The sequence below is a fragment of the Agelaius phoeniceus genome, chromosome 2, assembly GCF_051311805.1.
Source record: "Agelaius phoeniceus isolate bAgePho1 chromosome 2, bAgePho1.hap1, whole genome shotgun sequence".
In the NCBI taxonomy this organism is placed as follows: domain Eukaryota; kingdom Metazoa; phylum Chordata; class Aves; order Passeriformes; family Icteridae; genus Agelaius; species Agelaius phoeniceus.
The window spans coordinates 61,542,833-61,971,575 of NC_135266.1; the positions used below are offsets into that span (position 1 = coordinate 61,542,833).

The window sequence follows — 428,743 nt, forward strand, 5'->3', positions numbered from 1 at the left end:
CTGTTTGGTGCCTGACTGTCCTCATGAGCTGTGGTTCTCCTTTCTTGTTTCAAAGGATTTCTAACCCTCAGGGACCACCTCTGACCACTTCATTCCTCGAGAAATGGATGCAAGGCACGCTTAATGTCAATGACATCTTAATCATCTGGTCTTTGAAAAGTGAAAAGGCCAAGACAAATACTTCTGTTAGCAAAAGAATCATAGTATTTGGTAAACATGGACTGCATGCATCTAGTTGAGATGCCTCTATGCTGAACTGTGCAGTTCACAAAATGTAAATGGGGTGCTTATCAGATGGATTATTTTCTGAAAGCACAGGCAAAATTACAGTAATTACTTTTCTTCCTGCTACATTATCTGTATTCCCAAGAAACTTTGTAACTTCATGCAGAAAATAAATAAATATTTACTTAAAAGATCAGAATAGCTGAGTAAAGGTTCCCTTCACTTCTCACAAAATCAGCATTTTTCTTGAACAAAAGCTGTTCTTGGCAGCCTGAGATTTTCATGGGGGCAGGTACTGTCAATGAAAATTTTTTCCGAGGAGATCACTAGATATTAATCTAGATTTTCAAGAAGCTACAATTTCCTTAAATTCACACCTCTTTGACATGCCCAGCTTTTTAGATATAACCACCAAGATTATTGCCTGAGAATAATCAATATTAAGGACTCACCTTTTAAATGTGAGATAAAGATTAATCTATTTTGTCACTCCACTTAGACTCCCTTAAGCCCATTCATAAACATGCATTTGATTATATTTTGGGATTTTCAATGAATAAATCTAAAGGACTAGTTAAAAAAAATTATCTGCCATGGCTTGTTCAGCCCATCAAACTGTGTAGATTATTGTATAATTCTAACTCCAACTGGTTCTACAGCATCATAGGGCTCTGAAGACAAGTAATAAGCAAGCTTTATAACACTCCCCCATCCATCCCAAATGTAAACATTTTAACCTGATTTATTTGGTTTTTTATTCTAACAAATGAAAAGCAAAAATTTTCTCAACCACTTGTATCCTTTGTTGCTCTAGAGTGACAGTGCCCATAGTCTTTCATGGTTTTGTCCTCAAAATGTCCTCATGAGGTAGAAAGTGCTATTTTGTAATAACTGAGAAACTAAGTGCAGAAAAGTTAGATGACTTTTCCCATGGCCATCTGGGAAAGTCAAAAGGGGTCAAGAGCTCAAACTATGAATTCAGCTGGGACCTTCTCACTTCCTTTCAAGCCTGCATGTAAGAAAAATGCTTCACAGCCACTCTCCCATCCCTGACCTGGGAATAATGCAGTGTCCTATCACTGCACTACACTATCTGGATCTAAGACAGTCTGTCTGACTGTACTCTGAAACAGCCTCCGAATGTTCTGCCTGCTCATCACAGTCTTCTCCATGAGCTGTGAGGATGGGAACAAGCAGCTGGGTGGTGCTGCACACTTGAGCAAAAGACCAGGACATCAATCCCTTCAGTGATAGCACCAGGGCCTGAGAGCTAACTTCAGTTCCTAGGACACTGTTTCAGCCTCTGAACTAACCTTCTTCCTATAAAATACAGTTAATATTTAGGTGCTTTGTAGCTGGGCAGAGACCTTGTAACGTGAGCAACATCATGCCAAGAACACCCATTTGACTCTGATTAAGAAATCAACACAAAGATTCAACCTCATCCAGCTCAGCCCTTGCTCTAAGCACATGGAGATGGCAAGAGAGACATTGCTATTCTGTAACACATAAGTGCAAATAGTTGGGAAATAGCTCAAAAGATATCAAGTAATTAATTGAGCATCATGACTGCACCACTGCATAAACTCCTTGAAAGAGCAGCAAAGGGTGAAAATTGCTGATGGCAATTTCCACAGTAGAGTAATTTAGCTCAGAGGCAAAGAGAGTGGTGAAGGAGAGAGAGAATATATATGTCAGCGTGGGAGAGGGTGGATTGGTACAAGAAGGAGTGCATTAGAGTATGTGTGAGAGTGGAGGAGTGAGTTTCTCAAAATTAGGGCAAATTCTGCATTCATAGTTGGCCTTGCAGAGAAGCTGCCTGTGTGCATGTGTATACATATATATACAGGTTTGAGCTTGGCCATCTTGGGGTCATTACTGTTTTTTATGACATTTTTCTAGAATATATTTCCAGTTCTTGCAAGTGTAGGAAAAAAAAACAACCTTGAGGGTGGAATTGAAAGTCAGCTGAAAATGCAAAACTTAGAAGATGTACTGGTGATTTGGAAAATACATAAAAGCAGCAAGACTTTCTTTTTTCAGAAAGTGGAAAGATGGAGAAGGGGAGATGGCAAGGGAGGACTGTTGTTGTAATTGCCTCTTGGAAAGATGCTGGCAGTGTTTATCAAAAGAGGAAATGTAGGGTGGGTGGGCATTCCACCTCCATCTCTGGGCAAAGGAGAACATGTAGAAGGTTCTGTGCCACTGACAATAAGGAGTAGGAGTTTAATTGCAGAGATTCATCCTTCCTCTTCCACCATACCAGTGCCATCATGTAGGCAGAAAGAAGATGCTGTTTTCTGTTACCCAGAGTGATTGGATGCAGAGAGGAGAACACCTAGAAATCAAAGGTTAAACCAGTGAGAAATTCTTTTCAACAGCAACTCCATAAAAAATGTCTCTTTATTGAGATGGGCAGTGAAGTATGTCCAAATTCTCTACGCACACTGCATCTTTCCAAAATATATGCCAGGAAAACAGAGTCAGATGTTTAGGCTCTGGTTCCTACTCATTGCTGGTTTCCCTGGTAATCCACTCTAGCACTATTCCAGCTTTGAGACTCCTAAGCACAAATTTTTGGGCTCATTTCCAGTCACTTATCTTTCCAGTGGGAACAGTCTATTTCTTACTTCACCCACTTAGGCACAGCAATTTATACTTCTGATTCATGCTGTGGCGGACTGAGGGGAAGATTTTATAGTGGTAATACCAATTGTCCCCTATCCCACAGTAACTTTAAAGTACTTAGCAAAACCTCAGGAGGTGTAGAAATGCATGACAGGAAAATAAAGTGTTCATGTAAGTAACAGAATTGTCCCTTACATAGCCCTTAAACCCCAAAATCATGTTCACACAGCCAAAGTTTCTTCTAATTAAGAAAACACCTCACAGGGCAAGGATTTCACCTTGAAAAAATATTTCAGAGATATTCTCAGTGGTCATTGATCATAATAAGTAATTGATCTCTTGGTCAGAATCGAAAAGATTTTGCTCTGACCACATTACCTAAGGATGAATCTAAGTGTACATTCAGTTGTCTGTATTTCCTTTTCCCTTGCAGTGATTCAGTGCAGCACTGGCTGAGGATAAACAACATTCATTAGAACAGTTTAGATGGATTAGCTACATTCTTCACACTTTCCACACTTAAAAACTTCTAGCATCGGTAGCTCCTACGGCCAGTTCTAGGATCACACAAAGGATTAAGAAAGCCCATTATTCCTTGATTTTGTCCTTTAGTGTTACATCTATAATGGAAATTGATTACAATCCTGAGATTTGGGCTGTCTGCATGCTGACCTTACAGGGCACAGCCAAATTATTGGAGATGAATGTTTCTCTCAAGATGTTGTTTTCTATTATGTTCTTCTTTAGGAGTGGAAACCACCTGGGATTGACTGTTCAAATTGAACTTGATTTCTAGAAGATTTTCAGCTTTACTGAGTGCATGTGGCAATAATTACTTGCAAAATAAGGGCTGAGTGGATTGTGTTTTACCAAATGATTTAGGTATTTGTGATTGATTTCCACCTGTTTAAGTTTTGATTGCAAAATCACTCTACGGAGGAAAAATATAGGTAAGTGTCAATATTGCATAACTGAAGTAAACATCTCTTGGTCTCCCAAAAGCTGCTTAACTGGTTTCCACTGTTTAAATGTACTCTTGACTGTGGACTATGACAAACTCTTCATATGAATTTTTAAATTGGTTCAAAACGTTAGGCCACAATCTCTTTGGAATAATTTAAGGAATAATTTAATGGTAATGAAGTTAAAGATAGCACTCAAAATAACCCCTTTAAGATGCCAAATCATTAATAAACACTTGCATAAATTCTGCTTCCAAATAAAACCTTTTAAGAGATTCTGAAAAGTTTTGCATGCTAGAATCCAAATACATTCATGCACAGCTCAGAGTGAGACTGTATAAAATAAAATAGTGATGGAAAAGTCAGCAAGACCCATAGGCCAAAAGCTACAAGTCCCTCAGAGCAAGTTTTTGGCTGTGGATGGAATTAGTTTTTTTGAGTAGACTGGAAAGTTAAGTGGAAATTTTAGGTTTCAGTGTTCACCTTGGCTCTGGCAGGCAGATATGGTCCAAGTTAGCCTAAGCTATATCCCACACAGATGAACTTTTAGGTGTCTGTGTGTCTGCAACCATACATGCAGTCAGTGGGGTTTGGGGAGCCCCCCCCGCTGGCTGGATATAAAAGTACCTCCCTCTAAAACAAGCATCTGTAGAAGCATCAAGCATCTGGGAAGCTGACTAGCACCACAAACTCTTTCAGCCTAACCTAGTGGCTTGCTTTTCTACTGCTTGTAAAGGGAACATAAGCACTCTGCTCACACATCAACTTTTGGGAGCACAAACTAGGACCTCGTCCTTTGCAGAACCTACATGTCTCTGAGCTAGGTAGGCAAAGGCTTCTGTTGTGTCTCTATGACTCCCTCCCTGTGGACATAGATGTGTTTGGACATCACCTGAAAGACATTGCAGTGTGAGAAAAACTGGAGGCTGTGCCATGCAGTTCCCATGGCCTGGCTGCTTCTGCACTAGGGAGCACTGGACACTGAGGTTCAGGTCCCAAGATTCCTTTCCAAGAAGAAGGGAACATGCAGATCTGCAAGCCTCCAGCCTTTGTCTCAAGGCTCTCTGGTGTTTCTGTTGCATTTTGGTTTATGCAGGACAAGCTGCTTGGTGCATGTTGGACCAATGGGCATTTCATGGAGTAGCTCCAATTGAGTCCTTCAGGAGAGAGCTAAGGACTTTGGAGAGCACCATGTCATGAACACAGTTCTGAGCTTCTCTGTGGCCCTGGAAGGGCTTCATTAATTTCTTCCATAGGTCTCTCAGCTCACTCTCAATTTCCATTGCTTAACTGAAAAATTGGCTTCTCTATTGATGGCAGTGGAGACTTCAGCTTCTCTGGAGTCTAAGGTCTGAGTCTCATATATGGATGAACTGAATCCTTACAGAGCTGTTTGTTTTACAATTGGATCTATATTGGTACTTTAAAAAGGAAATATTCCAAACATCTTGTACAGGATCATTAAACAACTATTTTAGAAATTATTTTCTTTTAAGATGCATTTATGATATGGATAGATAGATAGATAGATAGATAGATAGATAGATAGATAGATAGATAGATAGATACTTTTTTTTTCTCCTAAATGTCTGGGATTAGAAGCAGTATGAGAAGTTATGTAATGTTTAAAATACCATCACATTCTCCTAGCTGGTGATAAATATGGATTTTGATGTTAGGGATATGCTCCTCTATTAATCTGATCAGCATTTTTCTTTTTTTAAAGTTTGTCCCTTTGGAAACATTCCTGTAACCCCTTGGACATAATTTTTTTGTTTTCCTCAGAGATCCTGAGATGATATTGAGTTACTTGGGAAATTGGATTTGTCAGCTTTATTTCTGGTGGCTGTCTACATTAATTTTATAATTAAAACCCAAAGATGTGTGTCTAATATGTATAAATCTACAAAAAGCAGAAGGAGGAAGAAGTGTGCTAAAGACCATAAAAAAGAAATAGTTTGACACATGTCAGTGCTACGTTTCAGTGCAAGAAAGGAAATATTTTTTGGCAGAGAACTCAGAGAACATGTAGGCAAACCAAGCAAAAAACTCGTGAATCTGAAAATTAGTCTGTGAAGTGTTTGTAGTCACAGTCAGTTTTTGCTAAAACATTCAAATACAAATTATTGGATTGCAGATTTGGTATGCACTACAAGTTTTGCTCATTTATACACAGATCATATATGTTCACAGATCATTTTGTATATAAGGCTGGGATATGGAAGGAGAAAAAAGTTGATTCAGGGAGCTCCTCTCCTACCCACATCCTCTCAGCTTCATTTTCCCCTGATTCTAATCATTCAAGAAACCTTAAGCAAGGAGAAATACACATTTCCCCATCGTCTCCTCTGTTCTATGAAGCTGTTCTAATGTTTGGCATTATTATTCACCACACACATTATAGTAAGCTATTTACTTTGTCTGCAGCACCACGACCTTTGTGTGACTTGCCTCCTTTGTAGATGATGTGAATAAGTCACTGCCTATGTGTGCCAGCAGTGGCAGTGGTCTCTGCTGACTGGTATCTTCAAGAAGTGGTGCTGCCTTTGAGGGTAGCAACACCAAGGAGGTGCTCTGCAGGTTTAGGAGCACCCCAGGAAACAGCAATCACAGTTCCTACCACTGAAAACCCTCCTCAAGTGACAACATTTTCCAGGTGTTTCCTTGTTGCACTGAAATCAGAAGGCTGGTGGGAGGCTAGCCTTTCCAGTGAGGTCCAGCATTTCCAGTGAACCACAGCTGAAGATGGCTCCATAAACTCAGCACCCCCTTAACGAGGTGGCGGTGCAGGATTGTGGATGAGCGCTAAATCTGTCTGCTTGAGAGCTAAACTGGGATGAGATGAAGTCACTGCCAACAAACATTCTCCAGCTTTCTGTGCTGTGAATAAAGTCATCACTGGCTGGATGTTGTAACCCTTGGTTTTCCAGCAGCTACCTACCTGCAGCGAGGACCAAGTGCACTTTCCCCATGCTTCTTCCTCCTCAGCTGACTGCAGTCTCACATCTCTTGTCATGATGCCTGAAAAACAGTGTCCCTGGTGATTGCTGGAAGCTGGTTCTTGTTTGCCAGCATAACTGGGCTGAGAAAGCAAGGTCCAGTCCTGTTTACATGGGACTTGCTGGCTGAAGGCTGGATTCTGCCCCTACCTGCCAGATGTCAGATGGAGGCTTTGTAGCTGCTTTTCCAGTCATATGGCACAAGCCTTGAGTCACAGTTGCTCTCCTGAATTTAGATACTGTGGGAGTAGTGTCAGTTCCTGAAGCTAGGTACTGGTAATCCATGGTCTCAATTAGACACTACAGTTTGGACTTCTTGTTTCTCATACTTGAATGAAAATTTAAGTGGTAGCTTTTGGTCCATCAGGATAAAATTACTCTGAGTAGGCAGCCTTTCATCTTTCAAGGATAGTTAATATTATACATTTATATAAATCTTTATGGGTTCTCAATTGCAATTGCTCATTCCTTTCTTTTTTGTAAACTGGACAGATTGTCATTTACATGTAGATTTTCCCCTACATATGAGATTATTGTTAGATGTATTTTATTTTGTGGCTTGGTAGACATTTTTCCTTTGTAATTCACCCATATATGTATGATTTGCACTAAAATAAAAAGAAATTACATAATGAGCAAACTGAAAGACCTGATGCACTGAAGAAACAAGAAGCCATCGTCCACTCAAATGGTCTGGAGACCTCGCACACACATACACAAACTCATATCAATTTGCAGACAGAAAGAGAAGGGATAAAGGCTGGATTAAGAAGACTAAGAAAGATCTCCTTAGAATCCCAAGAATGTCCTGCCCACGCATGTGCTTCAAGACCTGTGTTTCTTCTGTTTCCTTATGTTACTCAGAATGTGAGTGACTCTCAGGGTTTGCATTCAGAGGACCATGGCTCTCAATCAATTCTACACAAAGGGCTGGGGACTGTCTGAAACCCCAGAGTTAAGAGTGTAGGTGTGCACCTACAGCTGCAGGAAGGGGATCAGTCGAGTAGGTGTCCTTGGAACATATTGGATGGATGCAACCTTGCATGAAGTGATGGCAACTGGGACAGTGGGACATTTTGCCTATCCAATAGTTCAGCAGATAAAGTACTCAGCTGGACAAGGAAAAATTAGGCTCTGCACTCTGGACCATAGTATGAAGTGGTGAGTGCCTCCAGGGACAGGATATTCTGCAAAGTTAGTTGAGTGGCTATCCCTCACATCTTTGGCTCCAAGTCCACATGACAGTAAAAATCCTGGTATTGATGGCTTTTAAAAGCAAATTCTTGGTAGAAAACAAGCATTGTGTGGTTGGGTTTTGGAGTGTTGATGAGTAGCTTTAGTATTCAGCTTGGTCACAAGATTCCCTTTCTCTCTGTTTGCTTGGTGACACCTCTCAGACACCCACTAGTTCAAAAAAAAAAAGTGAGGACTTGGGTCTTAGCCCAAGTCAGTATGTTGCCATGTAATATAACTGTGATTTGAGAGAACTTTTTAGCAGTGAGTTATGCTCTATGTCGTGGCACAAAATAGTGATTTTTCAACACCTCTTCTGGGAGAAGAGCTTGGTATTCCTGCATGGCTTTAAACTTGTGCACCTCCTGCCTAGCTGCAAAACCGAGACTTCGTGTATCCAGAGCTATTTTCTTTGTTACTTAGCTCTTGATGTAAGCTGTTACACTGCATTCTTATGGGATTTTGTGTTGCTTTTTTGCCAGCCTAAACATTCTGATTCAGTTTGTTTCACAATGCATCAAATAAAGAGGGCTAATGAAAACCTTACTTTAGATTAGTTACACAGAAGAACAGTAGCATTGATTGTGGGTTTGCCTGCAAGGGCCTTTCTATAACCTTCCCAAAGCCTTGAATTCCTCACATGACTTGATCTCCGGAACACCTTTTGCTTTCTTCTGAACATGGTTGCATGCGTGGTTTGGGGAACATGAGACATGTGTGGGCCAAATGGGTCTGGGAGATGAAACCTTATTCTGGTTATTTTTGGAAATGTTTTTGCTGCTCCTTTGGAAATTGTAAATAAAGTAATTTCAAGGCTTGTAGCAAATTTAGGAAGAATTTGTCCAAGTTCTTGCTCCAATTTGGATCCACCCACTATTGCTGCAGGTCATCCATAGTTTCCTGTTGATGGTACAGCTTGTTAACTGCCTGAAAAAAAGTCTTGAACTACCTCTAAATTAACTACCTCTAAATTAACTTTTTTAGAAGAAGACAGCCCAGATTGCATCATATTGCTCAACCTGGAAGCAGCAAGTGGAGTGGATTGGGCAGAGGCTGTACAGTCACAGCTGTGATTTCTCCTGTGGCCAAATTAGCCTGCTCACTGCCTGTGGGGATGTGTACTGTGACAGTCACATCTCCAGCTGCCCATTGATTAGGCTTCTTTTTCCAGATCCATCCAGATCACCCTCTGCTGTCTTTCTCAATGTGGCATATGACAGAAATCTCAGCATTCTTGAAAGAAACACAAAAATGTAAGGTCTCAATCCTAAACATATACAGATTTCCTGATTGCATGACCAATGTATGTCACTGAACTTCTGACCATCTGTCCAGGATTTATTTGTGTAAATAAAAAGCTCTGCACTGCAGAAAAGCAACAGTTCTGTGTGACTGCCCAGTTCCATTTCACTTGGACACAGACTTTCACACTTTTCTTTGCACATTTGAACTGCAGAGACCACTGAAATAAAACAAAGGCTGCCAATCCTGCATTGTTCCTGCTCCTGACTGTAAACCTCTGAAATAGGTGGGATTTCAGCCTCCACACTGAAATCTCTTAAAAGGGGAAGACTAATAAAGTACTCACAAAGGATAATACTCTTTTTTTCTTTACTTCTCCATTTCCCTGTACTAACCTTTTTTTAAGAGCATCTCATGGCTATAAACTGGGAGGGGTTTTCTTTAGACTTGAAAATCCCATCTCAAAACATTCTGTGTAAATATAACATGAGCTCTTCTCTGTCTTTTCTAATAGGATGAATCTCTTTGCCAGCTAGCTATGTACTTCAAAATCTTCTTGCTCTTGTGAAGATTGAGGAAGAAGAACGGAGTCACCAGGATATATTTGCACTTCAAGAAAGCCTGACTTCCCTTCCTCTATCATTGGATAATTTCCTTAAAACAGTTTATCCATTTTACAGGTCAGAGATTCAAATCCAGCCCTGAAACTAAAGTTTTAACTAGCAGAAGTTCTGTGGACTCAAATCAGAGTCAAATGTGCATTCTGCAGATGTCCCCTTCCTGTGCAGTTGGGACAGATGAAGTAAGGACTTCATAGGGATGGAAATAGCAGGTGATTTCTGTAGACCTCTGCTGGGACCATAATAGATGCCTTCCCTGTGCTGCCCTGTGGATAAATAAAACACCTGTTTCCAGAGCTGTCAGTCAAGAACTTCTCAGGGTAGGAAATGTGTTTTAGAAAACTTGGGCTGTTGAGACACCATCTGGCTTCTTTCTCTGTCAGTGTGCTTTACTGCACAAAACCAGCTTCAGTACCACCCTGCAAAGCAGCTCCTGCCTTGCAATTCTTAGACAAATCAGCCTTGAACAGGTGGCATGATGCTTACCTATGGCTGTTCCTCCTCTCAAGAAAAAAGTGTATTTTCCACCCTGATGAGACTTTAGCTTTTTTTTGTCTCCATCTAACTAAGGTAACAAATTCAACCAAGGTGACAGCCAGTCAGAGTGAAGGGGTGGAAATGACACCCTGGAATGATTTCTGATTACCTGGCAAATACTTGCTTTCCATGAGTAACATATATTCTCACTAACCTTCAAGGACAAGGAAAATGTTTTTGGTAACATCACCATCAACCAGTGAACTGGTAGAGCTAGAGATGCAGATTTTTCTAGCAGGGAGGGGCTCCTCTGCAATTGGAAGTTAGTATTATCTGAGCTTATTTTTGGGATATAGCCAACTGCAGAGTAATTTTGGACGGTTCCTCTTTACAGAGTCTCAGTCACAACACCTGAGGCAGCTGACTCCACAGGCAGAACCAGCTGAGGAAATGCACAAACTCTCATAAATTCAATACCCCCATAGTTTACAATGATTTTTACTATGAAATTTTAGCTCTTCTTCTTCCTTGTTCCCCCTCTTCATTTATAACAGGCTTCTGGGATGCCCTGGGATTTGCGTGGGTTTTTTTGATGGAACGCCAGGTTCTAACAAAATCCCTCCAGTCTCTATTTTTAATCCTATTTTATGGTCTTCTGTTACTTCACTCACATTTCCTCTCACAGGCGTACCATGTCTTCCCCCTGTGAAATGCAAGTCAGCTTTTAACGTCAGCAATCAGATCTGCAGAGTGTACAAGTTTTCCAGCCTCCTCCCCAGACACAACCAGGCTAATCAGCTGGATTCAGGAAGGAGCAGTGATAAAAACCAGAAATGCACCAGAGGGTTAATTTTTAAATACAACAACTCTAATATGGGAACTGTTTTTTTTCTGCGGAAAGTTAAAAAAGAGAAAAAGTGAGGGAAAGCTTACCTAGTTAAGTGTATATTATATCATACTGAGCTACTTTCAGAGCAACTTCTTGAGATTTTTCTGGCCTTAAGTCCTGGAGCAGCCCTTTAAATTCATAGCCTATATTCTTCCAAATTAACTGGTCTTTGCAGGCAAGCCCTCAGCTACCTTATTCTAAAATTCTAAGATAGACAAACCACTATCAACGCCAATGCCCAAGGGCCTAACTCAGTCAGCTTTTCACATTAAGGCATTATGCCTTGTCTGCATCAGACTTTTAAAATGTATCAGCTAATATGTGCTAATGACACACATTTAAACCCTAGTCTAGACAAAGCCTGTGTGATTGCCCTCTGAATGCTTGATGTGATCCGAACACCCTGACAGCAAATCTGATTACTCCATTTTAATCATGAAAGGCTACAAACATCTGAGAGTTACCCAAACCTACCCCATAGGGAAGAACAGGGCTGTGCATGGGATCTAAGCCTCAAAATATCCTCTTGGGGTGAGACCTTTGGCCTTGCACAAGCAAGCCTGTCAGTGGGGATAAAAAAGCCGGGCTTTAGCAGACAGAAACGTATCTATGCAGACGAATCTATTACACCGGGATGAAGAAAGCGACTGAACAGCAATTCACTTGTGTTACTGCTTTGACATTGGTGATCAGCTCACAGTCTGACAGGAATAGGAGGCAAAGAGTTGAATTTGAGCAGAGATGTGGCTGTGTGTCTGTATGCTATAAATGGATCAGTTTAATTCAAGTAACAGTTTTTCTCCACACATTTTAAAGCAAGTTTTGAAATATTGGAAAGGGTATTAAAAAAGAGGATGCAATGATTCGAGGAAGAGAAGATAAATGCTTTATTGCAAAACACTTAAAAACTCAATCTGTTTAGCTTATGAGAAAGAATACTGAGAAGTAAATAGACTACAATATATAAATATCTTCACGGAGAGAAAATATGCAGTACTAAAGGAGTATTTAATCCTGCAGAGAAAAGCAAACCTGGCTAGAGGAAGCCAGAAAAAATGAAGTTAGGAAGTTAGGATCCAATTTTGACAGCACTAATCTCTTCTAAGAAACTATCAAGTAAAAAATATCGTTTTAATCAGTTGATAACCTTGATTATGGCTGGATGCTTTTATGGCAGGTGTATTTTAATCCACCTTATGCTATTGGGATCACTACAGTGACTCCAATAGAATTAACAGTGACATGGCTAAGGCATGAGCAGTCCAAGGCAATGGTTTTTTAGGCTTCAGTGTTATGTGTATAAAAGTACATAAATTGGCAAGAAGTACTTACCAAACAGAAGTCTGAGCAAATGGTTGTGGTATGTCTGTTTTATGATTGCAGGAATGCTGTCTGCTAGGTTTAAAGGAATATAAACCTTTTTCCTCTTGCTGCCCTGCAAATATCCCCGTTGAAAGGGCATCTGACATTGGAGTGAGCTTATTAAATCTGAAAGGCACAGTGTTACCCAGTGTGAGGCAGAACACTTAATCAAAGGTACTCCTGAGCATATCTATTTGATTTTGCTTACAAATTCAATGTAATGGGTTTTTAAAGTCAGAGTATCTGTACCTTGTAAGCATAATTTACTGATCTGGCTGGTTTTTCAAGTTGACTTACTTGGTATTGAAACATTCAGTTTTAACTCAGTAAATATATAGTCAGTTTTTGCTGTCCAAGCAGTCACACACAGAACCAGAAAGAATTTGATGCTGTTTCTACTTTCTTTTTGAGGGAGAAGTTAGAGCAAAAGAGCTGCAGAACTTGGCAGGATAACCAGAGTGACAAGTCAAGGGACAACTTGTTCCTTTTCCTTTTCACAAGAAAGAAAAAAAATTATCATAAAAGCCTCACACTTTATGCTGAACACTGAGATGCATTTAAGTGGAAAAAATGGACATCAGTTCTACATCAGACCTGGATAATTACTGGTGCTAGAGGGACCAAAAGACTATCCAAATCCAACTCTCTTCTTTCCCTCCTCTCACAAAATCTCCTTCCCCAAATCAACTCGTATAATCCCAGAACATTTTTGTCATACTAACACTGACTGTCAAAGCCATTCTGATTTTAAATAAAACAATGCTTGCAAGAGCGGAATTTTTACTTAAACAAACCACCCAGAATGCTCTTACAACCAATTTTCTAGCTTTAGATTCCATAGCATTTGCTGCACATCATGTGTAGCTAAATGTAGCATAGCTTGATGCAGGATTTTCTCTAAATCTCAGTATAGCTGTTCCTTAAGTGAATGTGATGCTCTGGTAGTCCTGAACATGCAAGTTTTGCCCTAAACACACACACTTCAATAAACAATTGACTCCACTATGTATGAGGAGGCATTAAGAATTTCCTTTTCAGTGATGGGGATAATGCAGTCTTCATCAAACATGATCAAACATAAAACATCTCTTGTCGCAGAAAATGCAGCTTAACAGAGAGGTTACACTTGTCTTCCTTGAATGTGCAGGGTTAAATGCACATTTGTCCAGGAGGTTTTGCACAGTGTATCTCTTAATCCTTCTAGTGGGAACCAGATACAGTGCAGTAAAAGGCTGGCCCCTCTAAGCTGATGAAAGTCACCCCTTGCACACATGAGTCCAAGACAGTTCAAAGCTGAAGGTGGTCTGAAAAGCTCTCCTGGGAGAACAGGAGTTCAGGCCAACCTAACTTACAACTCAGTGCAAAATGCCCTCAGCATGTTTGGGCAGTTGGCAATCAAATCTTCTCCTGCTCCACCAGTCCCTATTTGAGAAGAGGGGGCACTGCTATAACTCTCTTCCACAACTTGCAGTTGCATGCCAGGCTGTTGCTCAGTCTCATCTCTTGAGCTCATGGTTAGCCTGATGTCATACCTCTTCGGCCCTTTTTTTTTTCCCCACTACTGTTGTGAAGATCCTGCTAACTGCAACTGGCTTTGAGTCTTTGCTAAATGGCCATTGTCCTTCAACCTGACTCAGCTGCAGAAACTTGCTTTAGGTCTTGTGGGGACCTATAAGGAGCATCTTAGTCAATTGCCTGACCACATCAGGGCTGACAAAAAGTTAAATCATGCCATTAAAGGCATTGTGCAAATGTCCTCAAACACTGAGAGCCTTGGGGCATTGATCACCTCTCTGGCCAAACACATTCCAGCGTTTGGCCACTATCTCAGTAAAGAAATGCTCCCTAATGTCCAATCTAGGTGGCTTTCCTGTATATAAAAAAATCCTATATCAAATCCTGTATCAAAAGTGGCTTTCTCATTATTAATCTCATTGTATTAACTGCAGACCTCCCAGCTGGATATCCCAAGAGCCATCATAGGGACATTTCAGCACCTAAATGATGGAGCTCAACATTTTAATCCAATTTGCCCCAAAGTACACAAAGTCAAAGCTAGTTCTTGAGCCTGACCTCATACCCATTGAGGATCTCCCTGGATTTCAGGTTCTCAACTGATACATTACAATATTACAGGATGCCTACCTGCTACTGATACTCAAAGTTTAGATCTTTGGCAATATCTAAAAGCCAGTTAAGGAGGTTCCCTTTTAGCTGATACTATACAAGGATGAAAAATGTACCAGTCTAAAGCTCTGATGGTCTAGACAGACAAGAAAACCTCATGAAGAATAGGAAGAAGAAAAATATATGCAAAACAAATATAGTGATTAGGTCACAAGGTTCTGTAAAAAAAAGTTTTCTGACTGTCTGGATTTGAAGTTGTCTTGTGAGAGAGACAATGATCTAAAGGGAAAAAAAGGACGAAGGACAAGGAAAGGAAGGACAGAATATAATAAAAAAGTATGACATGGAGTATGCTGAGGTGAAAGTTTTCTCACCCAGCCTAAGTGGCATCCATACACATTTATGTTACAGTACCTAAATACAAACTGTCAGACTTAACACATTTATGTCAGAATTATTCATGAAACAGAATGATCTCAAGAGAGGAAAGAGTTATTACTTGGATTAAACTAGTTAATTTTCATTAACATAACTGACATATAATTACTAGTTTCACCTGAGTAGCTTATCACAGGCTCTATAGCAACCATAATTGAGATGTACTTGATTTTTTAAATTTTGTGTGTACTGCCTGAAAGCATAATTTTTTTCCCATAATAGACCTGCTAAGCCTCTTTCTTTTCCCATTTTGTACACAATTAGAATTTCATTTAATATTTCTATATTCCAGGTAGATGCCAGAAGAGAAATAGATCTTAAAGTACCAATCACCAAAAGCCATGTTGGAGAGTTCCTTCACTACTAAATGCATTTGACACTAATTGCTGTTTATTGAAGGACCTGAGTGAAACCTCACTCTGACGTGTATCTGGAGACTCCCTGCATCTGTTCCAGTTTTCTCTGTTTCCCACTGTTGGTGCCCCACTTCACAGGACCAGCTCTCTCGTGTCTGGCTCCTCTGCCTGCACAGGGGTGTGGCCAAGAGGGAGCTGCTGTTTCTTACCCACAGCAGCTCTTATCCAACACAACAATGAAAACGGGAAATTTGAACGTGTTCATTTTTCACCCATCTGCTTGTTCAAAAATAAAATCAAAGGTCCATGCTGCTACTTCTTCTACCAATATTTTAATCTTAGCTAATATTGCAAGCTCTTTTTTTATTTATAATTCAATTAACAAAGTTATCTGCAATTAATAGTTCAGGTAGGGGAAAGATGTTCCAGGAATCTCTTGCTGGATCAATTAAAATTCAATAACATCAGAAGAAATACTTATGCAAACAATATGGTAGAAGTCATATTTATTGATAAAAATTAATATATCTGCTATAAAATTTGTAACAGTAATGCAACTGAATATTTATTTTGATGCATAAACCTGAATGTTACATACCAAATACAATACAGTAACACTGGTTTCTTCCTTATTTACATGTTTATGAAAATTGATATGCAATCCATGTTAAAAGAACTTGTAATGGAGAATAGTTACATTAGAAAAATAATATTCTTGATAAAGCATTCTTGAGGACTCCAATCACATTTTCAGGCCTCTTTCAATAAGGCAAAAATCCCTGGTACAGCATATAACTTAATTTACAAAATACAATAACCTCAGACACATCTTCAAGTTTTCTTTTGGTATGCTTTTCCTCACTGTAAAATTACTCAATTCTCTTACTAAACAGAAAGAACTTTCTATAACAAAACTTGATGAGTTCTATTACATATCACATATAGATCGCTGTAGCTTAGCGACCATAACCGGGCAATCTTTCTCCTTAACTGTTTGCTCAATGAGCTTTTCTTAAATGTAGGACATGTAGTATTTTGAAATCATTATGACTGTGGTATCTTTCTTCAGTTTTCATAGGAAACAATCTGTCACATTTTGAAACTTTTTTTGAAATTTTATTTTATTTTAGGAACTGGTGCACAACTACATTTCCACTCACAAGAGAACGTCACAAATGTAACTAAAATTAGGCTTGGATAACTTTGAAAACATACTACTATGTGCCCAAACCCAAATTTCTTACTTTAATACTTTATAACCCTGCCATGCTCTAGGAATTCTTCTTCTGCATAGCTTCATTGCTAGTCACAGTCAGACAGTTTTAATTCCTTCAAAGGCACAAAACTTCCACCTCTTTTCCAGTGTTGCTCCTACACCAGTGAATTCTTGTTTAAACATGCGTGGCAGTCTCATCAAAAGCATTTCTATCTCATTTGCAGAGATCTAAGAAAGAAACAAAAGTAAAATTGAAGTGAGAAAGCTGTCCTGTAGCTTGTAAAGAGGAAACATTAAGAACAGATGTAATAGGGGTGTGGGGGGAGACAAATAGGCCATATGAAAACAGCCAACCATTTTTTTAACCTTAGCCTGATATGACTTTCCAGACTCCAAAGCAAGTGCAGATTCCTTGAAGGAATGATTTTGCTCTTGTAGATGCCTGTAAAGTATCCCCCTGTAAAGCAATGGCAAGCACCATGCTGGGGTTGTGGCCACAGTGTGGTATGAAGTCCATCTAAAAACTACAGTCACAGGTGCTCTTGTGAGGATGAGGAAGCAGATGGGACCTTATTCTTCTTCTCAGCCTACGTGGTTCTGAATGCTTCTCCCAGTTCCCTCAGCTTTTCTCTTTCAAAAAGATTTTGATCAGCTCCCTGTTGTTGCTGAAGGCTGACTATCCATGGAGCCACCTTCCCTCGGTCTTACCCAGTTCAGCAGCCCCCGGTAACTAAGCAGTAAAGCTCCCAGTTCTGCATTGCTCAGGATGTTTTTATAATTTTGAAACCTTAATGACTGCTCACCTTCCTAATAGGCAAGATGCTCTCATTACAGAAAACACTTTCACAAAGGCAACCTTTCTGGTATAATCAGTAGGGAAGGCAAGAAATGAATAATCATGGAATATGAGCCATTTTATCTTCTAAAGTGGTGATCATGAAAGGAACAGCAAAGAAATCTATGGGTGCTGCCTGTCATCCACAGGTATCTCCATGGTTTGAAAGGCTTATCTGGAAATAATGATATTTCTGCTTATTCATAGTAGTAGAAACCTTCCATGGAGAAACCTTTCCTTTTTAAAACGGTATATAAACATAAAATGTGCTAATTATACTTCACTGCACCCAAGGGGGGTAAGAAAATATCTATTGCCTCTTATTTTTCTGTAGAGGTTAGTGCAGCAGAAAGATTAAATGATTTGTTAAAGGTGGCACCAAAACTCAGTGTTGGAAGCAGTCAAAAGCCTCAGCGTGATCCAATCCATCTTTTAAGTACTCACATGGCAGTAGTGGGTGTTGGGTTACTTTTGTGCAATGTATACTGAGCCCTCAGCCCACACGGGTATGCTGACCTTATCATTCCTGTTCAGGCGAGGAATGACAGGCTAACCATGGAAAGTAATTGAAATTCATCTCTGAGATTGCATCTCTGGATCGCGCTATTAAAAAGTAATTTGTTTCTACAAGCAGTTGCTTCCAAAATAAACCAACGAGGTCAAATTTTGCAGCTTGTGTTTATTATGCAGTAGGTAGGTCCAGAGGTAGCTGCAGAGATGGCAGACAATGCTCCTTCCTTGAGGGCTCTGTTTGCAAGCCAAGAGCTTGACCCTGGCAGCCTCACAGGAGCCCACATGTTACTCACATGAGTAAAAACTCAAGGGCAGAGCCCACAGCCATGCACAAGAAGGGACCACAGCAGTGCAGGGTGAGAATGCTGAAGAGCTCACTAGGGAGAAGCAACGAGCAGCAGGGCTGGAGACCAGAGAGTCCATATTTTGGAATGATTGCTGTCATCACTCAAGAGATACAGAGCTGGAGAGGTCATCCAGGGAAAAAAGCAGTTGAAACTTAGACAAATGCCCTGTTAAGGAGGGACTTGAAAGATAACTGAGGAGATTGGGCAGACTGGGTGATGCAGGACAAGACTAAGCAAAGTGGACGTGTGGCAGGGACACAGAGAAGCAGAAGAATGGGTGGAGGTGTGAAGCTCTGGATTAATCAGGTCTTGATAAAACCAGATATTTAAAAAAAAATTGAAATTCACCAGTTTCTCACCTCTTTCTCCCATCCCCATCCCCTACTCCCTTTTCATTCTGGGTGGCAGTGGGCTGTAAAGTACTAGCAAACCTGAGTTGCCATGGCCTGAAGGCAGTGCCTATAAAATTCATCATCCTTCCTCACTCATCAATGCAGCCTGTTGTAATTCCAGTGTGCTTCTAGTTCAGGATCTCCTCTGCTTTTAGCTCTACACTTTTTCATAGAAACAGAGGAAGGATCCAGGATCATCCAGAAGCATGAAGCAGCTCACCAAAGCAGTGAGAAGCCGATCTCAGCTATGGGCTGAAGGGGCTGCTCAGGAACAAAACATTACCAGGATCAAAGGAGATGTGTTGCAAGATCTGGGAAAGCACCATCACTCAAGTATTGCCAGACATGGGACAGAGCTATGGCTGGCACAGAGTGACCCCTGCATCTGCTAAGCTGCTGCTTAGCACTTGGAGTACCATTCACCTCATCATTTCACACTTGAGCTTCTCACCTTCTGACTTGCTTAATATTCAGTGCAGAGAAATAGGCCTATTTGGGGGCTTGATTTCATCTCATTCTACAGCAGATATTAAAAAGTAAGTCAAGAATCTTATCCTACAGGTATTTATTGACTGCAGACTGTATGAACTGATGCATTAAACACTTTGCACAGTTTCATGTTGGCCTCGCTTTTGTCTTGGCCACAGCTTCACTGAAATTCATGCACCCAATTCCTTTATGTGGTTGTGTCTGCTCCCAAATGGAAACATAAGACATGAAACATGGTCCATTGCTGTGATCATAAAGGTTCAGTGTGACATACAACTTACAGCTTTTCAAAGAACAAAGGGCCATCTCCAAAAACTGCACAGTTTGATGGCCATGGCCACACCTGCCTCTTGTTCTGCTTTTTTTCTCCCCAGCTATATTTCAGAATCATGTGTCATAAAATCAACTGCTAGTCTTTTCTATTTAGAGCTCTGCTCTTCAGTGCCACAAAGGATAGCTAAGCAGTTTGAGGCAAAGACCTCAACACAAGCACGTGCACTGTAATTTGCAAATGAATAAAGACTGCAAACCCCCAAGCCCCATATCCCATTATCTTTCTAATGGAAATGCATGAAGAGTTTAACCTGCAGTAAAGAATAATACAATATTTCTAAAGAGAAAATAGATTTTGATTAATTTTTTTTTACCCTAGAGTCCAACTGCTGCATATAAGACCAAAGATACTCTATATTGGCTCCAAAAGGGTGGACATGAAGAAATGTGGATATGATACCTGTATTAAAAACAAACAGACACAAAGTGTTAAAATTACTTCAGACATTGTATCATTAAAATAGGCAAAATAATTCTGAAGAGTCTGTTCTGAGGTTTTTCAGTATTAATTATGACTCTTATTTTCCTTGCACAACCCAATAAACATAACAAAACAGCACATTTTTAATACAGTCATAGTAATGTGCTAAGTACAATAGCTCATCTTCAGGAATGACAGCAGTTAGCAAGTAAGTGACCAAGATAATATACTGATGAATAAAGGAATTTCTAAACAAAGCCTTGCTGGGAGCATTTCAACTACTAATTTTATGCTTGATTTACCAATACAAAATTGTGGATATCGTAATGGTAAAATTATTGTTTTTTTCCCCTTCACTGGATTCTCTGTTGTGAAAACGTTTCATACAATTGTGTCAGAACCCTCACTCCCTCAAATTTTTCTAGTAATTATGCAGATGCTGGTTATGAAAAGTATTTAATCCGTATTACCCCTAAATGCTGCTGAAGAAAACACAAATGCTTTATGACACGTTTGCTTATTTACTTTTTTTTAAGAGAGAGCATGTTCTGTCTATCTTCATTGTTGTTTCAGGATGATTATAAAAGGTATGGGAATTAAAAAGGGCTTAGAAGGAGTCAGGATCTAAGTCTAGAGGTCTTTTTTGCAGTGAAAATCAAGTGACAGTATTAATAATGATGACCAGAGAAAACAAGATTTGGGGCATCAGTATTGCTATTAAAAGCACTACCCAATTTCTCTTCTTCTAAGCAAACAGTGAAAATACAAAATGGCATGTGTGTTATTTGCTGTTTGGGGAGAGCTGAACTGTAAGAATCAGAACAAATATTTTCAACTCTCTTTGGATGGGCTTCTTAGCTGAACCACCCTAGGGGAAGTTTCTTATACTTAAATCACAAACACCAGGATTAAAAATGCTTACAAATGACAAAAATGGGTCACTGTATCTTGTGTACTGCAGGCCATACTGCTTTCTCGATGCTGAATGAATTAGGATAATCTTGGATTTCGTTTTTCCCTAAGTGCTGGCCGTGGTTGAAACTGATAAGCAATATTTAACGCATTTTAGACTGGCTTTGCAAACCACACCTTTTTTCCTCCTCCACTTTTCAAACAGCATTTACAAACTTCTGGTCCTGCATATGAAGTGGCATATAATAAATTTTTTACTATGGCAAGTCCTAGCAGCAGTGACCTTCTTTGTGCTGTGGGTGACTAGAGGTAACCACACAAGAGCTCTAGAAGCAGAAGTCAAGACCATCACACTTGGATGAGATGACTGGAAATCCAATTTGTACTCAAATCACATTTTACCAGTGTCATTGCATCTGTTATATGGCTCCTGAGGCTTTTGAATTCAGGACATTCAAAACCAGCTCTTTCATATAATGTAAATAATAAGTAATTTGTCAATATTTTGTAATTATTGACTGGAGTTCCATGATAATTTTTTTTCTTTTATGCTCTTTTCCTCAAAGACAACACTGCATTTTTTAAAATACAGAAAAACTTAGTGAATGGATGGAGGCAAGGCCCATTATTCCCTTGCCATATCTGATCATGCCTCAGAGGAAGAGATAACATGAAATCCATCTTGAGGAATCTTTAATCCTCGGACTGTAACAGTGAGTCAGTTGTGGGGTATTATGACCAGTAATATCTTAACTGAGGTTATTCTGTTTATCTGAGTGTGCCACTGAACAGCAGATGTTCAGGACCCACTTTGGGACACTGCCGCCATTCGTTACAGTCAGATATTGAGTGACCTAGAAAAAAAGTTTGTTATTCCGTTCTTTAAATCCCATTCTTGCTGTCTTTCTCACAGACCGAACTTCGAAAAGATCAAGTACTGCCCCTGCAATTAAAAGTTCTGGATCTAATTATAAAAAGCAGAATTCAATCAAGTCATACATTTCTGTATATTCCACTGTTTGCATCTCACTAATCACAGGGAGTTTGTGTACTAAGCACTTTAAACATTCAGATACATTCTTCACTTTTAAATGACCTCTTTGGTCTGAACTGAACTTGTGAACTGCTGAATCTGTGCCTCAGCAATAGGCCAGCAATCTTCCTGGTGCCTAGGTGATGAAAATGAGTTGCATTTAAACAAACTAAGGCAGTCTTGGAACTACTTTATCAGGATACCACTGATTTGTGAAAAGACCAAACCAAAGAAATTAAACCTGTTCTTTCAGCTCAACATTTCTGTTGCTCTGCCACAGGGTATGCTTTGGAACTGTGGGCCTTCATGCTCCCTGAAAACCTACCCCACTGAAACCAAATGCAAAATATATGTGGGTCTAAACATGGGGCATGTTCCCTCCAAGGGTGGCATGGGTACAGCCAGTTCTGTGTGGCTAAATGCCAGTTAGCTGGCCCACTGCCTATAAGCTTTAGGCACTATTTAAGAGTTTATTTTAAAATTTTTATTCTAGGTAAAGGGTATGACAGTCCTTGTGGTATTCTTTATAAATATTCATATTGCTAATTCCCTCACCTAATGTCAAAGGCATAAATCTGGCTTGCTTAATACATGTAGTAGATATATTTTTTGCTTGGTAGTTTACTAATATTATTTCCATCCCCGTCTCCTTCACCACTTTTTCTAATAAACATATAACAAGCTATACAACTCTGGCCTGCTAAATCTTGATGTAAATAAAGTCATCATACATTCATGCTGCAAGTCTAAATGCAGTATGAATATATGATGACTTTAGATTCTGCAATTTTCTTCATACCTGAAATCCTTTCATTAAACTGCAGAAATTTTCAGAATGGCAAAGTTCAGTTGTATTTTAGGATTTTTTTCTTACTAAAAGCCATTTTGAACTCAGAAAAAAAAAAAAATATCTATCATTTTTTCTTTTTTACTTAGAACAAAGATGTGTGTAAACATATATGCAAAACAGAAACCTGTTAGAAGGCATTTTGTTCTCAAAAATCTTCTTTGGGGTTATCTTACCTATTAATAGTGCCTCTTTCTCTGATTTTAGACCTGGGCTTCGTTTCTCTGAGTTTTTTTCTCTGTCCTGGTTGACCAATGCTACTGTCAATACATTGATTTCCTATAAAGTTTAAAAAACAAACAGATGGTCATGTAGATTTCATTTATCTCAATTAAACTTGTCTGCTTCCTTTTAACTATATAAAAAAATCATTACTTTAATTCACATCTAAAGACAAGACAATTATAAATAATTGATTTGTTTGAAGAATATTAAGACATATTTTGAACAACCTTTATGCCAAGTGCTGCCAAGAAGAGAAATTTTGCTTGAGGAGTAAGTAATCACTTTGTTGCTAGTGGTTCTTCATTATAACAGCTGGAGAGATTGTGCCATAAAGTGTGGGAATGGTCAGAAAATTCACATTTTGTAGCTATTAAATCTGTAAACCAAGACTGCCTCCAGGGAACATGGATGGAGACATTCAGCTACAGCCATAAGAGTAAATTCAGCAGTTACTAACAACATTTCTAGCTACTAGAGCACAACCCTCTGCCCTGTTACACTCTTCAACCAGTGCCTGGCATCTGGCATGGCACTGGCCCATCCCAAAGAGCTCTCAGGCATGTTTTGGGGGTCAGCACCCCCATTTCAGGAAGACCGCTCCTAACAGGTGGTTTGCATAAAGCCATCTTATTTTAAGGACTGAAAGAGCACCAACCTGAAGGGCAAAAAATTCAAGGCTCCCACTTGGAGCTCTTTTTTTTCTGGAATCAGGTGTCTTGAACCACCTAAATTTCATCTGAGAGATCCCATAGCAGATGCTCCATCAGAAGTAGCCAGGCAGTTGTGTGACTGGGCATAGATGAAGGAAATAAATTATTTCCAAGGCATGCAAGTGACCTCAGAGTGTATTGCATGATATTCAAGCATATCCATGGGCTGTTTCCATGGAGCAGCCAATGTGCAATGACTCGTTCCTCGGTGAGGCCGTGATTCACCCTGCTGCATCTGCTCTGGGAAATGCTCAGCAGGTCCATGCAAAACCTTGGAGGCAGAGAGCATGGTGCTGGAGACACGGTGCTGTGAGGTGGGACTGTGAAGGAATGATGCTCTTGTTCTATTTGAGGGAGTCAAGGTAAGCTGCTGAAGGTTGTGTGGGACTGGGCAGCCTTAAATGCAAGCAAATATGTACTATTTGGTATGATGATGTGGCTCATTTAGGACATACCCATGGTGTGATGCCTTGCTCCAAAACTTTTGGCGAGGATTTTTGGCAATAGAAGAGGGACACCGGGCTTGGATTGCTCGGAGGCATTTTTGAAGGTGTGAATAATCCATGCTAAAAAAAGGCATAAACTCCGAAGTATGTCAAATGTGCCTCTTTATGGATGACTAAAGGCTTCACAGTCTGTGAAATTGGTAAAAAGAGCCACACACTTCCCCATTTTTAATTGAAAAAGAAAAAGAAACTACAAACAGCATAAGCCAAAACCCCTTGGTGACATGGTCTGTGCTCTTCATAGGCCTGCTCCAAGGGGAAGCTGCCTGGTGGCTCACATGAATCGTGGCTACCAGTGCTCCTTCGTGTCACAAAGAAGAACAAGCAGCCATGTGTCAGCCAAGGAACTCTGTGTGCACATAAGTGATGTACATGCACATGTGCATCCCCAGCCCCAGAAACAAGGGGCTCTGACAGGCCCTGGCCTGCACCAAAGGAAGCGTGAGGTCCATTGGGTGATCCGGGCTTTGTCGCAGTTGTAATGGGCAGCTGAGGTGTTTCTCCTGGCCTCAGATCAATGTGGAGTTGTGCACATGTCAGCCTTTGCTGGCTTTTTAGTTAGTAGAGATCAAATAACTTTTTAGTTGCATGTTTTAGTTTTGGGAGTCTGCAGTTCAAGAGTTGGCAGTGATCCCCTCTGAAAACAAGGGTGCTCCTCGGGTGCTCTGGCAGCTTCATCACCTTGGCATTAACACTCCTGTAGTGTTGTAATGCACAAGGCACATTATAGCAGCAGCAGCATGCTTTAAATTGTCCAGCACTGTTGATTCCCCTCCTGACAGAGCCAAAGGCTAATGCAAATTCTGATCTCCTGCTGGCCATGACATCCAAAAGCAGTGAAGGGAAACCCCGTCAAGAAACTGAAACAAAAGGTGTTTACACGACTTTCTCCAAGAGGGCAGTAATGACAAGGGGGTTACAGATCAGAACAGAGCTGAATGACAGATTTTGTGATACTGGAGCAGAAAAGCAGAGCAGCAGATGCCACCAGAGCTTGTATAGGTTAAGATGCAACTTTGACTTCATCAGAGATGGAAAAGCAATCTAAAAATAGCAATTCCTGAGGGGGGAAGGTGGGAGCAGAGAGATGTGTATTTGATATAACAGGCCCCAAACACAGCACACTCGCAGTTTCAGGTGGGATTAGAAGTTTTGTCAAGCAGTGATGCAGAGAAAGAAACTATAATCCCATTGGGAACAAGGAACAGATGGATTCTCATTTAATGCCTAGATTTGAGCCTGTGCAGAACGTTTTGTATGATTTATAGGACAGTGTAAATGGATGGTAAAGGAAGTCACATCAAGTGTTCCTTAGCTGTATGCTGGAACAGAGGATAAAAGAGTAAAATTTTTTTTATGGGGAAGCCTGAGGAAATGAGTGGCAAAGATAGATACCCAGCAAACCACTGGCTTTAGAAGAAAGTTGCAGGTTCTTGGAGGCTTTAAAATGAGAGGTTTCTGCCATTCAATGCTACCTGCCTCACAGAAGATAATAAATTAGATCACTCTGATGTATTCAGCTGCCAAAAGAAGTTTGCACAGGCCATGAGAAAATACAGGGTGTGCATAGTCACATAAAGTAAATCAGAATTCAGTAGCAATGCTGCTAGGAATTAATAGTGGTTTAAGAGAAATGGCATAATTGGGTCTAAAAAATGGGTGTGAAATTCACCCAGAAACTGAGCTAATTATAGTCTAAGTGAAAACCTTAAGAATCTGACAGCATACTGCAGATACAAATCTGGTACCTATGAAACCTTTACAATAAATCTTCATGAAGTTAATTTACACTTTTTTAGAGGCACTACTTATGTCAACCCACAGAAACAAGACTTTTAAGAGTACAAAGGTGAATGAGGCAATAAATAATTGGGAAAAAACAGTCAGGTCACCTCTGTGACGTGAGAAAAAGCTACTGATCACCGGATGCCTGAGGAAAATGATTTAATATGTACTGCATTACAGCATTTCCTTTCTTTCCTGGAGACCATTCTTTATTTGGCAAATTATATTTTCTGAGGCCCTAAGCAGTCTCCTTCAGCAGGTTTCATTATAAAAGGAATATTTTGCTACCATCTGTCAGTTACTGCATTAAAGGACAAGAACACAGCTGAGCATGTGCAAACTGGTACTTATTAGAAATGAAATGACCTTGCAAGAACTAAACACTGTGTGTGAAAAGCTTAATCCAGGTTAAATCACACCTGGAGATCATTAGGGACCTGGTCCTATTTATTATTCACAAATTGTGTCAGGCATTGGAAAACAAGGGGGACCAGTTTGACGACAACAGCTCCAGAGCTGCTCAGTATGAATGCAACCATCCTGTGTGATGCTCTCACCATTGCCTGCTTGGAGCTTTTTCTTGCAAATGACACTTTAATCCATCAGCAGATGATGAAAAGACATGAATTTGCCTCATGGGATTGAAATCCCTATGGTTCTGTAGAACATCCCTTGGGACCAACATTTTCATTCAGGGCTCCCTGCATTTGAACCAGGGAGGGAGAAACAGACAGAAAGTCTTTCTGGAAAACTTTCAGGAGAACTTGCTGGAAGAAATGACAATTTTATCTAATGGACTATTAATGCCCACAAGCAGATCTCTGACACCACCATTGACACAGCTGATAGCTGTGGAGAGTCATCCATGGCAGTTTTGCACTGCCTAGCTGTAAGGTGGGAGAGAAGTTTGCTTTTCATCATTCACTCAAGTATCTTGGCTTCTTTTGGAAGAGGCACAGGTAAATATATTGCTCCAAAAGTTGCCTGGTCTCACTGTCCAGAGAGAAGCTGTGTCTAACATTGGACACACAGCAAATGAGAGAGTGACTCTTAAGAGAAGTGCACTTGCCAAAGACACAGAGCTCCTGAAGAGTAGAAGAGAGGTGGTAAAATTCTACACAAGATAGAGATCCTATAAGAAAAAAAGGCTAGGTCTGCACTCCAGGGCTCTAGCAGATCAGGAAACTCCAGATATTTAGGCTAGATGACTTGGGTCTTTTTCTCCTTTATTGGTTTCTTTTTTTCCCCTACGGAAAAGTAAGATATTAAATAAAAAGTTCTCAATCTAGATAGCATTAATCCTCTTCAGGTCAGTCTTAAACTAGTGCAAAAAAGGCAGACAATATAAAATATTTGTTCTTGCCTGAAAATGCATGCTAGCCAGCATCCCTAAAAATGGGGGGACTGAGGACTTGATATTCCCCCTAACCACTGAGCAAGAGTTGAGCAGGGCTTGCACAGTAGCTGCCCCACCTGGAAACCCCTCTGGCCAGAGTGCACTTCTATACCATCTGTTGTCCAGGACTCTGCTTTGAAAGGCAGAATATAGGATTTAATGAACGTGACACTGAAGATACCTGACATGTGCCCAGGATGTGAAGACATTCAAAGAGATGAAATATTCCCTCCACTCTCTGGGTAATCCAAGTATTTGATAATTATCTTTGAATCTAGGGGGAATGATGACTGCTTGCATACTGTCTTCAAAGACCTCATTTTCTTTGTTGTAGTTTATAGAATTTTGAAGAATTGTGTGGTGAGGGATTAAAAATAATATTGTGTCTTCTGAAAGACCCAGTAAAAATCCCATAAACCTACCAGCCTCTGGAAAAGTTTGCATTTTTATTATATGTACAAAGCCAATTGTCTGTGGCATTAAAACAGTGGCAGAAAAAGGAAAGACTTGATGTTTGTCACAGCAGGCAAAACAGAGCAACTGCTGAATGTTGTTAGATGTAAGGGATACACAACTCTTTCTCATCAGCCAGGGGATTTATGACAGAAAATGAGTAGGAGGAGAAAAAAACCTATATATCTGAAACATAAGCAAAAATCTTGCAGACTATTAACATCAGGCCAGAGTGATGCTGTAAGCTTGGAAATAAAAGGTAATTTTAAAATCCTGAGAGAAGAAAGAGCCACGCACACAGGATTCCAAATCCACAGCCTATAAGGTATTGAAAGGCTTTTATTTTATTTATATGAATTAATATGTGAGCCTGCTCTGAGCACATTGAACTGGGCTTGGACTTCAGGTGAATTTGCCCAAACTACTTATTGAGGACGAGGCAGGTTTGACTGCAAACTTGGGTAAAAACTGGTCTGCAGCATGAAAAATTGTATATATTTAATTTATTTGCATTTATCTGTGAACCTCCTGTAGTCTGGTATAGACGGGTTTGCTTTGCTAGTCTTTCTGTAAATGTACTTCAGAACTACATCTGAAAATTTAATCTTGCAGTTTTAACCTGAGTGGAGCATAATTCAATAACCAATCAAGTGAATGGAAGCCTTGCAATACTTTCAATGCACATCAAGTCAGGCATCTTAAATTTATGGGGACATGCAAGGTTGAGGTACAGGACAACTTCTGACAGCTTGGCATGGTTGTCAGTTGAGAATGGGCTACTGTCCTTGTCTATGTTCTTATCCACGGTGAATTCAAAATTATTCAATCCAAGTTGAACTAAGCTACGGTGAAAGAGCTTATTCAAATTTAACTTAAATCAAATTTCCTTGCAAATGTGGCAATGTATGAGTACACTCACAGGCAGTGATTGTGACTCAGATGATAACAGCATCACAAAATCAGGCAGATGACCTTGGGAGATCTCTAGTCCAACCTTCTGCCCCGAGCAGGATCAGCTGCAGTGTCAGGGCATATGGATGTGCAACAGAAAGGCAGCAATCCAATGGCTCAGCAGTTTCTCTGCAGCATCCCAGGCCTGCACCCTTATCAACAGAGGGTGCCTCTGTCCCCTGTAGAAGGGATTTTCCAACCATAATCACTTGCTCCATCCTTGTGATACTTGTGATTCAAGTCTTGTTTCCACAAGCACAAAGGAGTGCAGAGGCACCACTACAGATGGGGAAAATGTGATAACCTAATCAGAGAAAGCAGAGTCCCCTGACCCAGCTCCTCCCAGGGGTGTCACAGGAAAGGATCAGCCCCAGGGGCCGAACATGACATCAGTCCACCTCTCTGAAACATCCTACAGACTGAAGGAGCATTGCCTGGAGGAATTTGGGACTTGTTATGGGATGTAGGAGCAGAGGATTATGGGGTTGTACAAAACCTAGCTGAGGTCCTCAGCAGGGGAAGAAGTAGCAGGAAAAGAAGAGATCATGGCAGTTTGGGAGGGGATAAAAGGGAGTGGTTGCATGTAACCAGGTTGCTGGTCAGTACACTTGTCTGGCCATGTCAGGCCCTGATCAGTGTATAAAACCCACTAAACTAATTTCTCTTTTCCTGGGTGAGGGACTCTGTTATGTGTGCATGGGGGCCCATGAGGGCATCTGAGCAGAGCAGCTGGAGTGGGATCAGCAATCAGAGAGCCACTGCAGCCTGGAGTGCTGCAGTTAGAGAGACCTGGCTGTCCAAGCCACCAACTGGGGACACCATGGAGTCTGGGGAATGGCTGAACGACTACTTTGTGTGTGTGTGTGTGTGTGTGTGTGGAGGAGCCAGTTATGGGACAGCCTGGGAGTCAAAGTCCAGTTTCTGGAGGGATTCACATTGTGTATATATGTAAGCCTGCAGATGTATTTCCCACTGACGGACCTTTACCTGTTTGTGTACCTCAGCGCTGCTCATGTTTATGAATGCTGAGTTTGTGCTGATCTGTGGGGCTGGCCACATGTATATAGATGGACCCATGTGGTGCATGTGTTGTAGATGTGTGTTCTTCCACAAGCCTGTGAGGAATATGTGCTCTGTGTAGCTGCAGGTTCATTCCATGGAGCTATGACCACCTTGCCTCTGTCAGGCTCCAAGGATTCAGCATCTCCCAAAACCAGTAATGCTTCGTTTGGGCCAAATGTCTTTAATTCTTTCTTTAATGGAACTTTTTCCCCTTCATCAGCTGCACATTGTGTTGTGTGATGTGATGTGTGAAAATTTGGTGAGTGTCTGAACTCTGAAAGTAACTTAAAACTGTCCTAACTTTAAAAAATATCGTGTTTTACATAGCTCTTCTCTCAGTCTGTCCTCTTCAGTGACTGTTTCTGACTCTCTGCTGACTACTCCTCTAAAAATACTCTGACTAGAAAATTGCTCGCAATTTTGATTAATTTCATTCTTTTGTTGCTTCAAATGAATTATCTTGTGCTGGTGAATTAACTACTTCCTAGAAAGCTCATGTTTTACATGGTCCTGGCTCCTCACAGCCTAAGAATTGATTTTAGAAAAGTGCCCAGCACTAGGTTAAATGGCCTTGTGACACACTCTGTACATGCAGAGAGGTTTCTTGGCCTTTTCTATTTGCACTGGGATAATTCAGTTTAAAAAAACTCAGTAAAAATTTGCAGTGGTCCATCACATATGAAAAGAATACTATCTGCCCAAAACCAGAGCTCTCACAAGTACCTAATGCCACTGTTAGAGTTAGCACCAGGTCAAAAATTCATTAAAAAACCCCTTTGCTTTTCAGTGTTTTTTTCCAGGGTCTTACAAGATCCTTCTCCTTCTACTACCTACCAAGTGGTGCAGAAGGACATATTTACCATATGCTGCACTGCTGGTGAATATGACTAGTCTATTAGAAATTATAGACATCAGGTTTCATCATTTCATTCAAATCAAGCCTGAACTTGGTACCTTGTTTTGTTCTATGCAAGAAGCCAGCATTGGTTTTGTCAGAAACACCACATTGCAATTACTTTTAAAGGACACTCATATAGAAATTTGCTTTTCAAATACACTAATATAGTATTTACTGCTAATGTAAATTTAAGAGTGCACTGGTATTAACAAATAAACAGTTGAAAACTTGAAAAGTTATCTGGCATTAAAATTATAGGAACAGCAATGTAGACAAATTAGACCTGTGAATGTAAGACCTTGTGAATGAAAAACTTCAAATGGATGGATCTAAGGTTTGTTTATCTGATTTATCCCACATAATAGAAGCATTTTCAGGAGTGAAGATTAATTGTATTATGGTGCTCTTGACATCCTATTTTTCTGATCCATTTGCCAGAGAGATGCTTTCAGCTTTTTCATTATAAAGCTTTTACTGTCGTAACTTTCACCTGCTGAGTTTTAGGCAACTAGCAATAATCTGAAAATGCTTTTCTCATTGAAATTATCTCTTTATATTTTTTCATTGTATTTGAGCACATTTATTTTGCGGGAATGTACATATGCAAAATATGGATGACTAATAGGAAAGTTACTTCACGCTCATTTTCAAAAGTATGATCAGGTTGCTTCATTTTCTAAAGCTGGATTTATGTGTAGGTTCCTGATGACTTAACACAGATGTTTTATGTGATGTGAAGGTGGTTGTTTTGCAAGATAAAAGGTAATTGTCATTTTGCACACTTTGTTTTAGGGAATTGCAGCAAACCAATGGCTGGCTGAATGAAAGCATCAGTTGCTCACCAGCTCTGCTGAAGTCAATGAGGAAGACGTACTTCATGTTTACTTGAGATTGAGAATTGGTGAAAACCCTTTGAAATGGTCTTTAGCACAAATATTGCTCTTGAAATCTCCTCTAGAATTATGCAATTTCAAAAGGAAAGTTTAAGAGAGAGAGAGAGAAAAAAAACGCAGTTTGTTTTCTTTTGAGACTTGTAGAAGTTTTGAAAATGACTTTGTTGAAATAAAAACAAGTAATAGTCAGGGAAAACCAATCTTAAATGTCTTATGAGGGTGAATGATTTTCTTCGTGGTTTTGTATTTGAAAGGTATTAACTTTAGGAATCTCCACATCTGAAAATGGAAAAAGTACCTAAGCACTTTGGAGTTCTTATTCCTTTGGAGAGGATCTTGATCAGGATGACAAACTCTTTCTGAGGTTCCTTAGAGTGACTTGGGAATATTGTTTGATGAGAAGTTCAACATGACCCAGCAATGTGAGCCTGCAGCCCAGAAAACCAATTGTATCCTGGGCTGCATCAAAAGAAGGGTGAGGGAGGGGATTCTGCCCCTCTGCTCTGCTCTGGTGAGACCCCACCTGCAGTGCTGCATCAGCTCTGGGGCTCCTAATGTAGGAAGGACAGGGACCTGTTGGAGCAATGTCAGAGGAGGGTTATGAAGATGATAAAAGGGCTGGAGCAACTCTCCTGTGAGGACAGGACAGTTGGGGTCGTTTAGCCTGGAGAAGAGAAGGTTCTAAGGAGAGACCTTAGAGTATCTTCAGAGAGATCTTAGAGTATCTTCACACACCTAAAGAGGGCTGCAAGGGAGCTGGAGAGGGGCTTTTTACAAGGCTATGTTGGAACAGGACAAGTAGAAATGGCTTTACACTGACAGGGCAGGTTTAGATCAGATTCAAGGAGGAAATTCTTTACTGTGAGGGTGGTGAGACACTGGCATAGGTTGCCCAGAGAAGTTGTGGATGCCTCATTCCTGGAAGTGTTTCAGGCCAGGCTGGATGGGGATTTGAGCAATCTAGTCTAGTGAAAGCTGTCTCTGCCCATGGCAGGGGATTGGAACTAGATGATCCTTAAAGCCCTTTCAAAACCATTCCATGAAGAGTGGCTCTTGGGAATATTGAAGTTCCTTTCTCACTCCTGTCACTTTTTTCCCTGTCTATTCCTTGAAAGCCAGTTGGAAGGGGTGTGAGTGTGGTGCACACCCCCCAGGACTGCAGTAGCAGGTTTGTGGCTGCAGCAGAGGTGGCCCATCATCCTTCAGGTGGTTGCGGGGGAGGCTGAGTGCTCTGACAAGCCAATCTGCCTTGCACACTGTGTGGGTTAAGCCCACAGCTGCATATGTATAAGGCTGAATGTTATTCCTCACTAGAAATGACAGGATGACTCCTGTATACGTGTGCAGTATAAATACTTGGGAAAAATGCTTTGGGATGAAAGGCTCCATATAATGATCAGATATTATTAAAATGTCAGGTAGCTCTGGGCACTGAAGATCTGTCTCCCTGTGGAGCTCATATGAAATTTAAAGTAAAAAAAGCTTTTGTGATTTGCTGAGTGGGTGGCTGAATGGGTTTTATCATTGTGTCTCAGAGTTCTCTTTCTCCTCCCTCAGATGATCAGAATTCACTGCAATCAAAAGCCAAGTCACTCTGACACTCTTAATTAGGGACAAGAGAAGTGGTGTGATTTCTTGCTGCACATTATCAAAGGGGTTATTGCTAGACCCCAGCTCCACTTCAGGCAGCACATTCTGTGTCAGAATATACCTTGGTCTGCTCCCTGTTTGCTCCCTGTAGGGTTCAATCATGGCTGGAATCTCAGAGACTCTGATTTAGCCAGCACAGACATCTGTACCATGCTAATGAAACTCTTGCTGTCCTCTGAAATGGCAAACCAGGGCTGAGGTGGCAAAGGGGGGAACTCGGGGAGATTTGATCTACCAGTGTAAAAGAACTTCTGAAGGCTGAGTGGGCTCTTTGATAACATCCTAAACAGCCTGTTAAACTCCTGCTACTTTTCAGGCCTCATGGTATTGAATTCAGGAGGTGGTCATTCCTCATGCCTGTCGCAGTAAGTAGGAAAGCTGCTGAGCTGTGAACGGTCAGAGCTGCTTGAATCTATCATGCTCCATGTGCCTTAAATTGAAGGAAATGAGAAGAAATGAGTGATGGAAGGGCTACAAATAAATATCTGGAATGGAAAATGTGGAGAGTAGAAAGAGGGACAGCCATTCCTCAACCCCTGGTACTGGCCCCACCAGGAGAGAAGAACCTGAATACAGACAGTAAATGTGTCTCTCTAAAGCCCCCCTGACAGCTCCAATCCAATCAGGGTAAGGCTCCTTGCACCTTCTCCTAATGACACAGCACACCCATGATGAGAAACCAAACCCTACTCCTCTCTTCTCAAGGAGCTGTCCTCATCCCTGCACTCACCATTATTCCTGCCTGCTCTCTTTACACACTTGCAGGAGGGAGAAGTTACAACAAAAGGGGCTGGAGGGTGTCCATAGTTCATGCTCTTTTCTTCTGAGGTGTGGCAGAGAGACAAACCCCAAGTTCTGGCAATATTCTCTGCAGGTAATGTCAGCCTTGAGCTCATGGGTATGGAGAGGCCACCAGGACCCTTTCTTTATCCTCTAAAGCACCCAGGTGTCATCACCTCATTTTCTGCAGTGCCCAATCACATCCATGTGCTCTGGAAATGCCTGCTGCAAGGCCAGAGGACCTCATTGTGGGGAGCCCAAAGAAGGTACTCAGCGACTAACATCAGTTTGCTGAGGCAAAGGTTCACAGCTTACAAACCTGGGAAGCTCAGACAGGAGAGAAACAGACAATTCCTGACATATGCAAGGCCTGCACTGGGGTTTTCTGGCCTGTAACTTAAGACTCAAATTGCTCTTATGTAAGCCATATTGAGCACATTTTTTATAGCAAGCCTGTGCTGTTCTGGGAGGAGCAAGCCTTCTGAAGAGTGGGATAACCAGGAAATGACTATAGCACGCACAAGGAAGTGAAGCAGAAGAATCAGCAATCACTTGGGATCTTCATCACTAAAGATGACCAACTTCTGTCCCACACTCCCAAACTACTGGGATGATTTTGCACTCTTCTAGCTCCTACTCCTCTCCCTGTGTTCAAGGTCCTTTCCATCTGACCTGGCTCAATTTGATGCTGCCACACTAAGTGGAGCTGCCACACAAATGGTATGTGTGTACTAACACATACATTTATATAAAAGATCCACAGCAGGTACCTTTGGATGCCTAAATTAAAGCTCTGCATAGGGAAGTACAGGAAGTTAACTCTGATGAGTTGATGGAATTACAGACTTTTCCAAAAGTTGAACAGGGTTAGCTTTTTAAATCTTTGCCTGACTTGTGGCAAAAGTAAGCCTCACTTAAGAACCATCTTTTCTTTGATGAAGATCATCAGTGATTAACCTACTCTATGAAAAGAGAAATCTAGGGCGTACTTAGGAATATGATCACCGTCAGTGTAGCATAAAGTGAGCAATACAGTGATATATCCCTCCTCCTCAGAGTCAGGGATCATCTGGAAACTGCTTCAAAAGCAAATACAAAAGACAAAACTTAAAGGAAGAATCAACATTAAATGTGAGATGCTTGGTTCAACTCAAGAAATGCTCTGACAACAGCTTCAAGCATTCAAATGGGAAAATGCATCTCTACTTAATATTATTGATTTTTTGTCTGGAGAAAAACCCACAGAACATTGTGTCCAAGCTGTGGGAGATGCTAACTGAAGGCAGACAGGTGAATGAGGTCAAAGTCGGTACTTTGTTCGAACAACAAAACTCAAACAGAACAAAAAGCTGGTCAAAAAACCCCTTGTGGTGAAGTCAGTTTCACTCTCTGAAATATTTTAATTTTATTACATCTTCATGGTAATGAGGTAACCCTTAAAGTCTTTTGGCAAAATTCTAACTTTTTAGCCTAATGGGAATTTCTTTAGTGACTTCAACAATGTCAGGAACTTTGCCATGAAATTGCAATCAGAATTCAAAATGCCTCTGCGATCATTAACCATGTCATGCTTTGGTCTAAATATGGCAAACTGATAATATTGATTACAATTTTACAGCACTTTTACAAAGGGTAGAAGTTATTCACAGCTGCCATCTAAGGAAGGCAGATAGCTGACAAAGGAGAGCAACAAACTTCTGGAAGATCACCGAATAACTCTAAAATGAGACTTGTATAAAAAAAAAAAAATCTTCCTTTCTCCATTTAAAGTAGAGGGATACCATGGATGTTAACCTTCTGACCTCCAAACCAGGAATGTATTCACTGTATTTGCATGCAGTGCCATATCTTTACTGAATTCAGCAATGAGCAAAAGATCTTTGATCAGAACACAAAATTAATTTATGTACTAGAGGCTTCACAGAAAGCCACTGAACTTTTGGGAAGAATAGGAGAATAAATTGTCTTTGTAGACTTAGTCATGAAACATGTGATTAGCATTTTCAGTTTGCAAAATAATCTCTACTCAAGCACAGCTCCCAAGCAAGACTATTTTTTTCATGTTGGGAATATTCAGGTCCCAAGAGTCTGGGAACATCCTTGAAGAGGATTATATCTGAAATTATGATTGTCCATTGGTCATTATTTTCACTTCAGTTAAGACAGAGATGTGAATGAAATACCATTATATGCAGCAATGAAGAGGAAATGAAAAGGGGGTCAGATTAGAAGCAAGGCCTGATCTCTTCCAAAGCACAGGACTGATGCAAGTGAGCACTCAATGACAGCACTTCTGGCAGTGCTGGCTGTTGAAGTCTCTGTTAACACCCAGCCAGAATCTTGAGCTTTGTGTACTGCCTAAGCCTGACATTTGGCCTTTCCTGACACAGAGCATAGCTGGGAAATGTCAACAGCCAGAACAAATATTACTGCATGTACCTGGCAAATCACTCATGAAACACCCTTATGACTCTGTAGAGAACCTTGTAAGATGGTTTTGCTTTCTGGAAATAACAGATGTACTGGCAATACACTAAAATTTTGGTCTACCCTACCCCCTCAGACTTTTGTGTGAACTGACATGCAGGGAATGTGACATTGCAATTGCTCCAGCCTCTTAGTCAACTTAGTTAATTTTTCTGTGAAAACAAGAGAAAAAAAGTGAAGGTCAGTTTGTAGGTTGGGCTCCTACAAATTACTTCAGGAAGGAAGTTTTTTCTTTTTCCAAAGGTGTCCAGATCCTTGTCTCCCTTTCAGGATGGTCTCACATAATAAGTATGTAGAAGACCAGGACAGGTCTAAGTATATATATATATATTTTCATCTGTATCTGCTTTTGCTAAGAAGAATATTTCCATGTTTTATTTTAAATAACATCATTTTCTAATGTAAAAGATTATGCAGACTAGTGCAATAAGGAGAAATCCTGAGTGAAGAAAGTAATCTTTAAGGTTACAGTACGGGCTTTCTTGATGTGTATGCACTGTGCCTAAAGTTTCTTCTCTCCTTTCTAGGAGCCTGATTTTCTGCAAAGTAATCTAAATACGCCACAGTCTGAAGATAAGATTGTGTGTTCAGTGTACAGGAATATGTTGCCATTTTTCCTTACCAACACCTCCCACTATTACTCGGCATGTAGAGGTATTTAATTTGTTGAATTCAACCTGTCATCTGTAACAAATATGTCCTAATCCAATTATATGCATCACAGTTCACTAAGAACCACGTAGGAGCCACCAAGCCTTCTTCTCTTTGATCATCCCTGATTTGCACAGTGGCCAGGGGCAAAACCCATGGAGTCTGCTGAGAATATATGTGGAGACAACCTGCAAGGCACAACACCTGAGTGCTACATATTTGATATAAATGACAGTTGTTTAAAAGGCACTTCAGCTTCCATTTTACAAAGTTCATTATCATAGCACATGTTTTAACATCAGTTCTTTCCCTCTATTTCTCTCTTTTCATTTATACTGTTGTGTTTTTTCTGATTTCACGGTGGTATTATTGTTGAATACATGGCTGCAACTGTGACTCGATAATTGTAACTATCTGGTTTCCCTCTTTGCCATTAATCTAGGTATTGACTTCTTTTCTTAAGAGTCATATATTGCTATGAGATCAGCAGGGGAAAAGCTCATGGAAAAGGGGCAGAAAATACAGTTTCTATCCTATGGAAAATTCAGGCATTTGAGAGCTTGTACAATTACAAACTGGATTAAAATATTACATTTTGAAAAATTTACTATTGACCAAAGATTCTGAAATATTTTGTTTTAGATATCTGGGAATTGTGCACCAAAACACTCTCTTTACACAACTGAAATGTTTCCTTTTAATGCTATTTAAACCTCTATATTATATAAATATAAAACTTTCAAGCACTTGTGTTTATGCAGTTACATATGAGCCAAAATAGTACAGCTTGAAGCTTTCAGGTAATTTCCCTTTAAAACATTTCAATACCGCAAAACATTGTTTCATCTACATTTTTGGTGAGGAAGCAAGTTCTTTTAGAGAGTTTATAAGACTTACATGTAGCTATTCCTTCAGGATTTCCTTTGGGAAACCTGCAATCAGCTATTTATTGTACAACGACCATTTTTTAGCTAGCATATGTGAGTATATCAAGATCATAATTGGATTAATGTATTTTTGGTTTGCAAACAGAATCTTTCAAAGGGGCAATGGGATGCTGTGCAGACAGACTGCAGCTGCAGATTTGTTGGAGCTATCAGACAATATTGAATGTCTCCTGTCCAAATGCTGAGAGCTACGAGGCTCTATCGACTTCACTGCGGAAACGGATCACAATGAATGAGATTTAGGAAAGGATTTAAAAAAAGAGGACAACATTTCCTTATCAAAAAAGCAGTTCACAAAACTTGAGCCTTCCATTCAGGTTTAAAATAAAACTGTTTTCCTGACTGAGCCATTAGACAACACATGGACTAAAGTAGATGTTAAAATATGTTAGTGTTTAAACTGTTGCTAGTTCACTTGGCCAGGAGGAAGATATCATATATAATTGGTTGTAATATTCATATGTTTATGACAAAGACAGCACAGTTTGGATGACAAACATAGCAGGAAACTTTTCCTTTTTTTTTCCTCTTCCTCCCCTTATGGAAATTGCTGTTTTGATGGCAATCATTAAGGAAATAATAGAAGCAATTTTTTTTTGGCAGCAGGTTTTTAAAAACACAACCTTAAGAGTCCTTTAATGTTATTGGACTAAATAATGATTCAGTGAATTAATTTAGTCCTCTTGCAAAAATTAACTGTTTCAAAATTATACACATATACAAACCACCTCACTCAGAACTGAAATACAGCCAGGCTTGCCCAGCTGCAAGGTGGCAGCCACAGAGACAAATGGTGTAACTTTGTAGCTTGACTAATCCTGGACAGGACACTAAGGAAAAGCATTTCTTTTGCAGTCGTTTCCATGGTATCTTTAACACCCACATTCAGCAAGTAGGACACTGGTTGTTAAAGTCTCATCCAAATAAATCCTACAAAGTAAATTGCATGGAACCCAATTTATCTACCTTGAATGAAGTTTGCTGGGATTTGAACCTGTGGCTTCAAGAAAAAAAAAAACCCAGACACTTCAAACTTGATGTGCAAATCATTCAGCCATTCTATCAGCTTTAAGACATACACAGTAAATTTGAGACCATATACATACATGTACTAAATCTACACACAAACAGATGTACCTACATTTGCTTGAGATTCATCATGCCCATTGATTTCTGCTAATTCCTTGGCACTTTTTAACTGCAAAGAGTGAAAAAAAAAACAAAACAGAACAAAACAAGCACATTATTTCAGTATTTCACACAGTTATCTTTGATTTATTTGAAGGAGTGTTTTATAAAGCTTCCAATGAGAAAAACAGATGGAGCATATAATTCTAATGAGTTTTTGCTCAAACCATTTTGAAACCAACATACTTAAGGCTTGATAGGTTGGCAAAAAAAGAAAAATAATAGAACTGGGTCATTATTTTTTAAATAATAAGATTAGAAAGTAGTTTCAAGGCATAAAAGGTACACAGATTTCTCTCTCAAGAATAATAAACAATTTAATTTCCCACTGTTGTTGCTATTAATTTAAACTTTACAATATCTGCAAGTTGCCACTAGCTAAATAGTGTTTTGCCAATGATTACTTTTGCATGATATATTTTGAGGTAAGATGCTAAAGTGCTACTATACATTGTCTTCCTGACAACGTACCTAAGTAACTGACATGGCTCCTGGGTATGATGGAAAAGGAGGGGAAGTGAAGAACAGCTCTTTTATATAACCAGTGGCAGGAAGAACCGAGGGGACACTGCAAATATATGACCTGAACAAAAACTTTTTTTTCCCCTCCTGAATTAGCTTTTAGGGGAAAATCCAGGATTACATTGGGAATTGTAAAGATCACTCTCAGGAGATTTAAGGAAAGTCCTAGCTCACATCTTGAGCCACAGTGAAATATGCTGTCATTCATCCTGTGATTGAGCAAACAGAGCAAAGGGGAGACACCACAGCTCTCCTGAGCCTGTAAGCCACAGAGGTTTGTACACTTAAATGAAACTCATAGAATCATTTGCTCTTTAGGTTAAGCTCTGAAAAGACATGCTTTTATTGTAATTTAATTCATAATAGATATCGTGTGGAGGAGGGGGATGGAGGGAGAGGAGATGGATGGGGAACAATAAACACAACTTTCCTCTGAATTCCTTCTTTTTTGCCAAAGAAACTGGGTTTGATGTAACTGTTGATTCTACAGCTCTGGCTCTGATTTGCAACAGTTCTAAAATCCTAATGAAACAGAACACTAATATGTATTGATTAGTGTCTGACTCAGAAGTGTTGGTGGACTACAATCCTAGGGGTTTGGTTACCTCCACCATATTTTTGCTATGCGGCAAAAACAGCTGAACTGAGTGTGATTCAGCTCCCAGCTGTTCAGTTTCCAGTCTGACACTTAGGGTAAGCAGGCCATGGTCTGTTTGTACCTTATGCAGGGCTGTGAACTACACCAGTTCAGGAACTGCTGCTCAAGCCACTAAACCAGTCCTCATGGAGAAGGAAGAGGGCAACACTTCCTGATAAAGTAGTACAAAGGATATCTGGGGACTGCAAAATCATCAGGTCTCCTGGTTCAATTCACTGAAGCTCATCTTTCAAAAGCCTCAAGAAGTCTGAAATTTATACTGACAGCAGGGTGGTGCATTTCCAATGAATGCTACATGTTTTCCCTACTCTGAAAAAATAACCACCCTGTGAAATCACTCCACTGTGAGGATAGCTGGTAGGAATGAGCTGAGATGGCTGCTTCCAGACAAGCACCAGAATGAAGTATTTATGGACCGCAGTTTAACCGGAAGAGCTGTTTCCTGATTATGCCAATTCTTCATTATAGAAATTCACACATTATAAGCAGTCCTGTTGGGTTCAGCTGAGTTACTCATCTGAACATGAGGTCAGGAGAGCATGCTTAGTTTTGTAAAACTGTTCTGCATGCTGATGAAAGTGTCCTGAGTGCTCAAGGAATGCAGTTCAGTCCTTACACTTTGCCTTTCCCTGTCTAGGTTTATAAAATGCCATCACCCCTTGGTGACTGTGGCTACCTGGCAAAGTGCTCTTCTGGTGATATGCCACATCCCCATCAGCCACACGTGGGTTTGATGGGAGACTGGGCTCAGCCTGCAGCCCACTTTTTTCATGCAGGCTTTTGCCCTGCCAAGGCTTCCCTCCATTATCACCCTGGCACTAATTCTTCAGTTGATATAATGCAGAGAGGATGCCTGAGCCTCTCCATCTCTTTTATTGCACACTTCTATATGCTCTGAAAAGGATGCCAGAGCTTAGGCAAGAAGCTGCTTGCATCCCTGCCAAAACTAGGACCTCTGCAGTGGAGATAATGGTGGAAAACTTAAGGGTAGAAAGTGTGCAGCTGCATTCCCATCGGTTAAAGGGGTGAAGTCCCTTTTTGTACAATATATTTTTTTCTAAATTATTATTTAAATTATATTCTTCTCTCACATGTTAAATAGAGAAATGCTGGAATAGGAAGCTTAGAAAAATGTACAATATTGGAAAAACAGGACTTGCCTTGCCCCCTACACTGACTCCAGGGTAAATCAGGGGCAAGTGTGATGTTAGCAGTGGACAGTGTGCTGAGGAAACACACAGAGCTAGTGCCAGCAACAATCAGGAGCCTGCCTGGAAGGAGAAGGGGTGAGGAATCAGAAGTCTCTGATAATCTAATGCTGTGGTGGGGTAGACCTGATTCAAACCAGAGGGCATGAATCCCTCAGACAACCAGAGCTGAAGGGCACATGCCAGATGTGATTCAGAAGCCTTCTGACTACAGCAATGCAATATGGTGCACCAGCAAGTGGGACTTCTCCCAGCAGGACATCCCAGCCTGGATGTGGCTGGGAGCACGGAGCAGCCATGCTTGGATGGAGCTGCACCCCCCCTGTACATATGCCCTGAGTGAGGCAGGGCAGGATCCCTGTGCCAACTTGGGATGAAAAGGCAATTTTTAGCAAACTTATCACAAAACCAAGCCATAAAGTCAAGGCAGGAGTTCTGTGCTATTTATTTTTGAAAGAAATGCTCTATTTACTTGGCTTGGCTGCATGATTTTCAATACCCATTGTGGATAAAACACACAGATAAGCTTGGTGCTTGTAAAGGAAAGCTGTGAGTCTTGGCAAGTGGGGGTCATTACTGCAAAGGCTTCTGCTGTTCTGGAAACTTTTGGAACTCGTTCAGGGTTCTTGGAGGAGCACACTGGCTGCCTAGCACTCTTCAGGAATTCTGGCTACTTACAGTCTTGGCCTCAGGCACGTTTCAGAGCTAATTCTCAAGAGAAATGCAGATCTAGCCTGCCTTTCTTCCAGCTACTGTTTCGCCTGTCTGCCTAGCATGAGTGCACATTTGATTCGCAATTAGCAGCAGTCTGCAGAGATTCAGCAGTCTGCCCTGGTGGTCCCTACTGGGCCTCACATTGCAAGATCTTCCTATATGTTTTTGCAGCATATAATTGCTACAAAGACATAAAATAACTTCGTGCAATTTTTGTTTTTCTTTTTTTTTTTTTTTTAAAGCACTTTAAAATGCTATACCTTGAAAGTCATGTGAAAATGGAAATGAGATCCAATTAACTCAAGAGACCTGGTGGAATCTGTGTTTATAAAGATTCTGTCATTACCAAATCCATTCTTCCTCATGGCATTTTCTGTATTACAGTCTTGCCTCACCTTTCATTTAGGTTATCTCTGTGGCCATAACTACAAAGAACATAAAAGCTTCCAAAATCTAAATTATTACTTTGTAGAATACATTTGTCATCAGATATGTTCAAAAATAAATGTTAAATGTGGAACAATGTCCTAGCTTTCATAATGAACATTAAAAAATCAGAAATAAACATAATTTACTTTTCCTAATGTGTACATCAAATGTATACATCAGTCTGCAGACATATTCCGACATACATGAAAAATCTTGAACATTAGAATCGTCAGCATTTTGAATCTCTGCCACTTAAGCAATTCAGATTCCCCCAGACCTTAAACTGCAAATACTTAACCAAGCCATCAAATATTTTAGCTGAAAGTTTATATAGAAAGGGTTAAAAAAAGGTCTGAAAACAGAGACTGTGCCTCTGCTGCACAGGTGGGGATTTTCAATTTCAGTGTGTCCAAGCCACATGTTTTCTACAGAAAACACATAATTGTGCACACTGTGCTTGCACAAAAGGACTGTTTCTTCTCTAGATTTACAGGTTTAGGGCCAGCCTTGCTTTTTGCTGTGTAGCTATCCATCTTACCATCCTTATAAAACAATACTGTCAAATATACTTCTCTGCATCATAGTACACCTTAGTATCAAAGAAGGTGGGATAATCAGATTTACAGAGTTTTGATTCTCACTGGTTAAATAAGTGCATTGATAACTACTTTTTTAAGGCCATTATGATAATGCTACTGTAAGTTTTTTATATACTCATACTTGTATGAACTACACAGGAGATGCCAAAATGTTTTTTTCAATACTATTCTTGAAAGGAAGAGCTGTTTTGGCTCAGCTATATTTAACTCCCCCAACTTTTTTTTAAATTCAGAGCAAAACCACTTATCACTGATATCTATGTAGAATACATAAGAGGAAATACTACTCAAGACATGAAATCCAGTATTGGATAGTATTAAGTAAGGGTCCATTTTCACTCTATTATCTGAAAATCTGTTAGCCTAATCAGAGCAGACAGACAGGACATATAAGGTTAGGTCTTGCTCACAACATATTCTGTGGTCAGACTCCTACAGATTTTGGAGATGAAGCCATGAGACTTTCAGAGCTAATGATTTTGCCTTCCTTCCCCTTAGCATGCCTAAGCCAGCACCTTTCTCCTGCCAAAATCACTCACCTGTTCCTGCAGGACTTTAAGCATTGCTTGTGTATGCGTTTGCTCTTCCTTTGCTTGCTCCAGTTCAGACTTTTTGTTATTTAATTCTTCCTGTATGCTCAGCAATTGCTGCACAAACAAAAGAAGTTTCTGGTTAGCCTCGTCTGGATCCAAAGCAGTTTAAAATCCCCAGTTTGACAAATCCTCATTTCAAACAATGTTTTGCAGTCTGCTCCTACATTTATTATTGTTGCATAATCTGCTGTGTCTAAATGGACCAGAGGTAAATTGTTTTCATCTGCATCTCCTTCTGCGGCAGTGCACCACGAGTAATGCATCTGTTAATGTGCATTAAGCTATTTGTTACATTAAAGCAGAAACTCCTGGTACAGTATGTCACCCACAGAGTGACTGTCACATTCGTCTGAACCAAAATCTTATTTGTAGAAGTATATGTGCTGGTCTTAATAAGACTGGGGTAAACACTATGGTACATAAATAATTTAAAAGCACAGCCCTTTAATATAATTAGTCATTGGCCCACAGCCATTTTCATTCTATGCAAAGCAATATTCTGGAAAGCTTTCAGACTGACTTGCCAAGAAGACAAAAGCTTTCCCTTTTCTTATTTTTTTTTTTTGTCTTGTGCTACAATATTTATTAGATCAGGAAGACTGATGCCCTATAATCAATATATCAGCCAGGGAGACTGCTGATCTACTGTCAAAACAAAAAGCTATGACCAAAATCTGTTTTTATGAAGAGAATTCTGAGATGAAGGAGCACATTTGAAAGCCCACGTGCCCTTGTCTCGGCTAGCTTTAGATTCTGCATAGATTTATTGTGACTGTCAGGAACAGGTCAGTAGATTTAATTCTGAAATACTTATATGTTTTTGCATTGATTTTTGAAGAATGCTAGACAATGATGAAGAGCAAGAGCAGACAAACAGGTTAAGAAAAGAGTTTATGTGTTTTCTCTCAGTGAATAAGAAAGGAAACTATGATTTTCTGGGGCAACATATTGCTTGTTAGCACACTCCATTTAAAGGAGTAATTGAACTACTAATTGCTTTACTAACATGCATTACTGATTTAACCATGTACCTACATCTAAAGCTTAGTTTATGGTTGTGCTTAGGGCTGGTGGCTGACTCAAACTGATGATGCAGGTGTTCAGCCTCCTGGTAAGTTACAGACAGCAAACCTAGAAAAAAAGTCTTGGCCTTGTTCCACTGCACTGGAAGTCCCAGGCATCAAAGGACATGGTGTCAGCATTGTTTTCAGAGTGACTTGGAAACAGATGACATTTCAGGGACTGGTGGAGTTATTGGTAGTGTGTTTCTGTTGTAAGTGAACATCAGTATGATGGATTAATTCAGCCACTGAAGTAAAAATACACGTGGGTATATGTCTGATTATATCTCGCACACTCTACAGTCCAGCGGAGTTGGTTAGCTTTTTGATGGATCATGCCGCCTGGACTGCTCCCTGGGAGCCTTCAAGAGACATTCTGGTATGTGTTTTCACTCTATCACAGCACAAGACCATTTTGAATCTCAAGATATTTCCATGAAATAAATAGGTCTCTTCCACTGAGGCTCATACCCAATCAGCTTTTGTGTGGGAAACTCTGCTTTGGCATTTCTCCAACAGGGATGTGTTCACCTTGCCTGTTGGGTACTACTTCCCACATTTCCAGAAGATAAACTGGATTTGTGTGCACTGCCATAGGTCACATGCTGATATCCATGCAGAAGGGACCATCTAGTCACCCCATGTAAACTCATAACATACCTGTAAGGGTCACCTAGGATAGCTCTAGCTGACACCTGCAATTTAGAGAGAATGGACTCTAGTCCTCAGGAGAGAAGCAGAGAACAAGAGACCAGAAAGATGCCATGAGCCCTCTCAATGGGCACTAGCTGAAGCACTGTGATAAGCAGACTGTCACCTACCTAATAGCAGCTGGTGAGATTTCCTCTCCTTTGCAGCTGCAACCTGTTTGACCTCACACACCTGAACATATCATGAGAAAGGAATCTTTGCCCTTATTTCAGAATCTTCTCTGAGCAGTTATGTCTCACCAGTGTGGCCAGACTCCATCTTGGTTGAGAGAATTTTACTCCAGCTTCTAGGAAAAGCCCTACAGGCCATCCTTTTGAACAACATAAAATCACATCTGGAAGATCCCAAGTGAGTTTTCATTTCATCCTGCTCCTGAATAATCTTTCACTAGTGAACAACTGTTACAAAGAGGAAACCAAGATTGACTCTTGGGTTGAACTCGTTTACACAACTGAACTTAAACCTCCTTTTCTCTCCCACCTACCCCCTCTCCATGCTTCTTCCATGGACACATTTCACTTATTGCGGATCAGGTCACAAACTTCCACTGTTTTGTTTTCCCATCTCCCACTGTCATCTCCCACTGTGATTTAGTCTATTAAATATCTCTTCTTTTGACCCTGACTTTTCCTGTTTTGTGTTTAAGGCAATTTTTCCAAAACTGTCTGAGCATGGGAGGAATTGGTGTGGAAGACACTGAGGGCATGAGAGAGAGAGAGGGAGATGTGATGTTCTGCATCTTTGTACTTGGCTCTGGACCAGTGAGGAACAGGAATCCCAGGAAAATATCCAACATTCTCAGTTTCCCTGGGGTAAAAGAGCATGCATTCTATTTGGAGTATGAACTACAAAGCGCTTGATATGAGATAAAACCTTCTAGCAATCTTAGTGGTTAAAATGTCAACTATTGAAGGTTTACTGTGTGTGCATAGGCTCCAAAGACAGTAATTGTGTTCTATTTTCACAGGGGTGGAAAGCAGAGTGACTAGGATATCCTATTCCCATTCATACATAAGGTTTTTCATTCACAGGACTGGGACCTTCCCATTCAACCTCCAGAGATGTCAAAATTTTTTAAAATTTGGAGCCATCCCTTGGGGGTTTAACTTTCTTTTTCTCTCCCTCATATTTATCTCTAAAAGCTGCAGAATCTGCTAATTTTGCATAGGTCGGGTTTGCATATTTCTTTTTCCTGAGTGGTTGATGCTGCAACCAAGAAGTTGTAACAAGGAGTTATACCTGCCAAACAGCATATTTTTCTCCTTTAGTCTCATTTTGGAAAATAAAGAAATAAATGTGACTGAAAAAAATATCAGCCTAAGACAGATGAACAGCTGGAAAAATTTCACCACAAACACGTGATGTTTGGCAAAGTTAGAAGCAAATGGGGAAAGGATCTTACACTGGCAAAAATGAGACAAGTTTCATAACAGGGACTGCTGACACGCCTGCTTATAAACTGACAGGTTTTCCATAAAGATTATAATGAATGATGCCAACATGTAGGTATTAATTATTCAGAATTACTTTGTTTTTCATACATAAATCTACTTATTAAAAATTGATCCTATAGATATTTCTTTTGCCCTTCAAATTTCTTGCAACTATATACCACAATCAATCAAAATAAAAAAATATCCTTGGTTTCAATAATTATGCTATCTGATACTGTTCCACCTTCTTTGCCATCTCACACAGCCTTTCTGCTAGAGTTTCCCTGTGTAGGAAACCCACCTACTACACTGATGGTCACCACAGTTATACAAGTGTCTGTTCTTTCAATCTTGTCTCACATCTCTGGCCATTCCCTTTAAGCCCTGATGCTCCTAGCTTTGTGACACAGCATTCAGACAGAGGTTACCCAGTTTTATCAGGCAAAGAACTGATTTCATGGCTATACAGCCAGGAAATAACTGGCTCATATTTCTGTTCTATTCCATGTCCCCAGTGTGCAATTCTTTGGGTCTGCATGTTATGGACGTGTCTTTTCCCTGAACCAAAATGCAAGTGTCAGGAAGCAGAAAAGCACATCACAGAGCTCATCAGAGCTCTGATGATCCTGAAGAGAGACACCTGCAGAGCTCCACCAGTAGCAGCCTGGAAGCTCAGCTGGTCTACGTGCAACCAAAAGCGTTTGTCTCCATGGCTGCCAGCTTGACCCAAGGAGATGGAGCTGTGTAGTGCAGTAGGACCAGATCAGACTGGCAGACATCACTAATATCCTCTTACTGGTATTTCCAGAGAGGAGATGGGAAAGCCAGAAAGAATTAACATCCTGGTTGCCTGTCCAGAGATCAATCAATGCATTTTAGACCCCCTCAAAAAACACAAGACATTGCTTCCAGTGGCAATTCTGGAACTGGTCTGCATAGAAATGGTAGATATCACTATTCTTTCTTTAGTGAGGACCAAATCCTCCCTGTACATAATAAGCAGGTAGCTAATTTCAAGATGTGAGGTGAAAGAGGGTGTGTGTTTTATTTTGATTTTTTACCCCACATTCCCATTCCAATGCTGAATCTCTGCCAGAGACAGTTCAGTACCACCCATATTGCATAGATCTCAAAAGCACAGACAGAAAATTACCATCTTAAACCAATCTTCACAGCTTCTGAAACATTAAATATAGATAACATTATTGAAGCCAGCTGAATTACTCAGGCTGTGTACAATGCAGTGCCAGTGTGGCCAAGAATGCTAACAACTGAGCAGCACACACTGCCTCGGAATATATGAGGAGTCCTAAAGGGAAAGTAATAGCTTGCTGCTGTGCATCACTGTGCAGCCATGAAATACTCCTTCTCTTTCCTCTCCTTCTCCTTGCCCACAGTTCTTCATTGCTCCCCAAAAGGCAGTGTGGATTTGAATATAAGATATGGACATACCTAGAAGTGTGGCTGCATCCCAAGCCTAGTTGGACAGACAAGGATCCCATAAGGAAAGCATGATTTCCAGCATGAAGCCAACAACTTTTCATGCAAAGAAAAAGGAGGCAGATCAGAAGCGACCGCAGGGCCTGAGGCTGTACTTAGGATGCTGTAAGGCTGACAGAATAATGAAAAAGGAAAACCAGCATTTGACACAAGTTTAGCAGTTATACTGCTGAATGGTCCTGGCCCTGATATTTTGTTTATGATCTTCTCTACAGCTGCTTGAAATGAAGTATGAAAAGGTTACAAAGATCTTAAAGAAAGGGCAGTAAGGAGGAGCAGACAAAAGAACACCTTTGGGGTGGGAGCGCTGATGTCGATCACAGGTTGTGCAGGCAGTTTCAGCAAACCCAGCCTGTTCAGCCACAGGAAGGAGGCAGACTCTCCCATTTATGGAGTAGATGCAGAATATCCAGAAATCATCTCTGTTAAAGGTCTCTGAAATCAGTGTATCAAACAGGGATGCTCTTACTTACACAGCTTAACTGAGCCAACTCAGTTGAATGGTCATCTTCAACACCCAGTGAACTCATGCAAACTGGATTCTCCTGCTCATATAATGTGTAGGAGAAACATACACACATTACTCTCCATTTATTATCTATAGCAAATATATCCCGATATAATAAAAATAGATTCATTAAGTGCCTAAAAAGAAGGTGGAACTTATGTGTCTCAAATAGGCAGGCTGTATCCCAATCAATGCTACTTTTTTTCAGTCCAAAAGAAACCAAAGCATAGATGTAAAACAGTAACCCTTGAAGCAGAACTCACTTGTGCAAAATACTTGCCCCAAAACTACACAAGAATCAAAGATCTGAAAAGTATGAAACCACAACCATTCAAATGACTGCAGAGTTCACCTAAAAATTAAAGCACTCACTTATGATAGCAATTTCTGATGTTTTATTATATTTTTCCTTTTTCCCCAAGTAAAACCTTGTTCCATCTTTTCTAAGTTCATCTTATATAAAGAAAAAGAAGTTAAGAGTTTGCCAAATGGAAAATGAGAAAAATCGCAAGGAAATAAATGTTTTGATATTCTTAGAAGCTGTTAACAAATACAGAGGGGAAGGATGGTAAATGTTTCCTTTCAGAATCTTCCTAAGGTAGGAGGAAAAGAAAAAAATGAATTAAAATGAAATCAACCATTTGCAAAATAAAAATACAAATCCCTCTTCTAGTACTCCCATGGCCTGTCTGGAAGAGTGTCTTTCTCTTTTTGCAAGACAGACAAGATTTCATATCACAAATGGCCAGCACATGGCAGGCTTGAATAATGAGAAAGTGACTTCCCAGCTGAGCAAATATGCATTAGTAACAAGACGCTGATGAGGCCTGACAAATCACCAAGGAAACAGGAGAATGTGAAAGACAAGTCAAAGAAGCTTTAGAAATGAGCCCTCAAGGAAGTTAGCCATGTTGCAGCAAGGCATTATTAAAATAAAGAGTATGGCTGTGGGTTTGGGCTTTTTAAGGGATTATAAAGAACCACAGTGTAATAGTGCAATGTTTCCCATCCCTGCCAGCTCTCAGGGACTGGCTGTGTCCCTGGCTGTACGGATGGCATTATTTGGATGGAAAATAGGGTTTCCTCTTTCAGTGATGAAAGAGGGCTAGTAAAGAGGTGCACGTAGATGAATAGCCCAGCTCCTGCTTGATGGGCATTCACCTGCACAGTGAGTTTCCCTGGCTCTCTGGCCAGAGGCAAAGACCATGCTGAACATGTTTGCTCTGCAGGTTAACCGCCTCAGAGAGGGCCGAGGAGCTGGACACACACCTGATGGGGAAATGCGTGTGGTGGCACCAAAGAACAAATCAGTCCAGCTGCTTCCTTAGGGAGGTGATACCATGCTTCCTTTCCCCTGCCATTAGACCGACTCCAGAGGTCCTGCTGCAGCTCTACAGTGCTCAGAGTAGTTGCAGGCATGTATTCTAAGAAATAATGCAAAAGACAGATGGACACAGACACACTGAAACTAACTAGAGGGAGGTTACGGAGGTGGTGGTTTTCTTGAGTAAGGGTTGAGAACAAATAGACAGCAAGAAACTTTTTTTTTTTTTTATTACACAGAAGGAAAATATTCCATGTGAGGGTAGCCAACCACTTGAGCAAGGCCTCAGAGAAGCTGTGAAGTCTCCATCCTTGGGGGTACTGAGACCATAGCTGGACAAGGTCCTGAACAAAACAGATGACTCCAGAAATGCCCCTGTTTTGAGGAAAGGTGTACCTGACCTTCAGATGTACCTTCTGACTTCAGTTTTTATAGGATTCTAGAGAAGAACTGATAGATATCAGAGAAGTAGCTCTCAATTTCTTTTTTTTTTTTTTTTGTGAGGCTTCGCAATTCAGCCACACCAGCTACAAGAGGCATGTTAAGGGCTGGGCAGCAGAGGAAAGGAGAACATGAGTGATGTAATGAACAGTTTAAGAGACAGTCTACAGCTTTCCTCTGCCAAGTAATTTTCAAGTATACCTCTTACTCATCAAGAAAGACAAGTTGTCTTCAGTCAGCTATAGACTTTTGCAGCAAATGAAGAAAAGACCAAGTCCTTAGGGACGTTACAGAATGAATCCTTCATCTCAGAATTTAAATATACTAATAAGAACTTAGCTCTATAGCATCAGGGATCCCTCTCTGGGATCTGGGTTTCACAGCAAATTACACAAGGTCCTTTATTTTGGTGGTGGCCTGTGAAGGGGAAAAGCCTGACAAAAGCTCAGTGTACCTCATCTATAAAGCTCCCTTCTTTCTTTGCTAAATGAGGTGATTGAGATATCACATAGCCCTGACTTTACTGACAGCAGGTGAATAGATCCTGATCAAAGAAAGAGGGCTGATCCCAATGAGTATCATGTTCCCACTGCCCCTGTATCTGTCCTACAAGGCAATAAGTTGGCACCTTGCATGATGCACAGTCAAGAAAGAGGTGATCATCTAGTCACAACAACAGCATCTTCTGCAGCCTTTCACCTGTACTATCCACTGTGGGTAGCTCCTCACCAGTTAATGGCACTTGAGCAGTGGGATCCCATCTCTTCTTCCATGGGACTGAAAATGAGCATGATACAGCATGCCTTTTCTCAACAAATCAAAACAGATCTTTTAAATTTTGATTTCCCATTCAAGAAAAAATATTTTATTTATTTTGATGGGGAATAAAAATTTAATTAGAAGAACAATATTATGGAAGAGAATCAATTTACCCAGTGTAATTTCCACTGAAACACAATTCCTAGTAATGGAAACAGAGTTCTTAGCACTGATAGCATCAAACACAATTGGAAATTCTAATCAGCAAGCCAATGCTAGTATTTAGGATCTTTTAAAAAATTCATGTAAGATCACTGGACTGTAAAACTTAAAAGATTTGTCCTTTACCACCACTAGACTACACATGCATGTTAATGAACATATTATTTGATTTATTTCATATTGTAAATAAAATGTGTGCACTGAATTATTTCTCTATGAAGGGTTTTTTCTTGCTGCCAATCTCAGTCTAGCTTTACCAGCACTATCAGGAAAAAAGATGCTACTCTTCTCCATCTTACAACCAGAACAGCTGTCAGGAATATGGTGCCTAAAGTATCTGTGGGACCTTATTTACACTCCCCTAATATTATTGAAGTGGTGGTTGCAGAAGTGGGAAATCAAACACTACTTTCAATAAAGAAAGGCTGTTAAACAGAGAAGAGAAGCCATTTGGCTTGTCTGAGATCTGGTAAATAAATAGCACTTAATTGCCAGCTGCTCCTTTCTTTTTTTTTTAATATAATCAAAAGAGTAAGTGTTTTCTGGAAGTTTAAACATGGATTGGACTGTACAGAGCCCTGAAAAGCCCAAGTGAGCTAAGACAACACTTACAGGAACATTTCTCTCTCTCCTGGGAGATCATATATTTCTTTACCAGTTTTCAAATATCAGCCACTGGGTGAGAGAAGGAACAGGCATGGAAGTGAACATCTGGATGTTGGGTCCAGCCCCTCACACTTAACTTGTATCCATTCCCTATAAGGTTATCAGTACTGTCATTACTGCTCCAGTACCACTCTTATAGAAAAAAAAAAAAAGGAAAAAAGATCTAACTGGAATTCATACTGCAATTAAAACCATTTCCAACATAATTATTCTGGTCTGTTTACTTACCAGGTAAAAGTGCAAATAAAAGGGATTTTTTTATCTCTTATATTTATTCTTCTTTAATCCAGCTTTGGAGAAGAATCAGTTTATAGTTGTGCATAAGTACATTGGTTGGGTTGTATGCTGAATACATGTTTGGTGAGCAAGAGTAGATGGAATAAAAAAGGCTACAAATCTCCTCTGCACTTAGGCTATATTAATAAATATAGCCATAACATGCTCCATCTATTCAACAATGATCCTAATTTCAGCACTAAACTGCTACTAGAACCTGTATATTTAAAGGTATATCATTGTTATAGTGGCCATGGCACTTACACAGCACCAGATTCAGCAATTTTCAGCCACCAGCATCTGTGTCTGTGGCTTCTGACATTTCAGAATGTTTGTATGTGAGAGAAAGGAATGGCTGTGACAGTTAACAACACATGTGAAGGATCTGAGACCTGCAGACCTCAATGCCAGCTGAGCCCTATTGGATCTTAATAGGTGGTAGATGGCTTAAAAGATCGATGAGGAAAAAAAGCCTCATGATGCCCTGCCCTCCTGTCTGTTACAACCTCCTGCACAGAAATGTTCTTTTTGTACCTGCTCCCACTGAAAGAGTGTGGACCATGGCACTATTCAGTTTGACTACTTGTATGAGAAAAAGCTATGAAAAAAAGGGAAGACCTGAGAAGTGCCATCCTTGCTTGTAGAAAAAACTGCTAGCTCCATCTGAAAATGGATTGGCTCTACTCTAATGGCTGGGGATGGTAGAAATCCAATTAATTTCAAAGGCAGCATAGTGAGGCCAACACTAATTACCTTTGGATTTTCTACTCAGAAGAGTTACTATATTTTACAGGTACATGGTCTTGCTGAAAAAGCTGATAGATGCCTCTTGGGACACTTCAATTTGATAAAAGGGTTGTAATCTGTCTCCCAGTGATGATACTGTGGAAAATGTGCGCTCCCCACAGTCTGCACCACCCTGACCGCCCTCCTTTGAGGGAGCAACGAGTGTAAAGAGGGAGCTGCAAGGCACTCCAACAGCAATTCCTACCCTCCCAACCACAAAAGTGAGGCATAACACAGACAAAACAGTCCTACCCTGCATGAAAACTGAAAGCCTGAAATGAAGGATAGAGCTGGATATTAGGAAAAATTTCTCCACCAAAAGGGTTGTCAAGCTTTGGAACAGGCTGTCCAGGGAAGTGGTGGAGTTACCATCCCTGGAGGTATTTAAAAGGTATGTAGATGCTGTGCTTAGGGACATGGCTTAGTTGTGGACTGGGAAATACTGGGTTAATTGTTGGATTTGCTGATCTTAAAAGTCCTTTATCACCTAAATGATTCTGTGATTTTATGATTGCTAGTCATCTGGTATTTATCAGAGCTCTTTAAAGAGGTGTATCAGTCTCAGATGCATGTGCTATCTATTTTACATGTTAAATGATTAGTAAACTGCAAAAGAAACTCCTTTTTCTTTTGCAGTTTGGGAAATGTAGGAAATGTCAGGAGCAATGTGGCTTTTGCAGAAAGACCTTGAGCTGCATATTGAACAGCAAGGACAGGGAGGTACTGAACAGGTGATGATTGACTGTGCACTCTCTGCTGCAGCACCAAATGGGGAAGGGTCTCTGATGTATACAAAGCAAAATGCACAGGCAGTGGTTCTGGCAGCTCCTGACTTCTGAGTGCTCAGGTTCACAATCTGCATTGCAATTCACATTAAATTGGTATTGTCCAGGGAGAAAAAGAAGAAAAGACAAAAGTGGACTCTTATCACACTGCATCAGAGTGACACCCATGTGGGTCATCAGCAGGGCCAGAATATGTTCAGTCTCCTGCTGAGACATGCTGAGCTGAGTTGGTGGCACTCCCAGCAGTGTATCAGCCCTTCTGTCAGCCCTACACCCACCACACACGACTGTTCCCTTTGTTCTGGCTTTCCAGCTTGAGCACTAATTTTGAGAGAGGCACTGTGGCGCATCCCCTGCTGCTGCAATAACCCCGTGGCTGGGCTTTAATGCACCCCTGCCAGCAAAGGGGAGCCTGTGCTGTCACTCTGTGTTAACGGTATGATCCCAAGCCCAGCCAGTGATTCAGGCCCCTCAGGGGATGGGGGCAATGAGGTGCCTCTTAATCGGCACATCTCAGCATGTGCAATAGCAGAATTGTAGGCACTAGTATACATTTCCTGGACATAACATTTATGGAGCACAGTTTAAATGGGGATTTGTGGATGACACCCTTGCCTGCAGGAGCTAAATTCAGCCCATCGTGCTCGGGGAGTTATGAGAGGAAAGAACATTATCCTACATTTACATGATGCGGTGAAGCACCATGCAAAATTACCAGCCCATTGGCAAATGTACCAGTTCAGGAATCAGCACAGCTGTACAAGCATGGCCCCACACCTTGGCCAGTTAAGCCTGACAAAAAAAGGTAGAGCTAACTTGTTAAATTAGAGTCATGCTAAAGGGCATGTGCTTTGTAGACTCAGGATTAACCTGAGGCTTAAAACATTTCACTGAAGTGGTTCATGAGCCACAATCCTGGATGACCAGTAACAATCTAAAATTTACTCGAACACATCCTAATGAGTGTCATCTCCTTTGTGGAAAACTGACATTTTTTCAAAGGCTTGCTAAGACTATCAGTTTCAGACAGATTGTATAAAGGATCTGGGAACCACATCATTAATTCAATAGAGACTCACTGTTAAATTCTGAGCCTTGGTTTCAAAGCAAGGTGGCAAATAAAGGTGGCAAGTACATTTCTTCAAGAATTATATTTGATGGACAATGTACAATGAAAGTATATTTTTCATGCTTTGTTCTTGGAATGGCTGAAAGATTATGTTGAGGATATTTTTCAAAAGAATTCTGCTTGCTATTCCACATGCAATATGCTAAACTAAATAGTTAAAATTTGGAGAAATTATATACCCACTGAAAATTGAGGCTTATGATTTCAACCATTAAGCAACACTACTAGGTGATATTTTCTGCATTACCTATAGTCATGAATCTGATGAAACATTTCAGACAGAGAGGCAAGATTAAAAAAATTCTTACAGCTGTGCTGTGAAGTGTTGCAAAAATAGTTACAACTAAAACATCCTTTCTTGTGATCACAGACTTTTTTTAGAGCATACCAAACACTGCTGGAAAAAGAACCATTCAAAAAGTGATCGTCTTGGTATGTGTGTTCTCATATAGAAATAAATTGAAGGCAATACCACCTATGCAGCAGTGACAAGTTAATTCAATTTCCATCTCAAAATCAGGTAAAGTGTATCTCATTTGTTACCATGGATACAAGACATTATTTCCATTTGTTTGAGATCTCACAGTGGGTATGAAATTAAACTGTGACACAGTTTTATGGAGGAAGTTGACTAAAACCCCCTAAGTTCAATGTCATTAGTCCAAAGGATTTTCTTTTTTTAGACACAGCAAATAAGGAGGTTGCTACTGCTGCCCATAAGGTACACTTCACAAGCAAACATCTGTGTGATTTTCCTGATGTTACTTTAGATCAGTGGGAGTGATGGAAGAGAAAAATAAACATTCATTTAATCTGTCCTGCAAACACAGGGAAGAATCCTGAAAAACATCCAGATGGTAGAAGTACATTAAAAATACATCGGTGGTGTGTTATTTGCTATTGTTTGGCACCAAATATGTTTACAAAAAATGTCTTGATTCTGAAAATGCATCTAATTTTTCTCAGATAAATCTGCTTTTCAGGCTGCAGTTCAAATCACTTGTTCTCTAGTTTTCAGAGTTAGAAGAAGTGTATGAAAAAATAGAGGAGAATGAGGAGAAAAGAAGAAGGAGAAATATGTTTTTCAATGCTGACATATATGAAGGGATCAGGAATTCAGTGGCATTCAGTTTACCTTGTCTGAAATTAATTTTAATATATACAAAAGGATAAAAGGGAATACAGGTCTTCTTGTTAAATTATTTATACTCAAGTCCTGGATATATATTTAATATTTCATAGTGAGACTGATTTCCATAGATGCTGAGCACCTGCTACACTGGTGGATTTCAGCTAAGGTTGTCATCTCTCAACACTGACAAAACCAAGCTGAGATAAAACTGAGTCTACCTAAATCAAAGGTTTATTTCTACATATTCATGCATTAACTGCATGAAAATCACAAAGGTTATGAGATGTCATGAGTGTGGCTAATTACTGAAATCCAAAACCATCATCCAGCTGCTTAACTGACTGATAATTTCCCACCAAATATTCTGAACTTCACCTCCCGTGCTTCTGTGTTGCTGCTCTCCTCAGCATATTGTCAGACTGGATTATCTGCAGTGTCTTCTCCAGCTCCTTGGGCCATCTCTAATTATATCCCATTGGGAGCAAGTAGGTCTGACCCTGAGATTGCAAACTAGAAAAATTGAGAACCTCACAGCAAAACTGTCACGAACACAGGAACTCTCAGAGGAGCAGAGACTGCAGTGTCCATGGCCAGCTGAACAGAGAGATATGTCAGTAACTCTGCGTTATTGATTTGCATTATTAGCATTTGCTTGAAGTTCAATAAAAATCTATTTATATTCTACAGACTTGATTATACTTCATCCAGACCCCAGACAGAAAATTATAATAATGTCAAATGGGTGCTAGGGCTCCAGAATTTTTATTTAGTAGTATTTTATGCCTATTTTTCATTAATTTTAATGGAGAATTAGCACCAGGATTAAATACAGCACAATCTTTACATATGGTGTTAAATTTATTAAAACCAGTGATATTTAAGTATCCATTTATATAAGGATAAGATCATGAACAGACCTCAAGCTTATCTAAAGTATACAGAAACCTTAAGTATTTCTGAGTAATGACTTAATTCTGAAGTCTGGGAAAGATTTCATTCCTGAATTATCAATTACTTATTTTCAACTTTTAAAGTATTTTGGTCAGAATTACTCCACCATACAATAAATCACCCTGATTTTGTAAAAATTTGCAGGCTTAAAGGGGCTTGTGTTGAAATCAATATGTGTGTGTAGGGTTGCCTTGTGCTCTGTTATTGGGTTTTAGCAGGGATTGGCAGACTTGCTGGATTCGATGGGCACCAGGACAGCCTTGCAATTCCTAACCCAACAAGGCAGCTCATTTGTATATTAATATCTCCTGGGTTTTGCCATACAAAAGCAGCTTAGTACAGTCTGGAAGTGGGTACAACTTGTCCCCTTCTGGAATCTAATAACCAGGGGTGCCAGAGGAGCGTGAGCGGTGCTACAGATGAGGGAAGCAAACTTAACCTCTGCAGTGCCAGGCTGAGAAGCTCCACTCCAGCTGGGAGCACAGCCCAGCGCTGTGCTGAGCCACTGCCCTTGTGGTCTGTCACCTACCAGCTGAACACAAGTGCCTGGGCAGGGAAGATGCTGCACACAGGCACTCTGGGTGAGGGCTGCTCATGTGTCAGTGGACACGTCACACAACGCAGTGGGAGCAGTCTGGATGTGCTTGCCAAGACTCACCCAGCACAGTGTCAGCAGCACACTAACAAATAAAGGATAATAATTATGATAAACTGACACCCTTTGCCCCTGCAGGGAGATTGTGCAGTTTCTCGTTGACTGGTGTCAGAGAAAAAGCTTTTTTGCTGCACTAAACCACTTAAAAACTGTCTGAATGAAAAGGTTGCATCCATGGGTCAGCATAAATGATAACACCTCAGGAAATAGCACTGATGTTGCTAGCAATTTGCAAGTTAAGGAGAGTAGTCTGGACACGCTGATGTCTCAGTCATTCTCAAACAATAGCAGAAAAAAAGATGCAGATGAGTGCAAATGAAAACACCACAGAGCATTGATTATGATGCATTAGACAATTTTAAAAACATTTCTGTGCAATACCAGGGCCAGATGGAATAAGTGAGAAGAGAAACAGAGCAATTTGCTCATAACTAGCAAATGCATAAAGAATTTTCTTGAATGATCAATGGATTTGCAGTTTATGAATTCCTAAAATGACTATGCCTAAATATATTCCCAAACTCTCCTCCCTTTCCCCCCATCTAAGTCCCTGTGATTTTCTGAAAAGAAATCAGGACCTTAATGAATAGTCTTGAGTACAGCAGAGCCCCATGGTATGACTATTCTAAAATGGAAGACCTTTTCTTTTCTTCCTTAGCAATACCTGCTGCATGCCTTGCATTGTCTGCTGTAGGAACTGCAGCTGCTGGTCCTTCGTTAGGCTTTCCTCTGTTCGAAAGAGCTGTCCTTTCTCCTGCTTCAGGAGCTCCACTTCATTCCTGTAAGCATCCAGCTGCCATCGGAGACTATCATTCTCCTCCTTTAGCGCATATGCTTGGGCGGCTAGGGCTAAGAGAAAATGAAAATGTGAAAAAAAAAAAATCAGTGAAATGGGTTATTTCTTTTCAAATAACACAGAGGACATTGTCTGGAGAGATGACACTACAGCTGAATGCCAGTGAGACATTTCGGAGCTGAGACAAGACCCAGCAGAGCTGAAAATGATTAGGTTCTGGCAAGGATTGTTGCTGGAAGGTTATTTCCTGGGATGGAAGAAGCCATAAAGTGACCCTGGATAATTCAAATGCTACTTGCAATCTGGCTGCTAAATTTAGGCTTATATTTTAGGAAGAAACTGGCATGCAGTCCAAGGGCAAGGCACTCACCAACTTTACAACGTTTTCCCAGTGATGTTATAGGGATACAGCCATTTAGTATTTATACTTGCACAATGGCCAGATGTTCCAATCAGGTCTGTGCTAAGGAATTTTCCCAATGCAGAGTTGCTGGATTTAGTCCCATGAGAGAGGAAACACAGACATTTTTCTCCAGCCTTGCTATGAACTACTTCCCAGCAACAGTTATGAGGAACCATTTAGACAGAAAAATGATGTAATAGAAAAAAATTATATAAAATGCAAATGCTGAAAAAAGTGTTGGCACTACAAGAACATTACTACATTAAAGGCATTGAAAGACACTTAAGTCATTTCCTTAGGAAGCTCCATTTGGGCCCTTTTCAATTTAGAATGGCATTTTTATTATCATAACTGATAGCAGGTGTTTGTGAAGAAATCGATTAGTATGCAGGGATGGAAATTACATTTGCCAAATGACTTGCACAGTTTGCAATATAAGCTAAAATTTGTGTAGCAAAAGGCAGAAGGCTATAAAGCATGTAGTAGGAACATTATTTAAACAAATTATCTGAACATAAATACATATAGGGAAAGGTGGCATTCATTAATTAGGGATGTGGCTATCATCCTATAGAAGAACCCACTCCTGGTAGTATTTATATTTGGCAGGAGCAGTGGTCATTTGGCATAGCAAACTGCCATACCATGCTATTTCCTTTCTTGGAACCTGGTGACACAAACACATTACAGAGCAGCTGTAATTAAAAAACAACAATCTACTATGGCTGGTTCTATGAACATTTGGTAACTGAACCACATAACTGATTTACATTCCTGATTAAATGATTTCAGGCTTCGTATCACAGAATTTTTTTGCCCACCTACAAAAGTAGTATGGTTAAAATCCAAATGATATGAAATTGCATATTAACTCCATTTAATACTAGGCACCTCTTGACTAGACCTTCTGTAGATAAAGAGTCCCCTTTTCCCCATGATAACATGATTCAGCACATTTGTGAAATTATACCAGCAATTAGGTAGAATGTCACAATATTTCATTAGCAATAAAAATGTTTTATCTTCAGTAGGACAAATCTACCTTAATTTCAGATAATTTTTGCTAATTTTAAAGTAGTGCAAATGCATTATTCAAAATAAAGTACAGTCAGCTACTATTCAAATGCAGACACGGATTGGTTACTGTGCTTAATTTGGATATTTTACAGAATCTCTGCAAGATTTAGCAGGAGTTACAGTATTGTTACATCAAATTAAATTGTTCTGAAAAGCCTGCAATCATCCTCCCATGACAAAATTTACCCTCAAGAAATTGCACTGATGAGTCCAATGGGCAAATAAGAGGATGAAGTACTTTTTTCAGTTTTTATTTTTGTAAAAGCCAACAAGCTATAATAAAAGAAAGGATTAAAAAATAAACATGAGGCCAAGCAAACAGAAACATCAGTCCAAAAAAATATCAAGTCAAAATTAAATAATTTGTGTTAGAATGAACATCTAAAGATGATTTAGTACAACTTGTGCAATGGTCTCACCATCCTGATCCTAAAATATTTCTTCCTTGCATCCAATCTAAACCTACCCTTTTTCATTTTATAACTGTTTCCCCTTGCCTTGTCACTGCAGCCCCTGGTGAAAAGTCTCTCTGTCATTTGTACTCTCTTACTTCTACCAATTAGACTCTCACAAAATTTATGCCATTTGTTTGGTTTTTTTTTTAATGTAACACTAAATTCCAGCAAGAAACTGCCTACCCTTCAGCTCCCTGAGAACAGGAACAGAGACCATCAGAGATGTACTCAAGTTTCCCCAGCGACTCGGGAGCAGCAGTTCACCTGCTGCTCATCATCTATTCCGGCTCTCAAAAAACTTCTGAGAGCTGCTGCACAAGTGGGGGCGTGAGGCCTGTGTATTCCCCCACTGAAATGTGGGCTCTGACCCAGATCGAGCTGAGGCTTAGCTGGAAAGGCTGCTTGACTGTTTTCTGTGCCTCACTACAGCCTAATTGGAGAACTTCCTCTCCTTTCTGTACTCCTAGGTGAGTTCAGGCTATTAAGTGGGGCTACAGACAGCAAGAGATGTCTGCTACAGGGTCAGCAAAATAGGAGAAATGAAAAGGGCCACAACTTCTCACAAAAGCAAGTAACCTTTATGTGATGAACCTATTAGAGTTTAAAAAATAACTAATCCCAATGAAACAAGTCACAAAACATAGGAGCAATGAAGGTAACTGTTTATTTATCCTGTAGGAATGCAATTCAGGTTTTTACTGTTAAAAAAAAAAAAAGATGCACCTTTGAATGCTATTATGTCCTTAAAAAATTATATGTAACATGTAATATTAAAACCTGTATAACAATAATTACATTGCAGTGCTACCAAGAAGTTCCATTTGAGGTTGGCCCTGCTGTTTTCTGCACACCAGAAGACAAAGGCTGTGCCTGGAAGATGTTGCAATCTATTTTAAGACAAAATGAAAACATCCCAAACCACCTAAAATGAGACAATAAGAATACAGAGAGATACATTTCTGATAGGCAGGATTCCCTCAGGTGTATAGAGCCTTATCAACCTTATTATACACTTGGGTGATCATCCTAACCACTCATAGGAGAGCAAATAGCAACAGGGTCCAAGGCAGAAATATGTTCTTAAATAAGGAAGATGCAACACATATACTAACAGTGTAACAGTATTAAATGTACACAAGCTTTTAAATGAATTAATTATAGATAAGAGTCCACAAATGATATGACATTAACTAATTTTTATATACTTTGCTATTTAATTTAAAGCTGCAAATAGTTGGTTCCTAACATTTATGAACAGAATGGTTAACAGAAAAGGAGAATAAGACAAAAGGAAGACATCTGACAGACCTCAGGGTGTCCAGCTCATTCAACACTGTGTAACTGTTTTAAACAAAATCAGACACATTCTTTCTGTTGACCTAACATAACTATAATTTTAAGATATTTATGTTTTAGTGCACCAAGATTAAAATAACTCTGAATTCATCTCAATGTCTCTTTTTATTCCAAGCAAAACATCTATTCTATTCTAAAAACATTCCTATAATTTCTTTAAAATTACATTTCATTTATAACCATTATATATATCATGATATGTGATTTATTATATATTTAATATATTATTATATAAATTATATACATTAATATATTAATATAATATTAATATAATATTAATATAATATTAATATATTAAAATTAATATTAGTATGATATTAATATTAATGTTACATTAATATATTATATGTTATTATATATATATCTATATAGGATATAGAAAGAGGCACTTGATTGAATATTAAATCAAAAATAGAGGAAAATTTTGGGGGAAAGAGAATCTGCATTTTAAAAAGTAATTTTTTTCAAATTTTGCATAAATTTTTGCTAAGAGTTCATTGCAAAGCTGATGAATGTAGTTTTAGTTGAAAAAAATTTTGTTCTTCTCATCTCAAGCAATTTTACATTTGGTAGTTCAGATACTCATCTACAAAATCCCTCTGTGAGGCACACTAAAAAAAAAATCTTTGGATAAAAGACAGTGAATGCTGAAAACATTTACAGAAGAACTATATACAAGGAATCTATATCAAAAGAAAACTGACAACAATCCCAAATAGCTGCCTGTGCTGCAAGTAGAAGAAAATATTCCTACCTAAACAAACACAGCTGGAAAACAGCTCAATATTCTCTTTACAGCATTTTCACTGAGGGATGCAAAATGATACCTGCCAGCCTCAGAGAAGCAGCTGAAGGAAGATTAGACATATATACGTGGGGGAAACCTTTGCACTGATATTTCAAAGACTTCCAAGAGGTTAGTGTGATTTCTTTGTGCTAGGCAGAAGTGCTGTATTCAATTTGGCACAGCCTTAGCGGCAAAATAGACTCCATTTAGTGGATCCAGACTAGATCCAAATCAAAAAGGCACCCTCTTAATACAAGAAATGACTGGCTGATTAGAAATCCACTGAAATCTAAGGACATATTCACTGATGGATGTCTCAGAAGAAGCAAGCAATTTATTTTTCTAGGGTGTCTACCTTGGATAGTTAGGAAAGGGTCTTCTTTCTGGCCTGCACTGATCTTTTCACTTTCAGCTGGTACTCGAGACCGCATTTAACTTAACACATATCAAAGTCCATAGGAGCCAAAGCTGAGGAAGTCCTCACAGGTGATACAGGGTAATTGTAGTCTTTTATGACCCACATCATGTCATAGTGGCCAGGAAATAAAGCTAACACCCCACATCTCCAAATGCATTTATTTATTAAGGACATTAGGGAGAATTCATAATTTTCTATCATTTCTACTAGTGCACACCTGCATTGTGGATTTCTCATTAGATGATGCCCTAGTAACATTTCAATTAATGCTAATGACAGTCTACTAATTTGCATACTGAGGACATACTGAGTTGAAAAGCATAAGCAGTAGGTTATCTCAAGAGCCTGAAGAAATCTGAAGGCAGTATCTCAAAAACAAATTACAAACACTAAAAATAATAACAGAAAACTTGCCTGTAAATTTAAAGATTTTCTATATGTCCTAGCAGAACTTCTACAGTTTATATTTCCAATAGATTCTTCTATATTTGTTCAGAAATAGATCATAAATCTCACAACTTCTGTGATGTTTTCCAGACTTTGAGCTAACCAGCAGAATTTTTCAGTGTTTTTAAACTGTAGCTGATGTATTGATATAGAGAGGCAGATGAAAACAGAGAAAGAACCTACTCCCAAACCTTCCTGCCTTTTGAGTTCTACTAAAACCATTATCCTGATTTCCTGACTTGAAAATGAGGGTTTAAATGATATAATGTTCCTTTTGATAACAGCAAAAAGAGAAGCATCAAAACATGTCAAAATAATGGATATTAAGGTTATTTGTTTCATGACTCCCATTGCAGAGCATTTGCAATGTCAAAAAAGCCATCTTGCAAGACACAGAAACTTCTTCAAAGAGTTTTCAGGTTGAGGGACTGAACAAATGTGACTGGAGAAAAATAAGGACACAAAGTTCACAACTATAAATACAAACAATAGAAGTTATCCCTGGCCTTTAGCTAGCCTGCTTGTTTTTCAAATAGGTGAACTGTGAAGCAGTACAAGCAGGGGAAAATCAGCAAGGAAAAATGTTTCTGGAGGATCTGGAAGGACATGAACTGTGTTTTGATGCTGTTGAAAACAGGGTAAGTTATACAGTAATGGCATTTTTCATTAGTAAGGAAGATAGTCTTTGAAGAAGTACAGTTTGGATGGTCATAGGAGATGCAGTGGGTGGCAGCCCTGCTCATGGCAGGGAAATTGTAACTAGAGGATCATTAAGGTCCTTTCCAGTCTAAACCATTCTGTAATTCTATTATAACTAGATAGGACCAGTGGACCCTCATTCATTTTTACCCTCTAAGGCTGTGCTTGGCGCTCCAGATCACTGCAAATTTAATTTTGTGCTAGAGTCTGAGGGTCCCATTATGATCACTCAGTGGCAGGGTGTGTGTGTCAGTCAGTAGTCCCACACTTTGGGATGTGTGGGAAGGTCAGGTTCGGAGGAGCTGAGCTGAGCAAGGTGGTGGGAAGGAAGGCACAGCCCTCACTACAGATGGCAAGCTGCACGACCTCTGAGGTGAAGGGACACGCAGAGCAGCTTGACAGGTGATAACCAACATCTCCAGCACCAAGCTGATCCTTCTCTCTGTATTCTACAAGAAGCTTTCTGAAAGAAGAAGACTTGACAAGTATACTTTTGTCGCTTTGAGGCATCTTCTTGAGTCCATTTCACAACATCAGGATCCTGAGTCATCCAATGTCTAAAGAAGTTTTGGTCCATAGTCTTGAGCTCCCAGAGAACACTTGCTTTTCTTTATGGACACTTACCAAATACCTCATCACCAGCGTAGTGATGCCTTAAGTTTTAGCTTTGATATTTTTCATATTCTGTACTGCATTAGCACATAACTCTGAACTTCATGTGAAGTGCTAGCAAGTTCTCTTCACAGTTTAGTTAGACAAAACAATCCTTATCCAGCCTGAGAACCAGGACACTGTTGGAGCTTCAGGCCCAAAAAGTGTAAACAACAGAGAACTGAGGAGAGCAATCTGGGAGGATGGGACTTCACAACCTGAAGCTGTAATTGGACGATTAAACCCAATATGTAAATGGACCAAAACTTATAAAAGTGTGAAAACTCATGACCCAGAGTCCATCTTGGGTGGAGCCTTGCCCAGGCTCTTGCACTGCCCAAGGTGTATTCCTTTGAGGGCCTTTTAATAAATACCTACTTTAACACTGTCTAGCCTCTCTTCTAGGTAGCCTCTCAAGGCATCATAGTGCTCAGATGTCAATGACAAGTGCATTGAAATATATCTGATATAAGCAGTTAAAAGCAGCCTTCTTCCTATAATGCATTCTTTAAAAAATACCTGTTCCATAGTTCTCCCTCATTCCTGCAAAAATACACTATGCCACTTGAGTTTTTTTTAAAAACACACTTTGCTTACAGCTTGAAAATAGCCAGCAAAGTATCATGAATAAACTCTAGAAACAAAATTTGCATGGCATAAAAATACATAACTTGGAGCAATTGCAAGCTAACCTAGCTATGAACAGTTTTTTCTTTCCCCCTTTAGACATAATGCAATCAAACAATGAAGAAATTTCCACATTATTTTCAAGTGCTAAGCACACTTCATTTGAATGCCTCGGTATCTGCAAATTTAAACTCTGAGGGCACTAATTATCCTATATGAGAAGGGTTTATTGTCATTAATGTTAGTTAGGCCCTGCACACCGGGAGGGCGATGTACTCTTTTGTGAAACCTGTTTAATTCAGGTGCAGTTGCTTCAAAGTCCTTTCCTTACAATGCAGCCTATGTTCAATTCAGAGAAGCTCATACACCAGTTACATTCATGATGATACCAGATGTTCAAATTGAATAATCATGAGAATTATTTTCAGGCTTCCTATTCACATAAAACTTGGTGGCAAACAATTGGTAAATGGAAGGATGCAGGAAAAAAAGGAAAGGAAAGGAAAGGAGAGGAGAGGAGAGGAGAGGAGAGGAGAGGAGAGGAGAGGAGAGGAGAGGAGAGGAGAGGAGAGGAGAGGAGAGGAGAGAGAGGAGAGGAGAGGAGAGGAGAGGAGAGGAGAGGAGAGGAGAGGAGAGGAGAGGAAAGGAAAGGAAAGGAAAGGAAAGGAAAGGAAAGGAAAGGAAAGGAAAGGAAAGGAAAGGAAAGGAAAGGAAAGGAAAGGAAAGGAAAGGAAAGGAAAGGAAAGGAAGGAAAGGAAAGGAAAGGAAAGGAAAGGAAAGGAAAGGAAAGGAAAGGAAAGGAAAGGAAAGGAAAGGAAAGGAAAGGAAAGGAAAGGAAAGGAAAGGAAAGGAAAGAAGGAAGGAAGGAAGGAAGGAAGGAAGGAAGGAAGGAAGGAAGGAAGGAAGGAAGGAAGGAAGGAAGGAAGGAAGGAAAAGAAAGAAAGAAAGAAAGAAAGAAAGAAAGAAAGAAAGAAGAAAGAAAGAAAGAAAGAAAGAAAGAAAGAAAGAAAGAAAGAAAGAAAGAAAGAAAGAAAGAAAGAAGAAAGAAAGAAAGAAAGAAAGAAAGAAAGAAAGAAAGAAAGAAAGAAAGAAAGAAAGAAAGAAAGAAAGAAAGAAAGAAGAAGAAAGAGAAAAGGGAAAAAAACAGAAATTAAATGAAGGGAGCCTCTAAGAAAGCTGGAGTATGACTATTTACAAGGGCATGTAGCGAGGGGATAAGGAGGAATAGCTTCAAACTGAGGGCAGGTCTAGATTAGATATTAGGAAGAAATTCCTTGCTGCAAGGATATTGAGGCACTGGCACAGGTTGCCCTGAGAAGCTGTGGATGCCCCATCCCTTGGCAGTGTGTAAGGCCATGTTGGAACCAGATGATATTTAAGGCCCCATCCAACACAAGCCAAGCTATGATTCTATGAGTCCAATAATTGCAATTTTATTGATCCCATTCAGGACAGACTTCGACACATTTGAGAAACCAAAATGTTTCTCTGAAGAGAGATTTTTCTCAGTTTACAAAATTTCTCCCTGCTTAGCAGACATCAGCAATATCACTGCTCTTTCCTAGTTTTACTACACCTGTGGCTCACCAGTAATTTATGAAGGCTTGTTATTTCTTGTGTAATGAAGCACATCTCTTTGCAAATACCACAGAAAGTGCAGGGAAAGGGAGGACCTATTATTGCCCAGCTGGGACTAGTAACAAAAAGTCATAGCCAAATGCTGGCTCTACAGAGGACTAAGAATGCCCCAGAGAGCAGTGCTGCCAACTTCTGTGGCATTATGATGACCCCCATGATATCTTACATTTTATTTAAAGGCCTAGAGAGATCATTAACTAAAAACCACTGGTTTAAGTATCTTGAAGTTCCAAACTTTCTAGACGATGGATCAGTATTAGCTCTTCCTTTTTAATCATGATCTAACAAACTGCGTTTTAATTAAAAACACTTACAGGACTACTTAATCTAGCTGTTTTAGCCAGTCCAAGGAATAAAGATGTATACTACTTGCTACAGTCTTACTAGTGATCATTGACTCCAGTGAGCAGTTTGGGATCTGGACCTCATGGCTGCAGAAAACCCACTTGAACAGTGATCCAACTTTCTCCAAACAGCTGCAAGGATGCAAGAAAAATTTCCCACTTTTAGCCAATCTTCCTACCCCTCTCTTTGTACCCTCCTCTCTTTTACCTTTGCACTTGTTCTGTTCAGTTCATCTCCAGCTCTAAATGCGTGAGTCCATCTATTTGCTCATTTGTAATTCCCACTTGCCTGACATGACCAGATGTTTCTCTCTTCCCTCACTCATACTTATTTTGCAGCACATTCTCTAGTCCCCTGTTACCCAGATCTGTCCCAGGTAAATTGCAGCATTAAGCATTTTGGACTTTTCCTACTAAGATGTCACATCACATTACTGAAATGAATATTTGGAATTTGGAAGAGATCACGTTGTTACAAATAATATCAAAGCCTGACACATTTTAGGTTTATTTTACTTGACAGCATCTCTTTGGAGAACAGGAACCTTACATAACTTCTAAATGATATTTTGACAGTTGCTAGTTAATCTGGCCCATGGAGACCTGTTTCTGCAGGTCACCTCTTTAAAGCAAAGGGCCCTTTCTTCCTCTACATTTTGGGTTGCATTTCTTCTACCACCAGCCATGATATGCACCAATACCGGCTGACTTGGCATATGCATAAGGGGAGACAGGAAAGAGAAGATGTGGCTCTGCACAGACATCTCTGGTGGATGGACTTCGATTCAGCTGGTTAGGAAGAAAGCCATCATAGTAAAATGCAGTATAAACTTTGATCAAAAATAGTAGCAATTCTCAGATATTTTGAAAATTCACAAAAAGCCACTTAACATCTTATTAGTGTATCTGGTTTGTGATGAGGTGAATTTTCTGATACTTTGTGTTTACCAGTAAGTGCTGCCTCAGTTAAATACAATCAATCAAACAATTCATCTCTTTTAATGTTTCTACTGTTTTTTTTGTAATTGAGAAAAAGGACTGTTACTTTTACAAATACTGTTCTTTAAAGATGCTAGCAAAGAAGTGGCTTCTTCCTCTAATCAATATTTAAAAAATTATTGTATTCATGTAATACTAAAAATGAGCAGAGGAAATTGTAGTCTCAAGGGTGAAGGAATGAAGAAAATAAGAAAAGTGCTGGTTTCTGGGGAGATACCACCTGGCATTGATGACTGACTCCACACACCAGTAATGGAAAATGCTGCTTGTACTACTGGTGCTTTGCAGCTGAGGGTACAGACATGAACTCTGCATAGCAAAGAGATGCTGATGAAGCTGAGTGTTTCACATATGCTACATAATCTTATATTTGTTGCACAAAGGTATTGTATGCATGCATGTACATGTGATACATAAATCACTTAGGATATTCAAGGATTATTGTATTCAGGTAAACCTCCATGTAGGTCGGTCACTGATGGTTGCTCCTTAGAAGTCAAAGTGCCTTTTATATTTTGACTCAGATTTAAACAATCAACACTGGCATTTACAGACATCATTGCTGTTTGCATTTGAACTAGGAATTGCATTCAGGCTCAACACCACTGTGAGAACTTGAAAAAAATCTGTAGGATTTATGAAGAAAATGCCATTGTTACTTTGAAACAAACTTGACAGTGTGCATGTGAATCGCTTAATTTGTCATATTCATTAGTGAAGAAAGGGCTGATATGAGGGGTTTAAATTACTATGGTGATTTGAATTGGTATGATTTATAACAGGCAAATTTTGTTCATAAATGTAAAGTGCTTTCTATAAATGTGAGGATAAACCACTTTTGAACAAAATTCCATTGCACCTTCAATTGCTGGAGAGCATTTATCCAGCTATCTCTCTAACCTTGTGGTGGATTAGCGGGCTGAGTTAATTTTTCTTTTAAAATCATGCATAATACTGAAATACTTGCTCAGTTACTTTTGCCTTAGATAAAAATGGATTTTAAATGGGAGTACATTTTTACCCCTTTATGCCTTAGAAGGCATAAGCAAATGATGACATGAAGCTGGTAATTTTTGACCATCACATTCAGACACAATTTCTTGAGCAATTTATCTCTTATGTGAATGGAAGGGTGTTCAGAAGAGCTGGATCTGAAAACCCAAACCTCCTTTTCTCCCCTCTTTCGGCTTCCAGAATATTCAGTGTACGTAAATAGATGCCTCTGTGCGTTTCCACAATTTAACATGTTTAGCAGGTATTTTCTCAGCTTCTAAAAAATAAAATGTTGCAAACTTGCAGATAACAGGGTTCTACAGAGCTTAGTTAGGTACTTCCAGGTCTTTCAGAAATAGACATTTTATTGAAATTTGCAGAGAGTGTGTAGCTTTGAAGAGATAAGTGTGAAACAGTCCTTGTACCAGATTTTCTGAGTAAGCCATGACTTAGGACATTTTATCTGCAGGTGTTGAGCAGAACGTGAGTGCAAAACCTCCAACCAGCAGGGAGTAGTTTGTAGGATCAAGGTTTTACAGCACAGACATCTCAAAATCTTTCAACAAAACATTATGAGACAGATGACTATCTCAGAACAACATAGAGAGAGTTATTGCTTTTTATAATGTTCTTCCTTGACTGTTAAAAATGCTCACTAGTCTCCAGACAAATTTAAGAGGCAGGAAGATGCAGGAAGATAGCCTGCATCTGACACATGACAAAGAAGCAATGAAGGAAGTGGTGTTAGGAACTAGCAACCACCCAAGTACCTCCAGAGAGGTACCTAGTTGACATCTGTGGTGGGCACTTGGCTGTTGCAAAAGCAGCCCAGCAATCACTTGATCCAAGTGCTGTAAAGATATGCTTGCACAGTTCTTGCACCTGATAAAACTTGCAATGCATCAAATATTTGGAGGGCTGGATAAATAAACAAAAGGTGCAAATTATTTTGCCCACTGAAAGGCAAACAAACAACAAAAAACCCAATAAAAATCCTAATTTAAAAACAAAACAATACCAAAAATGATGACCAACAAAACAAACCACCTTTCTGCATGCTAGTGTTCAAGGAGTCACACACTGGAACCATGAGAGAACTGGATAAAATGGTGCAGTATCTAGTTCTTCAGTCTTTCATTTCACATCCTTGAGGACAGTTCTCTTCTCTTCTCTTCTCTTCTCTTCTCTTCTCTTCTCTTCTCTTCTCTTCTCTTCTCTTCTCTTCTCTTCTCTTCTCTTCTCTTCTCTCTTCTCTTCTCTTCTCTTCTCTTCTCTTCTCTTCTCTTCTCTTCTCTTCTCTTCTCTTCTCTTCTCTTCTCTTCTCTTCTCTTCTCTTCTCTATGAATCTGAACCCAAATAAGACTAAAAGAAGATCACTCACCTCCAAGCAGCTTTGAATCCACATGGCTTTCAAATTTATGAATCAAATCCCACAATATACATGTCATGAAAATGCTATACTATGGATATTAGTCATTAGTAAGAAGCTTATTTTCTTGAGATGGCCTTTATCCAAAACAAGAGCAGGATGTTGTGAAACTCCTCTGAATCTAAGATTCATTCACCAAAGTAAAACAGCATCACTAACTAGAAGTATTTTGGGGATTTCTGTAGCTCCAAAGCTTCAAGCAGGAACTCTGCTGGGTGTGTTTTTATCTCCTGGCATGAAACCACATCACAGACTGGCAGTCAGTCGGCTGGACATGTGAGAAAGTAGAAGATTCATGCTTTGAAAAGGAAGCTTTTAATGCTTTAGAAGCTTCAGCCACCCTTGCCTGTCTCATGACATAAAAACAATCCCTGAATCTGCAATTATGAGCTTAGAAACTGACATTAGAAAAGACTCTGCTTTCTGATCATTATCTCCTCTGACATGCTGGCAATGGCTGATGATTCTTGGAAATAAGGGCAGGTAAGAAGGCACCTAAATCTCCACCTCAAGCAATATCTTTAGTTTCTCTAATGTGCCAGGGTGAAAAGGGCTTCTAAAAACAAGAAGGCATGAAGGGCAGTGTGATTAGGAAAATGTAACCCCTAGATCTCAGTTTAAACACTAATAGAAATGATCTTTCATTGGAGGTCAGAAATATCATTTAAGCTAAAGCCACTCTTGAAGGAATTTGTTCTTTGTGCTCTGTTCAGAATCAACCACCTTCACTGTTATAAATAGGGCTCACTCTATTGAAAGCTAAATATGAAAGAAAAAGCACAGAAGTTTTATATTGGAGAGGGCACTGTAAGGAAGGTCACTTTATAGAAAGCATGAAATGTTATTTGGAGAAGAATGCTAATACAAGCTATATCAGATTGTGAGGAAGCTGAAAACAGCATATGTTCTAATATTGTCTTTTATTGATTTTGCTGCCAACATCCCACTTCAACAATGTTACAGCCGCACTTCAGGACTCTTAATGGACGGGGATGAAGAAAATCAATATACAGAGCTTGCTTCTGCTCCCATTGAATTCAATGAGAGTTTCATTATTAACTGCAATAAGCAGAGGACAGAGTTCAGACTGTTTCATCACTTTGTGTTTGTTTATTCTTTCCCTTTTTATTTAACCTCCTAAGGGGCAATGTGTATTTTTATCCTATGTTTTAGAAAAGTCCCATTTAAATAGGGCAATCCCCTATCAAACTGTAAGTTTACATATTAGAAATGATGCCCTGTTTTATGAAACCTAATGAAAAATTATAGCCTGTATCCTGAACTGAGAAAGTTATAATAAAAGATATAGGATTTGAAATAAATTCTAATAACAAAATCATTTTTTTCTTAAAAATATTTTCATTCCAATATGAAGCTAATAAAAGCAGTTTAGTTTTCACTGACTTGTAAAATATTACTTTCAATGTACATTGTTTTCTCAATTACAAATAGATGGGATGCACCTGAGCATCTTTTCGCTATTATTTTAATGCTATTTACACAAAATGAAATATGCTAAAATTATCTCCAAGAATTATAAGCATCATCTTCATTCCAACAACATGCTGTTAATTTTGTTCTAGCATGAATGCAAAACATATTTTAACATGCTGTCAAAAGGAGACACTAAGAATGTCAATAAAATAGCACTAAAATAAATGTAAATTTAGACTGCTGTCACAAGTGGCTGCTTGGTTTTGTGAAGATGTTAGGTTGCTATAGCGTTTTCCATAGCAACTTTGCATCTTATTACATAAATAATCCCTCAGTGTCCTTAAAGCTTACTAAAAACAGGATTAAATCTATTCTCATATGTAATGATCCTGCATAAAACCTTATCAGTATGAAATACCCAGAAAACTTGATAAATTGTAATCTAGATAATAGTATTTCTGGCAGTGGAAAAGCATCAAAGCACAACAGACTTGTTTTGTAGGAAACAGGACATTCTCCTACACCCCATATTAGGAAAATGCCTTTCAAAATTTGGAAGTTAGATTAACCCCTTAACTGCTGCATCCACAGGACCAGCAGAGACCTCCATCCCGCAGCCTGTGTGTTGTACATGACCTAGGGGCATTGGCCCAGTACCTGGGACAGGACAAGGCTGTCTTTATTCCCCAGGGAACTACATTCAGCCCTGATTCATCAAGACTTTTCTGCTAAATTCAGCTGCACAAGAAGCATTATTAGAGGCAAATGGACTTAAAATCAGGGGCATAAAATTAGGCCCCTGCCTACATGCGTCCTGAACTTCAGCCTATTTTTGTAAAAGCTGTGGGAAATATGGAATGCATTTTATGGCGCAAAATTGGAGCCTGCCTGATGATAACAGCTCTGAACTGGCATGCTGTGAAAGACACTAGAGCAGACTTTTCCCAGCACAGAGGAAGTAATCATCTTATGCTGCTTTCTAGTGATCACCCCTGATGGTTCCAGGGAGCAAAGCTGATTGTCTGCTGTGCCCAGAGCATTTCCATTCCAAGGGAAGTTACTCTGCTCACAGAGCCCAAAAGGGTTGTTCAGCTGTCTTCTGTGGTCAGAGAGGGGACTGTGCCACTACAGTGACAATTCAGAGCCCCCTATTTTAAATATGTTCTTTTCTTTGAGAATGCTTCTAAAACCAGGTTGGTGGCATCTGTTTACAGGGTTTATTTGTTTATCACTGCAGGGCTGCTTATGACACCAGCTGCTTATGGCTTTGAAATGGTACCACTTAATTTAAGGAATAAAAAGTAATGCTAGCCCATTAATTTGTAAAGTAAATACATTTTATTATTTTACAATATGTTTATCGATAAGTGTTTTAAAGGACAGTTGGAAAATAATGGATTTGTTAAATACCAATAAAATCTGATGCCGAAAGGCTATGGGATGGAGAGTAATGACAGAAAAATAAATCAGACTTTTGTTTGAAACAAAATCTCCCATATACCCAAAAGGTTAGTCTTACAAGAAAGGCAGGGAAAATTATCTGATCTTTGAGATCAGGAGGAAGAAGACCTGACATGAGATCTGCTGTGACACTTGTTTAGTTGGAAACAAAGGAAAACCAAAGCTCAGTTCCACACAGCTGGGGCTTGGTGATTTCTAGTCAAAGTTTTAACAATATAAAGCTTTCCTACCAGTTTAATCCACCTATAAACCACAGTTCCTGTTCCATATGTGTATCACTGCATTCATAAAAGCCTTAGAGAAAGCAAAAAGAGGATTGAATTGCAGAGAAAAGATGAATAAGCATGACACAGATCACTTTGGTGTTGTTTCAGGCTTTTCTTGAAGACTTGCCAGGCTTGCAACTTCAAGACAGACTTGTAAACAATACCCCAAAGCCTGTTTTATGCTGTGTGGACCAGGATGGGATTTTCAAATACCAAATACAAGGACTTATACTCTTCTGTGAGATGGACTGCCCACTATTCAGCCTGTCTCTTACAGCAAGTGACATAGCTGATGCTGAAAACAGGACAGATCAGTTCAGGACAGCATTAAAGATCCAACTTCAGTGTTTAAGTCTGGCACCTACTTTAGGTATGTTTGAAAATGCTGCAAAGGAGGATGTCCTCCCTAACTTGCAAAGCAGCACCAATCTTACAAGTTCAAACTGGGCTTGCATTACACAACTTGCAATTTGTTATTTGCACACAGCCTCTGAGATGTTATTAAGCTACTTCATCAGAGGTTGTACAATGGTGGTGAAATCCTCCAGGGGTCCAGTGTGTAGTCTATTGCAATTCTGTTGAGCTGGAGGGAGGCCTATACCAAGAAACTTATTATCTGTGTGGACAGGTAGTGTCAGAATGAAGGGAAGAACCATTGTCTCCATTTGATACTATGAGAGAACTGAGAACTGAGATAATACAAATTCATTGATTAGTCCAGGCAGGGGATATGTAGCAGAGCTGGGATTTGGCATAGAGCTCCGAGATCCCAGTCAAACCCCTTAATCACACAGCTATCTTTCCTGCACCCCTCTCCAAGCCCAATGCATTTCACTCCTTTCTGCAGCACCAGCTCCAGTCTCTAGCTGAAGTTGGAGTTGCTAGAATTAATGGCATGTTGCTGTGTACTGCAAAAGCAAAAGATTAATCCACCTCCCCTTACAGTAAAATAACAGGTGTCTTGCAGGCATAAACCAAACTTCAGTTCTTCTTTACAAAACACATCTTTACTAATTCTTAAAATCACTTTTGAGGCTTTTACATGTGGTTCCTTACTCCCTGTGCCAGCAGGTGGGAGAGGAAGCATCCATAAATCCTGATCATTCTGAAGATTTTTGTATATCCTCTAGACTCCAGCGTTGAATCTCTTTTTTCTCCCTTGAGCTAATGCTCCAGAAGCTGCGTCTTGACTTTCAAATATATTAACTGAGTTGCCAATCATCATTAAATTTTTTTTCTTAGCAATCTTCCAGCTTTACTGCAGCAATCCTCTTGTCTCTTTCAAACTCCAAAATCCACATTGCAGAAAAATCACTGTTTAGGTGCTGAATTTTGTGGAGGGGGAAAAAAATGCCAGTCCCATGACTGAAGATTCACTCAGTCTCAGGCCAGCCTTTTCCCAGCTTTCCCTGGAATGCAAATGACTTTTAGTCTGTGAAACGGTGAGGAGAATTTCCTATACATTAGGCACTTGTGACAGTTGAACCAACTTACTGGATACCCTAGGGGGTTCTTCAGGCTATCCTTGCAGAAGTTTGAGATGATCTCTAACTAAAAAACAAGTAGTGAAGCTTTCTTTTTCCTTGAAGATTCAGCTTGCAGAATAGAGTAGGGCACTGACTAGGCCTGGGGAGAATGACCTGTAAAACACCTGGATTAGCAGGTCTATGTGCAGGAGGCAGTGGCCCAGGCCTGCAATGTTGACTATGGGGTGGAAGACAGGTTCAGGAGATCGGAGATGCCAGTTCTCATTCCAGTTCTGCCACTGAGTCACTGATATCAATAAATCAAGTTCATGAATAGCTAGCAGGAGCACAATTTGCAGATGAAAGAAGAGGATTTGAGTCTAGAATGGAGTGACACGCTTTGCAACAAGTCCATGTAGAGCTCTTCTGAATGTTGCAAGACCAATTTTCTCAAACAAAGGCTGGTTTCTAACACTCACCATGATTTGATCTCTTGCATGACTTAATATGTGGCATGCCTCGAAGAAAAATGCAAACTATTCTTAGTAACAGCTTATTCATCCCCAGATGTTATTGTGCTCTAGGGTGTCAGCTACCTGTAACATTCCTCCCTGTCGTGTTTGCAGCTGGGATAGAGTCAATTTCCTTCCTAGCAGCTGGCACAGTGCTGTGTTTTGGATTTAGTATGAGAAGATTGATGTTAACACACTGATATTTTAGTTGCTGCTAAATAGTGCTTTCTCTAAACCATGGGGACTTGTCAGTTCCCCATGCCCTGCTAGTGAGGAGGTGTGCAAGAAGCTGGAGGGAGCATGGCTGGGACAGGTGACCCAAATTAGCCAGAGGGGTATTCCATATCACAGAGCTGTGAGTATGCTCAGTATATAAACTGGGCCAGGAGGAGTAAATTAATGCTGGAGACAAGGTAGGCATCACTCAGAGGGTGGTGAGCAATTGTGCATCACTTCTTTCTCTCGCATTTTATTTCCATCTCTCTCTCTCCTTTTCATCATCATTTCTACTACTACTACTATTATTATTACCATTATCATCATCATTATATTTTGTTCAATTATTATTATTATTATTATTATTATTATTATTATCCCACAATTTAATACTTTTTTTTTCTGATTCTCCTCCCCATTGCACTGGGCTGGGGGAGTGAGCAAGCAGCTGAGTCATACTTAGTTGCCAGCTAGGTCAAACCACAACACTCTGAAACCCCAAGTCCAGCAACTCTGGACAAGGATTCGAGCACAGAAGTACTTCTTCACAGTCTCAGGGCTTAGATGTGTGGCAGTATGTTTTCAAATGCTGGGGCTGGAATCCATCCTCTTTTTCTCAGGGTGATTAATAGGTTTATCTTCAGATATCCTAGAGGAAAGTTTTCATTCTAACTACCTAGCTGTGAGAAGATGTGATGCACTCAGTGTGTTTTCTTCTAGGAAAGAAGAAATTATGCTGGGAGATTCCTGAAACTGTGCCTTACTGAGACAGAATGAGGTCTTAGAACCCATTCTAAATTGTTGAATTAATTAAGCCTTTTTGTACTAGCAGTGACTTAACCAGGTGGGCCACTGAAAAAAAGACCTGACACGGGTGTTGAAGCCTGAGGGAATCTCTGCCACTTATTACAGCTTTGGGGCTGTAACTTCCCAGCAGTCTTGCTCATGCTGTCGAAAAGGGCAGGCTGAAAAATAATGTCCTCAAGAAAATTGTTGGAGTGGCAGAACACGCATTGCAGAGCTCTGGAACCATACAAATCAATTAATCATGTCTCATTGCTTCAGCTACTTTTGGGTTTAGACTTTTAAAACTTTATGTGTGCATGCTGTCCTTGAATTGAAGAGGCACAAGAGCTTCATGTTATTCAAGTCTTGCTCTTCCCAAGAAAGTTCTTAGGATTTTTTTTTTTTTTAAAAGGGGTTAAAAATGAAGAAAGTGACAATGTTTTCTTACTGTGCAAGATGGTTTCTTTGTGACAAAAGACTCTTTAAAGACATTCTTCATACAACAGAAGATACTGTGAATACAAATAGCCACTCCAGTGAGATAAAGTGGTGGTTCTGGAATGATGTACTTAGAGAGGAAAAAAAAAAAGAGAAGGCAGCTAACACAAATAGTAATTTTAAAAAACATCAGAAGAAGGAAAGAAGAATCACATTTCTGTACAAAAGAATAATAAAAGTACTAAATATAAAAGTACATAATATAAAAGTACTTTTCCAGTTTATTTTTGTTTACCAATGTTTTGTACACGATAACTCTTTTGGTTTAATTCCAAGTTCCCTCTATTGCCATTGACAAAAGAACCAAATGCACTTGCTTTAACCAGAGTGTAGTGTTGAAAGAACATTAATTTGAGAACTGGATGACTATGTATGCAGCAGGATGGATCAACTCCACTGAGTTTAAGAGGATGATGAATGGTGCAACAAACAATGATGGACATGTACTCAAGTGGATTCATATTCCTAAATTTTGATTTAGAATGCAGCACATTACTGAGTTTGCTCAAGTGCCCACATTGTAACAATACAAATAACTTGAAATTGTTTGTGATAGGAATACTGTAGAAATCTCAGATAGTACAACTTTTGACAGTAATGTCTTTTTTCATGCATGAAAATCAAACATGCTTTCCTATCTGTGGTGTTATAAAATGAATGACCAGCTCTGCCCTAAGCATGCATATGTTAAACCTGCTGAATTGGTAAGTATTGCAGTTCAAAACATTCCTGCATCTCTTCTGGCATGCAGGCTATATGTATTTTTGGCTCTACCTTCCTGTTGTTAGTTCTAATGACTTTTCTCCATGAGAGTGGACACAGTCGATGTAAAATGATTAGACAGTCATAAAAATTGCTGATTTCTAGCAATTCCTGGTCTGCAATGACCCACTCTCCCAGCTTCAAATGCTCTGCTAATGGCATCTAGAAAATAAAAATCAAAAAAATAAGCCTAGCAGAGATTAAGGCTGCCCTTTATGGGTTTTATTGTTGTGTTTTTCTTCCAGGAAAAATATTAAATCTCCTCTCAAGAGAGATGTCACAGTAAAAATTTCTTTGCTAGAATGACATTCCTTCCTTTGGTCTTTACTTCTGAGGCCCTTCAACCTCACACAGTATCTTGTCACAGAAGGAGCCAAGGAGTTCTTCTTTCTGTAAGTTTGAATTCACACCTTTTGACTGGCATACAAAGACTTGAAATCATTGAGTGGATGAAATTCTTTCCTTTCTTACTATGGTGCCTGCATGAAAAGGACTAGATCAGCATTACCCTAGTGGAGACTCTCAGTTTATTTCCATATTATTCCTTCCTTTATTTTTCTGAAACTTCACTCTTGCCTGGCAGTTTCTAGTCATGCTTTGGCTTCAGCTCCTGAAAATTTCATTCTTTATATGAGTGTCTAAACAAGCAAACCCTTGTTAGCAATTCAAAAATCATTAGCCAATGCCAAGAAATAGAGGAATGCATACATCCAGATCATGTTACCAGTTAGTAACTCTGGCAGCTTCTGAGCCACCTCTTGGTGTCCATCCTGGATAGCAGAGTATTTGTAGAAGGCTGAAAAAGCTGTTTTTCTTATTCACATTACATGCACCCTTGTTCTTGGACTCAGGATAGCCATCTAATGAGTGTCTAACTCATGCAGGATGCAGTTCCACACTGCGAAATAGGTACCCCTAAAAGGGCAGTATGCAACCAAAAAAGCCCCACAGTTGAAATGCTGTTTCTTATAGACATTAGAGATTATGTCTATAAGGTAAGAAAGGAAGAAAGGTACAGCTTAGAGAATACTGACCAAAGCATAACTTGAACTGGTCTCATATAATAAAACATTGTTTCTACCATGGAATGAAATGCTGAAGAGAATGCAGTAAGGAAACATAATGCAAAGCTGAAGAGAATGCAGTAAGGAAACATAATGCTTCCAGCCAAGGGCAGAACTGGAGAATTTTCATCATTATAAACATAGCAGGTGACAGACATCTCCTTGAGACAGCTTGCATCATTCAAATAACTAATTTATGAGGGTTTAAAATAAGATGCTGTCTTATATAATCAGTTATTAAAATGTCACTTCTCATATGTAAGTTTTTGTTTGCTTTTACTAAAACAACACTTGCATATATTTACCTGAATCATCTACTCTCAGCTTTTTAGTGGGATTGTCACCACTGTCATCATCGGACATTTCCATCTCCTCTTCCCGGCGGATTCCCATGAGCTGTTCACTGTGAGCATTTCGGAGCTCCTAAAAGCCAAAATTACCTTTTGTCAGTATTAACTTTCATAAAGTTATTATGCATTATTTAGTACCTGTTTTAAATACTGATCTGATTTTAATTATACATAGTTTATCATTGTAATCATATTTATTTGTGTATGAATATTTATAAAAACAGAAGCACAGGGAATTATTCCTGTGAAAGAACTGAGTTTATCAAAGGTAACAGGGAAAACAAGACAAAGAATGACTTTCCCTGTTTAGTGATCTTTAGGCCTGCTAAACATAGGAAGAATGTTTTAACAGCAGGGTTAATACTTAAAACTGGTGTATAAAGCAGACTGATAAAGAGCCTGTCAGCTTGCTTAAGGGCTAGTTAATTCTTGCTTCCCTCTGCCACTTGGGGTATGATTCATTTGGCCAAATGTAGGTGTCTCCAACACACAAAGTTGTATTAGCTAAAAGGCACCCTTAAAGTGCCTCGTTCTCTCTGCTGGTTGCAAAGGGAGCAGAGCACAGACAGTGCAGATGAAGAGCTGTGTATTTATTTGTCAAAGGAATCTCACCCTCTGTCCCTATGCCCAGATTGCCTTGGATTTAAAAGACCCAGTCCCACAATGCTGGCCTGCAAATCCTTGCATCTTGATCCAAAAGCAGTGGCAGCAGGGACAGCTCGGTCTCTGGGTGACCGCTGCAAGGGCAGGCAGGCAGCCCCTGCACATGTCACCAGGAAGAGGATCAGCAGGCACGCGGGCTTTGCAGCAGTCTAGACGGTCTTTGTTCTGGGCAGAAAAGCTGGCGCGGGCGTAGCGGCTGCCTTTTTAATGGCAGCACTGGGAAGATTGAGAGGACTCTATTTTGTCCTAATAATCCTGTCAGGTGTAACATGGGGATGCTGCACTGTGATTAGTGTAGGCTTTGTCCACCCGCAGACAGCTAATTTTTCTGCCAACAAAGAGCTTAATTCCCAAAGAGGTGGTTTGAAATCTTTGAAACAAGGGAGAGTCGTGTGGAAGGAGGAGACAGCATTGAGGAGTCCGACAACAGCTCTGTGCAATTAACAATAATCTGTCAGAGAGGGGCTGCGTGAAAAAAAGGGAAGGCGTTTCTCTTCAGCTGTACTCTTGGTTTATCAGCAGATCTCAAATATTCTGAAAAATGTATCTGTGCTCATTAATCCCAGCAAAGGCAAGGAACCTAATTAGTGGGTGTTTTACAGGGGAATAATTTCAAATTTAAAAAAAAAAATATTAAAATGCTAAATTGTCAAACCAGAAGCATCTCTGGAAGAACCTGGCAAGCCATTTCTGAATTCCTTAGTGGAAAAGGCCCCCTGCAAATTTTCCTGGGGAAGGATACTGCATATATGAGCAGACATCCTCTTACATTTACTCCCTCATTAGTGGACAAATGTTCTTGATGTATCAGTGTCTACATTATCAGCAGAGTCAATGATTTTCTATGGAGAAGGTCTATGTGTATGAGTCTTTTCTTTGCCTTAGGTTTCTAGCGAAGCTTTTCTAAATTCAGGAAAAAACTGGAAGGTGATCAAGTAATTAAGCAAATCAGCAGATAATATCATGGTTAGAAGATACAATTTAAATAAAATATACTATTTGGTTTATTTACATCACATTTCATATCTGAAAAACAGGCATTTCCAAAATACATGGATTTAGCTAGATGCTTTACTTCATTTTGAATTGTTTTAAGCTGTTGTCCTCTTAAAATCAAAAGGCAGTAATTTTTGAAAAAAAATGAGTAGAGAACTAACATTTCTGGAAAGTCCAACTCTTACACATTTCAGTTTATTAAGTATTTAGAAACCAGCAAATGAATGACACACCACATCCCTTTACAGAAAGTTAGTTTAAGAAGGGATGATCTTAATATAATTAAAATAATATACTAGCAAATAATATTTTTATATTTCTCTAAAATATAAGACAAAGATCAATCCCCAACTTCCCAACTTTCGATTGAACAAAGACATTATCCACTATGTATATGAAATATTTGTGAACAAAATGCAAAATACAGTTCATACTAATAAATTATGCTAACATTTTATTTTAAGTGTCCCATTATTGAAGTAGTTTTGTATTCACCATAATAGCACTGATAATAAAGTATTCATTTGGTATTCACGTAGATGTTACATTTAGTGCCATTGGTATTCAACTGTAATTTAGCATTAGTTAATGGACACTTAAAATGTTATCCAAATGATTTATATCACAGTACTTCAGTGTTTCTCATACTAAGTGTACAACACTTATTTTACAAGTGTACTACAAAATAATTAAATAAGTGCACCTTACCTTCTAAAGTTTTTATTCTGAGACAGAGAAAAATCATTTAGAGGACTGTGATAGTAACAATCAACGTACTGTACCACATGGCAGTAAACCAAGTGTATGTAAATTGCTCATATTAAAATTAAAAAAAAAAAGGAAGAGGAAAGAAAGAAAGAAAACAAAGACAGCGGTACTTACTTTTTAAAATACAGGCTCATAGCGTATATACTGAATTAAAATCGAAAGCTGGATGACCAAAACACAGGATGAGGTCTAGCACTTCCTTTGCTGCCACTCACAGCAAGGGGAGTTAGAATCCCATTTCCTCTGCTCATGCTTATGACAGTCACACATGCATGGTCCCACACTGCTAACTCTGTGTGGTTGTATGATTACATTTATACTGGTTTCTTTGCAAGCATAATACTTAGAATCAACACAAGAGATGTATCTACTTTTTCTAAGATAAACATAGAACAAATGGGAAGGAATAGGTCACAGTTAGGGACTTAATATTCTTAAGTAATTATTTAGGAAAGAAATTTTTTATTTTATTTTCACTCAAAGTCATCTTATAATGACCATAAGATGGCACAGTGAAAAAAAAAAATCTTTGCCACAGAATTCTTCTTTTAAAAACAGATCACGTTGACTCCTAAATTCCTTATTTGAAAATATTGTTCCTAATTTCACTATGTCAGTTCATTATTTTAGATAGTAAACATAATCTTCTAACGATTTCCCAAATTTTGCATGAAAAATAAAAACACATTGCTCCCTGTCTTCATGTTATTTAATGGCTATTACCATAATGAGAGCAATGGGAGCAATTCATACTGTAGATGAGACTGCAAACGGCCAGTTGATTAACAGCTAAAATGGTAGCTGTAAATATTGCCAAATACACTATGTCCAGCTACAATCACACTCGTTCTGTGTCAATCCAGCTGTGAGATGATGGATAGAAAGTAAAAATAAAATCACCAACCTCAGAATGCTTTCGCCAAATGTCTATGTTCTTTCGCTGGGCTTTCGAGAAATGGTCCCAAGCTTTTTGTCTGGTAGAAGCGTTGAAAACGGCGACAATCTGCTCAACTTTGGTGAACAAGGAAGTCAAACAAGACAAGCAATTTATGTTGTGATCACTATAGAGAAGCAAAGCAAAGACACTAGGAGTCTATGGATGATGTCATTACTGAAACAACATCATCAATATCCATCCAATGACGTGTCTTTCGTACTTACATTGTATCAATGTTGGAGATGTCTCCCTTCAAGTCTGTCTCCATAACTTTAGTCTACACAACTCTTAACTATGCACCAAGAACCAGGCATGCAGCTGCTTCCCCGTGATGTCTGCTACCACTCCCTGTGCTGGCACACACATGGTGAGTGGCAATTGGTGTATGACCACAGAAATGACCCTCGAGACATCCACCTGACACATGTTTTCCTGTGGCAGCGGCGTACAGATGAGCGGGCTGCACGGACAGAAGCGTGGAGGGCAGGAAGGCTCTGCTTTGAAGGGTGACTATCTGACTGATAGTGGGAACTTGCCAGCAGGTGGGAAGGGCTGAACCTCCCACCTGGAGGAGGCTAAACCTTCTACCTGCAGGTACATCAACATACACTCTGTGGCTGCAGCTGCTGCTTCTCCTCCACTCAGTATCAAAGGGGTCACCTGTGGTAAATCAGAGCCGTCTCCATGGCCTATGTATGGTTACTTACATGAACAGACACTTTTTTTCTTTCATACAAGGTGAAGAACAGATGTGAAATGGGCTTCCCTCTTTCAAATCAAATGAATTTGTTCTGAAGCCAAATGTCAATATTTCAATCAGTTTTCTAGGATAATTAAGATCCTCCAGTTTTAAGCTATTTGTTCATCTCAGTTGAGAAAGCTTTTCTCTCAACACGCCTTTCTTTTCACTTCAGTTGCAAGTAAAATTGTCCTTCCACAACAGTGACCTGCCTAGAAATGATTTGGCCAAGATGTAAGTCGCCTTGATCCCAGCACAATTAACTGAAGAAAACACTAATAAATCCAGATTTTTTACAAACAACCTTGGCTGTAATAATGAATGAGCAGCTGTGCCAACCTAAGAAGTCAAACTGAAAAATGCTTCAACTCTTTGACAAGGTTCTTTGCTATCTATCTTTTTAGATTCCTGGGTGGAAACAATGTCCTTCCTTTATCAAGTTGCAGCTTGCAGCAGTTCTTACTCCTCTCACTGAAAAGTGGTGGCAGGAGTGTTATAGCACTCCTCTGTTATATAGCTATAACACCCTCTGCCCTGGTCCCTTATCTTGCTGATCTGGAGCTTCTCTCATTCTTCCCTTAAGTCAGAGATGTAGAGAATCTTACTATACATAGCAACCTATCCTTCCTAAAAGGGTGAGCTCACCTACTGAAGCAGTATCTTTCACCTCTAGGACAAAAAGTTAATCTCTCTCATTTGAGCGCATTTCTTCTATTCTCTGGTTTTTTACCACTTTTGAAGGCTGCCTTCAGATTCCAGAAAATTACAACATTTTGAATAGAGTTTTTCTTTCAGGGATGATTAATTACCTTCTAAAGTCATAGAAAATAATTGTAGTTCATTTTCTTTTAAAATGAATACATATAGGTAGTTTACAATAAAGAAAGTCTTTCAAACCTACTGTGATGATCTTATCCATTTGTAATCCATTCAACTTTTAAAGGTAGGTGTGATAATTTCAGCCCATTAGAACTTGCTTAGACTAAAGAGTCTAAGCATCAAGGAAGTAATGCTGTGTATATTTTTTCAATTAATTTGAAAAGAATGAAAATGGTAAAGCACTCGATTATTATGTGTATAGAAATTGAGGCTAGAATTTAATTACTGTCATTCTGTTGATGACCCAGGTGCTCAGAAAATTTTGCTTAATTAACAATCTGTTTTCAGTTTGCAAGTGGTAATTCAAGTAGAAAAGATTCACAAAGATATGAGGAAGAGCTGGTTTGCCATTTTCCACTAATAAGTATTAATAAGATCATCTGAATTTTGAAAAACATTTGAACTTTAAAGTGTTTAATTTCCATTATGTGAACAGGTGCTAAGATTTATCAAAAGTCATTATCTGATCATTTCAGAAACTTTTCTCAATGGAAAGACAAGCTAGGAAGATACCATAGCTTCTTCTTGTATAACTGCAGTAGACAAAGTGAATACTAAAAGGATCTTCTTCACTTACCTAACTTTTTGGAATTAAAAAAGTGACAAGAGGTAGGATAGTATCAGTACAACATGCTAAAAATCAAACCATTTAAAGAAACTTTATGAAACAGGTAGGAAGGGATAATAAAAAGGAAGATGCAGAGGACAGTACTAAATGAGTATGTATCAAGGACCAACATACCAGTGCTCTGTTCAAACAAAGTGTCAATGTATGTACAGCAATTTCAATATTCACAGCAATCTAGGCTATGAAGCTTTGCAAATTCCACCATAAAAGGTCTCCAAGAATTACATTAGAGCTAAACAGCAGCCAAGGTCATGGTACAGGGAAGTGCCTCCACATCTTTTTGTACTGCACCAAAATCCTGCATTCCTGTGCCATGAGATGGCAATTCAATGTAAACCTGCACTGCCACATTTTTTCTTGTTGCACCAAAACTCATTTGTTTTCCCATAGGTACTCTGGAAGCCTAAAGCTGGCATAATGCTTGTGCTCTGTGAAATTTGGAAGACAAGACATGATGTACCCACTCCTGATCAGGATCAAATTTGTATGGGTAAGTGATCCAGCAGCACACAGCCCATAGGGATGGTAGATTCACCCCTAAGGAGAAGTCATGAAAGGTTTATATTAGCTGAGAAGCTCCCCAGCTAACTCATTTTTTGTCTATGTCTGAATAAAACTTGGCCAAAGAGAGGTCCCAGATTTTGGGCTGACATCTTCATAATCTGAGTCTCACTACTGACCATGGTTTTCAGATTATTTCTGATCTCCAGGAAGAAATTTCCAAAACTATATAACAGGTCATATCTATCTCCCCAAGGCACCTTGAACTCCAGAATGCACTGTAGTGTCAACTGTGACTGGTAAGTAGAATTATTAAGTAACATGAAATATTCATTGTCAAACATCTGTTAGTGAGTTCTATGCTATATCAAATTTTCATTGACCATATGCAAAGCTATTTCCTTACTAAATTAGGATTTAAAAAACCACATTGTTCTGGAAGGGTCCATAACATGTCATGTTTTTCCCATCAATATGGCTTACAGGATGTAAGTAATTGCATCTTTCCTAATGACTTATTCTGTGGCTGCTAATTTACATGGTATGTTTCTGACAAAGGATTATTATCTAATTGTTTTTCTGCTGTGTTCTAAGTAGCTAGAAAGACCCAAATAACTAAGCCTAGAGTGATATGCTAGTGCAATACCCTTTATCAGAGGTGCCAGCTCATAGTAAGTATATGAATAGGAAGTTTAAGGCTCAGTTTCTGCTGCCACAAACTATGCTACCTGGAAAAAGTATTTCTATCAAGTATAAATGTAAAAGCAACCAGAAAAACTAGGAAAAACAGCAAAAATCCCTTAAACAATGCCTGCAGAAGTTGCATAGAAGATTGTATGAAATGGAAAACTAGAATATCTCCTGGGCAAGAAAATATTTGATACAGGATATTTGAAAATTGTACTACCAAAGAAAAGCAGAAATAAATGAGAACCAAAGTGTAGCCTCATCTGCAGATTAAGAGGTAGAGAAAATATTTTTACCCTGCATTACATTTATCAAGCAGTCAATTTTAAATACATGATTGAGTGTCGGCTGAAATTTATCTCTGGGTTCAGGAGTTAAGAAGTACTCAATTTTTCCTTTACTTATTCCATTATAAGCTGCCATGCATATTATTTTATACTATATATTATGATATACATAATTTATAATAGAAAAAGAAGCAAAATAGAAACAAAAAAATGTGTTAGAATAAAAACAAAAGTCTTGGATGGCAGATAAAATAATTGGATTTCATGTAGAATTTTACTCCAAATTCCACCAATTAAGGACGCAGGATGAAAAGGGCTTTGCACTAAATTACTGCAAGTGTCAGAGTAGAATATATGGCAATTTAGCACAGAAAAATTCTGTAAGAGTGTGACAGTTGACATGAAGGGTAAAAGAAAAATTCAACCCATAAAATTACAGTGTAAAGGAAACTGTTACAGTAAATGTATAACACGCTTTTCAAATATAGAGTCGCAGCACAGGGAGGATATAGAGTTGGCGTGGTTTGGGTCAGAAGCCCTGTTGCTGAATTCTGACTAAGCTGCAGTCTGCCAATCGATTTGGCTCCAAGCCCAGCAAACCAAGGAATTACAGTAGTCAAGGCTAGATGCTGTAGTGAATGAATTAGAGTCCCCAGGTCAGTTTTGGATAGGGAAGAGAATATTTTTGGCAACAGTCCTGAAAGGCATTTGGTAATGAGCTGAACATAACTTAGCATTAAGTCCAAGGATAAAACTGTGCATAGGTAAATGACATGTGACATGGGTAAGAGAAATGGTAGACAGATTGCAGAGTAATGAAACATGTATTATTTTAATTAATTTGAGCCACTCATTCTTTTGGTTATGGTACTGCTTACTTTCAAAAAAGAATTTGCCTTTCTCACTTTTAGAGTTGGAAACCTGCAGCCTCTCCCTTTTACTCAATTCACATGCCACAGACGGAGAAACAGATGTGATTGCCTTTGACTAGCAGAGGAAAACATAAGAGTTGGAAATATCACCCTGGGGAAGACTGCAGATAATGGAAGGGATGGGTCCTAAAGTAAAGCATACCATAGCTGGATACAGAAGCAAAGGCCATTATAGACTTGTATAAAGAAGATGCAGGTTTTGACAGCTGTGCAAAATACCTCATCTGCCACTCCACTTTGATTTTCGATTTGTTGGGGTTTTGTGTTTGGCTGTGCTTTTTAAAAAACTTTTTAAAATTCACAATTATCTGCAACCCCATCAGAGAAATTTGGTCTGCGTGCTGCCCAGATGCCTGTAGATTTCATAAGACATAGTGTTAAGACATAGCATGATCAAGGAGAAAACCATAGGACTTCACTGTTACATCCCCAAATTCCACCTTTTTGGACAGACCGAGAGAATCTGCAGCGATTTATCTCCCAAATCATTTTGCTGTGTGGGCAGTCAGCTTGCAAGGATGCCATTCCTCAACCTGCCCTTCTACCAATAACTACATCTGTCCTGGCAATCAAAACCAACCAGGGACCATTCTTGCTCTCTGAAACCAATGGGCACAGCATGCTGAGTGTCCCTGCAGCAACAGTGCTTCTCTCTTCCCAAAAAGATGCTTTTCTGGGAAACTACTTGGCCTGCATCAAACTCTGAACTGTATTACATTTTGTGGGAAAATACTAGCTGACCCAGAGCAACAACTTTCTAACAGCTGAACAGTATGGGCCAGCCTGCCCTAGCTCAGCTTAATTTAATCCTGCAGACAGAGTCGGGGGGGTCATCCTTTAGTAGCAGTCTCACCTCTTCTGCTCTCACCCTGGTACAGAGGTCTCAGCAGTGCAGACAGCAATTACAAGACTTACCAGAGGAAGAAGGATGTTTTCCTCCTACCCTGTCTCACCTACCTGAATACTAGAAAGAATGTCTTCTCTCTAAATTACTTCTACCTTTCCCTTTGACTAGCCCTACAGCATTTGAGACCAGAAGGGTGTATGTCTTGGTTTATGCTTAACCCTCTTCCTGTTCCATCTGACTCAGACTGCCTTGTGTGGGTTATTAAGAAGCTTAGTGAATGTCACTAATCTATATCTAGGTGATGCAGAAAGAAATACTTCTTTCTAATACAATCCACATAGACAAATTAAAAAAAAAAAAAATTATACCACAGCACTTACTATAACCCCTGGTCTTGTAAGAATATCAAACCCCTGTGTCAGCAGCCACTGGTTTCCTTTCTCCTTCTTTTAGCTATGGAACTCAGTGGGGAACAGTGAAAGAGGAAGCAGTATGGGGATACTAAAAGTGCCCAGTTTACAGGATTCATACTGAAACCTGTGCAGTAACTTGTCTGAGGTACGTATATCAAGAATTGATAGTTCTAGAAGTACAATGCTCCTTGTTAAACTTTGAAATAAAGAAAAAAGTACAATTTAATTAGAGAGCCCAGTTTGCCCTGCAAGGTATTGCTAGAAAATCTGTCTACAATTTAAGCTTTGAGAATCTTTTAGATTATGAAACTGTGGTTTAATTTACAACAGAGAAACTGACAGCTTGGTGTAACTGTAAGAGCTGGCACTGTGCCATGTGATAAATCACTCGGACTCAACAAGACCACTTCACCTTCATGTCATTTCTCAACAAACAGGTGCCTGACATTAGACCAGCACAACACAGGAGGGCAAGTAAAAATGTGCAGTACCTGCTCTTTCAATGCCACAATCTTACATTACGGAATGGACTTTATGGACCTTGTGTTGACAACCAGAAAAAAACCTAGAAAAACCTCATCTGCCCCCCCACCAATTCAAAGGAAGGTGAAGTGAATGCTGCTTTCTTTGTCAGCTTGACAAGATTATAAACTATTCCCAAAGAATTGCAGTTAATTAACTATTCCTTCTTTTATTTGTTAGGCACAGCTTTCTTTTCAGTTCTCAGATTTAAAAATAGCAAAAGTGGGAACGACCATTTTTCGTAAATCTGTCCGAAAAGAGAATTCCCAGGGAACTCTGCAATGTAGGAACATCATAAATGACATTAAGCCATCACAGGTCCCATTAAGTGAAGTAATAATTATGCAGGAATCTTGCAGATTAAAATATTCCTAGGAGATCAGGAGGGCTATATTTTTGGGGGGCATAATATGGTTCCTTTTGCTTAAGAAAAAGGATAAAGATGTGGATGAGGAGGTTTCAACAGCCATAGACTCTACTGGCAATCAAAACAAAGAAATTGTCTCACATACCTCAGGTGTGAAATTTACTCCTCCATCTGTTGCATACCTTATGTTCTCTTGACTGCCATGACTCCTTCCTTCTGTATTTTTGTTCCTTCTGTGTGTGTCCATCTTTTTCTCCCACATAGTCTATCCCTTTCCAAAACTCTTTTCTTGCCCCATAACATCTGTCATCATCACAAACTACACCATTTATGACAAATTCAGTGATTTGATATGAAGCATGACTAGCGCACACTGAAGGGAGCAAGTATTTCAATCACTCCTAGTTGCATAGGATTATTCATATTTATAAGGTTTATTCAATCATTTGTAAGCAGTCTGAACAGCTTTAGATGTGCAGACCACATGGTATGCACAGCCAACTCATCCTTTTGGGTGAAACCACCTTTCCTGCCTTGCCTAATGACTCTTCCCTCATCCTTTATTTCCATAGAACATTTACAGCTCAGTTCTGTGGTGCATCAGGCCCTTACCCTGTCTCTACTCAGCAAGGCAAGTCAAAACCAAGCACAGATTTCCATGTGATTAAAGCACATGCTTCTTTGCCTTGAACCTTGTGTCATCATCTAGGAGAAATGCAGATTGCAGGCAAGTGGCATGAGTTGTCAAAATAGACTGAATTCTCTTGGAAGGCAGTGCTTTTATTTTTCTGCAAAATACCATGCATATTTAATGGACTACATTAAAAAAAAACAAAACCACACACCCTCTTAAAAAATAACAGAAGAGCTTCGGTTGAAATTCTGTCCATGCTTAAATCAATACCAAGATTTGTATTGACTTTAGGTGGAGTGAAAGCTACAGACAATGGAAGGAATGCAGACATTCAAAGAAAATGAAGCACAGAAGAATAAGCTATGGGAAATACTACAGATTACAACCACAAAGGGTTATACTGCCAAAAGAAAGAGAGCAACTACAAGAATGCAAGGTAAAATAAAAATGGAGTCTTTCATCTCTATTCTCTGCCACTGCCACAGCATCCTGTATAGAAGTGCTTTTAGGGAACATGTGTATATGAGATAGAAAATCTCATAAATAGAAGGACAACTGAAAAAAGAATAAAGAGATCCAGCTGAGCTTTACTGGACAAATTATCAGTATAGAAACAAGCCAAGAGCACACTAACTAAATGAGCTAACAAAAGGAACTGGATGGATTGCAGAGGTTATTTTGTACTTTTTATTTTTTCTTTTTTAGAAATGCATCAAGGTAGAAAGAAAGAGTGGCAACTAATGACATGGATGATTAATGTTTGTATTATAATGGCATTCTATGACACCAACTGAGAACTGGGCTGCACTGTAAAAACACATTATATGACTCGATCTCTTTCACAAAGAGCTTAATGATGACCTAAAAATTGCACATAAAGTAAGCTTATATTTTTGAATTAGTCAGTGGCAAATGAAAGAAAGACTGTAAGACTGGACAATTAAAGAGCAGGAAAATCCTTTTAAAAGTTGTTATTAATGTGGAGCAATTGAAAGACTGCTCTGGAAAGCATGATTGTATATTAAAAGTCTGACTGCTAAGCATTTAATCAGCATGCTTTTAATGTCTGTAATGAAACTGGCTTCATTTCTGGTGCTATAAGAATACTAAAAGTGGAAGGATTTGGGGGAGAAAGTACTGAAGTATGGAATTTAAAGGGAAGCAGATGAGACAGTGATTTTAGCATTCATCATTATATCAATGTAAATTCTATCTTTTATAAAGCAAGAGAGCAACTTCTGAAGTGAACCTGTATAGAGAAAAACAAAACTGATGCCAATAGTTTTTAAGAGAGCTCAGAAAGTATTTTTGATATTTTTCTTACTTTTTTAACATTAAAAAAAATGCAGATTCTATCTCTGAAGGCATTGATAATGTTAAAACAGATTAAATCAAATCCAGGGAGATCAGAGAATGAAAATGAAGAAACATGAAAGGAGGAGAATTTTATTCAGTCTATTGAGAATGCTTTTCCCTTCAGAATTTTTTAATTATTTTTTTGTTTGTTTGTTTTTTGGATTGAGGTGTAATTCATGTCAGATACCTACCAGTTATTTGATAAAAATATTTGATGTAATCTAATATACCACTGGAGTCCTTTAGTAGAAAGGAAAGGAAAACTCAAGGTGACAATTGTTAGAGTACAAAAAAGGGGTACATGACACACAGCCTTCTCCCCAAACCTTCGATTCTTCATAAATGGAGAGGCCTACTAAACCAGATCAAAATTGAATCTAGCTTCACTTCCTGTTTCACAAGTAAGGGCTTAAGATACTTAGCAACAGGCAAAGCAGGTAAACTGCATAATCTCATAGTCCACAGAATCAAGTTTGGCTTGGAATGGATCTTAAAGATCATCTGTTTCCAACCCCCCTGCCATGGGCAGGGACACCTTCCACGAGACCAGGTTGCTCAAAGCTTCATCCAGCCTGGCTTGAACACTGCCAGGGATGGGGCATCCACAGCTTCTCTGGGCAACCTGTGCCAGTGTCTCACCACTCTCACACTACGTTTCTTCCTAATACCTAATCTAAACTGGTCCCCTTTCAGTTCAAAGCCATTCCCCCTTGTTCATGTTCATGCTGGACATCAGGAAGAATTTTTTCACTGAAAGAGTGGTTAACCATTGGAACAGGCTGCCCAGGGTGAAGGTACCATCCCTGGAAGTGTTTAAGAAATGACTGGACATGGCACTTGGTGCTATGGTTTAGTTGGCATGGTGGTGTTTATTCAAAGGCTGGACTCAAATGATCTTGGAGGTCTTTTCCAACCTTACTGATTCTATGATTCCATGTGAAGTAATCTAGCCAGGGGGCCCCATGATAAAAACCACCCTCCTCTCGCTGTTCTCCCACAGGCACAAGAGACTGATTCATAGACTCTGATGGGGACCTGGTTTCAGAGTCCACTAAGTCCATTAGTTCTTCTGTAAAATGGGCCAAAATGACCAAATGTTGGCGTGTCATAATCTGATCAGTAACCAGCCATGGGGCACTTCATTACACCATGTGTATAACCTATGATCTTGTATACTGGGACACTTCTGCCACCTTCTGTGTCTTACTCTTTAGATACCAAATTAATTTTTGAATATGGAAATATTATTCACCTGTAGGTAACTTTTTCAGTGTTGTTAAGGGAGACTGCATTAAACAGTCTGAAAACTCAGTAAGAGGTAGGCAAAGTTTACAGTGCATGGAGAAGAGAGTCAGAAGAGGAAATTGTGGCTTTGGTGCAGTCTAAAAAAACACCAACAGCCCAACAGGGATATCTCTAGGGCCTCCATTTTCCTTAAACATGGGGATCAACATCTCTAAACCTTACGCTGAACAGATGGTTTGGGAGGAAATGAAACAGAGATGAATGGAAAATCAAGGGGCAGTGTCACATGTATCTAAGCTGTGGAAGTAAACAGATGTCAAACCACAAAGACAGACCTATCCTAAATCCTTGAAAACAATCCATACTTTAAGCACAAATTCAAATCTTAAAAAAACCAAGTAATTTAATAAGAAGAAATAAGTGGACATTTTTCTCTCTTTATCCCTTAAATAACTGAAGAAGCACCATAACAAGGCTAAGAGTCCCTGTAGCACTTAAATCAGGTGCTATAAATTAGTGGTGTGACAACAGTAATACACTTTATTTCACAGATTATCCTGGCACAAGTACCTTGATGAGGTAATTAATTCACGTGCTGAGCAATTGACCCAAATTTTTAGGGGTAATCTGCTCAGTAATCACCTAAATACCTCCAGGCACAAATTTGTAGCAGGGATTTCAATGCCTGTACTTCTTTATTAGTTAGGCCATAAGATGAAATGTTCTGGTCACAGTAATCCTCATTAATAAGAAAGTATTTTCTACTGAGACTCACGAAGACTGTGTGCGTGTATGTGTGTGAATGTGTGTGTTCCAGGTGAGTGCACTTGAAGCCAATTTTATTTCTTTTTCACTCTCCATAACATTCATTTGCTGGCACTTTTATCTAACTCCAAGTTCTTCCCTTATGCTCCACCCATCTGTATCAATGCTGTACACAGTTAGTGGGATTAATCTCCTCTGAAGAAGGCATGTGAAAAGTGGGACATCTGGTTCAGAGAAAGGCCCCCTGTGAATCCTCTATGGGCAGCAGAGAAAAAATGGCATATCCAAGGGATGATTCATCTCATTGGAAGAGCACCATGAGGTCAGTTTGATGACTCATTCCGTGGAGATTCTTATTTTTCTCTTCTGACTGCAAAGAAAGCCCAGAATGGTCAGCTCCAAGATTGACATCTGACCTAGTTCATGAGAGAGGACTGCCACATGATATTTTTAAAATATTGTAATATTTATGTCAAATGGCCACACAGCTGCAGCATTACACTAGACTTTTGGATCCTTACTACAGAAAAGCAGAAGTGGGTTTCTGTCAGTCTGCAGAATTTAACAGGCCACACACACCTATTTTGGACATCTCGTATTTTCAAATTCTTCTTCATAAAGCAACTGAGATATTGTAGCCAATTATGCAGGACTGTGGAACAGCAATGGAAAAAGATGCATGAAAAACATTCCTCAAATCAGTTCAAATACAGATCAATTCAAATTTCCTTGAAAAAGGGAAGCTCATTTCAGAATCTCCATGCTTAGCAATCTTAGGCATATACATGTGTAAAGGAAAAACATTATCCATCTGTTCACAGCAAGTTTGCAAGGAATTTTAATAAGACATTAATGCTAATAATGGTTAATGTTCATGATGTTTATAAAATAAACAATGGGGAACATATGGAAAGCTTGTAAAACTTGTTCTTATAAAATCCACAGTGTAACAACTTTCCCTGAGGATGCTTTTTGCTGACCTTGTCCTCCTAGGCCAGATCTGTCAGAAACTTTCTTCTTCCAGACTCTGCTGTTACTGTGGCACTAGGAAACTCACATTTTGAAGCCAAAGCTATTTCTGTTTTTGTAGGTTCAGCATTCAGCACATTACAGAAGCAAAACAGACAGCCAAAACTGCATATTTCCACCTGAAACTACAGGGATCTCTACTTCCAAGTGACAGATGTTCTCCAACAGTTGGTGACAAATGGGCTAATTTAGACTGATTTAACTAAAGTTCAGCCTGCTGACAATGGGGGACTTTTTTTAATGCAGCTGAAGAAGGCATTTCTGAATGCTAGAGCTGGCTGTCGCACACAAAACTAGAGAGGCCCTGGTGTGAACTGAACAGCACGCCATGCGTGGTGCCTGCATCTCTGTGCCTCACACTGCCTTTTAGATGCTGAGACAGAAGACAACAATGCCTAGCAAATTACCAAGGGAATTATCTGGTCTTTTAAATTTACTCTCTGAACATATGTCCCCAGAAATCAAATGTCTTTGGCCCAGAATCTTTGTTTCTAAGTTCTGGCATCTAAACTCTTACATTAGGATATATGCCCTGTGGTGAATTTGTCTTCTGAGATGATGAGCTCTCCATCACTTATGCAGGAAGCTTTAGTGGCTGCTCTGCTAAGCCAGACAAGTCCATCCAAGCTTATGCCTTCAACCCTAACTTTTAAAGGATGCCCACTGAGGGACCAGAAATAAATTGCACAAAAACTTTTAGGCCTTTTTTTTTTTTAAAATGTAAAGATTAGGGGTATGATTCAGAAATTACAATGTAACGACTTCACTGTCCTCCATCTGGTAAATTATCTTGGGTTTTGTTCTTAGCTGGCACATGAGGGCTGGCTCCAGGCTTTACCTTTCTGAGTATCATAATGCCTCTTCCTTGAGGAGCCACAAGTAGACACGTTAAAAACCACCAACAATTAAATCAGTTTTCTTTCTCCTTTTTTCCTTGCCTTTCGTTTTGTTTTTTTTTTCTCATATTCTCCTCTCCTCTCCTCTCCTCTCCTCTCCTCTCCTCTCCTCTCCTCTCCTCTCCTCTCCTCTCCTCTCCTCTCCTCCCTTTGAAGAAAACTTCTAGGCAAGTATCCTGATCATTGTTTTATGAAGGAACCTCATTAGGGTAAGTTCATTGATTGTATTTCTGTACTAAGGAAATAGCTGCCAGCACTAGATATTTAAGACAGTTTATCTGCACAATTAATACTGGCAGATCAGTCCTGATGCCAGGAGCAGTACAGCATATTTTCTACTGTGGAGGTGGCCTTTATCTGTCAATATATCCCTGTAAGTTACTGGATTCTACTGCCTTTTACCTAAACACAGGCTAAAAATATTACCTAATTGTGCTCTATTCTGCAATTGACCTAGTTAACTAGCTGCCACACACAGGCTACATATCCCTTCTCTCAAAAAAACCATGACCTTTTCTCAGAGCAGTGAGGCTTCTGTCTTGTCCATTCTTGAGGTGTTATGTCTACACAAGAGTAGACATTGTGAATAGAGCACGTCTTCATCTATTAATAAAAAAAAAACTACTGAAACTTTGCTCACCTTGAATAATAAGTTCTTAGGAATGGTCCTTGATCCTCCAAACTGCCATAGAGTATGGAATAGGATGTGAAGTAGAGCATGACTGCATTGCAACTACTTACCCCCAAACAAACAAGCAAAATGATAAAACCACTACCACCACCACCACCATCACTACAACAACACTGACAAAAAGGGAGTTACTTACATTGAGTGAGGATCCCTGTTAAGGCATTTTTGAAACTCTCCTTGGCTTGCTCCATTTCTTGCTCGTGAGCTGCCTTCTCGTTCATGAGCCGGCGGACGTGGCTGTTGGCCGACTGCACCATGGAGTAGAACTGGTTGGCAGAGCGACGATTCACCTCGCCTCGCTCAATCCAGGTGAGCAGCACCGTGATGGCCTCGGAAAACTTGCTATCATCTAGAACAATCAAAGCACAGGTTTCAAATTGCAGGCATAAATATCCTGCTGAGAACACATTTTCTGCTCCATGTCACATTAAAATCACCATAAATCCTGCTTGCAGTATATCATTTTGGGCAACTTTTGTGTCCTTCGTTCCATCAGATGAAAGAAGCCAATACAGCCATGTGAAACTACATAAATCTTCAAGACTTGTCTTCTTCTCATTTTAATAGCTTTCTCACAACAAAAAGCAGCCTCCCCCCTTCCCTGTGGCCTGAGTCTTCACTTTTGCAATGTGTCCCTTAAGCCATTCAGCGATATGGAATGACCTTACAGCAGGAGTGAGGAGACCTCTGTGGTACTGGACTCACGGAGGAAATGAAATGTGTCTGTGTTAATCTGCCCAGCCAAAAGCTCAGTCTTGGAGCTTGGGCTCAGCCATACTTCTGTCAACAGATTTCACTAACATCATGTTGTTAATTAAGGAACAATGCTGAGTCTGAACAATTCCTCCTCAAAACACTGATTAATTATAAGGAACTGCTTTGAACAGACAATGTGCCTGCATTTGTTTTGTATTATTTGTTTTGTACTATTTTATGCTTCACATTATATATTTTTTAAAGGATTTTGAATGAATCCAGGAAAACACCTAGATTACATCTTCATGTTTGCCATTCAGGTAATGAAAGTTGTTTTTCTCTGCAGAAAGATTGCCAAAACTGAAGGCTAAATTTTGCACACTCCCTCCCCAGGTAATCTTCTTTCCTCTGACAGTGCTCTCAGCTTCCTCAAAAGACTCTAAGCACAGCATCCATTACACTTCAGGCTTCATCAGGATTAAGAGGAAACATTTCTTTTTAAGTCCCATTTAGACTGAACTGCAAGAAAATATTATTACAACAGTGTCTTCCTGTGGAACCATTTTTGTGCAATTTGATAGCATTTTTTCACCAGGATTTTATTCTATAAAACTTCAATTTCCCAACAACTCATTTTAAACATCTCATCTAATGCTTTTTGGTTATATTTCTGTATATATATTTTAGATGGTATGCACACCTTTCCGTAGGAGAAGGTATATGGTCATGGCAGGAAGATATGGTGTAGTCATAACCAACAGACACTTAAAACAAAAACTGGAAAATACTAAACCCAGCCAACTGTGTTACAGGATACAGAAACATGTGACACAGTTTGTAAGACTTTGCTTTCCATGTACAAAGAATAATGAAATACTAGTTGTTAAGTGATGATTCTGGCTTTTATTCTGAATCAATAATCACTTCCTTAAAAGGCAAGTAGCCTAAAATTACAGAGAGAACTAGTGACATGCTCTGTGCCCACAGCCTCTGAAGAAGAGATTTTTACATTGCCTGATATTTAACATCTTATTAACTGAAACATGCTTTCAGCTACAGCAATAAGATTTTTTCTCCACAGCTGAATAGTCATGTTCACCCAAGATCCCTCAAGAAAAAAGCGCAAAATAACACGTAACACATTCCCTGTGTACAATGGTGTATCTGCTGTAAAGCATGAATATGTGATTCATTAGCACCATTCATTAATTTCGCTGGGCAGGAAGATTCAGATGGGCATTCCTTCATTTCATATTGTTCCCTTGGATTATACTCCACTTCTGAGCTTTGCTGGGTACATATGCAGCAGGAATGCATTAAGTGGCTCAGATGAGCAAGGTTGGCTGAATATAGACCCCAAGAAATGCCAAATGCAAACAAGACTCATGCAAAGCCTCTTCACTGCAAGGAAACATGAGGATAAGGTTCTCCAAAGGACTTGGGCAAAATCTTCAGCCTGCTGAGTTGCTTGGGAACTGGATGTCAAAGACACAATACAGCCAAGAACTCATCCCTGAAACACAATGTTTATTATAATTACACCAGTAAAGAAGAATAACCTGTAATGGTTTCTGGCAATGTTAGCATGTTTCCATGCATGAGGAAAATCAGCAGCACAGAAATATCCTCCCTTTTCCCTGTTTTAGTCTCTTCCCAGTACTCATTTATGTGTTGTTTTGCTGTAGAGCCTCTATGAAAAAAAACACCCTCCCCTCATTTTGTTTTTATCAGGCACAGTGGGTGTCTGTAAGGGATGTTCGTAAACATATCATCCTTCTGCCACATAGATTCTACCCATTTAAAAGGACATGCTGAAAACCTGTTTTCATCATACTGTACTTCCAGGGAGCTGCAGAGGTCTGTGGGATTGTTATAGTTAATTCACAGCTCTGCTCACAGAGCAGGAAAAAATCCTTTCATTGGTAAACATCAGCATCTTCATTGATTACATAATTAGAAGTTACATTCAAAAATGCTAGAGGGTAATATATGCACAACAGGAGCACATTAGTTAATAAAATCTTTTCTCTACTGTTTTAAAATTTATGTCACCTTAATTTCTAACTTTTATATTCCTGAGCTCACTCACTGACTGGTATAAGGTAACTCACCATGAATCCATTTTTTCTTCCAGAATACTTTCTTGGCAATGAGAGATTGCCTTAGAAAATCAGATTTTTATATGAGATTGTTCATTTCTTTTTTAGTTAGGAGATAAATAGTAGAAGAAATGCAGCAATGGAATCCAATTTAAACAGAGTGTGAACTGCCTTATGATTGCAGCCGTTTATTTAAAAAAATAAAACAAAACACCTAATTCTGTTCAAAATTATTCCCTCATGGTAGGATGCACATAATTATACACTGTTTAAAAACACACTCTTCAAATAAATTCCTTTATATAAGACATGTTCCCATATGTAATTGTTCTTTTAAAATAAGCATGTGGCAAATTATTTCTTACTCTTAGAGCTTTCTCCTCCTCCAAGTCACAGCATATTCTAAGCAAATAAGGTCGGTTTTATCAGTCCTGTTTTTGCTGTCTGTTTAATGGTGAGGTGAACTGTGCCCCAGAAGTGCCTGCTGCCCTCAAGCAGCTGCAAAGGGAGGCTGGGCTGGCCTGCTCCTGTGTCGACATCCCTGCAACAGGCAAATGTTTGGTTGGAGTAATCCCAACATTCCACAAGGGCTGCTGCAAGCACCTGCATCCCTGCATGTCCCTGTAAAGGGCAGCTCTAACACAAGCTCTGACAACCTCGTGTCATTTGAAGATTATTACCCATCCATCCAGGATGGCTTCTGAGTCTCTGTCGATAGAGATTTCCAGGTGCTGCCAGACTCAATCACAGGGCACTAGAGATAAGGTATTTCAAATTCCTCTTATATCAACTACAGATATTTGACATTTAAATCCAAGCTCACAACTTAGATGAAATGAAATAAAAAGAAAAGAAAATGCATCCCTAGAGCTGCCCAGAAAATTGTTAACAGGAATATTTCTATGAAAAAAGCGAATAATTGTTGTCAAATGTTTTGCATTTTTATGCTTGTAATTTGACCACCTCTAAGCAACCCCAAGTGGAATAAACATTTAATTGAAAAAGCTGTGACAACAACTTTTACAGAATGGTATCCTGGGAAAAGGTGTTGGAAACAAGAGGTTTTACTTTCAGCTTATGGAGTTTCCCTGGTGTAACACAGGGTAGAATTCAACTCAGAGTAACCTCAAACGTGACTATTTATCTCTCTGTATTAAGCACCTCCATTGGGTGCTTTCACAACTTGGTTGATGGTGTCTAAGGTTTTAGCCATTAGAAAGGATATAGACTAATCCATCACTCTGAAGCCAGGCATTCAAACACTCTTATTTCTATAATTTTTACATGTATAGATATATTGCAAATATAGCTAATTTGGTATTTCTGTGTTTCAAGAGTGACATTGCGTGCTGGACTTCTAGCTACGACAAGATCAAACATTGGGCTACTGATTTAGCTCTTTTATTATCTTTTCAACCCTGGTCTTTCTCAGATGTTTGAAAAGTATCTGAGATATTTCACACAACACTTTGAGCCTCTCTAAATAACAACAAACCTTCTACACTGTCCTATGGGCTATGGTGTTGTCCAGAGTCACCATACACTGTCTCTTGTCCCAAATCTTGCTCCCATAAAGCAACCTCCCAGGCTTGCAAGGACATGCTGAAAAGACAGAGTTGGTCTTTACTCCAATGACTACACCTAGAAAGCTCCTGTGCTGTTTGCCTATGTTTTGGGAAGCATTAATGATCTCATTGTTCTTGGCCCCTCTGTAAGACGGGAAGGGGCAGGTACACCTTTATGGCAAGTTCTGCCCTGACCAGCAGAAACCCAATTAACAAGCACCCCCTGAAGGTGTTCTTGTGAGTACTGAGCATGACTGTGCTGCAGGGCAGGCAGAGAAAGGACAAGAGTGGTGGGAAATGCCTGTCCTTTTTTGCCTCTGATTAACAGCCTGTCCTCTGTCAGCTGTAGCAGTGCCAGGGGAAGACGTGTTCCCTACCTCATCCCCACGCTTAGCACTGCCCCTTTGCTCATGGTTACACTGCCCTCAGTCTGCCTGGAGCTGCTCAGCTGCTCAGATTCCAGTTCCAGCTTGTCAGACTGGGCCCAGTTCAAACAGGAAGGTGGCACAGTTCAGTTCAGGATGGAAACTTCTTCATTACATAGAGCCGCAGCCAGGGGAGGATGTATGGCCACGGTTAGTCTTAATCTGACTTCTGACTTGATAATTTATCAAACTAAAACTATGATTTCTAAATTGCAAAGACTGAATTCAACACAAAAAAGAATAAACATTAGGAGGTGACTGCTGTGGGTGAACCAGGCCAGAGAAAAGGTTCACTAACCTCTCTCATCAGCAGGCTCAGCCCAGCTCCCCTGTGCATCAGGAACAATTTTCTTCCCAGCACACACCACTTCTGGTGCCAAAATGACAACCTATTTTTCTCTTGGCTTAAGAGCTTCTTCTGAACAGAGTGCCTGCCAGTGACCTAGAAACACAACTCTTCAGTCTACTACCCTCACCTTCTTTTTTTCCTGCTCAAATCCCTTATATAATTGTGCCATGCATCACACACATCAGTCTAGTACTTTTGGGATTAATAACATTTTTAACCCAGTGGCATTGCATAACAAGTAAGAATCAAGACATACAAATTCTTACTGCCAAAGGGTTTTTTTAAGAATGATTAATATCCACCTTACTATTTCTTAAATAGCCTTAACTGCATACTATAACCAAGAAACTTTTCTAGTTATATAACAAATCTCTAACTGACACGAGATTTGATAAAAATACACTTATATGTTCACTAAAGGATATATTAAAAAGTAGTCTCTCCCCCCTATGTAATCAAACTCTTTCTTTCTTTCAAATTAAATCACACAAGATTCTTCCTGGGGTGGGTGTTTCATGTCAGACACAGAAATCCATTATCTTCTCCTGCTGATGCCATTATTTCCAATGAAAAGTAATTATGAGGGTATTGAGTTTCCTCCCTATTTCTCAAAATCACACCAAAAACTTTCAGATCAGCGAGCTGCCACTTCCCAGCTCTTAGTAATTAACTTGAGTCATTTTGCAGTGTGGTACATTTAATCCCGTGGGTTTCTATTAAAACCTCAAAATCTGAATTGATACAATACAGATGAGGTGAGGGAGGACGTTTTTAGTAATGCACTAAGCAGTGAGTGTACCTCCTGAATTCTTTGGGAGGGATGTGCCCAGGGAATTGGGTTACCAGGCTGCTGATAGCTGAACCCACCTTATGCTCTTGTGCCAGCAGACAAAAGTGCCCTCGCACCGTGCCTGCTCACAGCCCCTGTGCGAGGCTCCCGGAGCCAGATGTATTGTGCCACAGCAGATGTCAGCAGCATATGGAAGAAGGAAGGAGAAAATGATAATCTAAAACCAGGAAGGGTGAGGGAACAGATTTGATGCTAAAGCGTAGAAACATGTCTGTTTCAGGGCTCTGTCCTGATATACCACTAATAAAAAAAAAAATGTGCTAAAAGAAAGCCCAGAGTCTCAGTATTTAAACCTGGCATTCACTGGATTTGTTCATAGGATCTCACTTTGCCTCCCATCTGACGTAGTTCTGCACTGAATTTGAGCCTTTCTGGATGAGACTTGCCTCTCTGCATAACTGCACTGTCTCTCTAGTGCTCCATCAGTCTGGCTCCCAAGTGCAGGGTGATATTGAAAGCAGTGTATTTTTCTTCTCAGTGAAATATCCTGTCTCCCAAGCAATTAAATGTTGTTTATATTTCAAACCATGTGCAAGACTTGAGATTGTCAGGCTTGATGTTACCTGAGTCTTGTGCATGGCACATCCCTCATTCTACTGTAACTGCCATCTATTTATTTAAATTTCCAATCTGTGCTCTCTTCAGGGGATAATACAGTGCCTGGCAAAGAAGCAGCTTCTCAATTTTTAAATTATATTTCTTAAAATGAAAAACTGTATGAATAACTTCCCTGTGCTCATAAAGAAACACTACATTAAAAAGGGAGGTAAATTCCAGGGTATTGTATTTAACTCTCAGATATTTATGTCTCCTTTGCTCAAAATATTTTAAAAACCAGATATTCAGATATAAAGAGATGCCTTTGTTAAGTGATAGAACTATTTAGCTACCCACAGCAAATCAGACATATGTAGCATTTTAAAGGATCTTATTTGCAAGAAGTGATTTCTGAAGATGATACCATTAGGTACAGATATGCTTGAATTAAGAAAACCATAATGTTTGAAATCCTGCTTTGAAACGCAAATGTCATAAGCACAGATTAAAATGTTTTGTTCCAATGCACCTGACAGAGCAGCATTCCACTTAAAAGGTTCAGCCTATCTACAGTTGTGTCTTGTTCTGGGCACCACATGACTTAACTGTTTATAACACACTCAGGAAAACAGATGTCAGAGCATGCAAATTTGAACCTAAATATCTACCGACACATTCCACGGTGCAGTAATAACACATCTGATTTAACACTGAGGAATTAAAATCTCAAAGACACACACAAATGCTGCAATGAACCAGAAGAAGTGAAAGTCACTTTTTTCTAGTGTAATTGCTGAAGACACAATATTCTGCTGGTTTTGTCAAAACAAGAACTCAAGGTCTATTTTCAAAGGCTGTTGAAGGAGGTAAATAACATTTACACTTCATTGTAAATGACCTTGGATTCCCAGAGTTCACATCTGTGAATTTATGGAGGTATTTTCTGTGAATTTATGGAGGATCTCATGTTCTTCATGTTACTCATCTTGTTGGAATGCTGGAGCTCATTTCATTTTGAAAATTAAGGCTCAGGCTAATGACATGAATGGTGCAGGAAAAAAATGTTCATACTGCCAACAAGGAGAGAGTTAAGAAGGACTTCATTTGCAGGAGTAATGAAGATCCTAATAAATAAAAAAAAAGGAAAAAAGCAAAAGGGAAAGGGAGATACACATAAACAAACACTGTTTGCTACACACTGAATTGTGAAGTGATGAAAAATTGCACTGGTCCATAGTTTCTTTAATTCCTGCAAAAATTAAGTGTTCAAACCAAGTTCTTTGCAGATATGAAGGGATTCAGGGTAGTCCACAGGGAATGGAGAGTAAATTATAAATCCTCATGTATATGAGGCCTCAGATGCAGTGGATTCCCAGCCCCAGTCACCAGGCACTGGAGAACTGGTTCCTTTGTTCTGTGAAACTCCACACCAGTAGAGACTGCCTGGCTGAAAATTTACAATGAAATTCTGTTCCCAACTGGCAGAAAAGTTCCTCTGTACTCTCTCACCCACAGTCACTGCTGTACCAGGTAACTTCAGCACACCAGAGGAATGGGAATATGCTCACAACACTGGGGCAAGAGTTTCCAGCCAAGTCTGTTACACAAAACAATGATTTCTTAGTCTTATGCTGCAGTTTGTAGAAAGTGAAAAAAAATATTGTCACCTCTGTTACAGACTCAGTAAATATCTAGACCACATTAGGTGAGTGGCTGATAAGCCTACTTCATCTCTACTCCCCATAAGATTTCCTTGCTGTCAGGAATTTCCAAGGTTATTTTGACAACAAAAATTGCTTGGATTCAGACCAAGCTATCTACATCTGTTTTGCAAAGCAGTATCTTGGGTTGAGATACGTTTAGTTATTTTGGCTTGCTTTTTAGCTGGTGTTGCTCTGTGAACTTCTGGAGGCACTGCAGGAGCTGAAACCTGCATGTTGGGCACCTGCAGCTCTGTCTCATGAGCTGGCAACAGAGCTCAGGAGTCTTTTGAAGTGGGCACCACAGCAAGGTCATGACCTTCCTTAAGAAAACAACTGCAGAGCATCTGCTGAAGAAACAATCTCTCAAGTTAAATCCCGACAATTGCAGACATATTGTGATCCTTCTTTACTTTAGGATGAATTCTCCAGGCTTTTGCAGCAGCACAAATGTGCTGATAATACAGAGACCTGAGATTTTAACTCCAAGTTTTACATATCTCTGTGAGTGTGTGTGTATATGTGTATGTCTATGTGTGTATGTGTACATATATATACATTTTGCTACTTTCACCTGAAGTCCACATTTAAATTGTGAATGTGTGATGATGGCTGGACTCAATCTTAGAGGTCTTTTCCAACCTTAATGATTATATGAGTCTATTACATGAAGTGGCCCTTGCTAGAGAATTTTCTTTTATGTTGCTTTACTTCTTTTTTTAGGATGTCACAAAAAGCTCATGTGGTGATTCCATGTTGCCCAAGGGAGCCTATAAAATTCAATGCCACTATTTTACAGATACTGGCTGTGATGCCATAGGAAAGGTAAAGCAGACCAGTGTAACTACTCAAGCCCATTCTGCTTTCTTTACTATCTAGAACAGGGCACAGCTCATGCCCATTTACAAGAGAGGGATCTTTTCTGCATTCTCCACCCTTACCTATAAGTACAGATCCAGGGCTGGTGTCTTTAATCTCACAACAATCACAGCAAGGCAACTGTTAATTAGCAGAACTTTTAAAATTGCAATATATTATTTTGTTGGATTTTAGTGATTTTCAACCAATAAAAAAATAAACTTACCTTAGTTTTTTTAATTTAAGTGACGTACATTGCTGAAAGTTTATTTCTGGAGAAACAGTTATGCACATAGTATTGGTATATATTGTGCTAAAAAATTTTCATATTAAACTTGAGCATATATGTCAAGTTCTGGTTAAATTTCCCTTAGGAGAACCAAAGAGTAGATTTGCTAGGAGTAGATTTTAATTAAGTATGGAAACTTCCCATAATGAAAAGAAAAATCCTTCTAAATATAGTCATCTTAAACATCTTGCAAAAACCCACATTCAGTTGCCCCAAGCAATGACTAACCATATGGAAGAAATTGTCCAGACGTCTTGCATTTTCTGGTTTAGTTCAGGAAACCTGTAGGCCTTACTACATAAAGAAAACTTTCCTACAAAAGATTAACTCCTAAAATATTCAACTAAAACCAGATGGATCTAAAACTGGACTGGAAGCTAGGTATGAATTAAAATTTCTTGTATTAGGGCCTCTTTTCTCCTGGTCTATAAACCCATCTGGGTCATTTCACCAATCTACCAGATAGATTGATGAATTATTTTATGGAGAAGTGCATCTGGTGGGGATGAGAATCAGCCAAACTAGTAACTGACTGAGGTAGTAGCAACAACTAACAGCAACCAATGCAGTACTCAGAGAGACAGCAGGGTGCATCTCTGCTCCACGCTCCAAGGATGAAACACTTTGCACTGTCCTTCTTCGGCTCCCCAAACATTCTTCATAGTTAGAACAGAGACCAGTGTGATGACAGCTAGATAGCCTAAGCCTAATCTCATTAATTCTGAAATAGTGGCAAGAATCACAGCTTCTTGTGACCTGGCACACAGTTAAGCAATGTGCTTGGCCATCATGGGGGAAAGAATGCCAAACACAGCTGCTAAACACTTGATGAAAATAAATACAACTCTAAGCAGCGTGAAGAGTTGTTTGCTAGATATTTCTTTTAAATTTTGTTACCATGAATAACTTTATTTCTTTGCTTCTTACTGTTTATGTTAGCTATTAAAATAAAATGAATCCTTGAAGTGCACCCTTGAAAAATATTAACTCAGTAAATGTACCTAGAAAAAAACAAACAAGGAAGCAAACACATACCAAAACATGACACTATCCTGCACAAGTAATTCTAACCCTAAAGAGGGAGTGAAAGAAGGGATGGTGTGTGTCAGAGATAAGTTATGTCAGCTCATGAGAGCAATTTGAATTCCAGGGACAGTCAAGTGCATGTGATGGAGTAACCTATATGTCGAGGATTAAAGTAATTTTAAGAATAAGGCCTTTCATGTGAAGAAGGATGCTTGCAACAGGTTGTCTTACTGTGAGAGTATTTCCAAGATATATGATGGCAGCAACTTAACAGAAAAAAACCCCCATCTGTAGCATTCTGAAGGCTGTGTTTTAGCTGTTAAAGCACAGGTAGATAGACAGATGTCATGCATTTCCAGCAGGTGAGTGAGTGCCATTGCCACTGGCATAGAAATGGCAAAGACAGCCATTTCGGTGGGGAAAGCTAACAGGGCAAGTAATGAAACACATCAGAGTGAAACTGGCTTCACTGCTCTGGCCTCTGCATGGCTCCTGCTTTTAAGTAATAATAAACTGAGAAGTAGCAAATGCTGCTTACCTTTCAATTTTTCAGCCAGCAAAGCAGCTTCGTGTTCAGAATAATGCATTATTGCCGGAGGTGAAGGAGGGCGCAGTCTGTCTTCTTCCATTTTACGTCTGTGGCGTTCTTCTCTGGCCAGCATTCTTTGTTTGCATTCCCATTCATAAAAGTCATCTCTTGCCTGAGCAAAATCAACATGAAGGCGACCTGAATCCTTTTTGTCTGTGCTAGATCCTAATCTCATGCGGTAACCTGAAATCAACAAGTAGAACTAACTGTTGCAGGATTTATTTGCTCAAATTGCTCTTCATTTTTTCCCTCTTTTCAAGTGCAGCCAGGTAAAAATATAAATTAACAGATTCACACATATCTATGCAATATCTATCAATCACCATGTTTTCACAAGAAGATAAAAATCCATCCACTCATTTTTCTTCACCATTTCCTGCACCACCAATCACCATAGTAGATGAACTGAAAAGTCAACCCTAAGGTATGGAACCTACATTTCTGTTTAGAAATCTCTCAAAATATGTCATTTTTCCACATGATGCTTCCAACTTTTAAAAGCAGAGAAGTCAGATAAACAAAAACCAATTTTTTTAAAATAGATCTGGTTTTGTCTGAATGGGGAGTCCTTCTTCCACTGATCCCGCTGAGATCATGTTCAGTCTAGTGTTTTTCTCCACCCTGCCAAAGGAATTGGAAGTATGGGGAAAGGCTGAATTTTCTAAAATCCATGACTACAGGTCAATGTGGAAATTGTGCTACATAAACTCCTGTGCCACAAAGAAGATGGTTCCATAACTACAGTGAAGCTAGATCTCAAATTTTGAGACTTTTCAATTGCAACCATTATTTTCAAATTCCCCAGTGAAAATAATCTAGCAGCAAATATAAAACACCTACAAATTAATTGAGTTCATCATTCCTTAAAGTAATTTCTAAAGTAGGGACAGATTCATTAGGCATTTGCAAGACTCCTTTCAGGACAAATAATGAAACCTGTTGTGCCTTATCTTTAGGGATACTCTGCATATTCGTAATTTGGTCCATGTATCATATTCTAAAGGTAGCACACTGCAAAACTTTCAGTTAAGCGCTACACAGCAGTACTAAAGAGTCATGGTCTGAACTAAAACTGTTGACTACAGTCAGAGGTCCAAAAAAAATCATGCCAAAGCTATAAAAGGAGCTTTTTGTGGCTGTATTTGGGCACCTGTCTTTTTTCCAAGTTTTATTTCTAAGGCACAAATATGTACAGAGAGCAGTTTGTCTAACTTTTGAAATGCCATCTCTGAGAACGTGTGAGAAAATACTATGTAGAAGGCTTCAAACAGAGCCTTCAAATGTGGGTAAAATTAATCAGTCTACACAAGATAGCTCTAATTTCTCCATGCCAACATGCAACAGCCCAGCAGAGATTTCTCAAATGACAGGATATTGCAGAGATGAATTCTGTGCTGAGTTGGCACACAGGAAGCTCTTCAGAAATGCACACTACTGCAACCACTGCATAATAACTCCAGGGAGAGGAAGCTTCTATTCAAAATGTCAGTAAAAATGGTGTTTGCTGCTTTTGATCTGCAATCCGAGAGAACATACTTTCCAGTCTTGTGGTTTGCCTGTGGTTTTAAGAGCTTTAGCACCTCACCACCACAATTAAAACTCAGTTCTGAGCTTCCTCTAGGAACAGCAAAGCTAAGAATTGTGTAGTAGATTAAGCACATCCTTGAAGAAATGTATATCTAGGCATACTTTGTTTTACTACTGGAAAAACATCCTGCTGTATGAATACAAGGGATTGTCTGTACTACAGCACACGTGAGACAATACCTTCAAAGACATTAAATATCCATATATGTAGTGATCCTTCAAATAAAAAATAATCCGGGAGCCTTTTGATTTGACGTTTTCCTTTCAAACACCTATGGAGTTCAGCTAAGGAGTCTGCAGGTCAGGAAAAGATATGACTTTCATTGTCCAGCAAGGAGTGAAAACCCAGATGAAAAACTTGAGCTAAGTGTTTCAGAGGTCCTTCAAAACCAGAAGGCATAAAAAACTGCCTTACCAAGGAATGGTTTTGGTAGTTTCCTGCCAGTGGAACCTATCAAATCTGATCTCCAAGATTCAGGAGCTTGGGGCGAAGTAAAACTGGATCTTGTAGGAGTGGCAAAGGAGGGGACAGTTTATTATTTTAAATTCCTCTTGGCTTTGCTTTCTCTAACTTAGAGAAGAAAACACCACTCTTTTACCCCAAAAGCTTTTTGTGGCCATATACGTAGCTCTAGTCCCAAGGCGTGGAAGGGAAGAGCTACAGATACAACCTATTCAGTGTGAAATAACAGAAGAAGAGCATGGGTGACCTTTCAGAACTGGGCTCTGAACTAATGAGGGTGTAATTATATGGTTTTATCCACAGAGGTGTAGGCACAAAGGAGTCAGCCAAAAGGGGTCACTGGTGCAGCTACCGTGATAACTGTGACAAATGTTAGCCCCCTGCTCCCCGCCAGTTTGGCGTGCCAGCTGCATTCCTCACACACTGCTTGCTCTGTGCCAGAACAGCATTATCAGCAATGCAAAGGACACTGCCAAGGTGCCAGGTCTTGTGAACCTAAAATTAGATCTCCCAGCTGGGCTGCACTTTCCAGGAAGACTCAATCTCTCTTCCTCTCCCCCAGCTGTCTTTTGCCTCCATTGGTGGGAGCACAATAGTTATGGGCAGAGACAGAAACACAGCACGGCAGGAGGCAAAACCCTTGTGGACTTCAAGGCCCCTCACATAAGCTGAATAAAGAGCTAATGAAAAGGACTGTGCATCTATAGGTTTTGTGTGCAGTGGCAAAGCTGAGTTGCATTAAAGTGGCCCTCACTTTTGAAGTAAATGGGAAAAAAAACCTGAACAGCGTACATTGCAGTAGCACTGGACAAATGGTTCCCTTTGGGAAACCATATTAACAGATTTTGGAAATTTACCATGAATCACGCTAAAAAAATGTGACTGCTCATTTAACTCTAAAGACTGAAGGTGGCCAGCCAGCCAAGTGATTTCCACCAGCACAGAAACATAGAATAACCTAGCTAAGAAGGGACCTTAGATATCACCTAGTCCAGAGCAGGGTTAGCTTCAAAGTCAGATCAGAATGGTCACAGTTTGGCATCTTTCCCTTAACAAGAACAACAAATGCCTTAAGGATGGTTTCTTGCACCTTCATATACTGGGACACTATAGGACCAATGACTTGGCCAGTGAAGAACAGACTCCTTGATGGTTTGATAACCAGGAAGACTCTGCATGCACAACTGGTAGGCTCTATTTTGTACATGAGATCCTCAGGCACCCATCTGTGCTGGAAATTTTGAGCCTCAAGGCAGCTGGGAGGCTTGGTTTTTTCAATATCATGTCTCCCTATTGATGTTTGAGGGTGTTTGAATGTATAAGAGAAACACCTGGCACTGCCTCTCCTTCATGCATGGGCAATGAATTTTTTTCCCATTTCATTGCTCAGGGCTGCAGCTAGCATTAACTTTGTGCCTGGCTTGTCATTTTTAATTTCAAGTTTGCACACAGTGGAAGACGAAAAGGTTTTGGGAACTTGCCAAGATCCTCACTTTAAAGGAGCAGAAACAGGAAAAGTTAATGAAAGTGCTAAATAAAAATCAAACAGTATTTTCATATCACAGGTCTAGTGCAAACTCCATGGCTTGACTTACCTTTGAGTGTTGCTATACTGGACACCAGCCAATAGCTGAGGGCTAACTGGGGATCTAGATCAGAGTGTTAATGGTGATCAGAGAGAACTTAAAATGAAACAAGTAAATGGTACTGAAAGGAAACCCACGGGGGGAAATATCAGCACAAAAAAAATGCACACATGGGCTTTTGGGGTATAAACAGGTCTGTCTCCAGACACCTGTTTGTCCCATATATTCAACTCTGGGACCATCAATATTTGCAGGAGTTACCAAGTTTTCAGCCAAAAGAGTAAAGTACATACAGTTTTGAGAAAGAGCTTTCTCATGGACTGGTATGATGATTTTGGAAAGTCTTTTCCTTGGGGGATCAAAATACATCTTTAAAGGTTAAATGAAACCTAGACTTCCTCAAGTCGACATTCTTATCATAGTCTTCTACCCATCTTCCAGTCTCCCTTTTCATACACGTTTACTTGGGTGTACAAAGGGGAAAAAAAAAAACCCCAGTGATTAAACTGCTTGATGGATTTTGTAATCACTTGCTCTATTCTGATGATAAGCATGGGATAAATGCAAAACTTGATGAGATTAGATGGGGTAGATAGATAAAACTGATTAGGTAGACAAAATTGTCATTATACCAGAAATATCAAAGGCATGACTTTCCCCTAATATAACACACATATTATATTTGTACATCTCTTTTGTCTCTTACAGGGAAAATAAAATGCCTCAAAAATATGCTTTGTTCCCACTATTTCAGAATATATTAAGTTTGAGAATGGAATAAACACTGGCAAACCCCCCACCCTGGATTTCAGTACAAGAAAAACATGCCCCTGCCTAGTGCCACCCTTCCCTGTGAGTGGTGGGGGACAGTCAGTGCTTCATGTGTCATCTGCACAGTTCAGCAGCCTTGGTAAAAAGAAGTGGAACTCGCCTACAGAGTGCTCCTGCATTTCTTTCTCATCCCTGTCAGTTGCACTGGTTCTTTCCCTTGTCTGGCTGGAGACAATAGCTACAACACTTTGGAAGAATGAAGAGCTGTGGAGGAAAAAATGGATGGGAAGGGAGGCTGTGGAGCAGACGTAAGAGGAAGCACAGGCAGCAGCGTGACTGTGACACAAGGAAACAGAAGAAGGAATGATGCACCAGGAACTTGGAATGAAATTTGCAAAAAATTCAGAATGAGGAAGCATGAGGAAAGGAATCTTTCACCTCCATTTCTACTAATGTCCTGTCTTCTGAGTGAGCACTCTGGTGCTGCTGAGAAGCATGAAACTGAGCTAGAGGAACAGTGGTTCTGGCCCAAGGTGGCAGCCCGTATATTTCTGAGCTTTTATTTGCTCTCTTTTTTGCCACTATTTTCTTTATCACAATACAGTAATACCAGTTCCAACCGAATCTGGTGTGCCCCTCTTCTGTTCTGTTACTAGGGTCCCCTAAACAGAAGCTGGAAGCTGGTAAATGTGCTACTGCTTGTGATGCCTCTAACCTACTGCAATGATCTAGAGCATTTTGGAAGTAACACAAATAAACAAATAAATGAGAAGCATGGAAATCAGGAAGAGAGGATGGGTGAGGAGGGGCTGAAAGAACTGAAGTGAAAATTAAATTAAAAAAAAAAAAGAAAGGAAGAAAAATCTGGAGTGGAATAAAGATCTGGCATAAGCCTGAAAATATAGCAACATTTCAAAGAAATCTTTACATAGACCCCATAACATTCATGATTTTCTGTAGTTCTTCAAACAGCTAATTAAAGCAAGCAGCCAAGTTAGGAAAATAAACCTCAAACAACCTAAAAACCCTGAGGAAAACCTTTGAGAAACAAAGGAGTTTTTCCTGATGAAATATTTCAAAAGTTGAGACCTTTCCTTTTTCCTTTCCTTTCCTTTCCTTTCCTTTCCTTTCCTTTCCTTTCCTTTCCTTTCCTTTCCTTTCCTTTCCTTTCCTTTCCTTTCCTTTCCTTTCCTTTCCTTTCCTTTCCTTTCCTTTCCTTATTTCCTTTCTCTCTCCTTCTTTCTCTATTTCTCTTTCTCTCTTTCTTTCTCTTTCTTTCTATATAGTTGATGGTGATTTGAGAGACAGCTTGTTTCCAGCTGGGGGAGCTTTCCATGGACACCTACAGGATATTGAGGTTCTGTCCTTATTGCTAAACAGAAGATGGTCAGGGTGGGAGCTCAGAGAAGAGTCCTGGGTTGTTAACTCTCTCTCAGGCTCAAAAGGATGGTCCCAGTGGGTGCTTTGAGGTCACCTAACACAGAGTTTGTGTAAGTAAGCCAGTCTTTGTCAGCTTGTCTTGGCCAAGGAGCACTGCCTGGACGTTGTTTATTCAAGAATACATTGTATATGGGTTGAAAGTGTTACACTAAAATTGTCAGTGAAAACAGTGCTTTTGAGTCTCTCCAGGACCCAAAAATATGGATGAAACAGCCTGTGGAGTGCAGACAAATACATACAGTGCATGTGAGCCAACTTAGTAAGGTGAAAAAGGACTTGTTCAGCAAGTCAATCCTCAAATGATAGAAATTAACCTTAAGAGGACACTGACAGTCACAGAAGCCAAAAAAGCAGACTTGTTTTTCATCTTTTTTTTCTTAATTTTTTCCCCAGTAAATTAGAGATTGGGGGAGGAGGGGATTGTTTCCTTGTTTTTTTGTTCTGTTTTGGGTTTTCTTTTTGTCTGTTCCTTTGTTGGAAAATGAAGAGATTCTGAAATTTTACAAACTGTAATTTCTGCAGCACTCATTGTCATGGGAGGCAACAGACGTAGCCTACAGATGGGGCTCAGAATCTAACCCATGCAGTAGCTGAATACATACATGCATAAAGACAGACTTTATTCAGGCTGCACCACAAATCTATAAAAATATGCCAGTGAAATTGCCAGCCTATCAGAAAAATTGGCACTGGAAAACAGCAGAGTTCCTGGCCTGGTGCCCTCCTCTTTCCACAACCTGTGAGCAAAACTATATAAACCTGTGTAAATGGAAAATAAGATTGTTCTGTAGTGAATTTCAGGATCTGTTGCATTGTTGTGGGATGGCTGGAAATTGCTCCCAGGTAAGTAACATAAAACACCACGCATGAGTCTTGGCAGACAGGGAGAAGTAACAGAATTGCCCCTTGCCACTTCATGCTACAGCCACTGAGTTCAGGAAAGATTTGCCGAGATAAAAGCTAAGAAAACAAGCAAGCATTAGCATCACAAAATACAAATGAGAAGCAAGGAAAATCCATTAAAGAATGTGAAGTACCAGAAAGGTAAATGGCTTTATCAACCATGAACTCCTCTGCAAAACGGATGTGACAAAAATTCTTCTTGCTTTTCCGAATTGCTGTTATATCTCCACACTGCTCAAAGACTTCCTGAATAATTTCCTCCGTTGCGTTTTCTGGTAATCCTCCAACAAACACTGTTTTACACCCAGGAGGTCTCTCTCTTGTTGAAGGTGGTGGAAGATCTAAGTCAAAACAGAAATCACATTGGAATACAAAATTCGCCTTTTGATCCATTGGCTCTACTCATCCCTTTAATCAGTTCTGGGCAGCAACAGTTACCTGACATAGAGGCAGAAGAAAGGGATAAGCAAAATAATTGAATAGTGCAGAGATTATCCAAAACTGATTACTTGAATCTAAACCTTTTCAAGCTTCAGGTGTTACTTCAAACATTTATTCTTGCCACTGCAGGTTGTTCACCAGGACAGACAGTGCGGCCTAAAATGGTCTTTCTCTTCCCTGTACAGCCACACAAAATCCATAAAAATATTCAGTTTCAAAGCAGAGGAGCTTCTGCACCTGATTGGACCCTGAGCACAGATCTCAGGCTCTAGTGCAGTGCATTCAAAGCCTGAACTGCCCCATCTCTGGCTCATACCCATCACTCGCCATGCTCACCATGTGTGTGGGCTGTGAGCAAGCCCATGCTGTGTACACCCTGTGCACTTGGACTGGACACCTTTCCCTGGTATTAGCATAATTTCATTTCTGTCTCAGTGTACAGGAGCACAGCAAACAGAAAAAAAAAAGTGGGAAACACAACAAAGTGACAGCATGATGAAAACACTCTGCCGGTTATCTGTTTTGTCTTGTTGCCAGATAATGGAGCAGACAGCAGCACAGGGGAAGGATAACCTCATTGTTTACAAGTGCTCGTGAGGTGGAGTAGCTAAAAATGCTACCTTCATGTACATAGAGAGAGAATTTATAAACACCTATATCGGAAAAACGATTAAATTTTTGAAAGCCATATAAAAAATAAAAGCTATTATAACACTTCACCTTGTTAGTAGACAGTGAAAGTAATTCTCTAAGAATGAATATCACTAATATTACTTATTTTTTGGCCCTTTCACACAGTAAAGGAGGTTGCAACCTTAAAGTGTATATATATATATATATATACATACATACATACATACATACTCACATACATAACCAGTTTGATTAAACTGTGATCTGGATGCACTGCAAATCCAGAGCACCTGAATATTTGCTCAATGTTTTCATTTCACAGTGATATTGAAAGTCACTGGTATCATGGGTCTGAAACTCATGGGGTCAACACTCAAAATCAGAGTTTGTGCCTGGTATCTGAGTGGGAAGAGTTTTCCATTTGCACAGTCACATCAGGAACAGGAAGGAACCTGGTCCCTGCTTTCTAAAAGAAAAAGGAACTCATCTGCCATGTTGAACCTTTTGAAAAATGGCAGGAGAGAAGCTGTAGCCCCCTTTCTCTCCATGTCCCTCAAAAAGGGACTGTAGAGAGGCAGTTTGGGGTGCAAGGTACTGCACCCCTACAGTCCCAGTTCAGGGACATGAGCCTCGACTGGTCCCATCTAACTACAGGCACCTGAATGGGAGCACAGAGATGAACAGCACCATGTTTTGAACAGCACCATGTTTTGTGACATCCTGATCTACAGGAAAGACAGGTATATACTATGAGAAGTGTAGATCTTCAGGCTGTTACTTTTCTTTAAGTTTTTTTCTTTTTTGTACAAGCTTCACAGTTTTTTATGTGACCTTACAGAGGTGAATAAGGATACACTTATACCATACCATGCTTTACACACAGAATAGACTTAGGAGGAAAGACCACACATGCCTGTAATTATAAAGCATAACTGTTATTAGATAAAAAATATTCATGCAATGTATTTAGGAAAATAACATTCTTTCTTCAGATGACTTACTTGGGTTTGGAGGAAAGAGTGTGCAGCTTTTGCAGTGAATTATTTCTTTGACTACAGGCACATCTGTTGGTGGTGGTGGTGGCACTAACCCCATGCCTGGTATCATTGGGTTAATTGGAGTGATTCCAGTCATCATGCTAAGGCTTGGATCAAAGCCTGGTACACAGATTGAATCTGTAAGCATAGAACATAAAATTCTGGCTTATAAATCTTGAAACTACCTGTTAAAATTTTCTTGTATGGCGAGTTTCCCTTTAAGTCCATTGTCCTTGTTTGTTTCACAAGCATCACTGTGAAAATTAGGACAAGGGGAAAAGGAAAAATAGAAAAATGGAAAAGGCAGAGAAATAGGGAGAAGAGAGGGAGAAGGAGAGAGAAAGGGAAAGGAAGAGGGGGAGGGGGATGAGGAGGAGGGAGCTGCATTCTCAGCGAAAAAAAATAAACTACGCATAAAGAAGGGAACGTTACATAATCTAAAATATTAACATGACTGAGTAAAATGTAGCACACTAATGTGTAAAACCATGCACCATGAATATCTGTTATTATCTGGAATGCAATTTTCTTTTCATAATGCTACTGTGGTGTTTACATTGCTTTCTGCCCAAAGCATAAAAAGAATATAATTTAACATTGATATGTCCTCTCCATCTAATTGTCAGACAGATTTATCACAACATAGCCTTCTCACATAAGTGACCTTGATTTACAAACAATACAGAGAAAGATCCATTTCTGGCTGCTTTATAGATGTCTAGTTAGCCAAGACTTCTAACCATTTTACCCTGGAATATAAATTTACAGCTGCAGAGAATGGAGTCTTTTTGAACCTTGGAATTAATTCCTTCTTGTCCTGTTATTTAATCGGATTAGTAGATTCACCTCAACACATGTACTATTAACATATACCACTACAGCCTTATAAAGTAAGATGAATATTTGGCAAGCATTTCTCTTTCTCCTTCCTGCTCTCCTTGCCAAGACTTCCATACGTATTACTTAAAGCTGAAAGATTTACCAGGGAGCACCAGTGCTTTAACACCAAGAATTGTAATAAGCAGATGTTTCAGAGGAATTGAGAGCCAACTTCTGAAATTCACTTTCGCTAAAAACAAGGCTTTGGGTTTCTTGAGGCAAAATGAATAAAATATTTTGAGAGACCGATCTCTTTGTTGGCATAACACTGCTGCTATTTGGCATCATCAATTATTTAAAAGAAGAGAGTTACTTTGGTGTTCTACAGATTTTCTGCTGAGTTTTCTGGCTAGCAACTGGAAAGTACTTAATGATACGTGTAAACATGGGGATTGGTAGCTCAGGAGCTTGTTTATTTTGAAGAAGCAAAGAGGGAAGAGGGAAACAACTCCTTCTCAAGTATTTTATACATACATATACACATATATGTATATAGGTGTATGTATATGAGATTTGAGTTAATTTTAAGAAGGCAGCATGATTAATGAAATGTGACCAGAGAGACACCAGTTTCTTCATCCTAAATCTGCATCTGGGAAGCTATGTGGCCCTGGGTCAGGCCTCTGACCTTTCTGTATCTTCAGTTCTGCATCTATAAAACAGGCACAGCAATACTCACTTATTGGTGAGTATTAGCTCACATTTTTATAGCACTTTGCAGGTGTAAAATGCTCTGTGGGGGCTGAAAATTAGCATTATTGTTCCTGTGAAACATCCATAATCATATTCTCCAGGAAGGACAACTGAGGACTGAGAACTACTCTAAAGGAGCTCATATCTGTCTCAGCCGCACGCTCCCTGTTCTTCACGCACTGACTGCGAGCCTTCACCACCTTCAGGCAGTCGTGTACAACAAGCATAGCAAGTGCACAGTAAGCAAGGATTTGCTTTAGGCTTAGTAAAGACTAGTATTAATGAAAAGTCATGATATTACATTACTTTTTTTAATAAGTGGGTTTTGAAAAAGGATTTGCTCTGGGTGTGATGCTTTTTTTTTTTTTCCAGTATCAATGTATATGCATTGCTTTTCAGATTTAGCTTTGAAACTTGGAGCCTGTCATTTATTCTGCAAGATGCACTGGTGGCCATATATTAAATATTCATGGTGAATGCTGGGAAATGAAGCTAGAGGTAAAGGCTAACACATAATTCAAAGAAGTCCTTAGGCTCTGCTGATAATCTTAATCTCAGTTTCACAAGTCAGGCTTCTGACAGTCACAGAAGACGACCCTGTGCAGCACTCTCTGGCTGTGGGTGGACCTCCATCTTTGTTACTCCCTGCTAAAACATCCCACAGAGCTCAGTGGCATGCAAAGCAGGTCACCATGCTAGCACACAACACACTGTGCCATACCAGTCCTCCCCTGGCATCAGGAGATGACAAATGAGGCATTTTGTCCATCCCTCTGGACAAGTGTAGGGTCTGCTACAGTCCCAGCCAGGTATGAAATTTCATATTGAATCCAATATCCACAGTAGAGCTGCAGCATTCTGAAGCACAGGCACAAGATGATGGACAGAAGGCCAAGTTCTCCCTGTCCCATAAGTACCTTTCAGGCCCCATGTCACAGCCAAGGAAAAAGGTCATCATCTGTCAAGTGCTACCACAAGGTGTATTTAGCTTTTGCTGTTCTGTCCTTAAGACAACCACCAGATACATTTCAGCTTTTCTCCTGGGCTAGTGACATGAAATAACAGCAAACTCTGCCCAAACCACAGGCACGTGTTCTCACCCAGAGCAAAGACGGCAGGTTTCAATAAGGTACAGTTCTCTGAATTTTCCTTTGGCAGTGCTGCAGACACAGAGAAAAACAAATCTAAGGGAGATGGCCACAGGGAAACTCATGTCCACAAACACTGCAAATCTGGGCATGGGGAGGAGAGTTTTTAGGCTGCATGTTAATCAGAACAGGTTTGTGAATTAAGCAGAAGAAAATTATTTGCCACTCATTCCTGGCACATCCAAGTAGATGTGACTTTGTAAGTAACTTTGCCTGTGTTAAATAAGTGCATGGCTTTGTCATCAGTTTCTTTTACAACTAGAATCAATCGACAGGAGCATGAGCAAAGTGCTGGGGTCCAACACTCATGGAATGTCCTTCTAGGAGTGCCGGGACTCTGTGCCTTCAGAAGGTGATAGTGCTGAGGTATACTGAAGAGGACTCAGTCAATAATTCTTGAAATCTAATTCCACATCTTGCAGGCACTAATCCAAGCCCTGCTAAGGTCAATAGCAAGACTACTGAAGGCACGAACAGATATTAACCCTGACCAGGTTTAAATTCTCTGTCCTCTTGAATCAGTTGCTTCATTTTCCCAGTGTGTTAAACTGAGAATGAAATGCTTTCATCCATAGCATGAGCACTGAGAGGATGCACGGGCATCAACTCTCAAACATCCTGGAAAAGAAAATCATTCTCTGAAAACTAAAAACTATTATTATGCATAGCAGCGATGGAAAATCCAGATGGATTTCTAAAGAGTGAAGCTCTTGTTTGGAAACCAGAAGAGACTGGTGATGCTTGCATCTCCAGAGAAGCTGATGCATGCCACCTGGATATTGCTGACAAACCATGACAAGACACTATAGATGGAGTGTCCAGAGGAAATACTGGTCTGGACTCTGAGGTGCAGAGAAAAAAGAATGATAAAGTCACCGGAAAAGAAAGTCAATAAATTTGCCACATCTGTGATAGGATCTAGAAGAATCCCAAGTTTAACTATATTAATGCTATTGAGTGGTGCAATAATAGAAGTTGGATATATAGCTCTTGTCTACAAACAAGGGATGATCATCCATCAGCACCACCACTGCAGTCTGCTCCACGTTCTGGCAAAATGCCTATCTGGAGCAGGGCCAGGACACCAAACTTAGCACTGGAGGCAACTCCTGTTGAACTAACTGGTGAGATTGTTGGTCTTCAGCATGAAAGAAAATTATAACAGTTATGCAAGGATTTCAAAAAATAGGAATCAGTCCTGCCCACATATGATTTTTTTAACAGATCCCCTTAAAGATATGATTATTAAAATACTGTAGACTTTAATATGTTACATCAAACAAAAAGATATATTACATTTATAAGCAGTGCACCTGAAGAGTTAAAAAAGCAATATTTTATGTTTTCAGTAATCATGGCATTCTTTTTAAAGGGATCTATTTATATTTATGCAATTAGATAAGGGTTTATAAATTATAAAACCAATCCAGAAGAAGAGACAAAATTTTCATTTAAAAATGTTAATAAGGAATTAATAAATGAAATCATTAAAATGGAAAGTAAACAGAGATCATAAAGAACTTTAGGAATGGAATAGCACATGTTGATCAAGTTAGAGTACTTGTGCATACTGTGCAAAAGGCTTGAACATTCACGCATTTGCATAGGAAAATAAAAGTATTTAACATCAATATTTTGAAGAGAAAATATTTTGAAATGGAGAGGCCTAAATTAGGCAAAACAAGTTAATTCCTGTTTCATCTAATAAGAAATTGGCATGGTGGAGAACAATAAAAACCTCTGGAAAGCAAATATTTGGAATTGGCAGTCAGAGAGACAATAAGAAAAACCTTGAACATGTGGAGTAGTTTTTAAAGCTTCTTTTTCTTTCAAGGGGAATAAAAGAACAAAACATTTCACTGGAAATCTCTGAGTCTGAAAAAAACCAGAAGAACAATAAAATTCCTTTGATGAAAACTACATTCTAACACAGCAAGTAGTGTAAAACAATTGCTTTTATTAGGGTCCATTTTGGAACAACTTTGTTTTCCATAAAAATAGCCACACAGTCTTGTAGAGCCATCCTTCTTTCCTTCTTTGGCAGCAGTTGCTGTCTGAATCACTTTATATTTTTGCCCCATTATTGCTGTGCTCAGGTAACGAGGATCTTTATTCCTGCCAGCTCTGCTTTTGGGTATTGCACTCCATTGCCAGTACTAAGTTACCACCACACTTCCACCAGCCCTTGCCACAAGGTATTAATCTGCTCAAAATTAATTTTTAAGTGTAAAATCCCCTTTAAGATTCATAGTATTAGCCCTTGGGTGTGTCTTTTTATTTTTTTTTCTTTTTTTTTTTTTTTTTTTTTTTTTTTGCCTGCAACTGCCAGTTGTTTCTGTGGAGTTTCATGACAGCTGCCAAGTTGTATTTCTGTTGGATGCATAAGAACATCCACAAAACAGGGGAAGGAAACATGGAAGGTTTCCACCATGGACATCATCAGCCATGTGGCTCAGACCTCCTGGTCAAACACACAGAGAAATGGTGAGCAAGAAAACAATGATCTGAGCACAAAGCAACTAACAAAAATAGTAAATGCTGAAATGGTTCCCATGGCCTGGGAGTGATAATTTTACACCTACAAAAATAGTCTGTTTTCTGCTAGGGAATGCCAACATGAACAGAAAGCACCAGGACAGTCCTGGAAGCAGCTGTCAGTAAATGTATTAAGATGCTTCTTAAAGTTTGTTTTCTGTGGAGGAAAAAAAAAGATCTGGAGACCAGATATTTGATTGTGCACTTCAGAAATATCATTGCTGAGTATTTTGAGACTGAATATTGAGTTGATTTCTAAAAGTTGAAATTAAAATTTTCCTGAAAAAGAGCACATCTAACAGAGAATCTGCCTCCCTAATAACAAATACAGATATACATATATACATACATATATGTGTACATACACATATATACTGTCACTAGAAAATAAATTGTTCCCATTTTTTATTTGAAATAAAGAAAGTGCCTTTTTAGAGTAAGGAAGAGTTACTCTAAAAAATTGCATTTTATCTAAAATTCTCCCTCAAAACTCAGCAGTCTGCCAGTGCCTTTATTATCATCACAATCTAATATTTTCCCTAGGAGCAATTAAGAATGAATATTCAGCTGCCAGCCAGAGATCAAGGCTGGATCACTGTTTTCCCTGGTCATTCAATTCCTAACATCTTCTGGGTTTCACAAAGCTTTTGGTGGATGTGACTTGTTGGTCAATATTTAGGGCTTCTCTCATCAGCATCTTTGAACACATTTCCTTGACCAGTTTAGAGATCATTAAATGTCTAGACTTGCCTGTCTCTAAAACAGATGCTGGATTGTCTGGTAAACTTCTAAGCACATAGCAATAAACAAAAGTGGGGTAAAAAACATCTGACAGCTCCTCCATTTGACCAGCTTAGCCACTATCATCCTGTCTCACAGCAAGGACCATCTGACTGTGGCCAGTAGCAGAAGCCTGAGGCACCAGAATAAGAAACAAGCTGGTAAAGAGCAAAATATTCTTAGCTTATGTACACTGAGTGCTTACATATTTCCAGTGAAGAGGTCATAACTGAACTATGCTTTCTAGCAGGCATCTATTCCACATAACATGATTTATACCTTTTTACTAAATCCTGCTATGTACCTACTTATATTTTGAATCCATTGGAACCTCTTTGTATCTGTGGCTTTCACAGTGTGCTAGTGAGTAGCAACTGAGTTGGGAATTGTGCTTCCTTTTCTTTGCTAAAGCAAGGTATTTGGCAGTTCCAGGTGCACCTTCTAGATCTTCCATCCTGAGAAATCATGAATCCCTTATTCACCTTATCCACAAGATTCCAGTTTTCATTTCTGCTTTTATAGTTTGCCATGTGTTTGGCAAAGTGACCTTTGTCTCTGTGGAACGACTACAAAGGAATATGGATATGGAACCTCTGATTTTGGCCCCTTTTAAAACCATCAGCAGGTAAGTGGAAGGGCAGAGATGTCTTTGTAGGCACTCCTCTAGTCCTGGGTTGTTGAAGAACTGAGTGCTGAAGACGTGGGCAGATGTCCCTACAGAGATGCTGCAGGAACACAGCCAAGGAAGGACCATGTGAGCACAGGACTCCTGCAGGAACAGGAGAAAGGGGGCAGGGTCAGTGTTTGAGTTTGTGTGTGTGTGTGCAGATGTGAAGGTGTGTGTTTGGAGGAGTGGGAAGGAGTGAGCTGAGAAGGGCCAGGAAATCAGCTTCTTGACCTCTGGCTTCCTCAGCTGGCCAGGGAATCCCTGTTAACACCACTCAGCAAGAGCTACATTCTATGAAATAGAGCCTGGTCTGTAGCAAATGCAAGTCTCTAAGGGAGTTTTGACAAAACAGAGGGTGAGGGGGAATCCAGATGAATGTTTCTCATTAATAATCAATGAAGTTATAATTTATGTGAACTCTACAGTGTCTGCCAGACCCACTTCATAAACAAAGCCCTTGTAGCATCATCAAAACACTTGCCACTTGAAAATTGCATCTATGAGACATATATCACTGACAAAGCTTTAGGGCTGTATTATTGTACTTGCTTTTTTGAAGAAGGCACAGTGTCTGCACAGAAGAATAGTTTATAGCAGACGATCCCAAAACTTTAGATGCCGTTCTTCAGAGCCAGTTATGCTGTAGCTGAAAACACTAAAAGCAAATCTGTACTCCTCTTGATCCCTGCCCACAAAAATCACTTGACAAACACTGTATTTAGAGCAATATACATGACAAAGACTAAATTAAAAAAAAACACCTTCTCTTTTTACAAGCAAATCATGGGGTGAATCCTGGTTCATCCTTTATTGCTGCAGCGCTTGGCACAACAGGACCTCAATCTTGTTTAGAGCTTCTAATGCAATGCAAATAATAGGAGAGAATAACAAATAATAATAATAATACGACAAAGCATTACTACAATGGATGCCACTCTCCCCCAGAGATGCAATTTCAACCCTGTTGTTTTAAGAAATCTACAACATTATTGTTATTTCTAATACTGTTTCTGCTTATGGATAGCCACTAGTGCTATTTTTACCTCAGAGGGGTTTCAGGCACTACCTGTCCATGGTGAATCTATTTAATTTCATCTTAGAATATGTCTGCAAAAAAATACCTGACAGACAAGCCCTAGAGTGATCTGGAAAATTCAGGGCTTAATGTTGAGGGAATCTGATGATGGCTTGTCAGTTTTTAATGCCTGACAGCTGCATGTATAAGAAGCTAAGCCAGAAAAAAAGTGACTAATCTTAGTCTCCATCCACAATCAGCTTCTCTTCCATGTGGAAAACCCTATTGCTATTGCAGCAGAAACATGTGGGGATGAAAATTGAAATGGTAGAAAACAGAAAAATAGCAAAGAAGGGAAAATGTGAAGAGAAAAATCAAAATAAATGTAGGGAAAGAGATGAAGGAGAGGGAAAGAGGAAAAGACAGCAATATTGTCTGGACTGTCTGTGTCTATACTTTATCCACAGGCTCTTTTGACCTGTTTCAGGATTTTGAAGGATTCATGAGTTTATAGCCCCTTGCAACATCCAGAGTAGTGACCTTCCCAAAGTCTCTGCTGCTTCAGAACCTTTCCACAGAATAGGAACGATGGGCTCCTTCCACCTTTTCACCAATAAATCACTTCCTTGCAGAGGGTCAGTCACAAGTCCATTGTGAGGAAAATAACAAAAATGCAAATTGTGCACAGTGCCACCTGGTCCCCAGTTAATGGCTCCTGAGCTGCAAAAATATGGGGCTGGCCAATGTGCAAGATGCAATGTAATACATTGCCTATATGCTATAAAATGTGCACAGCTGCTATTTCCTGACTTTCAAAAGTCTTTGTGTGCTCACTATTTGCTGCTTAGGACAATCCTCCCCTGTTCTGAGATTTTTCCCTCTATTTCTTCAATTTTGTGCTCATTGCAATGGGCTATTTAGTAAGGTTAGCTTCAGCCAAACTAAGTAGCCTCTCCAAGCTCCAGTGGAAGCTGTTCAGTCTGTTTGCCAATTGAACCTCTTCCTAAAATAAAATGTCGCCATGTTCCTTGAAAGCAAGATCACCTTTCACTTCAAAGTCCTAGAAGATGAGAAAAGAAATAAATAAAACATGATTACACAGCCTAGGAACTGTTAATGGATTTTTTTTCTTGCTTGATGTCTAGGAAAGTGCTGTATTCCAGAAATTTGAGAGGCATTTGTACAGGCACAAAAAGAAAAAAAAAAGTTTATTAGAAGATACAAGCTCATAAGATGTAAATGAATACTGAAAAGAAATTGGAGAAATAGGAAAAATTTCAATTCCCAGGCTATGCTAATACTGAAATATGATCCTTATAATAAATGAAACATAAAAAGCTTTCAGCGTGTAAAAGATGGTAAAATACCATCTTCTGGTTATTAATCTGACCTCAGAGAAAATGGGTGAAAAAAGAAAAAGAAATTCAGACATTCCATTGGACATTTTCCAAATGAAAACAAAAGGGGACTCATTTTTCTCATGAATCATGAAAGAAGTTCTGGCTATTAAGCTGGAGTTACTGTGTGGATTCTCGAATCTGTGGAATGCATACAAACACTCTCCTTGCCTTTCCAGGGTCACAGGAGTAACAACAGCCTTGCCAAAACTGGAAAGAAGCTGTACAACCCAGAAAGGTGTATCAGCTGCACAGTCAGGTTCTCACAGAAACACAACAAAAAACTGTGCTCTGACTGACTGAAGGGTCCTTCCAGCCCCCTAGCTCAGACACCTGCCTCCAGCAGCAAATCCCTGATTTTGTTCAGTACCAGAACAGAACGATTCTCAAGTGACACTTCCATATAATTTTCTTCCAACCTCCAACTCTAACTCTGCTGCTCAGGGGCTTCCTAAAGCAGAGGAATTTTTGTGCCTCCTCCAGGTTTATTTTTTGGATGAAAATATCAATGAGCTTTATTGCACAGGATGCATTTCTTTTGGTGCCATTACAAGAGAGGACAGAAAGTTGTCCTGTGTAATCAGCTGGAAAATCTTGACTATGATATTTCAAACTTTTAACCAAGTTATTCTACATGCATGCTTCTCTTTTAAAAGTCTGAGCAAATAGCCAAAAGAGAGATTTAAGCTATAATTTTAAATTATTATTCCTGGTACTATTTTCTTAGTTTCTTTTATGCTAAATCATTTAAATAACAGTGTCAAAACTCTTAAATCTACAGTATCTTTAACCCCCTGAGTACCAGAAGAAGGTTAAGTATACTAGATATAGCAAATGTTTGCTGTCTGTATATGAAACTAGTAAGGAATCTCGATATTTTGTATTATCCTCCGCTAGAACTGTTTGACCTCCATACAGTTTATGGCAGTAATTTGTGGGACAATATTTGAATGCTCTGTGCATGAGCAGAATACATGTTGGATTTAAATTTGATTAACTAACTGTTGAGTAAGTAATAGAGTGGTACTTGGTGAATTAATAAACTGTTTATTGGTTAAGAATTAACCAAGAATCCTATCTTGAGAATACTATGCTACATAAAACATGATCTGAAAAGAATCCAGAGTTGAGAGCAGCAAGTAATGCTCCTGAGTGTCTGTAGAAATAGCTATCTTAATTAAACTCCAATGCACTATGACAAAGCTATTTTGGCTGGATTTTGGCTATAAAAGCCATCTAGCACCTCAGCAACCTGAACACACTGCTACGTGCTTAGGTCTCACTGCAAACACAGAGTGTCGGTGACTACACCTCTTCAGGAACATGAGAAACCATTTATCTTTACATAAGCAGGTGCCTTACTTTACATTCCTTTACCCCCCATAAAAGGTACTGTAGGTGAGGGCTGGCTCGGGCCAGGGGCAGCACAGCTCCATCCAGACCAGAAGGATTTGGGAATTCACAGGGACCACGGCCAGGTATGGCCTCAGCACTGGGGAGCCATGTGGGGAGGAAGAGAGTGATCTGTGGTGACAAGGGAGCTGACAAGGTGCACATAGACAGAGATGGCAGAGGATGCAAAATCAGACCCAAGACCAAGCACTTTGTGTTGAGGATGGGATGAAAGCTGTACAAACCGAGAGAATGGAGAGTACTGTCCAAAGTACTTCCATATCCAAAAGAGGAAGAAGGGCAAAAAGACTATGGAACTTATTCACAATTCTCATTCAACCTCATTTCTCCAGATCTGCATAATCCACAACATTGAATGCTTTGCAATACCCTCAGTTTTTAGCTAGAGACCTGCCAGAAGGGAAGGTAATAAAGTTTGCTAGACAAAAACAGAGTATGTTGCTTATCAAACAGGAGAGGGTTTTTTTATCTTTTTCATTGTTAAACCTGTGATAATACCCATGTTCTCAAACATAAATAAATAAGTGAAAAATATTAAATAAATAAATACTATAAACTTCCACAGGTTATCATTGCTTGTAAGCTCATGAACGCAGTACTGGGCTTGAGCTGAAAATATTTAGAATTATAGTTTCTGAAACATCTCTTAGTTAGTGAAGGCTTCCTTTGGCCACCTCCCACTTCTCAAATTTCAGAGTGTTTGAAAATTTTCTGATGCATTCATTGCAATTCAGGACTATGTTTCAAATTCCCTTTCCATCTGTGAATACAATGATTCAATGTTTGTTTGTAGATCTTGATGATCTAAGCACAAGAGCCCTCTCAGCTCTCTGAAGGGCCTGTTTTAGGCAGCCAGACTCAATGGCCAAATGGCCAGCAATGGTGGGAACTGGAGTACTCTCCATGGCTGGAAGAGAAATCCCAAATGGGACGCCCCTAACTTCCTAATAAAGCAGTTCCTCTTCATGCTATTTGAGCACAGTAATTATCCCATTGACCAGTTTAAAAGAGGCTTGACATTAAACCAGTGTCAGGAGAATGTGCATCATGCTAAGGTAGATAAGGGTAGTCCATATGTCTGGAAGCTGTTACCTCAGCCTTTTAGCAGACTTAGACAGAAATTTCTGTGTGTTTTGACATCTGGGTCACAACCATAAAGTTTTCCAGCACAAGTACAATAATTACAACATTATGAATACATTTTTCAGTTCATCTCCATTCCTTCTGTATATCCCTCAGAGCAGAAAACCCTTCTTTCCACCATCTGGGCATTTCTCTAGTACAAGGAAGGTCAGCAGCAGCTAGAGATGCCAGAATGGCCAGCTGCTCTGCAGCCTCCCTCCCTGGGGCCTCCGTACCGGAGCCATTATCAATGGAACGGTGCGGACTAATAAACCTTAATTTTGGCAAATAGCCCAGGGGCAGCCAGCTGGAATGGATGAAATCACCCTGAGGTTCTTTGAAGATACTCTGGGACCTGTGCAGGGCAGTGCACAGAACTGGGTTAATGCTTCTGGCCCCCAGTGACTCCTTCCATCTCTCCTGTCTCTCACAGCAAGGGGAAATGGATGCTTCAACTAATAATAAACTGGAGCTGAGCATGTGGAGAACACCAGGCCAAATATAAAACAGCTGGGGCTCTCTGGCCAGCCATTAGCTTAGCTCAAACACAGCATTGCCTGGAGTCTTCTGGAAAACAGGTAAAAATAAGATAAGTAAATAAGAAACTTCCAAATCAAGCAGAAAAAAAAACCAACCAAAAAATCATCTTGAAACATTTGTACAAAGCTCTTATGTCTTGTCAAGGCACTTATTATGACATAGCTTTTATTTCCTAACAGACACAAACCTCTCAGCATGTTCTTCACCAAAAAAAAAAGGGACTAAAAATATGAGAAATGATTATAGGAGGAAGAAGGAATCTCCCCAAGAGAACCTGCATCTCTGTACCTACAAAATAGCTTAACATACAGGCATTGCTCTTGTCTGGTTTTGTGGGTAAAAAAAAAGGGGTGATATTTCACTTTAGGAAGTAGCAGTCTTGGCAACATTTTTACAATGTCATATTTCATTACTTAGTTTAACAGGAAAAAATCTTGTCTGAAAAGAAATCAGGAACTTTTAAAAATGAATAGCATACTAGAGGAAGCAGACTGAGACAGTGAGCACAGAATTAGCCAAACTTTTATTCAATTAAGGAAAAATCCAGGTTTTGTATCTCCTGTGCATAACACATTTCAATTTAGATTATGTCAGTGGTTGTGTGCAAAACTTGCGATTTAAAATTCTTGCTGCTAGAAAATTTCATCTGTAATTTCTGGCAGCCTGCGCTGAAGGTTCAGCTGCTAATATTGCAGAGCAGTGAACTAAGTGTGTAGCAATTTCACACTCACACACAATCAACCCCACCATTCAGAAATGAAATTGCCCTTCTTGGTATTTACAATTTACCATCAGAACACTGTACATGTGACAGTCTTTAACACTACTGTCAAGCAAGGTTTGCAAACACCAAGAACAGAAGACGTGTTCATTATTTCAAGAAGTATCTATTTTTTTTTTACAAATTTAAATAAAGCAAATTTATGTCAGACAGACTTTCCTTCAAATTATAATTATTCTGTAACCCATTTTTTAGTGAAAATGCATTTCTTTGTAACAATTGTGAGCTGGAATGTTACCTACATTAAGATGCTTCTTTTGCCCCACCCCATACATTTCCACAGCCAGGGTTCTGTCAATAGCTTTATTGAAATTATTTTTTTTCAGAGGTTTGTAATTCAACTGTAAAAGTAAGTTCCAAGATGAAAATTGGCAGTGTTGGTTGTCAGTTCAAGGATATATGATAGTATTGCTCTTAATATATACCTAGCATATTTTTTCAAATATGAAAAAGAAACACCAACCTAAACCTCCTTCACTGGCTTTGTTAAGCCTTGTTTTACAAGGTGTACAACTATAATCTCTGGTAGTGAATTAATATAAAAATAACATAAAGACACTTGCAGCATGCAAATGTGTTGGAGATAAAGGTGTAGTTATATTTGAAATTCTGTGTACAAAAAATGCAGCATAATTGAGCAATGCTCAATAAATAGTGGGTAATTATTTAAGACTGAAAAAAAATCTTTGCCAGAGTCTTTCCCAAGAGGCTGTCAAGGAAACTGTGCAGGCATAAAGTGAGAGACAAGGTCTTGTCATGTTGATACAGGTCAGAAGCTGGCCAAAGAGATGGAAATTCAAGAAGAGGAACTAACAAACACTTTCCACCTGAGTGGTGTGATTTCAAGTAATGTTAATAATTGTATTGAAAAGAGAGGGATTCATGTTACAGCAAAACATCCAACAGACATAGAGCTAAAATTGCCTGAAAAAATATGTATTTATATATATAAGGGATTTTAGAGGAACCAAAGACAAGGCAGAGCACAAGGATGCCAGTGCTACCAAATCCCAAATGAGTCTCTTTGCAGAGGACAGGCTGAATGGCTCATGCAGTAAAGACCTGGCAGTGTGGCACTGGGCATTGAAGGGGTCAGGGAAGCCAATTAAAGATGAGCCTGCATAAGGGGTAAGAAAAAAAGGTATGGGAAAATTACTGCAAGCCTCTTATAAAACCCAGACTGTCACCTGACATGCCATGCTCTGTATTACTCACTCCATCCTCTCCAAGGAACATAAAAGCACAGCAAAAACAGGACAATGAGTATCATCAGGAACATTATAAAGTAGCTTAGAGAAACCACAGCTGAAAAAGCCTTGGATTGCTCACTGGGGAGAAGGGGCAGCTGTGTAGGAGCATTACAAAGCTCATGAATTTTATAGAGGGGGAGGTGGACAGGTACTGTGGACTCTGTTACATGATTCAAAACTGAGAAGCATTTAGTGACATAAATGAAGAGATTATAAATGAAGAACAGGTAGGTGGAAACTTCCTAATTGCAAAAAGAATTATTCCCATGAAACTCCATGTTACATAAAACTTAACTGAATGAAGATCTTATCAGAGATAAAAAAGAAAGAAAGAAAGAAAGAAAGAAAGAAAGAAAGAAAGAAAGAAAGAAAGAAAGAAAGAAAGAAAGAAAGAAAGAAAGAAAGAAAGAAAGAAAGAAAGAAAGAAAGAAAGAAAGAAAAAGAAATGGAGACAAAAACCACACAGAGAAATACATCACACACCTTAGACAACAGAAGTGTTCAAAGTGATGGAACAGGAGGCAGGGTCATCTATTATTAAAATTGTCTGACACTTCCTATTACAACACCCTGTTGTCAGTTGCTTTTAGCTTTGCCAATCATTAACAGTTTGGACTGAAATTTTTACACATCGAATATCTGCCTGAGGTTGAAATACTCTGGAAAATTTTAGTCTGAACAATTCAATTGCTGCACAAATGGAGCCAGAGAAAAGTCCTTGGTTTTTTTATTTCATTATTGAAAAAAAACCTGATGTGCCTCAGCAGCTGTAGCCCCACCAGACTTCTGAGGGAGGATGTAATATTTCAGAATTGAAAAGCCTTTGCTTTGGAGCAGTAACATTTGCCATTCTCTTTAAACTCTACCTGAAATTCAGGCAAATTATGCCTTTGAATAAAATTATATTCGCTCATACTTTGAAAACTTTGTCTATTTTTGGCCTTAATAGCTGAAATCACAAAGGATTACATCTTCCATGAATGTCCTGGATTATGTTTGTGCCTCTGCTCAACAAGCAAGGAAAGCGTTAAAGCAGAAAGGTCTCAGCTATTGTTAACACTTGAAATGATTTGTTTCAGCTTTTTATAACTTGAAACCTAAAGTTGCCTTCTACTTTCTTTGCCTTCGGTCTGTGAGGTTTCCAGCTTAGCTGGTGAGGACAAATCTAACCTTGTGACACTTGCTAAGATCATAGCAGTTAAATCAGAAGATTGTCTGAGCAGCCTAAAAGCCTGTCAGGTCTGGAGCAGCTAATTGGGTCTTGCCTCGTACGTTCTGCCTGTGATTTTTCCAGCAACAGAACACAGAAAACAACAATGCCAGCAAGCAGAATTTCCCCCAAGTCTTGCTATTCTTGTCTCTCTATTCATTTATGGGAAAAAACATCTTTCATGCCAATTCTAGGAGAGGTTTGCAAAGTTCAGAAAGTTTGGCTTTGTTCACTTGCTGACCCTTTCATTTGAAACATCTCCACTCTGCAGGAGCTTTGAAAAGAAACCAGCTTTTCAGACTACAGCGGATACATCATGACCAGGATGCATCCTAGTCCACTCTGAACCAGCTCTCAGCTCCCCACCTAACCCCAGTTTTACTAGGGAGGCAGAAAACAGCTTTTTAAGCAGTAAGTGAGGGCCAGCAGAGAGCAGCATTTTGCATCTGCTCCAGGATGAAAAAGAGAAAGTGTCAGAGCTGATGATATCACCCACCCCTCCCTTGCCCTCCTCTCCATCAGAAGAGTCTCAGCTCTCCCTGTTGTTCTAAAATGGGCCCAGCAAAGGGCACGTAGGGAGATAGTGGTGAGGGAGGAGAGAAGGGACAGTGACTGGCCACACCATCAGCTTGGTTGGCATGGGTTGGATGGCTTAAAATCTGTAGGCAGCCCATGTGGTTTGGCTGGTTGAGCCAGTAGATTTTCATGGGTATTTTCACACCAGCTGAACTGATTAGCTCTGTGGGTTATGTTCTTGGCTGTACTACAGCTGCATTTGGGGGAGCCTAGAGAAGAGGATTTTAGCACTTGGGACTGCCAGTGACTGCTTTGTCCTTTGCCTTGTGCTGAAGTGGCTGCAGGACAGTTTTGTGGGGCTGTGGTACTTCACAAAGACTGCTCCTGGGTCATGGCCCCGTGCTCTGCTCTGCGTAATGCCAGCTCTTAACCACCTTTGCCACACCAGTGAATTTTTGGCCTTTGACATTTTAGGCAGCTTTATAGCTTATTTGTACTGCTGAAATGGGACAGAAGGACAAGGTTAAGAAAGGTCCTTTCTAAGCCTAGCATAAGGACTTTTAACTCAGCCAGTAAATTTGCTGTTCAGAGAGGTTTCCAACTGGCTCCTTTGGTCTCTGGGTTCCAGCACTGAGAGGATTTATGTTTCACACCATGTACTGTAGTTCCAGATATTTAAATCAAGAACATACTTGTCTGAGCTTCACAGGAAAGTATACTACTTCAGATAGAATTATGGCCAACATCTTTATGTTTTGTTGTCACTTAAACATTAAACAGCTCCATGCTGCCTTGTATAATTCTCAAAACAGTCAGGTTTCTCAGATTAAATGCCAGTCTCACATTATGAAACAAGTTGTGTTCCTGAGAACTAAATCACAAAATAACTATGGTACTAGGCCAGGAATTCATGTGTAATAATTTTGCCTCCACTTTTTCCAACATATCCAGATTACAGGTCTTATGTTATCGTGAACAGTCATGGTCACGGTACCCCTCCAAACATGAGCTGACGTCATTCCAAATCCATTGTCTCATCATATTTGATGGATGAGACATAGCCCATCCATCAAAAAAACTCCCAATGTGGCAGAAGTAATGGAAAACCCTTCCCACTTTATCTGCCACTTTATAAATCGGACTGCACTTGACTGATTCTTTTTCCCTAGGGCTTGTTAAATTTCAACAGAATTCTCTGTCATGTTGTGAACTGCATGTGAAAAAGCAAAGTGACCAAACTGATACTCAGCAAAGCTAAAATGCATAGTAACACTGATTCTGCAGGTCAGCAAACCACAACTTATTAGAATGATTTTCTAAGAAAAAAAAAGGCAGGGAGGGAATAAAAAAGCCTCTTCAAGATAAAAAGAAACTCATAGATCTCAGAAAAGAAAAGGGGGGGGGGGGGTGAAAAAGAGATGGCTAATACAAGTAAAGATAAAAAGGTAAACCACCCATCAACTTCTTATTTGACATTCTCCTTTGATGGCAGCCTACTGCAAAACAGTATACTCTAAAATAAATATTTTGGACTGCACTTTGCATCCAGCTCCACCAGTGTGACTGCTACTACAAGGACTGTGCCAGGGTCCCAGGTGGCAAGCATGAAAACAGAAACTCATTATGGAATAAGAAACGTAAGAACTCTTCGGTGCGAGCACATTCCCTGCAGAGTGCTATGAAGTAAAAAGAACATTTAAATAATACTGGCCCTTGATCCCCTCAAAAGCTGAAAGCACATTTATTCAGCTTGAATTCCAAAATCCCAGCCACGGTTTATAAAATGTGCTTGATCCTTGTGTAAGACCCTTTGGCATTTTCTTTCTGAGAAAAGACCTCCAGATGTCATTTTTACAGTTCATCTTAAGTAAATGTATGTGTTTAGCTAAACAGGCTTGAATGCAAGAGGCACCTAAGAGAACAATGATGAAATGCTTGACTTGATTTATGGACCAACTGTCAAATTCTCATTTAGAACATCTGGCTGGTAAGGAGATTTGAAAACTTTTTCTGTCAGTGAATATCAGCACAGTAGGCTCTTCCACCTTACAGACAGCTCTAAATTGTAAATGTAATTAGTGGAGAAGTGGCATCAGAGTGTATGTCTAAAGTCACATTCAGCTTATCCATGCTCACAAAACATTCATTCTACAACACTGCCAACATGTAATGTGCAATCATTTGCAACTTTTTAATTAACAAAATATACAAATATCAGCTTAAAAACCAGAAAGTTGCTACCTACATGCTGTGCAGGCAAGTGCAGGTCTGTCTCTCATGACAGCCCATCAAAGTAAGCTCATGGGCCTCCAAGACAACTTCTCAGGAGCCACTGTGGCCTGGATTTGGTAGCCCAGCTTTCTCCCACATGCCTGTATCCATTCCCTCTAGCTTTGTCATACAGGTCCAGCAGAGAGAGGAACCTCTCCCACCCTCTGCCCACCTCCGTCTGTTTCTCAGCCCAGTTTCTGCAGTTTTCCATGAACACAACAGCTTGCAAGGGCATAAATGCCACAGAAACATTCCTAATTCAAAGGCTGATATAATCTAAACTCAACAAAGCAAGGCTGATCCCAGGAAAATTGATTTTTTCTCTCTGTCTTCCCCTGTTCTGCAACAACATGACAACTCAGAGATGACACAATCCAGGAACCCTTTCTGTAATTCAATTCTAGTTCTGAAGCAAAAATCTACTTTCATCTTGGGTCTAATCTAATATCAGGGAATGATGAGGTTTTTTGTGAGGGATTTCTTTGTTCCCTGAGAAAAAAGCAGCAGCTTTATTGTAGAAATCACTTTCAGATAAATGAAGATAACACCAATCTGCCCCCTCTCTATAGATTCAGAAAGATTCATATCATCCACACCAAAACATCTAACCACAGCATCTCAGACAGGAGCCTTTAATCTCCTCATATGGAAAAGCTGGAAGATTTTGCAGAGTGATTTGTCCCACCTGCAGCAATTTCTGTATCCCCTGAAGGAGATTTTTATCTCTTTTCAAAAGCTGTGGCAGGAATCTACTGCCATCATGGGCCTTTCACTTGTCATTCCTTTTGTGCACCCAGTAACAGGAGGCAGAACCATGTACTATGAAGAAGCAACCTTATTAAACACCACCTTATTAAACACCAACAACAAAAAGGAATTAAATCTCAAATTCTGACTTGGTGGGAAAATTATGGGGAACTAGAGAAGCAACTTAGAACAGTCTCATTTTGGTTAAGCCCCATTAGAAAAGATGTTGTTATATTCTCGAGTGGTTCTGCATACCGGCAACAGCCAAGACATTTACTGACAAGGATGAGATTTTCAGACATGTTTAAAACATTGAAGAGCTTCACCACATGAAAATTTCACAAAAGCCATTGACTAGAAAACTGTTGCAAAAGGGACAAGATGAAAAATGTGTCAGACTGAAATGGAACAGCAGTCCATTTTGAATGAGGCAAAAGGGATTTAGAAGATACAGAGCATGGGAAGAGAAGCTGGGGCTTTCTTTTTAGACACTGTGTTTATAAATGATAAGAAAAATAAGAATGGAAGTAGCATATTTGTTTCAATTTCCAAAAGTATTTGACAAGTTTCCATAGGAGAGATTAATGGCTAAGAGGCATAGGGCAAGAATAGAGAAATAAATAAATAAAGAAATAAAGAAGTCTTCTGTGTATAAAATGTAGCTCAAATTGTTGCTTTGCCCTTAGAAGATGACTATGCCTTTTACACAAGGGATCTTTTCCTTACAGCCATAAATTGACCATTATCCTGTGGGTGTGGATTTGGAGGGCTACTTCAAAGATAATGTCACCCATTTGTAATAATATTGCTGTAGCTGTAATGGTCTGAAAGCAAAAGCAGGAGAAGGCTTATGGGTCAGTATAGTCAGGAAAAAAAAAGATAAGTCCATGTTCAGGTCTGGGAAGCAGCGAACTCCCAAGAGAAGTACAAATAGGGAGCACTAAGAGAAGTACAAATACGTAGACAAAAAACCTGGTTGGCACCTGTAAATAAAGGGAATATTAAAAGCAAAGTGACTCTGTGATTATTCTGTAAAGGAATAGATAGCTAAGCCTATGTCAGATAAAAAGATTAATAAAAGGGGGAAAATTATAGTGTACTGCAAAAAACTACTCCTTCCTTTGATTTTCACCTTTTTACTGTCTGCTATAATTAAAGTTTCAGTCTCCAGGTTGCCTCAGACAAAGAGAGGGCTGGTGCATATTTTTCTAGCTACATGAGTTGGTCCAAGAAGCAATATGAGCTTTACACACAAATCTTGGTTTGTACAAAAGGCAGGCAGAGGTAGTGCCTGCTCCTAGAAAAGCACACCACTTGCTTCCTTGCTCTGTGAGCAAATCTGTGTCAGAGGAGTCTGCTGAGACCCTGCCTCTCCTCCTCATCTTTGCACTCACAAAGGTTGGTTTGTTATTAGCACAGTCTCTGAGGTCAAAGCAGCACATGTTGTGAGTGGACCTAGGCTTTAAATGAAGGGGTTAATCATATGTGATGAAAAGAACTTTTTTTTTTGCTTTTTTCACAGGTTTTCTAATCAAAAAGACAGATGAAGCCTGGTCTTTTATGGTCAGATTCATTTTCCTTTATTTTACTAACACAAGAGAGAAAAAAATTACAACCTCTTATTCCTGCTGGCTCTGCAAACCTCTACAAATGGAATAGGGAAAGTGGCTCCTATTCTGGTCTATATTATTGATGGAGAGGCTCTCTCCACCTCACCTGGGATCAGTCTCTCCTCTATGTTCATCTCTGAAACTCCAGGGGGGACTATCAAGGCTCCAACAACAATATTTGCCCGACAACATCTTACTACTGTCTTTTACTGATGCCAGAGCAAAAAACAGTTTTGTTACCCTTTAAATGTCAAAATGAGTTTGCAGATCACAAAGAACTTACAGACCTGTAAATTCTGTTTTTATGCAGCCATCCAGTATTGTGTACTTTATTGATATTTTCAGTCTATAACAGAACCATAAAAGAAAACTATGACAGATTGTCATCTTTCGATTATAAAAACATGGTGAAGAACAAAAAAATCTGCTAGATGACATCTTTAGTTCATGCTTACTATATACATATGTGGATGAGGCATTAAACAGAGTATCTCAAGGTTATAGATGAAACAAATCTTGGAAGAACAACAAATAATAGGTCATGTAATCCAGTCTAGCGAGATGCAGCTCTCACGCAACACGGCCCACAGAGGCCAGATGCTATTCTGCATTGGAAAATGTGAGATAATTGAATGAAAATAAGGCAAACAACCTAGGAAATATCTAAACCCTCAAACTGTCTTTGAATTCTAACAAGAAAACTCTGAAAAAATGCCACTAGATTCATAACCCGATGCCACTTAGCATTCAGAAGGGAGAATGACAGTACCCAGGAAGAGTGGCTAGAACATGCAGATGTGTGATAATGTTTGTTACATGATCCTTAGAACAAGGGAATCCCTCTATTACACTTGAGGAAGCTGAGACCTTCATGGCCATTAGTAAGCATCTGTAGCATTCCAGAGATTGCATTCAAATCTATGACACTGCTTTGTTGACGGAAAACAAAGACTGGGGGGATGAGAAAGCAGGTAGATAGGAACACAACTGTCTGCTAAAAGAGCTGTGGTAAAAAAGCCCTCCATGGAGAACTCAGGGCCTCAAATCCCTGTATGAATAGTTGGAAGGATCCTTAGCTCTCATGTCCCTGATGAGCTCAGTTGCAGAAGTAAAACACTGGAAGAGAGCCAGTCCCTCAGGGACACCAAATGATGTGTATGAGTCATTAGCTATCATCTGTTTCCTTAGCATCGCACCTTTACATTTTGAAGGCATGCACATGTGTAGGGACACACGCCACCCCATCAGGTGGTACTGAAGTTATAGGGAAATACGTGCTGGGATCCTTGATGGAGACGTATGTTTGCTTTGAAGGCCCTCTACTATTAACTTCTATTAATATATAATAGCCCCCTTACCTTCAAGCTTTGTAATGATGGTTACATGCAAGCCTGCTTCTGCAGAATCAGATGGTTTGGGTTGTTTTATCTTCGTTCCAGTTTAAATTCCACTCAAACACCACCACCAAACCCCCGCACCAAAAAAAAAAAAACCAAAAAAACAAACCAAACCAAAAAACAAACAACAAAAAAACCTAAAAAAAACAAACCAAAAAAAATCACCTCCAAAACAAAAAGAAAAGCCCCTTGCCTAAAAAAAAAACCCAACAGAAACGTGGTCAGTTTTCTCTTTTTGAAGGGAAACCATAGGACACATGTTCCAAACCACATTTAGATTTAATGTTCAGAATTAATACCCTGAATTGCAGCCAGAAATGATCTTAGTCTTGAGGTTGAAAGTCTTTAGTCTTGGGAGTCAACAAATCAGTCATGACAAGCCTGAGCCAACTATGGTTTATTATAAAATCAAGCTTGATTATCTACTTGAGGTAATTAGACAGAGCAGAACAAAAGGACACAAAGTTAAAAGGCAACATATGTAGGAAAAACTGGAAGAGAAATCTTGCTTTACAGAGGGTGGTGAATAGCGAGAAAAAACTCGTACTTGATTTTCTTTTTGTATACCAAATTTTGGCTAATAACATAAAGGGACCCACAATATTTATAATAAGCAGTTCACTAAATTCAGCTACTCAGCTTCTCAGCTGCAGATTCCTCCCAATCCCTGCTACATGCATACAGCCCTGAAATCCAGGTGCAGCTTCTGAGCTCTCTCTGTCCACAACCTACAGCCTTTGCCTAAGACCTAGGAGGTTACAGAAGTATTAAAACACAATGAAGAAAGAAAAGGATGCTGTGACATTTATTACATTAAAGACAGCAGCACTGTGTTTGGGTTTATACACATTTAGTGTGAATTAACAGACAACAAAATCTAGTCACTTTTTCTTGTCCTCTTGTTTTGGTGAATTTATTGCTATTTTAATGAATACTTAATTTATAGTACTGCCTATTATAGCAGATAAAGTTTAAGATAATCTGTGATCTCGCAAAAATGCTTCAATTAAGCATCCTTAATTAAAGTTCCAAAATTGTTACCAAAAGGGGACAGAAAAAAGGTTTCAGTGACTATTCTTGGAAAGGTCTAAGTCATGCAAGTCCAAGTATAGATGAAGATCTGAAACAGGAGATTTCCAACAGAGGGGATAAATACATTTGACAGCTGCAGCCCAAAATAAGGTAAAATTTTAACACTGCAGTCACTTACAATATTCCACACTTATTGCTAGGGAAATGAACCACTTGAAATACAATTGTGTCAGAAAGAAGAAAAAGTGTTGGACAAGCATACAAGTTGCCCCCTCCCTTCAGTGCAGTTTGGACAACTCTTTTCTGCAACACAGCTTGTGTTTCTAGATCTTTACAAAAAAGGTGACATTAAGCACATCTGCACCTTTTCCCCACAGTGCTGTCTTCTCTAAATGCTGCCAAAGCTCTCTCCCTTCCCTTTTCCAAATCCTTCTCTAAATATCACAGCAGCATAGTCAAAGAGGAAGAGAAGGTAGGAATTGTCTGCCTGTTTCTAATGTGCACAATAGTTTTCCTGTCCTTCAGTGTCTGACTTAGAATATCAGATAAAAAAAGTTAAAACTGCTTTTTCACTTAGCACCATATTACTGCTGTGCCAAGATACCTATAAAAATCTACATAACAGAAAGAAAACTCCATAATCACTGCTGCTTTTCATGCCAATCAGTATTATCCCATTGTTTCCATGCAATCCCTTACCTACCTGGTTTATCTAAGTGAAAGAAAATAGACCATGTGCAATTTGGGCCAGGATTGACTCTTAAGGATTCAGGCATTGTTTCACTTACTAGAGCTTTGTATCTCTAAGCCTTTCCTGAATGGAAATAACAAACAATTACTAAATACTGTAGGCATTGTGGTCAGGAGGAGGAGATTACCTATAAAGGAAAAGCTGCTAGAGCCAAGAAAATAATTTTTTAGGAAAAGAGTAATTGGAATAAGAAATGTGCAAAACCAGGAGAGACAGATAAAGCCTTTCTTGTTCGTGAATAGAGCTATTAAATTTCTGAAGCTACACTAACAGAATAACTTTTATATTTGGGCAGAATACAATCTAAATCTATACTACAGCATGTTAGAGCATATTGTATGTATTAAGCTTAATTATCTTTCACCTCCAAGTCCACTAACAGAACTACTCCAGTGGCCAGCTGCTTCCCATTACAGAGACATTACTCAGAGCTGCTGTCACAATCATTATTTGTCACCACCAGAGCACGGGAAGGTGTGGCAAATCCATTGTTTATCTGACCGAAGACAACATTAATGAAGTATTCTGTTACAAACTCCATCACATGCCTAGGGATTAGGCTAACTGAAACCCAACTTTCTTCTTCAGTGCAGACCATCAAAAGACATTTTTCCACACTGATCGGTTCTGCTCATATTTCACAGAGAGACTCCTGCCTTGAACTGAATGTGCATCTTCATGCTCTTTGTGAGACCCAGTTCTCATGCTATAAGCAAAGGGCATTTCAGGCACAGGTGGCAGAAAGGAAACTCTGCTTATGTTCTTCTCCTCAAGCTAAAACATCGAAATTAAGCTTCTCATGCTTCCTCTCTGGGGGCCAAGCTCTAAGCATCAATCTAACCTGTGCAGGCAAAGAGAGAGCCTGACTAGGGAAGAACAAAGGATTTTATAGCCTTGATTTGGGGTGGCTGTCTTGGGATCCGTTCATATTCAAGTCTACCCCTCCCAAGAAGTTTTGCTCTGGGACTGCCCCAGGCGGTGCCATCTGCACCCTCCTGAGAGCACTCTGCACGGACTGAGCTAACAGTCCTCTTGGGACTGCTGTGCCCATCCCCTGTGGACCATCTGCAGAACCTGTAAACAGCTTTGGCCTAGGGGCTTCAGGTAGCATCGCCTTCCCTTTGCCACCTAGACACCACAACTCTGCTCATCAGCTCACCTTCGAGCAGCCTGCCATTAATGAGCCTTTTTCACCCCTGAATTTATGGAACCTGCTATTCATACCTTGCCTTTGATTAGTTAAAATGATCAGTCTGCTTTTCCTATTGATTTCTATCCACAATAACTCCATTTTTCATCAGCAAACTGTATGCCACCCAGGTTACACTGGGCTCCTCGTGTTGGCCAAGGAACCTGGGATCCTTGGAAGGAAAAGTGCTGCAGACAAAGCAATACTCCAACAGAAGTAAACAGTCAGTAGCAAATGATTCCCAACAGCCTCTTGGCTTACTTTATGCAGAGGGACGCTCATAGTTACTCATGGGCTTTCTGCTCTAGAATAAACAAACACATGGAATATAATAGGAATGGAGGCTTTCCAAAGCAAGATAAAAGATGGGGAAACTTCAAAAATAAAATATTTCCTCATGTTACTTTACTGTAACATCAAATAAGAACATGCCAAACAGATTGTTAGTGTATAATTACGAACAGCCAGGAATTTACCCTAAAACAAAATGCCAAAACATCCAAACAATATGGCTTGCATCATAAATTTACTCCAGTATTTTGAGACCATCAAGAAGAGTATGCCAAATAGTAATCAGTCTGTTTTCCTAAACTGTTAACTGGCTTGGATAGAAGCATAACAGCAGAAAGGGAGATACTACACCCCTAAATAAACCTCCACTCCGCATTCAACACAAGCTTTGCACTTAGCACTTCCCTCTATGCAGCCCTGCTCACCTCTGGATCTTGTTTATTTGGGACATTCAGCCCTTCCTACCATGTTAAAAAGTACTGTTTCTCTTCAAGCACTGAGCAGATTTTAATCATTATCTTCATCCCTGGCCTCAATTAAGGTCTAATATCGAGGAGGTACTTGAATGACCTAAGAGGCACACTTAACCCTGATAGCGTGTCAAAAGGCACTCAAGAGTTTCTGCCACATTTCCTCTGGCTGTCAAATCTTTCTCTCCTCTTTCTGTTGTAAACTCACTGTGTTTGTTCCTAGCACTTTAACGTCCCCTGGAGTGAAGTCTCCTTGAGTAACACTCACATGATAGAAAGTGTGATTAACTCTGCAGGCGCTTTTCAGGTCAATGAAAAAACCTACTTGTTACACTAGTATATAATACTTTAGAGATGTTCCCAGTGGCTCCACACACTGGGATTCCCAGAGTACCTATTCTCTCTCACCCTTGCTGTTCTCCTGTGTCTTGGCAATAAAAATACCTAGTTTTATCTGGGTATAAGTGCAACACTAATCCTTAAGAGTATGTTTCATACAAGTGTAATTATTCTGATGGGTCATTCAGATAATTTGAATGATAGATCTTTTCCTCTTGACTAAAATGTTTCTATAGGGAAGATGATAAGATAGAAAAGAACCAAAATAAAATTAAAAATTCTTTTTTCTCAGAGCATACCTTACTACATTTCTTTTGCATCATAGGCCAACTTCTTAACAAAACATGACACATAAAATGGGTTGGGAAGCCATAAGAGATGAAAAGATGCATTCTGAAGATACCTTGTAACCTTGAGAGGGTCGTAAAACCTACGGAAAGGTGTGGATTTTATTAAGACTTTTGATATCTTTTTTTACAGCCAGATGTCAAGCCAGTGCAGCATTCAGAACAAGGCTAAGGACACTGAATCCTACTGTGCCATGGGGCTGCTGAACTCTTCAGCTCTTGTGGTCCGCAGCTTTCCCAGGCAGGGGAACCTGAGCTTGAGGAGTGCCCCAAACAGCTGCCTGTGCACACTAAAGCTTACATCTGGAGAGTGCTAAAATTCAGTGACAAATTATAGATCCTCAAGCATTTTTTCCCTCGGAAAAGTGACTATCTTCAGCTCATTATACAAGTGAGTCACTTCAAAATTTTTGTGGATAGACTATAATGAAGTAGCAGGAGTTAAGTGTTAATTACAGAAAAGGAAGCTGTGTTTTGTTAGGCATTCTCTTGGATGCTTTGAGTTATGGACTCATCAGCACATTGGATTAGTGGCTAAGCAATGGAGTGTATAAAAAGGAAGCTTTAATAGGTAACAGGGTAGCAGGGGTAGAGCAAAATGAGACTGCCAGATGGCTACCAGTGGCTCTAAGGCTTCAGTAATGGAGAGGCCACAAAAGAAGAGGTATACACATGAGAGTTGCGAAAATCCTCCAGCCAGATGACTTCCTAAAACCTTCAGCACTGTACAGTCTTTCTTTGGGGAGCTGCTGAATATAATCAAATATATCTTGATTTTGTACTTGATTTGATTTTTCTTCGTTAATGTTACAAAAATGGTACACAACAAGAACAGTAAGAATATGTTTACAATTTAGTCAGCATATGATGACCTGCAGTGAACAATAATTAATAAAACATGCCTGGAATCTGAATATAGTGATTGCCTGTAGTTACAGTCTTCATTCTGAAGAAAAAGTCTGAATATTATGACTCCACTTTTAGGCCTCAAGCTAATAAAATTCTGGGAAGGACATTTAACCCCGTGTCTTAAGATTTAGGAGTCTCTAGATCAAAATTCCACAAATATTTCTGTTATCACAATATACGTTTGGGGTTGCAGTTTCAGGATTGTAACTACTTACTGCAACAGGTATTGCTTCCAAAAAATGAGGTTTTTCTGAGTTATGACTTGTTTTGGATAGATAACTTCTAGTTTGGGGAACCTCATTCTATTTATTAATGATCAAGAGGAGAGCACATCGGAGAGAGCAGCACTTCAGCACTGTGGATTTGCCTTGTGGATCTCTCCCTATGAAGTATCTGGTACCCAACACTGTCAAAAGTACAATCCTGAGCGAGGTGACCTGATTGGAACTGACAGCTCCTATGTTTCACTGAAATCAGGTCAAAAGACAAGTGTGTGGGGAAAGCAGAGATAAATGGAAAAACAGAAAGGTTGATGTAAGTGCCTAATATTTCACAACCTCTAGTGTCTAAAAAATATATGCCTGAAGCCACAAAAATGGTGTTCTTTTCTATATCTTCTGGTAAGCAAGATGTTAGGCTTCAAAGGTTCCCAGTCTCTGATTTCACTAGGATTTTGTACAAGTGGTCAAAGACTATCTTCAGGAAAAAAAAAAAAAATACAAAAACTGGGTGTCACTGAAAATCTTATTTTGTATCTTGGGTATACTGAGGTTGAGATGTATTGGCCAGACTCCTATGGAACAACGTGCCTTAATAATTATTCTGTAAATAAGCAGAAGGCATCAGTTTTCAGACATACCCTTGACTTCCAGGCAGACCTGTAACTTTCATCTTGGATGTCTGCCCTTGTGGTTTGTTATTTTACTCTGTAAGAGCACAAATATGCGTCACAGGGCATGAGCTTAACATAAAGGCTAAATGAATTACCACTTGTGTACCACTCTTCAGGTTCATTTGTACTGGGGAACTTTGTGACATACACTATTTTTGACTCACAAATGTTTAGGTCATCTGGAGGAAAGTGCCTCAAAATTGCTTCCTGTTTCTCAGAGCACTGGTTAATTAGTGAAAGGAGAACTGAACTGAACCAGAGAAGTAAATAATTTTCTCAGCAGGATATCTTCCCTTAAGAAACAGGTGGCCTGATGGCATTTGCTGAAATAAATGAAAGTTCAAGAACCTTAACTCTAGGGATGTCAAAATTTGCCTTTAAAAAGTACCAGTGCAAAAGCAAAATAAAACATTCTCAGTTGGCTTAGGTCATTGAGTATTTCTTCTAGTCCTAAAATCTAAGAAAACAGCAGACTTGAATGCACTTGAAAGATGTGCTTGAATCAGAGTTGCTGAGTGCAAAAAGAGGATTTAGTTCTCAAAAAGATGAACTACAAACTAACCTTCCCCTCTCACCTGACCATTTTTCTCAGAGTCTCAAAGCATAGAAAACAGCAATTTTAAGGCCTGGACAATTCAAAAGCAGTTTAACAGATTTCCTTCAACTTTACCAGATCTTTTTTTCCTCTGGGCTAAAAGCAACCATGAGAAAATTCAGCCTAAAAGGTATGTTTTTTTAAGAAAATATAACCTGCTGAAAGGGGAAATTTAGACTGAAAATACTTTTCACACATAACTATTCCACATTAATCTTTAACACTTTAACTAATGTTTTATTAAACTACAATTTATTGTATGAATTATGTATATATAATTTATAAATGCATATAGTAGTGTATATGCAATGCAGCAGCCAAATACATGGAAAAAGTAAGCTTTCTGAATAAGTGTAAGCAAAATGTATGTCGACACACAAGAGATATTATTTAACTATTAACAAGAACCCATCTTTATAAATTAAAGGTTCTGACATTTGCCCAGATCAAAAATCCAATTTTACAGCACTGGCAGATAAGGAATTAAACAGAGCACAGATATCACCTAAACTGGTATTAAAAGGTTAGCAGTGCTTAAAATTGATTAGTTACTAAGATCAGAGAGCTGTCATTCCAGGCTGAGAGAAGAATATTGGCCAGATGTTGCAGAAGCTTTAGTTGTCATTTTAGCAAACTCTTGAGCTAGACAAGAGTTTCACAGATTGCAAACTGGGGAGCATAACTATTACAAGGCAGGCATCCCAGTGGGTTACACAGCAGTGAAGCTAAGAAATGCTTGGGAGAAAAAAAGCCTTGAGAAACCTCTAAAAAGACTTAGTAGCTCATATGGACTCTATACAGATGAGAACAAAAATGCCCTGCACAGCAATCAGGAACTGGTCAGTTTGGGGAAGGAAAGTCCATGAATGCATAAGTCCTTTGAGCACTGATAGACCAGAGGACTAAGACATGTGTCAGGATACAGGTGAATACCATACACCACATTTCAGACTATGGCAGGTTATGCAAAGATCACATTCTCTCCAAGATTAATCCAAACTACTCACTGCTTTCGTAGTTAGGAACAAGGCTAGGAAGAAAAAAAAAACAAAAAACCCCAACCAAACAAAAAAAATTTAAACATGGACAAACAGTTAGCACCAGGACATGGTTGTGTCATTTTCATCACAGAGAAATGTAACAGATGACAGTAGCAAAAGCAGTATGTGACTGCTGACAAAGCTGACTTCTTTACTAGGCTTAATAGCAAAAAAAAGAAAAAGCTGGAAATAGCTAGGGAGTAGTTAGATATTTGGTTGAATATAATGATGCAAATCCTCACTGAACACAGATACAGTTAATATATTAGAGCAAATAAATCTGTAAGTAATTCCATGGCAAACTGAAGTTTTGCTATTATGGATTTGCCATAAAGAAAATGTGTCAAAAACTTATGAATCTTAAGGAAATACAATGAAGTGTCAAAGCACCTATTTACCTTGAAAATACAAAGGAGTCTAAAACAAAGAAAAACAAAAGGAAAGAAAAGAAAAGAAGTTATTTGGCATCTGTAGAGAAATCAGGCAGCACTTCAGTAATTAATATTTATTACTTATGGCACCTTTCGTACATTGAAAATGCTGAACAAACATGAACTGAGTTGTACAACATTTTTACAATACGTGATACACATAATTATGGAAATTACAGCAGGGGGCTGTCAATGGTAAAAGGTACTGGAGATCCTCCCTTGTGGGGAGAAGCACTGCACCTGAGATGAGGCTGCCATGTAGGGATTGCACAGCACATCTGAGGACAAAATTTACAATGAAACTGAAGAGACAGAAGAGAGCAAGATAAAAAGGCAGGGCAAATTTCCACAGCATATGCAACTCAGATGATTATAAATGAAAGCAGCAGAAGCTAATTTTGACATGTGACTATTTTCAGGTTGGAGGTAACCGCATTCAAGTTGAGCTCAACATCTGTAGGCAAATCCCCTGGAAAACGGAAAAAAGTTGTTTTCCCAGCAACACATAGAATCATTGAATATTTTGAGTTGGAAGAGACTTACAATGATCATGTCCAGCTCCTAATTCCACATGGTACAAATTATAGCATGTACCCAAGAGTGTTGTTGAAACACTTGAACAGGCTGTGACCACATCTCGAGTAGCTTGTTCCAGTGCTTGACCACCCTCACAGAGAAGAACTTCTTCCTAATAACAAATCTGAGCATCCTCTGATGCAGCTTTATGTCATTCCCTCACATCCTATCACTGGACACCAGAGAGAAGAGATCAGCATCACCCTCTGCACTCAACTTCATTTAGGATGTTGTAGAAAGCAACTCCTCAGCCTCCTCTTCTCTAAGCTGAGCAAACCTAGTATCCACAGCTAGGATACTCACTAGCCTTGCCCTCTAGTCCCTTTCATCATCTTTGTTGCCTTCTCTTGAGCACACTCATCACTCTCATACTTTCATATTTACCCACACACAGCTTTCATGGTGAGGCTGCACCAAAGCTGAGAAAAGTGAAATAAATGCTTCTTTTGAGTGGTTAGTTACATTAGGCCTAATGCAACCCAGGTTTGCCCTTTTGGCTACCAGGACACATTATTCACTGATTCTGAGCTTACCATCAACAAAACACAGCAGATTCTTTCTGCAGGGCTGCATTCCAGCCTCTTCTCTCCCAGTCCACTCATACATCCAGGATTACATAGTACCAGGTGCAGAATGTGGCATTTGTCCTGATTAAACATCACACAGTTGGTGATTGGCCAGCCCTGTAATCTATCCAGACTCCCTGTTAGGCCAATCTACCCACTAGAGAATCAAGAACTTCTCTTTAATTTCATATCATCAGTAAACTTAGTGTGGACTCAGCTTCTGCATCCAGGACATTGACAGAAACATTGAAGAGAATTGGATCCCAAGGAGTGGATGGCTTTGCTTGTTTCTTTTAATCAGGAGCATGGGGTTAAAGCTAGAGATCACCAGTCAGTTCACAGCCTCCACCAGCTCAGCTCTCTGCTTGAGACTGATTCGTTATAAATCAGCTTTCTTGCAGCTTAGTGTACCAGCCTGTAAAACAGGTAACTCAGAGCCAGACCGTCAGCTGTGAACTGGCACAGCTCCACTCACTTCCCAGTGTCAGGAGGGGGCATATTTGGCCAAAATTAATCATCAGGCATCCCTGGTGAGGCAAGCAGAGTGATTTACATCATGACCTGGCTCACTGCATCCACGTCTACATGGAAAGGAGCAGACGTGACAGGATGCTGATCTGATACAGATATTACACAGCTCATCTGATACAGATATTACACAGCTCTTCTTAAGCTGAAGTGGCAGAACAGCTTCCAGAGGGAGTCTGTCATATGCCTAGCATGTGGCTTGTGTCTACAGGGCACCCACCCATATATAAATAATTCTTCTCTACATCACAGGAGCAAAGAAGCTTTAATGTTTCCAACTAATTTGGCCTCTATTGTTGACAACAAAGTCTGCTATGTCCAGTTTTATCTGTAAAATATTGCTGGTTTCAAAATAAAGTTTTTGTGGGTGTTACAATAAGTGATCCCTTGCAACACACCCACTCCCAAACTGTGACTGGGAAGTAAATGACAAAGTCTAACACGAACAATCTCTTGACATTCAATTTTATGGAACCAGTCAGAAAGTAAATAAGCACACACCTGACAGGAAAGCTTCACTTCACTAATATCAACTGAGCATATGAACTGGACAGGCTTCATGATTTTCTGCCCAGTTAACACAACTCCAAAATCTCCAGTCAAGAGTTTTCAGCCCAGGGTATTCCTTGGCAGAACCTCAAGACATCCTGCTTGAACAGAGAAACAAAAACAAATGTTCCTCTTACATGACTTGCCTCCTAATCTTGACCTAGCATAAAGATTGATGGTTTAGAAGTTCGATTTCCCGAGAGTTTTAGTTTTTCACAAGGTTAAAATATAATATGGATTACATACCTACTACAGGAAGAGAGTAATACACAGTATGCAATATTAATCATAGGCGATGTTTTCAGAACATAAAAATACCATATCCTCAGAAAACATTCCATATGTTTTTCAAAGGACAGGAAGAATTCATGACTGGTGCAAGCGATGCTTTTAAAAAAAGAAAAACCTTACCTGTCACAAGCTGTTGTCCTGCTAGTCCTACTGGAACCATCCCCAAATTATTCATAGCTGTAGCCCAAGCTGTGGGATCAGTGACTGACATGTTAAGCTGTGTGGTATCTATAGCTATACTTCCCAAACCATCAGCTGCTGCAAGAAAGTAAACATGCTGTAAGTAGAAAAGCCAATACACCACAATTTTTAACCAAATCTTTCAGTGAGAATGAGGTATCACAAACACTCTTTATTTTGTTTGTTTTGTTTCTTAATTATGATTCACCTTTAGATCATTGATAATAGTTCTTGGTATGGTATAATAGAGTATAAAGACACTGGAAACATTCAACAGATGTAAATGGTACAAGGGAAAGAGAAAACTATTTCAGCATGAGGATAATCAAGAAGTAGAAGAGGCTGTGCAGTCACCATCCCTAGCACCTTTCAAGACTCAACTTCATAAAGCCCTGAACAGCTGGTCTGACCCTGTCTCTGGCCCTGCTTTAAACAGAGGGCTGGTTCAGAGACCTTCTGAGGCCTCTTCCAACCTGAATAAATTGCCCTGCAACACTCTGATAAAAATTAATGATACATAAACAGTTGTGAAACTTGCCTGAAACCTGTGAGAACCAAACACACCCCAAGGAAAGAACTGCTTTCCATAAGGTGCAATTTTTTATTTTGTAAAGATTTAAGAATACATTATTCCCTAAATAAAAAGAGATCAAACAAATTCCATTCATTATAGCAAATACCAAGGTTTTGGTTCTAAAACCAAAAGAGAAATATCATTAGTATGGTCAAAATAGACTGAGTCCACCCATGGATCTTCCTTCGATGGGTGGGGTAGTTAAGGGATGGCACCTTAACTGAAAACTGAATATACCTGATACCGAAACACCAGACACAAGATATGATCACACATTTTTGCTTCTCCCCTCCCCAGTCACACCTAAAACCAGGTCTTTCCAGTTATTTTCTTACAGCCTTTGAAGACCTGAGATATTTACCGGCAGCCATTGCTTTTCCCTGGATCCTTTTTCTTCTGTTCGACTTCTTCAGTTAGGAATAATTAGCTACTGTATTAGCAGCATCTTGAGATGGGACATCACCAAGCACAGGGCCCTCACACAGCTCATTAGGCTCTGAAAGAGAAAAGATAGAAATAACTCCAAGTGCCAGAGTCAGAGCACAACAACAGACCGACCCCTCTGGCAGGCACTCGAAGCTCCTGCCCACTCCCTCCGGATCACCAGCCCCAGCCTCTTTGCACACATTTCACAGCCTCCACAGAGGCATTCCAGCAAACGCTCCTCCTCGCCTGCTGAACAAACAGTACCACGCATGAACCTGTCAGGCCACTGAAAAGCCTTTCACAAATTAGGTCTTATCAGTAGCTACACAGCCTCCTCGGCGTGAAGGCATCAGCTGAAAGAACATATTAAGGGATGAATATGATTTTATTTTTTTTAACTGTTAACAATTAACTGGTGTTGCAAGTTTCAAGGAAATAGTTGTCTGTTCTGAGATGGAAAGAGGAAAGAAAATACTATGCAATGACTTACAGAATGGAGCCTGCAGAGATGTGGCAAAGAAAACTTAACAAAGCTGAGGAAGATGCCTACCCCTTAACTAACACTGCACCCTTGGCTCACAGAGGTTACTCAACTCAAAGCAAAAGTGCAGTATCTGTTTCTAGCTAAAACACATTGCTCTCATCAGGTATCTGCCAGGCCATGAATTTTACATCAGGGCAACTTCTTGCTGTTGCTGTCACCACATTACCGCATCGCTCATCAGAAAGGAGGCTGAACAGGTGACAGGTAAGAGGTGTGAGCAAAGCCTGTGAGCTCCCAGCACTTCCAGCAGGTGTAGAAAATACTGGGCTGAGGATAATCACGTACACAAGCCCAAGCTACTCTTTGTGCAGCAGGTACATGGGACTGTGGGTTAAGGAGGACCACATTCATTTCTTTGGCTGTCCAGTAGCCTAAGGGGTCTGATCCAGGGTGTTGGGTACCAGATGCCAGCAACTGACTAGAAGCTTACAAATGTTCAGGGAGGTTATTAGCACTGTGCAGGTGAATGTTGGTGACTTGTTCATCCCTAGAATAGCTGTGCTGACTTTAAGACTTGAAAGACCATAATTAGGAGGTTTCCAACATGTAGACCCTAAGGACTTGTCTTTAGAAAAGACAAATTAACATAATTACACTATATATTAGCTTAGTACCTCCCACACTTTTCTTTTTTTTCATTTCATGTGCATAAAGTATGAGGCAGAAAGTTTTATGTTTTAGTCCCATGACACTGTACATATCATTTCATAGGAACATGACAAAATCAATGGCTGTAAAAGTGAAGAGCCAGGCTCAGGCTATGGTCTACATTTTTTGTATATTGTAATTTACAAATAACCAGTACACTAGACTAAAAAGCATTTTGTTCAAATCTACAGTGTGTCTACTTAAAAGTCAATATTTATCAACACTTAATATTTGAATTTGCAATTCCAATTCTTATTTGATCTCCACTATTCATTATACATAACATAAGACATTTTTATCATAAAATTAGCTTTTAAATAACATCTATAAACAGCAAACAAACACTGAATGGAAGTCCTCTGCAGGGAATGTGACTAACATAAGACAAGGCAGCCAAGATTTATGACAAGTTTTTAAAAAGAGGGTGTCTCCTGTTCAGCTCTTTCAGCTTGTACTTAGCCCTTTCCACTGAGGCTATAAACTTCTGACCACAAACATCTGTTTTGAGGTTAGAGCTGGCCGAATTATTCCCTGTCAGTAAGTAATTTCTTACTCAGTACAGCCCTCCTTGCTCTTTATGAATCACTGCCAAATCAATCCCAATTTACACATATATGCTGAATAACCCAGATGAGAGTGGTTCACCTCTTCCCCTGACCAGCAGCCTTGTTGCCTTGATGAAGAAAGGAGCATTTAAAAACCAACAGTGATGAAATGCCTCTTCATACCTTGCTGTGTGCTACTTGCTTGTCCCCATAAGCATCACCATGGCTAATGGGGAGGAAGGAGGTACTGCCCCATGGTTTTGGGGCAAAGGTATCTCAGATAGGCATGGATTTCTGGGATAAGAGGAAGAAAATGAAAATGACTCTCTCTGCCATCCCCCTTGCCCACGTTTTACTGTTTGGTGAAGTACGTACCAGGCGACAGCTCTGCTGCTGAATGCTACACACTCTTCTGCCCCAGCCCACATCCCAGTTCTGTCAGAAATGCAGGATCTGACCTCAGTCTACTGGGAATGACTTTTTGGTGTTTTTCTTCTAACATGTTCACATATTTCAAATTTTGGTATACTTTCATGAATTATCTACAAGTATTTGTTAAAGTCCTTGCAAAAGCCTATGAATGAAAGCATATTCAGTAGGTTGAACTGATGAAACTCACGGTGTACTGTACCACCAGGTCTGCCCAATATGCCAAGGAAGTCTTTGCTCAAAACAGCCTCTCATAGCCCACCCTGGCTCTGGGCAGCTTTGCCTTCTCTCTGACCACCAGGTCTACTGTTTCATCAAAAGTAACTGGATACAGAGCAGGGTGAACCAGAGGAAAAGCCATAAAAGAGAACGTGAGGAGCCTAAAGTGGAACTAGTTCTATCTAACCAAGAACAGCTGCAGGCTATTTTGTCAGTGGAAGAGAGCTGAATAACAAGCATAAACGAACCTATGAACACTGAATAATTTGCAGTAAGCTGTAGGCAGAACTAATGCTCCATCCTGAAGGACACAGACTGTAGAAACTAGGTCTTTTAAAAAGAAAAATACTAATTGTGAACATCCCTTCTAGTGACAACTTAGTGGTTCCATTAAGACAGAGCAATGTAATATGGCTAAAATAGTCCCACAGGCATTACATACCTGATTTAGACTCAAACATTAGCTTTTGTTTAAAAACTTCTGAAAATTTGTACAGAGAAGGTTTCATTAATGCTTAAAAATAAAATCACCTTTGGGCAAATTTCAGCATTTCTTTCTGCAGCTCAGACCTGTACTATTATACCCTTCATGACACTGGAAATAAAACAAGCAAGGAAAACAATCAAACCCATCTAAGTCATTTAAAAAAAGCAAGATGCTAAGTTTGATGAGAAATACGTCTACTAACAAAGATTCTTGCTTTCTTAATAATAAATTGAATCACTGTTACTGGTTAAACAGGCAAGAAAGTGTAAGCTTATGCAGCGATCTTGTGTAACCTGAGCAGACATTAACCAACACCATTTCACTGACACCACACCTTTAGAGAGCATTCCTGATTTATAATTCACTAATATTCCTCCAGGCATTAATGACCTGAAGATATATGTAAAAGAAATCTGTTTTTATAAACACTTGTGCATGGGGGTAGCTCTACTCCAGGGGAGTAACTTCAGAAGCAAATAAAGCCATAATCCTGATTTACAGGAGAAAATGTATAAAATATTCTGGGCCCTGCTATTCCTTGATGTTTGGGAGAGGCAAGGACATTAATAAAAACTTTCTGATTTGAGAACATCTGATTAACAAAATTTTGATGCCAAACATTTTTTAAAGCGATTTAATATTATACTTTTTTGGTAGTCTCTCTTTTTGCAGACATGATGCAAGTACCAGTCCTTAGACAGTGAATTGCAAGAAACATTTAGACTTCCCTCAGACAGGTTGTCAGGAAGATAAAGCACCCTCAAGTCCATACCAATGAGCACTTCTCACTCATAGCAGATTGTACTTAGTGCACATATTTTATACCAGGCAATTAAATGCAGTTACCCAAATGAATACAGAAGTCGGTTATATATTGTGCATCAATTATCACAGGCAATGAATGCCATGAGACAAAGAAATTAACACAACATAAAACTAATTCAATAACAGCAGATTGTGAAGTTAAAATCCTACCCTTTAGATATCCATAACACCACAATGAGTTACAGCACAGAGTGAAGCTGATTAAATGCACCACTGTAACGAGGCTCTGTGGAGTGCCCGGGTCAGCAGCCAGCCCTGGGATGCAAGGAGGAGGTTCTCTGCCCAGCTCTGACACTGACCTGCTGAGTGACCTTCAGTCATTTCAGCTCTTTGTCTAATTTTTGTGACCACTAAATCCTTCAAGGAAAAAATGTGATGTCATCAACCTTTTGAAACCTGGGAGTACAAGTCACAAAGTCATTAAATGCTATTGGTGCTGATTCTTGAGGAAACACAGATGGAAAGGAGCAATGTGGAATCTTGTGAACTGTTACATCCAGGAGAGTTTTCCAGTTCTTAAAAGAATGGCAATTTCAAAGTGTTTGTTACTATTCACTCTGATTCATAGGACAGTGGTCATTAGGTTGGTCACACTCCACCTGACCTGCCAAAGTACAGGTCATTTATCAGGCTACCTCCAGCTGTCTTCTAAAATACATCAAGTGTTTTGTACTGATTCTTCCCAGTGTTTTGTTTCTCCAGCTGCATACAGGACTCCCAGTAAAGAAGGGAAAATAGAAAGAAAAGCTAGACAAGATATGCTGTAAGTCACTGTTCATATCTTTCTGACCATCTTATGATGATGAAGAAAGATGGGACTAGCAACAATGAAAATGATATTTTTGTGCCATAGCCATCCTCCTGGGCTACATGAAAAAAAAAAAAAGCATCTCCAATGTGATTTCTAAGATGGCTTTTAAAAATATTTTTGATATTATTGCATATGCAGTGTTACAAGAAGAGGCATTATTTTGCATGGTTAATGGTATGTTAACACCTAGAAAATGTCACCTAAATTCAGAAATTCAAAACGAATTGAAGGAAAACACATTTCTTGCAACAATTCGCAAAAATGCATTTACTACAGCAAGTAAAAAGTTACACCAGGTACCAAAACTTTTTTGGAGCAAAATCTTTTTTTCTGGGAGGGAATCCTAACTTATACATCCACTGTATGCTTAATCTCCCAGCAGCTCTACTGCAAAGACCAGCTGGTTTCCAGCATCTCCAGAGTCACCCTGTTTACATGGATTTTTCTGCCACATCTCCCTCTTGCAGGAGGCCTTTGAAAGCAAAGATTAATTCCGCAGGAACCAGCACTTTCCTTAAGAAAACAGCTTCATTAGGCACAAGCTAGGGAAGATAAGCTCCCTCAGAGCCTAAATAAGAGCTCTGGTTTTGTCTTCACTCACAGAAATTTTTTGTCTCATGAATGATTTAAAACACCTTTGTTCATTCTGTATTATGCCACTAAAAACCTACATTGTCATCTTATAAACTCATAAAATATGTGCTGGTGCATTAAGACCTTTCACTTTTAACTACGTAGAACACATATGTAGGTTTTCCCATGATTGCAAGGGATTCTTTCCACCAATTTTCACTGAAAAAACAGTTAATGAGTAAATCATGTCCATACTGATAGGACTAAGACAACTTAGAGAAAAATCACAATATATTTACAGTTTCCCTCTATATTCAACAAAGGCAATTTTATAAAACATATTTTCTGGAAGAGCTGCTCATTTGAGATGCTGCATTACTTAAATCCATTGTCCCAGCACGCCTTGAAGATAACACACGGTACACACAAAGGCCAGACTTCCCTTGGAAAGCAGAACACTGCAAGATTTCAACAGAGAAAGAAAAATAAAACAGAGGTCTCCAAGATAAACAGGTATTCTCTGGTGATGCTCCTTGAAAGGTCACTTGGTAATATTTCATGGTAAATCCCAGACTTCACTGGCATCTCAGAGCAAAGCCTTAACAGGTTACAAATGTGCTTTTTGTTTTGCATGTATTTTAGCAGCTGCAGTCTGATTATGCTGAAGTCTATAAATAACAGAATCTGGAGGCACATTAAGCAAAGCACTATAGAAGTCCAGCTTACTTACTGAAAAAGCATATGCAGTTCCAAAATCATCTGGAACAGGGAAAAAAAAGCCATATTGCTGGCTAGCAATGCAGCACAGCCTTGATAAAAACAGGTCTGATTATTCCTTGAACACAAAACACTGTTGTGAATTGATGATTGCATCTCTGTTTTTCATCCTGCCAAGATGGCTTGCAAATGTGACTCACTTGCTTCCCATTTAAAAGAACAGTGACTTACTGACTAAATTAGGACAATCCTTTCTTTAAATGCTACATTTTGACTTCATTTTTATTTAACAACAACAAAATATTCTGAAATGTTTAATTATTTACAGCAGTATTTTAATAGCAAGCCTTTTATCACACTACTTGCTACTAAAGGCCAGTGATTATTTTAGAAACATGACATCCCACACCACTGCATGTCAGACAAAAGGGGGAGCATTCGAAGAAGATTTTGAACAAAGACACTTCAGCAACATCATTGAAAGGCTGAATACTGAAATGAGAGGTGCTGGAATGCCTTCTTCATGCCATAAAGTACTTGGGGGAGTCAAATGGGCTAAACATGCTATTTCTTATCTTTTTGGGCTTGAGAGAATACCTATATAAATGCACCACACCTATCAAATATCTTTTACTCACTGTACCACACACAATGTTCTTGCTTTATGTTTACTAAACCTACATCAAGCTGAAATACAAAGGGTTGTTTGGTTGAGTGTTTTTAAAGAAAAACTAAGACAAAAGGGAGAAAAAAGAGACCAAAGCAAGCCAGGACACACTTCCAGAAGAAGTATTTTAGTTTCCTGGCTAACCTAAAGTGAAATCATTCCCATGTCACCTCCTGAAAAAATGAACAGCTTGACAGGTAAGCCCTGTCTGTGGCAGAGCCCCAGGGACTGTATCATACACACCATCAGAGGCAGGGGTGCCTTGCTATTGAATTTCCAAATGAACACAGACTGCTGTCTCCTAGTCCCAGAAGACCAGGATACAGCTGAATTTCACATGGTAACATTATGTATGGAAAGTCTATTTTAAGTAACTTTTTAGAAGTTTCTGAAATGCATTCATTATAATTTTTCTTCTCCTTCAAAGTCTGTATAATTGAACTCCTGGAGTTAAGGCAGCCTGTCTTTTCAGGCAGACATTCATCAGGGGAAAAAACCCCAAACCTGTCAGTCAAGCTATTTTCATATTTTCAAAATACACTTTTATCATTGGGTCAAATTATGGCAAGAGGTGACATCTAAATGTCCTTGGTTAAGTGTAAGGATGATCTGCAGAGCACTTTTTGCAGAATATTAAAGCAATCTAAAGTCATATTGATCAAAACTTTATGCAATACCATCAAGTATTCTCTCAGTGATGGCTGTTCAGTGAAAATCTGGAAAAGAGATTTAGGCTTGTTTTGTTTGTTTTAATTCAAGGTTTCTGTTGATAAATTTTGCTTTAGAGAAAAACCCACTATCTCTTCTATCAGCTTACATCTGTCCTCACTCTGAAAGCTGCCATCTCCGTTTAGCACATCACACTCAGGATATTTTCTCCAGCTACAAGCTCTAAATTGCCAGTGTGCTCCCTGGGCTCATTTATCTTGCAATTTTTCCATCCCTTTTAGTATACCTCCTGTTCTCCATTTACCTCATAACACTTTTTCTGGCTTTTCTTTGCATTATTTTGTTTCCATCCATTGACTCCACACTCCCCCTACAATGCAGGCACATCTCTTGCCTTAATCTGCCATGGGCCATTCTCTCACCCAAATATCTCTTCACAGCCAAGATGTTACACTGTGCTGCTCTATTAGGGAAGGCAGGGATTCACCTCACCTAAATTCTGCCAATGCAGACACCTATGCTTGAGCTTTCTCGCTGTTGTTATTGCCAATGGGGAGAATCAGATACTTCTGCCAGCCTGTTTCAGACACCTACCTTGCCAGGCAGTGAAGCTCACCTTGGAGGTACACATCTCACTCCCCTGGCTGCAAGTCTAAGCTGCAGTTTTGGATATGAATATCTGTTTTGTCAGGCACCCATGGGATGAGATGAGCTGGGCTGAGCAAACTGTGCCTTGGGAGCTCAGTTGTCACTCTGCTACCTGCATGCCATATGAATCCCAGCAAGACACTCAGTCCTGAGGGACTTGGCTCCCACTCCTGTCCTTTGCCTGATAACTCTGGCACAGTGAGCTGCAGGAGAACAGAAAGCACGACTCAGTTTGCAACAGCTCATGTGAATGTCCCCAGATATAGATACATACAAATTAGAGACAGAGAGATGGTTGTCTTTCTGATTATTTTTCTGCCCATCCCCAGTGAATATGCCAACATATAACTATTAGTGTTTGACAGCAGGAGCTGCCCACTCTAACACATTTCCAACAACTGTGATGCCCTATATCTGCCTTTTCTCTGGAGAGAAAATTCATCCTGGACCTTTTCTTCCTACTTCCAAATGATGAATCCCATCTCCTCAGCCCCATTTCTTTACCAGACACTTAACTTTCTTGCTCCTTGTAAATCTCATTTTAAAGATCAGTGTAAATCACACATACCTCTTGGCTATCACAGTCCCCTGTTTCTGCCCACCAGCCTTGCCAAGGCTGCTCCTGGCTTTCTTTATCATTCTTGCCATATTTGGGGACAGCATCTGCTTTTGAACCAGAAGTGAGGACGGCTACAGGGAGTTTCCCTCTGCCCTTTCTGATTTACAAGGTAGTTTGCCATAGATAAATGAGAGAAATCATGAATATTTTCCACCTCCCACAGGACAAAGCAGAGCTTCCGGGGTCTTTGTGCTACTGCATACCCATTAGCTTTCCTCAGAGGCTGAATTAAGTTGCTAAGCAGAGCCAGGAATTTTGCCTGTTTTCTAAACAGTTGTTTATGGGATCACTAGCAAGTTACATAAATTTAGGATTATCACATACTCTGTGGGCACTGAGGGAGAAGCAATTCCACAGTTAACATGAGGTCAGATCAGGAAAACAGCAGCTACTATGTGTGCTCAACTATGATCAGGCAACAAAAATTATTTCAATGCTTCTGCCTTGTAACTAGCTGTCAGAGGGTCAGGATGGAGAAGGCTAAAGCTGCATATCAGGGTGAACCTAATGATGCTAAAAGCCCTTTTTTTCTTCAGGTGGTCCTGCTATACCTTTACCTAGTCAACAGTCCTTCTACTCCCCTTTCCCTGAAATATCTTCTTGTATGAGAATTTCTTTTCTTCAATTTCAGTTACAATTCTTCAGGGCAGGAAATCATGTGGTTTTTCCCTCAGGCAAGGTTAAAAACTACTGGAAATGTGGCATTCCTTGTGCTGTAATTGAACTGATGCTGGCTTTAGCCAGGTGCCTTCCAGGCAGGGATATCAGTAAGGCAGCACTGCTCTAAGACACAGGGACAAGGCCACCCCCTTGGCAGGCTTCTGCATAGCCCCTTGAGCAGCTAGGCTTTCATCTCATTTGAGGTTTTTAAGGTGCCACTGTCTTGTAAAACTAGGAATAATGATCTAGGAATAAAGATGATCATAGCATCCTTCTCTCTCCTCATGCACCCTTCCACCTCTTTCATGTAGTTAGTAATCCTGTCATCCACCATTTTTCAAAGTGTTGTACATTTGTTTGTCTTTTTTTATTTGAATTATAAGCTCTTCAGAGCAGAGCATTTGCCTTTATCTGTGTTGGTAAAGTACAATGTCAATTTACTGCACTATATAAATACTTTCTAATAAAAAGGGCAATAACAAGAATAATATATTTACCATATAATACAGTATTTCTAGCCTTCAAGATACAATCAGAAACAACCCAAAGTCAACAACAAGACCAAAAGATTTGCGGACCCTTTAACCATGAAGCAGAAGCCATGAAGCCACTTTGTGAAACCTTGGTAAATTAGTTACTTATATTCATAAATAGCAGTAAAGGTCCTTGCAAATTGACCCTCTGGAAAATATAAAGCAGAACATAACCAGTGTAAACCAGTAGAGCACTGCTCCACATGTGTATTATAAGGGTCACAAATGGCCTCCCAGTTACTTTTTAAACAAATGCAATGTTAATACTTTCACTGCAACATTATGAATAAAGCATTTGGCCTGTAGCTATGAATATGGTATCTCATGGCTTTTGACTTGTTGGTTTATATCGTCATCCAGAAAATTTATGTACCATGCTCTCTTGGAGTCAATCTTGACTCACCCCTTGAATGTGCAGAGGACATGGCCCATGTAGAGAGCTCTGGGGTGTAGCAGTTTCCATCAGCTTCCCCAGTGTAGCTGGATGGCCACCACTCACTAGCCTCCCTACAGCAGCACAGAGCTCTTCTGGCACACAAGGAGGAGAACAGAATGCCAGGGTCAGTGTCCAGGCCTCTTTGACACCATCTCTGCCCGTGCTGTTAATGGTTTCTTTGTTCTTTAAAGCTCTGAGGTATCAAATTAATCAAAATAACAGCGATGATGCAAGAGATTAAACTGACAGGAGTATGAACTGCCCTTGTTTATCCAGGTGATACTACAGGAAGTGCAAAGCAGATACTTGTAGAGGACAAAGCCCTGTCCTTGGAATTTATGGTCTGAATGGAAAATGCTTTGTGAGACCGCTATATTTCCGTCTAAAATATATGGTTTAATTTAGGAGTGCCTAAGTGACCTTAGCAGCTTCTGATATATAAGTGGTCAGGTTAAATGACCTCTATGTACTTTCTTGCCTGAAGCTCAGAGCAATGGCAAGTGAAGCACTTTGAATGGATCCCATTTGTTATTCTTTTCATTGTCTACTAATATTTCTTTTGGTGGGAAAGACTTAATAGAGCCCTTCTGCTTCCAAATGTCCTCCAACTTATCCAAACTGAAATTCAGCCAAAACAAATACAGGTCTTCAGTTCTCTAGAAATGAAAAAGAAACTTGACAGGGATCCAGGAGATTCCTGTTCCGCATATAGCTCTGTAACACACCTTTGGCAAGTAATTTAAACCATCTATACCTTGATCCCCCACCCATGAAATGGTCTGATTATACTTTCTTTATCCCAGACTTTATTAATCTTGCCTAGTCAAGCTGTTCTCTGATAATGGGGTATGTCCAGCATCACAGGACCATGACCCAGGCCTGCAGAAAACACAAGATTGCATCAGGTTGAGGAATATTCTTCCCCCATAAATTCAATACTAAAGCAGAGTGGAATAAACAAAACAAACAAAACAAACTCAATTATCACATTTTCCTATGGAATTACTGTTTATCTGAACATGGAGAAAATAGCAAGTTTCCTTTAAAAGCACTTGCAATGAAATTCACACTCTGTCAGGTGTAAATTACTGAGCCTGTATCTCATCTTGTTCTATCTACAGCTCCTTTCATAGTCATGCAAAGCACCAGTGTACAAAAATATTTCCTGCATGTGATCAAGCAAGTGTGGGCATGTAAGATGCAGGCAAAATATGAGACTTTAAAAAAAATATTTACTGGTATGTTAAAAGAAAACTAAAAGTTTGTAATCATGCCATTTCTCAATCAGATAAGGTGAATTACAATTGTCCTTGAGAACACAATTCAAGTAAATCTAAGAAATATTTTCTTCAAGAAGTTGCAGAGAACTGAGGTAGCTAAAAATAAATGACAGAAAGAAATAACAATCCCAGGAACATGATTATATTGTGCAATCATAAATACAGTAGATCACTTAAATTAAGGCCGGATCATAATAGAGTTGCTCAGTGGAATAGTGTGGAAAACAGGCTTTTCATCTTTTTTTCCCCCAGTGTTTTATGCAAGATCTGATTGCATATGCTCTATGACATTTAATAGATTACTTCAGACAAATATCTTCACACCATAGTAAACTCTGCAGAAACCTGGTTTGTGGTTCTGTACTCATCTCTGAAATAATGAACTGAGTCCCATGGATTGGAGATACTGCAAAGGGCATCACTGGCACACAATGAAGCATCACTGAGTTTGGGAGGAGTCACCAGATGGAGTTGTAGTACACTGTCATGTTATTTCAGGGTCCATATTTCAGGGTACAAACAAGATTTCAGCCTGGGTAGAAATTCAATGTTGTTAATCTTCTTTAGGACAAATGTGGCTAGGGGCAAGGAAGTGGTGTATTTAGTTTAATTACACGGCCAGAAATGCCTGAGCTAGGAAATTCTCTCTTTAAAGATGGCAATTTCCTTTCATTCAGGAATAGTTTAAGCATCTTAATTGTTAAGCTATCTACACAAATACTATACCTCAGCTTTACTACTGATTAGGTTTCCAAATGCTTATCAGTTGGTGAAGACTGGGTATCTGTCACAGTGCAGAAAAAGAAGCAATAATTTTCTGAATGATAAAACCTTTTTGGGGCACTAAAATGAAAAATCTGCTCCTTCAAATAGGGCCTGAACAAAACAGTTTTGTATGACTTCTCAGTGAATGAAAAGAAATGCCATACCTGCTATGAACGGCTACAGAACTTCTGAAGATTCTGCAGACAGGCCACCCGACTTTCCTGTCATGTCTGGCACAGGTTTTTACACTTTACAGGATAACACAATCAAGCTTTGACCCTTAGCTTCCTCATAATCAACATTTCTGCTAGTAAATTCAGTTTAATTGGAATTCATTCATGTTTCTAAGGGGAGTTTAATGATGGAAAGATTCATGCCTCATCTCATCTCAGTGGTACTAAGATTCACGTATGCAGATCCATCACTGAGAATGGCCTGGCCTCTGTTAGCATTAATTGGAGCATATTAAGAGACTTAGCAGGAAAAAAAAATCCAAATATGAAATGTCAAGAGACAGATCCATCTAGTTTCATATCCTGTAGTTATAATATACCTTAATTACTGTTAATTAGGAGATATTGTTCCTGGTGGAAGATCATCTGACATAGTTTCTGTTGGTGATTAAACATAGAACAGAATTCAATACATTTGTTGAATGTGGGATCTGTTTATTGTGACTGTATAATTCTATCTAGAGTATCATTCCTGCTACAAAGCAAAACAAAAGAAAGTCGCAGGTCAAAACCATTTCCCTTGACTCATGATGCTTTAATATTCCCTGCTGCCTTCTTAAATTTTCTGCTGCTAGCCCCTTAGGACTCTAGCACATGTTGCAGTTCCCACTAAGGAGGGATATGAGGCTTCTCACTGGGCTTCAGCTGAGCTACATCAGAGCCTAAATGAACAGCAGATATAGGAAAAGGCTGAAGGAAGACAAGTGCTACAGGAATTGACTTCTGTGGAAGAACAGTGAAGTTGGACAGAGAATCAATGAAGGCTTCAGTATCATTTGTGAAAGAGTAATCTTTGATTTATTGGAGGAGTGCTATTATGTGGAATCCTTCCCTCATACAGTGTAAAATACAAAAAATGAGAAACTCAGGCTGAAGGCATGAGCTCAGCTTCTGCTGGTGTCAATACAGTTTGCTCACACTCATTGATCTATGGCTATATATGACCCTGAAATACGTTTTGCTGGGCTGCCTGAGATCTTTGCTCATGCCCAGAATAGAAATGACGGGATTTGTTTTATCACTGAAAAGTAAGCAGTGCATATCTTCTGCCTGAAAAGTAACCAAATTAACATTTGCGAAGTAATCTTTTCCTTTCTCAGTTACCAAAAAAAACCAAAAAAAGAAAAAGAAACCCACCAGCATAATTGGCTAGACTACTTGTACTAGGAAAAGTCTTGGTTTTCACAAACTGTGCACACTGGTTTCCTAAATACTTGTTTACTCTGAACTGCAACAATTGTGATAAATCATTTTCTATTTACTCTTCAGTGCTGCTATATGCTTTGGGCAAAGATTTTTTCTGTTCATTATTTATTTATTTCTAATAGCAAAATCACTATTTTAACACATTTTTCCATTCCCAGTGATAGATTTTATCTTTGATATGTGATCCAGTTATTTAACTACCTCTCCCTACATCTCCCATGAATTGTTTACACAGCAACTTGGCAGCATAATTTGCATATCACAAGAAAGATCCCATTACATGTTCCCAGAGGTGCGGTTTCATGAGCTTTATCACTTTCTTGCACCTATGCACATCTCAGAAGCTGAGTGTCTGGTTAATCCAGAAAGGCATTTCTTGGCTGCCAATAGTAATTAAACATTAATAGTGCAGTTACAACATTTCCAGCCACTCAGAACCTATCTTCCCATTGTCTTAGACAAATATAACACCCAAAAAGATATTTATCTTTTTATACAAATTTTTCTGCCACAGGAAAATCACAGACCTTTGTCTTTAATGCATTCTGTCCAGCTGTTGCAGACTTGAACTAAAATAATTAAACAAGGAACAAATGCAGAAAGGAAAAAAGTTGGAAAAAAAGAAAGTATGCTTAGAAGCAGAGGAACTGAACATACCATGGAAGAGCCAGAGAAGATGTGGAGCTGGACATGGTATTTGCTCTCCAGACTCTTATTTGGTGACTGAATGGGACAATGGCCCTAACTGCAGGCTTCATGGTGATGAAATGCCCATGTTTGGGTGTATTCCAGATTATTCTTCACCATTGTATGAAACATTAAAAAATGACAGCAGCGTGACTTTCACTGAGAGAAGCACTTACTCCAAGAGCACTCTAGCAACATCAAAGCATACAATCACTAGGGATCAGGGCACAGGAATTAAAGGGAAGGCAGAACCACGAGTCAAACACCAACAAATTTACTTCCATAAAGCACTGCTGCCTCCAGATCTTTTCCCAATAAACAGACAAACAGTACTGTGCCTTCAAACAAAGTTTTCCAATGCACATTTGGGGGAAACAAACATTGCAGGTACCAAATTTTGTTAACTTTGATTTTCTCTCTGCAAATCCATCTTGCAGTAAAAGACTACTCATATGAAGTTTCAGAAATGCAAATTCTGTGTGAATTTGAAATCTGAGCTCTAGAGTAGAATTATTAATAAAAATAAGGCAATTTTGAGAAGGTGCCTCACGCAAACTTAGTAGCACCCCTCCAGCTCCATTCAGTGCAATACCCAACCCAGCATCCTTCTCCCTAGCAATAGAAAAAACCCACAAACTCCTCAACACCAGAGAAGGCTTGAAGAGAGAGAAAGGGTTGATTCACTGACAAAACTAATGGGCTATTGAGTCAGTAGCCTTTGAGTCACAAAGTCAACCTCAGCGAACATTGATTGAAACTGGTCATATCTCACAACCCAAGATTGCATTATATAGTGCAATAGCCAGCAGTCACAGTGACAGAGCAACAGGGAGATGAAGCACAGCTCTCTTCTCAAGTCCAAGTATAGCCTGGTGGGCAGGAAGGAAAATCAGAGCTGTTCCTGCCTGTTTAAAAGAGAGCATTTAGTTTTCGAGCCTGTCAGCATGATTCTTTTTGAATGCATTATGTTCACTGACATGCCACCCTGACATTTTGTTTAGTAGTACAAAAAAACCCGAAACCTACAACAAGAGGTAAGGTTATAAAATCAAATATGATGTTTTCTGCATGTTAAAAGAAGCATTGCTTCCACAGAGACCTGGTAGCTCAAGCAGCTGCAGCGCATTGCCAGTACATGAAAACCAAAAAATGGAACTGACCTGGGTTTCACGGTTCAAGCGTGCTGTGGCAGGGATCCCGGCACGACTTCCAAATTCAAAGCTTGAATAAACACAGTTGTAGTTTCTTGAAGTGGATGCTTTTAATGAAGTCTGAAAAGGGTGAGAGAAAGGGCATATATTCCTGGAACCTATGTCTCTTAGGTAGAAATTCTGCCTGGAGAAGCCCAGCTCGTGACTGTTTGCTATTAAGACCGTTCAGGAGAGAGGGAGCGTCTTTGAGTTCACATACTTAATGCTCAGTGGTGTGTCTGCGGAGTGGCAGGAAATAAACAACACTGAGGAGGGGTTAACCAGAGACCTGCTGGCTAAAATCTATATGCCTGGAAACAGAAGGGAGAGGGCTGCAAGGTCAGATACAGTTCAATTGTTTCTAACAGGGGGATCTGCCACAGAGCTACCAGGCACAGACACAGACACCTATCAAAGGCTGTACCCATTTTCCATCTCCCCTAAAGCCAAAATAGCAGTTGTGCATGATGTCATGTCAGTTTTTCCAAACCGATCTAGAACGTCCTAATTCCCAAATACAGCATCACTAGGAACCTATACAGTAAATAGAAGAAGGACAGAGAAGATCAAATAAGCCACCTATGCATGGTTCTCCATCACATCTGAAACTCCTAAATCATACCCTGAGATATGTTCTCTAACTTATATCTTAAGACAGCTGTGTGCCTTACGAAATAATGTCCCCATTCTGCCATAACTGCATCAAGGGAACATCCACACAGATGGTCAGATGCAAGGAAAAGTGTCTCTGAGCCTGACAGGAGATGGTAGAGGGAAAGTCCCTTTCCTTGGAGCCTATCTACCAAAATTTCACCACTGCACCAAGTCAAAATTGACTCAGCAGGCAGGCAAGGGAAGTGCTTTGTGAAGCCACCAGCCTTGTTTGCAGACAGAGGTATGGGGGTGGGCACAGGGCACAGCATGCCCTGTGTCAGAGAGTCCAGATGTGAGGATGGCCTGAGAGCAAGAGGGACAGCAGCTGCCCACTACATGTGAAATGTGCAGAGGAAGAATGAGCTAAGCTATGCTTCCCAAGAGGTCCTTCTGCTGCAACATGCAAAGGATGCAGCAGACATGCTCCAGAAGATCCGTCACAAGCACCAACATTGGCAGAAATCAGATATGGTTGCAGACATTTCTCTTTGGCTTTTTGCCAGCAGCTTTTCTTAGAGAAGGAAATCTTTCTTAGAGAAAGACCTGGGATACTGCCTCCCCTTCCCCCCAGAAAAACCCAAATTCAAACCCAACTCTATTAACTGAATTGGTGAACAATGGTATTGAGGAAACACTCAGTAGCAATGGAGAAATATACTGTAAAACATAAAGTAGTACTGTGATTGCATGCATTTTTTGCATACAGAGTATTTATAGATGCTAACCTGGGCAATTTCATATCTCTAGATATTTACTCTGTGCTTGTCAAATGAAATGACATTTTTCATCCCATTTTGACTGGAAGAGAGAATTTGTTTGGATTATAAATTGTTTAGAATTACTTGTTAATGCTGTCGGCTTTTCTGTATCTGCTTGTAGGAGGGACAGGAGGGAGAAAACAAATAATACATTACACATAAAAACACACTGGAGAAAAATAGAAAGCAAGCTCTGTTTTCAACACATTTAAACTGTTCAAATGAGAAGAATCAGTTGCTGTGGAAGCAGATCTGCAGCTGAATAAAACCTTTCACCTGTCCAACATATGAAATATTTATTATCTGAGGGTGACTAGAGATTAAATAAGGCAGACATACAATGCAGAAAGCAGACCCTGGTTCATCACCTGGCACATCACCTCCATGATTTTTACAGGTCCTGTGGCAGCCAGATTAGATTTTGCCATAAATAAAGGGAAGTGGGCTCAATTACAGTATTGGGTGTCAGGAGAAATAAAACTAGAGGAAAGCAACTTCTCAACTTTAATTTAACCAGGGTGGTGAAGCAAAATGATGATCCTCTGCTGTGTTTAGTAAGGCTGGAAAATGTTATCATTTCCAATTAGAGAGAAGAGCCCACTCTCTTTTTAGATAATTACTTTACCAATAAATTATTCTTGGCCACTGGTTTTCCCATAAAAAATGCCTAGTCTTTTTGCCTTGTAGAAGTTTTTGGGTTGTTTTCCCTTCTTTTTTATTTCCTTACTTTGTGTGGGTTGGACTTAATTTATTATGGGGCTGAAACTTGGCAGAGATCCAGACACAACAATATGAAAAATGCTCATACTAAAATTCAGTGATGGAATTCCTTGTTCATTTTATCTTATAGCCTCCCTGATAATTCAGTCCTGCAAAATTGAGCACAATTGATGCAAAAGTGGGTATGTAATCCAGGCAATTTTATTTTTCATAAAAATACTTTAGACATTTCTTTTGCTGTAGACACCTGACTATGAACAAAAGCCAAAGCCATTATTTAAGAAAGTGATAATTTTGCATAGCTGCTTTCAGCAGTGAATCACACTTGGAAATAACATTTTTGCTCTTTATCACATTCATTTCCCGGAAAATCTCGATTTCCAAGGCCTTTGGCATCCTTACTATAGCTAAACAGCTTTAATGTCTGCATTCTAAGATGCTGAAATTGTCCAATTAAGCTGAGGGTTAAAAATAAAGCAAAATTCCATTGTTATTAAATCATAAATGATACAATGATAAAGTATATTTCTGCTAATTCTGATGTCTGTGTATGAAGTGACTGAAAAGTTTTAGTGAGTTAACACAAAACACCAAAGTATGATCACTTCTTTCCATTCATGCCTACTGCATTTGGCAATTGCATGAAGACTTTAGCAGTAAATATTGATCAGACAACATGATTTCAAGTCAGATTTACAGGCTCTTGGGTGCTGCACAGGACTGATCCTGCCCCAACAATTTAGATGGAAGTGAGGTAAGATGGGGAGGGGAGAAAGACCAGCAGGAGACAAGATGCCACACAGTATCCAAGCCACTGAACAAACTGTGCCATCACAAAACCAATGCACACACTGCAGAAACTTGGGGATTGCTGGCTTCACAGTGGCAGATGATATTTATCTCTAGCCTCTTCCACAACACAATAGACCTTAAAATATTAATCAGTCCTCTCTTCCAGTTATGCTCTTCTGGCACTAGTCCTGTGCTTTAATAGAGTGCACCTCTAATACTGAAGGGCAGGAGCGCTTTCCATACCTAGCACATAATACTCAGTTATACACTCTGGCTTTTTCTAGTCTCAGCCTCCATTTTCATTGCTTCTGTGCAAATAACTTTCTCCACATCTGTTACAGTCCCTTTGCCCTCTCACAGAGTGCTGTGCTTATGCTTTCCCAAGTTTGCCAGAAAGAGATTGCTAGGTTCCAAGTGCCCCAAAAAGCACAGAACGTGCCTTCTTTCCTGCCTTTCCATCTGCCTGGAATACCCTCCCTTCTTTCCCACTGTGGTACATCAAGTACCTTCCCTTTCTTTGAGAAAACTGAGAATCCATCTGTTCGCCAAGTTGCTCCATCTGCAACAACGGCAAGTCCAGTGATGTGCTGCCAATATTCCAACAAAGGGCTCCTCTAAACCCGTTCCCCTGAGTCAGTAACACAGCCCACGTACCCAGGGTGGAGATGCTCGCAGACAGGAGGTGTGTGCAACTGGCAGGCTTTTTTCATTTGGTTTTCCCATTTCCACAAAATGCTTTCCCATATCCAAGGAAAGAGGCAGCACCATTTGGCAAATACATTTCTCTTAGGTGCCTCCTATGAGAACTGTTAATATTTGGGTCCTGGGAATTAAAATATAACAAACAAAAGAACCCACTTTGTTGAGACAAGACAGTTGCAGTGTGTGCACCTGGACAAAAGACAAGGGACGACAGTGGTAGGGAGGGATCTAAATCCCTTTAAGGGACTCCTCAGGACCATATCTGTGTCAAGCAAATTAGTGAAAGGGCCCCGGTTACAAAAAAGGAAATCATGCCAAGTTTTCCTTTTAGCGTGAGCTAGTGAAGGCTTGAGCTCTGCAAACGTGACTGGTCAGTCTGAGGACAAGGGTGAGGGAAGAGGGGTGAACAGTGAAGGCAGACAGTTCTTCAGAAAGGAACTGTACACCACTTTTGCTTTTCATTCTTCTGTATAAGGTGTGAATACATATCATACAGTTTGTAAATACATATATATGCATGTGTGTATAAACACACATGAATTAGACAGTTGCTTTTACAAACTTTGGCTGCTGCTTTTGCTTCAAAAGCTGCTCTATCTCAGGCATTTTAGAAGTCCAGACTTGATAGTTTTCCATATGTGGTTATACAGAAGTTGATACAGGCAGGCTAGGATGCTCTGAATGCGTGTACTTTGGATTGACCACTTTTCCTGTTGCTGTTTATTAGCTGCACAGTCTTAGATTTATGACAAGTTTCAGAGACATATAAATGTCCAACCGTTAAATTAAATTGAACTCCCAAATTTTTCAAAGGTGATAGTATAATATATTATTCGCCTTTTTTTTTTTTTAAATCAGCAGTTTTTTTAGGATTGTCTTCATAAAAAATAGGAGAACGCTCTGCAGAGAAATAGGAGAACAACTCTGTTCTGTTGGAACACGTGATCACACCACTTCAAATCTCTTACCTTGATTGCTTTTTAAATAAGGAAAATTAAACCAAACAAAAAAAATCCCAAAACCCAAACCAATCAATCAAACAAAACACAATAAAACAAGCAAAAATTGGACTCAATAACTCAGTGTTGAGTTCAACAGATGACTTTTGTTGGGTTTGAAGAATAAAGAATGCAAGATTAGCAGGAGTGGTTGCCATCATATAGCTTAGTTTGATAGCATTAAAATATAATACATGGGCAAATTATAACACTACATAATCTCTATTTATATGCCAGGAAACAATTTTAAAAGTATGTTCTGCTTTTGTCTACTTTGGCTGCAACATAAATGGCAAAGTATCAAGCCTTTTACCTAGAAATGCAGGCAATGCCAGTGTGTCTGTCCTGTAATGAGTTATTCCAGAAAGAAATCCTGATCCTTCTCTAGCAGAGCACATCAGCACATTTTGGAGATCACCCATCTGTAGCAAAACACTGTGGAACAAGTTTATGTTTAAAGCATTTGCTGAGCAGGCAGAGATGAGGCAGGAGCCCGGTGAGACTGTGGAACTGTGACCTGTTTCAGGCTCCCCAAGATGCACTGCCACGCTCAGAGCTGCCCTGCACAGCCACCCCGCTGGCTCCAGCATCACCATGGGTCCTCCACACAAGAGGTCTGAAGATCACACCATACAAAAATAACAAAAGCCAAGTACAGCACAAATCAAAGGATCACTGAGAACTTTCCTTTCAAGCCAGGAAAGACAAAAACTTCCTAAGCAGAGGTGTGGTCTGAGAGGGATGGAAGACTGCTGACCCAGGGCACAGACATGCAGAGCCCCAGAAATCCCACCAGCTAAACTAGTAAGGCATGGGTGGAATATAAGGATCATTCTCTCCTTTTTTCAGACAACATGAATAAAATGAGGTGCAGAGAAAAACCCCAAAAGTTAAAATCTTCTAAAAATCTTCTAAGGCAAAGCTATGACAAGAATTTGAAATTAATCCAGGTCTGCTCAGTTCTACTCTGATTGTCCAACCCTCCTGGCTTTTCAAGAAGCATTCAAATCATAAGTAAAGCGATTTATATTTCCATCATGTTATCAAGGCAAGGAAGTAAAAATGTTTTGCAAAGAATTGTCCAAGTTACTGTCACAACTGAGAGGAGCTGAACCACTTAAAGTGGGGCAGAGAGTTTGACACTCATAGGAGCATTTTGCTCTTCCAAACAGGTGTGTGTTAATTGCCTTCTCATTTTTCTCTATTTTCTTCAAATCTCTCATAATCCCAGTAATGTGTCCAGCTCACTTTCACTTAGATTTGATCTTGGCAAAGCATCTTATCAGTCTGCTCTCTAATCCATGCTCCCACAGCAACTGCACGGAAAGTCAGTTCATTTTCCCAGAGTGAGTTCTTTATAATCTATACAGCTCTCATCTGTTTTAATCATGTGAAAAGGAATAAGACATCCCATACAAAAAGCTCACTTTTCCTTTTGGAAAAAAAAAATTCTTTCCTTCACTAGTATATGAGTGAGCAGGAACACAAAGCCACCAGCCCTAACTTGAAACCAGAGGGGGTATGTTAGGCCATAAGGGGTCCAGTCTGTTTGTGAGTGGGATGGTTTATAACATACCATGACTTTGAAACATTCTGTATTTTCAAGCTTGTAAAGTGATACCCATCATACAAGCCAAGCTGGGAACTACATGAGAGAAACTAGCTGGGCTGTGTTTCCTCTAGCATTCATACTTAATTCTCCTCTTCTACCTGTTTGCTACCACTTTTTGGCCTCAGGGCACCCTGTGTCCCTCCTGTGGACCCTTCTCTCCACAGATGCCACAGCCCTCTGCAGGAATGGAACTTGATGATCTAGTCATGAGATTCTACTGGGCTACCACTGTATCATCGTCCTTTGCAAATGCTGCTTGCAAAGAGGAGGGAAGATGACATTGAGATGCATGAGTGGAACAATCTTGTACTAAAATTCTGTGGTGATCATGTTAGTCTGATCCTTTAAGCTGACCACAAACTTCCAAACTAAGAATGCAAGTGGTGCTGATAGGAGCAAGTCAGTGACACAAGAAATACCCCAGTGCGAGCTCTGACAACCAAAGAATGTCAAACTTCTCTCTTGCCTTCCTCTCTCTGAGAAAAGATCCATTTCTTAAAGGACAGACTTGTTTTCCAAAAGCACACATTAGCACTGAGGCTGGACAACACTGAATGCCATAAAAAAGCATTGGCTGTAGCACAGTTTCATCTCCAATACACACCTGAAAGACCCATCCTCCTCATTTTTTTTCTACAGCCATTGAACATCCCAACAATCCAATGCAGTATCTTTCAGTCAAGCCTATATAAACTGTCTCCTAACAAATATGGGCATGTGTGTGCACACATGCACGTACTAACAGACCAACCAACCAACCAGAAAGCCAACACTGTGTATTTATACTTAGCCTCCAACTTGCTCAGTATCCTATTTTAAATTATCTCTCCTCAAATATTTTCTTCACATTCCCTCAAACTTTTTTACTGCTTCAACTCTGTGTACAGCTGCTTCTTCATGAGGCAATTTTGTTGCTCAGTTAACTATCACATTAATCAGGTGAATGTGTCTCCCTAGTATATCTAACAATTGCTCATTAAATCAGGTCTCCAGTACTGCTGAAAAATAATTAAAAACCTGTTTCCAATAAACAAGCTATAAAGGCATTAAGGACAAAATAGTGTGTAGGAAATGTATTAGAAACACAGGGAAAGAAAGTTCTGACCAGGCACAGGCTGGGCAGATTTAGCTGAATAATGCTGTAATTGCTCATAGTGTCAGGCTAATAGTAAAAAGAAAGTTATAAATATTCACTTCAAAATAACAATGAATGTACTGTGGCTGAATACAAGATCCTTTTATGTTTGCTTCCTACAAAGAGCCATGCAAATTCAAAGCTTGTATGCTCCACTGTTTGTTTCCAGAATAGGGGGTATGATTGATATGGGATTTACACAGCTTGACAAAGCAAGGGAGGCCAGGCTCCCCAAATCTTTTGGATCGAGCACACAAAGTTAATTAAACAAACTGTAAAGGAGCTGCACCAGTTCCCTGCAACTTCTTCATCTAGCACCATGCACGAGGATACCTAATTACAGTTTGTCAGCAACTGAGGTGATGAGAGAAACCTGCCATCAGGCAACTCAAACAGATGTAAACTAGAGGTAATAATACTTCCATTGAAAGAACAACAGACTAAATTTGTCAGGTAAGTGATTCGCTTTGCTTTAATTGCTACACACAAGTGAAATGACACGGTAAGATCTCAGTGACCAGATAAAATATGTCATTTTCTCCCCACCCAGTGAACCATGCAATGCTGAACAGATGAGTCACCATTCCCTGCCTGCATTAAAGAAGAACAATTGGAAAAGATTTAAAATTTAGTTTTTAAATTGAGCCATTTTAAATCAGCTTCAAGTCAATCACACCCTCTCTAAGTCAGTCACTGATGGTAGAGGCAGCTTAGCAAAAATGAGCATTTATACTTCGCAATTCTTCTATATGAGTTTAGTTAGGATTGTGGTGGTTAATCTACTGTTCCACTTAATTAAATACTGTTAAAATTGTACTTTAAGCCTTGTCTCATGTCTTGCTAGCACAATTACAATCTAGAAGTCTCCATTTTACATCAATCACTAATTTGCTCTCCGGCACTGCAATTTCTTGTTACAAAGCACTCATCTCTAACAAGTCAAGGTGTGCTGAGTGCTCCTAACACCATAGCAGCCACTTGCCATGATGAAACTGTGGCCCCAGAATAAGAATCTGTAGCTGTCTTCCTCCTGAAAGGCAGTTCTGGACCCCAGAAGGAACTCCATGGCATGTGACAGAAGTCATGTAAGTACACTACACACATATAGTTTTGGAAGGTTACTCCTGAACCATGGGTGTGCTAAGGAGGTCTGTGCTGAGAACACACTGCCAGCTTGCACTGCAGCTGAAGAACCAGCAGTAGAATGAATTTAACTCCATAGAAAAGCAAAGACCAGATAATAGAGAGATGATTATCAAATCTACAGAATTAGTAGATTTTACAAAAGCAGATAGAAAACCTCACATTCACTATAGCTGAACTTCCCCCATCCTCTAGAAAGCAGATGCTTCTTGTAAAATAGCAGCAAGAAAAGGGAAAGGAGGACATCCTGACAAGCAAACCAGGGATAGAAGTGAGATATTTATCTTGATTTTGTATCTGAGTTCTTTTCACACATTTCTGCAAGGTTTAGCTCTGCATTGCAAGCTTACATGACACTTACTCGACAGTAATTTCCCAGCCTCACTGTGCATTAAATTAGATGGTGTTTTCCTAACTATTGTTTTATGTTTCCACTTCACGTGTAAAGATGCTCTCTGCTTGCCTCTTTGGGAGGCATACACATTTATACAAGTATTATTTAAACTCACACAGAACGTATGCTTGTCTGTAACCAAAAGCTTGCATGAGTGCATCTCTTCTGAAGTTTGCTGCTCATTAATATGGGGCCAAAAAAAAGCCTTTCAAAGGGAATCTAAATCCACTGCTTTTGGAAATCAATTATGTCTTAATGAATGTGTCAGTCATCATCTATCCTAATGGCAACATTTTGAGAATATTGTAATTCTCTGCAATGGTTTCTTGGAGATTAAAGCATATAGATACTTAGGGTATTAGATATTTCTAAGCAAAAAAATTAACTGTGCCTATTTTTTGCTCAACAAGTAGGTAATGGAAAAACTATTGAAAATGAAATACAATTTAAAGCAGTCTTTGCCCGAGAGTAACCTGTGTAAAACATCAATGCTTTTGTCATGAAAATGCTTCAGGAAACTTTCATGGAAGAAGACAAATTGTTTTGGTCTCTCAAAAATTACAATCTTGGCTGCTTACCATTAAACTATACAATACATTCTGGTTTGTGAAGCCAAAGCTTTATTCCTCAAAAGCTTTATTCAGTAGCCAAGAAAGCCAAAGTTCAGAAAGTAAGAGTGAAACTTCACTGATTTGGTCACAACTCTTTCATTGTCTTTTATAAGCTTACAATGATCTGTATATTGTACTGATAAACAGCCCTTGCTGGCTAAGTAAATAATACTGATGAAATCCATCTGGTCTTTACTGTACATGTTTCTTACAAGAACATCAGTTTTCACAGGATTTCATTCCTTTTTCCCAGGAAGGCAGAACTGCGCAAGATCTGTCCCAAATGAAAGGGAATAAACTGCTAGTTGTAAAGCCAGATGTTTCAACAATAACCATAAGATGATGTGGTAGGCAGAAAAACCCCATATATGATATTTGTGGTAAACTACTCTGATTCTGCACTAGTTTCTACTCTGTTTTTCAGAGAAGGACAAAAACATTTATTGAGATATAAACAGCTTTAGGAAAAAATGTAAACTTCCTTTGCAGTTTAGAGTTTTGCACCCTCATTCACTTCCCAGGTTGTTTCATACCTAGAAGCAGCGCTACTGTAGTGTCTGTCATGATTGCAACCCAGTTGGATCTAACAAATCAGGGACGTTTCATCTTTTTCTTATTTTCCTTCATGAGACAGGTATGTCCTGTTTCCAGACTTTTATTACAGAACAGATATATTGAAGTCCATTGAGCTGTTTTTGGCTGGAATAGAGTTAATTTCTATTTTTCTTCACAGTAGCAGGTATGGGGCTGTGTTGTGAATTTGTGAGAAAACAGTGTTGATAACACAGGGATGTGCTGGTTACAGCTGAGCAAGGCTGACACTGAGTCAGGGCCTTTTCTGCCTCTCACCCCAACAGAGAGTGACTGGGAGTGTGCAAGGAGCTGGGAGGGGACACAGCTGGGACAGCTGACCCCAACTGACCAAAGAGATATCCCATAATATACGGTGTCATGATCAGCATATAAAGCTGGGGGAAGGAGAAGGAAGCAGGGAATGTTAGGGGTGATGGTGTTTGTCTTCCCAAGTCACCATTACATGTGATGGAGCCCTGCTTGGGGATGGCTGAGCACCTGCCTGCCCATGGGAAGTGGTGAATGGATTCCCTGTTCAGGTTTGCTTGTGTGCTCAGCTTATGCTTTACCTAATAGGTAAAACTGCCATTATCCCAGTGCAGGATTTTCTCACTTTAACCCATCTTATTCTCTCCCTCATCCCACAGGGAGAAGGAGTGAGAGAATGTGTGGGGCCTACCTGCCAGATGAATTAAAACAGAGCATCCATATAAGATCTAGCTTTCATATTCTATATGTACATATTGCATAAACATTCCTTCGCTGTAATGTACTATGAAATATATTGTGTGCTAAATAAGAGATCATTCTTCCATGCTATAAGAAATTCTGACATACAAAATTTGTTTTACCATCCTAAATCAAGCCAAATTTATTGACCAGAGCATCAGCTCAGAGTACATTTCATGTTGCAGCTTTTTAAAAAGTTCATAAATTCTACTTAAAAATGGAAAAAAGAAATTTCTAGGAGAAATGTGTAACTTAATTTGCAAAGGCAGGCTTTGCTCATTTCATTGAAAAATTCCTTAAAACATAAGTGCATTTCAAACAGAAACAGTTCTAATTCTCAGTTTTTGACAAGAGTTTTTATACTAACTTCACGAGGAAAATCTTTTGGGGCAAAAGTATTGCAAAAGCATACTGTGCAAAAGACATGAATCCTGTAAGATGTAGATTATTAAAACAGCAAGAAGAAATTATTACATTTATATGGAAAAGCAGACCTATGAGTGGTAATGATTACATTTATTAGACTTGATCTTATTTTCAGTATAAAAGCAGGCATGTTTTAATATTCCAAACAACCACAGAATACTTTCATTTGTTTTGTTCATTAAAAAGAAAAGAGAGGAAAACACTGCAAATAAATCTCATTCATGGATACAGATATTTCACCTCATAAAATCAGTGAGCTCTCAGCACATGTTTTCTATTGGGTATTATAAACCATATGTATAAAATGCATGGTTCCAGAGAGAAGTATATGGTTTTGCAGTTCACTGAATCATTTCTTTAGCAACCTTTCCATTTCTCATCTGTGTAAGTAAATGAGAGCAAACCCAGTATGTTCTGAAAACAGACAGAATATTTCTCCTTTATTTAAGAGTTAGATGAAAACAGCAAACTACATAAAAATAACAGAATTCATAGAAGCACAAAACAACATTGGCTGGGGGGTATCTTTGGCAGTCACTTGGTAAAATTCCCTGTTCTAGGTGTGACCAAGTCAGATCTGGTTGCTCAAGACTGTCAGGTTTGAATATCTCCAAATGCAACCTGCTCTAATGCTTGATTACATTACTGTGATTTATTTTTTTGGTTGGGTTTTTCTCCCCCTAATATCCAAGTAGGATATTAGGATATTCCCTCTCCTATCACTTTCCCCTTGCAAGAAACATCTGGTAGGAGGCTTCCTCATACCCCCATTAGACAGCTGAGGACAACATTTAGATCCTGAAGATAACATTTACATCTTTCCTGAAAACTCTTTTTTGTCAAAAACCTTTTGTGGCAAAGCTATTGCAAAGGCATGCTGTGCCAAAGACATAGCTCCACAAATCTGCAGAAGATAACAGCTGAAGATAACAAACAACACCCAACAGACTCTGTTGTCTCAGTGCCATTGTGAATATCACACGCTCCATCACCACTCATGAAATCTCTGAAGCATTTGTTACAAAGACAGAACACACAGGTAATGTCCAAGCAGTGGCCAAGCCTACTGACAGATTGTCATCTACTTCAAAGGGCTTTTGATCAAGTCCTTCTTTTACATGTGTACTTGAACGAGCAGTAAGAAAGGCAGCAGGAGGGGAAAGATTAGGTATATCACAGAGCTGTTTAGTTCAGGTATCTCTGCTTTCAGTTTAAAGATTTTTTCATAATTGGAATTTAAGCATTTCAGTCCTTATGATGTCAGACATTATACAGTGATATCTTCAGAAATAAGTATCTAAATGTCCTGGTACATAATTTGGTTTAAGATGAAATGGTACATTACATCTATCTGTTCTACAGCGGGAGTGGAAATCTTTAGATTTAATTTGCTCTTACCTGGTTACTGCACCCAGTGACCAAAGTACAGTGTGTACAAATAGCTGGTAAGTGGGAGAGAGCACATTGTCACATTGCTGGCAAAGCACTGATCATTGAATTCTTATTAAAGTTCTAATGTTTAGATACATCTTAACTTTCAGCTTTCAGCAGTGGAATTCACCTATATCTCTGTGTACCTTTATTCGCTGACATTTTGTGATTTCCCTTGAGACTCTAAGGAAAAAGAAGCTGTTTATACACACATCAGATCCAGAAATTGATTCACTTACCAAACAGAAACATGAACTAATAGGATGGTGAGATTGTGAATCACATATTCTGGGACTTTAAGACAAGCTGATAGTCATAAAATGAAGTTCCCTGGAGACACTGAAACCCAGCAGAGCATATTAGAGTATATTTTCTGAATAATGTTGTTATTTCTTGTCCAATGAAATACATATTTTGAGTCAAAGTTAGAATAATACAATTATTTCTGTCATCATCACATACTGATTTGACTGCATTTTAGAAAGTCAGCTACCAAATAGAGAATTTGCAAGTATTCCTTCAAAAACAACACAAAGCCTCCCACCACTAAGCCAACTCCAATCCTCCCTGTTCCCATTCCTCTCAAGCAAGACGTGCATTCACTAGCTATTAGATATGAAGTGGCTGTAAGTCACTAGTATTTCACTTTTTCAAGGATCTTATTTTTTCCCCTGTGTTTTTGAGGGCAGTCAGCCAGCTGTATGTGACAGACATCTGCAAGAAATGCAAACCCATACAAAATTTCAGCTTTCAGACAACTCAAGCTAAATTACAAACTTGAAGTTTCAATATAAGGAGCAAAGACTCAGCACAAATAAAGGCAATACTCTGTCCTAGAGAGCATATTATACACAACTAAAACAAGCTGCTGTTCTTGAAAGAGGAAGTTCTCATCTGCTGATTTCTCTATTTCTTTTACTAATTATTCCTTGAGTTTGTTGCACCTTCTGCAATACTGTGATACTTTGACTAGTAATAGCATTTTAAAATCTCCTGAAAAAAGGAAGAGGTTCTTCTTTTATTTTGATACATTTAGATACAATGAAGAATAAAAAGTGGATTTATTGAATTTTAGGAAACAGAGGGTCTGGCAGTTCAGACATGGAGATGACGACAGAAAAGGTGCTTTGTACTCTATAGTACTCTCTCTGGACCATGTGGATGAGAAGATCTCATAAATAGCCAGATCAAAAGGGAGATAACACCTTGAAAGTAAGATAGAAAAGTCTTCATTTGATTTCTCAGGAGGAGAGCTTCCAGTCTAAGAGGATGTTTACAGAAGGTTGAGAGATGTGATTATAGTACTGGCATCTTTAGTTGGCTTGAAATGACAGACATATTCTTAGCCCTCTAAAAGCTCTTAAGACCTTTCTTAGTTAAGGCCCATGAGTCTGAAATTATTTTGAAATGAGTGGCTTTATGGCACAGCTGACCTGGGAACTTGCGTGTAGCAGACTCTCTGTTCTTTGTGTAGACAGAAATTAAAAGCTGACACACCAGGAGCATACCAAGGCACGTCAGGGAAGGGATTACACTCAGGAAGATTGCTTAGCAGAGACAAAATGCAAACCAGAAACATGGCACTGGGTGGTGCAAGACAAAATAAGCAAGAAGAAAAAAAAAATTGTGAGTTAAAAGTGCAGAGATAAAGCAGATGCTTCACAAACAAATGAGGTTACTGATGCTGGAGGTATGGAGGGAGGTTTTCATGTCTTGTGGGAGTTCGGCTGAAAGATGGAGTGGGAGGAGGAGGAACCCCAAGTGAGATGTGAGAATGATGAGAGAAGAAGGACACAAGCACAAAGCAAAGGGGGAAGAAAAGGTCAATAAGACTGAAGTAAAATTAAAGTGAGGTGCTCCTGAATACTCTTATAGTTATTACATAAATTACATACTTTATCCACCACTTAGCTGTTTAAAAAAGAATTGTATTATTGAAATCAATATAAAACTGTCAAGGTGCTCCACACAAACACAAGTTTGGGTAATGTACGTGCCCTGCAACATTTACCATCAATCTGAACTCGGTAAAACTCAACCATTCTGTCATAAATAACTGCCCAAAACCTCTGCCAGGTCGACACTATTTCCAAATTTCAGCTATATTTACACACCCACAGTTAGCAGCTGACAAGTCATATATGAGGGAAATTGCCTCCCTCTAAAAAAGAGCTGCTGTCAGAGCTGCTCTGTTCCACATGGAAATAATTCAAAGGAGTTGTCATGAAAGAGCAGCTATACCCAGAATAGTTACCACAACAGACATTTTTACTCAACACCTATTGCAGTATTTTTGAATTACTTTTGCTCAACTGCTGAGTTAAGTACCAAGGATAAGTTTCCTTTTTCATTTTTTTTTAAACTCCTCATAACTTCATGAAGCTACCAGAAAGAATAGAAAAAACAAAGGAAAAACAAAACCATTGGGTAAAGGGTCAAGGCAGTGTTTTTAAGGTAAAACTTCAAGCACAGGTGGGTAGACATTGCCCAGAGATGGGCCCTACGTAATGTATTAGTTCTTGATAAGCACTGTCAATGCTTGGAAAGGTAGGGATGGGATAACCAGTCTCACTCTATGTCTTGGCACTGCAAATCTGGTGGAGAAGAGGAGGAAACTCCCTGCATTTCAGAAGCCATCACTTTCACACCTAATTCTGGCAACAGCTGCACCACCTCCTCTGGGAGGACTTTCTGTATTATCTTTTTCTCAATCTTTTTTTCCTTTTCCTCCTTCAGAGCACTAAGAAGGTGAGGAAGCATCATTGGAGATGAGTGGGGAGGGCAGACCGGCTTTTATGAGCTGGAGTGACAATACGATGCTGGATGGTGACAAGGCCGCAGGTTCCAGGAAATATGAGCTCAGAGACTCATATCCCATAGAAAGGACGATGCAGAGGGAGAGGGATTTTCTAGGGAGAAAAGACCACTCACTAGAATGCTTGGGTTGGAGGTTACCTTAAAGAACATCTAGTTACAACCCTGCTGCCATGGGCAGCGACACCTTTCCCTAGACCAGGTTACTCAAAGCCCCATCCAACCTGGCCTTGAACACTTCCCGGGATGGGACATCCACAGCCCCTCTGGGTAACCCGTTCCAGTGCCTGCTACTGCCTCCTGCACCTTCCCCTGAGCCCCACTGTGTCTGCAGAGCTCCTCATTCATTTTCCCAGCTGTTCTTAGAGAATTGATGGGGCAAGTTAACTTTCTCCACACATAGCTGACCTCTCGTCTGTCTAGGACATCTCCAGTAGCTCAGCCACTATCTCAAAGCCCCTTCCCTTATTCTCTTCATCCTAAATTCACCCTGTTACTGCAGAGCCTCAGGCTCTGTCTACAGAGGCAGAAAACCTTGCACTGGTCCCTCATAGAGTTGAACATCTGAATGGCACATGAGTCCTTCTTGTGACATGTGTCACCTCTTCAGCTGGGCAAAGAAGGCAACATGCCCTTACATCCAGTTTTCAAAGCCCTTGCAGTGACATGCCACTGGGCATGGGGGTTACAAAAATATAGTTGTGCCGCCCAAAATGGCACTTTACGCTTTCATTTTTTCAGTGTAAATCCTAAATGGAAATTTCCATAATTTTGCTTTGAAAGTAATTTAAGTAACTGCTTCATTCCCTAATCTAAGAGAAGGGAATAGCATAAATGTCACAGTAATTTCAGTTACTTACAAAAACATTCATAGATTTTAGTATCACCGCCTATATGTGAGCAGTATTGCCCTAAGTAAGTGAATCCATAAAGAACAGGTTTTATTGTAAGGTAATATTAACCTTGGTGAAATACTCAGTACTCCTGAAATCTCTGGTTTGGTCGACATAGATACTTTTTCCAGATAAACCTAAGGTAAAAGATGATATGCAGCATTGAAAAACACTTGTGAATTTAGGATAGCTAGTGAATTTTGGATCCACTGAAAACATTACAATGAAATGAAATGTAATACTTCCTTATGTGCCAAATATTCTGTCTGGTTTTGTTTGGTTTACATAACAACCCAAAATTCAGGTACCCATTCTTTTTGAAGCAGCAACTCACAATTTCAGATAGTAAGCATGAATAACTGATTTTATGCCTATATATATATACACATACACATGCCAGCCTTCGGACTGTGCTGTGCCACAAGTTATCACAGCTGTAAAACAGGCTGGATAAACTTGAAAAGAAAATACAGACAGAAATCTTTTGCTGAACAGCATGCCCAGTAATGATCTCAGCTCTTAACCTGATGACAAAATTCCCAGGATCTGCAAAATTCCCACCCTGCTCTATCAAAGTATGTTTCCTTTTTCCTCTTACAATTTTTTAGACTTGGGTCCATCATTTAATGGGTTTGAGGGCTCGCAGTTCATCATCTTATTATACAGTCAGTCAGGATGGGAGAAAAGATGGAAGAAAAACTTAGTTAATTTATCCTAGGCTGGCAGCCCTCCTTCTGCAAAGCATCCAGTGCCTGCCTTGGCTCACTCTCACAGGTTTCCTAAGCCATGATAGAATGATATGGACATAATCCCTGGCATTTTGTCACTGCTGTCCAAAATGTTCTCAGCAGCAACAGTGAGTATTGTCCAACATAATCAGACATTGAGTAATGTGTAGCTAAAATAAGACAGAGGGACCAAACAATAATAGCCAAGACTCCCCTCCACAAATGGATCCAGTCCACGAACCAAACCAGATGTACAAAATGCTCTCACAACCAGCACCATGCATTAAATCCACACTCTCCTACCCAAGGGCTCTGTTGTGTGTTTGGCAGCCTCTCTCCAAATGTTCAGCTCCCTTGTTCATTTTCTCCTTTAAATGACTGATAATAATGAGAAGCAAATGTACCCACGATGTGGGGGACAGGAGGAGCTTCCAGAGGAAGAGCATATCTTTTTTTTTTAGATCTATTTGATGCTCTATTTGATTTCTCTGGCTATCTTGTTCTGATCACACTTTACTCTTGGCAAAGAAGTAAGCCAAGTAACACTCTTCATAGGCTGCAATTAAAAGAACAGGCCAGAAAGCATGGCTAGCACCTGGATAAAAAAACATTACTTATTTAGATGTGCATGCCAGTATGGGTCCATCTGATTCTGAAACAGAGTCTGAGCACATATTCCAGGAATGTTCGAGATGGGAAGCACTCAGTACTTTTACAGAAGGGTGATGTGTGCAAGTGCCTTGTATGTCAATATGGAAGGCTACACCAAAGTCTTTGTCAAGCTTTGAACACAGATCAGTTCCACAGCAAGAAAGTTTAGATCCAGGTATTTTGGAGGGTAATACATAAATGCTGTGCATTACCCTACAAGACACCAACCACTGAAAATCATAGCACAGTTTTATCCAAGACAGTTCTCCTCATTGTAAAGTCAATATGGTGACAAAACCTGAGGTAAAGCCTCAAATACACTTGTTTGCACATGGAAAATAGGAATAAACTATACACCCAAGCTCATTCCTGCCCACTAGCAGGTATGAGCTGAGAGACAAGATGAGCCCTGAGATAGGAGATGTTTGCATCGCTCAGGCCACTGCTTCATCTTCTCTAGCATCATTTCCCTGGATTTTTTTTCAGAGACCAAGCACAGGCATGAAGCTACTGACCTAGTCCTATCAAGGCTGACCATTCTTTACAGAGCAGCATAGAAAAGAAAATAATACAAGAAGTCAACAAGCATCTGCTTTTTAAACCTTTATCACACCTTTAGGGGACCTTCCTCATCCCCCGAGCCCTGTTACTTTTGTAACAGGGACTGCTGCACCTACTGAAGTTGTACAGCTGCACTAAAAAGAACCTCTGGTTTCTGTGAATTTGAGAACAGCAAGCAAGGAAATAGCTACATGTGGTTACCATTTTGTATCTTTATCTTTTTTTTTTTTGCCTTTATTATCTGCACAACATCTTTGTTGGAACTTCTTAATATTCATTTTAAGTCTAGCAAGTATGATAAAGTAGCTGAGATAAGTTGCCTCACTCACTTAGACATTACGTCAGCATACCCTCTCCAGAAAAGATAAAATATTTATGATGATTAATACAAAAGACATTAAAGACAGAGCATTTCAAGAACATCAGAACAGATTAAAATTTAAAACAATAACATACCTAATAGCTTTCTCTACTTTGGGATCTGAAGGGCTGTACTGAGGGTCTTTTGCCACTTCAGAAATAACACTAAAAGACATTATTATACAATTTGTATTTAGGCCTGGTGAGAAAGTCAAGTGAAAAGCATGCTAAATTCAGATTATAGTCTTTTTTAAACTCACCATGGGCAGGGAAAGTAGATGCCGTGTTTAATATCAGCAAGCACCACCTGTGTGGTTATTTCATTGATGTAATAAGAAGCAATAACCCTTTGGGAATGATCAGCAGCCATTCTAGTCCTGCTTGACCAATGCCAGCTGAATATGGTGTAGATCAGCTGCAGTGTGGGATGGAGCTGTGAGATGCCTTGCTGGGACCCTCTTCCCCCACAGCTCAGCAGCTGTTTGTGCTCAGGTCTGTTCCTCTCTCCCTGCCTACAGTCTGCTGTAGCTGTGCTGTGTAGCTGGCCCCGTGCCCTCCTGGTCCCAGCCCCGGCCAGGAATGCCACTGCTCCTGCTCCTGCACTGCCACCCTCATCGCTTCCCTGCCCCTTAGAAGCAGCCCTGACACAGGGACGTGTGGAGGCATCCTCTATTTCCCATACTATCCCATAAATTCTTAGAAAGGTGCTCTACTCTTTTTTAATAGAATCATAGAATCATTCGGGTAGAAAAAGACCTTCAAGATCATTGAGTTCCACCAGTAAACTCTAACCCAGCACTGCCACCTTGATAAAGGCCAGAGCTTTATCAGCCTGACATTGCCTGTAAGACTGGCACTTCTTGTAAGTCGAATTGTTCAGCCTGGAGGAGACTGTGGGGGAGACTTCGTTGTGGTCTTCAACTTTCTGGTGAGGAGAAGAGCAGGGGCAGGCACTGATCTCTTTTCTCTCATTACCAGTGACAGGACCTGAGGGGATGGCCTGAAGCTGTGTCATGGGAGGTTCAGGCTGGATACCAGGAAAAGGTTCCTCACCCACAGGGTGCTTGGGCTCTGGAACAGCTCCCCAGGGAAGTGGTCACAGCACCAAGCCTGACAGAGTTCAAGGAGCATTTGGACAATGCTCTCAGGCACCTGGTGTGACTCTTGGGGTGTGCTGCATGGGGCCAGGAGTTGGACTCAATGAACCTTGGGGGTCCCTTCCAAATCAGAAGATTCTATGGTTCTATGAAAAACACCGGATCTCTTGAATTAAGTGCTTGTACACACTGACCACAATCCAGTGACATCTTTGATTTCCCCAGGCTGGCTGAGGTATAAAGACAGGCTGCAGCTGTGCCCTTCACGATGGAGAAGTGTTTGCTGGACACAAACAAACTGAATGCTCCCACAGCCCATCCTGGTGCGGTGGAGGGAGGCATTCAGAGGCTGAAATGCTTTTGCAAGTAAGGCTGTGCAAGAAAAGCAGGGTGATATCTGCTCCAGACCACAAATACACTGAGGAAAATGCTGATGAGAGATTCCTCAAGCATCTGTTTACACTGTGTAGGAGAGAAATCTGAGTTACCACAGAGGACTTAGTAGCACATGCTGGAGGCTTTGCGCTGCCTTGAAATAAATAAAAAGATTTGTTAAGAATTCTACATAAGGATGTTTTCTGAACTCAGTAAGCATTTAGCTTGCAGAAATTTTATATTATACCTAATCCTGAATGATAACATAAAATTTACCACAGAACTATAAATTAGCAGTTGCTTCCTTATGAATGCCACCTTTTGCTCATTATGTTACTTAATCACAAACAGGATAACATGAAAACAAATATACCTGATGTGTTAAAAGGATTCATTTTGCAATCCTGAGAACAATTATGAGCAAATTCAGCTGGGAGAAAGAGTTTATTTGGGAAAAAGATGAAAGCTGGGACCTGTTTAAGAACATTTTATCAGACACTAAAAAAAAGTCATTAACAAAGAAAAAAAAAGGAATACTTGCCTGAATCATCACAATGGCCTAGTGAAGTAAAAATAGATATAAAAAATAATCCACATCCAGGAACATAGGGAAATAGATTGCAATTAATATCCATTAGGTAATTAACAAAAAAATGAAAGAAGGACAGAAAATCAATGTTACATAGACTAAAGGACATCATCAACTTTCTAAGTATGACAAACAAAAGAGGAATGTCAGCAATGACATTCGTGCTTTTCTGGACAGAAGTTATAGTAATGCCAATAAAGATGCGGGAAAGTTAAACACACTCAATAAATAGATCACTTCTGATTTTGCTGGTGAGAAGAAGCTTCTCTTAAGTTTACTTTTCCACACTAAGCATGCCCCTCTGCCAAATGCACTTTTTTATTCTAGTTTCATGCTGGTTCATTTGGACTTTCAAGTGTTTTGATGGTCAGTGTTTCTTTTTTTAATTGTCTTCTACAGAGCTTTCTCAGGTTGAGCTTTTCTTCTCTGTGTCACCATTTGGTAAGTGAACCTGAAACGCCTCTACAAAGAAGTAAAGTCCGTGACATTCTCAGAAGATGCCTGCAATCCCTCCATCACTGTCCTCCACCCACCCCTGGCATGACACATAGGTGCAGTTTACTTAGCTACTTTGATATTTTAATTCACACTCAGCTATGATAAATACTTTCTTTGCTTGTAAAGTAGTTTGGAAGCATATCAAACAGCAGCTGTATCAGCACTTTTTATAAAAAGCTAAATTAGGAGGTTTTGAACCACCAGCATTGATTTTTAATTAATCTTAGACAAATACAGAAATTCCAGAGCAGTGGAAGAATGCTAAAACTGTGTCAGTTTTGTAAAAGATAAATAGGATGACCAAGGTCTAAACAGACCTATAAGCCCTTCATCAATTCCAGAACAAAAACCCCAGACTGTTTGCTATCAGATTTCATGCCATAAAGCTATTGTTAATCTTGTCCAAACAAGCTTCACTGATGACAGGGGTTTCCTGAACAAGACCACAAAAAACCCCTAATGGGCTTGGTTAAAGCAAAAAGCATCCTGGAACTTGAACCAATTTGGAAAAAAAAGGAGAAAACAGTCATCAAAAATTAAATTTCAAAAAAAATTGAAAACCCATCTAGTATTAATCTTTACCAGTTGTCTTGTATGTCCCCCCAACTTTACAGGGCTGTTTTCATTTAGACTTAAGTAGACAAAAATAGTAAAGAAGTTAAGCCAAATAATTACATAGCAAAAAGAAAAGTCCCATTTGATGTATTAGGGTATCTTCTAGAACACTATATTTTTATTTTTAAAATATATCTGAATCCTTTATACATCTTTGTGTTGCCTTTTTCCCAGATCAAGAAGTAAAATTTAAAAACACAAGGAAAAAAGCATGCTCTTTATTCAACATTAAGTCTTCATGGAGTCCAGAGCCTTTAAGCAAAGGTGCAGAAAATAACACTGATGTTTCCTTGTGGATTGCTTTTATATATTTTTGTACATAGTTCATATTCATCTAATGAGCTAAAGAAGTATCAGTGCAATGAAGACAGAAATGGTGAGCTTTAAAAAAGTTTTTGAGGTTTCAAATGTTTTGAGGTCTATAATGTCATATTTCTTTGGTGATTTTTTTAAGAAAAGGTGAGACAATCACTGTTGCAAGAAAGGAAACTTCCTAAGAACAAATATTTATAGGGTGTCACTGACAGTGAAAATAAGCTTTTGCAAGATATATGTAGGTTAAGATAGACCATAACACAATTTGCTATGGTATGAATCAACTTTTGGCTTCCTTTGTTTTAGTACCTTGAAAAATATTTTCTTTCCCAGAAGAAATAATCTGGCTTCTATATATCAGTCATTCAAAAAGGGGACTCTCGACACGTCCAAGGGCTGTGTTTAGGAAGCATTATTTGCCCATAAGAGTCACAGATCGCTAAGCAGATTTACAGGCTTGCAGAGAAGTTATCCTTGCTAATCTTTGCTTAAGAGTAAGTTGAGTCTGATACGACAGCTAAGCAGCTTTCAGTATTGTATCGAGTTCCGCTTCGCTGCTCATAGTGTCTTTCTTTCCTGCTAAATGATCAATCTCAATTTAGGCATTGGGGGGAAAGGAAAGATGAAAGAGGATGGAGAGAAGAGAGCCCTAGTCTTCACTTGGCCCTCTGTAAAGCACAACAGTTCCTGATCCACTGATGGTTTCTGTGTTGAACTAGGCCACAGAGAATTCCAAAAGCCTTGCATGAGGAGTGTTTGAACAGAGAGGGATTAACTATGTACATCACAGACACTTGCAGGTAATAATGCAATACATTTACAATTAATACATTCAAAGCATCTAAGAGACTGCCTCATGACTGTGAAAGTCACTAAAAAGTTAGATTATTTATAACCAAATATTTTATCTTCTTTCTTTAATTATTCTTCAGAACTTCTCTCTTACATATAGGGAATATGAATCATCAAATTCTACTTTTCTATCCCTAAGTATGCATAATTTGTAGAAAGAGAAAAAATGTTTCAGCACTGACTGATCTACAAATTGAATTACCGTGATCCTCTTTGTCAGGTGAAGAAGCTCAGTCTGCTACTCTTAGCAAGAAACTAAAAAAAAAAAAAGTTCATTTATAATTTTTAAAACAATCCTGCTCCTTGTAAAAGAAATTCGGTAAAGTAAATGATCTCTCTACCCATAACTGCCCAGGAAAGAAGTAGAGAATATAAGAAGAAGCCTTCACACCTGGGGCAAACCTGAGTGCTCTCAGGACAGTGAAGCTGTGACTCCCAAAGCTGAAAGTCCTCCCCAGTAACGCCTCGTCTCCAGGCCTGAGAACTAGGACCAGTAAGAGTGCAACTGGCACTTTTGCAGTCTGTGCTAGCATGCAGAGCTAGATTTAAATTACATACAGCACTGCTTTTTCAGATCTCTGGGTATCACACTCAGCCCTGGATTACACCTGGAAGAATATACAAAGCATGGGAAGCCAGTGTACCACATACCCTCCACATGATACTATGCAAACATTTCACCTTGCCAGCAGTCTCCAACAGTATCAGTGCTGTCTCTGTCTGATGCTAAAACAGACATGTCTGTCCCTCCAACACTCACTGATTGACTACTCTGAGCAAACAAGGAGAAGAGCTTTAGCAATACCATTGCAAACCTTGAAACCACCACATCAGAAATGTTTGTAGAAATACCATCCTTTCTGTGATTATATAACACTGGAAATTTACTCTGCACAGCACAGCCATCAAACATTCTAGCTGCACGTGTTCCTGCATCCCCACTGTCACAGTGGGCCTGCCAAAGTCCTGTCCTGCCAGCTAGGGTTTGACATGCTGTGAAAAGAGACCTTGAAATCAGAGCTGCTGTGCAGCTCGACTTGCTGATAACTGATCTATATGAGATAGCATGACAAAATGTGAACAATGATGCTTGACATCCCACATGCTATCACATGCCAGAAATGTTTGGAGGGTGGAACAGAATGACATAAAAAGAAATTATGTGCAGCATACTTTTCTTTCCATGCTAGTTAAGTGACATTGTTTTGGCAGTTCAGTCTGATGCTGTAAGTACAGCATCCTATATATTTTCTATTTAGAAGAGATACACTAATCTGACAGGGGAAAGATTTGACTTCCTTTTATTCCAATTGAAATTGCATATATTTAAATGCAAAGTACACATAATTTAGGCAACTGCTTGTAAATAATCTCATAGACTAAACCCCAGGCCATCACACTTGTTTCTGTAAACAAGGTAGAAGACTTCATTCTTTCCACCTGAATTTTCTCAGCTGATTGAAAGTAAACACATATTAAAGCAAGACTATATATAATTATGTTTTGTCATTAAAGGAACACAGAGCTTTTTCCAAATCAGCAATTGAGAGCATTTTGTAGTCTTTCAGAGAGACAAGTGGCTAAAGCACAGACATTGAAAAGTTTCATCTGCCAGGGATCAATTGCTCTGGGATATAGCTTGTGCACAGAAAAAGCTTTGCTTCCCTCTCCATTAGGGGTCTGTCTACTCTAAAAATTAGACCACAGAAAAGAGTAGAGGGGAAACAAGAAACAGTCTGCCTTCTCCCTAGAGAAAAAATGTTTAGATTTTAGGTTTCCTTGGCAGAACTTTTCCCCCCTTACATTTACCAGGTTTTAATTGTTTGGGGTTTGTTTTGGTTACTTCTTTCTTCGCCCCCCCCCCCCCCACCAATTCTTTTCCAGTTCTACCCTCAGTCTGAGAAAAATCTAAAATTCCACCCAAATGGCTACTTTCCTATTTAAACATACTAATGCCTTACTAATGTCCTTCTCACAAGCTTTTGTTTAACATGTTCCTTCTCTGTTTTCCTGAGGTGTCCTTGTTCCTCTTTGCACCTGGTAGGAAACAAACGCTTCAAGATGCAGAACATCCTGAGGGGTCCTCCTCAGCTGACACTGTCATTATACAGCTGGTGTGCCATCCCTGGCTGGGCTGTCATTTTATTTATTTTGCTTTTTCTCAGCAGAAACAACAGCCATTGATGCCCTTGCCATGCACCTGCCTTTTTACCTGTCCAATCTTACATCCAAACACGCCGCTAACAACACTGCAATGGATGGGCTGTGTACACTCTAACTCAGGAAGTGATTTGGTAAAATTAACATTTAGAAGCAGGCACCAGTAGTTATTTCACACATTATTAACTTATATTACAATTCAAATAAGCTTACAGCTGGCAAAAAAAGTCTCTTCTGTAAAGTGATCTCAAACATAATAGGCTTAATCAGAGATAAATTAAATTAGTCAGTCATGCATACTACAGCATATTAGCACTGAGTAGTTATTAAATACATTTTCTGTTATCAGTTGTGCAGGCAGTATTGTAGCAAACAAAGTGCATGGGAAAACAGTAAATAAACTTTATGTTTGGGAGGCTACATGTTTGACATTTCCTAGGTTTTATCAAATGTTACATGATCTTTACCACTATAACTGCCACCAGGTTAAGTCCCCATAAATGATTCAACTTCACTCCCAGGCAATTAGCCAAAAGCAGAGCAGACAGAACTAATGAATACCTAGACAGCAGATGTTCAGCGTGGTTTTGTGTTTTGGAGGGGATTTCTTCCATGGCAGTTTTTGGAAAGAAAAAAGCATGGATGGATGAGTCATAGCTGGTACACAATTGATAAAGAGGAGACAGGCAACATTTCTATTTGTTATAAAATTAATCTTTGTGTTTAGGGCTTTTCAAAATTTATTTTCTCCTTTGGTTTCACAACTACAGTTTGAAAAGATCTTGTAATTGTGTGCAAATATTGGAAGGCATTGCTGCTGCCTGCTATCATAACTTCCTTTTCTACTGCTGTTATAGCAGCCAGCAGCATCACCTCCATCTCCAGCTGAAAATTTGTGTGAAAAAGAATACAACACAGAATCGCTCACTTGCGCTTTACACGAAGAATCATTACTTTTGTGATAGGATCCTAAATCCATATTTTTGTTCTATCATCCATCTTTCAGAAGCCCATCAGTACAGTACTTGGAAATATCATAACTTGCTGAGCCTGACCACAAGACTTGGGAGCACATCTGACATTCTCTCACACTCTGCACATTTAAAACTCAATGTAAGGTGACAAGAACATTAAGCTGCCCACAGACCAAAATGTGAAACTAATCAGTATCTGTTCTGAGCCACAGGTACAATAATTGGAAAATTAAAGTGCCTGTGAACTTCTAGGGCTGGCTGCATCAAAAAAGCAACACCTTGAAATGATTAATGAAGACAAATGTATGCAACTATTTCTATTGACAACAACTTCAGACAATTGCAGACTAAAATAAATAACACTGTAGTTCTCATTTATTTTCTCTAAAGCTTGCTGCTTCCAAGAATCACTTGCTAGGAAATGTGTAGGAACTCACTGGTTAAGAAGTGTTTTAAGTGGGAGCTCCTTTAACTCAGATTTTGAAAACACAGCTTCTTTGCTGTGATTCCTGTAACTATTGTCTGTGACAATTCTGGTACAGAGGACATTCAGTCACAACAGAGGCATTCAACATCATACACCCTTCACCTGGAAATGTTAATATGACCTGTAAAAGTAAAATGCCTCTACTAATATGTGATGGCAGTGCTCAACAGACCTCTTAAGAAAATCATTCATGGCAGTGCTGTTTCAAAATGTCCCTTTCTGTCTTACTGCTCCCATCACATCCATCAGTGGCATGGACAGTCCACTGGATGAACAGGATGTCCTGAAGTGCACCATCATGGATGAGGCTATTGCCATGGCTCTGAACTGCACAAAGCAGGGGCTCCTTTTCTTAGGTGTGAAAAAGGGAAGTGAGGCTAAAAAACTTTTTTTGAAAAGTAAATGGTGTATATATACACACACATTTATACACACATATCTATATAAAAATTAACGTGATTTTGTTCAGTTTCCTCCTCCCCTTTAAAATCCCAACAGTAAAAAAATAAAAATTCCTTCTGTTCTCTGAGACACTGGAGTTGAGTCCCAAGCAGAAAAAATGAAACAGTCTCTATTTTTAAATGGAACTTACTGAATCTTATTAAGAGAATCCTGACTCCCAGGATTTTGATAGAATTCGCAAAGTCAAAGCATGTCACATGATTGAAGTCACACTCGTAGGAAAAGTTAGCACTACAGGCAATGAGTATCAATTAAGTTTTGAAGAAGAAAGGCTTCACCACTCTGAAGGCAATCTAAAATACAAATGACCAGCCCTGCATTCAGAGTATGTTATGACTATTCAATTATACATATATTCAGAAGCTTGGAAATGCAACCAACTGTTGTGTCTTTATCGGGCATGAACATGTGTAGTTGTGATGCCCATGGAGCTGTAGGCATTTCTGATTTCTTCCCTCACACACTTTCCCCCCCACCATTTCTGAGCAAGACAGTGCTCAGTCTGTTTCAGACAAGTCTTCTTCAGGCCAGGCTTTTAAGAAAAGCTGTAAGAATGGTCTGCATTTCCATTAGAATAGTGATTTGGATGAAAACATACTTGTGATGATGCAGCTGTCCAAAGGCAGGATGTTCTCACACATTATGACATTTTCTGTCCTTTTCAGTTACCCATGATGAAAAAATATAAAGTATTATTAAATATTTATAGATGTGTTTAAAGTACAGTTGGGAAAAAGAGACTGTGACAAAGAAAAGTCTCTGTGTAGATACAGGTCTATATTCTAAATCTAGCCAGTAAAGGCAGCAGAGACAGGAAGGTTTCAACAGCTAAAATATAAGAAATCTGATTTGGTTCTGTAGCTCTTCCAAGAATTTACTGCATGACCTTGGACAATCCCTGACATAAAACAGACAAACCTCTTTGTGATTTTAGATACCATTAGATATGAGGAGAAACCTTGAGCCTCTGTAAGAAACTTTGCACAGGATTTCCAAGGATGCTGAGAAGAAAATTGATGAGTGGGTGGTGGGCTGATAATTGGCCAGATGGCTGGACTTAGAGGGCTGTGATCAGTGGCACAAAGTCCAGCTGGGACAGGTTCCTTGTGATGATTGATACTAGGGTGAGTACTGCTCAGAATCTTCATGAATGACCTGGATGGTGGGGCAGGGTGCATCCTCAGCACATCTGCAGAAGATACGAAAGTGAGAGGAATGACTGGTACACCAAAAGGTTGGTCTACCATGCAGAGGCCTTGGACAGGCTGGAAAAATGGGCTGACAGGAACTTCATGCAGTTCAATTAAAGAAGATGTCAAGTCCTGCCCCTGGGAAAGAATAACCCCAAGTATCAGTGCATGCTGAGCCATAATGTCTGGAAAGCAGCTTTACAGAAAAGGACATGGGGAACCTGTAGGACAGGTAATGTCTCTTTGCAACAAAGGCCAACAGTCTCCTGGACTGCATGAGGCAGAAGATCACCAACAGGTCAAAGGAGGTCATTCTTTCTCTCTGTTAGCATCGGTGAGGCACAAATGAAGAGCTGGGCCTTGTGTTGGCATCTCCAAGACAAGACAAGACATGGACACAATGGAATGGGTCCAGCAAAAGGCCAAAAAGGTGCAGAAGGGTCTGGATTATCTTTGAAATAGGAAGGGGTTGAGAGAGTTGGGACTATTCAGCCTGGAAAGGAGGCCTAGGGAATCTTACCCATATGTATAAATATCTGATGGGGTGGGAAACAAAGAAGATTGAACCTGATTCTTCCCAGTGGCACCCAGTGAGAGGACAAGACAAAAAAGACAAATTGAAACACAAAAATCTCTGTAAACATAAGAATTTTTAAATTTCTTTTTTTACTTTAAGCATAGTCAAGTACTGAGGCAGGCCCAGAGAGGTTGTGGCATCTCCACCCTTGCATATCTTTGACATTCAAGAGGCCATGGTCCTGCACAACATGCTGTAGCTGACCTTATTCTGAGCAAAGGGTTGGACTAGATGACTTCTAGAGATGCCTGCCAGCCCTACACTTTCTGTGATTCTGGAAGGATCTGCAGACAGAAACCATTTATTGAAATGAGGTCAAGTATTGAAAGTGGAAGTACTAAACCTTTGAATCATGGAGTCCAACTGTTAACCCAGCACTAAAGCCACAACTAAACTATGTCACTAAACACTACATCCACATGTCTTTTGAACACCTCCAGGGCAGGTGACCCAAACACCAGCCTGATCCAACACTTGACAATCCCTTCTGTGAAGAAATTTTCCTAATATCCAATCTAAACCTCCCCTACTGCTGGTTACTTGGGAGAACAGACTGACTCCCCCTGGCTACCTCCTTTAAGGCAGTTGCAGAGAGCCCCTGAGCCTCCTCTTCTCCAGGCTGAACAATCCAACTCCCTCAGCCATTCCTCATTACATCCTTCGTCAGCATCAGATCCTTCGTCAGCATCACTGCCTCATCCAACTAACTGAATCTCTTTGTCACAGCAGGAGATCAAGTTGGTCAAGCAGGACCTGCCTTGCTTAAAACCATGCTGACTGGGCCTGATTCCGGAGTTAACTTGTACCTGCAGATATTTACACAACATTTCATATATATATATATATATATATATATATATATATATATATATAAAATCAGATTGAGTCATTCAGAGAAAGAAGGAGAAAACTATGTGATGGAAGAAGGGTAAAACACAAAAATGAGGATGTAGTGAAGGTAGGTGTGAAGGGAACAACATGAAATGAGTATACTCAAAAGTAAATTGTGCAACCTGACAGCTCTCTCACTTAAAGAAAAACATAAAATAAGGAAAGACTGGACAGCTTTTATCACACTCTTTTCTGGAGCATTCACATGCCAAAGAGTGAGCTATTCTGAGGTGCAATTTCATAAGTTCTGCCAAATGTACCAGTTTCCCAAAATTATAATGTACAAAGTTTAAACTACAAGTTGATCCTTTTCAAAGCTCTGTAAAAAAGGGCATTTTCACAAGGACACAGTCACAACCTCCCAGCCATCAATGTTGTGGTTTCCATTAAGTAAAATATGAATAAAAATCTAATGACAGAAAAGGAAAATTTTGTTTCTCAAAATGCATTCTGAAGCTCACATCCCATCATCACTACAGCTCTAATGCCCCAGTCAGAGCTGAATAACAAGTAATAGATTAAAAAGCTCTGAATATGCACCTGATAGTCTCCTCTTCCATTACTCTGCTGCACTCTCTGCTCTTTTCCCATCGTTAGTATTGGATAAGACTTACAGGAAGAGATTCTTCTCTGACACAGCTATTGAAAACCCGATAGTCTGATTTCCATTATTCTGTTTGATTTCTGTCACCTCTCTGAATCCATTCTCACAGAAACATAGATTTCTTAACATCCATTACACAAATGCAACTTCATCATTATTCACAAGCATAATACCAGCTTCATTTTGCACCTGTTTCTTGTCTCCTAGCTAAAACCTCTTTTAAAGAATATCTTCACTCCTCACTCCTGAAAATTTTCTTTACCCTAGAGCAGCATTTCTTCTTATTAGCTATGATATACTTTTCAAAATCACCCAAAATACTCCTCAAAACCTCCACATTTCCTGTTTTATGTCTGACATGCTTCTGCTTTCAGATTAGAAAATTATAGACTACCCCAGGTTTCAGATAAGAAGCATTCAGTGAAGTACTGTATGACCACTGCAGAATAAAAAAATCAGCTTTTTAAACAGAGCCAGGACAGTTCACCAAAAGTATAATAAACATAGGTCCTCTTGCATAAGCAGTAAGTAAACTGCCTTATGCATACAGGTTTTATTGTCTGCTTCCAATGAATTTATCTCATTTTCACTATCAATAAAAAATATGGATTTGGGGAAGCATAAAATGAGTTTAAGGATGAATTTTTAAAACTCTCATAAAATGATGGATCTACTAAGTAAATACATTGATTTGGAATGCAATGAAATACCAAACATTACTTGTTTTCTGTGAAGAAGGAGATGGGCAGAGGCAAAGTCAGGATTCCCCCTAAAAGCCCTGTTTTTCAGTGGTTTCACAATTTGGCCTGCAGACTCTCACTGCAGACTACATTTGGCAAAGAACACTTCAGCCTGGGAGTATTTTCTTGCCACAAATAATTTTCAAAACAAATTAAATCTGGGTCGTTTTTATATAGTTAGCAGTGCAAAGGACATTTTCTGTGCTTGTTAGTGGTCTTCCAAAAAAAGGGCTTTGATTTTTAAAAATTTGAAACTTGGCAAATGATAAATCCATAGAACTGTGCAGTCAAATCACTTGGGATATTCTGAAGGCAAACTCAGTTAAAAATAAACAAAGGGTTTGACTAATTAAATAAAATTAAATAAATAATAATAAATAAACCTAAGGGTTTGACTTGTTATTTTTGAACAGAATATTTACAGTTATTTTTATATGTGAGACTTTCCAAAGCTATTCCTGTTCTCCGAAAGAGATGTAAAGAATGTTTTAGCACACTTTAGCATATAGCCCTTTAGCAATGCATAGGTTATAAAGGTGTATTGGAGAGATGACACCAGAGAAAAATAGCCCTCATCGTCTCAGCCTATTGCTTTGCTAATCTGCATCGACAAACTGGTTTCAACATTTTTCATTTTTAATCCTAAGAAAGGGACACTTTAATGTCTGTGTTTAGCTCACCCCCACTGTCCACCAGTGACTTCATGTGAATTGTTTTATGTTAAATGCAGAAAAAATGGTGACAGAATTAATTCCCAGCTCTGACTAATCAGACTGGGGTTTGAAAAGGAGATGCACATTCCTCTACCTACATCTTTACTAGTATCAAAAGACTGGCAAAAAATGTTAGGCCACTGTTTATAGTTCTGTTACCCTACTGATTTCAAAACCTGTAGTCTCTTCCACAGCTGCACAGACTTTATGTCTTCAGCACCTTTGCATAGGTGACAATCACTTACATGTAAAGAATGACTTTGCTGCTATGGCAGTAAAAAGGAAAGAAAACCCAGTTCCCTCTCCTGTTGCTGCACTCTCCTATGAACTTAGGAAGAAGAAAAAGCCTGAACTAACTGTAGACACTGAAGAAGAGTGGATGTAACTGTAAAGAGACAGGGAAAGGGCCTCTCAAAACATATGCCATTTCACTGTTTGGCATGTGAAAACAAAGAGATATCCGTAGCTGCAGCTCTTGCATACAAAAGGTTGGCCAATTCCATATATATTAGTGCTGTTAACTGTCCCTTCTTCCTCCCTGCCTCCATGGCAGAGGTAGCAGAAGAGGACATGCCTATATTCCATTTACTCAATACCCATCCTACCCATAATATCACATAACCAGTTTGGTTCAATCTGAAATGCCAACCTCTGTGTTGGGGCTTGGCAGGTGTAAACAGATGATCCCTCTTCTGCTGCTCCTCACTTCTCAGGCAGCAACCTCAGACAATTACTCTTGAATTACCAAGCAATAATTCAATATTTTTGCAAATACCAGAGCACAGCCTGTCTGCAAGGCTGGAACTCTGGACCCTTTTGTAAGGCTGATTTTTAACAAAGTGTAAAAACCCTGCTGTGACACAGAGAGCCTGCAGCTATGGAAAGAGTATCCATGTGCACCTGGGTTTGCATTTAGGTAGATGGATGGGCATGCACAAGGCTGGTTGTCATCAAGAGGAAAATCTGACACCAGAGTGGGCTCTAGCAGCTTGGAGAACCCACAACCACCACCAGACACCTGCAGTCCTTTAGATCAATCTGACTGTACAGTGCAAGTGTTGGAAAGGTGGATGGATAGATGGGAGTTTTGTGAGTTTCTTGAACAGCTCTTGGGTTCTGGGACAGCCTTAATGGATAGAAGGACAGATGCACATGTGTTTATGTGCCCTAGTGGATTCTCCGGTGGCTGGCAGTGGAATACCTAGTTGGTGCTTTTAAGGGTAAGAACTGTTTCTCAGTACAGAAGGAAAATACTCTGAGAAGTATTTTGGAAGAGCTGGCAGCCATGCACTTTGAAAGAGTCAAGCTTCCAAAAGGATGTCTGTGACTTTTCAGTGTCACATGAAGGATTAATCTCTTTGGGGAGGTTGGACTGGATTAGGTGGTTTGTTCAGAGTTGGCAAGAGTGTTTTTGCAAACGGTGCCAAGGCTGGAATAAACTGCAGCACAGCTATACTGAAATGAACTAAAATGTCCAGATATTCAGGAACCCCAACAGCATTCTGAGATTTTTTACTTCAGTACCAATTTTCCCAAGGTTTAGGAGAAACAGCTTTAAGAACAGATCTTTCTTAATATTCTGTATAAAATAACAGCATTTAAACGTTATATTTTATAGCTAGGCTGTATTGAGTTTTATTTAATACTTGTAACAGAAGGGGCTCATCTGGGAATGTGTTCTTTTGTTATGAGAAACGGTACAAACACAGGAGAAATCACGTGAAATGCATGGAATTACAGAGGTGACGTCTGAACAATCAAACAAGGGCTCTTCACAGCCTTCAGAGACTATAATTTTTTATATAGTTACTCTGTTTTTAAGAAAAATAATTCACACAAACTGTCCTGGCTCTGTTTAAAAAGATGATTTAAAGTGCTTCATCATTAATGTGTGATTTGGTGCAGGATATTTACAGATGCATTAATTGGTGGGAATAATTGATCTAAGTTTATAGAATAATAAGTTAGTAGCACAATCTTCAAAGAGGTGCCCATAACCTGCAAATCTCATAAACTTCAGAGCTGATATGTGGAAGTTAAACACCTGCAGAAGGCAGGAAATAGTGCTTTGGGCAGTTAGTTTTGGTGTTCATATATTCATATGAACTGTAAAATGAGAACAGACAACTAAAAATATCTTAATAAGGCACAGTGCCAAAAACAATGGACAGAAACATTTTTCTGGTGAGATTACTCTGCAGTAATTTAAAAGGAATAGCTTAAAAAGTAGAAAGAAGCTAATGACTGCAGGCAAGTTACGTTGCAAATGTGCTTTTCCTTAGCAAGCTGTCACTGTGTACAGAGGTGAAATATAAACCTGCGAGTAAAGAAAATACATGCCTATATTTTAAAATATTATGTTTATATTTTATTATGTCCTATTTTTCAAATGCTGTTAAAATTATCAAGCATAAAACTAATATTTATTCCTCTATTATAAGCACCAAGCTACACTGCAAACTCAGGACTTACAGCTATACAAACACATCTTATTTATGTACACAAGGAGAAATATGTCTTGTTGGGAATTCAGTCCAAGTGTGTGGTCATCAAGCTTTAAATCAGAGACTAACATGAAAATGCAAGTAAAACATTTACTCTTCTATTATTACTATTATTATTTCTTAAATTGTTTTTCAGTAGCATTTTTTTTCACTTTCAATATTCTGCTGCTTGTAGAGGTGCAGTGGTTTGTGCTCAATTATTTTTTAAAGTAAATAAATAAAAAGAAAACTCAGTCTTGAAGTGGTGATTTGTTAGGGAAAGACAGAATATACCCAAGAGAACCAGACTGCAGAATATTTGCCTTCTTTATAATGAAGCTCCAGATCCTAGGCATTTGCAATTACAGCCCCTTCCACAGCAGGAACTGCTGTTGTTATTGATACCTTTTATAGTCCATGTCATGTAGAGAGGCTCCCAGAAGGTTTGGTATTTTAAGAGCAAAGCAGGCTGGATTGAAAGTAGAAGCAGGTTGAAAAGCCTGACATTTCTCCTAGTCTCCCCTTAGAAACAGCTTCCAGTACATTGAGATATGAAGAATACAGGAAAGTAAGGTATGAAACTGACCTGGTTTAAACTGATAAAAACAAATAAAACTGATAAAAACCAAAGACATGAATTCTATTCTTTCCCCTTGAATATCAATGGAAGAAACCTATACATAAAATAGTCACCTTAAGCAACATGCCTATTTTTGACTGAATAATCCTGTAGATCTGTAGTTGTAGTTTAGAGCTTCACCAGCCACAAAGGCTGAAGGTTTCTGTTTGAGATGTCTGCCTCAGGCTCTCCTCCCTCACCTATCCCTCTCCCATCACCCTGCTCCCAGAAGATCAAAAATTAAAATCAAGTTGTTCTAGTTCATCTAAACAACTGGGTTGTTTCTAAGAACATGGCTGACACAGATATTCTTTCTGTGTATTTTTTTTAACATTCTACAGTCCCCAGGAAAATACACATATTGAGCAGGGTCAAGCAAGGCTGAATTTGTGAGTGCTAATTCAACCAGGTCTGCATAGACCTGTGATCTGCAAAATGGTTATTGCCTGTCCTCAGCAGAGAATTCACACATTCCCATACATCCAACTTCTGGTAGCACCAAATTCTCTGTAGATGATGCCTGCACTTGAGTGTAGCTCAGCCCATGAAGCTCCTGGCTCCCAAGCTGTACCTTCACACATTAAACTGACCTTATTCCAGGACCACTCGTGTTGATCCTGGGCTCTATCTGTAAGACTACAAAGGATCTTCTTTGTGCCCACTCTTTACCCTGAAGTAAAGTCCTATTCCCATAGGAGAAGAGAAAGCTCCAGAGAGGATTCATGTGCCCTACCTTTTGCCTCCTAGAAAGGAAGACATTAGGATCTGGAATAGACTGTTTAGAGTCAATGGAAAAAAGAAGTTTTTCATGGGGGTAACTGATCTTAGACACTATATTTTAGCTATATCTGCTGTTACCTGTGTATTTGATGATAGTATGAGCTGTGCCTGGAAAGGTTTATTTCTCTGCAGAGGATACAGAGGAAGCTCTGAGAGGCTGGTTCAAATGTCAATATCTATGTTTCAGTTGACTCAAAAAGGATAAACTAAACTCACCCATTCTGATTCTGTGCAAAGAAGTAAACAGTGGACAGAAAAGATATCAAGGTGAATAAAAGATGTAGGAAGAGACAGAAAGAAAAAAGAGAAAAGAAAAATAGGGACAGAATGTGGGGAGAAAACATATGAGTGGCAAAATAACCATCAGCTTGGAAGGTATAAAAGTCAAACTAGTCTGTAAGTAATAGTTACACGTCTCTCTTCAGAAGGTGGAATGGATCCCAGAGAGCTTCATTTCTCACATTCCTTGGTTTTAACAAAACACCTCTGAAATTCACAAGGAAAATTACTGTCTTAGCCCTCCTTTAATTTCTGGTGTCCACAGAGGGCGGACAGCTTATTATTATCGTCAGTTGTTCAACTAACTCAGATGGGAGAGGTATGAACTATGAATCCAGACATCTTAACCTGCAGTTAGCCTCTGAGTGATAGCATGTAAGATACCATTTCTAGTTTCTTAGTTTTAAAAGAAGAGACACTATTGGACTCTAAAGTCAAACTCCCGGGAGGCAAGCCTTATCCCAATTTAGGCATTTTTTATTATATCCGCTTTAAACAGGATACAGATTAGGCACGGGACTCTACATTAATGTTTGCCTCATTCAGCAGTTCAGTATTGGTTATTTTTATTGACTAGGTTTAGGGTGAAAAGTGAAGATGACTTTATTTCTTTGCAGGACTCACAGCTACTTAGTTGCAGAAGGCTGAAGATATTTCGGGAGTAGAAGGTGGAATTAGAGAAAAAAGGCCATATGTAGAGGCAGTGGGATTTCAGTGGTGAGAGCTAATTTCTTCATTTGCCAGTTATAAATTATTTTGGGAGTATTGGATGAGCTATGCTAATCAGACAACTTCATTTTGGGTCGGAGGTGACATGGCAGGAGCACAGCTATAGATTGAAATAATTATCCATTGTGTCTGGAACATATAAAATGCTATGAAATATCCTGAAAAATCAATATCCCAGCCTGGACACTAAAAAATAGGTCAATGTATTTGATAAAGCTCAACTGGGACAAATATCTCTTGGGAAATTCAGCTTTCCCATTAACCTCAGGGATGCTTAATTTCCAGAAGATTGAAACTGGTTTAGCCTGTTAACCATGCCTCTACTTCCCAAAAAGCATAGGAAATCTTGCCTTTGTTCCATTCTTTTTCTTCTGTGTCTGATCTGACAGTGATTTTTTTAAAGCAGGACCTTTCTATCTCAACAGCAGTTAACATGTCTCCGATTGCTTAATATATTTTGCTAATCAATATCTGTGAGACATTATGAGTGTGGTTCATCTTGCTGAACACTGGACATTTGCAAAGCAGGTATTTAAAATTTGAGGCTGTTTTTACAGGCACAAGAGAGAAATGGGTGAGTTTTGGCAGCTGGTTCCTCTGACCTATTTTAGACATGCCTGTTTCTCTTGTCTAGCTATACCACCTTCAGGCAAGCACCACTGCTGTACACATCTGCATTGGAGAGGTTCAAATGTCAGCAAAACAAAATCCACCTGCCACTTAACCTTTCAAACAGAGAGTCCAAAATAACTAAAATTAAGTGGGGTTACATAAAAGAAAATTTCTCTCAAAATTTTTAACATTTTCATACACCTTAGAGCTTTCTGTTCCTTTTTCCATGTTGTCCTTATCTTGGACAGATTTAGGATATTGAACATGCACAGATAAGCCTCCATGACTACCTACTTTGACAGATACACAGATAAGAATGTACTGTTAAAGTGATTTAGCAAGGTTGAGGTATTTAGGAACAGCTTTAAAGGTGCTTCAAAAGTGGTTTAGTACTACAAAAGCATCATTAAAGCATTTATAGTTTTTTCTGCTTCTTAAGGGGGCCTGGGGTGAAAAAGAAAGAAAGGAAACAAGAAAGAAAGGTGATCCAAGTATAAAACCATTAACTCAATGCCAAAAAGAGCAAAAAAAGCATAGGAGTATCCCTAGGATGCTGTTTTGATTTGGCAGTACCCCAATTTCTCTAAACTTCCAAGGACATAAAAATGCTGAATGTTCTCAATCTTTCACTTTACCTTCTGAATGAAGAAGGTCTCTTATTTCTTTTTTCAGTCACTGTTATCTGCTGAGAGAGCTACAGGTGGGACACTTAGAGACAGACTTATGCAGGAGCTTTTCACCCAGCACCTACTTTTGCATTGTACTTTTTATTGAGTTAGCTTTGCACTGTACAAGGGTCTCAGCTTGAAATGCTAAGAGGAGACATTCCTTTGTTTCTGCTGAACAGCACCCTTGTGGCTTCTCTTGCTGCAAGACCTCTGCAAAAAGCTGCCATAATGGGATAGCTGGAAAATTGGGTACAGTTTACACACAACATCAGTATGTTTAGAGAGTGCTGGTCTGACTGATGGAAATTTTATTTCAGATATTCATTGTATGTTTTTAGCTCTATAGCAGAAGTCTTTGCTCAGATAAGGGAAAGAACTCTAGCAAACTGGAAATACTTTAAATTTTCTGATAGAATATCTTTAATTTTAGTTCACAGCGAATCTTCTGCTTAGCTGAAGATGAATCAGGTACTAAACACAGCTACCTACACAGCTCCTGCTTGTGAACACCAGGGGTCTTTACTTCCTAAAGACACTTCCATCACATTGTAGAAAATGTTTTTTTTTTCCAGTTTAATAGTATCTTTTTAATTCTCACAGAAGTACCCAACTTGTATTTGCTTAGAAACTGCTCTTCCATTTATGATAATTGAAGCAGTAACTGCAGATATCTGATACTCTGTTACAAGTTTATAAATTTTTGTTACAAATTTGCAGAAGTCAAATTCTAATCTAACCACTGTCAAATTCCCAACTACAAAAGATTCACTAAGATGGTGTAAAATCTTTTGAGTTAAAGCTGAAATACACTCAAAATTTTAAAAAATGCTAGTCCCCGCAGTGAAAAATAAATTCGAGTACCATAAGGCTTCATTGTGCTAATTTCTGGCTATGCAAACATGATCCACCGACATAAAAGGTACTCACAGGAGAAAAGGATCTTGTGTCACTGAACTATAGTCACTATATGTGGGATGTACGGTCAAGATTTTTGTATTTTCTCTGACACTAGCCTAACTAACCACATGCTGATGGAAGAGGCAACATTTATTTTTACAGGCTACCAGGAGTCATATAGTGATGCATGTACAGAAATACACTTAGAATTTTTTTTCACCATGAAAGTAGGGCAAAATTCTATTTTTGTTTTGATGATAGAATGGAGTTAATTTTTTTTTATAACATTGCAGAAAAAAGGTACAGACACAGTCCATAAAAGTTTTATGAGTACTCTTATTTACACTGTGCTTAAAAAGAAACATCTGTGACTGCTTTATAGTTTCTTTGTTTGCAGACAAAATTTATCTGGTTTACAAGTTCCTTTTGAAAAGCAGCTGAAACAGAAAATTCATCACAGCATTGTGTTCCACATTTGGCCTTTTGCTAATACACACCTTGTCAGGCTACAACAACTGAGGAGGATCACAGTTCTTCAAAAGCATTAGGGAAAAGCATGGAGGCAAGATGTAACATGTAAGAAAATTGATTTCCTTAACACAGCTGACAGTAAAATAGTTACTTGTTCAGTGGCTGCAGTTCCTTAAGAAATATTGTGTGACTAACTCCTCAGTTACTGTGCCAGAGTCTCAGGACAAGCACTGCCCACTGCAGTGAAGTCCTTCATGCTTTTGTGTTTCTGAACTGGCAGTGCACAAAGCTGGATTAACCACACCATCCACACAAAATCCAAGCATCATCCAGCTCCAGCTCGGTGCAGAAATGAACCAAGAGGCCACAGAGGATGCATGTGGCCAGCACAGGTGAAAGAAGTTCACCTGCTCTGCAAACAAGGCAAACTTCTGCATGTCTGTGCAGGTGCAGCCATGCACATACACATACGTACCCATACATTAGAGCTTGCAGCTTCCCAGCAGAAAATCCCTGCTAGAAATGCTATTTAAATTGTGTCAGTGCTGCAGCTGGGCCCCACTTCACCTCTCTCTCTGCTACAGTAACATACTAACAGGTAAATGGAACAGTTCCACTACAATGGATTTGTTACCACCTGGCACATTTCTGAGAGAAACTACTCAAGCAGGCTGAAACCTTATCAAACTTCCTCCTTGATTCTGGGATTGTACCAGCCAGTTTACAGCATTTTCTGAATTATGAAAAAGGCGCTTCATGTTACGTTCCTCACTTGCCAAATTTACCCATTTTTTAAGAGAAGTTGGGGACATGTTGCAAAATTTCAAGGTGCCAGGAAAGCTTATGAACAAGAAGCACCACATAATGACAGATGTATTTTCAAGAAAGATTTGACATTCAGAGTAAAAGGGCAACACAGGTTGGGGAAGACATAAATGTAAGATGGCAGAGCTCATCTTTGTATTTAGATGAGCAGTCAAATGTAAGCCATGGGGGATGGATGACATTAGGTCTGCTGCCCTGTAAAAGCGATAGTGAGATTTTTTTATAGTTCTGGTGTATAATGTTTCTGCAAGAGAGCAAGTATATATACAGCCCCAAAAATCTGAAGGCTACTCTGAGAGGAGTGATGTGTTTCAGTCACTCACTTGCATATCACTGAACAATCTGGAAGGCCAAAAATTGACAGCTGTGCAATTCTTCAGGGGTTTGAGAGGAGCAAAGCCGACAGGATCTGTGCATTGCAATGGATGTTGCTCGAGCCTGGGGCTGTGCTGCCGTGTTCCAGGATGCCCACAGGGATGTTCCAGTTACAAAGTGACCTAAGCAGCAAGGGACATGAACTTTTCTCTCAGTACTCAGCCAGTTTTTCAATGGATTTTGACAGGGAGTCCCAATTAATAAAATCATATTTCACCATTAAGCATGGTTCAATATCTTTATTTGAAGATTGCAGTGCAATTGGTTTTTTCCTGCCAACTGGCTTCAGTTCAGAATTCTCTTTACTTTTTCTATTGATCTTTCCTCCTGTTGAAGAAGCCTTTATTCATCCCCATTAATGCAAACTGGGTTAAAAACTTTTCAGGCTTCTGGTATTAGTGGTAGCATGTACCATGTTTTGATTAGGACAATATCCCTGGGCAATTCAGGAATTTGTGCACCTGCATCTTGAAAATGGAATAGTCTACCCTTGCCTGCCTCTAGAAATCTTCAGTTTCCTGGGATGTATGTGACTCAGTCTAGCCTTACCAGGAGAGTTTTGGAACAAGATGGGTTCTGCTTGGCCTCCAGGTCTCTGTTATGGAGTGAAAAAGCATGACACATATCCGAGTTCCTCAGTTCTCCACTTCTTGTCCAGGAAATGTGGAAATCCTGCTGCAGATAACAGCACCATAGCACCAACTCCTGACAATTTATGTTCTCAGTTGGACTAAGGATCACTACTCCTAATGCTGCTCAAAATCCATGTCTCATGGGTGAAATATTTCCAGTTCGCAAAATTGGCATTTTCTAGGTTGGTTGAAAAACTTCTGGAAGTTCAAACAGTAAACAACAACTATGTGAGTCCAGTTTGCCCACTGGTGTCCTTCCCAGCCTCATCCTTCACCCTGCCTTGTTTGTGCAATGGCCACAGCATTGTCACACAACACAGGGCATGATTTGGGGTTTGTAAGCAAAACATTCAGAACCACTCTACTGACAGGTGAAAAGGAATAAAGAGCTCATGTTTAGAGATGCTGACTCTGCTGTGCTAATACAAGTAAAATATAAGGGGGGAAAAGCCCTTTATTTTTATTGTTAGCATTTGAAGATAGCATTCTGAATACACTCTGGGATTATATCTCCTGAGTCAAATAGCACTGTATTTACCAACACTTTTCAGAGAAGAATGGTCTTTTAAGTGATGCTTAGCAACAGCATTCACCATTCTATTCTATTAGTTTTAACACTTCCATGTTTGTTTTTCATTTTGAGTAAAAAATACACAAGAAAAATTTCATTCATGCTCTAAACACCAGTATGTTCAGATGGATGGCACTAAGCATAGGAAGCCCTTCTGTAACTGACATTGCACTCAAAATCTGTCTGGACCAAAACTCCAAGCCTCCCAAACCCACAACTGATGTCAGTCACCTTTATATGGATGTGATTTTCAGTCCTCTATTAGCTTACACTGTCCAGAAAGTGTCAGACTGAAGGATGGGCAATCACCTTGCAAAGACCAGGATGAACCACAGCCTATGAGTAGTTATACATCTGTGTATCCCACAGAAGCAGACAGAGCTATGCTGATCAAAGTCTCATAGGAAGGATTAGGTGCGCACCAGACTTCAGAAACAGAATGAGGAACATGAAGTTTAATCTTGCAAAAAAGAGAGAGGGTGTGTCTGAAGGAGCATGGCCAGGAGGTTATTCTGTACCATTTCACATCACACTGGGTGGGAGTGAGGGATTCTCTGGCTTCCCAGAAGAGAAGCAGGGGTTTTGGGGAGGAAACGTAGCAGGAGGAAGAAGCCACTTGCCTTTGTTCACTGTCACCCAGGGTCTGCAGGAGCATTTGCATTGTAAATCATTCCTTCTTTTGCACACTTTTTTAATTAATATAGCTGCTATTACTGTTCATTTTCTTATCTTGCTGCTGTTTCCAGTAAACTGTTCTTATCTCAAGCCATGAACTTCACTTTCATACCTCCAGTTCTCAACTGTGGATCTGAACAGTAAAACCAAAATTCCTCCTCCCTTGCAGTTTCAAGTATTTTCATTTCTATTCCTTACTATATAACTGGACTTGTGTTACTACATATCACATTCATTTGGATTGCCATGTAAGTTTGCTGAGCGTTTTAACACAATTCTCTACCAGATAAATAAAAAATTTTAAAAAATCAACTACTTTGATCAGGACTAGACCATGAAATCAGAGTTCACACATAATACTTAACCTAAATAAAGAATTCATGGGAAACAGAATCTTGCTATCATAATATTTATTGGAAAGGTATACAGAAAGAAAAAATCCATACATGCTTCTCAGGAAAGCATAATTTCCCAATGGATACTGCTCTATTTGACTTGAATCTAAACTAACACTCTGGATTCTAATAGCACTTGGCAAGCTGCAGACACATCATTTTTTAACTTAGGCTCACATTTGAATTACCTAGACTTAGATTTCCAATGTGACCTTTTCAGGGCTTTGTTTAGGAACAAAAAGAGTTCTCACTGGAGAGAGAAGAGACTTTTCAGAGAACAAGATGTATCGTTGAAGGTAGAGGCTAAAATAGGAGCTGCTGCTAGTCTAGATTTAAACAAAACAATGACTATGTACATAAGATTTGTTACTTTCAGATGACAAAAGGGAATATAATTTTTTTTTTTACATTTAAACCAAAATTTGTGATCTTTTCTACTACACTTTCAAGTATGTATTTATTCACCCTCTGGCTGAAGCTTATAAAATGCAGGAACATGGAGGTTTTTCTGCCTGAAATAATGGACACACTGAAGATGTACATGACAAACAGAATAATTTTGTGTCCTCAGCTCTACAAGGAGTTCTGTACCAAAGAACATAAACAATGAAAGCCAATGCATTTTTCACTTCTCAAGACAGACCCTGCCCTCTTTAATGACCATCTAAAATTCCAGCATATTAGGACCATATTAGATTTTTATTTTTCTTTTCCCTCGGGTCTGCTGATAGGAGAAGTACACAAAATCTGACTTGCAAAGTACAACTATCCTGTTCTGCTGTGTAATCACATTCATACTGGAGCTATAGACTGGTTTTGTTCCTCTTTTCCTTAATCCTTCCTAGCTGCATGGCCTAGCTTTTAAACTGCCTTTTCATGGCTGAGTTTAGAAATATACAACAGGAAATCTCAACTGCATATTTACACAGAAAAAAGTGGAAAGGATGGAGGAGCCAAAAAGTGTTTTGAGTCTTTTTGTGGCATGCTCAAAGACACAAGTGGAGAAGAAAGCCAAAATAGATATGCTTTCTAATTGCTAAATATTTACTTAATGCAATCATCATTTATTGAGGAAGAACAAGAGTCCAAATATTTATGAAAGATGATAGCATTAGTTACTATAGATGGGGTTTAACACTAATTCGGGGGAAGAAGACTGCTATGACAGATAAAGATTAGTTTACATTATTCAAACTGATTATGCCCTTAATTTTCCCCAAAAACACATCTCAAAATCCACCACAGAATTAAATGGCTCTTCCTCTGAGCTAGCCCCTTCCGTGTAGTCCTTCTGCCTGTTTCATTTATGGATGCAATGCCTGAGTGCATGGTCCAACATTCAAAATGTGTCATTCTGATGCAAATGACAAAAGATAGGGTAACACAATCTTTCCTCTTCTCTACCATTAGAGACATGTCAAAAGCACAGAGAGAAGTTTTATCCCTACAACCACCTGTAAGCCTGAAAACCACTCTGCACCGACGTGGAGCAAGGAGGAACAGTAATGGGGGAAGATACCTGCCCTCTCTGTGCACCTGATGGGCTCCAGTCAGAAAGCCATGCAGGCAATTAAACCATCATCCTCTGAAAGGGGCTGAATGATCCCTAGGGCTTTGGAATTAGGTTTCTTCAATTTATGAACATCTTGACTGAGAAGGGAAAATTGGTATTGTCATCTTATAGCAAAAGTTCCATACCTTCTTGGTGATTTCTCATGGGCACCTCCTTGCAGCACAACCAACAAACTCCAGCTCCCTTCTCAATGAGCTCACCCACTCTTTTATAGCACTCATCCTGATTGGACACAGCTGTGGCCTGTTAAGGGCAGGCCTGCTCCTAATCTTTGGTAATTGGTACAGCTGCAACTCCTTAGGGGTGAGATTACCTTCTGCACTATCTTTATTTTCTTACATTCTATCCCCCCACAAATTGGAGTAGGTGGGCTACTCACAACATAAGGATATAATTCATACATACAACACAGAAAAGCTTTGGACAATGAAGGAAAGCTATCAGCATCTGCTCAGAGTAGCTGCAGGAATTAGTGAACATGACAACTACTGGATGCCTAGAAAACATCAATTTTAACCATCTAATGGATCTCATTTATATGAAGTGTATTCAAAACATCACTTAAGGTTATTACTACATCTCTGAAATCATTTCATTCAACTGAATAACTGAAACACTTTATGTACCTTTTATTAATGCATAAACATGATTAACTTGCACTTTATCCATCTGAAATATTAAAATGTTAAAAGAAGTAGAAAACCAGAAAATTACTGGACATTTCCTGGTTGTTGCTGAGTGAGACAGGCAGGTAGAATGAACCATAACCAACCTGTGACCCTTCCCTTCAATACTAATGCCACTTATAAAATCCCATGTCAATCAGGAGCCCCCATCAAAACAGCATAATCACTTGTCATCAGTCCCTTAGAGCAACATAACAATCTGAAAATTGAATAGAAAATAAGTGTTTTGTTGAAGATTGTCTCAACAAAATGACTGCCTTTATATTCAGCTTATACAACTAATGCTGCATCTGCTTTTGGTTGACTACAGTTGGATTAAATTTAGATCTAACATGAGGTACATACTGCTATACAGTCACCTCCAGCTGAGATTCCATGCAGTGTTGTTAGAAATACATTATTTTTTTCAAAGATGCAGTGTGAAAGCAATTTTTTAATGCTCTAATACAACCAAAATGTCTCTTTCCTTTCCCAATAATATTTTCCAACACTGAGGCAACATGAATTACATAAAACCTCTCTGGGCCAGAAAAGAGTGCTTGAAGAATAAGCAGTACAAACTCAAGAATTCTGTTTCAGATCATTAAAAGAAACAAAAAGATGTTTTTTTTCTGAATAGCTTAACTAGGTAAAGAAAGACAAATGACATGGCAGGAGAGAGGGAAAAATTTTGAAGTAAAAGAGATTATTTCAAATAATCTGAAGACAAATAGAATAGATTAAATTGAAGTTTATACTAGTATTAATGGGGCCATGATAAGGCTTTAAGTAGGTCTGCGCTGTCCCATCTGGAGGGCCTGTGTTTACACTGTTTCCACTTCTGTAGGCTTTTAACTAGCTCCTTGTTTGATTGCATCTAATTGCTTTATGATTTATTGCTTTTATTTACTGTTGCTTCAGTTCTTGCATGGTTTTCATTACATGATATACTCATCCCTATAAGAAAACTGTTCATCAGCAGATCACGTGGATTTGTTAGTAGGCTATGTAAGTTCTTTTCTCACAAAATAAATACATGTAAATTATGCATGCTGCTTTGTTGCTGTAGAACTGTCCGGACTGGACACACTCAGATCCTCCCAAGTTGCTAAGAAAGAGCACACCCTGTGGTGAACTGAGAGGGGAGCTCAGCAGACACAGACTCAGTTTCCTCGGTCTCACTGAGCTAGGGGCACCCCTCATGCAGGCAGGGTGTAGCAGATGAGTTCTCCCATCGATACCCCTGGTAGTGGCAGATGTGGCAGTCACTAGACGGCGTCAGAAAATCAGTGCAGTCCTGTCTCAACTACTCTATTAATACCTACAAGAAGAATAGCAGGTGACTAACCCTGTTTGTACAGCAAGAGACGTGAGAGGAGCATTTCTCCTGCTGGCTGACAGCATGGCTGAGATCCCCTTGCAGCACACATCCTCTGAATTCTGTCCAAGCATTGCACCATCATCTTTGCAGCACAGACTTTGCTTTAAAAGTCATCTTCTGGCACTCAATTTGCAGAATAGCTGGCTGTTTGGCACCCTCTACACCAGATGTTATCTTGTAAACTCAATGAACAGATGCCTGTTCCATTCTCACAATAAAAGAATAATCAGAGTTACCACTTAATTCTGTGATTCGAAGTTAACGATATTTAAGATTTATAAATATGCAACAGAAGCATGTTAATTCTGTAATAGTACTGAAAAAAAAGGCACGTAGCTCAGGAATGAAACAAATATTTCATAAATATGCCTAACAATAAGGATTTAATTTATTAGCAGTTTTGGCAGAACAACTGCAAAGAAGATTGCAGTTTTGAAGCACGTTTGTCATTTGACAAAGGGGAGGCTGTTACTCAATATAATAACAATACTAGGTTTATTTTCTTTTAACTATTCAAAAAATACCTGCCTGAAAAATTCTCCAGATCAGACTGTTTGCTTCTAATCTTAAGGTGGATTTTACACCATACTTAAGAGACCAGACACCCATTATATTTATCAGGCCAGTTATGGCTTCACAGTAATCAGAGGTTTCATGGAAGAAGTTCTCAGAGCCCTGTTTCATAGACGGATGACTAGGGCACTTCATATGCCTTTTTTGACTCCTTCACCATGGCTACTTCAATCCCAAGTGTGACAGATGGAAAAAACTAGACATCAAAACAGCAGAAGGTTAAATTAATCATAAATCATTGCACTCCATCAATTTTTGCATTTATCCTATTCTGTGCATCTAAAGTTGAATGAAATGCTTGGAAGTTTTTGGTTGAGCAAACTGAAGTAATGCAAACAATTTCCTAAATAAAATATAAGCATTGTCAAGAGGTCATAAATAGAAGTCCAGCAAGATGAGTTTCCATCTCAAAAGGAGCAGAAAATTGGTTCCTTCAGACCCACAATCAAATGCACCAATAAGTGAACTTTTGCCTATTGAAACAGAAAAACAGAGCACTGCAAAATGTGATAATCCTGCAAGTTAAAAAGGTTTTGTATCATAACCACGGCTGTGACCACAAGGTTAGCGACATAATTTATATAAACCACACCAGCTTGTTCATCATCCCTCAACAACATATTCATTCAAGACCAGTCCCTGTTTTTGTTTCCCATGAAATCAAATGCTGAAGATCGGTTATCAAGCATGCCAATTTTAAAGAATTTACCATTCCCTCAAACTTGTATTTCCCTCCCTTACTTTTGGCAGCTTCTCTTCCATTGAAAATAATAAAATAAAGGAGACAGTGAAATATTCACCCTGAGTATTAAAGCTCAGAGAACAACTACTGGAAAGAGCCAAGTCTTTTAAAATTTTTTTTAACTAGTTCGTAAGAAAAACTCAAAAATATCAGGTGCGGTAGTAGAAAAGAGCTGGTAAGAAAAGGTACATATAAGAAGATCTAGAGGAAAAAATGTATCCCTGCTCAATGATATTGGTCTAACATCTTAAACCAAAACTGCATAATACCTGCCATTTTTTAACATCCATGTTGTTGACACTAATTTGCTCAGGAAGGAAAAGATAAGGGCCAGTGGTGAAGTACTGCAGTAAGGCTTGAAGCCATGTTAAAAATAGGAAGAACCAAGGATCAACAGGAGCAGATGTGTACAGTGAAATAGTTGCTGATGAAGACCACACGTGATCCAAACTTCCTAATTTTTTTCATTCTTCTTCTTTTTTTAATTTAATTTGGACTCATTCCAGCCTATTTCCATCGGTCCAATGTCTGAGAATAGGACACCCAAGCTGAACTTGAGGAGCTTATCTTTTGGTTTAATTACATGTGAAAGGAATCAAATTCATCTGGATGTACAAATACACAGTAAGTAGAGATTTGCTCCAAGAGCACCCTCTTGCTCCTACACCACCAATACCGGTGCATTCTTTGTAGCTCAGAACCCAAGCAATTAAATAGCAGGTAAAATTGAAAGCATGTAATTTGAGAGTCCTGGACATGTGGAAAAAGCCAACAACCATGACTTTGTACCCAGGGTGATAAAGTCTGCGGTAGGCTATTATCAGGCACAAATGAGATTTCAGACACAATCTGAAACAGTCAACAGTCAGCCCTTCAAACAGCTCAGCTCAGTGCTCATGAAAGTAAATGTGCTGGGTTTTGCTGAGATAGAGTTAATTTTCTTCACTGTAGCTGGTAAGGGGCTGTGTTTTGGATTTCTGACCAAAACAGTGTTGGTAACACAGGGATGTGTTTGTTCCAGCTGAGCAGGGCTGACACTCAGTCAGGGCCTTTTCTGCCTCCCACCCCATCCCAGAGAGAGGGCTGGGGGTGCACAAGGAGCTGGGACAGGACACAGCCTGCACAGCTGATCCCGGCTGACCAAAGGGATACTCCAGACCATATGGCATCACGCTAGCATGTAAAGCTGGGGGAAGAAGGAGGAAGGAGGAGGGCCTTCAGAGGTATGGTCTTTGTTTTCCCAGATCACTTTATGTATGATTGAGCCCTGCTTTCCTGGAGATGACTGAACACCTGCCTGCCTGCCCATGGGAAGTGGTGAAGAAGTCCTTGTTCTGCTTTGCTTTTGTGTGTGGCTTTAGCTTTACCTGTTGAAGTCAACCCATGAGGTTTCTCACTTTACTGTTTCGATTCTCTTTCCCATCTCACCAGGGGAAAGTGAATGAGCAGCTGTGTGGTGCTGTCTGGTGTTAAACCACAACAATAAATCAAATTACTAGGAAAGACAGGGAAAAAGAAATAGAAATATCATTCTCTCATTGCAAAAGTTACATCCTTATCTCATGGTTCCTCTACCCAAAAAAGACATGGAAAAAATTAATAGACCAATAGGAAGGTGGTAAGTACACTCAATGGCATGGAGGAATTTCCAGGAGAAAATAACTACACAGAGTTAATTATTTTCAGCCTGGGAAAGCAATGACTAAGTATGTCACATAGGGATGTGACAGACATTTACAAAATCATCAGATGAATGAAGAGGATGGAAAGGAATCTGTTCATCCTATCTGAAGATACAGAGAAGAACCGGGGCATATCACATGAAAGTATCATGCTATAGAACCAAAAAGGTGTGGTTCTTCATACAGCACATCATTAAACTGTGTGTAAGTCCTTGCCATGGAAAGCTGTAACTGCTAACGTTCACATGCTCTGAAAAGTTAACTGGACCAATTCATAGGAATCACAGGTGACAGCCCTGTCAAGGGCTATTCCCTCTGGCTCAGGTAGTCTTTGAGCAATGAAGTGAAGCAGCACAAAGTACTTCTTGGAAATGGCTATACCTGCCTGTCCTCTTGTACTCTTTACTAGGCTTTAATTTCAGATCTGAACACCGAGTATTGAGTCAGACCAACTTTTGGTCTGACCCAGTGTGGCTGTTCCTGCATTAGCCTTTCAGTCACTAGTCAATGGAATAATCTAATAAATCAAAAATCAGAAGTTGATTTTGAACAGGGAAGAAAATAAGCTGACTCAACAAATTTGATTTATTTTTATTTATGCTGGAACATGATATTGGAGACTTAGATTTATAACCCAAATTTGTGCTGGGAAAAGAGTTTACACATCACAGTCTTACATCAAGATGATGGAAAACTGTAAATGTAACAGAAAGGCTAAAGTTGACTTGCAGCATTTGGAATTATTATTTCTCAATGTATTTATTCCTGACCAATAAAATTTCCTAGCAAATGATCATGTTTTTAGCATGCTAAGACCAATTTCATTAAAATTTCTAATGCATGATGGAATAAGAAATATGTCTGCAAACCATGCCAGTTATTAATGACAAACTAAATTATGGTAGGCTGAACACTCTCAGCAGGCTGGAGGATTTGATTGTAGTGTTTTGAGTCTGTCTTACAGAATTGCACATTTTGCGGTTTGGACAATATTTATTATACCTAAGAGAGCACAACTTTTATTAAAACAAACATTTAATAGTATTTACTCCATCTTCCTTCCTTCCTTCCTTCCTTCCTTCCTTCCTTCCTTCCTTCCTTCCTTCCTTCCTTCCTTCCTTCCTTCCTTCCTTGTCTCTTTGGGATGTTTCCCTTTTCCTTTCTCCTGTCAAAGGTGTATTTGCAAAGAGGTTGCAAAAGTGTTGTTTTTTCCCCACCTCTTAACCCACATGGTAATTACCCTAATCTGAAATTATCCAGTTTTGCAATGTGGTCATTTACAGTTTAAAAAAAATATGAAAAATGGATGAGTTATTATAAAAAAATTTGGTCCCTACATTTCACGAACTCTTACTTTTTCCTATTTATAATAGAGCCCAAAGTGCTGAATACGTTGGCAGAGTGTCACTAATGCTAGTAAATGTTGCTCACAGCTGTTTTTTTACATACAGGATACAGCTGAAATAATATTCTGTATATGCCACCACTGGGCTTCCCTGGTTTTGAGGGGAAATCAGCTGTGTCCTGATTAACTGTGGCCCTGATTACTTTATTCAACAAGCCCCAGACACAAACCAGCAACACACAACTTAAAACTGACAACTGTATCTTGATGAAAGTTGTTATTTCATGTAAATTGTGACCTCCTGGGAATTTTTTCCCCACCTTCTTTCACCATTACCACTAACTAAAACTCTAGTTTCATAGAGCTGATATGAACAAGCAGTTAATAAGGTAGATGTCTATGGCTTCAGCCACTCCATGGAAACTAAGATATCATTTTGAAAGTGATGACATAATTCACAAGGAAATGGTGATTAATCCATCACACAAACTAGGACACTTCAGACCATGAGTAAAAATGCACATTATTCATTTGATCCAATTATTGTTCCAGGTATCATTCTACTGCAGCGACTTCAATTTTTTTTTTTTTTTTTCAATCTTGAATTTAATCTTTATGGGAAGAAAAAAAAGAGGAAAATATGGAGGAAAAAAAAAACAAATCAGAGGCACAGATAGACTTTGTGTTTGGATTACTACTGGACTATGAAATGCTGCTGTGGCAGAGGTTTCTGGCCCCAAAGATGTCTTGTGCCACAGTGAAGTCCCTTCCTTACTCCCTGAGGGATTCCTTGGGCAGAGCCTCTGCAGGGGAGGGCACTTGCTTTGCTCATTGTAGCCTGCATATGAAAATTACTATTATTTCATCCTCAGCATCCCTCCTACAAATGACTCAGTGGAAAGAAATGGTTTGGGTGCAAACAATCCTTACAGTGACGCTGTACCAGTGACCTAGCTCCTTTTCACCTCAAGAGCTGAGGTCTGTGGATGCAAGGATCTCTCTTCTCACTGGCCAAGAAGCAGCCAGCCATTCCTAACCCTGAGGGCATGGAAGCTTCAAATGGTGGTAAATTAAGCAGAGGTTAGTTTGGGAGCTGTAATCAAATGCAAGCAGGTGGCAATTGGGTTTGGATATCTGGTCTGAGAAAGCCTCAGGAACGTGCAGCGCTATACATACAGCACATGTATAGATGGAAATAAAATGACAGCTGCAGGTTAAGCACTTAGAGATTTGTTTCAACCCTCACATTATAGGGTGGGTGTTACTCTTCATCACCATGAACTCTACAGTGAGACAGACTTACGTCCTACACTTTGGTACATCCCAACAAACTCCAGCAAAATGGAAATACGAGATTACTCAGGCTCCCTTTGTCATCTGGGTCCTCTACCAGGGTTAAACTTTTCTATGAGACATTAAAAAGAGGCTCCTGAAAAAAGTAAACTAGAGGTCTGAAATGATCACTGTACCACCTTGGAACAATAAATCCTGTACTTACTTCAAGGCTGGAAATGGTATCTCAGACACAATCAAGAGTAAAGTATTAAAACTGAAAGAACTCTTCACACACAGACATTGCCCAAGCTTTTACTAAGCATCTAGACGCAGAGGGTTCATTGTTAGCACATACGCATTCTTAAACACACTAGCTTCTTAAATTTCACAAAAAATGGATTTGGAGTTTTGTTCACATCAAAAGAATTATAACAAAGAAACAGGAGACCGAATTTATGATTAAGAGAAGCAGACACATTCATTTTCTTTCCCAAATCAAAGCGCCATAGGAAAACCAGACTACGGCTGCTGAAGGCATTCAGCAGTGATGAAGAGTTTAGATTAGCATGCAAACAATAAAATGTTTGACTACATAAAAGATAACCTGAGTACCAGGACTATATTTTATGCAAAAACTAGTTATAAAACTGCTGCATAAATGATCCCCATAGGGGTAATTTAGGGAAAAATAATCTGAGATATTTACGTACCTGACAAACACTCCAGACTCTGGGAAATTTTTCTGCTGTTTATATGCCAATCGTCTAAGCCTACAATGCTTGGCCATGATATCGAAAGTCAGGCTGCCCATAAGTGCCAGCCTTGATGCTGGGAGCAGCCTGGCTATGTGAGAAGGGCTAATCAGCCCAGGTGGAATATCACGCTAAAGCAGCCTTCCAGCGCCGCGGCTGGTGTGTTCACACAGCTCAGGTGCTACTGCAGCCTGCCACAGAGACACATCCTAGGGTGACAAAGCTAAGCTGGGCTCCAGACCACCTGCTTTAACACTTCATCTGAGCAATGGTCCCTAAGCCCATTGCAAAATGGTTGGAGCCCATCCCAAAGGATGCATCCACCTCACCTTTGCTTTTTGTGCCCTTCACCTCTCTAAAAGTTATTGCTCCCACCTTATCAACCTCCCCATTTTTGCACATCTCCCCAGTGAAATATCATGTCCTACCTTGTTCCTGCATCCTTGGTCCAGAGCTCCTGCCAGCACAGTGGAATACACAGAAGAGCTGGAAGCTGCTTCTTCGCACTAGAAGCATCACGCGTACCAGAGCATTGTACATTGATCCTGTGCCTATTTATTCCATTTCCTTACCTTGCAGCGCTGGCAATACAATTCTCTTGCATTTTGGGCAGCAGCTCTAACACTGAATAATGAGCAAAAGAGACACATTGTAAGAGCTTATGAGCCACATGCATTTTGCAAGTTGGAGTTTGGCCATCGTCATCATAAAATGAAAATAGACCAGGTGTAGAAAATGTCTGCAAAAATCATTTTGGAGAGAGTTTTTTTTCTTCAAGGGAGATTAGAGGAGCTTAGATTGTTTAGTCTAGCAAAATGAAGTAAAACAGCTAAGGGGAAAGGTAAGGGAGGATGTGTTTGCTCTCTATTAAATATTGATTAATACCCTATTAATTATTAATAAAGAACTATTCAAGATAAAAGGTAATGGTGTCACAAAACAAATGGATAAAGGTTGTTCATGAATATATTTAGGCTAGGAATGCAAATAAATTTGGTTTGGAATCAGCCTTCCAATGGGAAAAGTAGAAGGAAAAGACCTCAAACACTTCTAAGATGACGCGTCTGTCAAGAGACTCTATGTTCCTGAACTCCATGTGCCAAGAGAGGGTTCAAGCCCTCTAGGCCAAATGTATTCTTTCATCTCACTTCTGAAAGAAGATGCTAAAACCTAGTTTCCAATGTCCTTTCCTAAATCTTAGGCAAAGAGAAAGTTAGTACTTTCTAGGTACAGGGAAAACCCCCATATCAGAGGGTTTTGATAAGTGCTATTTGTATTTTACCTGATGAAATCCACTGTGAGGGGGAATGAAACCACTATTTGGCATTCCACAGCCACCACCCTGGCCTGTCTATAAACTAGAACACTCAGAAGTTCATCTTCAGTATCATAACTACACAGTTCTCCTAAGACCCACCTCAAACTCAAACACATGGATCCATCACCAGAAGCATAAAAAGAGATGTGATTACAGCAGCAGTGGGGGATGCTCCAAATGAAGATTTCAAGGGAAAATGGTTTAAGTCTCAACTGTAGTACTACACTGACAAGCTTGCCTATTGAAAGATACAGGCCAGTGTTCTCTCATAAACAACTGATCTCTTTAATACAGAGCTGGCATTGGATATTTACACAAAACACATCCATTACAAAAAGTTATTTCCTGAGATGAGTCATCCAGCAAGGAGTAAAGCTTTGCTGCGAATGGTGGGTCAAAGGCACTGGGGAATATCATCACATCAAAATATAAGCTTTTACTTCAGTGCTTTGTTGGCACAGCATTTAAATTCTATGTGAAAAGCAAAAGAGAGAGTAGAAAAGTCAAAGACATTTGAAATAGAAGGGGAACTACACCAGAAGGATCAAAAAAAAAGAGATCAATAAGAAAAGTCAAGTTTGCACCAATAATTTTAAAAAAGAATGTTAAGAAAATAAATGCGGGTACAGACACATGGGAAATGGACTGTGGTAGTTTAAGAAATGTAAGGGAACTTTAAAGACTGAATCTTGGACTTAATCCCATTTAGAAAAAATATTTCTGTCTAATACCCATTTCATAAACCTCTTAGAAGTTTTAGTACAGTTCCTAGTGAGAAAAGGATCCACAGAATGAGCCAATATGTGGCATTTATGTAACAGCATTTTCAAAAGGCTCCTGTAGTCAGAGAGAGCCTTGCAGTCATGGCTGCTCCATGCCCAGCAAGGGGTTCTTTCAAAGCAGGGTTGAGGTGAACCATTTCACAGTCAAGAATAATTTGTTCACATCCTCCTGCCCCTTCTGTTGCATTTGCTTTCTGCTCCAGCAAGTGACTACAGGTCATACATAAAACTTAAATGTAATAAAACAAATCCCAGGTTACCCACATAAATCCCTTGGTCTTCCACTGCTATGATTTAAATTCCAGGACTTACTAAGTCTTAAACCCCACCTTCAAGGCACTCAAGTAGACAAAATAATTTCCACCTTTTTCCTCCCCACTAAAATAGGTTACTCCATATTTTCTTTGTTCTATAGGCATGAAAAATAGTTACAGAGAGTCACCAGCCAGGATTAGCATGATATTAGTCATGTCTGTGGAAGTAGAAGTGTCAGTCTCTCCATCTCCTGGCACTGTGCCTGGTGACCAGCAACAGCTGTGACTGGAAGTTTTACGGGGTAACCAATGAACACAAGTAGGTAAGAAAAAAAATGTGGGAAAAAAAAAAACCAAACCAGGAAACCCAAACCCCACAATGCTAGAAAATGCACCAGCTACTCAATTTTCACAATTTTCAGGTGGTTTTGTTTGTTTGTATGTTTACATTTATTATGTGTATAGGTCCTATAGGAGTATTACCTACAATAAATAAGGAAAAATGAACCTCTGCTTCTAAACCAGCATTTATGTACTGGGATTTCTGAAAAAAAAAAAAAATATGACAGGCATACAAAATGAATACAGAAAATTGCTAAACTCTGCTTACAAACCTGTTCCCTCAGAAACCACAGATGTGTATTGAGATGGGCAGATTCAGCAGGCAGGATAGGAATCCAGACTGTCTAGTGAAGTGTGTTAGAATTAATGCTTTAACCCTATCAATACTTGCCTCTCTTGAAGTCTGATTTCTACTTGCACAGAACAGGAGGTTTTTTACCCTCTAAAGAAAAGTGATGTGGTGACAGCCACTACCAGGGAGTGGGCAACTGGTGCTGGAACCATCGACTGGTTTTTTTTTGTTCATTTTAACTATCAGCTTTCAAATGCCTGATGGTGATTTACTGTCAAGGTACTCAGAAATTAATAAAATGATCATGTCCTACCCTCACTAACATAGTTGCCATAACTGGGAATGAACTGAGAAATTAAAGAGAAAAGAAGAAAAGAAAGATAAAGGGAGCAGACCCTGATTTTCTGAGGAGTTGTGCACTTTGCAATGCTGTGTGTGGCAGACCAGGAGCAGAGGCAGCGCAGCAGATCATCATCTACCCAAAACTGAAAAGGACAATTTAGTTACCTGCCAGATATTTCTGACAGCTTACAGAAGGAACATTCCTCTCTGTTATTGACAAACAGTAAGATAAGCTGCAATACTGTATCCAGAAGCGTTTCCGGTCAGGAATGCATGTAATTGCAAACCAGCTACTGTCTGTTTTTAAATTACTAAAATACCAAAGTAATCTCAGAACTCTTCTAGAAAATGGGATTTATAATGAAAAATATTTGCTGAAAAAGCAAAAGTGAGAGTACAGTTTGCCTTCCCATTTGTCTTTTATGGTGCTTGACAAATTGACACACAATTGTTAATTATGGGCACTGAGTGCCACATGATTATGAATAAAATATTCCAGCTGATCAGAGCTTAAGTCTAATAGCATTTCCAGGAAATTAAGTAGCATTCTTACAGATACTGAAGCCTACGAATTTCAAATCATGACATAATTAAATTTCTCAAGTAGATATTCAAAATGTTCTTAATTTTTAGTTAGGGTTTAACCATATCGCAACCTGAGCGTGCTCTCTGGAGAAATGTTTTGAATGCAGGCTTTAACAGCCACCATGTGACACAAATCTGCAGATTGCTGAAAATTATGCAGAAGAATGTAATCTTGGACATTTTTGTGTGCAGGGTGTTTTCTGCATTTTTCTTTGAAGTGGAGAAAAGAGAAATGTCACTTTTCCTTTAGAGGTGTCAAAAAAATGTGAAAATACCTAACAGACTTGGGATGAGACTACTGCAAAACACAGTAGCCAGAAGTGGAGAGGATGATAACATATTGACAATGTTTTCTCCTCACTAAAACCTGTGAGAATGTGTCCTCGACCTTCTCTTCCTCACCAGAGCTGGAATGGACTTGTGTCTTTTCCCTGGACAGGTCCAGTCCCTGTGCAGGCACCATCTGCTCTCAGGCAGGATCAGGATGGAGAGGGTCACCTACAGGCCTAGAGCCTAGTGAGGAGAGAGCTCACTGGCACCACATTTTCCATCTCCACCTCCTCTGCAGTCTGCTCTATGTGTAAGGGGTAGCACAGATTTCCAAAAGAGATCATATCCATTATATACACAAGATACATTCATTTTTTTTCACAGGAAAGGAACAAGCTTCAGAAGACAAACACTGTGGCATCATTGGGGGACTGTAATAGGCAAAGTATGTCAAAAAGGAAAACTGAACACCAAGATATATATATAAAAAATATATTGTAACCTTAAAGAAAAAGTGTCTTCTGAAGTGAAAATCCAAACTTAAACCAAAAAAAAGAATAGTGTAATGTTGTCAGAGATTTATTCCCTATGCATAACATCTTGCTTGTGTCAAGTAATAGGAATATACAGTGTTTTCATGTGTTAATTGTAAACTAAATATTTTATGAATCTATGTAATTTTCTTATCTCTGGAAGGTCCCAGTTGTTCCTTCAGCTTTGGAATGCCAGTCCAAACATATCAGTTCAAAGGGTGAGCCAGATCTTACAGTACAGACAAAACAGCATCATGAAACGTCTATGGCTTGGAAAGTCACTTGGAATTTGCAATTTTTTTAGTTCCTTTCTCAAGAACAGGGATAATCATGCCTGCCAGTGCAGAAGGGGGTTGCACACATTTGTCAGTGACCACTGGACCCTCTAGGTCTAAGAAGTACAAGCAAGGATCACCATTCCTTCAGCAAAGTGCATGCTGGCTTCCTTGCCTGGTGTTGCTCAGCTCTAAGTGATTCTGCTAGCAAAACATTTTTGAAGAGAACAAACACAGAGAAGTTGCTCAGAATAATCAAGAGTCTTCTATTCAGCACAGTAGATGTTGCTAGTTCAGGCTGAAGATACAATTCAAAAGTGTTAAGATAAACTCCTGAACAGAGACAAATATTTCAATATTCAACCGAAGACAATGCTCCTTGTGGGTCCTGAACTCACTTTGCCTTGAGACAGCTGCACAGGATCTTCATCAGGGTCCCCTTACACTGAGAGCTGCCAATACAACTGATCACCTATGGCCTCAATAGCTTGATCTCACTGAAGCACAAATATTGTCAGCACACACCAAAAGGTGCCAGGAGGTGGTGAGACTGTTAGAATGACTAGAAATCCTTCAAAATAAACCAGAGAGGCACAAAGTTACCTCTACTCTATACTTTTCTCCTTCCATGAAGGCTTCATCTCCATCAAAATATTGATAAAGCAATTCACTACTCAGCATCATGTTCTCAGGTGCTTGGCACCTCCAAACGCAGGTTTTCAAAAAGATTGGTTCCTCTCATTGCATTTTCCACATTAAAGTGGCATCTTCTAACATAGCAGAGCACCCCACAGTTCCCTCACCACTCTTTATAGAGAGGATTTCTGGGTAGCTGAACCTTCTCTTTCATATCCTGCAGAAACCCCCAGGGGTGCAGTCAGGGCTTGGGCTAGAATCTGAAACTTTCTGGATGATGACTCTTGCTGTGACCCCTGGGCATATTTGAAAACAGGGGAATGGTCAGGTGTCTCCTCATCAAAGACAATGAAACCATTGTCATCTACTCCAGTGGAGGTAAGATATGAAGGGCAAATGATTCTAACAGCTATCTGCAACGAGTTTTGATATAGAGTGCAAAGCACTGGATATATTATAATCTATGCTGCTTAGTTTCTGTAACATCCTACTAACAGAGCTTGAGGAAATAGTTAATCTTTAGGAGGAGAACATCAGAAGGAGAATATCCAAAAGAGATACAATATAGGGGGAGAAGGAGGAAGAAGCCTGTCAGGGGAGCTTCGCATAAAAAGGGGAGAAGGATGAAGGAAAGAAGGCAAATGAATAAAAAGTGGGTGAAAACATATTACTGAAGATCAGAACATGTGGTTTGGTCAATAGTTCAGAAAAATTATACAATGTAAATATTTTGGGGTGATTTTTTCCCCTGCTGTTTGAGAACCTGAATTACTGAAATAAAAAGTCTTGTAAAAACACTTGTTCACCCTGCAGCCAGCTTAGCTCATCCAGGGTGACAAAGGCAAGCGTTAGTGGCCAGTTTGCAAAATACAGTGTCAACTTGTGAGCACGGGTTCAGAGGGTACCAGGCTCAAGAATGACATGGAAACTGCATGAACAGCTGTCCAATGGGCAACTCCACTCTGTCCTGTGTGAAGAATTTAATTCTTGTACATTTAATCCATTAAATTAACTTTTTTGGAGTCAGATTTTCTAATCTTCAGATACTTTTTAAATGCATCTACTCAGCTAAAGGAATTCTTAGCATGAAATACAAACATTTATAAACAGAAGTCATGCTGTCTCCCTGCTGTAGTTCGTTTTTCACTGTAATTTTTACAAACTGTGAGATACATTTTATCTATTTGTAGCAAACTCAGAGAATTTTTTTTTCTGTAGCCAGTTCAACATAACTCCATTTTCTCTCATCCTACAGGGCTGGATTAAAACAAAATCCATCACTCCTCCACACCTGCTGTAAGAGTAAAGAAAAAATTTTTCAAAAATCCATAAATCCTCAGCCAATTTCCAAGGAGAGAGTTCTGTGGTTCTTGTTCAATATGACTGATCTCTTGATTTGGAGTTTTCAGACCCCTTCTTCCTGCAGCTATTAGCCTGAGCTCCTCAGTGCTAGCCTGCACAGCAGACCCTCAGGGTCTGAAGCCAAGGAGAAGCCTCCCTTTTAGCTAAGCCCTCCTGGTTCATCATGTAGACATGGGAGAAATAATTGTTCTGTGTGCAGAGGAAATTCAGCAAATTGAAAGTGAAATAGTTGAAGCGCAGGGTAAAAAAAAACCAAAAAACCAACCCAAAACCCTTACAGATGAGAATTTAAGTTTTCTCTCCAACCTACTGAGTAAAATATCTCTTAATAAGTTCATTTTTACATTTTAGGCTGTTTCCCCTCAGGTTAACTATGTCCTGCCCATGTGAGACATTGCCTTTATGCCTCGTGTATCTGTTTCCTCCTGCTGCAGCCCAGGCTGCCTCCAAGGAACATCCATCACCACGGGATCCACGCACTTTTTGGTCTATCAGAGGAAACAGCATTTATGAAAGACACTGTGGCTTTCTACCATGAAAATGTCTACAGCACTACATACAGCAGAATTATGACTTCTATAAAGAAGGGAAAAAAAATAACCCAGACAGGATATGAGGAACATCTGTTTATATGAACACCCTTAGGATCAGCAGGCTGAGCATGAGAACCGTCAATATATAGCAGACAAAAAGCACTCAGAGCGCACACGAAGAAATAAGACTTGAAAGGTAACACTTTAAAATAAATTGTTTCTTCTCAGATCTGAATTAAGCCCAGATGATCACTTTAGGTTAATACAGCAACATCATGGAAAAGTGATTTATCCTTTAATTGCCATAATATTATCATTTACAAAAAGCACATATGATTGGCAAATCCGATTTTGTGTACATCCTGAACAAGTCAATTAGCACCGACACTATCTCTGCAATCACTCTCTACCCAATTGCTTCCCATCACTTTTTTCCATAGAAATCGTCTCTACTCATAGTTCTTAATGAAGCAGGTAACTAGTTTTGCATTTCAGTAATTCAGTTCCTTCAGCTAGAAAAGTTTACACATTTCAGTTCACCCAATCTTCTGCTGATTTACTTCCATGCATATCAAAATATAAATTTTGCTAAACCATATTTATTGCTACCAGAATAGGCACTTAATATGCACACCACATTTAGACATGAATGAAAGTTATAACACTGCTTACAGACAGTACCTATAAAGTCCTCTTGTTTTTAACTTTAAAACTCCTGTAAAGCTGTGATCAGATCTGCTAAGTAATATGGCTAAATCCCTAACAGAAAGAGTCAAAATAACTAACTTTCTTCATACATTTGCCTCAAGTGGGGAAATAAACTCATTTTGACTATTTTCTTTTATTTTGCTGATTTCTTTCCAGTCTGCTTCCTGTTCCCCAAATCTTTGAAAAATAATCCTGTGCCCAGAATTCTAAAATGATTCAGCAGAAATCTTATAGAAAATACATTTTGATTTTTGCACATAAATTTATCCCAGAGGTCAACAACTCCTATTCAGCTAGGAGACTGAAACCAGTATCACATATCCAATTAAAAGTGCAAAACCAATATGTTTGAATATCTAGTTATATAAGCGATTAAAGTCCATGAGAAATTCAGCAGTCACATTTGTTTATTTATGTTTCCATGTGTCAAACTCTGAAAACCAAACAGCACTGCTGAAATTATGTTCTGTTCACAGATAAATGACAAAGAAGAAATGAGGCCAACCTAATAAATTATTTGTCCACTGCATACAATTGACCCTCTTCTGCCATGTCCTCAAGCAAATATCCCATTGCTTTCAATCCACAGAACAGCTGTTGCACTGCCTCCTGGCTGTGTGCAGGAAGTTTGTTTAAATAAGGGGCAAGAATTAAGGATGAAATTCAAAACAAGTGGAAAAAAAAAGTTACTATCCTACTCTTTAAAGAATTCTGAACTCATTTTAATAAACTAAAATACATCACTTTTTCTTTGCATGGTGAATCTTCAATTTATGAAGTGCCCCATTTAGCATTATTATGAAAATAGACTTCATGGCTTTTAATTGGTTTCCTTATCAGTTCCAGAAAAACAGTTTTTAATAAACTAGGAGTGGACTAACTCATTCTGCTAATTTCAAATCCATGCTCTGCAGAGTAGAACTCAGATATAATGTGGCTTCTTTCAGCTTAGGCAGAAATGAGGGATAGAGAAGAGAGGGACAAAAAAATAAAAAGATTCTAAAAGAAAAGGATTCTTACCAAAAATACAAACTCCTGCAAAGTGGATAAAACTGTACCGCCTTCTTCACCCAGAAAAATGTCTCTCAGAGACATTTGGAATTGTGGCTGGATTCCTAGGGGATGCAAGACCACAGGCAGAACTGGGGATTTGTGGGCAGCTCCTCAGCTCTGGTGAGGTGTGTTTGGGGAAGCATAGCTTGAGTGTGGACTGAAAGGGACCAGCAGAGACAGGAAAGATGTTTGGGTCAGCCTAGGGCCTGCTATCACGTGCCTTGCACCAGCAAGGCAATGCCTCTGCCCTGGAATGGGCTGGAGAGGGAAATGCAACTGTTCATGCAGACTGGAACAACCTCGGGCAGGGATGGTGGTTTGCTCCTTGCGTTTCACATTTACTTTGTTTCCTGCCCAGGCTGCTGTGTCAGTAAGGAGGAAAATGCAGCTCTTTGCTGTTTTTCCTCCCCAGACACAAGTAATTTTTGGAGAACAGGACCTCTGTACTCACTATACTGGATCATGTGTCTTCAATTACACACCTGCTCTCAGCATTTTGGGGAGAACCACTGACTAAAACCATAAGAATTCCAGGCTTTGCTGAGTCTTACCTTGTGTAATTCAAGCCTGTCAGCAGGATCTGTGTCTGTGCTCACATTCAGTCCCTATGCAATCAGCTGCATAATGGCCAAGCCCGGCTCTGAATGTCTCAGTGAATGATGTATTTATTATCTGTGCCCAAGCTCACAGGGCTTTGTCTGGGAGAGGAGATGGCAGCAGGGAGCAGAGATTGCTGAGTGTGATTTTTAAAAGCTCCTATCACAACTGTAGCAGAGTGGCATGGTCCTGGCTCCAAGCATGCAGTGACCACCCTGGATAGGTCTGGCATGACAGAGCTGCAATTCTGCAAACCTGAGCCTTTATCATGTACCCCCTGTGCTGCCCTGGCATGACAACAAATGGCTTTTTCTGATGCAATTATCCATCTCCTTTTTATTAATTAAAAAAAAATTCATCAAAATGTAACAGACTTCCAAATACACAGGAAAGGTCCCACTCTGTCAGCCTTTGCACCTCAGGGTTTTAATGTGCCTCCCTGGTACTATATGGATGTTATTAACACAGTTTGGGGCCCTTGTTAACTTAGTTATAGTTTTACACATTAATTTCAATTCTGTTTTTAAAGTATGGAATAGAGGTTCCAGCCTATCCTTGCCGAGGTGCTAAACCAGTTTAGGACCTGATCACTTGGCAAAACTGTGATGCTGCTATCTATTGCACCAGACAAAAGCCCATGGTTATTAGTAATAGTGAGTTTCTGGGCTGCATACTCCTCAACAAAATGGGCTGGCTCATGAGCAAGGACTCAAAAGATAAGGACTTTTTGCAAGCTGGCAGTCTCCTGGGTTTTGCAGGTGTTTTTGTTTTTGGTTTTTTGGGTTTTTTTGGTTTGGATTAAGTCATGCTTGGCTTTTGAAGTTTATATATGTTCCCTTTAGCTTGGAAAATGACCCTCAGCTAAGGACTCCCGCCACCTTTATTCAGAGTGCCTGCACTGGGTTCACTTTTTGGAGAGAGTTAGATTCCTCTGAAAAGTCACCTTTATTGTCCTTATGGCGGATCCCAAAAGAGATGTAGACAGAAGGAAAAGAGATGTGAAAAACTGTTTCTTCTCAGAAGATACCTACATCAGATTCCTACCCCATTTCTCTAGACTAACTAACAGCTACAGGGTAATGCAACAGGGATACCCTTAGGAGAGACAGCCCCACCAGAAGCAGGGAGGAGATTCCCACAGCAGTGGTGTCTGAGCTACAGCTGGATGGACACACCATGCCAAGTCCTGCTGGGACTCCAGCTAGCAAAGAACAGGTGATGTACTGGTGTAATTTAAAAGATACTTTTGGGCTCCGTTCCAGCAGACACAAATTAATTCCCTCAGAGCAACTCAAAACCGAGACAGTATATCAGTTCCCAAACAGAACTAAGAGCTTTACCCACTTTTTCCACTTTTTCACGTTAACAGAATATCAAACCCTATCAAAATATCAAAAGCAGTACAACAAACACACACTTTACCAAAAGCAGCATAGCAAATAAATGACATCATCCAGTCATCAAAATGGGTGCATGTGTAAGCCAACCATATACACTTGTTTTTGCTAGCTTGCTAAGTGAAATGGTGTAGGCCAAGTTCTAGCAGAATGAATTCCTCCTTTACATGTAAAGCTGTCAGAGTTTAAGGAAAATAATCCCACATGATGACATCTGACTCTTCTATATGAAATAATACATTACAAAGAATTCATCAAACTTCATCCTGGATTTGGTTTAGGTTTCATTTTCCTTATTTTATTTTCTTTTTCTTTAAGACTTAGAACAAAGCCAAATGCTGCTGAGTCTTAGGCTTAAAAAATGAAAATGTCAGGGTTGAGAGTGAAGCCCACATCTCTTGCAAAGTTGCAGAACTGTAGGGCAGAAAAGAAATGTAAAGAAGCGATGTAGAAACAGTATATTGAAATAGAAACACCAAACATCTCCCTAAAACACTACACCACCAAAACAGTTGGTGTCTCTTTGTTTATAAAGCAGAAAGCCCTGCCTTGGCTACATGTGAATTTCATTACAATCCATTTATGTTATCAGCTGAAATTGCATCAGCCCTGCAGAATGCATAGCTCAGGGATTAGGAATGGGTTTAATTGTGTTTCTTATAGGACAGATACTCCGGCAAGAATTAATGAGAAAATTTGTTTGGTGTCCTCTATCTAGTATTCACTGACATGTATCATAGAAACAGGTCATGAACAACCAGGAGATCTGGTTATCACTGCATGTGAGAAGGAATTTCCCTGAACAAGATTTTCACATGTTGCTGAGCAATAATGGAAAATGTGCACTGCATCAGCCACACTGAACTAAAGCATGCAAATGACAAACTATGCATTACTGGGATTTCTGTGCTTCAATAAAAAGCTCCCTGTCATGATCATGAAAAGATGGTTCATCCAAGGCACAGGCCTTAAAATCAGATGACATTCGTAATCCCACCCACCACTGCAAACATCCTTTCCCCTAAGTCACCAACAAATGTTACTAGTGTCACAGCAGATTAAATTGAGCTTAAATGTCACAGGCTACATTTCTCATGCTGCTGTATCCCTCTGCTCCAACTGATTTTTTTTTCCACTTGCTCGTTCTATGAGATATTAGAGCACAAGCTTTATTGCAGCTCCCTAGAAACTGCAGTTAGAGTACCAAGGTTAATTCAAAGTTTTCAGACTTCTTTGAAAAACAATGCATGGCAGATGTCACAGAGAATTTCTAAACTTTGATTTTCCCTATGAGTAATCCACTGTCTTACTCATATGTCTCAAGTTTCTACCTTAGTAAGAATCCTCAAGTTTAGCAGGTGCGTCACATATGTGCAGAACATAAAATATTCCTATGCCACTGTAAACAGAAACAAGTATTAACCTTGAGGATCTTTTGTTGTTCCCTAGGAGAGGCAGCATTTGCTTTTTAGAGGACGATCATGTTTTCAGCTGGCATGGTGGGTAAAGCTCAGCCCTGTGCATCTTGAAGCCAAATGACTTCAAGTCATTTGCAGAGCTCCCGCTCCGATGCAGGCAGGCTTGTGCCTCCCCCAAAGCACCGTGCTGCTCACATGAAAATGCCCCAAATGGGCCTTGGGAAAGGCCATGCGACAGATTTTAATGAGATAAGTGACTTGGAAAGAAGACTTGGAGCTAAATTACGGCTACTGGGAAATAGTGGCTATGTTATATTGTGCTTCCTCCTCCCTCCCACCTCCCAGACTAACATCCTGCAGGACTGAGATCAGTTTTTCCACCTTAGGCAATGTTTTTGGTTGATATTTTTTGTTTGCCTTGGGGAGATGAGGTTGTCTGGGCTTTGCTTTTTAACTTCCTGCATACAGTTATTCAACTGGCCAAATTCTGTCTTCCTCCAGGGCTTGAAAACATTCTGGAAGAAGTTTTTACTAGTGTCATGCAAGTGACTTCAGTATCATGAGGAAGAAAGGGGATGTGCAGGAAACAATGAAATCTGAGAAGCCACCAAACCCAAGGAATTGGAAACTTCAAGTACTCAAGGGGTCAAAGAGCTCAGACGGGAAAAAAAAAAAAAAAAAAAAAGGGACAATTTCTCAGTGCTTAGAAGCTTACACCTGCAACAGGGGTGGAGCAAGGGAGCAAAAGAGTACAGAAATTCAGTGGCAGCCACAACTGAACTCAGCCCATTTGAGTACTGCCAGGCCACACCAAAGCCCATGTCACCAAATCTTCCTTTGCTGCTTCTGGCTGCTGAGCTGTCTGAAGGGAGAGCTCTTCAGGCTGATTCCCACCAGGACAGTACTGCAGTCGGAGCCCTGCCTGCTGTGTGGAGGCACCAAAGCTTTTAAAGATTCCTTCCAATTAACATATCTCAGAGGCACCCCTCACTTCCAGTCCTGCTGTTAAATTCTTATCTAGGCACTCATCACCTCATGTCTCAATTACTCCAACATCCTTTTTGTGGACACTGACAAACTCATTCATGCCCTGATGGTGTATTGATCCACAATGCTGCTGCAAAGATCATTCCCCAGCCTGGATTTCTTTTCACTCATCTTGCTGGCTCCTTTTCCTTTTCATATCAAACAATCAACTGGCCTTCACTTTCAAGGACTCTTCCACTGTATTGCTCATTCTATTCAGCTTCCAAAGGTCAACTCTCACACCTGAACAGTCCACAGTTCCTGCTTCTACTCATCACCTGCCAACTTTGTAGTCTCTTGAGACTCTGTCACATTTGTGAGAAAGATTCTCTAAAACACTGCTTTGTTGTAGCCTTTCAACCTGTCCCTAGGAATACCTTCTGACCAAAAAAAAATTTTGCCAACAGATATCCTTGAGCTGGGCTCTAGCGGCTGTCTGTGATGTCCTTTTGTTAAGGCTAATTTTACAAGACAGGACATGTGCAACATCAGAAACTTAGAGAAACACCCCATGAAGTCTCTTCCCAAAGTAACCAGGAACAGACTGAGATATGCTGACCCATAACTTTTAATCCAAAAATGGAGCTGTTTCAGATGGTTGCTAACTTTTCTTTGTCTGTTTTTGCAGCATCTACGAGCTTCTTTTCCTCATCCATGGCTGACATCCCACAGTAATGCAGCAAACAACCTCCAACAGGTCTCTGAAGGGTTGTTACATAAGAAGCTAATACAGGAACTAATCAGCCATGAATGAATGAAGGATAATGTCATAGATGAAAAATGGGCAGGATACAGGAAAAAGGGAATAATGTTTAATTGATAGTTTCCATCTTGGAAAAAAACGAAACCAGTTCCTTTGAGATTTCCTCTTGTCTTATTTATTTCATAAATATATGACAGAAAAGAAAAGGATGTGTGTGGGGAGGACTGCAAGACAGTGAAAGCTGCAGATAACTTTTATTTATCAGCTGAGAGTTTTGAGAACAAATTTAGAGAGACCTAAATTAAGGCAGCATACTAAAAACTGAATTTCAAGCAACAATTACTGGAGGACACAGTCTGTGCCAACACACATTATGTGGTCATGCATTAAGTGGGTCAGCTTTCAGACCAAGGAAAGTGGTTGTTCCCCTCTATTCAGCCCTCATGAGGCCACATCTGGGATGATGTGTCCAGCTTTGAGGCTCAAAGGGCAGAAAAGGTACTGGCAGTGAGTACAGTAGAAATCACCTATGACAGCAGGAGGTGGAGCACTTGGCACATAAGGAGAGGCTAAAGGAGCTGGGTTAGAGCAAGGATGGAGCCACAATTTCTTGGGAGTCCACAGTGAAAAGACAAAAGCAAGCAATCACAAGCTGTATTGAGGGAAATTACAGCTGGACACACGGAAAATTTTCTCTCTAATGAGAGTGATGCAGCACTGGAATAAGGGCCTAGAAGGGCTGTGGAATCATCACTCTTGGAGAGTTTCAGAATTCAATGGGACATTGAAACTAATTTTGAGGCTGTCTCTGCTTTACTGCAGCATTGGACAAGACCCTCAAGATGTACTTTCTCTCCACACCAGGCCAGATACATAAATGTAAACCCCCATCATACAGAATTAAGATGAAAAGATTAAAAAATGCTTTAGATAGGTAAGTCTGAAGCATTCAACTGTTTTGTCTTTTGTGTATCTGACCATGTCCAGTTCTGGGCTCCCCAGAGACATGCTCTTGCTGGGGTGTTTCCAGAAAAAGGCCAGAAAGATGATGAAGGGAATGGAGCACCTAGCTTGTGAGGAGAGCTGGAACTCTTCCGTCTAGAGAAGGGCAGGCTCAAGGGGATCTTATTATCCATGTGTATAAATATCTGAGGCAGGTAAAGCAAACAGTGCCAGACTCTTCTTAGTGGCACCCAGAAATAAGGTAAGAAGCAAAGGGCATAGACTGAAACACAGGAAATTCTGCCTGGAGAAAAAACCCCAAAAACCAAAAAACACCGCCTTTTTGCTATATGGCTGATTGAACACTGGTGTTAGGTAGCTCAGAGATGTCACAGAGTCTTAATCCTTGGAGATATTCAAAATCTGGCTGGACACAGCCCTGTTAGAGGAGAGGGGCTCTAACAGGGACTACATGATCTCAGAGGTGCTTCCAGCCCACCAGATTCTGTAATTTTGTGACTGTATATATTACATAATGAGACTGTGAAGAACATATTGATATTGACAAGATAATTTGAAACAGAATATAAAAAACGTTTGCAATGAAACCTAATGGGAAATTTCTTAATTCCTTTCTGACTTCCTTCACCCTTTCTCTCAGCTAGTTTTACAGCCAGTTTAGAACTCAAGGACACCCAAATTATGTGTCAGTTCCTGTGTTCCAACAAGACTCCCTTCCTTTTCCCCTCTCCAGATAGTTGTGTGAAGCTCAGCCTGGGCAGACAGACATCTGCGATTCAGAAAAATTTCCCACCAGCAGGATTCCCAAAGATGTGGACAACATAATAACAGAGAACCTTTCATGGCTCATTCCCAGTCACGCAGCTTTCTGCTTCCTCCTTTTCCGTCACAGCAACCACTCACATGGAAAAACAGCATTCAAAGAATATAAGTTCAAATAAATATACAGTTGCAGATTCAAGGTCAGAACAGTGTTCTCTGCCACCTCTCCATCCTCTCCTACAAAGTTCTTCATTCGCCAGGAAAAAAACATGGCAAGATTGAACATGTCTGAGCTAGTAGATTATGATAGGAAATGCTGTCTTATCTTCTGCTTTCAGCAACACACATTACAAATTGTCTGGCAGCTATTCACCCATTCACTCTCTCTGTAAATAGCTATTCAGTGAAACTTGATGAAGCTGTACAAGTCACAAAAGTCTTTTCTGCACACAACAGCCCGGTTGGAAAATCAGAGAGTCTCAAGGGCAAATTGCACGCGGGCAAGGAGAGGCTGGTGGGCCCTCTGAAAGATCTGTTGAGTTTTGGCCAAGTAAAATTCACTTGCTTGCTCGGTGCACGTGTTTTCATTATTACTGTGTTGCCTCGGGTGACTGGTGAAGGTGCACTGCTGACACAGAAACCAGCTCTGCATCTCCTGCACTGCTGTGCGGCAGAGCAGGTCAGGACCGCGCCGAGGGAGGGATGTGCAGCTCCTCTCGTAAAACCCTGGCTCTGATCCAGTCCTGCAAAAGCTCCTTGACCATCGCTGGGAATGCTGACACCCCCGAGACTGACAGAAAAAACTCTGCATTTCTCTGGCTTTCATACAGAGGAGTAATTTGTCCCAAAGCCCAGAATGTGGAACAATCTCTGGTGTATTTGGTTCGATTAGAGAATGTGTTAATTATGGTAATAATGCAACTAATATGGCTTAGAGAAGCAAGTCTCAAATAGTGCTTATGATTTCCTGCTTTTCCTTTGCATGCTGCCCAAACAGAGGGTTGATTAGAAATCAGCATAAATGTAGGTATTTAGGTATTTAATTTTTGTTAAGTGACCATTTACATTTCACGTCTCTGCATTTTTTTCTCTTTTGTGTAGATAAGCTTTTTGTACATGGAAAAGTGGATAAGATAATCTGACACCTGCAATTTTCTGCATTTACTGAAGCTTTTCAGGCTGCACCATAGTTACACATATTTTCTAATTAGTAAATCAAAATGTGAGAAAAGACCATTTATAATAGGGTGGAAAAAACCTGGATGCCTAAAATTATCTGTCACTTTTTAAAATAATAGAGTTGTTCCCTCTTTCTTAAATCACTGTTCTGCTGACCCAAAAGTGACATCTACTGTCTTTTCTGCCTGTGAATCTCACCTTCAAGAAACAATTTTTTTGTCAAGTTTTTTCTCACTTTTCCACTCTCATCTGCTTTTCTATGTAGCCAGAGGAAGAGGTGGAAAACAGTTATTATACTTACAGCAGGGAGAAAGAAATTGTGTGTGTATTCACTGCCAGCAAACACAAAGCCCCATTGTAGACAGAACAGGACCATGAAAAGATCTCATCCCAGAAAATGAGGCATTGTCATCATGAACCCTTGCATTTCCCTGTGAGGCTGGGACTTGGAAAACATGCAATTGACTCTATGTTTCCTGGTGGTTGAAAGGGAACAAAAAGTTGACAAAAAACCTACAGGAATTTAGAATAATGTCGAGGCAGTGCAAGGGTGCAAAAAGATGGTAACAATGTGAAAAAGAGCAATCCAGACTCTCAGGAAAGGATAACTCCCCCAGCAGAACACGATATTTCTTAAGCACCAATATCCATTGGCTTCCTCCTTTTGAGCCTATAAATCTTGCCAACCATCCTGACCCACTGAGACCTTTGATGGAAATACAGTAATTTAATTCCAATGTAATCCATTCTTTAATGATAGAGCATGCAGACAAAGCTTACATGGGCTTGCCTGCACATGTAATTAGTAGATCAGAGGAATAAAACAATTAATTTCTCTCTGACCAGTTCAAGGAGATAAATGTTTATTTAATCCAAATTAAAATGTTTCTTATTTAGTACTTCTTCTAGCCCAAACGCTGGTATATGATTAGAGCTGAGCAAAAAGCAATATTCATGTCCCACAAAAGCTAATTAGAAGAAAACCAAAGGAATCTGCACTGGGGTGAAGTTACTGATTTCAACTGTTCAAGATTTTTGCAAAGAACCTTTTGCTGAAGCCTGCAGCCTGCCAGCTGCCATAGCACACCTCAGGTGAGTGGTGTGCACTCCAGTACAAACAAGCCACAGTTCCCAGGACAAACACTCATGGGTTGCAATCAGAAATTCCGCCCTGGATTAAATAGATCTTTCCACAATGGAAAGCAGCTGGTGTGTTTTCCCACCTCTTTTTCCTTTCCTCTGAGGAAAACATCTGTTTCTAATGAATGGAGAGGTGTATGAAGCTCCCAGCTGGCTAAGAGGACTGGGCAGCTGCCATTATGTCAGGCAGTGCGAGATTGTTCCCCTCACTGGGCAGTGCTGGATGGGAATGCAGAAGCAGACAGAGTCCTTCTGGAACATCACAGATACATGTCAAAACTGATGGCAGTGAGGATTTTCTTGGAAGAGAAACTTGTTCCTTGCAATGAGCAGCTCTAAAAGTCATCTCTAAATGCTAAGAGATAAAACTGTGCTGTTGGGAGTTACAGTCTCTTCACCTTGCATGAATACTAAATTTGTTCTTCTTCCAGGAAAAAGAAAAGAGAAGAAAAAAATACCTCACCATATCAGCAATTAAAGCATTGTGTTAGGAATCTGTGCTATATATTCCAGGAATTTTAGAACTGGTGTGAATGGCAGTCAAGGAACAAGAGAGAGATAATGCCTGTAAAGGCAGAACATTGTTTAAAAAAATAAATTAATACATAGCATATCTGAATGCAAAAAGCTTAGCCAATGCTTCACATGGAAACCCCCAGTTGAAGGTGAAATGCAAAGAAATGTCTTTTAGTCATTTTGGGCAGCCGTTGACAGGTAAGATTTCCTGTAAAATGGATGACAACATTGACCTTTAAAAAATTATCACCAGATAGCAGAACAAAGCTTTCCTCTGTTTATCCTTGGGGGACTGGGAGCTGCACACAGACAGGATGCCAAAACAAGACAAAAAATGCTTGGTATTTTTCAGTGTGCTGGAGAGCTACATGCACCATGAGACAATCAAATTTGAAATAAAGCTTTAGGAACACAGAAATAACATGCTCATGAAATGTCCTGATTTTTACAAGCAGCAGCACTCTGGGCAGAACCCTGCCTACAGAAAGGGCTCCATTAATTCCTGTTAATGGGGTTGCCTCTCTCCAAAGGTGATTTTCAGGCAGACTGAAAAATTAAAAAGGATATTTGTCCCCTAACACCAGGAACCTTTGCTGACTGCACACAAAGAAACCAGGAGAGCAGTGTCCTAAAATTATACCCTGTGGCAACCTCTCTTAACAATAGGCAGGCAGGCATATGGATTTCAGGAGAATTGTTTTAATTACCCATACAGACTCTGTGGATGAATTAACAATTTCCTGTTACGCTCTCTGTAGCTCCAGCAATCCTCATGGCCTTTAGAACTCAGACTCTGAAGCAACATCAGCCAAGCACCCCCTACCAGCAGGGAATGGTGAAGTCCTATCTCAGATGGGGAGGGCACAAATGACTTCTGACACCTGGCTACCTGACTACTGAAAGGAAAGCAATTCTTAAAAGCATTCTCATTTAACTATCTTGCCCCTTTTCTTTATAAAGTACATAGAGTGGACTTCTAAAGAGTAAGAACTCCCTTTCCTTTTTTATTCTGCTTGATGAGAGGCTTGTCTAAACTTGCTCTTTACAGAAGCATGGCAGAAACTAGTTGCTGTGTGCACTGCTACCAGTGACCCCTTGTGGAAGCAGATTATCTTCTCCTGGTTCATAAATCTACCTGTCACCCTACCTGGAGAGCAGACAACTCAACAGTATGGATTACCAAAACCACTGGCTGTAGAAATAAAGCTACAGCAAGATAGATTAAAAAATAAAACGAAGATTCCCCTTGGGATGTGAAAATTCCTTAACCTCAGCCTCAGAAAAAAAATACAACCTTGAAATGGAGAACTGTGATCTGTAGAACCAGATGCTTGGAAGAGAAACATAGAAAAATGGCAAAAAAAAAACTTCAGCAACGATGCTTGATCCAATCTGGTTCAGAGCACAGGTTTACTTTATGGCTCATATTTATCACAGCCAACAAAGATGAAACTGTTTATTCCAAAGTTGCATCTATATTTCAAATTACAAATCCCTATGGTTAGGGGACTTAAAATTCCACCATAAAATCTTGGTCAATGTGATCACAGGCCAAGGACACTTTTCTTCCTTTAATATAATAATGAAATATTTTGCTTATGACAATGGTAACTTATAAGTGGATTTAAATAAGAACCTCAGAAAGAAGAAATAAAAAAACAACTCAACAAACCACTCAGGAGTGATTTCCAATGTCATCTACATATTCTAAGCAGCTTACCCAAATGTTTGTTAGAAAAAAAAAAAACCTTGATCCATGATATGGTGCAGTGACAGGCAACAAAGATTATTTATATCAGGTTAGAAGCTTTTTTAATTTAGCACTTCTTTTTCTTTGGTTCCTACACAGTGAGTTTTCCACATTAGAATTCATAGCACATAACTCTGTGCTTCCCTAACAGAGAAATTCATCTGATCCTGTTCAGGTAGCAGGACGATGACCAATTAAAAAGCCAACTCTTCTGGAAGAACAAGAAATTTATGAAGACAAAGACTGGTCCAGGTATGTGGTCTGAGCATGTCTAGTTGTCCCTGCCTGCCCACCTAAAGCAGTCAAGCAGAGAAGCTCAGCTCCTACCCTTCTTTTCAAATCACAGGGACGAATCCAGTCTCCCTCCATTCTCAACTTGACATTTCCCCAGCAGTTCATGTCCAAAGGTACATAAAAATGAAATTTTAGAGTATTAATTAGCCAAGAATGGCTAAATATATAGCTCACAGACTCTTTATGCTATGTCAGCACAAATCCACTGCCTTCTATAGGCTCGTTAGCTCACCTGAGTCAGCATTACAGTCTGTATCATTACAGACAATCGCAAATTTCCTGACCTTTTCAGTTGTGTGATAATGTTGATATAAACTTAAAGGAACTGTCATTTCTATTTCTTAAACCCTTTTTCTCCTTGGAATGCAGGATCCCTGAATCACAGGGAAGAGAAAGTGTATTTCTCAGTTGCCTGAGAGAAAATGACACCTGAGTCCAGCCTGATATACACAGGAACATCTTCTGTTATATCCAAAGGGAAGTACAATCCTCAGAAGGCTGATATATTTCAAGTTTAGCTTAATAAAACTAAAACATTGGTTTTTTTCTATACTCTTCCTTTTAAACTTTCAATAAAAGTTTCAAAATAAGTTTCTCTTTTAAATATATATTGGTACAGTTTAGACTGTTTTCAACATCCTCCAGTGCCATTGCAAGGAGCTCCCAAACACCAATAAATTAATGCCTGGGTTAAGTCTGTTTTGTGGACAGTAATTTTTTGGCTTTGTTTTATAGAACTGGAGTAGACCAAAATTAAACCCCCTACAAGAGACCACATGTCAAAACACTGAACTGAAAAATGCAACCAAATGCTGCTGAGCTCCACTAACTCCTGCTTACATGTTACCATAATCTCTGCAAAAACCCTAAGCACAAATACTCCTGAGTGACAGTATTTAATGACTGGTGATCATGCAGAGAGCTGGGACATAAATAAACCTCATTAGGGAAAGTTACAGTGAGAATCAGATGTGCATTGGCTGCTGTGTTACCAGCCCAAAGTATGTTCCTTTCCCCAGTAAAGAAAAGCCAAAGCATTTCTCTGTTTCACTGAGGAAGCAGCTATCCACACTGCTTTCAGGGCGGTGATGCTGTGCACAGATCATTTTGTGTCTGTAGACATTTGCCTGTAGAAATTTCTTTGCTGAATTCTCCATAATGATACTTATTTGCCACTATAACAATATAAGTGCCACCTTCCAGGTAGTTTCCTTTTAAAAAATAAAGTTAATTGAAAAGCCTCACTTAGCATAATTTCATCACCTTTGTTTAATCTCATTTTTAAGTGGCTGACCTTAAATTCAGATCAACCCCAAAACAAAAGGCCTCTGGCAGAGATGTTTGTAATGTGTTTCACACAAAAGAAGGAACATATAAGCCAACATATAAGCCAACAACAGCAAAACAGAGCTCAACAGGATGCCTTCGTTTTGAAAATTTCATCTCTAATGTGCACTGATGCACTTTTATCTCATTTTTTTAAGGGAACCAATCTTAAAATCTTTCCTCTTACACACAGCCTGACAAGTTAATTGGAAAACCCTCTGAATATAAAGATGCCTTATGAGCAGGAGTTTGGAAGATAGGATGTTTATATATTATGAGCTCAAACTATAAGCACAGCAGTGTTTGTCACTCATCTGACTTATCTAAACTCCTACACCTACACTACCCAAACAGGACAACCTGGTACATGATGGGAGGGACACCCACACAGCAGCACATTTCACACTCAGAATTTCTCCCTGAGGGGCCACTCCTGGACAGATTTATTGGCACCCAGCAGTACTTAGCACCAGCATGAGCAGGGAATCTTGTGTGTCGAGGAGCACCACCATGTGAGCACAGCTATGGGAAAGCAGCTCCACAAGGCAATGCTGAGCACCCTAACTGAGATCTACACTATCAGGGATTAAGGTCAGTAAGCAATGTAATAAAGTCAGTGCTGCCAGCCCCATAGGCCAAATGTCCTGTCTAAAAGCCTTCATGGCTGCCTGAGCCCATTTAAAAAAAAAGAAGTAAGCAAAGAAAAACAACTATTTTTTCTCTTACAAGGGAAACAAAGTAATCTTTCCATGTCAATTCTGAATGGCAGAGAATAAACTCATTTTACCCGAATGTGGGCAGCACTTCCAGACTTCCCTACGGTTCTCTCCCCATTACTTACAGCATATAAAAAGGGCAATTTAACTGAAGGAGTTTATATTTGGGGCTTTTTTCAGCACTGTTTCCAGAAACTAGCAGATGTCGGTTAATGATCTTTAGACATTAGATCATAAACCACACTCATTTCAAACACTGCAATCCGAGTGATTATTTGTATATCATTAAGCAACATTCTCAGAACAAGCTCAGTATATTTCCTTATTCTTGAATTTAAACATTCCTTATTGTTATATTTAAATACAAAAACATTGGATAACATTTTATTTCATATTTTTTAATTGACAGACTATGGGCAAGGTTCTTTTCTTCCTTTCATTCCCTCTTCTCAGCAAAGCAATATATAAGCACAGTGTCATTATAAAGTGCAACATTTCTTCAGCTTCACAACACACTGACGCAAAGCAGATGACATTTGTCCACACTGAAGCTCTGGATGAGCATTAGAACTGAATCTTATGAGTTTCCTTCTTCACAGAGTTAGAAAGCCACTGGTCCTCACAAGGGGAGCACTTATTTTGAACTCCAGAAACAGATTGTTTATTTGAAAGCGAAGATAGATGGGAGTGAGTCAGACAAGCATGAGTATATCTGGGTGTGCATATATTTAGTAAGTAAAAAAACTGTATTTTCAAACATACAGAATCTGCATAGCTATATAAATATAAATAAAGATATATGTATGGAGACAGCAAGTCTTACATGCATCTATGCATGCGTATCTACCTGTATATGCCCAGCTACACATAGATATTTATAACAGCATACATACATAACATCTATTAAACAGTATAATATATATCAAGAAATACACATGTACAAAGTAATATTCTCTTTCATGACATGAGCTCAGATTTCAGTTTTATCTAACTATCTACTGGAGATATTAGCTAGGCCTCTGATTCACTAGAACCACGCTTTAAAAAATTAATTACATAATATATGCTGAAAAATGCCTAGATACATGACAGATAAATTAGTTTCATTTGAACACATGTAGTGTATGAAAGAAATTAATTTAATAAACATTGTGGCTCTCATCCTGCAAAAGCATATATAAGTCCCAGTGAGTTCAGTTGTAATAACTAAAATTATTCATGGGAAAAAGAGTTTGCAGATCAAGGCTATATATGCGATTTGGTTGTTCCATTATGTTAATTTTTGGATCTACTATTTCACCATAAAATCTGACAAGGCAGAGTCATTTATGAGACATAAATATAGAGAATTGAATTATAGGGAGTCCTCTACATACATAACAAGATCAATTATTAATTAACATTCAGAGATGAAGATATGTTGCTGTAGAGAAATTACTTAAGGGCATCTATTGACAATGCTGGTCTTGGGCTGGGATCCTTTCCATTCCCTTCATATGGGCCACAGTGATTTGAACACAGCACCTGGATACAATCTATCCCCTCACACTTACTGCAAAGGGGATCTCCCTTCCCCTTGTCCAGCATTTTACTGCGGCTGGAACAAGGCCCAGCCACAGATCACATTATCCTGCTTAAAGGGAGATAAAATCTCACCCCCGGACTGCTGCTGTAACTCAGGTGCAGAACCACCTTTCTGCTGATCAGATCCTGTGCTGGTGCAGTCAGCAGAGCTCTGCTGATGGATAATGGAGCTGTACAGATCTACACCTGTAAAAGACCCACCTCCTACATTCAAATTAGATCCAGACCAGCAGCAACCTGCCTGGACCTGCAGGATAGACCTCAGCTGATTTAGATAATCTAAAAAATTTGGATTGAGTTTGAGTATGCTATCCAGACTTTCTCAGCAATATATTCCTTCCTTTGGGGACTCACAGGGGTAACTCATCCCACATACCACGGCAGGATGGGTTCATCTCAGTGATCTGTGGACACCTCCCTCTGAGCTAGTCACTCACAGCTCCCGTCACCGTTACCAGAGAGAAACACTTCCAGGGTGTGATGAATCTGATTTATTTTGCCTGTCTATTTAAAGCTGAGATGATTCTTGTCCTAGAAATGCCTGTTTGTCTCCACTGGCTATGCAGGGTGACTAGCTCTCATGTAGGTGACAAAAGTCCTCTCACCTATGTGACAGCTTCACTAGCAACAGTGCTCACACTTAGCAAAATAAAACACAAAAATGTTAACTCAAAACAAACCTGGAACAGACTAACACATGCATATTTCAAGATACAGATCTTAACACAAGGCAAAAATACTCTTCTACTCTGTGCTTTCCAACCAGAGTTTCAGGAGTATGCAATTGCACAGGAGCAAGTGACATTTATGAACAGCAGCAAAATTTGTTTTGTGTTCTGTTTTCAGCAGTCTTCACTGGAGGAAATTTTTTAAAGGACTACAAAAAAAGATTTTTCGTAGTGTTCCCCCCACAGGCAAAGTCTTCCTGATCCTGAAATAGCCAGAAATTAGCTCTAACTGTGAAGCATAAAAATTAACATATCTCTATCAATATGTTTTCACTATTATAAGTTTGCAACACAAGTCTACAGATGACCCAACAGGGCAAAATGGGATAAAACAGAATGTCCCAATAAGATTAAATATAGGAAACTGTTTTTCGTAATGCTGTATCCACAACCTTAAGCAGCCTAATGGAGACACTAATCCACAGCTGATCAGGTCACCTCCACCTCCATTTGGCTTCATTTTGCTGAACCCTTAAAAGCCTTGTCCCATATTTTCCATGGAGCTGTTCCCTATTCCCTTTCAGCATTTGTAGTTACTACAGAAATAATGCATTTTCCTAGGTGGTCAAAAGGACCTACAAAAGGAATCAGCTCCAGATGGATTACAAAATTGATGCCTTCCCCTCCACCTTGCAGGCATTAACCTTAGAAAGCTTTCTCAAGAAAGAGGAGGTTAGAATAGATGACAGAGAATATAGTGAAAATACCAATGTAATGTAAGCATAAATGCCATTAATAAATCACAGGCCCAGCACATAATTCCACATAGCAATTCCCAGAAAGATCATCCTAATCGATAATAAATATATAACTCCTCTGAATTTGCTAATTCCTTTTTGAGCAGCATGAACCCACTCCCTAATTTCAAAGTGCTGTCCTCTAACTCTTTGTGCTATGTAAAGTACACATTTAGACATGCTGAATTCTCTAATTAGTCTATAAATACTTGACTTTTACCCACTGCTTTGATAATTGCTGGGGAAAGGCCAAAGCATTTATGGTCAATCAGATGAAGAGGAAAGGAATATGGCCCTTTCAGCAAGTAAAATGTAAGGCATTCTGTGGCAAAGCAGAAGCTATTAGCAGGATCAATATTTCTTCTAGTACCTTAATAAATCATTATATCAAAGAACAGTTGCAGGATGAAGAAAACCTCATTCTACCAACAAGGATGCTTCCAAATCAACAAATAAAACATCATTTAAATTACAAAGACCTAATTGGTGTACAAAGGCAAACGGCAAGCATAGAATACAGCCTCTGATGCTAGGCATGTAAACATTTTAAATCATTAGTGAAGGAAGAAAAGCAGAAAGACAAAGAAACAGCTATGCTAAGAGCTCTCCACGCATAATTTGCAAATTGGTAAATATTCATGAATCCACCACACCGTAGCTGACTGATGGCACCATGTTTGGAGTAGATATCATAGGTGGCAGAAACAGAAGAGTGCCTGGAAAACAGGATGGCTTTTGATATCTTTATTATTGACTGAAAAAGAATCCCCTTGTGGTTATTTGCATTGAGGCTTTTTCCTCTTCCCCTCCTTAGCTAGCAGAGAATCAGCTAAGATTTGTAAACACTAGAATAAGAGAAGGGAAGAAATATTCTAATGGCTACTTTCAAGTAAGGGAACATCGCCTCTCATCAGACATTGCTTACAGCCATCATCACATGTACCCACAAAGCCCTCTTAGCCACGTGACACAAATTAGAGTTTTGTCCAAGAAAACCACAATCATGTCCTGCACAGCAGGTAACCCTCCTACACTCTAACATATATATGTGTATATATATGCATACAAATATATGGCTGTGAGAAGAAGACAAGGCTCACAGTGTTGCAAACCTACCTGTTTCTATGGAGCACACTTCTACACTGCTTGTGAGCAGCCACCAGCACCTTTTTTTGGAAATGCTTACTCACTGCACTTCTGTTTTATAGTGTAACCTTTTGATCTTACAGAGAAATTATGTAACCTAGTGGGGAAAGAGCCCCTAGAATAACAACCCCATGGGTTCCACCAGGAGAAAAATGTAATATACTGCTGTAAGCAGCATTTGGGTTTATTCTTTTGTTTCAGTAATCTGGTTTTAGCTCTTTATTGAAGGAATATTACAGAAAAGCAAATGCTTCTCAGTTGTTCAATCACTACTTTTGATTCCTGTCACAGCTTTAGAAGCTTGTTCCTAATTTATTTGGAGGCAAAATTGTTGCCTTTGTGTAAAAGAATCATCTGCTGAAGGAATTTCATTGTGGAATTCAAAGTGGGTACTCTGTGGTTCTCCAGTTCATATTTCATAAGCTTCTAATTCCATAGATGTGATACTTTAGAAGGTCAATTGTCATGTGTCTGGAAAGCTGACAAGAAAGTAAACAATGCCAAAGAGGAAGGGAGAAGGAGCATCCTGTTGCTACATGATATCTCCTCATGCCACTTCAAACAGCAGACACCTTACCCATCTCTCAAAATTCTCTGGAAAAGCAGAGTTTTGGCCGTATAGCAATAGACCTTACAAGGTTCTAGCCATCTGCATTTCCACCATATGACCAGCTCTTTCAGTTAAATAAATACAAAAATGGACAGTGCCTAAACTTCTTGTGCTCTGAACTCTCTATAGAGATGTATTTATTTTCTCAAACTGTTATTTATTTCGGAAAGAAAAATGGATCAGTCTCTCCGTAAGTTATGCCTTGAATCAGTTTGTTGGTTGATCCTCCTGTTGTATAAAACATATCAATCCTGCTTTACAGAGCATAATATGCAAACTTTAGTAGTAAGGAAACTGCTCTAGCTCATATACTTAACTGCCTACAGGCATCCCAAGAGTTCTTCCTCTCTTCATGAGGAGATCACGTATTCCTCAGCTCATCTCATACCTACTAACACACATCAACATAATTTCTCTGGTAGCATCCCAGGACTATTCAAAAAGCAATTGGAAATACCCTTTTTGCCAGCATTCCAATGTATTACTTTTTGGTTGGCATCAGCTTTGTGGACTGTAAACCTCTCGATGCATGGACTACTCCTATTTGTTTATGTCCTTAGTGGCCTAAAAACATTATCAGCTTTATTCCTCAAATTATCAGCAGCTGAGGGGATTGTTGTGAGCATGACCCAAACTTCAGTGATCATGTCCAACAGGATCACGGGGGGAAGGCTAATGAAGTCCATGTGCCCTTTCAATTCTATTATCATGAAAGTCTTTCTTTTTCCAGTACAGTAAAAAGACAGACTAGCTCTTGAAATAAATAACCAAGAGTGATTTGGATGGTAGTACATGGATGCAGCAAAAATTCAGGATTTTCTTATTCTAGTCAGCCTGAACAATTAATTAACAGCTTCCTTCTTTGTCATTAATTTTGTTGCCATAGTAGCCTCTGTAAGTGGTTTCCAACAAACAAGGAAGATTTATCTGTCACACTCTAAATCGATCAGAAAATGAATGATTTCACATTCATTTTTGTTTGATAATGATGGGTAAAGCACAGTGAATCATTACGTGTTTTCTGAAAAGTGTAACGTGTCTGTTATCTTAAAAAGCAATCCTAAAGAACAGGCCCAGAGATTAAAACTGAAGTGCCAGTTCTATGCAAACAAAATATTGTCTTCATTAAGAAATGACAACAATTTATAAATAATAAATAGAAAAAGAATGTTTCTAGATTTTTTTCAACTCCAATTAAACATATTTTGCTTAGATATAAACACTTCCATGCACTATTTTTTGCTCCAAATTCACAGCTGGTGAGAAATCATGGAGAAAAACACTGTAGAGAATTTCCTAAAAAACTGAGTTAAAATTAATGAGTTTAAACAAAGGAATTTTCTTCTACTTTAGGTTGCTTGGATTGTAAAAAGAACAGCAATCCACAAGGGAAAAAGCAGGGTGGGTAGGTACATGTCTGCAAACTAAATTCAGACTAAGTTCTGGCCATCATCAGGTGCCAGGGGTTTGGACATGTTTAGAGAACTGCAGGCTGCAACCTGCAAATTGGATCAATATGTTTCTTGCCTGATAAATTCCAGGAGGGAGATAACAGGTGCATTATTGGAAAAGATTGTTGTTGCCTTTCTTCTAGAGGACAAGGTGACAGATTCTCTTAAAGCAGTAATGGCTCTTTGCTTCTTCAACAAACAATGCTTTGGAAAGGATTGTCGTTTCAAATCTTGTCCTATCTATAACCTGTCTCAGCTGGAGTGGGGACCAGAGAAGAGTTGGCAACATAATCAAATTACTCAGATTTCCTTGATTAAGAAGCTAGTAATAATCCCAAGGGCAAAATGCTCCAGTCACATCAGTCAACTCTTTCCATTAAGGAAAACAAAACAAACATGAAGGCAATGGGACTTATGTTCCTCATTATACTTGTCATTTTCCACAGCCAAGCCAAAGTGGCCTTGAATTTTTTGTCATACTATTGATACCCAAAGTAATTGACTCAGCTACAGACCATAACACAGTTAAATCTTATTGAGATCAAATGTTTTTGTTCTTTATCTCACTGTTCTTTAGCTCTTGGAAGAGCTAAAGAGAAAAATTTTGGTCATCTCCCATACTGAACCAGGAATATGAACAACAAAGTACCAGAGAGATCATGCAGTCATAAAAAGCAGAGATGTCACAAATACAGAAGAACATCAAGACATCAAGCACATGCAAAATTTTCAATTTTCTAGTATAACATTTCCACCAGTTTACAAATTCACTTTTTATTGTTCAATTTCTCTCCTGGGACTGGCTCCTATAAGCCACCACACTGTGGAGACAAAACAAGAAATAAGGGGACTAAGCCACATGGTATTGCCTCTGGTATCAGCTCTGCATTGAAGGATATAAGGCTCTCGATGTTGGTGAGAAGCACAGGCCCTTGTTTCTGACCCATTCTCCCCTCCACCTCATCCCCCCAACTGCCTCAGTTCAATCATTTGCCTGGCTATACCCAAAACCATACCAGGGTCATTAAAAAAAATTATTTAAAAAATGGTTCTTTTAACATGAATCATTTCTCAGTTCCCACTTACAAAGAATCTGCTGAGCCCTTAAGCTCTGCCAAAGGGAGGGCAGCCTCTGGTGATGAGTGTGGAAATGAGAGCTGGAAGGCAGTATGCTCCCAGATCAGATCTGTGTAATACAGTATCGAAATAATATAAAAATGCAGCCTAAGCGCAAAGAGCAAGTCTGATTCTCGCTCACTGCGGTTATTTTTAACCGAACCTCTGCCTGTCCATCTATTACACCTTTTCTGGCAGAACAGGGGCAGTAGCAAATCTGAACCCACTTTTGAGCCAGTATAAAAGTTGGAGAGAAGTCAGAAGAGGTAATTTCATTACTGGAAGTTTAATGAAAACCAGCAGCCGGATGGTGAAGGTGCACACAAATTGCTGCCTAGGGAGAGGGAGGCAGGCAGAGCAGCCAAGGTGAGCTGTGCCTGGGAGCAGCTGATGGGATGGGCAGGTGTGGGCAGCCCTGCCAGCTGGCACCAATGCACCTTCACAGCACGGGCTGCCCCTCGCCCATGGGGACCTGAGGAATAGCTGGTAAACTGAGGTAGGACTTTTAAGGGACAGGGGATATCAATCCATTGAAGGAGGCTTCTTCTCTGCTCACAGAGTACTCTGTTTCCAGGGCTCTGTGGTGCTCTAAATGTTGTGCAAAGTCTACCATAGCATGGTGCAGGTGATGACACCAGCCCGATGAGTGTTTGTTCTGTTCTGGGTTGGAGACAACTGGAAACCACATAACCTCACCAGCAGTGCTGAGGCCAAGCTGACTGCGACGAGTCTGAGCTAATGAACACTGCCAATCATGGCAATTTATGAGCTTGCACTCAGCATCTTGCTAACTGTGCTACACAGCTTCTGGTTGGCTTGGAAAATGGACAGAGGGAACTCCTCCACTGTGTAGAGGTAAGCCCTTAGCCATAGGCCTATGGGCTCTCACTGAGCACCTGAATCCTGGTAGACTGAAATATAAACCAAAGATTTCACTTTGGGGGAAATTCTGCGGAGTGGAGTACAAGTGGAGAACTAAGAAGTGAGGAAAAGCCTCCGAATGAGCCAGAAGCTGCTAAGTTAAAACCCTCTACTTTGATTTAGGCCCCACTGCCCTAAGCACATCATGCGTTCAGTGGTGAGACTATCAGCAGTCAAGTGAATCTTCAGAATATGCAGTGAAACACCTCCAAAGAAACAACATGCTGTCATAAAGGACATCCATGTTGACTTGTGGAGATTATTTACTACTTGAAGACCTTAAAATACTATATTGCATTTGGCTATCAAACATTGACTTTTTTTCTGAAAGCCCATCCTGTGGCACTGCAAGTTGCCTGCTGACTGCATGGCTCTTGACAAACCTCCTGGATAGAAATCCCAACTCACTTCAACCTACACACAGAGCTATGGAGGTGGAAAAATCAAAGATGCATTAATGGTGGAAGGCTTGCAGGAGTGACCATCACAAAATCTGGAGGCAAAGGCCTCTAGCATTAAAGAGGAATGTTCCTGGAAGGATTATAGAAAGATCAGAGGTTCAAAATGCTTCATGCCCCAGAACAAGAGAACAACCAGATCTCTCTGTATATTTACACTTCATTGGGAACAGATAGGGCATTTGATTGATCTCACTCATGTGTGACAGACACAGGAGCCTGACAGGAGCTGGTCTGCAGAACTTTGGCCAGGATTTCAGAAATATTGCTAGAAATATTGCTGAATAGCTCACACAACTCTCCAAAAAAAATCCCAAAAAACAAAACAAAACAAAACAAAAAAAACCCCAAAACAAACAAACAAAAAACCACCAAAAAAGCCCACAAAAAGAAAGGAATACTGGGCAACGGCATAAGAACTATGTCCTTAACCTGTTACTCTGTAACCATCTCTTCTCTTCTCTCCTTGTTTCCTTGTCACCTCAAAAGAGTAAAAAAGCTGGGTGAAGAGAGCAACACTCAGGATTTTTTCATGGACTGATAGGAACACAGAACATCATTATTAACTAAAGTGAATTAGTGGCCCTAAAACATTAAAGAATGGCATTATGAAGCAATTAGGTCTCCTTTAAGCAAAACACATGATATCAGTCAATTTTACAAACAGGGTGCCATATTTTAATCAGCCCTCTCCTAGATTTAATACTTGACCTTTGCATTCAACATCCTTGGTCCCTCTGAAATATTTTCTTTTATTCTCTTTAGTGCTGGTTCTTGTTTCAATCAGATCAGGTCAGGTTTTCTCTGAGACTGTAAGAATAGGGACATCTGAGTGCAACCTGTCAATACTGCCATAACTACCTTCAACTGCTCTTGTAATTCTAGTGTCTCTGTGAAGTCCCATATTATGAAAATTGTCTTTCAATGCCCTTCATCTAGTCTGTGTAACATTTTGTGTAATTTTGTTGGGGGCTGTAAAGGTAGCAAAGCTTCCTAAGAAAACCACTAAGTGCAATAGTAAGAAACCACTATTAGCAAGAGGGAGAAGAGAGTTGGTTTGCCACACAGCAGGAGGAAAAGCTATTTGCAGGATCAGAGAGCCACAAAAGTGAACACTGAAGACAAAAGGAATGGAAATTCAGTTCATAATAGGAAAAAATTAGATTGGAAAGAACTGAGAGAAGCTAAATTTTTTCAAATTGTCTAGGCCTTACAAATTTCACCCTAGAATACATATATCACTGACTGAGAAAATCTTAAAGCTGCTGGCAATTAACTTTGGGAGGTGAGGTCAGAAACAGTTAACTGAGCAAACACTCAGTGGGAAATAACCAAATAGGTTTCTCCTGCTATGCAAGACCTGAGGTTAGCCAGTAGATCACAAGCTTCAATAGTCACTGTCACATATGTATGAATACCATATTAGAAACATAAAGGAGCATGTTATCTACAAGACACAAGAGGGAATTTTCCTTTATTACTTTGTTTTGGAAAGAGTTCATAACCATAACCTTAGGTGAAGTGTTGGATGCCACATTTTAAGGAGGATGTAACCAACTGACAGTGATTACTCTTAAAAACATGACAAAAAATTGAAGGAATAGTTTGTTGATTAATGCAAAGAAGGCAAAACATGACAAAACACACTGAAAATTTCAAATACGGTTGCAAGAACAAAAGGAATAACCTATTCCTCTTCACTGCAGGTAGGAGAGAAGTAACTCCCAAGTTAAGAAAAGAAAAAAAAGCATTTTTCTAGTTGTAAGGAAAGTTAGGCATTGGAATGAATTGCTCAGAGAATCTCCATCAGTGGAGGCCCTCAGAAATGGGTCAGCCACAGTTCTAATGGGAAGTGTCAGTACAAGTGATACAGCTGCAGGACCCTCAAGCTACTTCCTAATTTTCTAGGATAGTTCTAGGAAAATAACCTGCAGCTACTTAGATGAAGAACATTTCTTTTGTTTGTTCTAGGATATTTTGAGCAATAGTATGTATTACCTTTTCCTTGGTAAATTTTTAATAGTGTTCTGAAGGCCCAGAGTTAAAGAGTAGCTTGACCCAAGATATTCTTTCATCTTTCTACTTTCGTTTCTGCTGTTTGAGCAAAGTTGGTCAAGATTCCTCAGATTCTCATAACACTTCTTGAACTCACTATTCAGTGGCCTGCTGGGGTTTTTTTCTGAACGTGGAATCAATGATATTAAGTAGGAACACATTCTTTCCTGAATGGTTGCCTACAGCAATTTTTAGGAAATTTCTTCCATATAATCAATTAAGGTTGACATCGTTTCTTTTAAGTTTTGCTTTTTGATTCTCATTAATTTTTTAACTTGTGGCATCTAGTAGTCACTTCCTCTGTATTTTCCCTTTTCTGAAGGGATTACTGAGCCTAGAATTGAGTCATTCTGGAGCAGAATACCTTGGGATTCTCAATCCCAGAAGTGCTGTATGTGCTACACTTCAGCCTAGAAAGAAGGCTGGAACTTTACCAAAATCAAGACTTTGCCTTAGTATTCCTTATGATACTGATTTGACTCTGCTCAGCTTTGAGTTCTGAAGATGAACAAAGCTTGGTCCTAAATTAAGCTGGTGTTGAAGAGTTTTTACAAGGTTGACAAAAAGGAACTGAAATAATGCTGATAACATTGTGCATATATTAATTGCAGGACCAAACGCACCATCATTCAGAAATTATGTGGCGTGTAGGATTAGGGTAGTGACCATCCCCCTGCACTCAGCACAGTTGAGGCCACACCTCAAGGGCTGTGTTCAGTTCTGGACCCATCAAGAGCTGGTGCACATCCAGAGAAGAGCAAGGAAGATGGTGAAGGTTCTAGAGCCCAAGTCTTAAGAGGAGTGGCTGAGGGAGCTGGGGTTGTTTAACCTGGAGGAGGCTCAGGGAGATCTTATTGCTCTCTCCAGCTGCCTGAAAGGAGGTTGCTCTGAGGTGGGGTCAACCTCTTCTCCCAAATAACAAGTGACAGGACAAGAGGAAATGGCCTCAGGTTGCAACCGGGGAGGTTTAGCTTCTATATTAGAGGAAATTCCTTCATTAGAAGAGTTGTCAAATATTGGAATATGTTCCCCAGGGAAAACGGTGGAGTTACCATCCCTGGAGTACTTAAAAGATGCGTAGATGTGGCACTTAGGGACATGATTTAGTGGTGGACTCAGAAGTGCTGGGGTAAGGTTGGAGATGATCTTAAAGGTCTTTTTCAAACTAAATGATTCTATGATTTGCTCTCATGTAAACTAATTTTAAAAATCCTTTAATGTTTACTATTTGAACAAGTAGCCTTTTTTCATACTTTAGCTGAAAAGCAGGAAAAATTTTCATTTTGGTTGGTGCTTGGCCATATGAAAAATCCTTTTTTTAAGTACTGTTTTTTAAGTACTATCTCTTCAAATTTCACTGCTGTTTCTGGAGACTTGAACAGTGGTGACAGCATATTTCTCCTCTCAGCTGGAGAAGATGTTTTAACTGCCTTTCAGAAGTGAAATCAATTCATGTCTTTCTGTATATGGCAACAGACTCTCACTGGAGCTGTAGCCTATGACTTTTATCTTATTGTGACACCTGCTTCGGTCAAGGGGATTACTCCTCCTGGAAGGTGTCAATACTGATGGTGTTCAGTTGAACAGCTGTCCTCCCTCTTCTATTATTATTACTATTCATGACGTGTGATTGATTCTTCTCAGGGCCTTAGGGATAAAAAACGTAGCAGTTCTTTGCTGCCTTTCTTTTAGAGGGACCTAATGGACAATTATTGTTTCTGCAATGCTCTACGGCCACCATTTCACCTCATCTATTGTTCAGCTATCTATGTGCAGGCAGAATGTGGGCAATGAAAAGGTGCAAGATGTGCCATTATCCATATGCTGAGAGCCATCAGTTGCTCACTTAGTGCTTCTCCAACAGTGCCATCCATTACCCAGTATCACACTGAGAGAGCTTAACTGATGGAAGAGAGAGAAGGCACTAGCAGTGACTCCACTCACACACAGCTGAGGCATAATATGGATTGGGGTCATTTTGACTGAGTGTGTAGCTCCATAATATTTATTGAACTTTTAAATTCTGGGCTTATTTTACATAATTTGTATTATCTGGAAGTCATATTGACTAGATTCAGCTTCTTAATGCTGGCACTTGTATCAAGAATTTAGCAACACATGGAAGGTGAAGATAGGAAAAAGTATTTTAAATGGGACCTGTAAGATCTGCAATTGCTTATTCCAAAAAAATAGATTAACAACTTAAATCAGCTACAATGCCAAGTAATTTTCCCTTCTAATATTTGAAAGATTACCATAAAGAAAGTTACGTTCGACTGTTCTCTAGCTTCACTATAAATAAGACACCAAAATACTCCCTATGGAGCAAATAGAGCATAATGTGGATTTTAGAAATTCCCAAGTCTTGTGTAGGTCTGGAAAAGACGACATGGGGTGGCACTGAAAAATTCCTCACTGGAAGATTGGATAAACATCTATCTGTGATTATCTAGACAATTCTTGCTGGTAGTGAAAGCAAATGAGCCAAATTATCTTTGGTGTCCCTAAGGTGTTCTTGACTATTGACACTGAAGGTATCCCTTCTTTTTATGTTTTGCCTCAGGAATTAAGAACAGCAAAGATTATCACCCAAGTGCCACATTGAAGCAGAAGATGATGGCACCAAAGTGAGGCAAGTAAAGAGCCTTACTCCTAATCTGAGCCTTTGAAAACTTTGCTTAGTTTGCAGGAGTCTCTCAACTGGTTTCCCATTCTTCTGGGTAGCAGCTATAATTAAACAACAGGGAAATATTTAAGGATGTTTCTGGACTGTTCCAGAGTCCAGGTAAGAGGAGGAGGTACTTGCAACCATTCCTAGAAATACCTTGAAAAGAACTCAAAACATAAAATCCAGCAGAAGGTCAATCTGCTGTCTGGGTTGGCTGCTGGTTTGTTTTCCTTGCATACATATGAATTTCAATCTCTTGCAGTTCCTCTGGCCACAGCTCTTACTCAGGAGAGCACACTGCCATTCTAGATTTTCTCATAAGAACTTGTTCTGTGGCTTGCTGTGGGCAACAAAAAATCAGAGCTGGATGGTAAAAGACACTCTGAGCCACCATTCAAAAATGAAAGTAAAAAATGCATATAAAATCACTGAATTGTTGAGGTTGGAAAAGGCCTCCAAGACCATCAAGTCCAACTGTTAGCCCAGCATGGCCACATTCCCCACCGTGTCCTGAGTGCCACATGCCCATGTTTTTTGGACACTTCCAGGAATGCTGACTCCTCCATGTCCCTGGACAGCCTGTTTCAGTGCTGTTTTAATCCTTTCCGTGAAGAAATTTTTCTTAATATCCAATCTAAACCTTCCCTGGTGCAACTTGAGGCTGTTTCCTCTTACCTCACTGCTTGTTATGTGGGAGAAGAGACAAACTCCCACCTCACCACACCCTCCTTACAGGCAGTCATAGAGTGATAAGGTATTCCCCAAGCCTCTTTTTTTCAGACAAACACCCCCAGCTCCCCCAGGTACTCCTTACAAGATTTGCTCAAGTCCTTGCACCAGCTCATTGTGTTTGTAATTAGTTTGCACATAAGACTCATTATTTGGACACAATAGTCTACAAAATCACAGTCTTGTTTGGATTTCTGTTCTAATAAAATACAATTCTGCCTCCATGACAGCTTTCACTTCCCCCACCTTCCCATTTTATCTTCCTTCAAGCATCTAACTTACAGATTTTCTCCAACTACCAAACTATTTTGTTTCCATCTTTTCAATAATTCAAATATACCCATCAAATGCACACATGGCATATTTCCAGGCGGTAACATCTCCTTTCCTTCCTGTCTCTTTGTAGCCAGGTAATTTACATATAAGATGCACAAAGACAACCGTGCTCCTTCACAGTCCTGGTTTGTGCACCAGCTCCCTCTGCTTTCTCATTGCAACCCTCCACTGGAGCGTCTGGTGGGACAGCTGAGCCCTGAGCAAAGCCTGGTGGCACAGAGAGTTTGGCCTTTCTGGCAAAGCCTGGTGGCACAAAGAATCTGGCCTTTCTGGCCTTTCTGCATTTTTATCCAGTGCAGCAGCAGGTCCATGCACAGCACCGGTATGGAGATCAAAGGTACAGTTGCCATGATTACAGCTGCAGTAGAAAAGTGTCCTCCCTAGACTATTCCTCTCCCTTCTCCCTTTCCCTCCCGTGTTTTTTGACAAATTTGTGTTTTGCCAGTCGTGAATTCTTCACTTGAGAAGCAGCAAGACAACGGAGCAGTGCTCCCCCCAGGAAACTCCCCCAGGAGCCAGCCCATGCTGACTGTGTGCCCAGGAAGTTGTAACAGGAGGACAGGGCAGAGGAGGCCAGCCCCAGGAGTCAGAGCCTCCTCATCCCATGTGGTGGCTGGCCATGAACTGTTTTCACAACCTTTGTTTTTCTCTGCTCCCTGTAAAACCAAACCATACTTGTTTCACCACAGGAGTGTCAAGGGCAAAAGTCTGAGGACACCCAAGAGGTATTTAGTGACCCCGACAGAAAACCTTAGAAACTTGAGCAATACATTAATAAATCTCCAACAAAGCAAGAACAAGTAATAAAGATCTCAGGAAAAAAGAGGCCTCTCTGGCAAATGAGTTGAGGGATCATATGCAGGAAATAAACAAGAGATTAAGAAAACAAGAGGAGGAGATACTTACAAATGACAAAAAAACCCCTTGAAATTTGCAGTGAAAGACATGGGATAAATGGAAATAGCTGACTGAGGTTAAACTAATTATTTAGCTAGATCACTGTCCTGTTTCCATTCAACATCATTACCAGACAATGCAAAGAAGTGGTACAAGAGATACCCACACAGTTGGAGAAGAAACTTCACCCAGACCCCAGGTTGAGGATCAGTGAGTTCAGCCTTCTGCCACTGCTGTGTAACCACTGTAACTTCTTTATAAAGGTAAAATATGAAAAATGTATCTGTGATGGCATTCTCATTAATGTAAATATCTATTTCTGGCAATACCTTTTGATAACACCTTGGGGCAATACTTTCCAAGGGGAAATTACACTTTCTATGTCCTTTTCAGTAGAACTGTCTTGCCTTTTAATTTAATTGGTTTCCCTTTGCTTCTGCTTTTTAATGAGGGTACAGCATATCCTTACCCAACTACTTTATGCCTCTTAATATACATACATCTAACATGTACATATATCAAATGAATATCATATTTATCCTCTTTTTAAATGGCACAATACTAATTTGTATGTAGATCACAAATTTCCAAGAACTAGACTGCTGAACAAGGAAAATTTAAAATGTGTTTTAGACAAATGACTTGCCTAAAATTCTCCACATGGCAGCTGTTGATTGCATTTGTATCACATTATTAAGACACAGGCCCAACCTCACTTTGCTTTGGCAATTTTAGCAGTAACTTTTGGAAGCCTTAGGTGAGGCGTGATTCAAACAACATTCATAGACAGGTCTGGAAAGGAAGATTTTATAAAGCTGCTGTTGCCACTAGTAAAGTTCTAGCAAATGCCAACTGCAACTAGATTTCTCCCTCTACCCAAATGTCTTCCAGAGTTTTGCACTTCTTTCTCCCCACCCCCTGTCTAAGAAAACCACAAATTTTGCCTGAAGGGGTATCATCATTAAAGAAAGAAGCAGTGCAGTCAAAGCCTTAAGATGACACAGATCATTCAACAGTTGTTCAATTACAGTGAAAGGCTGCTTATTTTTGAACACAGAGCTTTCACTCAACACAGGCCCAAGGCAGCATTATCAGATTTGTATCTGCAGTATCTCAACCAGTCTGATGTAGGGCTTTCGCTCATTACAGAAGCTGTGCCCTTGTGTGAGGTTTACATCTAGGTTCAAAGAGTTTCTAAAGTGTCTTGGAGCTGTGTCGGCTTTAAAAGGTATTATCATAATAATTTCCAAGAATTAATTAAAAGTTGTTTTGGATACCTCTCATCTCCTAAATCCATCTGACTTTGTTTAAGGTTTACAGGCTGCTTTCCCTGCAGAATTCCTACAGGCTAATAAAACAGTATGTGACTACAGAATCAACAGGGAAAACAGTAACACCTAAAGCATGCCAAGGTAATCCAAGCAAATGAAATATAGTATATTCAAAAATGAACATTTTTGAAAACTATTATTTAGGGCATACAATTCCTACAGACCCCAAGTGTGACCAATAGCAGGGTATGACCACCCAGATGGAAAAGTTGATTCCCATAGGTTTTTCTTGGCAGATTTCTATTAAAATGCTGTTCAGTACTAGCTGTGAAAGCAGTAAGAAATAAAATTTTTCTATGTTATATAGCTGCATAGAAAAACATATTGAAATGCAGGGGAGTGTTTTCTACCCTCTAAATCAGAGTGATTGCTGGCCACACTATCATTTCAGCTGACAAGGACATAGCATTAGCTACAGGCTTCTCACCACTTCTTGCCATGCTGACACTACAGGAGTCAGGCCATTATTATTATGCTCTTTTTACAGTCTCTTAAATATTAACTTTTTTTTTTTCATTTTTGTAAACTTTCCATGAACCTGAGCTCCTCCTGACCCAAAAGCCTCAGTAATTCTGTTGATCGTCTGCTAAGTGTGCTTCTGAAAATATCCACAGCTGTAACTGTGGTCAGCTGCTAACATATGAGCAACCTGGGTGGAAGCAATCGATTGCAAGGCCTTTTAGGGTAATGCAGCTCCAAAACATACTGAAAGGCAGAGCAGTGAGAAGAAAATGACATACAGGCCCAATTCCTTTCTGCAGTTCAACTCTATAAACTGCAATCATTCACTTCGAAGGAAAGACGAATGGGTTACTCCACATCTGTACAACAGTAACAGAATAGTTATGTCCTAAGCATCTGGTGAGAAACAAAATGAATTTTTCACAACATTTTCTCTAGCATAAAGCTAGATTTGGCTACAGGCATTCACGATAAAAAAGATAACAAGTCAGCACAGGGGTCTACATGCTGAAATACTGTCCTGGTTCCAGCCAGGGCAAGGTTAGTTTTTGCAGTAGCCAGGATGGGGTATGGCTAGGACCCAGAGGTTATCCTGTACCACCTCAGGTCATCTTCCAAGGACAGGGGGGAGGGCTTGCTTCTGGACTGGGCTAGCATGGCAGAGGGAGTGGCTGTGTATTGTCAGAGGTTTCCATGGGTCAGCAAGAAGATTTATTTCTCTACACACTCCGTCATTAGTATTGTTGCTGTTACTGCTCATTTTCTTACCTCACTGCTGTTTCTAGTAAATTGTTCTTATCTCAGTTTGTGATCTTTATCTTTTGTGACTCCCATTCTCCTCACCATTCCATCATGGAGGAGAGGAAGGGGGAGGGAAGGAGGGAATGAGGCAGGGAGAGAGGAGGGGGGTGAGCAACATATAGCTTGGAGTGGTTCCAGTGGGAACACTAAATTGGAGAATACCATTCCTAAACCATGACAAATAGTCAGAACACAATACATTTTACAGACCTGTACACAGGAAGGTAACTTCTCAGTGGCCCCATCACAGTATTTCCAAACTTCCAAATTTCAAACTCTACAAATTCTCATGGCCAATCCTGCAAAAAGTGGAAAATAAAGTTAAAACTAGGAAGTTCTGAAAGTTCTGAAAGGAAAAGCAAATAAAATCAGCTCTCTCCTTGGATATACAATGCTAAAAGTCAGAGTAGAATTGGTTTAGAGGATATTAAACATTTTACACTACAGGAGCAGCTAGATCATAACAATTACACAAATATAGCAAAGTCCAAGTTAAATAAAATGCAAAGTGGTAAGTTGCTGTTAAAGATATATTTCAGGGTAAAAATTCAATGCATATATGGAACTGGATTAGAAGAAAAGAGAGAATACTGCACCAATTTATATTCCCTTTGAACTGTCTGTAATACAGACCATAAAGTGCATTTTCAAACATATAGCACATCACAGAACTAGACACTTATTTCTAGCCATGGCACTTCTAGGCTTTTGGGAAAGGAGAGCAGAAATAGTGTAGTGGAACTGTGCTGTGTGACAAAGCATCTACTGGTGGGTTCTGCCCAACATCAATAAACAATTGTTTTTCCTTTAAATGAAGGAAAGAATTTCAGCAGTAAACAAATGCTTCACATCTTGCATGAATACTTCAACAGAATCAAAGCAAACCTGTCTTTTCATACCTCCTGGAAGTGCTATTCTAAGTCAAAATACAAGTCATAGCCTGAGATCAATTTTCAATCACAACAAAAATGGCTCCGTGATAATAAGGGATGGTGACACACAAGGCACTAAAACTTCCTGTGATACTCCCCCCTGGAATCCACGCTCATTATTGTAAGGATAATTATCTGGGTATCCCCGAGACCAATTTTGCACTTTTTGTATAAATATGACCTCTTGCATAAGACATGAAATTTAAAATCATCTCCTTCACGGATATCATTGAGTCATTCCATTACCTCTGGGACAGATATGAATTATGCATTCTTCGATTCTCTTTAAAATTTAGATGCACAAGGGGGCACGGAATAATCTAAGTGGTACTAAAAATATAAAGCATTCAAGAAAGAAACAAGAACTTGTATGCTACTAAGTGCTGCAGTGCTCCAAAGGCTCCCTGCCTGGTCAAGAAAAGCACATAAAGCACTGAAAGGTAACAGAAGGCCTCCATGCTAATGGCTGCTAGTGACAAGGGCTCACTGAATGTCACTGCTTCACATACTGTGAACTGTTCCTTTCTCTTATCTGTGTGACCTCTCTTTTGAAATGACTGATGAAACTCGCCTGAATTAGCATCTTTGCTTCTGGGCATTTGCCACCTAAAAGGCATTTAGTAAAATCTCTACTAAATACTAAAATAAAGCATGGAGGAAAAAAGATCATAATCTTAACAAAAAAATAATCACTATGTCTGTTAAAGAATACTCAGTGTGTAAAGCAAAAGGCTTCTCTGAAGCCTCCTTGTTAGGTTATTTTTCTACCTTGACACCCTTTAGGAGTACTGGCTTGTCACAATACATGCATTCACATTGCATACTTGGCTAACATTTCATAATTGGTGTGAATAAAAAGAAATAGCTGTTACTGCAAGAATAAAAAAAAGAAATGCCTCTGTTCGGATGCCCTGCTGCTATGATGACCTATTTCACACTAGCATCTGCTCTCTTCTCATGAACCACTCCAGATGTAAGCTGGCAAAACGGCGCTGCAAGTATGTTACCCAGATGTCCACCGAGTGCTGCAGATGTTTTCTTCTGTGCTTCACATTTAATGTGTGCCTGATTAATTTTTTCATTATTATCTCAACTACTTGGCCCACAGATTTTCCTACAAAATTTGCAGAATCCAGGATCTAATTTGCAACCATGAGGAGCAGTTCCCTTTGTGTAAACAGGTTCATTAATGTCTGGAATAACCAGTCAACAGAATCTCGGTCTGAATTGCCAAAAGAAATGCAAACTTCAGTAATCTATTATGTCTTGATAATATCTGCCTGAGGATTTAACACAATGTTCATTTCAATTCAAAATTACAGATGTTTGCAATATTCAGATGCATCAGTCTGACCAAAAATATTATGCCCGTTCTCTGCCTCAAGCCCTTGACCTGAATGAGGTTAGTGACAGGGATATGAATGACTTGAGTGGAAAATGAAACACAAAAGTAGTTTTATCGTGAAGAACAATATTTCTTCTGTCACTAAACCATTTTTTCCCCCTCAAAATTACAGAGTAGACTGCAAATCTTCAAGGCTAGCAGTCACGACGACAGTCTAAGTGCCATTTAAAAGAATAATAATTTATGAGGCGCCTTGGTAGAATAGCAAAGGTCACGGAGTAAACTCCCCAGGGAGGACAGGATGACAAAGGTTGCAAAGATGACTAAAGACTCGCCTACAGAAAGGAATTTTCTTGAAAGGAAGATGTTTTCTTGCAACAACTTCATCCCACCTAACACAGTTCCTCATCCAAATGAGCAGCTCACCTTTAAGTTAGCTAAAAGGCATTGCTTGCAAAATGTGCTTCTGAAATTTGTAGATTAGCAGCTTGGCCTTGTACCCACTGAAGTCCCACTGAAGTGCTGGTAGAGGGAGGACACTGTAGGTCTGTCCCACAGGGCACAAGGGGGTTGCCTTGGTGTGATCTAACACGGGACATCAAGCTTGAAAAAACCTCAGGAGTCTTTGCAAGGCAGTCCCCACATAAATCCTACTTTTGTGGCAACCAAAGTACCATCTGCAGACCTCCAACAGGCCACCACAGACTGGCACAATATCTCTCAGAAGCAGTGTGAGGAGTTGGTAGGTAAGGAGCCTAAGACACACAGTTGACACACTGCTCCTGGACAGTTGTAAATATGCATACGAGCCATCACTCTACAAAGCAGTTTGGGCAGCTTTTCCTTGCCACAGCTATAGCATTCCCCTTCTTCAGATGCTGCAAGTACAGAAAAAAAGGCAAGCATGAAGAAAAGCAGGAACAACTTTTTTTGGCACAGCTCCACTTTCTGCCAAAACATCTCCGGGCTCATAAAATACACATGAACTGGTGGAAGAAGCTGATGCTGCAAACCTGGGAGTAACCAGCGGTGTCTACAAAACATCAGAGTGATAAAAAATAGCTTAACCTGAAGCCAGCATGCAACAAAAGACAGCTCATCTCTTCAGTAATGTGTGGCCATAAACATTTCGAAAACTGACAGTTTCCAACTGCTCACAATCAGCTGTGGGAAGTTTCTGCAGCTGAATCAATGGCTGGCACTTGTGGAGGGTCTGGCACAGCTCTGAAGGGTACAGATGTAACAGGTGCTGGTAAAGAAGAGGTTATTAACTGCTTTGAGTATAAGGGATTATATTTAATTTCTGTAGGACAACTGTGGGAGCCAATCTTGCTGCTATCTGACCTCCATGCCAGGCCTCCCAGTCCATAAAGCGGTACCTGAGAAGCAAATAATCATTGAGTCAGATTATCTAAGGAGTGCTTGAGGATGCTTACCCATTTTCTATGCTAAAATCAGGCAATTATCTAAAGGGGGCGAATGCTACAGACATTCAGAGTATCTTCAATCCCTTGCTCCAGCAGTCCCTGGTCCATCACAACAGCTCATGAAGCCTTTGGCTAGCTGTTCAGATCACAGAACATTTTTACAGACCCATAACTGCATGCTGATGACAGCAGAGTGTGCCTCTGGGAGAGGGAAGGGCAGAAGGCAAGTGGAAGGTGGGATGCAGCTGAGCAAGACTTCAATTGAAACATCACCTTTTATCCTGCACATCACCTGCAGGAAGGAGGGAATGTCACAGCCACGTTGCAAACACATCAAATAGCTCAGGCAATTCCCACTCCTGAGTGACAAAGCATCCACTGGGCATGCTGCCAGGCAGCCCTCCTGAACCTGCCCAAGGAAGGGAACCAGCATTTCCACCCCAAGATTTGCCTCACGCTTAGAGCCACTTACTCCAGCGCAGAAGCTTGCCCTCAGTGCCAAGCCTTGGTGGGCTTTGTGTGAGGGGTTTTATACTCTCCTGTGTAGGTTTTGTATGCCTTGTCTTCCTTTATTAATTTTAAACAGAATGGAGGGATGTAGATTCACCATTGGGGATATGTCAGTGTTTGCTCAACATGCTCTATATACCTTTATTAATTTTGTATTGAATGGTGGATGTGATTTCACTCCGGGGGGAAATCAGGGATAGCAAAAGGTCTTTCCCACAGCAGGGCAGCAGTGGGGAAGGGGAGGTAATTTCTCTGTGGGTTTATTTTGAGTGATTTATGTGCTTCCATGGGTTTCTAAAGCTGAAGAATTCTGAGCTTTCATGAAAAGGCAGTTTCAGTGCCATGACCCACTGGTCTAAAGATGTTTATTAACTTAATCTAGCATTTGTTATTCAAGTCTTACTGCTTAGAGTACATTTTAAAAGCGTCAGATGATGCCTTCTTAAAGTGCAAGAACAGTATGTAAAGAGGGAAATTTAAAAGATTTCAAAATTGAGACCTATTTCCAAATAAGACTTATTCTTTAATGGTACAAATGCATAAACAGCATATAACTGCAAAAGGGTTGGTATTTGATACAGGTTTATAAGGTTTAACTCTTGGCCATAAAGTTTAATTCTTGGCTCACTGCAAAAATTGCCTGTATCTGTGAGAACAGCTTGGCAGGCTGTCATTTCCAACAGTGCAATTCCCAGCCCCCAAACAAGCCAACACTTGGCTTCGAGCATGCAGGGATACTCAGTGCCCTGGACTGATGGAAATGTTGTGAAGCTGCTTACTTGTAGACAGCTCTTTGCTATCAACTTCCAATTCACACAGTATGATTACACTCTAGCATATCCCTTTGTTTAGACTCTTTCTCCCAGGATATCTTAATTCACCAGTGTCACGACAATGAAGGGAATGTTCCCTTTTATGTCTGTCCTACTTCCTTTTCAAGAAAAAGTTTTCAGAGGGGGAAAAAAAAAAAACCAACAACCCCTCATGCCTCCCTCAGTTTCCAGAGGTCCCTAGCTTGCATCTTCTCCACACTCAGCTTTGCCAAATGCAATAAAATAATGAACAGTGTCCTGAAGGATCTGGTCATTTCATATATTACAGTCAAAAAGCACAGAAGCAACAGGTGCTGTTTATTATTCAGTTCTTTAGTGCAACAAATTTCACCCTCACTTCATCATGTATTTTCTCACCCACATTTCTGCAATGCAGGTACAGAGGCTGCTCCACTTTTCGAACCCTCTGAGCATGACAGGTGTCTCTTCCTCTGCTGACTATCTGAGCACAAAGTCTGACCTCGTCTCCAGCTCCACCAGCACCCAAAGAGTGAAACCCAGCCTCATGTTTACTGCACAGGGCAATTCAGATGGTGATTCCTCTGTACTGTTGAGGCCACTGTGACTCCTCAGTCCAGGGACCTGTTGTGGGAAGGTGGCCATGGGGTGAAGCTATCAATGAACAGCAATTTGGGGAACGTTTGGTGTGTAAGGAAGATGAATATTCTCATGGAAGGTCTAATGTATCTGTTTGCCCTTCCCCAAGCAGCTGTGACATGGAGAAAAGCTGACCAGACAGTAAAAGACCTGTTTCACTGATCAGAAGATGCCACAGCAAAATTTACACTTCTAAAGACTTACTAGGATTTATGCTCCTGAACAATGCCTTACTGAGACTGCTTCTCTAACAAACTTCAAATGGTGAACTGAATTAATTATTTGCTTGAGCAAAACATACTACATGCTTGAAAACTGAATTAAAGACTAGCTGGCTCTCCCTGCACATGTACAAGTGATTCTTTTCCTAAACTGGTGCAGGTGGCACATGAACTCCTTGTGTGACTGACGGCAAGGGCAAAAAGTTTCTGCACTGAGAAGCACAGTTCCCATTTTGAGCACCAGAAAGAGCCGAACTGCTTCATTTGAAAAATGAGCGATGGAAACAGGAGAGAAAGGGAATAGGGGAGTGCAGCTGGCTGTCATGGACTCTCTAGGTCAGCACTTTTATACCTGCTGAACACAGCTGGATTTTGAACACGTGGGAGGGAAAGAGGAAAGGCAGGATTTGAAAACTGGCTCACATCCATCCAAGATGATACCATGCAACACAGAGAAAAAGTAATAAATACCAGGTACATGTCACAGCACACAATGCTAACAGCCTTTAATAATGGCTAACGCAATGATACTCACCAGCCTCCTTGCTGTGCTGCCAGCAGCCTGGGTGTTACCCTGTTACTGAAGGCAGGCAGGCAGAGAGGTAGGGAGCAAAGGAAGACAGGCAGCCCTGCCTAACTGTGAGCCTCTTGTTCAGGATCCTGCTTACTGACCTCATGTAGGAGTACAGGAGTCAGCCAGTGTTCCACATCATTTGCCTATTAGCTGTGTCCTTACCCTGGTTTCAGCTAGGGCAGGGTTAATTTTCTTCCTAGTAGCTGGTACAGTGCTGTGTTTTGGATGTGGTATGAGAATAAGGTTGATAACACACTGATGTTGTAATTGCTGCTAAGTAGTGCTTACACTGAGTCAAGGACTGCTCACATTCCCATGCTCTGCCAATCAAGGAGTTGAGAGGGAGTATGGCCAGGACAGATGATCCCAGCTGATCAGTGGGATGTTTCATACCATAGAAGATCATACTCAGAAATGGGCAGGGCATTTGCTCATTTGGTGGTGAGCAACTGTGTTGTGCACCACTTTTTTTCTTGGGGTTTATTTCTCTCCTTTTTTCATTACTCAATAACTACTGTTATCATCATTAGCAGCATTATTATTGTTATTGTTAATATTAAATTTTATCTTACTTCATTTATTAAACTGCTCTTATCTCAACTCACAACTTTTACTTTTTTTCCCAATTCTCCTCCGCACAGGGAGGGGTGTTGGGGGATGGGGTGAGTGGGTGGCTGTATGGTATTTAGTTGCTGGCTGGGATCAAACCACAGCAGTTCTGGACAAGCTGCAGGTCAGCAGTGATATTCTGTGCCCAGTTCCTCTCCAAGTCCTCCAAAAATAGAAGAGGAAATGATGTCTTAAGTTTTAACTGTCATATTTTTCAGATTTTGTACTGCATTTGTATATAATTCTGAACTTCATATAAAGTGTTAGCAAGTTCTCTTCGCAGTTTACTTAGACAAAATAATCCTTTTCTAGCCCGGGAACCAAGGACACCACTGCAGCTTCAGGCCCAAGAAGTGTAAACAACTGCAAATTGAGGAGAGAAATCTGGGAGGATGGGACTTCAAGGCATCAGAACTGGCTAGAGTTACTGTCTTTGTCCTTCACTTTCCTGCAGCTGTCTTGCTCTCCTCTCTTTCAGTGGAACTGTTTGTAAAACTTTGGATGAAAATTGCATTCAGTCATTGCCTCTCTTCACCCTGGAGAAGGCTCAGGGGACCTCACCACAGTATTCCAGTACTTAAAGGGCAGCTACAAAGAGAATGGAGGCTTTCTCCTTACAAAGAGACATAGGGAAAAGACAAAGGGCAAGGGATGAAAGTTGTACTAAGAGAGGTTTCAGCTCAATACAAAAAATAAATTTTTACTCTGGGAATGATCAACCACTGGAACAACCTCCCAAGGCATGTGGTAGAATTTCTGTCTCTGGAGGTTTTCCAGATGCAATTGGACAGGGTGCTAGATAATCTCATCTAGGCTTGTTTTCCCACAAAATGTTGGACAGATGATCTTTCAAGGTCTCTTCCAATCTGAGCTGTTCTATGATTCTGTAACTAGCTATCCCCCAAATCCTATTTCTCTGGAGACTGATTCCCAGAGCTTCCCATCCAGACCTTCAAAGCTGCCCATATCATCTGCTCTTTCTCCCTGAGGTTAAGATTGTCACAGTATAATTTATACTGGAAGGGACCACTGAGGGTCCTCTTGTGTTTAAAGGAGATTGTTCAGAGTCTTCTCCAGTCAAATTTTTTACAACTTTGAGGTTGGAGATTTCACAGCCTCTCTGGACAATTTGTGTCAGTCTTTGATCACACACATGATGATTTTTTTCCTCCAAATATATACGGTCAGGATTTCAAATGCTCCAAATTGTGTCAGCTCTTTTCTTATCATCATGCACCTTTGAAAAGAGTCTGACTTATGCATCCCCTCCCATTAGGTAGTCTTAGACACCAATAAGATTCCCCAATGACCTTTCCTTGATCTGAGCAGTCCCAGATCTCTCCACTCCTCATATATCCTCTGCTCCAGCTCACTGTACATCTTGGTGGTCCTCCAGGGGCCTTGCTTCAGTCTACCTATCCCTTTCTTCTACTGGGGAGCCCAAAATCAGATACAGTACTTCAGGTGTGCTCTCACATGTGCTGAATGAAGGACAATTACGACTTCCAACCAAGCTAGGTCCAGCTAAAAGTATCCAGGGGTCAACAGAGCACAGAGCTAAAACAAAACACCCTACAAATATGTGCCCAAATGTGAGCAAAATACACAGAGTTTTACTATGATTGGAGTAGCACTGAAAGAGAGATTAAAGTCAGCCCCCCAAGCCCAGAGCAGTAGCAGGCTCACAGGTAAGGCAGCCCAGCCAGTTGGGAGAGACTGGACAGACATGAGGGGAGAAAGGTAGGGAACACCATAATATTTCAGAGCACATAACCACTTAAAGCAGCTACAACTGAGCTTAAATTACTGCAGATCTTAACAGGAATAAAAGCAGCAGTAATTTCTCCATTATAATATAATGGAGAACTGTATCATGCAAACACATATTTTCTTATTATCAGTGTAAAATGATTAGACACTGTACAGCACCATCATGAAAAGATGATAAAATGGGCCAAAAGTGGTATTAACCAATTGACCATGGAGGCATCTGCAACACAGAATATACACACGAAGATTTCAATCCATACAATCTTTGTGAAGAGATTACATATCTGCATCTGCTATACAAACCAATGATATCCTGAAAAATTAAAAAAAAAAAAAAAAAAAGAAAAATAATTGCTTGGCAAAGCTGAATCTCCAATACACAATACCAAAACTTCCATATACCTTGAAATGAGACCAATAATAACAAGAGGGAAAAAATTCCTAAGAGATACCAGAAAGAAAGCATACACACAGTGGGGGAGGAAAAATAGTGATGTGTCTACCACCTTTGTGAGTAACTCCCTCAGGAAAGAGTCATTTTAGCATTAGGACCATGAGACATGGTAGCAGTCGTAAGTATAGAGAAAACAACAGCCTGGAGGAGAATGCTTTCATCAGGCCTGCAAATGTTGTCTGTACTAAGGAAAAAGGAACTTTGCATTGCCATGGGGGATTTTTTTGGCGGCAACAGCAGCACGAATTGAGTCCCTATGAAGAGCTGATCATAAGGAACAATCAAAAGCAAAGCTCGGGTTTCTTCTTACTTTGTTACTGGAGGGAAAGAAAAGGAATGAAGGAGGCTCTTACGCCAGGAATAGTCCTCAAAGCACTGGAGCAAAGTTCTGGTCAGTTCAATGATTTGGAAATCTGCTCATGAAAGTCTGGTTAACATTTAAGGAATTACTCAGATGAGTAACTGCCTGTCATGGACACTTTTCTGCCAACACAGATTTCCTATGTGGACAAGACTTTCCCCAAATCCCTTCCAGTGATCAGAAGCATTGTCCACTTCTTCTATATTCCTGGAAGGAAGGCATTAAAAATGTCAAAAGTTACTGAGTTTAACAAACTTACTCTTCTGCCTTTCTTTTTTTCCTTTTTTTTTTTTTTTAACTTTGCCCTCTGTCAATAGAGGAATATTCTGATTTCTTTTGTTACTGGCTTGTTACAGAGAGTTACTTGCAATAAAGTCTTATCCTTGACCCAGCAAAATTTATGTAGGTTTATGCAAAGCAGAAAATGGGCTTTTGGACTGAACTGCCTCCTCTAAAACCAGAGTCCATGACTCTAGACAAAAAATACTTCTAGCAAGGGTAGAAGCACTTGCTATGTCTGTATTTATTTTAAGTAATATGATGATAATAGGGCCACACAGTGATTTTTTGTGGCTGGGAGAGGTTAGCAGCACAACTGAGGTTGAAAACTGCTGTCTTAAACTACTCAGAGCAAAGCCACAATATGGAAATACATGCTTTTTTGGACTACAGACTAAGAGGAATAAGTAGTGCTGGTGGGGGTTCCACAAGCCTATTTCTGGCTAGAAAAACTGCTCTGATGGAGATTTGCTGGAGCTCCTTGCTGGCCTCCACCTTCACTCACAGTCCTGTGTCACATAATTAAGCCTGGAGGGGATATAGTGTGTCTCATCATGCCCACATGAACATACAAAAAGGGTCTGCTTGAGCAGAGTGGAGGATTTCTGGATTTCTATCAGCAGGAATCAGTGAGTACACCTGAGGGACTCCGTGGCACCACATCATTGCAGTAACGAGCAGGCAGATGCCCTTGACAGAGGGAAAGGTCATTATTTTTCTGCATAGTTTTCCTACCCACATCACCAGCCAGCTCACTTCCAGTTTGGCAAGCTGCTCTTTAAGCAGAAATCAGCCTGACAGAGACTTTAAGAAATGAAAGTATAATTAGGATCTGTTATATTTGGGATGTGTCTTTGCCATGTTACCACTGACTTTGGAGCCTGCAATTACTGGCAGAAAGCTTTTAGCAAAGAAAGAGTTGAATGAAATAAAAATAAACAACTCCTCCAAAAAACAGCAATCATGTATCAGGGTGTGTCATCCAAGGGAGAATCTTAATGGCATCCTTTCACATCCCTATAGCCCTGCACATAGAAAGATTCTGCTGAACTAGCCTGTGTCCACTAAACACCAAAGAGCAGAATAATTCTGCATTGGAATAAATTCTTCAAGCACTTCTTCTTGAATTAGTACTGCATAGTGTCTGCACTCCAAGCACTACAGCCACATAAAGTAATGTTGTGTGGAACAAAACAGGTTCCTCCTATGCCTGCAAGAGACTTGTATGTGCATTTGCAACATGCCCATTGCTTAAGTATCTGTGTCATGAGCTGATAAAGGAAATACCAATAGAATAATGGAAAAGCTGTATGCACTGAAAACTAAGTACAAACAGAGGTCACCTCTGGAAAAGAAGGAGTTAGGGCCTCCAGTAGACTAATCCTAAAAGCCATGCTCTCAAAAGGACAGCAGCTCTTTGAGCACATGAACTTCTGGGTTTGCAAGTACACATGCATATTAAAAAATCATAAAAGCAAGACATCAGTGAGGGATGAAATCTCTCATAAAGCATTTCCAAGACCTGGGACAGTCTGCATGTATGGCAGTATACAATTTGTATTTTGCACCCTATAAGCACAAGTGTTCTCTGAAATACAAGTTTCTACTTTTGTAAATGCTCTTCAGTGAGACTGAAATATTCCAATTCAGATTTTTAAGCTTTCAAACACAGAAACTGTTAAAAAATTAGAAAGGGATTTTAGTGGGGTGAAACAGGGTCACAAAGGAAGCCTGAGCCCATTCTGACAACTGGTTCACAAAAGAAAACCCTTACACATAATTTGACTACAAGTTTGCAAAGACAATTCTCCAGATTTCTGCAAGGTCATTTCAGGTAAAGGTTTGAAAAGCACACTGTTTCTTTAGACATCCTGGTATATATCCAGCAGGAATTAGAACAGCAAGAAAATCTGTTTTGTTCTGTCTGCCTGGAATCTGTCACCTTTTAAATCAACTTCTTAAAAACACTAGTCTCCATCTGCCAACAGCTCCACAGTGTGTGTGTGTGTATATATGTGTGTACACATATATATATATATATATATATAGTGCTTTAAGTGCAGAAGAGGATATCGAGTCCCTCAGAAATCCCATGCTGTTATGTTTAGGGCATATTTTGATGATATTTCCTACAAGTTTCCCAGTGATGGCTGTGTCAGCAAGCTCTGGCACAGAATAGCAGCCAGCTGGGTGTGGACTAGACAGCATGTGGACAGGAGTCAGGCTGAGGACAGCACTGGAGCCAGAACGGTTGTATCTGTACTGGAAATAAGGCTCTCATTTCTAAAGCATTTGCAGGATACACCCCCTCTAGGAAAAAAAAAAAAAAAAAAAAAGAAACCAAAAAAGAAACACTTGATTTTAAATTACAGTCTTTAAATGTACATTACTTAGAATTACATTTTAAGAGGATTTATGACTAAGATGGGGGAAAAAAAAGGCTTCTATATTATTAGCTGCAATTTTGAGAAGGATATCACAGAAATTATGTTTAAAGGTCTAGTCCTGGCAGTTCACATACAGGTAAATTGTTCTGTACAGCTCAGTAGCTCCCACTTGCTAGACAGAGAAAGGTGTGCAGGTTTGAACTGGTTGCATTATTGTTGGCATAAATTTACTCATATTACTCAGAGAGCTGGAAATGTCCTGCTTCAAAAAAAATCCCGAGAACAAGTTAATATATATTTGCATGGCAGCTTGGAAAATCTTATGAAAAACTGTTTTTAAAAACCTTTTTTTCACTGAACAGCTCAGAGAAGTATGTCCCTGACAAAGGCCCGTAAGGGGCAAAAACACTGGTTATTTGTTCTCTTTTGCTCTTTACAAATGAGGCAAACTACAGTTAATATATTATGCATGTCTTTCAGCATATTTTTATTTAGCCTGCTGTGCCTTGGGAACTTTCACTTTGTTTTGTTTTGCCTTGGGAACTTTGATTTGATTTTGTTTTTCTGGTTAATAATAAAAGTGAAGTATTAGGGCAGGACATCAGCCAATCTAGAGCACGTGAGATTTGTTTATGTTTCAATGAAACAGCCTCCCAATGCCTCTTTTCCAGTCCCTTATCTTATCAGTCACCAAACCACTCTCCACAAGCTGGCTTGTCAGAGGAACATGGGCCAGTTGCTGTTAGTAATTTCATTTCCCGTTAACAGGTTCTGTTGTTTCACCTGCAAGAATAAGACAGACTTTTCCAGTAATACACTGTAGGGTCTCAGTCCTGCACAGTTTGGGTATAGACTCCAATCTGTGCCTTATACTATTTTAATTCCCATTAAGATTGTGATTAAAATGGATAAGCAAAAGATATTCGTCAGTGGCAAGGAGTTTACTCCTACTGCAGAACCGAAAGAGGGAAAGTGAACAGCAAAGCCTGTGGGAGAAAGAAGGGGGAGAGAGGACAATTGCCAGATTAGACAGTCACTACATTCACAACTCAGTAGTATTTTTTAATTTTATTTGGGTATTGGGGGGTGGGGGGCGGGGTGTCTCTTTTAGCTTTTTAGCTTTTACCAGCATACAGGAAAGCTGAGAAGCAATGGATTAAGGAAAGCAGGACCAAACAGATGGGAATGAAGGTTGAAGGGTTTTGATGGGGCTGAAAATCATGTTCTGAGTAAATAACCAACAGAGTGAGGCAAAGAATGGAAAAAGAAAAGTTAGAAATTATCTGCAAGGGCAGGGTACAGAAATGAATGGCTGCACAGCAGCACTGAGGGATAGGCAGGCTCTCCCCCAGCAGCATTTGTCTCTATCCTGCTCTACCCCATCAGCTGGAGGGCAGCATCTATACACCACTACTACAATAAACTGGTATTTTTGGGTAGCTAATTTTCCCCTTCCTTTGCTTCCAAAAGGATATCCTCATTCAGTCCCTAACTTTTGCAAAACCCTTTTCCAGCCTGGGGCAAAGATAGAAGCATGCTTACATGGACAGACTCCTGGAGGGTCACTATTTATTTTCTGAAGGAAACACAGGAATTGTCAGTCTGTTTGTCTATGTCTAGACAGCAACATACAAATGTGCTGCCCTCCTCCTAAAAAAGCTGCAAGACAATTTGGACTGAACCAGCTCAGTTTCTTGCCTTTTCAGGGGCTTCAAGCATGTTGGTCCCATGCAGCAGAACAAGTTATTCTGAAACTCTCAGTGGAGAAACTGTCCCAGTCCTTCAAAGGTAGTGGAAGATGGTTTCAGGATGTCATCCTCCTCTGTCCTCTTGTTTGAGGACCAAATCAGTGGAATTCCTCTACTGTGAACAGCATCCAGGGGGGAAATAATCTGTTTGCAACAGGAAATTTGAAGTTTCTCATCTATGTGACCCACTTACAACCATGTTTTCCTTCTTCCTAGCACTGATTCTCCTTTTCTAGTGGTGATTTTGATTTTTTTCATGTGGGTTTTTAATTTATATATATATATATTTATTTACTTATTTACCCTGGACCTGGTGGGACAGTGAAAATGTGCAAATTAAGGTCTGAAGAGAAGCTCCTCAGATGCAATTTGAAAGCACTGCCTGTCTGTCCAGGTGAAGGAGAAGGGAATTGTCCCACAATTAAACTGTCTAGTTCTGCCAGGTCCCCTCTGTCCCCCCCTCCCTGCACTCTCCTGAGCTGTACTTGGTTGTGCAGTTCTACTCTTACCATGAGGCAGCCCCCAGACACAGGTAAAATATCTGGGAATCACACTGGATAGGCTTGAAACAAGCAAGAACTTTCCTGGCTCACAACCTGGAAATAAGCTGAAAAGGACTGGGAAGATGGTTCCATAACCCTCAGTGGCAATTCCCACTGGCATCTTGGTATCCTTCCTTTGATAAAACTTCCCAGGGTACTTCATATGGCTCCTGTAAGATCCACAGGAAATTTAAAAGACATTTGCTAAAGATGGACTGAAATACAAGCTGCTGAAGTGCCTTTTTGGTGATGTTACTTGTTCTTGGGTCTGAGAGCTCTTGTCAGCAAGGACTGTAAATGCTGACAGCTGAGATCAGACTGGCAAAGCCAGGCCTGAAAGACAGCTGGCACAATTGCTCAGGTTAACCCCTGGCTGCCCACATGATGCATATCTTCAAGCGAAGATTGAAACTGTAAAGCACAGAGCAGCCAGAAAAAGGAGGAATAAGAAAAAAAAAAAAAAAAAAGAGTCTCTGAGAGAAAAAGGCACCATTTGGTTGGCCCTGAAAAAGTTTCTTTTGGCTGCTTTGGCCCTAAAACCTTGCTGGTGACATAAGCATATTGAGACCAGAAGGTATAAGCTGTCTGACCAACAGCCCTGAAGATGACAGCACTGAAGCCAGTATCAGGGCTCAGCTCAGCATTATCTCTGAAAACTACTGTTTTATCTCTGAAAACTACTGCTTCTGCAGTCACTGCTGCACCAAAGCATGGGACAATCCTGCTAAGAGCTAAGTCACCAAAACCTGATTTTTTGCTTTGTGGTGTTGGCTGCAAAATTAAAAATCTCAAGATGTTTTTCTGCCACTTCTCCTTCATTAAAGACAGATTTTTTAACAAAGAAAAGAATGGTGTAATCAGTATTAGATTACTCATCTGGCCAAAAACCTATGTCCACATTCACATAGGAGAAAGAGTTACTCTTTTGCCTCAGCTTTACCTGTAACTTATAAGAAGTTCTTCAAGGAAACAACCACCCCTTTTCCCTTTTCTCTGCCTAAACCTAGTGTGTGGCATCTGAAAAGATTCCCTCTCCCCTTTGATGCTAGTTGGAATTCCTTCTCATCAGTCCTTCTGTACAGGCTTTTGGAAGCGTTAACTCCACCACACCCACAGGAAGCTTGCCCCAGCTAAGGAGGCACCAGATACATCAACCACCTCAGTGTTTGTCACACAGCCCCAGCATAAGCCCTCCTAACTCCAAATGAGCTGCCACCATCACAGGGTGCAGTGGCTTAACTTGGGCCCTGAAAGTTGCCTATTTGCATCAGTGTACCACTGCACCTGATAGCATTAGATCTGTCTCCTAATAACAAGCTTAATGAAGCTAGAAATGGCAGCCATGGAGTGTCACACCCTGACAAAGAGACACTATTTCACACTGGAAAACAATCAGTGCAGTTGTGACTCCTCTTTACTCTGCTGCTATGCTTGGGATGCAGAAGCCCCAAGGTGAGGCCAGAATTAACTGCTCTGGTTCTGCCATTCTTCCAGTTCCTCCCTTAACACTCAACAAGTAGTTGATTTCCTTAGCAGAATGAAGCCAAATCCAGCCTTCCCCGGCTGAAAAGGAGAACAGAAAATCTTGCTAGAAAGTGATATTCCATAAAACACTTCCATCAGCTTTAACTTCATGCACTCAATACTCCTCATCATCCTCTTTTCAAGCAATTAACAGAGCCATCACAGACTTATGCTAATAAAGCTAATGTAATATCCTCTTCCTCCCTATTTTCCTTTCTCCCTGGGGTTCATATATTAAAAAAGCGATTCTCTAAATGATGTTTAGAAAAGCTTCCAACTATTTATTCGCTTTCCTTTATCACTGTGCTGAGGTTGCACCCAGCTGATACAGAGGTTTGGTTTTTCCAGCTGGGAATCAGACTGAGGCACAGCAGTAGAAGCAGCAGTCAGATCCCACCGGCAAGAGACAAATTTTCAAAGCTGTTGTGAGTATGAACTCATTTAAAAATCATTTAAAAGCCATTTAAATTAATTATCAAAAAAAAAAAAAAAGAGAAAAAAAAGGAAGAAAGCTTACCTTACCAACAGCTTTAGGGCCTGTACTACATCTCATCTCTCAGGCTGGATCCCAGATGGTCAGAACACCAAATTGCTATTTGAGTTTTAATTATTCTTGTTATTATATTCAAGGTATGTCTGGAGACAAATTACGAAGCCTCTTATGAGTGGTCAGAAATAGGCACACATAAAGAGTATCAAAAGGCCCTGTCACACCTTGCCCTATGGCAAGGCTCGGGTCACCAAACGGTCCCATGCAGATCTGCCATGACTAGAAAAGCCACAGGCAAACACAGCATTTGGAAAGTCTTTGCCCATCTAACATTCCTGCACCATGTTCCCTATTGGAGATGCTTCTGGGATTTGGGTTTGCTTGCAACACTTTTCCAACACTAGCAGAGGTTCCCAAGGTGGCCACCTATGGCCTTGGGTAAAGATTGCTACAGAGCTGATTTGATTTGCTGACTGGAGTCCTGGTACCATTCCACTTCACCCATACTGCATGAGTTAAGTGCAGAATGATAGCATATGGGAAGAAATGCTGGTTTCCTGGCATTCCTCCATTCCCTGACCTTCATCTCACACTCAAACCCACACCATCGTTGATACCACTCATGCACCAGGCTGGGTGTCCTAACCAGCTTCAGGATGCAAGAAGGTCAGAAAAGAAAAGTCACCCCTGAGGAGAGAAACAGCAGCTTGAACTCAGGTCTGAGGCAGAGGCAAGCAAATGGGCAGACAGGCATCCACCTCAAAATCTTGTTTGGCTGGTACATTGGAGGTATTCCAGTTGCCTTTGCCATATTATTAATTCATGCCTTCTTCACACATCATTGCCTGACTTGGAGTTGCACAAAACCTAAACATATATTAAAAACACTATCATTGCATAAACAGCTCATTAAAATGGATTTTAAATGGAGACTGCAAAACTAAAATAAACAAATCTAAACCAAGGGTAGAATGCCCTTAAAATTAGAGATTTATGCTTGACTGGAGAAAACAAATGAGAGACAGTTCTCTTATTTCATCCCTACAGATATGCCTACCCAGCTGTATATCCTGTAACAAGTAAAAAGGCAGATCCAATGTGATTCCTCTGTGGGCAAACACTAATCTCCTTGCTTTCACAGACAATGGAAAATAAACTTGAGTATATGCTAGTTTGGTTAGATTATTCCAAACAGACTCTATTTTCCGTAATTCCTCAAAATAGATGCCTTTAAAGATATGTTTATGTGCTCAGCAGTTGTCCTGCACTTCATCCACCCATTATCTGAGCTGCAAAGTGTGAGACAGAGGCTGCTCCACTTCATAAAAAAGACTGGGCTGATGATTTGCTGCAAGACTGTGCCTGTGCTAAGAAACTCTGCCTTGAGGGAGCCAATTTTTCTAACTCAGTGAGCATATTTCAAGGAACAGTTTGGGTGTGAAGGGACCTTACAGTTCCAACCTCCCTGATGTGTGCAGAGACACCTTCCACTGGACCAGGCTGCTCAAAGCCCCATCCAACATGGCCTGGAACATTTCCAGGAATGGGGCTTCCACAACTTCCCTGGGCAACCTGTTTCATTGTCTCAGCACCCTCGCAATAAAGAATTTCATCCTAGTATTTAGTCTAAACCTGCCCTCTGTCAGTTCAAGGTCATTACTCCTTGTCCAGTTCACATGCCCTAGGACCCCTTTAGTTGCTTGGAAGGAGCTGAGGGGTCTCTCCAGAACCTTCTCTTCCCCAGACTGAAACCCCAACTCTCTCTGCCTGCCTTCACCAGAGAGGTGCTCCAGTCCTCTGATCATCTTTGTGGCCCTCTTCTGGAACCACTCCAACAGGTCCATTTCCTTCTTATGCTGGGAGCCCCAGAAGTGGATACAGTGTGCAAAATTACCAAAAATCCTCTGAGACTGGGTTTTAAAGCAACTGAAGTAACCTGGATTTTACAGCAGTATTCACTTCAAAATTCATAGAGGCAGAAGCATTTTGAAGTGTTCAGGATATCACAATAATAAAAGAGATTGGCCTTATCCTCTGCCCACTAGGACTGCAAACACAGGATTTGACTTTCTGACAGTATTTTAAAAAAACATTTATAACTAGACTTACAGATCACAATTAACAGATAAGCAACCTAGCCAAAATAAAGATAGATCATTTAATGCAGCAAATTCAATATCACATTTAATGCTCTGGAAATCTTCCCTTCTATCTGGCTGCCAGGGTCAACATCTGCCTATTAATCTTTTTAGAACAATAAACATATCAGTTTGAGGCATCATATTATATGATTATGGGACTGGCTATCAGAAGGTATGTGGCAACAATAAAAACTCAAGAGTACTTACTGCTTAATATGCTTGAAATCCAGCACTTTGCAGCTTAATGCACTACTACTGGGAACACTAGTTACAACATCTAATTTCCAAGGGACATGAAATGTTCAAACCCAAGCAGGAAACAAAATTAACTAGTCCAAACCACAAGATTTTGAACAGTAGTTTAAAATAACAGGTTTTTCTATTATAAACAGTAATATTTAATATACAATATCCATGATTCTGAAACAAATTCCTGCATTTTGCCTTCTGTTTTCTTCCTCATTAGCCCACTTTCACAACAGCCCTTTCTATGGTGTTTTAATAAATAAACAATTTTCAGACAACTTAATAGTGTCACAATAAGAGCTAAATTTCCCAGCATCTATAATAAGAGAAATTATCATTTGATTCCTCACATATTTTATTAAAAGTAGATTTTCACTTGGACCTTTAGCAAACCATAGTCCTTTCCACTCAAGGGTGAGACACCAAACATAATGAGAGGAGAGGGAATTTCCCAACTCTGTAGCTCTGGCGTGAATCACAAAGGAAATTTTACACTTCCTTCCAAACAGATGTCATGGCAGAAGAAGTGGTCACACCCTCTGCAGAGGGATCTTCAAATGTCTCAACGCTGACAAAAAATGTTTCAATTGAATTTTACATCCAGAATGACCCACTTCCATTTCTCATGAAACTGTTGCAGCATCCCAGCAAAGGCTGTTCCACTTTTCCCTTGTCATAAGCTTTTCAGAGTTTGGAAAGGCCTGCTAGGCTAAAAGGACCTCGAAAATGACCTGCCAGCCCAGAGCTCTTTCCAGAAGAAATTCTTCTAACTTTTCTAAGTAAAAAGGACTGTTTTCACACTTGTGTAATGCTTTAATCTGAACTAAATGTGTCAGATAACAGAGCAGTATCTGTTACTGCACTCAGTGCTATCATGAGCCCACCACTCTGAACATCACAAAATTTTTCTCCCGAATGGTGGCTTTGGTTTAGTGGATTTTTCATGGAAGACCTAAACAAAACTACTCTCAGTTGGAGACTTGCTCAGAAATCTGCCACAAGTCTCCTGAAGTCCTGTAGTATTCAGATGCCACAAAACTAACACTGCTGTTGGTAAAAAAGGGAGAGATCCTATTGATGGCAGTGGTGCTGGCATGTGGTGCAGACACCAAATAACTACATTTATTTTCTGCCTTTATTTTCTTCACCTGTCATGTCCACCCTCACACTCCAGCACAGAAGCTTATCCACTTTGGAGGTGCTTGATGTTTATAGTAATGTCTTGGCACACCACGGAAAAGCAACAACGATGGGTTAAGTTTGCTATAATGTCTACCCCAATCCCTCACAAACTTCATCCACTGTAGCTGCTGTCTTCAAAAAATCTGAGCGCTCATGCTGCAGCTCATATGTAAAAATTTCTTTAGGTTCTTTCAGTTAACAAAACAGCATTGCAAAAATCAGAATGCGTCCTGCTGCCTGCAGATATTTTAACAAAATGGAAAAGAATATCCTTCAAGCCACCTGCAAGTGACCCGCATTTGCTCTGTTGATAACAGCCCATGTTTCCTGCCACTCTTGCACAGCTTGAGAAGATTTGTACCACTCCTACTGCCTGAGCTCCTCTTGAAGAAAAACACTACTCAGGCTGCATGAGATCAAAACCATGAGCCTTAAGATAAACCAATCTACCTTTAGACAGACCACATATTTGGTAGCACAATGTTAAGTGTGCTGAGCTAATTAGGAGCTGATGACTCTTCTCCACGAGAGAAGAGCTTCTATTAAGAGAAAATCCATATTCTACCAGATCAAGGTAACTAGTATGGGAGGGAGGAACAAAACAGAACAAAAAATCTGTGAGAGCTGTAGTAGAAGTTATTCAATAATTATGCTCTCCCTTTTTACAAAATCCTCAAATATCCAGCAAATCACAATCAATTCTACTTCATGTAATACATCTGCTGCATAATCTGCTGGCTAGGTCTTTGATGTTCTGAAAAACACCAGTAAGTGTCATAAATAAATCCTCTCTAGTTATTTGGCTGCACAGCTCAACTAATATTTCACACAATATCACCAGTATGAAAGCCCACCAATTTTCTGACCTGCTGGTATAATTGGATTAAAATTATTATATTTGAATAAAACTATGCCTGCAGTGTGATGTATCACTGGGGCTTCCATCTTTCCATTCATTCAGCAAATAGCTCTGCTGCACATTGTGGGGAACATTTGTCCTTTGTGACAAAGCCATGTCCACATTATAGTCTTGCATGAAAATCTTATACAATGTCAGAAGTATTCCCTTATGTCTGGGAAATACTTTGTCTGGACAGATAGAAACCATAAAACAATATGGAGAAACATTTCACCAAGAACAAATGACTTGTTGTGGATTTGTTTCGACTGCTTCTAATTATTTCCACTTTCTTTACTTCCATGGCCCAAAAAGAGGGTTTTAAATGATGTTATTAAGTTGATACATTTGTGCTCATAAGAAGGAAGTCAGAAACCACTGTTTCACATCTGCTGTTTTTCATTTTCTACTTTCCAATTCCAAGGTTTCTCACTGACTGCACAGCACACAGCCCCTCCTGCTTTCTCTTCACTTCCTCTCAACCAAAAATAGAGAAAAAGCCAAGCCACATCAAACCACACTAAAATATATTTAACTTGTACTATCTTGCAAATACTCCTTAATATTTTGAGAGCTTCATAAAAATTTCAAAATTTTGTGCCTCTATTTGCTCTCTTCCATTAAGTCCCTCAAGACAATAGCTGAAACATACAGTTATTTTTTAAACAAGCCTCTCTTGCTGTTGGCAAATATTTAAGCAATGTCTTTTGCCAGATTCTTTGCCAACATGAACTGCCTGGCTCCTTCCCATGGGGTTTACAGCCTCAAAAGTGTACTCACCCAGAAATGCTGAGGAAAAATAGGGAAATTAATGCAATTGTTAAGTTAAAAAGTGAATATGCGAGATCAATATAGCTTACAGTAAAGCCAGCATCCTTCAGCATGACTCACATTAATCCAATACGGATTGTACACAGTGCTTTCAGATGAAGAAGCTATAGCATCTTGAAGTCCAAACAACTTTTATAGCATGTCCTTGAATTGTCCTGTTCCTTTCATCACTGCTGAGAAAATATCACAATCCCTTTACATTTTCTACCCATAATGATAGGGTGAGCAGTGCTGAGGAAAAAAAATGCAATCACAATAACAGAGGAAAAAAGACCATGATTCATAGGCATAGAAAGTAAATCACTAGGAAAGCCTGTCTTGTCCTCCTCTTTATTTTGCTCATAGGTCAAACAATCTTAATGAAGCCTCCTCCACACTCACTTTATTGTTTGCTCTCATATACAGCAGAGTCTTTTCTAACCCCTTAGTTACTTTTAAAAGCTATGCTAAAAGTCCTGCATGGGTTATACTGGGTGTTTGCTGAAGACCTGCTACAACTGAAATTATCAAAGCTAAAGGATAGCACCATGTTCTGCTCTGTAATTTACCTGCCTGTATCAGGTAAAGTTGCCAGTGGAAAATTATGAATGATGATTACTCCCTCTGGGTAATCCACATCAGAAAAGGAAAGGGGCTGCTATCTAACTGCCTAACTTCCCTCTAACTTTTAACATACAAATGAAGGTTGTTAACTGCCTGCAATTTTATCTCTTTACCTGAATAAAGGTGATAAATTACCCTATTACATTTTCATATGCAAATTTGAAGCTGGATTGATGTCAGATCAAGAATCTGCTTCAGCAAGCCTGCCTTGCTACCTATTTCGTCAAGGACCTTTATCTGGTAGAAAAAGCAGAGGATAAAAAGCCTTTGGGCAATGGGGTGCAAACTCTGGAAAGGAGAACAAAGGTGCATTTGCAGCACTGAGACATTACTGCAGTACCTTAGTCTGCTTTTCCTGGTTGGTATGGGTTGTAACAACAAAGTAACACAGATATCAGCATGACAACATCCAAAGTATTTTCCTCAGATCCCTGAACAGCCAAGCTGAAGTCTTTGGCATTACATCTTCATTGCTACCTGGAGCTCCTCAAACCAGCTGGATGTAATTGCTAGCCTGGAGAAAGCTGCCTTGAATCACTGAGCAGAGATTCAGAGTGCTTGGAAGGGGCTTTACCACATTTCCTCTGGTGTTTTTATCCTGCTCTTGGCACACCTGTTCCACCTGTTCTCCCAACCTTGCTCCATGGAATGCTTTTCTACTTTTTCCCTTGGTTTCTTTTTCCCTTTGAGGGACCTCTCTCTCCACCTCTTCTTCTACTCTTCATGCACAGTACAATGATGAGGCAGATGAAACAATGGCTGCCTCTGAACATCATTCAAACCATTCCCTCCTTCACTCTGTTGACAAGCCTTAAGTCCAGTTCCAGCCACTTCCCGCCACTCCAAATTCGTGTTCTTCTCCTTTCAGATAAAACGTTCTCCCAGACACAGTCTGAAATTCCTGAGACACTAGTATTGATTGGTGTCAATACAGTCAAAACAGATCAGCAAAGAAATGTCAGATATTGAAATTTAAATTACTAGCACTAATCAAGTCAACAATTTTTTCAGACCATAGAAGAGAGAGTTCAGAGATCTCAAAAATAAGAGGTCAGTATGTAAATCTAACCAAAAAACAAATTTAGGTCAAATCCTATCTCAGAATAACCATACCCATTTCCCACTGAGTCACAGTGTCTAGATGAAAAAATAACTCGAGTTTTAACCTTGTTTAATACTCTGAATAGGGGTAATCTAATAAGAATCATCAGGACCTTATTGCCTGATGTCCAAAGCAAATGGGCAGATGATTCTCTGCTAGAAACCCTATCTTTGTTCAACATCTTCTCCAGGGATGTCGAATCTCTTGGGCTCGTGAAAGGAATGTAAAGGAAATAGTTTGTACTAACTCAGAATATCTACAAAGTGAATGGACTCATTAAAAGCCTTAACAGCTGAAGCTGAATAGCTTAAATATATTGATTTTATGTAGACCTGTGGTGGTGAAATTTCAATATAAGTTATAGTACTCATACCATTTTTTTTCTTTAATATATTTTCCTGTTCATAGAACCATCTATTGATGATGGGCAGGCATAATCTATTAAATTTTTCCTTTAGGAGTTTTATTTGAACTAAATGTTTGTTGTAACAAAAAAATCCCTTACTTCTGAATTTATCCAGCTGTTTTGAAAGCTGGATGTGAAACTAAAAGATCAACATGGCCTTCTCTGGTATCTTCAGACATGCTCCTGGAGAACTGAGTTTCTTTTTGTCTTTTCAATCCATTTCTTCCTGAACACCAGAATGGAACTTGAAACAATGATTTCTTTTCCCCAAGCACTACTGAAAAAGCCCCAGTAATTTCACATATTTTCTTCAGATCAAGAATCTTGCAACCATTTCAGGACATGCCAAGTACAGGAGTGACCCGATACAAATACATGACAGAACACTAATAACAGAGAGTTATGGTGGCAGCTTCTCAGACACTATCACTTAATGTCAACATGAATAGACTACTGTGGTAATCGTTCAGAATTCTGTTATAAGTTGTTTAGAGATATTTATTTAATGAAAACCAGAATACTTTCTATATAAACCCTGCAAAATTTCCAACAGCAGTAGACAAGAAACAGATCTATTTTCTTTTAACTTGTGAAAATCAGATGCCTTAAGGTAAACAATTGCACCTCCGTGTTGTTTGGGCTGGTTTTTTTCACATCTTTCTGTAGTCTTGAGATTAAATGAATATCTGCTTCACACTTCCCTGCAACTACATTTCAAATAAATACTCAGTGACAATTCTTGCCAAGTCTCTCCAGACTATTAAGGATGCAGTGAGTATTTCTGCACTTCTTTGGAAGGCAAAGATATGGGCAGCACACCCATCATCACTGAGGGCTTGCATCATTGCTCTGAGCATATTTCCATCACCTCTGGAAAAGCTGTGCTTGTTTGTTGCTATTTCTTTATCTGTCAAGTCCTTGTTCCTTTCTTGGCAAGAGGGATTTTATAGCACAAGGCTTTTGCAGACAGAATTCTTCCTAAAACTTACTTTCTACTATATTCATTTTAGCACTTTAGCCATTTTTCCTGCCATCAGCAGCAAACATGCTTTAACAATCAGCTCCTATTCACTTTACAAAACAAGAATGTTTCCAGGAGCATGAAGCTTTGCCTAGAGTGTTACAGGCTCACCCTTTCTCAATCCTTGTTGAGATCTGCCACAATGCAATATGTCATTCCTTCTCAGCACTTCAGATTTCAACTGACAGAATACAAGTTTTTTCAAGTTTTACAAAGATTTTAGCATGACTTTTCCATTTATCTTGTTTTTATTCTCCTTATGTACAGTTAAGAAATTGTATTTCTTAGATAGGGTGGGTCTAAGAAACCCTAGAAACCCAGCTTGCTTTCTATAACTGCTTGTAGGCAGCAGGAACGGGTGCCAGTTGCATTTGGAAGTATTGTTGTAGGCAGCAGTAGGTTCAGAGAGAATGTCATCTGCATCCAGTCAAAGCAAAGGACTCTCAGCAGGAAGAATGTTGTTTTTCCATCCTCAGAAAGACTCCAGCTCTCTGGTCTCCTTGCTGCGTAATGCTGCTCCTGCCGTTTCCGACAGCTCCAGGGTTCCTTTCACACCCCGTCCCACCCTCTTCCTTGAGATGTGGGTTCGGGATTTCATTTCAATTCACTTGTGCTCTCTTCCTTAAATGTATCATTAAAGAACCTACGTGGGAGAAGCCCTATTTAAACCCATCTAGGTTCAACAATGGCAATAAAAAATGATTGCATGGTTAAGCTCATAGAAAGCCAAGCACAAGACCTGGGCCAGTATTCTTTTAATCAAATAATTGCTATTCAGGCAAGACTTTCTATGCAACAATTATTTCTTTTTAAAAGCCCCCAAAGTACTTGAATGAACTCAACCACTTGAGTGACTTTATTTAATTCCCATCATAATACTGTATTATAAATACATTGGAATATTTCTTAAGCTTTGTATATATTTTCTTTCCTAATCATACCACTAGAAAAATAATACCACACTCCAGGATAAAAGAAAAAACACTGTTATTGGGAAGAAGCTTCTTCTTTAGCTTGCCAAGCAGCCACCAGCCTTCCAAGCAGCAGAAATGGCATACAGTGGAGTTGCTATACAACACAATCAGAGGGGCTTTGGAGAGTTGCTTTGCTGTTTCCAAATGTATAATGACTGTTCTGAAACGACTGTGTTTTGCATGAGGAGGATTTGAAGGGAAGCAGGCGGCCACTAACAACAGTAAACATTGTGCTGCTGTTAGGGATGGGGGGGAGGAGGAGGGCAAGAGCCTGATGGCAGAATATTTTGTTTCCCTATGACTATCTCAAAGAAGCACTTGCTTCACTGCTGTGATACATCATCAGGCCACTGAAACTCTGGTCTCGAAAGGTTAACTTTTTTTAATTATGGTAATAACAATACAGCTTAATTGGTTTCTTGCTTTCTCTTGATGATTTCATCATCACAAAACTTTCACATTGAGTAGTGCTATGCATGAAGGGACACCAAAGACTTTTGCATTTTTACAATACAGGCAATACAGAGGAAAGAAAAAGAGAGAGGGGGGAAGGGGAAGAGAAAAAAAATTGAGGTTATTTACTTGTCTTTAACAGGCTTGGATTACTTTCCAAGTATAAAGAAATCGACCATACCATGCACATGTGACGGTGTCTGTACTTCATCAAAATATTTTTAAACAGCAGCCTCTTTAATTCATAGCATGGATTGAATTCTACTCACCATGCAATAATTTCAGAAAGATTTTCCACAAGAAGGATGATCTCAGACTCCACAAAATACATCTTACCTGCTTCGCTCACATTTCAAATTACCCAGTCTAAATACTATCAACAAAATCAAAATACATATATACAAACATATATATTTCCTTTGGGAAGAAATAATTGCAGCACTCTGGCTCTGCTAATTTAGAGGGTCCCTGGCCAAATCACACTAATTATGACTCCCACCACCAAAATCCTGCCCTCACCAAAGCAAAGGACTGCAGGGCTGGAATAATTTACAAAGAAAGTCAACCATGCCATTAGCAGGAGGTGAGCTGCATGCTCTCCCCTTCTACCAAAAAAGCCAGAGTGGTTCTTGTATTTAATTAATCTACACCTGCTGTCATTTTTCTGGGGATTGTGCCCATTTGTGCAGACTACCAAGATTACAGAATAGCACAAATGCATCCAGCAAAGTGCCCTTAACAGGCATTTGCTTGCCAAAAGAGAACTATCTATATTCTCAGTGAGAGTTAGGAGCATTTGTGGTTAAATGGGAAAACATATTAATAGCTTCCCTGTTTCTTCTCCTCTGCAGGCTAATGTACTCCAGAAAAGTTTTTGTTTCAAAAGAGCAGGAATATGTCTGTAAGAGCTCCTTGTTAAACTACTGGCTACATACAGATAATACCATCCTGGGGACAATTTTTTCCAGCTACTTTTAATGTGAAGCAGCATTTTCAAAATCATTTTTTCAGACAGCACTTCCACATGTGAAGGGCTTGAATTTTGATGGCCCCGAAGTAACAGTAATATTGCCTTTGCTGTAGAGCCAGCTCTGCAAGATACTAAATGTCCTTGACTTTCATTATTTAAAAGTGCACCTTTCCTGGTAGGATTTTACACTAAAAATAATCCTTTTAGGAATGCAGAGGACCCAGCTGGAGTCCAAAAATAATAATAGTAGTGATGTTAATAATAATTCTAATAATGAGTAGTTTATTGAGCCTAGCAGAATTTTACCTTACAAAAGGAGATGTTCCATATCTTGGTTTTTGTAGCCCAGTACCAACTTTTCAGTTCAACTTTTGTAGGTGCTTTCCCACCAAACTATTCTATTTTAGTACATGTATCATCAGATAGAAACAGTCACACGTTGATGTTAAGAGTTTGGTCAAGCGCATGTTTGTTCATCACAGGGCAGGAAATTCTCCTCCTTAAGCAGTGTGAGAAACTTCACCTCTTTTGCAAGCAGATGCCTACACTCCTTCAGAGGGCAAGCTACATGGATCAGCGAAAATGCAGATTAAGATAAACATCTAAAGAGTCAGCTAGGACAGACAGCATCTCCTGCTTAAAAGCCAATGTTGGTATTTTGGAAATAACAATTATTCTACCAACTGATGCATGGTAAGGATTGGCAAATGAGGCAAGAGTTCACAATTACCGTTTCTTACATATTCAGATATGCTAATACAGCTAACTTACGTCATGTTACCTTTTAGCTTCTTGAACTGTTTTGTTACTCTTCTGTTTTTGTATGCTCCACTTGTGCATTGCATAAGTATCACTTATTCAGTGAGAAGAAGGCAGGAGAGAGTGATGAACTTCCATTAAAATGGAAAACACGAGCCCAGAATATTTCATGTTAAGCATAGAGTGAAATTTGTTTTCTGATGAAACTAAAACAGACCCTTGAACTTAAAAGTCAATGACAGGAAAAAAAAATACCATGGAGATATGATTTATAGTAGTAAAAGAAAGTTATTCAGGAGTCAATAATTTTTCAAAAGGATTAACAGAGCATATGCAGCATTTTCCATAATGAGATAGGGTAAGTATAGGAAGCTCAATTTGCATGCTATTTGGATTAAATTGATATTTAAACTGTTGATATCTAAAGTGCTGTTGTTGTGACAGTGAAGGTAGAGGTCCAGTAAAGCCTCTGAAAATTAATATAGTTCAGAGGAAATTGTAAAAATTGCAATCCTTTTCATATCTAGTGAGATTTAAACTATACAAGAAGGATGGTTTAGGTGACTAAATTTCCATTTTTTATCATCAGGACACAGGGGCTGGTAAAAAAAAAGGCATGAAGGTAACTTTTTGAATTCAGATGTATCTGCCTCTGGGATTCAACTAGGAATTTAATGCCAAATGGAAAACAGTAGGTAAGCATGAAAGCTGAAGTAATTTATCACTGCTATCTTTTCAACAGATAAGCATTTCTTTGTTTGAACAAGCACACATTACAGTACATTAAAAGAAAAATGTTTTGGACAGCACAGCTTCCATAGGGCTTCTATATAATGAAATTTCAGAAAACATTCAGTATAAAAGTTTTGGTGCACAAAGAAGATTATTAATTTTCCTTCTGCATGACAAATAGATAAATACCTCTATGCTAAACACAATTTTAAAGCACCATACAGTGTTCAGGTTCGTATTTTCAATGCTTCAGAAAGCACTAAGAAAGGTACTCAAATTATTTCTTGACATATACAGTTTAAAAAGGCCCAAACTATCCAATTGAAAACTACTGTTTTTCTCTAGACTGCCACTTACAAACCCAACATTGAAACACCCTGATTTCTTTCCATCTCACACATCAGTACCAGTCATAATGATTCCATAGACCCTCTTGCTGCAACATTGCTATCTTGTGTTTGTGCTGTCAGCAGCAGGCATATCAGCAATCTGTTTCACTTTTGGTCATCTCAGTGACTGATTGATCGGAATTTAGTGAATGGCTCTTGGGATGGTGCATGTGCCGTCCCAACTACTTTGGATCAGCAAGTTAAAGAAGAACAAAGAACTTTACAGTCCCTTCTCCTCCTCAAATGCTTGTAAGGGAAAAATACAATTCCTAATTAAATAGAAAATATAGCTACCATGAATAATAAATAGAAACAAAGGAGGTTGCATTGGTACCTATCAGGTAAAATGGAGGAGATTCTAATATGTAGTCAGATGTGTTTTATAAGTGATAAAGACAACTGGTATCTGGAAGAATTAGTAGTAGAGGAAATAAGTTATTATTTTGATTTGCTATTGTTTTCTCCTCTATATGATTAATGAAAGGCAGCCAGGTATCTATTGCATTGAGACTCCAGTGCCAGATGTGACTGCTGATGCACTGATTGTATCAAAATGGAGTGGGAAAAGAAGTTTTAAGTAGAATTAGAGTTTATAGCAAGCCAAAACCATTGTACCAAATGTTTCCATCAATGTAACCAATCTGCAGAGAAAGAAAGTAGGTTGTCTGATCAACCCTTTGCCTGCCCAGCTGATGGCTATTGGAAATAAGAGGAGAATCAAGTTGTCTTAAGAGTGAATGCAAGCACAAAATAAGGAAAAAAGAACTAGAAGATTGTCTGTAGACAGTCAAAGAAGAAAAGAAGAAAAGGCAAGGAAGAAAAGTCAACAGAAAGGATCCTAGAGGTTCTTCTCTGTGTCACTGAATCTTTGAGAAAACCAAAGACTCTACAAAGGAACAAAGAAAATACATTTTGGAGCAGAAAATACCTTTTTACAGTGGAAAGGAAGGAGGGAAAGACTTGAAGCTAAATGTGGAAGCCAGATATAAACAAAGTTAAATCAGTGAGAGGAGAGAGAAGCTGCAGTATGCACAGTATTATGTCCATTTTATTTCCATGTTCTCAAAAGCAATGTCAAAAGCCATGGAGTTTTAAAAAAAGTAAAGATCTAGTCCAGGCTCGCAGCCCTTGCACATTGCACATGATGTTAACCTCCCTTTTGCCCTGGACCTCCAAAAACACTCAGCCCTCTATTCAAACTTGAGAGTAGAAGCAGATCTTTGAAGAAGACCACTCCTCTCCTAGTCCTTTAAAGACTTCTTGACTACACAACATATTTTCTGCACACTTCAAATCTTACAAGGATTCATATTTGAGCTTTTAGCTTATGGCTCCCAGATGAGGCTCAATCCAACAAACTCAACTGATGGATGGGCTTGCAAATTTGTCATATGCTTCTTGAGACATTCACTGCTTATAAATATGGTGAAGCTATGTACATTCTTCCATGGATGATAATACCTTGCTCCTTTGGCCTAACATGACACAGTTCTGCACACCTGACCAGGCAAAGCCTGGCACAATCCCAAACCAGCCTGCAAAGAGGCCAGAACAGTGCCATAAAGAAGCCTTCACCAAAGATCAGCCTAGGAATGACAGGTGTACATATATTTCGATGGATGAATCTATAACTGGGTGATACCCACAGCAGAAGCAAGAATTTCTCAACAGTTCTTTCCCTTTCAGATTTTCGAAAGGACAATGTGAAAATTCACGTCTACTGAACTGGAGGCAAGGAGAAATGCAAGAAAGATGATAATGTGGCACAATGAGGTGACAAACAAGACAACAATAAGTCTGCAGTGTAAGAATGTTACATAACCATTTTCTGAGTTGTCTGGACTTTCTGTACAACTCAGAAAAATACCTATAGTCTACGAAGAAAGCATATTGCAGCAAGTCCCTGCACTGATTTAGGACGGTTGCATTTACCTTTCCTTACAAGCCATCAGAGAGACAACTGTACATTGTGTAAATACAGTTGGGACACGAATTAATTTCAAACCTATCACATAATCTGATGAGATTTCCCTGGAGATCTCCTAACACTTTGCAGCACTGTGAGCCATTATTTCCATACTTATTGGAAATAACGTCTGAGCCCAGGCAAGGCACAATATTCCCACTGAGAGTTGTCATGATGGGAATGGAATTAATTCATATTGTCACTGGATATATCCAGGGTCTTTTTGGCATTACTACCATGTAGCCCAAAATATATTTTAATCCATGACAATACAGTACACCACATAACATATAATTTGGGGTGTCCTAAATTTGGATGTAGATTCCCTTGTACATAGAGAGACCACAAGTCACCTTTCCCTGTATTTACAGAAGCCTGATGCAGCTCCATCATTTTCAGTGAGTGAGCTCCTGGCTTACACCCCTGTGGAATCAGAGCTGTATCTGTGACATAACAGAAGCATTCAAGAACCTTTTAAGGTGCAATTTATTAGCAAGATAGACCTTAATCACAATGAGCTGTGATGCTGGCTGTCATACTTTAGAGGACGAGCAAGAAGCTATGTACTTTTTTTATTGCAGTTAAATTAATTCACACTTCTTATGAAGTTACTTATCTACTTTAAGCATTCTCCATGTGGCTGCTGTCACCAGATGTGGACAGATCCCTTTCTGCTTCACTAGAAAACCAGCCATGCTGGAATTTTTGGATGAAATAAAGACTCACCTATGTTAAAATCATTTTTAGATTTCCAAGCCATTCTCCAGAAAACTTTCACCAAATATTTCTGGTTCATTTTTGCAAGCAAATTTTCTCCATTTACAGTTGATCTGTTTTTCTTACCTGATTCATATAAGCATGCTTGTAACACTGCAATTTGTCACCACGGAAACAACTGTTTGGTCACCATAGCTGATGTCACAGAATGAATCAAGTATGAAAATCATGGAAAATATGTAAGAAAAAAAACCCAAAATCATCAAGCACACAGCTTTCTAAACAAATTCATTAACCATTTGGAACTACCCAGAAAGAAATTCAATTAAATATGATGCTTTAGTTTAACTTTTCAGAAATTTTTAGGGTTTTTTTAACTTTTTATGTTTCTCTGTGGTTGGCAGCCACTGAGCAAAATCCTGTAAAATGGGTCCCTAGCAGCCCCACCTCACAGCCAGCATCACAACTCACAATGAGATTGCTGCAGCTTCAAACCCATCTCTCCCAGAACTTTCACAGGAGGCTGAGACACAGCAGTCTTCTCCCTGAGGGTATGCTGAGACCTGACTTGTCCACTTAATTAGCCACTTAACCATTCTAGCAAAAGAGGCTGAACACGCAACTGTCTGCAAATAGCCTACCATTGCCCAGCAGCTTTAAATATTATATATCTATATCTTTATCTATCTCCATTTTCCTGACAGAAATAACCTCAGGCCAGAAATCTTTTCAGCTGCTGTGCCCTACCCATGTGGATGCTACAGTGATGTCTATTTTATGGATCAATGTTGATTTTCATCCAGGATTCTGTAAAGCTTTGAGGCAAAAACCTTGGAAAGGGAAGGAGAGATACCATTTCATAATCCAGGGCAGCCTTTTGGAGATTGGCCCATAACTCAAGTACAAATACGCATTTTTATTTAAATTGTATATTTCAGTATTTAGTAGGAAAATAGATAAACTCATGTATTATTTTGGCTAACTTACAAATTTCTTATAGCTACTGGCAACACAGCTAAAAATGACATTCCAAGGTGATTCTAATTTTAGCAATAATAATAAATCTCATTTACCATATTAGTCTTAAAGTTCTATAATTTTGTCACATTTTGCATGAAAAGATAAGCTCAACCTTATTTCTCAAATTGTATCATTGATGCTGCCTTAGAAGCAGCCACATTCATCAGTATCACATGTAAAATCTCTGCGGGATTAAACTTTAGGAAACACTTTCACAAAAAAGAAGTGCCTCTAATTAAATGTAATTAATTTACTAGTGCCCTGGAATTGCAAGTATTAAAAAAATAATATAAACCTCAAGCATTTTTTTGTTTTGCATGTGAAAAATGCTACAATCGCTCTTTTCAGTGAAAATACAGAGGAAATAATATTAGGTGACAGCAAGTTGATCAGAGCAGGTCAATTGAGATTGTCAGGATTCATTAGCATGTGTGTGACTGGTAAATAATTGAGTTAATTTTAGGCTGAGTGACATATTTAGAAAACTATGAATCACCTTATTTTGTGAATTTAATCAACCTTTGCTCTTCCCTGGATAATTCAGTGTACATCTGCAATATTAAGTTGGAACTGACTCTTCACTCTGTTGCCCTCACAAATGCTAGTGGTTTGCAAAATTTCAAAACCATCAACTGTATTAAATGCTGGCCTCCAACAAGGATTTCAACACAAATAAAACACCATAACTACAAAGAAAACAGAAGTGAAGAAAACAAACAAGCAAACAAACAAAAACTCAAAAAAAAAACTTCCTAGAAGCTGAAGAAGTTACTTTGTTCAACTGAAGTTTTAGCAAGATTTAGCTGAAATCTCTATTTGCTCTGTCTCTAAGAATAAAAATGCCTAAGTCCGCAAGATAGCAAAGCAGAACAATTATTTCTCTGGAAACTTTCCCAAAAAATAGCTTCTGTTTGAAAAATTTAGTCAATCCTCAAATGCTTCTTTGTGACACTCCGTTAGCCCAATTATCTCAAGTTACAAAACAAAAACATTGCACTGCATATGGATGTTCCAGCTTTGGCTCTGAAAAATGCTACTTTCAACAGCAGGAAACATCTTTTTTCAAAACTTAGCTTCATTTGGAAGTAAGTCACAATTTCTAGCTAAAGTAAACCATTCTTTTACTTTTCATTGGATGTCTTCTGATCTATTTAGAGGGTTTCTCTTAATTTCTGGAAGACATTCTATTAGCACTAGATTTTATATTGAACATGACAATATTTAGGTAACAGGGGCCTTTTCTGTGTAAAATTTGTGATGTGATATGCACTAGCAAAAAGGCCAATTACTCATCATTTTGTAGTTTGAATATGCAAACAAGTTGCCTGTGGATTACTGGCAGCTACAGCTTGGGCTCTGACACTTAACTGTTATTAATACACAAAGCAATTAATGTAATTATAAATATGGGGAAAATATCAACATTATTTATAGTAGTTAGTTATTAGGAGGTAAAATGCTTTGCCAGCTGCAATACAATACAAATTGCTGCACAGCGTTCAATGCGATTATAACACACATATATTCAAAGTACTACAGTTTATATTCTAGGTCTGTCCTCCAGGGATCAATTTATGATACTCTATGCTGGGTATTTTATCTTGACAAAATAAGGACACTTTGTTCATGTGCAGCTACATTTGGCTACCATACACTTTCTATGTGGGTAGGATTCCAGATCCAACTCTTGCACAGTGAATAGGGATACACATTGGGATGCACAGGAGGCATCATTAGTATCTACACAGAAAGCACCACACAAGTGTGCACCTGCCTCTCCAATTTGGAAACATTTTCCTCAAGCTTGTATCAATTTTCTTTATTGTTGGCATTGCTTTCTTGAGTGTTCGAGCTAAAAATCCCACTTGGACGTTTACCATCTACACCCCATGCATGCAGAGGATGTAGTGACAGGCAGTGACTTTGCAGGGGAGGTTTGGGAGGTCTACTGAAATGATCCATGCAGGTGACAGACAGCTAGGTGAGCAAGTAACATGGACAAAGCACACTCCCATAGGGGAATGCTGCTTTCTTCCATACTCAAACTCATTAATCCATTTAAGCAGAAATGCCTTCATTTCCTTCTTTTTCTTGCACTTGGAATTAAACTCCTGTTCAGAATTCATGATGTTACAAACAGAAGCCAATCTTAAACAAGACTATTTCAAAGCTCCTTATTAGTGCTTTATTTTTTAAGTCTGACAATTGTGTCACCCATTACTGACATCCCCAATTATTAACACCATGTGTTACTGGGTAGCATATGGCATGTTCAGCAGCAGGACTCGGCCACCACCACTCCAGTGAATCAGGAGAAGTTGCTCCCAGGTACCAAAGTGGTGTCCTTGTAATCACCTATCATAAACACACATTTTCCTAGCTCTGCCAAAGGAGACAAAGAGATGCAACACCATGCCAAGTCAGAAAAGCAAAATAACTTTGATTGATAAAAGGGACAACACAGCAGAGGTGCATATTACTAAAAACACAGCGTACCTAGATGGGGAAGCAAATTAAATATTAACAGGAAACTGCTAAAAGCTGACACTTTCTCTAACCAAAGCAAATTGCTACTGCCCAGTTCATAATGGCTGATGCACAGTCCTGCTTTATTTCCCAGCTGCTCCATGAGACTGATTCAAGCTCACTGAAAACAGTCCTTTTTGGATGCAGTCTCAAGTAAGAACAAGAACAGACCAAATATCTCAGTCTAATTGATTAAACAGTTCTGCTTAATATCATTATCAATGGTCTGGATAAGGGGATCAAGTACACCCTCAGTCTCCTTGCAGAGGACACTAAGTTGGGTGGGAATGGTGATCCGCTGGAGGGCAGGAAGGCTCTGCAGAGGGATCTGGACAGGCTGGATTGATGGGCCAAGAACAATTGTATGAGGTTCAACAAGGCCAAGTCCTGGGTCCTGCTCTTGTGTCACAATAGCCCCATGCTACAGGCTTTGGAAAAAATGGTTTGGAAAACTGCCTGGTGTAAAAGGACCTGGGGGTGCTGGTTGACAGCCAGCTGAACATAAGCCAGCAGTCTGTCCAGAGAAACTTTTCTATCAAATCATGGTTGGATAAGACAGAAGTACTACTGCCCTACTGGTTACAGAATAGAAGATGCATGCATTACTTTTTCCTGGTAACACTACTAAGCAAAAAGTCAGTTTGAAAGTGTTTCCAAAGAGGTAAAATATTTGTGTTTTTAAAGAAAGCTCCATGTAGAATTCAGACTATTTCCTGACAGTTGGTATCTGAAAGTTCTTTGATCAGAATGCCTTCTTTTTTTTTTTAAAGAAAACTAATTTGCTTAGTTGGTATAGAGTACGTATTCAGTGTCTCCCTTCCACGTGTCACATCTCAACATGGTATAAGTCACTCTGCACCTCTGGAAGGGTCTTGTGAGCCATATAGTCCTTCAAGACTCCCAGCCACCTCCCTGGCCCCTAGAGCAGGGGACAGCCAAAGGACAGCCTCCACAATGGGTGGCCACTGCCTGCTGTCACTCGACAGCAACGCCCATGCAGCAGGGCTGAGGGGCTCCATGCCCTGAGCCAGGGCTTTGTTCCATGCACAGCCCTTCTGGCTGAACTCCCCACTTTCTGCCTGCTTGTCACATTTAACTTTACTTTCTGTGTTTAACGTTTCATTTGTGTGAAGTTTAAAAAAATTAAAAAAAAAAAAAAGTTGGAGCGTGCCAGTTATTCCTCTGAGGTTTCAGAACACTAACTTTGCAGTTCTTCTGCTGTTTGGCACAGGCTGCCACAGATGGAAGACTGATATCTGTCCGCCAATGTTTAAAGAGGACCAGATTTTTTTGTTTAAAAATTTTTGCTATTCAGCACTTACAGCCATACAATCAGCCAGACCAGCCCTTCCTTCCATAACAAATGCATTCACAAAATGAACAGGGGAGACCATTGCCTGCACAAGATTCACACACCCAGAGACGTCAGGGGTGCATTGGGACTGCCTTGATGGATAGTTTTGGAAAGAAAGGGGCTGACTTTTTCTAACCTGGCTTGAAAAACTCTGAAACTCACATACCCTTCTACCACAAGGGAGCTCATTTAATGACAAGGAAAACAAAGTTGTCCAGTAGCCTTTTCAGCGATGTCAGCCAGGAATTTGCTAATTTTGAGTTGCTCCAACCCAAATATCTAAGGGAAGCTGTTGAATTGGTGCATGCTCTTGCTACATCAGCTGTGTTCCCTTGCCTGCTGATGGCTGCCAACTTAGCCTGACCTCAAGTACTCTGGCTTCCTCCCCCCAAGTGTTATAGTCGCTCTCTGCTATCACACCTGATCCTTCACAAAAGTTCCTACACCTTCCAGGCTTGTCACAACAGCCCTTGGAGCATAAGCTGAAGCCAACTTGACACAACAGATTTCCTTTTTCCCTTGGAGACACGCATATGCTACAGAGACTGCAGTTCACCACCTATACACTTCAAGCACTCCTGAGCACACCCAAGTGGGATAGCACCTTTGCAAACTGGGCAGCACTGCTGCTTCCTTTTCTTCACCTCTTTTTTTTTCCCCTTTTAAAGTAAAAAGTTGGCTAAAGTAAGTCTGTTTGAAGTTAAGTTCCTAATTTATGCTCAGCAAGCTGTCTTGTGCTGTGTCCAAAATTGGCACAGAAACATTGTCGATGTTTCCTGGAACCCCTATGCACAACCTAGCAAATGAAACTTTCTCTTCTGCTCCAGCATCCCTGGAGCCTGAATACTTCAAGGATTAAGGATTTCTTGCTTATGCAGAAGGGTGGTACCTGCATGACTGTGTGCATGCAAGGAGAAGTTTTCAGGAGCAGCAGAAAATAAGCTATGTCACAAAGTCCTGCAGTGCTCACTGCTTTCTTCCTTCCTGCATGACACCTCGGGGAAAATTCAGGGAGAAAATGAATGCTGCAAAATGACAGGCACTGGACAGTGTCTAGAGGAAAGCAGGTAAACTTGCTACCCTAGGGACAAGGGCATGGCTGGCGGGAGGGGAGAATCCAGACAGCTGGTTCTCTCCCAGCTGGGGATGAAGAAGTCACAGGTGAAGCAGGGCCACATGCCTTACTAATAGCAGCAGCTTCCTGCTCAAAATAAGAAGCAGGTTCACACATTTGTTCTCCAGTTGGGTTCAGACGTAAGCTGCAACACAGATGTTCACAGGGCACAAAGGGGACACCCAGCAGAGCTGGCTGCAAAAGAAAATTTACAGGAATGACAGCAAGTTGCCTTTTACAGCAGGCTTTCTAGAGAGGCAGTAAAAGGGAAGCTCATTCCGCTATGATTTTTTTCACTGAAACTCCTCCTTGTGTAAGGTCTCACTACAGCTAATACCTCCAGAGACTGCAAATGAATTAAAAAGAGGAGAAAACATAGAAAAGCAAAACAAGAAAGCAAAGTAGAAAACAAAGCGGAAGAAATGAGAGTGAAGAAATGTATCACAAAAGGGAGCAGTAAGGGCACACCAATAGATATGAGAAATATCAGGAAAACAAACATCGGAAACATTGATCTTTTGCACACACTCTGAAAGGATAATTAGACATCCCATGGGATCCTCTGACAGGCCTGGACACAGGTCTGAAAATCCAGAAGCTCTAGCAGTAGGACATTAGGTGATCCAGGCAGGTACCTGACCCCATGCATAAATTGGAGACCACCGTTCTTCTCCAGCTTTTGCTAAATATCTTGGGGCCTACAGGTGAAGCATGCTATGAAGATATTTTGCATTTAAATTCTTACAGAATAAGCAAGTTAGTGCAAAAATCCATTTTTGTGAATTTCATGCATAAGCATTTAACCTCTCCTCATTTTTAAATCTCTTCAAAGTTTCTCACACAGATCAAGGTAAGTCCAGCTGTTACATCCAGTATTCAAGAAACCTTTCACTGCTTCAAACTGAAATGAATCTCAAAAGAATTGCCTAGGTCTATGAACTCTTTCAAAAGAATAAGAACTTCTAAATCTTCTCTCATTTAACTTTCTCCATTGCTAGGAGTTCAGTAGAGCTTCAAGAACCATAAAGTGTGATCTGACTTTTAAAAAAGAAATCACCTGGAAATTGCTTTGTTATATGCAAGAATGTATTTCTGAAATTGCCTGAATATTTTCTGTAAATGATTGAAGTAACATGTGAGCATCACTGAAACACCTAAGAAGAAAATTTCCAGGAACTTCAATGTACCCAAGTTTTCAACCTTTATGGTCATTTCCTTCCCATCTTTAGTTACATTCACACCTTTATGACCTTCAACAGTTGCAAAAAAGCCCCAAAGGCAACACAGCTGTAAAACTTCTTACTTGCTTGTTGAGACTCACCTTTTTGTTCACTCTGAAGTTTGTGGGTTTGGCTAAACATTAATCTCTGAGCAACTGTGAACATCATACCCTTCCAAATTTCTGTCCTACAATAACCATGTGTTATTGAAAATTCAGCCTGCAAAGATCCATCACAGTGTCCTGTTCACAGCAACTGAGATTTATCAAGAGCTGTAAGAAGCTCAGAATTAAACTGTCAACAAAACTCACACAGTCCAAACCATCCAACACAAAGCATTAATGTATCCATTACACATACCTATTTATTGCAGATACTTTCCCAGTTTCAAGAAGCATATAATCTTGAAGAACTGCTTCAAGTTCAGAATCCAAGATCTGATAAAAAAGATTATATATTTTTAAAGTCATTAAAAGTATATGGCTTAAGTATATTAAATGAAAAAAAAAAAATATATTGTGCAAAATTACTACTTAGAAATGAGCCCATAAGCCAGTCCTTCTGAAGCTGTGCATCACCTGAGACATGTTGTGGGTGATAACAATGATGGTATGGTAATTTATAGCACATTACATTTAAGGTATGCAATATTGTAAAGATTCTTAAGCAATTTCTACACATGAGTTCAAAATTAGTAGAAAACATTAAAAAAATCCCAAAATTTTCAAATAGTAATTTTGCTACAATCACTTGCAATGAAAAAACAAACACAACATATTGAATGTGAAAAAATGCCAGTGGCATATCAGAAAATATAAATGATTTAGGAAACCACAAGCATCCTTATGTGCATTTAAGGAGTATTTTGCCTTTAGCTTGCAGCAGAACAGTGACATGAATAGGGAAACCACATGAAAAATCAAGGGTATCCTTAAGTGCATTATTTCTTTAATGTTCAGAAATGCTGAACATGGCATTTCTGTTACAGGTGTGAAATTATGGATGTACATCCTTGTAAGGATACATATAACACCTAATCACAATTAGTCCCAGAGTCTCTGTAAATTTTCCTGGTGATTCTCACACAGTGACCCTGAGCATAATGCATTTATTAAAACTGATGTGCTTAACAAAGCAAAAAGGAAGAAGATGCAGCAGTAGAAAGAAACAGGCTCAGTAGACTAAGGAAAGACACAAAGGAGAAAAGAAAAAGAAAAGGAAAAATGGGAAGAAAGTTCATGCATTCAAATACTCTTGGTCTGATCTCTGTTCTGCATAATCACCATCATTAGTACATGCTCTATTGAGTATTTTGGTGGCACTATTGGCAACTTTGCATTCTGCAACAAGAAACACCATTTCACACAGGACTTCCACACAGGCACAGCTCTTAAAGATAATTAAGAGCCCGTATTAAAAGAAGTTTGTCTCTTTTCTTTCCACAGAGTTTTTCCTGAGCTTTGCACAGCAGCTGTGCTACTGGTACCTACCACATGATTCCCAGTGAAGGCAAAGAGAATCAGCTATAGAATTGTCTACGCCCACTATGCATCAATGGTCACCGGCTGGGAGCACCTATGTGTCCCAGCTGAAGAGCAGACATTTGCTTCTCCAAAGGATCAGCCCACCCAAGGAGTCCTGGACTCCCTCTGTTCCCTTCTGTGAGCTGGTAATTTTCAAGCAGAGAGATGAAATGTAAATATCAGCATGGATAATTATTTCACTGCTCATTTTTTGCAAGATAATCAGACAGAAAGATAAGACTCGCTCTGAGGAACAGAAGCAGTAGAAATTTTTATCCAGCAACAGCATGAAAGATTCTGCCAATTCTTCTTACAAAAGCAACAATTCGCTGATTTGTAGCTGCTGCCTACTTTCATGTGCAAGAACAACAGAAATCCCTCACTGGTCTTCTCTACATATTTTCAGGCAATCACTGCAAGCATGACAATTCTAGGATTATTTATTCTATGCACTGTGTAGCCATTCCTGCTGTTGATGTCAGCTGCAGACAAGCCAGGCTCAGAAGCTCAGATTCAATCACACAAGCACGAGTAACATCACTACATCTCCACCCTTTGCACCTCCTACTCAATTCCCCAAAAGAGATTTCCACAATAATGCATAATCACAAAGAGAATGTCATTAAAGTGAATCTCAGCAAAATACCTCCTCTAAAATGAGCGGGAGCTACTTATTAGATAATGCCAATAAAAATCTGCAAGAGCAGAAGGCGGTCAAAGTTTACCCTTTATTTTCTACAGTAACGTCCTTGCTTTTTTCTACTTCCTAATCAGTTAGCCTTGCAACAACTTTTTCCACATAGAATCACAGAAAATCTCCAGATGGAAGACACCCAAGAATCACTGAGTCCAGCTCTCTGCTCCTTGCAGGACTACCTAAAACTAGGCCAAATGACTGTGAGCATTGTCCAGACACTCCTTGGATTCTGACAAGCTTGATGCCATGACTATTTCCTTGGGGAGCCTGCTCCAGTGACTGACTACACACCCAGTGAAGCACCTTTTCATAATGCCCAGTCTGAACTTCCCTGCAACTTCATTCCACGTCCTTGAGTCCTGTTACTGGTCCCCAGGGAGATGAGATCAGCACCTCCACCTCTGCTGGCCTCTCCTGAGGCACCCCCTAAGCTACGTTTTGCCTCTCATTTATTCCTTTCATTTCTTACCCAATTTATGACTGCTCATTTTACCTTCACTTGCGAGGCCTCTGCAGTTGACAATAAGCACTCATCTCACCACATCTTGACAGGAATTACCACCCATCGGACGTAGCACGTTAACCACCTAAATATAGGCTGTTCCCTGGCTGAAACATCTTCAGCAAAGTGACCTTGACAATAAGTAGAGATTCCAGGGACTGAACTGTCAGGTCCTGCAAAACTTGTGTCATAAAGGTAACCTTCAAACTGACCAGGTGCAAAACCCTACTAATTCGAGAATGCATGAAATTATATTTCTCACAGACACATTTCACAGGATTGTTGACCTGGGAATTTCTTATGACATATTTACAGAGAAATGTTATGAATTATTGCATGGCTGAGATAACTCTGTGACAGAATGTTTGCAACCAAATATAAGAACAATTGTGTGTTAAGTACAAGCACACAATTTGCTGTGCATAATATTAGCAGGGTTTATTTTAGAATTGACCACCCACCTGACTGTTCCAAAAAACCTCCTGGAGTTGCTACAAGATGCCAGAGAAAGTTTTCACTTGTAGCAGACTTTCTGTCTTTAATAACACCAGCTGTCGCTTTTAGAAACACATTATGCCCTTCACATATTATCTCATATTCCGCAAACACCAAAAAACCCCAAACTCTCCCACAGTTATTAACATCTGCTTCACTTACTGATTCTGACAATCTGAAGGACAAAGGCATGATTTAACAGATTGCTCCACATAAAGCAGCTATGCAGTCCACAGAAGGATTCATCAAATGCCCCTGTCAGAGAGCTTTACAAAGCGCAGCTTAATGAACGTATGCAAATTGCTATAATATATAAAATGCCTGATACCACTTCAACAAGCAACATGTCTATGAAATCTATGGAGAATGGTAAGAGAGATCAATCTAATTTGTCTTTGAAATAAAGTGATTGGGTTTCCTCCAGATAATTTCAATTTTTTTTTTTTCTTTAATGCCCTGAAGCGCACATTACATACAAAGAACTACTGCTTTAGGCACTGGAAGATGTGATTATTCAACAGAAAAAACATGCAGCAAGAGACAAACTGGAAGCTCGCTGGTACTCTTCAATATTTTCCTTCAATGTTTTGACATGCTGGCACTTTTAAAAAATTGGTTTTTCCAAGCCTTGTTGCATTTAAACAGCCCCTATTTTTTTCTGGTGTTGCTTGATGTGAGGTTGAAGCCTGAGTGCAAGTCAGGCTGATATTTACAGCATGAGGAAATGCTCAGATATGAAAGTGCACCAGAAAACAACATGCATCGAGGATGATTGCTGCTGCTGCTGCTGTTTTCAACATTATTGATCTAGAAATCTGGTCTTTTTTTTTTTTCCATCAAGATAAGGAAAGAATAGCTTATGAGCAAAAAATATTTTTGATGGAAAAAAATCAACATTTTCTAGAGCTTTATCCCTCCTGAGAACTGAAAGCTCTTTTCACCAACTGACTTGAAAAAAGAACGTATAAAAATACCCTTGTGTTTTGTCAAAGAAGCTAAAACCCACAATCACCCTTTAAGAAGTTTATAGAAAAACAGACAGAATGTCTCTAATTTTTTTTTTTTTTACTTTGGAAAAACGACACATGAAAAAGAACATGGCACAGTACGTGTGCATCAGAAACTAGAGGGTGCAAAGTTCCTGGATCTTGGCTTTACCACTTACATTGAAGGGCAGGCAGGTGTGAAAGAGAAAGAAGACTGTGAAGTACCACAATTATCTTCTTGTATCTCATGCTGGGACCATAAAAGGAAAAGGAACACTAGGTAACACTTTCTCAGGCGGTTCTTGGTTATGTTAGGAGAATTCCCAGGGTAGTATTTGAACAGATAAACAGTCTCAACTCTTACTTTATGTCACAGTATGATAGAATCACTCAGGTTATAAAGACCTCTGACATCATCGAGGTCAACCATTAACTCTGCACTGTCAAGGCCACCCCTAAATCATGTGCCTAAGCACCACATCTACATGACTCCTAAACACTCCCAGGGCTGGTGACCCAACCACTTCCCTGGGCAGCTTATACCAATGCCTGACCATCCTTTTGCTGAAGAATTTTTCCTCATATCCAATCTAAACTTTCCCTGGCACAACCTGAGGCCATTTCCTCTCATTTTATTGCTTGCAACCAGGGAGAGGAGACTGGCTCCCACCAGTTTGCAACTTCCTTTCAAGTAGAGAGGGGTAAGGTCCTCCTAGGCCTCCTTTTCTTGAGGCTAAACAACTTCAGTTTCCTCGGCCTCTCCTCACAAGGCTTGTGCACTAGGTCCTTCGTGCATTAGATGATTCTTGTTAAAACAGAAGTAATTGCTGTTACTGTCAAAGCTAGACACAAATTTTGCTCAGTGCCGTAGGCAAAATGACCAAGATGAGCAGTACTTGGTGCAGGATTCTCAAATCTCTCTATCATGGGACCACATTTTCTGCACTGAGAATTAACTAAATTGTAAAATAAGAGTCCAAGTTGGAATACCATGTCAGAAATGTATTGTGATCTCCTCATTTTAAAGGCACTAACTTGTAAAATCCTTTCCATTCTGTTACACTAAATATTCAGTATGTGCCAGGCACCGTGTAAAAAGCTTTTATTTCTGTGCAAATGAATATACATTAGAGTGAGTGTTTATAACATTTTTCTAGCTTTGGGTTTATATAACTGACAATTAAGGGGTGATATCTTTAACACAATGTATCACTTCTACATGCCAGTATCACTTCTAGATGCCAGTTAGCAATATTTAACAAAGCAGGCAGTTTTCATTTTTATGTCTTTTGTTTTCATATTCAGACTTGGTCCTCCAGCTTTGCATTCAGTCAAACACTAAAATCAGGGAATAAATGAACATGACAAGCCTTCCTTTATTCTACCTCATTTCTCAAAATAACTCTTTCAGCTTCCATCATTACCATCCCTATTTTAAATTTGTTCTTTTTAACATAAATCTACAAGTACAGAAAAATCTCTCCCTTTTTGACTGTGCATCAAGGCCAACAGATTCACAGCTGATATAGGTAATAAAGGCAAATTAAAGAAGTTCCATGTCACACCTCCTCTCTTATCTCCTGAACCTATATAAAATTATACTAATTATCATAAGTAAAATTAAACATTCTAACTTTTCCCTGAAACAGAGAGAAAATTATTATTCTTGGGAGTCAATCTTCTTATAGCTCCCTTAAGATGTAGATTTCAGGATTGTGGTGGTTTGACAGGAAATGTGTTTTTTGGAATGCTGTGTTTGGGCCAATGGATATTCAGATTTTAATATTGGCATCTAACCTGGCCATTAGGACACGGATCTGCCTCTGAGAACACGGGGTTAAAAGCAGAACTCTCCCCTGGCAGGGTCCTTTTGGGTTCCGGTGAGGAAAGAGTTCGGGTCTCTCCCCCGGCCCAGCTGCTGCTGCTGGGCGGGGCAGGGGAGCCATGCGGCCGGGTGAGGTAGGCCGAGGCCTGGACCCAGAGGGGAGGTGAAGAGGGCCCCGAGGATGGAAGGGTGGGAGAAACACCAGGAGGCATCGGGCAGCCCCCCCAAGAGAGAGAGAGTACAGCCTGTGCCTGAGACTGTAACCTTGAAACTGGATAAACATAGGGCTGTGCTGGCAGCACGGCTGGGAAGGAGAAGAAGGGGGGGGGGGTTCAGCCGGCCACTTGTAGGAGCTTTTAACCCCTTTTCGGAGAATGAGAACTTTCTAGAACATTGACCTCTCCTAGAAGATAGAGTGGAAGATGAGGAAGGAATGTGCAAGTGTGAGAGAGGTCTGGGTGAGTGAGAGATAGTAGAAGAATAGAGAAGAATCCTAGTGGGAAGAGATGATGGAGTGGCTTTTGCTGGACTCTTTTTGTACAGCCATGGACAGAACCATGTTCCTTGTGATACAGAGACTGCATCTAGGGGGAGGCAATGGCCACAGAACCAAGAGGGTTCAGTGTTGGTGCCCCTCGGCCCCAGGGGGTGAAAAAATATGGGGGGGACAGGTGTCCCAAAGGAGAGGTTGTGGGGACAGGTGTCCCAAAGGTGAGACTGTGCCTTTTTTGGATCGGGACAGAGCATCCTTAAAAAGACAACCCTAGAAGCAGCTCTGGTCCGTGTTCAGTGGTGAGAGCACTGGACATGAAAAGGAAGAAGTCACCACGGCAGATGTACTCCGGGCGGTGCCACGAGTGACACGGAAACACACGAGGCTTCAGCTGTGTTTCCAGGGGAAGCCCATGGTACAAGAAGGACTCCTCTCCTCTTGATGAACTGAGGGTTGATTGTTTGAAGGGTGGTTCTGGACTAAGAGTTGGTGATTTGAGGAACAAATGTATTGTGTTGGAAATTTGGTGGGGGGAGGAGGAAATGTATTTGTAAGGTTTTCATTTTCCCTGTGTGTGTTCCTTTTATCTATAGTTGTAGTGTAGTTAATAAAGTTTTGTTTTCTTTCCTAAGTAGGAGCCTGCTTTGCTTATTCCTGGTCACATCTCACAGCAGAAACCAGGGAGAGGGTATCCTCATGGGGGCACTGGCATTGTGCCAGTGTCAAACCATGACAAGGGTACAAAAAGAGCCTCTAATACAGACTCCAGATTCAGTTTAGGACAACAGCTTCAATGAATTATATTAACGTGTAGACCATCAACAAAATTACAGTCACACTTTGTACAATAGAGTGTGCTACATGATAATGCACAAAAACATTTCTTTAACCTGTTACTTTGTGGTGGTTTTTCAGGATTCTTTTCTTCAGAAACAGCAGCATTTACAATCAGGATGTACTGCTTTAACAAAATAGGTGAGAAGCAGAGCCAGTCCACCCTGTCCCACATCCCTATCCACTGACAGATTCCTGCCATCCACTGCAGTGAGGATATTAACCCATCACTGTTATGGACAAACTACACATGCTGGACAGCAGCATAATCAGTAACAGCAAATGGTTCTGGGATATCCTGAACTGACCGTGAAGTAGGTGAGAAAGTGCATTCCTAAATTTGATAAGCTCCTTGGCAAGCTAGTACAAACCCATGTTCCCTGTTAAAAAAAGAAAAATGAGAAGAATAAAAAAAGTTTGTTAGATTTCAGACCTTTTTCTACTCAAAGAAAGTGAATTTCCAGTGGCTGAAAATGCCCTCTTTCCCTGAGCTGTGGGAAAATGCAAGAAAGGACTCAACCGCTCTGAAGTATGTCTCAAAAGTAGCAGCCTAAGACTCCCAACCTGAAATATTTCTGTGGAACTATTGAGCAATATTAATCAATATTTCTGAAGAGAAGGGTCCCCACCTGCCCTGACAAAGGCAGGGGAGGCACACAACACAGCCACTGCTTTTGGTTTGACAATACAGAGCCTAAGCCACCTTCCTCCATCTCTACAGAGTGTCTGAGATACAAAGAAATGTGCTGCTGTCACTGCAGTCTAGAGGTTGGAATAGAAATTTCATAAGAAGATACATACCTTTTGGGGTTTTTTGTTCTAAAAACAAGGCAGAAGTACTGCATTCTTCAAACCAGAGAAAGACTGGCTGAACAGCTGAATACAACAGAAGCAACAAATCTCTAACCCTTTACCTTTCTAATTAAAGTGACAACTCTTGGAAACCCCTGTTCAAATCATCATAAGGAATGTAAAAAAGAGTTCCAGTAAGTTCAATACAGGTAATATTTTTTACAAGACTTATGAGGATAACATGGGTAAATTCAGTATGACCATGACATTTATTTGTCCTGGAAAGTCCTTACACATTAGAAAAATAACATCTGAAGATTATGATACCCCATTCCTGCATAAAAAGAGGAATCACTCAGAAATATTCACCAGTAACATCCTGTCTTAGAAACCACAGGTAGGTCAAAAAATCCATAAGAGGAACAAGAGAACCATCAAATCCTCCTTGAAACAGACACCTATTATAATGGGGGCCAGATGCAATTCAGAGTTGTCTGCTTACGTTACTTTAAAGAAGAAAATTATAATATTCCCTTCTGTCACAGAACCAGCACAGAAGACGGAGCTGTGAAGAGGAGCAAGATCAAACAACTCGAGAGGAGTTTAGGAAGTCTTCCTAAGCAGTTGCTCATGTCTACTGTAAGAAAAGGAGGCCAGGCACCAAGATGTCATTCTCTGAAAAGTCAGATCCAATGAGGAATAGTTTATCAAGATAAGAATAATTAGCAGACAGGCTAGTGGCAGAATTAGTTCACCATGGTGATGATAAAACAGTATTAGGAAAGCAGGGCAATTTTAAAAAAGGCAGCTAAAAATACCTGCCTAGTTCACACTTCTCCAAGTTCTTCTCATCTCCAGCATGCTGATGCTTCAAAGTTAGCTGTCCCAACAGACAGCCCTGTACTGTCTGCCAGTGTCACGATGACTTATAGCATGCTGTGGTAGGCTTGCAGTCTCTGAGGATTTCTGAGGATTGCGTGTCTCTGTGAATGATGAGGATAGCTGCACTTTGTTCCAGTTACTGTGAATTAGGAGCAGAACCCATTGACTAGCAAGCTTTCAGCACAGGCTCCAGCTGGGAAAAGGCTGGGCACAGTGTTTGGGCCGCAGTATTGAAGGAATACACTTCTCAGAAGGATGAGCTGGGTCTTGGCCAGGTTTCTGTTCCTGCTTTGCCCAGGAGGACTGATGACACAGTATCTTTTCCACAGAGACACATGCACTCCATACAGGCCCTTCCTAGCATCACCAACAACAGACCAAGACCAGAGTCCCATATGTTTTTCAAGAAGAGACATCCCACTCCAAGGGTCTGGCAACAGCAAGGAAATTCTTATACTGACCTTGGACTGCAGTCTTCTGTCCTCTGTTAACAACCAGCAGAAGCCACTAGCCATTGCATTAAACATGAAATAAATGATAGTGCAGGCACATGAGCAGTGGCCAGTCTCCTTTTTTAGCCCTTTTGGTAACACTATGACTTCATATTGCATACCTGGCTGGTTTTTTTTCAATCTCAGTAAATGCTTCTACATATTCTCATAAAAACTTTGCTAAATTTACCAAATTCTCTCTTCAAGTTTTGTTTTTCTTCTCAACTAGTGCACTTGGAGTTTTTTCCACAACTTTACCCTCTTGGGATGTTTGAAAAATTTCTGTTAATGTTCAGTCTAAATTCATTCAGGACTAATTAATAAATGTATTATCTTGAGCAGTTATTATTCCTCAGTTTCAACATCTCCTTCTCTGGTGTTTGCCCTACAAAGGAATTTAGTACAAAGGTTTAATTTCCTGGACATTATATACAAGTTATTAGGAGTGGAGGCTTAGCATATTTTGTCAGAAAGTCTGACAGAAGGTAACCAATCACAGGGAAAATGTATTAAACTTTTTTTCTTTTAACTAATAAACAAAAAGCAGATGCTGATTTCTTTTCCTAGTTACTCCAGTATAAACCAGGAATGGTTGGACCTGTATGGAGAGCAATCCATAACCTGTGGCTAGAGGTAAGAACTGCATCTGAGCAGGCATCTACCCAGGGCTGCAGTGAGGACTGTGAGCTCTAAGCTGTCAGCAGAGAAGAAATACCTGATAGAGAAGGGAAGAGCGATTGGCATCTGTCAGGTAAGAACCATTTTGTAGAGGCCTTCAAAAATGAAAGGCATTGATCACAGATTTCCTTCAGTCCAAAGAAACTTGAAAACCAATAAATCTGGCATCTAGACTCATACTCTGGGTAAATGCTACACCTACCTCAGTTCAGATTAGACACAGAGAAGAGGGTGGGAGGGTGACTGCTTTCTGGAGCAGGCTCCCCAGGGATGTGGTTACAACAGTGAGCCTGTCAGAGCTCAAGGCACATCTGGATGATGCTCTGAGTGACATGGTTTAGTTTTAGGCTGTCCTGCAAGGAGCAGGGAGTTGTGCTCGATGATCCGTAGGAGTGCCTTTCAACTGGAGTTATTCTGTGATTCTATGCCTATGCAAAAGGCAGTTTCATCCATCCTATTATTCTCATTCCTGTGTGTTGAATTCAATGCCATTCAATTGTGTTAGGAATGGTCTCAGGACACACAGTGCATCAAACATCTGCTGCAACATCTGCTGCATCAACAAACATCTGTTTTGAAGCTGAGGTGGCATTGACATGGCCAACACTGACTCTTCTCACTTCTTGAACCACAGTATCCAAACATCCACACACCCTATATTTAACTACCCAAGGAAGTCAGGTCCAGGACAGAGACCAATACATACCTCTAATGCTCAATTCCTCTCATCCTAAATGTGGATACCTAAAACAGCTTAGATTAATTGCATGCAGCTATAAGGTCCAATGATCATAAAGGAATCTAGGGAAAGTAGCTTTGCTGTAGGCACTTATGCTGTAGATAAGAAAGTTGAGACAAATCTTATGACTGAAGTCTGCCTCAGGAGAGCTGGCATTCAGACAGATCTGAAGGCACAAACACTGGTTCAAAGGATGGGTTTTCAATGACATCATGATCTAATCTGTAAGTCTTTATTCAGTCCTTCCTTTTCTATTTGAATATTAAATAGAAGAATTTGAGATTTGGTTCAATGATAGCAATAAAAGTCATCAGGAAGGCGGATTTATAGGAAAATATTAAAATAACTAAATATGTATAGCTCGACTAAAGCCACTATTGAAAGGGAAATATGATAATTATCTACCAAGTTCTGAAAGGATACACACACTAAGGATTTTTTTAATAGGGTTTTTCAGGAAAATATAGCTAAGACTAATGTGATTATACCAAGCAAAGTAAAGTTTAGGCTGACAGGGAAAAATTCTTATAATGAAGTATATTCTATTGTATAACAATCTTCCAAAGGAAATTGGCTGAAGTCCAATCACATCACAAAGTCTGTCCACGACTGGACAAAGGCCTGGAGAAGACAATCCTGGTGAAAGATGGACTAGATGACTCAACATCGCTTCTTCATTTTTAAATTCCTACCATTCTGCTGTATTAAATAATCCAGTAAATCAAAGGGAAGAGGGAAATAGGCTTAGCAACAATTGCACAGCTGTTTCTTCTTCGAGGTCTGCAGGCTGCAATCAGTGCAAGATACACTGATTGCACAGAGGGAGGAAACATCTCTATGTGGTCAGAGCACTGTGTTAATTCAGGGCTTCAAAGTTGCATGCCTGATGTCCCCTTTTCCCCCTCTTAATACAATAACATTGCTAGAAGAATCGACCCTGTGTTGTAAATGTATCAATCATGATTTTTGCTGCACCAGCTACTCATAATTGGTTTAAGCTTTCTTGATCTCAGATGCCAACCGGTGTTAAACAAAACACAAAAATACATAGCCTCTGGGCACATATTTCCACTGAAATAATCTTGCCATGTGTTGATCTACAAGGAGTGGGGCAACAATGTTTTCTTAAAGTTGTGGTACTCATTTTTAAAGCCAGGCAATATTTTAATCATTATTTTTGAAGAGGCTTTGACATTTTATAACTAAAACATCTTGCTGAGAGTCTGTGCTAATACAGAGTCTGTTTTCTGTTACAGCTAAGCCACAAGTAACAGAACCCTTCTCAAGGAACGACCATTCAATTTAACTGTGGATTTGATTTCTCTCTCTAGAAAATATTATGTATATATAGAAATTTTATGTATATATACATAAAAATATATTTGTTCTTTCAAGTGTAACACAAGCTCTCCACGACCGACTTCAACTCCGGTTTTCCGGAGTCACACTCTGCAGTCACACTCTGTGATGCTGACCAAACCCATGTATCCACTTCATGGGAGAGGCCTGAGGCTTCAGAGAATCTTGTTAGGATGTATGGCAGGAAACAACTTTCCTAAAAAAAAATTATATGAACATCATCTGAAGAATAAATCTGCATACCATAGGGTTTTTTGTTTTATTTTATTTTTTGTCATGAGGGGTTTTTTGCCTCAAGTGCTCAATTAAGCATACAACAGCAGAGACAAGATTTCTTTTTTTCAAAAGAAGGAATATTAATGGAAATCTGTGTCTGCATAATAAAGCAGTGATCAACAGCTCATAGTTTACACCACTCATTCTGAATTATTCACGTTATTTCTCCCTGATTTCTTTCCCTTTTCCAATGAACTTCCCAAATTAATATTTTCCTACTTTCTTTCCCTTGTCAAAGGAGTTAGGAAAAAGCAAATATTAGAATTTTATCACACACAATCCTTCTAAGTGCTTCTATATCTGAGATTTTTCTTCTCTCCTTTTAAGATAATACTCAACATAAAGCATGAACCACCCTTTACCTGATGCAGCTGCTAATTCCTACTCCTGGAGACGGAGCTACAGCAATTCGGTGGCAGCTGTGACCCTGCAGTCCACCTGCACCTTGCCTCGGTGGAGGGAACCGACTGCTCTTAATGGGTCTGAACTCACACCAAGAGAAAAACCAGCTGCTGCATTCCAGTTCAGAGGGGCTGGGCACACAGGGCTGCTGCATGGGGTCCTAAGAGCAGCCTGGGATGTGCAGATGACAGAAGATAATGAAGGGGAAGGCACCGGGGCCCAAGGACAGCTCTGGGGACTGTGTGGGTGTGGAGTGACCAGGGCAGCAGGCAGGAACAGGAAAAGGAACAGACAGGGAATGGCCATTATGAAGCAGCATTTTATCATCTCCAAATGACCACGAGGCACAAGATACTGCCTACCAGAATACCCCGAGAATTTGATGAACTCATTTTATCCTGCAGCTTTCTCTAGGATAAAATGTCTGGGCAACATGGACAGAGCTCTGTATGTAAATCCAGCAACAAAGTCTCTGCTGCTGCCCTTGGGCTTGTTTTCTCCATGATGTCTATGCAAAGCAAAAACAAAAAACAAATAGCAAGACCTGAATACGATGAGACAGAGGAATGGAAAAGCTGATTAAAGCATTTTCCAAATGCCACACAGAGGAACAGATGAAGGAAGAAGCAGAATGACTCTAGTTTACTGCTGTGCACTTACTGTAACACTCAGCATTAGGTACCAGAAGTTTTTGAGGTCATTGATTCACTGTGCTCACTTTTAGAAAACCAAAACTCATATGAAGCCCTGCCACAAGCTCAGATTATTATACAAAACGTAATGGAAGATTGATAAACTGAATGGGGAGAAAAAACCCCCACAACCAAACAACAATCTCCATTCCCTGCCCCCGCCCACCAAAAAAAAAAAAACCCAAAAGCTCTAATAAACTACTTTATCAACCAACTAAACAAATACCTGCCACACCAAACCACTTTTATCTAACTGAAAAGAGTAACTTGAAGGCTAGAAAAAGCATTTGGAGGCTTGGAATTTTGTATGTTAATCATCCTACTTCAGCGGGATATCTAGAGGACCAGGTGGTGAAATAGGAAGGAAGAAGCTGGACAGAAATAAAAAGCCTGGAACAGTTGTCGTTGTTTTAGGGTAAGCAAAAGGAAATCATCTCAGCTGGAGAAAGTAGGGAAGGCTCCAAATCAAAGGTGCACTTTTCAACTTCAAATTGCTTCCCACTCCCTCACACCCACAGTGCCACAGTGAGAGAAGTCATGGAAAATCAAACTGCATAAAGATTGAGGGGGGGAAAGCTTTCCTTTTTCTTAAAATCTTCCAGTTTGGGAGTCTGAGTTCTGCATTTTAGGATTAAATCACAATCAATAGCACTTCCCTTGCTTTCTTTTGAGATGCACATTTTAACCTACCATCCTGAGGACTCTTTTAAGGTTTTGTTTGGATGGTTTTGAGTTTGGGGGACAATGGAGACAAAAGGGAAAAATCATCTTCACAAAGTATTCACAAATATCTCTGCAGTGTGCCCCAGGAATTGTTAAGGACTACTTTGGCTCTGTGTGTGTAGTGGGTGACACATTCATGTCCTTGTAAAGCCAAAAAACTCTTGGGCCCCCCCTCCACTTTGTAATATTGAGCAAACATAACAATTATAGGGCATTTTCAAATTAGAAACATTTACAAAAGACTACCAAAATTGGCTTGGCATTCTGAATTGGAAGAAGACTATTTGATTACAAATGAGATTCTTAGATAACTACATAGAGAAATCCAGTAAGTTTATATGAATTGATTGTTGCCACAATGTTGAAGTGTCTGTGAGTGCAATTGCATTACCAAATTAAGGCCCAAATTATAAAATTTATTCATGCAGTGCAGGCATATCATATTTTAAAATTGTTCCAATCAGTTAGATAACACTCCTTGTCTGCAGAGAAAGCCATTCAACAGTTTTAAGATGAAAATTCTTTCCAGTTTTTCTTTAGATCACAGAGTGGGTTGGATTTTTTCAGCTTAGCCCTTTCTAAGAAAAAGAGAACTAAATATTGAAAGCACTGTACAACTCTTCTAATTCAGAAAATGGGAGTTTAGAAGCACATAGCTCTCAACTTCACCAACAGTGAAGGCCTAAGTTCTTTAACCACCACAGGTTCTTTAACTACCATCCCCCAGGCAATCTTGAAATATCCTATGGTTCTCCTGCATTAGATCCCTCTATGGGTTCAAGTAAAGGGAGAACAGTTGTCCATATGGTGAATTTTAAGATACATATAATTAATCAATATTAATAATAAACACAAAATAGTAAAGGGTCCCATCTCTCACTTAGGGAAGAAAGGCACACTCTGTCACATTAGCTTTTGAAAGATCTACAACCCAAGCAAAGGACCCCAAGGTCTGCTGGCTACACAGTGTTTTCACGTGACTGAAAGAGATTTTCTTGCCACTAACAACATCAGTTTAAATTTTAATGGAGCTGTTCTGAAGAAAAATAATTAACATATGGTTGACTTCCCGTATATTAGAGAAAACAATAATAGCAACTAAATCAGTGTCTTCTGTATAATTTCAGCTGTCTTGGTCATGATGAGTTGCTCATCTGACTCATCTCACAGACATGCCTGACATAATGAGAACAAACACAAATCGTTTGCAATGTCAAAGATTAGCTTTTACCTAAGACAGAGGAAATAGGACCATATTATGAGGGACTACCTAGGAAGCAGCAGCCAGCCAACCATTACTTTGAGTCACAGAAAATCCCTGACAGGTGGTTAATTGATAATAGTGTATCACAAGGCAATCTCTACACTTTCAGCTTGATTGCTAGGCTTCAAGTGAGGGCACACAATCTTGACTTTTCACAGTCCCTCAGCTTAAGGTGTCACTCTGAACATTTGGTTTACAAGCCCTTCACCCTTGCAGAGTTAATTTCTTATAGGAAATTTTTATCTGCTACAAAGGGAGCTCAAAGCAATCTCAAGCTGTGGCAGAGCCATAGAGGACTTCTTGGGATGTGGTGCCCTACCAATTTTGGCCACCAGCACAACACTAGTGGCTGTCAAAGAGAAATCAGGACACTGATTTCCATCCAGCAAACAAGCTCTTGTCAGGACCTGCTGGCTGATGTTTAGGGATCTTAGCTGAAATAAACAAAACAGGGAAATGATTAGTGGCATTGAGTCTGACAGGCAGGTTCTTATCCTGGCAGACACTCGGCAGACTGTGGGTTCGACTTAGTCACAAAAGGAGGATGTGAAGAAGCCCAATCAGATAACAAAAATAGTCTGCAAAACACATGCTTCTACTTGGGATTGTATTTATTAACACAGCGATTCAAGCAATCTTATTCTTAGAACAAGAACTAAAATAAACAGAACAATCCCAACTGTCAGAGTACCACCCATTAATCACGAGGGTTCCTGTGTTTGAAGAAAAACAGAGGCATCAAAACAACCATCCACCCCTTCTCTAGGGCTCCCCAGTTTCAGTGGCACAAAGCAAAGAGCATATGGGAGCTGGAGTCCTGACTGAAATGGCTGGTGAAGGACCTAGAAGAGGATGGACTAAATCCAAGCTGTGGTTATATTACATTTCCACTCCATGTGGGGAGAGATCAGTAGTGCCAAAATGCAATGCCAAGCATATCTGGGCTAAATCACTCTCTGAAGCTGTCCTCTAAGCTGGGGAGAATGGGCCCCCTAACTAACATCTGTAGGATCACATCTGGATTCATCCCACCATCATCTTGGCACAGCAACCTCTCTATAAAAATTTAGCATGCCAAAGGATTAATACACCCATCATTTAACTCAGATGTCCATAATGATGATTGCTGGGGTTCAGAAAATATGAGTGGCATAGTAGAAAAACTTCTGCTTCCATCAATCAGCTTTTCATTAACATCATTCATCCCATCCTCTATATTCTGAATAAAATCTGCTTTCTCTCTTTACCATGCAAATTCCTCTTACATAATAAATACTGCAACACAATAAATCCTTCAGTGTCCCTTTTCCTTCTAGGGAGACTGTCTCTGCACTGCCTTATGCCGAAAAGGTTTTCCAGACCTCAGCACAGCATTAACTGTGATATTTCCTTCCTGTGCAAGCACATCCAAAGACTGTCTTTTTCATTTTCTCCTTGGTAAGGAAAGGTATTGCCATCAAAGATCTTGGCTTTAGCTATCAGCCTGTGAATGATTGCATGGATGAAGGCCCCTCCTAGGATTGTCCTAGTTATGAGAAGCCTAACTTCTCATAAGAGAACATAAGAGACCTTCCTCCAAAATGAATGAGGTATGAATGGTAGGCTCTTTTGAGGGCTTTTTTTTTTTGTTTCTTTGCTCACCTCTTTCGATCCCTGAAAGATTTTCGGACACCATCTAAAGAGAAAAAAATCAACAAACAAAAACTCACCCTGTTAGGGGCTTTCAGCCATAGAAACAGCTTATAAAAAGAAAATAGTCTTGAACTCTTTTCTTCTAGGAACACTGCCACAGCCAGAAAACGTGATCCTCTCCTCATGGAAAAATGGGTGAATTTCAGAAATAAAATCCAAGCTTGGACCCATCTGTAATTTTCATTCATTGACTCTCTCTTTATCCATACAGTGAAGGAAACACTAAAAATCTCTGTGTACATATGAAGGCAACCATCTGTAAGCAAAAGGACATTATCTGAATGTAAGAAAGAAAAGGCAACAGAAGGATCTGCTCCTGTAGTAATTGCTGTCTGCTGGTACAGTGTCATTCTGAGTTGTCAAAACTTGAGACCTAAAATAAACCCCACCAAGTTTTCTTCAATGCTTCTCTGTGTCGCACTACTTCTCTTCTGAATTGCCTTCATAAATTCGAATTCCTCAACAGCCTTGTTACTGACTTTCAGGGAAAATGCCAGAGAGACAGATTTAATATGCAGCTCCAAGACACTTCCTTACCCTGCATTATTACCTCCTCTACTGCAAGAACACTGCTTCTCCTGGGAAGAATTTGATTTCCTTACTTATCAACACCTTCCTCTGCACATCAGCATGTTTCCTCTCACTCTCCTTCAGTCACATAGTAAAAAAAAACCTAGAAAAGGTGAAGTGTTGTATGTGCTAATGAAAGGCTGATTAGGAATTGACTGCTAATAGAATAGATGCTGCATCCCATATTGCTGTGGGATTTGCTACCACCTATCAAGCCAGAACATGTGTGCACAGGTAGCAAATACACCATGGAGAGGCACTTGTGCACCTCGCTATTAGCCTGGAACAGATTTCCCACCATCCGAGCAGTGACCCATTAATAGCTGACATAATGGAAACAGCACCAAAATGAGTCAGTGTGCTTGGCAAACTCAGATCATTAACCAGGAGAAAGCGCTCCAAGTAGATCAAGGGAGAAACACATACCCCAGAGAACATTAAATAGAGAAGTCTTATTAGTGATGAGTAAACAGGTGCAATATCCCTCTAGATTTGGCAGGATGGGCCCTCTCATTTCCCACAGAGAATTCCTGTCTGAAAGACTAGGTCCCCTTCTCACAACAGAGAACAAGCTGGACTCTTGACATCCCTTCCCAGGTCCCCACTCTCCAGAAGGGAGCTCTGTAATAAGAAATAAGCAGGAAGATGAGGCACATGGCTCCTACAGCTGCAGACTCACCGCTGTGCCAACGCAGCAGGAGCATGCAGAGATTAAGAGCAATCCATGCACAGATCCATACTGTACACAGCTGATAAGGGAAGACTGGAGCCCTTTGGGAGGCACTCCAGTGGTCTGCAAGCCAACTGGGCCTCACCAGGTGGTGGCTATGGTGCTTTTCAGTAGGAAGTCAGACCAAAAGTAAAACAGAGAAGTGAGTTTTTTACCCATCCTCGCAAAAAAATAACACAAATCAAACCCCAAAACCTGCAGCTACAGACAGATCATTCCAGTTAACAATGCCACCAAAAAAAAAAAAAAAAATTGAGCAAGAAAATTGAGATAACTTTATGCCCGGGCTGCAACTGTTCCACTTGAGCAGTGGTGACAATTCACAGCCAATATATGCACATGGAGCAGTAATTGCATTGCAATGGTGGTCATGTACCAGCTTGAAATATCTGCAGAGGCACTTACATGACAGTTTTGGAACACCTGGTCTAAATGTTTTGACCATTTGAACCAGCTATTCCAAACTTTTTTTTTAATTTCTTTTTTAAAGGTGAAGAATTGCAAGACAAAAATATAGGTTTCCACCAACCCAAACCCTAACTGCCCTAGTATTTTTCATGTTCTACATGAAAATGCAAATCAAAGAATATTTCCTGTTAACCAAAAATGGTTTTGTTTTCTTAAAGTATGGCTTAATACTTTTTTTTTAAAACTTAATTGCCTGTTTGGCAATATAAAAAGCACATGAAGAGCACACTTGGTTCTATGTCAAACAGCTTAAATCATAGAGAGACAGAGACACAGTTACCAGGATATACCAAAGCTGCTTGAAGAACTTGCATTTCATATTTTCAGCAATCCTCCACTTCTGTTCAGGGTTCTCGGTCCTAGGTTTTATCCTAGAGATATGACATATATGTAGCACTTCTCCATATTTCATTTTTATGAAATTGAAGTGACTCCTTTGATATAAAATATGTAATTTCTTCTCATAAAAGGCCAATACAAGGGCCATTTGACAGGCCAGGATGTTGCTCTACTGTTTGAGATGCCTATCTCAGCAAGCAAGTCTGGCACTACACACAATGCTCACTTGGCTTCATTTTCTTATCTATTTTATGTGCATGAACAGCTGGAGATGGACGTATAGAGGCTTTAACCTTCTGCAGCACATCTAAAAAAGTACACAACCAAAATCTATGCAGCTGTGAATGCCAGAAAGCCATCTGTATACAAATTAATTGCTTTTGGTTTGAATAGTTTCCATTTTTAGCCTGCCATCTACATTTGCACCTATTCAGTGGTTCAGTTTGGACGCAGCAGGGACATGAACCATGCTCCAAACCAGCTCTTCCATCTCCCAGGCCTGCTTCGCTGCAAGCCTTCCCTCAAAACCTTCCCCCCCCACACACACATTTTCTTCCCTCTATCTGTCTCAAAAATCAAGCAAACAAGCCTAAGGAATGCTATTTACACCAACAGTTCTGTGGAGTGCATTACTAGCCTGAGTGGATGACAGAAGGAAAGCAGAGGCTTATTTTCTGGTTTCCCAACTCCACTTACTTTCCAGTGACAAAATCGAGCTGTTCAGATGCAAGAAAATCAGCTCTGAGCAGAAGGAACAGCAATGTCAGCCTAGGAAGCACCTGATTGTTTTGAAAAACAACCAGCTGTTCCTTTTGTTCATTAAGTCTGTACTTATGCATACGTATGCATGTATAGTAGATTAACAATGCAAATCTTATACCAAAAAAATCTCTGACATCTACTTAAAACCTTGCTACTAATTACAGATGTGATTCAGACCAGTGATGTACTTCTAATTAGCAAAAATAAGCGGTCCTGTTTTCCTTGGAGGAAATGAGTATGGCCTAACTAGAGAAAATTAAACCAAAGCTAACATTAAACGCTTTTGCTTTGTACCCGCTAAAGAGTTTTTGTTAGCTCTGACAGATCTTTATTAATGACCCTATAAAAGCATCAATATTATCTAAGAAAATCCAGTATTTTCTTCAAATATCTTCATCTGTACATCTCATCTCTAAATGTCATTTCTGTCAGAAATTGAGTGCAAAGACAGAAGTTGTTTTACAGGCAGGCTTAAGCTCACAATGTTTACTGGAAACAAAACAAGTACATGGAAATGCTACAAAAGAAACACGCGCAAGAACTTTTCTGTATTTACAGAAAGTGCTCTCAAAAAAACCAAAAAAATAGAGCCATGTCATCCAAATCTGTCCCTTTATAAATATAGAAGTCTTTTAAACATTGCTTGCTGGCTGTAGGAACAATAACAACAGCCTTGCCTTAAGTCACTGTGGCCTTCCAGGTGGTATTACCAAACTAAAACACTATTTATTTGTGACCTTTCCCTTTTACTTTACAGTTACTGGTCAAAAGTAAAGTGTCACCCTGCAGACACGCATAATCAACTTTATTTTCCAATCTAATTGAGAAATGGAGCTGTTAATGTCAAGAAACATTAAGGAAAAGCCTGCTCCACTGAACCTGGTCTGTCTAGCTACCTGGTGTTAGATTGTTGTGATAAAAAACTGCTCCGCATGCACCCAAAGGAGCACAGGGGATCATCAGTTTGCAAGGAGGACCCAAATCTTTTCCTGCCCCATTTCCCCCATCCCATCACTGGAGTCCTCCCATCTGCAGCACACAGTGAGCTTTACCGTGAGGCACCGTGGCAGCTCAGGGAGCCCCAAAAACCCCTGGGAGACATGAGCTCTGACCCAGCCCCACAAAGACAGCTTTCACCTTGGGGACCAGAGGAGTCACCCATTGCCAGAATTCCATGGGAGAGGCTACTTGGGTCACCCCATAGCCTGTCCCCATGAGCAAGGCCACCTGAGGAATGGCTATCACAGGGACTAGGGGAGTCCCAGCCAGCTGCTGGAGGGCCTGGGTGTAGATTGGGACACCTGTGTGGAGAAAGAGAATCCAGAACTGGATAATTGGCGCGTGGAAGATCAGCTGCCAGGGGGTCTGTATTGTGCATTTGTGTCCATGTCTGTGTGTCAGGGAGTTTGTTCTGGAAGCCAGACCAAAACAGAGGCTTTGGCAGCTCATATGTCCAGGTGCCAGCACCAGCAGAGACAGGATATTTAGGGAACAGTGACTGTCCACGCTGTACACACAAACACATTATATACTCCCTATTAAGAGGTGTAAGTCCTGGGCAGCCAGAGAGGGGAGCAGGATGTGGCATTGCTGCTGTTTAAATACAAAGTGTGGATCTGTGCAGTTGGCCATGTATATAATGTACACTGTGTGTGTGTGCCCACTAGCACGCTCCTGTAGGAATACAGCCTGGCCCTGCTTGGACCCAGGGACATGCAGCTCTGGCAGCCTCATCTTGACTGGACTGTTGGATTCAGCCTCCTCATAACACTTGGAAGTTCCCAATAAAGGCGCCATCCATCGTGCATAAACTAACACTTATTTGGAAACAAAGGGATGTAACAGAACCAGCAATTTTCTAACAATCAGTGCAGTCGCAATCCTCTCACAGGAGCTGTGACATAAGATAGAAAATTATCCAGGCTGAAAGATGGTCATACAGTCTCCAAAGGTTCTTTTGTTTAGAACCACTGACTATTTTTTTTTTTTGGTCAGAAAAGTACATTGATTGCCTAGCATCTGCTCTTGCTGTCTTCTGTCATTTCCTTGTCTACACACAGCAGCACATTCTTCTAATCAGCACCAAAATGAAAAGTAAAGGAGTAGTTTCAGGTCAGACCACTGCACCATAGAACTGACTTAAACTTTACTTATTGGCTCACTTAAAACTAAATTTCAGCATACACTAATAGATAAGGAAACATGCTCTCCTATGTAAGAATAATGGACAATTTTAACACAATTTATGACCTATTCTATTTCTCCTGTCTGTAGTAACAGAGAACTTCAAGAGCTATGGTTCATCAGAGTCTAATATTTAGGGATGACTCAAAGACAGATAATCTGATCTGCCTCACAACAGCCTTATGCTTCACCTACTTTAACAGAGCTACTTCTAATTTCTACCAAAACAAGATCAGCATCAGGTCCCTGGATTCCAGCAACAAAATGTCCCATAGCACCAAGATGATGCTATAAAGTATCATATACCACACACACTTGAGGTAAACAAAGTCCTGTGGCTAAGTAAACAGTAAATGACCAGAGAGGATTACAGCTGTTGGCTTCCTGATTCCCACTGCATGGAAGAAACATAACTTTTTCAAATACAGACAGTACCCAATGCATTTTTCCCCCCTCAGGACAGGAGGGAAGAAATTTCCACACCATGGAAAACAACAGCACTGGCTGAATAAGGATAGTCTACAAAGACATCATGAATTAGCCGGAAACTACTTTGGAAAGATAAGATATTAAACATTTTCTGTGGGGAATAAGAACACTGGAGATTATTTACTTTGCTTTAATTACTTTGGCACACTGCTAGATTAGTTTTTGTACGTTACTAGATTTCCATACCATCATTTAACAAATGCAAAGAAGCGAGTTCATGTTCTGAATATTTAAAGTTCACCCCATCCATATTATCTTGTCCTGTGCTGGAGTTTCTGCCACTCATTTCACAAATAAATAAGAGGGCTACAGCTTCACTTTAAAAATCATTATTACTACAGTGATGCAAGCAGCACCCTTAATTTCTGGATATGTGTTTCTCGCTTGCCTTGCATCAATCCAGATGCATTTTGACAAGAATCCACTGTTAACATATACAATATCAAAGCAAGGATAAACATCAACTTTCACTGATGCTTTCAATCTAGATTACATTAGGTCATCCTCCACTCCTCTGAACACTTCACTTTGATGGAAAACTGATAATAAGCCAATTTCCAGAGGGTTATAACTTATAAAAACACAGTGTAGCTAATATGTGTAAGAAGTTTCCATGAAGGCTTTATGAAGTGTTTAATAGGCTTTATAGTTACGGACCATATTACTGAACAACACTAATAAAATTGTAGTTTTAGACTCTCCAGTAACTAGAGCACAAATAAACCTATGATATATATATAAAAAATATCACTAGTCCCACTGTTTTGATACTAATATGAGATTTATGAGAGCCTGTGCTGAAATAGAGATCCAGTCTTTTCCTTGGCTCTTTCCTACTGCAAGCTGTTTAAAGAATGCCATTTACAAGAAATTCAAAATTTTCCTGTCTTGAAAAGAGCTGTCTGTACCTAAAAGAACTGCAAACAATACCACTTCAGTACATCTAAATAAACAACAGTCTATTCAAGAACCAAACAGAGGCTAGCAACAGGATTTTCACCTGAAATTTTCCCAAACTAATTTGCCATATTTTATTTCACATTAGGAGCTTTGGCCTTGAGTACTGTTAAAAAGCTTTGGACTTCCCTGCAGCACTGACAAAGTGGTGATTTTTCTTTTCTCTGTGTGTACTGTGGACACTGTGTGTGCTGTGAAAACACTCTTCCCCACAAACATGAAAATTCCAAAAATAATACCATTATAATAATAGAATGAAAACTGACCAAACAGTAAATACCCATGCAGCCATTAAAAATTCAAATGTTTGATGCCTGAAGGATTTCTCCACGCAACATGACAACAGAGTTAATTTAAAGCCAACTGGGAGAAATTAAAAGGCTCAGGTTAATTATTGCTTTACAGCTGAGCTGGAGGCATGAAAAACAGAGCAACTGAGAAGAGCATGGAGATAAGCAACCAGGGTTTCAGCCTGTCTCCTCCCTACTCCCTGTCTGCTCTCGGGCCAGGCACCACGACAGGGCTCTTCAGCAAGCAAAGAGGCCACTTCAGAAGTGCCTCTCTTCCAAGAGCTGCTCTCTTTGCCCTGCTCTTTGCTGCTCACCCCGTGCTCCATTCCCAGAGCACCCATCCTTCCCGGCACGAGGCAGACAGGGGCTCTCACCAAGTCAGCCACTGAGATCCTCCCTGCCACTGCTACCATAGCATCAGCAAAAAACTGGCAAATCTAGGAAACGTTATAGAGGAGGCAATTTGTAAAGGAGATGTTGAGAGAGATGGTTCATTGTTGAGAGAAAGGAGAACAGCAAAGGTTCTGGGAGACAGGCATTTATAGGGTTCTTTGTCAAAATTATGAGCTTTGCAGCACTCTGTGATAGAAACACGAAACCAAACAACAAATTTACTGGCTCACAGCAAGCAAAGTAGAAAGGATGAGCCCAGAAAGGTACATTAAAAACATTTTGCTTTTAATATATCCCTACATATTTGAGTATCAGGACTCTGAAAATACTAGTTGCAGTTAACAACTCATTACATATTACTAAGAAGATAACATTTGCTGTTGAAGTGAAAATATTTGTTTGAAACTAGTTTGAAAGGTGTAGGAAGCCTATATCTTGCCAGACACATATTTAAATTTTTATGTAAGAGGAACCAAAATCTTCACATTGAAAGGATGCACATTCGGATACTATGACAGGTTATACTCTCCAGCAAAATTTAAGAATCTCAGGAGAGGATTAGGGATTAGACAGACCTCAGTTTTTTGGTTTTTTTTTAATTTTAAATGAGAGCTGGAAGACAAAGAGCATCTAGTACACATAAAATTCCTTCCAAGTGGGAAAAAAAATTATCCGTAAATGACTAGGGCTTCCTGAAGAAAACTGCAGATCAGATACCAAGATATTTCCTTGCTAAGAGGGTGAATAATTCAGTTACCAGTCATTGATCTCAGAAATGGCTATGATCCATCTGCTAAGATCAGGGAATTGCAAGTCTGTGTGTTAATTCCTGGCTTTTTCATATTTGAGTAATTAAGTCTGTGCCAAAAAGCAAGGACTTGCAGGAGGTTCAAGGACAGTATCAATTACTGCCTTCACTGACAAGACTTTAGTTTGGAAGGCTTTACAGAAGGCAGTCTAAAGGTTCTGAGTACTTGCAACTTTATTACCTAGAAAACAGTATCAAAATATATATTAAACTATGTTTAAAGTGAAATTATCTTTAATTTAAAGTTGCAAACCTGTATGCCAAAGGAGCTCAGCGTGATCAGCAGATTCTTCCAATTCCTTGGATATGCACCTTAGCCATCAGCTTCCTCACCTTTCTAGCAGAGCTGCACAATGCTGAAGTGGAACAGTCTCCTGCCCACCACGAGTTCTGGCAGAATTTGGTCTTTCTGTTGACAACAAATTCTCCAGAGCTGGGTAAGAGTTGCCAAGGCGAGCTCAGTTATTTCTCATTGTTAATCCCAACAGTAGCAATGACTCTGATTAGCTCTCAGGGGAATCCAGCTGAAGATCGTTTCCTCCAAGCTGAACAGAAGAAATCAACAGGTGATGTGTAATATACCTCTGGTGAAACAAAACCTCAAGGACAGGACTGCTTTTTCTCTCTATCATGCTGTTGTAGATATGTGGACAGATAGACAAATAGCACTACTGTAGATTTCCATTTTATTATATTTTAATGATTATTTACAAAAGAAAGATTTAAAATTCCAATAGCATTAATCATAACATTCTACAGATAATCTAGAGAAACTCCAAAAACATGCATTCACATATATATGCTCTACAAAAAAACCCAAATGCACACAACAGCGACCTACAATTTCCAAAAAAAATATTCCATAAGGGACATATCCTCAAAGTACATATATGTTACATTTGAAGATTTCTTTTGCATTCATAAAAATAAAATAAATATTAAAAGTTGCATTATAATATACTTTTGTCTCAGAAACAAATTAAATTCTGGACAAAATTACGTACAAGATCAAGCTGTGAAACTCAGGGGTTTTCAGCCTTTAGAAAAGGATGCTAAGCAGAGGTTTTACTGCTGTCTATAGCTACTTAAAAGAAGGGTATAGAAAAAATAAAGCAAAAGTCTTCCCAAAGATTCAAGATGGCAACACAAAAGGCAACAAACCCATTTTGTGATAAAAGACATTCTCACTGAATATAAGGGGGTGGAAAAATTGCCAGAAGAAGGCAATGAAGTGACAGGAACGCCTTCTATACCTACAAAAGTTGGGATATCCATCCTTGGAGATGCTCAAAATCCAACTAGGGCTCTGAGTAATTTGATCTAGATGGCCCTATACTTTAAGAAGCAGATAGAATAGATGAACTTCAAAGATCCATTCCAGCCTCAAACAGTTCTGATTCCATGATTTTTTGAGCAGAGTAAAATAAATTTGTAGGGAAAAGGCTGTTCAAAGAGCCTGATTTTTGTGATGCCTTAAAAAAAAAATCATGTAAAATTACAGCAGTTTACTGGTGCTTGTATCATTCTGTATCTAATACAATGGAAATGCACCTCTATCGCATAAATTATGCATGACAGAACATTAGGTCTTTAAATAACATAGTGAACATCAGAGATCATGAAGGAAAGTCATTCTTCAGGCTCTCAGTAATAGGAATCAAAACTACAGTGTGCATTTTCCCCCATATTCCATATGATTAGACATGTCATAAGCAGGCTCCTTGAGCCATGAAAAGGGAACAGACCCCATCGTGACAGCTCTTCACCACAGAACTGGTGAATTAAAGCACTTCAAAGAGAAAAATGACATTATTTCACAACTTGAGGCTCCCAAATGCTGGCCAACACCCAAGACTTGAGATGGAGGCTTTGGAGCTAAAAGCTTGTGTGTTACAAATGAGCTAAAGAACATGACTTCATACATAAAAGAAGATAAAAGAGGTTTAAAGTTACTTGGGCATGAGGTCCAGAAAAGAACATGGAATATATATTTGCCCACAGTTTACAATTTCACTTCTGCTTTATCAGCTTTCAAGAAATGTATTTCACCTGGAGTATCTTGGCCCTGGACAAAGGGCCTGAAGGCGGCAGACTCTGGCTGTGTTCCCACCCTGCCACCATGGAGGTCCAAGCTCAGGGCCCCACTCCCGCCTTTAGACAGCAACACCACAGAAGTAACTACAGCTGTTCTAAATGTTAGCATTGTTAACTGTTTCACTGCTGTTCAAGACAGACACTGTAGGCTTTCGCTCCTCTGCTGGCATGTCAAAGATACTGTTGCCAAAACCACAAGGTTCAAAGCCTCCCACTGCAGTGGAATTTCTTTAGCACATCCCTTGCTTCTCCTAAGATCAAGTAAACCGAAAGTCTGGCACCCTGACCTCATCAGAACAGTGCAAAATCAATTTATTTAAATGGAAAATAAATGCTCCGAGATCAAGTATCCTAGCTGTAACTGCACATCTTTTATTTAAGGAACCCTGGTATGATAAAATTCTAAAATGAGACACAATTCTTAATCTGCCACATCAAAAGCATGACTGCTTTCTAAACCCTTGACTAGGAAACCAGTTTGAGCACAGGAAGCCTGGGTTAAGAGCTACAAGGCTCTTATTTTCACTTATTTTCACTGTCACAAGTGCTGAATGAAACTGTATGTGCTGAAATGAAACTACAAGATCAAAGAAGTAAGTTTCACAGTGAAATCTGAAAGACAGCATTCCAGTCCTGTGCGAGACACAAAGTGGCTGGCAAAGTTGCATCTCCAACACAAACACGCTTCAGCTCAGGAGCACTAAGGAGAAAAAACACAGTGGATGGTGCTAACTTACTTTTCAAACACTACAACCAGTGCCACCATCACAGCAACAGGGAAAGAACTTGCTAGACATAGAAACAAGAAGACTTTTAACTGATCCTATACCTGATGAGACATTTTTCTATTTTAGAATTTGAAGATGCTGAGGAATTTGGCTTCCAGAGCAAGTGGGCAGCAATGCAAATGGGACAGGAATGGAGCTCATATCAGGAAAATGAGGAAAGCATCTTTACACTCTGATTTATTACATTAACTGAAAAATACCTTTAAGTCAGGTTGGTTTGAAAAAACCCAAAATCCTGTGGGGATCTTTGAAAAGGAATTCTGTTGGGTTCTGAAAGCTACCTGAAATAAACTAATTAAGAACATAAAGAAAGAACAGTGAATGAGTCCACTGAAGTTCAAAGCACCCACACTATACAATTGGAAAGAAACTGGAGAAGCCAGATATCTAAAGAAACTATTATTTAATTGGAGTAACAGAGACTTGGATAACCCTTGTGGGGGTATAAAGCAGCAGTGCTCTTTCAAAGGAGTTGGTGCTGCATTGTACATTAAGAACACATAGAATTGATGCAGTTTCAGGCCACAGGGAGATTCAGATCTTGGGGAAACTTCCATGTAATGATTGCAAAGTTAGAGATGAAAAAACCAGGAACACTCCCATGGTGGGGATCTGTTGCAAACCACCAAGCCAGGGAGACCAGGGAGGAAAGATTTTTCAAAACACTGCCAGAACCATCCAGAGTACAGGGCTGGAATAGTATGCATTTTAACTACTCCAGCATCTGGGAGTAGTTGAGAAAGAAATACATCAGGACATTTTGTTCTGCAAAAATTCAAAATAAACTGAAGTCAACTTTTGACACAGAAGGTAAAGAGAGCAGTTTAATAAAGGGAGGAGAGGAATAGGATGGTTTTTCTAATGTCACTATAAAGTAAGAGAGTTTATAATCCTGAGGATGCAAAACCACAAAACAGCAAAGCATTTTTCAACAGCAGGCTTAAATTAATTATTAAAGTACCAACATGGGTGCTGTCTAGTTGAAGAAACCCTCAGAAAACAATTGCTGAAATCACAACAGAGCAGCATATTGTCTAGGGCTCCATGGGGTTGTGTTCAGGTCCAATGCCATTCAATATTTATATCTATGGCTTCAGCAGTGGAATATAAGTTATGTTTATGAGATTCTCAGATGATACTGAGCTCTAAGAGACAGCAAGTATCTTTGAAGGCTGGATCAGAAATCAGAATGACATGGGTAAATTGGAGAGATGAAATGAGATCCCGGTCCAGATTGAAAACTAATTATTTTTACAGTTAATGGAGGACAAGTCAATAGAGTTATTGGTGTTTGGGGACCTAAATGAGATTCTTCATCTGACCCTCAGTAAGGCATGTCCAATTGGCCAGGCTCCATTGACTAGATTGGGAATTTAGTGACACCACTAACATATGATGTACATTTAGGCACCTTCATTCAAATGTTTATAACCTGATGCTAGGTACAATCTAGAGTTTAAGGGTGGCACAGGAGTCAATTAGTAGGAACACATGCAAGGTACTTGGGTATCTTAATAATTAACAGTATAATTAATTGCATAAATAATGAACTGTATAAATGCTGGAGGAATTCCTTTTTCAGTTGCATTTCTGTAGGAGAGGATCTCGAGCAAAGAATACCTATATTGTATATTGCATGAATAAATAATACCACTAAAAAGCTACAGCATTAGTGAAGCAATCCTCTCTGAACAGAGCTGTCTTATGTTCAGTTTGGGGCATCACACTCCAAGAAAGATGCTGAACAATTGTAGAGACAGATTTCTAGAAACCATAACCTGTGAGGATGCATGGACAGAATGAGGATTGTTTAATGTACAAAAAAAGACACCAAGAAGGAGATCGGTAAGTTGCGATATACCAAACCAGCTGCTGAAAATAAGAAACATCCACAAAAGACAGTGATAAGCAATATGTTCAAACTGCAGCAAGAAAGATTTTTATTTTGCGACAGTAAGAACTGTGCCACACTGGACTAGAATGTTTTTAAGAACAAACCAGAAATCTGACAGATTATAACTGATCCTGCCATGGAATACAAGGATAGCCTAAACGATTTCTGAATTTTTTTTCATGAGTGCTCTCAGGGGTTAACAAAATTCAGAGCTACTCATCCCCAGGTCAGATGCACAATCATGTGTGCCAATGATGTTCAGCAGTTCCCAGGGCCAGTTCACAGAGGAACAGCTGTCAGATTGATTTTTTTTTTCTCCCTGGCACTTCATAAGAGTTGGAACTTGTGGCAGACATGCAATGATCACGACATCTTCACACAGTACATTCTCTCAGTATCCCAACACAGACCTCCAGAACTGTTAGCAGCAGCAAAGGAGCTCCAATGAGCTCCCTTCTGCCTTCTTGCAAAGGCAAAGAAGAAATGGGTACTGCTCAGAACCATATCCTTTTGGCTTTCACATGACTAACTCTGGAGTGAGACCATAACAACTGAGCAGTGAGATCCTGGACCACACATCCTGCTGGTGCAGTACACTTCCTTCATCAAAGCTACCATGACTGAATAATCCAGCTCCCTTTATCTTACAGCAGACATCATTAGTAATTCACTGGTAACAGCTACCTCCCAGATATCTTTTATTAGAGAGAAGCAAGGGAAAGACATAAGTATCAAATCTAATTCAAATATGACATTTTACCATGATCTTCATAGTTCAATATCATGCTCTGTTGTAATCAGGTGATGTGTATGAGACAGGTGAGAGGTAAGAAAATCTTTACACAGTTCTGACAATAAGCACACCTTATTGGCCACAAAAGCTGTCAAAAGACAAACGCTGCAGTTTTCATGATTACTAATAAACTTTAAAAAAAATTGCCCATGAATTTTTTGTGGTATTCACTAAATGTACTTCAAATTTTTCTCTGTGTGTCCACATTATGCTTGCATGAGCAATAAAATTTTCAGAAAGGAATCCAGTCCAACAACCAGAGTTGCAATATTTGCCAAATGCCTGCCCTGAAGTAAAACAGTAGAAAAAAACACCTATTTAATAGTAGAGAATGCAAATGTTATCATAAAAATTTTACCTATTCCTGTAGCCATGGGCAATTCTGGAACAGGAAATAACATCTTTAATAATGTTTTCAAAAGATGGCATATTATTGACAGACTACTTCTGAGAAAAACATGCAAACAAATCTCATCTGGTCTTCATGAACCCTCTCAGATACACTTTCAAGAACATTTTTAAAAAAATTAGTTAAATTTTCACACAACAAAGACAGATGACCATGTGCTGAAAGATCTTGACCAAACAAAGTACTGAGATAACTGAACTTTCTTGACCCCACAGTTTATAAAATGCAGGACCTAATAACTTACTCTCTTTTTTCTGTATGAGCAAGATCTCTAAAGGCTTTTCAGAATTTACATTTCAGTCTGGCAAACAGGGTCTTCTTCATTGACCTTATTTATTTTAAATTATTTACCCACTTCAAACACTCCAGGATATTCCTGCTAAAGTTAAGTGGCTGAAATTTGTACAGCTTCATATAAAGACATCAAACTGCCTCATAAACTCTTTTCCTCCTCAGGAAGGTTCTTTCCAACAGCTATATACGTACCTATACATATCTCTCTATCTATATATAGTTGAGACTTTATTTTTGGTTTTCTTAGAATTAATTCAGCTCATTAACTTCTGAACACCTCATACAAGCTCCTGCAAGGCGCATTAAGTCCTTGCTTAGCAGTTTGATGAATCTCATGCACTAAGGACACAGCAGGAGATCACTGTGTCCAGATGAATTTCACTACCTTATCATAATGGTCCTCAGCTGTAAAAACGTGAGGAAGCACTTCAATCTCAAGCAGGTATGCAGTGCAGTTTCCTTTTCTATCCCCAGTCCCATGCTTCTAGACACAAGATGCTGGATGATCTCAGCTAAAGGTCCAGACAAAAGCATATCTTTGCAAACAGGCTTGCAATCCACCGGAGAAAGCTTTTAGCTAGGATCATGAGGGAATGGTATCTAAATGCAGAAGGAAGCAGTGCAGATAAAGGGGAAGTACATGTTGGAGAAGGCCATGAACCAGAGAGTATTCAGGCTTCCCAAACAGTAGTAGGTACACCACCACACAGAGCTTGAGCAATGAACAAGCAGAACTGGAAGTTCGTGTATGATAGCAGAGCTGTGGCAAAATCAGAATCACAGATCTGAGGTGGCACACATGACCAGAACATGGTCATGGATGCAGGCTTTTTGGAAAGGAAAGGCAGCAACAAAAAGAACAAGGGGCTGTGTTTTCTGCAAAGAAATGCTCCTTGTCTGCACAATGGTCCAGTGTATGGAACCAGCTCACCAACATGCATCAATGAAAGCCTGGCCTCATCTGAAGTGGTGTTAGTAGCAGGAAATATGAGTAAAAACACCCAGAGGTCCCCTACAGCTAACAATTCCATAAAGCTATGGGGAGACTCAATCTGTTGATTTTGCCAGCAAAATACATGGATTTTAAGCTTTCTACAGCTTTTCTGGTTTTTTGTTTTGTTTTGTATTTTGGGGGGGGGTTCATGTTTATTTCCTTACTTTTATATACTGTCTAACCTCTGAAAGTAGGACTGCACTGTTCTGGCTGTACTGCACTTTAGTTCACCCAACGGGGCAGAGAGAAGGCAAACCAGGACACTAAGGCACCTGGAGATCCCTCCTTGTCCAATCCCAAGGTTAGTCAGACAGCAGGAAAGGTGTGGCAGAAAGCCAGAAATGCCAGCTTTAGCCCAGTGATGGTCTCTTCCAGATGGTAAGGTTCCAGCTTTTCTTTCATACCATATTCAAAGGGCCCTATCATACTGTCCTGCAATATTGACAAGAGTCTGGCCCTTCTTGGCAGTCACTAATAACTCAAAATCCCTGACAGAAAAAAATGAGACACATACCAAATACAAATGAAGTAAATGTCTACTTATGGAGTCAGAGACTCTAAATATTCAATTTTTTAAATTAAAAATTATACTACGTTCACCAGTATACTATTAGATCAGAACTTATAAAAACAAACAAAAGAATAGCTGCATAAAGAATGCAGTATCTTAAGTTCTTTAATAAAGTAACAGAGTTTCTTCCTATTTACTAACTCAAAAAAAGTCACTTATCTTCCAGAAATTACTGAGATCTGGCATCAAGTCTGTTTTGTGTTTGGGGTTCTTTTTCAGAAGTATTATAGTTTGATTCTCTTCATTGGCAAGCATTCTTTTAAAAACATCTTTGAAACATCACTTAGGATTTTGTCAATTTTCTTTGCTGCCATCTTACCAACTAGAGTACTGAACAGAATTAACTTCCTTAGTCTGGCCATAATCTAGTCTGGGACTACAAGAACTGGCCAATCTTCTGCCTCGTTTTCAGATATCACTTGGGACCTTCTACACACACACATGGAAAGGTCTCCTAAAGTCTCACACAATGAAAGAAATTCTCTGAGCAATTGAAACCATAATTGGGTGGGTTTTTAACATAAATTCTGCTCCAAACACTATTTTTAATCAGCATTGTCACTTTCTCTGAACTATTCACTTCAACAACTTTGTGCCAGTTTTTATGAACTGACAATCTAGATTCCAGAAATTAGTGAAATCTAAAAAAATAAAGTGAATTTTAAAATACTCTTGTTTTCCTGGATAGAGATGAAATCCCAGGGGAGGTTGTGCTCTCTTTCCTGTTCTTTGAAGTTTGCATCACAGGAATAACTGTTCAAAAGAGGAAAGAACTATGCTTATCACCTACATACATAGATATATATATATATATATTTACTTAGCTGCCAATATTATTTATGTAGAAATTCTCATCTGTGGTGGTTTGGTTTCTTTTTTTGTTTCTCATTGGTTCTTGTCATCTTATTGCAGGGGCTCCATACTGTTGTCTCCTCATCACAAAAGCTCCATACCTTCTTGGTGTTTCTCATGGGGAGCTCCTCAGAGCACTGACTCTTTCTTCTTCACAAAGCAGCCAACTGACCCCAGCTCCCTTCTCAACCAGCCACCTCACTCTTTTATAGCCCTCTTCTTCTCACTGGCTACAGCTGTGGCCTGTTAAAGTCAGGCCTGTTTCTAATCTTTGGTAATTGGCCCAGCTGCAACTCCTTAGGGGTAAGATTACTTTCTGCACTATCTTTATTTTTCTTATATTCTATCCCCCCACAATTGGTTGTCTTCAAAAAGAGCATATTCTCATCTCAAGTATGGCACCCCAACAAGTGTGTAATCTTCTGATAGTTATCATTGTTCCCTAAAGCACATAACTTCAAATCAGTTTTCATCCATCTTTTAAATGTTTCCCTAGATCTAAATGTTTCTGGCAATAAAATCAGCCGTCTTCAAAATTATCTTAAAATATATTACATCCTACAGTTTTGAGTTGTAAATACATGATAAAATACACATGAAACTTCCATAGATATTTTATCCTAAAAGTCCTTCTTTATCAAAGGAATACCAAATTTCAGGTGCCAGCTTTTTATGGGGTACTCAAAGCAGCTCTGTCCTTAATTTCCTTTCATCCGTGCCTTATCTCTGCACAACATCAGCAAACAAAAAATCCCAGCAGACGAGCAATAAATCTACCATTTCTGCTTTTGCCTTGCCTTCCTTACTACTGTTCCCATTAAACCCTCTTCCCCCAACACTAAAGTCCCCCTTGTAATCCTTCTCCCTCTCCCCTCCCCATGAGAAGTCTTGCCTAAGACCAGAACAAGTAAAATAAAGCAGGTAATATCCTCCCCTGTCTCAGCTCTCCATATCCTCCTCTAATCACTTTGGACAACATCACTGTCTTATTTGTTTTGCAAACCACAATATGGATGACATTTTCAACTCAGATAGTCTCTCAAATCCCAATTATGTGTCAGTTCACTCAATTTGCTCTACATAACCTCTCTATTATATAGCTTTTCCTATCCATTCACACTGCTCACGTTCCTGCCCAAAAATCTTATCAGATCCATCATACAGGCATCCTCTTCTCTATATCTGAGACACAAAATCTTGCCTGTTGCAAAGGTTGTTTTCCTTTGTCATTCACTTTACCCACATCACTCCTCTTTGCCTTTGTGCATCCAACACAACTTGTTCTCACATCTAAAGATTCTTTACTGTAATCTCACACTTGATACATTTTCCCACTTTTTATGGTGATAGTTTCCACTGTACTAGCTAAACATTTCCAAGCAGAATCCACTAAAATATGCTTTGTTGAGATGCCTTCAAATTATTTTATTTTAAAATGTCCCCAAACCACCACATTTTAAAATGTCCCCAAACCACCCCAAACTACCATGCTGGTCAATACAGTGTCACCATTTCCTTGTACTTCTCCAACCCACCCATAGCCTTCTGTTCCCTCTCACCTCACTGCCCATTGGCTGCTTTCCTAAATGGTTTACATACATCTCGGTCTTGTGGCCTCACAAATGGAGTGCCCTCCTTTGTGGCTCAGGTTCCTACATACTAAGACCTGTAAATGCTATTGGTAGTATATGAGAGTTCATACACGGAAATGGGGAAATGAGGGTTTCTGTGTTTGAGACACCAAGAAGCAATCAGGTGTCAAAAGGCAAGGCTGGTTTTGTTGATGCTCTTCTCAAAATCAAGCAAATAGTTGTCTTGAAAAGAAACACAAGGCTACAATCAGGCCAGAGCAAGGAATGTACATAACAGCTGTACTTTAGATGCAAATAATTTTATAAAATACATATACTGTACACATATACCCGCATATATACATGTATTTTTGTGGCAAAATACACATATCTAATCTCAGAAAAACAACACCTAATAGATACAAAGTATACTCTTGCTTTATATTTCAGCATATATCTCTTAAAGATGGCAACTCATCTTCCAGTACCAGAAAGTGCAAAATCATCTCTACTTTTAGTACCATTTCAGATAAGCCCAGCTCCAGCTCAGTAACAGACCAGCACTGATTCACCAGTTATGAACCAGCAGAAACTGTAGGGAGGCAAAAGAAATTTATACCACAATTTCATACACGACTAATTTTAAAACATTCTTGGCTGGACTACATCCCATTAATTGCCAACTTGGCGGGTCTTTCTTAAGGCAAGTAATTTAACGACTGGTCAAGGACCTTGCAAGAGTTACCAGACCTGATTTTTGCCTGCTTGCAAATGATGAGCCAACAATATGATCTTTAACTTCACCTTCCTACCTCAGTTTTAACAATCCTGTCTTACACCTGTGTATATATATAGGTCTTCTTCCCTCACTGTCAAGCTGCACTGAACATGTAACAGTCTGAGTCCAGGTCACTAAGAGAGAATGACAGAAGCTACCAACATAAATTACTATTACCTCCTTAAGGGCATGCATGCATAGTAAAAGACAGTATACACTTAATTGGCTGCGTAAAACAGCTTAACTCTTTGCTTCATGAAGTAAATTCTCCCTCTGTGAGGTGTTACAAGGAAGCCTTCCCATCTTTCCTTGTTTGCTCCTTCTAAACCACTATCCTACATATAAAAGAAGGAGGAAGAGGAAACCTTATAAGGGAAATGCAAACAATCTGGAATAATGTTAATAAAAGACTGAGAATAGGAAAAAAATCCTGGCAGGTTTGTGTCCTCCCTGGAGAACATGCAGCAAAGACCACAAGCATTTCAAATACTAGGCTAAATCCTGCGCTTAAAAGCCTTTAATGTTGTAGAGGTTACAGGTCGCCTTCTGCTGTGGTGTGCACTGCATGCCCACACCCAACACACATATGCCCAAGTAAACCACTATGAAATATTTAAATACTGCTCCAAAAATACATAACCACCACGTGTAAGTACCCCTGGTCAGACCCTGGCATCCTCAAACATGCAGGTAGTTGTTTCACTTCCCCGTGCTTTATGGGAATCCCTAGAGAATGCCAGAAGGCAAGCGGCATTCAGGCACAAAGTGTTTCTTTTTGTTAAATCACTGCCATGTGTTAAGCATTGCTTTTTTGGTATAAAGTACATCAGCCACATTTATAAACAGAAAACAGAGAACAGCTACATGTTTTCTCAAAATTGTCTGATTATATCGAAGTAGCAATGCACAGGCATGGGAAGAATAACGACATTCCTTTTATTTTGAATTAAATTACATTGCCAATCTTCAAAACTCATTTAGCAAAGTACTCTGCTTCACCAGGTATATATCTAGATATGAAGTAGTTAAACATAATGGAAAGCATGACATTTAAGATTATTGTCTGGTAAAAATACGACCTTTATGGAACACTTACACAACAGAAGGTAGAGTTACTGAAAAAAAATATTTTTAACCATACAATGGCAAGATAATTAATAACACACATTATCAGTACTTACAAAAGAGAAGCAAATAGCTAAATTTACTATCACACACTATTTTCTTTAAAGAAGAATCAAAACTGGAGACAAGCTGCATTTAACAAGAAACATTTCTGCTGTTGAAAGTGACACAGAAATAAAGCTTGTCAAGAAGAATTTTTGTTAAAAAAACCTCACAAAGTCAGAGAAAGATCTACATTCAAGTATAATAGTTCAACACAAATCCACAACAGCATGAAATTAGGCAACTGAAAGGTAATGACAAATGCTACATCTGACACTCTGTCCTCATCTAACCCTATTATGCCTGAGGACTATAGCATGCGTGATACATAAGATCACACATTTTCTTGGACACTAATGTAATCATCAACAACAAAATGAGTTTAATGGTTTATTTTAAGACCCAATTTTCAACTCAAACTCCTGCTTTCCATTTCCAAGTTTAGTCAAAGCTGCAGTGTTGGTTATAACCACTTTTTCTGGCTATGTGTTTCAGAGAACAGAACAAAAGAATAAAAAGAGAAAAAACACACTGTACACAAGAAAAAAGAAAAATGTAAGTGTTCTGTTGGAATCAAATGCATTTTTAGGGACTTCTAACTAATACTGAGTATATCGACAACATATAGATACACAGAATAGAAAACAACATCCAAGGATGGATGTATTTTGGAATAAATTTCAGAAAGACATGAAAATCTACTTAGTAGACATCTGGGACCCAACAATTTCATTTTGAAATCTGCACCACTCCTTATTCTCCACTTAAAGCACGGAATTTTGCAGAGTATCATTTGGTATACAAAGGGACTGAAAGCCTTTGTATACCAAATGATACTGAAAGACTGAAAACCAATAAGGAGCAAGGAAATCACCATCCCAAGCAGGAAGAAATGTTTGTGGCAGAGACTGGGACTGCCTCTTCCTATTCTTTTGCCCATACTCTTGACACCTGGACTACAGAAGCATCAGGGTGCTTTATTCAAGATCTTTGATAAATCCACATCTGAGGCCTCATGAAAATAATGAGCTGCTTCTTAAAAACCTTCTAGAGTGCAACTTCATGTGAAATTCATTCAGGCCAAAAGAAGGCTTAAAGTCTCTAACAGGAACTTATCAAATATACTGGAGATAATCTGCAACCCAAAGAACATCAATCATACACCTACATGTTTGCGGGACTGAGCCCCAAACATACCAAGTCCATAAATGAAAGAAGAAACATGATATTATTAATCTTTTGAATCCTCACAAAAGCAGGTTTGAGCTTTGGTCTTCCCAGAGACAACAATAATTTTTTTTTAAAAATCCCTATCTTGTTTTTACATAGATGCATTTACTCCTGACACTTTACTACAAAGACCCTAGCAAGGATATCTTTTGTAAGGAAATACACACACAAGCCCTGGGAATCTCCGGTTCAGGAGGCCAGAAGCAAGAAACTGGGGCTGGTCCTGAGTTTGTCTGCAAGCGAGGGCTGCTGGGCTTGCTCTTCACTCATCTTCTTTCCCTCCTTCTCATACTCTAGCTATGGTAGAAGCATTTCTAAGTCACTGGATCCACACATAAGGCTTTCAGCAACTTCCCACTGCACTCACAATTATGAACCATATAGGTCTATCTAGGTAATTTCCGAGATTCCTCCCTAACATTTCATTGGCAGCTTTTGCTTTCTCTTTGTGGATCACAGCAGTATTTTCAAACCTACACTAACTAATGGAAGAAATACTGCATTCACCTCCACTGGCAGACAGTAACACATTACATTTGCTAAAAGCTGTGGAGAAACAAGATTTTTTATCTCATCTAGACAAAGGAGCACATGAAGAGGGTAAGATGAACTCTACCTGGAATAGCCTTTTTCAGGAAGCTGCTGCTTCCAGGTTGAGGAAACCTGAGATGACCATTGTGAAACAAGAGTTTGCATTACACTTTTCCCCTGGCAGCTGTGTATTGAGGCCAAAATTCATCTGGAACGCTGAGAGGTAAACAATGGAGATGAGTGACACACCACAGAACAACTGCATCCAGGTATCCGTGAGGCTCTAATCTCAAAACTGTGGTGGGAGGGAGGAGATTGTCTTTCAGCAGAGAGAAATGTGTTCCTTTAAAAGCTTTCTATTCTCCTCTCCAGCAGTCATGCCTGGCCAGTAGCTATGCAACTTGGTACTGAAACTTCTCCCAAATGGATGACTTGCAGTAAAGAAAATGTCACAAAATTGCCCAAAAATTGTAAAATTCTTACAGAATTGCTGGGAAGAAGACAGGAGGAGGTTTCTGGGTTTCTGAGTTTCTGATTCTCCTGGGATCACTGACATGCCATGAGAAGGTTCTTGTGACCCTTACTGTGAATCACTGCTCTAAACAAAAGAAGTTTCTCAACAGCATGAATCATGAATCATTCCATGTGTCAGAAGGGACCTCAAATACCATCTAGTTCCATCTCCCTGCCATGGGCTGGGACACTTTCCACTAGACAAGTCCTCAAAACCCTCTCCAACCTGGCCTTGAATACTTCTGCATATAAGAAAGAGATTCACAGCTTCTCTGGGCAAAATCACACCAGGTTCTGCTACTTACACAACTCTTATGCTTTCATCATGACACCTGTATTTACAATGCTTCACTTTCAGAATACTTAAATTATGCTTCCAAATTTTAGTGGAACCATTGGCCAGGCATTTGGATAGAAGAAAAAAAAGCTTTGGATTCTGCTTGATATTCACATCTATCCCCAGGCAGCCATAAAATGAGATATGAGAGTGTCTGCAAAGCTGAGAAGAAAATAGTGCAGCATTGTAAAATTAGCAGCTGCTGACCCATAACTAATTTGAAATGGCAGTATTTTTCAACCTCATTAATGAAGTAGGATCTAGAAATACAAAATACTGACCAAAAAAAAAGGTTAAATACAGCAAAAGCAGCTTCCTAAGCAAATTATTTAGGCCCTGTTATGGATGGCCTATCTGGAAACTTTGCAACAGACTGAAAAAACAGAAATGAAAACTTGTGTTATGAAGCCTGGTAGATTTTCATTACTTTCTGAGTACATCCCTTCAGCAGTAACTTACTAAAAGAGCATTTTATTATAAGTTGATGGGTCATTTTGTGAAACTGTGGCACTTTAGTCAAAATAACTCACTAAGGAAACAGCATGAGTAATAGTGCCATTTACCACACAAATAAATATGTGCAGATTTTTCCAGTAGTAACTAACCACATCACAGAGTAGCCTAAAGTTTAGTCCACATCTATATGGTATTTTCAGACATTGTTCATGATTATGCTGTTTGATAACAAGTATCTGTAACTGTGGGGTTTTTGCTTGCTCCCTTCCTTAGGATGGTGAACAGTACTGTCAAGAACCAACATTATTACCTATTACAAGTTTACATCTTTGACAATCATTACTAGCTCTGAGCAGCAAGTGTTGAAAATATTGCACATCTGCTGAAACCCCTAAACAGCCATTTACTTCTTGTGGAAGTTGTTTTGTAGAGACTGCAGGACGTGGCTGTACAAGTGCTGGATTGCGCTCTCGTACTCAGCACTAGCACTGTCTTTCTCTTTTTCTGCACAACTCCACAAGGTGCTTCTGTACACAGGTGCCTGTTTGGTACTGTTCCTTATATTTTCTGTCTCTGCAAGGACAGCTCCTCTGTCCTTTTGTCTCTCCATGGAAAGATTACTTTCCTTGCTGTAGTGGGACTACATGGTTTGGAGCTGACGCTCCTCATAGCTGACCTCACAGTGCTGTGCTTTGCACTTGTGACTAGGAGGGTACTGGTAACACACCCACACACTGTCTGCTGCTGAGAATCACCCACACAGCACCAAGGCTGTCTCTCCAACACCCCCAGGGGCCAGGAGGTTGGGAGTAGGCAAGAGGCTGGGAGGGGATTCAGCCAGGACAGCTGACGCCAGCTGACCAAAGGGACATCCCATACTGTACAGTGTAATGCTCAACAATAAAGTTAAGTGAAAAACAAAGGAGAAACATATTCATTATCAAGGCATTAGTCTTCTGAAGCAGCTGCTATGTGTAGTGGGATTTCTGCTTCTCCCTGAGTGGGTGGACATCCCCTGCAGATGGAAGTAGAGACCAAATCCTTTTGCTCTGCTTCCATAGGCAACCTTCTGTTTTCCTCACTCAACTGTCTTGAACTCAACCTAAACTTCATCTCATTTTCTTCCCCTGTTCTGCTGAAGAGGGGGAATGAGAAAACACCTGAGTGGTCATCTGGGTGCCAAAATTTTCCTTTCCTCTGTCTTTACATTGGAGTTTACAGGCCAGGAAAGCTGCTCCTATAATACCACCCAGAGATCACCAAACACCTAATCACTGGAGCTTCTCCACTTGTCATTGGGATATGTCACACATTTTACACTTGGTAAGATTCTGTCCCTTGTGTGCTCTTTGTGGAAGCATGGATAAAGCACTGTTTTTCAAAGCAGTGCTGAAGACTCATTGCTTTGTTCTCCATGCTGCATAGACTAGGAGATCATCCCAAGACATGGCCTAACTTAGCTTTTCTTTCCATCCCATTTTAACCCTGTTAGTGATAGGCAGACAGGCTGGTATCTTGCATGTTTTTATGGCAGTCCTCAGGTAGTACATGCCACCAAGAAATGAGGAACTTGTTCAAACAATTTACCAAACACACCAGATATGTGTTATCTACTCATTTATTTTGTCAGAGACTGTGGAAGTTTCAATGGCTGAATACAGGTTGCTTGGAGAAAGCTTCTGCATCTTGCCGTGGCATGCTAGATTTATGCCAGGAATTTAACTACTGCTTATGAATAACAGGCTGTACTATCTCCGTGTATTTTTTTTAACAACCCTCTGATTCTGGAAAATTTCCCCCACAAAATATTGTTAGATGATCAAATTTGTTCTGCTTTTACCCCATACTTGAGGATTCTTGATAAAATAATGTTTGATTAACATAATCATGCTCCTTTTAAAGAAAAAACAGGCAACTGTGGTATCACCAGTCTGACCTTGTGAAATAGGACAGACAGGTGTCTCAGCAGGAAGAGGGTCGGGATGCAAAATTAAAAGAGGAAGTTGCAATGGTTCTCCCCTGCAGAGGATCTGCAATTTGAAAAGAAACATTTGCCACTATGCTGAAATTCCCTGACACAAATGTATCACTTAGAGAACACAGAGAAGCAGAAGGGCTGCACAAAACAAACAACAAAATCTTATTCTTCCTTCACAAGAAGTCATCTGCCACTGGGTATTTAAAAGAAAATTTTGCAGTGTCTCCATTAAGTCTTACTACATTATCATGTATAAGGACTTTACTTGCATAAGTACCCTTCACTTCTGCTCTGTTGTGTTCTCGATGGGTATCAGGGTCAAACCTCCTCAAAGTGGAGCCAGAGCCAGAGGAACACTTGATTTTTCCATGGAACTAAGACCTCCTCCTTTGATGGTGCTTAGGGACCATTGCATTTTTAGTGCTGTGACACTAAAGATGTAGTGTTAGGAAGACTTGGTGTTCCTTAGTGTTAGGAACATACTAATCTTTATTAGTACCACTTTGGATGAAGATTTAGGTTCTTGCCAGCTTCCTAAAGAAAGCAAATTACTGGGGAGCACAAGAGCTCTGCTCTTCTCAAGGTGGCTAATGTGATTGTACAACTATGCAGTTCCAAGTGCACCATTTGGATCTCTCTGGTGAAAGGCACTCCTAAAGAAGTACATCTTCCCCTGCATGAACATGAAATTCCTGAGAGGAAGGACTGTAGAAAAGAAAAAAATTGTTGGTAAACTTCTTCAATTATGAGAAAAGTTTATCCAAAAGAAGAGAAATGCCTGCATTCCCATCACAGTATGTAGGAAGTGTTGTTTTGCAGAAAGTACCTAGGGTTTTTTGTATATCCTGAGCAAAGCACAGCAATTTGCTTTTTTTGTTGTTGTTTCTTTTGCTTCCTTCTTCAGCCTGGCCTTCCCCTCTCCCCCCATCTCCCACAGGGGTATTTTTATTCCTGCAGCTCTATTCAGATGTCACCTTTATTTCCAAAGTCCTTATTTTGTTTCTTCTTCTTTCTTGTTGAACAATCCAATTTGTCTTTATTTTTTAATGTTTTGCTTCCAGAAACACCTAGAGATTCTACTAAAAGGCACTCCAACCTCCAACCTATTTGTAAAAAGGAAAGAACATCACTAGCAAGTCTCTGTTGAAATTAATAAAGCTTCCCTAGGGGCAAAAGGAGATGGGGATGGGGGATCACCTTTTTGGAAGAAAATTCTCAGTAATTACTAACAGAGTTTAACAGGCAATATTATAATTTAATAGTTACACCAGATAGCTATTAAAATATATTATCATATATTAAAACATCTTATTAGGTAGTATGATTTGCTAACCAAAAAAAAGCAGACCACTATGGATGAACCATGAAGTTCAAGCAGCAAGATTTTGTTGCTCTGCTGCTGCTGTCAGCTGTGGATAAAAGGGGCATTAGCTGAAAAATGGACCCCACACAGCATCTTTCAAACTGTCACCTTCATGCTACCAGAAGACCTTGCTTCCCTCTAATGTTTTTCCTATTAGTCTGTTAAAAAAAAAAAAATACACCCCTACTATTAGCAAGCCACACTCTGGAAAGAATGAATTTCAGAGGCAAGTGAAGGTTTGTGCACTTACTGCTCAGAAATTCCTATTCCTCTAACTTTGAAAACAGACTCATCGAGTTTAGCAGAATTTCTACTGTGATTAAAATATCTGTACATGTGCTTATAGATCTAAACTCTGTAGTGCTTTCAAGATAATCAAAATTGATGCACAGCACATCTTTTCTGCATTTATGTAACATTCTGACTTCCCAGGAAAACTGCTAAATGAAATGACAAAGCCCAAACTCCAACAGGAACAAATTCACCACTAAAAAGTTATAAAAATGATAAGAATAAAACTGTTCAATTGAGGGTATATGAAGTAGAGAACACATAAAAATAATCGAGGAAAGAACTGCCCTGGAAACAAAGCTATTTCAGTTACAGTATATTTTGATTCCTTTACAATGAACATACATTGTAAATTTTAAAAAATATCTTGTACAATGACAGCTAAAGAAAGTTGTATCAAAGTGTTTTTACCAAGTGACCAAACTCAGGTTTATTACACAACACAGCTTTTGTTACAAGGAAAGCTTCTTTAAAATTACAATATTCTAATTGCAGTTAGCTAGAAACAACACAAACCTATGTCAGTATACCCTGTAGACAAACATGAAAGACTACTTCAAGGTCCAGTTCATATTTATTTTCCAGTATTCATAAATGTTCATTCTGGGTTGAATCCAAGATGGCAAGAGCTGTCAACTGGCATGGTTTAACTAAGTCTATGGCACTTTAAATTGGATCCCATGCCTCCTGGAGCATGTTCAAATTCACACCTTTACACCTGGACATCTCACGTGCAAAAAGTGCAAAAAGTGCAAAAAGTGCAAAAAGTGCAAAAAGTGCAAAAAGTGGCCGGTGACAGTTTTTCCTCCATTATTACCTGGCAGAATTTCATCTGCTCCACCCAAATGCAGACCTGACCACAGCAATCCATCCCTCTGTCACTTTCATAATGTCTCCTACTTATGGCTAACAATGGAAGCTACAGCTTGTAAATCATGCAGCCATATGTCCTCAAATTTGAGCTAGTGGAGATGGAGTGAGTAAAAATATATGTATTATATAATTTATATATATATATATATAAAAACCACCTTTGTGTTTCATACTGAAAAATTCTCCTGTAACTAGTAGAGAGTTTGGATCTGCCTGTCCTATAAGAAACTGTCTCCAAACATCACTAAACCCAGGGCTTACCACACTGATACAACAGCTTAAAATACCCAACCTCAAGCTGTTGAGCTGGGGCACTGCTACTGAAGACAAGACAGAAAATCTTGCAAAATTTCCCTCTTTAAGAAGCAACATGAGGTATTTATTTGCCACAACAGAAGCCACAATCTCCTAAGTGGAAAGTTCACTTTTTTCTTCAACTGATCTCTCAGTGAGGAAACATGGTTGGTGAGTGATGGCTTCTTCACAGGGAGCAGGGATCATGGCCCTGAAGGAGAGCTCGTGCACACTCCATCTAGGCTAATGTGCCAAAGACATATGTACCAACAGTCTTCATCTCCCATAGGTGCACATAAGGATCTATGTGAACTCCAGCCATAAATCTCAAGTAAAGCCAACTTTTCTACATAAAGCTCCTTGAATCCAAGCCAAGACAGAAAAGAAATCCAGAGCTTTTAACCACAGACATCAATGTATTCATGCCAGCCAGCCCAAATCAGTAACTGGCAGTCAATGGCCTGCAACAGCTGACATTTCTTCCTCTCTCTCAAGTGGTTTGCAAAGATATATTCATGGGTAAGCTGCTGCAACGAGCCAGAATGTACCAAACTGAAATATGTATGATAGGAAGAGCCAGCTTCACAAGAAACACTTGTAATGACAAAGAAGAAAGATGGAAATGTGCTTTTGTGACCAGTCATGGTGATTTAAAACCAGATGGAAATTAAACTCCAGATAAGCCTTTCCCCTCTCTCAGTCCCACTCTGGAGAGAGAGGGACAAAGACAAAGACTATGGCTTGAGATAACAAGTTACTGAAAGCAAACAGCAATGGAGTAAGAAACACAATGACAGTAGCAATATTAATAACCAAAGTTTACAAAAGAGAAGGTGCTTTACAGACAAAAGGTGTGCACCACACCTTAGCTCAGCTCTGTGTGGCCACTGGGACAAACACAAAATGGCACATGCTCTCCACAGCTAGCATTCCCCTCTCCAAGCTTGAGCCAATGAGAAACAATGAGGGACAAACTCCCAAAAAGACAGATTTCCCACACTTTTCTGCTTTTGGACTGCTCCATTCCTCTGGCTTCACTACACACAGTGTTGTCCTCTTCCAGACTGCTCTGCTGGTTTGACTCCACGTAGTGCCACCCACCCTGGACCACTCCATTCAGCTGCTCTGGACTTGGCTGGCGCTTGGCTTGGGCTCAGCTCCTTTGGACTTGGTTTGCTGCTGCTTTGTTCCCCCACCTGTGTCCAGCACTGGAGCCACGGCACTGGCGTTTTGCTGAGCTCAGCTGTGCTCACTGCTTGGAGCTGCATTTTTCCTAAGGGATGGGAAGGGACAGGCGGCAGCAGGAGAGGGACAGAGTCCACAGCACTAGTCCCAGGAAGAAATGAGGAAGAAACAGAACAAAACAGTGCACTTCTGCTGTACACTCCTCCTCCTGAAGCCAGGCCCCCAGCGATGATGTGCATAGCATAGAACAGCAATGGCTCTCCTTGCAAGCACTCCAAAGAGCACCCACAAAATACCCTCGAGGTGGAAATCAGAAGGAAACCATGAGGTGAGGCACAGAGAAACTCCCTCTCCCTCTGCCAAGCCCTCTACTCATTTTAACAAATGAGCCATTAGCATCTCCAAATTATCTGGCCCAAGCTACAGCCAGCTCCCTTTTATCCAAGCCCAGGCTCCAGCCAAACATTAGGAAATTAGCAGCTGGGTCCAGCACAAGGGCAGCAGGCCTGCATATCATCAGCCCCACGACATCAATGAGTCCCAAGCTGCACTCTCCTTCACCACTTTTGTCTATATATTAACTGCACGTGGCCATGGAAAGGAGCCTACTTACCTGAACCATTCACTACAAAGCTGGAAGGGAAATTATTACACACTGGGATTTCTCTGAAGGAATGGGGAAGCAGAAAGAAATACAAGATTCTAGGTACCCTTACAAGAATTGTACAAGGACATTTAAAGAGAGTTCTGCATTACCCATTGAATTAGTGTGAACATTAGCCTAGTCTTTGCTAACAGAAGTCCACAAAAAAGGCAAGAATGGTCTCCATGGTTACACTACACACAGGTGTGAACTTAACTATCAGAGAATAAAGAAACAAAACTTCCCAAATACTGAAAAAACTCTCACTATCACTTCAAAATCTCTTTGTCCCAGTAGGTATAGACAGGGCAATTAACTCTAATAGTACATTAATTTTCCCATTATCTAAATGATGGCAATAACCAAGGCATATAATAAACTATTTCTCCAAAGACTAAAAAACTGAATATTAAAGTAGATGTTTTTGTTCTTCTTAAGCTCACTTTGGCAGCCTCTTATTCAGACATCCTGGTAAGACTTCATAGATGTTAAATGTGATGACTTCTTATATTTCAGGAGAGTACTGGACATATTCCTACACAGCGCAGTATTCCAAATGGAAACTTCAGATTTTCTAACTTACAAGTCAACATTACTTAGTTGTAAAGTGGTATACCTTTTATGACACTGCAGAGTATGTAAGACCCAGGGCAAAAGAAGTCCTCACATTAAAAACAATCAGATTAGCATAATAAGAGGAGAAAGCAAAGCTGCGGGAACATTTGGGGAGCTTTTAGGTTTTTTTTTCCCTTTAAAGCATTTCAATTCCTCCAGCCAAAGTAAACACATTACAGATTAGTTCTCAAAAGCGCTCTCAGCCAAGAAGTAAGTTACTGTAATTTGAAGAATGATGCTGGGAGCTAAGCTACACTTTAAAAGCCTCCATGGCATATAATAGATGTGGAGGGCTCAGAACACAGACTGCATGTAAGTACATGTTAAAGTTTTCTGACCTAATAAAGACATTCAAAAGACAGTGAGCTAGCTAGAACATCACTAATGTACAGTCCTTTTACTGTCATTGTGGAATTAAGAAAGCATGATGCTAGTTTTCACTCGGTACCATTCCCGTAATAGAAAAGGCCCTCCACAAAACACAGCCCCCTTGACTGCAATCAACTCCCCTTGTTGCTGAAACAACATGGAAATGCAGCGTGTCAGCATCCAGGGATGCTCACCACAGCCAGGCAGCATTCTGCCATCTGTGAATGATTAAAAAATTAAAAGCCCCAGACACTGAAAAAGAATATCTTAACAAAAAGATTTATGGGAGGGGAAAACTGGAAAAAGCTCTCTCAAAATTTAGACAGACAGTCTGAACCTGAGAACACAAGCTGCTTGGAATCTGTCTCAGGGACACCGGCCCTATAAATATTACTAACTAATATTACTAACACAACTTCCACTTTCCAAATGTGATCTTACTTATGATGAATAGCAAAACAGGCAAGCAGCATGGAAGGTATGTGCTCTGATCACACAGCTATGGCACTATGCTCAGGGAACTTCACAGATTAAAGCAATGTCTATTCTGTGTTTTATGCAATGATTGTAAGAATGAATTGTTAATCATATATGAATGAGTACTGCCAGCGCATTTATAGTTAGTGAATAATGTTCTTCAATAAAATATTAGTACTTAAATGATAGAAAGAGTAATTTGCTTAACTTATAATAAAGTTGCTAATGAGCTTCTCTTAAAAAATCCCAACTCAACACAAAACGAAATATATGAATAATACTTATTACAGTCACACCCAAATTCCTAATTGTACATCCAGAAAAAGCATCCCTTTTTACTTCATCTATTCCCCTCAAAAATGTACCTTTGAGTGCACTCAAAATTTAAGTGACTACTCTGGATTGAAAGGTAACAGAAACATGTATTTACCTATTCTTCCTCAAAATGGAATCATCATGTTTTCCCATGGAGATAAGCAGACCTAAAGCACATTAACATAATCAGACCATTCTCAAAGACACCCTCCAAAATTTTCTAGCAAGTTTATAGGGAAGTTGTTACTTCACTGATCAGGTTTCGGCTGCCTTTGGTGCTCTGTATCCTCAGAGATCATCAGAATGCATGAATTAGGTGTTATAACTACCTTTCCTTTCTTGCTTCTACTTGAAAGATGTGCTGGATTGGTCAGCATTCCTTCTTGACTTCCACTTGTTCCTGTGTCAACACAGCTGAAGGTCAATCATGAGCTATCTCAGTTGTACAGGTAATCCATGTTTTTCTAAACTATTGAACAACAGCATATAGCTGGTGAAGAGAGGCTATAGAAAAGCTGCTGTCCACCACTCCCACAGTATCAGAGATTCCATCTACATGCTGTTCCCAGCTGAAGGACCTGAAATGGGTATGCAACCATCCTAGGCTCTTTGTCTGGGCAATGCAGAGAAACAGACATCTTTAGAAGATGTCAGCCATGCTGAGACCAAAGTCTACATCCACAGATACAGACCTATAAAGGTATCTGCCTCTCTTCGCACAAAGGAAAGCTGGGTGATGTATGTTTCTAGAATAGATGGCCTTGTTAAAGACTTATTTTTAAAGTTACCTGGGATGAATTCAAGCTACTTTTTCTCAAGATGCAAACTAACACCTCATTTTCTCAGCAACATCAAAGACATCAAGAGTATCTACAACACATAACAGTTTTGGTCGTAGTTTACTAGACATCTTAAGAAACTGATGCATATGACAGTTAAAAAAAACCGAAACAACTGAGAAAAACAAGAAGGCTGTGATGACATCCTCTCACACAGAGGTTCTCAATAAATACACTGCCTCTCTCGCTACCTGTCCTAGTTCCAAGAAATGACAGTCTAGATTTTCATGCCCTGTTGGCTGTGCTGCATGCTGCAGAAATACAAGCAGATGATTGATGGGGTTTGCACTATGGAAGCCCTGGCTGCTGGCAAATGTACACTTGAAAAAGGATTCCAGATATCTGAGCCACAGCAGGAACTAACAGAGTCTGTAAAACTGTTTCTTTCAGATTCATATTTAGTGTCTGATAAATGCATCTCTACTTCTGTCTGCTTTTTGACTAAAATAGCTTTGGTTAACAGAAAGTATTTCTACTAATTCTTGGCAAAGCAGGTATTGAGAACTAGGCAATGTTTGGGAGGGATTCCACTGAAAGCTTTCATGGAGCATGAAGGAGCTAGTGAGTGCTGGAAGTTTTTCAAGCACTCTCTCTAAGAGTCCATCCCCTTTAAAAGTAAGGGAAGCAGATGGAGCAAGAGATCCCTTTGGCTTAACTCTGAGCTTCTGAGCCTGCTCAAAATGAAGAGGAGCACAGCAGAGATGGACAAGTGGACAAATACCAGTTGAGAACTACAGGGCCAGTGTCAGGAATCTGCTGTGGTTGCAGAAATTCTTTTTCTGCAAACAGAAAAACAACAGCTCAACTCAAATGGAAGTCGGCCCAAGATGCAAAAAACTACAAGAGTTCTTCAGATATGTAAACAAAAGGCAGGTACAAAATGAAAATATTGACCTGCTGTTAAACAGGAAAGATTAATTAGTCACTAACAATGGTGACAAGGCATAGGTTCTCAACTCTTTCTTCACCTCTGTCATCACCAACTAGGTTGGGCCCCAAGCCTTGGAAACAAAAAGCCAGGTTAATGCAAACACAGTGCCACTATCAGTGACAGAAGAGTTGGTTTGTGAACTCAAGCTTGACCCAGCAAATCCATGGGCCCTGACAATGTTCTCCTGAAGGTGTTAAGAGAGTTGGCTGATGTCATTGGGAGTCTGTTCTCCATAATTTTTGAGAAATCATGCAGATTGGGAGACATCCCAGAAGACTGGAAGAACGATAATGTCACTCCCATCTTTGAGAAGGACTTAAAGGGGCATCCAGAAAATTAAAGGCTCATCAGTAGTACTTCATTCCCTTGGGAAGTTATGGAAAAAATTTTCCTGGGGGCTATCACAAGTCAGATGAAACATGTAATTGGGAAAGGTCAGCATGGATTCACAAAGGGCAACACATGTCTGACAAACCTAAACACATTCTCTGACAAAGGAACCTGCTCAGTTGATATGGGTTAAGCAATGGATATTGTCTACCTGGATTTCTCCAAGACTATCAATACAGTTTCCCACGGCTTCCTCCCTGAGAAACTGATGCACTGAGGTCCAGACAAGTGGTCCACGTGATGGGGGGGAACCTGGCTGACCACCAGCACTCAGAGGGTTATGGCAAAGAGCCCCTTTACAAGCTGCCAACCTGTGGGATCTCCCAGGGATCAATAATGCTGTTTAATGTCCCCATAAGTGATCTAATTATGAGATCAAGTGCACGTGGATGAACTTAGCCAAAGACATCAAACTGAGCAGGGAAGTGGGCACTTTGTAAGGGAGAGCCATTCTACAGGAAGACCTGGACAGGCTGTAAGAGTAGGCTAACAAAACCTTATGAAGTTCACCAAAGACAAATGTAAAAACTTGCACCAGTGGAAGTATAATCCATCAGTGCAGCACAGGCTGGGATCTCCCCAGCTGGGGAGCAGCTCTGTGGAAAGGGACCTGGGGGCTCTGGTGGATGCGCAGCTCAACAGAAGTGAACAGCATGCAACTGCTGTGGCAAAAGAAGCCAACAGGATGCATCATCAAGGGCATCCCCAGCAGAGACAAAGAAGGCATTGTCCCAACGTACTCAGTGCTTGTCAGGCCACATCTGGAATACTGTGCTCAGTTTTGGTCCTCACTAAGCAAAATAGATGTGGACAGGATGGAGAGGGCCCAGAGATGGGCCACAAAGACGATGAAAGGACTGGGAAGCCTGGCACAAGAAGAGAGGCAGTTCTCTCAGCCTTTCTGGAGGCTTTGTTCAGCCTTGAGCCTTCTTTAAGGCTTAGGGGAGACCTTTTCACCATGCTCCACTATTTAAAGGGTGACTACAAAGGTGATGGAGATCCCTTTTACAATGAATCACATTGAAAAGACGAGGAGTAATGAGTTATTCCTGGGGAGATTACAATATGACAGAAGAAGAAGGTTTTTCTCAACATAAACAGCCATACACCGGAATATATGGTTCTTCAGTGAAGTGGGGGATTTCCCAACATTAGACACTTCTAAGATTTGGCTGGACAGGGTGCTGGGCCACTTTGTTTAGAATGTGCTTTTGCCATGCAAGGTTGGTTAGACAAGACAATCCTTATGCTCCCCTGCTATTCTATGGTTAATATGAGCATAACATTCCCAATCTATGTAATTCAAAACACAATTGGCAGTAAAAATTTGTTTGATGTTTTTTTTTTCCTCAGGGAGTTGATATTACTTAGACAGTATATTTTCACACATTTTCAAAAAGTTTGGATAGTTTCCCAGATGACTGTATCCCAACACATCCAGGGTTTCCCTAGGCAGCCCTTGCTCTCTACCTGAACCATGTGTCACACACATTTTGGACAGCCCTCCCACCCTTTATTTCTTCAAAGAAATGTGATCTGAAAATGTAAAGATACCAAAAAACAACATGCTAGATAAATCACACCCTCTCCCAACTATGTTCTTATAGACACAGAGAATTTATAGCTGAGAGCTAACAGTCAGTTTTACCTTACTTAGACTTGTATTTCACTGCTTTCCTTTCCTAAAGTACACTGAAACAAGCACCTAACAGGAATATTTGGGTCATTTTCTCCCCCTATATGATTCCACTGAATCCCATCGTGTTGCCCTATCACCCATACGGGACATTTCCTTCCTTCTTGGACAGACAGTCATGCAAAGCAAACTGCTTTCCTGAAGAAGTCAGCCTAGCTTCCTGGAGTTCAGCAAGTTCCCCAGGGTCTTATTTATAAACTTACTTTGTTCTGCTTCTGGAAAAATAATGAATGCTTCCACAGCTTTCCCTGCAGAGTAATTTGGCTCAACACTTCTCCTAAGACTCCAGCACCAGTAGTTCCCACTTCAGTGGGCACCATCGAGGCTAATGGTCATCTATCACTCCCGCTCCAGGCTCCAACTGTGTATTGCTTGAGGCATCCCATGATAAAGCAACTGAACCAGAATCCATAAACAGAATGCTGAGATTACATAAATACAACAGCTTCCAAATGAACTTGCTCAAGGAGTTACTGAAAAAAAAAAAAAAAATCAAGCTTTTTCAGAATGAAAACTTCCCTGCACTGAGGGAAATAATCCTCTGTGTTATTTATATGACATAAAAGTTTGTGCAGGCAAACAAATGAGATTAGAAATCAAACCTTAGTCAGAATGATACTCTTATCACAATATAACAGCATTCTGAAGAAACAAGCTATACATTTTTGTCCCCTTGGATGTGTTTTTCTAAAAGCTTGAAAAAGGAACACCAACATTTTTCATGTAGAGAACACTGAACATTCAGTCAAAACACTTATAAATTGACAACAAATTTTTTTAATAGAATAAAGAAAAATAAGTACTATACTGCACACAGAGGAAAATAGTTGGACTAAAAAGTTGTTATGAATGCTACTGAGCTTTCCTTGGCTTTCACCAAGAGGAAGGACCTCTTTTCCTTAACCAAAACTAGGGGTGGAGAGGAGCAGAAATGGAGGGTTTGAGGCAGGAATTAAAGAACTGAAGTCAGGAAAAGAATCAGGAAACGACTTTCCCTCTTCTTCCCTTCCTTCACTTTTAAGAAAATGTTTATGTGCAAATGGGTTTTTTTTTTATTATGTACTATTGTTGTCACTTTTAAGTGCCCTAGACACAAATCTATGGAAGATGAATAATCAAAGATATATTTGAACATAGTCCCTCCAAAATGATGAACAGCACTTAGCAACAACCTTTACAAGAGAAGGATCACAACAACCACTGGGATAATTCTCCCATTCATATCGTTTAAGGGAATGACACCACAAGAGCACACAGAAGTGAAGTTCCACCATACATCTTTTTTCCATGAATGTAATGAGAACCCAGAGGAGTGTGTTGATCCTGTGAATGTTCTTATCCTGAAATGGAAGCTCAAACATAGAAAAAGAACATCTTCCAACACTAATGCTATCATAATTTTAACTTAAAAAAAAAAATCTGTGGCATAGACAGAAAGACAATAAGCAAGATTTCACAAACTAAATAGCAAAACTAAAGAGAGTTTTGCTATTCTTCTGTCCACAGACAAGTTTCTTTGCAGAGAAAATGCTATCTATTCTAGAACCTGGGACTGTATTCTAACTTAAATACACAAAAATGGCAGAAAGAAATGTTATCACACAAAATTAAGTACAACCTATCTTGAAAACTGTAAATCTGTTCTGGTTAGATGTGTAGAATCAATGTTTTCTGAACCTTTTATTTGGGAATATTTGGTGTAATCTGATAGGCTGACAGTTCTCAAAGATCGACCATTTCTGCAACCATAGCAGACTCACACTGTGCCAGAAGTACAGGTTTGGCTTAAAGCAGCTTCACAGCTATTCTGAATTTGATCCTTCTTGGCAAAGAACAGTCTGATTGGCCTGAATCAGATTCTTGTTCACCTACAGCAGAGAAGTTCTTGCTACACCTTTTCTCATTATCCCAGATCCTGACCTAGTTTTTCTTGTTTCAAAACAGAACCAAAGCATGCCTAATGCTCTCTGAAATAGAAATTCTCATCAGTTGATCTATTTCAGGTCCCCTTACACTTCCCTTGGGTCAGGCTCTATCTTAGGCTGGTTAAGTATATTATGTAGTATTTTGTACATGAATACTAATGTTTGTTAGGGACACCAACACAAAACTACAGATAGATTTATAAAAGAATATGGAACTATTCCAGATACAGCAAAAGGCTTGATGGCATCCACTGTACAGACAACAAATAAAGTTGCAGTCAAATTTGCTGCTTTGCCAGAAAATTACAGATGAAACTGAAACTGAAGTTCGTGCCTGAAGAACAGAGGGAAGTACTTGCACATTTACACACAAACCCTGCCTTTTCTCTTCCTCTCACCTGAGCCCCCATTGCTGCTAAGTGCCTGAGCAGCATTTGTAAGGATAATCCCTAATAATCTCAGAATTGGTAAAGCAATACACAGAAATGCCTTTGCACAGAAAGGCCAGAGACCAAGCAATAAGCTTTCATAATTTCTCTTTTCAATTATAAATAGAGATAGATATGATGACAAATACATGTTTCAGAAAGCTGGGATGTGATGTTATTTCAGAACAGTATGGGATTCCCTTTCCACCTCAGATTACATAAAAATACCAATGCTCAATTTTCCACGTAAGTGGCCTGTTTCATTTTTAAAAGCTTGATTTTTTTTTTTTATTCTTTGAGTGTTTTTGTATATTTTTTATCTAACTGTTTCCTCCTGCTGTTCTGTTTATGTTAGGATATATTAGGGGTCTTTTGGCCTTGAACGAATGGTGCAAAAATTATCTCTCTGAACAATCCTAGTCAGGGGACTGAAGCAAAAGAGGATCAATTGTACCAAGGGGAAGTGGAAAGGAGACTTTAAAATGGATTGGACACAAAGCTGGCAAACAAAAGACATAGGGCAAAATCCAGACACTGCATTGATTAATATTCTTTTTTGACTCCTTGTTTATGCACTAATATAGCACAGTCATCCCCAACAAATACTATGAGATAAGGACATATTCAAATCATTTCTGATTGGAGGAAACAAGATAAATGTTCCTTCTGAGCCAAGTCAAGTAAGACTTTTTTTTTTAATTTATTTTTCCTTTCCTTTTTAAAAGAAACACACTGAAAAGCCTTTCTGGTCACACTGCATAACAATAAGGCTTTCATTAGCAATTCTCATAAAGTACTTCCAGAGATGGTGAATTCATAGCTTACTATGATATGGGCTTCCCCTGTGTGTGTGTACTTCAGGATCCTGTCACCACAGACCCAAACCAAAACACACATGTGTGCTTTAAAATTTGAACTGTCTCTTCTTCACTATGGCAGTGATGACACACTGGAACAGGCTGGCTGCAGAAATTTTGGATGTTCCATCCCTAGAAGTGCTCAAGGCCAGGCTGGATGGGGCTCTGAGTAACCTGGTCTAGTGAGTGGCATCTAGCGGGATTGGAACTAGATGATCTTTAAGGTCCCTTCCAACCTAAAACATTCTATGATTCCATAATTTCCAGGACCAAGTGTTCTATGTGCAATAACATTTTGAAAATTTGTTTTATCCAATTAATTTTTTTAGTTGAGGGCCTTGTATTCATCTTACAGAGATTTACAAGTCATGTTCTATTACCTTCTGATAGGCAAAGACAAAAATGCCCGGCCATCTCCTCCAGGAAGAGGCATTTATAAATTTCCAAAAACACATAGGTGATATATGGGAATTGATGATAAGGTAGAAAGCAAGTTTCCATGCCAAAACTACAATTTCTACTACTAGGCAAAGCAGAGCAAAGCAAGAAAATGCTTGTATAAATCTTCCTACTATGCTCATCACTCTGCTTCATTTACATGCATCCTGGTCTTAACATTATTGAGATTTAGAATTAATGACCCACTGAGATTTATAGGACCAATTACACCTCTCAGCATTACGACTTTGGGGGCCTCCACAGCCTTGAACAGACATTAGAAGGTCACTCAGAAAACACTCACTAAGTTCAACAGACTTCAGATGAGGCCCTTTGCCCAATTAAAAAAGAAAAAAGCATTCTAAATAGGAGATGCTTTGAAAAAATCCCACATTAACCAGCATTTTTGTAAAACTCAGTGTGTTTTTTTTTGAGGAAACTACTTAACAGCATTTGGTAGCTGAGTCTAGTTGGGTTTTTTTCCCCCATCTCTTCCCAAAACATAGAAATACAACTGGACCTAGCACTGGTCATTATGCAGCAGGAAATGACAGAATAGTAAATGTATATTAATGCAAGTGTGACAGATCTGACAATTGAGTGGTGCCTAGAGGGATGGCTCAGTGTTCATGGAACTGTGAGGAACTTGGCAATATTCCCTAGGAAGCACGAAGTCATTATATTAATATTGCCCACTTCCAGCAACTGAGGCAACTGAAACCATCTCTGCTTGCAGACATAACTGTACACAGACTGCTCAACTTAGACAATTCCATATGCTCTGGTGTTTCTTTTCCCCTCTTTCACAGGCATGGCTTTCTTTGAGCAACTCACAGTGCTGAGTGATGCAAGTCACCAACCAGTTACCATGTGTGCTGCACATCAGAGGAAAGTTTGGAAATGAAGGAAAAGCATAGCATTTTTGTAACAAATAGACTGACATATTAACAGATATCAAAGAAATTCAGAACTTTTCTTCACTTAGGGATTTTCAGTAAAGGGAGGAAAATGAGTAAGTAAATAGCTAGTTAGGCTTCTGCCTGGCATGAATGAAGTCATTCAAGTATACAGAATTTATAACAGAAACACCAACAACCACCTTTAACTACAGCATCACTTGCAAATGGCACCATAATTAGGCTAGAAATGCTGTTCTTTGAGTAATGAACAGGATGTGCTCGACCTTGTTTTCTATATAGGATCATGCCATCCAAGCACAGGCAGCAGCATTTATTGAGAAATTCCCTGAAAGATAACAGCAGATTGTAAAAGGGGTTCATGTAAATTTAGTTAAGAACAACTTCAGACATTATTTTCAATTACTGAGATAAAATCATGGCTTCTCTCTGAAAGAAGAAGGGAAAGGCTTTTTTCCTATACACTACACAATGCCTATGAAAGCTTTAAGAATAGTCTATTTTCACAAACATTACCAGCTGCCTACTAATATTCCTGAACTCTGCTTTTCCTTCCCTCAAGTCATTTTTCCTATTATTTTCAACATTTTGTTTGATTGATTAATAAAAAGCAGCTTTCCTGCTCTAGATAACAGGTCACAGAATTCCCTTTACACCGAATAGGTTTACCTTCTCTCAAGAATGCTGATAGTTTTATTTCTTTCACCAAATCTGCAGGGCTCTGGCCAAGCACTGACATTTTCTGCTCCTAACTCGTCAGTGATTTCAGAGAGCATGAACATGACAGCAGGACACGTGCATAAAGTTCCAGTCTTTTCTAAGTTTGCACAAGGATCTGCAGTTAATTAACCAGAAAGTCTCTCTTAACATACATTAAAAAAAAAAAAAAAAAAAAGCTTTACCAGCTCATCTTGCATCTTGCAGAGATGGAAGAAAAGGGACCATCTCCAACTCCTCTAAATTCACTATCAAACAGGTTAGCATCCTTATTAAATAAGCTACGCATGCATCCCCATCTGATGTGAGGGAATACATCTACACTGTCTACTTTAGGCATGTAACTCTGCTACGAGTGAACCTTGTAATTGCAGGGTTCCTGCACACTGAGCAGCTCCTCACGACACCTGAGGCAGGCAGTTCAGAGCCCAAGGGGTTGCAAGACACATACTGCATAAGCTGCTAATTCTTGCAATTATGTTACATGCCCAGAGTGAGTCTGTGTGCTCCCTCCACACATTTCAGCACAGCACCACGCTTCATGCACACTGTACACACAAATGGAGCCCCTTTGCTATTTCACCCTTGCTGCCTCATTTCCCTACCTACACCTCCCTGAGTAAGATAAAATAAATCTACATAAGCATTATGCCTCTTTGGGCAACAGAAGACCTCAGGAGTTCATGAGTAGAATGCACACAGAAATAAATAAATTATATTCATTTTCTTCAGCACAGAAACCTGGAGACATGTCATGGAGATTTATTAGCCCTCTTAAGATAACTACTCAAGATACTGATGGAGTTGACAGTGCAATCTTGTCACTCTCCCGTCAGACCACTGTCACACCCGTGCACAGCAGAACTGCAGCTCCAGAGCAGCCTAGCTCTTCTAATACATCCCATTCCTCTCCCAAGGTACACTTTATTAGTCTAGGGAATGAAATAACCTATATTCCAATCAGGAGGGGTAAAACAGGAAAGCATGTATGGCAGAACATTTAAGGCCTTACTAGACTGAGGAGAAAAGCTCATCTTTGTCGAGAAAATGCTGTCATCTGTACCCCTTTAAAGCCAAACCCAGACATTTCCTCGTCATAAACCCTCACTGAATGATTGGCTGATCACCTGCTCTCTCACTGTGCAGCAAGCTAATTTTCCAGCAAGATTTGTTCGCTTAAATCGCCCAAATGAAAGTCTCTCTTGAAATAAAAAAAATAGTCTGTTGCCAATAACTCCTTAATCTGCCATCCCTTCAATAGGACTGAAGTGCTCTTCACAGACATAGTACACAAGCATCTTGAATTAGCAGGGAACTATTTTTAAATACATGAAGGGTAAGATACAAAATTAGTTTCATGGGGAATGAGAACCTCAGAGATTATTTACTTTCCCTTAATTACTTTGACTCACCACTCAGTGAGCTTTCTAATAGTACTACCTATTTCACATTCAAATTTTGATACTAAGACAGGAATGTTTCTTGAACATTTAAGATTACAGACCTTAGCAATACATAACCACATTTCTCAAATTGACTTACTCACTCAAAAAATAATTAAATATACTGTATGGCACAAATTTCCCTTTCTTTGGAACAACAGTTTCAGATTAAGGATCCCTATACAAAAGCAAAGCTTTCTGTGCAAAAACATTAATGTTCTGACAAACTGTACAAAACTATTACACTTGAAGAGGCATGGGTGGACTCTTACACTACTGATCTTATATAATGCAAGGAGCAAAAGAGAGATTACTATTAGAAAATTACTTGTGAGAGCAAGGTGACAATAAAGCCTACCCAAGCCCTGAACTCAAGAGAGAAACTTGAGTTTCTAAGCCTTCGAACAAAAAGAAATTTAGCATGGCCATACAGCACTGCTGGGCTACATTCACTACCCATCTTTGCTTCATGTGACATGGGCACATTTCTATCATTTGCACAGGATACAAAATAGGAAATCTAGAGTAGTCTACAATTCTATCCCTGTAGAAACAAATTAATTTGAATCTCTAGGGCAGAGCCTCAAAATATAAAATAGTGGGGAAAGCAAGTAAGAAGGATGAAGAGAGCAAATAAAAGGAAAGCAATAGAGAAGACAGTGCATTAAACAGAAAACAGCACATCTGAAATATAAAAGAAATAGAGGTTGGGGTAAAAAGACATGGGACAGACAGACATAAAGAAAAGGAGAAAGGAGGATTATAGAAATGGAAGAAGACAAAAAGTGATAGAGAAAAAGGCATACAGAAGGGACCACTTAAAATTTCAAGAAAACCCAAAATCAACCACCTAAAAAAAGCCCATACAAACAACAAATCAAATGAACCCCAACAAACAACCACATTTCTACATTCCTTCCCAAAAATTACTCTAGAAAACAGAGCTGAAACAAAAGTAAGAGAAATTAATTTCACTGGCTAATGAAGTTTCATTTGATTTCATTTTAGGGTTCAGCCCTGTCTCCATCAAGCAGTGGGATTTTTTTTGCCAGAACCTCTCAGCTCCTGTGGGACTAAGGATAAGGTGAAGCAATGCCTGAATGATTTTCTGCACTGAGACACCTGAGATACTGCATACCACAGCATCAGCTCTGGATTTGTAAGGATGACTAGTCTTTACTAGGTAAGAGAATTAAGAGGTAGAAAACCCATCAAGGTACTACATATTACTGCCACCATGTATATGAAGGAATGACTTCTCTCCCTAAACTGAGTCAGCAAGCAATTTATTATGCTATAAAGTACTAATAATTCCTCTATCAGCTGTCAAAAACTTACTCATCACTAAAATTTTTTTTTTTAATTATGGACTGGCAGAGAAATTAGCAAAGGAATCACCTTGAAGTGGATTTTTGAAGGCTTTCTGGGAGAGATGGTAAGAAGCTCTGGGTTCCACTTCCCACCAGTGGGAATATTGCACTGTTACAACTAAACAACCACTGGAATGGAGAGAAAAAAATAGCAGAGACCCTCAAAAGAATTTATCAAATCACTTATTGGAATATAATGAATATTAACAAAAGACAGTACAAATGCTCTTGAGAATTGAGTATTCCAGGGGTTTGGATCTCTTCTTCTAGGCTGTGAAGGTTGCTAGGGAATTTCACAGTTAATGGTGTATTTCCATATGAATGTTGCAAGGAGGGGGAAGGGTTTGCAAAACTGAATCTTAAGCTGGGTTTTTAACTGAGTTTTCTGTGTGCTCCTGAGAGAAGAATCTGATGTTCTCGTAAAGCTGAAATAAGAAGCTTTCATATTTAATAACAGATTATTAAAGATTTTTAGTAGAAAAACATACACAGAAAATCCTTTATGAGGCACTGTGACAAAGAACTTGCTTCTCTTACTATGGTTAGTAACACTGCACCAGACATGCCATTACACACATGCTAAGGTCATAGAGTAGTCTGCAAACAAGAGCAGCTTTGTTTTGCTTACACAGATAAAAACAACAAATTTATTTTGTTTTAAACAGATTGTATGTCCATTTTTCATAAACAAATAGAAAGCATATTGCTGTGGGCTTCCCAGTGACAAATACACTGAGACATCAGCAAGTGACAGCACGCTTTGACATGGATGAAAGAATTCAATTCAACTTTTCTTTGTTCTACCTGGAAAGAGAAACATCTGGGAAAAATACTTTTTAGCCCTGCATCCTGAGAATGAATCTTAAATGATGCTCTGTCTGCAACTTCATCTGTTTCTCCTGCCTTTTCTTTGCTAACTTTGGGTGGCATTGGTTAAGAGTGGCCAAAACTGATAGAAGGCCCTTCATTTTAATGAAAGTGGATGATTAAAGGACAAAAATAATAAACACTCCATGGTTAAAATGGCAGGCACTCAACCTTGCATCACAAAATCCACAGAGCCATCACCACTAAAGGAGAACCTGCAGAAACAAGGTGAGGTCAGCTCCATGCTCACACCACTATCATAACCATTTTTCTGGTTATTTTCCCCATCCTTTAGTATTCAAAACATCCCAGTTCGAGCAACTCTTATTTATGCAAGCATTCAATAAATACAGACACACTTCCATTGGCAATGCTGTGACAGTTGATCTTCACCCTACAGTATTATCTTAATAAACTGTCTCTCAGCCCCAGGGTCTTTGTTCTCACACAAATGACCCACAGTTGGTCACCCTGGATCTTACACAAAGCATGATGAGCACAGGGGTTATATGAGCTAATTGCATAGTGACTGCAAAAATAGCATGCTTTCTTCTCTTCAGCAACGTGTTCTTTCTCTACTGAAAACAATTCAAGTTAGTGACAGAACTATATGTCTGGATAACTATCATTAGTTAATGTTACCACCACGTGAGCTTGTCTGCATGGTATTTGACAAAGAAATTCAAGTTAAACAGCCTCCTCCAGAATGAAGACAATATTGGATTAATTATGTAACTTGCTACACATTTCGAAAATGAAGATGAATTTCCCTCTTATAACCTTATTAAAATCCTACAGAATAAGAACCAGATTGTAATCTGTTATTGAAGTATAACTCATAAATATCTTTTGAATTACTCGAAATTTAAATCACTGGGGATCTGAATCTAGCCCCACACATCTTAAAAGAACATTTGACTCATTACTCATGTAAACCTCCATGAACACATAATGCACAGAACTAATTTGTTTTCTAGGAGAATTCAACATTCTCTGCCAAAAGAACTCATATTCTGGTACTTCTAATACACTATGTTATTTTTATTGGTCTACGTGCTACTTTTACTACTAGTTATGGCGTAAACATCTGGAGAAAAGCAGAAACTAGGGTCTAATGGACCCTTAGTCTTTTCCCCACATGCTTCCCAGAATTCAGACAACTTTCTTGCTCTGATTGAAGACAGCAACTGGAAACACTGAAAGAAGTCCACAAAGCATTTTCTATTAAAAACACAAACCGCAGACTACCAAACTAATTTTGTAACATGATTATTCCTCCAACGTGGTCCAAAACTGAAAGCATACAACTCAAAACACACAGAAACACAGTAGCTGAGTTGTAAGTCTCTAGACAGCAAGATCTACCATTCTTTTAGTTTATTTTCAGGGGTGCCTTAACAACTGGGGATATGGCTACATAAGCTTTTAGAAAACAGATTCATTTTCTCCATAGCTATGCTTGCTTCATGATGTTTTTGCATCAGCCAGGTCTGAACCTCAAGTTGTGTTAGCATGGGATCATGAATGACAAAGTGAATGTCTCAAAATGTCTCAAGCCTAACTGTGCAACATGGAAAAACACCCCACACTTACCTGGACAGAGAAAATTTTCAAGTCTGAAACATCCATGTTCAACTGGCAGCATCTCCTACAACTCAACTGCCATATATTCCACTGTTCTGACACAAACAAAAACCAAACACAATCCACAGACTCATCATGTGGATGGATATCAGCTTAAGTTGGGAAACCACGCTCCTCCTGACTGTCTCATTTCCTGTTATCCCACTCACTGTAGGGCTTGGTGAGAATCAGAAAAAAAAAAGCTGGAAACAACCATGCAACAGAATCAGTTGCATTCTTTCCAGGCAACAAAGTTGCATCTATCAAATTCTTAAAAACCCCAACTGATAAAGCCCCACAGTGTTCACACAACCAACCAATGCTAGGGTCACTCTGCATTCTTGACACTAGAAAAAGCTTTCTAAACTTTTTATTTCTTGCAACACATTCAGCCCATTACTTTTACTTTACTCACTGTGGGCATTGTAGACTTTTTCCTTGTAGGTCAGACTTCTTCCTGTTCTCCGTCTTCACATAAAACATTTAATCTTGCAATTCAGTTTTTATAGCTACTGAAACCTCCTTCAATATTTTTCTCAGATATTTGATGTCAGTTATTTGCAAGTTAGATGAAAAAAGTTTCCATCTGAACTGGAGAATCACCAGGCTGTAGCTGCTGGAAATCTATCTGAAACCATCATTATGTGCCTTCCTAAGATTTCCACTTCCCTGGGGAATCTCTGAGGAATTTTTATATTTATATAAAAATATAAAAGAATTATACAATGCAGTATAAAAAGTCTTTACAGAAGTCATATTCAACTTCTGTTTAAACCAAGTTGCATTATTGAGGACAACAGAATAGAGGCAAAAATGAAAATAAAATCTTCCTCAGGTGATATCCATGCGTAACTGAAGAAAGGAAGCCTAAACACTCTTTTTTGTTTCCAGCCAACTGCTAATCATACAGACAGTTCTCTCTCACCAAGATGAACTCAGCATCAGGACAAACCTACCTCAGAAGTTCTCATTTCAATTTGTTTCTGCTACTACTACACTTGCTCCTCAGGCACTTACAGAATGCCTCCTTGTTGTACAGCCATCCCATGACATCCTTAGAGACACGGCTGGGAGCACTACAAAGGTCTGCATTTTGTCTTGCACGGATGCTTCTAGCCACTTTCTGAACATTTTTCATATTCACTAAACACCTTGCATCAACAGAAGTGCTGTTTCATTTAGGTTTGAGTTTTGCATTGCCCTTTTCCTTCATTGGTTTAACAGTGAGCTCGTGAATTTAAATGTCTTTGAAAGGGCAGTACATACAGGCTTACATCTCACTCTATGTTGCTCATTTTGTATTATCATGAAAGGAGGTTTCTCACCAACTCTGAAGTCTTCATTTTCCTCGTGTTTAAAACATGAGTGGCTCTTGCTCTTTGTCCCCCCAATAACAAAATGATTCCTCTAAAACACAATTACATTGAAGTGCCACTGAAACCTAGAACAGTGACTTCAGTGATCATTACAACTGTACTTCAATGATGCAAAGGTTATATCAAGCTTGAAGCTATCAAGGTCAAAGTTGTAGTTCAATGATACAAGGGATCTCATCTTCAGTATTATCAAATTCAACCTTCTGCTTTCAATTCAATATTCAGTTTCATCAGGTAGCCTGACACTGGAGAATCAAAAGAAACTTATTTTCTTCATCATTTCAAGATGACCACTAGTCCTTTCTGCCTAGCTACTCATGCAGCATTTATACTTGAGGTATAGAAGAATTGCTTGATTACAGTGAGTTGACTGACTCACTTCAAACTAGTCCCTTGATTCTTGGGCAAGATGAGCCTGAAAAATATTACTTTTCTAATTTCTGTTTTATTTGTAGTATATAACACCAAACAGAATCAGCTTTGTTAATGTGGAAAAGGTAAACACAGGTGTCAGACCAGCAAGCTGGCCTTACACCACTTGGCCCACCAGATGTGCTGCCCACTTTCAGCTTGGAATAAATGAAGCCTGGTCTGACTGCACAGGTCTCCCTTCTCTCCCCTTTCCACGAAGAGTGGATTACATTAAGCAGCTACTTGGTTCTTTCATTATCAGTAAGGCTTCTTTTCCGTTTCCCCAGAGACTTCATGCAGTTATATAATCTCCCTTAGTATTTTCCAATAAACTGAAAAAGAAATTCCAATTTTCCAGCCTCCTTTACTTAAAAAAATGTTAATAATTTCCTTAGTAGGGTGAATTTACAGCTCCCTTCTCTTTTGTAAAGAAAACAATAGAAACTACACATTGCATCTGTTCTGTAAGATGATGCAGAAATTAGGCAAACATATCATGAAAAATAAAACTGAACAACCCAACAAATGACAAGCGCACCGTACCTAGTTTCACAAGCTTTTACGTAACAGTGTTAAGCTTACAGAATTGGTAAGAAACTGTGTAGCTAAGTAGATTGGCAACAGCACACTGAGGCTCTTGCTCAAGCTTCACCCAGGTCCCTCTAGGAACTCAAATGGCATGTTCCCTCACAGGCTGTCAATGAAACAAATGGTAATGGCTCTCTGCTTCATATGAAATGGGAGATTACACTGCAGAAAATGATTCATCAGCACACACAGTATTTCCTCTTACTCTGAAGATATGAATAAACTTGAACCAAAAAAATGGCCAAGGGTTTCTTCATTTGCTAAAAAGAAATTAACCAGAGAGATGCTCATTTTAGGCAAACTAATGGAAAGACAACATATAGAAGATTCTAAATCAAATGCACTTTCCAGGATCTTTAAATCATCAGCTTTCTTATGGAACAGCCTGTCACCATACTTCCACTTTTGCTCTGCCTGAAGCCAGTAGAAGCCAGAAGGGCGTGTGCATGGGAGGCATGAGATGCATGAACAGACCACCCATTTACAGCTACTAAATCCACAGAGTGCTTGCTGCCTACCTGCCAGCAGAGGACCACAGCCACACTCGGATGCGTCTGTAGCCATACCCCCCGTGCTGTGATCTCAGCAGATTTCACTGCTGAGCAAAGGTCTCACCTCTGAGAAAAACTCCAAACTAAGCAGATCGCTTATTCAGAAAATGCAACTCTCTCTTCTGAGTCATGCCAACATCTATCAGAAGTCATCAGAAGAGATTAATGCATGGACCTCTAACACCAAAATACCTCTACCACTGCAGAAGGAGAGGGAATGCTTCCCTTGGTAGAAAATAGCAAGCTCATATTCTACATACAGAGCAGCCACTGAATTAGGATATAACACAATTTCACAGGATGTCAGACCAGCAAAATATTAGGAAGCAATCTGCTGCTTTCAGATGAAACAAACTTATTTGTCATTGCTGAAATACTTGTTATAAGGGCAGAAGAACCAGTGCTCGTTCTAAGAGCATGCTCTCATTCTGGTTATTGCAATCCACCTCCCTAAATTCACCCCATGCCTTTATCAGCTCCTTCTATTTCATTTCTTCTTTGCTTCCCTGACAAAATGCTTCCTAAAAGGAATGAATAAATCTAAACAGAATTGTTAAAAATACTATTAAATCCTCACTGTATTCTACCACAGGCAGAGCTGTTATGTCCTGAAGCATTTTTACACTGTGTGTAGGGCATGTCCCTTTAAAACCTATACAGAGACAACCTGCCATATCAGAATAGTTGTGAATTATCCACTCTGGACATGGAGAAACTGCTCCTCCACAAGTATTGTTAAGATCCAGCATACCAAACCCCACATCCTAAATGGTAGCACTACATTAAAAGTACCTGTATAAAAGCACTTTATGCCTTATTTAACTTAACTCTAAAAATAAAGATCTATTAACAGAAACAAGTTGTAATTAAGATTACTGTTGACCTAGCTTCTTCCTGCAAAAGGGAGATAATAATCTTACATTTACACAGTACCTTTCAGTCTAAACGATCCCATCCAACAAGCCTGATCTTAGACACACTTACACAGAAGAGTGTTATTAACATACACAAACAAATAATTTGTGTCCCCAAAAAACTGTCCCTCTGGCAGAAGCAATGCATTAGCAATCAACCTCAGTCTTAATCCTTATGTTCTGCCTAAAGAAAACAAAACTTCCTTCAATTTCATTCCTTCAAAATGAACCTCTTCTCAGATCTCCATCACCAACCAATCTACCAGCTCCCAGAGACAAGCACCAGCAAGGACTGAACCTGGCTTCACTCTCAGAGGATTGTGTATAAGCAAAGACACCTGGAGTGTATTGGGAGTGTACCAGGTTTTAATAGACAGACCATTTTTTTTCCACATTACACTGCACACAGAAGACCTAAACCTGTCTTTCACCACTTCAAAACACTCCTTTCTTGCACTGTCAAGTACTTAAACCAAAGGTCAGTCTCACCAACCAGCTCAGCCCAGATATCCCAGATCAGCCTTCCCCTGTATGTGACACTGCTGCAGGATTACTGTTTTAATCATTAACATGCTAAGAAGGGTTATTCTGAATCACTTGTTTTTACCTTATGGTTACCAAAATAGGCCTTGTTTAAACAGTTGGCTGTCAGGTATCCATAAAGCACAGCAGAGGGAAATCCACCTCCTCCTCTGCAATTGGCATGGCTGTTGGAAAACACTCCCTGATGATATCAGTCTGCACAACATTATTTTTTTCTGAATGCTTGCTTCGCAATGACAGGAAAAGCCGTCATTCCACAAGAAAGCTGTCATTATACCTTGAACCTGCACATTCCTTGAAGTCTTCTCTCAGTTTACATGGATGATGGAGACATTTAAAGCAATGCATCCTTACAAAGGTCATCTCTGTGTCTCTCCCCCTTTCTCAGTCTCTTCCAGAAAACACACCACTGGTGGCAGTGGTCATCAGGACTTGCACTCCACACTGACTAGCCAGATCACAGGAGACAGCTGTGCTGAGATCAGGGCATCGTGATGGGGGGACAGGAAGGAAGGAACAGTACCTGCCATCCATCATTGCACCTAATGGCAGTAAGTGTCCTCAAATGCTAAAAAAATGCTGCAGAAACTGTCAAGAAAGAGGAAGCTGTCACCTCTGTGCCCTCTACACCACCTGAGATGCTCATCATTTCCAAAAAGAAAAACAAACAAATTAAAAACCCATAGCTGTTTACTAAAAAATCTACTGTAGCTAATCCTTGTACATCCACCATCCCATCAATGACTCAACCTGTGCCCAGATGGTCACCCTGTTCTGAATCCCGCATTATAAAAGCACAAAACCCAACTGTCCCAGCACTGGAAACCAAAGCAAGGTTGGCTTGCCTGTAATCTTCAGCTGAAACTAGACCAGAACAGAAGCATGAAAAGGGCCTGGTTGATCTTGTACTTCACTTCCCTGAAAATGCAGTATTGCCTTCTCCAGTACCCCTGCCAACAATTTGCCTACTCTAATTTTAAACATCTGAAGAGTCATGGGGGACTTGCACTACATCCAGACTAATATAAACTACAATACATTTTTCTGTTACTAAGTTTTGGCCCAGAATTCTTATTTCCTCGGTTTCTCCATTTAGTCATAGGTATTCTCTCACATAAGGCAGGAAAAAAATCTGACTGCTTTGACTAAAATACGTTTCAAACACAGACACATAGTTAACCCATCTCCCCATATTCAGTCCAAGACTAGAGATGTCTATTTTTGAATAATTCCCTTCAAGCTAGTTCCTCCAGGCCCAAGAGTATTTTGTTGCTCTTCTTTGAGCCTCCATTAAATTGTCAATATCTTCCTGTTAAGATGATATTCAGTTTTCACATGTTCACAACAGAGTCTTATAAAAAGGAAATACCACCCTCTTTGTTCACCAAAATGTTACCTTTCCCTTGACAGCTCAAGCACAAACCATGCTTTTCTGTAATTAAATCCCATTCCAGACTCATTTATTAATTCTCAATCCCTTCCAGAATCACTATCACCCACCAGTAAGTTCCTGATTTGATACCCCTTGCCCCAAGAACTTGCCTTTTCCCCCTACTTGTTCCCTTCATTCTACAGTCCTGGAGGAATTGTCCTGAAGTTCTGTTTACTACAAAGCAAAGACATTAGTTTCAAAGATTTTGCCCTATTCAACAAAGCATTTAATTACATGCCTAACTTCCACCACTTTCTTAAATCCAGTTGATCTCAGCAAGTAGAGATGAGCTTAAGCACACACTTAAAAAAAAAACGTTGGGTGTGCAAGTCAGTGCTCTGCTGAACCAAATCCTCAGTTTCTGTAATCACTTGGATAGTCTACTTTCTGTATTTGTCAAGAACTGACAGCTCAGTGATTAAAGGTAACAGGATTTTAAAAACATAGCCTCAAGAGAGTCCAAAACTGGCATCATGCTTTTGTTCCTTTCCTAAAAGAAGAACTGGAAAGAAAACCTAAGTATTTATCCCTCAGTACAGTAATCATGAAGCCTATAGGTTTAAACATGCAGTAAGTAACTCTATATTCTCATTACTTCAGTACCCACTTTGAAAAATAATAATAAAAGAAAGCCTTGTGAAAAATTTGGAAAGGCTCATGTATCTCAGCAAGACATACAGCACATTCCCTGGTAGCTCATTAGCTACAACCATCATTATGCAGTTGAGAGACAGAACAAAGCTGTCCATTTCTTAATTCCTGTCTCCTAAACACCTCTAAGTGGAATGGACATAACTAACTGTTCGACTTAAGATGATCTTCAGTGGGGACAAGGGAGAAGAAGGTCTTTGGTTTGGGCCATGGCTTGGCTGTCTCCATCAGCAGCCAGCCACATTACAGCAGATGAAAGCTTTATATTCACCACCAGCAACAAATGCAGTTGGTGTAAAAGGAGTTTCGTGGAGAATATTTAAAATCACTTCCAAATGACTTCCATTGTTTATACACAGAATACTTCATGACCTGTCTCTCCCCTTTGTTTTTTGTTTGTACTTTTTGTTTTCTTTGCCTTCTCTCATTCTGCTGCCTGGCAAACACAGGCAGAGGTGAAGTAGGGACTGTAATTAGGCAGCCATATCAAGCTTCATCTGTGGACTACCTAATTGTAAGATTCAAGTTTTGGGAGTAGTGCCATCTGAGAAAGAAACAGAGAAGAAAAATTGGAAAATAACTACTTCCTCTCAATCCATAAAGCCTTCCAAAATTCAATTAGCATGTTCTAAACTAAACCATCCACACATGCTATGGCACTAAAATGTGTTATTTCAAATATAGACAAGAAAGTAGATGCTCATAGATATTTATCAGAACTATAATACTCTCTGACCATTCCACTTCAACCCTTTTTATTCAAGTGGCATCTGCTGTAACCCTTCTGTACCTCAGTACTTGAGATGAACCAGGAAAATACCTATGGGCAATAAAAATAAATTGTCTGTGACTGCACATGGGATCTCTTAAATAATGCTGTGAACCCCTAAGTCACCCAGAGAACACCCTTTGCATGCCTAGTGTGAATACTGTTGTTTAATAATGCATACTTGACTAAGTTTGCTGTCTTCCCCACAGCAAAGTTTTCTTGTGATTTTACAGTTTCCCAGACTGAAATAACATTTTCACTTTCACAGAATCACTGATGCAACCAATAGGAAAACTGCCTCTGTTTCAATTTACTGTGTGATGTCTGTAAATACTGCTGGATAGTGAAGACTTGTAGGTAAAACTCGGCAAACACCTTTTTGCCATTTTCCCCTAAAAAGAGAGACAAAAGCATCGAAATTTCTCTGCTGCCTTGTACGTACAACTACACATCTGTGCCTGCTCAGCTCCTTTTCCTACAGCAGCTCAGCATCTCCAGCAGCTTCCAGAGCACAAACACCTGCACCCATCCCAGGTCAGATCTCCAGCTTGCACTAATGGATTTTTTCAGATAGATGGCAGTGCACAAAGTGCATCGCAGATTGATTCAGGGTCGAGAATTTCAGTGCCATTTCAGCACTCAGGCACTCTAACTAAGGGAACTACTGCATTATCAAAAGCACTTTTAGAAAGATTATGGCTCAGGACCCTGAGCCATTCTGCTGCACGGTGATAGCACTGACCCCTTGGAAGGGCTGAACTGGGTGCCAAGAAGGTAAACATGGCAAGGAGACACTTAGGATTTTACTTTCCATTCCTAGGAGCCACAAAGGATTTTTCTTTCAATACATTCTAACAAACATAGTTTTAAAACACAAAGCTAAAGGATGACTAACAACACAAAATCCAGAAAGATATTGGATGTTGGATACAGGAGATTATATATCTGATTTGCAAGGGTCCGTAATAGCATAGATTTAGTAACAGTCCTGCAATATGAACAGGCAACTCCAAATCATTCTTAATGGCAAAAATTCTACCTAATTTTGTGCCCTCTTAATTTTAACAGACATTATTATTAAGAGACCAGAGTGAAATTTTAACCATTTAACTGCATTTACCTCAGCAAATCTTTCTCACAAAAGGCAAACATTAACTAAGCAGTTGAAACAAATAGGAGTGAATCCCTCAGCACAATCAGTACTCCAGTATCTACTACTTGGGAATTTCGACATATAGCTATCATGATGTGGAAGCATCCACCACCGTTTTGTTTTCTGTTTGCAGTAGGGGGTTGCTAGGAAACAAAATACTATTGTCTGATTTCATGATCTATTGCCTGGTTTGCCTGGCAATAAAGTCTTCTAAATCTATTACCGGATTATTTTGTATTTTACAGCGAGATTAAGACTAACATTAAAACACATGCAAACAGAGAAAAGCAGCAAAAAATGCCTCAAAATTCAGGGGAAAGTATGTATATATTCCAGGCTGAGGAAGACAAACTATACCAAGGAAAAATGAACTCAGGCAATCTGGTGATATTTATATATGCACACACTCACACGTGTACCAGCATTCCTTGACTGTATCTATAGTTTTGCTGACTTGTCAAAGACTCTCTCACTTCCAAGGATACAAAGCATTCTCTTACTACTGGAGAGCTACTGTACACTGCAAGTTCTGTAAATACCACATGCTGCAGAATGCCTGGTGCGGGCAAGCACACATGACACTGTAATTTTTGTTCTTGGAATTCAGACCTAGGTTGTTTCAGTGCTTTAATTTCTTTACACAATCTTTTTTTTTTTTGTCTTGTGCCCTTCGACATATAGAAGAGTCAGAGACAATTCCCTACTCTCCCTCTTCAGTTGTAACATTAATAAACAAATTATCAAATAGAAAAATAAATAAAAGCATCAGGAAAAGTGATCTAAAATTGAAAGCCACAATACCAAGTTTCACTTATTTTTGACCATGGCAAGTCTTTGCAAAATGAGCAAATAAAAGATTATGACAACCGGGCAAATGTAGGTGCCCACCAATGCATTCCCACAACAAAACAGGGGACCTCAAGTACAAAAAACAGACTTAAAAGCTGAGAGATGAAGAGAGTTCAGCACAAAGTCATAGAGAAGGTTTGAAATAAAACCTGCAGAGTAGTTATTATTCTTTTATGTATATCTACAATTTCACACCATGCACAACATGCACTATTTCAAAGTCCTTTCAACTCACTTATTAACACCTATGCATTTTATCACTCCATTTTAAATTTGAGAAAAAAAAATTAATGAGGTTCATTGCAAAAAAACATCAAAGCTTTTGAGACATTACAGCAGAACTCCAAGCGATAAGAAAAAAAAGAAGTAACAACACACGACATAGAAAATGCACAGCTCATGGGAAGGACCTGAAAGCTTCTTGCCTCTCCTGCTCAGAGATGGATTTATCCAACCTCTATAGTTTCTGATAGTTTCCTATCAGAAACTAGGAGCCCCCACCAAACCCATTTAGAATTAAAGAACAAAAGAGTAAAACGCAAGCGAGCTTCTTCTACCCCAAACAACAGCAAGCTACTTCTAGCAATTAGATGAAAGCAGAGGAAGATGGACATGACCCACAGCCAATCCCTCTCCTCACCAGGGTCGAATACGGCTGTTCCCCAGCGGATAACCCGCTACAGTAACACTGCTAGTTACAGAACGGAGCACAGCTCTCGGTGGCACCGGGATCCTGTCACCTATAGCTTCACTGAAACCTGTTTTAAAACACTCTCTCAAGGAACGAGGAGAAACAGGAGAGGGATGGGACAGTCTCCTCCCGAGCTACCACCAAAAACTGTTCTGCCAACTGCAGGAGGGCTGCCGGCAACATCTCAGCCGCAGCCACCCAGCTCCTAGAGGGAAGGGGGGCAGCGGGAGGGACCCGAGCTCCGGCCGCCCTGGGTGCGCTGCCCGCCCGCCCACGCGTGTGCCCCGGGGGATGCTGCCCAGCGAGGCGGGGGCAGCGCCGGGCGCGGGAGCCCGGTTCCACCCGTGCTGCAGCAGCGACTGCAATTAAAAAAAAAAAAAAAAAAAGGAAGAAAAGAGAAATAAATAAATAAATAGCCCGCTAGCGGGAATGAAAAAATAAAAGCCCAGCCTAAACAGGCGGACCCCAAACAACAACAAACACCGGGCGCCCAGGAGAGCAAACTTTCTGACTCACCGGGAAGAGCCGGTGCCCGGGGGGTGCCGGGCAGCGGCGGGGGCGGCGCAGGGCCCCGCGGGAGCACAGCCGGAGCAGGAGCCGGGCGAGGCGAGCGCCGCCGGCGGGGCTGGGGCAGCGCGTCTCGCCCCGCTCCCGTCGCCCTCCTCTCCCTCCTTCCCTCCGTCCCCGTCCCTCCGCAGCGCCGGGAGCTGCCCGGAGCGGGCTGCCGCCGCGGGACCGCCGTACCTACCTACCGCTGCCGGTGCGGGGCCGCGGAGCAGCGGGAGCCGCCGCCGCCGCCCCCCTTCGGCGGCTGCCGGGCCCGGCGGCGCTGCAGCAGGCGGAGGACGCCCCGCGGCGGCGGGGAGCGCGGGGCCGGGTGCGGAGAGGCGGCGGCTGCCGAGGCACGGGCAGCGCGGGGCTTCTGCCTGTCCGGCTGTGTGAGCGAGCGTGTTTGTGTGCGTGTGTGTATGTGTGTGTGTGCCGGGGAGGGATGCTGCAAGGGACCGAGGGAAAATTCTCCCCTCCAAGCAAAGCCGCCGACAAATGGCAAGGCAGGTGTGCAGGGGAGGCAAGGCTCCCGAAGGAGGAGGAGGAAGAAGAGGAGGAGGAGGAGGAAAGGGGAGAGGGGCGGTGAGAAGGGCGGGGAGCGCACAGCCGTCACGGCGTCCCGGGGACAGCGGCCCCGCCGGGGAGGTGCCGGGCGCGGCCCCTGGGGCGGGCGCTGGGGCCGCACGAAGCGGGGTGAAGCCCCGCCGCAGCCGCGGGGAGCGCTGCCCGCTCCGCCGGAGGGGCGGGGAGGCGGCGGTGGGTGGGCAGCGGGGAGCGGGCCCTGAGGAGCCGCGGGGGCCGCGGGAGTCGCGGGAGTGCGAGCTGCAGGCACCTCGAGCCGAGCATCCTGCCGCAAGTTTTCCCCGAGGCCTCTCCCACCTCAAACGGTCCCGGTGGCAGCCGGTGCAGTTTGATGAGCTGCACCCCATCCGACCGGATCGGTGCCTTCTCTGGGAATCCTCCCGTGAGGAGTAGTCTCATCTACGAGGCTTCCACCTACCCTTTAGCCTGGCTTTGAGCCAGCACCTTTTAGGGAACACCCTTAGCTAGAGGGTCTGGTTTTTTTGCTTATTCATCTCCCGGGCAGGAGACAACCAAGTGTGGCAAGAGCACGTAACCTCACCTTTTCATCCGGGAAGCCATGGGGCAGGCGGCCGAGGACAGCTCTTCCCAGGACAAGGTGCTGGGCCCCGGGGTGCTGGCAGCAACAAGTGCTTCGCCAGAGCCCAACGCTGCTCCCAGAGAGGCCGCTGAACACCTCGTCTGAGCAGAGTGTTAAGGAAGGCTTTTGCAGCTGCACCTCTGCTCCCAAGCACAGTGCTGGCTAATCTGAAGTCTTCCTGCTATTAGGAAGGGGGAAACCTGCTTCTTTCCTGGCCCGAATTACCAAGCAGGGCTGCTGTAAGCAGTCCTTTTCTCTGTAGAGATGGTTGTGATTTAGTGCTGGAGAAAGCCTTTGTATTTACAATGTGTTTCAGCACACTTCTAGGTGACGATTAGTTGGCAAGTGAAAAGTGGCTGTGGCTGAAAGGTGGAAACTAACATCAGGTATTAAATATTGCACACAGCAGCTATGATTTCTAGTGGTAGGAAGAAAATCTGATAGAAAAATCTCCTGCCTGTTATTTTCTACAGTACTTCTTTCAGCAAAGCAGTATGGAATTACATCCACAGGTACTGGGCTAATTATGTATGCTTACCAGCCCATCAGTTTGGGTCTACCAGTGAGCACACTTATGCAACAGAAGCAATTTCCACACCACTGGGCTCATCTGATTTAAACAATACTGGCTTGTGTTGCCTCTGTGTGTAGTTTTTTTCCCTTGGCTGGCAGGGTTAGTGTCACAGCTTTAGTTTGAGAAGTGACAACAAATAATACTGACACATATTATACCGAGAAACACAAGGACACACATGGAGGACAAAATAAGGAAATTAATGCACTGATTTAGGTAAGGAGCAGGAGCCACTCTTGATCCAGCTGTGCAGATGTGGAGTATTTATTTCCTGACTAGTTCTTGTTCTGCTTTTCAGTGGTAGATAGCTGAATAAAGAAAAAGTTGCTGGAAGAATTTCTGTTAAATGCAGCCCTGATGAAAGTAAGATGTAATTATAGCTTGGGAATCCTCTTCTAAGTTATTTACAGGAAAACACATCTTTTCAGTCTTTTAAAGCCCAGCCCCATTCACCCCTAAGAAGCACCTTTTGAAAAGCACACAGAAATCCCATAGGGAAATTCATGCACAACTTATATTTCACCTGTAGTGTAAACTAGCTTTCAAAATCAAGACTAGTTAAAAAAACCTACACAAATTTCAGGGCCTGAATATATTTCTGAACTGTATTTCCTTTGGCTGTGTTAAATTTGCTTCTTCATTTCTTTCTCCTAACACTGAATGCAATTGCACTTAGAAACACTCACAGATAACAACAACAAAACAAGGTTTAACCTCTTGTCAGTTACATAAGACTTGGCTGATATGAAACAGAGGTAAAAGAAAATATTTCTACCAGTATTGGTCTTGTTTAATGTAATTGAATGAAGCATGAACACGCTTGTTAGGGTTATTTCATTATTGAAATTTAGGGTTGTCCCCTCCTTCCTTGCCACAGAACTGCCTGGACAAGTCCAAGCACACAAACATGGATGCACAAATCTGCAGAAGAAGGTGTTACTTTCTTTACTGTATTTTACTAACATGTTCAGCATTTATTTTTTATTTTCAGGTTGGTACAGAGATGAGTTCCAACCAAGACCTCACTTTGTTATGTTCTGAATAGCTCTTGGGAAGTTGCTGGCTTGACCCTGGAGACTTTACAATCTAATTTTTTAATAACTGAAGGATTATTTTTTTTCATTTAAAAAAGGACTCATTTTAGCTGTCGCATAAGCATGCATTATATCCCAAGACTTCAATCGGAGCTGCACAGACATATCTGAGAGCACAATTAGGCCCTCTGGACCTTTTAAAGCTTCAAAAATAGTCATGTGTAATTCCTTCTTCTGTGGATCCTGCAAGCTTTAAGAGAATTTTTGAAAGCTGTAAATTCCTATTTATCCACTAAGAGGCTCACGGGCAATCTTCCCCTAATGGAAATAGAACTGTAAAGCTGAAACATTAATATACACAATATGATACATTAGGCAGGGAGACTCCTCGGAGCCAACAAGAGGGCAGGGCGGCTGTGCCGCAACGAAGCCACAGCCAAGCAGGTTCACTCCACTTTCCTTGCATTAGTAGTGCACAGTTCTCTCTTTAAAAATTAAAAAAAAAAACCCAAAAAACAAAAAACAAACACAAACCAAACAATAAAATCATCTGACCTTTGAATCCCTCATCTGCATGGGCCGACAGCCGGTGCTGGCGAATCGGAGGGCACAGTTTGGTCTCAATGCAAGACAGCTATTCTTCAATAACTACGCTGTTAATATGCAAATCTCAGCCCTCTGCCAACTGTAATCTCCCGCCTCTGATTGGCTTCAGTGATGAAAAAGATCCAGGTTATTTGTTAGCAGGGAAAATATGCTCTCCAGGTTCCCCCTTAAGATGAAGCGTTATAAAGCTTCGAGAACATGCAGGGTAGCGACAAACAACAACAAAGCAAGACAAAGAGAAGCCAAGAAAATGGGATTAGAAACACAGTAAAAGAGAAAACTGCATTTAAAAATTTTCCTGATTCCTTTTCTTCCTAGCTTTCCCTCAGGAGTTTTGCCAGTGACTGCAGATGGGCCATTTTTGTTAATTTTTTTTTCAACCCTTGTTTTCTACATATGATGTTGTACTCAAGTTCACAGCAGAAGATTTGAATTTGTTCTGAGAACATGATTTCTGTATTGGAAGGCATGCATGTGTCTGTCTTCCTGAGTCAGCTTTGTTGGCTGGCAAACAGAATACTAGGAGGCAATGTATCAACATGTATTGATAAATATCTTGATACCAAAAACTGAATGGAGCAATTGAGCAACAAGCAGTCCATGATTCAACACTTTGAAAGCCATTGCAAAAACCAACCACCAACATCCACACCAGTGTTGGCTTATTCTTCACAGAAGGCCAGACTTAGGTAACCTCTGAATTTAGCAGAATGTGTTTGTAAGACATGAGCTGATGGGAAAGCACATGCCAACTAAACTGTTGAGACAAGCAGTTCATTTTTCCATCAGTGTCGGATACAGCATACAAGACTAAGATGTGTTCTCCATTACATGGTATAAAAATTAAATAATTCTACCAACTCTGGTAGTGTTAAATTCTGAGGAACCTTTGCAGAGCTGGGTTGGGTTTAGGAGTCTCCAAAGCAGGTGTGCAGCCACTCTGCTCCTCCATCTTTGGCTTTTTTTTTCTGAATTTTCCTTTATTCTTGCAATTCACCTTTCCTGAAACAGAACGCGGGGCATTGTATTCACTCCTGCACAGATGCAGCCAGCTCTCCTGATTTCTGCTCTGAGGCTGGAAATGAGATCAAGTTGGTAATTTCTTAGATCAATGTATCTGGGCTGAAATTGTGTTCCCAGTAAAGGCGGGTATTAATTTTGTCATCTATTTTGTCACAACTGTGATTTTGCTTCTCAGGGCTGGCAGCAGAGTGTTTTTGTTTAAAATTGATTTTAATTTCCCAATAAGATGAAGAAGGCCATGTGCTGTTAGTGTTCAGTGAGTGACTCTTTTCTTTCCTCAGGCTTTTCACCAAGGGGGAGCTAGGTAATTTTTCTGTGGGTGGACAATCCCTCTGACTAAAAAGAAGCAGGGTTCTGAGGAGTACAATAATCTTGCCTGTTTCCCACAAAGCAGGTAAGGCAGCTCCTTGTACAAATTACTAGACAAAAAGTGAAGCACACGCACCTGTGGGGAACCTGCGGCGAGAGTGTGATAGGGTTACCAGACTGCAGGTCCTTGAATACCTGGGAAGGATGGAGGGCTGAGCTCAGAGAGGGCTTCACACAGGGCTTTTGATTAACTTGCCACAAAGAGAGATGCTGTAAAAAATAGAGAGCTGTGCCACAAAGCGACTTTTCTGTCTCACGCATTTCAGATACAAAGATAATGGGAACAGCACAGAGAAATGCAGGCAGATATCTGAAACTAAAGGTTAGAAGGAAAAGATTTTGACAAGAAACACGTAGGCTTCCCACAGCAAAGGTCAAATAGTGACCTCCATGCAAATTAATGCCACTTCAGCTATTATAAAGGAACTTCAGTATTTCAGTTTCAGAAAAAGTCTGAAAAATGCATTATGCAATCCATTTATTCTGTCGGGGATTTTTCCTCTGTGATATGACTATCTCTTTCAAGTATATATAAGGATTCTCATTCAATAAATAATAATAAAGGTAGGAAATAATTAACTATTAAATGTGTTCTCCGTGGTCTTGCTTTAGGGAAGAAGGGGAGGAAAAAACCTCTACATGCTTCAGCAGGCAGAGTTACAAGCACGTCCAACCAGATAATTGACACAGCCGTTGAGCCAGCACAGTGTTAACTCTGTTTTAAGCTTCCTCAAATCATCTAGCTTTAGAAACCATGTAAGTTAATTGGATTGCTACAGACCTGACAGCTCCCCGTGTACCGTATGCTAACGGATTGCATCACCGCCGTATGATCGGCTACGTGAGCTAATGCTGCCAGTCCTGGGAACTGCCACTGGCCCTGAAGCTTGGTTTTCGTCTTCCAGTCACTATCAGGAAATGAAAACAACTGTGTTCCTCTCCTAAGTGTGAAAAATTAAATCTAGGAGAATTCAAAACCACCACGTATGGGAAGCAGGATATTTGGGCCAAAGCTCACATCATTGGTCACGTAGATGATTTCCCACCCTGTGGCCAGTTCCACTGAAACTCCAGTTAACTCAAAGAGGCTTCTCAGAATAATCACTCTGACTTAGATAAGGAAAAGTCTGCTGAACAAGGTCTTTATAATCCCACAGGAAAAAATATGACGACAGTTCACAAAGCAACACTATATTAGCTCAGTAAACTCAGGTAGAGAGACAGTGTTGATAATACAAGCTAAATAGCAGACTGACAAATACAAAAAGGCAGTTTCTATTTCCTAGCTAATGAAGCAAAAACTAAGAATATTTGTAAGCTGTAAATGTCCCCAAGACACAAGTCACAGGTAGGTGCTAAATCATCATAAAAATTCTGCGAATTAAAATACCTCTCTGCCTTTTGAATCAGAACACACCTCCCTGGCTTCACAGTTTTTTCGAAAGAGAAGATTGGTATTTTGACCTTTATTCTGTCTCTTTGCTGCTGATCTCATGAATGAGTACTATACTTTATCATTGTTCTACTTATTTGTTCTTTCTATTTAGTAATCACTGCAAGCAGGCATAATTCTTGTTCTTTATTCTTATCCAGATATTATTGCCCTATCAGAGGGAAGAGGGTGTACTCAAAGCACAGATTTATTCAATTTTTCTCATGTTAATGTCAATAAATACTGAGTTAAGTATGCACTGGTTATTTTTTGGCAAATATCTGTTTTTTCAACAACGCCATGGGTAATTTGCAAATCAGACAAAAGTAAGCATTCTGCAAGATTCAATTTTAGTAGGCTAGTCTTGATTTTTGTTCTTGGGAGATAGAGGAGGAAGGTTTGTTGTTGCATTTTTTCTTAAACTGTTCATAGTGACACATTTGCAGAAAATTATGTATAAAGTTACTATGTCCAGACACTCTTCTCTGAGGTCACTGTCACCTTTTTTCCTCAACTGTCCCTCTTCTTTTTGCCTCATGTGATAAGTAGTCCTTGTGCAATCCCATCAGATGGGCTGTGAAAGGATTATTTTTCCCAAACTAGTCTATTCTTCAAGTCCAAGACTCAGCCTGACCTACCTTGCCTGCAAAGATCTCCCTGAGACTATAAAATCCTTCCACTTTTCTTTGTCATAGCCACATCACTATTCAAAGTTTCTACAAGCCATTAACTATCTGTACAGTCCATCCACATTTTCCATACATACTTCCATTAAATAATCCTTAATTCAAGCAACTCTCACCCCAACATTGCAATTTGATGTTGTAAATAGTCTAGATTTTTACTAGGAGGAGAGATTCTGATTTTTTTTTCCTTAGTTCAGCTGTCACTATAATGCAGCCACAGGTAGGGCTGCTCTTCAGCAATACACAGCAGTGCTATGTAATGTGATGATTGGGAATGGAAAATAAAGACTAATATATTCAGCTGAATCGGCAACTGAAATTTCCATGGGCAGAATATAATTACCTAAGCTGGCATTCTGCCAGGACACTGGGGTTAACATTATTACTCCTACAATACTCCTATTTATGAGTAATATGGAAGAAAAGTAGCAACAGGATTTTTTTAATTGAACCAGTGTGAAGCCAACTACAGTAGGTTGCAGTCCAATTAAAATTGACAACCCAGTGAAGCGGATACACATAACACAGAGATAAATATAGAAAATCCAAGTTGTTCTCTTTTTCTTTGTCTTCTCCTCTTGGTGTGTAGGGGCTTTTTTCCTGCTGGATATTTCATTTCATTTTCAGAATCTTTTGATGCCAGGAAACTATCATTGATTGGAAACACTTACTAGCTTTTTGCAGCCAGTTTTCATAACTTAAAATAAAGACGGAAAAATATATCCTTTTAAATGTTTCAGCATTGCATTTCTTTCCTTTTCTACAGCACACAGTATTAAAATTACATTGGCTCTGCAGCAGGAGATTAGAAAGAGCAACAGCTTTTAACCTTTAATAGTAAATGATGCTGAAGTCACTTAATCTGTCTTTGAAGCATACAAAGTACATGCACTATCAACTGAAAACTTGGAGCTAACCTTTAAACAAGCAGTCTGATCCCTCACCAAAAAGGCTGCAGAGGCTAACTCCTGAAAGGCAAAACTACTTCCTTTACTCTCTTTTTTTTTTTTTTTTTGGGAAAACTAAATACTTGAAATGGCATAAAATATATTGCACTGCTTACTCCTGGTTCTGTATTCTTTACTCACATGAGTATGTCTTTCTCTGTCACACAGGACCATGCAAGCAGCCACTGAGGTCAGTGGGACTCCTGGGGAATTACTATTCCCTATCTGACAGAGGTGTTGCAAGGCACAGTTCATTAGTGCTCTGAAGAACTCTGAGAGCCCTAGATGACAGCTGCTATATGTTGTAATAAAATACAGCTATTCATTATTATAAAACAGCTAAACCATGTTTGTAATTGACCATTGCTCGATTCTTTTCTGAAGTTATTAGGTTTAGAGATACATCTCAAAGTAAATCTGTTATTTAATAGAATGAAGAAAGTAAAGCAGCAATGGGGTGTGTTTTAAGAACAAAACAGAAGAAAGCTCCCCTGGGCTGTATCCTATTGACCTCTAGTTCCATTATTGTTTCTAAAATCTTTTTCCATTTAAGGCATTGTCACCAAGTCCTTCCCAGGAAGCTCTGGGAAAGGATATAAAATGAGGTCTCTACTAAGCTTGTAAGTAACATCTCTGAAAATGGAGGGTTGATTTATGTTTTACTGACAGCCAGGTTTAAGGGGGGAAAACCCTACAAGCTTTGGTTGTGAATCTTCTATAATATAATGAATGGTGCCATCTACTGGCTCTCTTTTGCTTTTGATCAGTGTCACAGTTTGCTTGTGCGGTATAGCTACTGCAAGTAGCATTAAAACACCAAAGGAATCAAGCCAAACTGACTGTAGCTAGCATTCTTCTTGGATCTTGGAATGATTTACAGGAGTTTCCATAAAGCAAACAAGCCTAAAATGAAATAAGAGTAGGAGGAGAAAGAAAAATTGCAAGATGCAAGCAAGGGAGAAAAGGCAGGATTCCAGCAGACATGTGAAACTGGATTAAGGGTCGATACTGAAGATGGATACAGCTAAGCTGAACCAGATGCAGCCATCCCAGAGGACAAATCAGGGATGAGGCTCCTCAGAGAGAAGAAGAGATGTTCTCCAATCCCTCCTAATTAATCTTCTGTTAGAAAAAGAACAGCCAATCGTGATGAGTTTTTTCCCTTCCGCCCACTCCACTTCCTGCTATTAAACAAAGTAGAAAATGTAAACAGCCCTGACAGAAGAAGTATGCAGACAGACAAAGATGTTATGGGTCAATCTCTTTCTTACAGTTCAATATTTTTCCTGATTGACACCAGGAGCAAGATTTGACTCTCTGGCTTATGCCTCATAAAACCACATGAACTGTGTGACATGTTCTACTGTTAGGTACACTAAGCAATCTTGTCATCTCCTCTGGGGTCAAACTGGACTCACTGTATAAAGGAACTGCCAGGGATATTATTTTCATTGCTTCTTTTAATGTATCTGGATAATTTGCTTGAAAAAGCAAAATTGGCTGAAGAGCTATTTTAGTCTGATTTCCTAGGAAAAATAGACTAGTGCAATCACAGTATCTGGCAAAGGGGAAACAGTTGCAAAAATATACAATTATGTTAAGTGCTTCACAAAAAAGCAGAGTGGCTGTTAGTGCCCTTTTGGAGGAAAAAGCATGAACGAAAGTTCTATTTAGATATTACACAGATCCAACAGATGCAAATCCACATGAATGTGCTCTGCTTCAGTTTGACTTGTCATAAAATATGTTTGTTATGATAGTTTTCACCCAGTAAGAAACAGATAAGCAGGAAAGGATGGGAATGCAGGGCTTTTATTGCTACAAATGGAACCCACATCAGAGCAAGTTACAGCTTCTTGGGCTTCAGCTTTATCTCCGGCCAATGAAGATCATGTTCACCTGTGCCTCATGGAGTGATTTTAAATTTTAAAAATATAAGAAGTTGGAAGCCATCTCTTGACACAGATGTAGATTTCACAGAGCATTCTGAGTTGGAAGGGAATGGACCCACATGGACCAACTCAAGTCCAACTCCTAAGTGGATGGCCCATATAGGGATCAAACCCACAACCTTGGCACTTTAGCACCATACTCTAACCACCTGAGAATCAGAAGGGCAAAGATACCCAGACAACTCTCACTGCAGAGTCCCATCTCGACTCCTGGACTTCAAGGCAGGATTTTGATATAGTCCTCAGGAGCAGGAGTTTTGGCAGACACATACAGGAATTTCAGGCAATGCAACTCCATTTTAGAGTTGTGCTTGAAAGGACTGGGAACACTGGAGTTGCCGTGCAAGCCTTTCAGACAGCTCTTAAGACGAGAGGCTTCTGAAATGTAAAATCACAAAACAAAGGTTAAAAACTCTATTGCCACATGTGTAGTCATGACTTATAAAAAGGAGTAACTGGAGGGGCCACAAAGAAGCTTTTGACAATAGAAGTGGTATACATTTTGTGATTAGCAGGCAAACCTGCTCTAGCAGACTCTATTTTCATGTCAGTGTGTGCAAATATTTTCTCAGTTTAGTGTACCCAGTAGTTGATGGCCCTGTATCATAAATCCAAAGTTCTAAGGATTTGATATCCTGCTAGATACAGGATAAGGCTTTCATTAGTCTCCCTGTCCAGTTTTCATCAGTGTCGGATTACTGTACGGGTTTAACCTAATGAAGAGGATGTTCAGCACATTGATTCCTTCCACGAGGGCAGTTTCTGTCCCAGTACAAGGGATGTGCAAGGGTAGAAGCTCTCTTTTTTCTACTAACTCCAACCCACTGCCTAAAACAGCCCCTGGCTAGTCTGTGGTGACCTCTTAAGAGAAAAGGACAAGTTCCTATAGGAAAGGTGCTGGTGATACTTCCATTCTCCAGCTCCAGTAAGAATTTCTTTGGACAACATGTAGCCTTGAAGAAATTGGCCACTTGCTGCTGTGCACAAAGGCCACAGCTTCCAGCTCAATTCCTGGCTCCCAGAACAGGCTGGGAACAAGCATGAGCCCAGGCAGCAGATGGGGATGTTGCTAATTGGTCTGTTTTGATGCTGGGCCATCAGCTGACAGGCACTTCGCACTTCTCTCTCAGCAGTGACTTGCCATGTCAAAGAGCTACAGATACGGGAACGATAACAAAGGAAGTGGAAACAGCAATCACTTCAGTGCAGACAATCCCTCTTCTTCAACTGTGCTGACCAAATTTGCTGCAGAATGTTGTGAGGCAGCTTGGACTCAGCAGACATCTTACAGACCAAAAGATTTGTACTTCTTACAGTGTCAAGTGACAATTATTTTACATAAGTTTTGTAATTCCTAATGCATTTTCTCAGCTTTCTTAAAATGGCTGGTGATAGTTATAAATGACGGAAAGCAGAATGTGCAAAATAATACACTGGGAGAAAACTACAGTGGTTCCTTCCTAAACAAGAATTAGAGCTCAGTAGAGGCTGTGACTGCAACAGAAGTTTCATTGCAAAAGCAGGATTTACAGCCAGGAGCAGGAATAAAAGACTGCAGTTAAAACTGGAAGAGAAATCAGGAGCATGCTGGAAACAGCGGAAAAGTTTGAGACCTGTTACCTCAAACTGTCCCAGTTTAAAAAATGGCGCCAGATTATAGTCTTTATACTATGTAAGACTTCAGCTTCCAGGTTTTCTTCTTCTCCAGACACTACTGACTACAAATCTTAGTAGTAATCTTAGTAATTTTGTAGTAACAATTGTGGCTTTGTCTTCTGTAATGTCTCTGCCATATTTTCTAGACTCTGGGACAGTAAATGACCATGATTATACTGCTTTAGGGGATGTACAATAGCATAACAAAGATTTTGTCTGCATTTCACTTTTGAGTGAAGTTGATACATTTTCTGTGTTTTTTAAGAATTTTTCTGTTTTTTCATTAAAATGAAACAAAATTACTCATTACAGATCAGCCATTTAACATGCAGCAAAACAAGCAAAATGTTTATTGAATGGAAGCAGTATAATGCCACAGGTGCCTAAAAGGAATTTTACTGTCCATGTGGATCTGTTTAATTATCTCACATGGAAAAAATCACCCTCTAGAGGGCCAAGTTCTATACTTTCATTTTTGATGGAGCTGTGTATTTCTAAATATAGGAGATTGTCATGGAAAATGCTGTGGAGTACCTCAACAGAAAAGGTAATTTGAAATTCAAAAGTGACTGTTTGCCTTGACTTTTCTGAATGCCACCACCTCTGTCCCAAACACAGGAAGAAAGGATTTGCTGCGGCATCTCCAACACCACCAAAAAACTCTGGTGAAGGACACCACTGCAGGGCAATTCTGCTTTCTTAGAGCAATTAATTTCACCAACAGACACTTGAGGAGAGGGTGAATCCTTCGCTGGAGGTGATCTCCTGCCCAGCTGCCCATTCCACTATGGAAAGTCTCTTTGCCATGTGGGCAAAGAAGGGGCTGATCAGCTGACACAACATCAAGTGCAGGGAGACGAATTACTTGGAATCCCATCACTAAAGAACCACACTGGTGTGTCGTTCCCAGCTGGAGTTTACTAGGCACATCTGCAGAAGTGAGAGGCTTAATGGCTGTGAAACAGACCATTCGCTTTCATGACTGCTAAATCCCCACTGAAGGAGTGCTCCCACTTGGCTATCGATTCAAAGGAACCCTCAGGTTAAAGAAACTTGTCCCCAGCTACTCTCCAAAGATGACTGAGGAAGAAATAAAGTGGGCACATATTTCACACTGGTAATTTGGTCTCAATGGCCAACGTTTCCCTTTTGTTATCCCTCACAAGTATGCCTCATTTTCCATTCAGAAGAGAAAAGAAACTCAACCAATATATTTCCAATCAAACATTAAATCAGAATTCTCAGCTTTTCTATTGCACATATTTAAACTTCTATTTTTAGTATACTAGCACATGTTTTCTATTTGCAGATCTTCTCTTTCTCATTCATACTTGACCTTCTATACATCATTAATTAAAAATGTTAGCATAACAATATGTCAGCTCTTCTTGTGTTCCATGGCTTCTAAAAACAATGTTGCATTGCTGTTTATCTGATCAGTTGCTCTTTTATGCTTTTATGACAGCTTTTGTATTGTTTGTTTCCTAATGTACATTATTTTCTACATGCAAGTATTAAAAGCAAATAATACTATACTAAATGGTATCAGAACATTAAAGCATTTGGGACAGACACTAAAGAAAGTTTAATACTCCTTTTTATGAGAAAATTAGCACTCTCAAAGGTCTAAGTAAGCATAGTTAGGAAGTCTCTGGTGCCAATAACATAAAAAGTAGTCAAAATCCCTTCTACCACCATCTAGTAATAAAATCATGAAGACAAAAACAAAATAAAGCAAGCAAGTACTTACGAGAGAAGCAGAGAATTCAAAGCCATTCAAATGGAAAGAAAGCCATCTGCAGCTGCTTGGGCAATATGAAGGCAAAGTGAGTTAGATTAAGTTTTCAAAGTGACAGATAAACACCCTACAGGTGTAACTGCCAACATATGGTTCCTTCTTCCACTCCAGACTCCAACTTACTGAAGTGAGAGGGTTTAGACTACACAAAAGCTGCAGTGATTCAGCAACTGATCTATTAGATCCTACTTTCAACAGAAAACCAGAAAAGCTTTGAAATTCTTAATTACTACATTTCTTAAAATGGAATAAGCATCCTTTGTAGCTTCTTTTTAGGTATTGAAGGAAAGGAGTCAAATCCACCAAAAAACTGTGATTGCTATTAAGATCTGAAGTGGTGTTATTGTAATGATTTACTTTTGTAATGAGTTACTTGTGATTTCACACTTTGATCCCCTTTTGAGTAGTGAGGTGTTTCTTTGTTGTTTTGTGAGTGTTAATTGCTCACGCTGCTGTGTTAAATCATTGTTATGCTGGTTTTCTTGAGCAGCAGAATGAATAATTGAATAATTATGAAGGAGAAGTTCATTAAAACGGGTATGGCTATAGAAACAACATTTTCCAGCAATTCAGGGAGGGGTTGTGTACACTAATGCAAACAACCTGTTGAAAAATTATTTTTTCCTGTCTAGAAAATAAAATCTTCTCTGCACACAGCTTCCCTCAGATGCAGACATACATAATTACATAACTGCACTGGGATGAATTTCTTCTCCACATGCTTCTGTGAGAAACCTCACTCTGGGTAGGATTCCAAGTTCAGCCATAGAACTCTGCTGCTATTATGGGTAGCTCACCAAAACTCAAATTCTCAAATGAATGTAAAACCAGATCTCAAGGATATTGGAAGTTTAGGAACTGCTATACACACTGCAGAAAAACAGAATACCTTAGAGAGCCTGCAGCACAACACAGAACATTAACAAGAAAACTCTCTTTCACTTGGGACTTTCAAGACATTTATTTTCTAGTGCAGAAGACAGCAAAAGGTTGGGTCCTGTGGTGCTGAACACCCTTGAGCCATTAGATCACAGAGTGAAGGAGTAGCTGCAGTGTTGAGCTGCAATGGGATCTAGGTGCTACCTCTCCAGCTGCTGTACTTAGTGCCCTAAAGAATTTAAGCAGCTACTGCACCCTGTGAGGAAGCACTGGGAGGCACCATGAAGAAGAGAAAGAAGTTCCATGGAAAACTGAGCATCAAACAAATAGCTTAGTTGAAAGAGCCAGTTAAAAAAGAGTAACCTTGTGAGATTCTTCTGACATTTGTGGAGTTAAGAGCAGGATCAATCCTTCAGATCTTTTGCATGGGTCCCTGTCACATGAGTTAACAGACCAGGACAGGGCTGTTACTGTTCTCCAGCAGCTGGAGCAAGACAAGCCTATCAGCTGACCACTGAGGATTTTTCAGATTTAGGAACCTCATGCTCCACTTCATAGGCTCTGTAGTATAAAATGGGTACAAGCCTATGTGCTACTGTTTCCCCCCTCCCCTCAATTTCTATCGCTTCTACTCATTGCAGCCTGTGCCTGTCTCCCAGGCACATTCCTCTGCTATACTTGTAAACATTTGTTTCCAACCGCAGCTCAAAGTTTTTCTGGTCATTAGGTACTAATTTTAAAAGTCCAGATGGCAAAGAAGACTCTGGAAATTTTCACTGATGCAGGTATTATTAACAACTGGTGAGACATGACTGAAATGCTAAAGACCTTTAGACAAAATTTGTTAAGGGCAAGAGGTGAAGTAGTGAATGATGCAGTGGTAGTACTACAAAGACACTGCTAACCTGTCTGTATATCCTGATAATTCAGAAAATAATTGTGAATGTTCTAAAAAATAGAAGACATGAAGAGAATACAGCAGAGTGGGAAGGAGGGAAATTCTTTATAGACCATGAAACCATAGCTGAATTATTTCTTATGACTTGTCTGCAGTGAGAGGCAGACTGCGGGGGAGCAATTGTCTTGCCATGGGAGAATTCAATTTCAGAAATGTAGCATGGAGGTCACACAACTTATTAGAGTTTCTAAAATTATTTCTTGCTATCCTTTAACACAGAAAGTATTATTGCTCTCAGTGCAGAGTAACTCAATTATGGTCTCACTACGATGGATAGAGCTACATTAATTCCTGGCCTGGAGTCAGTCAGGGATAACTGGAGATAATAGATGGGATTTATGTCATGTAATTTTAATCATCTACCATGAGTTTAGAACTATTTGTCCTGGACTCTTTCTTCAGGCAACAGAGCCAACGTGCTTGAAGGCAACATGCCACCCATCTTAGAGCCCTAGGAAGTCTCATCTTACCTCATGTTAGCTATCCAAGAGGTAGATTTCTTCCCATCCAGATCCCCTCTGTAGTCAATGCAAAGAGCAAGGCACCACCACAATGTGAGTTACTAAATTCTAAATAGGTGTCCAAGATAGGCAAGGTGATTCCCCTGAACATTAGCTGATGCTGCAAAATGGCTATTTTTCCATAGCTGATGAAAATTGTGAGTCTGAAGAAAAGCAGATAAAAAGAAAAGAAAAAGAAAAATGGGAGTTCTATGACAGAAACTGAAAAGAGCTAAAAAGAAGAGTACTCCACCATGAAAGCAAAAACCTTTAGCCAAAAGCCTACTCTGCTTCACTGCAAATAGAAAAGGCTGTTAAATGCACCTCCCACTGCTCCCCAGGGAGCAGGAAACAGGGAAAGCAGGACAACATTGAATTGTTACATTATTGAACGTAATATAGAAATGAGAAGCTTGCAGCCCAGGAAATCAATAGGGAAAGCTAGAAATGCAAAGGAAAATATATGGCCAGCAATAAGACAATAAAGAGCCTTTACTAACAGTAATTTTGTGGCTGCGATGGCTTAAGAATTTGAGGCTTGGATGCATCTTACCTTACTTTTTAGACATCAGAATAATAGTTATTTACATCTGAGCTAGTGACACTTCACTCCTTCACTTCTTTACTGTCAACCGAGAGGGACTTTTTGGGGCACAATTCCTGTCATCCTAAAGCAACCATGTAAAGCAGTTCAGATGAAGCATCCCTATAAGTATTTCTTTCCTTCCATGACTAAAAAGGAAGAACCATCAGATATAACCAGGAAAAAACTTGAGATACCCAAGCTCTCTTCTGCAAAAATACTTGCTTGCTTTCCCAACTGCACCAGTTAACCCAAAATAAATGCACTAGCAATTAAAGAAGTCTTAGCAACAATATGAACTCATAATTTGAGAGATGGTAATAATTTTAGTGGAGATGCAAAAAAATAGATAATGTATTAGTACTGCACCTGAGGCAGGGCATTCAAATCCTTTAGTAAATATGACAGACATGACAAAGCCCAAGGATAAAATTTTAATCACGAGCCTCAGATAGCTTTTATCCAAGGGGATTGAGAAGGCCACTGTTCTATTAGTGTACATTTTATAGGAATGTTATAAAGTCAGGATTCAATAGATTAGAATTCTGTTCCAAAACTCAAAAAGAGAAAAAAATCTAAAAGTCATGGTGGTTATCCTGAAACTGTCCTCCTTCTCCCCTTAAAATCCCCCACCAAAGCTGTCCCTTTCTCCACAGCCAGCAGCTATAAAATAAACCTTTAAATATGTGTAAACAACAACCCATCTGTGCTGTTTCTGGGCTTATATAACATGAAATAGGTATTTAATTGAGTCTTTTAATTTAAGGATAGTTGCACTAGGATTCCTTTGAAGTGCTTGGGAAGAGCCAGACTCTGCCATAAGGCATGCAAGAGCTGAATCAGCTGCAGGATGCCTTTCTCTTGTCAAATATATTGGGAGCCTCGAGCACTGACATTCATACCTTATGTTTCAGCTTTCCAGAACACTGACCTTGAAACAGAACTGCAGTTTCAGGCCACAAGATTCAGTCCAGGCAGAGTTATTTAAAAAGCCTGAAAACACAGGTTTACATAATGTGTTGTAAATCTGTAACTATCAACTGCCATTGCTTTTAGTCAGCTGTGAGTCTGATCTGATAATTCTGAAATATATTCTTCATCAAAGAGTGGGGAGACAAGGATCTTAGAATAATTCTTACTAAGAAGAAGATAGTGACCTAAGGAAAAATTTGTAGTAGACAAAACCAAGTATTTTTCGTTATTTTATAAGAAAAAAATGTGCATTCCTTCCATTTTTAGTGGACTATTCATTATAACTAAAATTAAAACAGAAGATCTGAGATTAAAAAGCAGATCAAAAATTAAGAATGAGTACATTGAGTCCTCCAGTTGTTGTAAAAGTTGGAATGCACAGCATCTCCTTTTCATCCTGCACTTTTAGGAAAAAAAAATAGCATTTAGGATTATGCATCATGTTCTGTAGAAATGTTAACGCTTCTCACGATAAGGATTGACCTTCAAAAACGGAGGATGAAAGGCGCCTTTGCCATGTAAGAAGACGTTTCACCACTGGAGGGAACTATTGGACTACAGTGCCAGCACGGGGAAGCAGCAGCTGCGTTTCAAATGCCGGTGCTTGTTCCACCCCAGAAAAGTCTGCTGAAATTGCTGCAAATGATAGATTGCGTTAATTAATACAACGTGAAGATAACAGAAAAACATCGCAGCCTTTATGTCAATAAGTGACAGTCAATAAGTATGAATATATGCTATATGGTATTTATAATGAGAGGATAAGAAGCTTGCTGCTCTTGGAAAGATTTAGAGGCAATTTTACTGAATTCTGTACAAACATTGAACTATTTAAATTAAAAAGCCAGTGAAAAAGGTAGAAAGAACTCATATGATTTCTAACAGGAGAAATCCCTGTTCAACACAGAGCATTGTCATTTGCTCATTATTGCAGCAACCATTTTCAACAAGAATTATATTTATTGACTTGGTAAAGCTGTCTCTTCTGTTTGCTTTCACAGAAACATAGAATGGTTTGGCTTATAATGGATTTTTAAAGGCCATCTAGTCCAAAACCCCTGGAATAAGCAGGGATATCTTCAACTAGATCCAGTTGCTCTAAGCCCAGCCCAACCTGACCCTAAAAGATTTCAGGGATGGGGCATCCACCACCTCAATAAGCAATCTGTGCAAGTGCCTCACCACACTTTTAAGGCAGTTCCTCAAAAAGCCACTGCCTCCACATGACCCAAAGCTACATGCTACAGTTGCATTTTAACAAAGGATCTAATAATTACTTTGGTAACAATATATTCATGCATTTCAGAAAATCAGCTAAGAGTTCTGAAATTTGTTTATTTCCCCACCCTCATCAGCATGATGTACTGTGGGATCTCAGCACATCGTTCCCGATGTCCAGAGATGCCAAGAGAACCCTTGGGGGGTCTCGAAAATCCTGGAATGTTGCCAAGAGTGTTTGGTGGCTTGATTTTGATCCATCCACAGAAGTAACAAGAGTTTGAGGACAAGAGAATCACTTTAGAGTACAAGGTGTAAAAGAGACACATTTAGAGAGTGAGATATAGACTTTAAGGTTTTTGGTACAGGGGGGTTATGGAGACAAGATGGAGGGATCAGGGCGTGTCTCGTCCTTCTTCTTTCTTCTTCTTGTCCTCCATCTCCTGTGATGATGTTGGCACTTGGGGATTGGTTTATGGTGAAGGTGCACTTGTTAACATGGGTGAAAAGCATTGGGAAATAAAGGTAAATATTGTGTACGTAGATTTTAGTATAAAAAGACATGACCGCCCCGTGGGTGGTCAGAGAGTGCCTGTGACTGCTTGCAGATCAGACCTCTGTTGGGCAGACAGAAAATTTTGTAGATAAGAAATAATAAACAACCTGAAGACCGAAAAGCTGAAGAGTCCAGACTCGTCCTTTGCATCGCGTGCCACCCAAGAACCACCTACCCGTGTCGGGGCAGAGACAGACAGCCGAACCCGACAATGTACCATCAACGCATGATGTGGCCATGATTCTTCTCTGAAGCATCATGTAAGAACTATGGTAGAATATCGTGCACTATTTCCTGTCACACTTATGCACAAGTTCTGCAAGTGACTCTTCTGATGGACAAAGCAAACTGTTGGAGAGGAAAAGCAGCACAGCACTGGTGTCCACCCCCAACCTTCCTTCCCTCCTCTGTTGTTCTGTTTTTATGTTGTTTATCTGGTGCAGCCTTGATGAGAGCAGTGGCTTTAGCAGGTATGTCTGCATTATCTGACACATTTCCTCTGCTTCCAGCACCTGAGGTTGTTGAGTCACATTAAAGAGTTTCCTGTGGAGCACTGCCTTAGAGCATGGGGAAATACCTCCCTTTAACATACAGCACTACATTTGGGGCAAGTCATGAGTGATTCAACAGCTGTATATTTTCCCTGTCAAGTGTGGAATTCCCCCAGTATTGTCCTCTTCATTGACACTATATTGTTGGAATAAATCCAGCTTCCTGTGCTTTAAAGTTTTCCTAGGTGGTGGGTAGGACTCGTTGGTTGGCAAGTTTTCCCACGCTTAGCTATTTACATGCCCACTGCTCATTGCTGATTTGCTGTTTAGAGTGGGCAGTGACTCCTCTTGCCATTCTCTGCGGAGCACTGAAGCCTGAAATTCTTCCCTTAGCCCCACAACCATTCTCAAAAATGACTGATATGGATTTGGCAGCACAATTTGGTTCCAACAGGAGCTGAGAGAGCTTCATGTAATAAGAATACAAAGTTCATTCACTAAGTTATTTCCCAAAAATAATAAACCATTTTCCTATTGTCCATGCTTGCTTGCTAAGGGGAGAAAAATGCTCTAAAATCAAACTGCTACTGTTTAATGTTGTACCAAGAAAATTATGCCTCAGGAGGTTGCCAGGATTTGTTGAAACTAGACATTGTTATAATAAGCTACATAATTTCTCTTTTTTTCATTTGTTGTACAGAATAGTTTAGAAAAGGTAGTAATTTTTATTTCCTTGTTTCAGCTGACTTTTTTTCTCCATATGAGGTTTTCTCCCAATTAACTGTAATTCCTTAGTAAAATGTTTGTACCTTCCTTATATTTATTTTCTGAATGTTAAATTTGAGATGTTGCACCTGGGAAAATATATAAGTAGTTTGCTATATAAAGTTTAATGCAAGTGCACAAAATGTGTTTGATCCTCTAAAATGTGGTGTTTAGCACTGAATACAGATTTCAGGTGTAGTCACTGGCTAAAGCAGAAGTCTATTGGAAACTGAGGACAAAGCTTCCAAAATTAAAAATGAATGAACTCATGTTTTAAGGCAGAGTTAAACACACAAATGATGTGTCTGTGTGGGATGAGAGATTCTAATTGTGGCATTTAACTAGGACAGTGATGTAGGACGACAACAACAATCAGTGCATGCATAGTGCAATAAAACATGTATTTTCAATACACATATTTAGATAGACTAAGTTGTGTCTCAAATACTCTAGTAACTACTGGAGATTCCCTGGTAATAGCTGAACTCTTTATCAAAAAAGATCTTTGGTCATTTGTGATTCCTTCCAATTCACATCCTGGTTTTACCAAGAAACTCATCTGTGCAGGCCAGAAAGAACTGTTGCATGGTTTAGCTGTGTCCCCATATGAATGGAGTGAGCTTTGGAAATTAAAGTACACTTTAGCTTCTCAGCCTTACTGCCACAAAATGTAGCTACACTTCAAGTATGTATACTGAAAAAGCAAGTTTTACACTGAAGAAAAGCTACCTTTGGTAACTGAGATCTCATGAAGGGGTCAAGGGTCCCAGTAGGAAAAAAACACGGGCTCTCTTGCAAAGAGCAAGAAGGAGTATAAGACAACTTAGATCTTGGATGATAGGAAGGTGTTTGTATAGAAGGGAACATTTCCTCCACATGTAGCAGTAAAGGGAGTACTATACACAGCCCTTGTATGCACCCCTGTTAAATCACATTAAACAATTTCAAAACATGGACAAAGAACCACAGAAGTAATTTGAGATACCAGAAATTACTGAGATTTATGAAAAGGAACAAGGAAGATGTAAGTCCAAGGTATTTATTTGAGAAGAGTGAGTCATTCTGTACATGTGTTGATAATGCAGAAACCATCCTAATTCCCAGGTATCTTCATTGGTCAGAAAGAAAAACAAAGGTGTGATATTGTTGTTACGTTAGATGGTTTGGATTGTTTGCTATAGTTGTTTTCAACTGGTTATAAATCAAGGCTAAACTGATATTAGGCCATGGTAATAGCTGTCAAAGTGAACTTAGTTGAAGTAAGATACAAAACATACTTTGATGTTCTGGAGCAGAACTAATGAGAAACTAAAAATAAAAACAAGATAATATCAGTGGTAAAAGGCATACTTAAGGGTACATCATTTTAAGACCCTGAAAATGTTGGATGTTGTACCACTTTGGGGGGGATGCATTCAACTAAAGCTGTTGGTCAGATCTGATAATCAATAGCTTTAGAAGGCTTGAACTATTTAACCCATCAAGAAGACAGAACATCAGTATTTTTTACTTATATCATCGTACATGATATAAAGTACAATCATTTCACTTGATGGATGAATAAACTGAAACTAGCAATCATGCAAAATAAAAGAAGAGCAGTTAATCACTGAAACTAACAATTACACAGTAAATTCTCCAACTTTTCAGAGCTGGACCCTTTCTAGAAGACACACATGCATAAAATGGATGCTATTTTGCTCTGTGTAGGGATAAACAATTGTAATGTTACAGGTTTGCACTACATACTCAATAAGACTCAATATTCAGGACATACTATTACTATAGATTTGGTTATTAAGGTTTTTATTTCTACTTTATTGCTGTAATGAAAGCAGCCTGGTTCATATTATTGCAAAGGAAAAAGACTGAGCAAAGAAGCCTTGAGAGATTAACAATGTTGAGAGAGAGACTTAATGAATCAGGATATTGCTTAAAATAACTTTATATTAAGTGAAATAACAGATTAAGGGAAATGTAAGTATATATGAATGTATGAAGGTAATAATGGTACTACATTTTAATCCTTGCTTTCCTAAGATAACAATATATAAGCAGTTTAACATTTTTCACAGTAAATAGTCAAGTCTTCATTTTATATTCATGAGTAAAGGTAAATCTAAATTACTCAAGACAACACCTTAAATAAAAAGCTACTTTCATAGAACAGATAAACATTACAAGTTATGTTCAAGCAGGACGACTCCCTTAAGTGTAAATTCTTCAAATCTCAAGCAATATAAAAATAAAAAGAAAGTAAAGGAAAATGGCTACTGTTCACTACTGTTTTAACAAGAATTGTTAATACATTGTCATTTATGTTGAGTCATCTTAGATCACTAAGCACTTAGATGTTAGATATTAGTTAAAATCTTCCAGACAATAAATTCCTCTATCATTAATATATAATGCATTCCTGTTTCTTGAGGGTGAGTTGTTCCATTTTACAAGCTGCCCAGATGTAGTACCTACTCACTCCTCTTTGCTAACATCTATTAGACCAGTTGAAGTCGGACGATTTGAAGTCCAGTTTGGAGCGTACTTGTTCTAAAGCCTTTTACAACTGGACAGCCTTTGGTCCCCATTCTAACACATCCTGGCATACTGTAACATCTTCTATATGAGTTTCCCACACAGCAAAATATGGGCCATTAAGCTTTCAGAGCTCCTTAACAAGTTGCAATAAAAAGGGATGTGGATAAAAGATAAAAGAACTTTGGTGTCTCAGGAGTGCAAATATATACCAATATTAATTTCTCTGTAGGAAAAGCAGCATATATCCCAACAACCGGAGACCAAATGAAGTATAAAGGAACTTCCCAAATCTTGTTTGGTTGACTTTTAAATAACTTTTTAGATAAAACTGACATATATTTTGAAAACACCTGAAAGTGTCACTAACTTTCTTCCTGAACAACTAAGTTATTCCTGAACAGCTAACTCATTATTGTGGCTATTAGTTTAGGCCACAAATGAAAGAGAGAAAAACTTTAAAAAGAAATAAATCACTGAGGCCTGGCCCAGTTATCAGGCTATTTAAGATTTCTAGCATTTCCAGAAAAAACAAACACTGCCTGGAAAAGATTACGTGCATTCTATTCTTTGTTAAGTTTGTTACATGATGTTTTGTAACTCTGCTACTCCAAGACATTTTCTTAGTTCTGCAGCCTTCTTCTCCAACTGCTGAATGTTCCAGTGCCATTGTCTTTTATTTGATTGGACTTTGTTCAGTTGGCAATGCAAACGTTTTAATATAGCATCATATCTCTTATTCTGTACCTAAAAAGGAAAAAAAAAAAACCTTCAGAAATTCCTTCCAGTAAAACTATTTACAGAGGTGAGTTCAGCTCAGGAATGGGTCTGGACAGACACATCCTTTTTGGAGGGTTCCATTTGATTACATACACTTGTACTAACTGCAGTCTTGGATTGCATACAAACCATTACCAGCAGAAATCCCAAAGCCTACCAACCAACAGAAACACTGTAAACAGCACACAGTACATCTTTCTACCAAGAAAACCTGTAACCCTGCCTGCTTGTCCTGCCTGCATGAATTGCCTCGCAAAGTGCCGTGCCACGCCTCTGTTTGCTGCTCACACCAGAGGCCCCTTTCAATTCAGCCCCTGCTCCAGTCCTGCGTGGCCCTCAAGTATTCATCTGACTTATTTCAGATATCTGGTTTAGGACATGAATTATGCCTCACTTTCCCATTAAGGAAAGAAAAGCTCTGTCCTACTAAGACCTTAAGTGTGGAGGTCAGTGTGGATATCTGCTCCGTAGATGTTTAAAATTTACCTAAGTTAATACCACCCAAGGACAGCATGTGGCATCTCTGGCAAGGCTTTGCATGTGGAAGATTCAAGGCTCCAAAATGAGAGGTGAGAAAGAAGAAATTTTCATTCTTTGACAAGCATGTTTGGGTATAAATGGGAATATAAATGAGGTAACCTTGCTGACTGTAGTAGCACCTTTGTAGCTGCACTGCATTTAAAATGGCACATTTTTCTTAGGCAATACTGTGGCAATGCAGGATTGTCAATTCTGCCCTCATTGCTGCTTTATGTGGAGAAGTAAATTTGCATTCTGAAGCGTTAAAAGAATGAAACACTCTTTTAACACTTCAGTGTTAAAAGAATGAAACACTGCAATAAAAATGGAAATAATGGGTATTCCCTTAATGAAATTTGGGCTTACTTACCCTAGTTTAAATGGCATATGAGTGGTAGTGTATAATTACTCTTGTGTCGACTTATTGAAGCTTTATTACATTGTATTTCACATGCACATGATGATGTACAGCTGCATCAGAACCCACAGCACTGTCGGTGACTTCCTGCAAATCTCACTGCCTGAATTTCACAAATAACTAGGAAACTGCCTGACTGGTGTTCTATAAACTGCCTTATTTTATTGGTGATGGCTTGTTACCTCATGTTACCTCATTGCCTTCATGTTACCTCACTCACCACTATAATTGTTTGCAACTTTTTGAGGGATGCTGTCAGATTCACTCATCTGAACGAGTGCTTGGGGCATCTGCATCACTAGGACTGCATTGTACAACACTGAAACATCTATGATCAATATTATCTGCTTTTTTTAGAAATGCCTCTCTAGCATCATTATTGGGAACAGTCTGGCACATCTGCTGAGGGAGGGAGCACTAATATGATTACTGGAGACAGGGAAGGGACAACATTGTGCTTTTTATTGGATCTTGTGTACATGAAAGTCAAACATTAGAAAAAAATTGTCTGGGCACTCAGGGTATCTCCACCACTAGGGTTGTTTAAGGACAGGATAGGCAAGTATCTGCCAAGACTTATACAGTCACACACTGGCACTGGGGAAAGAGGGCAGCATGGGAATAGACAGTCTTTTGGGTAGGGATTTTTTTAATTACTTTTACATAACAAAATTTTTCTATTATTTGTGGATATCTTGAATTATCCTTATGACTCAAGCCTTGACCTTGCACAGATAACCACCCTGATTAATTGCTGACAACCCTGTCCAATGCTGGGAACAGGATCTGCTTTTCAAGAAATGAGTGATGGGGCTAGTGCTCAGGAAAGAGAATAAGAAAAGGATCACAGGCTGCTTTAAGAGTCACAGAATATGCTGAGTTGGAAAGGATCATCAGGACCATCAAGTCCAACTCATGGCCCTGCACAGGACATTCCCAAGTGTCGCACATGTGTCTGAGAGCATTATCCAAATGCTTCCTGAACTCTGTGAAGGCTTGATGCTGTGACCACTTCCCTAGGGAGGCTGTTCCAGTGTCCAACCACTCTCTGGGTGAAGAACCTTTTCCTAATGTCCAACCTGAACCTCCCCTGACACAACTTCAGGCCAGTCCCTCAGATACTGTCACTGTCATCACAGAGCAGAGATCAGTGCCTGCCCCTACTTTCCCCCTCAGAAGCAAGCTCTAACTACAATGAGGTCTCTGCTCACTTCCTCTCCTCCAGGATGAACAAGACCAAGTGACCTCAGATGCTCCTCCTATGGCTTCCCCTCCAGGCCCACCTTAGCTGCCCTCCTTTGGATGCTCCAAACAATTACATCAAGTGCCAGCAGTCTGTAGCTGAATTCCACCACTGCAGCTCAATAAAACCTCTTCCTTGTATCTTCCTTGTGCCTTGTATCTCACTTTATTCCTGTGCTTGACTTGAGTATTCTTTCCCAAGTTGTGCTGAGGACTGCTGGGTATAAATGTGTCTGTCTATCCACTGTCAGTTCTTATATTAAAAGTTGGACTGTTTTCAGGAGAGTTCTTAATAGAAAATAATACCCTGAAAGCCTTTGGGTTTGAACCTGCTTCCTTCTGAGACAGAAAGAACATATAATGCAAACAACTGAAGAACAAAAGTGAAGATTAACCTTCTCTATTTAATTAAATTGATTGTGATAACAGAACATTATTTTTAGGCTACCTAATTTAACTTTGGATTTAGAGAATTTTCTTAAGAGGATGTTGCCTTGGTAATAAAAAATTTTCTCAAATGCTGACTAGCAGATCTATTCTAAAGCAGCTGTGTTTTACTTTTCAGGTTAAAAATTCTCTCTGTTCACTGTCACATGAAAAAAATGATTCTTTCTTCCTCCTACATTTTACAAAGGGCAACAGACCTAATCTTAAATCACTTAATCTTTATATAATTAAGCTTTGCTCATTAAATTTTGTGCCATTTATTTAAACTGACAAGATAAATGGTATGAAACTTCCAAATTAAAAATTTTCTAAGGGTATTTTAGTAAGGAACAAAATGAAAAATATAGTTCAATTACTTAAAAGAGAAGCTTTTAACTATTGATCAGAATTTTATCTTGTCAGCTAATTAAGAGTTGTTGTGTTATTCCTAATTTAATGTCAGCTTAAATTAGGGAGATTCATAGGAAGTTTCCTGGTGCATTTGATTCTTCCACTGATGAGTTATCAACTCATTAAAAATCAAGTCACCAGTGAAATGTAAAGTATTTCAGAAGTATCACACAAATTTTAAAATGTGCATTTGCTTTACTGCCATTCAGTGACCTCTTCTTTTTCCAGGAATCCAAAAGTTCACATATGAAGTCCTTCTCAAAAGACTTCAGAAAAAAGTGTTCTTCACAATTAAGCTCTGAATTTTAGAAAGACTATCAGTACCCAGAATTTAAGACAGCATCATTACTGCATATACTTGAACAATGTATAGCCAGCACTGCTGTATAAAGTCCTTCAAACTTCATTTGCATTATCTGCATTCCATCAGGAGAACTGCAATTAAATTTTATCCCAATGACTCACCTCAATTTCCTTTCTAAGCTTAGCATGCTTTTTTTTCTCTTCTTCCAGCAGATCTCTTTTTTTATTGATCAAATCTTTCAATGTTGTGACTTCACTTTTTAAAAGTGTGATTTCTTCCTGCAGATGTAAGTCAAGATACAGAAATCCACTCCCTGAAATGTTGCACAATTCATCTAATATACTTATTAAAATTGTCTCATCTAAACAGTCTCAGTTAATGGAGATGAGATAAAGGTCTATAATAAACAGTTTCACAATAAACCTATTAATACTAATTAAAATTATAATAATTTAGGATGGGTAATTAAAAATTAACTATTAAATATTTTATCACATGGTTCTACACCTGTAAGAATCTATATTCTTGATCTGAAATATAAGAACTACAACAATACGGGACTTTGAGCTCAATTTGCTGGTCTTTATTTAAAGTCCAGTTAACTGCAAAATGGAAGAATAGTGTAATATTTTAGATATATTTCTCTTTCTCATAGGAAAATACAATATTAATTAGTCTTTATCAGTATTGAAAGATCTGTTGTACAAACAAATTTTCATCAACTTACATTAATAGAATACCATCAAATTTTCAATAATGAAAGTTACATCAAATTTAAATCTGTGATTCCCTTTCGACTTCATACTTGTGTTTGTCCATATATTGGCAAAATTCCATGGTGAAAAATTCCTGTGTAGTTGTTATTAGTAAAAATTGTAATTGGGTCAAGTAAAGCCAACAGTGTTAAATTAGAATACCCAACATGTTTTTTCTCTCTTCTTATTTCTGTCACCATCTCATCAAATCTACCTCCTGTTGGCAAACAGCTCAAATTTATTTTGTTGAGAGTAAAGTTTAAAGACTATTGTGTTCTTACCTGAAACATGTAACAATATGGCAATCTTCCACAGAATTCTGAAAAGTGCCCATGTAAATTTATCCAATGATAAAGCTTAACTTACAGTTGTGTAATATTTTCATATTTGAGTTAATTCGAACACACATAAAAGTATAAACATTTTTTAACAATATTACACAGATAACAATACTCATATTTTTAACTGGATATTGAAGTAAAAATTTTTCCAATTAATGCAGCATTATGAATTACTTATATTCCCTTGTACTCAGTCCCTCATGAACCATAAACATTAGACAAAATAATTAAATTATATGAATGATATCAAAATTATTTCACATAAAAGGAAAGAATCAAAAAGGAAGTATTGTACCTGCACTTGTTTTATAACTGATCCTTCTGGATTCTGCAGATCACATATTAACTCCTCCTTCTTTGCCTTTAATTCTTCCACAACCGCTTTCTTTTCATCAAGTTCAATCATAATTGGCAATTTACTTTCCATCTCCCAAAAGAGATGTTTATGATCCTTTATTTTTTCCCGATACTCATTATTTCGTGCAAGTTTCATCTCAAACTCCTCTTGTATTGTTTCTGCATCACACCTCAATTTTAAATTTTCAGAATACAGGGCTCTGACTTGGGCCTCCAGATTTTCACAGTGATATTTTGTCACTTCTATGGCATCATCTTGCAGATGTATCTCCCTTTCTGTTGTCTTTGTTTCTAACAGAACAGAATTCATTTCTTTTTCTAGTTCCTGGCACTTTGCCTGTAAAATATTTCAGTGTTCATTTAAGAATTTTTTTTGGAGGAAGATATGAAGTGTCTAGTTAAACACTGTAATTTATATTTATTCAACAGCCTTTTTTTCACTTTTCTAATGTGGTATGAATGGAAGATAATTAGACTTATATTTCTTAATATAAGAGGCACAATGTAAGAATACTATCTTAGTCTTCTCCCCTTAGATTGAGTCTAAAATATTAATCTAATCTAATCTTAGAGGCACAATGTAAGAATACTATCTTAGTCTTCTCCCCTTAGGTTGAGTCTAAAATATTAAATAAGATACCTTTGAACTCACTTTTAAATACCTCACCGTTTCAAGATAGATATATATATATATGTAAATATCTAATGTTTGCTTAGATCTAGTGAAGTCCTAATCAGACTAAAAATAATTAAAGATGCCAAAAATCCCTTGAAAACCTACACAGACACATAGAGGGGTGTATCAGGTGATGGAGTTTAAATAGACCATTCAACTGAGGAAGAATCCTGACTTCATCACAGTAGTAGCTGGGAGTTGAATTCATCACAGCTATTTTCAACCCCAGAAAGAAATATCTCTCTAGTCCTAAAAAGCCTCTACATCATCTCACTGACAAGAAGTGAACAAAACCAGGAAGTAGTACTTCAAACCATCATAAGAAATGACAGAATCATCAAGGCTGGAAAGGACCTGTCATTACCTAGGGCTCTAAAGTTCTCTGGGTCTGTTTTAAAACAGATACATGTTTTTAAATTGTAACATCACAAATTATTGTTGAAGCATCATCAGAATATATTTTGGGATACAGGACAAAGCTTCTTGTAAAGTGTGGCCAGTCCACTGAAGTTCCTAAAAATATAAGATTTCACTGCTACTTCAGAAATGTTATTTTTGTGCAAAATTTCAAACATCAATTATTTCAGTTGTAGAGCTATGCATAGATGTTATAATTGGAACTCTACTACTTCCATTTGCATTCTTCCATGACCAAAAATGTTGACTGGAATCATCTTTTCTCAGACTTAAAAGTAAGTTTCTCAATAGAAATTTGATCTTGAAGGCTTTCAATAATTGAAAGCTTAATAAAAGACCAAAGAAATGATCACAGAGTCTTCACAAAAACTACACATGCCCAGTGTTCTACAAAATAGTACTGAATAATACCAGTACTTAATGACTACTTAGGACTCACTTCAAACATAAGGGGGAAAAAAAAGTATTTTGTGTCAAAAATGATGCTAAGAAAAAAAATTATACAGTGTGGTGAAAATCTGAAAAAAAAAATTAATTTTTAAAATCCTTCTCCCACAATTTCTTAGGAGGTTATTATTTTTTTTAAAAAATCAAAAAGCCATAACTTTGCATTTAGTTGTTGTGGGTTCACTTTGTAGGTTCAGCCCATTATTTTTGGTTTGTTTTTTTCCAAGTAACGAACCAACGTTTCACCTGCTGTAATGAAGACTTAGCTTGTGGCCTTAGAAACAACAATACACACCCACAGTTTTGGCTGAGCCTGTGTGCCACACACAGGAACAGAAGAGCTGTCTTACAATTGAATGCACTCATCCATTAAGTACCACCAGCTTCTCTTGTTCAAGAAAATACTTCTTCATCAAATGAAAAATAATTTATTTAATTACTCTAAACAAGGTTTATTACCTGCAATTGGAAAAGAACTGCTTTGCTTTTTTCTATGTCTGATGCCTGTGACTGCTGCTGCTCTGCAACTTGTTTTACAACTTCAGCTAGTGATGGGGAATTTTCCTTGGCCATTTCAGGCAGAAGTGAAGACTGGAGGGATAGAAAAGAAGTTAATTGTTTTATCTTCTTTCTATTTAGTTCTTGTAGACAAAACAATATTGAGGGCTGTCCCGTGGGATCGCAGGTCGATATATTAATTTCATTTGGTTCATTTTTAATTAGCAAGAACAGGTTACTCAAAGCTAATCACAGACAATCAGAACACTTTCTTGCAGAATCTCATAAAATAGAAAAATGTGAAAAATGCATGTATTTTATTATTGGCTTTTTGCAAATATTAAAATGAATATTATATGTATTGTGTTAGAAAGTAATGCTGTATAAATTCTCTTAAGTAGTGTGTTAAATATAGTTTTAGGTTATAAAAAATGTTAAAATACAAACTATGTTATGTAAGATACTTTTTTTTTTTTTTTTAAGAAAGGACTCATAGAGAGATAGCAGCCACAGGAGACCTAAATCTTTCAGAGAAAAAGAATTTATTGTTCCCTTATCAGAAGAAATTAACTTCTTCCCGCCTCAAAGGCGCTGTTAGGATTCAGAGGAAGAAGTCGACGATGACCAGACAGAATCCTGTATTTGAATGAAATTTCTTCATCATGTATGAAGTGTATGACTATGCAACAGGCTATTGTTTTTAAGGGTTAATCCTTTGTTAACATGGGTCCTTTTTCGGGCTCGTGCTGCCCAGAAAAGGTACCCGGACGTCCGTAACTCTTTATTGTCTCATATTGTCCTAATTCAATTTGTCCAAATTATTATTACTCTAATTGTATTACTATTTTTATAACCATTTTATTACTATTAAACTTTTAAAATTTTAAAAACAAATGATTGGCGTTTTCCACAATCCTGCGATGTTCCTCCGGCTTCTCTGCAGAGCAGATCGTCAGTTTGTGAGCACAGTTCTAACTTTTTAAAGTACCCGAAGAGCATCCTAAATGCCCGAGGCCGCGCTCCCGCGTTCCTCCCGAGTCCCGGACGCCACACGGCACCTGCAGCGCTCTCCGGGCCGCCTCAGGCCGCCGCTCCCCGCCACCGCCCGGGCCTGCGGCAGCGCAGGGGCACGGGGAGCCGGGAGAGGGGCTAATCCCGCCGGGAGAGGGGCTGATCCCGCCGGAAGAGGGGCTGATCCCGCCGGGAGAGGGGCTGATCCCGCCGGGAGAGGGGCTGATCCCGCCGGAAGAGGGGCTGATCCCGCCGGGAGAGGGGCTGATCCCGCCGGGAGCGGGGCCGGTCCCTGCGGGAGCCAGAGGGAACGCGGCGGGAGAGATCCCTTAGAAAACGTGTGGCGGTCTCACCACCCGCGGCGGTGGCGCCGCCCGGCTCGGCGGTGCCTGAGGGCGTCCAGCTCCGCGCCCTTTGCTCCCAGGTTCCCCGAGTTACCCCGTTCATTGTATTAAACTGCACTTGCTGCCATCATTTGTTCTGCAGAGAACATCGAGTTTTCCCGGGCACCACTGGGTTACGAAGGACAAGAGATGTGGCCCAGTTTCTTCTGGCCTATGCTGTGCCCTGCTCTGTAGCCACGGACTTGCCTCTGCCCCTCTTGTACTCCTCTAAGGAATTGCAGGGAATTTTAACCCTAAATCGCACTATTTTTATAATATGATTTTCAAATTTACCTATTTTGTATTTTTTCTATTTTTAAAACATATTTAACTTAAAATTACAAATATTATATGTTATGTTATGAAACTTAATTATATGTATTATATATAACATTAAGCAACTTACATATATAAGTAAATATAAAAAAATACTTACTTTTACTTACTTATATACTAACTTATATATTTGCAACAACTATTTTATAAACTAATAGCTCATCTCTGCGTCTGACCTATTTATTTAATCCCTTTTCTGAAGTGCTGTAAGCTAAATATAATATTTCATTCAGGAGATATCAATTTGTCATTTTTCAATATTGTTTTGTACCCTGAATATTTTCTGACCTTTTCCTTCTCAGCATTCTGCACCAAAAATAACCCCAGTAATTAGTTTTACTTCCTTAGTCTGGCTGAAGGAAAGAAAATGATTGTATTGGTTTCTCTCCACCAAGCAGTTCCCCTGTTAATTTTTAATGACCTAGCTCAGTCACATTTGGCAGTGGGGTGGAAAGCCTCAGAGATGACCGATTTTTGCAAACTTCAGGAAAAGAGATGTCTGGGTAAGGAGGGACAAGATTGCTTCATCAGTCCTGTTCAGGAAGGAGAACCAGGATTCAGCTCTCATCCCTCTGTCCAGCACATCCTGAACAGAATAGCAGGAGGAGAAATTGCAGAGCACTCACCGTGTGTGTTTTGGACCTGGCAGAAATGTAGGTTTACTGTAGTTGCAGGGAAAGGGGGAACAGGAGACAGCATTTTATATGGGAAATCAGACTTTATTAATTCCTCTGTCCATTAAAAATGACTGTCCTTTTTTTCTTGCCCCTTTCTTCCGTTGTCACGTACTTAACAGTCGTGACTATGATTTTAACGCAGCTGAGGAAGTGTATTTACTGTCTTTTGATTCTTGCACAAAGCCTGATCTCAATCCCTCATTTCCTTGCTAGCCTTTTAACCTTTGCATTATCCTGTCAAAGGATTAAGACTTCTTCACTTAGCTGTGTGAAATTCCCAACTGCTGCAAGGAGAAATTGCCATCCTCATTTGGGACCTGTGGCCCCAAAAGCTGACATTGTGTAACCTCTCTGTGTAGATCCAGATTACAATTCATCATGGCTGGCTGCCAAATTCTTCAGTGAAACACGCAGCTACAGCTCAGAAAAGGAAACTCCTTCGCTCTGCACAAGTTTTCCTTTACCTTCTTTGTGGGGTTGTCCTGTTTGGCTGCGCCGAGCGTTTGGGAGCTGGTTTGCAGTTGTGCAAAGCCGGTGCAGCAGAAGGAGGTGTGATCACAGCAGGGTTAACGCCGCTTCCGTGTTCAGCGCTCCCCGGGCACTTGTTCATCGTGCTGGTGCCTTGCAGTACAGTTTGTTCTTTCCGGTGTAGCCGGCAGCAAAGCACGGTCCGGTCAAAAAGAAGAAATACAGGTTCCTTTACGTAGCGTAGGAATTTCCAGCTTGTGCAAATCAGCTCCAGGATTGAAAGAAGTGCAATATATATAGCTGGAAATGTCTGTGTATTTTATCAGATGGTACCTTTCAGAATGCAATAGGATTGTCCACCTGTGTAAGTAAACGCCTGTGTTTATGAAAACTGCGTGTGCTTCAGTATTTTCATTGTATGTGGTGATTTCTGCTTCTTCAACCTTGCCTAAAAAGAAACTAGGTTAAAAGACGAAGAATGTTTTACTTTAATTCAGTTTAAGAGGCTTAAATGTATTTCTTTTCTCCCCTAGTTTTTGGATTTTCTTTTTTATGTTTGCTCGTGTTGAAATTTTACACATGTGCTATTATCTCTGTTCATTTGGGCCGCTTCAATGACCTGTTTTCTTTCTCAGAGCATCACTCTCTGGCAGATATTTAATATCTCCTGCTATTTTAATTTTCAAAAAATTATGTCTGTTCTCTCAGTTTCTCCTCTAATATAAGATGACCAACCGGATTCGAAGATGCAGGAAATTGTTAGCAATCTTTTCTTGGCCAACAGTGCACTTTTAGAATTAGATTTCTGGGGTTCTTGAAAATTGCTTTTTTGCATCTCTCTTCCGCCCTGGACTGTCTCTTCTCTGCAGCCTGGTTTTATTTCCTTCATTTTTCTTTTTCTGTATTCATTTTGCTTTTCTACTTTTTTCCTCTTGTTACCTTCCTCGCCTCTCATATTGTTATTTACCATTTTCTTTTACCTACTTTTTTCATATCTGTGCAAGAAATTCTCATAACCTCCAAATATTTGTACTGTCAGTTTCAGGAAGTGAGAAATTAGCTAATGGGTGGCCTTGGCTTCAAGTTTGTACAAGTGTTTGTCTTGAATTGCGAACCAAAACTATCAACTCCTTAATACATGTGCTTGTTCTTTTGGATGTGGCTTCAATGGAACACTGGGACTGTAGATCATGTTCATTAAAACCTGAATAACCATAAATACATCTCCCATAAGCTAAAAAAGCTGCTGTGCTTGGCAAGCATGTATTTTGAAAAGGGTGGTTTTTTGGAGTGACTTAGAAAAGAATCAGTTTTGCTATGATTGTAAGCAAATTTATTCTGACACCACTGTCCTCACTAGGACTCTGTGATGCAAAGCTGGAAGGATATGAGGATGAATCAGCCCCATTGTTCCTATGCGTACATCCCAATAATTGCCCCTATGGAGTCTTTGCAATGCATACACAACTTAATAACAATGTATGCAATCAAACACTTTCCTTCCATCCTTTCTTTGGTGGTATTTTTCTGGGCAAGTACAAGAACAGCAATGAGCTCTATTTACCTTCCACTACTGACATATCTGAAGTGGAGCAATAATCTCGTTTTGCACTACACCCCTCTGTTGTGCTGTCTTTCCTGGGACTATTTGTATACTTTAGCTGGGATTGTGTCACACTCAGACAGGCCTCCCACAGAGAACGTCAGGGTAGGGAAGGAAATACTCTGATTTCCCAAGTCATGGTCTTTGGCACGAGTCTGTTTCAGCACTGTTTTCTTAGCAAGCTCTTTCTTCTAAAATCCATTATCAGCTGTGTGTAAATAATACTCTGAGCAAAATCAGGAGTCATAAATTCCTTGGCAGTTGCTTTTATTTGCTGTCACATTTTGATATTTTCAGCTCACCTGTTTTGATAGTCGCCAATTAATCTTTGTAAGTGTTCAATTTGCAGAAAGGAAAACATCATTTTCAGTCAGGATTATTTTTCTTCCAGTCTGGGGGAAAGAACAATGAAGAAAATACAGAATGTTTTCTGTAAAACCTTCTCTAAATAAGCCATCTTTTAAAACCACAAAGGTCTTTGATCTCTTATTTCAGTGGAGAAAATCTGGGAGTCCAGAGACAAACATAAAATGCCAAGGAGTACATCACATCTACCATAATGATAGGCCTCAAGTACACATGGAAGTAGTATTTTTGCAGGATAATGAAGTGATGTGAAGCCAGAACATTAATGTGGTTACAGGAGAATGAGTTCTTGGGGCAGGAAAATTGTGCCAGGCATTATTTAGTGTGGTTAGCTCTGGTAGCACAGCACTGATTTCAAAGACTTAAAAGATTCTCAGGTTCTTTGTTCCTGCAAAGATATGAATTTTCCTACAAGTAAATTAATATTCATGCACAATTTGTTGCTGTGGAAAAATAAAAAAGATGGTGTAAAGAATACTCTGAATTCTGAATTATTATGTGGATCTTGCAACTGCTGGTAGAGGTGCATATATTTCTCCTAGATCAAGTACAGTGCTTAGTCATGAAATCTAAGTAGGTGTCTTCAAGGCTCCCAAAGCAGAGGGATATAGCCTTTTGTTCCAGACCTCTGGATGCCTGCACTGGAAATGGAAAGATTATCAGAGAGAGAGAAAAGAAAGTAAGACACTTCTAAGAGAATATGTAAAATAGCCCCTCATAGCAACAGAGAGAGGAAAAAATGGATTGACAAGTTTCCACAGGTAGGCCTAGCTGGGCTTGGATCAATAAAGTTCAGAAAAGGGAAAAAACTAACCACCAAAACTGGAATTACACCATGGACCACAAAACAAAATGTGAATGATAGGATGATATTGGATAAGCTTAACACGTCTTGATTTCAGCCACAGAGTGCAGCTAGCAGAGTGAACAAGCTAAGGTGAGAAGCTGTGCACTGTATTCTCTTGCTTTAACTTAGTTCTAAGTACTTCTTCCATTACTAGGTAAAGTTTCAGTAACCACTACCGGGTTCTTGTACAGGCTGAAAAGAAGAACTATCCTGGTCATGTGCTCCTTCACACAAAAGTCAGAAATTAGCAAGTTAATGCTTTTGGAAATGCAGAAGGGAGAAGTACAAAAGATCTTGTGAAGGTCTGTGAGGAAAAATGTCATTGCCCTCACAGCTCAGCACCCTACTGCCAGAAGGGGTCGCAGACATGAGCTCCATCTCAGACATAAGTATGTTAAACACCTCCAAAGAAATTATTACAGAAACTTCTCCAGTCCCAGGAAGCTAAAGAACCTCTGTATTTGTTTGCATCATGGAAGCTGGAGGACAGCCCATGAATCATGTCATGAAGATCCATTAGGCTAATGAGGGTTAATTGATTCAATAAATCTAATCTTATGTACCAACCTTTCATCATCCCTGACCTAGGAAAGACCTGAAGTAGGTGGGGTGGTAGGGAAATACCTAAATGCTTAAATAAATACATAATTATTCCTGTTTCTGCTAGTTTTCTTTTGTTGGAATTTCTTTTGATGCAGCTGGAAAAGCCTAAGTCAGTAATTAACTGCTATGTACCTTCTCTACACAGTATCACTGAATTAAATGCTGTGACATGATTCTGTGTTTGGACTAACAGTGCTGTCCTTGACTTTTTGTTTGTTTTCATGTTTTGTTACTACTTGGCAGCTGGAGAAACCTTTAAATATTCTGCAATATGGTGGAAGCAGTACTGATAGATCTGTTCAGCCTCACAGCAAACTTGCAGAGCAACATCCAAGGATTACTACACAACACTCTGGAAGCTATTGAGAAATGCTCTTCCATCCATGCTCCGTTTGTTTATGTCATGTGTTGCCAGAGGCAGGGGAGTGAAAGGAAAGGTGAACAAGAGTCCTTACTTCCAGCTCTGAGAGGTTTTCAGAGTCTGAAGAGAAGACTGGAGGTGGTATGTGCTCAGACTACAGCTGCTGCTTTGTACACTGTCAAACAGAGACTGGATGAAAAAGACCTGAGCATCATTAAAATTATTCTCCCTACCTTAAGAAAAGACTTAATGAAAGTATATATAGACCATCTCTTTACAGCAGTCTACCAGTTCGAATTTGAGGATTTACAGGTGGCACCTGACAGTGAAAGCCTGCAGATATCAGAACATCAGCATGAAGGGCAAATGCTTCCTTCACAGGACATGGCACTCATCCAAAGTGAGATTCAGATGTACTTGGAAAGCCTGCCAAGCCTGAATGGAGAGGTCACCATCCTCAGATCTTCCCTGATCCCAGGTAGAGAGCTCCAGCTAACAGTTTTTATAGAGACTTACCAAGCATACTTCTTCCAGGGAGTTGCAAAATGACTAAGATTTGGAAATGCCTTCAGGTATCAAATAACTCTATATGATGTTGTAATAGTGTATAATAGTGTATAAAAGGAAGAAGTGTCAATAAAAATACGCAAAAGTCTGGCACCACTGTTCCAGGCCTGAGCATGATCCAAGAAAAGACAGTCCTGGGTTTAGGGAGAGGCAGACCATAAAATCTCCTCCTACCTATGTGGGAATTACACACTTTGAGAGTCACCATCATAATTTGGAAAGGCAGGATAAGAGTTTCTGCTGGTCTGCAGCCCAAGACATTCCTGATGTCTTAGTGTCCCTGCTATGGCATGATTGTGAGCAAGAAGTAAATTAGGAATCCTTAAATTTAAATACCACAGCTAAATCCAAGGTAAAGCAATACTCTTACTTGACTGGCTGATTCCAGGTCGCTTCAGTATAAACCCATGTAATAGCTGGTTTGATCTTGTTTTGAAAGCAATTGTTTGTTGTGTTTTCTTGCCTTGGCAGATGATATTTTCTTACACGGGTTCACCACAAGGACAGGTGGGATCTCCTACATACCAACTCTAAGCTCCTGCAATCTCTTCAGCAGCTCCAAGCGCAGGGACCCACAAATTGTTGTTAAAGAAAATCTCCGCCGGCTAGCTAACGCTGCAGGATTTAACCCCGAGGCTTTTCACAGAGTCAAGGTATCTTATAAAACAATGGATTCAAGTAAATGGCTCAGATATTCCTTCATGTATCACTGGCTAAATTGTAGGCATTATTCTTATCTTTGTCAGCAAGAACCTGTGATAAGCAGGACAATTAAAACATTTATGCTGGCAGCTTATCTGGGGGAATGGCCATCCAAACTATCAGCCATTTGTCACAATATGGAGAAGCAGCACTGATTCTTCCAAGTCTGTTCTAATATTTAACTTACCACGATGTAGAATAATCAAATAAATGATCAGAGCACCTTCTCCTAAAAGAAAAATACACCATTGCTTTTATAGTGGCTTTCTACTGATACATCTTCATGGCATTTGAACAAGGGAGACCTGACTTCCATGCGTAATCAGTTAGAGCATAAGAGATTTTCACGTCACAGAAAAAACCTTGTATTAGTCAGATCTGGGTTGTTTTGCAGCCATATCACTGTCCACATTCTGGTTTTGTTTTGACAGGTAGATCACGCTAATGCTGTGTGTATTATGGGAAAGACAGAGCCTAATGACTATGATGGAATAGTTACGGATCAGAAGGGTGTCACGCTGGCAGCTCCAGGTGCTGACTGCATACCCGTGCTCTTTGCTGATCCTGTCAGAAGAGCCTGTGGTGCTGCTCATTCTGGTAGGAATTGCACTCCCTGTGCAATGCAGAGATTTCCTGGGACTCAAAATGAGATACAAGTACCCAAAGCTGGGCTTTCTTCTTTCTGTTCCAAACAATGACCAAGTGCAAACTTAGCTTCTGTCTATTCCAAAAAATATCTCTAGTTAAGCCTGTTTTTTGGGGTTTTGTTCCCCTTAAAAACAACATTAAAACACTTTGATCATATTATAAAAATATATTTTTGACATATTTCAGTTGTATCCCCACTTAAATATTTCAAGCACAGAGGAGCTGTGAGGTATGCTCTAATCACCCAAACCAGGACACTCGGGGAAAAAGAACCCTGGAATTCTAATCTAAACATCTGTCTCTAGTTTCCATCTCCACAAAATTATATTTGAAAACTGATTGCTGTTAATGTGAAATGTGAGGGGGAAGAGGGAGGCTTTCTAAGCTAATTTATTATTAGATATAATTATTTAATTTTAGGTTTAAATGCATCTCCTAATTTATACCTTTAATAATTGCATTTATTTTTAGCTGCTAGAAAATTAAAAAGAAAATTTATACCAATTTTTTTTTGACCTCTCATCTCTCACAGGATGGAAGGGCACATTGTTAGGAGTGTCTATGGCCACAGTGAATGCTATGGTATCCGAATATGGCTGTAACATGAAAGATATCCTTGTGGTGCTGGGCCCATCTGTGGGACCTTGCTGCTATAGACTTCCTCATGAATCAGCAAAAGAATTTCACAGAATTGATCCAAAGTGTGTGAGACTATTTGACTCTGCAAATCCTTATATTGATATCAGAAGAGCAACAAGGTAAGCCTCCCGAGGAAACAAAAGATTAGTTCCACATTTATTACAAATAATTATTTTGATACTGTATAATATGGTGAGGGTTCTAAACAAAGTACTCTCTAGTTCTTTCCAGATCAAGAAAGGATACTTTTGAATGAATGATATTTGCTCACTTTTGCTGGATTTCAGTGATTATTTTATTGTTATACCATTACATATTGTTAGTCTATGGATTACAGACAAAAGTTCAAATTTAACGTGGCTTTACGGGTTGCAGGAAAGTAATTATTTTAGTCTAATACTGAAAGAAAGAAACAAAAAAAGCAAATGAAAGCCCCAATCACAGTATTGGCGCAGTTTGTTCAGTTGGTATTTGAGGTTCTCCCTTAATGATAGTGCCTTATGGAATGTGAGGATGTGCAAATCGTAATATTTTCTGTTTCTCTTTTTTTTTTTCAGGATTCTTCTTGAGAGAGGTGGGATTCTTCCTGAGAACATCCAAGATGATTCTATTACAGACCAGAACCAAAACATCACTTTCTGTACTGCGTGCCACCCTGATAAATTTTATTCTCACTTTCGTGATGGCACTAACTTTGGGACACAGATTGGCTTCATATCAATCAAAGACTGAGACAGTATCTCTTACTCTAGAACAGCATTCAGATAATAAGTCTACTGCATTGTTTGGCATCCTGCTCTCCTCATAGAAGTTTTTCCTCCTTTCTTTCACAGACTTGCAGTAGGGAATCCATGGGTCTTGAGATTCTCCTGCTTGTTCCTTCCCTTGCCCTTCTGAGGGAAGAATAAGTACCTGTGGTGTGGGGACAACAGTTCTTGTGTGAGACAGGGTGCAAAGGAAACAAAGACAAGCTACATCAGTGGCAAAATCCTTCTACAAGATCCAGATACAAGCTCCAAGTTTATGGATCCTCCTTGACCAGATATTTCCCAGAAACCTCACTTTCTTAGGGTGGTGGAAGCCCAAAAAACACCAGTCTTCATTAGTGCCTGGTTGAGACTGCTGAATGATGCTAATTATGACATTGCTAATACAGGAAGGGAAACCAGTATTGCATATTGCCTGTTTGAGACACTCAACTTTGATAGTTTCAGCTAAAGCCTTATAAAATTTTGTGCATGGGATTGATTTTCTATTTTGGATTAGTTTAAAGAACTCCAGAATATTTACAGGAATTTTCCTATGGAAAATAACTTGAAAGTGAGAAGCAAGCAGGCTCCTTTGGGGCAGATATTGAAAATATATGAACTCTCATCATTCTGTAATTTTTGGTTGTAGAAAAAGTAGGACTAAAACACTTCATTTATGATTGTGTATATTCATGTCTCCTTAGGATTTTTTTCTTTAAATAGTGGCACTTTGATAATGTCATTGACACACTCTCAACAATGCATTCAATAAATATCTAAAAAGTTCCGTGAATTTATCCTGAGTTAATTTTACTGACCAGTAGTTGGACTTACGTGTCTTACTAAGCAAATTCTAAGTGTGCACTGTTTTCTTTTGGCCAGTAAAAATAATGCCTCTAGATTTTACAATAGACGTGATGTTTTCTGACACGCAGGCAGTGAGGGATTGCTAACAGTAAAGCTGTGCTGATTGCGGCTTGCAGAGCTGCCAAGCACAAGCCTTGGGCCAGCGGCGCTCATGACGTACTTTCAGTTTTGGGTTCTGCGAGCCTTCCCCGGTCTGACTGCTCTGCCCACTAGAGGTCAGTGCTCGCTCGCGCTGCTCTTCCATCCTGGAGGCACGGATGGATGGATAGATCGGATGGATGGGGGTCCAAATCATGCGGTTTGCAAAGCCCCGCACAGCACACGCTTTTGCCTCTACAGTCATCTGCCAAGTTATTCTAATATCTGTACTTGAGGAACAATCTGTTTTCATTTCGATTCAAAGCTGACCGAATTAGACTTTTCTTTGTTTTCTGGAAGAACAGACATTTTTTTAAAAAAACTTCCTTTTACCAGTGAATGCTATGTCTGAGAAGAGTCTGGCTCTGAATATGTTCCCTGACTGTAACAATCTACGAAAAAAATATGCTTCTGCCAACTATCTTACCTCTTCAGAAATATTATTCTTCTGCTGCTGTAGCCCTTCAGTTATTGACAATCTTCAGTTACCTTTTTAAAACTCCTCCATTGCTTTCATCATTCAGCTGGCTTCAAACCAGAGTCTCAGGATCCAACAGGGGCAACACGCACATACTCAGTTTTGAGTTGCCAAGCACATTGCTGCATACCAGCTAATGGTGTGTGTGGTATGTATTACGTGTATTATTGACTTGTTCTAAATATAGGATAGTATAATTATATGGAGACTGACAGGCTTATCTTGCTACACTAGTTAAAAACACCAACCCAGCAGCCTACCTTCCCCTTTTAGTTCTGTCCCTTTGCCCTGATTTCTGTTCCACTTTATGGATACTGACTGACATAGCAGTGAGGTGAGTAAGGTATCCTTTTTGAAGCTATAGGGGCAGTAGCACTACATGGCTTTCAGTCCCTGCATCTGAAGCTCAGCCAAAGCTGAGTGCCCTTCACCTAACCCTTTTGCCTTGTGTATCGAGGGTTTGCCATCAAAAACAGCTGAGTTACTTGGTTCTGCAAGGTACTTGACAGCTGAAGCATCATAGGGGCCCATGTACCTGCTGTTATCCCATCTCATCTCAAAGATGGCTTTAAACTAATTCATTTATTCTTCCAGTAAGTACAAAGACCTTGCAGTAATGCTACTCACCACAGTTCAAATGCTCAACAGTATATTAGATCATATTAATATGATACTGAGAGTAAGCCCTGTCTTGTTCTTACCTGCTCAAGGATACAGTAGAGATTTTATGTTTAGAAAAATACCATTTACAGGTCATGGTAAGGCTGTGCAAGCTGGAGAAAATATCAGAATGAGCAGGAACACCAAAGGCTTCACCTTTTGGAAGACAAATCATCACCACAATTGTTCTTTTTTTTTTTTATTTTATATTAATTACCTAGACTGTAAACCTTTCAAGACAGGAATCAGTCTTTTGCACATGGATGACTGAGGTGGAAAAGTCCACGACCGATAAGAAAATATTGTAAGGTTCAGTCTCAAATCAGGTTAGGCTCTGAATCATTGCTTCTTTCAAAAGTCCTTGCTTTTGAAACAAAGGCATTGAAATCCTGGTATTAAAAAAAATAGTTTGGAGAAGAGGCATGACAAGAAGGACACAAGGCTGTTTCACATCTCTGTTTATTTAGTTTTCATTCTTGCTGCTCTGTGAAGGAGGCAAGCATATCACCCCTGATTCACCACCTCTAGAGAAGCTCTTAAAATGCTTCATAAATTGTTCAGTTGTACCTAACTAATTACCAGATCCCATATATTAACCTAATATCCATTGAATTTATAAGCTGCATTTGCCCTATTATTGTTATTAAATGACATTATTAATTATGATAATGGTGTGCCCTGAGGAGAGCACACGACATGATCACATTGAATATTGTTTTTCTTAGTTGTTACTGTGCAATTAACATTTGTTACTATTGTAGATTCTCAGTATGGGCCTCTTTATTTACATTATATACTTGAATGAAGTGTACTGAAACATGTCTGAGAAAGGCTTTATTCACTATTCCAATAGAAGAGGGCCACTCTAGCAAAGCTGTCTGCCTGGGGAAGCAGTGTGCAGCTTCAGAGGAATAGATCAAAGATTTAATTAGTGAAATGTTTATCCAAACCATGTCATTTATTGCCATAGGTATAGCAAAGGTAAAATCTATTAAGGCAATTAGATGAAAAATGTTTTTAATGCATTTGTTGAGGTCAGTTCCTTTGGTGACTGCTGGTCTCTCTCTGCTGACAACTTGAGGAGACAGGATGGGGGCAAGGCAGTTTTGCATTTGACAGTGGCCTTTGTGATTAGCTACAAGTCCAGAAGCCATGGCCCTGGACGTTCAGCACATCATATGGGCACATCTTGACTCACAGAAAGCATGTAATCCCTCCCAAATTACAAGCATTCAATTACAGGAAAGCATCTCCTTTCCCCAGCAGTATCATGGACTTGCAAAATGGTCGTCTTTGCTTGTGTTGTTTTCCTCATGCTTATCTCTTGTGGATCACTGCATTTCTGTCCAGCACCACTCACTATCACCCTGTGAGGACTGTGAATCTGATCACAGGGGGTTGGAAGACACAGATGCCATTCTGCTCAGAGCAGCACCAGTGCTGCTTTCTTTTGTATGCTTGTGCTTTTTTTCTTTTAGCAGCAGTGTGAAACTTATTCTTAGCACAGGGTCTTTAACACTATCCTCCAAACCATTCTCATTTTACAGGTTTCCAAAAGAGCTACTGCTTTTCAGCTTACATGGCAAAGAAGCCAATATTCGTAGATTCCTTCACTGCTGTCCTCATTTCCACTCCATGTTCAATTTGCTGCTGGGCAATGCAAAGAGGGAGATGAGCTGCACTCATTTGTGCTGAGGCCCAGAGGGGCTGCGCGTGTGCACTCGCCTCGATGTCATGTGTGTGAAGCTTTTGTTCTCTGAGTACTGAAGTCCTTTCTGAACTCCAGCCTCTTGTGCAACAATATTAACAGGACAGTGCACTGACAGGAGTAGTAAATCCTATATGTGACAGAGGAAATAGTGTATTGACCTGCTGAGGGATTTACATACCTCCAAAGACTGACAACAAGCTCTGCCTGTGAGGCTGGCTTGTTCTACTTTCCATTTCCAGCAGATACTATCCAGTGCTTACAGATGAATGACTTGGACATATTTATGTGTGGATTTAAAAACTGTCCTGGTTGAGTATATTCTTTTATCCAGGATGCTACTAATCATTTTATAAGACAGAGATTTTGCTGTTGTGCTTGCTTTAAATATACAGTGCCTGTGGCTGTGCTGCTAAAAGGCATGATTATGTATTTCCCAAAGGCATGCAGAGAAATAGGAAGCTAGCTTTTTAAAGTGATCCCTCTGATGTTTCATTAGTAAGTGTTTAATTTACAGTAGCATCTCACATTATAAATACTTGGCTGTCTTCATCTGCAAGCTCTCAGGGCTGAGAGGAGACCCAGAGAAGAATTTTGGGAGCATGGTCTCCAAAGGACAGCAGGACTGAATTCTCTCTCTTATCCTTCTACAAATGCAGCATCATGTCTCCAGGGCAACCTGAATTCTGACAGTCATGGGAGCAAGGACATGGCATGGATTTCTATTTGATTCCTGCAACTGAAAAGAGATTTGAGACAAAAATCAATATGTGACTAGACTAAGAGAGTTCTTTTCACAATTAATTTTATCTAAGGGTTAATTTTCTGTCTTCTTGCGCAAATGTAATTCAGAACTACTAACTACTGTGTTTGTTTTGATCTTTCCCCTTCTACGTGTAGCAAAGGCCTAAACATATGAAATAAATAGGTTGCAGCATAAAAATGAGGGGTGAGCCTACCAAAAAACTGAACACACGTTTTATAAGGGAGCCTGAAAACAATGTTTATATTTCAAGATGTATAATTTTTTGCGATATTTTTAAGGAGTGAATCATAGTTCTGGTTAGATGTTCCAATTGAAAGTGATTTTTCCAACAACAGCTGTATGAAATAAATACCTTAGTATTTCTCTTTGAGGCACTGAGCTCTATCCTAAAGCAATATTGGAGCATATGTTGCAGCTAAAGGAAAACATTTCTGTTCTGCTTTGGTTATCTTTCTTAGAAATATGCAAGCTTGATTTTTCTGCACAAGAATGAATCACAAAAACTCAGCTGTAAAAACAAAATTGTGACAGGTGACTCAAACACTTTCAGTTGGTTTTAATATGTGCTTTTAGTAAATGCTTCATAAAACTATCATTACAGAAAACTGGGTCATGCAGATGATTTTATTTTGACTCTCTGCTTTCTTCTTTATACCATCCCCATGAAAAGCTGGAGGACATGAAAGGTGAGTCAATCAAGAAACTCCTTAGAGAGGCTCCTTTAGGTTTGTGGATGTTTATTGCTGTATTTGATACTTTGATCTTCCTCAGTCCCCTCAATTACTCTGCAACTTGGATCCCTGGGTTCCCTCAGCACTGACACATCCTGGCTCATGTAACTCCATGCTAGCCATGGCAGAAGCACAGATGCAGAGTTGATAGTGATGTTTGTGTTGTAGCTTTTGTTTAAAGTATATGTTGCTGACATAAATGACATTGGGTCAAAAATATGGTGCCATGATGGTAAGATATTTTGAGAAAAAACTCCTGAGCAACCCTGCATTCACTTAACATTTTAGGGGCTAGGTTAGTAGCAATCTTTTGCTTTTAATGAGACTGGGAAAGTTAAAGGTAATTGTACACTCTCCTTGTCTAGTAGATGCGTTCATCAGAGTGACATAGTTTGGGGTTTAGAGTCTCATCCGGTGTACAATTATACTTCTCTAATTTCCTTTAATAATGTCTTCTTAAGAAGGGTCTGACTGTGTGTATATCGGCTAGGAAGTGCAAACTTCAGCTGACCCCTCTTCATTAGTTTACATTACTATTTAATATAAAAGTCTGTTAGAAAATACAGGCACCACAAAATGGGAAAGTTGGACTGCTGAAACTAGACTGTTCTTTTAGGAGAAAGGGTAAAGATTTAGACAAAGCTAGTTTCAACATCTTCAGCATGACTGATTTCAGTACAACTTTTGAAGCAGCTCTGAACAGCTCTGAACAGCTCTCCTGTTTTGAATATTAGGAGTAATCTGAAATAAACTTTAAAACTGAAGAAGCACCATTTCAAATTAAAACAAATATTAAAATCCCAATTTATGCTGAAAAGAGCCTGTCTTCCACAGAGCTCAACTTACTATTTATGTATATTTATCTGCATGAACCAGTCCTCTTATTTCTTCAATAAATATTTCTTTCATAGATTGTAGATTGTTATACTCCCTTCAATAAATGTTTAGCTAAGTTTTACATACAACATTTAACTCCATTAATCTTTCCTAAGATGACCCTTCAGCTCTTAGTTCTCCAGATTCTGCCTTATTAATGTCAATTAGGTGTTAATCAGCTTTCACTTACATGCTCTTTTAGAAGGAGAGTGACATTTGAACTTTGTACAGAGACTTGGTTTTTTTTTCTGGGAGACTTTCAAAGTGGTGCTTTTTGATACAAAAAAAAAAAAAAACCAGCTTGAAACAGCCTTAATTGAATGACCTTTGTTTCCCTCTTTTCCCTATTTTCCAAAAGAGTCATAACCTCTTGCACTTCAATTATGATTTATTTTAGTCTTCCCAGCTATAACTCATAATTCATCACATTGTTCCCAGAAACAATCTTCATGAAGGAGGCTTAACCCAGAAAGTGAAAAATAGTTGTTATTTTTGAGGCTAACACAGAATTTATGGTAGGAGAGCATTTATAACTGAAGCAAAAACTTTTTAAAGTATCTGAGGTTGGAAAGCTGATACTAGGAAACTAAAACAATATGGAAATAATTTCACAGGTTTTGCAGGAAGAAAAAATACCCATATGTGTGATGCTGAAAATTCATTCCTTGAATTATATTCACATCAGGACTGGATGCCTTTGTATGTACTCATTTATCCCTAGCAAACTGGGCAGAGGCTAGAGGGAAAGAATGAGGTTGTTTGCCCACTACAATAAATTATAGGAGAAAAGAGGCATACAGCAGCATTCCTTTTAGCAAGTGAGTTAAAGAGTGCACAGGCTAATGATGAACCGCTTTCTATGGAGCCAATATCTGAGACTGAAAAAGAAACCAGTTATTCCTTGGCTCTCCAGCAGTCTTGGAGGCTGTTATACACAAACAGAAGCAGGGAACAAAAATCTCATTTAGGATGCAGCTAGCCTGAAACAGATATCCATGGTGAGACACTCTTGGATACAAGAGGCAGAAAAAGCATCATGATGATGAAGACATTTCTACACCTGCTTATTAAAGATTTAGTGCAAGAAGAATTTATTGATGTGGAAACGTGTCCCCCTGCCTTATTGTCCGAGCAGAGGGTGGTTCTGCCAAGCATCTTCCTGTGTGCAGCTCTTTGCCACAGTTGCTAAAGCTATCGAGTCTTCTTTGTGTGGTCATGATTCTTCCCCAGGACCTGGAAGTGTTGGAGTATTGAATTCTTACAGACTTATCTCAGTTCTCCTTTTTCTTCATCCCTGATTCAAACCCTGCTGCAGGCATACCATGCACTCACAAGCTTCCAATCCATGCAGGCATGGAGAGGACCACAGTTAATTGTGGGAGGCAGATAATGATAACTGTAATGATACCTGCCTGCAGGACTTGCTGGAGCCAGAATAATCACAATGAAGAGCAAATCTGCCCTTGCCCACTGCAGCAGTATTTCTGGACTGAAAATATGGAAGAGAAGCTGCTTTTTGAAAATTTCACTCAGCTTAGCTAACAGCCCAATTCAGCAGACTTGGAAGATTTTCCATCATAATATTTCTCTGAAGTGAGCTGTAAGAATAAATGGCATAAGGTATGTTTGGCTCAAGAGATGAGAGTCTAAATTTTGAAGAATCTTTTCTTGTTTGTTATGGAACAAACCCCAAACTTATTGCTTAGAACTCCAGGCACCCTGCTGCTATGGGACCCTATCTGAACATCTTGAGTATAGGAGGCAAGTACTCTCCTGTGTGAATAATTGCTAACGTTTCTAATCTCAGCTGTACCAATTACTGTGGCAGAAGTTATTTCACAATGGACAAGGCAGATCGACCTCCTCATCAGTCTTAGAAGGGCAGAGAGGATAAGGGGGATAAATATTGTGAAACTATTCCATACCTATACAGCAGCCACCTAAGACTCCAGACAAGGCTTCAGTGCTAAGAAAAGGTAGATCATGAAGAGAAATAACCCAGTTATCTTGGGTTCTGATAGAAACACAGGAATGGGCAAGGTAGATTTTTTTGTACCCTATCCACTGTATGTTTTTCTCCAGTTTGTGCAGTATGAAGTTACCAAGCATCTTGAGCAATAGACAATATCAATAGACTGGTTTTGAAGCAATAGACATTTCTGATATTCTTGATCCTGCCTACCTCAGCCAAATTGGTAGCAATAGATTCAAGATTTTGAGTGGTCTATTTAATACGTATTCCACACTTGTGATAAGAAGACATTAAGGAGAAACTTGTAATCTGTGTATTTATGGTGGTTTTGTTCTTCTTCCTAGGTAATTCCACTACCAGATTCAGCAACTCTGCAGACAATGTACGAAGATCTGATGGGTCTAGATATTTAAGATCTACAGACCAAGAGGCATTGTGTCACACTTCCAGGCTCTGAAACCACCATCCCAAAATTTCAGAGCCATGAGACACGAACCAGAGGGTCTCAAATCTGAGGAAGGAGAAGGGGAGATTTCTACGAGATGCTCAAAGAATGGAAATCCCATGGCTTTTTCTACTATGTGTTTAGGAGGCAAGTGCAGCAGTTTGCATTTGTCACAGAGCACCCCAAATGTACAGCATCTACAATGAAAAAACAGCACCTTTTCATGAGTTTTGAGAGACAGCATTGGTTTTGGTGCTGTGTTGTAAAAGCCTCTCAAAAGTCATAATTGTCTGCCTTGGATGCTGTAATGCTCTACTATAGTATTAGACTGGCTGTGGATGCTGTTAGAAGGCCCACTATGTGAAAGTGAATGCTTTTCTAAGGGATAGGGATATCAGAATTCTCAAATTCTGAATATGCAGTTTCTACAAACAAACTCAGGCAAATTTGAACTGCTTCCTGCTTCCTGCCTTGTCCATTGTGGGAAGCAGCATTTTAGTTCTTATTTATTTTGTTCATTTGCTTTCAGCAAAAGCATAGCAGCTCCAGAATAAGCTCTTAATTGTGGTCACCATTTATGTCAACACCATCCATAACAAAACAAAAATTGATGAATATCAGCTTTTTTATATTTAAGTTGTAGGGCTGACTTATTGTATTATCATCCTAAGTTACTTAACAGAGGTAACAATTTGAAATTGCTGTAGCATTTTTACTTTTGTTTGCAGATTGCAGATTTCATAGGTATGGTTTGAGTTAGAGGGAATTTAAAATGTTCAGCTCTGAAGATTGATCATGAGCAAATGTTTTGTGGATGTTGTGGTTTGTGTTTTAAATTACTGATCAGCTGTGATTAATCTGATTAGTCCTTTGGCTGGAGGAGTGTGAATTACCTTCCCCCAGGTATAGCTGCTTGGGAACTGAAAGTGTGTTTTATGGACACAAGTTCAAAGTCCTCATGATGAGAGAATAAGTGCCAGCAAAAAATGGATAAAACTTGTGAAAACAAGAATATGAACTGTAAAATCACTACCAAAGGGAGTGTGTTTAAATACTGAAGTGAACAATCCCAGATAGTTTGGAGTGAAAATTTGCTATTTTTTTAGAAAGCACAACATCTTCCATAAAAAAAAGGGAGGAGGATGGAGTATTCTTAGCCAAAAGCCAATCTGCCAACCTGCCATGGCCTCTCTCTTGTTATTTGTTTAATGTGCATTGCATTCTTCTTTCTCCATTATCTAGTATTAACATCCAATTTTTTTCAGCATATTGGATATAAACTGAGATGATACTATTTTCCAGTGATGATGATGACAGAACTGTTCAAGCCTACCACACTGGGAACTAGAGCTGGATTTTGAAGAATTCTCTGTGAGCTGGACATGGAAACCCTATGGTTTCATCAGTCTGTAGGGAGACATCTTAGAAGAGGCCAAACTCTACTCCATACTGATTAACAAATAAAATACTCCTGAATGAAAACAAACATGAATACTTTTGCAAAAGAATATGGTGGTAGGATCAATATATGAAAGTCTTACACGGAAAATATTTTTACTGTGATCACAGAATTATTGGCAGAAAATGTGAAATATAGCAATGAAGTTGAAGGTCTCCAGTATCTCAGAAGAGATTGTTTTGTGCTTGAGAATATGCAGACAAGTCCAGGAAGAAAGATTTTTGGAATTAGAGGAAATCATGACACATACAGATTTCTCTGCTGTTTGAATAGAGGTGCCAACTCATTTGAATGCATATGCTCCCATCCATATTTTTATCACTTATTTGCATGCATAGGCACAGACTTTCAGCTATGCATCTGTGTTTAAAAATGCACACAAGAGCCATGTATGACTCTGAGCATGTTTTTGTTAATATATATATATCATGCCAGCCAGTCAAATAGCAATAATATTTCTCCTGCTTGCTCATTCTTGGATGGCTCATTTACATATTTATGCAGCTCCTATTTTCTTTGTAAAATAAAAATCTATTAAATGATCTGCCTAGGCTTTCCCAAGGACACAAATCACTAAGCTTCTGATTTTTTATTTTTGCAATTTGAGACATTCCTGAAAGTGAGGCTATCCATCATTTATTTGCTTTCAGCAAAAGCATAGCAGCTCCAGAATAAGCTCTTAATTGTGGTCACCATTTATGTCAACACCATCCATAACAAAACAAAAATTGATGAATATCAGCTTTTTTATATTTAAGTTGTAGAGCTGACTTATTGTCTTATCATACTAAGTTACTTAGCAGAAACAGAAATAGATTAGGATGGATTTTGGATTGGTTTGATTTGTTCATTAATTTTCTTTGAAATAACAAGCAGGTCATTGCTAAAGAAAGAAAAAAAGAAATTATTCAAAACAGACTGCAACTTTCAATCAAAGTACACTCACAGGATTCATTGCACAGTCACAGTCATGCAGTTGTGACCTATGTGCTCTTTCTATCTGCTTTGTACTCAGCTATGCTGTGCTTTATATAGATTGAAAGACCTACAGGGAAAGAGTTATAGCCTGGATTGTGGAGCAGCCTTTGTGCCATGCCTCCAAAAGCAAAATGCACGTTTGTACCAACATCAGATTATGCCAAGAGGTGTAAATCCAGATCAGCTATCAAAGGAAGGATGAACCCAAAATAGAAAATAAATTAGCGGCCTAGCAAAAACCTTCCCACTTCAGCACTAGCACTGTGTAAAAATTCTGATGGACAAAAAAGCTTTTCTGGGAAATCCTAGCATTTGAGCATGCACTCCTCAATCTGAAACATTTTAGGGTTTCCTCTGTTTTGAAAGAATACACTACTGATTGTTGCCCCATGACCGGAAACCAAGGATAGGATTTGCTCACACCCTAATAGCCCTCTTTAATGGAGAAAGTCAGAGTCACACTAACCCTGAGTGAAAGAATCTCATGCTGCATAGTGATAGAAAAAGGAGCAGTTAGTAGTTATGTCAAGGGAAATTCTGATTGCATGGAAGTTGGGGTTCTTTCCTTCCCAGTGAGGTCATTACTCAGCAAGGCAATGATATCTGCAGCCATGGAAATTTAAAATCTCAGCTAGACAAGGTCTTCAGCTTTTCAGATCTAACTTTGAAGTCAGCCCTGCTCTGAGTAGGGCTTTGGATCTCCAGACTACATTAAATCATTCTGTGACTCTTTGACTTCAGACAGATGAAATACTGATATTTGCACTTGATTTAGTCAACCAAGACCTCCTTTATAGTCAGGAGAGAAAAGCTGAGTGTGATTCATTTTCATACTATGTTATCTAGGTCTGACAGGTTGCAACACTGACTACAAAAGGTTTATTTACCTAGTTCAGGTTTGTGTACCTACATGGCATCTAGATAAGACCAGATTTTATTTTCTGTGGAGATGTTTGGGCAGTGGGGATCCAGAACTCACAGGCTGCTTGACCTCCGAGGAACTTGATGGGATGTGGGAGCCATGGAAGGTTTCAGCAGATGCTCGGTGAAACCCATATTCTCACTTATATATTCCGAATATTTTTATTTCTATATCATGATAGATCTTGAAGGTCTCTGCAATAGTCCTTTTATTGAAGAATTCAACTAAAATAAATGTTTTAATAATTTGTGTGCTCTGGTGCATCCTTTGAGGAATTTGCAGTTTTGTTCCAGTCTTATTCAAACAAAAGAAGTTTTTGAACAGAGTTCTAATAAAATTTTACTTTATTTGGAAACTTGCAGGGCCCAAATAAGGGTTGAATGCTGAAAACAGGTTTTTCAAGCTCTTTTATTCATATTGAATAAGAATATAGCTACACTAGTCCTGTTGCAGTTCTGCAAGAAAGGGAAACTGAGAATAAAAAATATTTGCATCGAAGTCAATTTGTGGACCTGACTGATAAAGTAATAGTTAGTGTATCAGGATCATCCTGCATTGTGCTGGTTGAAAAAACATTTAGAGATATATTTAAGTGCCGTGGAAGAAGAAGAACATGGCATAACAAATCCCATGCTAAACCTGTGACCTACATCTGGAAGCTCTGAAAGCTCATCTAGAGGGGCTTTCTTACCAATGTGGTTGAGAAAAGAAAAGCAATTTTCTCACCAAGGGACACTGTGCCAAGAGGAGTGAGAGTCCTTTTGCTGCCTTTCCTCCAAACTCTGTTCTTACTCTGACAAATGGGGACTTGGCATTTGCCAAAACAAGGACAGTAACAGGCATTTTTTGTCAGCACATGGGAGCAAAGCCATTAAGTTTGGTTTTTTTCCTAGGAGGAATGTCTCCCAAAACTGTACACAGAGTTTTAATTAAGATGTGATGTTTACTACTATCTTTCGAGCCAGAACAGATGTTGCACTCCAGCAAAAGGCTCTTCCAAGATGACTGGAGAATTCAGTGACATATGGAAATTAATGGGAATTTTGTGGTCAAATTTATCTCAGCATCACTTTCCACAAGGAGGTCTTGATTCCTGAGTGCAGTCTTTGGGGCTCTTTCACCACATAAGTGCAATGATATTACTAAAAGCAATAAAGCAATGACAAAACCACTTTCAAGGTGCTTAGAAACATTAGTGTCTGTAAATAACAACTGGGTAGTGAAAAAACTTATTTATGCCAATAAGTGAACCCTCTTTCTCCTAGATGAAGAGACATCAACTTGCCCAAAGCGTGGGAACAATCTGGTGGGAGCAATGGGAATAGTCTTGACTAGTATTTGAGTGTGGGTGGATGCCAAGCCATGCACTTCCCACTGGTGGATGGGATGAGAGTTCCATGAGAGGTCAAGGCACCAAGCTGTGCTGGGCTCTGTAACGTTTTCGCCCTAGATGGTGAGCCTGCACCAAAAACAGGCTCAGCCTGGCAGCCTCTGTGTTGGTGGGACCAGTGCCAGCTGTGATCTAAAAGCTGGGGATTGCTTCTGCCCAGTGCTGAGTCCCAGCTCCCCCATCCTAGCTGCCAGTAGGACTCCCTGGTGTGCATTTGCCCTGGATATGTGGGTTGGGATGTTCCAGAGCACAGGAAGTACCGGCACATATGCACAACATACAGTGCACCCATATCTTGGGAAGCCTGCTAAAATCAGGGAGAATTTGGCCTCTCCTCTGTATTGACTCCACACTGAAGAAGAAAACATTTTGTGGTACTAATAAGAACACAGCTAAGTTACTTGGTCCTGAAGCAGACAAATGTCAAATGTGTACAACTAAAGGAGCATTTGCTTTGAAGGCAGATCAGCTGCAAAAAAATGAATAGGCTTTGCTTTTCAGATCCTCCTACGAGTCCCCAGAATACTTGGTGTGGTTTGCAGTTATGCCATCCTATTTCTGACCCTGTTTTCCTCTCTTTCGTACTGAAAAAAAAAATTCCTCTTCATCAGGAGAAACAAGAGTCTTCATATGCTTCATGTGGGTAAAATCAAAACAGCAGGTATGACTGTTTTAGAGATACGTGCATCTCTGTCACACGATAAAGAGGGGTTTTGTAAATAGCCTGGTGTTCCTGTATTGACATTTCCTCTGCAGGCAGCGCTCCAGCTTTGTGCGGGCGCCTGGCACTTGCACACAGCTCTGCTCTGTTATGGAAAGCCAGGCATGCGTGAACTGATCACTGGAGACAGGCAAGGAAAAGGGGGACCTCAGCGAAGATGAGTCAGTTGGGGACAGGGAACACTGCATCTTTTGTGGAGTGGCGTTAAGAGGGAGAGGGAGGCGACAGTGATGCTTGCACGGCATCCCCATGGCCCCCCCTCGCTCCCCAAACCAGTGTCAGGAAAAAGCAGAAAAAGGCAGAAAAAGGCAGACCTGCTGGAGCACGACAAAACTGTGCAGCAGGAAAATGAAAGCCTTGGGGGGAAATATCACTCCCATGTATTCGTGGAATACAAGTCCCGGAGAGGAAGAGTGGGGGAAATCACGCCATTGCTGCTATGGAAACCAAATCCTCCCCATCACAGGGAGGAGATGTGCCAAAGTCCTGGGCAGCCTGGCTGCTGCTCACATCATAAGCCAGACCCCCCCATTTCCTACTTCTTTGCTCTCTCCTAAGACCTTAACAGTTTTGAGGCTTTGTGGACAGAAATGAAGGGTTATGGAGCTGCAGTGGTGTTCAACCAACCATCCTGGCAAAATATATTCAGCTCTTTCTCTGAGAAATGCCAGAGGCTTTCTAGTTACTATTTGCCACTACAGGAATGTGCTAGGGTTTTTGCTCCCGCCCTTGAATCAGATTGAAGGGAGGATAAAAAAAAGGTTTAGAGGCATCACCTGTGATTCATGTCTGTCTCCGTGGCTTTTTCCACTCCTGAGACTGGATGTGAGATACCGGCTGGAGAATTAATTTTGGAGTGGGCTCCTGGGTG

General features: G+C 39.7%; 3 protein-coding genes and 1 long non-coding RNA gene across 10 annotated transcripts; 2 read left to right on the plus strand and 2 right to left on the minus strand.

Moving 5' to 3' along the window:
- Nucleotides 1-16,049: 16,049 nt before the first annotated feature.
- Nucleotides 16,050-374,230, minus strand: ENOX1 (ecto-NOX disulfide-thiol exchanger 1). Of its 7 annotated transcripts, XM_077173672.1 has the most exons (18): nucleotides 373,717-374,230; nucleotides 299,951-300,027; nucleotides 260,574-260,662; nucleotides 166,409-166,519; nucleotides 150,983-151,117; nucleotides 149,988-150,125; nucleotides 117,065-117,238; nucleotides 115,124-115,330; nucleotides 108,189-108,422; nucleotides 97,393-97,605; nucleotides 83,806-83,912; nucleotides 80,430-80,547; nucleotides 59,205-59,389; nucleotides 44,148-44,255; nucleotides 39,432-39,488; nucleotides 23,073-23,175; nucleotides 19,998-20,083; nucleotides 16,050-17,002 (listed from the first exon to the last, which is right to left on the minus strand). In XM_077173672.1, exons 5-18 carry the CDS (start codon nucleotides 150,990-150,992, stop codon nucleotides 16,871-16,873), a joined length of 1,872 nt encoding a protein of 623 aa, XP_077029787.1. In that variant the 5' UTR covers nucleotides 150,993-151,117; nucleotides 166,409-166,519; nucleotides 260,574-260,662; nucleotides 299,951-300,027; nucleotides 373,717-374,230; the 3' UTR covers nucleotides 16,050-16,870. The 7 variants fall into 7 exon arrangements, with proteins under 7 accessions (XP_077029787.1, XP_077029784.1, XP_077029788.1 ...); XM_077173669.1 differs by lacking the exon at nucleotides 166,409-166,519 and having other exon boundaries at nucleotides 373,721-374,230; XM_077173673.1 differs by lacking the exon at nucleotides 166,409-166,519 and having other exon boundaries at nucleotides 149,988-150,122.
- On the plus strand, nucleotides 24,082-92,170 carry LOC143693351 (uncharacterized). The gene is made up of 3 exons (XR_013180907.1): nucleotides 24,082-24,193; nucleotides 86,475-86,574; nucleotides 91,566-92,170. It is a non-coding gene; the product is annotated as an uncharacterized LOC143693351 (long non-coding RNA).
- Nucleotides 374,231-395,770: 21,540 nt separating the features above from the next.
- Nucleotides 395,771-406,774, minus strand: CCDC122 (coiled-coil domain containing 122). The gene is made up of 5 exons (XM_054628369.2): nucleotides 406,673-406,774; nucleotides 403,763-403,894; nucleotides 401,702-402,100; nucleotides 400,472-400,588; nucleotides 395,771-396,957 (listed from the first exon to the last, which is right to left on the minus strand). Exons 2-5 carry the CDS (start codon nucleotides 403,874-403,876, stop codon nucleotides 396,793-396,795), a joined length of 795 nt encoding a protein of 264 aa, XP_054484344.1. The 5' UTR covers nucleotides 403,877-403,894; nucleotides 406,673-406,774; the 3' UTR covers nucleotides 395,771-396,792.
- A 49-nt stretch (nucleotides 406,775-406,823) lies between these two features.
- Nucleotides 406,824-414,548, plus strand: LACC1 (laccase domain containing 1). Its single transcript, XM_054627747.2, has 6 exons — nucleotides 406,824-407,040; nucleotides 410,339-410,934; nucleotides 411,495-411,676; nucleotides 412,157-412,322; nucleotides 412,906-413,131; nucleotides 413,570-414,548. Exons 2-6 carry the CDS (start codon nucleotides 410,367-410,369, stop codon nucleotides 413,742-413,744), a joined length of 1,317 nt encoding a protein of 438 aa, XP_054483722.2. The 5' UTR covers nucleotides 406,824-407,040; nucleotides 410,339-410,366; the 3' UTR covers nucleotides 413,745-414,548.
- Nucleotides 414,549-428,743: the final 14,195 nt, after the last annotated feature.

Coding starts and splice junctions, on each gene's coding strand:
- CCDC122 (XM_054628369.2), bottom strand. CDS start 403,876: ATGGCCAAGGAAAATTCCCCATCACTAGCTGAAGTTGTAAAACAAGTT. Junction 402,101..403,762: donor CAGTTCTTTTCCAATTGCAG/GTAATAAACCTT, acceptor AATATTTTACAG/GCAAAGTGCCAGGAACTAGA. Junction 396,958..400,471: donor AGCTTAGAAAGGAAATTGAG/GTGAGTCATTGG, acceptor TTTCCTTTTTAG/GTACAGAATAAGAGATATGA.
- ENOX1 (XM_077173669.1), bottom strand. Junction 108,423..115,123: donor TAAAGCCATTTACCTTTCTG/GTACTTCACATT, acceptor TGTTGATTTCAG/GTTACCGCATGAGATTAGGA. Junction 23,176..39,431: donor ATGATGAATCTCAAGCAAAT/GTAGGTACATCT, acceptor TAAACTTTATAG/GAAATCAATGTATTGACAGT.
- LACC1 (XM_054627747.2), top strand. CDS start 410,367: ATGGTGGAAGCAGTACTGATAGATCTGTTCAGCCTCACAGCAAACTTG. Junction 412,323..412,905: donor CTGTGGTGCTGCTCATTCTG/GTAGGAATTGCA, acceptor CATCTCTCACAG/GATGGAAGGGCACATTGTTA. Junction 413,132..413,569: donor GATATCAGAAGAGCAACAAG/GTAAGCCTCCCG, acceptor TTTTTTTTTCAG/GATTCTTCTTGAGAGAGGTG.